The 576,716-nt window shown below is 30.9% G+C and overlaps 3 protein-coding genes and 1 pseudogene across 4 annotated transcripts; 2 read left to right on the top strand and 2 right to left on the bottom strand.

Moving 5' to 3' along the window:
* Positions 1 to 29,858: 29,858 nt before the first annotated feature.
* P5cr-2 (Pyrroline-5-carboxylate reductase-like 2) lies at positions 29,859 to 81,415 on the top strand. Its single transcript, XM_075355931.1, has 6 exons — positions 29,859 to 30,147; positions 59,804 to 59,874; positions 63,478 to 63,657; positions 66,824 to 67,036; positions 70,547 to 70,712; positions 80,561 to 81,415. The coding sequence occupies exons 1-6, from the start codon at positions 30,078 to 30,080 to the stop codon at positions 80,683 to 80,685; spliced, it is 825 nt and encodes a 274-aa protein (XP_075212046.1). The 5' UTR covers positions 29,859 to 30,077; the 3' UTR covers positions 80,686 to 81,415.
* A 39,477-nt stretch (positions 81,416 to 120,892) lies between these two features.
* On the top strand, positions 120,893 to 380,774 carry bib (MIP channel family protein big brain). Its single transcript, XM_075355918.1, has 7 exons — positions 120,893 to 121,513; positions 142,702 to 142,828; positions 338,492 to 338,702; positions 365,090 to 365,158; positions 369,264 to 369,372; positions 373,255 to 373,395; positions 376,390 to 380,774. The coding sequence occupies exons 1-7, from the start codon at positions 121,213 to 121,215 to the stop codon at positions 377,229 to 377,231; spliced, it is 1,800 nt and encodes a 599-aa protein (XP_075212033.1). The 5' UTR covers positions 120,893 to 121,212; the 3' UTR covers positions 377,232 to 380,774.
* Positions 380,775 to 470,742: 89,968 nt separating this feature from the next.
* On the bottom strand, positions 470,743 to 560,169 carry LOC142319042 (coatomer subunit zeta-1 pseudogene; annotated as a pseudogene).
* LOC142319036 (uncharacterized) lies at positions 497,594 to 559,993 on the bottom strand. 2 transcript variants are annotated; one of them, XM_075355867.1, is made up of 6 exons: positions 559,794 to 559,993; positions 516,576 to 517,474; positions 513,968 to 514,067; positions 508,866 to 508,967; positions 506,195 to 506,350; positions 497,594 to 497,798 (listed from the first exon to the last, which is right to left on the bottom strand). In XM_075355867.1, the coding sequence occupies exons 2-6, from the start codon at positions 517,439 to 517,441 to the stop codon at positions 497,742 to 497,744; spliced, it is 1,281 nt and encodes a 426-aa protein (XP_075211982.1). In that variant the 5' UTR covers positions 517,442 to 517,474; positions 559,794 to 559,993; the 3' UTR covers positions 497,594 to 497,741. The 2 variants fall into 2 exon arrangements, with proteins under 2 accessions (XP_075211982.1, XP_075211992.1); XM_075355877.1 differs by lacking the exon at positions 559,794 to 559,993 and adding an exon at positions 559,501 to 559,752.
* Positions 560,170 to 576,716: the final 16,547 nt, after the last annotated feature.

The following is a 576,716-nucleotide window of genomic DNA, read 5'->3' as shown; positions in this document are numbered from 1 at the left end:
TTTTGAGTCTTCTAAAGAGTAATTTTATTTTTTGTCGCTTTCCTATTGAAAAACACTACACTGATTTCCACTCAAATTTATATACAAGGTGCTCATTCTATTAACTTATCACCACCTAAATTTTAGATACCTACCTTTAACTTTTTTATGAACAGTTTATCAATCTGTAAAGCCATTTTTTCTTCGGAACTACTCGGGTAAAGGCTGTGGGACTTCATATTTATTTTAAATTGATTAATATCATATTTTATAATAGTAGATGTGTTATTGCACACATAATAAGCACACTCGCCTTTTTGCAATCATGAATAATAATCGTAATTTTTTACCACAAAATTTGTGAAATGAATGAATGAACCTGTTCATTTTACAATAAAAGACAAATAAATCATAAAATTCTCATTTATGAAAATAAGTAGGCAATTACAACGCGATATACAGAGTAGAACTATCGATACTTTGTGGTAATATTTAGTTACAGAAATATAGATGCGTAAATTAAAAAAAAAAATTATTCGAGAATTGTGAACTCAAATGCCGCTTAATTTATAAAAAAATGCACTAAACACGCAATAAGTAAAAGAAGGTGGACCAGGAAAACGGGAAATTCTGAAATAACTGTCGCCAAGTTCAAAGATGTTTTTGCAAGTTTTATTGTTCAATATTAAAATTACACTACATACCATTAAGAGTTAACATACCAATTTTTATTTTTTGAAACCAATGTCGTGTAGGTGGTGTCCGACCCGTTAAATGAATTTCTGGAATCGAACAAGAACATTTTGAATAGCATTTTGCAACACCTCTGTGAAAGTCTTGCAAATTTTCTCTTGATGTCTGGTTTTCAATTCCGGAATTGTTATTAGTGAAGTACTGTACACTTTGTACTTAAGATAGCCCCCACAAGAAGAAATCACCTACCAATAAATCCAGTGAATTTGGAGACTAAGGAATATCACCAAACCGTGAGATTACGTATTCAACAAAGAGCTATCAAAAGGTTTGATCTTGCAGTATGGGCCGTGGCAGATACTTTCTGAAACCAGAGATTATGCATCTCAGGGAGTTTTTCGTGTTTTTTTGCTACAAAATTTTCAAGAATTAAAATACATCGAGCTGACGTCATAGTCACTGCATTTTCTTTCTCATAGTCACAGAAATACAATTCCACACGCACCATGATAATACTTCGCGCAAAACGGTAAACTTGAAGCTATATAAAGGCCGTTCGTTAATTCAAGAGCGTTATGGGAAACCAATATCGGCAATTCTGTTTGTTGATGTATCCGTTAACGTGGAAATGCGCTTCGTCCGACATCCACAGGTTTTCAATGAAACCGGTATAGTGAGTGAACTTTGCCATGCTTTTTCATACAAATGCTGACGCACCAGATGGTCAGTTGGTTTTAACCGCTATTTTTACTTTGTATGAATGGAATTGTAACTCCTGGTGGAATATTCGTTGAATAGTTGTTCGGCTGAGGCGCAAAGCTGATGCGTGTTTACGACTAGAACGTTGAAGGCTTCTTGTGAACAAAGTCCGAACAGCTTCAATATTCTCTGGGGTTCGCTGAGTTTGTGGAGCTGCTGACGGTTTCTTCTTTAAATCTGAACCCGTATCCTCAAAATTCTCAGCCGACGTTTTGATCGCATCAAAATGAAACAAGATCGTGACGTCCTAAAACTTGCTGAAGCAAAGATTTTCTGCAAACAGCATTCCAATTGTTACCATTCTTGTAATACGCCTTCGCGCAGACTCGCGTTGTGAACCGATCCACAAATCCGTTGTTACTAAATGGCAAGTTTGTCCCTACTTCAACATTACAACCATGAAAGATTGCCACCTTTACGCAGCTGCCACTACGCGTTTCAAAATTTCCCGTTTTCCTAATACACCCTGTGCTAAACCTGCAACAGTACTTAAACCATGTCACCTGAGTAGTTGGAGGGAATATAAGGATGTTTACTCGTATACGTGGTAATATTTTACTGCATCCCAGTTTTCGAAAATATTAGTCATCAACAACACAGCAGTATTTATTATTTAGTTAGTTTTTGAAGAGGGTGGTGATTTATTTCTTCGTGCATTAATGCTCCGCACATTATTAATTTATAACATTATATTATTATTTTTAATAATTCTTTTTAAATTGAATATAAATTCAAGATTTGTTCCGTCTAAATACACTATTATTGTTTTAAATTTTAATTAACTTTGATTTTGATTTTTATTTAAAATATCTTTTCAAAAGAAACAAAATAGTTCATTCTGAAGTATATAAAATTATTGCGTCGGTTATTAAAAGTGTGATGAAGAATTGAAAGAAGGAGCATATGTATATCTCGTTAAAAGTGCTACAAAGAGAGCAGCACATTATTTTGTAATTCCCGTATCGATAGTTTAGAGGATATGCAAACAAAGTAAAAAGTTTTTATATACTTGCCCTGACCAACGTTTAAATATTCCAGGGAAAGGGATTTAATCTTCTTCTTTTTTTCAAGTATAAATAAACAGTTCGTAAATTTGAAATATCTAAGCGTTAGAATATTTTATTCTCGCAATACTATATTTTGATAAATTGTAAGAAACAACATTAATTTTTTTTAGATACAAATAATTCCAGGCGTGATTTTAAAGTCATGTCCGTTTAGAATTTGCTACCGTAGCTCATTAATTTCAACCGATAGTCAGCTGATAACAGCAATGGTGAATTTGTTGTTAGTTTTTTAATTCTTGTTAGTTTATAATTATCAGTACAATTCATTATTCAGCCAACTGTGAAGTTCGAGAAGTAATCCGATTTTTGATGGCAAAAAACAATTCTGCGGCTGAAAATCACAGGCAAATTTTTTATGCTATGGATCGAATATTATGAATGATTTTAAAGTAAGACAATGGTACCGTTCATTTCGGACAGGAAGAACGAACATCCATGATGAAGAACATAGCAGCCGGCCGTCGGTGATTTTTTAGAAAAAGTTGGATGAAAATTTAGAAAATCGTGCTTCACCGTGTCACAATTTTCGTTGATATTTCACAATCTTTGATTTATGAATTTATGACTAAAAGATTGGGCTAAAAGATTTGTGTGTCAGATGGGTTCCGAAGATATTAATCGACACACACAAGGAAAAACGTCTTACTTCAGCCCATAGGTGATGAATTGTATGATCGCATTGTTACCGAAGATAAAACCTGGATTTTTTATTCGAACGTCGAGACAAAGCAACAGTTAATGTGATGGTGCCATTCATAATATTGTAGACTGAAGAAGTTTAAACGAGAACGTTGGGTAAAGAAGTTTAAAGTTACTATTTTTTTGGGAGCAAAAAGGTTTTCTTTCTTGTTGAATTTAGTGATCGCGGAACTAGTCTGAATCCCGACACGTATTGTGAAACGTTAATAAATCTTAGAAAAGCTATAAAAAAAAGACGTGGGATGCTATCCAGCTGGATTTTCGTTTTTCCATGATAATGCCTGGCCACAGACGACAAACGGTGAGACGATTGGAAAGATTTCGTTAAAAATCTTCAATCATCACTCTATTATCCTCTTTTAGATCCTAGCGATTATTTTTTTCTTATCCACCTTAAATAGTAACTTGCATCACAAAGGTTAAACGAAGACGACGAATTTAAAAATGGCGTTAGTATAGGTTTAAGTCATTGCCGACGGAATTTCTTGAAGAGGAAATGAAGAATCTAGTGAAACGCTATGAGAAATTTGTTGAAGGCAGCTATGGAGAAAGTAGTAAATAATGCAGTTTTTATGCGTAACTAATAATGTTTGTTCATATTTTTCAGTTTTGTTTTTCTTTCAAAACAGTTCTTACTTTAGAAACACGCCTGATACAACAGTTAAACATTTCTTAAATGAATAGTATAACGAAATGTCTCAATTTACCGTAGTGTGAGGTGCATGTTGTCTTGCATGAGATGCGTGACGTGACCTAGTGTGAGTGTGAGATGCTGACGTTATGCATTTCTTACAGGGCTCGAGAACTGAAGTGTGGATAATAATTAATTTTTTAATGGAAACAATAACAACTCTTCATGATAAAAATAATCGATGTTAATAATAACTGCAAACTGCAAAGAGTGACCAAAATTATTAATAAGGAACATCGAATAAATATTTTAATATTAAAATTGAATGATTATTAAAAGTTATGAGTAGGTCATTAGATTAAAATATATTGGATTAATAATAACAATTTGTTAATTTTATTACACTTACAACAATTGCCCAAAGATTATAACAATTTCAACCCCAGCTAGAATTTTGCTAGCAGGTGTGTCTGATATGGAATGAGATTAGTTGGAAGGCATAAGAACTCATACCATAAGATGGCAAATTTGGTAGCGGTATCATTCCCCGATAAGCAATTAACGCGAATGTAGACCTGTTTTAAGCTTCGTTCCCAACAAACCTGTTCTTATTTCGGTTTATATTTTTAGTATCACAATACTCTAGTTCTATTTTCCCCAGATTGAGAAATTAAAAATCTCATCTACTTTTTTTTTCAATGTTCAATTATAAAACTAAAAACCTTTTTCATTTGTACTGAATTCTCTAATTTTATTTTTATAGAAAAGTCATCATAGCTAAGTGTATTAAGCTCTGTTTCTGAAGATAGTGTTAACTGATTAGTATTATATTAAATAATAGGATTTTACAAATTTTATGCTGAATATCTAATACTGCATAAAATATTAACTGATAGCAGTTGTGATAAATCATTTCAATTATCCAGATTTATAAGTATACTAGCTCTACCCGCCACGCTTCGCTGTCGCGCATTGTGATGCATGGATGAGAAATGATAAACAAAACAAAGCATACGTTTCATAGAAGTTTAATTTTGCAATACTTGTGGATATACAATATTTTTTTTGTTTTTCCACTGTCTGCGTAGATATAAAAGCTATCTGGTTTGCCGACTCGGGAACACGCAACATACAGTTGCCCATGTGAGAAGCAATCCGCATCTAAATCTAAACCACACAATTCTAAAGATTGACCTTGAGCTTTATTGATTGTGATGCAAATACCAATCGAAATTGGAATTGCAATCTTTTAAATTAAAATGGTGTATCGGTCGGGATCATGGGTATTCGAGGAATGAGGACTTCTTCACCTTTGAAAGGCCCCGTTAAAATCGTTGCTTCCACTACGTTATTCATCAATTTCTTAACTGCAAGTCGCGTGCCGTTGCAGAGTTTTGGCTGATTAATATTCCTGAACAGGATAATTGTCATTTTTTGATCGAACGGTTGCTAGAATCAATCTAATGAGGAATGTTTTCCCAGTTCCTCCTGGCGCATCCAAGAAGAAGGTCCCCCCAACTGCATCATTTATCATTTGCATTATGCGATCATAAATGCCTTTCTGTTCACGCGTTAATTTGGGAATGTTTGATTGGACATATAACTGAAGATCACCAATGTTGTAACTCTATTCACGGCGTAAATCCATATCAAATGAAGCAATTGCAGCTCGGGTGGGTGATGGCATTCCCAATTGACTAAGAACTTTATTTGCAATAGCTAAGTACTTGATAAATATCTTCAATATTTATCAATGCTTCGTTGTAAATAGCTTGTGTAAATTCCATGGTCATATTGGAATTTTCTAGGCGTACTCTATGCAAAATATCCTCAGCCATATGCGACCGATATCTTTCCCATAACGCTGTGGGAGATGAAGGGAAGCAATCGGTCAATATAATTGCGAATAATGCGCGAATTTGGTTTGGATGTGCAGAGTTGCACGCGTCATTAATACATACATCCCACTGGTGGTCGTTTTCTAATAAATTCAGAGCTTGGTGAAAGGCGCAGCTCAATCACGACACGATCACACAAAAGTACCTCGATTAAAGTGAATATTTAATTCAGATTGTATAATAATCTGAATCAGATGCAAGTGGATACGTTTTTTTTTTTTTTTTGTTAATAAGCAATGTAATTGGGAACAGGTATTGTTTCACATGTGACTGCGGTTGTCGTTAGCTAGTATGGCGAGTGTTCCCCTCGTTTCCGGCAGACGGCGCAGTCACTGGTATAAAGCTGACCGTCAAAAAAACTGTTTTCTCGCGGTCTCGGGTATGTGACTGATGCGAAAAATAGATAACAACAATCTTTGATGCGGGTTATATATCGTGCTAAAATTTGAGCTCAATCGGTGTAGAACATTTTGAGTATTTTGAAGCCGTACACAAACGAACTTAACATTTTTATATATATAGATTCAAAATATATGTCATTTAATCTTACAATCCTGATAAGTGATCATAAAAACATTCCTGGAAATGTTAAATTAAAAAAGAAACAGTTTTACGGAATTCCTCAGACCCTGAAACTTCCATAAATATTCTAATTAAATATATAAATGTATCTGTCTGCATAAATGAAATAGTATATACAATTTGTAACAATCCTTTTTGATCGGTACTTTCTTTTGAGATTTTTTTTTAGAAAATTTTCAGTTTTCCTTAAGTCACCAGTTTTACAAAAAAAAATTCCTTATTTTATTTATCTCATAAAAATCGTACAATGTGACTTGTATATGCTTCTGCAAATCACTGTGGAAATTAAAAATCTATCAGTTAAATTTTTTAAAGATAATCGTTGATCTCAAGTTAGACAGTGTGTTTTAATTACGTAGTCTTATACTTAAACTAGTTGGTCGGAGCTCCTCTCCCCTTGACTCCCGAAGCTCCTAGGGTCTCCTCGGGTGACCCTGGCTCTCCCCTTGGTATTCCGGGCTCCCTGAGAAGCCCCGCGAGCCGATTGGGTCTCGCTTCTTTAGCCTGACCTGCTCCTCAATCCCTCACAATTCCCTTCACTCGCCATTACCGTTTAACCTGGGGACGGGGTCCCCTGATCCTCCGCAATATTTTATTACCCTCATGGTTATGAGAATAATACTGATAAAACAATTAAAGTAGTCAGGCTTTGAACTCATAGAAACCTGTAAAAGGAACTAAATTACAAAAAACATACTCGTAATATCAGTAACTTTTTACTTTTTTATTTCCTTGTACGAAGAAAAAGAAGTATTGTGATCGCGAAAACTTTCGGTTTTCAGATTTCAACGGAAATATCCATTTTGACCATCCCTGAATCCATTTCGATAGTTTCGGCTTGACGTATGTGTCTCGCATAACTCAAAAATCATTAGCCGTAGGATGTTGAAATTATGAATTAAGGACTGTTGCAACATTTAGTTGTGCACCGCCTCTTTTTATTGCAATCGACTGAACGAAAAAAGTCCAAAAGTGAATTTTGGACTTTTCTTAAGTGCAGTAATAAGCCCTTATTGAGAGCTTTTCTACGATATATCATAAGTGTTAGTTATTTTCATTGCTTCCAGAGTTAAAGACAAATAAAATTTTAATTAATGAAATATTTGAATCTTACAAGGGAAAGCAAATCGGTTCGAATCGAACTTTATCTCCTTTTTTTAACTTTTTTTTTAATTTAAATATATGGATTTATTAATAATTATTAACCTGTTTTGCAAAAAAAAATTTACGGTAAATAATAATTCAATAATAACAATAAAAATAAAAGAAATATGAAAAAATATCAGAAATTATTAATGAAATAAAATTTTATGCGCTTTTAATTAAAAAAAAAAATGTGTGTATGTGATTTAGTAAGCGTTCAAGGAAGTCATGTGATGTCCACAACAGATTTTATTTTAATCCTCCGGGACCACCGTCAGTTACTACATCAGAGAATGAGATAAAATGACAATTTGTAGCGTGTGGAAATGCCATGCGTGACCGGGATTCGGAATGAAAGACCGAGACGTAACCACTTATGTCATGGATACTAGTATAATATTAGTAACTATAGACTAAAGTATACACACCTTTAACGACGAAAAATTCACACTTATTTCTGTTGCCATGTAACAGAAGTATAATAAAAGGATTAATTTATTTTTCCTTTAATGGAAATCCTTACTTCACAACTTCACCACCACTATAGAGCTATGGCCCTATGGCTTCCTTGGAATAACACGAATGTATTCCGTAAATTTGAAAGCAATCGGTCGGTTGGTTCTCGCACGATGCGATAACATACAAAAAAAAACTTTCGGCTTTATACATAAGGTTAGTACTTTAATATTTGAATATAAAAGTTTTCTTCGTTTAGAAAAGCGTAAAATTTTAATCAAAAAATTTAATTCCAACAAAGCAATTAAAAATAACAAAAAATTGATTTAATATAAAAATAGATCAATTAAAAAAGGATGTTTGTTTACTGCGTATAATCTCTTATGTTAAAAAAAACTGATCAAAGAGTAAACTGATAAAAAGTAAATGTCTTACGCGTGTTACATAAATTAAAATGGTATCATATTAACAGTGTTTGATAAAATAATTGCTTTTGTTTCATTTAGCTGCACTAAGTGGATGCATATTATAAAAAAAGTTTAAATTGCTTTTTAATTTTTATTGTTTTTTTTTTATTTATGGTGTGAATAAGTTACAGTTTGTTCAAATCTGTACATATTTAATTAACTTATTTCTTTAGCTTTCCCAAATAAGTTATTTTTAATAATGTAATTTTTAATACGTAATTATATGTTTCCATTATAATTAATGAAGTATCCCTGTTATAATGAATCTATATTCTACCCATGATAAAAGGATACTACTTTTCAATGTCAGAGAAAAATATAATTCTGTAGAAAAGTTTACCTTTACCAAATTTTATTTAAAAATAGTTAAGTCTCTTTTATAGAAGAGGTTTAACTTTGGGCCCAAAGAAGGATAACTAAAATTTTATAATTTTAGATTTAAAAAATGTAATTCGCTTACAAATGGATTTTTTTTTAATCAGATGAGAAATCTTATCTGTCATGTACCCTTACGTTGTTTTATATGAACCTTTTCATTTGTCTTATGTAAGTTAAATTTTGGTTTAAACAAAAAAATTAATTGTAATAATTATGTTCGTTTATAACTCAGGAACATTAAATTATATTTCAAAAAAATGGACAGTTTACAAGAAACAAATATCCCGGGCTTAATTCTACTTTTAATTAAAACTAAAAAAGAAAGTTTAATTAGATTTAACCTCATAAATATTTACTAGAAACAAACAAGTATTTAGTTTAATACATCAAGTGTTCACCATTGAGGGTCACATTGAAAACATAAGTAGTTGGGTACCAAACCGAATTTAAGGTTCAACTTTTACATAAGTACAACCATTTATAAAATAAGTAGAAGTGATTTTAGAAATTTTTTAAAATAATTATTTAATTTTATTTATTTAAAAATCACTGACTAACATCTAAATATAGAAACTATATGTTAACGGGTGACAGATGAACTCTATAGAATACTAATTTTTTTCAAAATATAAGAAAATTTCAAAAAAGTTATTGAAAAATAGTTATTCTTTACATTTTTTTAAGTTCCAAGAAATAGCTATAAAGCTAAAGGATTTTTATGTAAACGTTCTTATGTGAATTATCATTGACATCATACAAACTCTTTGCTAACTCAACTGATCGACGACAAGTGACATTTAAACAAATCTTTTTTTTTCAAATTCACTTGCATAAATACGATTACTTACTGAAATACAATTCACTTCATATTCGGCACAGAGTTTTAAAAAAAATATTTACAACTTCTAATAATATTATTTTTGTCTAAAATTTTACCATTACTACTTTTTTCTTCGTAGGGTTTTTTGTCTTTTTACTTTCCCGTCTAGATAGAGCTATAGCATAGCTATAACTCTAGACGGGAAAGTATTATAATTGATCCAACTTGGGTATATGCGGTTTTTACCGGATCTTGAAGTTCTGACACCTAAGGAACCCAAAAAACCGGATGGAAATTTTTCGGATGTTAATGATCGTTGTACGTTGTGTGTGTATGTGTGTGTGTTCGGTGTTGGTCTCTAAATCAGCTTATATCTCTAGAACTAAAGAACCGATTTTGACCAAATCTGCTCAGACTACTTCTATATATTGGGCACTGTTGCCATAAAAATTTTTAAATTAAAAGTTCAAGGGTATCAAGCTGTAGAGCAAGATCGCCTTCAGTATCTCGAAATTTCGCCTAATTAAGGTCATATTTTTCTTAGAACAATTTGTTAATTAAAAAATAACAATATTTCCGAAAAACATTTTTTTCAAAATCGCACCCGCACCCCAAAAAATGCTGTTGTAATCGTCTGCTACGTTGTGAAGTCCCAGGGAAGCGGTAGAATTAAAGAAATTAATAATATTTACAGTGTAAAAACGTAACTCGATCGCCCGGTTGACTAGGTACCTGGTACGTTAAGCCTTGTAGCTACACAAGTATGCGACCGTAACAGCGAAATTTGTTCTACGTAAGTTACGAAATTACATTAGTTTAGTTAGTTCCGACTATCGCAGCTAGTATCGCCGCATCCGTCTGAATTAAATACGATAAGCGCGCACGCATTAGATATCATGGAATCAAATAAAATAAAATATATAATGTTTGTGTGTGTGTGTGTGCGTGCGCAAGCGTGTGTGAGCCGAGCATCAGAAACAACCCACAGTTGTTGGACGTTTTTTAAATCAGTTTTACTCTTAATTAAAAAAAAAAAAAACAATATTATTTAATATATTTAGAATATTTTTTGCATTGATTCATCTTCAATAATGGATAGCTCTACCAAAAATGCTGCTTACATGAAAAACGAAACTCTTTAACAAAAAAACACAAGAAATTAACAACTTAAATAAATAAATTTAGAAATTAAGAATTAAAGAAACAAATGCAAATTATAGCAAGAATGACGTGTTGCTGTAAGTGAATAACGGCTATTTAATTTGAGAGAGTATGTGAAATCAAGAGAAGTTAAGACAATAAATGTAAAAGAACACCGCTTAAGCTTATTTCATTAACATCTTTCAAATGAATCTCAACAAGAAATTGGGGTTCGATTCATTTAACAGAAGAAAGATATTATCAAATAGTTCTATTGAACAGTATTAATATCGACTGTTTGCTATCTTTACAGATTATGAAAGCTTGATCCTTACAATATTAAGCGATAGAGAATCAGATGATTCAAAAGTAATCGCTTGTAAAAGATGATAGAAGAAGTATTTCAAAGTCGGGAGAAACATTTAGAAGACAATTTTTCAAATTAACACACAGCCTTTTTTCTGATGAAAACTATGCTTTATGTAAGAAAGTAAGAAAGCATTATATCCTCAGCAGCAATAAAATTTTGTAATTAATAACTCTCCTTCCATTTTACCATCAAATTTAGCAGAAATTGAAAATATTATAACTTGTTTCCGTTTTTAAAATAATCTGAAGAAACATAAAATTTCTGATCAAGCAATTTAGAATAAACTTCTACTGGTTTGCAGAAAAGTGGTTCTTCCACTGCTGACATACCATCACAAAATCGAACATAGGCAATGAAATGAGCATCTTTATTGCTACCTGTTGCCTCATCAAGCTGAATTGAGAACAATTTGTCACACAACTTCCCGAAAAGCTGATGCTGTACATCTTCGGCAATATCACCTATTCAACGGGCAGTAGTATCGTATGATAGAAGTATGGACTGCAATTGTTTGGAAAAATTATCTCCAAATATAGTTTCTCCAATCTCAATTGCACCTGAAAAAACAAGCTCTACACCAATGATGTGAGACTATTTATATCTGGCTATTTTATATGAAACTTTGTAAGAGGCAAGTAAAGTTCTTTCATTCGCAGACAAAGCTTTTTTTTAAAACTGATGTTTGCTTTTCATATGATTTTAATTTTAATTCGAATAATTTTTGGAGTTCGTTAACGTACTCACTATGAAGCGTTTCCAAATATTATTTAAGTTTATTAGGTTGCTGACTACTGTCAAAATATTTGAGCAAATGACACACAGGAGTCTTTCTTCTTGATTTTCTGTAGTACTGGTAAACCCAAAATTTAAGTATTCTTGAGGATATTTTCTTGATTTTATTTTCGAAACCACGCTCGTCTGTGCACTTCTTGATGCTTCACTATCGTCTAATGCTTGCTTACGCCCACTTAAAAATTTATCCATGATTCTATAAATGTATTGCCGTGAATTGCAATAACACCCAAATTACAACTACACATTCACGATAGATTCGATAGCGATAGAAGGATAAACTCGACTGAGACCGGCTGGTATTGAACAGGTGCAGCATTTGTACACGTTTGCGCAGACGGTCGAGCAGACGTTCTAGAATATTTGAGACAAACCAGAACTTCTCGCGAAGCCGAGAGAATGTCCGAAATGGCGGACGTAAGACAAAAAGCAACAGAGAGGCATCGATTCTGGTCAATGCAGCGGATCGGTGTTGCCAAATATCAGTAAATTTACTTATTCTTGGTAATTTGTAAGGTTTGCAGTTAGGATCTTAGTGTCAAAATACATTATTATTTTATACATTGTTTATTTTATTAGAGGGGAGTCACAATGAAAATTATGATTGAAATTTGGGTCGCAAATACTGAAAGGTTGAGAAATGCTGGATTAAGGCAATGATATTTATTTAAGACGCAGTAATCATAAAATTTTATTATAGTCTAGCTTGTGTTAAATTTTGTTGATTAAAAAGAAATTTTTTTCGGTGAGGCACAGGATTGCAGCTTGTCGAACACGATTAATATACCCTTAATAATAAAGTATCGATTAATAAAAGAGATAGGTTCGTTAATTTTTTTATTTTTTTTATAATTTATAGTAAAATGGATGAAGGGGACATCAATATCTTAATTCTTTCTGTATAAATGAAGCATATTTATCTGTCCGTTAGTCTCTTTCTCGTTCTCTGTCTCACTCTCTCTCATTCTATCAATTTTTCTCTCTCTTCAGCGTACGTTTTCATTCTAATTTTCTTGCAATCATTAGAATTCTGTAAAACGTGTTACACGATTTGATAATACTAGTTTAAGATAAATTTTTGAAAATGAATAATTGACATTTGTCTATATTAAGCTTTTTTATATTTAATATAATGTAATCCAAAGTCGTTAGTTTGAGGCAGTCGATGAATGATTGATTTTTTGTAAATTTCTTTTAGCACCCACAAAGTTGACGCATAGATTACTCATTTCATCACATTATAGTTTTGGGATAACTGTTGAATATTATTGCGTAATAATCTGCTTGTATTAGTACTTTATAAAGCTTTGTGATGGAGATTTTAAACCAGTCCACAGAATTGATAATACTTAAGTGGCCTTTATTGACGAATTTTTCAATTGCAAATCTTACACTTTAGGTTGAATTTTAACAGACCTTGTTCTTATTCTGAATTTTTAGTGAGTCCTTTACACTCCCTCTAGATTTCTTGCAGCTTATAAATTCCATTATTATTTATTTGACTTATATTTTGTTCTTATTATTATTCTTTTTTTAATTAATGAATTTCAATACTCATTTTGCTCTGATTTTCTTATTTTATGCGGTCTATTTTTTCATGTTTGTCTGTTCCCAAATATTCTGCAAAATTATGTAATATTTTTTTTAGTTTAATGTAGTGTAGAATTTTTTAATTTGCGGTTTACGTGCGATCATATCACTGGTTATTCATCTACAGAATATAAAAAAATATTCCATTTATATTTTTATGGATACTTTTGGATTAAAGAATCATACACGATATTTCATTGATTAAAAAATAATAATAACGTTAAACTCCATTTATATGCAGCTAAAATAACGCATAGGTAAAAATAACAAAAATAAAATACCATAACTAAAATTAAAAGCTATCATAGTACTACATGACTTTCTCGGCTACGCCGCTCAGCTCATCCAATAAGCTCTTCTTTAAACAACTTTTACATTACATTATTATTATTATTATTTTTTTTTTTTTTTTTTGAGATGACGGGCATCAACTACTTTGGTCATTTAGCCCTACGAGATTGAAAATTTTTAACCTATGAAAAATACCATGCCTGACAAAGATTTGAACCCAGAACCTCCGAATAAAATAAAAATTCTTTATTTAAATAAAAATTAAAAAAAAAAAAACTGTAGCTATTTCTTAGTAATTCGATGTGTGAAGTGTTAAACAACTTTCAAAACATTTTTCAAAGAAAGATAGGGCAAAGAAAACGAAAAATATATATTTCAATTTTAAGAGGTAGGGGTTAATTCTTTTGTATTATTTATATATGAATTGTAAATAATAAATTCACTTTAATAAAGTTTTTTTGATTACCTTTCAAGAAAACAAATTTGCTTTATCACGAAATTCCCCACCCACTTTATGAATTTTGAAAAATTTAATATTATCAGTGTATGATATTTAGAAATATTTGAGCCAAATTTGAAAAAAAAAATCGATTAGTTCAATTCTGAGGTATAAAACCAAAAACAGTTCAGTACAAATACGTAGATATATATATATACACACACACGCGTGCTTGCGCGCTTTTTTAGAATAGATGAACTAGTTGTACCCTAAAACATAAAGATTTTTTTTAAAAAACCCGATACACCATTTCTGACAAATTCACCACACTTTCCCTTTTAATACAGTTATTGTAGCTACATTGGCCGGTACAGTAAAATTTTCATGATTTACAACTCTCCTTGTTATAATCAATTGGAAATTTATTGCTGTATGTTATTTTTAACTTAAATATCTTTAAAAATGTCGGCCTCCGTGGCGCTAATGGTACTCTCGGACTTTCATACGGAGGTACCGGTCAGATTTAGCATTTTTACACGCTAAAAAATTGTTATTTTTTCTCATCTTCTGAAGCAATACTTAATAACAGTGATACCGGAGGCTAAAAAAAGATCTCTTTAAAATTAGTAACAAGAAAGTTGTGTCAAACAGTTGTGAAAACCATTATTCTTTACAAAAAAATAAATCAGTATCTCAATTTATCATTCAATAGCTTGGAAATTGTAAAATAATTTACCACAGTAATGCGTAGAAATTGATGGTTCCAGCAGAACTTTCCTTGCCAAATTTACTGTGGAAATAAGTCTTGTCAGACTTGTAAGTTAAAACCAGCCGTATGTATTAATAATTAAAATAGCTTTATTTATTAATGTGAAAACCAAATAATGTTATAAATCTCTATTATCATTTCACGCTAAATTAATTTTACATTTTTCTCTGGAAGTAAACTCTGATAAAATTGTATATATTTTTGTACACAATAACCCCTTTATATTTAAATAATTAAAAAGAAAATTGATAGAAATGATTAATTTTAATGACTAACCTTATGGTATTTAAACCTAATTTTTTTTTATCAAAACATATTGAACTACCTTTGAACTCTCATCAATGATTCTTATTTTTTCCAGGTAAAAAAATTATGTAGTTTTAATTAAAATTGAATCATTTTAATTAATTCTCACCGTAATCTTCATGAGCAACAAAATAATAATGTAAAATGTTTTATTCCAACCTCAAACACAAAATCGTTTTCGTTTCCTTTTATGTATTTTATAGTGTTAAAAAAAAGTGATTCATGAGAAAAATGTATATTTCGGTAACTGATTTTAGAAATTAAAATAGGAAGAAAAAATGGTGTAAATAAAACTTCAATTATGTATTTGTTTTTATGTTAAGAGTTCTACAAACTTACTCCATACTATTATTCATAAATACTCCATAATAATTAAATAAAAATTGTATCATTTTTAAATTAATTTACTTTCTCAAATAAAGTTACAAAAACTGATATAGACCTAATCTTAACTATAATATATCAGCCATCTAGCTAAGAAAATATGTTAAATATTTTAAGATAAATTTCATTGAAATATGTTAAAGAAAATTTCTATAAATAATGCAGTCACAGTGAAAATACCCATCATGGTAATAATTTTCCCAAATTGAAATTTTATTTTATTCGGATTTGTACCTCGCAATTTCTAGTTCCTGTAGGTAATGGGTACTAAAATAAATTTTTTTGACTTATTATTAATTGTGACAGCCCGGAACAGAATTTACAGCGTTTGAATTCTTTAATGACTACTGTCAAATTATTAAAAGCGTTGCTGCTTCATTAAAAGTTCTTATAAAGGAAACTAAATGCAACTAATTCATTATTTATGTCTATTGTAAACATTAATACAACTAGCAGATTACTCGTTAAACAAATCGATTTTTTTTTTGCTGTCAATTGCAAAAACTTCGTAATGGAGTTTTGCAGTATTCTATTGAGCAGATATTAAATACGTAAATATGAATTTTCTCAGCCAATCTTGTGCACCCTACCGAGGTTTAAGTTATTACAACAGTAGCATGTATTGACCTACGCAAAAGAAATATATAGCCTTCAACATCTAATATTATTTATTACTTTTCTCCTAAATTCAGACTTATTGCTCTGCTCTTCCTATATTATTGATGCAGTAATAGTAGTAGTTTTACTAAAGATAGTGCTCGTAACAATCATGTAGGTAGATTTTGTAAGAAAGCTACCTATTGTAATAGCTACCATGATTCGACTTCCGGAAAATTTCAACATATCTTCGCGTTTCACATCCTCCAAACCCCAAAACCACAGTCAGTTCAAAAGTTTATATATATATTTCACTTTCTTGTGGACACGATAACTGCCGTAATTTTGCGCCAATCACTTCCAAATTGATACATAAAATATAACGACCCAAAATCTCGGTGTAGTTCGTTAATGGGCAAAATCGAACCACGGGGATGGAAATGGGAGACTTTTTCGAAAAAAAAGTGCTATAACTTTCTTATTAAGTAAAATATCAAACTCATTTAAGGTTCATACTATTCTTTCGATAAGGGCTTAAAACTTATCTAAGTAAAGCTTTTTTTTATATCACCAACCATTGGCCCAGGGAGTGGAAAAAATAGGGTTTTGAAGACAAAAAAATCATATCTCCCTTAATAGGCACAATAGCGAATCGATTTAAAGTTGTCGTTAGTCCGCTAAACATTACCTAAAACTTTTATCTGAAACAATTTCTGATATGACCAACCCTTACGGCAAGGGATGACCAAAATTTTGCTGAAATTGTAAGAAGATGGGGCTTCTCGTATGCTAACCATGTGAAACTTTTTTCACATGAAACCAATGTCATATTAAGTAAATTGAAGTTTTTCTTAACTTTAAGGTGGAAATCTTTTTATCCCCTACTTAGCACCGGTGAAATCTACCTCCTCCTTCCGGCGTGCCGAAAGGGATTTTTTTTATATCGGAATTGAGAATTACGGAGTTTAAGTACGGGAATATAGAATGAGTTTTTATGATTCAGTGTTGCTGGAAAAATCATAGGAATAATGTTAAGATCCATATAAAAATTCTTCCGAGATTTCCTAATTGTCCATTTAAGATCCGACATTATTTGAGTAAATTGAATTTAAAACTTTAAAATAATTTAGGCGTTAAAAGTGATCAATAATCAAGTAGAATTAGAAATAACATTTGTTTAGAAATCAAATGAACTGTTACGGATTTTAAAGATCAGCAACAAAGCCTTTTCATTAGGCTGAAATTACTAATAATAATTTTACAACTAAATGTAAATTTAACAAGTTTTATCTTTCAAAATTACTTCATGAACATCTCGAGGAAAATTTTGACATAAATATGAGGAATTTATTATTCATGGTGAAATAAATCCTGATTTCTGAAAGCTCATTGATAAGGTCTGATTAAGGATGATTCAAATCGAATGATCTAAATAAATTGTTTTAATTACATAAATGAAACAAGGAAACGGAAAATTTTGAAGTAACGCTCACAGAAGTAAAAGAAATGAATTTACAAGGTTTATTGTTGAAACAAAAAGTAAATTTCATGCTATTAAACGTCCCAACATAAAAAATTTCAATTTCTAAAAATAATGTACATAAGATGACCATTCAAACGTATGCATTCCTGGAAGCGAATGCTGAGATTTTGCATGGCACTTTGAAACACTTCCACGGGAATTCATGGGACCACGTAGTCTGATGGTTTCAGTTCCTATACAACTTGAATTTTGTAAGGGAGAAACTTCAAATCACTGTGGAGTATTCACCGAACGATTGTTCGGTTTAGGTTCAATACTACTGCGTGTTTCTTTGCCGAACGTCATGAGCTCCTTCCAATTGAGGCCCGAACTGCTTCAGTATTTTATGGGGTCGTTGACCTTCTGGTGGTTTCTTTTTTAGAGTTAAACCCGTCTCTTCGAAATTCTCAACCCATATCTTGATGGCATGGCAAAGTGGAAACGCAACTATGACGTCCTAAATTGTAATGACGTCGGAATTCCCGTTGAGCAGCAGTCACATTGTCATCATATCATGTCTTGTAATACGTACATGTCATGGCAAACCGACGTTGTGTACCGACTCACTGGTCCATGATTACTAAATTGCAGGTAAAGTGCACAGAAATATTCCCCCACTTTCACCTTTCTACCAGCTCCTCGGGACTGCCACTACTATTTCAAAATTTCCCGTTTCTCTGTGTCACTCTGTATATAATGAAAATCCTCGTATAACTATTGTTGAATAAATAAATATACCTGGGAATCATATTTGGTATGGAATCACAAAAAATAATATTGAGAATTTTTTCCATGGAACTACGACAGCCGAATCATATCTTTAGTTGTTATGGTCTTCAAGTTTTCCTTATTATGGTCCTCAATCAAACATTTCCTTAACGGGTAGGATAAAGCTGAAGAATAAGTGCATGAATTGACGCCTTCTGATTTTTTGTTCTGGAAAATACTCAGATAAATTGTATTTTCTGTAAATTTAAATAACCTGAAACATCTTAAACTCTCGAATAAAAATTCAACCGATTTTATAATTCAGGAGAAAAAGTTTATGAAAAAAAAAGTGTAGTTCAATGGTTAAATGTCTAAACGCTGTCAGAAGTGCGTAGAAGGAAAAAACTTAGAAAACATCCTCTGATCTGATTAAACGTGTAATAATAGAAAAGTTACTTAACTTCATTTTAAAAATTTTTTTTTTAGTTGTGGACATTTAGCCCTCTCCATATTTATTCTCCATTTATTAAACAAAAATATCAATCGCTCACTATTGCACACATGATACATTAAATATGTAAATCACTGATCTTACAAAGTTGAAATTTTGCAAATGTTAATATTTAGGTTTAAAAAATTCAACTCTTAAAAGACAAAAACCGGAGGTTTAAAGTATCTGACCGAATAATATTAGTTTTCATGTTTGCTTAACAGCCCCAGTGACCAGAAATAACAAATTTTGCGTTATTTTACTTATTTTTCATCAGTAATTGCAATAATGAAATCAGAATAACAAAAAAGATTTATTCCTTAAAAACAAAACCTATGCTACTCCAACTACTGAAGTTGGATTAATGCTAAAAAATGTTGCGTAATTAAAAAGGGATATTTATGAAAAACGCAACAACTCTTCAGGACATGTTCTGGTGGAAGTAAAGAAGAAAGTTTCTTAGCCTAGAAAAAACGAAAGCGTTTCCTAATCTATGATTATATTATAACTATGAATATATTAGGAAAGGCTTCGTTAGCGACTCTCAGCTAGAGAAAGATTTCTCCTCTCTTCTGCGCCTTCTTAACGCCATTTTAACAGTCTCAAATTAAAAAAATCTTTTTAATTTAATATTAATATTTTCTTCTCGTCATGTACAGAAAATATAAAAAAAAAAAAATTTATTAGATCTCAAATTTGCTTTACATAATATATTAACGTGGAAGGTAAGATATTAGGTGAAGAAATATCAGACCTTTGAACCGAAATCCATCTGATCTAGAAGGTTAAAAAATTAAAATTATTACATCGACTTCAAATCGAATAATTGATCGGATTTCTATTTTGGATATTTTCTGATAACCGTCATAATAATATTCTATTTATTTAGCATTTAGTCTTTTAAAAAAATTATATATTTTGAAATCAGGTTAAATAAAAGAAAATCAATTCTACGGTTTTTAATAGCCATACTAAAATCAATAAAAATAAATCAAATAAAATCAATTTTATTTCTTTTTTTTTTTGGAGAAGTTATTACGAATAATAAACATATATATATATTATACGATATTTATTAGGAAATAAATATATATATATTTCCTTTATTTGATTATTCACAGTATTTAATGTAAATCTATTTCACAGTAAAAGAGTTAAAACATTATATACATATTACAAAATGATTTATTTCAATAAATTATTTTACATTTTTTAATACTTAGATAACCTTAAAATTTAATGTTTTATGATAATTTTTTTACTTATGTATTATTTTACACTAGTATTTCTTAAAGAGATTACGAAATAATTAATTTTTCTTTGTATAATAACAGAAAAACCTGTTGTTGTCTAATATTTTCTTCACATTATGTATAGAAGAATGTTATTTAGCGATTTATTTTGGTTGAATTCACTTCAATTGCATCCTTATTATAAGGATATTATTTTTATATCTATTACTCCATTAAAAATCTATTGTAAAAATGCTATTAGTACAGAGTATTTAAAGAAACAACTTCATTTTACTTATGAAAGCTATAAGAAGATATTTTATGACATACGGAAAATAGTTGTCAGTTGAAAATGTAATGCACAGTCGCTCATAACTGGTAAATGCAAAGAGATATTCAAATGAAACAAATACGTAATAAAAGTGAATTTTATTTCCTACAGAAACTTATTGTGTGCATTACCCCGCCCTTTGTAACAGTCAGAAAAATAATTTTTTTTTTAACTTTTTTTAATAAAAAAAGCTAACAATTTTCTTTAAATATCACAAAAAAATCTGAAGAAGTATTTTAGAGCCAGTTAACTAATACCTCAAGAAAATAATTATTATTACACTGATTTCAAACCGTATTTTTAATCGTAGATTTTAATTTCTTAAGCTGACTTAAACTGATATTTTTTTACAAATAAAAATAGTTGACTACAAAAACAGTACTGAAAATTTGCTAAATCTTTTTTTATGATATCATTATTTTGAGGTTATACAAATTATTCATCCGGGTTTTAGAACTTCGAGAAACGAGTCCTCGCCAAGGACTTTTTTCTTTTTCTGTTTAGCCTTCGGAACCACCGTGAGGTATTCACTTATCACACTTCAGGGGATGAATTGAGAAAACCTGGAGAGCTTTATCGGGATTTGAACTAGAACGTTACGGATAAAAGGCAGAGATAAGCGACTATTTTGCCGCACAAGTTGTAATTTATTTTATTTGTAACTAGCAGACCCGACAATGCTAGATTTCAGTATATATTAAATGAATACAATTGAAAGTCTGATAAAACATTAACAAAATAAACAATAAACATTACGGAACTTCACAAAATTTAACCTTTCCCTTTTACCGTTTCTTCCTTTTACCCTTTTTCATTTTTCTCCTTCTCAACATTTTCCTTTTCCCATTTTCGTTTTTCTCATTTTCATTTTTACCATACTCCCTTCCAGCATTCCCCCTTTCGTGTTCCCATTTTCGTGTTTTTCTCACCATTTCTTTCCCCCACTTCTCAAGCCTTATTTCCATTTCCCCTTTCGTTTTTGTCCTTTCCCATTTCCATTTACTTTCCCCCGTTTTCCCCTTTTTTATTTTTTCATTTTTCCCCTTCTTCCCTTTTCCGATTTTTCCCTCTTTTTCTTTTCCGATTTTTCCCTGTCACCCTTTTTCCCCGCGCGTAAATCGGTCCAGTAATTTATTAGTCCAGTAATTAAGTAATTATTCAGTCCAGTAATATATTAGCGGACACACATATTGGAAACAACTAAATGGAATCGTAAAATATTTAGTATAGCGTATATTGCTTTTACGTCCAACAAATAGCGCTGTTTTTCAAAAAACCCATGGTTTTACCTGACACAGGTGTGACATCTTAGATATATAAATAGCAGGTCTATAAAAACACGCGCGTATTCGAATGCAACGTTGTGTCAAAATTTCAAAGCAATCGGTGAAGAACTTTTGGAGATTTAAGATTTTGAACAAATCAACATTGACATTTTTATTTATATAGATAGTAAAATATTACTTATAAGAAAATTACAAAACGAAGAACCTTTCCTTGTTATTAACACATATCAGTAAGTACAAACCAAACAAAATATGTTATAGTAAATTTTGCGATAACTTACTCAAAAAATATAAAATTGATAAACTTTGATCAAAGTATACGAGTACATGGCAAGAATCCTTAATATGACTGGAAAGGATATAAAAGAAGTTAAGCGTGTGTGTATAAGGCTGGCAAGAAAGTAATATCAGTTTTCATAAAGTTTTTATTTGTTTTGAAGGATTTCTATAAACGTTATGACTGTTCTTTTGGCATTTGACACCTGTTTTAGCATAGTTAGAAGCAAACTGTCGGTGATGTTGTTTGTACCTGATTGTTTATGATCATTTTTACATAGAGTTCAAAAACAAACATTTTCGAAAAATTTTCCTTTTATATTTCCGTAAAAGCAAGAATGCTGCTGAGGTTTCCAAAGAGATATGAGAAATTTTTGGTGTTGATTGCTGAATAAACCGCATATGTCAGAATTGGTTAAAAAAATTCCCTTCTAAGGATTTTTCACTCAAAGGTGATCAACGTTTTAGTCGACCTACTGACTACTGAACTACTGTTGATGAAAACTAAATAAAAGCCATAATTGAAGGATCGTCTTATAACTGTGCAGGAAATTGCAAAGTGAGTAAATGTATCGCACACAAAAATTGAAAATCACATCAAATGTCTTGGATTTGTTAAGAATCTCGATATTTTGGTTATGTATGGATTGAAAGAGATTCACTTAACAAAATGAATCAATAATTACGACATGCATCTCCAAAGCAATGAAGTCGATTTTTTTTAAACGACTTTGTCGTTTTTTTAAACGACAATGGCTTTTTTGAAACGAATCATCACTGGTGATGAAAAAATGAATCGTCTATAACAACCATCAATCGAAAACAATCATGGTGCAAGCGTGATGAACTAGCACAATCTATACTGAAAGCTGAATTGCATAAAAAAAAATCATGTTGTCAATTTGTAAAGGTGTTTTGTATTTTGAGCAGCTTCCAAGGAACTAAACGTTCAATTCAAATGTTTACTGGCAACAATTAATAAAACTGGACTAACTAAACGCTCGCTGCGTAAAACAAGTATCAATTCAAAAAAAAAAAAACTTATTTTGAAGCTCATTTTGTTAATTAATATCTGAAGCAATTACAGATATCTTAAAATAGTGGACTTAACAAATGCTTGCATAAGAAAATTAAAGGTAACTACATATAAAAAAAATATTAAAAAGGGTACATATGTAAATTAATAATGTAGTATTTGCTGCAGCCAACATATATGTCTTGTAACCATAATAATATTATTGCTTAATTTTAAACTAATCTAAATATTGTATACTTTTAGATTTGCCTTTTAAGTAATTCTGTAACTTGTTTTTTACTTTCGTTTTTTAAGTATTTTCTTTCACTAAATGAAATAATACTAGTGATAGATAGCCCTACATTTATATTTAGTAACTACCATTTAAGCCTGTCTTTTACAGACTTCAATATAATTTTGAGATATTACAGCTTTTGAAATACTGTCTCTTGTATAAAGGTGAAAGAAAATTTTTATTCTTCAAAGGAGGGTAAGAGTTATAAAACTAAGTTTAATAGACTAGAAAACTTAACTTCTGACTCTCAAAGAAATTGAAACTTTGATAAAATAATTTTAAAAAATAAAAATAAAAATATTTTTAATTTTGTTTTTTTTTTTCAAAAAATGACCGTAAAATTTTAAATAAGGTCTGTATTTAAAATAATTAAAATTAAGTGTACCGACAATTCTATAAAAATGATTGTCTAAAACGGACAACATATTTACAATAATTTTAATAATAAATATATTAACCACTAATAAATGTTATACTGATGAACGCAAAATTACTCTTTGGATTGTGCATATCAAATTAAAAAAAGTAGTTACGAAGCGTGAACAGATAAATAAATACATTGATTAATATAAAATATCTTAGTAAACAACCTTGATAAATACTATAAATATAACCTTCACACCGAGCTGGTTTTGTTTTATAATTTTAAATTAATTTTGCTTATTGATAATAGAATTAATTTGCGTGAATAAGTTTTAGGTAAATACAATTATATTAACCGAAAAAATAATTTTAGAAAATATATACAGATAAAACAACATCGATTTAATCATATTGATAATGTTTACAAACAATCTGTAAATTACTGTATACAAATGTTTAATTTATGTTAAATTGTAAATGTTTAACCGCTTTCAAGCCATTAAGAACTTCCAAATTATAGAGCCGTAAGTTATCTTCATAATAAATCCAGTTAGGAATATTTTCTGTTAATTACTAAATTGAAATGTTTATATATTCTTTTAAGGGCAAATCCCAGATTACTACGATTTATTTAAAATATATATTTATATTTCAGATTGTATGTAGGTGTATAAAAAGTAAATTTTTCCTCAATTTTATTCTCTAGTTGTCAATTTAGATAGTCTAGATCAACGCATATCAACTACAGACATAAACACTACTTTTTAACATATTTTTAGATTTTGGCTGCTATATCGGATTCAAATTTATTATTTAAATGGCACTACAATCATTTGATATTATATACCAAAGGAAAAAATCTTAAAGTTAAAAACTCTCTTAAAAATTAAGAGACATCTTAAAAGTTAAGTGAAAACAGCGTATCGATATCTGTAACCATTTTTAAGAGATTATTTATTAAAAAAATTAAGTGAGAATCCTCACTCGTGTGAGGAAATAGACTCGTGTATATATGTATATATGTTATGTATATATGTATATAATAGAGACTCGAGTATATGGAAAAGTGTTGGTAAATGTTTGGGCGGTTCAGTATCTTCAGGGGATGGGGTAAATAGTTTTTGGGGTCATTTTTTGCAAATTTTACTTACGTAACCCCACTTTATTAATCTCAGTCATGTTTACATGCTTATCTTATCATTTTTTAAATATTTTGCCCTCAAATTCTCTCCCTTCTCATGAAACAATAGTCACTTTAAGTCAACTGTTACAAAGCCCCTACAGCAGATATAACACATAAAGAACAATACAACTGATTCGTATCAATTCCTTACATCTGATATGCAAAATTTCTACATCAACTGGCTGAACATTTCTAAATATTCTCGAAGTTCTTAATCTCTTAAATTTTTTCAATTTGTTTTGAAACATGTACATAAAAATCACAGAATACAACTGTTATAGGCCATAATTTTTTTCAATTTTCCACTTTATTATTTCCTTCTAATCATAAAAATATTTATTGGTTTTTCAAACTTTTGAGCACTGCATTGTTCCTTCTTTACATTTAAGAAGTACCATCAACCTCTAAGGGGGTTGATGATACTTTCCCAAAGTATTCTACATATAAATCGAATGTTTTTCTATCGTACGATCTGGGTACCCATTTTAAGTTACATCGAAAATTTCAGCCTTTTTTTTAATGGGAAGTAATAAAAAAAAGAATTACTCGCAATAGTACTGTCAAGAGTTTAATATTCTAATTCCTTTGAGGTAAGGTATGATTTACCTCGTTCAGTTAATTACAGGAATTTGTTGTTTTATCATATTATGTGAGTATATATGTTAAGTGTCACCTGATATGATGAGTAATGATATTAAATCAGTCCCAAAAATGACATGGCCACCTTCAAGAATAATAAACATTCCCGAAGCCTAGTTTACTAATGAAAGTGAGGAATGAAGTGATTTCCAGTTGCCTTTTTAACTTAGCTAAGTATACTATTGCATATTAGAATGTCAATCCCACATAAATGCAGGTGATACTTGTATCCAACCCAACAAGTTAATTTTCACTCTATCCTCTACAGTAACTGACTTTATAGCGAATATCTTTAATCTCAGAGAAAAACACTTTGTTTGGTGTCTCTTGTACCTCGCTAGTTTACAAGCATCAGAGTTATAGGAAAGACTGAGACAATAAGTTTAAAACAAAAACCTAATCTACTCTTTTCTATGGAGAAGCAATTAATTTAATACCGAGCCTCACATTATTTTTAGCAACTGAAAATAAGAGCCGTTCAAGTGAACTTTAAATATTTGGTATTCATAGATCCTGAATGGGTTAATTTTTTGAGCGACAATTAAATACCTCCCTTCTCATTTTTTGTAGGCCTATTTTATCTACCTTTTTGTAAAACAAAAAAATAGATATTTTTATCTTTCAATACTATCAAATAAAAATATCTGATTTCAAACGCCCGGTAACTATTTCGAAATATATAGAATGTTTGAAAACCAAATTATTTAACACTCAAAATTTAATAGAATTCTTTGAATTGATTTTAAAGAGCTTTTAAGTAAAAACTAGCAGAGACTTGTTTTTAAAAACGTTCTTACTTTCGAAAAATTTATTCGAAATCCAAATTATATATCTTACCTTCTTTACGAAAGAAGACAAGTTTACATATCTTAAGAAAATTTTTGGTTGTAATTTATCATTTTATAATATATTTTTATTGTCTGAAGGTACTGCTTAAACTATTTAACATTTAGTGTTTTACTTCTAGGATAAATAAAAATTGAATAACTTTTTAAAGACCTAAATACTTACTAATGTTGAAGATACTGAATCGATTTCAGTAAGAGAAATTCTTGAAGAGTTGAACAAATCAGCTCGAATTTGAAAATAAAGTCTTAAGATCTTAATTCATAATATTTTGAATAAATTTAAATGCAGCAAAGTACAATTAGGTTTTGAATAACAGACTAATCCGTAGTTGGTAAAATTTACCAGTGAAAGTAAAACAGATGTAATATATTTGAAATGTTTAGTATCAGATGTTCTGTATTGTTTAATTTTTATCTTAAAAATTTTAGTATTTTTGTTAAACCTAAGTTATTAATGTTAGATAAACGTTTCCACTGGTATTAAATAAATCAATTCATGCTATGAATGGAATTCCGAAATTATTTTAAGTTTATTTTTTTAAGTAAAATGAAAACGTGATAATAAAAGAAAAAGAAAGGCATGTTAATTAAGTTTGTAGAGTAACATTCAAAAGGTAAAATCCTATTGTGTTCGTTGAAATATAAATATAATGATTCACTACCAGATAGATATTAGAATAACAGTGATCAATAAATTTTTAAAAATATTTTTTTTTTTAACAGTAGGACTATTCTGATTAAATTTATTATAATTTTTACTTTCATATAAAACTACAATTTTCTCATAACTAAATTTAAAATAAAAATGGAGAAATGAGTTCCAATGAACTATATAGATATTTAGCTCGAGTTGTTCTTGAAAATATCATAGATATATGGCGGATTAAAAACGTCTGACAAGAATTCGAATCTAGTACCTCTATGTAAAACAAAGACTGATAATCCAATATGCGGTTGCCAAAAAGCCAATATTACACTATGTACAAAAAATGTATCAGTATTTACAAATACAGTGATTCAGGGAAACAGGACATTTAAAAAATTAAATATCCTTTAAATAAGATTATATTAAATAGATTTACTTTTATCAGAGAAAAAACATGCCATTTATAGTACATATACAAAATGTATTTTTTGAACATGACGTTTTGGAGGTGTATTCCGTCTCTGCGAAGATGGTACAGAGGGGAGTTCCATCCTGCAATCTCTTAGTAAAATTGTACATGCTTCGACCCGCAAAATTTCAACAGTGTTGCTGTTCGGATTTTGGCTTTTAGTTTTTCTGTCTTAGCAGATCCACAATTATACACTGAGTTTAACTGATCCCACAAGAAGAGATTGCACTCTGACAAATCAGGACCTGAGGAGATCAAACCTGGGAAGCTATGGAACGTCAGGATTTTCCAAAATTATACGGTTGTCAAACGATTGGAGCCATCTATATGCTGCTGTATGCCAAATTCTGCTGTTTGTGATATTGATATATCTTGTTGAAACCAAGTTGTCAATAACTTATGGATATGTCTGCAGGTTTTACGCAACAAGATTATTTAATGTGGCGACGTATCGATCTGATGTGACTGTAGTGGAGAGACAATCGTTTTCCAAAAAATAAATAATAAGGGCCTATTACGCCATACGATGACACAACACTCTGCACGATAATCTTAATGCTGTGTAGTTATGTAGGATGCTCTTGTGCCAGAAAATAAAAATCTAGTTTATTATAAATCCAATATCGTGGAAACGGGCTTAGTCAGACATCACACTTTGTTAATAAAGTCATTATCTTCATTTATCTTTGCAATCATTCTTTCACAGAATTCTAATAACTAAATGGCGAAATAGCGTGAGCTGGCTTCTGTAAGTTCTGTCATAACTTACAGAATTTCAAAATCAACACAGATTTCAAAATTTCCCGTTTCCCATAATCACCCTGTACTTTTAGATGAATTAACAAACTGAAATTTTAATTATATCTTTAATTAAATTATGTATAATGGGAACTATTTTACTCTTGACGAAAATATATATGTTATTAGACAACATTAGGTGTATTATTAGGCAACATACGTATGTACATACGAGTATATGCATATGAGGAACACATATGCTTATCGTAACAAGACCAGTATAATGGACCTGAGTAACGGATTCCAGCCAATTAAGAACAAAGTAGTAGAAAATATAATAACGGGAGGAATCCAAAAAGGGACTAAAAGAAACCATTTTTAGTACAGGTAACAGGTGACAAAGGTAATCAAGTAAAGGTAAACATTTTCAACTGTCAAGCTTTCAATATCCTGATCGAGCCGCAAACACGTTACAATATGTTGCCCTGTTTTCTGTTTAACATCTCTGGAATGGATTAAGTGATTTGTATGTAATTTGGCACAATGATTTCTTTTTCTTGATTCATTGGTGTCATTCAACTTTTGGTCATAATTGGTCAAAGGGGTGCGAAGAAACAAACCTTTTGGATTTCAAATCTCAAAGATGAACTGAAAGGGTAGATTAATGTTTTTTTTTATATAATCAAAATTTCTTGGGAGAATTACGCATATTAATCAGTAGAGCAAAATGTTTAGTATGTACCAGTCCAGTAAATAAACAATATTATCTATATTGGTATGTAGGGCTGATAAAATTCTCAAAGCTGATTAATTATCTGTAATTAAGAATATTTTATGAAGTTTTTGCAAACTTCTATTAATTAAGCTTATTTTTTATAATTCATATTAATTTTGGTTTTGCAATTCTAAGTGATTCTAATTGCCTTCATGGAAACGGAAACGAATTATAGCTTAAAGAAATTTTTGAATGACGTCGATATATGGATAATATATAATAATGTAATAATTTTAATACTTTTCGCAACTGTGAGAAGACCATTTCAGATTTTTTTTTTTTTTTTTACACAAATTGTATTTCTTTCTAAATTTTTAGAAAACCTAATAATGCATTACAGTAATTTTATTTTATGTTATATAACTTGTTTTAATGTTGAAAAAATTGTTTTATCCCAAAATTTAAAAAAAAAATTGAAAATTTCTTATAAGGGTTAATATTATAAAAATCGTTAAGTAGATTACCTCTCACAGTAAGAGTTTTTTTTTTACAGTTAATGTTTCCTGCAAATTTATTTATTTTTTTTTAACTTAAAGAAACTTTCTTAAATAATTTTATTTATATCACCGGATACTATGAATATTAAAAGTAGTTATTTTACAAAAATGAATTCTTTAGTAATGGTGTCGTCATCTATTTTGTCAGTTTTGTATCAAGTTTTATTGTGCATAATTACGAAGTAAAAGAAGTAGGCGGTGCATTTGTTTGTATTGTGGCGATTATCGTTTAGAGGTGATGGTGGTAGTGGTGGTGGTGGTGGAAGTGAGTGTAGCAGTAAACAAGAACTGATGCCGGCCGGCTGATTATGACGCAATAATTGTTAGTATTCAACGGCGTTCATGTACATTAATATGCATGTTCGATGTACAATGTGTGCGCTCCTGAGATGTTTTATTTTTAGTGAATAGTTGTTGTGATAGCTTATCGCTTGATAAGCTATCATGAGAGGTCACTGGAAGTATCTATTGATCATATGTATTAGAGCAAAGTCGATTTAGTGTTTAAGTAAACATGCTGAAAGTGGGTTTTCTTGGTGGTGGCCGTATGGCTCATGCCATGGCTAAAGGATTTATCGCTGCAGGTAACCTATAATTTTTATTTACTCATTTATTATCATATTTTTCAGTTGTTCTGTAAATACATATATATTTTTTTAGTTAAGATTTATTTAAAATTTATTTATTTATTGTTATTGTTTTGTATTATGTTCTTTAACCTCTAAAATGTTATTAACAGAAAACAATCATCATAAAATAAAATATAAAAGAAAGTTTAAAGTACAGTTTTATTCTAAAATGTTAGATTTAATGTGAAATATATTGAATTCTGTATACGATTATTATTCAGCATCGTATAAAATCTGATTAAATAATGCTTGTTAATAAAATTTGTTGGAGATATCGATTACGGAGCGTCTATAGTGAGTGCACTAGTCATTAGTTGATGAGACAGCCGGCCTCCGTGACGCGAGTGGTAGCGTCTCGGCCCTTCATCCGGAGGTCCCGGGTTCGAATCTCGGTCAGACATGGCATTTTCACACACGCTACAAATCATTCATCTCATCCTCTGAAGCAATACCTAACGGTGAAATTGATGTGACAAAGAAAGTTTTACCCCATAAATCTTAGCAGAGAACACTCTCCAGTGATAGATGTTCTGTATTGTAGCTGATGGTTAGTCTGGATAGTTTAAAACAAATTTTATTTCGTGGACCGTATATAAAATTAAAGCTTTGTAAATATAGGTTTATCATGCGTTTTCAGTTTCTTATTTAAAAGTGTTCGGTTATTTTATTTATTATATTTAAATCGAAAAAATAAAAATTAATTATTTTGTAATAAACTTAATAAATTACTTACCGATTGTAATCGTAGTACTATTTTGTCTTAGGCTGAATAAAATGTTACGATTGCGTAACATTTTAACATCATTCGAAATAATGATTTTGCCTAACAGGAATTTTACACTAAATACTTCTTACAAATACAACTAATAACCTAGGGACAATTTCGTTGTGTAAAACATTTTAAATAAATATTTTGAAAACTTACTGAAAATAAATTAATAGTTATATTTACCGATTGATAGTGGTTTAAAGTTATTTTGCCCATTTTACTTCTTTGTAAAAACTAAAGGAAGTATTGCGATCGCGAATAACTTCGTTTTTCAGATATCAACGAAAATTTCCATTTTGTCCATCCGTGAATCCATTTTGACTAGTTTCGGCGTGAGTTTCTAAGTGTACGTACGTATGATTGTATGTATGTGCGTATGTATCTCGCATAACTCAAAAACGATTAGCCGTAGGATTTTGAAATTTTGGATTTAGCACTGTTGTAACATTTAGTTGTGCACCTCTGTTCTCATTTCAATCGAAATTAAAATTAAAATTTTAATTAATGAAATGTTTGGATCTTAAAGGGAAGGCCCGTCAGTTCGAATCAGATTTCATCTCATTTTGTTTTTTTTTAACTTTTTTTTTATTTATTTTTTTTAATTTAAAAATATTGATTTATTAATTATTAATCCGTGATTGTAAAAAACTTTTACAATAAATAATAATTCATTGATAATAAAAAAAACTGAAAAACATTATTTGTGATATAAAATTAGAACTAAAATAAAATAAAAATAATAGATTTGTTGAAACATCTAATTATTTAATATTAATTGAAAATTATAATTTAGAATCGTATTATGTTTTTTGATTTTCTTGGCAAATTCTTATAAAAATTGTATGTTTATTTTTTTTAAAAATCATCTTAATTATTTGACAGAAAGGTAAAATTCACTTTTTAAATTGTATTCAATTTAAAATGATTGTTGAAAATTTGTTTCACTTGTGCGTAATATGCACACGATTTCTGATGTGTCGTATAAATAAAAGTTAATAATAATTACACTATTCCGTTTAGTGAACTCCTGTATCCTGGTTACAAACATTAATTTTGACCTTAGAATAATCAGTTTTCATTATTAGATTATTTGGTAAACAATTTATTTAAAGAATAATCAAGGGGCTCTTATTATAACCTAATATCTCAGGTAAAGTTGTATAAATACTTGATGTTAATAAAGCTATTATTTTAGCAACTGTGTAACTGTCAACTTTTATTAAAGAATTGGAGGATCGTATCTCAGTTTCAGATGAAATAAATTTAATTTAAGTGCATCAAAAATGTGTATATGTAATTTAATAGACGTACAAGGAAGTCATGTGGTGTCCACATCAGATTTTTAAGTATGAATTTCAAATAAGCGTTATGTTTGTATAGATAATGAAATATTAACTGTTAAAAAAAAAATTGTTCAACTAACTGTGAATTGAACCTAGCACTTTCTGTAGATTAACCAACTGAGCTGCCATTTGCATTATATTCATCAAGTTATTCAATGTGCTTTTAGTGGTATATTCCCGTTAAAGCCCATCACGGCTTTGAACGGGGGGGGGGGGGGTGGCGACCGGAAGCGTCACAAGACGGATGTCTTTTCCTACGGAGTTGGGATGTCAGTGGTATATAATACAATGTGTGACATTTAAATAAATGTATTAAAGTAAAGAATGACTAACATGTTTCAAATGTTATGACTAATTTATTAAGTATACCTTTTTACTATGAAAAGTTACGTACTTAACACATAAAGTTAGTAAATGTTCTTCTAACATTCATTAACATCATCATCATTATTCACTAACTTCAGGGAACTATTTTTTCAAAAAAGCCCGCCTATATTAAACGGCAGCAGTTTGTAAATAGCAGAAAAATTTTAATATATTGTTGCTAAACACAATACAGAGCATTATTTAAATTTTTTCACAAAAATTAGTTCCTTTTTTGTAGGATTTTTAAAAACAATTCTAGATTTTTCAAACGAAGACACTGTTCATTACTTTTGAAAAACAAAATAATTATTTACATCATTATTTCGTTTCAGAGAAAAAATTTTGTTTGCATCTAGTCGCATATTAAAAAAAACAGGATGTCCGAATTTTTCGGATGTATTACGTACAATTAATTCCAGAGATACACCACGATTATTACTGATTTTATTTAAAGTATTAATTGTAGGTGGTGTTCTTTTTAAATACCTAAATACTGTTGACTGCTACACTCAAAACAGCAATACTTGACTATACCGTATGTTTGAAAATGAATATCGTGGTTTTAAAGCTATGGAATATTTCTCAAATTTTACGTACATTGATTATTATACATAAAATGAAAGATCAACTTAAACAATTTAATGGAAAAGTAAACACTCAAAATTACGTATTTGGGTATCAGAAAATCCTCAAAAAATATTTCAGTGTGAACAAGACTCCCCAAAACTGGATGTTTGGTGCCGTATCCCGACGGCTAATTTACGGTCCGTTCTTTTTCACAAAAACAAGTGCGTCTAGAATAAACTATCTTAATAAACTATGCTGCAACTGTGGCTCTTTCCTCAACTGCAATACGAACCACAGAACGTTATTTGGCAACAAGATGGTGCGTTTCCTCACTGGCATAACGCTGTACGTGATCGGTTGAGTGAAATTCTTCCCGACCGTTGGATTGGCCGCCAGGGACCAGATGACAGGGCTTCTTTGCCGTGATCTTTAGATTCACTCGATCTGATCAAGTGCGATATTTTATTTGAGGGGTTATAAAGGATCAAGTGTATGTGCCATAGTTACCAGCTGCCCTACGCGAGTTGAGGCACAGGATTGAAGCAGCTCTCACACCAATTACCCCAGACTTGCTGATTAAAGTATGGGATTAAACACTTCTACGGAAAACTGTTTAAATGGCTCTTTCATTTCACGTATAACTTATCAATGTAAGTAAAACTTCATAAACAGAACGTAACTTTAAAACCCCGATATTCATTTTGAAACAAACGGTACTTCTACAAAAAGATTTTTCCCGATTCTCGTTTTATTTTCAACTTATATATTTCCTTTATAAAATATATATTTATTTTATAAATATATTATATTATTATAAAATCCTTATATTATTTCCTTTATAAAATCTCATCTTATCTGTGAAATTATAATTTTAAAAAGTGACATAAATTTGGGCCTTATAGCATTTCAGTAAGTGGGACACAAATTTGTGTCTCAAAAAAAAAGAAGAAAATGTAGCTAATGAAACAAATGGGGGTCATCTAATTACAATACACTGTTTTATTTAAAAGGATGAAGTAAAGAAAGAACTATTTTAGTTACCAGAAATTATGAAATCCAAGAAAATAGGTTTGCGTCCTTCATAGTGAACGTTGAAAGAACTTTTCATCGATTTTTTTTATATCATTCAATTTTTTATTTAATTTATAATTTTATAACATAATTCAAAAGGAACTTTGACATACACAAAAAATAAAATATTTCTAATAAAAGAAGCTGTCTTTAGAAATATTTAAAAGAATTTATGTACACCATTTACAAGTTTTTTTTTTTGTATATATAATTATATCGATTTAAGAGTATATTGAATATATTTCTTTTTTAGGGTATAATTTTATATAAGAGTAAGTTTATATTTAGAAAACAGTCCAGGCATTTATGAGCAGTAAACCGTAACAATGGGTCTTAACTTGTTTGCCAAACTAAATAACAGAATTATTATACAAATTAGATTTATTTTGAAAAAAATAATGATTTTTACAAAATAGATATAAATAATAATCTATATATTATTTTACAACAGAAATTTTGTTTATAATTTTTGGGAAATATATTAGTAACTTTTGAATGAAGTAACCGTGCTATATTACAGTATGAAGTTTTTATTCTGAAAAATAAGCCGCAATAAAGACTTTAGCAGTTGAAACAGATCTCTCAACAGTCAACCTGTTAAATCTGTTAAATGTATCTAAATTTTAATAAATTGTTTGATAATACTAATTTATTTTAATTATTTGTTTAAATTATATTTTTATCCCACCGGGTTGTCTAGTGGTTAACTCGTCGTCGTAAATCAGTTGTTTAACAGTTGATCGAGTCAAAGGTTCTGTGGTTCGAATCCCAGTAAAAGCTAGTTGTTTTAATACGGATTTGATATGAGACGGTGGAAACCGGTGTACTTTGGTGGTTGGGGTTCAATAGACCACACAACTCAGGAAGAGTCGGTCTGAGTCTATAACAGCATATACCTCCCATATATGTTATACATTTCATCCTCATCTTATAGGGGCCTCATCTTATTGTCTATTGTTCACTAGTTGAACAGATAGCAACGTACACATTAGAAAAACAGAATTTGATGTGGGCACTACATGACTTCCTTGTACGCCTAATAAATTACATATATATTATATATATATTTTTTTTTTTTTGCTGCACTTCATTTAAACTTATTTCATTCGAAAGTGAGATACGATCCTCCAATTCTTTAACAAAGTGGATAGTTACTCAATTGCATTGTGGTGGACACAACATTGCACCACATTTTTTGTTGCGTCCATAACAGCATTTTATGTTACTTTATATATTAATTTTGTATCACGTCGCTCAAGTAGTTATATAGTGTAAGTGAAAACGTGTCGGATCCGTAACCATGCACACATCGGTTCGATTCCGACTTCATATACATATATTTTGTTTTAATTTTTTTTTTTTTAATTTAAAAATATTGATTTTAACGTAACATTTTTGAGTTAAAATGAAAAGTACTTATAATTTTACTTCACTAATAACGACTGATTTTTTTGTCATATCTTTTTTCAATCAGAGTTTAATAATTATTAATAAATCAATATATTTAAATTAAAGAAAAGTTTAAAAAAAGATTTTATGATTAGTTTTAAAATAATAATAGTATTGCATTTCTTGACTGATAACAACTTTAATATTTGTTTTCAAGTGCCTATGAAAATCTCTTTGAAATATTTCCTAGGAGACTTCTTTTTTTGACTAATTTTTATTTTAGTCGTTGACCGTACATTTCTGATAGAACTGTAAAATTGATTGAATTCTGTGAGTGCGTAGAAAGTTTTAAGTAAAATCAATCTATTTAGCTTCCAGTTGTGGCAAACCTAACACAAAACTCGCACGCACTTAATTTAGACATTTATCAGAGCCAAAGGAGCCAAAGCTTTTTGTTTAAAAAGAAACGAAAAGGCGTTTGCCTAATCCGTAAAAATCAAGAATGTTATATTTACAAGATTGTATATATATATATATATGTGTGTGTGTGTGTGTGTGTGTGTGTGTGTGTGTGTGTGTGTGTGTGTGTGTGTGTGTGTGTGTGTGTGTGTGTGTGTGTGTGTGTGTGTGTGTGTGTGTGTGTGTGCGTGTATGTGCGTGTGCGCGTGCGTGTGTGTGTGTGTGTATGTGTGTGTGTGTGATGTATGGTTGGTATAATTACTTAACTTCTTAATTAAATTAATATAACTTCTTAATGAGTAATAATTCAAACTCCAAAAACAAACCAGAACTTAAAATAATAAATTTTCAAATATTATTTATATTATTTCTACATAAACCTGTAGACTAAATAAATAAATCAATTATAATGCAAGTCTTCATATTTATTTTCAACAAAATGTTAAGCATCTTTTATTTTTAATTTCTTACGTAATCAATATTTGTGAACCTTGCAATCGCCAAACGTTTAAACACTATTAATTCTATCCATATGTTATCTTTTAGTTTTAAACAAATAACATTTCTTCACATCTTATTTTTCGAAAATACATAAATGCGTAATTATTGTTAATATTCTGATTAACTTTCTGTTCCTGAAATCCCGCATTTTAAAATATTAAGTCCTGTAAATGAGTTTTATTAAAATTATTAAGTTAATTTATTACTTAATAATTTACACATGTTTCTTGGCATAACTGAGAAGGTTTTTGGATATATTTTTTTTACTTAGCGCTTTTGATGGCGTCATCTTCAGAGTGACAATGAAATACATATTCGTAACAATTAAAAATTCATGTGAAAGTCTTATAAAAACGTATTAGCAATGTTAGATCTTTAATACAAACGTTTTAGTCTGTTACATATATATTCAAAGGAGATTCACCGATTGCCTGGGTCTGTTTATGCTGATGCAACACCTAATTAAATTATGACGTAATCTATACTATTATATAAAGAGGAAGGGAGGTTTTTTCGGGATAAACAAAGGAAACTACTTCATCTATCGCTACTAAATTTTTACACATGTTTCTTGGCATAACTGAGAAGGTTTTTGGATATATTTCATCTCGTAAATGTGTAATATATATGTATAATGTTGCAGCGGAGATTTGCCGGTTGAAGCACAAACTTTAATGAATTGAATTAATTAATTCTGAACTGTGAGTGGTGTCTATCGTTGTGTGAGCTTGGTTTGAACTAACTGATTATGATTATGATTTGGACTTGCAAATAAAGATATTTAAAAACCGTTTTCGGGTTTTTTTTTATTCAGAATTTTTTAAGGGGTGCGTTAGGTATATGTCGCTGTGGCTCAAACAACACAGCCAGAGATGACTGGCTGCACCTCTGCACCTGCCTCCGGTTACTTGACTAAAAAACATAAAATAAAAAGATTGACTGTCACGAGAAACTCAAGTAACCAATAGCGCGGGCGAAGCTGCGACGGGGTGCTAGTTAAATATACTTTTTTTAAATGTGCTTTAAATAATAAATTAATTTATTATTTTAATTGCTTCATATTGTTTAATCATGCAGGAACTAATGTTAAATAAGAAAGTATAAGTTCTTACGAATAAAATTAATTAATACTCTTTAGTTTCTCTATAACGGTATACAATATTTGTATACCGTTACAATATTTGTATTTCAATAGAAATACAATATTTGTGAAAAATTTGATAGAAATATTTTTGTTTACTATTTGATAAACGTCCCAACCAAACAATGAATAAAACTTCTATTTATTTATAAGTTTAACGGTATCAGAGAATACCGTTAAACTAATAAGATGTATCTACGAACATATTTTTTTTTTGGTCTGTTTTTTGCTTGATATCCAAGACTGAATAGACCGATTTGGATGAAATTTGGCAAGTTGATTTATGTTAATGGAATATTAGTATCATTCCATTGTGGTCGTAATTGTTTAAGGGCGATACGGACTTTATGGGTCCGACCTACAAATTTTACTAATACGATTAAATAAATTGTTTCATATAATTTAATTCGCCGTAGATGGCTAAGATATTTTCTTTTGTATTTGGTTTTATTCAGACTCCCCGTTGACACCTTTTTACGAGAATTTGTGATCCCATAAGCCCCCGTTTGTGAGGTTTATGATTGATCCCACCGGATCATAAAGCATATTCTTTACTTTTGTGTCGTTTCTAGACTCAAAATCACTCATTTTTTTTAATAATTAGATGATTCTGTTACATTAGTATGTAATTTTCGTTATGTGTTTGGGCAATTTTCTTTTGTCATTTTTCTTGATATTTTTATTTTGAATTAACCGATTTTTATGAAACTTTGTTCTATAACTTCTGGATAGAGTTATTTAATTTTAGATACAACTGGTCACGGAGTGATTAGATACGATTACACGGTCCCGGGTCTAAAAATTTCAATCAAAGAGTAAAATAATCTTTTGTTTTTACATAATTCTTTATGTGAATACATACACGCTAATGTCCCATTTAGTTTCAATGTTAAACAGTAATTTATTGAGAGAGGTTTCGATTGCAAGTTCTTAAGAAACTCTTTGCCATGTTTTTATTTTTTTTTGTTTTCTTTTTTAACATCTACTAATTTATACCCCGGTAATTATCTTTACCTTTTCTTTCTTTTTCCTGTTTAGCCTCCGGGAATTACCGTTCAGGTATTACTTCAGAAGATAAATGAGTATGATATATATGAATGTACATGAAGTGTAGTCTTGTTCAGTCTGAGTTCGATCATTCCTGAGATGAATGGTTAATTGAAACCCAACTACCAAAGAACACCGGTGTCCACGATCTAGTATTCAAATCCGTATAAAAGTAATTGCCTTTAAAAAGACTTGAACGCTGGAACTCTCGACTTCCAAATCAGCTGATTTTGGAAGACGCGTTCACCACTAGACCAACCTGGTGGGATAACTATCTTTACACGATAAAACATAAGAGTTCTTAATTTTGTAAATCATAAAATAATGTTTTCATGTTAGACTCAACATTTTATCAAAATAAAAATAAAATATTACCAGCAATATTATGTTTTTATTCAGGCAGTCCTCAATATTTGAACACCTAGAAAACATTATTATTTTAGACGAAATCGTTTTTTTTTAAGAGCTTTCGAAAAAATTTTCATTTAATTAATTTTTTTACAAACTGATCGTATAATAAGTATAAAAAGTAACAGTAAGAAGACTAGATTGCATTATTAAAAAAAATCATATAATTAATTTTTTCGAATTTATCCGACACCCTTGTCGGATAAAGAAATAAGAAATAACTTGATCTAACGCACCCCTGTACGTTAGATCAAGTTATTTCTTGTGTTGTTATTTTCTCTTCTTCCAATATTCCTTCATTCCTTCTGACGTAGATTTCCTCCTTTCTTCCAACATCTTTGGTCCCCTATGACTGAGACTTTTTCTTAAAACCTTAGGCCTTCGTTTTTCAATTTCGTTTTGATTTTTTGTCTGTCGGTGATGTTTTTGTGAATCTTTAGTGCTTTCCTATCTTGAGTATGGGTGAACCGGTTATCTTGTTTTTTCTGTTCACGAAGAAGTCGAAAATATTTTTAACGGGTAGAGAAGCTTCCAGAAAGATGAAATAGAGAGAAATAAAAATTAAGAATCAAGAAGAAATAGCAAAGCTACTCTTTCTAGAAAAGGACTTATAAAAACGCATAAAAGGTGGAGGCAATGAAGATTATTACGCTTGAACAATCAAAAGATAGAGTCGGGTCAGGTCAGGAGATCTAAATACTGCCGGGGATTAGCGGAGGGACAGTTTTTCCAATTCGAGTTCGATGTAGTGTTCAATAAAAGCGATCACAGTAAGTTTACGGTAACAAACGAGAGAAGAATGCGTCATGAATATTCAATTTTTGACAATGGTTCAAAAAATGAAGCTGTTCGGTAAGTTATTTTTGGACAGAAGTGACAGTATTCTATTCGTTCATAAAATGTGGGGTAAATCTTTTGTAAACAGTAAACGTGAACAATAGTTGCATAAAGTGAATTGTAGATTTGTACGAATTGTAGATTTTCGATTGTTATCTATGGTTAACTCAATTTTATTTTCTATTAGTTTTTATAAAGTGTTCAGTAAATCATAATTACTCTATTTTGGTATTAATAATTTAATTGTTATTAAATTAATTCGGTATTTAATTTAAATTGCAATTTTGTATAAATTATTTAATAATAATAGAGGAATAAAATGTTTACTTCTGTTAATTTTTCAACATCCTTGTTGAACCGCAAAAACGCGACAATATATTTAGTCAATCTGTTTTGGTTCATCCTTTTTTTTTTTTGATGTAGCAGTAGAAGTTGATTCTTCTTTTCTTAACAGTGTAGAGAGGAATCTTCGATTTTCTTGAATAGTTCTCTGTAATCAAGTTTGTTTTTGAATTTCAGCTCGAGGATTGTCTGATTATTTTTTCTTTTTTTCAATTTGTTCTTTGCTGTTTAGCGTTACCATTTCTGCTGCTTACAGAGATTCTGGTTTTATTACTTTTCTGTAGTTCTTAGTTTGGAGTTCCTGGAAACTGTCTTTGTTGTAGATGTTTTTGGTCAGTTGGAATGCTAGTTCCAGCTTCTACGTTTTGTTTTCCATCGACTTCGATTTCTTTTCGGATGCGTGCTTATCCATTCAACAAATAAATATTTATTTATTACCCTAAAATATCTAAAAGTATATTCTAAAGGTTTACGTGAAGAAAATGGTCTGATAATTAATTTTAATCTAAAAAAATCACTGTTTTGAATTTTGTTTTTATATATAGTAGTTTACGTTAACATATTTAATTTTCATATTGTTAGTGAAATTCTGGTTGAATTTTTATAGTTTACGCGGATAAATAACGAGTGGCTGAAATTTACACACACTAGAAAGTAAAAGGGAGAAAAATGTCGCACAATGCGACAGATGCGGCCACCTTGTAGTTTCATTCGCTTACTAAACTTGTTGACTCACGGTCTCAGTGTTTTCTGTCAGTTGCCGTTGTTATGGAATCGATTACGCCTGCTACATTAACCTATCTAAAACATTGTGCAGGGATTGAATTTTTAACAGTGGAAAATGAATCCTGGTAACTGTCGTCGACGTCTAGAAGAAATGTTTGTTAATTAAACTATCGATTGAACTAATAAAAGATTATGAATAGCTTGGCAATATATAATATTTTGTGCATCAGAAACCGGTAAAACGAATATTGAGGATGAATCCTGCAGTGGTCGACCAGTTTCTGTGCACCTCTTTCTGAAACATCTTAGGAGACGTGTGTGTTGCGTTCGACAATCCACGAAGCCGATAATTCTGCAAAACGATAATGCTCAACCGCACATCGTGTTCAGCCTTCGAGAATCTTGTAGAGTTGAAATGTAAACTTATTCATATCCTCGATACTCACCAGATTTTGCATCCTGCGATTTTCACGTCTTTCTACAATTAAAGATAGATCACCAGGGATGATGATTCTCTTCAATGATCGTTACATAGCAACGGGTTCCAATAGCATAACGATATACAGCTACATAACCTAGAATCCTTCCAATATTAAAAATATTTTCAACCAAACATAAAAGAAAAACTTCATCGAAAAAATCGCACATTCTCTACATTCCGGGCAGTCTTAGCTGATATTCATTCGGTAGTACGTAATTTAACCTAGGCTTTTTTTTATCTTTGTCAACAATCAGATGATTATTCCTTTCCTTTTTACTTTTACTCATTACTTACGGCTTGCTCATATTTTAAAACTCATAGAAATAAAGAAATAAGACTAAAATAATAATAATAAAATAATTTTAATTAAATACATAAACTAATTTAAAAAACAAAAAACTACAGCAATTCCAGCCGCGGAGCAATTCGTTGGTTGTGGTAACAGCATACACTAAGTAATTGACGATAAATAAACAATGGATAATTTCCACTTCCTTTATTTATATTTTAAATTACATTAAATTAATTAATACATTTTCATTTATGTGTAATACATATTGCATTTGCAGAAATAATACAATTCTTGATTATTCGTTGTTTAATGAACGAAATCGGACTGATAAGAGTTTTGTAACAATTTTTTCTATTTTTTGCTTATTATATGGAACGTTTAAACATTCTTTATTATCAGTTTTTGTATATCTATTGTATATTACACATATTTAACATTTATTTCTTTTTAAACAAAATTCTAAATTAATAACATATTTAGATAATATAAATCTTACCTTTTTTGATATCAGTATCATTTTGTTAAATAGTTTTATTTATATTACAGAAATTTTTATTTTTTGAGCAGAAGAAATGATATCTGCAAGACTCTTACCAAACAGTTTACAATTTCATTGTAATTTTTTTGGATAGCACTCTTCAATAATAAGCTGCATATTTAATAAGCTTAAGGTTAATTCATCTCTATTTTCATCCAGCCTTTCTTTCAAAAACCTTGAGTATGTCACTCATCTATCTACTTCGGTCATTGTCCATTAATCCATATCGTGATATCTTGTCAGTATTGAACTTTAATAAAAATTATTTCTTTTCCTTCAAAATATTTTATTCTTAAGTTTTATATATTGGAAATATAAGCATAATTTATGCTTATATTCTTTCCCTTATAATGATGCCTGATATTCCATTTTCACAGTTCATCAAAAAAATTCAAATAGCTGAAATTTTTGACATCTTTAAAATGTTCTATACCAATGTCTCATAAGTCATTTGAAACACTTCTTGACTGATCACTAAATATCTTCATGTACTTGGTTTTGTTCACATTTAGCAGTAAGAAGTAATTTCATTTTCAGCTTCTCTTTCTAACTTCTCAAATGCCTCGATCAGTGCACAGGTGTATACTGATAGAAGCACTGATATTGACACAGATATTTCTTGCTATTTTTGGTAGTATTAAGGATTCTTTACTATAATATCAATGTAATCAACATATGTACAAATCAGGTACATTTTTGCCATGATTTTTACCTAATAATACCATTCTTTGTTACATTATGCAGGACACTAAATAAATACTGTTAGTAGGTCATCACTCTGCTTGACTTCATAACTAATGTCGATCAATAGTGTGTCTAGTATCTCCTCTTAATTTTATATTTTATCTAGACATTTTTATCAGTACTCAATTATCAATAATATTTTTATCTTTACCAATATCTGAGATCTTTCCTTCTCAATCAGATCATTCAATATTTCTTTTCTTACAATTTTGTTGAATGCCTGCTTAAAATTCAACAAATATTGAATATTTTTTCAATATTGTAATGTTCACAATTCACCTTGACATTAATCTTCCTAATAGAACAAATAAGAACCATATTCCAGCAATCAGCCCTATTTTTATAAAATTTATCCTGAAGTCATTCTAAATACAATGTATTTTCATACGAAAATGTATTATGTTGAAAAACATGAGGTAAAAATAAAATAATATTCCAAATGACGGTTTAGTCTTATAGAACTTAGTTACCATCCTATCTCTACATTCATATATTTTTACCCATAGTGGACGGAGACGACATATGCATTTGGGGTAAGAGGTTGTGTATCTGTTACTATTTTCCTCAAAAACTACTGGACCAATTTCAATTCGGTTTTCTGCATTACATAGATATCACTTCAGAGCAGGCTCTTAAACTAGTTTTATGGTTATAAACCACCAGGGTTCACTTCAGTAAACATGTTTCTTCAAAACATCTTTGTGGATTTTTTAAATGTTTCATTTTATCACTTATTTTACTGCATTCTTATACTCATATATGTCACAGATAGGTTTCCCACTTTGCATTTCTTGCAAATGCTTTCTTTTCATATTAATAGTGTTGTTTGTTGGTTTTCACATCTTCTAAAAAAATTAATATTTCATAATATAAGTAACACACGCACGCACGCGCGCGCGCACGCGCGCGTGCACGCACACATACAAACACTATTGGGTTCTTTTGTAAATGACGACTTTGCCACAAAATTTAAAGGTGGGTAGGTTATTTTTGTTTAATTTGTCATTAACATCCTCAAAAAGTCAAAATTTACAGAAAAAGTTTTTTTTATAATATACATATTTTTTTGTGGTTTTTAATGTTTTATTTGTTTAATCTTTTTTTTTAGAAATTATAATTTAATTCGTATATTCTAACCACAGTAGTAACTGTTTTTTTTTCTGTTTTTTTTTAACTCAACTTAGAATTAATTAGAACTGTAAAATTTTTCCATAGATAAGAAAGTCCAGATATCTGATAATATCTGTTAGTTACACAGTATGGTATACCTGTTTGAAGATGGGTATTATTGAATTAAATATATTGAAAATAATCTTAAAATTTATAAAAGTGTTTGAAGTAGTTTGATATTTTATTGCTTATTGTGTACAAAAATAAAACATTCAATGGCAACCAAATCAGTATTATGTTAGAAGAGCTGTATATATTGATTATTGAGATGTCAACAAACCAGATTATAATGATTTGAATCATTTATTGCATTATTTGTGTAAATATTGATATTCTCATACCATTTTCTTTAAACAAATTTCACTTTAAAATTGATTTAAGTGACAAAATGCAAAGCAATAAAATATTGCTTTGCATTATTTTTGCAATATTTTGCAAATATTTTAATTTTTGCAATAAATATTTTAATTTTTGCAATATTTTATTGCAAAGCAATAAAATATTGCTTTGCAATAAATTGTAAAATTACTTTTTTAAGTATTTTTAATGTTTTGCATTGAATTTTTATTTTGTAACATATTTATTCAATTTTTCCATACATGCAAATATTTTATAGTTTATAATAAATATACATTTACAAACACTACCATAATTTTTTACCATCTAAATTTTCATTTGAAAAATCAAAATAATTTCGTATAAGAAAAAATAATTATTATAAATACATGAGTAAATCTTCCTTCAAAGAAAATTTAACTAAATGTGTGTAAATTAGGATCATGAAGGAAATTCCCCTGATTAAGAAAAAAATTAACATATATAATGTGCATTGTATGTAAGTGATTAGATCCTTTTTTTTCTTCTTTTGCCAGTAGTTACAATTTACAGTAACTTTACTAGATTAAGTTACAAATTTTATTATGCATAATCATTGTAAATTTTGGGTTTAAAATTAGAAAAAATTGAAAGTAATACCACTCAGTGGGATTATGGATGTAGAATAAATATGTTTTAAAGTTAAAATATTATTACAAAACAAAAATGAATGGATAATAATACCAAACCCAGTGAACCGACTGATAACTCACAGAAAAAATTCAATAGGTATGAATCTGAACTAGATTAAATTCTTAGCAGACAGTGAAGAAAAACTTATAAATGCATTGGATTTAGCAGAAAAAATATTGCTTTTAAAATTATGAGTATTTTTAAATTTTATGTGTGACAATTGGAAAATGCAGATAAAAAATACTTAGTCAATTATGGTTTAGATCTTATCTTTAAAACAGTGTAAAGAGGTAAAAGAAATATAAAGAAACTAACAAATGATTTCAAATTATAAAAATATTAAATGGCACTCAAAAGTGTAATACTACATCCATTTTCAATTTTAATGTATATGCTACTATTAGCGATTATAAAAAGTAAAAAATATCAACAATGAACCATTCCAGTTGTGTTAAAAATGCACATAAAGGTAACATAACCTATAAATGTAAATTTGACAAAAAAGAAAATAAATGCTACTACCATGATAAATAATACAACTTAGAGCCATCATCTCTACTGAAGTTAAGTGCACCTCTCTTAGAACAATATTACTACATTTGTAAAATAAAAGTAAGCTAAAATGTAATTTTTCTATGATTAATTTATTCACTAGAAGATAATAAATTTATGAGAGCAATATATCGTATATTATTGTTATTAATCTCATATAATATATATAATATCATATATAATAGATACTTTACCTATAACGTCCAAATAAAATGTATATTAGTTTATCTGGGATTATCATCCAAATAAAATTTAGAAATTTTTTTAGGTTACAAATGAAGTCCTTTTGATTCATGTAAGGAACAATGAAATATGAAACCCATAGTCAGTGTTTTAATTATCTATGATTAATGACTTAATTATTCTTTAATAAATTATTTCCTTAATTACTTACTTACAAAGTAATAATCGACATAGAAAAATAGAGTCTAAAAGCAATTTAATCACTCTAGATATTTAAAAGCAATTATAACATTAATAATTATAAGACAAAATATCTTTACAAACTACCAGATTTGTTGAGGTCCATAGAAAAACATTACTTGAATGTAACCTGTTTCAAATAGATTCAAATTTCATGAAAAAATTAATACCTTACATTAGTACCTATGATTAAAAAAAAAAAAAAATTGAAAAATATTTTGTTCAATTATAGATTTCTTTTCTCATTTTATCAGTAAAAAGTAATATATGATTATTGGTTTAGGTTTGATTTAAATTCAACTTTTTACTCATCTTATACTCATATCAAGTCATAAGACGCTCATTTTAATATTTAAAAATAGAAAAAAGTTCCTGATGAAAAAAATCACTTAAAACCAACTGAGAATAATGTAATAGTTTAATAATAATATTACTCACTAAATACATTAAAAAAATCATAGCTGTGTTATTCTGACAAATTTATTCACAAAACTTCCTAAATTACCTAATATAGTTATTTGTCATAAATGTGACACACATGGTATACACAGCCTATATATGATGGCTGTTTATTATTTATCTTATAATATTGATATTTTTTTGAAAATTTCAGTAATTAACATCCTTCACTTCATTAAAAAAATTAAATAAATTGGCATTGTATACTTAAGACAAAAATAAAATGCAATTTGTTGCTATTTTTATATGATAACAAATTTCAGATTGTGCTAATTAAAAATAAAAAAATTATTTAATTTCTCCATATAATAATTTTTATCTTAATTTCTATCATAATTACATAACTAATATACGAATCAACATGAAAATTAAATTCTTCTATGTTAAAAAATAAATAAATAGCTTTTTTATTTGTATATCACTTAATAAAGTATGGTTAATTTAATTTTTTTATCGATTGCAATATTTAATATTCTTTATACACTAAAAAAGATCATAAAACATAATACCTGAATTAAATTTTATTATAAAATTGTAATTTTCTATAACATTATATTTTCACACAATCTAGTGACACCCAAATTACAATTCTGTCAAAGTTATCAATTTTTTCTCATTCTGACAATTAACTGGACAAGGTTATAAAAATTGAAACTTAATTGCAATAATATGCAAATAAAATGAGTACTTAAATCTAAATAAAAATAATCATACATTTAAATGACTTAAAAATGGTCCTTAAAATAGTAATATTTTAAAACTTGAAAATTCAAATGTTATTTTCAATTATTGATACAGTTTTATCTTTTTTGTGTTATAATTTGTCATAATAAACAAAATACAGGATTTATATTAATCTTGCAAATTTTTTTTAGAAGTATTAAATATCTTATTTTCTTATTAATTACAGGATAATGTCCACATAATCACAATTAGTACAGGATAATCACAGTTTATGTGAAAACTGGAAAACCTTATCAAAATTCTAACCCTGAACCTTCTGGAGAAAGAATAAAATGCTATCACTGTTGCAGAGGTTGACAGAATAATAGACTGTGTAGTACTATTGTCACTATAGATTATTTTACTTGCTTCTTCCTAGTGTTAGAATAACTGCTTGCTTAGTGGTTGATGGAGCTTTTTACAATTGTTTTTTCTCAGTATATTATTTTTAGTTCTTCCAAATTTACTGGCAGTCTTTAATATTAGTTTGTTGTTTCTTTAGTGTAAATTTAGTAGTACATGTGCTTTACTCTTAGTGTTTATTAATATAGAAAATTAAATTATAGACATATTTCAATACAATCACATTAATCAAAATAATTGCTATTTAAAGAAGATAAATCAGGTCCTAATAAGCAGTAAGCCATGTATGAGTCATTGACTCTAATGGTTTCACTACCCCTAGAATATCTCAGGAAGTAGTATCCTGAATTAAATAAAAATAGAGATAGAATGCCAGTAGGATAATAAAAAATATTAGACTAACCGTACCTTAGATCATTAAAAATGTAAATAATTCTCAGAGCACAATCTCTAAATGGTTTAATTGCAGAATGAGGCTTTTTAGAACATTTTGCTGGAATGAGGGTTGAAGTTCATAACTAATTTTGGTCCAGGCCTGTGTTGATAAATTACTTAACCCTTTTCCCTTGGGTGGCCAGCAATGCTGGCCACTGCCATTTCCATAACAACCCGACATTTTTCAGTTAAATTTTGTCCTCTGAGATCGGATGTCCAGCACTGGTGGCAGTTACCATTTTTGTCTCAGCTCAGGCAGGTTTTAATTGCTTTGTCCTCTGGGATCGGATATCCAGCTGTGCTGGCCACTAATAATTTCCCTACGCACTCGATTGGCTAACACTGGTGGTCATTTGACATCTTTTTTGTATTTTAGATGTAAATTGTTCGGTTGGCTTTGGAAAAAGCAAACAACTGTTTAACTCAGTCGAGATGATGTTTTATAAGTTGGCAACACTTCAGTTTCAGTTTCGCGGTAGAAATATGTAAACATCTGCTTTGAATTCACGGGTAGTGAGTCTAACCTTACTTTATTCAGCCTATTGTGTACTGATTGTTTTAGTGCAGTTATTTATTACTCAAATGATTAATTACTGCAAATATCTGAGTTTAGTGTAAAATACTGTAAATATGTAAATTTTAGTCCATTAGTTATTCTTTCGCACAGCTATTTGGTTTGTGAATATTAGAATTAGGACATGTGTTTACTAGCAAAATGAGCAATTTACTCGATAATTCCGATGATATACAAGATGCTTTGGAAGACGAACTAGATAGTAACTATGATTCTGATCATGTGTGATATTGATTCTGACATTGGTAATCTGTTCGATGAAGAAGTACTAAATTGAAATGGTGTAAATGTATTGTCTGATGAGAATGAATTTGAAAAACAGTTTGAAGAATATAATAATAGTGTATGAACCAAGAACACACTGAAGATATCGGAGAGGTGAATGGAGAACAGTTGGAAGGAATTGCAGAAGGGGAGGAAGATCAGGTTATTGGAGACATTGAGGGAGATGAAAATAATGCTGAAGGAGATGGATGGAGAGAATGGAGTGACAATGACATAAGATTCAATAAGTATATTTATGTAAATGAGAGTTGCTTTAAGCCACTTTGTGGACAAATACCACAAACAGAATCAGAATATTTTCAATTATTCTTTACTGATAGTTTACTTACCGAGATTGTAAATGAAACAAACTGATATTCCAAAAGAAAATTCAAAAAGAAAATTCAAAAGAATTACGCAAAAAATCTATCTGGTGGTGTAGGAAAGAAGTTATGCTCCGAGAAACGAAAGGTTTCCTAGGGGTTTTAATCAATATGGGTATGAATCTCAAGCCTGAAATTGAAGGCTACTTTTCTGCAGACTACATTGACTATCAACCTTTCTTTAAAGATATATTTTCTAAGGACAGATTCCTCCAAATCTTTTCGAATCTTCACGTAAGTCCTACTCCAAGTGGCCCTGTACAAGGACATATAACACGTTCTGGGAAGGTGCGCAGAATAGTCATGTATTTGGACAAGAAGTATAGGCAATACTACGTCCCACAACAAAAAGTGAGTGTTGACGAGAGTACAGTGGCTTTTAAAGGTAGGGTTTGTTTTAAGATGTAAAATAAGGACAAACCATTAAATGGGGAATAATGATCTGGATATTATCAGAGTCAGAAACTGGCTATATTTGTGCCCTAGAGCCGTATTTAGGCAAACCTACAACCAACAACATGGACAGACTAGACTTAGGAGTCACTGCTAGAGTGGTCTTACACTTAGTGAAAAAACTGGAAGACGATTATGGTACAGTTTAAGGGCTACATGTATTCACTGATCGGCTATACACAAACTTAGACTTGGCATTAAATCTGCATGAAAAGAAAGTTCACATAACCGGCACAATTGTACGAAACAGAAAAGGAATGCCCCCTGCAGTGAGAACAACAAGAAACACAAAAAATTCACAAAATAAGTCATCAGAACGAGTTGTCCGACCAATAAAACTGAAGAAAGTGGAAATCAAAGCATACTGAAAAGAATATAAATATTCACTTCTACTCTGGAAGGTCACTAATGATGTAACAATGCTTACTACGCTGTATGACAACTCAACCCAGGTTGTAAGATGGGTGAAGAAAGGTGGACAATTGGAAATTGTACAGAAACCAACTGTTGTATGTAAGTACAATGAGTCAATGGGGGGGAGTTGGCTTAATGGACCATTGCATATCTTCATATCCCTTCATTACGAAATCAATCAAGTGGTGGCGGAAAATCTTCTTTTGGCTTATTGAAAACGTGATTGTAAACTCCTATATCTTGTTTTGTAGCAACAAATCTCCAAAATAAAAAGTGACACAAAGAAAGTTTAGGAAGCAGCTGATAAAACAGTTAGTGGGGGAGGTTCGAAATGTAAACAAAAGAGATAGACCATCAAATTTTGTTGATGAACAGCGACTGGACAGTAAATTCCATATAATGTATTCACTTGAAGAGAGAAAAACTAAAGACTGCGCTGTTTGTATTAATCGCAGTGCAGGAGGAGTTCAACGTCAGACAAAATTCTTCAGTAAAACTTGTACTGCTAATCCAGGGCTTTGTCCTGGGGTTTGCTTTGAGAAATATCATACTCAGGAAAATTTTAAAAACTAATTTTTGCAAAACATGATTTCTAACAGATATGTTATTATCTATTTCAATAACTCATAGTCCTATCCTAATATTGTATATTTAACATAAGTAAAACTCAAATATTGTAATCCAGTAATTCAAGTGTTTGAGATAAATTAAAAATCTGTTATTGCAACCAAATTTGTTATTATTTATTTACATAAGTTTCAATTATATTAGATAAACAAAAATAGGTTCAGATCATAAAAACTGGGTGGTTGCTCAAACAGAACACTTTCTGAGCTATAGATTGCCTATGCCAATATTTCATTAGGGTCTGTTAATTGTAGGAATTTCAAAAGTCAGTTTATTGCAGCAATTGGTAAATTGAAGTAATTTAAATGACTAGTTATGTGAAAAAAATGTTTAAAAAATTCACATTCTTTGTAACATAACTTTTTTTATTTTTCAATACGGAAGATAATATATTAGATTATTTAATATCATAACAAAAGCTACATCACGCATTTGTATATATTGTAATATTCGAAACAAAGTAAAACACAACCATTTATATCAAAATAAGGGGTTTTAATTTATTAAAAACAAAGTGCAATCACAATATCTTATATCTTTAAAATAAATTATTAATAAATTGGGGTTTTAATATCTATTAAATACCCAAAACACATTCCGAGCTGGGGGGGGTCAAGAGTGTAACATGGCATTCAAGCTCACAAATAAACCGCCATGACCAGCAGTGCTGGCCGTCTGATCTCATAGGACATTATCAACTGTTCAATCAATGATCTGACGCAGAAATAGGTGTGGCCAGCAGTGCTGGCCACCTGATCTGAGAGGACATTTCTTAAAAGTTACTTCTCCAAGAGGAAAGGATTAACATATAAAATGTTAATCCTTTCATATAGATAGATTATATTTACAAAAATAAGGATTGTACAAGCACTGTATAAAATATATTTTGATTGTACTTGCAATTTGGTCTTCATGATACAATTCAATCAAATCATATTTTAGGACATCATTTTAGAGTACACCCTCTATGACTCATGAGACCTTGCCATTGGTGAGGGGGCTTGAGTGCTCAGTGATACAGAGTAGCTGGACCAAAGGTGCAACCACGTCGGAAAGGTATCTGTTGAGAGCCAGACTAAGGAATGATTCCTGAAAGAGGGCAGTAGCTCTTTCAGTAGTTGTTAAGGGCGTAGGTCAGGACAACTTAAACGGCCATATCTACATTACTCAGTCCTCTGAGTACTGCGCAGCTGAAAGCAATGGAAAACTACAGCTGCTTTTTTTTCCAAGAAAATGTTGCTCTCTGCATTTTCATATAGCAATGATGGAGGCACCTTCCTTGGTAAAATATTCCGGAGGTAAACTAGTCCCCCGTTCGAATCTCCAGGTGAGGACTACTAAGGAAGGGGTCACCAGAAAATTAAAAAATAACATTCTATGAGTCGGAGCGTGGAATGTTATAACTTTTAAAAAAGTTGGTAGGTTAGAAAATTTAAAGAAGGAAATGGATAGGATAAATGTAGATGTAGTAGAAATTAATGAGGTTTGGTGGGAAGAGGAAAACAACTTTTGGTCAGGTTATTTTAGAATAATTAACTCCGCTTCAAATAATGGGCAGGCAGGTGTAGGTTTCGTAATGAACAAGAAGATAGGGAAGAGAGTAGAGTATTTCAAAATGCATAGCGATAGAATCATTAATAAGAAAAAATCAAAACCTAAACCAAAAACAATTGTTAACGTCTAAATGCCTACAAGTGCCCATGATGATGATGATGAGGTAGAGTGTGTATATGAAGAAATTGAGGAAGCAATTAAACACATAAAAGGAGATGAAAATTTAATAATAGTTGCAGATTGAAATGCAAGCACTGGAAAAGGCAAGGAAGGAAATATAGTGGGTGAATACGGGCTGGGCAAAAGGAATGAAAGAGGGGACCGACTTATAGAGTTTTGCACGAAGTAAAATTTAGTAATTGCCAACACCCAGTTTAAAAATCATAATAGAAAAATATACTCCTGGAAAAAGCCAAGCAATACTGCAAGGTATCAGATAGATTATATCATGGTTAAGCAAAGATTTAGAAATCAAATCATTGACTGCAAAACTTACCCTGGAGCAGACATTGATAGCGACCATAATTTAGCGATAATGAAATGTAGATTGGGGTTTAAAAGCCTGAACAAAAGGTGTCAGATGAATCGGTGGAATTTAGAGAAGCTTTAGGAAGAGGAGGTAAAGAAGATTTTTGAGAAGGACATCGGAAGAGGTCTGAGTAAAAAAGATAAAGTAGAAAATTTAGAAGAAGAATGGGAGAATGTTCTTAAATTAGTAGCGAACTTAGGCAGAACAAAGAGAACTGGTAGAAAACCTTGGGTTTCAGACAATATATTGCAGCTGATGGATGAATGTAGAAAATATAAGAATGCTAGTGATGAAGAAAGTAAAAGGAACTACCGACAATTAAGAAATACTATAAACAGGAAGTGTAAACTAGCGAAAGAAGAGTGGATTAAAGAAAAGTGTTCAGAGGTGGAAAGAGAAAGGAACATTGGTAAAATAGACGGAGCACACAGGAAAGTTAAGGAAAATTTTGGGGTACATAAATTAAAATCCAGTAATGTGTTAAACAAAGATGGTAAACCGATTTATAATACGAAAGGTAAAGTCAATAGGTGGGTGGAATATATTGAAGAGTTGTACGGAGGGAATGAATTAGAAAATGGTGTTATAGAGGAAGAAGAGGAAGTTGAAGAGGATGAAATGGGAGAAACAGTACTCAGATCTGAATTTATGAAAGCATTAAAAGATTTGAATGGCAGAAAGGCTCCTGGAATAGACGGAATACCTGTAGAATTACTGCTCAGTGCAGGTGAGGAAGCCATTGATAGATTATACACACTGGTGTGTAATATTTATGAAAAAGGGGAAGTTCCGTCAGACTTCAAAAAATGTGTTATAGTTATGAAAGTAGGAGCAGATAAATGTAAAGCATACAGAACAATTAGCTTAACTAGTCATGCATAAAAAATTTTAACTAGAATTCTGTACAGAAGAATTGAGAGGAGAGTGGAAGAAGTGTTAGGAGAAGACCAATTTGATTTCAGGAAAAGTATAGGGACAAGGGAAGCAATTTTAGGCCTCAGATTAATAGTAGAAGGAAGATTAAAGAAAAACAAACCAACATACTTGGCATTTATAGACCTAGAAGAGGCAGTCGATAATGTAGATTAGAATAAAATGTTCAGCATTTTAAAAAAATCAGGGTTCAAATACAGAGCTAGAAAAACAATTGCTAACATGTACAGGAACCAAACAGCAACAGTAATAACTGAAGAACATAAGAAAGAAACTTTAATAAGAAAGCGAGTCCAACAAGGATGTTCCCTATCCTCGTTACTTTTTAATCTTTACATAGAACTAGCAGTTAATGATGTTAAAGAACAATTTAGATTTGGAGTAACAGCACAAGGTGAAAAGATAAAGATGCTACGATTTGCTGATGATATAGTAATTCTAGCTGAGAGTAAAAAGGATTTAGAAGAAATAATGAATGGCATGGATGAAGTCCTATGCAAGAACTATCACATGAAAATAAACAAGGACAAAACAAAAGTAATGAAATGTAGTAGAAATAACGAAGATGGACCACTCAATGTGAAAATAGGAGAAGAAAAGATTACGGAGGTAGAAGAATTTTGTTATTTGGGAAGTAGAATTACTAAAGATGGACGAAGCAGGAGCGATATAAAATGTAGAATAGCACAGGCGAAACGAGCCTTCAGTCAGAAATATAATTTGTTTATATCAAAAATTAATTTAAATGTCAGGAAAGTATATGTTAATTTTATTAATTTTTGAAAGTATATGTTTGGAGTGTCGCTTTATATGGAAGTGAAGCTTGGACAATCGGAGTATCTGAGAAGAAAAGATTAGAAGCTTTTAAAATGTGGTGCTGTAGGAGAATGTTAAAAATCAGATGGGTGGTTAAAGTGACAAATGAAGAGGTGTTGCGGCAAATAGATGACGAAAGAAGCATTTGGAAAAATATAGCTAAACGAAGAGAAGTAGATTATTTTAGATATTTATTAACTTAGTTTTCAGAGGAATCCTGTGCAAAACCAAATAACAAAATATGAACATCACTACTGATAATCTAAAACAAATTCTATATAAATGATAAATTCCTTTTCTCTTAGAACAGTATTATTTACAGTATAGTCAGGAAAATTAATTTGAAATCATTTGTTATTTAATATAATGTAATTTTAATTAGAGAAATTTATATACCTGTACAATTTGTAAATATCTAGAACATCATCATCACTTGGGGTTCTGCCTGATGGCAGGTTCCTTTTGCAATGTTGTCTTCATCCGTTTCTGTCCCAAGCCTTCTTCTTTATCTTTTTTAATTTCCAATCTTCACCTAATCTGTTAATGTCATACTTCTTCTTTGCCAGCTCCTTTTACCTTCTACTGACTCTTCCAAAGTAATTGTCAAGATTCTATCTCCTCTTACCATAAATTCTAACCACTTTTTTTTCCTCCATGTACTTCTCGCATGATTATCTTTTTCTTTATTTAATCCTAAAGTTCTCTTTCTTTAATCCTGTTCACTACTTCCTAATTCCTTTTTTTATGCCTTCTATCTTACTTTCTCCATCCTTCTCCATATCAACATCTCTAAACCTCAATGCTTCCTCTCCCTCTTTTGCATTGTTTATAGTTCACTTCTGCACAAGACACTTTGTACATGATGTTTGGCTTCTTTAACTTAAGTCCTGATTTTTACTACATAATAATTTTCTCTTCTTTCTGAAGGCTTCCTTTTCCATTATCCTTCCTTTGATTTCCATTGCACTCTTCCAGTTTTCTGTCACCATAATTCTCAATTATCTATAATTTTACTTTTTCTGTTCTCCCTTCACTTGTCCTTATCATCTAAATGTCTAAATCCTCTTTGTTGTTTACTTCATTTTTTTTAGTTTTTCCTGTATTTATATAATACATTCCTTTAACTTAAATTACATCACAAGTGCAGTTTAGCAAAGTTAATTTTAAAATTTAATATTAACCTACATGTAATACTAGTTTAATGAGTTCAATGTTTTAATACAATACATATTTGCTAGTATTTTTTTAAAAAATTATCAAGCAGTATGCATCAAACAGTTTTTAAATCTGTACAGTTCTTTCACTGGCTGAGAGTTCTTGATGTAAGGCAAAAGCAGATAGTCTATTAATTACACTTTCTTATACTAATAATTGATTTTGTGACTATTTTCACTTCACCCTCGCTTGCTCTTTCTTTGAAGTAAAAGGAGCCAACTTTTATCCTGCTTTGAAATATTATTTACAATCTTAAGAAAATCACCACAATCAAAAACTATTTGTAATTGTATATATATATATTTTTTTTTTTAATTCGTATCCATCAAAATAGAGACAATTTCTCAATGTTTTCTGAGAGAATACAACCACTATTTTGTATGTACTACTTAAGTATGAAAGACACAAAATTGTTGTTTTATTACAAGAAACTGAATAGATTTCCCTAAAATGACTATTTAACATGCTCGTTTCTAAATAAACAAATAACACAACCTCACATAACTTTTATATAAATAATGGCTGTGGTCAGAAAGTGTAAATACAGTAATATAAGAAGCAAAAAATGTTGTATGTTTGATTAGTTTGCGTGCTACTGTAATTAATTATTTTTATTTGAATTATTAACATCATTTTGTACATTTTATGACATTACCTTTTTTTTTGGTTTTGAGGTTTCAACTATACTTCATTTTTAATTAATAATATGGATATGTACAGAACAAGCATACTTTCCTCCTTTCCTTTCTCTGGTCATCAGAGAGCAAAAATCATAACTTTTTAAAACAATACCTGTTTCAAATAGTTAGATTTCTCAATACTATATACTGATACAAACTCTCACTCTGTTAATTCTCTCTCTTTTTCTGTTTATCCTCTGGGACTAATGTAAGGTGTTACTTCAGATGATGAATGAGAATGATATGCATGAATGTGAATGAAGTGTAGTCTTCAACAGTCTTAGGTTGACCACTACTGAGAAGTGTAGTTAATTGAAGCCCAACCACCAAAGAACACCCGGTATCCACACTCTAGTAATCAAATCGATGTAAAAGTAACTGCCTTTACTTGAATCTTAGAACTCTCACTTTGAAGTCGCTGATTTGCATTGACGACTTAACCACTCAGCTTGGTGGGGTGCTTTGTTAATTCTAAAATTTAAAAACACTTTATAGCATCATATGTTTTTTTTTTTTTTTTTACTATTATTATAACATTATTTGATTTTTTAAAGAATGATTTTTGACAGTTAAGTACCTATCTTAATCAGTAAAAAAGGATTATGTACTTTAATCAGTATTCTTCCCAAGCAGTTGTTTTTACATCAGTTGTTTTATGTTGTGTTTCTACATTAAAATAAATATATTTTTTATAAATTATTTACTGTTTTTAAACATGTTAGTTATGAAAGTAAATATTTTAAGTGTTATAACTATACTACTCTGCCAATCTCTGTGGCAAAGTGAGAGCATTTCACACTTTCGTTCCAAGTTTGAATCCTGATTGGATAGGTTTGTTGTGTGCTACAAAATGTTATTACATATTCTCACACACAACATTTGAACTAGTGTGGTGAATTAATCATAAAAATAATGAGAAACTTTTGACTTAATAAAGTAAAAAGTTTCTAACTGGTTAAGTTAAAGACATTTTATACTTTCCTATTAAGTATACTTAAATATTTATAACTGCTGGTTTTACATTCTTAAACAATACATAGTTCTGATTAAAAATTATTACATGTTTTAAAAACAAATAAACCAATTAATTTTTTAAATTATAGTGATTTTTATTTTACAGAAGCACAAAATATATTTCATTCTACCAATAATAATATTATCATTATACTTGATTATTTATTCTTTATTTATCATTTATTGATTGATAGGAGACTAAAACTTTCTAAATTTTTTTATATAAATAATTATTACTGCATGGATTATATAAATACATCAATATATAAAATTAAATTCACATCTTACAATAAAGTATATAAGTTTACTGCATTAAACACTTAATGAAACTATATATATAAAACTTACAATGAAAATACTATTAATATTTTTTAAATTATATATAACACATAAAAAATAATAAAAGATTAAATTAACATTAAAAAAGATTGCAATTATAGCAAATTTAAATATCTTACTCTTGAAAAATTGAATTAACTAAAGAAATAATAAAATTATTATAAACTAAAATTTGAGCAGACTGGAACAGAGGATTACAAATTAAAAATTTAGTTAAATAAACAACAATAATAATTATTAATACAGATTCAATATTAGGGGTAGACAATCAATTTTATGTAATGACTAGAAGGAGAAAAATGTTTCCTTCCTACATTTAATTTTTTTATTGTTTATCACATTCATAATAACTGATAAGAAATTATCATTGCAAATCCCCTGCTTATGAACAGATAATGAACTGAAAATCATTAAGGTGAGATTTTATTAAAATAAATACAATACTCTACTGCTAGGATGGTTTATCATAAATTATTCATTAATTAATAAACAATGCATCTTGAGCAAAAACTATAAAAGTGATATTAATTACTTTATTAAAGGTAATAAAATATTTTATAAAAGAAAGGTTTCTTTTACTTACAATTAATGTCAACACAGTTTTTTCTTAATTTTACAACAAAACACTTTTTACAAGAGAATTTCACTTTGAGCTTAGGAAACTTAACCTAACACAGTAATAATATATTATTTTGAAAATAATTATTTTTAAGGGAAAGTTTATTAATTTAAAAGTACTGTTTATTTTTTATTCCATCATTTTTACTACTTATATATATATAAAAATATATATATATATATTTTGTGTGTGTGTGTGTGTGTGTGTGTGTGTGTGTGTGTGTGTGTGTGTGTGTGTGTGTGTGTGTGTGTGTGTGTGTGTGTGTGTGTGTTATGAATTGGCTTTTAATTCTTCAGTTATGATATTATATTACTTCTTATCTTTGACTAGTATCAAAATTGAATTTTCATGGCACCATTAAAAACATTATTTATAGATAATTTATTTCTTTTTAATACTGGTAAAACAGAATTGCATAATTGTTTTAAGAACCTCTTATTTTAAATTGATTAAAATTAATTAAGTGAGTATACAGTAGCAAAGAGTACGGTTTATTAATAATAATAACATACTTGAAATTAATTTATCTTCTACTTGAAACCAAATTGAGAAATTACTTTATTTTGATCTGTTCACTTGTTGATTGAAGTAGCTAATAGTTAAATTTTAACCAAACAAAATTTTATTTAAAGATAGACATAAATATCATCTTTGACATAAATATCAGCTTTACTTAAGATAAGGTCTAATATACATGTGTATTAATATCTTTTGAAGTTATAAGAAATGATTAAGTTATTGCTACAGAAATTGGAAGCATATCCACAGTTAATATGACAAAATACTAATTGTCCACTATTAAAAAAAAAAATGAAATTCTTTTTTTTTATTTAATAATTAATAAAAATGTGAAACAATTACAAAATTACCATAATCTATTCAGTTTCAAATCTACAAGTTTTTCTTTTGAAAAGGTTTATTTTTCAAACCTTGTATTTCCAGTTACTAAATAGTCAGTTTATTGCCTATATTCATACTCTCTACTCTGTGTAGATTGAATATAATAAACACTGGTTTTAGTATATTTTAATTTTTTGTCTCAGGGTTAACTAAAGGAGAACATATTACAGCAAGCTGTATTCCAGAAGATAAACTAAGTGTGGAATCTTTTAAAGTATGGTCAGAAATTTTCAAACATTATAGTTTTAAGTTTTGTTAGCGTTAAGAAGTAACTGAGATGTTTGTTATGTAACTTTAATGTTTAATTTATTAATGAAATAATAAATTAGTTGTTTTTCTACTAAAGAAACTGAATTTATACTCTAGAGTTTTGTTAGCTAAGTCAATTAAAGCCATGAAAACAACCTACAAACTTTTTATCTTGTAAGAGTCTTTCTTCTTTTTCTTTCTTTCATTTTTTAATATCATCTACATAATCTAGTCTTCTTAAGTAATTAATCTTGTGTTTCTAATGTTCCATTGTTAATTTTTCACTATAATCCCATCAATAATTATTACCAGCAGTTTTACAGACAAATTCAATTTTTTTTTTAATTATTTTATGGAAATCATTTATTTACCTTTGTTTAAAAATTAGGTAGTTATTTTCTGATTTATATACTGTTTAGCATTGTGCTGTTTTTGAACAGTAAGAACTTCTTTGGCTGTTCACCTACTATTTTGTTTTCTTAACACCCTTTTTGTCAGTTTTCTAAGGTTGGTGAGTTGGTTTGTCAGAACAGTTGTGGCCACATGACTTTCCCTCTACCAGTATATAAAATGGAATATGGTAGGGAAACCTTTAGTGCATAAATATGACAAACCTAAAAACCCAAGTTCAAATTATTTTCTGTTTTGAAATTTGATTATTAACTGAATATTTCTATTATGAAATTGAAATTGAACAAATAAGGTTGTTTATTTACTAAACAAAAATAACTAAAAAAAAAGATTTTGACCAACCATCACAATTACATTTACCATAGCCGCTAATTATAAATAATTATTAATTTTATAATTTTTGATTTTGTTTTCTTATAACAAAATTGTACTTTTTTTCACTTTAATAAGAGACTTCTTGATCTAATCAAACGATAAGTGTATTTATCCATGTTGCATACAATCTGCCTTTTTTCATGCAATTGCTACATAAGTAGTTTTACCGATGAAAAATAAAATTTTTCTCAGTCACATCATGACATAGTTTTTATGACATGCTACTGACAATCAATACAAACTTCTATGATTAGTGATTTAAGGCTTTTATATTAATCTTCATCTAAAAAGCCACAAAAATTACTCATTGGTATAGTTAATTTTATAAATTTATTCCTTAATAACTCTTTGCCATTGCTAAAGGTACAGTTAGAGTACCTCATACATGTTAATTATTGTTTGATAATCAGTTGCAACTTTTATGCACCCTTTTTCATTCTGGCTCATGATTTGTAACTCATTACTTGATTTTAAAAGGAATGAATGGTTAAAACATTACTTGAAGAATAATAGCGTCTTATTTTATTTTGTACTTTACAATATTTATGTTTAACAACAAAATAAAAGAAATTTTAAACAAAATTATTTTCAAAACATCATTAAAAGTATAAAATTAAATTTATTTATATATTTAATTAATATTTATGCATAAAAAATAATTTATGTGTAGTTTTAACTTAATTTTTCAAATAAAAATAAAATTTCACATCATTTAGATTAAAGAACCCTGTCTTTATTCATTCATTTGTTACTTTTCACCACTGAGAATTTTCAACTTTAATAGGACAAGCAAGGGAATTTGACTTTTGTTGCATGAACAGATTTTAATAAGTTTAGTTATTTGAAACTTTGATATTTTTATTAGCTAACAGTAAATTTAAAATTATTTTCTTTACAAACAGTTCAATATAATGCATGTGCCAAAATAAAGAAGCCTAAATTACTGAAGTTCCTTACCTCTATTTGTGTCACTTTTTTGTTTATTATTCTTGTTCATATTTCTGAATTTTAATAATTCATAAATAATTGAAAAACATGTTCTGGTAGTTAATTCTTTAATTTTACTAACACTGGAATTAAAATAAAAAATTTTCTATAACTTCTAGTTTAATTATTAGTGTAATATTACTTTCCTAGTGATATATGCTGCTATAACAGTAAGTACAGATTGGTAAAAAAAGTCTTAAAAGAAATTTGTATTTTTCACTTCTTTGTACGAAGTAAAGGAAGTATTGTGTGATCGCAAAAAAATTCGGTTTTCAGATTTCAGTGAAAATACCCATTTTGACCATTCCTGAATCCATTTTGACTAGTTGACTAGCATGACGTCTGAATGTATGTATGTATGTATGTACATATGTACATATGTATCTCGCACAACTCAAAAATGATTAGCCATAGGATGTTGAAATTTTGTATTTAGGACTGTTGTAACATCTAATTGTACACCTCCCTTTTCGATCGCAATCAACTGGACCAAAAGTGTCCAAAATAGCCCAAAATCCAAAAAAAATTATTTTGGGCTTTTTCTTAAATGCAATAATAAGCCCTCATTGAGAGCTTTTCAACGATATATCATAAATGGTACTTATTTATGCATAAGATTTCAAATCCGACTTCATTTGTTTTTTTTAACTTTCTTTTTTTTAATTTAAATATATTGATTTATTAATAATTATTAACCTCTGACAGTAAAAAAATTTTACAATAAATAATAATTCAATAATAACAATAAAAAAAAGATATGAAAAAACAGAAATTGTTTGCCCATCTCACTACAATGGTCTGTGGTAACAAATAAGTTTTTTTTATAGTTATTTTAAATTTAAATCCATCTTGAAAATTATTCATTGCATTAAAATGCAAAAATGTCAATTTTTTTTTTTTTTTTTTTAATTAGCCTAAAATTTTCATTCTCTTTCTGGAAACTTACAACTTTTTTTATGTAGCATTATGCCTTTATATTTGTATTAAAAAAATTAGTTTATTATGATCACTTTCAGATTATTTTTTCTTAAAAATTAGTTTTATCTGAATGCTTTCCCGTGCGTAACGGAGCCCCCAAAATGAAAAAAAAGAAGTTTTTCATAATTTCAAATTTTTAATGCTCAAAATGTATTTTGTTAAAAAATAGTCACTAAAATAGTTTAATACCCCTCCCTAATGGGGGAGCACCCAAATTAAAAAAAATTATAGAATTTTTAAATTTCAATTTTAATCTATTTAAAACCAATATTAGTGAGCATTTTAATCATTAAAAAATCCCCCTGATTGATTAGCTTCAAAATTTTCAGAAAGATGAAAAAATATTTTTCAAAATCGTGAGGCTATTATACGAATATTAAAAATTTCAGTTATTACTTTATTTTGATGAGCATCTTTGTTTCAAAAATTATAATTAAAACATTTAAATATAATGAAACAAGTGATTTTATATTTAATAAAAAAAAATAATAGAATTAAAATTTATTACATTTTTTTTTTAACATGTCGATAACTTAAGCTGACTAATTGATCATTTTTGGTAATAATTTGTAACAGATCCATATATTGTAAAAAGAATTCATAATATTGGTAATATTTTTTCAATAAAAAGGGAATATTTTATCATAAAGATACAATTAGAGCAGCCTAAAGGTTTTTTCAAAAATAAATTACATAACTTGACCAGCATAGTTTGGAAAGTTGGACAATTCATTGTTGACTTCTTTATTAATATATTATTAATAAAATGTTCAGTGTAATTTTAAAAATGTTTTCAAATTGTTGTATTGTTTTCTAGGGTATTGGTGCTACTTCTACATTTGAAAATCCACTAGTAGTTAAAAAAAGTGATATAGTATTTATTTCAGTAAAACCTACTGTTGTCAAAGATGTACTATCTGAAACATCTTCTCATATCAGTGACAGGCACCTTTTCATTTCTGTTGCTATGGGTGTACCATTAAAACAACTAGAAAAGGTGAGCGCTAATCCAAACTAATCTATAAAATTTATTAGTTTATTTTTGTCTTATTCATCAAATTTTAGAAAAATCGATTGACACACAGAGGAGGAATGGGTTGCTGGACCGGTGACTTGTTACTTATCTGCCCTGTTACAGTAAATTATTCTCTGTATGTTAGCCTTACCAACACTACTTCAGATTCCCCATGTAGAACTTCTGTGCACTTATGTGATAATATTTTCTAAACTTTGACAAATAATAATAATAATAATAATAATCATTTAGACTGTAGGAGTTACTATAATTTTTATAAGATTAAATTAAATTTTAGAAGAGCAAAATATGCTAAAACTGCTGAATACTAAAAATATCTAGAAAAGCATAAGGGCAAATTATCTACTGAATCATTTATTATGGTTATATGTAACTACTATTTAATAGTATTCAGTAAGAGAATAGTAAGTACTTTAAACCATTGAATTGGACTTTAGTAATATTTTAAATGTCATTAAAAAGTATGTTGAGAGTTTATCACATACTGTGATTTTTTGTACCTTAACCAGATGGTAGAATTACAAATAGAAGGATTCTGCCTCTTCAAACCAGAATTACATAATCTAGATTTACTTGTAACTTTACTCCTCCCAGACTGCGTTATCTCTAGGTTTTCATAATTGATTGACTGGGATTTCTCTTGCCATCTCTTCTCCGGGTTATTTAGGTCAAGTATATCATCCTTATGTCAGTCCAATTGCATGAAATTGTTCTTTGGTAGTAATTATAAATTTAGTATAATTAAAATTACTCAAGGGTTGGTTCCCCTTGTTTTCTAGCTTGATTAGTGTAATTACCAGCCTTCTTTCAGCAGATCACTTATGTCAATTAGTATCTAAATATTATTACAGTTGTTTGAATAAAATTCCACTGATGACAGGATCTACCTTAAAAGAAGTTCTATGATTTTCCTACACTATCAGTGATAGTTGAATAAAGTTACTTCATCAAGGAATTTCCACTCAAACTCGCCATTACTGAGGAGGAGGCAGTATCCCCTAGCAAAGAAGTAAACCAGTGTGATACAGATTTTATTCCCAAGAGCAAGATAGTCAAACATCAGTACTTTATTCAAATGAGCTAGAGGCATAAGATTCATTAGGCATTAGCCAAACCTCTTTAAATACTAAACAAAATTTCCGTGGCTGGATCAAGCAAATGTTGTAAGGAAATTTATATTCAAACAATATGAAAAGTTATTTCTGAATTCTGAATCTTCTAAATGTAGTGCTTTTATATTTATTATAGGGATTGTGACTGAAACTTAACTTTGGCATGCCAAATAGTGCAGGTAAGATACACTAAATGTATACCTAATATTATAATAATATAACTTATGTACACTACACAATAGCTGTGCCTCAGACAAACTGTGTAACCTTATGTACCTTAGATATATTTAAATTTTGCTAATCCACTTGCCCTTCAAGACAGCTAGATTTATGGGTAGGATTAAAAAGGAAATATCATCTTTGTGATGTTATGTTGCAATGTATAGTTACTTTAAACAATAGCCCTAAAAAAATAAAAGAATAAATATCTTATGTTCAATATTATCACAACATTAACATGACTTTCAAGTTGCAGATAGTCAACAAGAATTTTAAATAAGTACAATTAAAAAGTGTTCCTACATAATTTTTTTTTATGTATATAACTTGAACACAGTTCAGATGCATCATTTTGACAGTCTTAATCGCATTGACTTTGATGTCACTAGTTCAGACTGTACAGTTTTGTATTCTCTGAAGAGTCTGGTTCTTGAATTGATATCTTAATCATTTATAATTCAGTTATTTGTTTAGTATTGATGTTATAAACAGTTGGTGCTGTTAGTGTTAGAATGAATGTAAGGTATTTAGTAGCTTAGGTGATGTAATGTACTAGATATGGTCATCTTCTAATCTCCTTATTTTTGATTCAGTGAATTTTTTTTATTTTATTAGACTTCTTTCCATTGTTGACGAATAAAATCTGTATTCCATTCATTAATGCTTGCTGTCTTATCAGTTTTTTACATGTTCAATAGCGTTTCATATATACCAAAAATATTATTGTTGTCTGTTATCAATACTCTCGCACAAGCTTTAAATCTATCTTACTCCTTGACAGCTACTTGTTTATTCTTTTTGTTTCTAGAATCAATTAAATTTCAGTATTCAAAACCACTGTTTTGCCATAAGATGGTTCACATTGTTCTATCATTTGTTTAAACAATTGTGATCATGATTAAAAAGTCTTTACTGTAAATGTATTTGTTGTCATCAGTAAAGTTAACTGGAGATCTTCTTTGCCAATATCACTTTTTCTTGTAAGTGTTTTTGCTGTTTCTATGCATGTTTCCAGGTGATCCATTATATCTGCCTAAATTTTAACTTCTAGTTGCTCTGAAACATGCTAAAACTTATTTGAAGAGAAAATTGTATTTTGACTGCAATTCTATACATGCCATAGGTTTTGGATTAATTGACAGTAAGTTATTACAGTTAGTACAGTAAGTTATTCTCAGGAGTTTTTAACTTTTAAGGAAACAGACAAGGAATAGTTCATCTTTATTTAGTTATAATTAAAGATATTAGTTGATGTAATTTCTACAATAACAAGATTGTTCCTGCACAGATTATGTTAATAAAATTTGCTGTTAAAAATCATACAATTTACAGTGAAGTTTTTGAGTGTGAATTGTTATGTTCACTGTGGCACTTATTGTTATGAGTGTAGTCATTGACGTATTACTCAACAAAATTAATAAAAAGATAATAATAAGGATAAACAAAACAAAAATATACCACACTAAATATAAAAACAAAGTAAATTAACAAAATTTGGTAAAAATTTAAAAACTGTGGATAGATTGTAAGCTTTCTTGATTTGCTTGATCAGCATGACAAAATGTGATTTTAATTAAAAAAAAAAAAAAAATAGATTAAAAGATACTATCTTTTAGAAATTCATTGATTTGTCCTTTCATATAAAATCTTTTAAAATATGGCTCCTTAAATACTTGTTTCGTAGGAGAAGCACTTTTGTTAATTTAGCCCGTTTTTAAATGATTAAGTAATGCCTTATTACTGTAATTTTTTATGTATTCAAAAAATTTTATTAAGTATATGATCTTATTTTTTAGCACATGCCTAAAGGTACAAGAGTAATCAGAGCAATGCCAAATACACCAGCACTAGTCAGAACAGGAGCATCAGTATTTGTTTGTGGATCTTCAGTAAAAAATGAAGATATAGCAATCACCAAAAAGCTTCTGGAGTCAGTTGGTACATGTGAACAAGTTCCTGAATACCTTTTAGATGCTATAACGGCTCTAAGTGGATCTGGTCCAGCATATGTAAGAAATTTATAACTTGAAAATCTAATTTCAAACAAAGTTCTACAAATTAAACTAGTGCATTTTTTGCATGCAATTTTATTTTCAGAATTATGATCCTTTAAGCATATATCTAAAATAAATGTAATCTATAAATGATTACTTTCATGTGTAAAGAGCACCTTAAAAGCTAAGTATTTAAAGAATACTTAACTCAAAAAACTCAAAGAATCTCATAAGTGTTGTGTGTTATTTGTGATAAAGCACAATTTGTTGTGCTCTGTCAGTATGCATACCAACATGTACATTCATAAAAACTTGCTAAGTACTCTATTATTGTTTTACTTTTAAAGACTGACTGTAAATAATAAGCATATTTAATGACATTAACCAGTGTAGTCTAAAAATAAAAAGAATCTTCCGCAATATGTCATCCAATAAAAAATGATCTGATGGCTCTAACCACAACATCGAACATGTCATTATAGATCAAGTCATTAAAACTGTTATTGAATCTGTTTTTTTGGACAAATGTTGCACAAATGAATGAAATCAAAACAAAATAACCTTTTTCTCACAAGAAAATATAAGCAAATAAAATATAACCAACTTATTTATTTTTACAACCAACTCTGTTATGACACTATCATAGTATTATTGATTTGGCCTTGTAAGCCTTACTTTTTCTTTCCTAATAATATAAAATTATATTGCAAAGTTTATTACATTTGATACACTTAATAAACTTACCTGCAGCTGTATTTTCCTTTTTTGCTGGTTATCTTCTTGTGTGTGGAATATTGTGCTAATCCCTTGGAAGAAGGGAATTATTTTACTGCAAAGAAAGAAATATTTCCTACTTGTTACATTAATTACATTGATAGATTTTTTAATTTTCTCCAAAAAAAAATTAGCAATGCTACAAACAGTTTCTCCTAGTTAGCCTTGTATCTACCAAATGTAGATGCCAACAAAACTAGATATTACAAAAGTGTGTATAAGAGAAATTTTAGATTATCTAATAAAAGGTTTAATTTCTTTTAAAAGAAATCAACAAATAATAACCCAAGTACTTTTGACTGCTTGTACAAGTACATTTCAGCCACATACGTAGCACAGAAAAACACTGTTAATTAACTTGTAACTCACACAAATTATTATCCAGTTTTCTAAAATTATCCTTTACTATAATTTATAAAAAACTAACAAAGAATTATAACCGCAGTATGAAGTGTGTCATCATAATTTAAATATAAAAGAACTTAAAAATATTTTAATGAATTTTTTATTTTTTAAACAATCTTTAAATCTGACTTAATATACACTCTGAATAACTAAAAACCACATATTAAACATATAAAAAACATTTATTCATTCATTTGAGAAATACCCCTGGCTCATAAATTTTATTAGAAAGTAAATGTAATATTGAATTACTTTCCACTCGTAGTTAAGTGCAAAATTACTCTTTCTACCTTCTGTTTAAAAAACAAAAAGTTGACTGTTGTTAAGTTATGTCATAATTTGTTATTCCTTGAGTAACCAAGATCTCAATTCATTTTTTTTTTTTTATTATTGAAACTTTTTATTTACACAATATTCATTTACTTCAATTGTTTATTTAGAAGTTCCTGCTTTTCACAACCATTACATTACAAAATGATGGGGAAGGATCTTGAAAAAGTTGTAGCTAAATTAATATAAGCTAAACTTACTTATCACCAATATTTATGCCAAGTAAATCTTTGTTAGTAGCCAGTTGAACAAAAAAAAAAGAAAAGAAAAAGAAGTAAGGTGTTAGATAATTCCCTAGATTACTCTCCTTGTTTGTAAAACAGACAACCTGAAAATGATATGAAACTACGTTAGATGATTCCCTAGATTGTTCTACTTATTTATGCAACAGACATCATCTGTGTGTGATATTAAACTAAACTGACCTGAAACTTTAGAATATTTGATCAACAGTACTAGTTCACATTCTCTAAACACTCACAACATACAAAGGAAAAGGATGTTTTGTAATATAATTTAATCTTTATTATACTGTTAAATACAGAATAATAAATTACAAAAAACATAAATAATTAGTTCTTAACAGTAAAAATGATTATTTAAATATTGTTTAAAAACTTAATATTAATGATGTGTGAAACCAGATTCATAGCTGTTTTTGAATATCTAGTAATTAATATTTCCTCTTTTATTCTTAATCATTTAACGTACATGATTTTGCACTGATTCAACAAGTGTAACACACATTTTTTTTATTTCTTCATCATGAAACCATACCAATATTATCACTTTAATGAGGTCATTTTTTTGTGGTATAAATAATTTTTTAGGGTTGATTTTTAACTGTTGCCCAAATATTTTCAGTTGGGTTTAAGTCTGAGAGTTACCTGGCCTCTGGAGCATTTTAATGTTCTGTTCTTCACCAAATTTTTCACTCTTTTAGCAGGATGGCCTGAAAAAAGTTATTACATTGCTTTGTTGGAATCTGTTTTGAAGTTGTCTCAATTCTTTCTTTCAGAATCTTGTTTATTATTATACCATCACTTTTCATTATACCATCTACTGGAGGTAATGAACAAGAGCTTTCAAATGTGACACTACCCCAAAACACTTTTTCTGGTGATGTTTGTTATATATGAGCTGGTGATGTATTTTCATCTGATGTTTTTTTAACGTATGGAACCTTTGACCCTGAACATAAAAATGTGATTCGTCAGAAAACATAGCATTTTTCCACTCTTCTTTGGTCCAGCTAACATGTGCTTTGGCCAACAAGAGCCTTTTTTTGCACATTGCTGGTGTTAAAAGCTGCTTTTTAGCTGATCAACAAACTTTCTGTCTAGCTGAAAGAAGTCGGTATCTAACAGTTGTCATGTGTAAATCTGTTCCACTGGCTGATAATGTTTGATTTATGTCCATAGATAATAATTTTGGATCAAGTTTAATTTTTCTCACTAGTAATAAATCAATCATGTGTCTGAGTATTTTTTCTTTTTCAGCCACATCTGCCTTTATTCTGAGATGAAAAGGAACTTGTTTCTTTGAATTGTTTTAAAATGGCATTCACTGTCCCTAGTCCAACGCCATTCTCAGAAGCTATTTGTCATTGTGACACTGTATGCTCAGAAAGAGAAACAATTTCCGAACACTCTCTTGGAGTTATGTCGCATTATTATATACTCAAGACACACTGAAAAGAATACAAAAATATGATTTTGTCATAAAAACTGGAAAAATCTTCACACGACACTAATTATAACGTGAAAATTGCTAAATAACCAAAAAACAATAACCTCACATTAACAGACAACTTAAAGAACGGGTGTGGTCAAGCAGTTTAGAATTTCTTATCAATCTATATCTATACCTTTCTTCTTTTTCTTTTACTATTTTTACATACTTTTTCCTTTTCCTTTTTTCTTACTTTAATCTCCTGGTTTGACACTATGTATGATGTCAATAAGATTTGTAAAATATTTTAATATAAATTTTTTTATGGTGTGTAATAATTTTCAGATTTTTATCTTAATTGAAGCACTAGCAGATGGTGCAGTACGTATGGGACTACCCAGAGATCTAGCATACAGACTAGCAGCTCAAACCGTTATTGGTGCTGGTAAAATGGTTCTTGATACAAAGGAACATCCTGGATCTTTAAAAGATAATGTTACTTCTCCAGCAGGTAAGATATAAAACTTTCTAAACTTTTTTCTACACATTATTTTTAAGAAATTAATACAATAATTTATTATAACATTAAAACTGAAAAATAATATAGTCTTGTGAAATATAAATTGTATATATAAATTATATTTTTTTTTGTCTGGTTTGTAATATTCACGTAATAAATAATCTCTACTGTTATGATGGCTGTGATCATTGTGCAAACAGTATTCATAATGAATTTATTAATACTCAAGTTCATTTATTTAAAAATTAACCTTACATGGAGTTATAATTTCACAGCAGTAGCTGATGTTTACTGTTCATAGCGTAGAAATTTTAACATGACAAAAATTCTTATAATGTAATTTCAAATACATAGTTTTCATTTTATTTTCTTCAAGTAGTTGTTTCTTTGACATATTTTAATTTAAATTATATATAAACTTGTATACTAGAACTGTACAAAAGAATTTTTTGTTAATATATATTATATTTTAACGATTGTTAAGTACGAGAATATCTGCTTTATCTAGACAAACAACTGTACCAGTATTAGTTCATCACCTTAAATTTCAATAGCTTTATTTATGTTCTTCATTTAAATGTAATTTATACTTATTTACTTATTCATTATCAGATAAGTACTTACTTTTAATTATTCTAATCTAAAACTAAATATTTTGTTACTTTATAGCAATTCTTATATACAGTGGTACCTTGAGATACGAATGTTTTGAAATACAACATGAAATATTGTAAAATTTACACCTCGACATACAACGAAAAATTTGAGATACGAATTTGCAATGTGCGATAATTGCATAGGTGATCCCTAGATGGCAGAGCGTTCGCTCAGCTTTCCTCCCGCCACTTCTGTCCGCTACGTCGCTCTGTTTGGTTGTTGAGACCACAGTCCTCTGAATAGCCACCACGACGTGTTATTCGCTTTGTTTGTGCCTGTTTTTCGTGTCATTTTGGATAGTATATATACTGTACTCTGCATATTTTGTTATTTTAACCATGAATCCCAAAGTTAAAGACAAAACTGGTGAAAAGAAAAAGCCTAAGAAAATGATCTCAATGGAAGCGAAACATGAAATTATTGCAAAGCATGAGCGTGGCATTCGTATCATCGACTTGGCAAATGAGTATGGTCGCAATCCTTCTACAATATCCACGATCATCAAGCAGAAGGAAGAGATAAAGAAGCTGCAACCTTCCAAACGCGTCACCATTATTTCAAAGCTATGAATTAATATACATGATGAGATGGAACAGCTACTTTTATTATGGATTAAGGAGAAGCAATTGGCAGGTGACTCTGTTTCTGAAGCGATTATTTGTGAGAAAGCTGGCGCCATCTTCCAAGACCTCAAGCGTGATGTAAGCGAGACGGAGGGAGAATCATCGCAAGGCGGTGAGGGGTTCAAAGCTAGTCGTGGCTGGTTTGACATTTTTAAGAAACGAAATGGCATTTATTCAGTTATTCGTCATGGAGAAGCATCTAGTGCAGATATTAAGGCGGCTGAAAATTTCATTAAGGTTTTTGAAAAACTCATTATTGAAGAAGGATACCTATCACAACAAGTGTTCAATTGTGATGAAACAGGGTTATTTTGGAAAAAAATGCCTAGGCGCACGTTTATCACGGCTGAAGAAAAGAGTCTACCCGGCCACAAGGCTATGAAAGATAGGCTAACGCTATTGGGGACTTCAAAATAAAACCGTTGCAAGTCTACCACTCGGAAAACCCAATGGCCTTCAAAGCTTATAAAGTTATGAAAGAAAAATTACAAGGTCTGTGGCGTGCAAACAGTAAAGAATGGGTGACCCGTCAGTCTTTTATTGAGTAGATAAACATAGTTTTTGGGCCTTCAGTGAAAAAATACTTAATCGATAATGGTCTACCGCTTAAGTGTGTCCTTCTGTTGGATAATGCTCCTGCTCACCCTCCTGGCCTTGAGGATGACCTTTTAGATGAATTTAAATTTATTAAAATTGTCTATCTGCCACCCAATACAATGTCTACCCTTCAGCCCATGGATCAACAAGTTATCTCCAATTTTAAGAAACTTTTCACGAAGCATCTTTTCAAGCGTTGCTTCGAAGTTACCGAAAATACGAACCTAACATTGAGGGAGTTTTGGAAGAATCATTACAACATTGTGATCTGTCTTAAGCTTATAGATATTGCCTGGCAAGGTGTTACCAAAAGAACATTGAACTCAGCTTGGAGAAAATTATGGCCAGATGTTGTTTTAAAACGAGAGGGATTTGAGGGATTCAAACCTATTGAGGAGGAGATGGTATCCATTGGTCGCTCCATGGGCCTAGAGGTACACGAGGCAGATGTTGCTGATCTCATTGAGGAGTATGCTGAAGAACTCACAACGGAGGAGCTGAAGGAGTTACAGAAGATTTCCCACTCGGGGGTAATGATGGAACTCAGCAGTGAGGAGGAGGTCGAGCCAGAGGATAAACTTACTTCACATGAAATTAGTGATATCCTTGGCAAGTGGCAGGAAGTGTCTGATTTTGTGGAAAAAAGACACCCAGAGAAATTGTCTACAGGGAGAGCGAGTGCCTTATTAAATGATAGGTGTCTCACATTCTTTCGTAACATTTTAAAAAGAAGGCAGAAACAGACCTCTCTTGATCGTTACCTTGTGAAGGTCTCACGCAGTGAAAGTCAGGAAAGTGAGGCCAAAAAGGCTCGACGTTAAAGTGATGATTAATAAACATTGTGTGTTATTAATATATTAATAAATAAATTAATAAATATTATGTGTGTTATTACTCGTTTATTTATATACAAATTGTGTATATTATATGTAATTTAACTGTGTTTTGGGTTAGTTTCATATCGCTAGAACGCATTAATATATATTACATTATTTTAAATGGGAAAAATTGCTTTGAGATACGATTTTTTTGCCATACGACGATCACAGAACGAATTAAATTCATATCTCAAGGTACCACTATACTTTTTTATTACTTATATGTTGACTGAAATAAAAAGAATTTTAATATTAACTTTATTGATTATCAATTTAAAGTAACAAAACTAATCATTTCTCAGTACATATTTTCATTTAAAAATAATGCTATTTGAATTTGACCTCAACAGGGATTATTACCCTTTAAAATTTCAGAGGTTGACATCCCCACAACCCTAGCCTTTGCAATGTTTCTTTCCACTATACACTGAGCTGCTGAAACTTTTACATTATACACATACACCACTCTACAAACACTTCACAAATTTCAATATACCCTGATACAACAACATATTATCTTACACTGTCTCTTCTTACACTTAAACTAAGTGATGTTGTGACACCTTCCAAAATGCAATAGTAACCTAAGGTAGAAACTATCATGCTGATGGGTGGATGGCTGAATCTAGTGAATCTCAAACAATGTTCTCTAGGGACCTGGGCAAACCAACTAGTAATTAGCTCTAGTTGTGTATGCATGGGCGCAGCAGAGGTTGTCTTGTATTTCCTTAGTACTCATGGGACCAAAATTACTAGTCCTCAAAAAAAGCATATGATGGTTGGTGGTCCATCTGAAAAAAACCATCAATATCACTCTTTTGAAAAGACTTCGTTCAGCTTTGTCTGCGAAGGACAACAGTACCAAAAAAATAATGATTTAAATGGTGAAAAGTCCCATCTACAATATACAAACATTAAATTTATAGTTCTTCAGAATAATCGGGAAGGTGACTTCATTCGTAAGGACTCGCCTTTCCTAATAAATAAGGTAATAATGGGTTCAAGTGGTTACCCCAAGAATGTCAGAAAATTGATAAACAGATCAATACTGGTAGAGACTCTCAGTGTTGAGTAGAGTCAATCGCTCTTACGTCTGACAACATGGGCGGTATTACAATAATTGTGGTATGCCACAAAACCTTGAATACCAGCCAAGAAGTAATTTATTCGCCAGGATCTTCTTGGAACATTAGTGAAATTGCCGATGAGCTTCATCCCCCAAGCTGTTATAGAGGTGAAGAGAATAATGAAATGTCAGAGTGGAGTGGAGGAGTCTACTCATTTCTTTATATTAAAATTCAACCTTTCCATACCACCAGAGAAAATAAAAGTAGGTTACCTGTCAGAGTATGACCATTCATCCCCAATCCACAGCAATGTTTCCTGTGTCAAAGGTATGAACACACTACAACTTCTTGCTCGAACACTGCAGTATGTGTTTGATATGAGAAACAAGATCACAATAACACCGATTGCAAGGAGGAAGATAAATGAGCTAACTGTGGGAGAATACATTCAGCTCACTCATGAGATTGCCCAGTTTTTAAAGAAGAGAATGTAATTCTCAAAATTGTATTGAGCTCAAGCTCCAGCCGCACAAAAAGAATATGAAAAGATGCTGAACTCCCAGAACCTGGTTAAACCAGATGTCTCTTTTGCCACTGCTATATCAAGGCAGGTCCTTTTCAAATGCAGTTTATCAACAGTACATATGAATTAAAACTACTTGTTCAGATAACATCTGAACAAGTTGCCTTGCTCACAGCCACTACTTCATAGCTAACTAAGAGTACAGGCAACAAGAAGGATATGTACCCATAAGAAGGGGATGCACAGATCAGTGTTTCAAAAATAAACCACAATCACTGTTTATGAAACTATCACATTAATTACCTAGTACATTCATAATATCAAAAAAATTATATCTTAAACTAAAAAATGGAAATAAAATGCTTTCTTGATTAATAGCTGAAAATACCTTCAGGTTTCTTGTACTATCACTACTAGTACACCTGCTTCACCTCATCTTTCTCTCCTCATCTTTCTCCTCATCTTTCTCTCAGCCATATTATTTTCCTTACAGACATTGTTCTTAATACTTTATATTTTAATTAGCTCAATTCATGACTTCATATACTATTATGACTTGTAAATTATTATGTGAAATATAAACCACCTAAAAAAGAAATATTAATATTTGAAATTAGTTTCCTGCAAATTAATTTTGCGGGATCTCGCATCTTCAGTTAGTATTGAATTCTATAATTACATTTATTTAAATCTTTTAAAAATTGTTTATTTTGAATTGTTCTCATTTTTATAAATTTTGAATAGTATTATGAACACATATGCAAATTTTGCTGTCCAGTACTAGAATGATGTAATCTTTAAAATTGTGTATTTTCCTTTGTTCTGTTTTCATTATTTCCAACTATTAGTCTATAATTTTATTATATTTTTAATTAAATCGTCATATTCAAATGTAATCTGGTGGTTCATCCATTTTATATTTATAAATGTAATAATTTTTCATGTATATTTATTTATCATTATTACATTCTTCTAAAATCTCTAAATTATTTTTGCAATCAGCAATACAATGTTTCTATTCTAACAAAAGGTCAGCCACATTAGACATACCTCTTTTATTGTTTTTATATACTGTGTAATATTCTGTAAATCGTTTTTTAAATGATCTTACTGGTTTTACCAGTACAAGTGCATATTATTACATTCCTTGCACTTTATTTTGTATATGCCACTTAATTCCTCTTTACAATAGTAAAGAGGAATATTAGAGGAATTATCTTAAAAATATTTTATAATGTAATTATTTGGTTTATATATTTTTTTATATTTATTTTTATCATATTCATTAATAATCTTTTCTATTGCATATCTGCCATTCTTCTTTCTTATTAGAATTACTTAAATATAACTATATAAAATTTTTAATAAATTAAAAACAATAGAACACAAAAATTACTATTTGAAATAAGTAAATATGACGACTGTTGTAAGAAACTCAATGGTCTGTTTTTAATGGAAGTTAAAAAAAAGTTTGTCCATTATGGTTATTTAAACAAAAGTATTGTTGTTATTAGTGGTTTTCATAAAGTAAGATAAATGAAAATAATTTTGAAATTCATTCAGTTAAATAAAAGTATTTGAATATTAATATTATGAATATATATATATATATATATATATATATATATATATATATATATATATATATATAATATATATATATATAATAATATATATATATAAATATATATACATGAACACTGGTTTAATATATTTTATTTTCATATATCTATACTTATGTATACATATATTAGTAATTAAAATTCAGCTGATCACAATCATCAAACAACAGAACTAATCATTAAATATTATTAGAAAAAATTAAAATAAATTTAAAAACTATTTTATAAATCAATAAGTAAGAAGAGAATTTACATTAAGTTTATTTAGTTATTAAAAATTCTTTATAAAAAAGTTAATGATAAAAAAAAAATAAAAAGCTAACACATATGTTATAAACATATAAATTATGGTTGAGCTGTTGTTTACCAAGATTAAAAAGATACTTTTAATAATGGCTTATCAAAATTCACATCTCTATTTGAATACAGTTGCTCACAGAGAAAAAACTTTAAAGTATTATTTAATATTTATGATGTCCCTATGCAGCTGTCGCCTGTCAAGAAAAAATCATTGATACTAGAAATATTTTTTTTTTTTTTTATTCATATTAAGTATTTTACTTTCAATAAATGTATTAAAAGATTTAATAAAGACACATTCTATATGGAATGAACTTCTTTGCTGAACAGGATATAATTTACTCAGAAACCTGTTTTTAAAATTAAAATTTTTCAAAATTTCCTTTTCTAATTAAAATGGTATTAAGTACTAATCATTTTTTTCTCAAGGGATTAGAAGACCTGGCTTTATGTGCCAGGTACTTCACTTGTTAATTTACTGTGCAGCCACCAAACAAAAAACAGAGCACTATGTTGATCTATAGGTAGACCTCTTACAAGATAACACTAAGGATGCACTGGCCCAGTCATCAAGATCCTGGAATTATTAACATAGACAAACTGCCAGAGTCAAACCTACATCCACAGAACTAATAATGTGGAAAGAAGTGATCAAGGATAAGGAGAAAGGGTGGGTGATGAGAATTGATTATCTATCTACTGAACAGACTGGATTAGTTTAACATCTGTGGTCATTATAGTTAGTTCTTAGCAAAAATGTTAATACCCTCCAGAGAAACTGTGTTCTACATTGATTTTACATTAGTATGTAGACTTATTATGTATTACATAATATGAAGACTTATTCTATATATAGGAGGCAGTTTACTAAACAGATTTCAGCTATAGGCATTCTAACTTTACCTTTTACCTTTAAATTTTCAGAATACTACGCTGATCACCTGCAATGATGATGTAGAATTATCAGCTTGTTAGAATATTTTCTTACTTGGGACCCTTATAGATACTGATCCAATTTTTAGTATGCTATTACAGATACTAGACATTTACTCATAATAACTGCTGTTACTTCTAAAAAAATGTCTTCTTCTGTGTAATTAGAAGCGTTTGCCGTAGAAATGAAGGAAATAAGCTATTGTGAGATGTAACTTTCTGAAATTACATCTATCCTACTTAAAAGTATCTTGAAGTTAACTATTGCCAGAAGCTTTGTCATTTATAATTATGTGTGTATTGAATGTTTGCCAGATTGATTTATCTGTATTCAAGAAGTCTCCAGATTGAATTTGAATCAAAATGTAGGCACCTTGATCCTTTTTCTATGTACCTTCAACTAGATGCATCTCTAAAATGACTTACAGTATATATTGTTAAGTAGCACTTAAAAATTGGAACTCAAAAATACAATGTGTTTTTAAGGAGCTGATGTTAACTTGGATCATAACCTGGTTGTGGCAGAAGTACTCATGGAATTGAAAAGAGTTAAAGTGGCTGCAAAATTTAATATAGAAGTTCTCAAGAAGGAATCACAAACTATAAAATTAGATGGAATATTCAAGAACTATTGACAGAGGATGTTTTACCGATGACTTAGATGGAAAATGGATCAGAATGAAAGAGAGTCTGCAAAGGGCAGCTAGAGAGGTAATAGGGTTTAAGGAAAGTATAGAAAAAAGAAAGAATGGGTTACTGTAGTCATAAACAGAAGATGGATGAAAGAAGGAAATGGAAAAATGGAGTGATGAAGGAAGAAAAAGGTATAAGAGATTAAATGAGGTAAGGAGGGAAATTGAGGAGGCAAGAGAGAATTGGATGAAAAACAAGTATGATGGTATAAAACAGTTGGAGAGAGAAGGGAAATTTGACATGATGTACAAAGAGGCCAAGCAGACATATCTTCAAGTTAAAGGAAGGCATTAAGAATGGAAATTGAAAATAAAGAAGGGGCTGGGTAAAATAGCCAGAGATTCTCAAGAAATTCTGTGAACATGGAAATTATACATATAATGGCTGTATGAACTATAACATCAACCAAATGAAGTGAGCTTAGAGGAATAATCAAAAGTGTGTGAAGTAAGGGTATATCATATACTGGAGGTGAAAGTGGAAAGAGATTTGAAAGAAATGAAGAACAGAAAAGCCTGTGGGCTTGATGACTTGCCAAAAGAAATTCTAAAAAGTTTGGGAAGTAAAAGAAGAAAGGAAGTCATATTTTTGAGTAATGAGATTTATGAAGAAAGTAAATGGCTAAGAAATTTCTTATCAATGGTGATGTTACCAGTTGAGAAGAAAAAATAGAATGGAATTAAGTATGAAGAGTTCAGAACTATAAGTTTGTTATCCCATGTAGCTGAAATGCTTAAGAGGGTATGAACAGAAGGATATCTAGGAGACTTTCCAAAGCTATTGCTGGAGAACAGTTTGCTTCGTTGTTTGGGTGCACGAGATGCTGTTGGTGGAAGGTACATTCATAAAGGAAAAGGCTATTGACCAAATACAATCGATAAACTAATGACTATTCTAAAAAGTGGTTGACTGGAAGGAAAGAAAGCTAATAAGTAGTTTTTACCTTGAACAAGGAGTAAAAGTTTGAGTATTAAATAACTTAATGGAGGAAGGCAGGATTGGAAGAGTTGGTAGACAGGATGCTGTTGTTTACCTACCCTGTTTAACATTTACCTTGAGATGCAAAAGTGCATGAAAGAAAAGGGAGGTGTAAGTGTTGGTGGGAAGAAGATAGAATGCATCAAATTTGCTGATAACTTGATATTGCTAGCAGAAAATATAAAAACACTTACAGAACTTAGATATCGTGTGTAAGGACTTTGGGATGTAAATCAATAACAAGAAAACTTAATGTATGATGGTTGGCAGAATAAGAAAAAAATATTAATCAGCCTAAAAGGAGAAGAAATTTTTCATGTAGAGTCCTTTAAATACATTTAGAGCGATATATGTAATCATATGAAATGCATAGAGGAAATAAAAATAGAATTGCTATGTTTAAAGAAACTTTTAATAGAAAGAGAAGCTTGATAAACATCTGAGAAAAATATTTGTCAAATGTTTTGTTTGGAGTGTAGGATTATACACAGAGGAGATGTGAACTTTATGCAAGGAAGATGAGGAAAGATTTCAAAATTTGGATATGGACAGAAAGGGAAAGTGGACAGACAAAATTAGTAATGATGAGGTGTGTTAGAGAGAGTGGGAAAGTGTATCCAGACTTCATTATGTCACTACTCTAGATTTTGAGAGATAGAAAAAAAGACAGGATTAGACATGTATTGCAGAAGGATTGTTTGTTAAAGGTTGTCTTAGAGGGTATAATGAAGGGTAACAGAGGGAAATGAAGAAGGAGAGAAACTGCTCGATGGCATTAAAGTAGAAAGAAGTTGTGTTCATACAAAAAGGTTAGCTGAAAATATCAAAGAATGAGAACCATTGCTATGTAAGGACCAGCACAGAACACTGATGATGTTGACTCTTGTATACATCTCATTTCATATGTTTTAATTTCAGTATTCTTATTCATATTTTTATAGTGTAAAATACTGATTAATATTTTTCAGGTTCAACAGCTGCTGGTTTATACTGTTTAGAAAAATCTGGTTTTCGATCTGCTATTATTGGTGCTTTAGAAGCAGCAACAGAAAAATCTAGAGAAGTGAGTAAATCATTTGAAAAACTTAGTTGAAAAATATTATTTGTCTTTTTTTTCAAATTGTGATTTAACATCATGACTCAGTAAATTATATTAATTGATGGCATAAAATGCTATTACGGTAATTTATATTTAATTTCTTGTTTAATGTTTTGCAGTTTTTAATATTTGACATTAAGATTTAAATTACATAGGGATTTTCAAATATTTTATGATTGATATTAACTGATTATAAAAAAGTACGTCATACAATTTCAGAAGACTATTTTTAATGTTTTTCTATAATATAAATAAGGAGATAATTCCTAAAATTTATAAATTTTTAATTAGGAGCAATATGATGCTAATGCATTATAACTTAATGTAAAGTGTAATATTCTGTTGCATTATCACAGTACAGTTTATAATTTATAATTTTAATTTAAACCCTTCTTGCATTAAGATGTTTAATTTTCAACATTACATATTTTATGATATCTGGATGCTTGAAAATAATTTAAACATGGTAGTTAGATGACAATATGGTAGCAACAAATAGTATGATACTAATTTTCTAATGATTATAAAGTGTTTTTGAACAGTAATTTTTTTATTCATCTGAAAAATAATATGTGATAAAATATTACAGAATGTTACACAATTAATATAGCTGCTGTATATACAGTAAAGAATCTATGATTATTTTACACTAAAATTGCTGTGTGCAATATTTTATTTAACAACAATTTTGTTAATATTTTAAATAAATTATTTATTTTAGAAATCTTGTTTTTGTTAATCTTATTTTAATGTCTATATTCTGGTCTTTTTATCAAACTAAAATAAAAATTAATAATTTAACTTACTATGTACAATATAATAAAAAACTGGCTTAAAAATATTGTTTCATATAGAATGTCTCAAATAAATGCAAACACTCTGAATAATTATACCAAAAAAATGAACAGTGAGAGAAATGACAAAACCATATAAGCTGATAGTTCCAAATATCTATTTTTCATTGTTATCACTCATTGCTAGGTAGTATGTTATACAGGTCATTCGCGGGAACCGGATGTTTTTTAAGTGGGTTGTACTCGGGCTTCGAGGTGGGAGGGGCACGTGGCTGGTGTCTGACGTTTCCTTTGTTCATAGCATTTACATTTTAGATGTTGAGATGGAGCCGTGGACGCTAGACCAACGCCTGTACGCGTATGACAGTTTTGTGCGAAATGACGAATCCGTAACTGCTGTTCAACGACATTTCCGCCGTCAGTTTAATATCCATCGTAATGCAAGTATCCCCCTTCTCGTAACACAATATTGCGATGGGTAAACAACCTTCGAACAAGCGGTTCAATATTGAAGAAAAAACCACCGGGTCCCCGATGAACTGCTAGCACTCAGGAGAACATCGAATGAGTAAGGGAAGCCATTGTCAGAAGCCTACGCCGCTCTATTCAGAGGCATTCAGCAGCGCTTCAAATGAGCACAAATACGATAAGAAGAATTCTGCATACAGACGTGCATTTCCATCCTTACAAGATAGCCGTCGTGCAGCAGTTAAACGAACAAGATTTCACGCAGCGATTACAATTTTGTCGATAAATGCTTACCGTTTTTGAAGAAAATAAAAATTTGTTATTGTTAATGAGTGACGAAGCCCATTTTCATCTGAATGGCTTCGTCAACAAACAGAATTGCCGGTATCGGGCAGAAAGAAACCCACATCAGCTACACGAGAGACCACTTCATAGCCCAAAGGTGACTGTCTGGTGTGCAATAGGAAAGGTCGGTGTTATTGGACCATATTTTTTTGAAGAAAATGACGCTGCTGAAACTATAACAGCTGATCGTTACATTGCGTTGTTGATTACGTTTTTCATCCGTGAGTTACGAAACCGGGGAGTCGATTTTCAAAATGTGTTATTCCAGCAGCATGGAGCTACAGCGCACACTGCGAGGGCAACGATGGCTGTTCTCCGTAACTTGTTTCCGGGACGGATCGTTTCCAGATTCGGCAACATTCTTTAGCCCCCTAGGTCCCCCGACTTGAGTAGTTGTGAATTTTTTCTGTGGGGGTTTCTGAAATCGCGTGTGTACGGCAATAAACCGCGTACATTGGAGAACCTAAAGATCGCAATTCGTCATCACGTCACCCAGATTGATGTAGACATGCTGCAAAGAATTGAGGCCAATTACCGTGAAAGGCTACAACAATGTATTGCCCAAAATGGACATCACTTGCCGGACATAATTTTTCGTTCATGAGTAAGTAACAAATGCTTTGATTTAACAACTGTTTCAGTACCAATAAAACTTTTTTAAAGTAAATATTCAATTTTTTATGATTATTTTAAAAACATCCGGTTCCTGTGAATGACCCTGTATATTCCAAACAGTAAAGTTAGCTAAAATTCAGTTGTCTTTAAGCAACATAAGTGCCTTTTGAGTTGTTATTGGAAGACTGAGAATGTTGAAGGGGTTAAAGGAGTAGGGCAATGGAATTTAGAACACCACCACCAACAAGAGTAACAACTGCAAGAATTCATGGCAAGTTTAAAGCTAATCTAATAGGGAAAAATGTAAAAAAGATGTGATTTGGATGAAGAAAAACCTCTATGGGTAATACCGATGCTGCTTTAGCACTGCAAACCTTTATACAATCCCCAAAGAAATATTTTGGGTCATGTTTTTCTAAGATTGATGTTAAAAAGATAATGTTCATAGAAATGAACTTATAGGTGGAGATTCTATATCAAAACTCTTCTACATCCATTAAAAGAAGATTACCAAAATCAGGCAATTGCTGATTGATGTGAATGGTACCAGGACAGGTGTGAAACAAATGTTTCACATTTAGCATTTGTTTATTTTTAAGAAACTTGTTTATCTCTCCTTAGCACTTGCTTATCTTTAAGAGAATAGTTGAATATTTGACAAGGGACTATAAAATTCCTCACTCAGTGGTTTATTATTATAAGAGCCTTCCTCTTGCAATTCAAGTTACATTCCATGCAATTACTTACTGTGAACTTGAATGTTATGTCCTATCAGTCACAATTGTTATTTGTGTGAGAAGTTAAGAGTTGAAGTTGAACTGGTCACTTAAAGTTTCCTGTTTATCCTATCTGAAAAAAATAAAAAAAATTAATAATGAATTTTAGTATTTTAATTGTGAGGATTGTGCAATATCTTTGTATACAGACTGTCTTGTGTGCGTTTACAATACAGACCAGGGTATATCAGTTCATATATTCTCAAAATGAGCTTGCTGATATGAATAAATGAGAAAATAAAATAAAATTAAATAAAATAAATATATTTTAGTAAAAGATTATATTTTTTCACAGTCTTAGGCTACAGTTTTTTTTAATAACTTTTAATATCTATTTCATTTTGTATAATAAAAATGCTGTTTCAGTGCAACATGTGATTAATACACCTAGGCTACACAATAATCATATATTTTAGTCAACGGTTATTAGTATACGATAGGTAAAGACACTTTACATAACATATGAAATCCATGGAAATAATCAAATATAATGAAATAGATTTAATTAAACACAACATGTCAATATGGAACTCACCAAGGTTGAAGAATAAACTGGCACTAATGAAATCACATTATATGAAGGAATTTGAATAAAGAATTGAATGCTCTTGTCTCAAACATTCAAATCGATACTCTACTATAGTGGATTATTTGTTTGAAAAATTATTATTTAAAAAGAGTACTAGTAGTTAAATTAATATAGTATTTATAATGTATGTAATCTATGGTGTATTACTTTACTACATTCGGAAATTTCAGCATTCACAATACAATGTCCAAACAACGTTTCTTTTTCATTAGTTCATTTATCACATCTTCTGCAGTTTGAGTGTACTTTCTATGTATGTTGAGAAGTGCTAATCCATTCAAATGTCTATTTCTAGTAGAATTATGCAGATATGTTTGTAGATGGCGAAATGTTGAGAAACATCATTCATTTGTATGAGGGTTATTTTTTTCAAGGTCCGATCGGTCACGAAATTAAAACCACAATGAAAATAAAAAGTTTTTTTATTTGTAACAAGTACTTACATAGTTACGCTATTTCTCTACATAGTCGCCACTCCAATTTAGACATTTGTCGTAACGTGGTACCAACTTTCCAACACCCTCGTCATAGAACGGAGCCGCCTGTGTTTTCAGCCATGTTTCAATGCTGGTCTGCAACTCGATGTCTGTGCCAAAATATTGTCCTCCTAGCCAGCGTTTCATGTGAGCAAAGAGGTAAAAATCAGATGGAGCCAAGTCCGGGCTGTGTAGTGGGTGATCAAACACTTCCCAACGAAAACGCTGCAGAAGCTTCTTTGTTACAGCTGTAGCGTGCGGCCGAGCATTGTCATGGAGAAAGATAATGCCTGATGACAACATTCCTCTCCGCTTATTCTGAATTGCCTTGGTAGACGTTGAAGAGTCACGCAGTATGAGGCTGCAGTGATGGTCGTGCCACATTCCATGAATTCCACCAAGAGAACTCCATTCCAGCCCCCTAAATACAGTAGCCATACACTTTCTGTTGGAGAAGGTTCACTTGAACTTCTTTGGTTTACTGGGAAAATGAGAATGCATCCACTGTTTGGATTGTTCTTTTGTTTCTTCAGTTTTTAAATGGACCCATGTCTTGTCTCCTGTGACAATTTTGTTCAAAAAATCTTCCCCTTCACTGTGGTAGCGCTGGAGAAACGTTAGGGAGGCGTCCATTCTCATTGTTTTGTGATGGTCGGGCAGCATCTTGGGAACCCATCTCGCACACAGTTTGCAGTACTGAAGTCTCTCACTCACAATGGTGTAGAGAGCTGACCTTGAAATTTCAGGAAACGAACCACTCAATACAGAAATTGTGAACCGACGATTTTCTCGAATTGCCTCATCCACTCGCTCAACGATATCATCGGTTGACACTCGCTTCCTTCCCTGACCGCTTGCATCATGAACATCTGTACTTCCTGCTTTAAAGTTCCTGCACCATTGGTTGCACTTTGCTGTCACTCATTGAAGTTTCACCGTACACATTACTAATTCGTCGTTGAATTTCAGCTGCATTACACCCCTCAGCCTGAAGAAATCGAATTACCGCACACACTTCACACTTGGCGGGTTTTGCAATTGTTGTAGATATGTTCACGTGCTAGCTGCATGTTCAGAACTAAACGAAGGGACGCGGCGTGATTGAAGGCCATACTAGAGACGCTGCGCAACACATATGCGCAAAGGTTCATCCAATTTTTGCGTGGATTTTTATTTCGTGACCGATCGGACCTTGAAAAAAATAACCCTCGTAATTGTGGACACTGGGAGTGCATCTAGTATTTCTAACAAAGTGAATATATTTGGTATTATGTTGGGATTGCACATAGTTAACCCATCTATGGCCATTTTTGGTTGATCTATCTTCTCAAAATTTTGCAATTTTTCTGTTCCTTAATTTTAAATTCATTATTCAGGTCTTCCTGGCAACCGCTTCTTATGTCACTGGCGTAGAATTCTGTAAGTGAAGTAAAGGCAAAAACTTGGCAGAGGCACAAGGTCTGGGTTCGTAGGTAAAAGGCACTGAAAGCCTTTCCATATTTCCTTGTGTTTCAAGAAATGTGAATCTAGTTGGTACATAAAAGTATCCAAAAAATGGAATAAAAGTAGAGACACAGAAGTAAAGTTCTGGCGTCACTGATGATAAGTCCAAGTTTACATGTTTCTCATGCTACTAGCGAGGGATTTGAATGGAGGATCCCAACCTATTCAAGACTTAAGAAAAACAATGAAAATTTCAGAAAATTCTTCATCAACATTTTTGTGTATACATTTCATTTCACTGTTCTTATTTTCTGCAATGTTTACTGCTTCCATGAGATCAATAGTTGAATTCTGCAGGAATTTATCCAGTGGAAGACTTAAAGAAAACAGTCTGAATACAAACCAGTGATCACAAATTGACAGTCTGTCAAAGCACATAAAAGTGAATTTGCTTGTGAGGAGTCTTTGTCATCCCATTCTGATATGCTTTGAAGGGTTGCAACAATAGGGTCAAACAATTCCACCACCACAGAATTATACCTTTCCAACAACATGTTGCGCAAGTTGTGAACGAGTTTTTCATGGCATGAAGTTGTAGTTTCCATTTCAATTATCATCAGTTTTAAAATATGTTGCCTTTTAGGAGTATTAAGAAATTCATACAGACTCGATATTGTACCCATACAGTTTCTAATGGCAGTTGCTTCACAAATACTGGATGCAGCTAAGTTGAGGTGCTAACAGTGGACAAATAAAGCTGACAGAATTATCTCCTTTACATGTGCCTGGACTTCGTTTACTTTTCCTAACATGGATTTAGCTCCATCATACCCTTGATCACGAATCTTATTTATGTTTACAATTAATGAACACAACTTATATAAGTAATATACACTTATATAATTATGATTATTGAAGAAGGAAGGGCGGCAGACTGGATCTTACATCGATAGATTTTGTTACTCTGACTTTGTGAAATTACAGGAGAGAATATGATGGATTTTTAAAAAGATACTGAAATATATATGTGTAAATTTATAGTACGTTTATTTTATACTGGCCTAATATTAAAAAATACTTAAACCTTCAAGGAGGGATTTCAAACCCGGTAACCTCCCTTGCGTATGCCCCTGTGGAGCATTATTATATTGCTTCTTCTTCTTCTGGATTCTTCTTCTTTTTTCTTCTTCTCCTTCTGTACAGGCACAAACTTAAAAATTTAGCAGATACAAAAAATTCAAAAACCTGTATCCTTTAAGTTTTCTCGTAGTAGTAGGGTTTTAACAAAACAATAGTTTGATTGAGAATTGTGAGTCCAGCAGATAAAAGTAGTAAGCAATGTAAGTAAGAAATAAAAATGAAATGTAAAGTGACAAAATCATATGAAAAATTTCCAGAAACCAAAAAAAATAGAGTAGGCCTTTGGAGTGTGGGAAATGAATTTATACGGAAGCAGTTATATAGAATTCTCACTATAAAAGACAGATGCCGGCTTCTGTGGTGTGAGTGGTTGCATCTCGGACTTTTATCCGGAGGTCCCAGGTTCAAATCCCAGTCAGACACAGCAATTTCACACGCTACAAAACTTGTCATTCATCTCATCCTCTGAAGCAATACCTAATGGTGGTCTCAGAGGTTAAAAAAAAAGAAAAGACAGATGAATAATTTAGGTTAATGTATTTTTCTGATTCAGACTACAGAGAATCATATTTCTTAGAATCTAAGTTATAAAATTAACCAATAGTGAACATAATTACAAATGGATGGAGCTTTGCAAAAAATTGCCTGTTAATTCAGAAACAAAACTAATACAAATTTTAATTAATTTTCAACTACTATGTTGTGCTGCTGCATGACTCTTTAAATATTTATTCCTGACCATAGAAAATGCTATTTATTTCTTAATACTAATTCCTAAAAATTCATCTGAATTTGTTTTGTGTATGCTTATCAGAGTTTTTCTTTATTTTTGGTATAACACTCATTTAATCAGAAACAATGTGTCTATCTTAACATTTTATAGTTGATATACTTGTTGATATTAAAAAAAAATAAAAATAGTGTTGTTATATAGGAAATATGGCTGGGTACCAAACACCAAAGTGTCTATTACCTTCAAGGTAAGAGCTGAATCAGAACTAAATAAACAACATATTATGGACACTATTTAATTATTTTAATTTTTTCTCAAAACTTTCAATATTTTTAATTACAATGTTCTTTTTCAACTAACTCATCACATACAGATTATTCTGCTGGAAATAATCACTGTTTGTGGATTGGTTCTACTTTTAAAATTAAACCAGTTTTTTTTAAATTCTAAAAACAGATACATTAGGCACTGTTTTTCTAAAAGTGAATATTGACTACTTTGAGAGCTATTACAAGGTGGTACCCCTGTGAAAAAAATTCAGTTTGGAAACATTTTGTTGTTATTGCAGAAAGAAGAAAGAAACCAGTTCATTAAATTTTTTTCCATGTGTATGTTGCAATCTCTTCAACTTGTGAACAATAAGAAAATTCACAGCTCAATGAGATGAGGATGGTACATGGAAATGTAAATGAGATATAGTCTTGTTCAGAAACCGGCTGACCATTCATCTAATTAACCACATGTCTGTGTGGTTAATTGAATTCCAACCACCAAATTAATCAGTCCACTGTTTAGTATTCAAATATGTATAAAATTACGCTAGCAATAAAATTTCTGAATCTTTGACTTTGAAAATCAGCTGTTAAATAGTCCATCTGCAATGATGATTTTACCATTAGACCAACCTTATGAGTATCATCAAATTGGAAAGTTTTTTTTTATAGTTTATTGAAACATACAAAAATCTACCATAGCTATATCATAATTTTTAAATCTTTATCAGCTGGTCTTTATCTACATGATGAATGAACAGTTTCTGTTTTAATAAATAAATACCTTTCTTCTTTTCACAATGAAATTAGTGAGTCCAATCTGCTTAATAATGGTGAAGAAAATATTACTATATCATTCTACATTATTTTGAAAATATATACATATTTTTTTAACTTATGGATAAAATACAAGTATTTAGTTCCCTTTATTACTTTCCCGCCTAGCGCTTTCCCTTGTAGAAGGGAAAGTATGGCTTAATTTGGGCATATGCATTTGTCACTGGATCTTTACATTTTGACAACTAAGGAACCCAAAAAACTGGATGGAAATTTTCTGGATGTTTGTATGAGTGAGTGTTCAGTATTTTGTCACACCCTAATTTTGACCTCACCTCATATCTTCAGAACTACTCGACTGTTTTTGAGCAACCTTGATCAGATTACTTCTATGTATCGAGCATAGATGTCATTAAATTTTCAACTTAAAAAGTCACAAGGGTGAGGCTGTAGAGTAAGGTCATCCTTATTATCTCAAGGTTTAGTCTAACTAAGATCTTAGTTTTCTTAGGCACATTTGTTAACAATTAAAAAATAATATTTCCAAAAAATAATTTTTAAAAATCACACCCCTACCCCAAAAAATCCACTAAATAAACTAGTGGCTAACTATAGTGTGTCATTAGTACCCACTCACTACAAAGAGCGCTAGTGTAGCACTGACATACACCTGCTGTAGTCATCTGATATGTTGTAATGTCACACGTGAATGATAGAATTAAATAAATGAATACTATTTAGTGTAAAAAGTATTTAAACTAATGTGGTGGTATTATCGGACCGATAATACCACCACACCGGCGCTAATGGAATATGGTATGCGTGTGTGCTTTACTTAGAATCATTGAATTAAATAAACAAAAAATATTATATTTAAATAAAATGAAAAATATTTTAAATTAGGTTGTGTGTGTAAGCCATGCATCATAATTAAGCCGCATGGTGAAAAATTCCTACAACTGTGTTGTAAGCTTTTTTTTATATTCATCTATGATTCAGTTTCAACCTATAAATTTGTCCTTAATATTTTCCAGTGCACTTCATTATTAGAGATAATAACATTAAAATTAACACAAAAAAGCAAAAATATCACCACTCTCAGTGCGGTTTAATTAAATACATAAACAAGATATTATATTTATTGTTGAAGCTTATTATGAGTACAATTGTCTGAATTAGTTAATTATATTTGAATGCAGTGGTTCATCTTCACTTAATAATTCACATGTTTTAGACAAAATGTTAAGAAATGCTGTCTCTATTTGAAAAAGAAGTGAGATAAAGATGTAATTTGTCCCTAATCTTTTCAATTTGCATGTCACAGAAGTAATGCAGGAATTGGAAAAATTAAAAGTGATTTTTAGTTACTCAGTATCCAACGAAAAAAATAAATTCAAATGTAAGTAATTGCTGATGACAGTTATCTTTTAGCAGAAACCAAAAATTAGATTAAATAAATTCTGAATGAACTGGATTTTTTGATAGGAATGAAAATAAGTTTTAAAGTAAGTAGAAGTAAAACAAAACTAATGGTCTGTTACTGAAAGAAGAATAATGAGAAATTAATAATTAAAGTAAGGAGTGTTGATTGATCTCTTCACAAGATCTTGATACACATCTCTCTTTTCTTCTATTTACCTCTTCAGTTCATACTTTGTCAAACATACCAAATTTTCAACATTCTTGTTAACTACATTTTTAAGGCCTCTGTTCTGTCCTTTCCAATAGCAGATTTTGCTAAACATTGTTGTTTAGGTTGTAAAATTACAGTGAAGTAAGGTAAAGATCAAAAACAGACTAACTCAAATAAATAAAACTTTCATGTAGTAAAGAATTTTGCTAGTATTACTTACAGAATTAGATGGACATTCTTAATATTTATAGAGAATTTAATAATTTATAGTAGCCAAAATGGATAACAGGTAAATTAGAAAGGATAGAACAGAGATCTTAAAAAAGTAGTTTAACTATGATATTGAGAATTTTTTGGGCTTGATAAATTATAAAGTTATAGAAGAAGAAGAGGAAGTTGAAGAGGGTGAAATGGGAGAAACAATATTGAGATCTGAATTTAAGAGAGCATTAAAAGATTTGAATGGCAGAAAGGCTCCTGGAATAGACAGAATACCTGTAGAATTACTGCGCAGTGCAAGTGAGGAAGCGATTAATAGATTATACAAACTGGTGTGTAATATTTATGAAAAAGGGGAAGTTCCATCAGACTTCAAAAAAAGTGAGTATAATCATGATACCAAAGAAAGCAGGGGCAGATAAATGTGAAGAATACAGAAGAATTAGTTTAACTAGTCATGCATCAAAAATTTTAACTAGAATTCTATACAGAAGAATTGAAAGGAGAGTGGAACTCAAAAATTAATTTAAATGTCAGGAAAAGATTTTTGAAAGTATATGTTTGGAGTGGCACTTTATATGGAAGTGAAACTTGGACAATCGGAGTAACTGAGAAGAAAAGATTGGAAGAAGCTTTTGAAATGTGGTTGAAATTTATCCCTTTTTTTATAATAAACAAATAGATTCTGTTGTTTTGTTGTATGCTGATGATATTTCTGTGCTGCTTTTGGTGTCAATACAGAAATATTACAATGCAAAAACAGACTTAGTAAAACACGTAGATTGGGTAATTAAGAATGGCCTCTCATATCATATTTCTTATTATAATCATAATAATCTTAGAAGAAAGATTACAACACAAATTGTTCTCTTTTCAAACTTTGAACTAATTTTGGGAAATTGAAGCAAAGGCACTCTTTAAATTATTTGTATTGACAACCAACCCAAAAATTAAAATGGTGGCATCATATAAATATAAGTTATATTGATTCACAGTGAATCAGAGGAATGACTGTAATGCCATGTAAGAAACCTCAAAAATCATTTTCATCTAGCTCCTATAAAAACAGTTTATTTTACCTTCATTTATTTGATATTCTTCTCTGGTGTAATTTTTTGAGAAAATTCATTAGATGCTAGGTGCATTCTGAACCTCCAGAAATGGTCAGTAAGGAAAAAATTTTCTAAGTCGATCCCTGCAAATCATGTGCACCTTACTTTAAAGATTTTCAAAAACTAACTGTTACAAAATGAGCTGAAAATTTAAGTCAAAAAATAAATCTATTTAGAAATCTGAACTTCCATTACTAATCATCTTAAAATTTCTAATCTATTTCCACACCAATTAATATTAACATTTTTTTAATTTATGAAAATTTTGCTACAAATTTCCCTAAATCAGTACAGCTCAGTATTTAACAATCTTATATAAATTATATAGATATACAGATATACTTATTACTTCAGATGATAATCCAGGGCAAGATTGAAGGAATGAGACTGGTAGAATGACTATGTTCAATAGTCATCAAGTAAATTTTTAATCACAGTAGTATTGAATTTCATATTTCCTTAATGATTTTCAACCATCTTAATGAAAATGCCATATGAAGAAGAAAAATTTAATTATTTTATTTTAATCATTATTCATCACTGATTATTGTAGCTTTTTTGTAAGCTTAATTACTTTACTTTATTGTTACAACTCCATGCAGGCCGTGGCCTCCTCAACAATCTTCGGCCAAGATTTCCTAACTCCAACATCACTCCTCAATCTCTCTTCTTACTACCATCCCTCAAGGAGTTCATCAATCCTCATCCAGCCATCTATTTCTAGGATGACCCTTTCTTTGCCTATTAAACAACTTTGCCTACATTATTAACTTTATCATTCTCGTATCTTATTCTTCATGCTTTCCATGTAATCCAATAATCTGATTATTGCTATCTTAATAAATTGTATAATATCATGCCTCCCCTGTCCACTCATTCAGTTCTCTAATCGATCATATCTGCCTTCAATATTTACCAGACCATAAAATCTTCTTAAAACATTTATTTAGAATATCCTGAAGTACCTTTCATCATCGGATAACACTGATCAACAATGATTTTGTTAAATGAGAGTGAATAACTGATTCTTATAGTATTTTTCATGCTGATTTCAAATATGAAATCAGAATTCTTCTATCAGGCTTTTTTTTTTTGTAACTACCATTCTTATTTTCATGCTTATGGAGATGCTGTACCATACATGATCTCCATAAGCATAGCAATTTGCGAATGTATTTTATTATATTATTTATCAACTATAACTATAAATAGCTTTTTTTATTTATTTATAATAGCCCCTTAATTTTTGACATATTGATTTATTAGACAATAGACATGTTTATTAACTAACAATGTTAATGTTTATTAACTAAAATGAACAAGAATGTGACTCATTCTTCCTATTTTCATCTTACTATAAAATTATCAGCCACTCATTAATTATTTCTGTTGTAATTATGATTCTGTTGTAAGTATGATATTTGATTTTATTGATTAAAATCTGATTTTTAAGAATTTTTGCTATTTTGTTATGTATAATTTTTAATTGTTTTATTTTATTTTTATTACCTGACTCGCAAGCAATTACACCACAGCTAACAATACTGTAATAATTCCATCCATAATAGTAAGTAAATTTTGAACAGAATTTTTCTTAGTCTAGATAATACGAAAATGGTATATTTTATTTTATTTTATTTATTTTATCTGAAATTTCACAATCCCATCTGAAATGTTGATTAATATTAATACCTAAATAGTTTGTGAAACATTTTGTTTGAACATAATAATAGTTTGCAATTTCATTGCCGATAACATTAATATTAGTAGGAATATAGTCATAATGATTACCAAAAATTAAACAGTCTTACTTCAGTTAGAGCAAACTTATTAGAATCTAACAATACTTTTACTACAGTAAGTTTTTTTCAGTTTAACTTCAAACCAATGATTTCCAATATATTGTAACTGTGTCATCAACATAAGATAAAATTTTACGATCAGGATTTTGTAGTTCAAATACTATTAATATAATTAATAAAGACTCAAAAATTGTTCCTGAGGAACACCAGTATTCAAATTTTGTAGTTGCTTTTCATTCCATTAATTTTATTATATTTTCTTCTACACAGCAGATGGTTTTAAAGTAACCTCTGATACCAATTTTTTCAAGCTTTTCAATTAAAATTTTACAGTCTACAATATGGTGTATATCTGGCTTTAGCCAGATCCAAAAATAAGCAGCTATAAATTTAGGTTTTGGTAAATGATGTCATAATAAGTCTCTAGTTGCAACACCCTTTCTAAAACCATATTGTAAGTTAGAGGGAATTTATTGAGGAAATTCAAGAATGTATTATGTAATAGTTTTTCATATATCTTTGCAAAATTAGAGACAAGAGAAATAAGTCTATAATTTACAGGATTAGTTGTATCACCAGCTTAAATTGTATAAATACATTAAAGCATCAGTAAATTTAATATTATTGCTTAATATTTTTATTACAAAAGTATGTATCCCATCAACCCTAGTTAATTTATTTTTCAATTTATTAATTATTTTTTTATCTCATAATTTTTATAGATCTAAGTTACATAGACTTAACATTGGTTCTATTTTTACTCATATTTATTAGTTCAATCAGCCATTTCAACCTATAGAAAATTTCAGTTTATAAAATTTTCGATTTTTAATATTTTCTTAATTTCTGATTTACATAATTCCAATTTTTTTATTTTTATTCTGTAGCATAGTAATGAGGGGGCTTGAGTGCTCAGGGATACAGAGTAGCTGGACCGAAGGTGCAACCATATCGGAGAGGTATCTGTTGAGAGCCAGACTAAGGAATGATTCCTGAAAGAGGGCAGCAGCTCTTTCAGTAGTTGTTAGGGGCGTGAGTCACAATGACTTAAACGGCCGTATCAACATCACTCAGTCCTCTGAGTACTGCGCAGCTGAAAGCAATGGAAAACTACAGCTGCTTTTTTCCAAGAAAATGTGGCTCTCTGCATTTTCACATAGCAACAATGGAGGCGCCTTCCTTGGTAAAATATTCCGGAGGTAAAATAGTCCCCCGTTCGGATCTCCGGGTGGGGACTACTAAGGAAGGGGTCACCAGAAAATTAAAAAATAACATTCTACGAGTCGGAGCGTGGAATGTTAGAAGCTTAAAAAAGGTTGGTAGGCTAGAAAATTTAAAAAGGGAAATGGATAGGGTGAATGTGGATATAGTAGGAATTAGTGAGGTTCGGTGGGAAGAGGAAGGCGACTTTTGGTCAGGTGATTTTAGAGTAATTAACTCAGCGTCAAATAATGGGCAGGCAGGAGTAGGTTTCGTGATGAACAAGAAGATAGGGAGGAGAGTGGAGTATTTCAAAACGCATAGCGATAGAATCATTGTAATAAGGATAAAATCAAAACCTAAACCGACAACGATTGTTAACGTTTATATGCCTACAAGCGCCCATGATGATGATGAGGTAGAGTGTGTATACGAAGAGATTGATGAAGCAATTAAACACGTAAAGGGAGATGAAAATTTAATAATAGTTGGAGATTGGAATGCAAGCATTGGAAAAGGCAAGGAAGGAAATATAGTGGGTGAATATGGGCTGGGCAAAAGGAATGAAAGAGGGGACCGACTTATAGAATTTTGCACAAAGTATAATTTAGTAATTGCCAACACCCAATTTAAAAATCATAATAGAAGAATATACACTTGGAAAAAGCCAGGCGATACTGGAAGGTATCAGATAGATTATATCATGGTTAAGCAAAGATTTAGAAATCAACTCGTTGACTGCAAAACTTACCCTGGAGCAGACATTGATAGCGACCATAATTTGGTGATAATGAAATGTAGATTGGGGTTTAAAAACCTGAAGAAAAGTTGTCAGATGAATCGGTGGAATTTAGAGAAGCTTGAGGAAGAGGAGGTAAAGAAGATTTTTGAGGAGGACATCGCAAGAGGTCTGAGTAAAAAAGATATGGTAGAAAATGTAGAAGAAGAATGGGAGAATGTTAAAAAGGAAATTCTTAAATCAGCTGAAGCAAACTTAGGCGGAATAAAGAGAACTGGTAGAAAACCTTGGGTTTCAGACGATATATTGCAGCTGATGGATGAACGTAGAAAATATAAGAATGCTAATGATGAAGAAAGTAAAAGGAACTATCGGCAATTAAGAAATGCTATAAATAGGAAATGCAAACTGGCGAAAGAAGAGTGGATTAAAGAAAAGTGTTCAGAAGTGGAAAGAGAAATGAACATTGGTAAAATTGACGGAGCATACAGGAAAGTTAAGGAAAATTTTGGGGTACATAAATTAAAATCTAATAATGTGTTAAACAAAGATGGTACACCAATATATAATACGAAAGGTAAAGTCGATAGATGGGTGGAATATATTGAAGAGTTATACGGAGGAAATGAATTAGAAAATGGTGTTATAGAGGAAGAAGAGGAAGTTGAGGAGGATGAAATGGGAGAAACAATACTGAGATCTGAATTTAAGAGAGCATTAAAAGATTTAAATGGCAGAAAGGCTCCTGGAATAGACGGAATACCTGTAGAATTACTGCGCAGTGCAGGTGAGGAAGCGATTGATAGATTATACAAACTGGTGTGTAATATTTATGAAAAAGGGGAATTTCCGTCAGACTTCAAAAAAAGTGTTATAGTTATGATACCAAAGAAAGCAGGGGCAGATAAATGTGAAGAATACAGAACAATTAGTTTAACTAGTCATGCATCAAAAATCTTAACTAGAATTTTATACAGAAGAATTGAGAGGAGAGTGGAAGAAGTGTTAGGAGAAGACCAATTTGGTTTCAGGAAAAGTATAGGGACAAGGGAAGCAATTTTAGGCCTCAGATTAATAGTAGAAGGAAGATTAAAGAAAAACAAACCAACATACTTGGCGTTTATAGACCTAGAAAAGGCTTTCGATAACGTAGATTGGAATAAAATGTTCAGCATTTTAAAAAAATTAGGGTTCAAATACAGAGATAGAAGAACAATTGCTAACATGTACAGGAACCAAACAGCAACAATAACAATTGAAGAACATAAGAAAGAAGCCCTAATAAGAAAGGGAGTCCGACAAGGATGTTCCCTATCTCCGTTACTTTTTAATCTTTACATGGAACTAGCAGTTAATGATATTAAAGAACAATTTAGATTCGGAGTAACAGTACAAGGTGAAAAGATAAAGATGCTACGATTTGCTGATGATATAGTAATTCTAGCCGAGAGTAAAAAGGATTTAGAAGAAACAATGAATGGCATAGATGAAGTCCTACGCAAGAACTATCGCATGAAAATAAACAAGAACAAAACAAAAGTAATGAAATGTAGTAGAAATAACAAAGATGGACCCCTGAATGTGAAAATAGGAGGAGAAAAGATTATGGAGGTAGAAGAATTTTGTTATTTGGGAAGTAAAATTACTAAAGATGGACGAAGCAGGAGCGATATAAAATGCCGAATAGCACAAGCTAAACGAGCCTTCAGTAAGAAATATAATTTGTTTACATCAAAAATGAATTTAAATGTCAGGAAAAGATTTTTGAAAGTGTATGTTTGGAGTGTCGCTTTATATGGAAGTGAAACTTGGACAATCGGAGTATCTGAGAAGAAAAGATTAGAAGCTTTTGAAATGTGGTGCTATAGGAGAATGTTAAAAATCAGATGGGTGGATAAAGTGACAAATGAAGAGGTATTGCGGCAAATAGATGAAGAAAGAAGCATTTGGAAGAATATAGTTAAAAGAAGAGACAGACTTATAGGCCACATACTAAGGCATCCTGGAATAGTCGCTTTAATATTGGAAGGACAGGTAGAAGGGAAAAATTGTGTAGGCAGGCCACGTTTGGAGTATGTAAAACAAATTGTTGGGGATGTAGGATGTAGAGGGTATACTGAAATGAAACGACTAGCACTAGATAGGGAATCTTGGAGAGCTGCATCAAACCAGTCAAATGACTGAAGACAAAAAAAAAAAAAAAAAAGTTGTAATTATATTTATTTATAAACTGTCGTGCAGATTAGAGAAATATTTTTAATTCTCATTCAAGTGAGAGTTCTTGTGTGTTAACGTTCAGATTTGCAGCTGGCTTTCATATTTGCGAGTATATGTTGTTCAGAAAAGTGAGTGTATGTTTATTAAATTACTCTATTTGTAAAGTGTTTCTTTTTAAACAATATTAGTTATTGAAATGTATTAACAATGCCTCGAAGTTGTATTAATCATCCAAACAATTTCTCCTATATCTATGAGATAACATTGAAGTCTTAGTAAAGAAATATAACTCCACTGATAAAAAAAGGCATATGAACTGTATTTTGGATATAAATTAGGTGATCATGACAAATCTTGGGCTCCTCATCTTTGCTGTGCTTCTTGTGTAACATTGTGGTTGGATTGGAAATTGCCATTTGCAATTTCCAATGGTTTGGAGAGAACTGAAAGATCACACCACAGACTGTTATTTTTGTGTAATAAAGATATCTGGGATATCTTTATCAGCTAAAACTAGACATATTGTTAAATACCCTGTTTTCCCTCTGTCATCCGGCCAGTGCCACAGAGCAAAGAACTTCTAATTCCAGTACCATCAGAAACAAGAACTTAAATGTAGATGAAAATATCAAATCTTGTGCTGACTTATCAGGCAATGAAGAAAGAGATCCAAACTTTTTAGCAAATAGGTATACTGAACCCCATTTAATTAATCGGTCAGAATTAAATTATCTGGTTCATGATCTACAACCAAACACTAAAATAAGTGCTTTCCATGCCAGATAGTCAGAATTTGAAAATTTCTTCTCTGTATTAAAACTTAGTATTGTGTAATTATGAGGACAAGGAAGCTTTGGGACATAAAATATGAAATAAATATAAAATATGCTTTAGGTCTTATCAAAATATGAAATTTGTATTGAGCAGGATTCAGTATGAGGAATATTTATGGCATATTTGTGGAAATCTGAAAGTAATAGCACTTTTACTTGGAAGCACTAAGTTTTGTTACTTTTTGTGCAATTGGGACAGCAAGGATAGGAAAAACCATTTCATAAAGGAGGAGTGGCTAAAGATAGAACTACTGACTGTAGGAGAGAAGAACATTGTTAGTCAGGCATTAATAAAACCAGAAAAAGGTTATTCTCCACCACTATACACTAAACTAGGTTTATTCAAAAATTTTGTTAAAGCAATGGATCGTAATGGTGCAGGGTTTCAGTTTCTAAAAAACAAATTCCGTAATATAAGCGATGCTAAAGTAAAAGAAGGTGTATTTGTTGGACCACAAATAAGAAAACTAATGAGTGATCCAGCATTTGAAGAATGTATGATCGACTTGGAGGTTGCTACATGGAAATCATTTCAAAATGTTATAAAAAACTTCCTTAGAAATCATATGGCCAGTAAATACAGAGAACTTGTGAGTGAACTCCTTCAAAATTACATAGAACTTTGGTGTAACAAATCATTCAAAATCCATTTCCTACATTCACATTAGAATTTTTTCCCTAACAATCTCGACGCTATCAGTGATGAACATGGAGAACGCTTTCATCAGGAGGTGTCTATAATGGAAACACAATACCAGGGAAAATGGAACCTAAAAATGTTAGCCAGTTACTGTTGGAATCTAAAGAGAGATCTACAACAGCAAATTACAGCAGAAAATCGGAAAGAAGTAGATTTTAGGTGAATATAAAATGTACGTAATGTACTATCATATTACATTCACCATTCATTTTTTTTCAAAAGAAATTTCAATTACAAAAAACTGAGCCCGATAGAAAAAATCTATTAACATATATGAAACCAGCATAAAAAATATTATAAGAATCAGCCATTCACTTCCATTTAACAGAAAAAAATTAAATTTTGTTCACCAGTGTAACATTAACCAGGTTTGTAAGTATATATGTAATCAATGATTTTACATAAACTGTTTAATTTTGTTCTGTTCATCAGTTTACGTCTAAACTTTTTGCATTGGTGAAATATGATCTATTGACATCTTCAATCCCATTTTTAATTGCGTTACTTATTTTACTTCCACTGTTTAATAAAATACCCAGGTATGTAAAGTTATTTATCTAATCAAATTTTTTATTACCTATTACAATTTTATGGGGAAATCTCAGTATTATTTCGTTTCCCCCTCAAAAGTTTACAAGTTTTCACCTAGAAATAATTTGAAATAACAGGAAATATTGATATTAACAATAACCAGGTTGGAGAAATAACCAAATAACCTGATATAACCATTTATATTTATTTATTTTATAAATATAATCCAACCAAACTTAACCTACGCTTGCTAACCTTGACTAATTAACACTAATTTTTGAGTTCTCAAATAATAAATACAGTAGTAGTTATTGCGATTACTTATAATTGTTATTAGTTATCAGAGTATATTATAATTATAAGCAATAATGCTAAATTTTTAATACGTACAATATGTTAATATGGAAAATATTTAATATGATTGCTATAAAACAGCATGTTAGTGTGTTATCGTGTTACTTCTCCAACCTGGTTATTGTTAATATCAATATTTCCTGCTATCTTGAGCTATTTTCAGGTGAAAACTTACAAACCTTTGGGGGGGGAACAAAAAAGTACAGAGTTCTCTTTGTTTGTGCACATAAAATCATGAATTAATTTTCCCTTCATTTATTGCCAGTTCTGCTTTCAGAATCTGTTTCACTATGACTCTAAAAACTTCCTTTATTGCTACAAAATCTTGAGTAATGATCTCTGTTTAAAATTTAATAGTAATTCTAAAGTTTGTAATTAGGATTTTTTCAGGTGATTACCGATTATTAAAACAAAATATTTTATGGAAAACAATAAAATGAAATATTATTACATGAGTTATTAGTACTATTTTATAAGAATTGATCACCACAAGAACCTAATGTAATTCAGTCAGCCTGAAATAAGCCAGGTGAAAATAAAAATGTATAAAACATAATCTAATGCCATAACATGAGTTCATTGTATCTCCTTAAGATTGTATCTGAATGCTATTTTTTTCTTATTTACGTAGTAGAATGGCTTCTGTAAAATAAAGTAATTATTGTTGATAATTTGATAAATGCATATGTTAGTAAACATAAATGAGTGATTGTAGCTTTGTTTAGATTAATTACTGAAATGGAAAAACATGTTTATACAACACTTAAGAGAGATAGTTCAGTGAATAATTGTAAGATATATTATAAAAAATGGCAGAAAATTATGAAATTAAAAAAACTATTTCCATTGTATATTCACTTGAATGTCACACGGTGGCTACAAGAAAAGAAAATTAAATCCAAATAAATAAGAACATTTTAATATGAATTTTTTATGTTTAACATATTTGCCAATTTTTTAAGAATAACAGTGAAAATGGTAGCGGTAGTGAACTGTTTATTCAATTTGATTTTATTCACTAAATTATAAGTAAAAATAAGTTACGGTAGTGTACTTCAGTTATTTATTGCCGAATGAGTTTGTTTACAACATATTATCACGTACGGACTGATGCTACATAAATGAACGTTAAAACTATAAAATGATGGTGTTAAATTATCTTTCCATACTATATACAATTTCACAGCGATACTGCTGACGGATACGCTTTACCTTTCTTATTATTGTCAGAAGAATACAAACGACTGACCTTTAGGTGTTGCAATCAAATTTCTGTCAGTCACAGTACTGATTGTGAGTGGCGTCCTTTCTCGGGAGTTGATCAGGTCGGAGAGGGGAGAAGACATCGGATTGACTAGAAGAAACCAATCAAGACAAATGACGAATCATAATACCATTTAAAACACGCATTGTTTAGCATCTTAATTGCGTTGTTGTTTAAAAAATATTTTCCCATGCGTTCGTCTTCAGTGGAATACCAGCGTTCCAAGTGATAAAATGATGGACCAAGTATACAACCACGCATAAAGCGAAATTCTTTTCTATGAAAAATAACGTAAGCCGTTAATCGGAATTAAATTTTCATTTCTAAACAGTACTTATCAACAGTAATAGTAATGCGATAAGTACAATTAGAAAGATGACCTGCTTTCAGAAGTCAATAATTTTGGCATATGTTACTGTTCTCAAATATACAAAAAAAGCGTCGTTTTATTGCAAATTTTTATACAAAATATGTAAAATAAACGTATTTATACAAAATGGTTACACAATGTTTAAGATGTAAAATAAATATATTTATACAAAATAGTTGCACAATTTTAAGATGTAAAATAAATATATTTTATACAAAATGGTTGTATAATTTAAAAAGAAGTATAATTGACAGCCATTTTCAAGCTAAGATTGAAGTCATTTTATTTCCTAATTTCGGCGCCACATTTAAAATTCTCTGCAGACATTTTATTTTTCCCCGGGGTAATTCAAATAATTGGAAGCCATTTTATTATTATTATTATTATTTTGCGGTTTTTTACAGCCGTTATGGCCATTTCCCACACCCTACTCACCAAGCTTTTCTTCCTCTCCTGGGTCGCTTCGTCCAATAAACCATACTCTTCACCATATCTGAACTCTATGTGCGTCATAAACTTTCCACCGCTCAGATCTTTTTCTCCGGTGAATGTAACCTTACCCCCAATTTTATTTATCTACTTTAAGAGATTCTCGTATATCCTATGTGTATATTTCTTCAGTAAGAGTATCTTTAAACTTGAGATTTGGCGCTATTGCTGCTTCCAGTACCCTCTGTCGAGGCGTAGGAGCAACAGTATCCACCAGTCACTAAGGTTGACGCGGTGATGCATTCATTGCAGTCATATTTCTAAAACGTCCGCGAGTTTTTTCATGCCTACGGAAAATCAGCATGGCGTGAAAACCTTTATTCAACGCACTCACTCATGAAGGAATATTTGATGATGTTGAGTGAGGGTTGACCTGATCATTCCTCATGGAATATACTGACCAATTGGTCTCCAACAGTGACAGTTATTAAGGGAATATCAGAAAGAAGGACGAGGAGGTTTAACAGAATAGATTTGCTAAATATTAAAGCATTTTTTGATTATAAATTCTTATGATAAATAAACATGTATTTCACCCATCAGTTGCTTTCTATCTACAATAATCTACAGATAAATCACACTTTGGACAAGTAATTAGATGGTCGCAAAAAAATACAATTTTTTTTCTTTTGTACAACAAACTTTACAAAGGAGAATATATGACACACTACTACAGTCCTCTTACACGGGCTATTTCATTTGAATATCTGATACACTGCTACAATCCTCTCCAATGGGCTCTTCTAACGCATCTCCTCCACGTCTTTTCATACCCCAACAAGTTTCACAGAGCTCCTTATATTCTTCATCCCTATCTTTACGAGATGATTGCATGCTATCATCATAATCACTTCCTTCCATTAATCGAATAAAATTGCATTTTCAACCAAAATAAAGTGCATGTTTGAACCGTAGATCATCATCATCCATTCTACTTGCCAATCTTCCACTGCAGTGAAAACATATTACCTTATCTCCAACAATGGAATAGAAAAACACCTGCTGCTTAAAGACTTTCAGGCCTAAATTTCAAAGACCATCATGAAAAGCTCCTCAAATAGGTAATTTGTAGTGAATACTTTGAATATCTAGGCGGTATGAATGGTTGTAAGGTTACAGTCTCCCGGGAAAGTGATTTCTGTTTGATTTCCATCTAAAACATACATTGAGATATCATTCATAACTTCTACCTGAGTCCTCCGACTTGATACACTACAATACCTGAAGATAAACTCCAGTGAAAAGATGAAAGAAGGGAAATAATGTTCAAACTTGTACTGAAAAGAGAATGTACATAATTTACCCATCTGCCGTATTTTTCTACTAATCTGACTATCCCTCTACGGAGGGATAGGAGTGACAATATCCAACGGCCACGCAGGTTGATGTGGTGATACATCCACCACAGTTGCATTTCTAAAATGTCCGAACGCTTTTTTCACGCCTATGGAAAATTCACTTGGTGTGAAAATGTTTACTTCAATGGGCTCACTCGTAGAGGGATATTTGACGATGTTGATTAATGGTTCATCAAATTCTTCCTCATGGATTATGCTCACCAATTGTTTTCAAACTGCATTGGTTATTGAAATCATACCTGAAAGCAAGCGGGGTTGATTGAACAAAATAGAGTTGCTAAATATTTAAAAAGTATTTATTATACAAATACTTAGGATAAGTAAAATACTTAGGATCAGGTATTGCACCCATCAATTGCTTTCTATCTAAAATAATCTACAGATAAAACGCACTCTGGACAAGTAACCAGATGACTGCAAGGTAATAATACATTATTCTTTTCTTTTATACAACAAACTTCACAAAATAGAATTTCTGACACACTGCTTTAGTTTTCTTCCACGGGCTCTCTCAATGCCCCTCCTCCACCTCTTTCAAACCCAAACAAGTTTCACAGATCTCCTTGTTTTCTTCCTCCCTGCCTTTAGCTAATTGTATGGTATCAATATAATCACTTCCTTTTACTAATCGAATAAAAGGCATATCTCCCATAATAAAGTGTATGTTCGAACCATGGCTCGTCATCATTCACTGAACTCGCCAGTTCTCCGCCGCAGTGAAAACATATTATTACCCTATCACCAACATTGGTATAGAAAAAAACTGCTCCTGAAAGAATATCAGCCTAACCTTCAAATAGATCAGCCAGCATGAAAAGCTCTTCAAACGGGTCATCTGTAGCGAATGCTCTGTTTAGGTATCAATATAATCACTTCCTTTTACTCATCGAATAAAAGGCATATCTCCCATAATAAAGTGTATGTTCGAACCATGGCTCGTCATCATTCACTGAACTCGCCAGTTCTCCGCCGCAGTGAAAACATATTATTACCCTATCACCAACATTGGTATAGAAAAAAACTGCTCCTGAAAGAATATCAGCCTAACCTTCAAATAGATCAGCCAGCATGAAAAGCTCTTCAAACGGGTCATCTGTAGCGAATGCTCTGTTTAGGTAGTTGCATGATTGCAGTATACCAGGAATGTGACCTCTGTTGGGTTTCCTTCATAAATATACCCTGAATTATTGTCCATAAATTCTATCCTAAGATAGATATCCTTTCTGAATTCATTCACTGCAATACTTAAAAAGAAGCTCCAGCGAAAAAACGACAGAAGGGAAATTGTGAACAAACTTTATTGAGAACAGATTGTACATCATTTCCCATCTATCGGCTTTTCAACTAATTTGACTCGATTCAAATCGCCGACGGACAGAGAAGCTACTTCAGAGTGGCCATCCCCAACAAACAAGAGGACTCGGGACAAAAAGCTCGCTTTGCCTCCCAACCACCGGAAGCATCCGCAGGACCTTATCGTAGAAGCCTTATCACTACCTCTTTTTCAGGATCGAGATAACTAAGAGTTCGCGCAGTTCATACGCCACCACTCGGCAGCAAACTGTAGTAACTTGTCCTTTTGTGCTGTCACGCTATAAAATTGTACATTTTTCCTGGAATTATTTTAATTGTTTATGGAACTCTAGTGATTTGTACAAATTTACGCTTGTAACTTGAACAAATGATGACCTGAAATTATAAAATTATAATTCGTAACATTTTTTGTTGAATTAGACCCCTAAAATTAACACAAATATTTTTTTTATATTGGTTTGAGGATTTTCTTTAATGTTATTTTATACTAATCTTTAAATTTTTTTTTGGGGGTAAAATCTATTTCCCATATACAAATCTTAAAAATTACTGTTCCGTATATGGGTAATTAAAATAATATTTGTTTTTAAATTATATTTTCATTGCCCCGGAAAATCAATACTAAATAAGATATATTTTAAATTGTAGAAACTTCAAAATTTAAAAGATTATAAAAATATTAATTAGAAAAAACAATGGTTTTTTTTAATTTGCATCTCAGTGTCCATTGCAAGACAGAAGAAGAAATTTATATTATTTACAAAATTAAAAATAAATAATTAAGCATTCTGATATAAGAAAAAATTTTTTTTTTAAATAGTAACAATAATACAACTAAATGTATATTATTTCTAATCTTATTATTATTATTTTTATTCATTTTTTTCTTTTAATTCTAGCGAAACTTTTATTAATTAAATGTAATGTTTTTCTTTTGCTATCTTAGTAATAATTTCGAACTACTTCCTTAAGATTTTAGCGATTCAATTTAAATTACACATTCTAAATTACTAACTGATATTAATTTTTTTTTTAGTAAATACATTGATTTATTAAGTAATCTTCAATTACAATTTCATTTTATGTTAATACCTTCATGATAGTTTCTAATAAATGATGATATCTACGAGTAACTATGTCTTAGAATACTGTTATGGTATTTTCATGTCTAATTCTATAAATATATACTACATATATATATATATATATATACACTACATCTTGTCGCGGCTTAGCTCGCACTATACAGTTACTTGCGTCGTTTCCCGTCGCGGTCATTTTTTAATTTTTTTTTAATGTTTTTTAGTGAAGTAAACGAAGGCAGGTGCAACCAGTTGCGTCACAGATACTCGTATAGTAACAGTAGTGGCAGTGGCTGTGTTGATTGAGCCCCTGTGCTGTACACCGTCGCACCCGTTAAAAAATCGAAAATTTAAAAAAGAACCGAAAATGGTTTTTAAATATTTATCTAAATAATATTTGCAAGGCCAAATTTCGTTTTGTATAGTCGGAAATGGAGAAAATTTGCAATTATTGTTCAAAATATTTTTACCTTCTTCACCCCTTTCAAGATTGAATTCAAAAATTCTAGAATTTTTTTTTTAAATACTCACAAGAAAATTACACACAGCAAAAATCAAGTTGACATCTTCATTTCTTACCAAAAGATAAAAAAATATGCGTGTTTAAAAAGAAATTCAAAATTTATTTTAATCCTTTAAACTCAGAATTTTAAAAAAAAAATCTAAAAATTAGTTTTTAGATATTCACATGAAGATTACACACACCAAAAATCAAGTTGATAACTTCATGGGTTACCGAGAAATTAAAAACATAATAAATTAATTTATGCAACGAAACTATTTTACATAGGTTTATAATAAAAATTAAATGAGAAAATGATATTTATTTGACTGAATTTTTATTTTTGTACATATAAAAAAAAATAGTTTAAAAATTCAGGTGTGTGAATTATGCGAGTAAATATGGTGTGCATATATATATTCTTTTCTTTTCATTCAACGTTTATTCAAGTACTTTTAATTGATACTGTATTCAATTTTCTGAATTACAAGCAATTTTGACTTTTTTTTTATAGAATGTAGCGACAGCTGTTTCCCATTTTTTTTTAATTCATAACAAAATACATTCATTGTCACTGGTATGACTAAAACAAATTTTTGATATTATTTTCGTAAAAATCAGAGCATCCAATCGGATTTTCTAGTTTAATATTATTGGATGGTAATCATCAATAGCTGCGTTTTTTTGTGATGTAACAACGGAAATGATCTACCGCCCTAAGTGTGATGTCAATTACACGTAGATGGAAATTAACCCTAGAAAAAAATAAATTCAATTATTATTATTATTCCATTTAGAATTTTGAATGTTTTTCAATAGTGATTTAACCCAAATAATCATTTTATTAAAAAATTTACAATAAAATCCCTTTTAAAAATTTATTTATTTAAAACATTAGTGTTTTGCAAAAAGAAGTCGACCACCTAAGAAAATCTACTTTAAATTTCAATTAAACTTACACAATTTGGGTATTTATATTGGAAGTACTTTACTTTCAAAAGATATTTTTAATATTTGATGTGAAAATATAGCCAAGTGTGGAATTCAAGAAGTTGAAAGGGTGTTTAAGTAAATATATTAAAACTCCAGTTAATGAACTGATTTTGTGGTCTGATTTTGCGGAGGACGGAGTAACATTGGGAAAGTATTAAATTCCTGGTAAAAATTGCCTGTTGGTTCTCAAGTCTTTTTAGGTTAGGTCTCCAGAGTGAAATTTTTCGTCTATTGTTGAAAAAATAATATTGTTTTATTCACAGTATTTTACAAAATAAATTATTTTTATAAATATTTTTTTTAATACTTTTATAAAATAAAGCTGTAGGATTTTCCTGTCACACAGCTTTTTTCTAATGCACGGCTTACACACAACTTAATTTAGAATATTTATTATTTTATTAAAAGGTAATATTTTTTGTTTATTTAACTCAATGATTCTAACTAAAGCGCGCGCGCATACGGTATTTCATTCGCACGAGTGTGGCGGTACTAGCGGGGCCACATTAAATACTTTTATACTATCACTCACCTGTGACGTCACTACATAGCGGAAGACTACAGCAGCTGTATGTTAGTGCTAAACTAGCACTCCGAGTGATAAGAAGAGGTATTATTGGCGCATTATCCCCACTACCACTTAGTCCATTAGTTTATTTAGAGCATTTTTTTCGGGTGGGAGTGCGATTTTGCAATTTTTTGCGCGTATTATTAATTTTTAATTCTTAAAAAGTGGGCCGAAGATAAATAAGACCTTAATTATTAGGCAAAATCTCAAGATACTGAAGGTGACCTTGCTCTTCAGCCTCATCCCCTCGAGCTTTTTTAAATTGAAAATTTAATGGCATCAATGCCCTATATATAGAAGTAATCTGACCAAGTTTGGTCAAAATCGGTCCAGTAGTTTTTGAGATATAAGATGATTTAGAGAGCGAAACCAAACATACGCACTTACATACGAACATCCGGAAAATTTCCATCCGGTTTTTGGCTTTTTTGGATTCCTTAGGTGTGCCAAATCGTGAAGAACCGGTGAAAACCGCTTATGCCCAAATTGGATCGATTGCAATACTTTCCCTTCTAATGCTATAGCGCTAGGTGGGAAAGTAAAAAAAGAATTATGACTATCATTAATTAATTAAAACTGAATGAATTATTTTACAATCGTAGTATTTGTTATAAGAAAAATGTTAATACTGTTTAGCGTCAATTTCCCTTTTTTAGCTAAAAATATTCTGTTTTCTCAAATTATTTGTACGGTAGAATTTTCTAATTTTTACATCTTTTAATTTTTTAATGTAGCCTATTAAATTATCAAGATTATTATTACATAAACATAAAAAAAATTGAGTGATTATTTTAATAATTATTTCTAGGCCATTTAATATTAATATATTCAGATAAAATATTTTTGATTATTTTAAAATAAGTTAACTTATTTAATTTACATATTTTTATCTTAAATGTGTGTTTCTATTCATTTTTATAATAACAGTTTTCTAAAATTAAAAATATCATATTACAATACGGTTTTATCAACAAATTTGTCAGTTCACTTATTTTATTAACTTGCACCTCCATATATTATTTCAGCAGCCATATTGCTTTTTTTTTTTATTTAACCAAAATATTGAAAATTTAATATTTTCAAATTTTTGATGATAATATTAATAAAAAACCAATAAACAAAATTTATTTAAATTTTTAACCTTTGATTTATTGTTAATTTTCACTAACATTCGAAAATGATAAGTAATCATAAACATTAAAGGTTATTTTCTGGAAAAGTATAGAATAATGGTTGACTCATTGCATATCTTGGTCTAATCAGGATTTGATAACAATTAGTGACCAGGAGATTGCCCAAAGCACTACGAAGTGTTACAAACAACTTGAGTGTATTACAAAGAAATAACTTAGGTATGAATCTGTTCACCTTCAACATATAAAAATAAATTCATGTAGCCGCGCCTTAGAGATGGAGATGTTTACATATATATATATATTAGATATTTATACACATAAATAACACATAACATTGTATTATAAATTAAAAGACACTGATAAATAAGTTAAAATTTATATAATGGGCGAGTCAATAAAATAAGCGATTTTAAAAATTTAATAATTTTTAAAAAGAATTTTAATATGATGGTGTTCAGCTATACTTTTAAACATTCTTAGTTCTGAAAACCACATCCTGACAGTGGCTATCATTTTGTTTGACACGTTTGAGTTTTTTCAATCACATGACGTAACATGTCAATAGACATTGCAATTACTTCATGATGGGTTATTTTGTGTTCTTCATTGTTTTAGGGGAGTGGATATTTGAATACCTTGATCTTCAAAAACCACACAAGAAAAATTCATATATTCAATATCCGACGATATCGCCTTGTCTGTAAATAACATGTTCTAGAAACAACGATTAATTGAACTTGTTGAGTATTTAATTTTGAAAGCAAAGCTTACCGATTCTGTTAAAGTCAAGAACTGGATTGATTTCGGGTTTCTCCATTATTTGAAGGATAAAAAATCTTTAACCATTATCTCTTGAAGAGACATTTTTCTCTGATATGATGGAAATAGTATTCCCACATCATTGTCTTCAAAGAAATATCAAAGATTATTCCAGATCGTGATACTGCAACAATATGGTGACTCTAGAACTGTGCAGTGGTTGTTAGTGTATATCTATTGAGTACTTTGTTGCCCAGTACCAAATGTTTAGTTTATTTTCACATCTGCATAAATTTAAGTACGGTTCATTACTCATCACCGTATCGTGTATAATGTCTTCATTAGTGTAATCTTAAGCACTGCAAGTTAGGAGCTGCCTATGTTTTCAGGTGTACATACCTTCCTTTGAGTTATTGGGGGCTTCTTGTTCAGTACTAATCCAGCTTTTTTAAACTACTTCATCAGCCTTTAATGTCATGAACTGATGGCATCATTCAAATGAACATCGAAATGATGTCGAATAAACTGTTATGAAACCATAACACTATCATCATTTTTGCTGAATACTTTAATAGCAAACGCATACTGTTTACTTGACTAACGCAAAACATAGTTATATAATTTACAGCCTAATTCCTTTAGAGTTGAGACATTATATAAACTATTTTTTACAGAAATAGGTATACTAATATGTTACTTTAGGCTAACTTTTCTCATCCAGTGGTCCATTATAGTAGGCAAGTAAAAAGTCAATCATTTGATTGCTAATTATAATTGTTTGTTATTGAATGTTCACCTTCTTTAAGGAATCAGTATGTCTTCACAAGGACTATGATTACTACACAAAGAATGCCATGAGTTAAAACTTGTTTTTATGAAGAGTACAAGGAAAAAGGGGGTTTAGTAACATTTTGTTATGTACTATAATGGTTAGTTTGTACTTTAAACAGTGCAGTATTATTTTTTTTTACAGTAACAATAGAGTTTTCAGTTAATAGTATGGTATATTTTTCTGTTTATTTTGTTGGTATTTAGATGTACCAATAAATTTAATTGATTTTTCGCAAGAATTTTATGTTTTTCAGGCTTATTACGTGGATAACAAAATCTTTCTAAGTATCATCTAAATAAGGTAATTCAATTGAATGCCCCCTCGTGGTTGACCTTGAACTTTTCAAATATTGTGAAAAATTTTCACCTTAGACATAGTGTAAGTAACTGCCACTCTTCACATACATTAGTTGTACATCATATCCCCAAAGCTATTCGAATTCATACTCTAATTTTCCTATATTCACTTTCCATGTTTGTAAATTGTGAATGTAAACATTATTTTTTGGACAGCACATGGACACAGAATGAAATGTGGAGCAGCAGACATAATTACTCTCTTTTTTACAGGCAATATTTCATAGATATTGAGTTGCTTACGAATGCATTCAACTGTTGCAACTCTTGTGGATATTTCTACATAGCAGTCTACCACATCACAATTCGCTTGGAAAGACTTTCCCAGAAAGGTAGTAAATTCAAAGAGGCATGTTTGTATACTTAAGCATACAATAAACTTCAAAGGCTAATGCTTTAAGCATACCAGAGTATACAATGGGGCTCTGTGCTGGACTCTCCTTAAAATTATTTGAATAAGAGTTCTGTTTGAATGCAATTAAAGACAAATTACTTTCAAAAAATTAAAATAATCAAGTTAAGTAAGAGATTTTCTTTATAAAAACACAATTATACTTTTGTTTTCAACATATTTTTGTACTAAAATTATTTATATGTTAAGCAACAAACTGAAATCCTAAAAAAAAAAAAAAATTGTTTCAATGATGGCTCCTTTCAGTACTCCTTTCTACTCTGCCTTAGCAAGAAGGTAACAGGAAACCGTACAAAACTTCAATTCCCCTAGGTAGGAGAGCCTTTCGTTCTTAAATATGACTATGCCATATTTCTGAATGATTGGATTCATGAGAGATCACTTGCAATATTTTCTTATTATTTATTCAGTTATTAATTTACTGAATATTAATCTTTTTTTGTAATCAACTCCAGTCCCTGTAGGACTACAATAAATTGTTTTGCTTATTGGCATCTCGTTTATTTTCTATCCAGTATTTTTTTCATTTTGCGTAAATGTTAGATTTATCCACTTTGTTTGTGTCCTTTTCTTTTGGAATTCTTTACATGTTTTGAGTTTTTGTCTGAATATGTCTCTGGGTGTGATTTTGTGTGTTCTATTTTTGTTTCACTTAGATATTCTTTGACTTGTTTGAATCTCTTAGTAGTTGTTTCTGCGTCAAAGATTTCCTTGGTTAGTCTACTTTCATCCATTCTCAACAAGTGTCTGTAGAAGGCATGTGTTGCTGAATCGTGTCTGATAGTTCCTCTATATTACAGTAAAGTCCACTTTTTCATAGTTTTCAACTATCTTCTGGTTTTCTGGGTCCTAGTACTTTCCTCAGTAGTTTCCTTTCTATGTTTTCAAACTTGTTTATTCCTCCCTGATGTAAAGCTATGCATTCAGCCATGTATAGGTCTTACCACTGTTTTGTAATGCTTTAGTTTCCCCATTCTTGAGATTCATTTCTTGTTTTGTATATATATAAAAAAAATCTTGGAAGTTCCATAAGCTTTTGTGAATTTTGTGATCCTGGTTTTATTGGTTTCTTGTCTTTTTACTTCAACGTACTTCAAGCTGACAGTTTTCTTGATTTTACTAAATCTTCTACCAAGGTGTTTGGGTAATATTTTTATGTTTGTTATAAACATTTGTTTTTTGTTAAAAATATATTTTTAGCTTGTTTTGCTATCATTTCCTTCAATGTGTTGATCAGTACTTTGGTTGTTTTTAAATCTTCTGCTGGGACTGTGAGACTGTTTGCAAATGCCATCCAATCTGTCAAGAAGTCTTTTCTTTTGGGTCCTAATCTTTCTTTCTCAATTCTCTCTTCTTTGAACTGTTTTTGCCATTCCCCCTGATTACCTTTATTAGTACTAGATTAAATAAATTGGCGATGATCTATATCCTTGTCTTATTCCTGTTTAAACCTTGACCTCTTTTGACAGTTCCCCTTTGAACATTATTTTGTATTTCGACAATGGAAGTGATGAAATATATTGATACTTGCCATCTGCATCATTCCCGATATGGAATCTTACAATTTAAGACTTCTGGGGTTGGCACCACCACCACCGTAGCCTCTGCAGCTTTTCTTTTGACTACACACTGAGCTGCTGAACCTTTAAACCATACACATACACCACATCAAGAACACTACACAAATTACAACATATACCCTTACATATCTACACAACAACATCCTAAACCGTTCTTCTTACACTTATAGTTTGTAGTGTTGCGACATGTTACGAAATGCAACCATAACCCAAGGTAGAAACAATTGTGCCGATTGATGGATGGCTGTACATAGTAAGTCTTAAACAGTGTCCTCTGGGCACCAGGGTGAACCCAGTTGTATGAAGCCCTAGCTTCTGTATGTGCGTGCTTTGCTGGAGTGATCTGTTATATTGCTGGTACTTGTGGGAAATATATGTGTCTCTCTCAATAAATATTCCTTCGGTGGTTGTTGGTTCACTTGAAAAACCAACAAACCCGGGAGCTATAAGAGACACTGACCAACTTTGTCAGCCGAATATTTAGCTAGTGGTGAGGAAACAAGAAACGTTATGGAGGGGGTGAAATTTTCCTGTATAAGGTTTCTTGTGATGAGATACTGCAAGGAAGGTTAATCCATTGGAAAGGTTTCTCCCTTCCTCATAAATAAGAATGACGCAACAGCTTGTGTGTCTCCAAAATCTTTAAAAATCTAAAAAATCTGCTGAAAAGCTAAGGAATGGGACCCTGCTTGTTGAAGTCAATAATTAACAGTGCAGGAAATTGCTAGCCCTTAGGTATGTAGGGAAAGATGGAGTGTTAGAGGAGCTCTATAAGACGCTGAATTTCGGCACGGGGATGATTTTTGGCCATGACCTGGCTGATAAAGAATTAAATGAAATTGCAGGGAAGTTTCATCGCAGTCAGTCACGTTTATGCAGAGAATTACGAGAAATGATAATGTTGTTAATGTATCTTTGCTAGTTCTAACTTTTTCAAGTCCAACTGTTCCTGACAGAATTAAAGTTGGTTACCTGTATCCGTTTGCAACCGTATATATCTAACCCCAGACGCTGTTTCCAGTGTCAGAAATTTGTTCAAAATAAAGATGGTTGAATGAAGGAAGAAGTTTGTACACTTTGTGGTTGTATGGGACAGATCACTTCACATGCGCTGAGGTAGAAATAATGTACAAGTTGTAAAACCTCATACTCGGCACGATCTCTAGAATACCCCATTTGTAAAGAAAAATCTAGTTTGAAGATCTGTTGTGAATAGAAATTGTCCTTTCCTATGGCTTGTCGGAAATACAGAAAATCCCTCAGCTTGAGGAATCCTGTACAACCTGGTGTTAGTTTTGTTCAGACTCTCTCAAACATATACAAAAAGATAATGAACGCGGATCTTGCAAAAAACTGATGAAATTGCTAGTAGCTTAACAAACAAAGTAAAAACGTCCCTCTCGGCTGCATTGGTACATTGAACATTGGATAAAAGTTAATTTCTGCTAAAAAGGCCGATAGTGGTTTACCTAAAACCAGTTCAGTCAGTACACCACCACATAACGTTCTTGCTACACCGATTACGTGGCAAACTACCAAGATCTATTAAAGTATCAAGGGATATATTAAAGTATCATCGTCTGGTCCGTCATCACCCTCCTTCCAGGCTTCAAAGTTCCCACCATCATCTCGAGGTGTCTGCGTGGATATAGTGGTTATTCCCTTCTGATAGGCGTCCCACCTGGCCGGCTACTCGAGCATCATTGCCTCGAACGATATTGATAGATCGCACCCTTCGTATACTCTAGTCATGTGGTTGGCCAAATGCTGTTGTTGTGAACACAACAAGCAATCAGTATAACTGCATCGGCTGATACAGAGTTATACGAGGCCGCTACGCAAAGAGCGATGAGACGTTGTAGATTTCCTCTAGCAAGCGCCGATTGCGCCCAACATCCAGCGTCCTGTGCCAAACCGATACCTCATATAGAAGTTTCGAATTAACCACATGGGCATGCATCCGGTAGAAGTCAAAGTCCCGTTATTCTTGCCAAACGTTTGCTTAGTCCCATCACAGCCTTCTTAGTCCGTTGTTAACACACCTTTTACATGGGTAGTAAAGGATCGTCGATAATCAACCCATATGTCAAGATACTTGATCGCAGCTTGAAATTCCACAAGATGTTTTCCAATTCGAACTCAGTCGGGGAGAGTCTCCTTCTGTCAGCTAATACCATAGCTCTCATCTTCTCCGGTGATAAGTGTAAGCCTCTCTCTTTAATCCAGCACCACACCCGTTCAGCGGCCTACCAGCAGCCACAGTCACCTCGTCCTCCTTCTTAGCGACGACCAATAAAGCGAGATCGTCCGCAAAAGCCACCCGCGCGGAAACCTGAAACAAATCATACCCCTTATCATCCTATCTCCTTGTCCAGTAGCCTATGCAAGTTGATGGAACGAATGGTAAACTGTTGTCTAAGGTAGTACCTTGAGAGAAACTTCCTAATTTTTATCGAACAACGTGGTTTCTGCTAAGTTAGATCATCTATCGATCATGTATTTGCTCTTGAAGCTATCATTCAAAACGCCTTCGTATTTTGCCAACGCCTAATTGCTATACTTTACAATATGCAAAACACGTACGACATGACTTGGAGGAGAGGAATCCTAAATATACTGCATGAATGGGGTATGCAAGGGAATCTCCTTGCATTTATCAGGGGTTTCCTCAGTAATTGATGCTTTTGCGTTCGAGTTAGAAAGATGATATTCGAAAATCCCACACTAGAAAACGGAATACCAAAGAGAAGTATCATAATTTGTCGTAGCTATTAATAATATAACAAACTGCGTGCGAAAAACCGTTATGTGTTCTATTTTTTTAGATGATTTTCAATTTACGTAGCAATTAGAACTTTAGCTTCTGGTCGTAAGAGAGAAAACATTACTGGCGGTACAGAAATAACATTACTGACAGTAATATGTTTTGGAGAGGCTACTTCAAAACACTATAACACATTTAGAATCGTGGAGTAAAACGAATGGATTCACGTTTTCTTCTAAGAAAACGAAATGTATTTGCTTTTCATGCTTGGGAGAACATGTTGACCTTTACAGTATTTAATGGTGAACCAATTGAACCGTTCACGAAGGTTAGAGATTTGGTATTGTGGTTTGACCAGTGACTAAAGGAGCCTTCAGCTTCTTTAAATGTGTTACCCACGTTAGTCGTTTGTCATACCGTTTGCGAATTGGGCAAACTAAACTTACTCTTGGACACCTCATGCACCAGACCGATGCACCTGCCTGTGCTGTCTGCAACTACCAACTAACGGTACACTACATCCTTGTGGACTATGTCTGTTATGCGGCATTGCGTCGAAGTTTAAACTAGGAGCTAACATCCGAAATATCTTAGGCAACAACGTATTGATGTTAGCGAATGTCTTGCGATTTCTTAAGGCCGTGCATCTGGATTCAAAAATGCAATCATTCATATCTTTTTTCCTCTTTTTTCCGTTTGGCAAATGCCAGATGATAATTTTATTCTTTTAAGTTACATTATTAATGTTATATTTCACTATGGTTTTATTTCTCTTTTTGTATACGTCCTAGGCGTTTTCCATTTGTGGCTGTGTTTTTATATTACTTTTTTTTAGGTTTTAAGTTAATTTTTAATATTAATTTGTTTACTATATAAATATCGTGTTCGGGCGCTGATGACGACACTTCATTATGCGCAAAGGAAAAAAATTTCCATCATATGAAATAAGAATGTATACAGAAGCATTTTTTTAGCGTCTCTCACTCAACCCTAACATTTAGCCTGCACGCGATGCCTCTGTTAATTTGAGCAACCCGCGAAAGGGTTAATAACCAACCCTAACGCAAAACTGGGTCGGAGAGTAGATGGATGGGGAATCTGGGACATATTTCCAGACCTGCGTCCTTATAACCTGATGATCTTAATACAATAGACATCTAAGGCAGTAGCAACCTAGCCCATAAAAATTGTAAAATGAGGAAGAGGATAAACCACAATGAGGCTGGCCTGGATGCCTTAAAAGGTCAGTCCCTCATCTAGATGATCTATCGCAGGGGTAATAACCCGCGTATTGTAAATTGCAATTAATCAGAGAAAACAAAGGGAAGTAGCCGGATAGGAAAAAGGGAATTGCACTGGCATGAAGAAAGAAATATTGACCTTTTGGAAAATGGAATATCACCTCTTTCACCGGAAAGGATTGCAAAAATGTGAATAAGATGGAGAAATTCAGAATTTGTGAATTGGGGGTGATTAAGACAAAGAAAAAAAGCGCAAGAGATTAATCTTGGAAAAAAACATGTTATGATTTGAAATAAGAGCTTTGTGATTGTTTGTTCACGTTTTGAGAATGAACGAAGATAGAAGACCAAGAATGGTAATAGAGGCAAGACCAAAGAGAATACGTGTAAAGGGGCGGCCGAGAAAGGAATGGGAGGAGCACATAACTGGAATTCTAAGCGTGAGGAAGAAAACTTTTCATGAGGGGAGAAGAATGGCAACGGACCAAAAAGAATAAAAGAAATGGCTAGGTAGATCCGACGTTTAACGGCAGAAAGGGAAAATAAAGAAGAAAATTATTTAATGAAAATATTAAGTTATTACACCTAAGTTATCCATCTCATAAGCTCTAAGAAATATATATATATAGTATAGTACTTAGAAATATACATAGTATTTTAGTGTATGAAGAATACCAAATCTGAACGGAACTCAAACCTAGAAGAACCCAAAGATCTATAACTTTCCCACGGAGGTGGAAAAGTAGGCGTAATATTAATGTTATTTGTATGAATGTTTAGTCTTTTATTATTTTCCAATTCTTGCAATTATACCTAATTGATTTTTCACCTACGAACAAAAAATATACACTTTATTCTTATATATTTTAAAGGAAGAACTATATGTAATTTTTATAATAGCTTCCCAACCCCAAAACACAGTTCTTTAGCTTTCCGTGAAAAGATAATACTAAATAATTACACTACATGTATTATGTGAATAATAATAGTAGTTATGTCTAATAGAAAAATTTGTTTCCATTTATTTCAATATAAACAGGATTTCTTTAATGTGTTTGCAGGAAAACTGAAAATAGAAATCATACGCTATTATGGAACTAAGTCCACGAGAGCGGGAGAATAGTATCTTTTATTAACTCATAAGGATTCTCGAATTTTGGTTTTATATAATATTCTGTTTTATTCCTGAAATTTTACTTTCACTTTGAAAATTAAATATTTTTTACGGAGTACGTAGTTTACTTTAATAGATTACAATAAGTATTTTAATTAAAGAATGAAAAAAATTCTTTTTTATTTTCATCTCGCTTAGATTGAAATAAGTTTTTCAGTATTTTCCTGTAATGCCCAATCAAAGGTTTTCAATTTAAACTTTCCCATTTAGTTTTTATTTAAAGTAGATTTCTTTATATTTAGTTTATACATTATTTTTTTTCGTTTTTAAAAATAATTTACTGAATTAAACTTTGTTAAAATGAACATTTTAAATATATTTTCTGTTCTTTTTTGTTAAATTTAATAAAAAAAGAGATTCATGTGATTTATAAAAAATAAAATAAAAAAAAGATAAATTACAAATATTGTAATGTCATAAATTAATGAATGTGTTACTGTTGTGAAACTGTATTCTTTTCTTATTTTGCCACTAATCATCGAGGAAAATGTATTTTGAAACATAAAACTAAAATATTGAATTAAGACAAAATCATACAGCTTTACCATAAACAAAGCAAATAATTTAGTTTGAAATTTTTGTATGAAATTCACAATAATCATTAAAATTTTTAAATTCTAAATTTATTGATGTTCACAAGCAGTGTTGCTTAAAAATGCAATAAAAATTGAATATGAAAAATATGATTTAATAAAAAAAAAACTGAGAACTGGCCAGTTCCTTTCCCGATATTTGCTCATTTTATGGTATAATTTTTAATTTTTTGGGAAATAAAATAATAAACCTACAAACATATCTCGATTATTAATTAAAAACAATTAGAGCTATTGAAATCTATAATTTGACTCTCTTTTTTCTGCGTAGCCTTTGGAACCACCATAAGGTATTACTTCAGAGGATGAATGAGAATGATATGTATGAATGTAAATGAAGTATAGTCTTGTACAGTCTCAGTTTGACCAATCCTAAGATGTGTGGTTAATTGAAACCCAGTCACTAAAGAAACGTATCCATGATCGAGTATTCAAATCCGAACAAAAGCGATTAATTGATTTGCCTTTACTATGATTTGAACCTTGCAACTCTAAGGTTCTTAAAGACTCTTCATACAAGTTATATAATTACTTTAATGTATATCAATTTATAATTTGTTACAGAAAATACTGACGCTAAAAGCACATAAATTTGTGAAGTTTCACGTCACGACATTCACATTAGGGGACTCAAAAATTCCCATGAAATTATACAGCAGGAGCAAGATTCTCCAAAAGTTAATGTTTTTGTACGGTTTTTGTTTATAAATATTCATGATACTTTCTTTTTTAAAGAAAACATAATAGCAGAGCATTCTTATCTTGCGATCCTACAAGATTGGTTTTTTCCACAGCTAAATGAAGACTAAAGAATTTATTTTTCAGCAAGATGGGACCCCGCCGGAACGACCCAGTCGATTTCTAGGTGAGTTCGTCAGTTTCTAGAATAAAAATCGCCTCGACGCTGGATAGATCGTATCAACACTTGGCGCAACAAATGAAAAAAAGGGGGGCTGTGTGAAACAAAGTGTTTATGTTTCACCATAAGTGCTGCTTCATTAGCAACAGTAACTTTTGTAACAGAAGTCTGTCAAATTCAACTATTGTCTTGATATTTTCCGTGCAGTAGATGTAGGGCATATAAAACATTTATAACTTAGTAAGTGAAATCTTCGACTAATTATTTATAAACTTTTCAATAAATCATCATAAATTTTTGAGTAGTATAAAATTTGTCTTACTGTAACACATTTTTATTATGAAACATATCTGTTTGAAATCGGATGGTTCTTTTTGATACGCTCTGTTTTTAATGGAAATGCAATTTTTTTTTCAAAGGTTTCAATACTCTTGAAACCTTTAATAAAAATAGAAGAACCTTCTATTTTTATTATTTATATAAATGACATACTACTAATAAGATAGATTATTAATACTTAGGAACGTTTTCCTACACAAAAATTCTGAAAATAACTTAGAATAGGCAAAGGAAAATAACATGTTGAAGGTTAAACTCTTGTAGTATAGTACCCTTGCGGTTTATAAAAAAATACAGGCCAAAATTTGTGCGTAGCCAATCATAAGAAAGCGTTCTAGTACAATAGCAAATGTGTGGAGCTGCGTACTATATAGCAGGGGCTAGAAAGATGTATAGGTGGGGATGTTTGTTATACTACACTCGGCTACTCATTCGGCAAGTTGCTGCCGGTCCGTCTGTTCGTAGCTTAACGTCAGGTGTTGTTAAACGGCTGTAACTTTTCACGCAGTGCAAGTCTAGCAATTTAGTTTAACCGTACAATTTTTTTTTTTTATGTGACTTTTTTATGTTTGACGTATTACGTTAATTTTTATTTATTATTCGTGTTTTTATATTGTAAATAAAGTGACCGTTTTATGTTTAGTTAAACGAAAAATTTAATTTAATTATAGGTTACGGGCGCTCTGTTTAACACAAAATCGGATGGAGTGATTGTTTTTAGTTTTGAAGTTTAATTTAAATATTTTGTTTTATAAATAATTATCGATAATGGCCACAGACGCATCATCATTAGATTATCAAATTGTGACATTACTTGAAAAATTAGATTCAGTACGTCGTGATGCACCTGCACCTCGTTTGTTACCGGCACACGCCGAAATGAGGACCCTAGAATTTTGGAGATCAATTATTTCTGAATGTCTTGCCTCTTTCTTTTATGTATTTACTGTTTGTGGAGCTGCAGTTGCCGTTACATCTGGCGGCTCTACTGCACAAACGGTGTTAGCTGCAGCTTTTGCTTCTGGATTTTCAATTGCAGCCCTAACGCAATCCTTCGGTCATATATCAGGTAGGATTATTATATCTATATAAATGTATATTTTAAATAATTCTAGATTAATTAAAAATAATTCTTTTTATTTTTGTCTTTCATTTAACGTAATGTTTTTTCCAACGTTTTTTCAACACTACAATTTACTGAGATTTTATGCCGAATATTTGTCTCGTATACTATAATAGCCTGTTTGAATCATAGTAAATGATTTTAAAATCATTTTTATTCAGATTGATTAAGTTTATTTTGATTCGAATCGTTAAATTACTCTCAGGTTAACTCTTATGTTGTTACGTTAGGTTTGTGTTTTACATTTACAAAATGCACTTACGTTTATGTAGTGTTTACAAATGTATTTATTATTTTTAATGAAGTAGTAAGTTATGAAAGTATAATTAAATTTTATAAATATGTTTTTATTCTCTTTGTTACCAAACTTTTAAAAAGTTTTTTTTTATATTACGTCTTCTCCAGTAGCTCTATTTTATTCTACACACCAGTAGAATCATATAGCTACGGTTGGTTAGTGAAGCGTAACCCTGAATAATTCCCCCTGAATGATGTTTTAGGGTTTGATATGACATGAATAATTAGCCCTGTTTTATGTAGTAAATAGTACGATCGACTTTTGTTCAGTAGTTGAGCTTTTTGTGCACTTCAAATAAAATTATTAGTGTAAATGTAATTATTTTTTTCCTTTATGAATTAATTCGCATCAGAAGCTTGTAAAGAAGTATACGTACATAAGAATATGGAAATGGAATTTGTAGCGCATGAAAAATGTCATGTCTGACTGGGATTCAAACCCCGAATCCTCGGATGAAAGACCGAGACGCTACCATTCCGCCACGGAGATTGGTAGCTATATTTATATATATATATATATATACATAATTATAGAAATATTTTTAGTTGCATTATGTACTAATTGTAATTTTACCATTTTAACCGCAATAGTAATAAGTAATAATAAATAGGTTTTAGGTTAATAATGCTGAACTAGATGGCGTTGATGATACAATATCAATAAGAAAGTTCTATATTGATAAAGTCCTATTAAAAAATCCTACATTTAGTACTGTAAATACACAAATTCCTGAGTACAATATCAGTATGGAAAGTTATATATTTACAAAGTTATATTAAAAAAAAATCTACATTTAGCAATGTAAATGTGTACTATATATATATATACGAAGTTCTCAGTACAGATTCCACAGCCGAATTCATAAATATTTTTGTGACTTAAAAAGAAATGTATTAAGAAGAAGGCCTGTTTTACTTATCAAGGTCTTGGTTGGATGGACCTTACTATCGTTATTCGTGTAGGATTGTATTATTTTAACATAGTGTTTCCTTCTCCCTTTTCTACATGTCATACGTCAATCATATTATTGTTTATACAAACTACTCTACTGCTAGTTTTTAATAGAATGTTCTGAATATAATAAAAGAAAAATATCCACTTTGATCTATATAACTTAAATAGAAATATATAATCTACTCGTTATTTGTTTACATTTTATTCGCAGTAAAATATAATTAAAAAATAAAAGCACAATTAAAAACATACATTTTTTATAATTAATTCACCACATAAGATCTACTCTTTTATCTGGAAATAAAAAAAATGTCATACCGAACCGGGATTGGAGCCCAGAATTTTTCAGTAACGTGATCATACCACCACGGAGGTCATCCGATTTCCGTGATGGACATTTATTACGAGCTTTGTTTTTAATAGTAGATTTAAAGGATATAAAACATTAATTAAATAACAAATTCTCACCTATTTTATATTATTTTTACGGTTAGGTATTATAAATGAAATTTAACTGCTAAATTTTGAGAAATTCTGCAGTTTTACTCTGACTTGTATAGTTTTTAGCATGGGGCATTTTGTATTACTACCTCACTAATCATATGTTTATTATATTTCCCTAGCACATATATATATTTTTTTACTTTAATTGAATTTTATTGCCATACATATATATATCGATTGCATCGAAGAAGAGTATTAGTTTATTAATCCTTTACCTACCATTTCTTGTATACTACTACCCTTTATACATGTATTGTAATTAATATTGAGAGGATAAGCAATATAAAGGGCAGTAGCCGTGTTGTATCGAAACTACTCAAGTAACGTTTTAAAATTTTATGAAACAGAAACAAATTTTAACTTATTTTGTTGCGGGTAATACCTTAAGCATGTAGCGGTTTTTGTCATACCAATTTTAATATTAGAGTAAATTTCTTAGAACACCTCAAGTACTGATCTCGTACCAAAAAATGGTTTAACTTTTTAGTATTTCACTAAAAATTAAATGACTATTTTGGCTAGGGTTTTCGAAACCTGTTAGGGCTTTTACATTATTTTTTTTTATTTTTACTATCCTTTAAAACGATTTTTCATAACCCTAACCTTTCCATTAAAAAGTTTTGAATCCCCCCTTCTTAATTTATATTGAAAGAATAGATCATTTAGAAGTATGAGTATTTGTTAAATTTAATTCTTATATCTTAAAATGTTGAAAAGTTATTTAAGGGTTTCCATACTTTTTTAACACCCGGTATATTGGTGTTTTGATTTAGTTTTTAATTTTTGAAAACTTAATCGCGAGGGGAAGTGAGGGAATGTCGTATTTTGATGAGAATGTCTGAAGGAGAAATCTTTTTCTTTTTATAGCATTTTTTTTTTAGTGGTTTTGTTTACAGTCGCATCTATAATTACAGTTATTAGCGACTAAAATAACACTGCATGATCATACATAAGAAAAATAAACAATAAAGAAACGGGAATAATCAAGAATAAACAATGACAAGTTGTCAAGTTACAACAAACACAAACTAAAATACATAAATCAGACAAAAACCACTAAACTGTATTCTTCATTCCACTGTAGGAGAGGAACCGCACCAGACATTTTATACCTTCTTTCCGGTAGTAGAGATTTCATACCTTAACCCAGGTCTAGGTTTTATCGTATGGTTCCAAAGATTAGGCAATCAAAGAGCAGATGGTGCACCGACCGTTTGACCTTGCACGCCTCAGATCTGCTGAGGAGAGCCAAATAGATGAGTGTGGTTAAACTTGGTGTGTCCAATCCTTAGCCGAGATAAGACGACTTGGTCTCTTCTGTTGCTTGGGGAAATAGGTTTCTCGAGCACATTCTGCCGGATGTTATGTAATGCCGAGGGAGGACTCAGCAGCCAGAACTTTGTTCGCTGAGCTCGCAATTTTACACGGACAGATCTCATATAGCATTTTTTATAATAGTTATATTTACAGGTTTTTTCGTATAACCACCTCTTGCCTTAAATATTTCAAATACTTGTTATAACTTTTAATAGTTAAATATTATAGAAATACGAGAATAATCTGTGGATGCTAAATTCTTAATTTGATAAACATTTCAAAATATGTGGGAAGTAAAGAATTTCATTTACTGCTTTGAAGTTTCAACATAAAAATGTGGCATTACCAAATATGATTAATGTAAATGAGACAATGATGCAAATAACTTTTAATTTTTAAGTAACATTTGACATAATGAAGTTCTCCCACAAAATCGGGAAAGATATGCCACTAGTTGCTGAGTATTTGAATAATTAATAAATCCTTTGATTGTACCTTAATTTTGTAATTGGTTAAACAGCAATTTTTTTTTTAAATACATTAAAAAATAAATTGTAGAATTGTTTTGTAATCCTTATCAACGATTTATATAAATCATTGAGAAAAATATGTATATAATATTGTACTTTATCATTGTATCCCAAGAGACAAGAGCACAAGGAGTATTAGAGGAAGCACGCTTTATGCCCCACGTCATCAGTTAAAACAGTAGTTTCTAAATGTTCGTGACTATGTGAAATTGTAAGCACAATGATGAAAGTAAAAATGTTTATAATACATTTATTAATTCAAAGTTATACTGACTTATAGGAGGCTGTCATTTATAGTTCTGAATTTATATTTTTCTTTCTAAAATTGGCCAATCCCAAAGCAGTAATGGTAATAAAATTACGTCGTAATCTGGAAAGTCAAAATTGTTATACCATCTAGTCGTTAATGATTCTAATCATCCACTTGAACAACGAATGGCTTATTAATATTTATAATTATTGCTGATATTTATAAAATTCTCATTTTAAGGTGATTACTTTTAAATTTTTATTGAATATTGTGTTTATCATAGGTTTACATGTTAATTTATATGTATATTCACTTAATTACTGCATAAGGTAGTTGTTTCATATAATTGTAATATTTTTATTAAGTCGGAGTTAAGTGATACGTATTTCAATGTATTTGCCCCATTATAGGTGGTAATTGAAATACATGACATATGGCAAAGGTAATTCCCAAATATATTATGACCATTCCAAAGAATTTAAAGTATCTCATACAAGTTTTCTTGGAAAATACTCAGGATTGAATTGATCTTCTGTTCCCTTCTGCAATCATCCGAGCGTAACAGTTTATCAATTCCACTGACATTTATTCCTGAAAGCAATACTCACTCTGTCCACTTCAGGATTGGCTACATAGTAAACATCACTACTTTCAGTGATAGTAACTCTGATTAGTGGAAAGTGTAATGCAAACTAAAAACTTATAATGAAGATATTTTATTTGTAAAAAAAATCATATTTATATGTTCTTATCACAACAAATAATATAATTATTATTAATAATTTAATTTTAATTAGTAAATTTAATCTTTATATTAATTTAAATTTAATGTTTTTTAATAATGTAATGGACGAAAGTAGTTATTATTCAACCGTGGTTGTTAAATAAACTTTTAGTAGTTAAAGAGTAATTTACTTTAAAGGAAGCCAGATTACCAATGCAAATAAGGATGTGACTGAGCAATTAAGTGACATTTCTTCAAATAAATAGTCTATGACAGTAGATCTTAGGAATTTGAATGATAAAAATTAAACTTTATATTACGGTTTATTTTTATTTGAAAATATCGTACAAAATGATTCAAATAATAATATTTCCTATTTTTAAAAAAAATAGTTTGTCTTTATTAAATCTAGTTTCATTGTAGTTATTATAACTTTCTCTTATATGTACAGCTTTTAAGGGAAAGTATATTACTAATCGGTCCAAAGTTTTGATGTCATATTTTGCGCATGTTGTTGTCTCACGATCTCTTAAGTTCATAAAAGTAAAACAAAATAACTGTACAAATTTTCGGAAGATTTGCTCATCATAAAAAATTTTCCAAAATGTGTCAAAAATTTCAATATATATTGAATTTTCAATACCTTCAATGCTTTACATAGAGCATTGAAGTTATTAAATTTTAGACAAAGTTAAAAAAGGGGGAGTGTTTGTTTTCGCCATTTTTTATTTTTTTAGTGTCTAGAAAATTGAGCTTTACTATGAGAAAAGTATCTATTATGCTTTTTTTTTAAATTACAGCGTTTAAAATCAATTGGATTCAGGAACGAGGAATATTCAAAATTATTTCTAAACAAGTTTTGTCCCATATCTTGAAAACCCTTTACCAAAAAAGTTGAAATTTGGTATAAATATTTGGCTATATTTATTTCATCTTCGGCTCGATTTTTTTTACAGTGTCATCACTGTATCCATATTTTCCTCCCTGGAAATAGCTATACAGAGTGTTGGACAAACTTAACTGACTGATTCAATATATCAGCGTTTCTCAACCTAAAGGTCGCCGTGAAATTAAACGGGATTGTGAAATTAGCCTACAACTTTACACGTAAACAATAATGAAATCATTTTATGAGAAAAAATCATTTATTATAAACATTTGACTTATATTTATAAGTACACACGTAAATAAAATAAATTAATGAGATGTTTGCGTTTCTTTTTCTTTTAATAGTTTCTTACTTGGATCTCTGTTAGAAACACTTAATATCAAATTGTTTTCAGATGATAAAACACAATTCGTATATTACTATCCTTTTCATAGGCGAAAGGGATAATATTTTCAATGCTTCTACGACTAAATTTTCATATTTACTTTGACGAATAAGCCAAAAATGTATGAGAACCGAGAAATTTTGGCCACATCTGTTGATTCATCAAATAAATACTAACAAATTTATTTCAAATCACTCGCTGAATTATTTGATCGCAAACATCGGCAGCCATTTCACTGATTCACTTTGATACTGTGTCGTTAGAAAGCGGAACTATTTTCGATATTTTTGCTTTTTCCACACCTACTAAAACACTGATAATATCAATTGCAGTAGGTAGTGTGAGGTTTCTGCGATTGTACGGGATTTGGACATCTTAGCTACTCTTAATGCTATGAGATAAGATGTTTCAAGTGTACTTTTATCGGTATGGATTGATTTACAAAGAAGTTTGTTGATTTCTCCATGGCTTTCTTCTATTCAACGAGGTAAAACCATAATTTAAATAACTTGTATAATTTTATCTTTTTACCAATGGATTCACTTAGATGGCTCACTTCGTTTTTTCAGAAATTTATCCATTTTGCATAAGAATCTAATTACAAAAAAAAAAAATAAAAAAGAAATAATTACACAGTTTTACCACACACTAAAAAACTGAAACCTCAAGTATTATTTTCGATTAAACTACGCTTTTAAAAAGTTAAATAAAGGCACCAGACGCACGCTTTGCATTCGAAACTAAATTGATGTTCTGCAATCCCTTACGCCTCTTTTATACAGGTGAGAGCGCGACGTTTTCAAACGTATCTTATGCATGTTCAAACATGACGCTATCTCATCGAATATTACGCGAGCAGACCAAATTACAAGGAACACGTAAACATCAAGTTGGAATCTGTAAATTGCTTATGTCTTCACACACACTTCATACCTGTAATACCCGTTGCTATCAAAGCAGCTAAATAATTTTAACTAGGTCTCATTGGATTGTGGTTGGGGAATCGCGAAATATTCATTATATATTTTTTTTTTACCTTTTGAGGGTTGTGTAGCTAAAAACGTTGGGAATCACTGGTATTAAAAATTGCGGCTAATAAAAGTTTTTAATCAATAATATAGTTTAATGGAAATGTGTTTTATTTGATAAAATTTTAAGTATTTTTTTTTATTATGTACAAAGTTTCACCTCATTGGTTGACAAACAGTTGAGATATAGCTGAAATTGTTTAAATGGATCGCAAAAATTATGCATGAAAACGGGTACAAAATTATCAAAACTGTATAATTTGTGTACACCCCAACTGACAAGCGAGCTGTTAGAGGTGATACCCGATTTCACATTTTATTAATTTTCTTCTAATAATGTTAAATAAATCAGTTATTAAATCGCGAAACTTACTTAAAATATTTCCTCATAAGGAAATCATACATAAATTTATATAATTATTAATCTTTTTGGATTTTTTTTTAATTTCTGTATTTGTCTGTTTTTCAAGTTGTGGCTGTTATTAAGAATGTTATAAAAGCTAGTTGTCAAGGAAATGATCATTTGAGTCTCAGTTGTATTTACAGAACAGTTTGATTTTTTTTATGGCAATTATAGTTTAAATATTGTACAATTATTTATGGTGAAAGCGTAATTTTATCAAGAGTGTCAAACTGGACTCAAATACATTTATTGAACATTTTGATCTTTGTCGTAATTGTATTCTAACTATTGCGTAATTAAGTCATTAATATTTAAAAATTGTATGGCTTATTTGAAATAAAAATCTGTAAAGAGCAAAAATTGAGAAAGTTATGCAACTCTTTGCCAGCTGTACATTCTATCTTAATATTCTCTATATTCACAACGCATCAGATTAGTAGTAAGCTGATGATAATAAAAAAATTAGATGTTCGTAGGCAACTGTGTATGACTGTTGAAGCACTTTGTATTGTTAATAATGAAGAGGTCAAATTACTTAAACTATATAGATCAGAATTCCCTTTCTTCTTCTATCTTGTAATGAATATTCCACACTGCTTATTACTGAAATTATTTTTAACTAAAGAAAAAACCGACTGACTGGAGTAGGCTAATTACTGCATTATTTGAATTCTTAAAATACTGTAATTAATGCACAAAAGGCATGACTATAAATTTCAATCGATGATCCGGCGACACACAGCTTCTTAATTAACATCAGCTAAGAAGCAAAGTATCACTTCGAGTATTTTCGCTTCGCCAATATTCCATTTTAAAATACCGGGTGAACAACTTAAAATCTAACCGAGCCCGGCTTGAACTGCAGTTAATTTAAATCAACTTAAGGCTGCTACTATCAGAACACTAACTCACCGAGTTGATCTAGTGAGGAATTTGTCATCGCAAATCAGCTGATTTCGAAGTCGATAGTTCTAAGGTTAAAATCCTAGAAGACAGCTCCTTTTTTACGGATTTTAATACTAGATCTTGGATACCGGTGTTCTTGGGTGGTTAGGTTTCAATAACCACACATCTCAGGAATGGTCAACCTGAGACCGTGCAAGACTACACTTCATTTACATTCATACAAATAATCCTCATTCATCCTCTGAAGTAATACCGTACGGTGGTTCCGAAGGCTAAACAGAAAAAGAAAGACTATCAGATCACTATTAGTTTTGCGTGTTACTACTTTGGTCTTTGTTGTCAGTTGCAGACTGTTCATACTTCAGTGGAATATTGTTTTGTTTCGTGTAGTTGTGTTTTTCTAAAATTCTAAAATGCCTTAATAGATCGAGGAAAGGATTGCTATGGTGGAAGTGTTCTAAAATCCTTTTAAAAAACGCGTCAAATATTAGCCTCGTAGGAGGTTGTTTTAAAAACACCAGTGCATACTATCAAGGCTCTGCGCTGGGCACTCCTTAAATTTTGAAGCAGTGCTCTATTTCTATCCAACCTATGCGCCCAAATTGGCGCCGCGTATGCGATCATGCTCTCGAAGACACCTCGGTACACCAAGTACATTTGACGGCCCGACAGCACGTAATCCTTCCGAGCAATCCTTCTAAGTTTGCGCATCACAGAGACGGCGTCCGCCGCAACTTGCTAAATGTGGTTACTAAAAAGCAACTTGTCATCAAACAAAACACCTAGGTACTTATGAACCCTTATTCGGCTGATTACACAGCCTTTATACTTAATGTTGGAGTTACGACTGCTTGATAATTTGTCTGTACCCTTCAGAAGCATAAACTTCGTCTTGGGTACAGAAATCTTTAAATTTTGCATGTCCATCCAGCCCTCGGCGCTTGACAAAGCCGCCTGCGCTCTATTCTCTAGCTACGGTCGTGAACTACCACGAACTAAAAGGAGACAGTCATTGGCGAAAGCCTGGGCCGTGACCCCTTCTAGGAATGTCAACCCCAGAAATCCATCAAACACCAGGTTCCACAGCAGGGGACCCTTTCCAGAAGTCATAGCCGATATTCAGAAAACAATTACTGCCAGTTCGAAAAAACTATACGTAAATTATAACAATAAAATGATGTAAGATACACATCTTGCAGTAAGATACTTCATTGTTTAAATTTGAAACCATATCACGTAACAACTGTGCAACAACTTAAGAAAACAGACAAACCGAGATGTTTTAATTATTGCCTCTGGCTTCTTAAAAAATATCGTCGATGAACAGTTAGATCTGATTTTGCATAAGTGAGACACGATTTTATTTATCTGGGCATATTTATTCGCACAACACAAGGTACTGGATGAGTGAAAATCCTGACCAGTTTGTTTGCGTCTATTTCAGAGAAAATCGGTGAAAATTTCATTCCCAGGAGTGATTTAAGGGAATCCATTCTTAGTTTTAGCTTACTATCTAAGGGAAACAGGAATGACGGTTCAATTTCCAGCTCAAATGGTATCCGCATCACTCATTTTCAACCTCTTTTTTTGCATAAATCCTAAACGATTATTAATCAAGATGACTATTGATTACTTTTCCTGAGGAATTCTTTTTGTAATAAGTGTTCCAGTTTCAAAACTACAGCTATTCAGGAAAGATTGAATATAAATAATGATTGTTTTATTGATAATGCCTTTGCCTTTTAAATTTGTGGATCAACTCATATCCTCGTTTCAAGTTTCCAGCTCTTCCGGTTTCGGTAACCTTTCCAATTTACTATTTAATTTAATTACTTTTGAGTTTTCAATCAAAATAACTTTTCGTGACTGATCAGATACAATGTTAGGAATAAATATAATATTACATTTTCGGTTTCTGGGTATCTGGATAATATGATAAATTTTTAAACAGATTATTCGATGAGGCTTTTCTTTATATATATTTATTTATATATAAGAGTTCATAAAGTATTTTAACCCTTAAATAACTTGTCAGCCTGTAAACATAGAGATATTAACTTTAGTAAATGCTCAAAAGGTATAAATCTCGAGCTACGACAATCCTAACCAAATTGGATGTCATTTAATATTTTTAAAGCTAGTTTCAAAAGTGAAGCACAAACCATCCCAAGTAGTGGTCTCATAACAAAGTATGGATTGTTTCCAAGTAGACGTTTTTGTTAAATTTAATTTCCCTACGTTGAAAGGCCTCCTCTATGGATCATGAGACCTTGCCGTTGGTGAGGGGGCTTGAGTGGTCAGGGATACAGAGTAGCTGGACCGAAGGTGCAACCATATCGGAGAGGTATCTGTTGAGAGCCAGACTAAGGAATGATTCCTGAAAGAGGGCAGCAGCTCTTTCAGTAGTTGTTAGGGGCGTGAGTCAGGACGACTTAAACGGCCGTATCAACATCACTCAGTGCTCTGAGTACTGCGCAGCTGAAAGCAATGGAAAACTACAGCTGTTTTTTTTTTTTTCCAAGAAAATGTGGCTCTGCATTTTCAAAAGCAATAATGGAGGCGCCTTCCTTGGTAAAATATTCCGGAGGTAAAATAGTCCCCCATTCGGATCTCCGGGTGGGGACTACTAAGGAAGGGGTCACCAGAAAAGTAAAAAATAACATTCTACGAGTCGGAGCGTGGAATGTTAGAAGCTTAAAAAAGGTTGGTAGGCTAGAGAATTTAAAAAGGGAAATGGATAGGGTAAACGTGGATATAGTAGGAATTAGTGAGGTTCGGTGGGAAGAGGAAGGCGACTTTTGGTCGGGTGACTTTAGAGTAATTAACTCAGCGTCAAATAATGGGCAGGCAGGAGTAGGTTTCGTGATGAACAAGAAAATAGGGAGGAGAGTGGAGTATTTCAAGACGCATAGCGATAGAGTCATTCTAATAAGGATAAATTCAAAACCTAAACCGACAACGATTGTTAACGTCTATATGCCTACAAGCGCCCATGATGATGATGAGGTAGAATGTGTATACGAAGAGATTGATGAAGCAATTAAACACGTAAAAGGAGATGAAAATTTAATAATAGTTGGAGATTGGAATGCAAGCATTGGAAAAGGCAAGGAAGGAAATATAGTGGGTGAATACGGGCTGGGCAAAAGGAATGAAAGAGGGGACCGACTTATAGAGTTTTGCACGAAGTATAATTTAGTAATTGCCAACACCCAATTTAAAAATCATAATAGAAGAATATACACTTGGAAAAAGCCAGGCGATACTGCAAGGTATCAGATAGATTATATCATGGTTAAGCAAAGATTTAGAAATCAACTCGTGGACTGCAAAACTTACCCTGGAGCAGACATTGATAGCGACCATAATTTGGTGATAATGAAATGTAGATTGGGGTTTAAAAACCTGAAGAAAAGGTGTCAGATGAATCGGTGGAATTTAGAGAAGCTTGAGGAAGAGGAGGTAAAGAAGATTTTTGAGGAGGACATCGCTAGAGGTCTGAGTAAACAAGATAAGATAGAAAATGTAGAAGAAGAATGGGAGAATGTTAAAAAGGAAATTCTTAAATCAGCAGAAGCGAACTTAGGCGGAATAAAGAGAACTGGTAGAAAACCTTGGGTTTCAGACGATATATTGCAGCTGATGGATGAACGTAGAAAATATAAGAATGCTAGTGATGAAGAAAGTAAAAGGAACTATCGGCAATTAAGAAATGCTATAAACAGGAAGTGCAAACTGGCGAAAGAAGAGTGGATTAAAGAAAAGTGTTCAAAAGTGGAAAGAGAAATGAACATTGGTAAAATAGACGGAGCATACAGGAAAGTTAAGGAAAATTTTGGGGTACATAAATTAAAATCTAATAATGTGTTAAACAAAGATGGTACACCTATATATAATACGAAAGGTAAAGTCGATAGATGGGTGGAATATATTGAAGAGTTATATGGAGGAAATGAATTAGAAAATGGTTTTATAGAGGAAGAAGAGAAAGTTGAGGAGGATGAAATGGGAGAAACAATACTGAGATCTGAATTTAAGAGAGCATTAAAAGATCTAAATGGCAGAAAGGCTCCTGGAATAGACGGAATACCGGTAGAATTACTGCGCAGTGCAGGGGAGGAGGCGATTGATAGATTATACAAACTGGTGTGTAATATTTATGAAAAAGGGGAATTTCCGTCAGACTTCAAAAAAAGTGTTATAGTAATGATACCAAAGAAATCAGGGGCAGATAAGTGTGAAGAATACAGAACAATTAGTTTAACTAGTCATGCATCAAAAATCTTAACTAGAATTCTATACAGAAGAATTGAGAGGAGAGTGGAGGAAGTGTTAGGAGAAGACCAATTTGGTTTCAGGAAAAGTATAGGGACAAGGGAAGCAATTTTAGGCCTCAGATTAATAGTAGAAGGAAGATTAAAGAAAAACAAACCAACATACTTGGCGTTTATAGATCTAGAAAAGGCATTCGATAACGTAGACTGGAATAAAATGTTCAGCATTTTAAAAAAATTAGGGTTCAAATACAGAGATAGAAGAACAATTGCTAACATGTACAGGAACCAAACAGCAACAGTAGCAATTGAAGAACATAAGAAAGAAGCCATAATAAGAAAGGGAGTCCGACAAGGATGTTCTCTATCTCCGTTACTTTTTAATCTTTACATGGAACTAGCAGTTAATGATGTTAAAGAACAATTTAGATTCGGAGTAACAGTACAAGGTGAAAAGATAAAGATGCTACGATTTGCTGATGATATAGTAATTCTAGCCGAGAATAAAAAGGATTTAGAAGAAACAATGAACGGCATAGATGAAGTCCTACGCAAGAACTATCGCGTGAAAATAAACAAGAACAAAACAAAAGTAATGAAATGTAGTAGAAATAACAAAGATGGACCGCTGAATGTGAAAATAGGAGGAGAAAAGATTATGGAGGTAGAAGAATTTTGTTATTTGGGAAGTAAAATTACTAAAGATGGACGAAGCAGGAGCGATATAAAATGCCGAATAGCACAAGCTAAACGAGCCTTCAGTAAGAAATATAATTTGTTTACATCAAAAATTAATTTAAATGTCAGGAAAAGATTTTTGAAAGTGTATGTTTGGAGTGTCGCTTTATATGGAAGTGAAACTTGGACAATCGGAGTATCTGAGAAGAAAAGGTTAGAAGCTTTTGAAATGTGGTGCTATAGGAGAATGTTAAAAATCAGATGGGTGGATAAAGTGACAAATGAGGAGGTATTGCGGCAAATAGATGAAGAAAGAAGCATTTGGAAAAATATAGTTAAAAGAAGAGACAGACTTATAGGCCACATACTAAGGCATCCTGGAATAGTCGCTTTAATTTTGGAAGGACAGGTAGAAGGGAAAAATTGTGTAGGCAGGCCACGTTTGGAATATGTAAAACAAATTGTTAGGGATGTAGGATGTAGAGGGTATACTGAAATGAAACGATTAGCACTAGATAGGGAATCTTGGAGAGCTGCATCAAACCAGTCAAATGACTGAAGACAAAAAAAACGTTGAAAGGTTGAAAAATTATAAAAGATTTAATAATTTGTATATTTTAAGTTATTTAATCAGCTTATTGCCATCATTCTTGGTGTAATCCTGAAGTTGGAAGAAGATCAGACAATCTCATAAACATTTTTTCTCTTAAGATTCACATTTATATTGACATAAAAAATTAAAAATTGTACGTTGCCCACACCCTTATTTAATACAAAATATTTTGTAGAAATATATATATATTTGTATATGTAAATACCCCCGTCGCGACTTTGCCCCCGTTGTTTGATTATTTGCGTTTCCCATCGCGGTAAAATTTTTATTTTATATTTATAGTCAAGTAAACGAAGACAGGTGCAGCCAATCACGTTGCGTGTATAATAATGTAGCAATGTTAAGCCGCCGCACTGCACACCGTCACATCTCTTAAAATATTGAAATTCAAAAAAACCCGAATATGGTTTTTAGATATTTATATGAAGAGTATTTGCAAGCCCAAATCTACTGAATATCTCACTTAATATAGTAAGAAATGGGAAAATTTTCACTCGTTCAAAATTTTATACGTTTCTTCACCCCTTTACGGCCGAATTTTAAAAAAAATTAGAAATTGGTTTTTAGGTATTCACATGAAAATTACACACTAAAAATAAAAATGCTATCTTCATTTGTGACCGAGAAATTAAGAAAAAAATTGTAAATTTGATTGTTACTCTATTTTAACCCTAAAAAAGAAGAACGCGTATATTACATTTTTATTAATTTATCTTCATTAATTTTTTGTTGGATGTTGATTATGTATCACTCATGACATGTTGTTTTACATATATGTATATGTATATACGAGTATATATATACACCAGCATCACCGTCGCGGCTTTGCCCGCGCTATATGGTTACTTGCGTTTCCCGACGCGGTTAGGGGATATTTAAGCGTTCAAAGCGAGCCTCGCTTGCCCTTCCTGTCTAGTCAGGGAGTTCTGCTCCCTGGAACCCTCTGTGTTCATTAAATCCATGTTTGAGAATAATAATAATAAATAAAAATTAAGGCCTATTTTTAATAAAAAATATCAATGGATTGTAATTTCTTCAGAGCAACAGCTTAGTCAGTACAGGCCTTGATCTTTTTTAAGTGATCTAAGAATGTGGGTTTCAAATCAGTCGGCTTGTATTTTAAAAATATTTTTTATAACTGGTAAAAATGTATTTTGCCCGGATCTTATCGTTACCCGACAAACCCCGCTAGGAAGTGACCGTACTTTGTTTCTCAATCTTTTTTTACTTTTATTTTATATTTTTTAGTCAAGTAACCGGAAGCTGATGCAGTCTGTCGCATACAGTAACAGTGGATGTGTTGATTGAGCCGCTGCTCAATCAATACATCGTGGATGCGCCATACACCGTGGCGTCACACCCCTTAAAAAAATAAAAATTTAAAAAAACCTGAAAATCGTTTTCAGATATTTATTTGAAGAGTATTTCCAAGTCGCAATCTAGTGAATATCTCTTTAGTATAGTCGGAAATGAGGGAAATTTTCAATCATTGTTGAAATCTTTTTTATCTTTATTCATCTCTTTCAAGGTTTAATTTCAAAAACGTAGAAACCAGTTTTTAAATATTTGCATAGAAATTATACACACCAAAAATGAAGTTGATATTTTTATAAAAAAAAAGATAAAAAAAATACCCGGGTTTCAAAAATATATTAAAAATCTATTTTAACCCTTTAATCTCGGAACCGAGTGGCACTTAACACCGTATACCATCTTTATCTTCAATAGTTTTTGCTGGACGTTGATGAATCAGTCAGTAAGGACAAGTTACATTTTATAAATATATATATATTTATGTTTATATAATTATATATATATATATTCCTAAATTGGAACGATTACAATATTTTCCCTTCTGAAGCTATAGCTCTGCTACAGCGCAAGACGACAAAGTAATAATTAAATATTATATTTTTTTTAGAAACAATTGAGAGCGTTACCTAATATATTAATTGTTAAACTTCTATAAGTGTTATTCTTAAAAATTATTAGTCATGTATTTAACAAAAAATAAAGATCATATGAGACACACCTTATTGAATGCACGGAACAGAAACGTTTTTTAATTTTTTTTGTAGGGCAGTGTCATTATTATTATTAGAAAATGTTAAATGATCTTTATTTTTAGTTAAATGTAAAAGTAACAACTTTTAAGAATAACACTTATATAAGTGTAACACTTAATATTACAGGAAACGCTCTCAATTATTTCTAAAAAAATAGGGAATAAAAACAACTGTTGTTTTTATTTAAGATTTGATAAATAATTTTGTTTTGTGCCTTCTATAAAACAAGTATACATCCTTACACGCCCCGTCCCACCATATAATATCATACTCCAATTTGGAATGAATCATAATACAGTAAAACATTCTCATCTTCGCAAGTCACAAGCATTTCTAAGATAGTTCAAATTTCCTGTTTTATATATATTAACTGTATTATGTAGTGTATTGTATTTACATACATTTTATCTAACTAGTGTATTGTATTTATATGCCCCTCCTACTGTAGGTTTTCTTCTAAGTAGACATCCAGATAGTTATAATATTTCATCTTTTCCAAAATATTACGTTAGCACTTTGTAACTTCTCTATATTATGAAGTATTATTAAAAATTGTAATTCAAACTCATTTAAGCTAAAATCAGTTTTTTTCAATACTGGCTGTCATTATGGTATAAATGTAACACCATTCTTTTTCAAAATTTGTAAAATCCTGTTTTTATTTTCCTACATTGCTTTGTCTCTTTATCAATGCACACCAAAGTAAAATCATCTACAAAAAATAATTATTATTCAAAAATAAATATTAATATTAAAATAGTTAGCCTTATATAAATAATTAATTACATTGTTGATGATAATATCTAGTTATAAAAATACATTATTCCTTTCACAATGTCCAAATTTTAGACGGTTAATTTATATTCGTCGAATAGTACGATAAAAGGGAATCTCTGAAAACTACTTTACTCTTAAAATAGTTGTTCCATTAATTTAAATGAGAATAAATAGTTTATAATTTGGATTTTTGGATGAATTGATTCACTACAAAAACATACAGAAAATACGAAAATGGAATTTATTATCGTATGAAAAATGTCCTGACCGGGATTCGAAACCGGGCTCCCCGGATAAAAGGCCGAGACTAACCACTCCTCCATGGATTTTGTCAACATATAAACGTTTATTAAATTACGATATTACACAGCAAACCAAACCAAAAGTAAAATATTTACTTTTTATTTATTTATTTAATTTATAATGTCTTCTTAATTTATCATTGTAATAGTATCCTCAAATTAGTTATAAAGCAATTTAGTACAATAAAAAAAGCGCTAATTATGACTATTTACTAAGTGGTGAAAACGCATTTACTTGCAAACTACTATAACTCAGTCAATATTGATAGTACAGAGTTGAACAAAAAATCCCACTGTCAAAAGTTAAAAGCTCTACAAGTTTTATTTAAAACAGTTTTGGGTCCAAAGCTTTGTTGAAATGTTAAAATGAACAATATATGTTACTTTTTCAATGGATTAAAAAGTGACTAATACTTTAAAGGTATCATTAATCAATTTTGGTCGTAGAAAGTTACTAAAAAAAATGTTTTGTCGATGATTTATTCTAGTTTTGAGAAAAAATACTTGGATTACCCTAGAATTTATATATTTTTTATTTGAGAAAAGCATATTTTTTTACCCGTCAACTGTTAATAAAAAAAAGCTTCATCTAGTACCCACGACTCATGATTTTCTTAAACTGCAAGACAAAAAATTTCTCCTGAAGTTTTGTTGTGCCCTAGTTAGTTCCGTATTAACTTACTATTTTATATTAATTGTTCCTTTCTTATTTTTTTAGAGTTTAACCGAATGAGGATCACATGAAGAAACATTTTTCATTCTTTTACTTTGCTTTCCCTTCTCTCTTCTGGTCAGATGTTAGTTTCCTTTTTCTTCTTCTCTTGGAAACCAATCTTTGAACGTTTTTCTTTCTTTTACTCTTTCTTCAAATATTTTCATTTCTTTTAGATTTTTTAACCATCGAGTTCCTTAGATTTCCATTCTTTTTGTTGTTGAAGATTTTTATCGTTCTTGTTTGATTGGCTTCTTTGGTTTATCTCTCTCAGATATTTCAATTGATTGTTTCTCCGCGGCAGAATGCTATTGTCTCAGCCTTTCATCCGGAAGTCCTGGATCCAAATTCTGATCAGGCATGACAATTTTAATAAGCTACAAGTTCTTATTCTCAAAAGGCATTATGACGAAAGCTGTCGATGCCATCATAAAAAAAAAAAAATGTTCCTTTTCTTATATTTTTATTATTTTAATGAGAATAAAATTATGTCTAGTTGTTCTTTTATTTATTTATGGTTTATTGTACTATTTAATTAAATTGTCCAAAAAAATAAGATATGATTATTTGTTTAATATATGATTATTTTATTAATACTGAATTACTTTTTAGGAAGGTAAAAACAAACATTAATATTTTTTGTTTATTTAGAAAGTTGTTAAAACAATCAGATCAGTGATGCATTAAAAAAAATTGTATGTTTTATGTTTAAATAAGCATGCAAATGATAACTCTTCTTATAAATTTATAATAAGTTTTTTATTATTGTTTATTTTAGAAATTAAGAATTTAAAAAATCACACCTTTGTAATTATTTTACGTGGGTAGAATATTTATTGTTACCTATAGACAACTTATAAGTATCCATATATATTTTCGAGTAGGAAATTTGTGTAGTTGTATTAGATTAAGGGTGCTTCATAAATTATCTCGGTCCGAAAATTGTTTAGTGGTACTTAAGGTAACGTTAATAATTTTCTATGCGTTGCTAACGGCTGAGTATGTCATATTGTAGTTATGAAGTTACCATACTGCCGAGGTAACAGTTCAAAAACTTTGTATATTTTATCTTTATAGAAGTGTAATATTAACTTCGTTAAGCATTAAATTTCATATTTTGATGTTGCTCTTAGAATTAAGGTGGAAACCGTCGTAGCAAAATTATATAATGGGTAAAATGCTTTATACCTACATTAAAAAGCACCTTAGCTGTAAAGGGTATGTAATATAATGTTATAAACCTCATATCAAGACAGATAGGCCTTAAGCAAAAGATGAAAGGATTACTACAGAAAAAGCTTGCGGTTAGTAACCATGAAATATTCTGAACCTGGAATGTTATTTCGATTATTCAGAATATGTTGAAAGAAAATCATACTTTTTATATTAAAAATAATTTTAAAATATCTGATTTGGACTCCACATGACTTCCTTTGCGCCTATTAAACTGCGTATACAAATTTTTTGCTGCACTCCATTTAAACTTATTTCACATGAAAGTAACGATCCTCCAATTCTTTAATAAAGTGGACAGTTAAAATTTCAGTTATTTTATTTATTTATTTTTGTCTTGCAACTTGTAATTATTTTTTATAAGATTACTATCTAAAATTATTCAAATGTGTAATTATAATACAATTTTTTTTAAATATATTTTTTACGTGTTTTCTAAAATTTTTTATTGCATCTTAAATGAATGTAAGGAACTAATATAATTTTAAATATCATGATTAATTGCGTTACGTATTTGGAATTGAACATTTTAGTTGTTTTTTAAATTTAAGAAATTTCTATTACTGTTATTTACAATAAAATGACTATTAATAATTTATGTTTCGTACAGTATTTCTTCTTGTACAAGTTAAATATAAACATATAATACAAATTTTTCCATTTTTAATGGATTTACATAGAATTAATTTACATAGAAACTTACAACTTTAATGGTTTTTAATAAAAATGGTAATTTGAAACTTAGCTATTCTCAACATCGAGGAAACTTTGGTTAAAACAGATGTCATATAATAATAATGTCGGAAGCGGTGCAGATGTGGCCATGCAAAACGTATTGTTCCATATTAAAAAAAAAAAAATTAATTATTGATATTCTTCCACGTTATAATATTATTATATATTTTGAATTATGTTATCTAATCTTATAATTAATGTAATATGCGCGCAATAAAAACTATTTCTATTCTTGTTCAAAGTGTTATTTACGATTAATCTTTTATTAAAAAATAAATTTATACCAAAACTCGTCTTGAAAACCAAACTTCATACCTATTGTACTACAAGCTATGATATAATTATATCACAGCTTATAACGTTTATGTATCTAAGATCTAGTTTCAGAGCATTATAAGGTAAGGAGTACCTTATAATGCTAAAGTACCTTATAATCCCGGAAAATAGTAATCATCTTACCCTTTGACTGGTTTAACAAAAATTAGTAATAAACAATGAATTCATAATCAGTAATAAATATTGTTCTTGTTACATTTGCTAAAATTAAAAGAAAAAAAATTTGTTTTGTTGTCATCCTTTCGAAAATATTGAAGAAATATAAGAATTCCATTTCAGATTATTTTTGAAAAATGAAAAGTGAAATAGTTTCTCATTGCCTTCTTCATCGAAATAAATACACAATTACACGTCAATATACCTAAACCTATCGGAATATAAGAGCCGTACTTACATTCTGTTCAAAATATTTACTCATAATATTCAATATATTTGACTTGGGTGTGCTGAATCTTTCAGCATCGGCATCAAAGTGAACTGTACTCGAAGAATTATTATAATTCAGGTTAACAATGTAAGATGGCAAAAAAAATACAGCTTTTTTATTTCTTAAATTTTGGTTGTTTTGGTGTTATTGAATATATGATTCAAATAATTACAAAGTTATGAAATCTTCGAAGTTTTAAAATTAATTTTTAATGTTAAGAATTACCTAATTATTTGAAAATTTTGGTTTAAACTATTATCAGAGACACCCACCGGAGTGTAATGGTGAACTCATCACAAATCAGCTGATTTTGAAATCGAGAGTTCTAATCCTAGTAAAGGCAGTTACTTCTATATGGATTTGAATACTTGATCGTGGGTACCGATGTTCTTTGGTTGTTGGGTTTTAATTAACTACACATCTCGGAATGGTCGACCTGAGACTGTACAAGACTACATTTCATTTAAATTCATACATATCATCCTCATTCACCGTCTGAAGTAATCCTTTATGGTGGTTCCGGAGGCTAAACAAAAAACATAAAATTCTGGATTTTTTCTTATCTGTAATAATGGAACAAGCCGTGACTGTTCTGCATTGTGTTTCCTACACTACACTTGTATTACTTCTTAGTAACAATTAAATTGTTAAAGATATTGAATTCTGTATTATGTGTATAGGTATATATATTTACTCGTATACTCACACACGCGCGCGCACCATCACTCACTCACACATATAAACCTAATTTATATTACTATTATTACTGATTAAACCTTTCATTTCTTTACAGGTTGTCATGTAAATCCAGCAGTAAGTGCTGCAATGGCTGTTACTAGAAATATTACCTTGTTACGAGGACTTTTGTTTATTACAGCGCAGTGTGGAGGAAGTATTGCTGGCGCTGCTCTTCTTTATGGGTAAGCTTAATTTAATATTTTAATTAGGAATTTGTTTTTTTTAAATTTTTAATATTTTCTTTAGTAAGAATGAAAATAAATATACAATTAAGTAAAGCATGATTTCATTAAAGCGGGATATTAGAAGATATATAATTTACGATAACTACTTCAACATATGTTTATGTATACACAGTTACATATCATTAAATAGTAATAATTTTTGTAGCCAATTTAATATTCAGTTTTCATACTCATAATTAATAATACTTAATACACTTTACTTATATTTAAGATCGACTAGTTTCGTTTTATTTTATGGAACATCTTCCTTTGAAATTTATTTAAATATTATTAATACAGCGAATTTTATAATAACAGTTGATTTTTTATTAAAAATAAACCTGTCAACTTAATTATATGTACTTTACACGGGTACGACTGAAGTTAGTATATACTCGTTTACTTCTTTCTTTTTTTGTTTAGCCACCGGAACCAGCATAAGTTATTACCTCAGAGGATAAATGAGGATGATATGTATGAATGTAAATGAAGTGGTGTAGTATTTAGTCTCAGGTCTACTATTCCTGAGATGTGTGGTTAATTGAAACTCAACTACCAATGAACACCAATATCCACGATCTAGTATTCAAATCCGCATAAAAGTAACTCCGTTTACTAGGATTTGAACCTTAGGACTCTCGACTTCGAAGTCAGCTGATTTGCCATAACGAGTTCATCACTAGACCAACCCGGTTGGGTTATACTGGTTTTCTACGCGTTACAATGTGCCTTACTGTTTATTTGCCTATCTAATAACATTTATCTAAAAGCTTAGAAAGAGAGATATTTGCATGGTTTTTCTTGCTAATCTGAGTTTAACATGAATAGTGTATCAAGGATTGACTGTTTACAAAAATTATTTGTACAATTTTACGTAAATAACATACACACACACACACATACACACACACACACACACACACACATATATATATATATATATATATATATATATATATATATATATATACGCGCGCGCGCGCGCACAAATAATCATCGAGATTGGTACGTGATAAATTTGTCTCAAAGCTTTGATACAGAAAGCTTTGTTTGGTTTTGCTTGCTAATCTGAATTTCTTTTAACATTAATAGTAATTCAATGACAGATAATATTTATATCTTGTATATATACAATTTTACTCACACTCGCATACACACACTCTAACATACGCGCACACACAAACACATATACAAATATCTTTTTTTTTATCATACTGAACTAGTTAGTATTAACGTGTTTCCCTTCAAAATCCTCTTTATACTAATTTAGTAATAATAATATTATAAATCTAAATTACTCATTTTCATACATGTTCTCAATTATAACGATTGAAAACGTATAACCAAAGTATACACCAATTATAACACACTTTCATCGGTAACCAGTATGGTTATTAAACAATGTAGGCCTATATTTGTTCAGTAAAAGACAGATAGCTCGAACTCTCAATTCATAGTAGTTGGCTGCGGCCATAGAAATGATAAAACGTTTTACCTTTTTACCATAATAAATTTTAAGACAACATTTTTATAATTTTATGTAAACAGTAAAGGAAAACTAAAACGAAAATTCGTATAATAATTTTATTCTCCTTCAGGAAATATTTGATTTCATTGGCTTATAATTTCACTGGTTTAAATTTAGTTTATCTCTAAAATTTATTCATACAGAATTTACTCTCCTCAATTAATCTCTACATTATAAAAAAAAAAACAGGTAATATCTTCTGAAAAGAGGGAGGAGTTTTAACATCGCTTATAGGGATGGATTTTACTTTACATCAAAGCGAAGAAGAATTCACCATCCTGTAATATTGGGTCCTGACAAAAGACATCCGTTGTCAATACAATATATTAGAACGGGGAATATAGATGGAAGAGGGAAGAGAGGGTCTTTTTTTCTTCTTATTCTTCTTTATTGTAGATTGGATTCATTCTGACCTATGTGTATATTCAGTTCAACCTGAACTCCAACGGAAATAGTGCTTCTCTATCTATCCTTTGCCCGTCATTTTTTTTTATACTCGTTCGTTAAACGTAAAACTTATCTTAAGAATGTCTTTATTCAGCGTTTCCTCTCTTCAAATGTTATCTTTTACATGACGTAATAATAAACTTCTATAGAGTCCGGTATCGTTTCCAACAACTGTCATCATATAATTGTTTGTGAAAAGCGGTAGTTAGTAAATAGAGAAGAGCCGATGTAAAACTGTTTGTTCCATTTTCTCACCCCTCTCTCAAAGTAATTAAATACTCTCTCCCCTTGTTTAACTGCTGCTGATATGATTGTCTTATTGTATCAGTTCTAATTATAACAATTTTAAACACAATACATCCTTTATATCTTATCTAGTTTTATTTTTTCTTTTAATATTTATTTTAATATTTTAAAAAAGATAGGAAGTTTTTTAAAGTTGAAAATTAGATAAGCTCAACTGTATAAGCTCAACGGTCGATATTTTGAGCATAATATTTATAATAGTTATACATTAAGTATATATTTTTTTAAAACGAGGTTGTATTCATTACATAAACTTTTGTTTTATACAATATTTGATGTATTATTTATTCTATTAATCGTAAATAGGACCCGGTGATTATTGTTGGTTAACATCATTAAGTTAGGTTACAATTTCATAAATATATTGGCAAAATCCTTTTTCAGTTAATTTAAATACCTGAATTACCTGGTATTCTACAATTTAACAGTTCTTTATTTTTTGAGAAAACGCAATTCCTCAGCCAAAAAAAAAACACAAAATAATTCAAACAACAAAACGTGTTAAACCTTGTTTAATACAATACTTAATTAATTTTTTTTCATAATAAATCGCTATATCAGAGCTGTAGCTTTAGAAGGGAAAGTATTGTAATCGGTTTAATTTGAGCGTATATGGTTTTCACCAAATCTTTACGTTTTGACGCATAAAAAACACAGAAAACCCAAAAACCGGATGGAAATTTTCTGGATGTTCGTATGTACATGTGTATGTTTGGTTTCACCCTCTAAATCACCTTATATCTACAGAACTACTAGACCGATTATTTTTCTTAGACACATTTGTTAACAGTTAAAAATAATAATATTTGCAAAAAATCTTTTTACAAAATCGCACCCTACCACAAAAATGCACTAAACAAACTAGAGGTTAAGTGTGTATACTGCGTCAATAGTACCCTCTCTCACCGCAAGGAGCGATAATGGTGCACTGAAGTATAGCTGCTGCAGTCCACTGCTATGTTGTGACGTCTCAGGTGAGTGGTAGGATTAAATAAATGAATATTTAAAGCGTAAAAAAGTATTATAGTATCCGTTAGTACCGCCAAACCCGCGCGAATGAAATACGGTATGCGCGTACGCGTTATTTAGAATCATTGAATTAAAATTTAAAAAAATATATTTAAATAAAATGGTAAATATTTTTAATTAAGTTGTGTGTGTGTAGGCTGTGCATCGGAAAATATCCGCATAATGGGAAAGTCATACAACTGTGTTGTCAGCTTTTTTATGTCCTCTTAGACGTAAAAATCACAAAATAATATCTCTTTAATGAGGAGGTCGGAACTTCCACGTAAAATATTACAAATTCAACTATTGTTAAAATTAATATAATCAAAAAATAATATACAAAATAATATATAGGGATGTAGTATTTCATTAATTTTAATTTTAAATTTAAATAAAACCCCAATTACAGTTTATTCTATTATTATTATTATTTTTTTTTTTGAGGTTTTTAGGGGCATCGATTACTTTGGTCATTAGTCCCGTCCCCCTTCAAAAAAGATTAAAAAGAAAAAAGGTTCAATATTTTACATTTTGCTATAACTTCAAATCCATAATTTACCTTTCTGCCATCCTTTCTTGCACCGTTTTTCCATTCTGCGAACGGCCTCAACTTCCGATGACAGTGTGTCTGAGGCCTAGGACATGGCATCTTCTTCTCTTTCTGATGACAATGACGTTCGCCGGCTTACATCAGGTAATGAAAGTTTCGTTGGTACTGTTAGCATCGTTGCTATAGAATCTAAACTAGCAAGCGATGCACTTTCGGCGGCTGATGAGCTGGATTCGATCTCTAATGGAGTGCTGGGTCCAGCTGAAATAGACGCTCTCACCGAAGCTGTTCTTTGAGCTTTTGGAGGATCCATTGTTGCAGTTTGTATATCGTCTGTGTTTGATGCTTTTTCGGAAATGACTTGCACCTCCATTTCGGTATACTCAGATATTTCCTGTACTCTCGGGACAATTTCTTTAGCCTTATTACTAGATGACGGAGTGACCTTTTTTCCTTTTTCAAGACTTTTATTTATTACATCAGTTGGTGGCGTTATAATCGCAGGTATTGCTAGTTTTTTAGGCTGCGCTGGTACGTGTCCTATGTCAACGGCGTCATTCCGGGAATGAGCCTTCTCATGTTTACTTTGTTCTGTCTGATGAGTCGACGCAAACTTCGAATTAATGATTCTTTCAATCATTGCCGCAAGACTTGGTGCCATCGTGTTAAGCAACTGCTCCACGTTAATTTTAGATGTGGAAGGGGCAGCAGATGCTTCTGCATAAGTGGTCGATGGTCGAGGTGTACGTTGACTAACAATTTTCTTCGCCTCAGGATAACTAACCTTTTGAAGCGTTTTAACCTCCTGAATGGCAGTTTCCAATTTATATACTGGGCAATTCCCTGATCGGCAGTTATACAATTAATGCAGCTTGGAGGGTCTTTACATGGATCACCCTCATATGTTTTCATTCCACATATGCATATTTTCTGCGCTTCACATCTAGCTGCAGTGTGTCCGAATCGTTGACACAAAGCATCTCACAGGCTGCGGAATAAAAGCTCGTACATCAAGTCGATGGATGCCAGCTCGTACCTTTTCAGGAAAGTTCGGCCTATTAAATGTTAAAACATGCGAGGCCGAAGGAACAACTTCACCATTTCTTCGCATGATTAGTTTGCGACACTGAGTCACTCCCTGACTCGACATTTCTTGTACAATTTCTTCTTCTGTACAATTTAGAAGATCGCAAAAACAACAACTCCTCTTGATGTATTAAGGGTGCTATGCGGTTGCACAGATACCGCAAATTCACCGATCTTCTTCAACGCCTGAACTTTCTGACTTTCCATGTCGTTGATAGTTTCGACGTGCAATCCATTAAAAGTCTTCCGGATTTCTTTAACAAGACCACCAGCACAATTAGTAATCTCTCTAGCGATTAAGAATGGACTAACTTTTTCAAAGTTTCCATTCTCCTTTATAATAATTAAAAATCTTGGCTTAGGTACGTTATAGCCAAATAAACTTTTCCTTAAGTCTTTACTGATTCTATCAGCATCTTTCTTAATTTTATCACACGCTTTACTCTTTTTCCTCTTCGTTTGTGGCGAATCGGAGGTTTCTAAACGAGGGTGTTTACGTGCACCATCTGCCACGTTTGTTTGTTCAAGTGTTACCATTGGTTTTGATCCCTTCAGTAGCAAGGCTAGCCGCCGGGGTACACTCCCACTCCAGGGCTACTAACCTTGGAGGTCCGATCCGGTACTCCGGTGGAACCGGCATATGTCCTGGCAGAAAGCGGATGCGCAATCTCTGCACTGACTCCAGGCTCTTACTCGCCGAAGCTTTCAGAGCTCCCATGCACCGACATACATGGGCACCATTGCTACATGCTTGCCATCGCAGGGGGCATGTGGACAACGGAAGGGTCTCCGTTACACCTGCAATAACATTGACCCTGGCCGCCACATCGTCAGCTCTAAATATGGTGTGAGTCTATTTCCAAATCATTTTAGCTATTCATATCCTGCAGGTGGCTGAAGAATCCGATCCATGTGGTGATCTAAAGGTGGAAACAGGTCAAAAGAAAAGCATATCCGAGGAATTTACTCGGAACCCCGTAAGCCAGCTATGTGTATTGTACTATGTACAGCTGTTGCCGCCCTGGACGTGGAACGTAGATGTTGGGTTCCGGACGTGGAGATTACCTACCTCAGGGCATTATTATTATTACTATTCTCTTGGCCAATCCCAATAAAAAGCATCCTGGCTGGCCCAAAGGCAAGGCGCAAGAGCTATGACTATTGTTCTGATACGCATTGTATATGGTAACATGAACTATTGAATACTATGGGTGAGATATATGAATGAAAGACAAAATACCAGACATGAAAATTTATGAACTGCCAGATGTCAACGGCCATTGTCACCCGCCTGTGGCTCCACCTGATCGTCCCCTTCAATAACAGGCGTTATCTTATCGCTCGAGCTTGTGATGTACCGACGGACCATGCGGCATGTATCCAGCAACACAACCTTCTGCATTGGTCAGAACAGATTTGCTGGTGCTCCAACGGATCTTAATGAATCATGCAGAGAACAAAACCATTGCGCCCAAAACCACCGGGACTTCCATTACGCTCTCCTGGTCCCAAATCTCCCTGACTTGATCTGCAAGATCCCTATACTTCACTAGTTTTTCCGTGTACTTCTTCACTATGGACAATGGGATTGTGACATCAATCAGGAAAGTGATCTTCTCCTGTTTCTTGGTCAGAATGATGTCTGGCCTATTATGCTCCACAGTCCTGACCGTCAGAACAGTACGATCGTAGTACAGTTTATACTGATCGCCTCTAATACAGGCTGAGGAGCATACTTAAACTACGGGACTGAAACGTCAAGGAGACCTAGCTCCAAAGCGAGTCCCCGATGAAGTATCTTCGCCACGTTATGTCGGACTGTATATTCCCTTGGAGCTAAAAACTGACACCCGCTAACGACACGTTCGATGGACTCGTTAGTCGATCTACAAAGACGGCACAGGTCAATGGTTACAGCAGGATCCATAACGACATGCTTTCTTTAGCTGAATGTGCTGACGACCCTATGCTGTATAGCAAATACAAGGCCCTCCGTCTCAGCAAACAACTCGGCATCTAGCCAGGCCACAGACGCATCTCGATCAACTGCTTCATCCATAAGCGCCGCATAGTACCTCCCATGCAATTCCCTCGAACGCCACCTATCCATCACACTGATCTCGGAGAAGGTATCCTCAAGGGGCTGCAATTTCTCATCACTGAGGCGTAGTGGGGTTAGACTACTGTCACTTTTTACAATAACCCCGTGGAGCAAGCTGGATTGGCTCTTCTCTAGGAACTATTTCCGGAGATTCAGCAGCTGTTTTGCATGAACCTTCCGCAAATCCACAACGCCTCTTCCTCCTCTATTATTGGAAGGTGAAACCGCTCGACGGAGCTGCGTGGGTGATGGGAGCGGTGTCGCGTGAACGATACACGCATCATTCTATTAAGTCCTTTAAGGTCTGTCCGCGTCCAATTTATCACGCCAAAGCTACAGGAAATCAACGGAACGGCAAATATGTTAATGGCCTTTACCTTATTAGAACCACTCAACTGGGAACTCATGACGGCTCTTAGTCTACTCTTGAAGCCAGATGTAAGGGCCTCTTTCGCTCGACTATGGCTAATCGCTGCATTGCATTCATGAATGCAATCCAGGAGCATCCATCTGCGGCACTTCACACGCCTCAATCTGTGACCATTTTCCTCTCTTCATGACATTGACCTTACACTTGTCAAGACCAAAACTCATGCATATGTCGCACTGAACCTCTCGACTAATTTGACAAGTTATAATAATTATATTATTATACACCAATAATAATAATAATAATAATAATAACGGTTTAAATAAATAGGTAGACTAATTCGTTTCAGCATTATTTTTAATTACAAAAAAAGCCGGCTAAATATTGCATAACTTTCCCATCTTTGCCTATGATAATTTATTGTATTTAAAATTATTTATTATTTGTATTTATTACAAATACAGCATAGGTTTTTCCATCTACATTTTTATTTTCCAACTGCACAGGTTAATGATTAAGTAATTATAAAGGAATAAAATTGGGTCAAGTTTCGTATTAAAATTTTAAGTTTATGTATTTGTTGCATGGAAGGTAGATTTGACGCTCACCACTTCTGCCATGTGCCATAAAAAGCATAGGCAGCACTATTAAGGCGTACTAAATCAATAATCGGGGCGTAATTATTTGACCCTTTTCCCTTTAGATTGGTAACACTGCCTGATAATAATTTATCCTGTAGCCGAATGAATGTGTTTTAGTGAAAAATCAATTTATCTACATTATTTAACTATTTCTATAATAGCTATCCTACAATAATTATTATTTTATAATAGTGTAATTTCTTACTATTGAATTAGCTTCATCACAATCGCAAATTTTCAAAAATATTATATAGAAACTTACTTATCGAGATCTTAACAAGTCGCTTACTTTGACTAAACTTAAAATGATACCTTATTTACATTTTAATATTAACAGATAAGATCATGTTATTATAATTATAACAAGGATAAATTACGGCCGATTTCTCGTGTAGTCGAGCGACCGATTGCTATAATGAATTAACAAGGATAAGATTCGTTCTATTGACCTTCCGGATGAAAAGACAATCGTTTAACCTTGGTGTTACAGATTTATTTGTAACTGGTATAACATTATACACAGATAACTTTGATTTTATCTAATACATGTAAACAGCGAATTTATGAATCGGTTTACAAACATTGAATTTCAGAAGCAATAGCTTAAAGTATTTCTTCAAAATGGAATAACAACGATTTCATAATACACATAAATCAACCTGAGGAGATTTCTTTATTTTAACCTCACTTTAACATTATACGAAAATTTTTTATTCTTATTGAAATATACAAATGTCAATATAATATCTATCTATAATAGGTAAACTTATAACAATATTAGAGAATGAAAGGAAGTTATAAATTGTGGCTCTATTAATGCGCCACTTTATAAGGATAATAACAATAATGACTAATTTTTTTTATATAATCTAAAACACGTTCTTAGTGATAGGAAATTTCCCTAATAGTATAATATTACATTTAAGTTTCAATCCATCATATTACTTTCCCGTCTAGCTCTATAATAGAGCTATAGCTCAAGAAGAGAGAGTGTTGTAATCAGTTTAATTTGGGCTTATGCGGTTTTCACCGGACTTTACATTTTGACACCTAAGGAACCAAAAAAAAAACGGGATGGAAATTTTCCGGGTGTTCATGTCTACATGTGAATGTTCGGTGTCACCCTCTAAATCACCTTATATGTTCAGAACTGCTGGACTGTTTTTGACCAAACTTGATCAGATTACTTCCATATATGGTCATTGATGCCATTAATTTTCAACTTAAAAGGTCAAGGGGTGAGGCTGTAGAGCAAGATCACCCTCAACATTCGCCTAATTAAGGGTTTTATTTTTCTTAGGCACATTCAAAAATTAAAAATAATATTTTCAGAAAACGTTTTTGTAAAATCGAACCCCCACCCCAAAAAATTCTCTAAATAAACTAGTGGCTAAGTGGGTATTCAGCGTCAAAAGTACCTTCTCAAGGAGCGCTGGGTAGAACTGACGTACAGCTGCTGTACTCTACCGTTATGTTGTGATGTCACATGTGAGCGGTGGAATTAAATAAATGAATAATATTTAAAGTGTAAAAAAGTATTTAGAGTGATCGCTAGTACCGCCACACCTGCGGGAATGAAATACGGTATGCGCGCGCGCTTTAGTTAGAACATTGAATTAAATAAACAGACATATTATATTTAAATAAAATAATAAATATTTTAAATTGGGTTGTGTGTGTAAGCCGTGCGTCAGAAAAAACCGCAAAAAAAAAAAGACCGTGACGGGTAAGCCCTACAACCGTGTTGTCAGCTTTTTTTAATGAGTTGCATAACTTGGCCGGCTTTGCCCTTGATAGTTTTTTATTTCAAATACTTAATAGGATGTTTAAGTGCAATAGACTATTATTATCAATTTAAAATCGATCAATCAATTATAAAAATACAATTTGGAAAACGATTTATAAAAAAGTGGTTTTTATTTTTTTTGTTTTTTTAATCAAGGTTTGATCACTTTTGGGTTTCAAAATTCTTAAAATTATATCCTTCTGTATGATTCTTTTATAATGAAACGTGTAAATTTTATTTCGTGAAGCTATATAATTTTGTTTTCAATAATATTAAATAAACGCTTATAAAATGTGAAATCAGATACAGCCATACACACTTTTATAAAGGCGACCTAAATTTAACTCAATATTTTATCCGTAGAAATACTTTAGTTTAAAGTAATGCTTAAAGATTAAACTGGTTTAGAAATACCAAGAAAAATCTAAAAAACCTTTTTTGGGTCATGGCCTTACCCTTTGTTGTATTAGGACAAAAATATCACAGAAGTTGGAATTAGAAATGGATGTAACAAAAACTAAGAAATTAAACTAATTATATCTCAACTCCTAAGTCAGGCTGACTTAAAATTTCTATAATGGAATCAGCTCGTATAGTATTACCCGTGTACCTATTTCAACTTTCTACGATGCCCCTCATAAAAAGTTGAAATTTTAAAATGATGGTGAATACCCCATCTTGTCTAATTAAGTTAAAAATTAAAAGGCGTATCAATTTAAAATGGAATGACTCCGTAAAAGAGAATTTTAAAAATTTTGGGATGATAACTGTTTACAACAATTTTTACGTTCCGGTAACTGTGTGCTAAATTAAATATTTTTCCATCTATTTGTTCTATTTCAACGCACATTTATTTCCTGAATGTTGAACTTACAACTTTATACATTAAATTTCTTCTTTAATAAAGCTTCCTCATTTTTAATTAAAATTCTATTAATTTAGGATCAGCCCCAAATTTTTAATATATTTAATTTATATATTATTAAAATTATAATTCGTCAAAATTAGAAGCGAAAAATTATTTAAAACGTTTTTACATTACAAAAAAATGCAACTTTAAAACAAAATTAATTTTAAGAGTTTTTCCTTTTTTAAATTTAATAATGCTACTGAATATTCACCAGCTGAAAATTGCATAGAAATTTCAAACTTCTTCCTAATATAGTTTTTAGATATAGGTTTTGAAATGAAAAAAAAATAATAAAATAACACTATTTTCAGAAAACTGAATTTAAGCTTACACTGTTTTATTTAACTTGCCACTTAAAAGCACCAGCATTGTGCTATTTTTGTTTATTGGTTTTTAGCTTTCCTTTTCAGGTTTCTTTTTGCAATTTTTTTTACCTTGATCGGCACTTATTTTTCTTTTTCTGCTTTTAAAATCCTATTATTATCAGTATCGTTCATTGATGCTAAAATGACCACCTAGATACATTTTCCACTGCTTTCACAGCATGTGCAATTTTACAATCGCCCCATCATTAAAACAAATAATTGCATTTTAATACACTAAACATTTATATACATATTTGTACAAAAACAGTTTTTTTTTAAGCCAATTCATATTGTTAAAACCTTTGTTCCTCTTTTTATTATATAAAGATTCTCTTTTGATTGATTTTTTACTTGATTATATTTATGAAATACATACAGTGTTTTACGAAGAAACTGTTAAACTTTTCAGGACACGTCCTACTGGTGAAAATAATGAAAAATGTTCTCATTAAAAGCCATTTATTATTATTTGTTTAATATTTAAAGCGTTTATTATTATTTGTACAGTAAAAAATAAAGTTACAACAACAGTTAATGGAAATTTTTTTCATTATTTTCATCAGTAGAACATGTCCTGAAGGTTTCTTTATTTCTTCGTGGGTCGCTTTGATAATTGTGTGGTAATAAAGTATATCAACAATTAACGTTTCAACGGTTAAACGTAGAAAAATCAAATGTAGCATATCCATAAATCTAAACAATCTATTTTTCCGGTTTAATTCCACCACAATCCAAGTACAAAGGAAGGGGAGAAAGAGAGGAGACTACTCAAAAAATTTAAATGGAAATGGTAATGTTACGACAAATTGTTTTAAAGGCATTACAAATCAAGAATTTTGACTTAAAAGACTTAATATTATGACAGTCGTAACCAAAAGAGATCATTTAATTTTTTTCACAACTACTGTAGTTTCAAACGTGGTTTACAATACTTTTTAAAGTTTTTTCAAACTGTGAAACACTAAAAAACCTAAATTAGCAAATGTTCCTACCTAAAAGGAGTATTTTTCCTTATGAGATCATTATTTTGGGTATACCTAAGGTTACTTTTGAAACTATTTACTGAGAAAGGTAATGTTACTGTGAGAATAATTAAATGGTCACAGGTTTGGTTAAACATGTCATAGTCTTTTTTACGTCAAAGTGATGTAAAACGTTTTTTGCAATGTTGTTTAACATGATTCCCAAATACAGATTCATTTTGTTTGGTATTTGGTAGTGCATGTAAAATAAAGCTAGGATAATTTTATGAAATATTGTTAAATGACTAAACCTAACATTTTTGGAGTTATTTTGTAACGTTGTGATCCAAAAATAAAAAACAATGGATAAAAACATGATTTTATTTAGTTGTGTTTTTATTTTAGGCTAGTCTTATCTTCCTTTAACGCTTCGCCACTTCTTTGTAGCCTATTTTGCTTACTATAGTAACTACTCCTTGATATTTAATAATATTCAGTAATAATATAATATTTAAAGTTCATTAAACTTGTTTATTTTCAATGAATTAATGAGGTTATCAACTTTTTATTACTTACATTACGAAATAAGTTTCGTAAGTAACTTACCTCTATGAGTACGTTGACACTAACACTTACTGCGTTTTTTCAAAATAATGTGTGTAATGAAACATTTTCACGATATTAGCAATCCATGATATATCCCTATATTAATAGTTCAGTTAAGAACTATTAATTGAACACTATAGTCCAAACATCTTTGGCATGCAGACGTGTTTTTAAGCATGATGTGTAACAAATATTTTGAGAAATGATAAAGTACGTACCGATCTAATAAAACTTTCTATTTCCTGAGTCAGTTTTTTGTTGTAATCAGATTTAAACAGTTTTATTAGGGTTGAAAGTACTTTTTTCCTATAAATAACTATGTACAGGTGAAGAATTTAAAAACGGAAGGAAATAGGAAAAAGGAAGGAGATGGATGACGCCTATGCGTGGGAGACAGATCGTGATCCATCAGCGTGCCGACAGCCATCAGCGTGTCCGCACAGTTGTAAAAACAACATTAAAAATAATAATAATTCAAAGATCGTGATGGTTACAAAGTTCATCTCGTTTTTGTTCGCCCGGCCGACCCCCTCCCTATTTATTGCCACATGCAGAGAAATATCAAACTTAATTTCCGTGGGAATTTCTCTTCTCGATGCGCACCTCGCCGCTCTTCTTCCTCATCGGTATTTATTTATTTATTTTTTTTGTTCCCAGCCTTACCATTAGAGAAAGCCGCGTAAATACAAGCTCTACAAATGCATCATGATCAGAGATAGGCCTACGTAGTAATAACTGTCAATCTCTATTGACGTTTGTTACTTCGCTTGTTGTTGGTAAGCAATGTAAACTGTTGTGTCGTATTCTTAATATATATTTTGTATAGAAGAAGAGTTAAGGATTTGCTTTTCTTATACGGTATAAACAAACTAACTACTGAAGTCTATTTACACACTCTAAACATGTCTTATGAAATTACTTACACTTTATAAATGAAGATACATTTCATTTTGTTGTTATTATAACTATTTGATCAGGATTCCAATTTCTTGTGAATGTGTAATAATAAAAACGAATTCATATGATTTTAAGTATTATAAACGTCTTCTTTTTTTTGTGGTTACGTCTGTTATACAAATATATGGTATATAAATGGAAAATTTGTTAGTTACTCAATCACGTAAAACTATTTCACTAATTTCGATGAAATATAAATTAAGAAACAAAAAAAATTTTAGTTTTTTTTTTTAAAAATGAAGAAATTATGGAATTTTTAAAATATTTATAATGTTTTGAAACGTGTAATGTTCTTCATTCAGCTATTACTACGGCATTGATTTTGATAACTTTTTTTAATTTTCTATAAACACAAATAATAAAAATATAGGCTACAAAAAACCCTCATGTCTTATGCTAAGCTTTAAACAGCAACCAAACCTTTCGAGACTGAAAATCAAACAAATGAGCGTAGAAAAGCTCAAACTGTACGTCAAGTTCCTGTGCGAAGTGCCGTTATTTGTTACTAATGAACTCAATCTGCTAATATTAAGATATTTACTCAAAATCTGTAATATAAACAGATAAAATACATTGTGCACTGAATTAATAACAGATATTTTTAATTTTGTATCACTACAGTTCTATAGTAATGTATTTTGACTTATTAAAAATTATCTGGATTATTCGTAGTTCCTCCCGATACTAGCACTGAATAAAATTGTACTAAAATCAAAACAAATAAGAGGAATTCTTACAGTAAATCTTTTACAGACATTAAAATATAAAGGAAGAATTTAAAAAAAAAAACGTGAAAAACTTGCATAATTTCCCCGATGTATTCTTACTTATGTAATCGCTTTGCTCGCTGATTTTCTTACAGAGAATGATAAGCGGTTTTTTATAGGATCTATTTTAGCCAATAAATTCATAGAACAAGAAAAAATTCTCCGTTTTTTCTTTCGTCCTGTAAATTTAATATTCCAACATAGATCAAAAAGTGAACCCTTAATATCCATACCTCCTGATCCTCTTCACCGAAAATTAAACAGTGTCAATGATCTTTATTCAGAAGTCATCGTACTAAATTTCATAAAAAATCGGTTTATCCAGTATGAAAAATTAAGCATGCTTACAAAAAAATAAGATCACCTCCACTCATGAATGGAATTGCATATACGTAATCAAAGTGATGGATACTAATGTGATAGAACCATTTTTTTCTTTTTTTTTGCTTGATGATATCGTCACATAAGCTTGTGCGTGGGATATGGAAATGGAATTTTGTAGCATGAAAATGCCATTCCTGACCGGAATTCGAAACCGGAACCTCCGGATGAAAGTCCGAGACGCTAACACTTATTCCACGAAGGCCGGCTGGAATTTACATTTAATTAGTAAAAAAACTTAGATTTTAGTCCAGAACCGATATAAAATAAACGGGTTTTTTTGCCCCTATCCCTTTATAAGGATTTGAATAAAGATCAAACGCAGTTAAAAATCGTATTAAATTACGTAAAAAAGTGAATTTATTTTTTTAGTAAAATTTTGAGTTACAGGAACTATGAAGTGTGTATTTTCTTTCCTGCCTTGACCGATAATGAACAAAATTAGAACATTTATGTAGAATTACATAAGCGGGTTTTTTATGAGATCTATTTTAATCAATAAATTAAGAATTATTTACCCGCATAAAACTAGCAAAAATTCTTTGTTGTTTTCTTTGTCCTTTAAATTTAAGGTAATATCCCTGTATTCAGAAATAATCGTGTTAGATTTCATCGAAAGGGGTGATCCTTTCAGTCTAAATATATCGTGAAAAAAAGGGACAACATACTTATATCCTTCGAAAATTTTTCAATGCTAAAATTTTTATTTTTGGTTAGAAGAGATTTTTCATGAAAATTCGTAATCTGCAAAAAACCCGACATGCAAAATTTGACCGGATTTGTAAATCGGGTCTTACTTTCCTTTATGTAGCTTACTGGGGGAAAGTAGAACCGTATTTTTTCCAGGAAATAGGTTAAAAAAGATAATTTATTTATATATATATATATATTTTATTTCTTATCCTCCTTAATTATTTTGATAATCGTATAATAAAAAAAAACATTATTATGACAGTTATTTAAAATTTTACAGTTTCTCATTTTTCATCTCTTGAAATTTAATTTAAATATGTATCATTAGTGCAACCCATCAAAAAAATAAATAAATACCTGAAGCGATAGGGCCTTCATTTATTATTATTTTTTAAAGGAAACGAAACAAACTGTGAATTTATCTTTTTTCTTTCTTCTTTATTAGTTGAGTAGTACTAAAGTAAATCCTAAGCTAGTAAAACAGTTTTTTTAGAATTTTTTCTCTAATAAATTGCATTATACTCTGAAAGACTAAAGATACCGAGTTTAGTTTTAATGATTCAAGGCTTTTGGATAGCAGTATTGTACCTTGATATTCTAATCACTGTATCTGTAACTTGTTATATCTACAAATTTCCAGTCTCTAAGGTGTTGATTAATTAGAACTCGGCAACAGAGTGGTAGCCGGGGATAATATTTAAGAGCCGTTACTGTTAAAGTTAGGCCGGCCCTCAAACTATCACTCTTTCGATTGGTAAAGCTAATGCTAAAAACAATTTGTTTCATTCTGATGTAGTTTATGTTTTTAATTTTCCTCGTAACATACTTATCTTTTCTAGGTTGTACTCCCGACAAGTAAGTAGCAAAACCGTTGTCTTCGACCAAAAACGTTTTGGTCACGGTAATTTAATTTTTCAGGTTTCGTTAACATTGTTTTGGGTGTTATTCTATGATTTTTCGAAATAAAACCCAAACCGTCAAAAATTTTGGTTTATTTCTTCAGTTAAATTACTTTATCACAAATATAGTACGATAAAAAATAGCAAAGATATTGCTAAATTTTGCCGGCACTTGCATATAACAAAAAACTACATAATACATTTTTTAAACCTATAATACATTTTGTAGCTACGTAGCTGAATATTATTTTTACTACTTCGTCTCTTATTACCAGAAAAAATTAATTAAATGTTAATTCGGAAAAATTCCGAAAAATTCCTACTATAAAGATACAGAACGTACACAAAATTTAGCTAAAAACACCTCAAATTTGGTGTTATTTGAATAAAAAGATTCTTTAAATAAAAATGTTAAAGATTACCCCCAATCGTATGATGTAAACTAAAATATATATTTCTACTGTAACACCTCATTTAGTAAACAAAATATAAACCATTTATCGATAAAAAATCAAGTAAGTATTTCCCAAATGAAAATTCTTTTTAGTATAACTGTTCTCTCATTATTAATTAATTTCTAACAAATTTATAAACTCTAACTTCTACTTACGTTACTTATTTATCTAGTCCTTTGGCATTTTATTATTATTTTTTTAAAGTTAAGTTTTTCCGCCATTCGATTAACAAAATTGATTATTTTATGCATTTTACTAAACCTTATATTATTTCGTTTGAACCAACCTAATAGTTTACGCCGTCATTGCGTAATGATTATTACAAAATCTTCAATTTGGCGGCCATTTTGAGGTAAACCCGAAGGCCGGCGATCATTCGTGTATTTCTGTAATTCTTTAACGATGTTTAATCCAAATCCGAAATCAAAATCAAAATCCGAGCCAAAAAGTGTTCACATACACACATATATATTGAATTCAATAACAAGCTATTCGTTCGTTGGAAAAAGTTTCAAGTCAGAAGGAGCTGAAAAGGTTTTCATAATTTAGAACAGTTTATAAATAATTATTACTCGTCAAAATTAAGAAAGCTCACCTTGCGGCAGGATGAGATGGATTGCTGGACTGGCGATTGGCTTCTTCCTATATAAAACGTCCTATCGTATTATACAATCCCTTCTTCTGTACAAATAACAGTTTAAACATTGCTTTAAACATTACTGGGAAAAACTACAGCGTATTTACATGTTTACACGTCCTAAACTTTGACGAATAATACAATTAACGTAATTTTTAAAACTCGGTCAATGAACTTATAACTAATTATTTTAATGTAATATAGTATTGTATAAATTATAATTTAACTGGCCGATTTGGTTATAAAATAAACAGATTTTAAGGTTTTACGCAGTGCCAAATACAATCAGAATTTGCAGATTTCGTAAAACAAAAAAAATATTAACTTTACGGTTCCAGATGGAACCGTCTTCAACGCTAAAATACAGAATTTGGCGGGTTTTCAGAATAGATAATAAAGTAAAGAATCCTACATTGCGAAAATATCATTGTTAAGTTATTTAATATTAATCATAAAATATAAAAGTTTACGGAAACTGTATTAGTTATAAATTCATGTTTTTAAAGCTAAAATGAGATTCCTACTAATGCATAGAATTTTGCTAACTATAAACGACGATAAATGCTGAATGTTTCACGTGCTATTTTTGATAAAATATTAACGACATAAAAATTTTAATTCATTAAAAGAAGAAACAAAACTATTTTAATATAAATAAATTATATATTTTTATGGTGTTGTAAATACCTGAACAAAAATAAACAGTTTTGAACTGAAAATATAAATACTGAAAGAATTGTATAGTTATCCTGGCTTCAGTGGGAAAATATGAAATTCCCACTGAATTTCATATTTTCCCACATTGAAAATAAATGAGTTTCAAAATACATGAACCTTCAAAAAATCAAAAATAGCGACCATTTAAATCTTTTTAATAATTAATTGTTCCCTAAATATGTTTTTTATTTTGTAAAATATTAAGTTTTTTATTGTAAAAAAAAGCAGAATTTTAACAATGCACTTCAAATATGTATAATATTTGTCTGTCCGGAGTATAGACATATAAATTATTTGTCGTGCCGAGTCCTGAGCAAGCTATACATAATTGGCCGTTCGAAAAAGATGGACTTTTCAAGTAAATTGCTGCCACACAAAGTGATTCCCTGTGCCTTATTGATACTCATAATGAATGCCAGCCGAATGAGAAACTGGAATTTTTTAAATTCAAAAAGCGTATTTGTGTCACTGGAAGAATACGAGGGATAAATACTATGTCTTGGCAGCAAACTCGGAGTTCCAGAAAATTTAATTCCGTAGGGTAATAAACAGCTTTTTCAGTATCCGTTATAGTATCAATAGATGAACAGATAGACAGCTGAGTTACCGGAAAGCATATTCTGTATGAGATGGTTAACATATTTAACACTACTGTTTTTGAGAGCTAAAATGGCCTTTTCGCCTAGCCATTAGTGCGAGTTGTAATTTCCATGTAAATTCGGTAGCAGGTTAATTATAAGTTCGTCTAGTGAAGAGAACATACTGCAGAAATTTAAGGCAAACGATATTAGCCCGATATTGTGATCTGCAGGAAATTCTCCATTGCCAAGAATCAGCAATTGTGTAAACTGCTCTGCAATTGTTCAAATGTAAAATTTTCAAAAATATTAACTTTCCAACGTTCTTTTTCCTACATAATTGTTTTCCTAATATTACTATTTTTCCACTACTAAATGTCTTTCCATTTGAAAAAAATTTTTCAATAATCATTGATTTCCATACTAACAACTTCATTTCTTGCTATATTTTTGTAAACTTAATCGCAAAATTTGAGGTTGGTTAGCGAGTAAAAAGGGTGGGTGGGAGTAAGTTTTTGAAACTTACTTAGTTTTAAAATGACATGTAGATAATTTTCCTCTTGATTTGAACTGTTAGAATGCAAAATTTCATAACGATTTGAATAAAATTGTATATCTGTATAAAATACAAACGGACACACAAATATTCTTCTTTGTGTATATAGATGTAATTTTTTTAAATCTTCATTCACAGAATATAGTTACAAGTTTATTGTCTGTCAATTTTTTTTCTACATATAGGATTAAATTAAAATCTTTAAATCCATTACAGGAGAGGGTAGAGAGTATTAAACCGGATTTCAACCTGAAATATGGACTTTAACTTTTTTTAAATGTTATTGCGCCATAGAAATGTGGATTAAAACTATTAATGTTTTTTTTTTATTTTTTTTATTATTATTAAAAAGAAATAAATAATATAATGTAGTTGACTGAAATACGAGTTTACTGATTTTAAGATATAAAAATGAATTTTTATTACTGATTTTATAATCAGTCAATTAAAATTTTTACGTTTTATTTACTTAAATTAAACTATAATTGGGTATATTTATTTTATTAACACACTATCCAATTCATATTTATATAAAAAAATCTAAAAAAATAAAAAATCAAGCTCGAGCTAAGAATTGAACCCGGAACTTTGGTAATATTTATTTATGTAAGTTAAATAATCGATTACTTAAAATAATAAGTCCTGAGCCAAATACTCCAATTTATGTTATGAAGTTGGGATAAAAAAAAATAACAATATGTAGATTTTCGAAGTTGAAATCATTGCATCATAGCTTAGAGCTATGATGCAAAAACTATGTTAATCAGTCAAATTATGTGGTATGGTTTTTTTTTCATAGCTTGACGTTTTATGAATCAGGGACTTCAAAAAAACAAACAAAAAAGAGGAATAATGTTCGTGGGGTGGGGTAAATAGTTTTGGGGTCAATTTTCTCAATATATTACGAACATAATCCCACTCTATATTAAGATCAGTACTTGCGTGCATGTTTATCATACCATTTAAAAAAAAATTGTCCAAATATTTTCTCATTCTCCAAAACTCGAATAAATCTATCTTCTTATTTATTGCATATTTTTTAAACGATTTTTTATAACTTCCTAGGCATAGAAGTAGTGGTGCAAGTGACTCACAAAAAATACTTTGGGAGCAATATTGGGGTGAGGAGCTGATCAAAGTTTAAACATAAGGATTTTTGAATTCTTTAAACTTTTATTTAATTTAAATAAATAATTATCATTTTATAATAAAACTTCATTATAAATTACCCACACCCCAAAAAGAAATCTTAAGTAATTTTTCTCATTTATCATTATTTTCCCACTACCTAAGAATAAATATAAATAATCAATGCTAGGAGAGTGTTACACAACTTTGTTGTTAGCTTTTATTTAGAGGTTAATTACCATACCAGTCGAAGCTACATAAAAAATATTATCAGTATTACATTTGAACCATATTCACTTTGGAGAATACGAGTTCAAATAAATTAATAATTGAACTCTTATTATTGATCAAAATCAACAATAGTTCAATAATTCCATGTAAATATGACTGGGTTCGTAAAGCTGATAGTAGGGATAATAATATTAATTCGTAAATTATTCATTTAAAGGCCAAAATGTAAGAATCTGATAATAGTTTCTGATTTATCTTTCTATTATTTTAAAATATGTTATGAAAATAGTAATAAAAACAAATAAGAAAATACCGCTTGTACACAGAATCGCCCAGAAAGAGGAATTACTGAATAAATTAAAAGAAAAATTAAATTATTGCCTTTCATGTAAAGAAGTGTTAGCCAAGTTTTAGTTTAATTATAAAATTAAATAAATAATATAAAATTGTATTACTTAATTATAAAATAATTAAAATTGACATTTAAATGCAAATACTCGCTAGCTGAAGCAACAACTCACAAATAAGGCAAAAAGAAGCATAACTTCTTCCGGAGGTATATGTGTACATACATATGTACGAACTTATGTTGGACTGTATTTTGATTAATATCTGTTTCTACCATACATTCTTTCAAATGGCTCACAAAAATGCCTGTATATTGGATGTTGATTGTACTAAATTTTTGGATCAAATTAAAAGTGAGGGAAGGGTAGTTTTCTAAATTTTGAATTTTTTACTTTTTATATAGTTGTCGTATAAAATTCAGCTTTATTGCGATGGATTTACTTATTAATTTATTTTAAATCCCAAAATTTTAAGTGTATCGTGATTAGGAATGAAAGGACATTCAACATTATTTTTTAAACAGTTGTAAACTTATATTTAGAAACCCATACTAAAACAGTTGAAAGCTGGCACAAATATTTTCTTATATATCTAATACATAAAGAAACATGTAATAATAGAACATGAAATTGATGAAAATTTTTATACACGTTATTCTTACAGTGTAAGTGCGCTCTAGAAAGAATGTTTGTGAAATTCCGTGTTTAAATAGTTAGAATGGAGTAACAATGTAATGTACTATTTTATTAAATTTCTCTGTAAGAAATGAAGATATCAACTTGAATTTTAATGTGGGTGATCTTCATTTGAATATCTAAAAAAATAATTTGTAGATTCTTCTAAATTCGGAGTCTTTTTATTCCGATTTTGTAACGTGTACCAATGCAGCCCCTGCCACTGTTACTGTATGTGTGACAGGACTCCCAACACCGCCTTCGATTACTTTACTAAAAAACGTGAAATAAAATAAAAAATTGACCGCGACGGGAAGCGCAAGTAACCCATATAGTGCGGGCGAGGTCGCAACGGGGATATATATATATATATATATATAAAATATCTTAAAATCTATAAACACGTATTTCAGTTAAGTTTTGATTCTATCATCAAGGAAGTATCAAGAAACCCATAATTTTTTTCTTCACCGACAGGATGTACCAGGAGGTGTTGTTCAAAATTTAAGGGATTGATTCAGAACATCAAAGTAAATAAAAAATTAAAAATTCATGTTGTCAACTCTCCTACCTTATTTGATTTTTCCTCTATCCACCATTCCCCCGTTTCTGGCAACACCAATATGAAACATCCTGGGAAGTGCCGACCAAACACAAGGGACTGATTCAGTGGATGAAAATATACAAATAAACTTCATGTAGATAAATGCTCTACCTCGCTTTATTTTCTTTCTATTCGTTATTTTATGCTTTTTCAATAATAATTTATATCTTATGAATGGATTGAGATATTTAAATAAAATTTGGGGGGAAAATGACCAACATCGTCTACAAAATAAAAAATGTTTCTTTTAAAAATTCCAAACTGAAATTTAAATCTTTTAATCATTAATTGATTTTAACTATTAACATTATTGAATAATGTTTTTATGCTGAGTATTGTTTACCTTTCTTAGTTGCATTCTTTTATCGCATGTTAACATGTTTCGGAACCACTCCATTGTCAAAACTAATTGTACGGGTACTTTCAAATTTCTATTAACTTTTATATAGAATTTAGTGAACGCCCGTCTGTATATCTGACGTCAAGCTTTGTCTAGCCTTCGTCTTGTTCATTTTTTATTAATGGTTTTACTTATCTTTTAATTTTATCTATCTATTCCTGTTTTCAGTAAATTGAGGTTCTTTAAAAGGACATCCTCTTGATTGTTGTTTTGTTCATTTATAATCGTTTTATTGTTACTTTTTAATATTAGTTAATTAAAAGTTACTTACTGAAAAAAAGTTTTTTTTTTTAATTTAAAAGAAGGACGTACCCCGATTAAAATGGAAGAATAAATGAGATTAATTCACAATTGCAGTACAGGAAGAACAATGAACACTTTAGAAAATGTAGAAATCTTCAAATTAAAAAGTAACAATTAAATGATCATAAATGAAAAGATCAACAATCAAGGGGATGTCCTTTTCAAGAAACTCAATTTACTGAAAACAGGAAATAGATAAATAAAAATAAAAGATACGTATATCCATTTTTAAGGCCAGATAAGGCGTGACGTCAAATATAGGGAGGTGCATTGACTAAACGCTATATGAAGATTAACAGAAATTTAAAAATACCAGTGCAATAAGTTTTGACAATGGAGCGGTTCCGAAAGACGTCAACAAGTGATGAATGAAGCTAAGAAAGGTAAGCAGCATTAAACATAAAAACTATAGTGATGTCAGCAGAAAAGATAATAGTAATTATTATCTTAACAACTTTATCGAATAATGTTTTTATTCAATAAACTGTTAAACCTTTCATTATGAACAAAATGATACCTCATTTGTTCAGATCGGTTGACAAATAGTTTAGATATGGCTGATATTATTTAAATGGATTTCAAAAACTGTAAGCGAAAACAGGCACAAAATTGTAAGAGTGTATAATTTCTAATCTGCTACCCTACTGACAAGCGGGTAAGGTGGAAACCGAGTTCATATTTATTACTTTACTTGTAATATCATTACACAGATTTTATATTAACGCCCGAGATTTAATTAAAATCTTTCCTTATAAGGAAAATATACAACGGATTATTTTTTCTTTAATTATATTCTGTATAAAAAAATAAATAAACAACTTAATTAAACATAAAACCATTAAACCATTTATTTAATTATTTTTGAATTTATAAATATAGACTAATTTATCTTTGGAATCTATATTGATTTATTTATATTTTCTTTTATAAAGTTTATTTAGTTCGTTTTATCATTTTCAAAAATGTCGTTATAATCCTTGTTACATATTTCCTGCAACCGCAGTTTCTATTATATGTTTTAAAGGATCTAAAGGGAAAGGCATAACCTTAAACCATATGTTTAACTCTTCAAAAACTATGCTTAAATTGTTATTAATGGCTTACTGTTTGTTTATTATGTAGTGGACTGACAGATGCGTTATTACACTTGTCCCACATTTAATTTTTTTTTCTTTGTATATTTACTGGTAGCAGTGATGTGTTGCACACCATTTGTGTAATGTCTTCAGTTTTTTTATTTTATTTTATTTAAAATATAAATTAAGTTGGATGAATTATCTTAAAATAAATTGCTCTACTTAGTTCACCCAGTCTTTTTATCGTACATTATGTAGTTTGTGAAGAGCCCTTACAGGGCTACCCGTTTAAACTTTTTTCATATAGAAATTGCTACAATTTGAATATCCATAGCGGTCAACTTGTTTTAAAAAAATATATTTTTATAAAGGAATGATAAAAATTAGTTTTTCAATAAAAAATGAACTGAAACCTCCAGAGGAAATTCTAAAATCAGTTAGAATCTAAAGCTACGAATAGAATATAATCTTATTTATTTAAAGTTAAAACTTTATTTATCTTGATATTTTACGTTGAGATGAAATTGTTAAATACGATGTAATTCTTTCATTGGCCTAAACAGATAAGTTATATAAAATATAAGCATTCGTTCCGATATCGGTTTTATAAAATATGTATATGCAGTATCCAGTGACATTGTCATTTTTATTTATTACTTGGATAAAAAAAATTAATTTAGAAAAGAAAATAGTCTGTTTAAAACAGAAAGTTCAGATTTAATAGCTACATTGTACTAGCATAATTTACTTTTTAATAAACTACTATGCAGTAGCGTTAATAAACTACGATACATAGAGTTCCGAGTAGTTCCTAAAAAATAAAATAAAAATAAACTAATACATAATAATCCATCAGTCACGACTGGGTTTTAATAAAGTATAACGTTTTTGTTTATCAATTTATTGGCTTTTTTATTTTTCGTTTTTATAAAACTGAATGTTTGAAGATTTGATTTTATTATACGTGAAAAATCACATCCTTTAAATTATGCTCAATACTACCTTCGCAAAGACGAGCTATTTTTATTGCATTTTCCATAACAACAGTAAGTACCGCTGATTGTAGTGCTCCATTTCTTCGTATTCTTAAGGAATATTTTCCTTAAATTATAGGATACCCTCCAGTTTATTTACAAACTCTTTTAGATATCCCCTTCTCTTTTAGATATCCCCACAAAAAAAAGCCAGGAGCTGTCTTATCAAGGAAGCGTGGCAGCCTATTGTTTGCAAATCTCAGAACTAATCGATCCTCAAAGATTTCTCTTAGAAATCAAATTGTGACTTCAACAGTATGGAATGCAGCTTCATCATGATGAAACCACATTTTTAGTTTTTTTTTTTGGTAGGAGGAGAGAAAATCTGTGACTAGAGACCCAGCAGCCCGTGCTGTTGGAAATGTAAGGTTTCTCGCAATATTTGGGAACCCACTAAAATCACCTCCCCCTTGTACAGCAGTCCGGATACCTGCCTTGTGGCATAACTCTCGAGCTTTTGTTCTTTTTTGGGTCTTGTTTGGGTGAGTTGAGGAGTCCCGGACACCTCAGTAGCAGCGACGACCCCAGGGGGACCCTGACTGCTTCTTTACCCAGGCTGTCCCCTCACATTTAGACGTTGATGCTCACGTCCTTACTTCCACTTTCTTCATCTTTAGGATGGTTTTCGACAAGGTGGCAATCGAATTACAAACAATTTCACTTTACAATTTCGTACTCATTAGATTGGCTAGACTTACCCGTCCCACAGCCGCATAGCAAAGCTGCCTTTCTTCCACCCACCTTCCGCATTCGAAAACGTGTACCTAACCGTGTCTTCCTCATCACAGTAGACACATTTCGATGGGTCTCTTCTCTTACTTTGATGTAGGTAATTATTGAACGCCCCCATCAGAAGCTGGGTTAGCCAAAAATTTGTCTTTTAAACTATCTCTCCAAAATATTTCAGATTTGTTTTCGACAAAAGGGCGTAAAACATTTTCCATCATACCCAGATATCCTGGACCAGTGATCGTGATTCCATTACCGTTTCCATCTTCGAAATAAATAGTTAAATAATTTCTCCTGAGATAACAGCACACCATACCGTGCACTTTATTGATTAGGATTCACTTCATATTGGTTTATAGCTCGTTGATTTTTGATGCTCAAAATTCTATAATTCTTCCTTTTAAAATACTTACGGATGAATATAGGGAAGACACGATCAAATTGCGAATAAATTCATATTCTTTCCTAACTTTTGTTGAAATCGGATTGCATAATGTAATCTGTGCTGATAGTAATTGAATCTCTGCCTTAACATCTTAGTGCCTGCAACAGTTGAATTTTTTATGGAAAAAGATGCAAACTATGTAAAATGTTCAGCACGTGTTCATGACGTGCAAGGCAAATCGAGTTGAGTGGATCGTATTTAGTGAATTTGCCGTTAACACCTTCATACTTTCTTGTACACGCACAATATTTGCATTTGTTCTGACTGAACGTGGTCTACCAGTACGTGGAATATCACTTACAGCACCCTGCTGTCGAAAATGAAAAATATAAATCATTTTTTCTGAAGGACGTTTTCTTACTCTGAAGTGACGACGGTATTCATGTTACATCCGTCTCAATTATTTTAATGGTGATTTTTAAAATAGATTTCAATTATTTTGGTTTGTTGTGCGGTTGTAAATCTTTTCATGATAAAGCTCCTATTATGGACTAACATTTTTGAAAAAAAAATAAAAATTATTATTTTTTTTTTAAATTATTAGATAACGAAGTTTCGTATAACAATTAATTATTAAATAAAATTGAACTTTCTATCAGATTTTATAAAAATTTATTCTTTAAAAGCATTCTTTATGAAATTTCGTTTCCTAAAACGTACATACCTGAGCAAGGCCGATTATAGTAATTTTTCTTTCTTATGGTTGGTGTTTATTCCAATGATAAACTACATAAGGTGGTATTTATTAGTTTGGGTTAAGGTGACTGATCTACTTTGTTAACTGAGTAAATTTAAATATATATATATATGTACGTAATTACTTTGTTTGGAGTTTAGAAAATAAATTTATTATCACAAATATTATTTAGTGCTTAAATAATTTTCAAATCTGTAAATATCTTTCAAATTAATATTTGATAATTATTAATTGTCAATCGAAAATTACGTATACAATTTTATTCAACATATTTATCCTTGACGTAGGCGCAGCTAGCAATAGAAGCCTTGAGCGCTAGCCGCGAGATCATACCGTAATAATAGGATGATTATTAAAAGAATTAGTTAAAAATACAAAATGTAACTAAATGAAAATATCGTACATGATTTTTATAACATGGTACATAAAAATAAAAATAAATAAATTTAAATTAAAAAATTAAGTTAAATGAAACAGACTAAAAAGAAAACTATATAGAACTAGAATGTAAAACTATTTAAATTGATATTGAAATAAAATGAAATACAATAAATCCATGATCTAAAGAATTGTAAAAGTAGTTTTATAATGCAGAAATAAAAACTAATACATTATAAGATAACTAACATTTGATAAGACTAAGTGAAATATTCATAAGACAACTGAATACTATTATGGATTTATACATCCTTAGCATTTACTTAAAACACCACAGTTTTATATACGTAGAATTTTTATGTTCAGTAGTATATTAATTTTTTTTTTCTATTCATTATATGTTAAATTTATATTTATTACTGTGGATTACTTTTGTATTTCAATTCGGTAATTTAAAATATATATTGTGTTTCACTCATTCGTCTATTTCTTTGATTAGATTATTTGGACGTTAAAATGATCGGAGACTTTGTTAGAAAATATACTATAGTAATGCGAAAATTTACATTGCAAACAGTTAATGGAAAAGAATGCGGTATATTTTAAAATTCAAAATCATTTATTTATTTATGTATATTATTTTCTTGACATATATTTACCTCAAAGTAGTACTTCAAATTCTTCAAATAATCTTGCACCGGGATATAACTTTGTTCTGTCAAGAACTGCTTGTATATTTCTGGAGCATAGATATTTTATTAAGATGGGTATCACATGTTCCTTCCCACATCTCGATTCCATATTGAAAAAGTGAATGAACATATGCAAAATATATAATTCTTATTATTTCAAGATTTCTAATTTGTAAAAAGTATGGACAAGATATTTTAGTCTTGATGTTAAATACTGTACGTTCCATTTCGTATGATCGTCCAGTATTACTCCGAGATATTTTATTGACTTGACATCGTCTATTGACTAACAACGGCAGTTACTGTTTTTCGATTTGCTATTATTTAGTGAACATGTATGTAGTATTAGTTGAAATTCACGAGGGTTTTTAGTTGAAATTCATTTTATCATAAGTAATCTACGGATAGCGATCTTATATACTTCACCCCGCGTCTCGCCCGAAGCTGTGTCATCAGCGAAAAATAATATGATACCGTTAGGAAGATTCAGTTTTAAAAGATCGTTGATATATATTAGAAAAAGTATGGGCCAGAGAACAGTACCTTGTGCTAGTCGGGAGTTTGTAGATTTTCTGTTATCACTAAAGTCAGAATTTGAGTTCTACCTTAAGGTAGTAAAAGAATTACATCTAGTCCTCGTATACTACAGTTATTCAGTTTAAGTATAAAAAATAATAAATTCACAAAGTGTTTGTATATATATATATATATATATATATATATATATATATACAAATTCACAAAAGAGAGTAATTCATATTTATTTGTAGATAAAAATATTAAACACGAGATAATTAAAGTAGAGATAGAAAGTGTAAATTCAGTTGGTATTAATTTTAGAACTGATAATGGGAACCATAAACTGATTGCCGTTTATCGATCGCCTTCCCAGAACATACATTCTTGCCTGATTAGCTTAGATGCTTATCTACAGAATATAAAAACGTAATTCTTATAGAGAATATGAATTTGAATATTCTATAATAATCTGATAAATTAATTTCTAGGTATTTTTCAACTATATGAATTTAAATCGTATATAAACAAACCTACACGATTACAAAACAGTCTTAATGGCGAAATGCAGTCGACCAGCTGTACTGACCATATTTTCTTTAAGAGTGGTTCCGTTGAGCAGAGTGATTTTAAGGATCGCTCTTCTTTTGCGGCAGCCAACTATTTCATCTTTGTATAATATCTGTGGACAAATTTGCATGTAATAGGCAAATATCTTTGCTTGGAGGTATCCCGTAGGATACCGATAGCCCGTAGGCTATCGGTACTTCATCGCGCTGAACGGTACATTTATTCCTTTGGCCACTTTCTGTAAAACTTAATGGACGCCTTCGTTTTGTGTTTCCGGAACTCCATTAATTTGTAGGTTGTCGATTCGCGAATACTGTTGTAATTCATTTAAATCACTCCGGTATTTCATGTTTTTAATTCTTAAAGATGAGCATTGCTTTTTTAATGTTTCATTTGCAGTTTTAAGTTGATCCAGGGAAGTTTAGATATTCTCAACTGTTTTACTCAGATGAGTTATTTGTTCATTAAATTTATTAAATCTGGTGTTGATAAGTTTCTTTATACTTTCCTTTACAGAGTTTACATATCTTCTAGATTTTTTCCTGTCTCCAAATTTAACCCGGAACCTTTCACGTATATATCACATTTCCAGGTATTCTTACGTGATCTCAGCTTACGAAAATTTTCCAGTGATCTGAGTCTCGTGCACGTCGGATGGAAAAACAATTAGCAAACGCAGCATTCTGAGTATTTTAATGTTGTTTAAAGATTTTATTACACACATTACAAGAGTCTTCCATAGCGATTAGAGTAAGATTATATAAACTTATGTAAACTTTTCTCGTAATATTCTCTGAATTTAACAGAGTTAAATAGCCACTACATGAGACTGTCGTGACCATTTACATAGAAATGTAAATCTCTATGTAAATTGTTAATCGTAAATTTCTATGTAAGTATTCGTGTGATTTTCCACACGTGCGCACACATACACACACACACAGCCACATACACATACACAGACAGAGTTACATAGAAAGCGTTATCATCCATCCGCTTCAACTCTCGATACGAACTGAAATTGAAATGTAATGACATTATAGTATGAAAGAAAGTTTTTTCTTTAATATTCTTCCTTTATGGCAGGGTTTCTAGAAAAAATTGTAAAATTTCATTCGCTTTATATTCGCTTCGATACTAATTTCGGTGCAACCCGCCACTGAGATTATTACCCGATTACATATGTATCGGACGTCTTTTGTAGTATGACCAAAACCGTAGTTACATTAAGATAAATTTATCTTACTTTCTGCCAATTTTTTTCAATTTAGTCTCGGTTTTGTATATATTGTAACCCAGTATAACGGTCTATGGCAATGGATTTCTTCCAACTAAGAAGAAAGAGAAAATAATAATGAAAAGAAGAATCCAGAAGGAACTAAAAGGGATCCTTTTTTTAAAGTAACAGGTCCGTTTAACAATCTGTTCTTTATAATACAGACAATGGCACCTCTAAAAGCTGTTGTTTGAACAGAAGGATTATCGGACCAGAATAAAAATTTATAAAAAAACGTCGACGATGAAAATTATTTCGCTTCAACAATTAAAGCGATGGAGCGATGGTACTGGTTCTGCTAGCCAGGAGGTATAAATACTGCCAGGGACCAACAAACAGAATCAGTAGTTCGATGAGGCCGTCTTCGACCCAGTCATGATAACAAACGGTAACATTGAGTAGTTTCGCAAGCTGGAGTTCAACGCGGTTGCGATGACAGTGATATCACTAACTGTATGGTAATAACGATTGGAGAGTACGTCACGAGTATTCCAGCGTGGACAGCGGGTGAATGCATGAAGTTGTTCGGTGAGTTATTGGTAGACAGTAGTGAAAGTGACAGAATTCTACTCATTCACAAAGTAGTAGTTCTATTGTAAACAGTATAAGTATAATATTTGCAAAAAGTGCAAATCTGCAAATCAAAAGTGCAATTTGACTAAAGTACAAACTTTAGTCAGATCTATCTATCTTGTTAATGCAATATTGATTTGTATTAGTCATTTTAACATTTTTAGTAAATTGGACTGTATTCTAGTTTTTATGCAATTTAATTGTCATTAAATAAAGCTTTTTATTTGAATTACTATTCTGTATGTTATATATTAATTGCCATTTTTATCATTACTGCAATTACTATTTATTTTGATTAATAAGTAATAAAAATATATTATTTATTAAACGTCTCTGGAGTAATAAATTGCACTTATAAATTGTACTTATAAGAAATTTTTAATTTGTTAGTCTCTAAATCCTTTTCGAACAAACATATGTCCGAAAACGCTTCGTCATCAAGTTTCGGTTAGCGAAAAACTTTGCCCGGATTTCAGTACCTTCCTTCACCGGTGAAATAATGTCATACTGAGATTTTTAAGGTGTTATATAACTTGAGGGTTTTTTTATATTTCTTGATCTGAAAAATCGAATAAAACAGGTTCCAGAACTGTATCTCCCGTAATTTGTATGATATCAAACTTAAAACAGAAAACTTTGGAAACGAAAACATTTTTTTTTGGGTTTAAAGTACAATAACTTTGTCAAATGGCTAATAAATGCGTAAATTTTATTATCAAAACGTGTAGAGAATTTTGTTCTGAGAAGTTTTGATTTAGAATATAAAAAGGAACAATAGAATTTGTAGGACTGATCAGAACGATTGGAGAGAGATGTTTTGAAAGAGAAAGAGGATAGGATTGAGCTTGTGTTTTATAGATATGGAAAAGATATTCGACACAGTAATGGGAAAAGTTATTTAAGATTCTGAAAGAAAAGAGAAATGATTGGAAGGATAAAAGACTGATCAGAAAATTGTATATGAAGCAAAAAGCAGCTGCGAAAAAAATGAGAATCTCACAGATAAGTTACAGTTAGGTGGAGGAGTGAGGCAAGGCTGCTGTTCACGAACACTGGTCACCCTTGATGTAGAGGAAATGTTGAAAAAAATATAGGATAGTAAGCATAGGTAGAAAAAATATAAATTGTATCAGATTTGCTGACGATCTGCTGATTCTAGCTAAAGACACTCAGACATTAAAAGGAATGATATAAGCATTGGAAGTAGGGATGAAGGAATATGGATGAAAATTAACGCGACGAAAATAGAAGTTATGAAGGTGATTCAGATGAAACATATGGATGTTGTAACAGCAGAAGGAAAAATTGAACAAGCAAATAGATACAGTTACCTTGAGAGAGTATTAACTGAAGACTGAAGGAGTAAAGTAGAAATTAAGACGAGTATTGCAATAGCAAAGGAAATCTATTTTTAGAATGTAAAACCTACTCTTCCGCAATATGAATTTGAACCTGAGGAAAAGATTGGTAAAATGCTACGTTTGGAGTATACTTTTGAACGGTAGTGAAACATGAACACTGGGAAAAAAGGAAAAAGATAAGATCGAGGCTTTTGTGATGTGGACCTGGAGGAGGTTGAAGAACATAAAACGGGTAGACAGAGTAAATAATGTAGAAGTATTAAGAAGAATAAATGTAGATAGAACAATATTGGCAACGATAGTTGCCAATATTGTTCTATTGCCAAGAAAGAGGAAAGAAAATTGGATCGATCATATAATTAGAGGAAAAGAAATAATAAATCCAGTTCTTGAACGTTCCTCTGAAGATGAAAAAAAAGAGGAAGGGAGAGGCTGAAGTTAATAGTGAAGGCTATCATAAGATAGAAAGAAAAGCACGGGACAGAAACACATGGAGAGAGCGGTAGTGCTAGGGACCTGCCAACAGGCAGAGATATGTTGATGACAGAATGACAGATGAGAGAATGTTGGATGAAATTTCTTTATTGGAATTAATAATTCTGGCATGTATAAACTAGCATAACCCGTATACCTAACGTGCGTATGTTCTAATCTTTATTAAATAAAATGTCACAGTTATCATTTAATGGGGTTATATTTAAAACAGTGCACCAATTATGTAATGGAAATCTATATTGATTTAATAAATAAGCTATTATTAAGTTCATTAATACGTACGTCTAAATTGTCACATTCTGTTATAAGGTCTTTGACATAGAACTCATTTAAAACAGTTTTACACGAAAAGGGAAATTGATCTTTGTTGTTCTTTTCAGTATTAATAAGACACCTAGTAGCTAGGAAAAACACAATTTGTACCGTTATTCACAGTTTTCATCGTATAGTATTTTAATTCTTTATCAGCGTAATCTCACCATAAGATCCTTTGTAGATTTTACTGTCTTCTTATGTAACAAAAAATTTGTCTATACATTTTGTACTTCGTGCAAGGAAGTAAAAATAAAGAAATAACGTATTACAAATTTATTTTTACAATAATTGTTTTAAATGTATTACTCACTGTTTGAGGGTTATCTTATTTAATTTTTTTTTTTATTTATCTTCATTTCATTTAAGTTATTTTTAATCTAAATCCCAAGAATTTTATTTTGGCTTCATTTTATCCCTGCAGTAGAAAATTTTCGAAATCCACATTTCGAAAACCAAGTATATTCGGATTCATATTTAAAGGAACATTTTTTTTATTCTCAATATTGGAATATGTCTTGTAATCCTTTCCCTTTCTTCGTAGACACTCTATATGCGCGCGCGCGCGTTGGTGTATATATATATATATATATATATATATATACTTAAGTATTAAAATATTCTCTTGTTATTTAAATGTTCATAATTTGATTATAATTAAGTTCAGTTAAATAATTGTTGATGTACATGCAAAAAAGAGGAATTCCCATTTGTTCTGATAAAAAAATTTGTAAGTAGCTTTAATAGAGAACATTCTTTAATTTTGTTTCTATTAATAAAGCATATATAAAAGTAATCTTGATAAATATTTTAAAGTATTAGTGATATTTATCTTCAAAACAGCTAAAATACTAGTTTTAAATGATTTTTCAGATTCAACAGTTTACTTGTAATTTTAATAATTAATTAATAAATATAAAAGGACTAAAAGTATCAGAACCGACAGGAAGTTCATGCTAATGAGTTTTTAGAACCAACTGCGTAGTTTCTTCATTTTATTTTAAAATTCTGAATTATAATTCAACATCTGTTCTGAAAATCTCGTCATAAAACTAAACTTCTTAATTATCTTCTGTTTTTCTTTCTATTTTCTTGCGCAAGCATGCTAAATATTGTGTGGGATGGTAGTGTGCTCCTATATTTGATTCTGGATGAATAAATAATTAAATGTTATCATTTAAGTGTAAATATAAAGCAGTCCTATTTATTTTATTGATTTATAGACAAAAATGATAAATGATGAATTAATTCATTAATTTACCATAAAACTTTTGAGGCTTGTACGTGGAAATATTGACATGGGAATTTGTAAAATATTAAAAATGTCATTCATGGCCGGGATTCGAACCCGGGAGTGCCGGATGAAAGGCCGAGACGTTACCACTTCGCCATGGAGACCGGAACATATGTTAAATATTTCCCATCTTCTTCTATTGCTAAAATATTTTTTGGAATTAAAAATAAATTGATAAAAAATGAAAAATTATATCAGAATTCAAATATGAACGGTTTTTTATTTGAAATAACATTTTTTTTAATTTTTAAATTGTGTTTCAATAGATTCCATAACAAACTGGGCATAACTTAGAACTCCGAAAATATGTATCAGTTAGGTTAAGAAAGATCTACATTAGATCTTAAACACATTTTGTTGATAAGAGAATTTTTTTTGCAGAAATTACAAAAATATTATTTTTTAGCATGCCTATTCTTATATTTAAATGTAATTTGAAATCAAAAAAAAAACAAAAAAAAACAAGAAATTAGCACTTTTAAAAGAAATTCATTGTTATGCCAATTAATTCACAATTTATCTGTCTCAAACTCAGATACTGTACCTCAAGTGGCCCAGTCTACATTAGTTAAACTTACTCCGTTGCAGTATAAATATATTTATTTATCAATTTGACGCTTACTATAGTAATGTAAAAAGTTGCAGGAATGTAATACTGTATATTTCATGTCAGCAGACAATTTTTAATCCGTCAGATTTAATTTTATTACAAAATTGTTAATTGGATGATTATAACTAACAGTAATTACAATTGATAGAAGGACTATTATGATTATTAAGTTTATTAGATTATGATGGTAATAGGGATATTGTGTCTATACAATACGTGAGCTGAAAGTTTGCCCCTCTCCAACTACTGTGTCTAGTGCACTAGTCATTGTATTGTACTAGTTTGTTGTGTTTGCATTTTATATATAATTGTCATGTTATTAGTAATCGGATTATGTCCTCTGGATAGATAGCACAACAAACCCTGCTCGTCCGTCCCGTCAAAGCCAGCCGACATTTCGGTTGAAAAAGACACGGACAAACCTTCAGTTCACTTAGTGTACAAATAACACTTTTTTTTATCTTAGTTGTAACATATCGAGAGTTGTAACTAATTAAAATTAACAAATAAGACAGATAATAAGTCTTTCTAACCGTCGATTATTTATTAAATGATATTGAAACTTATGCCACTTTAAAAAACATAATTCGCGACTACACTTAAGCATTTGTTCCATCTTTCTATGAAGTTTCTTATTTCAGTAGTAAAGAAATTTTCACCGTGGTGTCTGTCCGATTCTTGTCCGCATTCTTGACCTGCTCAATGTCGCCAAAGCTGGTGCTAAAGACTTTTTAAGAAGAAACAGAAATGTGATAGTGCGAGGTCGTACTAAGGTGGATGTAGCCATACCCAACTTTTGAGTAGCTTCCCGAGTGTTTTGAAAGGTATGGTGCGGGCGTTGACATGCAGAAGTATTACGACTTTTGAGAGAGAACCAGGACGTCTCCTCTTTGTTGCGGGGACTACTTTGTTTTCTAGTAAGCCGCAATAATACTCGCTGTTGCTTGTACTCTGTACTTCCAAATAACCGAAATAAATTGAGCCTCTATAGATGTAAAGCACCGTTATCATCACTTTACCGGCTGACTTTTTCCTGCTGGATGAATTCAGATATCTGTACAATGACTGGCCTTCTGGATTCTGGTTCAAAATGAAATCGAGTTTTATCACAAGTAATTATGTGGCCTCAAAAAGCATTCTTTTCGCTAAAAACAGTTGTTTAAATTACATACAAATTAGAATTCTGGTGTTTTCGTGAATTTTAGAGTTGACCGTCTCAGAACCCACGTAGATTACGTTTTGTGGTAATGCAGCTTATCATAGATAATGGAGTAAAACTTTCAGACATTTGCACTAAAAGTTTCTGCAATTCCCCAAAATTTATCCACCTATCCTTGCGATTAAGATCAAAAATGTAATTTTTGCAAATCATTAGGCGATATGTTTTTTCACCGGTTTTCAGCTACAATGAAAGTCTAATTTAAAGTCTAATTAAAGTCTACAATACTGTCAAATTTAAACTGTTCAATCCATTATAAAAATTTACACAGTTAATAGTTTTTACTATACTGTTTTAACATCCGCGCATGAATTTCGGCCGGTTTTAGACGTTCATAAATAAAAATCTTATCGCAGCACGCTATTCTTCTAGTATACATACTTCAAGGGGTGCCGACATTTTGAAATAAAAAAAATTTACAATAATTAAAATTATTTTGGAATAGCTTATAGTTCCTATCAGGGGTGAAAGTCAGAGAGTAGTATCAATTTATTCTATTCAACAGTTTTTCCACTGTGCCATATGACAATAAAATTATTTAACGATCCTCTTATGTAGTCGTTAACTAAGATCTCTCTAATAAATTATATTAAAATACTTTTGATATATATTTATTTTAGTCTTCAGTCATTTGACTGGTTTGATGCAGCTTTCCAAGATTCCCTATCTAGTGCTAGTCGTTTCATTTCGGTATACCCCCTACATCCTACATCCCTAACAATTTGTTTTACACATTCCAAACGTTGTCTGCTTGCACAATTTTTTCCTTCTACCTGTCCCTTCAATATTAAATCGACTCTTGCAGGATGCCTAAACACGTGGCCGATAAGTCTGTCTTGTCTGTCCTCTGTAAGTTTGTCTCTGTATATTTAAAAGTGTAATAATTTGCAACGCTATCCATAACCAATATGTATTTTTAAATAGATATCAGATACTTTAGCCTAATTTGCAGTTTGCTAAAATTAGTAAAGATATATACAAATCATCCAAAAGGTTATTATTCTGCAATGATGATGTTTTCTTCCCGAGTGTTTCAAATATCGGTGCTGAAAATGGATGTAGAGATTTAAGTTTAAATTGCTGGAGAAACTAAAATTGGCTTTATTTTCTTTATCCAGATTTTAGCATGCACATATATAACGCAGAACTATTACGGAGAAAATTCACATGGTCTAACAAAAAAAATTTTAAGGTTGAAAATAAAAACAGGAGAGTTGTATCACAAAGTTTCTACGAGAAAAGTTTATAACATACTTGTATCAGTTCGATGTAATTTTGGATTAAGTATTGAAGTTCTACTTAAAAACTAATATTTAAATAAGACTTACAAAGATATTTATTTCTATTCCTTAATTAAAAAGATTGAAATAAATAAATAAATAAATAAAAGTTTTTGGTTTATCAGTCAAACCCGGTAGTTGGTGCTACGATCGGATTCTAGGAATTTTTTTATTTTGTTGCTTTTTCGCATATCAGTTACTTGCTTCGTAGCTTAGTGTTGTTCTTACATTAAAATTCGTATTTGTAACGGACTACTGTGTTTAGAGAATAGTTTGAATTAAATCCGATAGGTAGTGCTGTTCTGACAATTGGATTTATTTACATTCTGAATTTTATAAAGTTAAAGGTGAAATTTTATAAATTTTGTAAATTTCTTAATGTTCAGTATTAATTGTAATGATTTTGCAGCCACAACACTTTTCGTTAAAAAATTATTTTCCACCGAATACTGTGATTAGAGAGTGGTGTGAATTAAATCCGATAGGTAGTGCTGATGTTTTGCCATTTGGATTTATTTACATTCTGACTTTTATAAAGCGAAAGGTTAAATTTTGTTAAATTGCTAATGTTCAGTTTTTTAAGGTTTTATGAAACTTTCAATTGTTGTCATTTAATCTGTATGCATATTCAGATCTAGCAATAGCGAAGTATTGCCGAGTCTGCTAGAATTGCGCGTTTATTGAGAATATTATATTATATTATTATTTATTGAAATAACGTTTTAAAGTTTCGTTAAAAAATGTACATTGTGCAAATTTGTAAGGTGCAGTATTGAAGTGAGTATTTTACATGAATTTTAATGATGTATACACGTGAATTCAATAACAATCAACTTAACCTACAAATTTAAATTGTCAGTTCTCATTTGATTCTATGCAACTTGAAGTATTGAACGGCTGTTTGAAAATAAAAATTTAAGTTTGTAAAATAAATTATAACATTTATAAAATTAAAATATAAGTTACTTATAATATAGTTTAAAGTATATTTAAAAAATTGAATTTATAATGTTTTAGCTGATTAATTTTATAAAAAGTTTTCTAAAATTATTTTTAATTTACAATTGTCTAAAATTTGGTAAAATAGATGTTAAAATAAAGAATGAGAAAAATGATAAAAATTTATACTAAAATTTTAACTACGTTGCTTTTTTACAGTGCTTTAATTTTTTTATTAATTGATTAATTAAGCTGTTACATGGTTATGAAACATCAAAATTATTAAATAAAAAAAAAATATGTAGGAGGTACTTTTTTAGAATGATGTTAAGTGAAAATTAGTAGTAATGTGAATGAAAATTTAATAATTATACTAATTATTAATTTTACGACGTTTCGATTTTTTAATTCAGTTTTCATCGGACATCTCAACATTTAGTCAAAATAAATATTAACCATACTACACATAATTATTCAATAAACCCATTACAATAATACAACAATCACAAACTGATAATATGATACTAATAGTCATTTTAATGAAATTTAGAACATATTCCTGCTAATTTTAACTTAATTAAGTTACTTATATTTATGTGTGTGCATTTATTACAGAATAATGCCACGTCAGGACAACGTCTGTCGGGTCCGCTAGTATATATATATATATATATATATATATATATATATATATATATATATAAAATGTTATTAGAATAACTTTTTCTGTAACCAAATCTGATTGTTTCATACATATATTTATTCTTATTTTACACATATATCTTAATCTCAATAAATTCTAAATGTGAAAGAGCTTGTAATTTTAATTATTTGTTACAATATTGGCTTCTCTGGGTTTTTAAATTCAGAGTTCAGAAATAAAATTTCTGCATTTTTTTAAAGATTGTTCCTAGCAAGACATAATTAAATCTTCAGACACATCAAAAACAATAAATATCTGAAGAACAATGACATACTCGTAATTGATATCTATAAATGTGTAAAATGGAGAAGGATGGAATAACAAAAATGGTTGATTTATGTAGGCTAAGGGGTAAAAAACCCACCGGGTCGGTGATGTAGTGATGAACTCATCACCGCAGATCAACTGATTTCGAAGTCGACCGTTCTAAGGTTCAAGTCCTATTAAAGGCAGTTACTTTTAAACGGATTTTAATACTAGATCCTGGGTTCCGGTGTTCTTTGGTGGTTGGGTTTCAATTAATCAACATCTCACGAACGGTCGAACTGAAACTGTATTAAACCAAACTTCATTTACTTCCATATATATCTTCCACTGAAGTATTACCTTACCGTGGTTGCGGAAGCTAAACAGAAAAAGAAAGAAGAGGGGAAAAAGAGGATTGGGAAGGAGGGACGGAAAGATGCTTTTTCGGATCGGAACAGACGGATGCAGTGATATAGAAGAAAGAACATATCGGCTGCTATTATACTATGCAGTTAAATACATAAATAAAACATTAAGTACCTAAAAAAACTGCATGGAACGAAAAAATAAAACTTTTTTTAAATAAAGGAAAAATTTATTTTTAATCTGTTTTTGTTTATTTATGAGTTTGGATCAATTAATTTTTAAAAAGATCGGTCATAATATAACAATGATTGTTTTATATTCATTTATATAGAAGATAATAGTAATGATCAATTGGAGAAAGTACCCGCCGAGTCAACTCGAACTCAACTGATCGTGGTTATTAACGAATGCCTCAATAAATTACGAGCATGTTTGGCCCAGACCAACCCCTTCCTTCTACCACCAACGCTATACAGCTTCGTACCGCACAACAGTCACTAACCTACTACTATTATTACGTCCCGCTCACCACCCACAACCATTTTAGTTGGCGTAGACGAACTATTGCTGGCTGAAGTGAATTGAAATGCCCTTATTTGAATAAATAATATAATAAAATGATAAATCTATTCTTCTTATCATTGCCTTTAATAAATCTTACGTAAATTGCACTGACTGCAAATAGAATAAGTAAATTTTATCAAATAAAAAGATTTATGAGGAAGTTATCCTCTATTATTGTTAATAATTATTAAATTCTTTCGTAATATTTTTTTTTTTGTAAGTTATTAGTATTTTTAACGTTATCCTTTTATGTTTATGTAAATCTGTTTGCTACCTTATAAAAATATTTTATATTAGCTTTCTAAAATAAAGAAGTAGATTTTATATACATTTAATTTTTAAATGTAATGTAAAGTGCATTTAAAATAAATATTGGGTACGAATGAGGCGCAGAACTCCACTAACAAAATTTAAATTTTATGATTTGTGTATCCATACACTTTTGAAATCATTGTAGCTTTATTCATAAGTAGCTGTTTTATATCGGTTTCAGTGTTTATTTGTTTAATATATTAACTTTTATATAATTAAGTAATTTTGCTATAATTATTTAAATGATTGTTTTATTTGACTTCGTTCCAATTGTAAATAGGTTGAAGAAAGAAGTTAATAGAAAAGTGGACACACATTTTTACTTTCCCGGTTATAGTTCTACTACTGTTGCGACTAGATAGCTATATAACTAACTATTTGGTGTTAATGCAGTAGGCGACCTACCGCTGTAGTTAGTTCTTAGATGGCGCCACTGAAACGCTGTATTGAAATAAGAAAATAAATATAATATATAAATTATAAATATAATCTAACCAAACTTAACCTACGCTCTTTAATCTTGACTAGCGAGCTTAGATTAAATTAGGTTAGATTATATTTATAATTTATATATTATATTTATTTTCTTATTTCAATACAGCGTTTCAGTGGCGCCATCTAAGAACTAACTACAGTGGTAGGTCGCCTACTACATTAATACCGAATTGTTTTTTTTTTCTAATAGGACATCAAAATACGCTAAAAAGTAAGAGAAAATTTCATCCAAATACCTAATTCCTTAGACACTTTTTTGAATCGGCGCCTCCTTCTAACAAAATTAATTTCTACACATAATAAAAATTTATTCTATAATACTACATACGTATACTTCATAAAAACACTACCGATATTAGATCACTGGGATTCACATTTATGAGCTTTGATTGCTTTTCCGTTTGCGATTAGTACGTCTTTTTATTATATACGCCATCTATAAGTTCATTCAAGTACCACTTAGTATGATCATGTATTTTGGCGCCGATTCAAAAAAGTGGCTAAGGAATTTATTATTTGAACGAAATTATTTCTTTCTTTTTTGATGTCGGTTTACCAATTATTATTTTAAATAACTATTTAATAAATTTTTGTGCCTGATTAATAACGATAACTTATTCGGTGGAGAGTTACTGTGCTCCTTTTTGATGATATAATACAGCTGCCTCCGGTAAAAGGCCATGGTATTTTGTTCAACCTCCTTGGTGTGAAGGAGAAAAAAAGTTTGTGCCATTAGTTTTCGTTTTGTGAGCTAACAATAAATATGAAACAAAAAATTGAAATAGAGTTCATTGATTTATTAAATAACTTTCTTTTTGGCAAAGTTACAACTGGCCAATTGAGAATACTTTTAAAAAAGTACGTTCAACCTACCCGCCGGACGTCGAAAAATTATTTTGTAAATTTTCAGACCGATTTTATTGTGTTTGAAAACTTTTTCAACATCATGGTACTACCGCGAAAAGTAGCTGCGATTGCAACAAGACTTATTTCAATCGGATTAGCAGAAAAATTTTATACCTTCCGCGATTATCTCCATGCCATAGAGAAAGCGCTTAACTCCCGGTGCCAAGCACGTCTTTTTCAAATGTGCTCGATGTGAGGCGGATCTTGGAGCACTGAGCCTCCACAACGTAGTAACGATGATGCTCCGTGTCCTGAGCAGCTGGGGGAGAGTGTGGTCCGATTCGTCAGGAGCATTCTAAGGACCAAGAAGGGCGACCTGGCTAGTCCTGAGCCAGGTGAAAATTAAGTAGCTGCCTTTTCAGGCTAGGATAGGAGGACTGGGCCAGAAGTAATGTGTCAATCGGTTCCAGGTTGATTCCTGGTAAAAAGAGGGGTGGTTTTAATCGGTAGTCTGCTGATAGCGGTTGGACAAGTCCAGCAGTGAGAGCCTGACATTCCTTGCACAAATGCATTTCCACTCCCTGCCAAAAAAAAATTATTAGTAATAATAATAATAGTAATTATTATTATTATAATTAATAATTTATATTTAGTAATAAAGTTAACATTTCTATTTTATTTTATTTAATAAAATTATTAGCTTCATGGCACTAAGTATAGTTGCATCTTTGCATTCGTAAAGGCCGGATAATAAAAATATTTACAATTTTTATTTACATATAAATAAGCTTTATGTAACAACGTAATTTTAAAACTTTGTTAACATAAGGTACAAGGGAAAGTTTTGAAATTCTTTCTTGGATACTTTTACTAGAAATAATACATACTGCAGAAACTCTTAAAGTTAAAAAAAAACCCAGTATAATCCTAAGTTGATACAATCTGTGACAATATGCACAATTTTATTTTTGATCCCTCGGTTATTTTATTATTATTAGATCATGATTTTCAAACGAGATCATCATCTTACTGTGTACTCTACCGATTGATATGCATAGACGAGCTTGAAATTTTAAGTAAAATTATAAAATAAACTTCAACACCTTTCCACAGATTTTTTCTTCATTATTTTTTAATTTTATTATTCCGTTCCTATTTCAAACATTTGATTAATCTGTCGCTGAACTCATCGAAGTATTCCTAAGTTATATTCTTCTTCGCATTTTGAGATGGAATATTAAAATGATAATAATAACAATTCAACCCACTTTTTCAATTTTTTACCCATTTTTCGAAGAAATGTATGATATTACTTTCAGTCACATACTGGAATTAGGGGTGAAAATTAATTTTCTTTACCTTCTGATTACAAAAAATACCATTCCCTTAAATTGGAATTTCCTTAAATAGGCCTATGTATAGCACTTTGCGGCTCAAAAATTTCCAAAACTACTAAATCAGTTTCATTGAAATCTAAATGATATAGTCTAGTAATGCATCAGAAGTTGTGCATGTGAAAATCTGATGAAGATTGATTGAGTCGTTCTTGACTTACGCTCAACTTAAGGTTGAAAAGAAAATTAAGGCTATGTTGACTTTATAGTAGTGTATTTTTCATATGCGTTTATGGAATGAGTCACAGTGGTGAATAATTTGAAATTTGATGCTTGTGTGTAGGGTCTACTGGTTAATCGAATGTATATAGTTTATTTTACTCCGATAATCAATGCGTTTCTGACTGCGAAATAGTGAGTGCGTCGGAAGCGAAAGATTTCTTAGGCAGAAATATGTAAAAGTTTTTTAATTAAAAAAAAAATTATCCTGCTCACAATCCGAACTCTTATCAATTAGAAGTCTTTATTGTAATCTATATTATCATTTATTCTTTGAGGTTTTTGGACTAGTATACATACCTACTCTAATATCTACATTTATCTTTTGTTTTGGCGTTTACTAATATTTATTATTAAATCATAATTATAATATCAAAAATATTTGAATTTTACCTTTAGTTTTTTCTTTCAATGTTATAATTTTATCGTTTAATTTTCTTTTTATGTTATTAGGTATTTTCAATTTAATTTTTTACATTTAATTCTTACAGCTAGTCTTCTCTGATGATGTATTACTTGGAATTAAAAGAGTCGTACAAAAAAGTAGTTAGAATTTGGATTAAAAAATAATAAATAGTTTTATCAAATAAAAAACAAAATAAGGGTATTTTTTTTTTTTAAATCGGTTAATTTTAATATTTTATTGTATTTAATTTCTTTATTACCGTTTAAAAAAGTTAATTTTATCATTTTAATAATTTCTTTATATAATTTAGTTGTTTTCAACAATAAGGAATACATCCAATTTTATCGAATTAACTTAAAGAGTCGTTTTAGAGATGCTATGTAAAATAATATTTAAGTCTATTTTCAGATTAAATATATTTTCCGGTTGACATTTCATTGGGTGAAACTAAATCTAGATAAAACTTGTTTTATTAAAAAAAAATGTTTTATTATTTAAATTATTGTTTATTAATTAATTTTTTTCACTGTATGTGATCAACTAAATAACAAAAAAGTTAGTGTGATTGGATTTAAATCTACTAGAAGAGGTTTTAAAACTATTTTTTGACAAATAGCAGTAATATTTTATTAGATAAATATTACCGCAATTTGAACAAATTATTATTTTTGTGCTCAACTCTAAATCTTGTCATATGGTTGTTGATAGTTTTAACATATGGTTAGGGTGCCATATTGGTGTAGATAATTAGCACCGTATAAAAATCATTTTTTTAAGTTATTTTCTTTATATATAGTTCTAGTTTTGTTTTATTGTGTTCTGTTTGGTGTGCTTTATGTTGGAAGTTTTACTTTACAACGGAACGGAAGGTATCGGGTGGTAATGATCTTGAAACCAGGGAAGCCTGCTTGCACAGGAGGTTTCTTCTTACAGGCCAATTAACCTCTTACCGGTCATATCTAAATTGTTTGAAAAGCTGTTACTTCGAAGACTTAGGCCAGTAATGGAGGGTAAAGGGATAATACTGGACTACCAATTTGGGTTCAGGTACGGCCACTTCACCATCGAACAATCCCATAGAGTCGACAAGGTCATCAGTGGATGTCTGGAAGAAAGGAAATTCTGCTCGGCGGCATTTTTAGACATCCAATAGGCCTTTGTTAACGTATGGTTGCCTGGCTTGCCCTATAAATTAAAATTAAAACTTCCTCAATCCTAGAAAGATAAAATCGTCGTCACATTTGTTTATGAACTGCTATCCTTTCCGTTAACGAAGACCCTGTTCTAGCTTCGCGAGAGCTGCAAATAGCTTGTCTACACATGGCAGAAAAAATGAAGGATTAAATTTAATCAGGATAACTCAAAGCATGTCACATTCGCCATGCGAATAGGTGACTGTTCCAGTGTGTATTTGGATGGTATCTGATCCCACAAACAGAGTGTGCGGTACCTAGGACTTCACCTAGGTCGGCGTTTGACCTGGGACACGTGAGAATGAAAAGAAAACTAAACGCAAAGTATAGGGAACTGCATTGGCTGCTACGAAGAATCTCACGCCTACGTTTTCCAATAAAAGTACTGATTTATAAGGTTATCCTACGACCAATCTGAACTTATGGTGTGGAGGTGTGGGGAACAGCAAGTAATAGTAACATAGATATCATACATTCCAAAAAAAAAGTAACGAGAGCAATTGCAGAGGCACCATGGTTCACACGAAGTGATGAAATTCGCGAATATCTACTACGGCTTCCGACGGTTCGTGAGGTTGTGAGACAGCGCAGTGTTAAGTACCAGCAACGGCTTGAAAATCATATCAACCACTTGGCAATCAGTCTGCTTGATAACAGCAGGAATGTCCGATGGTTGAAAGGTCTCCATGTACTTGACTTAGGAGCTACTGCATGACAGTTTGATAAATGACAGCGCCAAATCTTGTAATATTATTTTTATTTTTTATTTATTAATATTTTGTTTTTGTGGACTATGAAGTGTTGACAGAAATATTTTTTTTTCTAATGGACTTTAAGATTACTGGTAACTACTATTTTGATTTCTTTATTGTAGGAGTTCCTTAAAAACTCTTTATCATGTGCTTCTTGTCAATCGACTTACTTATGGTTCCGCTTAAGGAGCTGATTGTAAATATACTGGTTTTTGAACAAAAAAAAATTATTGGTTGTAGTTACATATAAATAAGTTTGTACTAATTATTATAGAAATACATGAAAGTATATGATCAATACGTAACATGTTTGAACGTGAAACCGTGTCGGTCAGTCATTATTAAATACTTTTTAATATTATACATTCAAATTTCATGATATTCATTACATATGTTAATTAAAAAAATGTTTGCATGTAAAGTAAACATTCTTTTATAAATTGTTAACGAATTGTTTCAGCATAATGCGGTAAGAATTTTCTGCATTTTACTAAAATATATATATTTTTTGTACATGCATTCATTTTTTTTTACCTTTTATTTACTGTACTCGTGTTCATTGTTATTGCAAAACCTGCTGTGCATGTCCAGGGTTTTGCAAAACTTGTCTTTTTTTTTATTAAGTTTTTGCTGGGCGAAAAACACTCCGGCGTTATCATCGCCCGAATACGAAATATAAAAACAAAATCAAACCAAACATAAATATTAAAAACAAAGACAAAATTAAAAACGTAGTCTAGATGTTAATTGTTTGGGCGAAAAATATTTTCGTGTTACCATCGCCCGTAAAAAAAAATGGAGTAATAAATTAAAATAAAATATAAAATCTAATAAGACAACAACGAAATTAAAATAAAATAAAAACGTAAAGTAGAAATCTAAAAAAATTAAAACTCAAACTAAAATATTAAAAACAAAGACAAAATAAAAAACTTAAAAATTTTAAACACAAAACATACAGCTAACTTACAAACAAATTTAAGAACACTATTAAAAGATGTGCAAAATACTAATAGCTCGAAGAAATAAAAATACCCGGTCCAAAACTTCTTTATTATTGCCCAGGATTTGACGGAAATTCTTGGACAATTTAAATTTACGACCCAAGGCTGGCATAACGTATGCAGTCCACAAAGATGTGGCGCACAGTCGTACACATATCGGTGAATTTTCTACTGACATCAGGTACCTGTGAGTGGCTATCGTATGTCCTATCCGCAATCGGCAGAGGACCACTTCCTCTCTGCGAAAGTTCCTGTGGGAGGAATCCCATGGCAACATAGTATCTTTGACTTGTCAAAGTTTGTTTTCTACTGTAGCAATTCAGTCATCTTGCCACCTCGCACGAAGCGCATGTTTGACATGTTTAACAAAGAGTCGGATGTAGTAACACGGGTAGTTAAGGATGGCTGACTACATGCGTCTTTTGCAGCGGATTATCCGGAATTTTCACGTGGCTAGGGATCCAGCAGAGACTCATTTTCGTGTTGCGATGGTTCAACTCGGCGATTGCATTGTAAATTTCGGTGACGATAGGATGTCTGGAATAAAAATATGGATAATAATTCGATAATAAAAAAACGAGAGAAAAAATATCGGAAGTTTTCAATGAAATAAAATTTTACGCACTTTCTATTTTAAAAAAATGTTTAAATGTAATTTAATAGGCGAACAAGAAAATCATGTTTTGTCCACAGCAGATTTTTAACAACACACTCTTTATTCAAACTTTTTTTTAAATTGTTTAACATATATATATATATTATATATGTATATATATATATATATATATATATATATGTTCGTGGGTATTTTTTTTTTTTTTTTTTTTTTTTTTAACTTTCCTGTCTACATAGCGCTATAAAGGGAAAGTATTGCAATCGGTCCAATTTGGAGATATGCGGTTTTTACTGGATCTTCATGTTTTGACAACTAAGGAACCAAAAACCCGAGTGCAAATTTTCCGGATATGTTCGTATGTACACTGAGTGTGTTCGGTGTTGGCCTCTAAATCTCCTTATACCTCCAGAACTACTGGACCAATTTTGGCCAGAACAAGTCAAATTGCTTCTATATATGGGGAGTTGATGCCATTAAATTTTAAACTTAAAGGTCAAGGGGTGAGGCTCTAGAACTAGGTCAACCTCAGTATAATCACCTTATTAAGGCTATATTTTTCTTGGGCACATTAGTTAATAATTAAAAAACAATATTTGCAAAATCGCTCCCACCCCAAAAAATGCTGTTGTAGTTGTCGCTATGTTGTGATGTCACAGGTGAGCAGTAGAATTAGATTAATGAATAATATTTAAAGTGTGAAAATAATAACTCGGTCTGGCTGGGTCTCGAATTTGATCGCCTGGTTGAGTCGGTATCTGGTGCGTTAAGTCTCGTGGCTACGCCACTCTGCCTACCATACGAGCGAAATTTGTTCTATGTAAGTTGTGAATGACACTGGTTTAGTTAGTTCCCACCGTCGCCGCTAGTACTACCACACCCGCGCGAATTAAATACAGTATGTGCGCGCGCTTTAGTTAGAATCATCGAATTAATAAATGAAAAAATATTATTTTAAATAAAATGATAAATATTTTTCATTAAGTTGTGTGCATGTATATGTGTGTAAGCCGTGCATGAGAAACAGAAACGGACTTTCCCGGACGGGAAAGATTAATATAAAAAAAGCTGACAAACCGTGTGTCAGCTTTTTTTTTATTAATTGTTTAAATGTTACGTATGTTAACAGGTTGAAAAATAATTTAGTACGTTATTATAACTTATAAATCATTTAGTTTTAATAATCAAATTTAATTATCTGTTGATTAATTCATAATATAACTTTTTAATCGGGCTCAAATTATTTAGTATACTATATGTTAATTTAAAATGCAGTAAAGAACAAATGGTCGCCGGTTGTGAATTTTATTTATTGTAACCCTATTGGTAGTAGTTGATGTGTAATATATGAATTTGTAATGCGTATTTTCTATTTAGTTAATATAAAAATCATTAGTAAATAATTTATGCATACGATTTGAAGGGAACTGATCGTTACTCGATAAGTATTTTTTTCTTTATATAGAATTTGATGGAAACGTTGAATAGATCAAATTAGTCCTTGGATAGATAATAAATAGAATATAAAAAGTAATAAAAATAATTTTTTTAACCTGAATTTTATGGTCATTAAATGAAAAATATTTTTTAATGAAAATAGAGATTTTTTACCATTCTTAAACAGTGTTTATTCATAATTACGCCAAATGGAGTCGTATAGTGATTGGTGGGCCTACTGCTAACTGAATTTTGTTTGGAAACCCAGACAGAATCTTGTAAAGAGTGTATTTACTCAAGTACAACAAAAACCTTGTTTGCTTTTATGTCGTATTGTTTAAAAACAAATTTCATCGACCGAAATTTCAACCGGATTTTTTTAAATTAATTATTAATTTAGGAAATAGGTATATCTGAATAATTTTTAAGTTACCGAGTGAGAAGCTGATTTAATCCTTATAAGTGATAATATGAGTAGTTGTACAATATCTAGGAAGCAGTGGTGAAATGCAATGAAGCAATATTATTACCGTAGGGGAATAAACTACATTTACCTCTTAAATATGCACACCGGTGGGGGGATGGAGATGTATATAATATTTTTAAGCATTAAATCTTGCAGTTTATAATCCGACGCTATGAAGAGAATAGTTTTTAGTATTAATTAAGTGATGATTACAAATTAATGTTAACTAATTAATAGAAGTCTTTCAACGTATAAGCAACTAGATTTAAATGTATATCATATGTACAATTAGGAAAATTGTAATTTAATAAATTGGAGTTTTAAAACAAGAGTAGATCTACATTATTTAAATAAGTACTCACGAACAAAGCTTGAACCTTCAAGCTTTGTTTTTTTTTTTGTGTGTAACATGAGGGAAGAAGCGGATGTAAAATATTTTATAGCAATTTGTCCAGTGTTGCATGAGTTGAGGGTTCAGTATTTTAATAGAGAGACTCTGGAGATAGATGAATTGAAGAGTTACTTAAATGATAACAATTGAGTGCAGTTGAGTAAATATTATAAGAATGTATGGCGTTACAATTTAAGTTTCTTACTAGAGTGCAATTATTAGAGGAAATTTTTTAATTTTATTAATAATTCTTATTAATTTTGACTTTCCTATTTTTAATTGTCTTTATTTATATTAATTACGAACTAATTGTTATGTATTTAATATTAATTTTTTATATTTACGAATATGTTATTTTGGTATTTATTACAGTTTGTCAGTTATGTAGTTGTTATTTCTAAGTATTTATTATTTTATCAATTAAGAACTTATTGTTACTTTTGTAAATATTACCTCTTATTATTTTTTTTTTTCTGTAGTTATCGCTTTTTATATTTTATCATTATTTTTTGTTAATTATACAAATGTTGCAGTTTTAAAACTCTTCTAATGGTATGAAATCAGGAACATATCTTTATTTGTATGTATATACTGTAAATTACCCTGTAAGCATTACTTTAACAATAACAATAATAATAATAATATAATAATAATAATAATAATAATAATAAAATTATTATTATTATTATTATTATGTCATTGTCGTCGTCGTCGTCGTCGTCGTCAATCAATTATAAAGCTCTGAAATATTGTTCTTCAAGTGAAAAAAATTAAAGTTTTAGAATGCTAATACTGTATGTAGAATCACAATTTAATGATGTTAGATAAAAAAATCTGTTCTACGAACTATTTCAATCTACCATATTTCGTTTAGGACGTGAAATAATAAATTTAAAAGTTAAATTTATTTATTATGAACAAAAATGTTTAGTCAGTTAATTTTTAGTTCAGAAATTTTTCATATATATACATAAATTAATAAAATAAAAATTAACTAACACTTTGAAATGACAGCACTTAATATTTATCTAGTAATGCCACAAAAAAAAAAAAAGAGATAATTTACTTTCCAAAAAATCGTTGACGTCTGTTATATGTAATGATACGGCATAACAGTGATTTAGAGACGTTACTTTTTAAAACATCAAATACAATAAAATAAAATGCTGATTTTTAACACAACGTATCGAATATATATATATTGTGATGATGGCGCATAATCATGAATATGTCAACTTCAATATGTCTGCATTATTTACGAAATTGGTCCACTACACACGGAATAATATAGTATTAACAGTACTTTTATCACAATAAAAAGAATAGTAAATATATAACAATTTAAATTGTTATTGTTAACTATGAAAAGTTATGCTTAAAAAAAAAGATTAAATTTTATCCAGCACTTTATAAAATCCTTGTTACAATCCTCTGAATTCCTAATTATTTGTAACTATATTACGGTCGAGTAAAATTTATTTAGATAACTTACAGATTCGAGGTGTCATTTCATAGAAAAACAAGTTGTGAAGCTGAAAAACAACTTTTAAAGTTGTGAAGATATTTTTGAATTTGATTTTTTTGATTGTTAAGTCCAGAAAACAAAAAGAAATAAACATTAATAAGCATTAAAAAAAATATTATGTTATCTTTTTTTGTCTAGAGTTAATAGTATGCGTCAACAATTTTTACGTGCACTAAAAGTTATTAAATGACATTTTATAAATAGGTTTTATAATCTAAAATTTTTAATTAATGAACGTATACGGATATTTTGAACAGTCATAACGTGATTTGACTCATTTTTTTGTTATTCTGAGGCTCATTCTGTCATTTGTATATTATAGACTTATTCTGTTTTTGTTATTAAAAAAACACTACCAAGCTATAATCAGATAATAAATATTAGGTACCGTACACATATCGGTCAACAATTTCCATTTATTTACATCCCCTTCATATTTCTTTATAAATATATTGTAGTCTGTAATTTATTTGTTATGCTGTATTTCCCTTAAAACTGTAAATAAATAATTACACCTAAAAAATAAAGATTGTAAAATAAGACCAAAACCATGATCTTATTCCAGCAATTCAAAATGTACAATTTTATTTATATTTTATAATTTTTCATACTTTTGCATGTGTGGTGTACATATTTATATATATATATATATAATTTACTTATAGATTAAGGGTTTAGGAACCACTAAATATTTTTTAACAGTTAATCATAGAAAAATGAAATTTATCAAATTTCCTACCTCGATTTGACCTACTGTATTAAACACTAAATGGTAGCCACTTTGGGTTGGGTTGTCATAGTCAATTGTTTTAAATTTTCTTTAAATTAGGCACCAATTTAAACAGAATTGATGTCCTGCAATTCGCGATAGAGGTTCCTTGAGGGTATGGTAATCTCATGCTAAAAAAAAATCGATATTTTTAGGGAAGAAGAATTTGCTAAATTTCATTTTTAATTGTTGACAATTAAAACTATTTAAGGGTTTCCATAATTTATTAACGCTTTTTATATGTATAATAATTAAGTTTGGAGACAATACAAAACACATCCAACATTTTCGACCCTCGGCGTTCATCATTTTTTCATTCATTCATTTTTTTGTTTCACTAAAGTGTAATTTTTTTAATCATGTTGAGTAACATTGCATCAAATTGGGCCGAGTTACTGAAGTAAATAATTACTTCAATAAATAAACTTTTAATTCTCCCTTCCAAAGAACAAGTGTTTGTTTTCCCTTACTTTATTGGCAAAAAACCAAAGCTTAATGGATTTGTACATAAAATATCTTTTTTTTTAATATTAATTTTCAAGATTGAAAAACTGACTTTATTTAGTATTAATGATAACGACAGGAGAACTTTTTTTTTAAACAAAGGTGGCTCTCATGGGATCCTAAAAAAATTCAAACACTTTTTAAATCTTCATACTTTTCAACTTGTGGCTGTTGTTACAATTGTTATATGAAAAAAAAGCTGTCGAGAAAGAGGGTAAAAGGAGACCTTAATTTTTTTATTAAAACATTATCGTGTTGCATATTAGTGATTGGTTAATCGATTTTTTTCAATTACACTTTTTAATACTTCATAAATTAAAAAATGTTTTTAATAAAAATTATATTTTTCGTCAAGGAAATCGAATTGGAATAAAATTACTTTGATGAATATTTTATACTTTTTATTAATTGTAATATCCTTTTCGGAATTAGTTATGCGATAGTTAAGTTGGATAATTAAATTATTAATATTTAAAAATCTTGTTGCGTATTTGAATAAAAATTTGACAAGGTCAAAGCCGAAAAAGTTTTGCAATCTTTAACCGGTTTTTTTAAGAGTTAATTACAATTTTTTTAATAATAATGAAAGTAATAAACATAATTTTTAATAACTTTTACCAAAAATTTCTTCTTTTTGATGTTAACTATAATCACACTTTTAAAATTAGAGTAAAAGGTGTCTGCAACATTCGGTATTTTTAGGATCAATTTTTTTCTATCAATACGGCATTTTATATCTCAGAAACCAAAAAAAAAAAAATAGCTGCTAGTTTGAAACAGTTTTTTATTTATACTTGTACAAAAAATAGTTATATATAAATGTTATATTTTTCTTTAAAGTAAAGATTTTCAGGAAATAATTATTCTACAGTTATAAAGTAACCGTGATTTGCCTTATGATAAGAATTAATAAAATGAAAAATTGATTTTTGTTATTTTTTTTTTTAAGTGTTTTTGATGAAGTTAAATTGAAATATAACAAAATTGTAGAAATGTTAAAAAAGTTTTGGAAATAAAATAAAGTATACGTTTTTTTCAATGCTATGTAGCAAATTATTAGACTTCATACACATATTAAAATTTTAAAAATATTCTTCATAGCGCCATAATTTAATTAAATTAACATAAACCTGTTTTTTTCCTTAATTTGTTTTAACAATACGCAGAAATATATCAATATTAATGTATTTTACTATCAATCAAATCTAATAAAAGTTGGGAGAGTTATTTTGATTATCGTAAAACAAATTTATAAATTATAAAAAAATGCACGTTGTATAATCCTCTGTCAGTAGTACTTTTACTTAAAACTTTAAGTTTAATATGTACATCATACACACACACACACACACACACACACACACACACACACACATATTTATTTTTTTGTAAATATGAATGACTATGATTGATAAGAATAATTTTTAAAATATCGTGTTGCGTATTAATGATTGGTTAACAGATTTGTTTAGAAGTTAAAAAAAAAAAACGATGCGTCGTACCGTGTGGTATAGGCCTCGAAAAGACGGTAGGGGTCACACGAAAAGGTCACGCAGGTATCTCACGCTGACTAGTGAGCTATTGAACACGGACATCAGTTTGGAAATAATCATCCTCGATAATTACAACAGAAAATATTACACATGAAGAAAGGCTAGTTTAACACCTTTAATACTAATGTTTTGCTTCTTTCTTCCACTCATCCTCAGGATACGTCTTTTTTTATTTACACTTCTGGTTATGCCATATCATCTTTTCCTATCTGTATAGTAGAAACAAAAAGGTCCAACAAAATCCAATATTTTATTTATTTAATTTTTTATATAAAAAAATAACATTTTTTTCCTATTTGTACCACAAAATCATTTGAATTAAGCATTCGGTAGCGGTTTTAACTCTGTTAAAAATTAGTTTACTATGAGGTATGAAAATGCTTTGTTTAATGTGACTGAGCCTTTGATAGGAATATGTGCGAGTTCTCCATGCACCAATAATAATGTTTTTTTATTTACTATAAACACACACTACTTTCTTTTCACTGGTATGATTTTTGTTACGAAATCAATAGTAACTAACCTAAGAAAAAAAATACAATTGTTATTTTTGTTTAATGCATTAAAATGCATTTCTCTGCTTAGCAGAGAAAGTATGTAAAGCGTATTACTATTAAATAGAAAGTTTTAACTTTAATTTGGTATTTTATACTGCTATTTTTCCCAATATTTTATTCTAAAGGGAAAATAATAATAATATTTTCTTGAAAAACAAAAGGTATTATCTGTAGTTATTTCTGTCAAAATAATGATTTTTAATATACAGTCAATCTTTGTGGTCAGAGTGACGATTTCATATTTAATAATAAATATTATCTGTATTTCGATGTTTAGTTGCTTGTTTTTGGCGATCGAGTAAAGCAAACAAACTTATTTTCTGAAAAAAAATATAAGTTCAAGCTGTTATAAAGTAATTTGTTTTAAAAGATTTAACAACGTCGGACACAAAAAGAATTAGATGTCACTTAAAAGAGATTTCCCCTTCGTTTTTGACGTTGAAAAAGTGGTCTGCTGAATTTAAACCTGGTCGAATATCAACTTAAGATGATGAACGCTCGGGACGTCCTGACCACCATTGAGAAAGACACCAGCCTTGTGACGATTCCGGTCGCCACACCAACCCCTCCGTTCTTAGCCCTGGTAGGCTTTACCGGAGGTCGTCTTTTAGACTTCTAAACTTGATAACACAATGCAGTCATCAGTTTGGCCTCTGTCAGGATGCCACCGATGCAAATGCCTCGGTACACATTTCAGTGTATTTACACAACCTATCACTGGCTTTTTCCAACCACGACCACCTACCATAACTTATAGCTATCAAATTAACGGATTCGCCGAAGCGCAATCCTCGCGTCTTCCTGTAACACCAAAGGTTTCACACAAAAACTCTTCCTATATCTAACTTCAATTAGGCTATGCACTGAGATCATTACCTGATTGAGTCTTTAAACTCCAAAAATACTATCCTCATAACAACAAAACAAGTGCTTTATTTATGACCAATGAAATCGTCACAATAATCTTTAATCCTGTATTAAATGATCCTCAACTGAATTTACACGGGCATGCTGGCGCTGCAAACATCTCCACAGTCTGTATCCAGTACATTTTACATGATTTTGGATGTGAAAAAGCTTTTCACTTGAAGGATGCCGCGTATGTTGACAGTAACCAAAAACGAATTCTATGCAACATATCCAAGAGTGTTAAGACATTTTTTAAACGCGTTCCCCTGAATACTATCAACGTTGTATAATACAGATGAAACATAAATCTATTAATACACATCAGAGACTTAACAGCTTACCAAACAGAGTGAGAACAAATGAAAGTGGTCCAAAGAAACCATGTTACTAAAAACATTTATGACTAACGCTTTGAAGTTCTTCCAAGTGCGGTGTATTTGCTATGTTGATTTCTAGCAATTCCTTTCTTTTCCCAAACCTGAAGAAATGGATGAAAAATTTCTTCAAATGATGAGGTCAAAGCTCATCATTATAATAACCGCTTATTTTGTAGAGTTGGACAAATCACATTATAGTGAGGGTAATAAAAAGTTAGAAAGTAATTTGTTTAAATATCTCCAATAACGTTAAACGTTGAAAAATAATAAAAATTTGTAAAAAATCTTGTTTTTTTCTTTTTCACGTTGAGAGTTCTTAGATCCTGCTGTTAGACAACGGAGATGCGGTATGAAAATTGCAATGGAAGCATCCAACACATTTTTTTTCCTAAACTTAAAAACTTAATTTTGTTATTAAATATGATCAAACTATCTCCGTCTAAATTTAAAATATTATATTGTTCAAATTTCAGTTTCGTTCACATTTTCTGTTTCATATCATTGTTCATGTTAACAAATCTTTTGAATACTCCATTTTAGAATATATGTAGTTTGTAGATACTAATTGTTAATAAAGAAACATATATATAAAATTTAATATAAGTTAAAAGTTTTAAAATTACTACATGAAGATTAAACAGGAGAACAATTTAAAATAAATTTTAATAGAAATGATGTAAAATGTGGTAATGAAAAAAAGAGCCAAATCAGAAAGATGGTTGGTAATAAATTAAAAAATGACTGACCTTAATCTCCAGTGTATTCATAGTTTGATTTTTTAATTTTAACTTAATATTTCCATATGAAATATATTTTTTAATCTATTTTAATTAAATTTCAATGTAGCAATTAAATATTATGTAAAGATAAAAAAAAAAAAAATATTATAATCCATGACCGAATAAATTTTAAAGAGAACTAACTACCAGTTATTTTACAAAATATTATCAAGTTCTTTGGTATTTGTTAATCATGACAGCGCTTGTTTAATTTAAAACTGAAGATGACTTCGGGTGTATCCAAGGAATTCCCATTTAAACATGACCTTTAAATGTTATCTTGTATACCGAAAAACGAATAACATACAGAATCGTTATTAGAGCTGTAAATAAAGAGAAGGATGGCGGAGGGAGTGTAAAGAAGTGAAATAAAGAGATGATATTAACGAAATTCTATTTTTTTTGAGTTCTCACCTAAAGTGGTTTAGAAACATCAAAGGTATACCGCATCCGAGAAGAATATTTCCCACGCTACCCAATAATTATTAATACAATCTTCTGCTGCATTTAACGCTTTAGCGATGTCCAGTTAAAACTTACTATCAGATTACTTACTGAATAACTAATAATTCAATTAAATGTCTAGTAACTTTATTGAGACGTATTTTCACGTCGTTCGGTTGCAGACCATTGAACAGTCGTAAATTATTATACGAACCATTATCAAATAAAATTTATATAATAAAAAAAAATATACATATAAGTATACGTAAACTTTTGTGATAAAACGATCTGATAGTAGCCGTACAAGTTATTACTCGTTAATTTTAAATGCTTTTTCTTTTATCATTGAGAGATGATTGGATATTAATTACTTCACTATTATGATTTTGATTTTTTTTATGTACTAAAAAAATTTGTTTTATAAAGGTGATTCAAAAAGGACTAAACAACTTTATAAGCATCTAAAAATTTATTAAGATAACTCAGAGATTTGGTTGAGGTCTCATTTCATAGAAAAACACATCAAGTTTGTCACCCAAAATTCACTTTGGTTCGATATCACTTACATTTGTATTGCGACATACATCCAACCTGAAGTCGACTTCAATCCAGACTGTACCAGCAACTCGGGCGTTAACTCTGCAACTGCCGCGTTTATTCGAACTCTTAGCTCAACAAGATTAACTTGTGAAATTTCATAAAGATCTGCTAATCTTAATGAAACCCCACAAGAAAAAATCTAACTGGGTCAAATCTAGCCATGCAATTGGAACATCATGACCAACCCACCGACCTGGGAATCGAGTATCAAACAAATCTCGGACTTCTAGACTGTGGTGAGATGGGGCCCCGTTTTTCTAACATTAATGGCGTTCATCTCGGTCATCATCGTCGAACTCAGGAATTAGAAAATTTTGAAGCATGTCTAGATAAATGACACCATTTACCAGGTTACGATACCGTTTACCAGGTTGCCTTCTAGACCAGCCCACAGCGGTTAACTCGTCATCGAAAATCAGCTGATTTCAAAGTCGAGAGTTCTAAGATTCAAATCCTAGTAAAGGCAGTTACTTTTATGCGGATTTGAATACTAGATCGTGGATACCGGTGTTCTTTGGTAGTTTTTTTTTTTTTTTTTTTTTTTTTTTTTTTTTTTTCCTTCCCCTACTCTACCCGACCGGATATCCATTTAAGTATACTCAGTCGGGGAGAGTGTCCTTTTACTCTAAGGGAGTGTCCCCCGCCCCCGGTTGTACACCCGGCCCGGCAGGTTAGCTCCCCCGGTCTCGGATCTTTAATTTTATTTTATTCGCCTGCCTCTAATCCCCCGCCTCGGAGACGGGGTATGGCTACGCCACCTCCCATCCCCTCAGCAGGGAACCGGGTCTCGGTCATTATGTCTTTGGTAGTTGCGTTTCAGTTAACCACACATTCCAGGAATGGTCGCAAGACTACATATCACATCTATACATTCTCATTTATACATATTATCCGCATTCATCCTCAGAAGTAATACCTTACGGTGGTTTCGAAGCTAAATAGAAAAAAGAGAGAGAGTATGCCTCCTCGAGGAAGAACGTGCCGTATAGTCTTTGTTTGCTTAGGACACAACAAAAAAAGCATTTACTTTAGAGCTATCTCGAATGTGCTGCAAAGTTTCATCAGGGTTTTCGCCATTCCATATTCAGCAGTTATGAGTGTTCACCTTGCCACTTATATGAAATGTTGAATCGTCACTAAAAATTACATTTTCTAAAAATGTATAGTTTTCCGCAATTCTATTCATCATTTCCACACAAAACTTCAGCCGAACAACTTTGTCATCATCTGTAATGTGTTGAAACACAGTTATTTTGTATGGTGGTTAGTTTTATATTTGTATAATGTTAGATTTATATTTATGACTGCTTTTCAAATTCACATGTTAGTGGAAATTAATAAATCAAAAGTTAAAAAGTTTAATTTTGTCTTATAAAATAGTATTATCTTTGAAAAATTGAACATTGAAATTTCTTTAAAAAAATGTTGGTTAATTCCTTTTAAACAAAATACTACAGCTGTAGAAACATAATACAAAGTAACAGTTTTTAATAAAATGAGTCAAACCACAATTTACTTGACAAAAACGTATTACATGTTTGTTTTTTTTTTTTTTTTTGTTTCTACACTTTTATTATAAAAATGAATACTGATACGTATTAAATAAAATATTACATTGGTTTGTTTGCTGTATGTGCTTGTTCACATTTATACTTAGAATGAAATCTCTTCTGGCAAAATTTAATAAAGTAGCAAACTGCATTTAACTTACAGGGATGATCTACTGGTAAATTCGTCATCGCAAATTAGCTGATTTCGCAGTCGAGCATTCAAGGTTCAAATCCTAGTATAGGCAGTTACTTTGATACGGATTTTAATTGTAAATTGTAGAAACGGTGTTCTTTGGTGGTTGGGTTTCAATAAACCACACATCTCAGGAATTGTCGACCTGAGACCGTACAAGACTACACATCATTTACATTCATATATTATCTTCATTCATCCTTTGAAGTAATACCTTACGGTGGTTCTGGAGGCTACAGAGAAAAAGAGAAACTGCATTTGCTTACTTTATTTTTGGAAAATTTCCTTTTTTCTGTTGAAAAAATAAAGGAAATTTATTAAAATTCTTTTTATTATTTTTTCATTACTGTTGCAATTTTTTTACTCATTTTACAGACTCATTTATTTCGTTTTGGTATGTATGATGTTAGTGTTAATTCTTTTGTGAATACAAAAATTGAGGAAAAATTTGAAGAATCTTTTAATTTCAAAAGTATTTTTGGTAAATTCTTTTGATTTTGCCTCATAGTGCCAACCATTCTCAATGTATTCTCCAAAAGTTCTTCAGCCAAAGAAATATCCGTGAAAAAGTTGTCCGTAGTGATATTTCTTCCTGAACCCTTCCACCACTCAGTAAGCAGCTTTAATACACGTTGGGATTGTTTTTTTTTTCAGGACGATCACCAGTTTTCCTAATATAAATCTCAAAGTTAACACAATAAAATGTTTTGGGATCTGCAAGTATCCATACTTTTATACCATATTTTTTCAGTTTCTTCGGCATAAATACTTTAAACGAGCAACGTCCACGAAAGTCGACAAGTTGTTTATCCGCAGTACCAACATCAGATGGTTATAACACTCCCTACAGTTCCTAACAAAAATATCATTCACTTCTCTAATCGGCGCAAGCTTGTCAACCCGTCTTCTCTCTGCTTTAGTTTCTGAATTGTCAAATCGAAGGAAGGTAACTGTCTAAATCGTGAGCGACTCGTAGCAGCTGAGTAAATGCAACTAGAAAGTGAGGAATTTGTGCTATAAAGACTCTTCAAAGGATGGGAAGTTTAGTGAAATCTACCAGTCAGAAGCAACAGCCGAAGAAATGCTTTTATTTCACAGGAATCGGTGTTTTTCCAAATTTGATCTTCTTCCGAACTTGTTCCAGTACATTCTTGGAATTTGTCGCATGCTTTTTGATTCGTGTGTTTCACAATAGTTTCTATTATATAATCAGTGAAAACAAATGAAAAACAATCGAGATGATCTGTACATTTTTGGATTTGTAATTCAGGCCACAATCAACTCTGTTTATTTTTTCTGAACGCGTTTTACTTGGTTTAGAACTGATTTTACTTGGTTTAGTCAAACCAATTAAATTAAAACTTAACTATATTAAAATATTTCTTACAACAAACCAATGACAACCAACAATAATAATATATTCTTTTTACTTTGAATAAATAATAATATAAAAAAGTGGTATGTTATTTCTGATACGATTAATATTTTGTAAAAATTGAAAAAAATATTAAATTTTTAATCAACAGAGAAATCTGTCTTTTTTTTTATCATTTTATTAACACGAATAAAATATTTCCATTCATTCTGTTAGATGACTTCTTTTTGAATTTCACTAACTACACTGTTTTTCTACTAATTAATAAATTTAAACAAATGAATCAGTTTTGCAAAAAAAAAAACAGGTTTTTAAAAAATCAATAGTTAATATCCGGTTAGCTCATTTTTGTATAACACTATTAAAATGTAGATGAAAACGTATTTAAAAAGAATTTTATAGTGTATAATTTTATCTAATATGGTTATTTGGGTTGAACCGCTATTTTAAATCGTTTAGAAATGTAAATAGAAAAAACTAATTTATTTTTAAATCTTTATTTTTTGTTGATTAATTCCTTATTACATATATCAACTTCCATGTAACGTAAATTATAATGTTATTTGTAATCCAGTACGGATTTTATCTGTGTAAAAAAAATAAATATAATTAATATAAAGGAAACGTTTATTTTTATATAATGGTTTATATAATCGCATTTATTATATTTGTATAAACACAGATTAGAACTTATTCACTATTAATAGTAAGCATAATATTAATTTTTTGACAGAGGAATAATGGAAGTCTGAAAAATTATTTCTGATCGAATCTTTAAAACAAGTTGTAAAAACGCAACTTCTGGTGTTTATTGACAGTAATTATTGATTAAAAAAATAAAACATCCTGGAAGGTCGTTTAATAATTAAAGATACAATATAGATAAATTACTGTAGAAAAATTATTTATTCCGTGACACTGAAACTATTTTTCAACATAATCCTCGGCTACATTTAGACAACTTGTCCGCCCTTTTTGTGAACTTTTGTTGTTCCAATCCATTCTTGACCTGGTTATTGTTGCAGAACTAGGTTCCACGTAAAATCTCTTTGAAAAGTCAACAAAAAAAATCTGATTGTAAAAAATCAAAACTGAAAGGTGGATTTGGTATCATTACCACCCTACCAGATTTTTGTATAGTTTCTCGTCTTTTGAAATGTATGGGGCGGGCATTATCGAGTAGAAGAATCACGCATTTTGAGAGAGAACCAGGAAGTTTCCTCTTTATAGCAGATTTAATTTTATTTTGTAGCATGTCACAATAGTATAGTCTCGTTACTGTTGATTGTATGCTGTTCATCTAAATAAATCACAATAAATTGACCCTTAATGCTGAGCCCTTAATGCTAAATGGCCCTTAATGCAAAATGTTAACATCACTTTACCGGTTAATGTTTTGAATTATTTCCTGGCGAACTTCGATGATTTTATTCAATTCTCTTGACGTTTCAAAATTATTAACTCCATTTTCATCACAAGTTATGGATCTAAAAAGAACATTATCTTGGAGCTAAAAACTGTTGTTTAAATTCTATACGATTTGGAATTTAAATTTCCTTTTTTACGAGGGTTTCTCGTAATCTATTTACCTTAGAGATTGGTCTTGGGTGGTTTTTTTTTAGTGTCTTATTATTGTTTGATCCCCATTAGAACTTATCTGTGTTTATCGACATTTACCGGCGAATGTACAATAATATAAGCAAATTTCGAAACATTTGCTTAAATATTGAAGTCTTTCACCAACGTATTTGGTATGTGTGGACATTCACCGGAGAATATTGACATTCTGTAAATTCGGTCTTTCACGGTAACATATGTATTACTTTTTATCGGAAAAAGAAAAAATAGAATTTTATGTTAATTATAGGAAGAACATTTAAATGTTTTGATAATATGTTGTTAAAAACTGCAACAAAAGGTTAAAGAATAACTTTTTCTATAAAATTGGTGAAGTTTTATTTAACATAAAACAAAAAAATGGTTTTAGTTCGGTATAAGTGGATATACATTACTTTTTTCTCTTAATAAATATATTAACAAAGGACAGCAACTTTATATAGTATTATGTAATTCCTTATGTTCATATCCCAAATATTTTTTTAATAGTAATTAAATAGGAATACTAATTTTAATAGTAATAGCAATAATTATTATTATATTATTCATATTTATCGGTACTAAACAAAAATCAATCAGTTTATTTTTGTCTCTTGATAACTCGTTCTAATTTAAAATCATTATTTACTTTGTATTTAAATATATAAAATTAAACATTTATTGTGTTAATTACTCTATAAAAAATGTGTTTTTCCATGGATTACTCTTTGACTTTAGCTTCTATGTGTATTGTACCGTTGCCAATGATAATATATATGCAAACAACAGTTTTAAAGAACTAACTTGGTAAAAATAGAATTACAATTGGTTTCTTTTGGTACCGACATAGGAATTGGGTACCTATAGGTTTTTTTATAACATTGCCTCCATAAAAGAAGGAAACTGTTAGAATTTTCTATCGGTTTTGTACTTTTACCGTTGTGTTTTTATATTCTATATTAAATGTTAAAAAGCATATACCTGGTTCTATTTAATAATTAAAACCCGACTACTTCTGACCTAATATTTATTTGCATTTAAATTGATTTAAAAACCATATTTAGTTTATTACTTGTTTTATTAAATATATTAAAACGTATAAGTTTTCATGCTTTAAGGTATTAAATAACGCTATATACTCGTAGATTTTTTTATTTAGGCTAATACTCTGTGTAACACATTTTAATTACCTTTAAAATAATAAAAGCTTGTAGTACGAAAAATAATTTATTGAGCGTTTAAATGTAATTAAATCTTGATGCCGGTTTATTGGTACCTTTAATCGTTTTGGTTAAGTTTACGGCAGTGATTAATCAATTGCTAAACTACGATTAGACCTACAGATTAGTCTGTATTTTACATAATAATATCAATAAAAAGGTAAAATAAAGAATAAAAACTGATTAATTTACTCTTATTATATTTCTTATTTAGTTGCTTCAACAATTAAGGGAAATATAAATCCACAATTCTTTTTATTTTAATTGACTATTTCACAATGTATATTATTTTAAATAACTTTATCTGGTGGACACGCCAAAGTCTCATTGCAATTCTCTGAACTTATTATTGATAAGTATCAATCACAAAATTGTGTAGGCAGGCCACGTTTGGAATATGTAAAACAAATTGTTAGGGATGTAGGATGTAGAGGGTATACTGAAATGAAACGAATTGACATTTCTCGTGTTTTACCTCAACTAGTTGATAAACTGATATGAATTGAAATTGTAAAATACTTACATTTACGAATTAAATTTTAGAAGATAATTAACGTATTTCAAAATTCTGTGGTTTTCTTGTGTAATCATAATTATAAATGAGTTATAATAATTATTTACTGATTTAACTGTACAGTATAAATTATTGATTTGTTTAGTTAAATATTTTACATTCCTAGTATATCATAGTTTAGGCATGGTTGATTGAACCAGTGAGAAAATTGAATGTGCAGTATATCATGTTAACACGGTTTTGCAAAACAGAAATTTATCTCCGAATTTATTTTCAGAATTAGTAATCATTCTTCTTTTTAAAAAAAAAAAACGATTATTTAGGACCAAGTATGACTTTATGTACATGGTACTCTATAGACAATTCCGTCTTCATCTCTATGCAAAAAATTAAATCAAAACACATTATATAACGCTTAAACTTTCATTCGATCGTTTTCCTACTACCTGAAGATGCTTTTATATTTCCAATAAATTTTTTTCTACATACAACATTATGCTTAAACATATTTATGTTGACATAATGTTTTTTCTAAACCATTTATATACTAGATCTCAACGAAAGAGATGTGTTGAGCAAAAAGTATCTCATTTTTTTTTTAAATAGTATTCTTAATAGTGTTTCTTATCTTACTGTATTCATTCTGTAAAATTCGTTGTGAGATGATAACAATTTGTCTCTTATTAAAGTTGGATCTCTATAGAAAAAATGTAATCGATCAAGTAACCCACATGGTACTCGATTTATTTTTAATCGAAAACACACGGGACTTTGACCATACTCGACCAATCCGCCGAAAGAGATTGAAGTATCAAAAAAATATAAGTTTATCCAATCATGCTAAGCGTTTTTAATGAGTTACTAATTTTCACTTTTATCTTTTTATTTGAATTTCATGTGATGTTGAAAATAAAAGTGAAATTAAATAAAATGAAATGAAGGAAAATGATTGAATGAAAGTATAAGCTTGACAGAATGTGTCAAACTTAAATACATAATAATGATAATGCATAATAATTTCATACATAATCGGATTAGATGAATTCTTACACTAACGCTGCTTCAGTACCTTTTTTAATTTTAAGAAGATTGAGGCTCTATATTAAAAATGTACTTACAGAAAAACTACTATGTATTTTTTTAAATATTTTCAGTTGACTATGTCTTTCTGTCTTTCTTTTTCCTGTTTAGCCTCCGGTAACTACCGTTTAGATAATTCTTCAGAGGATGAATGAGGATGATATGTATGAGTGTAAATGAAGTGTAGTCTTGTACATTCTCAGTTCGACCATTCCTGAGATGTGTGGTTAATTGAAACCCAACTACCAAAGAACACCGGTATCCACGATCTAGTATTCAAATCCGTGTAAAAATAACTGGCTTTACTAGGACTTGAACGCTGTAACTCTCGACTCCCAAATCAGCTGATTTGGGAAGACGCGTTAACCACTAGACCAACCCGGTGGGTTCAGATGACTGTCTGCAACTGCCAAAGTTCAACCGCAGAAAAAAAGGAAAGTGTATGTAAAGGACGATAAAAATCTGGTGATGAATTCCATAACTTTCCCTGCGGTGGTCAAGTTATGTAATCCATTTTTGAAAAAGTTTTCTGGCTACACAAGAATATTTTTAAGTTTTCGATTCCCTTTTTAAATTTGAGAGCTTCCCATTAAGGGACAAGTATTTAAGTTATTTAGTGACATTATTGTTTAACAAAATACGGTTTGAGCATTAAAAATTTGAAACTGCGGAAAAACGTTTTTTAAGATTTTGTAAAAAGTTTTTTTTTTTTTTATTTAAAAGAAAAATTGTTTAAATATTTTTTGTTACCACAGACTATTAGGGGGGTAGGAAAAACGGTTTTTAGTGGTTTGAAGTCCTAACGTTGTAGAAAATATAGATCCAAAAAACTCCCGTTAACTCCTTTTCTGAAGCAAAAATAGCTCTTTCTTTTTCTGTTTTAGCCTCTGGAACCACCGTAAGGTAACTTCTGAGGATGAATGAGGATGATCTGTATAAATGTAAATGAATTGTAGTCTTTTAGAGTCTCAGGTCGACCATTGCTGAGATGTGTGGCTAATTGAAATCCAACTACCAGAGACCATCGGTATCCACGATCTAATATAAGCAAGATATAGCTAATATATATATATATTTAAAGCCACATTTTTGGCAAAGGGGGAATATGAAATAAAATGTTTTGGTAATTTATGAGCTTGATAAAAAAACTTCAACTTTTGTAAGAAAACATTTGCCCAAATAAAGATTTGAAACTATTTCAGTCAAAAGATCCCCACCCCATTTTTCCAAACTTTATAAACATTTCATACATTACCCCCCCCCCCCCCCAAAGGTAGGATCTGTATACCAAGTTTAAAGAAATTCGGTAAACGGGGTCCAAATACATGCCAATTTACCTACATACGTATACACGCACAATCGTCCGTCTGAAAAAATTACATTTTTGTTGTTGGCGACTTTTGAATAAATTTGTTTTGCAGTTTACAATTTATTTAAATCTATTTCTTTCTTAAATTTTTTTGTGTCTCTTTAAGGCACAAAACTTAAAAATTAGACCAATTTTTTAGAATTATTTTGACCGATCTATATACTTTTCCATTTCAGCTGTAGCAGCATGCATCGCTGTAGACGGGATAGTAAAAGATATTACTCATAAAAGAAATACCTTATATTAGCAAAATTGTTTAAAAAATTGTAAAAATTAACCTAATGGAAATACAATAATTCTAAAAAAAAAAGTTGGCTATTTGATAATCTAACTTATAACTTAAAATATTATTATTAATACTGCATAAAAATTTAGCATAGTTTTATTAAGAAAAGGTCTTGGCAGAGTAGTAATAAAATATTCAGGTGCTACGTAACTATTTTCATTGGGTTACGTGATGCATACTCGTACTAGATATTGAATTGCCCTAATCATATTACCTTTTCCAAGTTCTAGTAAATTAAATTCAATATTTTCTTTCAATAATTTAATTATATAAGACATATATTTTTTTTTATTTTGGTTTATTTAATGGACAATAAACTATTGATTACAGGCCTTGAATTTTTATCAAAATTCTCTTTCTCACTTTCTCTCTCTATCATTTTTAATCAGTTAAAGTTCTGTCTCCTTTAAAAAATGTTAACCTTATTCCTTTTTTAATAAAAAAAAAATATTCTTATAATGTATTTAAAAAAAATTATGTTTATTATTAATTAAGGTAGAAATTTTGGTTGTAGTAGAGGTTTCATATTTCTCCAAGACTAGTCTATTTTAAAGAATTGTTTGTATATAAAGCACATAGATAACGTTAAAGCCACTGACAAGAGACACTAGTGGTTTTTAAAAAATAATATAATCATTCTCAATAATAACTAAAATTATGTGTTTAATTTACTTGGAGTAGAGAGGAATGAATAAAGTCTTTTAGTAGAAATCAGAAAAAAATAATATCAAAGAATTACTGATTTTTTAAAAGTAATAAAACGTTTGGACAAGCAAGGAGTGTTTTATGCAGAAATTTATACTATTATACAAACAGAATGAAGAATTAAAATAAGTTTAAAAAACTGTTTTTTATTGAGATTTATGGCTTTAATTCGAGAAATAAAAACCAAAAAAAGTCTTTTGAAATTTCGTAGTAAAAAATAAGTGTTAAAAATTATCTGGAGTTTTCCAATAACAAAACTATTTTAAGATTGAGAAAAAAGGGATTTTTAACGTAAATTTAGGTCCTGTGTAATCTTTTTCAAAGCAATCAGTTTAGTTCACCTGTCCAATTACTATTCGTTTGTTAACCCACCAGGAAAGTGCTGAGTTGAGCATTATGCAACAACTGGTCGTGATACTGAAACAAAATTTATGTTTACGCTGTCTTTTAGAGTATTCTACCCTAAAAGTAGTAATAGTCTAGCAAATCGAAGAAGGCATGCGAATGTAAGCATTTTTGGGGGGGGGTTCGTCACTGATCACTATAGGACCACCTTTAATTGTCAATTTATCCTATTCTTCCAATCTCCACCTCACTTTCAAGCTGTGTTGTTCCTTTCTCTCTTCCGACCATTTCTTATTGCTACAATCGCTTGTTTCCTTGCTTGATTCCTTCACAGTCTTGCATCATCTTTTTGAATATGTTTCTGTTCAGTATGTGTATATGTTTTATACTTGCAATTCTGAGATATTCTTTAATACTTTTAACCATATGATATTAGGTTTGCCTTCATTACGTTTGTGAAAATTCCTCTTGGTTAGTCGTCTGTTAGAATTTATTCTTATTAAATGTTCATAAAAGGTTAATCTTTGATTTTGTATGGGGCCTCTCTCTTTTTTATGGGACAATTCTAATTTTTAAGTTTTCTTCCGTATTTTTCAACTCATCCGTTTTTCTTGATTCAATTATTCTATCGCCAATTTCTATTTCGTTTACTTTTCTGTGATTTACTGTTATGCTTTCTGAACCATACAGAACTTCAGGTCGGACTGCTGTAACATAGTGTCCTAATTACCTATCCTAAATATTCGTTCTACTTGTATACACTCTTTCACAAGACTTAGATTTTCTACATTTTGCTGATTCTTGCTTTATTTGCTTCTTTATCCAATCATTGAATAATTTTGCCAAGATAGTTGAATTTCTCTGTTTTCCTTTTTTTTCCAAATATGATTCTAAATATTTGGGATTTTGTTTTATGTCTATTATTTATTCCGTTTTTTACTTCCTTGTACGAAGTAAAGGAAGTATTGTGATCGCGAAAAATTTCGGTTTTCAGATTTCAACGGAAATATCCATTTTGACCATTCCTGAATCCATTTTGACTAGCGTCGACGTAACGTCTGTACGTATATATCTCGCATAACCCAAAAACGATTAGCAGTAGAACGTTGAAATTTTGGAGTTTGACTGTTGTAACATCTAGTTGTGCACCTTCTCTTTAGACTGCAATCGACTGGACCAAAAGTGTCCAAAAAAGCACACATAAATAATTAAACATATACAAACGTAAATATAAATAACATAATTATATTGATAATTGTCATCGACCGGTAGAAGGCAAAACAACCCTTGTTCGCTGGTGGGAGTAATCAGTTATTATATTTTTAACTAATACTATAACACTATACTACTGTACTATAATGATGACTTAAAATTTACTTATGAAATGGAAAAATCAGAAAAATACATTTTTTAGTTATTGAAATTAAAATAAATAAAACTAACGATATAGAAACAACCATTTATAAAAAAAAACCCACAATGAATAGCACCACAATACATGTAAATTCTAATCATCCATGGTCAAAAAGATCTTTTCATATAAAAACATGATTTTTAGAGCTTTATACTATAAAAAAAAAATTCAAGAAGGAAATAGATACAATAAAACAAGTAGCAGTATTTAATGGTTTTAATGTTAGAATTATAGTGAAGATATATAAAAAACAAAAAATTAAATACCGTAATAATTTTACAAAATTACATGAAAATAACAAAGAGCTTATTAACAATTTTTTCTTATAATACAAATAAAATAATATAAAAAATCTTACAAACCAAATAACCATATTACAAAATATTTAAAAAATAATAATAAAAAAATTGATGGAAAAATTTTAAGTGGATATACAAAATTAAGTGTAATGAATGTAATAAAATTGTACAGTGGTAAAAACTAACAGATTCTTTAAGAAAATAATAAAATGATTCAGGGAACATGGTTGACATCTAACACGGCTGACCACCAACTACAATATAAAAATAGTGTCACTGATAATAAAAATAAAAAAAAAATTTGTCGTTACAAATTTCTAAATTTGTAACGACAATTAAAAAAAGTGAATATCCTCAAAAAATATTACATTTATAAATTTAAAGAAAAACATAAAACAATTAATCAACAGGTAGTTTTTGAAAAATGACACTTTAATTAAAGACGCAGTGATTGTACCAGTTAGCAATAATATTTACAAACATAGTAAATGACATTTAAAAATTTACATAATTCTAATTGATAGTAACCCACCGGGTCGGTCTAGTGGTGAACTCGTCATTGCAAATCAGCTAATTTCGAAGTTGAGAGTTCTAAGGTACAAATCTACTAAAGGCAGTTACTTTTATACGGATTTGAATTTTAGATCGTGGATACCGATGATCTTTGACGGTTGGGTTTCAATTAACCACATATCTCAGGATAGATTGGACAGAAGATTGTACAAGACTATTCATTTACATTCATAGATTTCATCCTCGTTCATCCCCTGAAGTAATACCTTACGGTGGTTCCGAAGCCTAAACAGAAAAAAGAGAGAGTTGATAGTGATATTATGTTATTCTAGTTTTATGATTGTTAAATTTTACATCATTTAAGGTTTTATTTTTTTTCATATAATTATAGAATATAAAATTATAGAATTGTGGGATACGGAATCTCACAACTGGTTTGGAATTCCACGAAAGTTAACTATTGGTAGTTTATTAGATTTTCCCTATTACTGTGTTATGGTGTTTGTTTTGACAATTATTATTTTGACTCTATATACTATAACTTTAGACCATTAAGGAGAAATAATAATGATAGTTATCCAGGTTAATAACATTAAAGTTATGATTTAAGTTAATTTAATGATTATTAACAAGTGGGATAATTAATTATACTGCATTAAAGTGTATATTAAAGTATTAAGCTAAGTGATTAATTTCAAAAAATAAAATTAGAACATTATTAGGAGAACGATAAATACCGATAATTTTAATTATGAGATCATTTAGCTTTAAATTTAAACATAAGGCCTTACACTCTAGTATATTTAAAGAAATAGCATCGACATCAAAATAATCCTTCATATTCATGCACGCACAATCACATCAAAAGTTCTGATAAGAACCTTTGCTTAAAAATTTATAACTATCGAAAGTGTAATTAAATAGATCGTCTTCACTAACCCATGTCCCGGAAAGTACTATTACATCACAATTTATTTTAAAGTTAGTTTAATGATAGATTGGTTCGTCAAAACCCACGGGTTGGTCTAGCGGTGACATCGCAAATCAGTTGATTTTGAAGTCGCGGGTTCTATGGTTCAAGCCCTAGTAAAGGCAGTTAAAAGCGTGGTTCGTTATATGTCGCAAGTTGAAAAGTTGACGTTTATTTATATGTGCGTATGGAGGTAGAACTTTGAGTGTCATGATGACTGGGTATGTGTTTGAGGGAGCAAAAGGATACAAAATAAAATAACTAAAAGTCGGTCTTTTTGAGCAGAACTACGCAAGAATCTTTTTCACCATACTAGTTTATATATTTTCTTTGATATCAATGAATTTAAATTTCAATTAAAAAAAAAGAAAAAGACAAACATATTACATTAATTTTATATATGCTTAAATCTTATTTTCTAATAGTTTAGATATATATTGGTAATAATTGTATGGTTTTACTTTGAAACAGAGATTGATGTAGGAGTATAGTATATAAAGAACAGCTGGAAATTAAACAAGGGGGCTGGCAGGTTTTTTCTACGTTGTCCTCAGATGTTCTTTAGATTTCCATTCATATGACCATCCAGAGACAGGAAATGAGCTGCAGGCCGAGCTGTTTCTCCTCACCCACTATACTATATAATACATGAAGCCTATGTTATGTTGAACGTTCCTTCGTTGTCTAAAAACATCCCCTACTGTTCAATTTGAGCAATACTTCCTCAAGCTGATATATGTACAAAATACGCAAGCTGTCTAATATTTTTTCTTCTTTTATATATATTTATTTATATATATATATGTTTTTTTTACGTCTATTAAGTAGATATAAATAACGCATTATAGAGTCGTTGTTCAGTTTGATTTCTGCTGCAGAGTTAAGGTTTTGTTGAAAATAATGTATTTTGTTGCACATTATTCTGCTATATAATAATCGTATGTATTTCTTATACATAAAATGAGTATTCGCAAGCAAAGGAGTTTAGCCTTGTATCAGAATTAAAAAAGTTATTTTTTAGTTGAATCATTTATTTATAAATTATGCTTTGCTGCCGACAACTAACTTTTACTTGGTGAAAAAAGTAGCACAACTCTTCTATTTTTGTTATTAATCCCCTGCGATTAACACCATCATGAAATTAAAAAACAGAAAAAAAAGTTTTATTTATTTACTCTTTGCAGATAAACTGTTCGTGTAAATATGATACATAATAACTAAATTTTTTATAATAAAATACTTACATATTTTTCTTGTTAAATAGTTTGTTTAAAAAATAAATATTCCGAAAATTATAAATGTCTGCCATAGCGAATTTTTTTTTTTTAAGCGATGTAAAAATAAAAAAAAAACCAGTTATACACAAAAAGTCTAGTACTCAATTATTAATTCACTTCTAATAAAGTTATTATTTCTAACTTTTAATTTACACAAATTATTATGTATTACATGTTTGTATAATATATTTGAGTATTATTGTTTGATTGAATGTAGTTGCTATTTATAGATTACATTGTATAATATATCTAAAGTATGAGTATATGTAAATAATATATATATATTTAAAATTATAATATTTAATATATTTTATAATATAATTAATTGAATAATGTCAATAAATCATTGTGTATCAAGATTACAGGTCTTTTATCGGTTAGCGGTTACTACCTTTTTCTTTTTTTTTCCAAAAAGTAACCAAATAACCCAATTTTTTTTTGTTTTTTAATAACCAAATTAACCTCCGATTGGTGGGTTTTTAATAACCCAGCAATTGTTTAATTGTACATCTTTTCCTGCTCGCCATCATAAACTTTGAATAGTGCAGGATAGTTTTTGGATCAACAAAGTTTTCGTATCATGTTTGTAAACAGTCAAGCTTCGCGATCGTAGGCTAGATTTGGTTAGATTATATTTAAAATTTCTCAGTAAATACTCACTGATTTGAACAATTCTGCTTCTATTGTAATTGTTTTTTGAAAATGAGGGCTCATCTATTTCCATCGTCATTCCTGCTAGTATGTAATTCATACCTTCTAAATCTTCTATACAATCATAAGATTTTTGTACCTGGTTCGATACATGCTACAGTTGTAGAAATTAATATCTACTTTGTTCTCTCCGGAGCAGCATAAACGTAAATTTTTTTTGTTTCACTACAGATTTCTCCAAGATGTGTTGCCGTGATTGAAGCTTAATAACTTTTAACTGAATGAACCGATTTTAATGAAATTTGGCACAGAAATTCTAATATATGGGGCAATTTGTTCATAAAAGTTTGAAGTTAATATCTACAGGGGGGTAGATAGTTTCCTTGGTCATTTTTTCCAAATTTTTCTAGCATTACCCTAGTTTATTTCTTTTGTTCCACGCATGCGTACATGATTATCTTATTTAAAAAAAAGATTTCCCCCAAATTCTTTGAAAAATTGAAAAAGCTATCTTTTTAATTAACCGAATTTTATTTATGTCTTCCTTAGCATGTTAGTAGTAGTGATGCAAGTGGCTCCATAAAAATACTTTGGGGGCCATATTGTGGGTAGGGGAGCCGATCAGATTTTTTAAACATTTTTATATAAGAACAGATAACCAAATAAGTAGTATGTTAATATTTTCTAACATATGTTTTTTAAATATTATTATTACTTTTTCATAAGTTAGTAGGTAAAATAAAAAAAAAATAAATTTAAAAAACTTGCAAATTACAGTTGTTTTATCTATTTACAGATAGTGTAATATAATTTTTATTTAATACGTAATGTAATTTTTATAGATAGTATAATATGTTTTAATATACTATTTAACTATTTTATCTTTATAGAATAAATATATATTTTGTTAATTGTAAAAGAAACGATACGTTTGATTGAGAAAAATAAAAACGTAAAAATAAATACGTTTCGGTTCGGTAAATAATTACGTTTGGTAAACGAAAAAATAATGAATTAATACGTTTGTTCTACTTATTGGTTATTTGGTTTTAAGATAACAAATAAATATTTAATTAATTTTATTACTTGTACTCATAATATTGTAGAATCAACAACCCTCAAAAATCGTATTTATTTGTTAGTTGTTTTTTGTTCCTACCTTATTTTCTAACTTTTTCAAAGAGTTTATCTTCATACAATACAAATCTTAAAAATCTATTTTTCTGTGAACTACGAAATTTTTACAATTTTATTTTTTAAGTATTTTAATGATTATTTTAACTAAAGTATATAAATCACTTTAAAATAACATTTTAGGTAGATTTCATAAGAAAGCTACCTATTGTAATGGGTACAATGATTCGACTTCCGGAAAATTTCGACATATCTTCGCGTTTCACATCCCCCAGACCGCAAAACCACCGTCAGCTCAAACGTTTATATATACATCTATATATATATATATATATAACTTTTGGTGAATACGATAACTGCCGTAATTTTGCGCCAATCACTTTCAAACTGCTGCTTAAAAATAACGGCCAAAATTGGTCGATGGGAGTGCAAATGGGGGGCTTTTTGAAAAAAAATATATTGCTATAACTTTTCTTATTAAGTAAAATATCGAATGCGTTTAAAGTTCACTATTCTTTGGATAAGGACCTAAAACCTATGTAAGTAAAGTTTTTTGATATCACCAATCATTGGCCCAGGGGGTGGAAAAAATGAGATTTTTAAGACAAAAAATCATATATCCCTTAATATGCGCAGTATCGAATCGGTTAAAGTTCTCGTTAGTTTTCTAAACGTTACCTAAAACCTTTGTTTGAAACAGTTTTTGATATGACCAACCCTTACGGACAGGGATGACCAAAACATTACAAAATATCGCTATAACTTTCTTATTAAATAATATATCGAAATCGTTTAAAGTTGCTACTATTTTCTGAATAAGGGCCTAAAACTTATCTAAGTAAATTTTTTTTTATATCACCAACCATTGGCCCAGGGGGTGGAAAAATGGGGTTTCGAAGACAAAAAAGAATCATACCTCCCTTAGTAGAAACAGTATCCAATCGGTTTGAAATGGTCCTCTAAACATTACCTAAAACTTTTGTCTGAAATAATTTTTGTTATGACCAACCCTTACGTCAAGGGATGACCAAAATTTTGCTGGAATTGTAAGAAGGCTTGTCATATGCTAAACATGTGAACCTTTTTTTCATATGCAACCACTGTTGTATTGACTAAACTGGAAGTTTTTCTTAACTTGAAGGTGGAAATCTTTCTTATCCCCTACTTAGCACCAGTGAAATCTATCTCTGCCTTCCGGCAAGCCGAAAGGAATTTTTTAAATGTATTTCATGAAGAAGTATAGATGGATGTAATGATAACTGAAAATATTACCAGACCATTGCTGAAAATCGATCTCGATTTTCATCTGAATTAGGTTTTACCACTACACAAACAGGCAAATTGCATCCTGCAGCATTATATAGCTCTAATTTTATTTAATATTTATTAATAAAAAATGTTATAATAAAGAAATAAACTAGGGTTATGTTGACAAAAGTTTGATAAACTGACCGTAAAGAAAATATATACCCTTCTGGAGATATTAACCCCAAATTTTACAAAAATATATTAGAAAAATCGATGAAAATTTCTTATTATCTATGTAGAATTTTATATATTTTACGACTTGATTTCGATAAAATTATCACCGTTCACCACTTTTAGAGGATCAATTTTATTGAAGTACATAAAAATATATATATATATATATGCACATACATATTTATGCACACACATTAGGAAAGAGAGCATGTGTATATAATTGTGTGTTTTAAAGTATAGAAATAATTTTTCAACAATTAAATTTACAAAAATTAAATTTAGCAGATGCTACCACCAATAAACGATCTATTTATTTTTTCTATATGACCAAAATATCACACTGCAATCACCCGGGGAACCCATCTGAAAGGCAACTCAAAAATTTTAAAAGGCATTAAAAAAATGTTTGACATAAAAAAACGTTCATGCTACAGCCATCCTAACCAAATGGTGGACCATTTAATATTTTTCACAGTTAGTTTCAAAGGTTGCCTACATCACAGATAGTAGTTTCATACCAAATTTTGTTTTCTTTGTTTGAGTAAGAGCACTAGCTAAATAAAATTTAGGGCTGTACACCACTTTTAAACTTAGCTGTATATATATTGAACGACCGTCTTTTGGTTAGGATTGACGTTGCTTGCAGTGTTTTAGGACAATTTTTTTTTTCAATATATTATTACAACCTACCCTTTCCATTTAAAATTTTTGAGCTCCTTCTGCATGCTTGGGATGTTGCAATCTCATACTGAAAAGTAGATAAAAAATGACCCAACAATACTGTTATCCCGAAATGACCAACAATAACAAAAAATTTGCAAAAACAGTATTTGCTAAATTTCATTTTTTTATGTTTATCAGTTGAAAAATTACTTTAAGGTTCCCATACTTCGTTAACACGGCGTGTTTTCATACGTTCTATTTGTGTGTGTGTATGTATATATATATATATGTATATATATATATATATATATATATATATATAATAATACGTAAACACAATTATGCTATTATTTATGTTTTACTAATACCCTTTTCAAGCACCTTTAACATCTACTTGATGAATTTCAAATAATTTTGATTTTTCAATTTAGAGGAAATTTCGTTTATCATCTGATATTTCATTTTCTTTTAAATTTTATGTGTCTAGCCTCACTTGTTTATTTGTGTCCTAGGGAAATATTTATTTCACATCGTTTGGGGGGGAGTCGTTTTGAAGTTACAGGTAAAAACATACATCCCAAACGTATTCTGCTCTTTCTAATCAGATAAAAATAAACATTGCATTTCTTCCTTTAATTAATTATACAAATTAACTTTTTTTTTAATTTTTGTTGCAGGTGAGTTTCAATAACAATTCAACGAACACTTCAATTTAGTTATACTTTTTACTACCGTGAGTAAATATTATTTTATTTATTTAATAGTATTTATATTTTTAGTTTTAGTTCATTTTTAACGTAAAACTAAAAATTGCAATTTAGTTATAATACAGTACGTTCGGATAGTTGCTGTGCAGTATTTTTTTAAATTATGTGGTGCATTCTGTTCTTTCAGCGTAAGGTTGGTTGCCCTGTGGGTTCGTTATAAGAGCCAGATATCGAACTTGCTACTGTACATAAAGCTATAAGAAAAGAACTGAAATTGTTCCCCTACAAAAATGTACGTTTAAGAATTGAAACCTACAAATCATGCTAAAAAACTAAATTATTGTCAACGGTTTAAACGTTTTATTTACCAAAATTCCGTAGGTATCCTCGGCATTACCTTTTTTTTTTACAGATGAAGCATGGTTTCAGATGAAAGGGTATATTAATTTACAAAATACACGACTGTGGTCAACAATTAACCCTCAATGAATTGCACGAAGCGAAAATTGGAGTTTGGTTCGGTGTGAATAGAACACGGATTGTGGATCCAATCTTTTTTGAAAGTACAGTTAATTGTGATCGTTATTGTGCTGTTTTAACAAACAATATTAGTCAGTTAACAGAAGTTGAAATCAATCACGGTTGGTTCCAACAAGATGGCGCCACAGCGCATACAGCTATCTGGTCAATGACTTTTTTACAAAATGTCTTTGGGGAAGGAATCATTTCGAGGGGCTTAGACGATCTGATTCCCCCAAAATTCCCTTTTATGGGTGGGCAGTGAAACAATCAATGTATCGCAACAGACCCCGCAAAATTGACGGACTAAAAACCGCTATAACGACATAAGTACGAGAGATTTCATTACATCAGCCGGTTAAAGTGTTTGAAAGCAAATTGAAACGTATTACAGTGTTGTATTGATTTTGGAGGTGGTCATTTTCATCACCTTTTATAAATTATTTCAGTTATTGTAATATTTGTTCCTATAAAATAACGAAGTCAAAATACAAAATAATAATCGATAAAATTTTGTCATTTCAGTTTCATAATTCCAGTGTACCACAACTTTCCGAACGCTCTGTATTTATGCTGTTTTAATGTAACAAGAGATTTTTTCAGCCAGTAAGACACTCGTACATTTAAGTTAGAACCTATAGCATTATATTTATTTATAATTTCCAATAAAGAATTGCTTCCAAATTTAATTTGTTTATAACATTTTTTCTTTCGTTTCTAAATTGCAAAAAAAATTATTTTTTGAAAAATACTGGTTCGTTTACATTATTGGGGAATTTCTAACTCGGTATAACTAGTTTAAATCAGCTTTTAATTGTGCAAGTTTTATTACTTATTTTTTTCTTTTGCTTGTTTATGAATGTAGTAGATGTATGAACGAAAGGTTTCTGTTGATTATTACTTGTAATTAATGCATTTTACATTACTATTAAACTAAATCAATTATTTTTTGGTTTATCTTTTGAACATATTACTAAAATGCGAATACACGTTCGTGTATAAACAACTGAATTACAATTTTCTTGATAAAAATATTTTATTTATGAACTTCTGTCTATTTCTTCCAACTAAGTCAGTGTTTTACTTGAATTACATTATATTTTTATTTTTTATCTAATTAGACAAGTCAACACAACAAACTACATCGTATCAGAAAAATACAATTATTTATATAAATAAATTGTGATTTACTGTTTAATGTTTTTTTTTCTACATTATCCGCTTTCACAAAGATTTTTATTTTGCCGGAATGTTTCCTACTATCAGACATTTTCGTACGTTCTGATGAAGCAGAATTCTCTGCTAGTGTTTAACATAGAAGAAAGAGAAAAAGATTTAATAAAAAGAAAATAATAATTATAATTATGCAGAAAGTAAATGAGAATTTTTTTTATAAATTATTATACAAATTATAAAATATGCGTGCAATTTAAATTAATGAAATAATTTAGTGTATTAATTTTGCTTTTGGTAGAATAAAAGCATTGTGATGCTGAAAAAGAAAAAGAATATATTTGAGAAAAGCCACAGCCCCTCATGTATTTTGAGGTAGCTACAGAGCAACTTGAATTGAGTATACTAGGGAATAAAACGCACCTGGCACAGCCACACCTGAATGGTTTAACCTTTTTGATGGTGTGTACAAATGCAGTTGAGAGGGCTTGTATTATAGATTTATTTTTATCAATTTATAATTTTCCAATCTTTATTTGAATTATATGTTTTACTGATATTATAATAACTGTTATTTATGTAAATACATTTTTTTTATATATACATCATTAATTGTAATTAAATAGTATGAAGATATTAAAATTAAAAAAATAAATGAATTATAACTTCAAAAAAAAGTAAATTTAACAAAAAAATTTGAACTTTTATTATAAACACAACCGATTGTAGCAGGATAAATTTAACGAATTACGACAAAAATAATTTAAGCTTCTCTTAGCAATCATTCTGTTCATTATATGCAATTTTCAAATCTCTTCATTTTTTTATGTTCTGAATTTTTTATTCATTGCTTTTTTGGTAAGACAAATATATATAAACTGTTATAGTAAAATATTGTTCCTGATGGTTTATTTACATAGAGTATCTGTTATAAATGTGCGTACTGATTCAGTTATTTATATGACTTACAGATAAATTTATTTTTATAAAATTCTCTGCCATAAAATTACAAAATTATAATAGTGCTATTTTATAAGGTTATTGTGCTAAATCTTGATGGATATCCTCAAAATCACATGACAAGGGTTTTGATCAATTTATTTTAATCGTGTTTAATGATGAAAAATAATTGAACATGATTTTAACGTTTAAAATCCCGGGATGGATGAAATTGAAAGATGTTGTGACTAATCAAGCTGAGACGGATTTGACGCTCGATCTCTTAAATAACTGTTGGTAAGATCAGATAAATGATGGTACAAATTGTAGAAACCAACGATCGGTCATTGGCGTCAGAAAAAGGTTGAATTTACAAAGAAAACAAGGATATAATTTTAAAGGTTCATGCTTTTTCAGCGGCGAGAATAATGTTTGAATTTTTATCAGTATTCTTTCGTGTTTACATGTTTATACTCCGGGAATTACCGTTAAGATATTACTTCAGAGGATGATGAATGAGGATGATATGTATGAGTGTAAATGAAGTGTAGCCTTCCATAGTCTCAGTTCGACCATTCCTGAAGTATGGTTAATTTAAACCCAACCACCAAAGAACACCGGTATCCACGATCTAGTATTCAAATCCGTATAAAAATAACTGACTTTACTAGGACGAGCACTGGAACTCTCGGCTTCCAAATCAGCTGATTTGGGAAGACGCGTTCACCACTAGACCAACCCGGTGAATTAATATCTGAGAGGTTAGCAACTAAATAGTTTACGTGGTTAACTTAGGTATTTATTTAATTAACTATGAATTTTTTTTATTTACTAATTTCAATGAAATTTGCGACGCGTTCAGTTATGGATAGATTATAATAAAACATTAACGCAATTTTATTACAAAAAAAAAAATTAAATTAAAGTTCGTATGATTTTATCAAACTTAACGCTCGTCAAATTTAAAAACTACGCTAGAACGATTTTTTTTTTTTGTATATTTACAATCAGCGTGGTGAAAACATATGCCAAGGTAACTGACTTCTGAAAGAGCATCATCTTTATAAATAATTACATAACTTTTTAGTTACATACTTTGTAACTTAATTTTCTTTCTAAGTTGTAGTTTCGGTCCATTAGACAGAATTGCTGTAATTTTTTTAAATTATAAATTATTCAAAAAATAAAATAAAAATTATTTATATTCGTTTTAAAACCGTTAAGGTAAAAGAATAACTTTGTTTTAATATTTCGGGTTTAAATAATTTAAAAATATGTTTTTAACCGAAGAAGCAGTAGTAATAGTTATTAATAACTTTGATTATAATTCAGTTTAAGGATTTTGTATTTTATTTATACATACATATATAATTTAAACCAGCAGTTGGTTATTATTTTTTATATGGTAAATTGTTATTACACGAGGTAATAATATATTTAAGTTAAACGATTAACTCTAAAAATTATAATTAATTGAACAGGTGTAACAAGCATCAGAAACATCTGCTGTTATGATGTGAGATTTTTGTGTAGGTTATATTGAAGAACAAAGAGAAGTAATAAATAACTGTTACTGTTTACAGATTAATTGAATGTATTCATTTTATAGCCAGTATTATATTCTTGTGTTTTTATGTAAAAATAATTTTATTACAATTATTTTTTTACATTTATTTATATTTAGGATTTAGTTTTTTTTTGTGAACTCATTTTAAGAAATGTTTTAATTATTCATTATTTATTTTCTCTCAAATCCACTTAAAATAAAATATGTATTTTTTGTTTTACAAAAGGCGCTTGCTCTTTCTCTCACACGCATACGCGCGCGCGTGTATATATATATATATATGTGTGTGTGTGTGTGTGTGTGTGCCTCACACACACACACATATATGAAAAATATGTGTGTGCACACATACACACTTTTTATAAGTGTGTGCGCGCGCGTGCACGCACACACACACACACTTATTGAAGTTTGTAAGTTACTAGTTAAAATAAAATGCTCCCATGTAAACTTCCAGTACAGTTACCTCAATTTATCTTTCATTATCTCCTTCCACTAGTACTTAACGTATATATATTAAATTTAATTTACTGCCCTGTAAAGTTGAATTTAAAAACATTATTTATATATTATGACTAAGAAAATTGCTTCGTGAATAAAAATTTCTCGAACAGAATTGTTCGTATTAAATAAATTATTTGACGCTCTAAATCTGTAAAAAGGCAAAAGAACGTACAGTAGAACTTTACTGGTTTCCCCCTTTTTCTTCTGATAACATCTGTTTTACTGAAGAAAAAAAACGATAGAGTAGTAATTTAACGCCTTTTCCTCCATTGAGTTTCTGATGTTTTTCTTTCATTAGAGAATATGCCTATTACCAGATTTGTCACCTCCTAAAACCTAACACCTTGTGTAACTTTTTTAGCATTGTTATTAATTTTCTTCCGTAAAAAAATATCAAAAAATTTTTTTATAATGTAGATTTTTTGTAATATAATTTTTATTACAACTGTATTCGTTTAACCTTCCATACGCTGTAATAATAGGTAAGGATTAAATAAGTAGAATTAATTAATTTGCTTATACAATGCAAAGAAAAAAGTGAAAACGTTGTTGATATGCCTTTGAAAACTTTTACATTAATTCTATCTTTAAATGGAAGGAAATTTCTACTTTACCTAAAAGTATTAAACCTTTTGTCTTTGTTGCTAACGTGAAATACAGTTGTAAAAGTAATAATAATTGTTGCTAAGGTACTTACAAAAAATATTCTACAGTATCGATTTAAATAGATATCTTCTCTTCAATCGTTTGAGAAGAGTTTACAAAAGCTTCATTCTTTTCTTTTCATTTCTGTGCGGTGTTGCCATTTTGAGCAGTTTTTAAAAAAAATATTTTTATGAAGCAGAAATGGAATCTTATAGAAAGTCTCACCCCTGATCTATTTTACTTCTTTTCAGTAAGCGGCAAAAAAGATTATATAATCTCCAATAAAAATTTAAAAAGAATAATTTATTAAAGATGTTCTATATGTATGTTATTCATTTTATTAATTACGAATAGTATACTATTTTAAATGTAACACAATGAAGACAGAAATTTTATTTTTATAGAAATGACTGTGAGTGTATATACTCACAGTCATTAAATAAATAGTCACTCAATAAATAAATAAATAAATATATATATATATATATATATATATATATATATATATATATTTATTTATTACTTTCCCGTCCAGATAGCGCTGTATGTTCTAGAAGGGAAATTATTGTAATCGGTTCAGTTAAGGGCATATGCGGGTTTCATCGCATCTTGAAGTTTTGGCCTCCTGGAAACCCAAAAAACCGGATGGAAATTTTCCGTATATTAACGTCCGTATGTTCGTGCGTGTATTGGGTGTTGGCTTCTAAATCATCTTATATCTACAGAACTACTAGATACACTTTGACCAAATTTAGTCAGATTACTTTTATATATGGGGTATTGATGCCATTAAATTCTCAGCTTATAGGTCAAGAGGGTGAGGATGTAAAGCAAGGTCACCCTTAATATCTCGAGATTTCGCCTAATTAAGGTCATATTTTTCTTAGGCGCATTTGTTAACAATTAAAAAGAACAATATTTGCAAAAAAGGTTTGCAAAATCGCACACCCACTCCAAATAAATTCTGTTCTGTTGTTACGTCACAGGTGAGTGGTAGAATTTACAAAATGAATAATATTTAAAGTACAAAAGTAACTCGGTCTGGCTGGGTCTCGAACTTGATCGCCCGGTTGACTCGGTACCTGGTGGGTTGAGTTTTGCGGTTATACCAGCTGCTGACCGTAAAGGGGGGAATTTATTTTATTTAAGTTGTGAAATTACATGAGTTTAGTTAATACCAACCGTCGGCGCTAGTAGCGTCCGTGCGAATTAAATACGGTATGCGCGCGCGCTTTATTTAGACTCATTGAATTAAACGGAAAATATTATATTTAAATAAAATGATATATATTTTAAATTAAGATTTGTGTGTATGTGTGTGTAGGCCGTGCATCAGAAACAAACCACAGTTGTCAGCTGTTTTTTAATAAAAACTTTACTGTCTTTATGTTTTAATTGAAAATAATGCACTGTGAGAAACGTTGCTGTTGCGTTTTACGATATACCAACGATGAGTTCCGTTTATTGAGAATTGCAAAAATATACTGAAATGGATGTTACTGTGTTATAATGAACTTATTAAAACGTTTTCGTCTGGCAATGCTAAATTATTTTATTTTTAATTCATCCTGTACCAAAAGCAAACGATTGTAGAAAACCTGGAACGAGACATAAAATCACTTCTGAAAAAAGCGTAGTGATCCATAAAATCTTCAAGAATCATATACTACAGAAAGCAAGGAAATCAACGAATTACAGTTGACCTGTTCACCAAGCTGAATATACTTTGGTAAACCAATGGGCTCCGTAAAGTAAAAGTCAAAATTTAAGTAAAATCGTTATTTCACACCGAACTTAACTACGTAACGTATATTATTCTTACAAAAAGAGATTATGGAATATTTCCTCGAGTATCTAGTGTAATGACAGTATATTCAAAGAAATTAATTTTTATTTATATATCTTTTTAACAAAAATCTTTTGTAAAGATTAACACAGTTACCGTTTTTTTTGTGTTTTTCTTTAAATGAGATTCTTTCATTCTAAACAATTACAATATATCTATTTTTTCCATAAATTTCAACCGACTTAATATTGATACTGAATACTGAAATTGATGATTTAACGAAGGATCGATTATAAACATTTTGATTTATTATAAACAAATAAAATAAATGCCAATAAATATCCTTGAATAATTTAATTGCATTAACCTGTTAAATAATTAACATGTTTTCAGTTTTAAATGAGTTAAAATCTTCGCGTTTAATTTTAATCATACGTACTGCTTAACCTAGTAGTAGTTACGCATTTTCTCCAAACTTAATATTGGAAGTCGAATTATAATATGCTTTAATTGAACGATACAAAGTTTAACATAACTAAATGATAGTAAACCATCCATATTTAACCTCTTTTTGACAATTTTTTTTCATACTTAAGCTAATAAGTTTTTTTTTTATACAAATAATAAATAAGACAATAGTGAGTGATTTAGTAGAGTTGTCGTGCCCACTGTATTTCAGTGTTCAAGCTTTGATTTCCCCCATGGCTAATAGAATAACCAGAGAACCCTTCTGAGAACCTTATGTTAGGTATGTTTGACTATTTTCTTCCCTTATGAAAAAAAAAACTGATTGCTACCTTCTTCTATTCAGAATATCCATATAAAAGGAATCTGCCCGACATTCCTTGCAGTCATTCTTTACGCAAGGGATCGTGCTGTTTCACTATCTAGAATTGAGAACAAAATTTTAAGACTCAACTATTTTTAACCCGATGCTAAAATAATATTTTATGTTATTTTCTGTTTTTCGTAAAATCAAGACAGGATTAAAATATGTCATCAAACGTAGCTGTGCTTTATTTTTCTTTGAGTATGTTTTCCTATCTTTGACAATTATATTTTTAAAATATTAGTATATGGGTACCACAAATTTACCTATCGTATGAAAATTATTTTCTTTAATACTTTATGTGATTCTATAAATCCATTAGTTTTTGTGTAAATATTATTTACATTTTTTATTAAATTTTAAGTTTTTCCTTCCTTCTTTATGTAGGTTGACACACATCAAGTTACACACTACAGATTACAGTCGAACCTCTTTATTACGAACCTTATTATTACGAAAACATAGATTTTACAAAAAAAAAAAATCTTTTCTGCACCGTGACATTTATAATAAAACTACAATAAATTTACCTGTATCTAATGTATTCATACTTCTATATAAAGAGATGGTGACACACTGCATATTAACATAATACAGTATGTAGTAATAAACAGTCATTTCTACGAAATGTTTTTAAAATTTGTGACATTAAATTTAATATTGTGGAAATCTCTGTGAGTTTAAAGTAGTTATTCTTTTGATTTCCGTACCTAAATTGTACCTGTATAAATTTTATTTTATTTTTAAGAATACAAAGTATTCTTTGACAGGTTATTTTTATTAAACTGGTGAGGTGAAAATTCCCAAGATTCTTTTGTAGCCCATTAACAACAAAATTCTAATAAAATATTTAAACAAATGTTCTGCAGTTACTGTCTGCCTATACATTGAAGTAGCGGAATTTCCCGAAATCCATTAATTAACACAGAGCACTAAAATTACAAAAAAAGTACAAACTTTTATTCATGTAACTAAACTAGACATTTATCTACAGTACGTAGAAATAAAAAATAGAATTTAAAAATATCATTTAACACACACACCCCTCTATTGTTCAGTGCATAATTACAGTTCAGCAATAATTTTTCCTGGGATTAATTCAGTTGGTCTCTGTCTCTGGATTACATTTCTCGCGTTATACAATAGTGCACTGTACTGTTTCTTTAGTGTGCCGTGTACAATATCAAAACGCAAGTGCCTTACTGTTTCGGAAAAAAATTAGCGTTTTACACAAAGTTGACAAAAGTGTTAAAAAAAGATATCGCGCATAAATTTGGAATTCCACCTCATTATAAAGAAAACCTTTATTTGATGAATTTTCCCAGGATTCTCGATTTTGTTATATAGAGTTTCGGCTGTATTAAATTAAAATTGAAATTTACTAATTTCTGCATACCCTATTTTTATACGAGGGTTAGTTTTTTTCAAGGTCCGATCGGTCACGAAATTAAAACCACAGTGAAAATTAAAAAAAAATTATTTGTAACAAGTACTTACATAGTTACGCTATTTTTCTACATAGTCGCCACTCCGATTTAGACATCTGTCGTAGCGTGGTACCAACTTTCCAATAACCTCGTCATAGAACGGAGCCCCCTGTGTTTTCAGTCATGTTTCTACGCTGGTCTGCAGCTCGATGTCAGTGCCAAAATGTTGTCCTCCTAGCCAGCGTTTCATGTGAGCAAAGAGGTGAAAATCGGATGGAGCCAAGTCCGGGCTGTATGGTGGGTGATCAAACACTTCCCAACGAAAACACTGCAGGAGCTTCTTTGTAACAGCAGCAGTGTGCGGCCGAGCATTGCATGGAGAAAGACAATGCCTGATGACAGGATTCATCTCCGCTTATTCTGAATTGCCCTTTGCAGACGTTGAAGAATCACGCAGTATGAGTCTGCAGTGATGGTCGTGCCACGTTCCATGAATTCCACCAAGAGAACTCCATTCCGGTCCCAGAACACAGTAGCCATACACTTTTTGTTGGAGAAGGTTCGCTTGAACTTCTTTGGTTTACTGGGAGAATGAGAATGCATTCACTGTTTGGATTGTTCTTTTGTTTCGAAATGGACCCATGTCTCGTACCCTGTGACAATTTTGTTAAAAAAATCTTCTCCTTCATTGTGGTAGCGCTGGAGAAACGTTAGGGAGGCGTCCATTCCCATTGTTTTGGGATGATCAGACAGCATCTTGGAAACCCATGTCGCACACAGTTTGCGGTACTGAAGTCTCTCACTCACAATGGTGTAGAGATCTGACCTTGAAATTTCAATACAGAAATTGTGAACCGACGATTTTCTCGAACTGCCTCATCTACTCGCTCAACGAGATCATCGGTTGACACTCGCTTCCTTCCCTGACCACCTGCATCATGAACATCTGTACGTCCTGCTTTAAAGTTCCTGCACCATTGTCGCACTTTGCTGTCACTCATTGAAGTTTCACCGTACTTAATCGTCGATGAATTTCAGCTGCATTACACCCCTCAGCCTGAAAAAATCGAATTACCGCACGTACACTTGGCGGTAGATGCTATTGTTGTAGACATGTGTACGTGCTAGCTGCGTGTTCAGAACTAAACGAAGTGACGCGGCGTGATTGAAGGCCAAACTAGAGATGCTGCGCAACACATATGCTAAAGGTTCATACGATTTTTGCGCGGGTTTTTATTTCGCGACCGACCGGACCTTGAAAAAAATAAACCGTAGTTAGCTATATATTTTGATTTTTAATCGAATAATTTTTAACGATAAATTTGTATAACATCACTCTACAAACGCAAAACCTAATATTAATGGTTAAATAGATGGGTTGTAACTATTAAATTATCACAACTTCTACAAACTGCTGCAATAGAAAAACTTTATTTACTCCAGATGTACATGCTGTCTGCTCTTGACTAAAATTTGCATATTATTTTTAAATGAGTGTGGTTTGATAATCAGTCAAAAAAAATGGTATGGATTTTTGCATTTCTCGACATTTCATGACTCAGGGACTCCAAAAAACAAAATAAGTGGGTAGTAAGTTCATTGCACGTACGCACGTATGTACGTGTGTTGGCGTGTTTGAAACTTAATAACTTTTGAGTGGATAAATTGATTTTGATGAATTTTATATAGTCACTCCTGCTTATAAGACAATTAGTTGATAAAATTATGGGATCAATATCATTAGTGGGTAGGGGGGTTTTTTGTGATCAATTTTCTCAAAATTTTGTAAACATAACCTTGCTTTATATTAAGCTTAGTACCCCATACGTATATGTTTATCTTACAGTTTAAAAAAAAAATTGCCCCGGAATTCCCACCTCCAAAAATTGAAGAAACTATCTTTTTATTTATTGCATATTTTTAATAGAATTTTTTTTGTAATTCTTCCTAGGCATAGTGGTAGTGCAGGCTACCAAAAAATTACTTTAGGGGCGAGGGATTAAAGTTTAAAAATATTGATTTTTTGAATTTTTTAAATCTTTTTGGTTTATTTAAACTCTTACTAATAGCATTACAGTAAAATTATATCATAATTCACCCGACAAAAGAAATCGTAGGTAACTTTTTATTGGTTGTGCATTTTTTTTTTGGTGGAATCTTTTTTTAGTAATTCCATTTAACATGGTATTCGTAGAAAATCAGAAACTTTCTTGTTAGATAATTTTGCTGGTAGGAAAACAGAAAAAATACTGAATTTTACTTCCTTGTATGAAATAAAGAAAGTATTTAAATCGCGAAAAATTTCGTTTTCAGATTTCAACGGAAATATCTATTTGACAATCCCTGAATCGATTTTGTAGGTTTCCACGTCTGTACGTACGTACGTTTGTACAAATGTACCTCGCATAACTCAAAAATGATTAGCCGTAAAATATTGAAATTTTGGATTTAAACTGCTGTAACAGATAGTTGTGCACCTCCCCTTTTGATTGCAATCGACAAAATTTTTAGGATTTTTGATTTTTTCTTAACTGCAGTAATAAGCCCTCATTGAGAGCTTTTCAGCGATAATATCATAAGTGGTACTTGTTTTCATTGGTTCCAGAGTTGTAGTCAAATAAAATTTTAATTAATGAAATATTTGGATCATACAAGGGAAAGGCACATTCGTTCGAAACCAATTTTTCATTTCCTGTTAGGTAAATTTCATAAGAAAGCTACCTATTGTAATGGGTACCATGATTCGACTTCTGGAAAATTTCGACATATCTTCGCGTTTCATATCCCCCAGACCTCAAAACCACCATCACTTCAAAAGTTTATATATATATACGATATATATAAACTAATTGTAGTTTATATAGTTTGGACTAATTGTAGTTCAGCAGATATAAATTTGAATAAATATATTAAATAATAAACAAATTGTTTTCTTAACTCACCTCATTATAAGGAAGTTAATCATCATAATTATGATGTAGTAATTACATTTCTACTCTAGAACGTTGTAAAGTGACACTCATCTTTAAACGTTAAGAAAACCTCTTTAGTGTATTGCCACTATAGTTTTTCTGTCCCATTTTTTAAATCATTTTTATCAAATTCATTGAGTTTAAAATCTTTATTTTAAAAGTACATTGAATTTAAGAAATTTTATGATTTTTGTCTAAAATTTATATTTTTTAATTAAATTCATCATATAATTTACCAGTTTATCTAAGAGGATTCCCAACATTGATTCTAATGTTGTACGTGTAAATGTAAATATGTGCTTCTGATCTGTCCAGTGTTACTTCAATTATTGCTATTGAATTTATATATTTCTAGGTTGTTTTCATTAGTTAAGTGTATTATATTAAGTAATATGTGTAAATATTTGTGCTATGTAGCGTGGTTCATTTGATTAGAATAACTTTTGTCAACCGTAGTGAATTTCTATGTATTTGAAAATGTTTTGTTGTTTTTTTTTTATTTAAGCTGAGGTTGCTTGCTTTGTTTTTATCATATTTTATTTTGAAATGCAAGATGGTTTGTATAGGTTTTATGAATAAGCAGAATAATATGATATTGTGTAAACTGATCTCATAAAACTGTACTAGTTTTTTGATGCGATTTGTAGAAAGAAAAACGTTGCTTTACACTTATGAGACACTTTAGTTAAATCTTTAGATAAAAATAAACAATAATTGCTTATTAACAACCAGTAAACCGAAGATCGCCGTGGTGGTGTGGTAACCTCTCGCTTAATTAAGCTCTGGTTCGAATCCCGGTGAAGTGGTCATTTTTTATTTAAATCAATCACGCATAGGTAAATTTTATTTCTCCCTACATGTCAGTTGGTAACACTGTACTCAAGGTTAGCAGCTTGAAATAGTTTAAATGTCCTTTTTATGCACTAGTGCTATACAATAGTAATTGGTCTCTATTGTGTTATCTATTTCGTTTTCGAAGGACCAACGTGTGCTTATTATCGAGACTTATTGCGCGTGAAAGACGAGTTTGGATTAAATTTCCCAATTCTTCTGTTTCCAGTAACTCGACAATATCGCATTTGAATAATACATTTTGTGAGAATAGGAATGTACACGATCGGAGAAGCACAGGTTAATCGTTACTGTTTACAGTAGAAGTTCTGGAGGATGTGAAAGAACGTTTGAGTCGCTCAACCAAAAAATCGCTCAGAATGTTATCTTCACAGACTGAGCTTTTACTATCTACAACTTTCAAAGCTACTAAAAAATTACATCTGCATGCTTATCGCATCGGTGTCGTTCAAGAACTGAAAGAAGTAGACCACGGAAAACGTTTACAGTATTGTCTTTGGTTTCATTCTTTTATTGATGAAAACGGCATTGAAATTTTGGATCGGTTTATTTCAGCGACGAGGCAAGGTTTCACTTGGATGGCTACATTTACAGCCAAAACTGCTGAATATGGAGGGCTGAAAATCTAAACACGTTTTTAAAGAACGACCATTGCTTGGACGTAAAATTGGTGTTTGTGTGCGATCTCCCGGTGTAGTGTAATAGGGCTTTTATTTTTAGATAAATCTGTAAACGGTGTGGTTTAACGCAACGTAATCGATAAGTATATTGTCTTGTTAGTTTTACGCAAACGAAAATGTTGGTTCCAACAGGATAACGCAACGTGTCGTACTGCTAATGAAACGCATGGATATGTTACGGAAATTTTTTTGCCATCGTCTGATATCAAAAGGGTTGTGGTCTTTAAGCTCCCCAGATTTTAAATCAACAGGCATTTTCCTTTGGAGTTATTTAAAAAGTGTAGCTTTTAAAAATAACCCTCATACAGTTAACGAATTGAAGGCTAACACTGAAAGTGAGATTTCAAACACTACGTTACGAAATGTGGCTGCAAATGTTATGAAATTTGTACAAACCTGCATAGGGGTCAGAAGAAATAATTTTGAACACCTATTATAAAGTTATTAAAGGCAATAATTTTAATATTGTTGTACAGGTATTTTATTAACATAAATATTTTTTGTAATAAATTCACGTCGTCAAACAATAGCGTTGCGTCCTTTTTGAAACTTAGTTTTACACAAAACTTATTTCTTTAAAGAAACTGAGTGAAATAGGTATCATTAGATATGAGTTTATTGTAGTGTAATATACGTAACAAACATACACCTTTTAACTAACGGTATTATTATAACATTTACTTGGGAAGATTTTATTAATTGCCTGAGACTTGTCTGTATATAAAAAATAAACATAGACGAATATGATTATATTTCATTCGAACATACAGTGTCGTATTATACAAAAAAAAAGCTAACCATAGACGGACACATGTGTTACAGACGCTTGTTTTTAGTGTACGTTGGAACACCCAAACACACACTTTAGTAGATGTATAAATCATTACCAAATGTATTCTGAAACTTTTTTAACAAACCAACAACAAAAAAATAATCCGTCTGTGTATAAATTAAAATAAGTATCAAGCAATATAAACAGAAGTAAGATTCGTTATTTTAGTTATTTATTTGTTTATAAACTTTATTTTGTTACTTTTGCTATTATTTATATGTTTATAATAGTTTAGAAATTAATATACATTTGCTTTATACTCATTTTTATCGGCCAAACATCATGGACGACAGCCTAAATTCATATTCATTCCTTTAATTTTTAACTATACTCCTCATGAAAAATATTTTTATGAAAGAACTCAGGAGTTGTTAAATCGAGTTTTATATTTGGCAAATAAAAGATTTACTTAAATAAAATGATATTAAAATATAAATCTCTTTTCATCTACATTATTTTTTTTAAAGGATTTTTATTTTTATGTACTCTGTAACCCTTTGCTACACCAACACATTATGTATAATTATCCATTCCCTTAGATGGTTATTAAAGTCACGAATCTTCTCAGTGTAAACCAATTTCTTCGTGTAATCCCACGTAAAAAATATCCAGTTTGGAACGTCACCATCGTAGGAAAGTGCTTTATTGAAAGAGCCCTTTTCATTGGTATATTTCTGGTGGGAAATCGATTAACCCTTCCTTTTTTTAATCCAACTGTTTTTAAATGAAATGATTAGTGTTGTACGGGTACAGAGTAATGTTGTTAAAAAAGAATTAATTCATTTTCTTTCATAATATTTTTCATTTATGAAGAGTAAAAGAGATCTAACACCATAGTAACCCACCGGGTTGGTCTAGTGGTAAACTCATCGTCGTTAATTGGCTGATTTCGAAAACGAAGGTTTCAGCTTAAAATCCTAATAAAGGCTTTTTATTCGGATTTGAATACAAGATCATGGATACCGGTGTTTTTTGGTGGCTGGATTTTAATTAACCATTCATCTGAGGAGTAGTCAACCTGAGTTTGTTCAAGACTAGAAATTTCCCGTTAATAAGAGAAAAATCACTGTAAATAGTTTTTCAACAAAGATAAATGTACTTGCAACGCAATCGAACATTAACGCTAATTCTGTTATATTTTACGTAAATTGTGATTTTATACATCTGAATATTTCATGAGTGGAGTCAAATTAATTTACGTGTAAAATTTACAGAGTAAATTTAGAAATTCCATTAAGAATATGATAATTATTTTTTTAGGACTGCTTGTAGAAGAAGCTGGTTTATTTTCACATTTTACTTCGTTATGGGTGACCTCTACGATAGTTTCCTATTTAAAACACGCTTTTTGTATTTTTTTATTGTTACCTATACATAATCTTAACTGAAGCTCTAATTCCACTATACAGTAGTAATGCGTCATTTTCACTAATAATAATAATAATTATTATTATTATTATTTTTTTTTTTATTGGATACAAATCCTATTTAAAACAATAAAACAGTTTTCAACATTGGATAGAACATTAATGGATCATTCGACTTCTATGATTAGAAAGGGAAATAATATTAAAAAACCTGAGAAGAAAAGATTAGAAGCTTTTAAATTTGGTGCTGTAGGAGAATGTTAAACTTCAGATGGGTGGATAAAGTGACAAATGAAGAAGTGTTGCGGCAAATTTATGAAGAAAAAAGCATTTGAGAAAATATAACTAAAAGAAGAGACAGACATTAACTGACAATTTAATATGCAAATAAATTAAAACAAATGCATAAATCTATACTGTTATATAAAGAGGAAGATGGTTTTGTTTTTTGTACGGGATAAACAAAAAAACTATTCGATCAATCGCAACCAAATGTTTACTTGTGTTTCTTGGTATAAACGAGAAGGTTTTTAGATATATTTCATCTCGAAGAATTTCGAAAAACTGAATTGTGAACTGTGAGTATCTATCACTGTGTGAGCTGGATTTGAACTGAATGGTTATGAATATCTAAAAACCAATTTCTAGAATTTTTGAAATTCCTAGTTTCAAGGGTTAAAATGGATTTTTGAATTTTTTTTCGAAATCCTGTTATTTTTTTAATTTCTCGGTTTTTAAACAATTTTAAACAATGATTGTATATTTCCCCAATCCCGACTATAGTGAACAAAGTATTCATTAGATTTAGGCTTGCAAATATTCTTCAGATAAATATTAAAAAAGCATTCTTGTTGTTTTTTTTTTTTTTTAATTTAAGGGGTATGAAAGTACACGGCGCTGTGGTTCAACTAACACAGCCACTGCCACCGTTACTGTATGTGTGACCGACTGGCTGCACTTTCCTCTGGTTACTTGAGTAAAAAACGTAAAATAAAAAGATTAACCGCTACTGGAAACGCAAGTAACCATATAGCGCGGGTGAAGCTGTGACGAGGGCTAGTAATTAAATAAAACTTTATCTATTACAATAATGATAAAAAAAACTCTGATGTAGACAACACATGACTTCCTTTAACGCCTATTAAATTACATATACACATTTTTTTAAAATGAAAAATACATAAAATGTTATTTCATTAGAAACTTTTGATATTATTTTTTTATTTTTGAATTATTACTTATCGTAATTTTTGTTTCAATGAGAAGTTAATAATTGTTAATTAATCAATATATTTAAATAAAAAAAAAAGTTAAATAAAAGGAGATGAAGTCTGATTCGAACCGATATGCCTTCACCTAAGATCCAAATATTTCATTAATTAAAATTTTATTTGGCTATAACTCTAGAACCAATGAAAATATGTACCACTTATGATATATATATATCGTTGAAAAGCTCTCAATGAGGGCTTGCTGCAGTTAAGAAAAAGTTCACAATCCAGTTTTTTTTGGGGATTTTGGGCTTTTTTGGTCACTTTTAGTCCAGTCGATTGCAATCAAAAGAGAAGGTACACAATTAGATGTTACAAAAGTCCTAAATCCAAAATTCAATATTTTACGGGTAATCGCTTTTGAGTTATGCGAGGTACATTAGTACATACATGCGTACGTACAGACGTCACGCCGAAACTAGTCAAAATGGATTCAGGGATGGTCAAAATGGATATATTCGTTAAAATCTGAAAACCTAAATTTTTCGCAATCACAATACTTCACTTACTTCGTACAAGGAAGTAAAAATCATTAAATTACATTCTCGTCACGTTCTTACCACTATACTTATGGTAAAAATTTTCTTATAATATTATTTTCAATAAATCAAATTAAGCACTACACTTTCTGCTACGGTAGTCTATGATCTACTTTCAACCTATTGTAATTTCCATTTTGAATGTCGTAGAAGAGAGAACTACTGGTGTTCTTTGTCATCTTCATACCATAAAAAGTTTTTTTAAACATTTATTTTATAAATTTGTATATGTATGTGTGTGTTAATGCGTTCACACTACACACACTCATGCTACATATACAGAATACAGTTCGAAATTAATGCTGAAATTAATGGATGTAGGGATTACAAATAAATTTTATAAATTTTCTTAAAATTAAGATAAAAGATTTATGTTATTTTTGAGAATCCATATTAGAATGGTGAATTTTTTTTTCGTCTTATTTTTTTATTTTTTTAAATTGTTATTTTGATTAATATAATAGTTGATAAACATTACTTCGATGTTAATTATACTCTTACATATATTTATGGCTTAAAATAAATCTTTGCCTGAAGTTCGAAATGTATCTTCTTCACCCCCTTTCTTCCAGTACTTCCTACATTATTTGGAAAACTGTTAATTGTTTCATACTATAGTTAGATCCTGTAGGTGTATTTTACTCCTTATAGGAGATACTAAATTTTTATTAATAATTTTTTTTTTTAATGTGTATTACCGAAATTTGATTCGCATATCTTCTCTGTTAGATCCTATAGGTGTATTTTACTCCTTATAAGAGATACTAAATTTTTATTAATAATTTTTTTTTTTAATGTGTATTACCGAAATTTGATTCGCATATCTTCTCTGTACGTGCTGTATGTTCCATATATACTAAATAAATAAATTATAAATAAATGTAGAATTTAAAAATACGTGAAATATATTATTAATAATAATAATTACTGTTATTATTATTATTATTATTATTATTATTATTATTATTATTATTATTATTATTATTATTATTATTATTATTAACAATATTTTAAAAAAATATTATAAAAATTTAGACGAAGACTGAAATTCGATACTTAATGTATCAAAGTATTGATGTCAAAGTATTCCAGACGAGTGAATGTGTTAATTTGAGAGGATCTACGACCAGATCCACCATCTTCCGTCCTATAACCAACCCTGTTTATTTATTGCTGTACGCGTGAGAACTTCGTGTCTCTTTGTCTCCCACTCGTCCACTCTGTACAATTCTTTTCTGTCCATTCATTCGAAAGGCCGTAATGAAGCTCACTCCTTACGATTACTTGGGCTGCCCTCTCAACGAACGACTATAATCAGCTGTCTAATTCTTCGAATTGAAAATAAACGTAGATCAAACGATAGGCGATCATGCATTCGTGGCTAACACTTCCGGCGTGCGGGCGTGACTTGACATTAATCTATCCAAAAATCCCACAATTAAATAAGACAAAACATTTTCCTCCCTTTAAAAAAAAAGTACGTTTATTAAGTTTCTCATAATTAAACTTGACGGTGGAATGTGTAAAATATTTAAATGTAATAGAGTATTGTTGTTTTACCCTTCCCGCACTTTTTTGTGTTTATTGTAGAACACTTAGCGTTAAATTATATTTGTAAAATTACTCTTTATTAAATTTCATTGAATTTGTAAGTAAAAATTAATAGATACTAATTTTTATGCTAAATTTGAAGATCATTTCTTTCTATTAAAATTAACCTATTATAAAAGTACTTGAAGTAAATTTCAGTTCTTGTTAATTACTGGAGTAAAATTAGCTATTATTTCTGATAATTATCTATTAGTATATATTTTACTATTCTATTTATATCTATTATTGTTTATTATTCTGCTCATGTGTGTATAACTCCTTATTGAGAATTCTTTCGGACATATCATATCAAAAAATAGGGACAACGTTTGCCCGGCTATATCTCCTGATTTGTTCCCGTGCGAATTTTTTCTTAAGGGTTTTGTCAAGAGTGAGGTATACGTCGAGTGACCACAAACGTTAGCAGAACTAAAATTAAAAATTCAGTAATCTAATACCATTTAGAAAATATGGAACAGCGGTCAGATACACACCATGCTTTCTTTGATAAATAGTTTTATAATAATGATGACTTCGTGACAACTATACGAAGGCTCTTCACAATCGTTTCAATATTTTGTGTCATGGGCGGATATCATTTATTCATGGGTAGTTAACCTATGAGTTAAAACGTTAGTGAAAACTGGGTCCATATTATATTTAAAACATAAAGAAACCACAAAAAGTGTTAGAACTACAGAAAATATCTATAGAGTTCGAACTGGTATAACACGCTGTCTAAAACGTTCTACACTTAAACATACATTATTATTGAATTTCGGTAAACCATCAATCCGACGAATCTTACACAAGGACTTAAAATTTCACCCCTATAATATTCAAATCGTTGAGAAATTAAAAAATGCTGATTTGTTGTTCATATGAATTTTTGTCAATAATGTGTTGTAGCGTTTGGATGATGATGAAAACTTAGTCCACCATGTTTTACGTCTGACGAAGCTCATTTTCATCTCAACAGTTACGAACATATGCAAAATAATTGATATTGGAGGGCTGAAAGAAGTTACATGAGAAGTTACTTCTTCAAACAGTTTATCAACATCAAAATTTTTAAATTGAAAACGCTTGAACCAAATTTGTGCCGCACGTACTATAATCGTATTATGTTTGTGAACATCAGAAATATTTTTACCAGCTTCATTCCCATACTTTACTTTTTTGTAATAAAATTTCAAAATATATCAGTTTTTTCATTATTTTCACTCATTTTTAAGACGTAATAATTTTTAAAGAAATGAAGTAATATAATTATGACCTTCCTAAAAATATTCAGTGATACGTGACCATTTAAAAGCACGAATTTTGTTAGATTTGATTAATATTCGTAGAATTATGCGATCCTAAATCCACCTACCGAGAGAATATAAAGAAACCTTCCCTCAACCTCAATCAATCATATTACTATTACAAATATATAAAAAAAAAACCATACGAAAAATATTGTTAATTAATAAATTATATAAACATCTACTTACAAAACTCCCAGAATGCAATAAAGAGAAATATGATCAATTCAGAAAAAATTGGTAAAAAAATAATAATCGTAATTATAAAGGAATGTCATAAATACATAAAACTATTCGTAAATAATTTTCATTATAAAGTTTTCAATTTAAAGAATAATACACATGTTGCGTGTGTCACTGACAGCGTCATATGATGATAGGGTGAACATGTGGTATAGAATAATAGTGGCGATGCAGAAGGTCAGGAGTGTGTTGAGCTAATGTATAAACACTTATGTGAAACTAGGGTGGTATTATATTAATAAAAGAGATGATTCGGTTCAATATTTATAAAATGTCTTTCGATTACTCTTTATTTTAAACTGTGAATTGATAAGAGGATCTATTGATAAGAGCAGATCTCTTTGTTCTGTAATGTAAGAAAATTAAATGGATAAATGTAATTTAACAATGTACTTTGAACACTCCTGTAAAAATCTGATGTGGACACCAATTACTTCCTAGTACGCCTATTAAATTACATATACCCATTTTGTTAAAATGAAAAGTGCATAAAATTTTATTCCATTAAGAAATTTTTACATTTTTTTTTTTTTTTTTTTTTTATTGTGATTATGGAATAATTTTTTATCGAAATATTTTTTTTACAATAACACTCCTTACGGTTACCTGGGCTGCCCTCTCAACGAACAACTACAATCAGCTGTCTAATTCTTCGAATTAAAAATAATAATTATAAATAAATCAATAATAATTAATATTTATTATTAATTATAAATAAATAATAATTATTACTAATAATCAATATATTTAAATTTAAAAAAAAAAAAGTTAAAAAAAGGAGATGAAGTCGGATTTGAACTTATGTGCCTTCTCCTTGTAAGATCCAAATATTTCATTAATTAAAATTTTATTTGGCTGTAACTTTGGAACTAATAAAAATAAGTACCACTTATGATACATCGCTGAAAAGCTCTCAATGAGGGCTTATTACTGTAGTTAGGAAAAAATCAAATATCCAAATCTTTTTGATTTTGACCTTTTTTTGGACACTTTTAGTCCAGTCGATTGCAGTCAAAAGGGGAGGTGCACAACTAAATGTTACAACAGTCCTAAATCCTAAATTTCAACATTCTACGGTTAATCTTTTTTGAGTTATGAGAGATACATTCGTACGTACAGACTTCACGTCAAAACTAGTCAAAATGATTCAGGGATGGTCAAAATAGATATTTCTGTTGAAATCTGGAAACCAAAACTTTTCGCGATCACAATACTTCCTTCACTTCGTACAAGGAAGTAATAACTAAGTAACCAGAGTGCGTCGCGAAGGACGAATAAAATTTCAGGACATGTTCAAAAGTAAAAAAAAATTACATATAAATATGGATCCGGAGATGCGTCGTTTTCTGATTATAACTTTAGAAAAAATTCACCCTGTTTTCTGTTCTAAAAGTAAAATGAAGGCTTACAAAAAGTTTTGAAAATTAAATAAAAGAGTAAATTTGATGGTTTCATAAGATAATTGATCTGAAAATTTTAATAAAATAGGCCCAAAATTGTCTCTAGTAAATTTTGAGAAAATTATTCCAAACACAATATTTTAGATTTGACTTTCAATAAAATTTGTTAATTATTTCATTAAAATAAACGTTGAAAATATTTCATTATTTTAATTTTTTTCCGTGTTTTTGTACCGATGATATCGCTACATAAGCTTGAAGCTTGTGCGGGGGATATGGAAATGGAATTTTTTAACGTATAAAAAATGCCATGCTTGACCGGGATACGAACCCGGTACCTCCGGATGAAAGACCGAGACACTGTAGCTCCGCCAGATTGGCTAAAATTGTTTGTCCAATATTAAAATAAATTGGTAAAGTAAATATTAAACAACTGGCAAATAAACTACAACGGTAGATCCGTTGCATTAATACCCTTACTTCTCTGTAGTAGTTTATGTAATTTACAATCTTAGATTTTTTATAAACGTGAAAGGCACAATTTAAAATATACTTCACTGTCCCACAAACGGAAATAATTTTTTTTTTTATTTAAACGCTCAGACTGTTCAAAAATTTCTCTAGAAGTTTGTACTTTCATAAAAATTAATAAAAAAATATTTATTTAGAAGAGAAATTTTTTAATTTGAAAACAGCCATTTGTCAAGTAATCTCAAAGACAAGCTAAGTGAAAAGTGAATAAAAATTAGAGAACTTTTTTCTTTTTTTTCAGTTAGGCCTGTAGGGACTACGTACACATAGTCAAACAGAATTATTCTATTTGTATTCTTACAGTATCTTACAGTATTCTCCCATTCTGCTATTTTTTTCTCGTCTTTTTTTTCAGTCCATTCTGTACCTGGTCTTTTGGCTTTCTCTGGGAGTCTAAACTTTTTTATAAGTCTCCTAAATTGATCTCGGTCTTGAATTGTGTTTTCATTTTTGTTTAACGTTTTAATGTCTTTATCGTCTTCCGAAAACCATGTGAGTTTAGTTTCTGCTGCGTTAAATCTATCAAAGTTCCATTCTGTATAACTGGCCGTAAAATTGTAACCTTCTTCTTTGTACTGTGTAGTAGAATTTTTAATGTTTCTGTAAATTTCGTTTTCGCTTTTGAGTTTGTGGATTCCATTTTTAAAGTTTGTGCCATAAATATTTCTTTGGATTCTTTTTTCAACTTTGAAAATTTATCTCAAATGTTTGGAGGCATTCGGCTGCATATAGAGTTTCGAAATTTTTTCTATTAATAAGTATGAAATTTTTAAAAAACTTTACAATTTATATTCTGGATTATTTATTTAAAAAAAAAAAATAGTTAGGTTTAAATCGAGCCATGCATGAGTTTATGAATTTTTTAATAAAAAAATTGTTATAAATCCAAGCTTTATATTTTGTTTTATTTTTAAAAATGGCAATATTAAGTTTAGTAAGTTTAGAAAACTTACGCGATGTAACTTTCAAGTAATAGACCTTAGTTATAGAATAAACTAAAGCTATTTTATAATCGATAAATGATCAATCTTTAAAATTTAGTAAGTTATTTTTTAATTGGAATCGTGTAACTGTTCTTTCTTGTAGTCGAATGTTGAATTATAATCCTGAAAGAGAGGAAGTAAACGTGTTATATAACTAACTTAGTAACTAGTGAAACGGAATGGTATGTTGTTTGAAAGGTTAGAATAGAGGGTACCTGGAAGGAGTTTGTATATGATGATAGAATGATGATGATAATATGGTGTTCTTGAAGTGGCAAACCAAAGCGGTAGCTACTGCTTTTGTACGTTGTGCGGCAGGTGTTCTTGCCGGATTCTACCTGATACCACTATCTCCTTCTCACCCATAGGGGCATTCCATCCGGTCTGGTGCCTCTCGATCTGGATCACTGTCGTGTCATCTTCGATTCAAACAAAAGGAAAATAATTTATAGTGGCGCCGGAATGGGTCACAGCCTTATACAATGTGATATTTCTTATATATGATATCGATAACTGTAAAGCGACCGAAACAGAGGAAAATGATTTGGAATGTGATTTAAAAAATGATCTCCTTTCTTTTCAAATATATTATCTAAATGTACGCTTTACTATGTGAACTTGGTAAACAAAAGGTTGAATTCACTTTTAAAAAAATGCAATATCTACCAAGTTATATTTTTTTTTTTTGTTACAGAAGTATAATATCTCTTTCAAAAGAAATTAAATTTCTATTTTCATTTTTAATTTGTATGTTTTTACTTATATTTTAGATATCTCATAATACAAGAAATATTTTTATATTCTATAAATAAAAACGATACTTTGAATTATAAACATTATACTTAAAACGTATTAATATCGTTGATAACCTGATTACACTTATTTTACCAATCGTAGATTTTAAAATGGTTTTTTAATGTTCATCTTTTTCAGATGTGTATGTAATAAACAATTTTTGGAAAGTAATAAAAAAATATTAGCAAAACTATACCTATTAATAAAAAATATGGGCTTGTTGATAAAACAAAAAATAATGAAGGTATTTTAATGATAACTTTATATTGAAATCACGTCATTACGCGCAACTGAATGAATGACCTTTGTAAATTAACTAATAATTAAATCTATTAAATAAAAAACCAGATTTACAACAATCTTAAAACCTGATAAATTTTGTTTTACGTGAAGGGATTTTATTATAAACTTTCATAAATAATGTTTTATTTATTTTTTTATAATTTATCCTTTAAAATGAACATTTATTATAAGACAAATAATATAATGTGGGTAATTAACATTTTAAATATTATATATATAATAAATAAGCAGGCGATGTGTATATTTAAAATTTAAAGGTTATGTTTCAAAGTTAAAAAAGAATTTAAATTTTTTTTAAAACTATAATAAATCTAATAAAGAAATTTCAAGTCCTCTAATTTATATTAGCTTATTTTTTATTCTAAAAATAATACATTAAAAGTTAGAAAAGTTTTAAAATTATAATAATTTTATTAAATTTGATGGTACGTTGGTTAAAGCTAGTGTTTTCCGATCTCTAAAAGTGAAATTAGTCCCAAAATTCAACTTTCAAATTAGCGATTTTAATATTTAGAAAAGACAAAAAAATTAATTTTAACCTCAAAATAAAAAAAAAAAAAAAATTAATTAACCGTTCAAAAGAGGTATTCTGACCATTTTCCGAACTCTAAAAGTGGAATTGGCTCAAATATTAGCTTTGGCAGTCCTGGTTATAATTTTGTGATGAAATATGTTACTTTCCATCCATTCTAAGCAGGGGGACAACTAGTGTTGCACATTTTTAAAAATAAAAAAATATGCGCTCGAAGTGTGTTGCGATTATTCTAATTTGAAATAATCTTTTATTTTAAATTGGAGCGTAACCTTTTTTTTGTGATGGCTGGAAACTTTTTGTATCTTTCTTTCCAAATTTTACTTTTTTTAACATTTTATCTAAAACCTTTTATAGTCTTTCAAAAATAAAACAAAAAATTCCGATTTCCATGGTGGAGTGGTAGAAACGATATGATGAAAAATATATAAATTATAAAATAAATCACTGTTAACTTATATCACATTACTTTATGGCGGAGGTATCAAATAAGTACTGCAGATGCCAGAACCATTCTCATGCGTCCTTTACTCTAAGCCTCCACATCGTAAACAATTTTTTCATTCAAATTTCGTTAGTTCATTAAAGCCTCTCGAACAAGAAAAATTTCATAATTCTGGATCTTCCTTACTTCGAAATTTTTTTGGTATAAGATTCTTATACCAAGAAAGTTGTTTTGTTTCTAAAGAATTCGCAGTCGTTTCCCTGGTGTGTTTATTGGATACTCGATTAAGTAAAAATCAACCGGCATCTTATTTTAAAAACATCATCTCAGCTAAATTCAATTTATCGTTTAAATTTTTATTCACCTTCACCATATTGATCCATTTAAAACACTACACCATAGTTTTATAAGTACATTGATTTTCTGATGTTTTCCATAAGAATAAGTCCAAAACTTTACTAATAACTATATAATACTTATATAATACTTTATATAATATAATAAATACTTTATAATATAATATAATACTTTATATAATATAATATAATACTTTATATAATATAATTTTTATATAATATAATAATATAATACTTTATATAATACTTATAAAAACTCACATTAATTTTCAAAATTAATTTTTTTAAAAGTCTGACAACAAAGTTGTAATACTTTCATTTTAAATAACTTATTGGTTATTTATTTTTATATGGTAGAAAAATAATTATACGTAAATCTATGGTGAAGTTTTATTGTAAAATTACAATTATATGTTTAAATAAACCGAAAAAGTATTAAAATTCAAAAAATCGTTATTTTGTTTTTTTTTTCTAAAAAAATCAGCTTACAAGAATTTTTTTTTATTTTTCGACGTTAAATGGAAGAAACTAAAAAATTCTACTAAACTGAAATATTCTACTAAACTAATTCTACTAATTCTAGAAACTAAAAATTAAATTCTACTAAAATCTGTACAACCAATAAAAAGTTACCTAAGATTGTTTTTTTGTGGGTGAGGGGTGAATTATGGTGAAACTTTATTTATTTATTACTACTAAAAGTTTATTATTTAAACTTTGAATACTATTAAAAGTTTAAATAAACCCAATAAAGTTTTGAAAAATTCAAACATGATATTTTAAAATTTTGTCCGTTTCTCCAAACCTAATATTGTTCCCAAAGTAATTTTTGGGTCACTTTATACAATTATACATAGGAAGACATAAAATAATTTGGTTAAAAGATATGCAATAAATAAAAAGACAGCGTTTGTCAATAGTTAGCTTAGGGTGAATTTTGGGCAATTCTTTTTTTAAATTGTAAGTATGCACGCATATGCGGAGCTTAATATAAAGTGAAGTTATGTTTGCAAAATTTTGAAGAAATTAACCCCCAAAACTCACCTCTCCCCAAACTTTTACCATCAAATTACCTTATAAGCACGAGCAGCCTGTACAAAATTTCATCAAAATCGGTTCATCCAGTCAAAATTTCAAACATCAAATTTCAAATTATCAAATTTCAAACATTCCAACGCATGTGCATACGTACGTACGAAAATTACTTCCCACTTTTCTTTGTTTTTTGGGATCCTGAGTCATGAAACGTCAAGAAATGCCATACTCATAAATGCCATGTAAACCATAAAAACCCATACCCCATTTTTTTTATTGATTACCATACTTTCCTTCTTGCAGCGATGCTCTAGAGCTATGATGTCTGGAAGGTAAATATTTAATTAAATAAAATATTACAATTGAAATAACTTTATCATGTTGTTTATAAATGGTATTATATATCTCCATTAGTAGAAAACTTTTTTTATTTTCTGTCGAGATACAGCAGTGCTATAGCTTTAGAAGGGAAAATATTGAAATCGGTCCAATTTGGGCATTTGCGGTATTCCCCGGATCTTGACGTTTTGACACCAAAGGAACATAAAAAACAAAAACCGGGTGAAAATTTTCCGGCTGTTCATATTTACGCGCGCGCACGCGTTTGTGAGTGTGTTCGGTGTCGCATTCTAAATCATATTATATATTCAGAACTACGGGACTGAGTTCGAACAACTTGGTCATATTACTTTGTATATGGGGCATTGATGCCATTAAATTTTTAACTTAAAACTTCAAGAGGATGAGGCTGTACAGCAAGGTCACCTTCTGTGACTCGAGATTTTGCCTAATTAAGGTCTTATTTTTCTTAGGCGCATTCGTTAACAGTTAAAAAATAACAATATTTACAAAAAAGATTTTTTGCAAAATTGCATCCGCACCCTAAAAATTCTGTTAATAAATTAGTGGCTAAGCGGGTATATTTCGTGAATAATATTTCTCTTACCACAAGGAGTGCTAGTGTAGGACGACGTACAACTGATATAGTCTTCTGCTACGTTGTGACGACACAGGTGAAATGTAGAATTAAATAAATAAAAATATTTAAAGGGTAAAAAATAATTTAAAATCGCTGCTAATACCGCCTCACCCACGCGAATGAAATACGGTATGCGCGTGCGCTTTAGTTAGAATCATTGAATTAAATAATAAAAAAAGTATTATATTTATTAAATAAAATGGTATATGTTTTAAATTATGTTGTGTATGTAAGCCGTGCATCAGAAAAAAGCCGCGTGACTGGAAAGTCCTACAACTGTGTTGTCAGCTTTTTTTAGCACAAATATACTTGAGAACATGTGGTAGTAAGAGTTTTTGATATATTATCGTATCCAAAATTTTATACTGTTTACTTTAATAATGTGAATCTATTCAGTTTACTGCATCCAATAAACCTATTCATCGTTAGAATTTAGCTTAAATATCGGTTCAGGGTAATAATCCGATTATCTTCCCGTAGGAATTAGTAACGATCCCTTGGGACATTTGACCGTGTGTTTAATTAGAAGGGTGTGGTGTATAGACGTCTCTGGCATTTTTACTGTTGACCTTCTGGCAATAGGAAATTAAGCCTTTAACGGAGGGGGAAATGCGTGATTACGCTTTTTATTAATTAATACGTATTGCGTCGTAAAACGAAAATCAAAGAAATTTTTATTAACTTGATAAATTGAATGTTTAATAGAAATTTAATTGAATTGAAAACTGGCAGATCTTATGATTAGATTTTCATTTATATTTGATTAATAGTATTTTAAAGAATTCTTTTTAAAAATAAATATATTTTTTTTTTTTTTAAATATAATAATTATATGGTTAAATTTATTTGAGTCTAATAAATTGTTTTATATGTAAATTTAAGTAATTAGCAGTTAGCGCAGCCTAACTGCAGGGAGCGTGTGGTAAAAGTAAATGTTTTTCATTATTTAACTCCTCTGAAGTTTATTTCTGTGGAAAAGTAGGCGTCATGGCTCTTTATAACGCAATAATAAATTTTTGATCATCAACGTTTAACATAATTTAATTTATAGATTCAAAATTTTAATGATTAATTTACATGTGTATTTTTATACATAATTTCTGAACATTTCTATTAGCAGCGTTTGATAATGGTAGTTCATTTAGTATGATTTTTTGTATGTTTTTATATATTTTAATTAAGTTCATTTAGCTAAAGTATTAATAAAAAAAAAAGAGAGAAACAAGTTCTTATTAACGTCTGCAGGACATGTAGTAGCATAGTAATTGAAATTTGGCGAACATGGTACTAATAGTAAAGTTTATTAGCGGATATATACGTACTTATTAAGGTTTTGGTTTTTAATATTTAAACTAAATTGGTAGTTGTTTTTTGTTCGTTGAAACATTTATCAGGACATAAAAATAAAGGTTACTCGTAATTGGAGGGTCTCGTTTTTAGTAGTCATATGTTGATACTGGTCGATAAGTAAATATGTAAACTGGATGATTAGTAAATATAGGCTAATTATTAAGGGTAAATTAATTCTTTCTTGCAAATTGTTCTTGCCTTCTGTTTTTGATTTTATTGTTTTTTCAAATTTCAAATTTATAAAACGTAAAATATTTTTTTTTTTATAAATGGTTAAAAATTAATCTCATTTTATAATTAGAAGTTTATATTTGACTGTATAAAAAATTATTAATTATAAAACTTTATATAAAATAATATAAATAGGTTTAGGTTAAAAGCAATAAATGTATTTGTATTTGCTGCTGTATTTGAATTTATTTATTTACAAATCATAAATTTTGTTAATCGAAATGATTAATTTAGAGTTTATAATACATTTCAAATAAGTAGTAGGACATTCCCGGGACGCGGCTTCAGTCCCGTGATGGGAAAGTCCTAAAACTGTGAGTTCTTCTAATGCACGGCTTAATTTAACAAAACTTCAAAACTTAATTAAAAATATTTATCATTTTATTTAATTAAAATATTTTTTATTTTATTTAATTCAATGATTCCGACTAAAGCGCGCACAAATACCGCATTTACTTCGTGCGGTTGTGGCGGTAGCAACGGTAACGGTGAACACTAACTAAGCTAATGTGATTTCACAACTTGCATAGAACAAATTTCGCTTGTTCGGTCAGCAGACTGGTGTAGCAGCGAGGCCTAACGCACCAGGTACTCAGTCAACCGGGCGATCGTGTTCGTACCCGGCCAGACAGAGTTACGTTTTTACACTTTAAATATTATTCATTTATTAAATTCTATCGCTTACCTGTAACGTCACAACATATCAGACGACTACAAGAGCATTTTTTGGGGTAGGGGTGCGATTTTGCAAAAATGTTTTTTTTTACAAATATTGTTTTTTTTTTTAATTGTTAACAAATGTACCCAAGAAAAATATGACTTTAATTAGGCGATATATCGAGATACTGAGGGTTACCTTGCTCTACAGCCTCACCCCCCTTGACCTTTTAAGTTGAAAGTTTAACAGCATCAATGTCTCATACATGGAAGTAATTTGACCAAGTTTGGTAAAAATCGATTCAGTAGTTCTAGAGGTATAATTAATTAAGAAGCCAACACCGAACATACACACGTACATACGAACATTAATATAAAGAATATTTCCATCCGGTTTTTTTTGGATTCCTTAGTTGTCAAAAGTCAAGATCCGGTGAAAACAGCATATACCCAAATTGACCCGATGTAGCTTTACTATAGCGCTACCTAGACGGGAAAGTAAAATGTAATCTACAATTACGTCAAAGTACACCTGGTCCAAGGTTGTAGTTTTTCTGATCTCTGATTCAGTAGCTCAAGCGAGCAATTTAAAATTATTTTTTTTTATAAAATGAGGGTCGTTCGGATATTCTTAGCCCGATAAAGTAAACACAAAATTTTTCAACGTAATTATCTTGCAGTTCGATACATTTGAACCAACGACTTACTAACTTTTTAATATCCTCACTATAGAGCAAAAAGTCTTTGAAGTGAATTTTCGACCTGCCAGCCGTTTCTTCAGATTTGCGAAAAGGAACTAATTGTTGAGAGCCAAATCCGGCAAATACGGGGCATGTGAAAGCCATTTCGATGAGTGAGTCATAGAATTTTATATCAGTAACCCGAGATCTGCGTGCAGGAATATTGTTTTGGTGGAAGATACGGACATTTTTTGCCAGATATGGAAATTTGGCCTGTATAGCATCCTTCAGTCGATCCAGTAGTGAAGCGTAATACTTCTCTGTGATGTTTCTGCCTTTTTCCAATTAATCTATGAGCACCAAACAACGAGAATTCCCCCCAAAAAACATAGTTTTTCCCGCAGATGCTACCGTTTTCACTTAATTTGTTCAATTTCGTCTGCTCCCAAATCACTGTTTGGACTATCGTTTTGGTCTCTGATGTGTAAAATGAAACCATGTTAATCTTCAAAGAAAGTTAGTGGAATTTCAATAAGTCCAAATATCTTTGAAAAATGTTCATTCGAATGCGATTTTGAAGTACCCGTGAAAAATTAAGCATTCATCGAGCGTAAATAATAAATTTGTATACTCAAAACATCCTGCGGCTATCGAGATATTTTCGATGTCAGCAAGCTCGTGTAAATTTCGTTGTTGATCGTTTAGTTAATATGGAATTGTGAATTTTTCTGACGATATTTTCGGACGTAGCGAATTTTGGGCGTCCCAAGCGTTTATCGTTTTTGTAAAAAAAAAAGAATCCTGTAAGAAAAAGAATCCTATAATGTGAGGTCTAACTCTTTTTGTATGTCCGTCGGAGTTAAACATTTTAAAATACCTTGAACTTTAATTTTTATTCATTTCTCAGAAAATTCAAAACTTGTTTGTTTTACTCGATCATCACAAAAAAGCGAAATTAATTAAAAGCGAAATTAAATTATCCACGTGTCTAAAACTATGTAGCATGCCATCTTAAGGATGATGTTTGACACGTATCATAGTTATTCTCACATACTTAACGCCGTTTCTGTGTCATGCCGAGAACTTTCCGAATGATCCTGATACAATGCCATGTAAACAAAGAATTGGAAAGTTTAATTGTATAATTTTCGGATCTTTTTTTATAGTTTTCAATATTTGAACGTCATTCAACCGGTTCAGTAATTCAAGTTGATTAGTTTCATTAATCTCATGCATTATCCTAATACAACCTTGCCCGCACCTCTTTTGTCTCAGTCTGGAATTATGAAAATAAAACATTTTTATAAAAAAGAAAAACGCTATTGAAATAAAAAAATAAATAAAATTATAAATATAATCTAACCAAACTTAACCTACACTCGCTTCGCTCGCTAATATTAATTAGCGATTAAATTTATAATTTTATTTATTTTATTATTAAAATAAAGTGTTTCAGTGGCGCCACCTTAGAACTAACTAACTATAATAATACCAAACGAAGTTATAAAATTTACAACTTATAGATTAGTTTATGATATTTATAGTTAGCGAGCGAAGCGAGCGTAGGTTAAGTTTGGTTAAATTATATTTATAATTTTATTTATTTTTTTTTTCAGTGGCGCCATCTAAGAACTAATTACAATAATACCAGATCATTATTAATTCTGTTATATTTTGTTATCCTACATAAATACATTGTAATAATAATGAGTAATAGTATAATTAGAGAAAAAAAAGATATATGTGATAAACAAATTATTTATTGGTTTCCCTCTTGCTGAATTATAAAATAATAATAATAATATAGTTTGTTTATAACAATATTTCTCTGTCGTTTGCTATAACCACGATAACTAATTAGTACGCATTAAACTCGAGCATCTCGACCACGAAAAGAGTTGGAACTATATCATTTCAAAAATATCAGCAAATCAAATATGTACATATGTGTGCGCGAGCGTCTTATGCAAGTACGTCTTATGTGTATATCGATATATGTGTGTTTGTTAAGTATAATTTTAGAAAAAAACTAATAATAAGCATTTGATGTTAGGTGAGAATTTTACATATCAGGCTAGTTGTACATCCTGTCAAATCAGATTTTTAACGAAATTTGTTCGACATTGTTGGTGGTTCAACTTGATTCCAGATTGGAGTAAAGAATGTCACTGGAGTGCAACGAGCTTAGGTGTTGGGAGTTATTTTTTTTATTCTACTCTGTCTATGGTCATTGCTTTTATACACACACGCGCACTCACACGCATACACACCACTTACAATTTTATGTTTATAAAAATATTTTTTAACATAACGGATCATTTTGTATTTTTATTTATTATACAATAAGATTGTTGAAACAAACATTAAATTTATCTATAAATATGTTCGTTTAGATAAGAAAGTTATTTATTTATTACAATGTTAGTTTACCTTTTAAGAATGTTTCTTTTTTCTTTTTGAATTAATTTAATTACAATTTTATAAAAAAACCATTCCCTTTGATGATAATCAGATCTTGTTTAGCTCATTTTTTTATAAACTAGTTGAGATTTAAAAGGTGATGTTACGAAAATAAATTAAATAAAAGTATTTTTTTATAATTAATTATTCATTTTTAAAATAAGAATTGGCAATACAAAATAAAACGCATCCATCCGGAAATGAGCCGAATAATCAATCTGTATTATTTCTATCCATTAATAATTATACGGATAGGAGATCAATTACACGGAATAAATACGGATAAAAGTGTCAACATTTATTAAGAAAAATCAGAATATTAACTGTTTTGAGGGTATTTACTTTTCCCATATTTAGTAAGATTATGAATAAACTACATTTCAGGGAGGTAATCGATGTTATAGAACTGATGGAAGGGATTTTATCAACTGACCAAAATCAAAACTTTAATAAATATTGGCGCCTAAGTATGGGAATTTTCTTAATAATTGTATTTCCTTCCACACTGATATAAATATATCTATAAAATTAATCCCAGTAAACTAATTTAGACATCTTTTGAAAAAAATGAATAAGTTGATTCTGGATGGCATTACTTTGAAAGCGGTTTAACAGTATTAGTTAAAATCGATCTTCCTGTGTTTATTGCAAGTTATTAGTAGCTATTTGAATGTTTAATGTGCACTGTTTTAAAAGAAAGGAGTATTGTAATTTGTTGTTTTACATTATTTGTACCGGTCTTTCTTATGAAAAGTGTATATGATACGAGTAAAACTAAACGAAGTTAATTTTTTTAAAAAGTAATCATGTTCTTTATACATTTAGCCGCTGTCATTAGAAAAGTGTGGCTCAGACGAAATATCGGTGAGGATGGCTGGCCATTTTTATGAATGATTAAACTTTAGTGTTTCATAAACAAAGGTTGGATTATGGCACGTGAGACGCGTAGAATTTGATACTGTCTACAAGAAATTCTAATCCTAATTGTCTGTTAACTCGTAAAACTGCCGAAATATACTCAAGTTATGTTATCTAGAATTTACGAGCACGTTTAATATTTACATGCCATTGATACTGCCATTAATTATGATTTCTCGCATTATGGATCAAGCAAATTGTTGAAAAAGAGAGTAATTTTATCATTTTGGCTATACTAGGAGTGATACACGAAAAAGTGACAAAATTTCAGGTCATGTTCTACTGGTGAAAAAAAAGAAAGTTCATATAAACATAGGTTTGGTAGCGTTTCGTTGAGTGTCAGCTGGCGAAATATTTCACACTGATTTCAGCGCCTTCTCTAAAATTAAGTCTGACTCTAATTCTTGGGGCCAAATTAAAAAAAAGGTTTACCGGTTTTATATAAAATCTAACCTAAAAATTTAACGACTAAAAAGGTAACCTAAAAAATAGGTCCCAGTACTTAATGTCTCGAGAAAACTGGGCTAAAAGACAAACGTTTAGGGGTCGAAAAACACACTATTTTATTTTTGGCTTAAAATAATGTTGTTAAGTTGGTAATAAACAAGTAAATATTTTAAATAAAACTTTTAGAGAACTTGATCTTGAGTAAAATAGTATGAATAAAGTTTATGGAAACTGAACACAAATGTAAGAATTTCGAAGTTTATTAAAAACAAAACATATCAAAATGCGGCAGATTTTAACTAGGTACTAAACAGAACCAAATTTTTAATATTCAAAGCAAAAGATTAAATATTTTAGAAAAATTACAAACACAGACAATTAAACTAATATACAAACAATTAAAAAAAACTACTGAAAATGTCCACCTCCACAGTGGATTACATTACTTTGCATTGTTCTTTGAACAATGTTTTTGGATTAAATGTAAATGGATAAAATGTAGAAAGCAAATGAACTGTGGCTTTCTATATTTCAAAAGGGTTGTTTTGAGAATTACCAACTGAGAATAAAAAGAATTAACTCTTGTACTATATTTTTTTTCTTACAATTTTGATTTCATGTGGCCCTACAGGTAGTAGTACAGAGGTGTTATGTTTTGTTTTTAATACACTTCAAAATACTTATTTTGTATTTAATTTCTGAGGATTCGCACCATTTATAATCACATTTTCTATAAGGTAAAACGTTTAAGTGTTTATTATCCGTTCAACAAAGCTATATTACCCTAACATAAAATAATGTATTATTCGACCTGTATCTTTTGTCTCAGCCCAGACAGTTCCAGGATATATTTTTTTTATTTTTTTTCAGGTCATATTTCATATAAAAACAGTTAAATCTGTACCTTAATTTGGGTCCAAAGAATTAGAAAAAGGATTAATTTTACCGAAGGCACAGAAATCAACCGACATTCGCTAACAAACAGTTTCCGAACCTACGATTATATTTAGTTTCTTCTTTATTTTCACCAGTAAAATATATCCTTAAAAACTTGTTACATTCTTCGTGAATTCCTGTATAAGACATTACTATAGTCTTTATTTGACAGTTTATACTATCGTAGAAGGTGGGAGTAACTTAAAAATCTTTTAGTTAATCTGATATAAAGGACTGAGCATTCCCGATTGTAGCAAAAACATTTACAAGAGTAACAAGCACCCGATGTTAGTCTTATTTAGAAAAAATGGAAAATGAAATGATTTTTTATTGCTTTCTGCAATGAACCGAATATACAATTCTTTTTCATAAGTATCTATCCTTATTTAGTTGAATCTAGAAATTAAAAATTTTAATTTCTGTTTATGCGCTCTATATATTTAAATTTATGCAAATTATATGTATCAAAAGATACACAACTAAACTAAAATTAGAATATATTAAGGTAACAGATAAGTATAATTTTATTATGTTTTACTTAAAGATAGATGTGGTGGGTACATCTTAATTGTTTTATACATTAATTCAGCATCTACAGCAGAGACTAATATTCCAGTAGTTTATATATAAATAATAATTATTACAATTTTTTTAACAGTTTTCATCTGTTAAAACCATTATTCATTTATTATTATTATTTTTTTACATCACTTTAGTAATCTGATGTCTAGAATAAATAGTTTTCTCTGTCCTCGGACCGAGATCAGCTGTTGCACACACTTCTGTTGCACGTCCTCTCACCATTTGACTTCAATTAGCGAGTTCATCCATGACGTCACGCTGCCCGCTTTCGTGATTGGTTGCTTCCGCACCGCGTGACCACTGTTCGAACACCTGCTCTTTAAGTTAGAACTTCCTTTTTGAACCGGAAATGATTTCTACAAATTTTCATTATTATTCGCCTTTTTTTTATATATATATTAAAATTTATATTCATAGGCTACACGGTATGTTATTTTTTTATCTATTATAATATTATAACAGTACAATGTATATTGTTAATGAAGTTGTGTATGATTTTTTCTAATATAGTAAAAATGAAGCTGGAAAATAAAATTAGTCTTTCTTTCATGACTATTATATCACGAGATGAATAAAACTTAAGTTTTAAAATAAGCACTGTGCACCTTCAAAATTATAGCAAAATAGCAATGGAATTCTATTATTAATTCTTAATAATTACTAATTCTAAATAATCTAATAATAATTCTTAATTTAAAATTACGTAAAATAATAACTGTTTAAGTGTAAGAGAAGTGCACATTGTGTGTATTATTATCACTAATTTATAAAAGAGTGCTTATTTTGTAATAGTAAGGATAAATATTGAAAACCACGACTGTCAAAAAAAATAATAAAATTGCTGAAAAACATCACTCTTTAACATAGGATAATTACTGATATTGGATAATTAAAGAACCTGCGGATGATAATTTTGTATATAGTATAAATTTGTTATGAAAATTTTTTTAAATTTTTTTTTTTTTTTAAATATATATATGTAGCCTATGTCACTCCCGGACAAGTACCGATTCCAACGCTTGGTCATACATCTAAATCGGTTCAACCGTTAAGCTGAAACGGTGGAACAAACATATGGGGGACATTCAATAATTAAAGAGAAAAATTGATGTAGAAATGAAACGGTTTGTTGGAGTTTTGTGTTTTTATGACTTTAGGTTGGCATTACTGGGATGAGCTGAGAACATCTGACGGATAAAAGTTGTTTTGTTTATAACCTCATTATTGCATTTTAACGATGGCGTGTCCGCCTGCAGTTTCCACATTACTTGAACAACGTTCAGTGATCCGTTTTTTGATTTCTGAAGGTGGAAAACCGGCTAAAATCTTTTCTCGAATGATTTTACAGTACGGTGAAAGTTGTATGAACCGCGGAAATTTTTATAAGTGGAGAAGTTCAAAAACGGTTGAACCTCAGTGCCTGACGAGCAACGTCCTGGCCGGCCAGTTGAAGTGTCAACCTTTCGCTTGAAACCCGCATTGACGACATTATTCGTGAAGATCGACGTATTACAGTTGACATGTACCCAAAATAGTTGCAGTAAGTGTTGGCACAGTTCATAACGTTATCAGTAACAAGCTCAAGTACAGCAAAACAAGTGCAAGGTGGATCCCGAAAGAGTTAACGCAACAAAACAAGGAAACAGGGATTAAGGTGTGTACAGATGTGAAAGAACGCTATGAAAGGGAAGGTGACCGTTTTCTAAACAAGATTTTAACGTGTGATGAAACTTGGTTTCACCATTTTGAACCAGAGTCCAAAAGAAAAAGCATGGAATGGAAGCACACCAGCTCGCCGTTCTGAAAGAAATTCAGAACGCAAGCATCAGCGGGAAAAGCCATGTTGACCGTCTTTTGGGATGTCGTTGCTTGTGATTATTTGGAAAATCAGCGTACAATAAACAGTGTCTACTACTCAGACATGCTGATGTAAAAAGTAAAGCCAGCAGCAATGAGAGAAAAACGTCGCGGATCTCAAAGAAAAGGCGTAATATTGCTACACGACAATGGTCGCCCTCACACCGCCCAGCTGACTCAAGAAACCATTAGAAAAATGGGTTGGGAGATACTACTACATCCTCCCAAAAGTCCAGATTTTGCTTCCTCGGATTTTCATTTGTTTGGTCCACTCAGGAGGCATTACGTGGAAAAAGGTTCAGCTATAACGAGGAGGTCAAAGAATTTGTGGAAAAGTGGCTCAAACAAGACAAAGACTTATTTGCAAAGACTTATTTGTTAAAAAAAACTAGTTCATCGTTGGGACAAGTGTATTAATATTAGTAGCGATTATGTTGAGAAGCAGTAAAAGTCTCATTTTGTAAAAATACATAGTTTTTTTCTACATCAGTTTGTCTCTTTAATTATTGAAAGTCCCTCGTACATACATACATCCTAAATACATTACACTCCTTTTTGAGTAATCTTGTAATAACCGTGATCTGTTAAATCGAGAGTGTACCTGATGCACGCAAAAGTTAGCCTTCAACTTACTAACAAATACTCCATTTGATTTTTGAAAATCGGACGATTGTTTGAGAGATATTATAAGAGCATCCTATTTCATCTCTCAAAACAGCGCCCCAGAGGCACCCCGTTTCTTACCAGATGATGGTTATGGTTTGTCTATCCTTACACTTCATTAATTCAATTCATTAAATTCTGTGCTTCAACCGGCAAATCTCCATTACTACACACACACACACACACACACACAGAGAGAGAGAGAGAGAGAGAGAGAGAGAGACATATATATGTAGCCTATGATCCTCCAACGCGGGTCATACATCTAAATCGGTTCAGCCGTTGTGCTGCTACGGTGGAACAAACAAACATACATGCATATACATGTATGCTCCACATACATTACGCTCCTTTTTGGGCAGTCGTGTATAAATTTTTTTGTTTTAATCTCCGGGACCACCGTTAGGTATTACTTCAGAAGATGAGATGAATGACAATTTTTGTACCGAGTGAAAATTCCTTGCCTGACCGGGATCCGAACCCGGGACTGATGTGTTATTTTACTTTTATTTTTTTAAATTCTGATCGTTTATTTTTTAAGTATTTAATTCTTTTAATTTGTAATTTGGAAAATTTTGTTTGTTTAATAGCTAGTTAAAATCTGCTACATTTTGATACGTTTTGGTTTTAATAAACTTCGAAATTCTTACGTTTATATTTAGTTTCTGTAAACTTTATTCATACAATTTTACTCAAGATCAAATTTTCTAAAATTTTTGTTTATATTTACTTTATTGGTTTAATGCCAATTTAACAAAATTATTTTACGCCAACAATAAAATAGTGTTTTTCGACTCCAATTTTTTGTCTTTTAGAACAGATTTCTAAAAAACTAAAGTACTAGGATCTACTTTTTTTAATTTTTTTAAGCCAGTTATTAAAATATCAATAATTTTACTTCTTAATTTGAGTCCAAAGAATTATAGTCTGGTTTAATTTTAGCGATGGCGCTGAAATCAGGGTGAAATATTTCGCCAGATGATACTCGTTAACAAAGCGTTTCCGTATGTGTATATGAGCTTTCTTCTTTATTTTCACCAGGGAACATGTTCTGAAAGTGTTGCAGTCTTCGTGAATCACTCTATATATCCTACAGTTGTTAATGTTGTTAAATAATACTTATATTAAAACTGTAACTTGATTATTTTCTGATGATTTAGTTTTTTCATTTTCTATTCCAGATTTACCTTTTATTCTCAATGAATTTGTATCGACTCTTTATAATCATTCTTTCACAAGAATATATTCTAATCATTTTGCTCACATTATAGAAACAATTTTTACGGTTTAGCTGTTCAATATCAACTACTCTCACTTTGTTCTTATGTGGTACTAAATAGTAGTGGTCTGATTAAACTCTTTAACTGTTAAGAGGGCTACTTTTAGAGCTGAATATTTCTTGGTATGAATGATAATTTTCTTAAGAAATTCTGAGTCTGTTCCCAATTTCCTTTAAAGATTTGTCAGGAAAAATTCTTTTCAGCAATATTTTTGATTTTGAAAGTATAATTCTTGATCAGGAATTTTCCGGTCTAATCCTGAGTAAAGACACCCCGATTTTCTGAAGGATTGTAGATTGTATGGGTATTCTTACCCGGATGGGCCTCCTTTTGGCGAGGTTATTTGTCTCATTTTCTATTTAGCTTACGGTTAGATTGCCTCTTTCTTGCTTCCATCCTTTCCTATATTCTTGAATTTTTCCTTCTCGGTTGCGTTTTATGGATGTTGATTAAATATTCATTGAATCCGATATAAGAATTTAGGAACATTAAGAGATCTATTCTTTAATTATATAAATGATTTGGTAGAAAAACTTACCTGTGGACCAAATTGAGGATTCTGAATCATACCTTAAGCTGTACAGAGAGCCCAACTAAAGACTGAAATAATTATGAGATAACATCTTGTCATTTTAATTACATCTAATAAACAAGTACAAGTTTATTATTTTACGTCTATCTTAGCTTGCTTTACTGATATTGGATAACAAAATTAACAGAAAATCTTAACCGGTAAAATGTCTAAAAAGATTTAAAGAATAATGACTCTTAATTTAAAATAAGTCATTAAAAGTATAAACTAACAAAAACATTATGGTATTTAATTTTTAAATGGATATGATCAATTATTTCTTAAAACAACACTGTTAATCCACGAAATAACTGCTTTAAACAATTTATCGTTAACATGCAAATTCTATGTTAGGTAAACAAATATATACATAAGTGAACATAGTACAGTTTTAAATGCTATCAATTTCTTACGTACACAAATGGGTGAGTTATTAATCATAATTTTGTTTGCTGGAGTGGCGCAGATGATTAAAGCGATTGTCTCATGTGCGGAAGGTTGATAGTTTTCAACGCAGGCTGATTCAGTTATATTTTAACGTTAACGGCTGTACTTGTTCACCATCTGCGTGTTAACTGGAAAACCCGTAGAGAGTGGTCAATAGTGGATGGCTTCCTTAGGTTTCTTGCCCTGTGAAGATCAGCTGAAGGGGTTTGAGTAATACCTCGGGTGGCTAGGGACCCTCCTCGGCGTTTTATTGGCTGAAGGTAGGCGTACTTGGCATCGAGTCTTGGTTAGATTTGTTCAAGTAATATGTAGCGGTGTTGTGATAGGAAGAGTGGTATCCACACTCCCGAGAACGGACCGACTTGTGTTTAACAATTTGTAATAAATCCTGCGATGGAGCTGCAACGGGAGACGGCAGGTCTGTCCACATTCCCGACGGAACAGACCAGCAGTTCAGTAAAAGTTAAAGTCAAGTTGATTTATCCGTTGTAAACTTATTTAATTTAAGGGCAAAATTAGGTCTAAATTACCGTTTTTGCGATCAGCAAATTTTGTATGTTATTGGTTTGAGCTGAATTTAGATTCGTTACACAAAGTTATGACATTTACAGTCATTCTAGCTAGTTAAATTAAAGCACTGGAATAGAAGCGGGGTTCGCGCTTTCGCGAACTCGGTTAGTTTGTTCCGAGGACAGTGAAGTAGGACAGAAGAGACAATATGTTCGAAAGAAGCATGCAGTGAAGGTAAAGGCTTAGCAATAAATCTTGATATAAATGTCCACTGAGGCGTTTGTATTGGTGGTATCCCGACTGAATCCTGGCGGATAACTGTGATATGTAATCAGTTAGGGGTCAATGAGACGACCACCGGTAAGGCCCATCAGCGCTATGAATGGAGGGGATGGTAGCTGACCAGAATCGCCACAAGGTCTTCTCCACGGAGATTGGGATGTACTTGTCCACCATTCTGTTGTTAGGTTCTAATTAACAACACTTCCTGGTGAATGTAATAAGCTAATAGTACATCAACAAGGAACCCAGTTACTTGCGAGGTTCAATTAAGAAAGCTGTACTAGATATCTGAAGATCTGATCATTAATCATGCCTTATTATTTTTTGCAAATCTAGATAAATAGTAATAATATAAATTCATTTTTAGTTTCATTATAAATAATAATCAAATACAAAATATTTGATATTTTCCTTCTTTGAATCCATTTCTGATTATAATTTTTTCTTTTACATTTGTACTTAATAAATATTTTATCCAAATTTGTAAAGTTGTAGAGATAGACTTTTCATGATGTTCTCATTTCATTTTCTGTTACTTTCAAGCCTAACTTACCTTGCCTTTTAAACTTTAATAGCTACCTGTTAAAATAAATTTTACTTTATTTTTCTTTCTATGTATGTAATTCTTAATTATCTTAATATTTTTAAGGTATTATTCTAAATCACAAAATTATCATCTTAAATTTTCAACCACATAAAATATAACCGCAAAATTTCAAATAAATAAAATATATATTATATGTATGTATCTGAACATATTTCCACGGTAATTAATACAATCTTATTTACAGTACCGTATGTAAATGAATATTAACTATGATGCGTAAATTAAATCTCCCAATTGTCTGTTTTATGTTTAAAATATCTTTATTTAATGAAAATATTTGGTTTATAAATGTAGTGATTCTTTTTTTTTAATAAATTATTATTCTTTTAACAGAAATTTATTTTTTTACAATTATATTCTAATAACTAATTATACGTCATTGAATAATTTTTTTTTTTTAATCTTTTTAAATTAAACAAAAGAATCTTATAAATAATAGGCTGGGCATGAATTACATAGAAAGCAGATAAATTAAGCTAAACTACGGTTATTTTCTCATCCCTTTTTTAAATGGACGGAGAATTGTAGCCAGTTTTTTCATATGTACCCAGAGATTTCATATAAAAATGATATATATGTTAAAATAAAACCTCTCATGAAAATAAAACAGCGAGAGTTGAAAAAGTCCTTTTATTTAAATAGCTTTATACATATGTATATATATATAATACATTCAAAGTTTTGTGAATAGTGTTAAAAAGATTTTATCGGCTACTTATTTTGATTTTGTTTTCCTAGTTTTATTCGATCACTAAATCCATTTATCAAATTTGTTTTATCAAACTTGTTTTTTTTTTTTTTTTTTTTTTTTTTTAGTAATACCATATGAAAATGTTTAAAGAACTTAATATAACGTACTTTATAGCGAGACTCAATTGAATAGTTTGACGTAGTAGTAATAATCTGATTTGTTAATTCAAATTTCTTAGTTGCAAATTTAAGGAATGCTGTTTGAAATTTATAAGCTAGATGTCAATGTGCAGTCTGTTGAGCTATACGAACAGGTTTATACAGGCTAACAACCTATATGTAACCGTAATCTGCATAATATATGCAGGCAGCTGTACAGCTGGCCTATATATATAGGTTAGTTGTATAGCTTTTACTCAGGTAAAAAATTTTTATGTTAATGATAGCTAAGTAAACTGTGTTCCGATCAGATTTTCATTAATTCATATCCTTGTGCAAGGAAACAATGAAATTAATTGATGAGGTAAAGCTTGGAATCTACAAGGGAACGAAGGAAAAGGCGTGGGACGGAAATGGATGGAGACAGCGGGGGCTTAAGGGACTTGCCGACGGACAGAATACCAGGTGATGTTGATGCTTATGTACCCTTAGCTATGAGTACGAATTTTCTTTGCGTGCCTTTCTTTTTGGTTCTGTTTGCGAGTGTAAGTTTGTTTATTTCAGAGTAATTTTTTTTTTATTTTGTGTTTTAAAAAGGATTAGGATGGATGGCTTTACGTTGTAGCCGTTGAATTATACGAAACATATAGCTACATAGACAGCCCATCCATTCAAATCGCAACAGGAAGGTTCTATATGCCCGACTTACACCCCCAAAACCGAAAATGAGGAAGAAGAGATCAAATATAACTTTTTTTTCTCTGCGGAGGTAACAACAAGGTAGATTATTATCACCCGAATACAAAGGAAAAGGACTGCGTTATGATAAATAATTACCTCAGAGGAACTGTAACAAAGAGTGAAACAGCCATGCCAAAAGGAAAGCTCCTACTAACTTTTTAGTTATGACAATGGAGGTGGAACATGGAACTGGATCGCCAACACGCTTAAACATTTCTCGTTGTCTGGTGTGGACTATCATCAAACGGATTAATTGGACCGTCCTTATTCTAGATACGGTTACTGCTCAAACTTACTTGAAGATGTAAGTCTGGGCAGGCTTAATTACGCTGTAAAGACAGAAATTCGCAAGAGATATGGCAGTCAAACGATATTTAAAAAAAAAAAAAATTGTATATAGATCTAAATCCTAATAAATCTAAATCCTAAATAGATCTAAATAAATAAATCTTGTAAATAGATCTAAATCCTAAATCTATAATAAATATAGAAAGATCTTCATAATTTTTACATTCCCGCCAATGCGGTTATGCTTTATACTATTATATAGTATACTATACTATATAGTATACTATTATACAAGGAGAAATGTGCTAATAGGATTAAATTTTGTACTTCAAGGTTTTACCAGATCTTGAGGTTTCAAGTTCTCTCTGTAAACAAATAATAACAATTTTAGCATAAACAGTTCCGAAATGTACTTAAGCACGTAGAAACGTTCATATGTAGATATGATGATGACCTGCGTTTAGTTTATCTCTGAAAAGGAGCATTCATTTTAATAAAATTTGGCACGATGATTTCTAGCTTTATGCAGAAGTTATAATCAGTCGAGGGAGGGATGTTACAAACTTCATTAATATCCCATCTTAAATCTTTGCACAAATGGTAGGTAAATTTTTCTTATAATTTAATGCCTCTTAGGTAGTTGATACTTTTCAGATGATGTTTTTTCTATATCTATTTCCGTAATAAATTATGGTAAAAAAAACCTTTTTTTTATTTTTTTATCGTTTTTGGATTTAATGTCAATTCTTAAGATAATTAAATGATTCTACTGCATTAGTATGTCATTTTTATTACGTGTTTGGGAAGTTTCATTCACGGATGATGAAAATAAATTTATTTTTGTTCGCTTTTACTTCCCCGTCTAGTTAACGCTATAGCTCTAGAAGGGAAAGTATTCTAATCGGTCAAATTTGGGCATATGCAGTTTTCAGCGGATCTTGACGTTTTGGCACCTAAGGAACCCCAAAAAACCGGATGGAAATTTTTCGGATGTTCTTACGTACGTGTGTGTGTGTTCGATGTTTGGTATCGCCCCATAAATCACCTTATATCTCCAGAACTACTGGACTGATTTTGATCATATTTGGTCAGGTTACTTCTATATATGGGGCAATAAGGTCATAAAATTTTCATCTTAAAGTGTCAAGGGGGTGAGGCTGTAGACCAAGTTCACCCTCAGCATCTCGAAATTTCGCCTAAGGTCATATTTTTCTTAGACACATTTGTAACAATTTAAAAATAAAAATATTTTCAAAAAAAATGTTTTTTTTCAAAATTGCACTCCCAGCCCAAAAAAAATGCTCTAAACTACTGCTATGTTGTGATATCACAGGTGAGCAGTAGAAAATAAATGAATTATACTTAAAGGGTAAAAATTAACTCGGTCTGGCTGAGTTTCGAACTCTATCGCCTGGTTGACACTCAACACTTGGTGCGTTAAGCCTCGCGGATACACCAGTCTGCCGTACAAGTGAAATTTGTTTTACGTACCCTTGAAATAACATTAGTTTAGTTTGTACCGACCATTGCCGCTAGTACCGACACACCCGCGCGAATTAAATACGGTATGTGCGCGCGCTTTAGTTAGAATCATTGAATTAATTTAAAAAATATATTTAAATAAAATGATAAATATTTTAAATTAAGTTTCGTGTGTATGTATGTGCAAGCCGTGATCAGGAATAACCCACAGTTGTAGAACTTTACCGGGACCCAGTTTTAGCCGCTTCACGGGAAAGTCCTACACAACTGCGTTATAAGCTTTTTTTTGTCAGTTATTGTTTTGCTTGATGACTTCAGACAGATAGATTTTTGTGAAATTTTGTGCAATGATTTCTGAATATAAATCATTTGATGCCATTTAATTTTGGTTACATTTAGTTCAGGAGATGGAGAAGTATGATTACCACGAGACCACGTATCACAAACTTTTTTTGAAAATCTGATAATCTTTTACTTCATATTTTACGTAATTTTTCACTTACATACTTGCGTATTATAATATTAGTTTTATTTAGAATTAATCTGTTAAGGGCAAAGCTCTCGGCCAGCTTTCTATGATTTGATTTTAAAAAAATATATTAACCATACATAATTAAGATATTAGGTACCTGCTTGATTATTTGTGTGACTAAATGAAATAAATTTATAGATTTGCTATGTCTGGTATAGGAAGAGAAAAAACTTTTATTTTGGTTTGTTTTTGAAGACAAAATATTTGAAAGAGAATATGGCAGTTAAGTTCTTGCCTTTTTTAGACTGATTTTTCCGTTGAAATATACCTACGGTACTGGTTTAATTAAATAATTCATATCTTCCCTAAAGCTTTTTAATATTTTATTTTTTTAAACTTTTAACGATCTAGTGTATAATACGATTTAGGTTGTTTTATATGTATAATTGTAATACGTATAACTCTTGGTACAAATAGCGAGTTTGAGTTATCTTAACTGAATGTAAGTGTTCGGCCTCGTACCTATTAAGTTTTACTTCCTAATGATAAAAGTCGACTGCGCGGGCAAGCGTTAGACTCTCCGGAAAAGATACTTAACTTTGATCATAAATTCAGAACTACGCCGTAAACGTCTCTTTATTTTAAGAAGGGATGAGAAGATGGAAGGAGTGAGGAACAACGTATTGGTGTGCTAAGTTGAAGAAGGAAACTGTTGCAAACTTCCTATTTGCTTAAATTTTTTACGAGTGAAGGAACATATATTTTTTCAAGTTTACAAAATTTACTTTTCTTCTACTTTAAGATATTACTTCAAATATTATTTTATTAAAATAATAAAATATTTTAAAATTCATTAAAGTATTATTTATTGTACTTATTTATAACTTCGTTCGAACTGTTTAATTTGTAGTACGTAATGTTTTTTTAAAAATTTCCAATAAAAAATAACTAAATATAAAAATCAGAATTTTTATTTTGAATATAATTAATGGAAATCATTAAATGTTTTAATTCAATTTTTATATTATTTTACTTTTTCTAAAAAATTGTTTTATATATTTTTAAAACATTGTGCAAAAACCTACTTTACTTTTTATTTCTTAAAACTTGAATTTTTTTTCAAAATTCAATCTAGCAAGTAGACTTTGTAAAACAAAGAAGAGATTTATAGTCGAAAATTACATAAAATTCTCTTTATGAGTCCAGCAATTTAATTTAACACCTTTGCTGTACAGTGCCATTCGGTATAGTCAGTTAATTGGGTGCCATATAATCAAAACAGTTAATAGGCGAACTCATTCAAAATATACAGATTTTTCAATCACATTTTTGGCCCAGTCGATTGCAATCAAAACGGGGAGGCGTACAACTAGATATCACAACAGTTCTACATAAAAAATTTCAAAATTCTATGGCTAATCGTTTTTGAGTTACGTGAGATACATACGTACGTACGTACAGATGTCACGCCGAAACTAGTCAAAATGGATTCAGGGACGGTCAAAATGGATATTTCCGTTGAAATCTGAAATCCGTAATTTTTCGCGATTACAATACTTTTACTTCGTACAAGGAAGTAAAAATAATAAATAACAATACATATCGATGTTTGATATACTCTGGAAACATATTAATTATTAACGTTGAAATGTAAATAATATTCAACACTATAAGACACCTTAACTCTGTTTTTTACCTGCATAGTGTACATCATTACTCTTAAAGGAAATAATTCTTACTCAAGTTTTTTACGTATATCTCAAAATAAAAAAAAACAATAGGATATTTTCATAAACCAGACAATTCTATTAATTAGTTAGAATTTTCCTTATAATAGCTTGACCTTTTTCTGGGATAGATCTATAGCGTATGAAGATAAAACTACTTTTTGCTGTATAAATTTGAGCAGTTCAATTCAAGATTATTGATTAGTAATGTGCTGCTCTTACCTTTGATAAAAATATTCCCATCTTTCATAGAGTTGTGAGATGGATTGACTATACACTTCTTGGAGACCTTATCGCCAGCCGGTTCTGTTACGACTAGAAGGTCATTGGATCCATCCAAAATATTTTGAAGACTTATAGAACTACTGCCTTTGATATTTGTGTCATCTAATGATGACACGTCTATCAGTAGATGTATTCATCATTAAGGACTCCAGGAAGGAGAAGACTATGGAAAAAGAATGAAAAAAGATTGAATATGGGAAAATGTAAAGCGTAAAATAGGATAATTAAATAAAAAATGAGAAAAGATGGGACAGTTTGCAGAAAAAAACGGTTTAAAATACAAGAAAAAATATCAACTGGCTAGAAAATTGGTTAAGAAGAGAAAGTGCTGAAGACTGCAATTGAGGGATGGGGTGAATGGAAAAAAGAAAACTGGAAAGAGATATCACATGATTCTTTTTTCAATTAAGGTTCGGAGGAAGGTATGATAACACTAAATGACTCTCACAGAATTGTAAAACAAGGATTACTGACAGAATGAGAATCTATCAAACGTGGGGTACGAGAACTTGGTAGAAGGCAGAACACATTGAATAAAATATCTTTTAACCGTTTGTTGTACAAAAAGGCTAGTCTGGTTCTGAGGTGCTTAAAGAGTAAAACCGGACTTGTCCTCCGTTTTAATAATACATACAAACCTATAAATATGCAAACACATATTATATGTATTTTGATATGTAAATTGCGTTTAAATCGGTTTCTTATATGTTAATGAACTGAAAGATTCAAATCTGCAAATAGATTAATTTGCTTCAGTTTCGTATAAAACTTCAATTTCAAAAATTATATTTTGAGAAATATTGAAACAAAACTCAATTTCTTATATTAATTTTTATTCAGTAAATTTTTCAGTTTTATTTTAACGGCAAAATTACTGATTTTCTTTATAAAACTTTCCGTAAGATAAAATGTCAGGTAAACTTTCCTTAATATTTTTCTTTTAAAATGAATTAAAAGGGCATAAGTATAGTTCTTGTTATTCTTTTATAATAACCTACATTTGAATTTTTCGTAATATTGCTCTTGATAGAAAATCGATCATTTTGCGTTGAACATTAGGTTTTTATCAAAGAATAAACAAATTACGATTTATTTTTGAACTTGTGAAAATTTTGTGAATAACACAATGAGTTTACATAGCCTACAACAGTAGACTAAGTGTACAATATACTAGAATTGAATCCTTTCAGATCATTAATTTCACCTTGCCCAGTTACAAGACACCCTCTTGACAAATCCAGTATGTAATTAATTACTTTTGATAAATAACTATTGCATAGTATTCTAGCATACAATAATGTTTTATTGTTGTTTATTGTAAGTACTAAAATATAATACTAATGTACTGTGTATTCGTTTAAAAGCTTACTGCAATTAAATCAAAATAGTTGATAGATACATTTTTCTAAAAAGTTATTTATTTTTAATGTTTGTTTTTTTTTAAAGAAATAAATACAACGTTTTTATTTTTTTAAGTAAATTCTTAATAGATTAATTCTATTTAGTACTGTGATTACTTTCCCATTGAATATAGCTAGAATAGGTATATTAAAGGTGAAAGTATGGTGATCGTCTCAAATGTGGGATATCAGGTTTTTTCAAATCTTGATGTTTTAAGGTCCAACTAGTTAATCCTGGACCAAACCAAATATATATATGTATGTATGTGTTTCGCAATGCTTTTGGCTTATATCAAGATTTTTTTCAAACCAATCTTTTTTTTAATTTGTTTCAAATATTTCTATTATGGAGCATTGATTACATTAATCTGTTTTCAAAATTCATTAAAAACGTGGAAGGATATCGGGGGGGGGGGGGGGAAACCCATTTTCGATTTTCTTCAGAGGAAACTTCATTAAAGCAAATTCGTTATCTACAGTGAGTATATAAATCATTTTTAAAAAATGTCTTAAAAAAATCAACTCCTATCTCTTAAAATTGAAATATGTTTTTTTGTTATTTTGCTCTACTTCCGTACATTTAAATATATTTCAGTAATTTATTTTGGAAGTTTATTCTTCATATGGAACGATGTTAAGAAATGTCTACAATTGTTTTTTTTTTTTTATTTTAGACCCCCATTTTTCTAAAATGCAGAAAAGGTTTTGTAAATGTCCTTTGTCTTATTTTAGCCTTTAGGGTGTTAGATTTAGAGAAAACTTTACTTAAGCAAATTTTTTAATTTTAACTACATAGATTAATCTCTACTATTATATAAAATGGAAGAGGGTTTTTGTTTGTTCGGAATAATGAAAAAGCTATTCGCTCAATAGCAACCAAATTTTTACCCGTATTTCTTGGCATAACTGAGAAGGTTTTTTGATATATTTCATCTCGAATATATATATATATATATATATATATAGTAGTGGAAATTTGCCGGTTGAAACTGTGAACTGTGAGTCTCTATCACTGTGCTAGCTGGGTTTGAACTGAATAATTCCAATCAATCGAATGAATAATATTACAAAAATAATGGTCTTAAATTTACGTTAAATAAAATAATATTAATAAATTAAAAAATTTCTGTTTAACAATAACGGAGCTTCTCGTGGGGACTGTGTGTGAGGTTAGAGTGGTGAAGTATGCGAGCACCTTGTGGGAGGCTAGACCGATCATTACCATCGACTGGTAACAAACGAGGGTGTCCCTGGGACGCTGTTTGGGTGGTGTAATAGGATGCTCTTTAAAAATCTCTGCAAACAATCATCCGATTTTCAAAATTCAAACAGGGTATTTGTTAGGTTGAAGGCTAATTTTTGCATGTATCAGATACACTCTAGATCTAAAAGATCACGGTTATTCGGAAATTTATATATATATATATATATATATATATATATATATATATATATATATAAAGTTTGTCTGTTTGTTTGTTATCCATTCCCGCAAGAATCGACCGACCGATTATTTTCAAATTTGCAGGATACATTCGTGTTATCTCAGAGAAGATTTTAAGCCATCGACCGAGGCCCTAGCTCTCTTGAAGGTTGAGATATTAAAAATATTCATTATTTCTTCGCTCCCAAGGATGGTGAAGTCGTGAATTAAAGAAATTCATTAAGGAAAAAATAGATTAATCCTTTTACTTCATTATTATATTTCTGCCACCGTGAAAAAGAAATAAATTATGATTTTTTTGTCATCAAAGTACCCTTACCCTTCTGGGTAGACAGGAATGGCGAACGAACCGGGCTCTGCGGCCACGGTGTAGACCCCTTGGCCGCGAGGAGCTCCTGAGTTGGTTGCTGGATTCGCCTGAACTGACCTGACCCCCGAGAGTACAGGTTCTGGCTAGACAGCCTGGCTAGTATTTTATATAAGAGTTGTATTATATTATAATTATAATTCTATTATTATATATGACAATATAATGTAATAAAAGCTGAGCAAGGTATTGTATGAGTTGGCCGGCTTAGCCGGGAAAGTCACGCAAAACTTCGCCAAATTTTTTTTATATTTGACAAATTAAATATTATTTCCAGTAGAACAATGCGGATTATATTTTTCTGGTTAACTGATGGAGTAAAAATTAATTGTGGCTTAGAAGGATTAAAACTTCATTATAAAGATTATATCTAAATTATTACATAATTAATAAAAATATTCTTTTGAATTAATATATTTAATATTTTTATGTTAATTTAATATATTTTCGATCAAGTTGAAAAATATCCTGCTGTCTAAACATAATTTTAATTAATAAACTTCCTTTTCATATTAAATGTCATTAATAATTTGTTTTTCTTAATAAACCAGAAAACTTTAACATTTTAACTCATCATGTACCTTTGAAGAAAAAACGATTTAATTGGCAAAGAGACGTAAAGCAAATAAAATTATATAAAACAGACAAGGTAAAATATATGCAATCAAGAGTGAAGTGATTAAACTGATACTTTTTTTAGTAATTTATTTTATAACTTCAAAGATAATGATTTAATCATGATTTTTTTGTTTTTGTTTCTCTTGCTTTGACATTTACCCATCCATTCTTCAGTTTTTTTTTTATTTTTAACTTTTTTAACTGGATGTTTTATTTCGAATAAACCAGTATCTTTTAGTTATTTTTTCAGTTTCAGTTTTGTTTACTAAATACTTTGATTTCTTTAAATTCAATGATGGATGGATTTATAGATTAATTTAAATCGGGTCAGCGGTTCCAGCGATACAAATAATTTTTTTTTACTTAAATAATACCACGATGTTATAAACAATTTAACCATTATTTATTTATTAATCAAAAGAGTTATTTTAAATATTATTTTATTAAAATTACCTTGTTTTTATTAGGTACATATCAAAATTATATAGACAAAAAATTGGTTCGATAAATTAAAAAATGTAAACTATTAAAAATTATTAACTTCATTTTCATTAGTATTAAAGTATTTTTTAATTCACTGTATTAATATTTATGAATATTTTATCAATTTTGATAAAAATGTGACAAAAAAATTTGAAAGCTAAATTCAGAAAATAGAAGGCATTGTCCAGTATTCTGAACGATTTATCTCTATTCACAGTTAAATTAGCTATAAACTATAATTGATTATTCGTGAAATGGAATTTTTTAAATTGTATAATATAGTGTAAAAAGAAATTAATTTTTATACTTTTTTAAATTTAATAAATGATGTTATACGGACCAATCAGAGTTTCTTTAGCCCGGACAGTCCTGTTTTTTTTAGTAATGTCGGGAGTTTCAGAATTTTATCGTTGACGAGGAGTTTATTTCATTTTAAAACTATATGATCGACATCGCATTTTAAAATATTTTTTTACGGCATGCATCTCTCAACCGATCTTGGAGCAAGCGCTGACGTCGATTTTGACGGAGGTATGGCTACCGGTCTCGCCACAACCTTTTACTTAGTCATTTGGCAACACACAGGGGCAATGTGTTTATGTTGTTTTAGTATGTGAAGTAATTCGTCTACACGTTTTTGATCATTTTATCTCTATTCGTTTTTTGTCTCGACGTTTGGCAATGGGCAAAAGAATGTGTGTTTAATGTTAATCTGCAGCAGTAATACAAATTTTTGAAATTGTGTAAAGACAGTAACAATGAATGTGTTTATTGCACACTGTAAACTGGAGAATTTTTTGTTGCACATAAAGAAAAGGGTGATTTTGAAGACCACGTGAAAATTGCTAAACATAGGAGTGCTATTAATGCTACTGCTTCAATAAACATAAGAGACTTTTTTTAAAGTCGAAGATGGGAATAACAATAACAGTGATCTGGAATGTGCTGTTAGAAGCATTTTCGGACCATACTGCTAAACACGAACTCAGTTTTAAAACTTCAAATTGCACATATAAACCGGTTAAAAAGTTATATGGCCCAAAATTTTCATCTGCTAGAACCAAAACCGAGGCAATTACTGTTAACGTTATTTCGCCATTTATATTTTATAACGTGTTGAGTTGTTTGGAGAACATTAATTATGCAACAGCAATAATGGATAACCCAAGCAAAAGTGAAGTAAAATTTGTTCCGATTGTTTTAAGATATTTCAATCTGGAGGAAGGAATTCAAGTTAAACTTTAAATTTCGGGAATTGTCAGGTGAAGCTGCTGAAATTTTGATTCGGTATATTTTGCAGTTTGTGAAAAAATATAAACTTGAAGAAAAGTTGTTTTGTTATACTGCTGATAACACTAACAGTAATTTTGGTGGTGTGAAGAGAAAAGGGAATGAAAATATTTTCAGATAAGTTCAAAGTGATTTAGCTAGACCAATTTTAGGAACCGGCTGTTCAGCCCACATTGTACACAATTCAATATAAACAACATGTGATTCTCTACTCCTGGACATAGAAGTTACTGTTATAAAAATTTATAAATATTTTCACATATATACAGCAAGAATAACGAAACAAAGATTTCTGTGAATTTGTGGAAACAGATTATAGAAAAATATTATCTTATAGCAGCACAAGGTTCCTTAGTTTGTTACCTGCAATAGAAGGTATTCTTTCCATTTTTGATGACCTAAAATCATACTTCTTATCTTGTTAAAAATGCTCAAAATTATTATTTGATCTTTTTTTAAATCTAGAAAATGAACTGTTTTTTTTCTTTAATTTTTATATACTACTCTACAGTTATTTAATAATGTAGTTGTGAAATTGGAAGCTAATTTTATCACAGAAGCATTTCAGATATATTCTGAATTAATTTGTCAACTTCAGGAAAGAAAAACCCACAAATTTATACCATCTTCTGCCAAAGAATTGCTATGCACTCTAAAAGAAAATAATGATGTTCAGGGACAAAAATTCTTCTCAGGAGTAGACAATTTTTATAATTCTAATATCCAATACTTAGAGTTGTGGAGAACCAGTTTTGATAAACTTAGTAAATTTCAGTGGATTAATTTACGAAGTAAAATTGCCTGGTTTGATTTAGAAGAGAGTGCACAAGTTATTAATGAAATTATAAAAGATGCCATAAATATTGTTGACCTATTTGATGAACGTAGATTGTTGAACCAGGTAATGCAAAACCAAAGGGTAGGTTGTGGTTCAAGTTCGGAAAAAGTACCAGACATTATTGAAGAGAAGTGGAAATAAATTTTTAACGTGTTTCAAAAGACTGATGTTTCATGTTGGGATATTTCTAAAAGTTTGCGGTGTCTTTGCCTGGGACATCTGGTCCAGTTGAGAGAGTTTTTTCAACTACGGGGAACATTTGGTCTGCAGAAAGGAGTAGACTTTCAGTATCTACTGTTAAACATCTGCTAAATGTTAAAATTAATTCAGATCTTTCTTGTTCTGAATTTTATGATGTAATTAAAGCAAAGACCATTTCTGAAAACAGTCATTTCTGATGAAAAATACAATTGTATAAATAAAGTTTAACGTTAATTAAATCTTTAAGACTTTTAAGCAATTTCAAAAATATGTCCTGGGTTGGACCCCAAAAAAAAATGGTAAGCTTAATTATACGACCATTCCATATAAAAAACTCAGTCAACTTATAAAGCTTAACCTCATTGGCTCTGCGTGCACATATATTTCAGTACATTGAACTCACTGGAAAGATGAACATAATCATTTCACTTCTCATATTTTTTTTTTTTTTTTTAATACCAAAAAGAAAGTACAATAGAGGCAGAATTCTTCCAAATCAGTGGGTATTTGCTGAGAAATTTTTAAATATAATCTAACCAAAATTAACCTACGCTTGTTTCGCTCACTAACCTTGACTAATTTACAATAGTGTTTTGATTATTTAAATAATAAATTCAGTTATTACTGCAATTATTTATTATTTAAATAATCAAAACATTACTGTTAATTAGTCATGGTTAGCGAGCTTAGGTTAAGTATGTTTAGATTATATTTATAATTATACCCAAAATGCTAATATGTTTTTTTTTTATAAAATATGTTAATATGGAGAATCTTTAAAATGACTGGTATAAAACAGCATCAGTTAGTGTGTTTTCTCTAATGTATTATTGGGTTATTTTTATTGAATACAAGATTACTACGGTATTTCCCAAATGTTTTGTTCATTAATTATTATAAAACATGTTACATTAATTAATTTTTATGCGAAAATAGTGGGGAGGGGGCGTAAAACTAAAAAGTACTTGAATAGGAGTTAATTAAGTAGAAATATCATTTAATTTTTGGGTGTTTTTAGATAGATGTAAATTACAATAAAATACTCTTTTTTACTTTACCGGTTATATAGTACTGTACAGCTTATACATTATAATATAAAAAGAAAATTGTTTAAATCAAATTTTGCTGTTGGTATTTATGAAAAATTTGACTTCTAAAAAAAATTTCATCCTTTCTAAAAAAAAAACAATTTTAGTGTTGAAAGATTCCGTAATGAAGTATGTTTGTATCTTGGAAGTAGATTTGTTATGTATGTTGTTGCTCACCTCCGAAACCTGAATTCCCTTTTATCACAATCGATCTTACGGAGTAAATTAGCTTAGATAGTTAAATTTTCCAGCTCACATTCTATACTGCTACCCTTCCCCACTACTAGATTATAAAAAAAAAATGTATCTATACAGAAAATTAATTCAAAGTTATTTAATAATCGGCCTTAGAAAGAAAGGAAATCAGGTCAAAAATTTGTCAGCTTGTATACATCTTTCGACAATGAAATCATTTTTACGAGTTTTTTTCAGTTATATCAATGAAAGATTTATTAAATGTCATATGATTTCGTGAATAATTTTTGTTTCTTTCATCATTGTTTGGATTTTTATGGTATAATAATTTAAAATGTTAAATAATAATGTTATTATTATCCTAACATTCAAAATATTTTCACCTTATTTTGATACAATTAAATATTTGTAACCTCTTCCCTTGGAATAATGAATATGTTGAATGTCTATAATTGACTAAAAGGAGGAAAAGCCCAAAAGTAGTTAACTATTCTAAATCTCGGTTATTCGGCATGATAACCTGCAGTAACAGTTGCTAATGGATGATAATGATATTAATTTTTTATTGCTTGTGAAAATACCCCCCTAATATCTGAAAGGGATTCAAAACCAGAACCTCCAGATTAAAGGCAGAGACGATACAACTTCACCAAAGAGATCGGCATATCCAAAAATTAAGTCGGGTTTACTTTAGATTACTTATTTTTTGCATCAAATAAGTTTTTGTATTGTTTATTTTTAAATTGGCACCTTAAAAAAAAATTAAAATTAATATAATTATTAGGTTATTTTATTTTTTTAGATAATTTTTTAAGTTTATTTTATTCATTTTTATTGTCAAAATTTGAACCGTTAGATTTTCAGTTTTTTTTTTATTGCAAAGAGTTTCTTCTTTCCACATTTTTTTTTTTTATTAATAAAAAACGTTTTAGTAATTAATTGCATGGAATTATTTAAAATGAATTAATACCTGCAGTTTTATTTTATTTTATGGATGTAGTGTTAAGTACTCAAAGAGTTTAGATATTTGTATGTTTAATTAATTAAAGAGTTTGAAATAAAAGTAAAGAACCAAAAATAGGTAAGTAACATTTCTTCATTATTTAAATATTGTTTTATATAGTTATATTCTATTATTTAAATTTTGTGATGAAATTATTATTCCATTGCCATACAAAGATAACATTTAACATTCCGCTTTAGGTTCAAATAACAGCAACCGGTGGTTGTTAACAGAAAGGAAATAAAAAGATCAAAAAAAAATTAGGGTGATGGAATAAATACAGTTTTAAGGCTGTAAAATGTAATCGCAGCTGGCGGCAACATAAGATCACAGCTGTTTGAATTAGACGTTTCCATATGGAGTCTGTTAAATCAGAGATATGCTAGAAGGAACAGCTGACAACCTACACAGGTGAAGGAAGGAAACTCGATGCATAAAACTGCAGCTGTTCTTTAGAGCCGGGTGCCATTATAACCTGCAGGCTTTTGCTATATTTTCTTATGGCCATTCAAAAGATTTCGATTTTGAAATCGTGGCCGGTGCCAAAGAAAATAGTGAATTAAAAATAGGTCGTTCACTCGACTTGTGTATTTGTGTGCCCGCGGGGGTTGGTTGGTTTTGTGTGTATGTCTATTTATAGTCGTTAGAATTTTCTTTTGTGGTTTTGTTCTCAGTAAATTTTTGGAACGATATTTTTTCGAATAGAAACAATGTTTTACTTTAAAAAAATTATATTTTACTAATTGTTCAAGGACAGAAACCTAATAATTTTTTTAAAATAAATAGACCACTTTTTGGATTTAATTAGTAAATGGAACAACATAATTTGTTTATTGCTCTATTCTGTTTACGTGTAGATTTTATTTTACATCACCACTTCATTTGTAATAAAATCGTTTTTCTTTTGCTGTTTAGCCACCGGAACCACCGTCAGAATTACTTCAGAGGATGAATGAGAATGATATGTATCAATGTAAATGAAATGTAGTCTTGCACAGTCTCAGGTCGACCATTTCTGAGTTGTGAGGTTAATTGAAACCCAACCACCAAAAGAACACCGGTATACACGATCTAGTATTCGTATTCGAATAAAAGTAACTGCCTTTACTAGGATTTGAACGTTGGAACTCTCGACTTCGAAAAACTGATTTGCGAAGACGGGTTCACTAGTAGAGCAACTGGTGGATTTGTAATAAAACCTAACCTCATTTAAACCAACTCCATAAAAAAACGAATAAAAAAAAATTAAGTTATTAATTATCCAGTTATATACCACATATATATTTACCTAGAATGGAAAGAATCGTTGCTGTATTTATTGTAGCTTATAATAGCTTATATAAGGAAAAGATTGTCTATAAGGTGTGAAACAAATTATTTTTTTCGGTGTTAAAAAATAATATAAAAATATTTTATTACACTAAAATATTAAATGTAATAAATTAAAAAGAAAAAAAATAATTTTATCAAGAAACAATTTAAATAATATAGAAAGTTTGAAAGTATAGAGTTTAGTTGTATTGTTTATTCAGTTGGGTATATCGCCAACAGGACGTTAAGTTATGTTTTTTCTGTTATCATAACCTTGTACAAATTTGGTACAAATTTATGTGCTTATTTAAATTAGAAAATTAAGTTAGATTTAAAAACAATTTTAATAAGTTGAATTTTTAACTATAGTTTTATCCCCGCCGTTCTAACGCATGAAATTTGAGGATTCTAACACTTTATTAATATGTATGTCTATACCACCGTCTATGGTATGACTTCTGACCTAGGGATCTCAATTTAATTTCACTTCCAGATTAGATCTTTTCAGTACAAAAGCATCTATTGAAAATACTTATTTTGGATCCTGTAAATCCTGTAAATTTTAAATAAATAGTAGTGTTTAGTTTAGATATTGAAAATCTGTACCCAAAATAATTATTTAAATACTACTCGTATTTAACATAATACACATTATTTCCTAGGTTAAGTAACTTTTTTTTGCATATTTATGTACTTGGTAATAAAAGAAAAACCGCGATAAAAGTAATTAAATTTTTGAGAACTAAAGAGGATAATTATTTAGAAAGATCATGCCCACTCAAAAGTCAATATTCTCGGATATATTCTTTTCATCGCACTGATTGTAAGTATATTAAAAATTGTCACTTTATTGTAATGTTTAAATTAAAAAGATTTAAAATAAATACCAAAAAAGTACCTATTCCCGTACCGGAATCTACGTCGACTGATTTTGGTTATTGATGGATTGTAATGAAACGATAACGCGGTTAAATTATAAAATTAAAAATAAACTAGTTTTTGAACTTCGTACGGTATCAGCAAATATAACTTAATGCTCGCTTCGGTTGCTAACCTCGTCTAATCTTGGCTTATGTTGTTATGTTCATCAATAAACAAGAAAAAAGTGTAGCTGTACCGTAGGTTTTAAATTTTACTATTTTTCTTTCCCGTCTAGCGCTATAGCAGAGGCACAGCTCTAGAGGGGAAAGAATTGTAATCGGTCCAATTTTGGCATATGCGGTTTTCACCGGATCTTGACGTTTTGACACCTAAGGAACCCAAAAGCCCAAAAATCGGATGGAAATTTTCCGGATGTTCGTATGTACGTGTGTTCGGTCTTGCCCTTCTTATACCTCCAGAACTACTAAACCGATTTTGACCAAACTTGGCCAGATTACTTCTATATATGAGGCATTGATGCCATTAAATTCTCAACATAAAATGTCTAGGGGTGAGGCTGTACAGCAAGGTCACAGTATCTTGAAATTTCGCCTAATTGAGATCATATTTTTCTTAGGCACATTTGTTAACAATTAAAAAAATAATATTTTCAAAAAAAAGTTTTTTAAAATCTCACCCCACCCCAAAAATGTATCTAAATAAACTAGCGGCTAAGTGGGTATACTGCGTCAATATTATCCCCTGTCACCACAAGGAACGCTAGTGTAGCACTGTAGCATTCACTTACAGCTGCTGCAGTCGTCTGCTATGTTGTGACCACACAGGTGAGCGGTAGAATTAAATAAATGAATAATATTTAAAGTGTAAAAAAGTATTTAAAGTTGCTGATAGTACTGCAAACTCCGCGCAAATGAAATACGGTATTCACGCGCGCTTTAGTTAGTCACGGAATTAAATAAACAGAAGATATTTTATTTAAATAAAACTATAGATATTTTAAATTAAGTTGTGTGTGTAAGTCGTGCATCAGAAAAAGCCACTTGACGGGAAAGTCCTACAACTGTGTCGTCAGCTGTTTTCCTTGTTGTAATAATAATAATGAATTTTTTTTTACTTTTTTTAATGTATGAGAAGAGAATAAAAGTCAAGAAACATTAATATTCAAATAACTATAATTTCATATATTCTATTCTATTGGAAATGGTTCGCATATAGTATCAAAAAAAGCGTCAATACGACAATAAAAATCTTAATTTCGGCGAAATAGAAGTTCACATAATATACAAGATAATGAGTTTTGCTTGTAACATAACGAGATATAATTGGACGACTATCCCTCCTTACTCAATCGATAGTTTTGGTATGTACACACTTGTGTCAGGATCTGCAGGATTACATCGGTGACTGACAGTCAAATGTTGATAGTTCTCATCATGTAAACAACTAGACGATCACCAACAGTTGGAAAAAAATAATTGTACCAGGCTTGGTCCATTTTTACATCACTGCTAACAAAGTAGGGCTAATATATCTTAAACAGGTTCAATAAATACACGTTTGGTGGGCCGTTCATCTCTTCCAAAACTCCACTACACTGTTATTAAGTTTCATTAGTTGAATTTCCTTTCTCCGATTTTTTCCGCAATCTCTACTTCATTTTCATCTCCTAACGGCTTGAATTCTTTTCCACCCCTAATATGCATACCTCTCTACAAAAACTTGCCTAATCGGTAGTAGTATTGGGGGACATGTCAAGTTTGTTCCAAAAAATGTTGCCGGAGAGGGCGAATGATTTTACACGCTCTCTCTAAGAATATTCGTACATTCTCAAACCATGTATTCCTCAAAACACTATGTTCCAACGCGCGTTTTTACGTTTGCGATGAGCAGTCACCCGGATATATGTGCGTCAAAATCCTGACTGTTCGCGAAAAAACCTCATTTATCGCCTCATCGTGGAAATTTTTTAACATCACGGATCACTTTTTACATGCTGCCCAAATAGAAGTGTAATGTATTTAGGGTGTGTGTGTGTATATATATATATATGTTTGTTCTACCGTAGCAGTTCAACGGCTAAACCGATTTGAATGTATGACCCCGCGTTGGATCCTCACGTTGTCGGGAGTGTCTTAGACTATATAAATATGTATGCAAGTTTGTTTACTTGTAATTAAAGCCAAAAAATCATACATACAACTCTAAATCGATAATCGACTGTATTTTTAGTATCGATTTATTTTGATCTAAAATAGTTGTACTTTAAGATTTATTACAATATTTTTTAATAAATACGGTAGTAAATTTTATTATTTATTTCCGTGGTAGTGTCTTTTATATATATATATATATATATATAGTTTAAATAAATTTAAAAAGTTTGGAAAAAATTATATACAAAATTGTCACCCACACACTCTATCTTATATTAGTAATTATCCTATATTAAAGAGCAATGTTTATCAGCGATATTTGTTTTTGGCAATTGTGTTTTGTAATATTTTATTTCTTTTTTCTACATTAAATAAGTCAATAACGAATCTTTGTTATTACAAATTGTAAGAAATTGGTTTAATTTCATTTTTATAATTTAACATTTTCATCTCCTTATCTATCTCATAAACTATCGGTAACTGAAATCAAGCGACATAGTTGAAGATATTCAAGAACAAATTCGATATAGATTATACGAAAAAGAGAAAATGTAAACCATACAACATCGATACAATACAATAACGCGACAATTTTTTTTTTATATTTACAATCAGCCCGGTGAACATAACACATACCACGACTTTTGAGTGAGCGCCATTTTTCTAAATAATTAATCTAAAGAAATTTACCTTTCACTGGATTGAAAAATGAACAACACTCAGAAGAATAATATTATTGGTGAAATTGAAAAAATGGAATGATTGACGAAGTTATTGAAATTTTTTAAAAATAAATTATTATTCGAGTAAAAGTAATAATTTTTAGAGTTGTATTATTGCACCTGCACAACAAGTTAAGCCTGTACTTAAAACACTGGTATTTCCTGTTTGGCGCCCAAAGTTATCGATAAATATGCAAATATTCCTAAAATAGCGTGATACTTTCTGTTATTAATAAGTTATGATGTAATTCAAAAGGTAATTTTACACAGACAAAAAATTATATCGACAAAGTATGGATAATATTTCTACAAATGAATGCAGCATGAAACCAACGACAAAAATGGATACAAAGAAAAACAAACTTTCCATTGTGTACAAGAACTAAAGACAAAAAACACAATGAGAAGTGTATTCATTGTGTTAAAATTAATTGTTCTGATCACAGAACCATCATGTATGTCAACTGTTACTAATCGTTAAAACTCTGTTTTACTGTTTAATATTTAATTTTTTTTTTTATCATATAAGCAAGGTACTGTTACTTATGATTTCAATAATATCGTAAATAAATTTTAAAGAAAAATTTTAAGTTTCACCAAAAAAAAACCGACAACACAGTTGTTTCTGATGCACAACTTAAAATATTTATCATCTTATTTAAATATAATATTCCTTTATTAATTTAATTCAATGATTCTAACTAAAGCGCGCGCGTATCGTATATAATTCATGCGAGTGTGGCGGTACTAGCGGTGACGGTCGACACTGATTAAACTAATTTAATTTCACAACTTACATAGAACAAATTAAGCTTGTATGGTCGGCAGACTTGTGTAGCATCGAGACTTAACAGATATCGAATCAATCGGGCGACCGAGTTCAAGATCCAGCCAAACCGAGTTACATTTTTACACTTTAAATATTATCCATTTATTTAATTCTACCGCTCACCTGTGACGTCACAACATATCAGTCGACTACAACAGATATTTTGGGGTGGGGGTGTGATTTTGAAAAACGGTTTTTCAAAATATTTGTATTTTTTTTAATTATCAAATGTGCCTAAAAAGAATATGTCCTTCATTAGGCGAAATTTCGAGATACTAAGGGTGACCTTGCTGTACAGCCTCATCCCCTTCACCTTTTAAGTTGAAAATTTAATGGCATCAATGCTCTATATATAGAAGTAATATTACCAAGTTTGGTGAAAATCGGTCGATTAGTACTGGAGATATAAGGTGATTAAGGTGCGAAATCTAACGCCGAACACCTACACCTACGTACGATCAATTTCCATCCGGTTTTTTGGGTTCCTTAGGTGTCAAAACGTCAAGATCCGGTGAAAACCGGATATGCCCAAATTGGACCGATTACAATACTTTCCCTTCTAGAACTATAGCTCTGCTATAACGCTATCTAGACAGGAAAGTAAAATTAATATCTCTTTTTATTTTAATTATCAAAATCAAATGTAAATGAACAAATCATAATATCTGATACGCCAAAATTAAATTAATGTTATTCAATAAGTGTAAGAGTATTAAAAATTAAAAAGTATACATTATATAAAATTTTCCTCTACTCACGAAAATGTTATAAGTCCAACTTTTAGACGTAAATAACTTACGTCATTGACCTGCCTCAAGACAGATAATTTAGATAAATTATTGCTAAACTACCAGGTTATGTTGTCCTCTTATACACTGTTCCTTATGGAAGAATAAAACAATTTTTGAAAAATCACAATAACTAATCAATCCGTCAACTAAAATTCTTAAAATTTCATACACGTGTCCCGTAATAGTCCGCCAACAATTCTTTAATACACAAACCAGTAAAAACAACCAAAAAACCAATTAAAATTAACCAAGAACGCAGAGCAGTACTCAATATGTGTTACCACAGTATATCCACAAACTCGACTATTTTTGGTGATTGGGTTTCAATTAACCACACATCTCAGGAATGGTCGACCTGAGACTGTGCAAGACTATACTTCATTTACACTCATACATATCATTCTCATTCATCCTCTGAAGTAATTGCTGACGGTGATATCCGGAGGCTGAACAGGAAAGTAAAAAAGGAGGATATTTTTAATTATTTTAATAAATATTTATTGGTAATTTAATATGTCTTAATTTATTTAAATTTAAAATAAATGCATAACTTTTGTGAAATATAATAGCGCTTGGTTAGTGAATATTAACGCCGCGTAGTTTCTTTTATATACGTCGGGATTTACAGTAGATGGTTGTGAATCGATTGCTTGAACACTCATACTTTCAGTCTACTTCAACTGTATAAGCTAACTGAATTAAGTAATAATTAAATATTTTCTTGATTACTTTTTTTAAATATCTATTTATTCATGTGTATTCTTTTACAATATCAAAAAATTATCTGTTTTTTCTTATAATTTTTTGAGTGTACAATTTTTTCAAATTTCCGATTGCTCTTAATTTGATGTTAGTATATATTTTTTACCTTGGACCTAATATTTTCTTTTCTTTTTAAGGGTTTTTTCAACTCCTGATTTGTTTGCTAACGTCGTTTTTTTTACTGCATATAAACAATCAGGTAATAACCCGGATAAGCACAATAATGTTGTGTTTCAGTGTCTAAGTTTCGCGTTATAGGAAATCAAGTTTTTACTGTTTGTATATTTTGATAAAATAATTAAAAGTAATTAATACGTGATATATCCACCTTACCAGCAAGTAAAGTCCTCGAGATCTTTCGGTTTCTTCAAACCATCATCAGGATTTGAAATATTATAATTAAGTCAAAAGTTAAAATACGTATACAGTCATGACTGTTTGCATGTTAACTTCATACTGAATAAAATACTGAATACTTCATACTGAAAAAAATAGCAGAAAAATAGACATTTTTCTACTAGATCTATTTTTTTCTACTATTTCGTTCAAGATTACTATTTGTATTTTAGCTAATAGAAACATTATTCTGTGTATTTATTCTGTAATTATTTCATAATAAAATTTTTATTTTAATTACAAAAAATAAGGAATTCTATTCCTTATAATTCAATTCATTATATCAACTAAATGTTTTATTTCCGTATTTCATTGCCTTTTACATTTTAATACATTTTTTACTTTAATAAAACTTTGTCTTTAAAATGTCAGATATATTAATGTTATATTCAGACGTGCAGGTTATCAATGCATATCTTTTATTTGTAATAACAACAGGTTTTTTTATAGAAATTAAAAACTATTTCAAGCGAGTGTTCTGAATACTTTTACAAAACTTAAAATCCAGATTAACTATTACAATGTACTCTCGTTACACAGTAATTTCGTAATTTTTACCCCATAATAATTTCTCTTCTACGTACATTTAAGTTACCGTATAGAATTTTATTCAGACAGTTTATTAAAGTCTAGGCAGTTTACTTAAGACGTGTATTAAATTGGGTATGGAGCAAGTGAGAAATTGAGTATTGAGTGACAGATGCGGCGTTTAATTCCACATAAGCCGATATTGATGAGCAAGGAGAAGCTATGAAATATAGACCGTGTTGACTGAAACCGGTGAACCTCAAACAAAGCTTGTATGCTTCCGTTTCACTCTTAAAATCCTCATTTAGAAACGAATTCAACCGGTACAAGTTCTGTCTTCCTCTTCTGCTCGTTTTTATAATTGTACACGCAAGTATTTCTTTTCTTAAATTCTCTCGTAATGAGAAAATGTTGAGTCTTGCTTAAATTCTTGTTGCCTGTTAATCGATTTATTGAAATTATTGTTTTAACGATTTAAAACTGAAATTGAAGTTTATACTTTTTACATATTTATCATATTTAAAATGATATTTGCTTATTTTTATGTTATTAAGTGCACAGATTCTTACAAGATTTTATTCTTGCGTCTGCGTAGCGGTCTGATGGTGAAAAGCCACCATATGTATCCGTCTTGATAAAGTATAAATTTATCAAAAAAAGTTTTCTATTTCAACTTTTTTTTATATATTCTGAAGTTTTAGTCAATGAAAATCATTAGAATAATCTGATATATAATAATAATAATAATAATAATACTTATACTGTAATAATAGTACTTATAATTTACTTAGTACTTTATATATAGTACTTTGGGGGTTTTGTACTCCTAACATTATATCATACGTACCGTATTCTGATGGCAAGCACCGTAAAATTCCCATTAATACATCGTCAAATTCATGGAATCTACGAGTTTTTAACTCTGAAAAGCCACATAAATTTTCACAGATAACTGTACGAGCCTTTAATCATGAGTGCCAAACATTCACCTGGAATGACACATTCATCCCATGTTCTGAGTAGTGTTTGTGGTTCCTGATTAGCAAAGTTCAACTTATAGTCAAGAGTTATGAAATTAAATGTCCTCATCACTGACCGTATTATACATCTTCCATAAATATAAGATAACAGTAGAGTCTGGTCTCGCATATCCTTCTAACAACGAATAAAATTTCAAACGAAAGATTCGGTACAACGAATAGAAAAATCTTTTTTGTCTCGCCATAATTCCCAACGAATTCTCATATGTTGCAGTAGGACCTTTGATTGTTTTTTATCCTGTTAATTAAACAATTTCCAGTTCCATTCCAGGCCTCGGTTGCCACCGGATTTTCTATCAACGTGTTAGCAATTTCCCAAAGGTAACGTCCCCGGTCAGTGGTGATGGCATCAATTTCTAACCCATGTTTACAAAACGATACAGACGTATAATTACGACTCCATCTTTAAGTAAATTTCATAATATTCGCAAAACATAATTGACTTTTAAAGAACTTTGTCTTCTATCAAGCACTATAAATCATTTTACAGTTACAACATCGCCATAAAATTGTATTACCTACAACTTTATATCATCATCGACACCACAGTTCCTTATTTGAATTAGCTCCTTCTGCTGAAAAGAATCATTAATAATTTTCTCATTAAAATAGATAAATAGCAATCGATCATAATTAAACGCAACTATAGTGATTCAATCGACTAACACGCAAGTATGAATAAATAGTGCTTTTAACAAATTTATAAATAATAGCCTATTCAGTTCCTTGTTCAACGTTACCTGATTAAATTCTTGTTTATTAAATACAAATATGTTTATCTTTTGGATGCAATATATCACGTGAACAACAACCACAACCATTAAATTCACTAAAAAATACAAATCCAGGTAAAAATTGAAAGTATCAACATTTTGTTAATTCTACTATTTTGGAGAATTGTTATTTCTACCTATCACGTTTTTATTTTTTAATCTAATTTAAGGAACTCTATTTGGTTTAGAACTAATTGATCACCAATATATTTTGATTATTAGTTACAATTTATCGCTTACTTCATTTAAAATATGAAAATTTTATAATTATTGAAATTTATAAAAATAATTTATTTCATCGTAATCTAGTTAATTAAATTAGATATTAACCATGCAGCTTTAACTAAGTTATAAATATTTATCGTAATTAAACATTATCAAAATCCATACTACTAGTATGGTTATTATTCCGTGACATATTGGTAATATATCTGTCTCACCCGCCGGATTGGTGTAGTAGTGAACACGTCATTCAAAATTAGCTGATTTCAAATCCTAGTAAAGGCAATTACTTTTATACGGTTTTGAATACTAGATCGTGGATACCGGTGCTATTTGGTGGCTGGGTTTCAACTTACCACACATCTCAGGAATAATCGACCTGAGACTGTACAAGAAGACTACACTGTGTGTAGTCTACACTGTGTGTGTGTATGAATTACATTCATACACATCATCCTCATTCATCCTCTGAAATAATACCTTACGGTGGTTCCGGAGGCTAAACAGAATAAAGAGAATGTATCTTTCTTTCATCTGGAAGGTTTTGGGTACGAATCCCGGCCAGGTTTATCACTTTTCACACGCTGTAAACTTCAATTATATGATTGCTATGTTTAGGACAAACATAGCAATGTTTGTCTCATGGAAAATTGGTCAATTTCTTATCTTTTAGCAATTACAGAATTAATCAAATTAAGTATCGGTGTTTCAAAAATTTTTACTATACTTTATAGGCGTATTCCCTCATCAAAATAATGAAAATATTTTATAATAAACACAGATCGAGGGACGCATTAATCTCGAGTTACAGCCGGCAAAAAATTTTAGTCCAGATTTTTCTCCAAAGTTCAAATAAATTATATTAAATAAAATTGTTTTAAAACAGTATTTACATAAAAATGTTTAATTTTTCATGTAAGATTGTACAATAGCTACTAACTTTGCTTTATAATTCTGTTCGTAATGTTTTAAATATAGCACTTTTTGCTAGCCAAAACTCAAAATTTAGCTTTTCTATACCTATGTTTGTATGAACTTTTTACATTAACTTAATGAAAGGAATACATTTATAAATTACGGCAGGAACTTTCTAAAACTGATTTATAACGCCTGAAGTAATAATTAGATACGATTTTTGCGTTATAAATATTATATTTTCAATTTCCGTTGTAATTAAAATGCCCAAGTGCAGGAGTACAAAACTTAACATAACCTCTGATCATATCAAGAAGGAAAAATTGTCAAATTATAATACTGCTTATATCTTATTGTATAATATTTATATGTTGATTTTGTTTGGCAGATTTTAGTATTGCACTATATTATTACAGCAGTAGGAGTAGTATTTTTATCGTATTACTAAATACACAAATACTCGAAATTTTTCCAAATTCTACATATAATCCTCAAATTCATGACAGAATTTATAGTGCCGTATAATTGAGAAACATTAACGTTACCTTAACATTTTCCAATTAGGGTGTTATGAAGAAATTATTTTAATTTTGTTTGTCGCATAAAAAAAAGTTATTAAAGCTGTGTTATTTATTTATTTTTTGCTATTTAATATATTAAAAGATATTTTGTAAAGAGAATAATACAAACAGATTTCGTGATCGAATATGTTGTCGGAAGCATTAGAGTTAAATGGAAATACCAGGTGTAAAAGACAGATGGTACCGGAGTCTTTTTTCTTATTGTTACTCCTCCCCGAAAAGACGGCAAACCAAATCTAAGAGTAAAGCAAAGAAGGATAATATATAGAAAAAAAGTAAGGAAAAGTAGATGAGATAGAAATGCCTGCACGTGGCCGGTCGACAGCTGTGAGTTGTGACGAGATAGGGTACCGTCAGCTGCCCGTGGCTTCAGTAACCGGCCAATGTTTTTTCTTGTCTTAACGGAAACCATCGTGACCTTCGCAACCGTCCTAAGCTAATCATCCATTCAGTAGTTGTCTGGCTGGTCTTCTAAAAGCGGTGTAACAAATAATAGTGATGTTATGCTCTAGACAATTTTACAATTTGTTATCCTTAACAGCTGAGGTAGAATTTTTATATGTAATCTCATAGATTATACCAAGTAATTAGATATCAGGAAGCAAATCGTTTATTTAGGATCAACAATGTAATGAAATGTTATAAGCTGTCTTTATTAACATCTTATTGATAATTTTGGTTCATTACACTAACTGATAAAACTTGAATTATTTAGGAATTCTTTCAAATAGTACTGTTATTTATTGTTTAATTTACCTTTTTCATTTATGTTGTTTTATTTTTTTATAATTTATATCTCTAAACCATTTTGTTAGTGTTTATCTGAAACTTTATACACCATTCATTTGTCTTATTTGATAGAAATTGTAGATGGAATGTTAAAACCAAAAATTGGATTTAAAAGTAATTTTTAGAGCTACTATAAATTTTTTAAGGAAAACAATTTCTCTGCTCGTAAAGAACTTATTAAGTGAGGTGTGGTTATTGGCACATAGTATTTGTTTAAGTCTTTATTTTTTATTCTTAAAGCATAGTTCACATGAATATTTTTTATGTAAAAACTATATTTTAGCTGTTTGGAAGCACTGCATCGATAAAATGAAGCCACACTTTTTGTATAAAAGTTAATACGAAAATACATATTCCCTGTTTGTTAAAATCTTTGTACAAAGTATAAAATTTTAAAATTGAAATGAGATCTAGATATACTATTCCATTAAAATCTTCGTAAACTGCAGGCTATCGTCAGCGATGAGTTTAATTAAACTTCAACAACCAAACTTAATGTTATCAGTTAAAAATCGCTATTGGTCTTGTTTTATAACCAAATCGGACTCCTGTTAACTTCTGTATTTTCAATTATTAAAAAAGTGGAAAAGGAAAGTAGTATTTTATTCTATTTTTTTTTTATTTTACGTTCTGTTTAATACTAAAAAATTTCTAATAGCTAATATTTTCTCATTTTTCTAATCAAACCTGCAAATTTCTCGACCAACGGATTTCTATGTATCTTTAATCTTGAATCTGCGATTTAGTTATTTTGATTTTACGTAGATTTCATAAGAAAGCTACCTATTGTAATGGGTACTATGATTCGACTTCTGGAAAATTTTGATATATCTTCGCGTTTCAAATCTCCCAGATCCCAAAATCACATTCAGCTCAAAAGTTTATTTATACATTTATATATATATATATATATTTCACTTTCTTGGGGACACGATAACTGCCGTAATTTTACGTCTATCACTTCCAAATTTTTCCTTAAAAATAAGTCGTCCAAAATCTCGGTGGAGTTCGTTAACGGGCAAAATCGGACCATGGGGGTGGAAATGGGGAGCTTTTTAGAAAAAAAAAACAAAGTATCGCTATAACTTTCTTATTAAGTAAAATATCGAATGCGTTTAAAGTTCTACTATTCTTTGGATAAGGGCCTAAAACTTATGTAAGTAAAGTTTTTTGATATCACCAACCATCGGCCCAGGTGATGGAAATAAATGGGGTTTTGAAGACAAAAAAAAATCATACCTCCCTCAATAGGCACAGTATCGAATCGGTTTAAAGTAGTCCTCTGAACATACCTAAAACTTTTGTTTGAAACATTTTTTGATATGACCAAACCTTATGACAAGGGATGACCAAAATACTGCTGGAATTGTAAGATGGGGTTTGTCGTATGCTAAACATGTGAAATATTTTTACACACGCAACCATGTCGTATGAATAAATCTGAAATTTTTCTTAACGTTAAAGTGGAAATCTTTTTTATCTCCTACTTAGCAGCGGTGAAATCTATCTCCGCCTTTCGACGTGCCAAAGGGGAATTTTTTTAAAATTATCATAATGTTTTGTTTTTATTATTAATAAAAAAATAATAACCGTTCATTAAATAGCTATTGCTTTAAAAGTTTCCGTTAAATTGAAAAATTTGTGTGTAACCAGATGTTTATGATTTGGTACCAGGAAGTAATAATTCCTATGATAATTGATGTTCAAATTAAGTGAGAAGTATGAAAAGAAAATTATTTTTTAGGCAGTTAATAGATAATACGCATAATTCTAGATTTTTTCCCTTCCATTTCATAAATAAACTAGTAGCATTTTAACGTTTCATATGTAAAATTAAAAACCGATGTGCCCAAATTGGACCGATTACAATACTTTCCCTTCTAGAGCTATAACGCTTTGTAGACAAAGTAAAAAGTACTAAAAAATGACAATTTATTTTTTTATTTTTAATGAAAATCTATAATAATGAAATGAAATAGACTAGATTAAAAGAAAATTTATTGGGAACTAAAATCATACTCAATTTTTTATCAATATATTTTCCGTGGCGCTATGGTAGCATCTCGGCTTTTCATCCGGAGGTCCCGGGTTCGAATCCTTATCAGGCATGGCATTTTTCATAGTCTAAAAAAATTTTAACTTATGTGGTGATATAATCTAGCAAAAACAAAAACAAAAATCCCAGAACTCTAAGGTGGATGTATCGATACCTTTAATCCAACTTTTGATTTGAATAGTTTCCCACGCCTTTTGAGCAATATGGAAGAAAGTTATCATGTAGAATAATTACACCTTTTGGGAGGGAACCATAGTGTTTCCTCCTTATTACGGTTTTCACTTAATTTTGTGTGACGTCATAGTAGTACTATGACTAGTACTATAGTAGTACTTAATTGTACTTGTTCTTACAAATAATGGCAATAAACGAAACTTTATAGCCCTTAAACACCAAAAGCATCACTTTAATGGCTGATGCGTAGGTTTTGAATTTTTCTTGGCGTATGAATTTCCGATGATTCCATTCAATACACTGAGGTTTAAATTCCAGCTAAAATGATGAATCCGAACTATGTCATAAGTTATTATGCGATCAAAAAAACATTACCTTTCGCTAAAAACCCATTGCATAAGTTCCATACAAATTGGAATTCGGTTTTTTGTTGTGATTTTAGTCGATCGTCTCGGAACACACCTTGAACGCTTTTGGCGGGTACCTATCATGGATTATGAAATGGATAATGCCAATACTTATCTATTTCAGCAATTTTCAAACATTTATGAGACTTTCCTTCCAAATAAGATCATTTGCCATGTGTCAGTTTAAACTTCCACTGTAATGAAAATCGGTGACAGTTGTTCAACCCGAATTAAACTGTTACTCCATTTATAGAAGTTTTCACGGTTAAAAAACTTCTTACCATACCGCTTTAAAATCCGCTAGTGAATTTTGGTCGGTTTTACATCTTCAGAAAAGGAAATTCTTATTAGAGCACTCGGTTCTTCCACTGTAACTTCTCAACGGGACCGAGATTTTTAAATAAACTAAAGATCTTGTAATAATTGAAATGAAATTCTTTACGAACGATTTCTTTTTCCTGTGTCAGAGGTGCCAACTTGAACTTCAGCCAATTTCATTTTATTTAATTAATCAGTATTTTCGCCTTTGTCATTTGTCTCATTAGTAATTAACGATACTCATAAACACATCAAAAAGATAATTAAATAAATGTAGAAAATTTGTGTTTCTTTACGTTAACTTTTTTTTGGTGCACATTCGAAATTACTTCTTTAGCAATATGGTTGTTTAATAAAAATACTAAATTATTTTTTAATTAAAAACTATTAATTAGTTATATTAATCTTGTTCTAATGAAATCTAATGTAATTTTTTTTTTCTTCATTTATTTAACTGGTTTGAACTTTAACTGGCAGTCTTCAAGATTCTCTATGTAGTGTCGGTCGTTTCATTTCGGTATACTCCCTACATCCTCCATATCTAATAATTTGTTTTACATATTCCAAATGTTGCCTGCCTGCACAATTCTTCCCATCTACCTGTCCCACCAATATCAAAGCGACTATTCCAGGATGCCTTAAGAGATGTAGCTTAGAAGTCTGTTTTAGCTATATTTTCCCAAATGCTTTTTTCTTCATCAATTTGTCTTAACACCTTTTCATTTGTCATTTTATCCACCCACTGATTTTTAACATTCTGCTATTGCACCGCATTTAAAAAACTTCTAATCTTTTCTTCCCAGGTACTCCAATCGTCCACGTTTCACTTCAATATTAAGCCAGGCTCCAAACACGTGTTTTCAAGAATGTTCTACTGATGATTAAATTAAGTTCTGATGTAAGCAAAGTATATTTCTGACTGAAAGCTCGTTACGCCTGCGCTATTTTGCATTTATATCGCTCCTGCTTCGTCCATCTTTAGTAATTCTTTTTTCCAAATAACAAAATTCTTCTACCATAGTCTTTTCCGCCCTATTTTTTTATTCAGTGGTTCACCTATTTTATTTCTACTACGTTTCATTACTTTCGTTTTGTTTTTGTTTATTTTCAAGTGGTAGTTCTCGCATAGGACTTCATCCATGCCATTCATTGTTTCTTCTAAATCGTTTTTACTCTCGGCTAAAATTACCATATCATCAGCAAATCGTAGCATCTTTATCTTTTTACCTTGCACTGTTACTCCAGATCTAAATTGTTCTTTAACATCATTAACTGCTACTTCTGTATAAAGAATAAAAAGTAACGGGAATATGAAATATCCTTGTCGGACTACCTTTTTTATTTCTGCTTCTTTCTTATACTCTTCGATTATTACTGTTGCAGTTTGGTTCCTGTAAATGTCAGCAATTGTTCTTCAGTCTCTATACTTGAACCCTAAACTTTTTAAAACGCTAAACATTTTATTCCAATCTATGGTATCAAATGTCTCTTCTAAGTCTATAAGTGCCAGGTATGTTGGTTTGTTTTTTAAAATCTTTTACTATTAATCTGAATGCTAAAATTTCTTCCCTTGTCCCTATCCTTTTCCAAATTGGTCTTCTTCTAACACTTCTTCCAATCTCCTCCCAATTCTTCTGTACAGAATTCTAGTTAAGATTTTTTATGCATGAGTAGTTATATTAATTGTTCCTTATTCTTTACATTTTTCTGCTCCTGTTTTCTTTCGTTTCATGACAATAGCACTCTTTTTGACGGAACTCCACTTTTTCGTAAATATTCGCACCAGTTTGTATAATCTATATTGTTTCCTCACCTGCACTGCGCAATAATTCTGCTGGTATCCCGTCTATCCCAGGGCCTTTCTGCTATTCAAATCCTTTAATGCTCTATGAAATTCAGATTTCAGTATTGTTTCTCCCTTTTCATCCTGTTCGACTTCCTCTATAACACCAGTTTCTAATTCATTTCCACCGCATAACTCTTCAGTATATTCTACCACCTATCAACCTTTTCTTTCGTATTATAAATTGGTTTACCATCTTTATTTAACATATTATTAGATATTAACGCAAAATTCTCCATAACTTTCCTGTATGCTCCATTTGTTTTACCAATGATAATTTTTCTTTCCACTTCTGAACACTTTTCTTTAATCCAGTCTTCCTTCACTAATTGGCACTTACTCTTTATAGTATTTCTTAATTGTCGATAGTTCCTTTTGCCGTCTTTATCACTAGCATTCTTATACTTTCTACGTTCATCCATCAGCTGCAATATATCCTTTAATATCCAAGGTTTGCTACCAGTTCTCTTTGTTTAACCTAAGTTCGCTTCTGCTGATTTAAGAATTTCCTTTTTAACATTCTCCCATTCTCTTCTATATTTTCTACCTTAAATTTTTTACTTAGATCTCTTGCGATGTTCGCCTCAAAAATCTTCTTTACCTCCTCTTCCTCAAGTTTCTCTAAATTACACCGATTCATCTGACACCTTTTCTTTAGGTTTTTAAACCTCAATCTACATTTCATTGTCACTAAATTACGGTTGCTATCAATGCCTGCTCCTGGATATGCTTTGCAGTCGACAAATTAATTTCTAAATCTTTGCTTAACCATGATATAATCAATCTGATACCTTGCAGTATCACCCGGCTTTTTCCATGTGTATATTCTTCTATTATGATTTTTACACTGGCTGTTGGCAATTACTAAATTATGCTTCGTGCAAAACTCAATAAGCCATTCCACTCTTTCCACAGCCCACCTGTATTCACCCACAATATTCCTTCCTTTCCTTTTCCAATGCTCGCATTCCAATCCCAACTATTATTAAATTTTCATCCCCTTTTATGTGCTTCATTGCTTCATCAATTTCTTCGTATACACACTCTACCTCATCATCATTATCATCGTGGGCACTTGTAGGCATATAGACGTTAACATTCGTTGTCAGCTGAGGTTTTGATTTTTTCTGATTACAATTATTCTGTCGCTAAGCGTTGTAAAATATTCTACTATCTTCTTGCTTATTACTATACCTACTCCTGCCTGCCCTTTATTTGTCACTGAGTTAATTATTCCAAAATCATTTGACGAAAAGTCGCCTCTTCCTACCGAACCTCGTTAATTACTGCTACATCTGCATTTAACCTACTCAGTTTCCTCTTTAAATTCCCTAACCTACCAACCGTTTTTAGACTTCTAACATTCCACGCTCCGACTCGTAGAATGTTAATTTTTAATTTTCTGGTGATCCCTTCCTTAGTAGTCCCCACCCGGAGTTCCGAACAGGGGACTAGTTTACCTCCGCAATATTTTACGAAGGAACACCTCCATCTTTGTTACTAAAAATGCAGAGAGCTAAATTTTCTTGGGAAAAAAAATCTGTAGTTTTCCATTGCTTTCACCTGCGCAGTACTCAGAAGATTGAGTGATGCTGATATAGCCATTTAAGTCCTCTTGATCTACGCCCTTAACAACTACTGAAAGAACTGTTCCCTCTTTCAGGAATCATTCCTTATTCTGGCTCTCAACAGATACCTCTCCGATGTGGTTGCACCTTCGGTCCAGCTACTCATATGACTGAGCACTCAAGTCTTCACCAACGGCAAGGTCTGATGATTCAAAGAGGGAGAGTTTGTTTTATACACACACACACACACACACACACACACACACACATACGCAGATTTGTAGTACAAGGCTAACATGGCTAAACTATAAGGCTCTAAATACATATATAATAAGTATTGAGCCTTTTGCGCACGAGATGCGTTAGCATATTCTAACAAAAGTTTAGGAATATCGGCAAGTAAGTTGTCATGACATTGTAAATGACCTAAAAATCCATCATCAAAAAGTGTTAAACCATTTTGAGAAAGCTGGCAACAAAAAGAAGCTCGACGTTTGAGTTTCACATAATCTGACACTGAAAAATTTACTCGATCGAATTTCTATCTGCAAATCTTACTGAAACGTAACAAAATCGAGCCATTTCTGAAGCAGTTGATCACGAGTGATAAGAAGTGGATAACCTACGACAGCAATGTGCAAAAATGATCGTGGCCGAAGCGAGGAGAAGCTCCACAGTGTGTGGCAAAGCCCACACTGACACTCATTAAGGTTACGCTGTGCGTTTGGTGGTACTGGAAAGACACCGTATACCAAGAGCTGTTGCCGCCAGGCAGAACGATAGACTCAGAACTGTATTGTCGGTAATAGCGCGATTGCACCTAGCAATTGAAAAGAAAAAGCCTGAATTGGTCAACAAAAAGGGTGTCGTATACCAGCCTGATAACGCCAAAACGTATACATCTTTAACGACCCGTTAGAAATTGAGGGAACTTGAGTGGAAGTTTTAATGCATCCATCGTATATCCTGGATCTAGTACTTTTAGACTATCATTATTTTCGGTCCCTGCAGAACACCCTGAATGGTATTATTTTAGTTTAAAATGAGGCCTGTGAAAACCACGTGTCAATTTTTTTGACCAGAAACCGCAGATGTTCTATAGCGACGGGATTATAGTGATGCCAGAAAAATGGCAGTTAATTATAAAAAAAATTTGTAAATAAATAATCTCATGTTATTTTCCAATAAAAATAACTTTATTCTCAATTTTGGCCTCGAAAAGCTCAATATTTTTAGACAACGATTTATATATATATTTCTTTTTTTTTTACTTGATTTATTAATTCGGTATGAAAGCTTACAGAGAAGCTTGTACGGAGGACTATGGAATTAGAATTTTGTAGTGAATGAAAAATGCTACGACTGACCGGGATTTGAGCCCGGGATCCTGGATGAAACACCAAGACGCTAGGACTTAAAACAAACCTGATATGGACAACACAAGACTTCCTTGTACGCCTATTAAATTACATTTAAACATTTTTTAAAAATAAAAAATGCATAAAATTTTATTTCATTAAAAACTCCTGATATTTTTTTCATATAAAAATATATATATATTTTTTTTTTCGTTATGGTCTCTTTGGACCGCGTTGAACTTTATGCACAACAGATAACTTACGTCTGTTTTCCCAGTACAATTTCATTTCGTCTCGTTTAACTTGTTTTTTTTCATCAGTCCACTGCCTCCCATTTCTTGTCTTATCTGTAAGTTTCCGGAAAATGTGTTTATTAATTTTATCTCTAAACTCAGTTCTGTTACACTCATCGCCTTCGTTCAGTTGTAGTTCGCTGAGATCCTTCTTAACTTCGACCACCCAATCCGTAGTCGCTTTCATATTTGTTAAAAAACTCAAGGTTTTATAGTAACTCAAAGGTTTTTTATAAAAACTCAAGGTTTTTTATGTTAAAAAACATAGGTTAACGAAGACGCGCTTCGTTAACCTATCATCCGAAATCCTGAGTATATGACCGTAGAACTTCACCCTTCGTTTTCTCATCGTCGACGTCAGCGGTTCGTTGTTCCCTGTATAAAGTTCTTCGTTACTTCTTAGTTTGTAAGATCCGTCTTCCAGTTTTTTTTGGTCCCAATATTATTCCTATTCTGAACTAGCTATTTAAATATATATATATATATATTTTTTTTTTATTATTATTATTGAATTACTATTCATCGTAAAACTTTTTTTATAATGAAAGGTTAATAATTATTAATAAATCAATATATTTAAATTTTAAAAAAAGTTAAAGAAGGAAATGAAGTCTGATTCGAACCGTTGTGCCTCCCCTAACATTTTTTATTTGGTTATAATTTAGGAACCAATAAAATAAGTACCACTTATGATATATCGTTGAAAAGCTCTCAATGAGGGCTTATTACCGCAGTTAAGAAACTGTCCAAAATCCAGATTTTTTATTTCGGGCTTTTTTGGACACTGTTGGTTCAGTCGATTGCAATCAAAAGGGGAGGTGCACAACTAGATGTTACAACAGTACTAAATCCAATATTTCAACATTCTAGGGCTAATCGTATTTGAGTTATGCGAGATAAATACGTACGTACAGACGTCACGCCAAAACTAGTCAAAATTGATTCAGAGGTGGTCAAAGTGGATATTTCCGTTGAAATCTGGAAACTGAAATTTTTCGCGATCACAATACTTCCTTTACTTCATACAAGGAAGTAAAAAGTGATTAAATTATTTTATAGTTAAGCTTTAATTATCCTCTGAGCCTATTATTATATTATTCAGTTTTAAATTTTTATTAATTAATTATTATTAGTAACAGTATTTTTTATTGGTATAATTGTATAGATGTATAAGAAATAATTTTTATTGATTTGTAAAATTGACTTGCTATTTTTTCTTAAATATCTGTTACTTGTATTTAAATGTTTACATTACGTAGTTCTATATATGGTTATCATCTTTGTATGCCGGCAAGTGTTCTTGAAAATCTCTTTTTAAAACATCACGTAAGCATAATATTTTATTTTAATTTTATGCACCCACCTGCTTTTTTTAGAATTATTAATTATTTACGAAGATAATCGTGCGCTCGTATTAAGTTTAAATGTTTATTTTTGTATACAAGAAAGATTTTTTAATTAATCGTATTAAAATATGTTTATTCTTACAAAAATATATACACTGTTGTTAGTAAACAGGTCAATAAGTTATACTTCTTTCAATATATAAAAAAATGAAATGTTTGCAATCTGTGTGATCTCTGAAATAACGGAACCGTAAATTTTTTCCAAGGTTAGTTAATTAGACAAAGGATTATGTTTAAATTCATTTTACTTGAAAAGAATTTAAATAAAAAACAATATTTTTTTATAGAATAAAAAGTAAGAAAAAAGTAGCTGGCATTTCTAAAGTTGTACACCCGTTTAGAGCATACATATAAATGAGAAAATACCTTTTAACTGTCAGTAAAATACACACACACGCGCGCGCTCGCGTTTTTCGTTTTTTTATTTTTATTTTTAAGGTTAAATTCTTTATTAGTTTTAAATAACGCTGTTTAAATTATTTCTTACAGAAACTAACGTGTTTGTGAACTGTGAATGTATACGTTATCAGCATGAGTATAGAGTGAAAATTATTTTCACTGTAAATATTTTCAAATATAGTGGCAATAATATTTTTTTTAATACTTTTTTTAAACAAGTTAATAACTAATAACAAGTTAATCGAATAAACAGTTCAGGTATTAATTTTATTGAATTGTATCCTATTGAATTTTTCATTAGGGTGAGAACATTAGTTTTTCCAATTTTGTTTCTTGTTATACGTATTTCAGTAGCGATTATTATTTCAGATATTCGCTACAATTATTTGCATCAGTAACTACTAAAATAATTAATTTCACTTTTCTGGCATCATAGCTCAAGAGATATGCTGTAAGAAGGAAATTATGGTAATCAATCGTAAAATGGGGTATGAGTTTTTTGCATTTATCTACGTTTGATGACCCAGGGACCTCTAAAAATTAAAAAAATAACGTGTGGGGTAATATTCATATGAGCCTATCTATGTATATCATCATTTTGGAAGCTTAATAACTCTTGACTGGATAAGCATTTTGATGAAAACTTGTATAGGGACTCGTGCATGTAGAGCAATTTGTGGGTAAAAGTTTGGATAATAAATTCAGGGGGTGGGGGTAGACAATTTTTAGGAACAATTTTCCAAATATAACCACATTTTATATTAATCTCAGTACATGTGTGCATGCTTATCTTGCCATTAAAAAAAAAAATTGCCCCAAAATTCTTCCTTCACCTAAAAAATCGAAAAAAAAAATTTATTTATTGCATATTTTTAACCGAAAGATTTTTTATGTCTTTCTAGGCATATTAGTAGGACAAGTAACCAAAAGAAAGTACTTTAAGGGCAATATTGTGATTGGGTGAGCCGATTGAAGTTTAAAAATAATGATTTTTTGAATTTTTTAAAACATTTTTGGCTTATTTAAACTTTTAATAGTTCGATAAAGTTTCATAATAATTCACCTACACCCCAAAAAAAATAAATCTTAAGTAACTTTATTTATATTAGTTGTACATTTTTAAAAGGAGTTTCATTTTTTATTTTCTTCTATTTAACGTAATAAACATAGGAAAATCAGAAAACGTTTTTGGGAGTTGATTTTGGAAGTGGGGGAGCATAAAAAGTTAAAAAATATCAATTTTTTAAACTTTTTTCGTGTATTCTATGTTTAGTACTACTTACCTTTCTTAGCTTCATTCTTTTTTCATTTGTAGATGCTTTTTGGTTCCACTCCATTGTCAAAACTTATTGTACTAATATACATTACAATTGTATTACGTATTATAGAGTACGATAGTATGTAGAGTTGTCAAGACTTGTAGAAGAGTTGTCAATACTATTCTATTGTAGAATAGTATTATACTCAGCAGAGTGGTTCCAAATACATCAACAAGTGATAAAAGAATCAAGCTAAGGTTAACCGTACTAAACATAGAAACTACAGTGATCTTAGCCGCAAAGATAATAGTTATTATTATCTTAACAACAATTTTTTCATGTATCATTATTTTTCCACTATATAAGAATAAATAACCAATGCCAGGAAAGTACAACTTTGTTGACAGCTTTTTTATTTAAGGTATAATACATATCTTGAAAACAATTTTAAAATATAAGATTAAGTGTTTTATAAGTAACACTATCAAACGGGCATAAAATATTAATTAAAAAGGGATTAAAAGCTCAAACTTTGATTTAATAATTAAATTCCTCAGTTACATAAATATAATACCAATATTTGTTATCTATAATCAAAAACTTTATACAAGTGGGTGTAAAACTAACACTTCTAACTACAGTTTACGGTTTTTTTTCACAATATGGAAATTCAATAATAATCAGCACAATGTTAATGCGGTTAAATTTGAAAAAAAATAAATGTAAAAAATAGCTAACATTTTTAAATATGTGGAAATGTGTTTATTATATTTTTGGAGCTATTATTCATTTCATTCATTGGTAATGTTGTAGGTGGAACCTTTTTATTTAGTGCTCATTTATTAGTAGTTAGGAATTCTACCTCTTTAAAATGTAGTCACATAGCACATTTGATAAGTGTGGTAACAGTTCATCTGCATACCTAATTCTATGTATTTATGGGATATATCTTAAAATACAAATTAGGGAAAGCTGTCAAAAAACTAGTTTCTTTAACCCTTCCTGTAGAATATATGGAATGTTGGTTAATTTTTTATTATTTGTGTTTAAACAAAATTATACCTTCTTGAATTCTCATGTAAATATTCTTTTAAAATAAAATTACAATGATATATAACCATAGAATTGTTATTAATCTATAACCATCCAATTGTGTTCAATAAAGTAATATTTTTTATTACACAAAGGATATGAATATCAGTTGAACTGAATTCATTGTCAGCTGGACTGATAAATAGAAATTTCTTATGTTACAAATAACCTTTAGAAATGACTGTTAACGCTAACTTAAGGAGATTAATTTATTTTCTTTTTTAAAAAAATTTAACCATAATCATGATTTTCTATATACTTGTATTTTGATTATTTGTTGCTTCTGCCATTTACAATGTTGAAACCTAATTGTATTGATTTAAATTGTGTTATAAAAAACTAAATTCTTAATAACTAATTGAAGCAAATTTATTTTTAACTAATGATTTTTTTAACTTTTGTCATAACGGGATACAACATTATCCAGTGATATTGAAAAATACATTTTTTTTATTTTTAATATAAAAATCACACAGTTATTTCAAAATCTGCAAAAAATCAATAAAACAATTGAAACAATTACTAAAATAAAATATAAAAACTTAGCATTCTGAGAAAAAGTACTTCATGAATTTTTTAAATTTTAAATTAAGAAATTAATAAGTAAAAAAAGATGTTTTAACTTGTTTGCTTTATACCAAAATACTCCATTCAGTCGGTTGAGACAATTTCTTGCTTGAAACTATCAAAAATTACTAAATTCATAGAGTTACAGGTTTTGTGTATTAATTTATAGTCTTAAGAAATTGTAATGAGTTTTGTATTAGTAAATTATGAACATACCAAATTTTTTTATTTATTATTATTATGGTTCACTCTGATTGATACCAAGTAAAACAAGCAGTAGTTTTTTTTAATTGCATCAGAACTTAATGTTAATGGATCAAAAATGGATTTGTATTTCAGTGGAAATTTTCAATTACCAAAAGTAGTTGGTTCATGTAAACCACCACACACCCACTCAAATCTACTTTAATGGTAATGTATTAAATTAATTTTTTTATGAATTTCAGTGTTCAAAAATCCTTTTAACATCTACGTTAACCTTTGAAAAAATTCTCTTCGGCTACATTGTTACATTACAACCTCAAATACCAATTCTTGGTTTCAGGATGATAACAATTTAGTTCTTAATCTCTAACCAATCTATGAATAGAGAAGATTTGTTCTTTTTTAAATGCTAGAGTTCTTGCATTTAATAATGATGTATTTAGATTTTTATTTTAGCTGCTATTGTATTGGACCACGTGGTACGCCGGGTAGCTACGCGAACACACGAACGATTTATACTTCTTGAACAATTCATTCATTCGAACAATTTATACTTCTTTATACGAACGAGTTATATAAAATTATATTTGTTTTTTGGGGATAAAAAACGAAAACATTGGGGTTAGAGCTGTGTTAAAAAATCATTACTCAAGAAACAGGTAAAAATGTTCAGGATTTTGAAGTTTTCGTTTTAAAAGTTTCCGTTATTGTTAGTACGCTAAATTCGTGAACGTTATTTAATTTACAGTTGGCAAAAATATTTAACAAAATCATGTGCAATGAAACATAAACCATGTAACATTTTCGCGACGGGCTATAGGTCCGCCTTTTTTCTAGTATTAGTCTATTTTGCATTTTCTCTACTCAATAAAAAACTCTGAATTTTATGAATGAAGAATCTGCTTCTAATAATACATTTTTATAGTATGTATCTTTCATAATTTTTATTTAACATACCACAATATTGATCTTCTCACCACTTACATCAAATAAATACATTAGGTAAAATATAATAATACACAAAGTGGCTTCAGTTAACTGGGTAATGATATCACCATTCTAGAAGAAAAAATTAAATCAGAAACGAGCTTTTAAAAATTAGGCAAAAAATAGTCTATTTTTTGTATTTCTATATTAAATGAAATACCTGTTCTTATTTAAAATTATTACATATTAAATGAGTAACTAAAAAATAAAATAGAAACTTTTCCTTGTTAAGAAATTGCGATTAATTAATAGCACCTTCGATTGCTTACTTAAGGGATTTCCTAATCGTTTTCAGGAGGTTTCTATTAACACCACTAGAAGAATATGCTGTTAATTACATCCAAAAAATTCTGTCGAAGAAAACGTTCCAGATTTTTTTAAATTAGTTTTTAATAATTTATTACGTTATCACGTTTTTTCCACTCTTCGAAGAACTTTACGACTTAGTGCTAGTACTAACATAGAGATATGAAACGGACTTAATTTATTTTAAAACTCAAAAATTAAAATTTTCGTTCTGATTATCTAATAGTTCTCTCTTCTGAATAATGGATAAAAAAATGCTGACCAAGCGGTTGCTATACTTTCCCGGTACAAAGAAATGGAAGCTATCATTCGAAAATTGGTTCATCAAAAGATTTCGAGTTTTGTCTATTATAGTTGTTTTTATTTAATCTACAATTAAAATCAAATAAATAAAAAGCCTATTTTTTATAATTTGCCTTTATTATATTTGAAAATAAAATTATAAAATATTTTTAACTCTTTTTTTTGCAGATTACTTCAATGTAATATGAATAAAAACTGCAGTTAAAGTTTTCTGATATTAAATACTTATTAACAAAAATTTAATAAAACAGTTCAAATTACTAAAATGAAATGCAAAACATAACTGTTCTAACAGATGTTTCAAAAAGGACACAATCTCTTTGTTTGACGACGTGAATTTATTAAAAAAGATTTTTATTTTGTTTTTATCTTAAGTCATTTGACTGGTTTGATGCAACTCTCCAAGATTCCCTCTCTAGTGCCAATCATTTCATTTCGGTATACCCGCTATATCCTACATTCCTAACAATTTGTTTTGCATATTCCAAATGTTGCCTGCCTACATAATTTTTCCCATTACCTGTCCCTCCAATATCAAAGCGACTATTCCAGGATGCCTTAAAATGTAGTCTATAAATCTGTCTTTTCTTTTAGCTATATTTTTCCAAATGCTTCTTTCTTGGTCAGTTTGCCGCAACAGCTCTTCATTTGTCACTTTATCCACCCATCTAATTTTCAACATTCTTCTATAGTATCGCATTTAAAAAGCTTCTAATCTTTTCTTCTCAGGTACTCCGATCGTTCACGTTTCACTTCCATATTAAGCTAGGCTCCAAACACGTGTTTTCAAGAATGTTCTACTGATGATTAAATTAATTTTTGATATAAGCAAAGTAAATTTCTGACTGAAAGCTCGTTCCGCCTGTGCTATTTTGCATTTATATTGCTCCTGCTTCGTCCATCTTTAGTAATTCTACTTTCTAAATAACAAAATTCTTCTATCATAGTCTTTTCCGCCCTATTTTTTTATTCAGTGGTTCACCTATTTTATTTCTACTACATTTCATTACTTTCGTTTTGTTTTTGTTTATTTTCAAGTGGTAGTTCTCGCATAGGACTTCATTCATGCCGTTCATTGTTTCTTCTAAATATATTTTACTCTCGGGTAGAATTACTATATCATTAGCAAATCGTAGCATCTTTATCTTTTCACCTCGCCCTGTCACTCCAGATCTAAATTGTTCTTTAATATCATTAACTGCTACTTCTGTATAAAGAATAAAAAGTAACGGGAATAGGGAACATCCTTCTTTATTTCTACTTCTTTCTTATACTCTACGATTATTACTGTTGCAGTTTGGTTCCTGTATATGTTAGCAATTGTTCTTCTATCTCTATACTTGAACCCTAATCTTTTTAAAATGCTTAACGTTTTATTTCAGTCTACAGTATCAAATGCCATTTCCAAGCCTATAAATGTCATATATTTTGGTTTGTTTTCCTTTAATCTTCTTCTACTATTAATTTGAATGCTAAAATTGCTTTCCTTGTCCCCTTGTTCAGCCTAAGTTCGCTTCTGCTAATTTAAGAATTTCTTTTTCAACATTCTTCCATTCTTCTTCCACATTTTCTACCTTATTTTTTTTTTTACTCAAACTTCTTGCGATGTCCTCAAAAATCTTTTTTACCTCCTCTTCCTCAAGCTTCGCTAAATTCCACTGATTTTTCTGGCATCTTTTCTTTAGGTTTTTAAACCCTAATCTACATCTCATTATCACTAAATTATGGTCGCTATCAATGTCTGCTCCTGGATATCTTTGCAGTCGACGAGTTAATTTCTACATCTTTGCTTAACCATGATATAATCTACCTCATGATATAATCTACCATGATATAATCTACCTTGCAGTATCACCCGGCTATTTCAGTGTGCATATTCTTCTATTATGATTTTTAAAGTGGGTGTTGGCAATTAACTAAATCATATTCATTCTAACAATTTCAGGATTATCTTAGCTATTTATAAACCGATTTAAATAAATTAGTTGTTATTTTTTTTTTAATAAGCGGCTTAACATTTTGTTTAATTAAGCATAATTTTATAAAACTAATATTTACGGAATTTTTAATGATTAAAAGCTTCAAATGGCAGCCATTTTGGAATTTTCAAAGATAAATGTTCAAACATATTTGTTTGTAAGAGTTGTTAGATGTTTTGACGTAAATTTGTAGAAATTTCATTAAAATATTTCAATCCGTTCTTAAGATATAATTTTTTATTGAAAAAAAAAAATTGTTAACAGAAGGAAAATGAAACGATATAAGGCATTTTTCCACACAAACGTTTTTGTTTATTTTGATTTTTGGTCCCTTAACAATGGCCAAAGTCTTCTAAGATTTCCTCTAAGATTTTTCTACATAACGTTGGTATTTCATGTTTGGGATAAATAATTGCATTACCTTAAGAAAACTTCAAATAACTTAACTATTAAAAGAAATTACGACAAATATTTAACTTACCTGAAAATTAGTTGGTGGTATTTAGTAATGTAAATGAGATAATCTTTCATAAATTTTAATTCTTTTTCTGAATATTTTCCTTGTATGTTTTCATTATATTTATTATTTTCTGAATTGTTACTTTCAATGTTATAATGATAATCCTGGTGGTATTTTATTGAATTTATGTCGGATAAGGTTATATATTCCAGTTATTTTACCGATAAACAAAATAATTTTATGTCGTTTGCAACAATTTTCATTGATAAAAATGGTACAGAGCACAATATATATATGAGTAAACTGAAATTGTAGCTAAAAATATAGATTGCAATATATACCATGCGAAATAAAAGTATAATTTTCTAAAATTCGGTGGATAATATACCGGAAATATTAAATGGTAAATTTTCTATCTTTATACTATTAAAATCTGCAGTTATTACAACTAAACGCGCACTCAATAAAGTTAAAGTGTTGGCTGCTGTAACGTATATTATCAATGAATAATAAATTTATTACTTTTTAAAATTCCATAGGAAATAAATTCCAATAAGTTCTTTCTGTCATCTGTTATTAGATACGGATATGTATTTTCAACGCTCTGGTAAATTACATTACAAGCTTCAAAAAAGTGCTTCCATTTTACAAGAAATAGATAATATAAAATATGAATGTAACAAATATGTTGATCGAATTTGTTGCTTTAATTTTGCTATCTAAATCATTCGTATTACTTTTTATAAACAATACTCGTATGCAAAATGAGAGATGAAGAATTATCATTAGATTAAAAAGTTTAACTCTTATACTGAGTTTCCCATAATTCAAAGAATTTAAACCCAAAAACTGTATCGCAACATCTATTGTAACAGAAGATTCCATTTAAATTTTAACCTTTATAGTATTGTTTGTATCTAAAAAATAAAACAATCTTATGTCATTTTTTTATATATATCACTTACTAATCTGCATAATAGTAATATCAATAATTATAATCCCCCAGGAGGAACGGTTTACAACTACTTGGGACGTGATGACACTGGAGTTCCCGAACAAGTTAGATTAAATAAGAGCGTTCAAGACAAGTAAGGTTACTTTCAGCTCAACTATCCTACTATTTTAAATAACCTGAAGAAAAATTAATGCAATTCGATATGTGTTCTTGTAATCCAATCTACTACTATATGTGGTCAGATGGAATTATGACCAACGCCGTTACCATCTCAGATCGACATCTTTATTACGGTGCGATCCTGTAATCTGAGAGGGGAGCCCATCGCGCCGGCCTTATGTATTGTCTCCGTGTAAATTACTTTGCCTAACGGAAAATAACTGGAAACGATACTGTTGAGATAACCTCATAAGAATACTTACGGGTCATCTCGATGCACATTATCTTATGCAATGATACGATCCCAAGAGGAGAATATTTGGAAACCATTTTGATTCAGTCGGACCTAATTATCATAAATACCGTTAAAAGTACTTATTTAAATGCCAGAGACGGCTGTAAGCGTTATATATACTTATCCTTTTGTTTCTGCAGCCTTTGCTTCCTAATTGGATTGGTATCAGATGACTTTTACGGAAAAAGTATCGGTGTAATGTACAATTCTACGGTTAGACAGGTAAAATAGGTTTAACTACCAGCATTATTCTTGCACATCCACCGTTGATTTAAAATTCAATCTCGGATAACATTACTAAAAAATGTATGACTTTGAATCGAAACATACATCCAAAACATCGGGAAGTCAGTTAAGTCATTAAAAAGAAATGTCACTCCTATAGGATCTTTAAGGGACTTCCGACTCAGAAAGATCTCGTCAGTTTAAAAATAAATGAAGAGTAACTGCCAAAAAAGCTATAATAATTTACAAGAAGTCAGTTTAGCAATTGAACGATTTGTTTATTTCCAGAAAAAAATTCAGGTGTATGGATTTGGAAAAATCCAAATTTTTTTTTTAAATTCTAATTGTGGCATCATCCTCATGCTGAAAAATCTTTGTTTATTTACAGGTTAATCAAAATGGAGTCTATCTGATGTGGTTGTTTAATGGTAAATGATAATAGTATTATACCCGCTGCGTAGATTACTGTCTTCAATAGCATTAAATTTTAGGTTCAGTTTCTACAATAAGATTTTCATTTCACTCATTTTGATAGGCCCCTTGCATTTCTTAAAAAATTATGAATTTATTCCTACTGACTATGACGTGAAGTTTTCTAGCTGAGAATTCGTCTTATCAGAATATTTATTAAAAAATTAACAGTGTTATTTATATTTTTTGCTTAAATTATTTCATTTTGAACATTTTCATTAGCATTAAAATAAATTTGATATTTTTAGTTTTATTTGTAATTATATGTGTTTTACGTTCAACAAAGACTTCTATTTTGTTTTTGTTTTTTTTGAAAGGTTGAAAAATCTTTTAAGGCCTCAGGCGATGGTGGTGTCATCTAGTCGTGTGGAAATCTTACCCATCAAAAATGTGTCTCTTACCCACATTTTTCTCGGACTGGGGTCACTTTCGCATTACTTCAGTCAAGGACGTATTGTCCGTTGCCTTCCTTAGAGCGACCGTCCTATTCCACCCACCTTCCTAGGCATTCAAGGGTCTGCTAACCACCCTCTTTCTTCTTACGTCAGTTCGTTCAAAGTGCCAACTTCCTCATTCGTCATCATCATCTGGACACTTTTCTCAGAAGAGATTTCTCCCAACGATTAAAAGCGCCTCTCACCGAGGAGAAAGGGGCGCAGCTAAAAACTGTTTAATACGCGTCATCGCTTTTCCCTTCCGTAGTAGCGGCATTTGGAGGCTGCTACCCTTCCCTACACGGTGGAGGAAATTGTGGAAGTAGCCATGTTCATTGAGGAAATAAGCGCGATAAAGATTTACCTCACAATGAATTTGACTCATCTAAGCTCTCAAAATGTTTAATGAGACGTCTAGTCCACTTTCCACTTTCCTGCTATCGCACCGTCATACCTCTGCTACCACCTCCTCTCCATCGTGTGCTCCCGTGACTGCCCAGCTTCCATCGCTTTGCCAGTCTATTAGCTGAGGATTATAATTATTGTTATAATATCCATAGATGCACTAGAATATAGAAATATATATTTATCACGATGATTTTGTCAACCGAAAGGATTTTATATCTGCACGATTAGACCGTAATTCAATACAAAAAAGAGGTACATTTCGGGTATAACAAATGCAAATATCCTTTAGTAAGAGACTTTCTGAACGGTTTATTGTTTACTTGGGCATTTTCATGCGCTACACAAGTTTTGAGATGGACAGGATTTTCCAAGATAAAGTGATTGTTGTATGGTGGTTCTTTACAATCTAGAGGAAAACCCATTTTTTGCAGAGTACATCCTAGGTAGGTAGATTAGGCAATGAAATTATAGAATAATATCTAACCTTATAAAATAAATGACAGCCAAAAAAAAAGGATTATAGGAAAACGAACGTACAAAAACCTAAAAGATTTTCGAATTTTTTGATATCCACTAAATCGAAATCACAAACGGGAACACCGGGCTTCACTGATGTGTTGATAAAGTACTAATTACCTATCCATAAAAACGGTCAAATTATTCTCCCCCCCCAAAAAAAAAAACAAAAATAAACTATAAGACAAAATATACAATTTTATTTCTTAGAAGGAATCCAAGATTAAAATTGAAAAAAATAGTTGTTTTTTTTTGTAAAAGTTGTTTTAGTTAATACATCCCTTTAACGCTATTTTTTTCATGTGAGATTTTTTAAACCAATTCTATGTGAGTAAATCATGAAAAAAATCTCTTTCTAAACAATAGAACCCTTTTAAAATTGGTATCAGTGTTTCTTCCAATATAACTATAAATTTTATGTTTCATTTTTTCATTTCTGTTTAAAAATACACTTTATTATTGAATTACTTTTTTTTAAATGCTATAAAGTTAAATTTAGTAATGTATTTCCATAAAATATTTTGTATTAAAATGTAGAAGATACTTTAAATATGGTATAAGTACTTTCATAGTATTAAAAACACAATTTTCTAAGAGCACGATACAAAAAAAATGCTGGTAAATTATTTCATAACTTTACCGTCTACGCCGGTTAATTTGTATAAAAATAATGAAGAAAACTGCTTTTCATTTTCCATCCTGAATGTAATATAGGTCCCAAAGCAACTTTAATTTTAATATCCCTTTAAATGATGAAGAAAAATATTAAAAAAAGTTGTTTAATAATAAATATTAAAAGAGTTAGAGCCAAAAACAAAATTTGTTTTAGAGGTGGGGAATAAAATTAAAAAAACGTTTCTAAAAATATTCGTATATAGGTTAAGCTTATGTCTGTTTTCATGTTTTCCACTTTCCTTTCAATTCAATTAAATATTAACTGTTTTTATTCATTGTTAATTCCAATATTGTAAATTAGTATCAAATTTAGTAATAATTTTCTCACAATAAGAATTAATATTAAATAATAATAAAGCAATTGATATTAATTTTGTCTTCAATAACAATGAAATTAGACTATATTATTTATTATTCCTTGTACACACACACACACAAAAACACAAACACCACATATATATATTTGCTTAACTGGTTAAGTTTTTTTAGTGTTTTTTTGTCGACTTTCCGGATTTTTCTAGTTATTTCGTAGAACACCTATTTTTTATCTACGAGGTCTGTACAAACTTGTCCAGTGTTTAAGTAGTGCATTCCTTACGTAAATATTAAAAAAATGTACAATCATACGTACGTTTTCGTACCTTATTTACAATTTTTTTTTATAAACGTATTTTTATGAAAAAATTATATTTATCATATAAAAATTGTAAATATTTTTTTTTTTTATGAGAAACGAATTTCCATGTGTCTTCAATACCTTTATCATTACCATTATTTTTTCTAACTCTGATTTAATTATATATTTTACAACATTGTGTAAAATTATTTACACCGACATTCTCTAATCTTATTTATATATAAAAATGAAAGTTTATTCGTTTGTCCCGTGTGCGTTCCTATTCCATTCAGCCGATTGCGAAGAAAATTTCGCGAGTTGTGCGCACGCCCGATTTCTGATTTAATTTGCACCCGCTAGGTGATGCTGGAGTCGAGATATCCCGAAAAATGTTAAATATGGTCCGGTTTGGCTCATATTCAGAATATATAATATTTACGCGAAAATAAATATATCGGAAAAATATGGACCCGCTAGGTGGCGCTGGGATCGAGATATTTTGAAAAATTGTATTTATGGTCCGATTTTTCTCATATAGAATATATATTAATTACGTGAAAAGAAATATTTTTTCGAAAAAGAGAAGGGAAAAAGGAAAAAAGATAAAGAGGGGAAGGGGTGAAGACTGGAAGAGGGAAAAAAGGAAAGGTTAAATTTTGTGATGTTCCGTAATGTTCAGTTTTTTAATGTTTTATCAAACTTTCATTTGTGTTCGTTTAATCGATATATATACTCAAATCTAGCAATAGCGAAGAATTGCCGGGTCACCTAGTAAATAAATAAAAGTGGTAGAATTTAATATTTGAAATTTCAAAATTGTGACTTTTATAATTAATAAATCATTAATATCTTTAAGTCCTACTTTAGTAAAATTATTTTTTACACTATATATATGTAGTAAAAAATAATTTTATATTATAAATATTATATTTATAATACTATGTATAATATTATTATATTTATAAATATTAATTAATATATATATATATATATATATATATATATATATATATTAATAATTTTACTTTTATAAAAGAGTAATAACACCTCATTAAACGTTCAATTAAATAATTATAATTAATAACAGGTACCCTAAATTAAATCATATGATTACCGCACAAAGTACCGCCTCTATCCCAGTCTGCAAAAATACGATATTTCAAAACCAACCAACCAACCGATGCATCATAATTTGCACGTTTTATTTTTACATTTTTGACGTCATAGCTCTTGAGCAATATCGCAAGAAGAAAAGTATGGTAACCAGCTAAAAAATGGGGTATGGATGTTTTTGCATTTCTCAAGGTTTCATGACACAGCGACCCCAAAATAACAACAACAAAACATGGGGTATTGTTAGTATGTACATATGTACGTGTATCGGCGTTTTTTTGAAGCTTAATAACTTTTGACTGGATAAACCGATTTTGATGAAATTTAGCTCACAGACTCGTGTTTTATGGTAAATGTTTGAAATCAGTATCTCCAGAGGGTGGGCAAGATAATTTCTTTGGGTCAATTTTCTCAAAATTATGCAATCATAAGTATGTATTAACACTTTATATTAAGCTCAATACAGACGTGAATGATTATTGTCTAATTTTTCAAAATTATATGATTATCATATACCATTTTTTTCTAATTTCCCCAAAATTCCCGCTTCTCCTAAAATCTAAAAAGGTTTTGTTTTATTTGTTGCATATTTTTTAACCGAATTTTTTTTTCTTTCTAGGAATAGAAGTAGTTCCGGTGACAAAAATACTTTGGGGATAATATTGGAAACTTTAAAAATATCATATTTTTGAATTTTTAAAAAATGCTTATTTTTATGTCATTTTTCCACTATATAAGAATAAATAACCAATTTCAGGAAAGTATTACACCTTTGTTTCAAACTTTCTTCGCGTCCTTCATTGGATTTCATACAATCTGTCAAACGATTGGGAAAATACAACCACCATTGGTCCTGTGTCTCAAAATTAATACTCAGAGTAGAAAAATCTTTTTACATGTTTTACATATGCATACTTGCATACTTCAATGTTTTTCTTAATTTCTCTAAGAAATACATAAGTTTATATAATAATGTATATGTATATATTGCGTTAGTGTAGAAGCCTCGCTTAGCATTAGAAGCCCGCTTTGCCGGTTAAGTTATGCTACTCATTGTAGCTTTGTTTGAGGTGTAATTTTTTGGAAGATACACTTTATATCCGATTTAATTAAAGCCAAAATCTTTCTTAGATAGGCTCCCGGGGTAAGAAAAAATATTTTGAAAAGAACATTTATCTTGATTGTTAAATCTTGATTATTACGCGTTGATAACTTTCGAAATTAAGTATTTTTTTAAATTGAACTAAATTTATTATGAAAATTGCATGAAATCGGGGAAATTTGGATAGTTTTTAGTTAAATATGTGCCAATTATTTCAATTATAATTCTTAATTTTTTTTTTACAGCATTCTTTATATTTTTGCGTTAAATTTTAACATGTTGCTGGTTATGCTTTTTTCATAAACTGAATAGAAGTTAGTTATATCATTTACTTATTTAGTATTCTTAAATTTTTTTTTTAATTTGAACACAATGAAGTAATATTTTTGCAATGTGTCACATAGAAGGGTGTGATATAAAAGGAGATGATGCCAGACACCGTGTCGGCGTTTAGAATTGTGGTTGAAGCGGTTTTTGTGTGTACACATGGCATTCGTTGTGCGTCAGGGGGACAGAATGCATATCAGGAAGTTGGATTATTGTATCGTGAATTAATGATAAACAAGGGATATAAGAGGGTTGCATTATATAAAAGCAATGATAGCTACAACGGGCCACCGAAACAAGTGCACCCCTGACGATGACAAGTGAACTTATACTCACCCCTTAGTGAGAACATGACCCGATTTTAACTCAAGTTCAATATAATTTAATCCGATTCGATAAACATTAAACAATTATTTATTATCTCTTTCATTTGTATGACAGTAGTAAATCAATATTTCTTTCCGTAAAAATACATTTATAGATAAAGCCCGATAGATCCATTTTTATTTCGTACTTATAAAATATTATTAAGTTAAAAATAATTAATAATATTAATTATTAATATTAATTTGTCTCGTCTTCTCGGCTGCTGAATATTGTGCGCCAATGTGGCTTAACAGCCCTTATGTTCATAGAATTGATGCTTAACTTAATAACACTATGAAAATGATTGCCGGGGTTATCAGGTCTACTCCTGTGAAATGGCTCCCGGTATTGAGTCACATACCACCCCTAAACCTGGGCCGTATGAACGCTCTTATAAGATCGTTCAAGAAGATTATGAACAATCGAAACCTACCAATATATGAGGACATTCGGGGTCGCCTTCGATCTAGAAAGCCACCAATCGAAACAGCAATTACTGCCACAGAGGAAGGATATAACCTAACTGACGCCTGGCGTCAAGATTGGACCACAAAGCAGAATAATAAAATCCAATGTATTGCTCAAAAGCCCCCAGGTTTTGACATGCCACGTAAGACAAGGTCAATGCTAAACAGAATACGGACTCAGCATAGTAGCTGCCCCTATTTCCTGTATAAATGGGGTAAAACACCGACGCCCCTTTGTGAGTGTGGTGAAAATCAAACTGTTAAATTCATCACAGAAGTTTGCCGTAGGACAGCTTATGAAGGGAATCTTGAAGATTTCCTGATGTCGTCTCCAGAATCAGTAGCTTATATTAATTTTTTAAATGTTTGTTTGTAATTTTTGACTGTAATTGGTGTTGTTTGGTGCCATACGCTAAATAAAATTATGAAAATTTCGTTTAATTGTTGCATGTGTTTTAAAATTTAAAAAACTATGTTACATTTTTTATAATTTACTTTTTAAAATAAATTAAAATGAAAAGCAAGAAGTGTGAACTAATGAAATCCAAAATTACTCAATACTCTAATGACATATAAGCAAAATAAATAATAACAATAATAGTATTATTTATTTATATATTTTCATAAAATTGTACAAAATGCAGACCCACTAAGATGTAAGTTTTATCAACAAGTTCCCGTGTTAACGTAATTTGAATATAAGTAGTTTACACAATTCAACACAAAAAATACAGTGAAAAATATACTTATATTCTTAGTAAATAGTTAAGATTTTATCAAACATTTAATTAAGTTATACTTGCAATTTTTTTCTTTTAAACAAATCTAATATCTTCACGAATTTTTATGTAAATTAATTTTAAAAAGCACAGCTTAAAAGGATTAGGAAAGACGCTTCTTTAAAAAAAAGTTTCGATTCGTTAATTACCTCCGAGTATAACCGATCAAAGTTGAGCGCCATTGTGCATCTTCTGAAATAAATTATTGTTGATAAATACTGAAAGACCGATATTTAGTAATAATTCGCGTTTGCCAGTATGATAGATGAACTTTGTAGCTTACAAGACAGCAGTTAGAAACAAAAACAATAATTTTGTTTGTTAAAATTGCAAGTATATTTGAAAAATTCCCTAGACTCTCCTAATTAACCTATTTAAATTTTTTTAAATGCATTTGAAAGTTAGGGTGCTCTTTTATATGTGATTACATTTTCAAGTATCTAGAGACTTTATTTCTGGCTCTACACAATTTGAAAAAATCGCATTTTTTTTGTCTGGATTGGAAAATTATTTTGCAAAAACGGTCTGACCAGTTTTTTTTAAATTTTGCATGTTGCTTTATTATATCTAAAAGTTCTTTTGAGGCAAATCGGAAGGTACAATGAATAATATAAGTACTTGAAAAAAATTCTCAAAAATCTTGTTTTTATTTTTATTTATTTATTTTTTTTATAGTTACTGCTATTTTTGCATCAATGATAACGCATTTTTTGATTTGCGACCGACGATATTGTGTGTAAAATTTAATAACAAAACTTTTTCTCTCTCGATTTTTTCTCTAAAATGAACTATTATCGAGTTATCTAGAGAAATGGAGAAAAAATGGATATTTTTTGCGATTTTTTTACATTTTGTTTAATAAAATTTTAAGTACACCTTTTCCAACTGGCGCATAACAAAATAATCATTGCTTTATGCATTAATGCCAGAGGCATCAATGCATAAATTAGCGATCATATAGAAAATGTTCAATCCAAAACAGATACCGCTTGGGCTATTATGGATAAGATATGTAGATCATACACTAGTCGTATATAATCCAGTTATAAGTAATGAACATTTAAACATTTTGAATAAACTCCACAATTATAAAGATACTTTAGAATTTACATATGAAATGGAAGAGAACAAAAAAATACATTTTTAGATATTGAAATTGAAACGAAAACAACATTATACAACAGAAACGATTGTTTATAGAAAACCTTCAATTAATAGCACCACAATACATGTAAATTTTAATGATCCATGGTAAAAAAAATTGGTACATATAAAAACCTGATTTTTAGAGCTTTACAATACGCAAAAAGCACTGAAAACTAACTCAAGAAGGAAATAGATACAATAAAACAAAGGTTTTATATTTACTTTTTTTATTGTTATATACTTTTAGCTTTAGTATTCTGTTCGTAACACCTGAGGAAGATACTGTGTACCAAAACAGCTGTTGTGATATTTTAAATAAATTTCATGAAAACCAAATAACATATTTTGTTTATTTTCTTTTTTTATGATGAATATTCAAGTAAAGCCTTCATCCGTCGATTATATTCGCACAAGTTTGAAGGTTTTACTATTCAGCCAATTTCAATACAAATCACATCACCTTTCAGAAGATTTTGTTTCTGCGTTTAAAGGTGAAAACGGTATTTGTTCTTTTACATTTTTTTAAAAATATCTTTGTTACGGTATGAGAGAACGAAGAACACCATTTATAGATTAAATTTGATCGCTTGCCATTAAATGTATCAATCAAAATTAGATTTTTGTGCAATGTAATCGATTTTATTAACTTGTCGACAATTAAATTTTCTGACGTACATCTTCAACCGTTAAAGAATTGTTATTCAATTTGTAAAACCAATTTATCTTTGTTCATAGTTGACGTAGAAATACGGATCAAGACTTTTTATCTTTGTCGTAATTTTAATTTGATAAATATGATGCATTATAAAAGTGGTAACTGATTTTTTTAAACAAATTTTTATGTATGAAGAAACAAATTGTTTTAAATGAACTGGTGAGAAGATGCAGTTCAATTAAAGCAGTTTATTTCTCCATACATAAAAATTTATAAAAAAAAGATCAGGTTAGCGATAAATTAATTATTTCTATATAGATTCTTCTAGTTCTATTAAGACCTCTTAATTCTGAATATTTTTTTCATTTTCGATGTTATCTGAGTTATATTAATATTTAATTATACGTTATATTATTTTTTAATATTAACTCTCATGTAACCCCGCATTTTAAATACCTTTACGTTTGCCCATGTTACACTTCTATAAGGAACTACACTTCACATAAATATTTTCAGTAATTACTTTTTAATTCTTCTATCTACGTAATGCTTTCGCCATGCTTTCTCTATGTTAGGTGCAGAAGAACTGTACGAACGATCTTGTATATTTAATTTTAACAGATTTTTGTTTTATAAAATCTGTCCTAGCTTGTGCCAATTTGCCTTTGATCTCTACTTTAATTTGTTTAAGCTTTGTAATTTTACCCCTAAACAGAAAATTTCTGTAAAGTTTAGTGTATTATGACGATACTTCCTCTTTCACTGTCATAAAATTTAATTCGTGATTTTTATTCTCCTATATTTTTTTTTATTATCTTTGTTTTACGCTTACTCATTTACACAATAAAAAAAATTTATACGTAATATTAAAGAAATATTATTTTAAAATTAAAACGTTTGTTCTGTGGTTCAAACCGAACCAAACTTTTCAAAAAACGTTTTTCACTCGTCTTTATGATCATCTTCTTCTAGAGTCAGCTGATGTTACTGGTAGCAGAGTTATTTAATTAATCAGACAAATAATAAAAATGTTATGTGATCTGAACTGTAACTGTTCATTTAATATTCATCGTTGTTGTATGTTTTTGTATTTAGGTGTCCCACAAAGAGGTATACGCTTTTGATTTAGTATTACTCGCCCATTCCCCAACCAATTCTATTGAAACTTTGCAGATCTTTAACGAAGATTCTAAAACCTTTCGTGAAAATTTCAACCTTCTAGGATTTGCAGAAATAAAAAGGAGTTTTCACATATAAACATTAATTTTAGATAAACCATATTTTTATTCGTTACAAATAAGCTGGGAAAAATGATTAAAAACAGATGATGTATTGGTAAACAGTAGCTCAAATTAAATAAAGCAAGTTAATAATTGGTCTTAACCATGACTAATTATCTAACTGTGTTTAATTATTCTAGTTCTAATTATTTTCTGTTTTTAATCACTTTTGCCAGCTGTTTTGCAATGAATAAAAAATGTTTATCTGAAATATATGTTTTTATTTGGAAGCCGCCATTTTGTTTCTATAAATTCTAGAGGTTGAAACTTTCACAGGACTTTTTTAAAACCTTTTTTAAAAGGGCTGTAAAGTTTCAAAAGAATTGGTGCGGAAATGGGCGAATGATACTAAATCAAAAGCGTATACCTCTTCGTGGGACACTCTGTATATATTACTACTACATATGTTACCGTGAAAGACCGATATCTGGCAAACGTCGATATTCTTCGGTGATATTCACCGAAGAATATCGACATTCACCAAATGCGTCGGTGAAAGACCGAAATATCTGCTTATTTGGATCTTTGCCGATATATGTCGACAAAAACAGATAAGCTGTGGTGAGTGTACAAAAGATAACTAGAAATTTAAAAAAAACATCACCCAAACCAATTTCTAAGGTAAATAGATTACGAGAGACCCTCGTAAAAAATAGGAAGTTTAAATTTAAGCCAAACATAACATACGCTCGCTAATCTCGTCTAATTAACGTTAAATATACAAACGGTATAAGTTATTCTCCAACATTGGAGACGATTAATCAAATTTAGTCATATTTTATCAAATTTTCAGCATTTTATAAATTGAAAGGGTTGATCTGGATGTACAAAATATGTTAATTGCATGGTTGAAGGATAATGATATAAATAAATCGTAAGATGGTTTGTCCTTTGTTCAGTTTTTTTATGAAAATATTTTTACTTTCACTATCAGTGCATGCTGAATGCGATGAATTTGATTAATCGCCTTCAGAGAACATAATGAAAATGTATTTGTATTAAAAATTTTGAGGTGATGAAAAAATTATTTAAACTAACCGGTGAGTTGTTTAAATTTCTTCGAAAAGCAGGAAAATTCGAGATATTTTGATTATCGACAGACAACTAGTTTGGATAAAAATTAAATTGAAAATTAAATTGTGTAAGAAAAGCTTATATAAAACAAAATGATTTTACTAAAAATGATTTTTAGAAAGTTTATGATTTACTTTATGATTTTTAGAAAGTTTTGAGATACGAGGCCCACGGTGATCGTAAATTTCCATCGCCTTCTTATTTCCATATTCAAAAATCATCTTACAAAATCTTTAAAAAATTGGTTAATTCAGTCTAAAAATATCAAGAAAAACGATAAAAGATGAAAAAAGCAAAAAAAAAAACTGAATGAAATTGCTCGAATACATGTATTCGAATTTATATGAAACCACACAAATGACATACTAATTGTATGAAACAATTAAATTAGTTAAAAAAATGTTATTAATTCAAAAAAGGAAACGGTTTTTGCCATCTTCCCTTTTACGGTGGTTTGAATAGTGCCAAACGATCATTTAACTACCAGAAAGATTTACCTACCCTTTGAGTAAAATTTTGAGATACGGAACTTATAGGAGGATCTTTACCTCACTTCCCTCCTGACTATTTATGACCAAATTTAAACGGCGTCAGTGGCGCGTGTACAGAAATGATCGGGCTATCTAGTTTAAATAAAATGGTTTTTAAATATTTATCTGAAGAGTATTTGCAAGCCCAAATGTATTAAATATCTCGTTTACTACAGTCAGGATTGGAACTATCCAAATCGTTTTATTTAGTTTTAAGATAACAAGCTAAAACCAAGCCAGCATGCTTAAGTACAGACACAGCTCCTTCTTGAAAATGTTCAATGTAAAATTGTCTTTTTTGTTTAGAAGGGTAAACTCATTAAATAAGTTCTGCAAAGCTCCAACATGGTAAATAAACAAAAAGGTTATTCTTATATAACATACTATATAGCTGTTCAATATCTAACCTATTGTATAAAGAGGAGAGGGTTTTTTTTGGGGGATAAACAATAAAACTACTCGATTAACTTCAATCAAATTTTTACCCATGTTTCTTGGAATAACTAAGGTTTTATGATGTATTTCATCCCGAAAAATTAAACAAAAATGTGTGGTAATAGTGGAGATTTGCCAGTTGAAGCACAAACTTCAATGAATTGTGAACTGTGAGTGTCTATCACTGTAAGTTGGTTTGAACTGAATGATTATGTACATTTAAAAACACATTTTTAAATTTCTTGAATTTCGAGTTTGAAGAGTTAAATGGATTTTTGAATTTTTTTTTAACCCTCTTTTTTTTAATTTCTCGGTAACATATAAAGAAATCAACCTAATTTTTGGTGCTTATTATCTTCTTGTAAATAAAGCAATTTCTAGATTTTTGAAATTTGATCTTGAAAGGGGATAAAGAAAGGTAAAAGAAATTTTGAGCGATGATTGTAAATTTTCCCAATCCCGACTATAGTAAACAAGATATTCAGTAGATTTGGGCTTTCAAATACTCTTCAGATAAATATATAAAAACAATTTTTGGGGTTTATTTTAATTCTGATTTTTTTAAGAAGTGCGAAGGTATACTGCGCTGTGATTCAACCAATACTGCCACCGGTACTGTATGTGTGACTGAATGCACCTTTCAACGATTACTTTACCAAAAACATAAAATAAAAAGATTGATCGCTACATGAAACGCAAGTAACCATACAGTGCGGGCGAAGCTGCAACGGAGAGCTAGTAACTTTAACCATTAACCAGGAAATTAAAAATTAAAATTACACTCTTACTGTATCTTAATGTATTTATTTTTAACGAAAAAGATGCGTTCTCAGATTGCTCGTAACTAAAAGACAAGTGTACTTCTAGCTACATACTGTGAGTCGATCTGGTTGACTTAACATAGTGGGCAAACAATTGATGGTAAGCAGTCTGTGTATGAGAGAACAAGGGTTTAACCGACTGCTTGTTGTCCTCTCCCTATTACTGTTTTATTATTATTATTTTTTATCTCCCAGTCCGTTCGGCAGCAGCCGCACAATTACCTCTTAATTCAAATTTAAAAGCAGCCCTACTCATACTGTTCCCTAACGCATCATATAGGCTATGGTTGTTAATACTCCCCTTCGTCGACATGATTGTATCTGTTACATTTATAATCCGCAAATTGTAAAGTGTCCGCTCCAGTATTTTAAATCTATTCCTTTTTAACAAAAGAAATATTACTTTAAAAAACCTCCGATTATGAAATAAAAATGAGATTGTAATTTTATAAAGTACTGTGATGTTTTCAATCGTATAAACTTGTTTTCTTTTGCAAGGTATATGCAGTTTTCAGAAAGGTCATTTAGATAAAATAAAAATTTTATATGCTTGGATTCTGTCAAAAAGAATGTTTTATCATCCTACATTAATAGTAAACTAGATATTATTTGATTCTTCTCTTACTGGCCTGTACTGTTTAAAATTTTATTTTTCTCCAATACGTTTTAATAAAGTTTTATTAATTTTAAACATTTCTCATACTTCTTTTTTATTATTATTATTATCAACAACATAAATTTGCATTACTGTATTATTTAAATATTTATAGTTACTTGATAAAAGATTATGCGGGTAGATAATTACTTATTAAAAACTTGTTTTTATTTTTTATCTGCGTATTAAAATTCCAAACTTAACATTTTTTTTTTTTTTTTTTTTTCATAAAATGAGTTAATCAACAAAATAAGATACAATATACAATCTGTATTAAATGACCTTGAAAATTTTTCTTGTTTTTATAATGAAAATAAAATTTAAATAAAAGCTAATCTATAAAATTGACTTATCGAATCAAGAAGTTCGTTCGAACTTCGTCGGTAAGAGTCCGCAGAAAAACTGGACGGCACGGCCAAGTCAACGATTTATATTTACAGTTCTAAACGTGACCTATTTTAAAAGAAGAGATGAAAATCGGGAAAAAATAAAAAAAATAAGCATGAAACATTATATTTGAGTTCAGTTAGATTTGTAATAAAGAATACTTTCAAAAACTACCTCGAATTTTGTTAGACAAGGTTTTTTCTTTCATTTGATGAACCGCAGGACTCGAATATGTCACTTTTCCTCAAAAAGGTGGGTTTACAAATCGCGCCGCTGCGTAGCAGTTCTTGATAGTACTAGGTAGCGTACAAAAACTTGAATGATAATGTACTTGAAATAATAAAATTTAAAAGAAAATATACTACAGATTGTGTTAATAGTAAATCCTCTTACGTAAATGAAAGTACTGAAGATGAAACAGTTTTTTTAATTCCCATCAGTTCATTAAAAGAAAGTAAAAGTATTAATTTACAAGAGATGATTATAGCTGCTAAATTGCTAATGAAACACAAGAAACAGGAACAGTAGAAAAGTGTTCCAAAAATGTGGTACGAATCGCGCCAAGAGATGGCAGTACTTGATAATACTTTTTTTTTAACCTCCGGGACCACCGTTAGGTATTACTTCAGGGTGAGATGAATGGCAATTTTTGTAGCGTGCGAAAATGCATAGTGTGTCCACGGATACGATAAAAATCGAGGGTTACACTTGCAAAGTAATAAGTGCAATATTACATTACGGATCTTCGATTCCTGAAGATCATTATACTAGTTTTATTAAAAAAGTAAAAATATGGTGTGAAGTGAATGATATGACTTTCAACAAAAAAAAATTGGCCAAGAAATTCAAAAAATGTATATTTGTTTGTTCTAGAAAGGCAATAAATTTTAATAATAAATCTATAAGTAATAGCTACAATATATCAGTAATTCATAAAAAAATAAAAGAATAATCTAACAAAACGCAGTGATATCCAAAAAAATTATAATGTAATTGTAAACCGTGCGGTAAGAGTCTCGCAGATAACAAAATAATACTGATATCAATAAAGGTGAGAGACTACATTTCTATTATTAAAATTTATTATTAATTTATAATTTTGTTTTAAAGAAAATGCAAATTAAATATATAGACAATAGATATACAACAATAGATAATAAAAAATGTTTAAGTATTCCATATAATAAGCAAAATATAGAAAAAATTGTTACAAAACTCTTACCGGCCCGATTTCATTTATTAAACAACGAATAGTCATAAGAATTGTATTATTTCTGTAAATGTGATAAGTATTACATATCATATTTCTTTATCATAACACATTCAGAACGTCAAAGAAACTACGCTAAATTGTATTTTTATATATAAAAAATACAGTAGTTAACGAAGTAAGAGTAGTTAAATAAATAATCAATACATCTGTTGCTAAAAAAAAAGATCAGAATATGATAGAAAGTAATGTAAAACCCATTTACTTGATTTTTTCTATTTATATTCTTTAGTAAAAATATTGCGTTAAAACATACGTTCAATGAAAAGACTGAATTTTCATGACGTTGAAAAGTTAAAAACTTGAAATAATATTGAATACTTAAAATAAAGACAATACGAGTCGCAGAGAAACATAAGCTGAAAATTACTTTCAAAATAAATATGAAATTGAAGAAAAGACGTTAAATCACTAATTAGTAAACATTCAATACAAACGCTAATAGATGATAAATTTGTGATAGCAAATTTATGATTTTGAAATAGAAATGTAGTCTCTCACCTTTTTTTGATGTCAGTTTCATTTTGTTATCTGCGAGAATCTCACCGTACGATTTACAATTTCATTGTAACTTTTTTGTATAATTATTATTTTTTCATTTCTTGAAATTGTGTTAGAAAGTTGAGGAATATATTTTCTATATCGATCGAATATGGGTATATGCGGTTTTCACCGGATGTTGACGTTTTTAAACCTAAGGAATCCAAAAATCGGATGGAAATTTTTCGGATGTTAATGTTCGTATGGTTGTAGGTTTCGGCATTTAAATCACCTTATATATCCAGAACTACTGGACCGATTTTGAACAAACTTGGTCAGATTACTTCTATATGGGGCATTGATGCCATTAAATTTTCAACTTAAAAGATCAAGGGGTGAAGCTGTAGAACAGGTCACCCTTACTATCTTTAGATTTCGCCTAATTATGGTCTTATTTTTTTAGGCACATTTTTAACAATTAAAAAATAATAATATTTGCAAAAAAAGGTGCGGTTTTTGTAAAATCGCACCTTCATTCTGAAAAATGCTCTAAATAAACTAGAGGGTAAGTGGGTACACTGCGTCAATAGTACCATCTCTCACTACAAAGAGCGCTAGTGTAACACTGACGTACAGTTGCTGTTGTCGCAGCTGTAGAGCTGATATGTTGTGACATCACAGGAGAGCGGTAATAATTAATAAAAGAATAATATTTAAAGTGTAAAAAGGTATTTAAAATGGTCGCTAGTACCACCACACCAGCGCGAATGAAATACGGTATCGCGTGCGCTTTAGTTAGAATCATTGAATTAAACAAAAAATATTATATTTAAATAAAATGAAAAATATGTTTAATTAAGTTGTGTGTGATGTGTGTGCAAGTCGTGCATCAGAAAATAGGCGTGTGGCGGGAAAGTCCTACAACTGTGTTGTCAGCTTTTTTTTTAAATAAAAATATGTTAATTGATATTAAATTATATCTAAAATTTACCGGAAAGAATTTACAATTAAACTGAAACTTTTATTTATAGATTTTTTTTACTTCTTTCAATAAATAATATTGTAATGAATTAAATTCGTCTATAACATAGCACTCACTGTCTATTCTAGGAATATAAACGGTTGTTTTATGTTATTAATTTTGTTAGCAATATATTTCTCGAAACAGTTAAATGTAGTGTGAGAGGGAACTGAAAAGTTTTTAAAATGTTAAATGTTTTTATTTGATTAATTTAAATTGAATGATTTGCATATATAATAGTGTATTTAATATATACAGTATTCTTCATTAACCCGTATGAGTTGTATTTTATTTTATTATTCTTATTCATAAAATTGTAAAATACAAACCAGTTAAAAAAACAATGATAATTATTATATCAGGTTATCTTAATAGTATTTAGCCTTTGGAGACCAAATTGAGAATATATTTATTGTTATTGGAAAATAATATTATGAGACCACAAATACATTATTTTTTTGATGACCTTCCGCGAGTTTTTCGGCAACACCATAATTCCGTTGCTATAATAGAACTTCTTTGTTTTCTGATCAAAGAATTGTGACGCTTTGTTTTCAGGGACCTCTTTTGAAACTAACTTAACACCATTCAGGGAGTTCTGCAGAGGCCGAAACAAATGATAACCTGACGGTGCCAGATACGGGGTATACGGTGGACGCATTAAAACCTCCCAATCAAGTTCCTTTAATTCCTGAAGGGTCGTTAAATAATGTATGCGTTCTGGCGTTGTCATCGTGGTATACGACGCCCTTACTGTTGACAAGTTCAGGCCGTTTCTTTAGAATTTCTAGGTGCAATCACGCTAGTTGTCGACAGTACAGATCTGAGTCTATCGTTATGCCTGGCGGCAGCAGCTCGTGTTGCAGGACGCCCTTCCAATCCTAACAAACGCAGAGCGTATCCTTCCTGGGCGTCAGTAAGGAGCACAGGCAGAGGAGCTTCTTCTTGCTTCCACTACGATCTTTTTCGCATATTGTTGTCGTAGGTTATCCATTTTTCATCACTCGTGATCAACCGCTTCAGAAATGGCTCGATTTCGTTACGTTTCAGTAAAGATTCGCAGATAAAAATTCGACATGTTGCCACGTGATCGCAGATAGTAATTCCATCATGTGGCACCTTAACGTCGAGCTTCTTTTTGTAGACAACTTTCTCCAAATATTTTAACATTGTTTAGTTATGGATATTTAGGTCATTAGCGATCTTATGACTGCTTACATGCCGGTTTTCCCCAATTTTTTGTCAGAATATCATGCACTTTTAGTGTGATTGGTCGCCCACTGTGAGGAGCAACTTGGACATCAAAATTTCCAGAACGAAGCGACTGAACCTGTTGTAATCTTTTCCAAACTAAAAGTTACAATTTATAACTTACATAAATATTCTTTAAATATTGGAACTGAAGAACTAAACTATTTTATAAATAAAATTTTTATCAGTTGATAAAATTCCGGTAAAAATAAAATATAAAACAAAATGTATTATTATTTTCTTAATGTGTACGTTGCAATCGGTTCAACTAGTAAACATTAAGCGACCCGTCCACGGCCCAAAGAGAAGAAGATAATATATATTGACATATAAATGATGTGTAGTCTTGTGCAGTCTCAGGCCGACTATTCCTGAGACGTGTGGTTAATTGAACCCCAACCACCAAAGCACACCGGTCTACTGTCTAGTATTCAAATCCGTATAAGATCAATTAATTTTTTCTAGGATTTGAACCTCAGAACCTTCGACTTCGACTTTAATCAGCTTTAAACAACTGATCTGCAACGATGAGTTTACAGTTAGTCCAACCCGGTGCGCTAAAATTTATGAATGAAATTCAACAGAAAATTTAAAAAAAGTAAATTAAAACTTTAAATTAGTTAATTAGGAAAAAATGTTATTGATTATTTAGAGTTACTCGTAAAATATGTCTAAATATAATTGGATATAGGAAAATGAAACTGACTAGGACACTGTATGAGAAAAAGGTGTTTATTAGTGGATGCGATGGAAGGAATAGAAGAGGAAGGAAGAGGATTCAAATGATGGATGAAATTATGGAAAAGTAAAAATATGCGGAAACAAAGAAGTTAGCAAAGGTTAGAACAAGGTGGAGAGGAACAATCGTGACAGGACCTGCCCTAATGGCAGAACACTATAAATGAACTCGTAAAATAGAAAAAAGGAAATGGAAATAGTTGCGGATTTTTATGTATTTTAGAATTAAATTTAATAAAATAATAATAATAATAATATTCCAAACTATTTTATAGGAGTAAAGTTAAGTACGATTGTAATGATGTTGTTTGGTTTTGTTTGGTCTAAGAAATTGAAAACGTTTCGAAATAACTATAAATGTTTCCATAAAATTTATGATCAATTAAAAAATTATTTTATTCGAAATTATAGCTAAACTATAATAATCTTATACATATTAAAAATTCATCGTTATATCCCTAGAGGCTGTTTAGAAGGTTTTCTTGAATTTGAATAATCGACATAAATTTTATAGGAACTTAATTTTACGACACTTAAAGTTAAAATAATAATAGTTATTTTAGTAATTTTTTTCAAATTATTTTATTTTTATATTAATTACTAATTGAATAACTAATTACTTGTAGCTTCATTTGTCGACATCTAAAGAAAAAATTAGGTAAGGGTTATGTTTCAATCTTGAGACATAATTTTTAACACAGACTCCTCTTCGTGTTGCAGCTTGTTCATTTCTCTATTAATCCGGTTCTTTGAATAAAGCAGGAGATTAATTTATTTTTAAGAATTCATTACACTTCGAACAATTAATTTGATTCTACATTTCATTTTACTTATTTATTTTGAAATGAATCACTCTCTCACACAATGCGCTGTAAACTCACATAAGAGTTTAGCAATCCAGTTAATTTTTGTTGAATTTTGTAAGAGGCTTAACTGGAATTGGACCGGAATCTTTTAGGATAGTTTTGATAAGATATGATCGATAACAGAGTTGGATGAATTTATTAAAAACTGAATTATTTTTTACTGAAAATAAAGAACTTGTTACTGTATAATTTCACCTTTGTTCTATTAATTTATTTTACTTTTATTTATTTTTAAAAATTAAATAAAAATAATTAGTTATGTTAATAAAAAATATTAATAGAAGGGAAGACCTACATGTTCGACTACATATACGTAGTATTTCAGAATGCTGGACCAGCGCACGTACAGTAAATAATCAGCGGCCATTCACCTCCATATCCTTTATTGTCCGCATTCTTTATATCCATCTTCTAAATCACGTCCATTATTATGCCCAATTATTACGCGAAGAAGCAGAGGCAGAGCGCGTGAATTCAACTCGACTATACACTATTAACTATAACTTGTTATTTTATCATTTAATCAACAAAACTTCACTAATCGGATAATAATGAAGATACAACCTTCCCTGGTTACAATCGTTTTTAATATAGATACAAAATTCAACAAGATTTTTTATATTACGTATAGTATTCTGTGTAAATTTTATGTTAAAACTCCTATATATGATTTCCCTTTTCTCAGCAAAGCTGATACACATATGTTTTATGTTATTTTTCAACACGAGGAATAATTTGTTTTTCTCAGTTTTTCCCAGCTTTCGTTGAGGTTTTTATGCTCGTTAAGCACTTGGGATAAAAAATCTACTAATCCAAATTCCTTATACTGATAGTGATAATGTTTATTCTGAGAAACAGAACAATGGATTCACTTTTAAAGCTGAATATTATCTAAATTTCAGTGAGGTTGGCATACTGAGATTCAGCAGTTAATTCATTTAAGTAGTCTTCATCTACACTTACTAGTCAAGCAATCTCCTACAGATACGACTTCTTCGCGAAGGAAATGTATTATTCCCTACAAAACTAGGGCGCCATCAGTCTAGTCCGAAAGGCACTAGCATCGAAACCCCTTTAGTGAATGGACTGAAAGGAAATCACATCGAAAGAAGGACCCAAATATTTTACTAATCTCCTAAGGAATAATCCAACTTCAGTTAACTTCTCTCTTTTTATGTTTTAGCCTCCGGAACCACCTAAGGTATTACTTCAGAGGATGAATAAAAATGATATGTATGAATGTAAATGAAGTGTATTGTTGTACAGTCTCAGGTCGATCATTCCTAGCCCACCGGGCTGATCTAGTGGTTAACTCGTCATCACAAATCAGCTAATTTCAAAGTCAAAAGTTCTAAGGTTCAAATCCTAGTAAAGGCAGTTAGTTTTATACAGATTTGAATACTATTTGAATACAGATTTGAATCGTGGATACCGGTGTTCTTTGGTGGTTGAGTTTCAATTAATCACACATCTCAGGAATAGTCGACCTGAAAGTGTACAAGACTACACTTCATTTACATTCTTACATATCATACTCATTCATCCTCTGAAGCAATACCTTACGGTGGTTCCGTAAGCTAAACAGAAAAAAGAAAGGCCGACCATTCCTGAGATTGTTGAAACCAAACCACCAAAGAACACCTGTATCCATTATCTAGTATTCAAAGTCCGTATAAAAGTAACTGCCTTTACTAGGATTTGAACAATAATCCTACTAAAAATTCTTCAAAACCAGATCTACAAAGAACCTGAAAGCAATTCCCCAAATTCTTCTACCTTAAGATAAAAACAAATATATAACCGCCTCTAAAAATTAAATACACACCAGATAATTAGAAACCCAAGAGAAAGGGAGTGATTTCCAGGCTCTGCGATGAATAGGGGGATAAAATATACCATCGATATCCTTACATTCCATTCTGTTCGATTTAGTAAAGAAGATAACGGAAATCACTTCACAAAACACTTATTTAATAACCCAGCCGCGGAATATTTGTTACACATTACGTTGTTATATGTCACTTTTTGGAATTATTTGACTTAATATCAAGTAAAATATATCTTGTACAACCACATTCAATGTTTATGATACCTAACATAGACCTAGCCCTATAATATGGTAAAAGGTATATCACTGTTAATGTCATTTGTTGTAATTAAGAAAGCCTCGAATAGCATTCAAATTTATTAAATTGAGTTATGTTTAGATTATTCCATTCTCCGTTAACAGTATACACTGTCAAAGGGATAATTTAAACAAACAAAACTGCACATAATAAATTATATTCATCGTATATAATTATGAAGATGGAGAGCATCTTTCAAAAAAATACTTTTAACCTTACAAAATTTATTTATCATATATAAATAATTTAATAAAAAAATTATTAAAATGTGAGTATATTATTAGCCCTAATATTTTCAAATAAATGTTTAGTTTAAAAATTAAATAATTAACTTTGTTCACGTATTTGGATTCTAATTGTTTATCATGGGCTAGCTGTGCGCAAAAATGAAAAAAAAAATTAAAAGCTTTGATGATTAGGAAATAGATTAATTGATTGTTAACTTCATATTTTCCCACAGAATTATTTTTATTTTTCCATCTAGATAGCACTATAGCAGAGCTAAAGCTCTAGAAGGAATAGTGTTGTAATCGGTCCAATTTGGGCATACGCGGTTTTCACCGAATCTTGACGTTTGACTCCTAAAGAACCCAAAAACCGGATAGAGATTTTTTGGATGGTAATGTTCGAATGTACATGAGTTCGGTGACGGTCGCTTAATCAGCTTACATCTCCAGGGCTGCAGACCGATTTTGACCAACTTGGTAAGATTACGTCTATATATGGGGCATTGATGCCGTTAAATTTTCAACTTAAATGGTTAAGGGGGTGAGGCTGTAGATCAAGGTTACCCTCATTATCTCGAGATTTCGCCTAATTAAGGTCTTATTTCTATTAAGTATATTTGTTAAAAATTAAAAAGGCGCAATATTTGCAAAAACTATTTTTTTGCAAAATCACACCCCCACCCCAAAAAATCTTTTATAGTCATCTGCTGTGTTATAACGTCACGCGTGAACGGTAGAATTAAATAAATAAGTAATATTTAAAGTGTAAAAGGTAACTTGGTCTAACTGGGTCTCGAACACGATCGCCCGGTTGACTCGGTACCCAGTGCGTTAAGCCTCACGGCTACTCCAGTATGCCGACTGTACAAGCGAAATTTTTTCTGTGTAAGGTGTGTAAGTTAGTGTCGACCGTCGCCGCTAGTACCGCCACACCCACGCGAAGTAAATACGGTATGCGCACACCTTTAGTTAGAAGCATTGAATTAAATAAACGAAAAAGTGTAATGATAAATATTTTAAATGAAGTTCTGTGTGTAAGTCGTGTATCAGAAACAACCCACAGTTGTCAGCTTTATAGTATTTTATTCGATAACTATACTCACGTAATTCTATCAGGTACATTAAATTTAGGTTAATATCTCTACAGATATTATCTTTTTTTTATAAAAATAAGTTTTAATAACTATGGCTTAGAACCAGTCTTAACATAACTACAGTAATGTAGTATCGTACAACAGAAATGTTATAAATTGGATTTATTGGATTTTCACAAACAATATGTATCATATTTAAACTAAGTATCCCTCTAATCAATTATTTTATAATTTTTATGTCTAATTCATAATTGTTGAATTTATAATAATAATACAATATAATAATAACGATTTAATTAATAATTGTTTAATAATTTGAATGTTTGCACCATATCTATTGCGGGTATTGTTTAATTGACACCAATAAGTAGCTTCGGTCATCAAAGTGAATATTTGTACATACAGTTGTATATTATACTTACCCAGATGATCCAACCAGGGTGTGTTAACAGAACTTAACGATAAATAGCATCGTAGAGAAAGAATCAAAGAATCTATACGTACAAAATTCAATGAGAAATTATTTGTTGAACTTCTTCACAGAAAGGTAGGCGTTTTATCATTGAAATAATTTTTGTGTACAACAGGATATCTTTTGAAAAATATCCCATAAAGAATGCAAATTTTAATATATTAACAAAACCATCATTTATTTTTAAAAAATACAGATTTTTTAGTTTGAATACAAAGTGCATTTATTATGGTTAATTGTGAAGTAATATCAGATAAATGTCTTTAGCGACGCTGCTGGCACGCTAAAGTTCAAAACTTCTTTCTTTCTGTTTCTCTTTTGACGAAGTTATCGATGATGATCTTTTCGCAAAATTGTCAGTTGATAAATATTTTCATTGTCAGTTTCATTCACGACAGAAATGTTTGTCAAGCGACCAATTAGCATACAGACGCCCCAACCGACTTAATTATCATAGTCGAACCCGTTTCCTTCTTTTTTAAATTAATCCCTGAAATGTTAAATGATTAGGTACATCTTGTACCTAATTTGCGAACTGTCTCCACCCAATATTCTTCATACTTGTAAAGCGTTTGTCCAATAAAAATACGTTTTCGTTCGTTTAACGCTTCATAATTGATTGTAATGTCTAGATGGCAAAAAAAATTAGGGTTCGAGAATAGAGACAGAAAATATAGATATAGAGGATATAGAGTTATAGATAAAATGCCGAATAGCACAGGCGAAACGAGCTTTCAGTCAGAAATATAATTTGCTTACATCAAAAAATTTTAAACGTCAGGAAAACATTTTTGAAAGTATATGTTTGCAGCGTAGCTTTTTATGAAAGTGAAACTTGGATGATCGAAGTATCTGTGAAGAAAATATTAGAAGCTTTTGAAATGTGGTAGTATAGGAGAATGTTAGAAATCAGTGCTTGGATAAAGTGACAAATGAAGAGCTATTGCGGCAAATTGATGAAGAAAGAAACATTTGGAAAAATATATTTAAAAGAAGAGCCAGACTTATAGGCCACATCTTAAGACATCCTGGAATAGTCGCTTTGATATTAGAGGGACAGGTAAATGGAAAAATTTGTGCAAGCAGACAACGTTTGGATTACGTAAAACGTTAGAGAAATAGAATAAAGGGGTTTTATCGAAATGAAACGACACTACATAGGGAAACTTGGACAGCTGCATCAAACCAGCCAATGAGTGAAGGCATAAAGAAAAAAAGAGCCATAGTAATTGTATCTCTTAGCCTCCTTGAATAATCTTTACAAAATTAAACATCATTAATGCCACATATACAGAAATTATAGTGCTAATTTCATCCAAATCCCACCCATACAATCTAATTATATCAAGCATAAAAACAGGTAAACATACACATATCTTTCCGGGATTATATTTTTGGGTGACGTGAGACGTCAAGATTTGTAAAAACCCTGGCATGAAAAATTTGAACCGAGTAATATACTTTTCGTTTTATATCGCATACAGTAAAGCTGTGTAGTGCAATTATATAACCGGGAAAATAAAGTTTTCCTAAGTAGAGGGCAAATAATAAATCCTAAATGTACTCCTTTATAAGTCCCCTTAAGAACGTCATCTAGGTCTATACTTTCTGGCAAAATAATTATGCAGTGCAGAATTCTTATGCATTAGTTGATTGGGATAATGCGTTAGGAATTCGTCGATTGGGATAAAATCAGCTGATTTATTCCTCTGAATTTTTTCTTCTTTTCGTTCCGACCACTACGGATTACCTTTGCATAGTTTTGACTTCTTTTTCTTTTCCCAAAAAAATTTCATTTTTTTGCTCTGTTGTTGTTGCCTTTCTTCCGTCCATCTATTCAGGTTTATATTCTTATTTTCCTTCTCTGGAAACTTAGATTCTCTCTCTTTCACAGATCCTTAGAAATGTTTAGTTTTTAGATCTGTTTCTATTTCTTTACATCGGTTGGTCTTTGTGGCTCTGTTTATGTAGAAATTAAATATTTGTTTTGTCAATCTTTCGTTGTTTATTCTGCATAAATGTCCATGAAACTGTATCATCTTTTCCGGATTAAGTCCCCAATTTTTCCGTATATTTGTAATTTCTTTTTCATTTTTCAATTTGTAAATTCCTTGCCATTTCTTGTTCTAAAAAAACTGCAGACATTCTGCCCCATACAGTGCTTCTGATAGGACAACAGTTTTATAGTGCCCCAATTTGGAGTTATATGATTGGGATCTTTTATTGTAAATGTTCTTCTTGAGATGATAGACAGTTTCCATTTCTCGTGCTCTATTCTTCCTCCCATTTTTGTCAATATATTCGGTGTTGTGATTTCTCTCAAATATTTAAATTTTTGAACTCTTACTTATTTATTTGTTGTCGGAACTGTTAATGATTTGAGTTCTGTTCTCTTTGTCATTGAAAAACCAGTTAGGTTTTTCATAAGAGATTTTAAGACCAGTTCTGCTTGCACATATGCTTAGTTTTGAATTTTGATTTTAGCCTCATCTATATCTCTTGCTAAAACTGCAAAATTATCTTCAAAGACCACAGTGTTTGTATTTATGAATTTAATTTTAGTGCCCATTTTTTATGTTTTTGTGTATGTTTAAGTTTTTAATTTATTTTTCCCCTTTCTCTTGTAACTTTTTCAAAGGCGTAATTAAAGACAGTTCATCAGGGTCTTGCTCCAGTTTTAATTTCAAATGGTCCTGAAAGTTCTTCTTAGAATTTCACTTTTAATTTTATGTTTGTTAATGTTTCTTTTATAATGTTTATTGTCTAAAAATTTATTTTAAATTCTTCAAGGAGTTTAAGTAGAAATTCGCTGTGGATGGAGTCGTAGGCTTTCTTAAAACCTATAAAAGATGTAACTGATTTTGGGTTTTTAATCTATTTTTATAGGAAAATTTGTTTTAGATTATTATTGTTAACTGAATGATTAAATTTTTAAAATTCAAATGAAGAAATGCAAATTTAGTGTAGGTGTTATCTTACACAAGTTTTTTGTAACATCACTGATTGGTACAGATCTAGTAAAATCTCTAAATAGAATTTGATTTTGGTGTAATTTGTTTTTTGTTAAAGTTTAATTCAGGTAAATGTCTAAGAAATTTCGGTTTAAAACTGTACTAGAGATATTTTTAATTAGAATTGTCAACAACAGCCCGTTGTGTTGCAACATAATGAAAAAAAAAAAAATTATAAATCGTTCTTTAGAACTGGCCTTTCTTGTTTTTTCTTCTTTTATATTTTTAAAGTAATAAGAATACAACACTATGATACTTGACCTATCATTGAGAAACCTTGTAACTGCTCTGTTGGTTGCGATCCTGTTACTGATCACTCAGTGTGAACTGAAATGGATAAAGTTGTCATAAATTCTATGTACATACATAGAAGACGGCAGAAAAAAAATTTGTTAAGAAACTTTCTTTATTCACCACTTGTAGTTTTACGTATCAATTACAGTAATCTTATTAAATTTAATACTGACAGAGCCAATTTTTCTTTAAAGATTTAATACTTAGAACAAGCTTTAAAAAGTATGTATTGCAATGCTGGTTTGTGTTGTTTTTTTTTCAATGGAGTCGATTGTGCTAAAACGTGAAAATTACTGATTTTCGGATGTTGAGCTTAAAATGTAGTTTGAAATTAGCTCTTCCCAATGGTGTTTGAACCACATCTCAATGACAACCAGAAAACGTTTTATGAATTTTTTAAAGTAATTATGCTGGTGTTTTTTGAAAGAATATTTTTCTATGAATCTTGATGTTTTGTATTTTGTGATTAGAGTATAGTAAAAGGTTTTATTAAAATGTGTTATTAGTACTATAATAGTATTATTATTTTCACTGTGCATTTGATGGTACGTAGCAGAGGCATGGCTGGACTTGGAAAATAGTGTGGTCACGGCTATTAATGCCTCAATAAGGAAAGTTATAGATGTAGAAATTTTTCCTAAATACTATTGATGTAAAGGTATTTTGGAAGGGCTTCATGGTGATAAATGTACTTCCATTTACTCTGGTTAATAGGTTCTGTGGAAATAAAACGAAGTTGTAAATATTTTTCAAACGTTGGAAACTCTTTATGGTATTAGGTATAAGTATTAATGGGCGATGGGGACTCCAAGTCATTTCCCACTATTTCTGAATTGATGTCTTTCCACACTTTCAAGTGAAAAATTAAAATTTGTGGGCTATATACAGATGGGAATAAGGCTTCGTAAGAAAAAAAGTGAAATGTGATGTGCGACACGTGGTGGTAAAGGCATTGAACGTCTAACAACTGAGGCTACTGATAAAATACAAACATATTACGGCCCTGCCACTAAACGAAATAATTTAAGCCTAAAAAAAATTAGTGTGGGCTACGTATTTCCATCTTGGAAGCAACAACGAAAACCCAGCGCACCATTTATGCACTACAAGGGATGATTCATGGTGTAAATTACCAGAAAGCTGTTGCGGGCAAAAATATTTTTGTGATCATAATTCTCACCTTCATCTTCCTTCCGTTGTAATGGCAAAAATGAAATCCATTTTTCAGGATTTAGCTAACCTAGTTTTGCTTGGAAAATATTTATACGGCAGTTCCCAAAATATGAACGACTCTCTCAATAATGTAACTGATACATTTGAACTGGAAGAGCATGTAGCTATATCTTGTTTCAATAAAGAGAATATAACAAGATGCTTAATCCTAAGAGAATTAGGCATTACTTCAAGAAGTAATTGCACTGCAGCAATGCAAAACCTGGATAAGTTTCGAATCAGGAAAACTGAAAAAGCAGCCGAAGAAAATGAAAAAAGTTACGGCAGAAGAAAATATTAGTTCAAAGAAATCTGAAAGATATGTATAAAGAAGAATATGACCCAGTCACTCCTCTTATGGAGCTGGGTTGTATTAATTTGTAAGTGGAAAAGAGAAATCACTTATTTATTTTGTATATTGATTTTCCGAAAAATCACATTTGTTTGCACAAAGGTAGATTTTTCTCAGGAATCGTAAAATATATCTTTATGTTTTTTTTTTTATTTTTATCTCGACGACAAATATTGTTCAGTTTTATGATATAGCGAATAACTTTTGAAATATTTCAATTTAAGTGTGAAAATGTTTGCCCGCTAAAGAACGAAAAGGAAAAAAATAGTAAAACAAAATTCGGAATAGATGCTTTTACAAATTCTTTCCATCAAACTGTAGCAAAACGAACACTCTAAAAAGTAAAAATAAATTATGCATCTAGCTGTGATAGTCTCTGAAAAAATGTACCATTATAAGTATAGGAAAACCAACTCCTCTTCAATCATCAAGAATGTTATAGTATCTTTCCAAACTTACAGATTACATTTTTACGGTTATAATAATGATCGATGCTTTGTACTATTTTAAAAAATGTTAGACAATTAATCTTTCTAAAAATGTACATGTATATTTAAACCGTAATAATTGTTTGTCAACATTACTGTTATTTCAGAAAGTTTAAAACAAACTTTTTTACGTTGATGAAGATTTACGTTTTGTTTATACATAAACAATTTCACAGTGTTTTACTTTTTATTTAATTTACAATATTTGTAAAATCTACGAGTATTTATATATTTTTTGTTTCTTTCAGAGTGACTATTCCAAGCCGACAGAGCAGTTTATCAGCGACAGTAGCTCAGTTACCTTCACATTTGTCTCCATGGGAACGTTTCGGATCTGAACTTATCCTCTCTTACATCGTAGTATTCACGTATTTCGTGACAATGGATTCGCATCGCCGTTGGCTGGGAACTTCAGGATTATCTGTGGGTGCCGCCTACTTAGCTGCAACTCTTGTTTCGGTAAGATTGTAATTTATTTTCAAAAACATTATTAAAAGTCAAAACTGATAATAAATTCAAAATACATAATGTTTCTTTATAATTACAGATCGCTAATATAATACAATTTATAATTTACCACCACCATCGATAGTTCAGTTAATAAGTCACCTATTACGTAGCAAGTTTTTTGAAGTTTTCAGATCTCAATAGTAATAACCTCTGATAAGAAAATTAAAGAATTCTTCATTGTAGTTATGTAACAGTTATCACCAAAATTATTTTCTATATATTTTTTTAATCTTTTTCATTAGTATTAATTTAATTAATTGACTCAGTTTTCCGCATTTATACTCTTAACTAAACTTTTATCACAGCATAATAGTATACATTTAAAAATCTAGAATGTATTTCTCAGTATTGTGCTTTATAGTACTAACTGCTTTGTTTATTCTATTACATTAATTTTTTTTTTTAAATATCACAAATTTAATTGAAAATAAAACTAACAGTTTTTATATTATCATTTCTTATTATTATCAATTTCATTTTATTTTTCTTAACATTTATCCACAAAAAGTTAGTTCTTTTTTTTTTAAAAATCGCCACTTTTCTCTTTTAAATTTTATTTTGAAAATTTCTTAATTCAAATTATACTTAGCCACCTAATTATTAAAACTCTCTCTTGTATTATTCAGAATTATGCCATTTTTTCACCGTTTGGACTTTCTATTTATAATGTTAAAACCACTTTACTTTTTGGTTTTTATATTTTTTATTATTTTTTCATTCTATCGCTTTGAGTTCGTTTTTGTTCTTCTGTTACGCCATTAGTGGTGATACGTACTCTAGATACTCTGTTGTCTGTGATATACAGTCTTTCATCTCTGAAATGACTCAGCGTAATACAACTGTGAACTTCTGCTGGATTCCCAGCCGTATTGGAATTTCAGGCAATGAGCGCTGATCGTACGACAAAATAGGCTTGTACGCAGCCTCTTTTTATTAATCGCATTGTTTTGAATGATCCTGTCGGTTTTCCGAAGAGCGTGGTTCGTGATGAGTGGCAGAGTGAATGGAATTCTATAATCAATAATAAACTTCGGTTGATATTGTATCACCCTGGAGCTCTTCATGTAGGAATAACCATCAAGGAGGTTATTATTTGCTGTTTACGTATAGGGCACACTACGGTCTATTTATGCATTTTTCGCATAAAAATTTGTGCGTAGATGATCTCGAAAAATCCCATACAGCAACAGCGAGTTGCACGGAAAAATGTGGGGACCTTTTCTATTTTCCCCCGCAACAATTTTTTTTTTACATCACGTATTAATAATTACTCATGTTAACCAAATAACATTTTTACTGAAGAAGGACCAATTTTCCGTATTAAAAATCAATCTTGATTGTTAACAGTCTTCTATATATTTTTTTTTAATTTCTACTCATAGTTTTATTCAAATCTAACCTTGACTAGCGAGCGTAAGTTAAGTTTGGTTAGATTCTATTTCAATATGTAAGTTACTAAAAAATAACAATTATTATTTTCTTAATGAGTTTAAATAGTTATTCTTAGAATGACCATTGTGGAGGAGAAACAGCAGAGACCCAAATGTGGCAGTTGATCTGTTGGAATAAGTACAAATCAACCAGACTTATTAAACCGTGTTGTCACTGGTGATGAGAGCTGGTTCTTCCAGTATTGTTCTTTATATAAGCACGAAGTTTCAGTCGCTTGCGAACAACATTGCAGTCAGTGCTTTTAGGAATTTAATTGTATAACCAGGTAAATAATTAAATCATCGAAATCGATCCATTTGACCAAGAGTAATTTTAAAAATTCATACCGGTTTAATAGAAAATTTTCCTTTTGAAGTTTGTTTAAAAAGATTGTTTATGCGTTGTATACTACATAAATTTCACTAGATTTTTTTTAATTTTCGTTGTGAAATAAAACAAAACATAATTTTTTTTTATTTTGTAAATTATTACATCTTGCTATTATCTGCTTTATTTTTATGTAAAAATAAATTATGTAGATGACGTCAGAAATGAGTGCATATGTTACTCTACGAATAAAAAACGAATCACACCAATTTTGTCTGCATGAATCAAGAGAAACCACGGTAAAAATTCTTGTTCAGAGCACCATCACAGAATAAAGAGAACACATTAATTATAAAATAAAAAAAATAAACTTACATATTATTTAAATTATAATAAACACGTAAAATAATAATAAGAGGAATACACAAATATACTAAATATAAATAATAATTCACAATTCAGAAAGCATTAATGGAAATTATTCAAACACATATTTATAAACGTGTTGAAAAAAAATTAGTTTTTTAATTAATATTATTTAAAAATTCATCGACCGTGTTACATTATTTCTATAAATGAAAATCTTTTAATTGTATTTTAAATAAATTTGTTGGAAGATTCCTAAACGATTTTATAATTTATTAAAAATGACAAAGGTATCATATGATAAGGCCATTTATTTTGAGCCGAAGTATTGTATTGAATTACACAAAAGTAGTTATTTTTAGTGGTTTGGTAAAGATAGAAAATGTAAAACATTAAAAAATCTCTAATTAACATTATTATGGTAGCTGGGTTAGAAAAATAACATTTTTATTTGACAGATTACGATTATTTTTTTGTAATTTTTATCAGTTTCGTAGTATCAGTGATACTGCTGGAAGTAAGATGTTTTAAAGGAAAAACATAGCTACTTTATAGATAATGGTTCGAAGCTTTTGTGCGAATAATCTTAATAAATTCAAAAGAAAATTAATTAAATTTATAGCCTGAAACCAGTTAATGATACTACCATAAAAATTCAGTCAGCTCTCAGATGAAGAAAACATTTTCTGTCATAACATTTAAAAAAAATAGATTTTACGCATAATGAATTAATTTTTTAGTTTCTGAAATTTTGGTCATTGTTAGTCTAGTCTGGTTTATTTACATAAAATTACTTTAATTTGCATGTATGAAAGCTTCAATATTTAGTAAGATTTTCTTGCAATGTAGTTCTTGTTGATCGTCCTATGAATGGTGGGACGCCAACATCTGCTCATAATTACTCCACTCATTTCTTCTTCTAGACTATGTACGTTGAATGTTTTAATCGTTTTGTTACAAAATTCGTTTTATTTAATCTAAATATTTTTAGATTAAATTTCTAAAGAAATTGACTTTCTACACTAGTTTGTTTTTTAATGTTTATAATATCCTTCCCTGCAATCGATTTTGTGTAATATTTACGTAGAATGTAACAAAGAATTTTAACGAACGGAATATTGTGCTAACAGTGACGGAGTACAATTTTAACAATTATTCCAGTAGTAAGTTTGTAATTCGTTTTAATTTATATATTTTTAACAATTTATTCTGTTTCCAGATATTTCCAATAATGGAAACAATGGATTCTTGTTTCGGTTTAAAATTATAATTCAATATTTTTCCATCGCATTTCGGTCTGTTTTGTTTTTAATTAAAGGCACAGTTCTTAAACTCTTTTACTTGTTTAGTTGATTTTACTTATCACAGATTTTTCACAATTAAACTCTACAAGTTTTACTGAAAATTGAATCTGTTTTCTGGCAAATGTAATGAAGTTATTATATTTAAATATAAATGATTGTGTATTACGATACCAGTTTTTTATGTTAACATTAATTTTTTTAACAAATTATAATACATACAGTTTACAGTGAACTATATTATAAAATTTTAGCCTATGGCTTGCTTTATAATGGTTGTGATATTAAATTTTTGTTGCTGATATGATTATTACATGACTGCCCAAAAAGGAGTGTAATGTATATTCTGGGTGTTTGTTCCACAGTAGCAGCTCAACGACTGAACCGACTTAGATGTATAACCTCGCATTGGAATCCTTACGTTATCTGGAGTGTCATAGGTTATATAAATACGTAAATAGGCTGTAAATACATATTTAAATAAATTTAAGAAATTTGAAAAAAAATTATACCATATAAAAAATTGTCACCTGCATTCGCTTTGATCATCCTATATTCTTCTTTTCTTCCTTTGATACGTAGCTGACGTTTGGATTGGATCTACTTCTAAGCCCGTACGCTACTGTGGGTGCCACTGGTTCTCTGATTTCACTAACAAGACGCTTCTGTGCATCGTGATCATCCATTGCCGTTGTCCTGGCCTCATTAAGGTTTAGCCTGCGGTTTTTTTATATCATCGTCGATCTGCTTTATCCACGTTTTCTTTGGGGCTACTCATTGGATTCTTCATCGGGTGGGCCGTTCATGCCAGAGGAGTTTGTATGGTAGTCGGTTTCCATTCATTCTTCAGACATGGCTAAACCATCGCAGTTGTCGTTTTTGAAGACTGTTTCTCGACTGTTAGTTGTTGTTCACAGCGATGGCGGATATCCTCATTTCGGATTTGATCATGAAATTACTAATATAATTAAATTACTAATGTAGGATGTGATCCTGTGTTAGTAATTATTCTATATTAAAGAGCATTGTTTGTCACCCGCACGTCTAACACACTCAGAATACGCTCATTTGAAAATCAAATGCGAATTCCAAAAACCGTGCTCGGAAGATATAAAATCTTTTTTTTTTGGCAGTCGTGTTTTTTAATTTTTAGCAGATATAAAAATTGTTAATAAAAATATTTTACTACTTCAGCTGTTTTTTCTATTAAAACAATAGTAGGATGAAGTGTTTTAATAAAAATTTAAAAATAACATTTTTTAGAAATTTTTAAAAATCTGTTAGTTACTTTTATCAGACTAACAATTTTAATCATTATTTTCGTAAATTAAAAAATCTTTTCAAATGATGAAATATTTCCCTACTTATCTTCGCCAATTATATGATCGCATAAAAAATTCATACATATAGGTTCCTGTAAAATTATATTAAACTATAATATGTCAGGTGTACAAAAAAATATCAGGGTTTTAATTTCTTATAGCGCTTGGATGGATGTAGTGAGATTTAAGGTTAGATTCAAAGAGCAAAAAGGACAGTATCGCCATACCCGCGCGACTTAAATACGGTATGCGCGCGCGCTTTAGTTGGAATCATTAAATTAAATATACGAAAAAATATTATATTTAAATAAAATGATAAATATTTTAAATTAACTTGTGTGTCTATGCCTTGCATCAGAAACAACCCACAGTTATAGAACTTTCCCGGAACGCGACTTTAGCCGCGTGACGGGAAAGTCCTATAACTGCGTTATCAGCTTTTTTTTTATTAGTTTTCTTAAGCTTATTTCCATTCCATATTGTTATAGTGTCTTCTAATTTGAACATCATCTACTGAACATCGTTCTTCGCCTAGAAAAAAAAAGCCATGTAATTTGTTACCCTTATACAACATGTTCTATGACCTTTACTAATTCCTTCATCTTCCTTTAGACTAGCGCGATTCTCAACCTTTTTAAATAAGTAAAATATTTCAAAAATGTTATTTACCACTGAGTTATTTAGACCTTATTTTTTTAACTTATGTTGGTATTACCAACAATTGAGACGTAACGTAGTAAATCTAAAAACATGTTTGGAAGCATATAAAAAATAATTAATTAACTAAGACGTAATCTATTAAAAGTGAATCATCACTGAATAAATATTTTATCATTATTAAACAAATAAATCTCATGATAAAATTACGTTACTTTTTTTTAATGAGGTAGTAAAGTTTGCTGTCCCTTGCAGAGTTCCCTGTGGATATCTGTCTCAGTATTGATCAATTTTAATCGAAGCTCGGCACTTCTATGAGACGACATTTTTTTTTTAAAGTTCTTTTTTAAAAAGACTGGTTGTTGAAAACTGAATGATGATTTTCAATGATTCCTCAGATATGTCAGTGTATTCACCTCTCACGAAGGTGAGATCCAAAATCGGCCCAAAACAAGGTCACGGAATTGCACCTCAAATCCACTGTCACCATTTTTTTTATAACGAAAGTTCGTTTTGTGATTGTAGCTTGAAATGGATCGTGAACAAAAACAAATTATTCGGAAATCATGTTTCAAATTTGTGTTTTAGAGTTTTGAGAAAATTTGAAGAAATTAAGTTTTGAGAAATTAAAAACCTACGTTATTTTACTTTCTCGTCTAGCGCTACAGCAGAGCTATAGCTGTAGAAAGGAAAATATTGTAATCGGTCCAATTTGAGTAGATGCGGATTTGACCGGATCTTGACGTTTTGACACCTAAGGAATCCAAAAAAACCGGATGACTATTTTCCGGATGTTCGTATGTGTGTTCGATGTCTGAAACCTTTTATCTCCAAAACTACTGGACCAATTTTGAGTAAACTTTGTCAGATAACTTCTATGAATGGGACATTAATGCCATTAAATTTTAACTTAAAAGCTCAAGGGGGTGAGGCTGTAGAGTAAGGTCACCCTCAGTATCTTGAGATTTTTCCTAATTAAGGTTTTATTTTTCTTAGGCACGATTGTTAACAATTGAAAGGTAATAATAATATAATATAATAATAATATTATAATATATATATTATAATTATATAATATAACATAATATTTGCAAAAGAAATTTTTTTCGAAATATCATCCCCATCCCCAAAAATGCTCTAACGACTAAGTAGGTGTAGTGTGTCATTAGTACCCCCTCTCACCACAAGGAACGCTAGTGTAGCACTGACGTAAGCTGTAAAAAAATAATATTTAAATAAAATTATATACGTTTTAAATTGAGTGTGTATATGTGTGTAAGGTGTGCAATTGAAAAAAACCGTGTTACGGGAAAATCCTACAAATGTGTTGTCAGCTTTAAGTCTACCTGTGGAAGATAAATCTGTCCCACCATACGTATCTGTCCCACCGTACCGTACGATGACCGTAGGTTGAGAAATTCTGTTGAGTATTTTGGTCATATCTTTAAACATTTTTATTATACAAGGTTGGTTAAATAAGATGTGCAGTCCTCTCTTTATGTCGAACTATTCTGTTTAACAGTTCTTTATTTTCATAGGTGAATCCTGGATTCTGTATCTTCAATCTTTATGATCTGTTCTTTGGCTTCTTCATATTTCCATTAGTTGTTATTACATTTAAAATTTTCGCTTTTTCTATATCTACAAAATTCCTTTATTTCTTTTGTAATTATATTAATCTTCTATATTTCTAATAAAATTAAAAATATTTAAATTAAATAAAAATTAATAAACAAATGAAATAGACTTCAAAAAACAATATGAAATTTAAAAATAATAACATTACCTGCCCTGAGGTAGGTAATCCCCACGTCCAGAACACAACATCTACGTTCCACGTCCAGGGCGGTAACAGCTGTACCTTCGTACATTACATATTGCTGGCTAACGGGGTTCCGAGTAAATTCCTCGGTTATGCTTTGTTAAGTTTGACCTGGTTCCAACTTCAGGTCACTAAACGTACTGGAGTTTTGGCTACCTGCATGAAATGGAGTAACAAACGATTTTGGAAATGGATTCATACCACTCTTAGAGCTGGCGATGTGGCGGCCAGGGTCAATGTTATTGCAGGTGTAACGGAGACCCTTCCGTTGTCCACATGCCCCCTGCGATGGCAAGCATGTAGCAATGGTGCCCATGTATGTCGGTGCATGGGAGCTCTGAAAGTTTCGGTGAGTAGGAGCCTGGAGTCAGTGCAGAGACTGCGCATCCGCTCTCTGCCAGAACATATGCCGGTTCCACCGGAGTACCGGATCGGACCTCCAAGGTTAGTAGCCCTGGAGTGGGGGTGTACCCCGGCGGCTAGCCTTGCTACAGAAGGGATCCACTGTTCATGAATATTGAACAATCAAACGTGGCAGAGGGTGCACGTAAACACCCTCGTTTAGAAACCTCCGATTCGCCCCAAGCGAAGAGGAAAAAAAGTAAAGAATCTGATAGGATAAAGAAAGATGCTGATAGAATCAGTAAAGAATTAAAGAAAAGTCTATTTGGCTATAGCGCACCTAAGCCAAGATTTTTAATTATTACAAGGGAGAATGGAAACTTTCAAAAAGTTAGTCCATTCCTTATCGCAAGAGAAATTACAAATTGTGCTCGTGGTCCTGACAAGGAAATTCGTAAAACTTTTAATGGATTGCATGTCGAAACCATCAACAACATGCAAAGCCAGAAAGTTTTGGCGTTGAAGAAGATCGGTGAATTTGCGGTTTCTGTCCAACCACATAGCACACTGAACTCATCCAGAGGAGTTGTTGTTTGTCGCGATCTTCTTAATTGTACAGAAGAAGAAATTGTACAAGAAATGTCGAGTCAGGGAGTAACTCAATGTCGCAGACTTACTATGAGAAGAAATGGTGAGATTCTTCCTTCGGCCTCGCATGTTTTGACATTTAATAGGCCGAATCTTCCTGAAAAGGTACGAGCTGGCATCCATCGGCTTGATGTACGAGCTTTCATCCCGCAGCCGATGAGATGTTTTAAGTGTCAACGATTCGGACACACAGCAGCAAGATGTGAAGCGCAGGAAATATGTATATGTGGAGAGAAAACACATGAGGGTTACCCATGTAAAGACCCTCCAACCTGCGTTGACTGTAAAGGGCATCACAATTGTCGTTCAAGAAACTGCCCTACATATAAATTAGAAACAGCAATTCAGGAAGTTAAAACGCTTCAGAAGGTAAGCTATCCTGAAGCAAAGAAGATTATTAATAAGCGTACACCACGACCATCGACTTCTTATGCAGAAGCAGCGGCTGCCCCTTCCACATCTAAAATTAATGTGGAGCAGTTGCTTAACACGATGGCACCAAGTCTTGCAACGATGATTGAAAGAATCATTGATTCAAAGATTGAGTCGACTCATCAGAGAAAACAAAGAAAAGATGAGAAGGCTCATCCCCGGACTGACGCCGTTGACATGAGAGACACACCAGCGCCGTTTGAAAAACCAGCTAAATCTGCGATTGTAAACTCACCAACTTGTGTAAGAATTAAAAATCTTGATTTATCTGACAAAGAGAAACAGATCGCTCCGTCGTGTAGTCACAAATCTAAAGAAATTGTGACAAGAAAACCTGAATCTGCGGAAATGGAGGTGCAAGTTATTATAGAAAAAGCACCAGGCGCAGATGAAATAAAACCTGTACCAATAGAGCCTCCAAAAGCGCAAAGATCAGCTTCGGTGAGAGCATCTATTTTAGCTGGACCCAGTACTGCAGTAGAAATAGAGTCCGGCTCATCCGCCGCGGAACAGCGCCGGCGAAAGTTTCATCAACTGACGTCAGCCGAAGAACGTCACTGGCATCCGAAATAGAGGAAGACGATGCCATGTCTGAGGCCTCAGATACGCTGTCATCAGAGGTTGAGGCCGTCAGAAGAATGGAGAAACGTAAAAAAGGATGGCCGAAAGGAAAGCCTAGAAAGTAATTTTATTGGATCAGAAGTTATAAGAAAAGTAAAATTTTGATCATTTTTTTTGACACATGAAAATGTGAAATATTGAACCCCTTTTTTTTTTTTTTTGAAGTGGGATGGGGCTAATGACCAAAGTAGTCGATGCCCCTAAAAACCTCAAAAAAAAAAATAATAGTATTCAATTCCTTAAATTTTGAATTTTTTATTTCGCTATTAAATTTTAAAAAAAGAAAAAAATTATCAACTATTAATTTTTCACCCCATTTAAAATAAGTTACGAATAATTACATATCTTTATTGACAACCGCAAAATTTACATTATTTTGATGCAATTTACTACTTAATTTCAATATTAATCAATCATATTTTTATTATTATTATTATTATTATTATTACTAAATATGAAATATTACTCAATACTTAGGTAAGCAACAATAATTTATTCAAATATATAGCCGAAATTATTAAATGTCCACTACATAATAGAATATATCTATTTTACACCTTACCATGTAACATTATATTGTAGGTCTAATGGTATTCAAGCATTCTGTGAAGGTCAGTAATTCACCAAGGTAGAATTACTGTATCGCATACCTGCAAATATTCACATAACCATCTCCAATAGCCTCTCTCATTTTACGTTAAAAAATACATGCAAATTCACACTCTGTGAGAAGAGAGAAGAATGATTATACAGAAAAGAATATCGTGTACTATTTAATAATAATCAAGCAGTATCGTTTTCTATTGTTTATTTAAAAGAATTTCTCTAACAGGATTGGAGGAATGTGTAAATAAACAACAGTCAAGATAATTTTAAAATCGCTTAAATGTAAATGTAATTTTGTGTTGTGCTTTAATTTTTGAAGGAAAAGATTTAAGTAAAATTTTCTAATAATTAAGATAACTTTAATTGATTTACGTTATATTTTAAAAATTAAGTTATACCTTTTTTAATATCGTATAATATTTCTATTGTTTGCTTATATGCTTCTAAACCTGTCAGTCTCAAATTAATACTCGACAAATCAGCTACTTCTGGATTAATCTATCATTTATTTTCGGGATGTATTTCAGTTTGCAGTAAAAAGAAATACTGTTAATTTTTTGTAGTATATTAAATTCTAAGAATTAAAATAGAATTTTTTACTTCTTTAAACAAAAATTAAGCAGATTTTTTAATTTTTTTATATAAATAATTTAAATTAAAAAAAAATTATATATTGCTTAGATAAATTTTTAACTATTTTTAATTTTTAATAGATTTACAAAAAAATGGAAGGTTATCTGTCACTTAATTCAATCTATAAGAATTGTTTTTAACATGTTAAAAGTTATCAAATCCATTGATTCCATAAAATCATTTCGTTTTTTTTTGTAAGGTTCTCTATTTGTTCTGATACATGATTTTTCTTGTTTAATCTTGAGAGTGATAATAAGGTTTTTAAAACAAAAATGTAAAAGGTAAAAATATTAAAAATATTGGGTGAACAAAAAAAAGAAATGTTACAGCAATTTAATCTCTTAACTTTGACTTGCAGAAAATCAGAAATAAAATAAAAGATTAACTATTACAGTTTTTCATTACATGTGTTCAATATAAAAATCTTGGATTAATATGAGGACCCTTCCTATCCAACCGATAGGAAGTTCGTTTCATACTTTAACCATTATATCTGGATTACTAGAAGCGACAGTTGCTTCAATCCTGCGAAACTACTGGAAACTGAAAAGTGCCTATGAATTTGAAACTGAAAAGGGAAGATCATTCTCACGGTTCGAGTTGGGTCCAGTCCTGCAAGTAAGGAGGATAGGAGCATAATACTCCAAGGAAGACGAATTGAAATCAGTTGTGCGAGAGAGTTCTAAGCGACGAGTTATTATGCGGGTTAAAGCGAAATTATTCTGCGAGGAAGTCAGTGAAGGAGCGAATTTCAAGTGCGTACAAGTTCGACGCTATTAAGGTGACGTCACAAATAATTCCAGTACATGAAAACAAGAAGTGGTTCGGTGAGTTACTGTTAGACTATATGTGAAAGAGATAGTATACTAAATTTCATCCATAAATTGTTAGGGTAGTTTTATTTATGAACAGCAAAAGTATTTGCAGTAAAAGAACTTTATACTTGTCTTTTCTGTTGTGCTATTGTTATTAATACAAGGCTAGTTGTTAAAAGTGTTATGATTAGCGGTTGTGCTAACGTCTTTTGTCAGTAAGACTGAATTCTGGTTTTCAATATTTAACTATCTGTAAATAAATCCTAATTATTACTTTAAATTCTTTTTTCTATGTAATCACTTTTATTATTATTATTTTTTTTTTTTTTGCTGTTTTCATTATTGTTATTATTGATTTGTCTTGTTTTATTTATGTTTTTAAACTAATAAATTGTAATTATATAAACATTTTCAATTGTCAGTCTCTCAATATCCTGACTGGGCCGCGAACACGCGACAATATTTTAAAACAAACAAAAATCACATTTAAATTTACCTTTTTTCTTCCTCATTTTTATTTTACTTTTTTTTCTTCTTTCGCTCCTTTTCTTTCCTTTTTTTATTAAAAAAACAAAAAAACAAGAATAAATATTTTGAAATCATAGGTTTATAGTCAATCGATTTTTACGTTCTTATTATTCAAAACTTGATGCAACATAAAAAGTTCAAGTATTCGTATATAGTATCAATATATTAAAAAAAAAAAAACGAAAAATATACTCGTATATTTAAAATCCGTATTATTTAATAATTAAATTCAGTACTACACCTATTATAACCCCAAGCAGCTTTAGAGAACCTACTCATTTTAACTCGGTCATAATCATTTAAATAATATAAGGCAAGTTCATCAATATTTAAAGTACCCTTATTAAAATATCTATTCCGCTAATCATTGTCACACCCACTCTGGCACTTAGTAAAAGAATGGCATCTTCATTCACGGTCATATTACAAAGCAAAGATACTTTTGATCTACTGCTATATACTCGTATTTATTTAAAATAGACTAAAATTCAGTTTTTGTCTTAAAAAACCAATTTAAAAAACTGCCTTCTAACATTTATTTTATATGAACTTAAAGTAAAAAAAAAAATACATATTCCAACATTACAGAGATCCTTATCTTACGCACGGTAATAGTCACATTACTTTACTTTTTTTATTACTTTTCTTATAATAATAAGAATAATGCTTTATTTCTCCAATTAGATATCAATAAATAGTTCTTTCGTTATGCTGAAAACGACGAAGTATACAAATATGTGCAAACGCGTAAAATCGTCTCTGACTCAGTACTCACACACACGTGCGCGCACACATACACACGTATAAAAACTTACGTATGTATTATAAGACTATGTAATATAATTCACAATTAAAGCAGAAAGTTTTGTTACACACGTTTTCTTCAGTTTTTATGAATCTATCTGTACATCCAGGTAACTACAGAAATTTTTGATAGCTAAATTCTTTGAAAGATATTATGAGGATCATTCAATAATTAAAGAGACAAATTACAGTAGAAAAGTTATTATTTATTCAATGAAAATGAAACTAACGCTACTTTTTAACACAGTCCCATTCAGCTACATTTAGACAATTGTCCCATCTTTCTGTAAAATTTCTTATTCCAATAGTTAAGAATTATCCACCTCAGTATTTGAACCATTCTTATATCGCATTTTTGACCTCCTCATTGTTGACTAAGTTGATGTCAAGTAAAACTCTTTGGGAGAACCAAACAAAAAAAATTTGATGTTGGAAGAATTGGACTAGAAGGTAGATGCGACTACTCCTACCGACCCTATGCGAATAGCTTGCTATGAAAGATGTTTTCTCGTTAAAGATGAGATTTATAAAATGCTGTGTAAAGATAAAAGTTTAAATTAAAGCCACCAATACTACCTTGGTACTACGAGCGACCTTGGTACTAGCTACCAAGGTCGCTAGTACCCTTCAATATTAAATCTTCTGATCTTCGACGTTAACAAGCAAGAACGCGTTGAATGAGAAAAATTCAAAAGTCTATTATTCCAAAAAAACCTGTAAGTTCATGATATACTGAATAATTTATCGCGTACCCAATTAAAATCTAGAAAGCGAACCTAATCTTTTTTTTACCTCTGGGACCACCGTTATGAATTGCTTCAGAGGATGAGATGAATTATTTTTAGCGTGTGTGAAAAATGTCATGCCTGACTGGGATTAGAACTCGGGACCTCCGGATGAAAGGCCGAGTCGCTACCACTCGCGCCACAGAGGCCGGCAACCTGGAAAGCCAACCTGGAAACATATTACCCAACAACTAATATATTTTAACGTAGAAGAGGAATGAAGATCTTAATGGGTTTTCTGTTATATGCAGGAATCACAGCCAGCTTGAGACTCGCTTCCAGGAATAGATCAGTCAAGGAAAATAAAGCCGTACAAGGACTGGTCACGCTAAAAGCAAAGCAAAATTGTACAATTGAGAAATGGCCAATAACCTTCAACATGATTACAGAGCTCCGAAAAAAATCACAGCCTAGCGTTCTACCCGACTGTTCGATACGAAAATTCGAGGATATATGAAGAACTAGTTTGATGCTAAGCATGCAGCAACCAACTAGCTATGGTTGTTCGACCAACAATTGTAAAATGTTTGATAAAAGCTCATTTATTTCTCGCTTTTTTACTATTATAGTACTATTAATTGTCATTTTATGTTATTTTTTGTCTTATATATTATTTTGATATTTTTAATATTAGTGACACTCTTTTATTCTGTAGAAATTTCATACTCTAAATAAATAAATAAATTAGAATAAAAATTAAAACCTAAAAAATGTAAAAAAGGAAAGATTTTGTTTTGATTAATATCTAAAATATAAATGGATATTTCTATTGATGTGAATGGATACATAACATTTAGTTTTTAATATTTTTTTCTTGGAAGTTAGCATACATAAAATATATATACATTTTTAATTAGATTTATAAACAATCTAATCCCGTATAATATTTTTATATAATAAAATATTAAGCCTAGAAGGCAATGAGTTTACCTTTTATTATGATGAGGGATGAGGGTTGCTAGATTAAAAAGACTTAATTGAAGCTAATTAAAATATCCAAAAATTGAATAAGAAAATCATGTTGTTGTTTTTTTTAATCTATAGATTTATATAATTTCGTTTTAAAAAGTATAGTATTAGAGTTTGTAATATTAAATAAAAGTATACTGTGTATTATACATAGTATTATTACACATGGAACCTTGCAGTATTATACTATAACATTACCGTATATTATACTTTGAAGTTCTTATTAAACGGTTTACATTCATTTTTACCCGATAACTAAACAGCATTCTGACTTCATGTCAGTAAATTACATGTCAGTAAATCTATTCATTTTTTATGTTTTTTTCCTTTTAACTCCAAACAGAACGACCTATTTTATAAAGCAATATCAGTACGTCTGAGTTCTGTTTAAAATGAATGTATGCATTCTACTCGCTTTTTCTCTGTCTGTCTTTTTTATTAGTGTTTAGTTATTTGTAATTATAAAAAAATTGATGAAGTATGCGTTTATCAGAAGATTATTTTATTTTTAATATATATATATATATATATATTAATATTAGATTAAGTATTATTATGCAATAATAATATAATATTATTAATAATATGACTAATATTAATTATATGTTATTATGTATTATGTTATATATGTTATTATGTATATTAATAATACATATTATTAGTTAAGTCTCACATTACAAAAAAAGTAAGTTATTGCAGATGCTGAACTGTTTTATTACGTATTTTATTATTAATTTTATTATTTTTGGCATTAATAAAAGTATTTAAATATTTAACGAAATATAATTTAACATTACATTCCAAATCAATCCGGAATCTGGGATTCCAGATTCGGGAACTGAATTCGAGAAGCACGCGGTTCGTTTATATTTCCGACTCTAGATCTGCGTGCGAAAACTGACCATTTTCTGGTATTATGAACGGTTGTTAAAAGTGACACATAGATAACGAAAAAACGTACACTGTGTCAGCCAGTTGAGATTTGAACTCATGAGATTTAATACTCTTAACCTCAGAGCAGGAGGAGGCCCTGAAGCTTTCTGCCAGTTTTTTAAACATGAGCTTTTTTTCCACTTTCAATCCTAAGGCAAACTCTGCTCTCTCCAATATTCTCGTGTTTCAACCCAACTTTACAGACGATGGCCACTACCTCACGCTTCTAAAGGCCAGACCTGGGATCTATCGACGCATAACGGGTGGTAAGTTGCAGAGTCAATATATATATAATCGACTGATAATTAGCAAAGCGGGTTTACTTCATGCGATGAGTCGGCTGGGCAAGATAACTGAGATACCGCGTTAAAAGCCTATCTTCAGCTCTGAAACGTATTCCATTTCCGGAAAAAATCCGTTGTCCTTGCAATCATCAATCCCCACTGAAAGCGAGAATTCACGCTACTTGTCTTTCAGGTGGACATATTAACTGCATGCTGTACTTTGATTGGCAACTGGAAATACCAGTGATTGAACAGCATTAAATGTAGTTCCATTGTCTCAGGCGATATTTGGGTAGCAGGAGGGTAGCCTGTGACCTACCGAGGTGACAGCTGCCGCTCCATTCTTCAACTTTGGGACTGCTAGAGGAGTGTGGGTGATCCTACTCAATCGTAGACAGGAGTCTGTTTGAGGCAATGAGGACTTAGAGGCACACGTGACTTATCAGAAAATTATGCAGCTTGGTGTAGGTACGGGTGTCGTACTGTCAGTTACAAAGACGTGCTCTTGTTCACAACCTGAGTATTAAATTTCGTAAACACATTCACGATAGATTTTTTATTTTGTTTTTTTTTAACCTCCGGGTCCACCGTTAAGTATTGCTTCAGAAGATGAGATGAAAGATTTGTAGTGTGTGTGAAAATGCCATGGCCATGCCTGACCGGGATTCGAACCCGAGATAGGTGTTTTTTTCCTGTTTAGCCTCGGAAATCTACGTCAGGTATTACTTCAGAGGATGAATGAGGATGATATGTATTAGTGTAAGTGAAGTACAGTCTTGTACAGTCTCAGGTCGACCATTTCTGAGATGTGTGGTTAATTGAAATCCAACCACCAAAGAACACTGGTATCCACGACCTAACATTCAAATCAGTATAAAAGTAACTAACTGCCTTTACTAGGGTTTGAACATTGGAACTCTAGACTTCGAAATCAGCTGTTTTTTGAAAACACGTTCACCACTAGATCAACCCGGTTGGTCCGGAATAGATGTTTATACACACATATTCGCACGCGTGTGCAAACTAACATATCACTGAAATGCCTTCATATAAGAAAACATAAAAATGAGAAAATTCGTTCCGTTTTGTGGTAATTGTACTTAAGATCTAATAATATGATTTTATTTAAATTAAAAAAAGAAATTGATGTTGAGCTTATTTTATCTTTCAATAAATGCGACTAGAAAATTGAGGTTAGTGGCAAATTAAAGTATCAATATAAAAGAGTATTGATTTGAATAATAATATGTATCACCGACTTTATTTATAATTATTTTAGTGTGTGTTAAGGTTCCTCCAGAGGTTGATTTCAATCTCTTTTTGAAACTTAAAACTAATCGAAAAGCGTTTTACTCGTTGAGGAATGTTTTTCAATAAAGTTAATTTTTAAGTACTTTCAAGAAAAATTCTAACTTATATCATATTCTTTTTATCTTATGTTTTTTGTGTGTTTTAGGATATTTTTATAAAGTTATCTAAATAATAAAATCATAAAGATTTATTTTCCTCGTCACCTCCATCGTAATCTTTTGCAAAAAAGTAAATGAATAAAAAATTAATCTATTTTTCATGATTGCTATGTACTTTTTTTATGAAGACTTAGATTAATTTCTACTTTTAAACATAAACGTATTTTTTAAATATTTAAACTAGTTCAACTTTTATGAAAAAATCACTTTAATTTATAAATCAACTTGGTCTTTTATTATTAATATTGAAAAAAGGGGCTAATGACATAGAAACAGCTGCAGTTACGTAGACCGAAGGGAGATCGGCATTTAGGTTAGGTACGTTTATGTGCACACCTTGCACCTGCTTGTTGCTGTGTCACGCATTATGCCCAACAACACAAAACAAAGCTAACGCTAGTCGTATCATTACGGTTTCTTTTCTTTTGTTCTATTACTTTTAAAAGTTGGAAATAATGATATTAAAACTCGAAGTACAAGAATGTTATAAATGAAAATTAAATCAGTTTTTAATTTTTCTTAATACAGTTTACTAGCAAGGTTAAAAATTGGTCGGTAAGTTCTAAGTTCTGGTCAACAATCTATTTACAAGTGATTTCTTTTTTAAAAAAACTTTTCCTTCATATAATTTATAAACTTACCAACCTAGTTTTTTTCACAACTAAAATAATTCTTTTCATTTTTTTCTAAAAATGAAATTTAGATTAAAATAATCCTTATTCTGAAGGACTATATTATATTAGAAGGTTATATTATCGAATTTGTTTGCTACTACTATGAGGAGTTTCTTGCCTCTGTTTCGTACTTGCAACACGTCCTAACCTAGTAATAAATTTAGAATGTAACATTGCTCTTGTACAGTGATACTTTATGTAATAAAATATGCAAATTCTTATTATTAGCATTATCCATTAATTGGAAATGCTTGTTCAGATTTTATATAACTAATTTTTCAGTATAATGAAAAGAAAATTTTTGAATCTAGTTTATTTTTCTCATATGTCAGGAATGTTATATGACAGTGATGCAAATATTATTATTGGTGTATTTTCCAGAACCATTTTTTAAAACTTTTAAATTGAATTTTTTGATAAATTATTTCTCTACTTGTTGACTATATTAAGAAAGGCGGTATGCTGTCCTAATACATAATTTTTATATTTCCTAAATAAATATGATTATTAGTAAATGAAATAATCCACTATCGTACAAAAAAAACCTTTAAAAAAGGCTGTAGAAAAAATCTTTTTTAATTCTTCTTACATTGTAAACTCTTAAGTGAGTATTAAATTAAAGGGTAAAAGGTTGATAACTCGGTAATGGTTGTCTTTAATTTACCTGGAAGCAGCTTAATCCAGAAAATCAGAGAATCTTCCTCTAAAAATACAAAAATTAAAATCGATGTAGGTAGTAAAATGTAACACTTGGGGTCGAACTCAGAATAACCTTGTTCATTGAAATTGGTTAAATAACAGTTCTGTTTCTGTTACTGGATAAATTTGGAGTTAAACCAGTTTTATCAATTCACTTAAATTTATAAATATCAATATTTGTATTTCTACACACCTATTTTTATAATGATTAAATAAAAATTTTTAATTTATTTTTATGATGACAATAAAAAAAAAAAAAAAACAGTGTTGAAAAATTTCTTCCTACGAGTAAACAAATTAACTATTAAAATTTTGGTTAATACAGATCTTAAGACACATAGATCTTGATAAAGTCTTAACAATTAAACCAAACTTGTTTTTTCGAAGGAGGAGGGAAAAGCTCTGCCAGCCAACGTCCACCCGTGCAAACGGTAGTGTCGGTCTTGCACTGACTAAAAAACCCCCGATACCTGTCTCTTTTACAACAGCCCCGATTCCTGCCTTGCAGCGTAACTCACGAGCATGCTGAATTCTTGTAGTTAATTCTTGCTGTATTCTTGCGGTTCAGAGTTTTCTGGGAATCTCAACAGCAGCGATAATCCCTAAGAGTCCCCAATTACCTCCTTATCCAAATGTTAGCCTCTATCCTCATGGAAAACAGCTAATGCTGTTGGCTATCCTCTGCCGCCTTGGTGCGCAGATTTTCTTTGCTAATGGTGGTTATTGCCGCCTGCCATGAGATCTCGATAAGCAGCAGCTTATCTATTAAATTTTCGGCATTCAACGAACCTGCTGTCGCATAACACTGTTGCCTTTTCTCTGTCCACCTACCACATTCTTTGAATGTGTGTCCTACAGTATCTTCCTTTTTGCAGCAGGAACATGTCGAGTCCGATCATTTCTTTTTCTTGGCTAGATATGGGTTTAACGTGTCATGACCTGTCAAGAGCTGAGTCAACCAGAAATATATCTTACCATGCTCACGAGGGATCTACTTTGTAATGTTAGGGATAACAAGGAAGATCCACCTTCCAACAGTGATGCGCTTCCATCTAACTTGCCACCTTTTTCTGAGAACTGCTCTTACAAATATTGCAAAATTATGCCAGTTTCCGGACATAGCCAAGAGCCACTCCGAGAGCTGCTCCGGTCGGGTACGCCGGGGCGGCGTGCAACAGAGACGACGTTATCACCGAGGTGATAAGTCGCCTCTTCGACGCACGTAGAATGCCTTGTCCGGCAAAGAGACCTCGCATGGCACGGATTGTTGTTTCCACTCTGTCACACATCATGGCCACATGTCTGGAGTATTTGAGGTGTTTATCTAGTCCTTCCTAGATGCCTTCCATCCTTTCTTCTCTGGGGGGCCAGAAGGCCCGGAAACACTTAATTCCATCCTCTCTTCCACAGGGAAGGAATAAAAAAATCACCAGTATTTTTATTGAACTCTCGGCTCTATTCCAAGTCCGTAGATACCCCACTCGGAGGTGTTGGTGGGGGTTTGGGTAGTGGTGATGGGGGAGTTGAAGGGGGTGGGAAAATGTATGATCCTGAATCTGTTCTCAGAAAAATTTGGGTGGTTGGGGCGGTCGAATATGTATCTGACCAAAAGTGTCCCCCAAAACAATTTGGGGGGATGGGGGGTCTATGGAAGGTATTGGTCCGAAAGGATTTTGGAAAATATTGGTCAGGGAAGGAGTTATTAGGAAAGGAAAATCCCCTTTATAAGAGCCTCAAACACTTAGAAAAAAAATTCTACTAGTATAACTTATTTTGTCGATAAATGTTCTAAGTTGTTTACTACAACAGCTGTGACGTCACAAACTTGTGGTTACTTGTCTATTGACTTAACTTATTTTCACTAACCTCAACGGCCAATTTAACATTGGCTCTTATGGAGAAAAAGGTTACAACATTAAAAAACGTAATTACAGCACAGTCCGGTCACCAAAATTCACAAAATTTAACACAATTGTCCGTATCCTTATCGTGAAATGATTCACTACTTGTCCAATAAAAATGCCGCAAAAAACCAAGCCAAAAACGCATAAAACGCAGAGCTAGAAATACACGTCCACTCAGGCTAAGTATCCACACTCGACTAACCTGCCACCTTGGAAAAAGCCTTTCACACTCTTCTTCTTTGGTGCCACCTTGGAAAATTCCTTTCACACTCTTCTTCTTTGGTGCCACCTTTCAACCCGTTCAGATACCTTTAATTCAATAAGCGGCACCCCTACGATGACAAAAACCAGCTCCATGGACGCCGTCCTGTATGCAGAGGCAATCCGGAGTGCTAACTGCCTCATCACACCATTAACCTGTCTCACATTTTTCGCACTGCATGGCGCGGTGTCACACAAGAACCGCGAAAAGTATGATTAACGACAACGTCGTGGTAAGCAGCTTCCTTTTTGATAACAGCCTGCCCCCTATATCTGCCATCAGTCTGGAGAGGGCCTTTACTGTCCTTTCGCCCTTTAAAACCACTTCTTCCACGAGCCTGGTGAACTTTCGTCCAAAGAACATCTAGACACCCAGTTGCTTGGCCAGTTTTACTGGTTCCGCCGCAACCTCGCCTACCTTAACTCTTATGCGAGAGAGTTTCCTTCTCCCCGCAAGGATTATAACTTCTCTCTTTTCTAACTGCGAGGTTCAGCCCCTTTCCCTTAAGCTATTCCTTTAGCTTTGTTCGTTTTCTCTATGTCTTTGGATCTCCCTATCCACTGCGATCAGCGCTACATCGTCGGCGAAACTTATGCTCTCCGGCCAACCCAAGTCAAATAAGCCGTCGTAAACTAGATTCCATAATAGTGGCCCGAGTAAGGAACCCTGGGGCACACCACACTTCATTAGAAACTCGATCCTATCTGCCGCCGACGCCAGGATTTTCCTCTGGTATAGGTAGTCCTGGATCACTCTCTTAGTAAGACGGTGAATTAAACCAAACTGGCACTCGGTAACCACATAATAGTTAAAATAAAAGATTAAAATTTTCTCTAGACAATTTCAACTCATTAAGAATTTTGTTTGGGTATCTGATAATACATAAATTAATGTATCACTCAATTATTTCATTATATTTAGTATAAATCTCAATCGCTAACAAATTTAATTCTTATTTCAAGATTATATCCAAACCCAGAAATTTTTTATCAGTCACTTCGTGAATTTTGTACAGAATGGAAAGGATTTATAGAATGCAGGGTAGAATAATAATATTGCCCTCAATGTACAACACTACTCAACATACATATTTCTTAAGCATTTTCATTCATGTTCAGTTTTTGAGTTTTGAATCTTCACAATCATCTAATCCTTGATGTCTGTATATACCTCAAACCTACTTTTCTTCCAACAATTTTACACTAGTTTCTTTCTGATTTTTTTTACACTAGATTCATCTTTAAACACCATCATTTCAAGTTTAAATTTTCAAAATTTATTTGTTTTTCTTTTTTTAATTTATATTAATAAAAATTCTTACAGTTGATAGCAAGTTTTCTTGATGAACAATTTTTACTTTTATGTTAGATTTTCAGAATCTACTGTGTTGCAGTAAAAAAAATGGTGGGTTAACTTATTTAGAGGGAATATATTAGAAATGACTGGAGAAAGAAGTATAGGTCAATAATATAAGTTTGAAGTTATAAATTTCAGTGTCTCAAGATGTTCTAGATGTTTGAGTTTTTAGTTTTCGTCCTTTGTATTTGTAGAATAGAAAAATAGAAATATTATATATATTTCTATATAGTATATTTCTATTTTTCTATTCAAGAAAAAACTGAAATTATTTTATATCATATTCTACAAGGGAAAATAAAGAAACAACTTCATGTAAACACGGGTTCAAAACAGGCTTCATTTTCAAGGTATAGCTTGAAGAATTTCACCCTGATTTCTGCTCAAAGGGTAAATTGAAGCCATACTAAAGTTCTTGGAACTTAAAGTAAGGGATAAATTTGATGATTTTTTACATGAAAAGCTACATAAAGTATGTTCCAAATATCTTGTAATTTTTCAGAAAAATATTGTCAAACACAAAAAATTGGTATCACAAAACAATTTTTTAGGTTCAACATACAATAAAGTTGTTAAATTCCCAGAATATAAATAAAATCTTTTAACAAACTTTATAGAAAATTTAATTCTGAGGAAATCTATGTAGCGTCAAGTGAACATGACGTGTATTAGAAATTTGACTTTATTAAAAATAAACAAGCTGAAACGTGACAGAAAAATACTCTGTTAAAATTTTAAACCGTAACAAGAATCATTTCAATACTGGAAAATATCTAGGTTTAAAATAAATTACTGCATTTATTCGCGTACGAAGTGCCCTCGCGTAAGACGCCCAGCCGAAAAATAATGGTGTAGTTTTTGAGAAAAAAAAACCGGCAAATGACCAGTTTGATTTCTATTTATTTTTTTTACAATAAAATATAATATTAAAATATGCACTTTAAAATTAAATTAAATTAAAATTAAATTGTCATAAATACTAAATTATATACAAAAAGGACGGGATGTAAAAAATGCGGAAATACACGTAGGATAACATGCACTTCTGAAACAAAAAGAAAGATCAAAGACTGTATAATAGCAACATCATACGATCATTTTAAAAGACGAGCAAGTAAATACATTAATATGGTAAATCTGAAGACGAATTCTTAGCTGTTTTTAATTTTTATCGCCGTTAGAATCTGCAACTTCAGAAGAGGCCTGATCGTCTTGTCATCCCGTATGGCAGAGTCTTCACTTCCTATTAGAAATTCAGGATTTCTTGAAGCTCTTCACAAACAAATAATTTGAATATCCCATACAGCCACTGTCATATTGATGTAAAACTCGGCTTTTTCAGTCTTCCTGTAGGAATCGTTTCATGGACTGTAGTCACCATCCACTCTAAATAAAAATGTTTCAAATGGGCTTTGAAAGGCCAACTAAACATCGAGTGGCTGTAGTGATGACGTCATTCCAGTAATAATGCAAACTTACACTCTTTTACTTTCTTCAAGTCTTTTTTTTCACATAGTTAGATACGTGTCCACGGAAACTGGCCCTCATTAACATAATTTTCAGTTTATAATGAGCACCAGATTGCTGTTCCCACACACATTTTATCCTGTTACCACATATATGCATAACTTAATATGGGCTGACGGCAACGGTAGCACCTCAGATGTCAGCGCAAGTACAGTAGACGTACGCGCCTGCACCGGGTCACTCCCGCCACGCAGATGACCGCGCAGTTCTCCTACCAAAGCGGTGCTGCAGCCCCACCACTCGAAGCTCCAATAAGAGAACATACAAGAGATTAAATTTTCAATTCATCGTCGACTACCACCTGGAAAAGACCAAGAAGATAAAGAAGATGGAAGAAGACAGAAGAATTACCCTGGCCGCCTCAACGTGTGGTACCTTCCGGTGGATGCCAACATCCCCCCGGAACAGCAGGCCTGGTCGGCCCGCCGAGGGAACTGCTGGACGCGGACGCTACCTTCCCGCTCCAGCTTGCCGGGCTTCAATCGCCCTGGTCGATGGACTCAGCAGAAGGAGCCGGTCTAGGGTAGGATCGCTCGGGGAGAACTGCCTCGGCCGCGCCGGCGAAAGACGATCGACGCCGACCCGACACTGCGGGGCTCTGGGGCCCACCACTGCTACGCTGTGGTGGAGACCAAACTGCCGCTGAGGGGAAGTCCGGTCTGATTTCAATGGACGATCCGCAACTACCCGACTACAGCCAAGTCGGCTTTGCCGGTGACCAGCTTCCGGACCCAGCAGCTCTTCTCAGAGCTAACTAAAAAACGGCCCTTTTCAAAGCCACCACAAGGTTTTAAATTATAACGTGCCTTTCGGCACGAAGCCGTTCGGCGAAAAACCATTCCAAAACTAGCACGTTTCCATCCATCCTTTTTCCTGACACGAGCAGGTGATTTTTCACCCTTTGAAAGACATTTTTTTTCTTTTTAATATAATAGATGGTGGAAGATTTTTCCCATCTGCTAGTACTGTCAATATGAGTGTACATATGAAGTACTTTATTCCAAAAGTTACAGTTAATAATTTTCAATGACTTGCACATGATCCAATTATGACGTTACTACTATTAGAGTAACGAAATATTTTCTGGTGAATTATTATTACAAATTAAATTATTTAGGCCTAATATTTTGTCGAAGATGTATATGAAGCAATTTATTTATTTTTTTTTTTTTTTGTTGAAAGTATATGTTTTTTCAAGTATGTTAAACTAAGGTTTTACCATTAATAAACAGTAATAATAACGCAATACGAAAGTATGTGAAATTAGTTGTTTATTTATTACCGGCTATAATGTTATGATGTTTGACTTGGGGTAGTTATTTACGAAAATTATTTCTAATAACTAATATTCTTTTGGAATTTGTAGGCCTACAAAACTACAAAATAAAAATATTAAATTGTACCAAAGATACATATAAACAAATAGAGTATTAAAGAAACGTGAGTAAAAGTAATATAATTATAATCATTATTAAATCTATTATTAAATAAATTATTATTATTTAAGTACGTACTATATAAACGTAAAATTAATTTAATTAATTAAAACGTTTATTCGTACTATATTTTATCAACGTAAAACATAAAATGATTTCATACAAAATAATTTATATTGTAGCTCAAATAAATAAATACAGTAGAATAAATAAATAACAGATGAAATAATTAATAAAATTAAATGACAAATCTAAATAAACAAATAATAGCAAAAATAAATAAATATGGTAGAATAAACAATTATAAAAAATAAAAATAATAAATATAAATCTGCATCATTTTGTTGAGGTCTACTCTTCATGCTACCAGTAGCATCTGTTCCTAACGGGGTAAAGGGGTGTTGTAGAGGAGGCAAGTAGAGGTGACCCGCCTTTAGATTTTACATACGCTGTAGTACATTGTACAACATGTAATGTAATGGTAAATTCAGATATTGGGCTCTCATTTGGAAATCCTGTGTTTCCATAAATTTTATTTTGGTTTTTATGAAAGAAAAAGGTGTGCGTCATACGCAAGTAAATATGGTGTTAAATTAAATAAAAGGGAAGTATTATAAACTTAATAATACAATAATTTTTAAAAGATTTTTCACTATTTACATCTTATTCCATTCATTTTAAAATTTGTTAGGTGGCTCTTCTGATAGAATCAGGATCGTTTCATATAATTTTTTAAGAGGTTGAAAATTCTTCCCACTAATTCTCTTTTCTGGCTATTTTTTGTTCACATACAAATTACTCGTATATGATAAAAGGTTACTTGTGCAATATAAAAGATGAGGAAATCATTTCAGGTAATCGCATATCCTCAGTAAGGTTGTGTGTGTTAAATGCTTCATTTATTATTATTCTAATTATTTTTTAGATTTTAACATCCTTCATTCTGCTTTTAGAAAGACATATTGGATCTCCATGTGAATGAATTTAAGAAGTGAGCATTAAACTTTAAAGTAGTTTTTTTAACAAAATATTCAAACGGTAATTATGATTAATTTAATGACAAAAGTTATATATGAACAGATTTGTTATTTTTCATTATTAATAAAGATAAACTTTTTTTCTTACTAAAATTTTGGATATTCTTTTAATTATTTTAATGATTAATGCTATATTATTTAATTACAATTATATGATAAATGCAGTGATTTCTAAAAAAAAAAAATAATTTCAGACCACTCTTGCCAAGATAATTATTGTATTTTACAATATTACATTCAACCCTTGTTATAAAATCCTGATACTGTATATTATGACATAATTGTAAAAGATTTAGAGAAATATAGCACATGTTAATACATTTATGGTTTTGATTTTTTTTTATAGATGCCTTATCTTAATCCTGCAAGAGCATTAGGACCAGCATTTGTTATGAATAAATGGGATAACCACTGGGTAAGTGTAAATATCTACATTTATCATGTTTTAGTAGTGTTCTGTTTCATAATTATATATGAAACAAACTCTATCTTCCTCATGCACATTGTCATTAAAGCACCACACACTCACACGTACGCTTCTAAAAATGTGATGATGCTTCTTGACCTCCATGCAGTGATTTTTAACCTATGACTTATAATAGAGGTCATACATATTTTGTGTTATAACATTCTCACTGAGTAATGAGTATCAAAATATTATTTATAAATTACATCTTATGTAACCAAATATAATTATTTATCTTAACTCTGTAATTCATATTAAAGTATTCGTTGACTTATTGTTGAGAAAATTACATGTTTCATTGATCCATAACATAACGTCAGGTTACCCTATTCATTTATGTATCTGTCATATTAATTATGATTTTCTCTTAATTTTATTGGATTTTCAAAATGTTTGTTTGAAAATTATGTAATTAAAAAATAAAGTTTTAAATCAAATATACTGTTCTTTAAATGAATTTTTAAAAAAAGGAATCAGGATTTGTGATGCTGCGTGTGTGTGTGTGTGTGCTGGTCACTTGAGTTCAGTGAATGACACTCCCTCATGAATATTCTTTGTGAGATTGGGCAAGACCAACTGCCAAATTGTAATAATTGGACCAAACATAAATATCATAGAACAATATAATGCCTATTTTACGTGTGCTTATTAAAATCTATAAAATTATTATATCCGACCTGACATGAGATACAAGTCACTCCCAAATATGAGACAGCTATTCTCAAGAATAATAAATATTCCACGGCTGATTTATTAATTATGTGAAAAAACTAGTTTCCCATTATCTTTTTCATTAATCTAACATTGAAGTGTGTATCAGTTTTTATCAAAAACTTTACACATTGGAGGACTTTATCAAGTCCTCCAAAATGCAGATGATTTTCATTCAGCAATAAAAGTGATATCTTCACCTGTTCGCTACAGGAATTGGCTGTATAATGAACATCATTACTCTTAGAGAAATTAAATCTGACTAGGCACTCTTGGATCTCAGGCTTTTTACATCTATCAGACCAATAGAGAAAGACTAGAACAGGTAGTGTAGTTGTTTCCAGGACTCTCCTAGAGTATGTGTTCATTTCTCCTACAGTTCCTCAGGAGATTAGAGATCTTTACTCAGGATGGGAGCAGCACATTTCTGATTAGTGATTTTTTTTATTAACAATTTTGATTTGCTGTAACAAACTATCTTTCCTCCAGACTATAAAAACACTTGAGAACACGTTAAAGCCTAAAGAAACTCATTCCCAACCTCAGAATTGTAAATATACGACTGAAATTTATACCACTCTACAGAACAGCAATGAACATATACATAAAAAAAAATCTCTGCATAATGAAAAAGCTGCTTTAATGTTGCAAGAATAATAAATAAATTTCCCTTTCTTTATCCTATAAGGAATTCATTTATTCATAATTTCAATAAAATACTTTTAAGTTTATAAATTGATTAAAATGTATTACATATTTTATATAACTATGCTACAACAGGTGTTTAGTTTCAGTTATATAACATATTTGACAGTTTCACTTAATAAATATTTATTTTTAAAAAGAAACTAAACAACAAGCTATGTAATGTTATTATCTAGTAGTTGGCCTTGTGTACATATATAAAAAAACTATCTAAGTTTTATGTTAAGTTATAAAGAGATATTCATCTAATCATCTTGGCTATATATCTTTCTGGATCTTACTTTCCCAAGTAAAATTAATAGTGTCTAAAAACACAAAGTTTTATTATCAGTATTTATTTTCCTAATTAATTTTATTAACATTTTTTTTTCTACAATCCATATATTTTTTTCAGCTTATTAAAATACAGACTATTTTTTGTTTTGAATTGCTGATATCACTGAATTGATTAAAAAAAATTAAACAATAAATTTTTATAATATATAGTTGAAATACCTGTACAAAAATAAAAATAAAACTTTTATTAAATATTGTGCAATACTTACTGGGTTTTTTATGAGAGTACATTTACAAAATGCTTAAATTTATACTCATGGCAATGAATTATATTTAAATTATTACCTTGTGTGATCCATATCTGAATAGGAATGATTACATTTTTATGTAATCTTTTATACAGATTTATTTTTTTTAATCTTTTGCCTTGCCATATTAAGCCGTCTTTCAAGTTTTTAAACACATTTTGTTCCAAAAGTAGTACTATCAATCCTTTCCCCTCTTCCTGCCCGACCTGCAATTCACTATACTCTATCCTTCTATCTGAGTATCTCACAGCTTATCTTTCCTTTCAGTTTTGTTTGTAAGAAACTCTTTCAACCTACTTTAATTTCTTTTATATGTTCTAACCATTAAAGCATATTCTTTGTTTACTTCATCACTGAGACCAGTCCACCTTCTCTCTGATATTAACATTTTTAACTCAATTCAGTCTTATTTTGTCCATTATTCTTCCTAAATACTTTCTTTTTAAGTCTTACTCTGCTTTCCTGTTTATTCCTTATACTCATGTTTTAGCTCCATAACAGTTTTAGAAGATACACCAATTGTAATTTTAATTTAGTATCACTATGAACTTCAATTTTTCTCATAAAAATATTATATAAGTAATGATAGATTTTATTCATGTTTCTAAATATATTATTAATCTCTTCATTAACTGTTCCATTTTCACTGTTTATTGTTCCCTTATATTCATGTCATCCAACTTAATACTCCTCTCCAACAATGTCTCCTGAAGATCATCTAGATTACAGTTTGCTAGTACAATGTCATCTCTATAAACAAGTGATTGTATATAGACTGATTATAAATTCTAATAACCAAATTTATAATGTTGCTTGTTCCTTTACAATGAAATCTATGAAAATAACAAACACGGAGCTCAATTATCTCCCTCTTTCATCCCTATAAACTGTTTTATCCATTCTAAACATTCTGCTAATCTTTACCGATCGCTGCAGTCATACCATTTACCATCCGGTAGACATTCTTTATCACAACTATTTGTTTTATTGAGGTGTGATTAATTTAAAGCCCCTCTCTACTTTCCTCTTTTGCACTAAATCAAAGGCTGTAACCACATCTAAAAATGCAAAGTATACATTTTGATCTGTTATTTGTTCTATCCATTGATGGGATTTTCTAATTTGGGCTAGTGTTTCTCACTTCCAGCCTTTTCTTAATTATATTTAGTATCTTGTGCGCAAAGTTTTGTACTAGTGAGAATAGGGATTAGTACAATAAGTTTCACTCTGTATTGTGTTGAATTTCTTATGGTATTGCAATGTTCTTTTTTCAATGGCTAGAAATAATTTTCTTTGCTATGCCTTATGGAAAATTTTATGTCATCACCATAACTAGTATTCTCCTCATAGATAAGCAGCTTGAGGTTATATTATCTAGCCTTTCTTCCTTCAATCTTGTTCTTTAAACAGCCTCTTTCACTTCTTTCTCTTTTATATCATTCCCATCAAAACAACAAGTATCTAAAGATACTTGTTGTATTGATGTTTGTATTATGTTTGATGGGAAAGATTAAAGATTAAACTTTAAGTACCTCTAATATCTTCTTTCCTCCTCCATCACTTGCTATGCATTTATTGGAATCTTAACAATATTTTTTTTATATGTTCTTCCTGTTATTTTTTTCTTATACCCTTAACTCAGATAAAAGTCTTATTTTATTACTTGTGTTGTTTCTTTAATCTTCTTTCCTCTTAAGGCTCCCTTTTAGATCTCCTCATTCCTTCTTTAGCCAAGTTTTTTGTTTCCATTTAGAACTTTCAATACCCTGAATCCTTTATATAAAACTCATAAACTATTTTCTTTGCAAGGTATCAGACTTAATTATTTTTAAGTACTAAAATTCACAAATATTTCATTAAACATTAAAAGAAAGAATTCACAATTATAAATTTAGAGTAAAAAACCAATGTTTTAATTTAAAAATGAAACTTTTTTTTATAGCAATTAATTTTATTTTGGTTTTGAGATATTTTAATGTATTATCTGAAAACAAATATTTCACATTAGATTAATTTTTAACTTGTAAAATTAATGTTTGTTTTTTCCCCTAAAGGTTTTCTGGTTTGGTCCAATACTTGGAGGTATCTTAGCAGGACTCATTTATGAATTTATCTTTAATCCTCGTAGGCATACCAGAAGGTCAAAGGACTCAATTGATGGAGGTGATATTACTGTAATAATCATTTATTTTAATTTACTTATAATATACAACCTTTATTAAAATGAATTACATTACACTATTCATTTAAAAAGTTATATTATATAAGGGTTGGGGTAGAAGAGAGTAGTGACAAACAGAGATTAGAATGATGGCAGTAAGTAAATTATGACTTATAAAAATTATTAAACATTTTTTTCAATCCATAATACAGCTGATATGTTTTGTTGTTGTTTATTGAATAATTAATTTATTAATAGCACCTCAACTGACTTTGTAATATGAGAGGAGATCCACAAAATATTTGGTATCTCAAAACTCAATAATTGTTCAACAGGAAAAAATAGAAAACAAATAAAAGTGGAGTTTAGGTTCTTCTACTACTTATCTAAGACTAGGTCACTGGCTGATGATTTTCATTCAACCTCCACTCAGTCATCATTTTAGTAAAATTTTTAATTTATAGAGAAGAAAAAATTAAAAATTATAGTTTTAAGAAATTTACTTTTCTAGATAATTTTATTTTAATACCCAATATTACAAATAAAAGTATTTTGACATAAAATAAGGAGTTATTTTATGTCAAATACATACAGTTTTTTTATACATATAATATACATATAATTATATTATTTTCAATTATACACAATTTTATCAGTTCAAAAACACTTCTTTCATTCAGAATTTTATTAATTGATGCAAGGTCAAAGCTTCATATATTCTTAATTATACATACTAATACATAGTATAATGTTGTTTTTTTTATAGCTTTTATAGTTCTATTTTAAACTGTGAATCTTTTTCTTAATTTTAGACAAAATACAAAAAAAATCTAATGACACATTTGCTCATTAATTTACAGTGCTATTCTTTCTATTAATTGTGCTGTTACGTGCTATCAATTTACAGTCCTATTAATTAGAAATTTCCAATAATAGAAAATACTTTTTAATGCCACATAAAATAATCTCTAAAAAATAAAATAAAATATGTTAAAATAACATAGTGAAAATAAAAAATAATATCTTTTCATTTTGAAAGTTTTAATATAAGTTAAACAAGACCTCTGCTGTTCTTGTGTACCGAAAGATAGAACAACTGCCAACGTTAAACTTGTACCAGGAAAAAGTTGGGAATGTTTTATTTTTGTTATAAAACATACCCACATAGTTCGTAAAATACAAACTATGCATTGCAACACTATATTTTATGTGTTTATGTTTTAAATTCTTCTTTAAATTTTAATTTTTCAACTTTTTTTTAACTTTAACTTTTTAAGTTGTCATAAAATTAAAACTGAATACCAATATCTCACATTACAGTGTGGGCGAAAAGTCTCTTTATATGTTAATAGCATAGTACAGTTAGATATGCAGGTAAACATTGTTATGAATACAAAAAACAGTATATTTCAACATTTATGTCTGGTGAACATTAACATTTATTTTGAATAACATTGTTACAAAGGTTCAAGGTTCACTTATCAACAACATTAGTGTGCACTTCTCTATGTCAATGCAAAGGTTGATGCGTCGTCATGTTCTTGTGTGCATCTGCTGCAGCATATCAGGGGTGATCCTTACAAGTGCCATGCAAACTCTGTCTTTCAGTTGATAATCTTTTAGAAACATTTTCTTCTTTTATTTTTCCCCATGTGCATTGTCCGGTATGGAGAGGTCTGGGCTTTGTGGAGGCCAAGGCAGTAGTGCTGAAAGATCTTATGATCCACATCCAATCCATTGGTTGGAAACAGTTCATTTAGCCGTGTGCGAACACTCACAGCCAAAGTGGTGGAGCACCGTCTTGTTGAATTGTAACGATGTCAGCTATTCCTCTTGCCATTAATATTGAAAACAACCACATGTTAATCATATGAAGATAGCTGTGCTGATTCACAGAAGAATCAAAAAAATATGGTCCAAGCAGATGGTCTGCCATTATTCCTGGCCAAACATGTAGCGGATTGCACTCAATTTCCTCATAAAAGTGCAGATTGTCTTTTGCCCAAAAAAAAGACGTTACAACTTCATGAGCTACAATAAATCGCACACTCGTCAGAAAACAGAATGTTTTTTTTTATCACTTGCATGTGGGAAGCATGCAGGCAGCATTTCACATGCATGCACACATTGTTCCAAGTCATGATCACTCAACTCATTCACTGAGGATGACCGAAAAGATGAAACATTCAAGTCTTTCTGCATGTGGTCTTGCATAATCAATCGCAGGATGCCTGGGTAATTCTGCAGACCACTTATGGGTTGACTTCATTGGTGATTGTTCAATTGATTCCACCATAGCAACACAAGTTTCAGTGTAAATGTCATAGGCCTTCTGCTATGTGGTGCATCGAGAACACTTCCCATCGCAAAGGTTTTCTTCTCCCATGTGAATAACATTGGTTGTGTCAGTGCTTTCCAAACCACACAGCGAAGTCCCTCAAATTTAAGTCATTGTCTTCATTATGTTCTGATGTTCATGAACCCACAACAGAAGCCACCAAGCGCTCAACAGTAAAAGCACTTGTATCTGCCATGGTTTAACTCAAGACTTCCATGTTCGTCCCACACTAACTGAAGTGATATGCGCAGGACTCAGCTTATGGCAGGAATTAAAGATTCAATCTGCTTAACAGAAAAATACAAAAAACAGAAAAATATACTGGTTTTTGTATTTTTTTATATTCATAACAATGTTTATCTACATGTCTAACTGTACTATGCTATTAACATGTAAAGGACTTTTCATCCAACCTGTACTTTTGCACTTCTATTTTAAAGACTTTATTTTAATTTTTTTAAATTTTTATTTAAAATATGGATTGGTCCAAAAAATTATGCTTACATGGAAAAAGTAATTTGTAAGAAATAAAAAAAATACAAACATGTATTTTGATAAAAGAATAAAAAGATGATACAGCAAAATTACATAGAGGCATTTTTAAAAGCATGAGCCAAGACTTTCTCAAATTTTTATTTTTATCCATTTTTAATTTTTCTCTGTAATTTTAATTTGTTTATATTGTGTGTGAACATACTTTAAAAGTCTGAGTGACATCCGGGTAACAAAACAGCTCTAAGCAATGATGATACAAAAAGGTATTTTTTTAAATCTTTAAAATCAGCTCATTTTGGTAAGATACAAAGAGTAAAGTTTGAATGTACACAGAATAAAATAGATTTGGATTGAATTATGAATCTAATCTTATTTTTTTAAGTTTGTTATGAATGCTTAAACTCACTTTAGTAATGATAAAGTATTTCCATTTAGTTCACTATTTCCTTTGTCACTATGACCACATTTGAATTTGTTTAGCTGAATACAATAATACATTTTTTATTTCAAGATAATTTAGTGCACAAAACAATTGTTACCGAATTTGTATAGTGTTTTGAGTCAAATAACATTTTTGCCTTTTTTGTTAAAACTTAGGTTTACTTTTTCTAAGGGAGTATAACTGACTCTTTACAGCAACAGTGCACTGGTAATGGTAGGCTATTCATATTCATTCAAGTATATTAATTAATATGTTATTATATTTTTAATTAGATTTGAATATGAATTTTTTTAAATCATTGGAAAGCTAATTGATGATGATGATGCTAATCAGTTATGCATTAAATCAGTGAGTATTAATAATGACAATAACAAGAAAATTTTATAAATTACAGAAGAATAGTGAAATATATAAAGTATATACATGCATTTCGTAGATTAAATATTATCAGTACTTTATACTTCATAAATACAAATATAAACTTTATATCTAACTTAACAAGTTCTGTGTACTGTATTTATGAAACAAAAATAATTTTAAAATAAATTTTTTATTTAATTAAACCATTTACATTATTTTATTTTTTTTTTTTATTATTATTTCTTTTAGATTCTTCTAGCATTCATTCAGATGAAGATACTTATGATGAATTAGAGAAACCCCGATCAACATACAATACACTGCGCGCTATACCACCTGGTAGTGATCTATATAGAGCTGCTGGTACCTTGACTCCTGCTTCACCAACTGGTAAATAATTTGTTTAACTTAAAATGCAATATTATTATCTTAACATTGTTAATACACACAAGTTTTTTTTAATTTTAGTATTCAAATATAATGGTTTACTGAAATACCATCTAATTTTTAATGAATTAATTTTTCTGTTGTTTTGGTATTCTTAGATATTTACTACATTTTTTACCAATTACCAATTAAAGGAGACTGTTAGGACTTATTTTTCTTTTTTTTATCCATGGTTCAAGCTCCTCCTCAATAAGTCATAAGCAGTATTAGTTTTAAAACTTTTCTCCATTTAATCCAAAAATTACTTACTTAGTCCTGATTGCTTTTATTTTTTCCTGTAGCAAAAATAATTTATTAATTATTGAGTAACTGGCTCTAGAAATCCTAACCCTGTTGATCAGTTTATGTATATAATTAGGTATGTTCCTTTAGCTCAAACCTGCAAAATCTTTTGTGGAAATATAATTACCTATATTATTGGCTTTCTTTAATTTGATAGCTTACACTAATATTTAATCCATAAATCATCATTGGAATGTGAAACTTAACAAATTTTCAGTATAACAGAGAACTTTTTATACTTGAAGTATAAAAAAAAGAATTCAATAAGATATACTAAAAGTGTGTATGCTTAAATGCATGACAACAAATTTCTGCCATTCACTGAGTGAATACCAGAGTAACTGGCGTAATGTGTTAAAAATCAGTTTATTCTTATTTTTTTGTGTTGTTATGATATCAGTTACTTTAAGCATATTTTTTCTATATCAAAGAAAATAGAGGATATTTTTAATGTAAAATTTTGTACTTAAGACTTTATAAAACTAAAATTTATAATTTAAGTTAAAACAACATAAAACCAACATTACCTTAACAATTAGTTAAACATTTTACTTTATTAACCACTCCCATAGATGCTTGATCAAAAAGAAATTTATATAATTTTCATTACTGTGCTGTTTATACAGTTTCTGATAGTAATTAATAATAGTCTATTAATAGAAATTGTTGTTGACCTTCAAATTACATTTTTTAATTTAGCGTGAAATTACAAGTAATCAAGTAATTGTACATATAGGAAAGTTGTTAACAATTTAAACATCTGTTAATCACAAAAAAGGTACGTTTAAAAATGTTTGACTGGGTATGGTTACTTACCTTACCCAATCCAGATTTGATAAACTACCCAACTAGTCTTATCTAAAGTTACCCCTTACATTCTTATTTTCATGCATATTTTTTTCTATTGATACTTTGGAGTGTTAGTCAATTTTTTCTATCCAAGGAAGTGTATTTCCTCTGATTTTAGACTTTTTTTTTGTACTACCAAATTCATTAACATTAATATTTTTGTTTAATTCATCCTAAACAAGATTTTTACCAAGTTGTTATACAGCATAGTCTAGATGGTATGTTAATGTACCTCCAAAAAGCAAGCACTGCATAATGAATACTTATTGTAGATTTCTATCTTTCTTATACATTGTAAGAAATCAATTATTTGATTAAGTACATGTAAATTTATCTATATGCTCATTCAGTTTATTTAGAAAAATGAACAAACTGAAATATTTATAATTTTTATTGGTATGAGGGCTGTTTGGAATGTTATTGGCCTGAAAAAACAAAAGGGTTTTCAGAAATTATTTTTATTTTTCAAAAATTTATTACCTTGCAATTCAGTACATTTAGAGCAATAACTTCAACTTTATAATACCCTCAGTACAATAGAATTTGCTCAATTCTGCAAAATAAGTGGTTGTCTCAGCTTTGATGTCATCATTTGAGCATTTTCACCCAGCAAGCCGTTTCTTTAGGTTTAGGAAGAGGAAGTAATCAACAGGACCTAAATCCAGTGAATATGGTAGGCCCTTTGAAGAATAAGTCACAAAAAATCGCAACAATAACCTAAGATATGTGAAGGCGAATTATCATGATGAAATAGCACTTTCTCTTTAGTCAGATATGAATGTTTAGCCTGAATACCCTTTAATCACTTGAGTAACAAATCTTAATTCTCCTTGGTGATGGTCCAACCTTTTTCAGGTAGTCTATGAACTCTACACTATGGGAATTCCACACTATAGCCATGACTTATTCTGCAGAATGGTTTTTACTTTCTCTGACACACTTTCACCTGCTCATATCCACTGTTTGATCACTGCGTGTAATGGTGAATCCATGTTTCTACTGTTATAAAACATTGAAGTAACTCAGCATCACATTTAAATAAGTTTAAACACTCTAGAGAAGTGTTCAGTCAAATGCATATTTGATCACATGTTAACAAACCCAGTATCCACTGTGTGAAAAGCATTTTCATACCAAAAACATCATGTAAAATGTATCAAAAATTATTTATAGAGATATTTGCAATGTCAGCAACCTCACATACCTTTAGTTGATGATCATTTAATACATCATTTTGGATTTTTGTGATGATTTTATCAGTTGTAGTGATTTTTGGCTGTTCTAATGCATTTTCTAATTCCTAATTCATCTTCTTGAATTGAAGTACGACAACCAAGTTTAAATTCAGCAGCTCACTTTTTTAACATTAAAAACATTGAGGAAAAACCTCTAAAGTAGAATCTAACTCTTTGTATAAATATGTGTGTGCACATGCACACACACACACACATGCATGTGTTAAGTTAAGCCTTTTAAACAAGGTACTTTTTAATAACTTGAAAATGTCAAAACTTGTTTGCTGTACTTAATCACCACAAAAAACCAACGAAATGTACGTGCCTGAAATTTCACAGCACAGCATCTAAAGGGTCACACTTGACAAATATTATAGTCATTTGGTCATATATATGCCATCTCTGTATCAGGCTGAGAACTCTCCAAACAAACCTGAAATAAGTGAAGCATTATTTAAAAAATATATTATATTGTACGATATGAAATACATTACATGTTTTTAAAGATATTGTATAATTTATATCATAAGTATTTATAACATTTAACATTTTTTTTTTTTTGTCTTTACAGGAGGTAATGCTTACTGTGCTAGTTTAGCTTCAGCAAGTTTATATTCAGCTCCACCATGTAAGCTGGATAGAATGGAATCATTGTATGGGGGCACTAAGTCACTTTATACAAAATCACCACCATTGACAAGAGCAAATCTAAATCGTTCTCAATCAGTATACACAAAATCTTCAGGATATCCACCTGTTGTTCACAGAGATGGAGTAATACCTAGACCTGGACCATTGGTGCCAGCTCAGTCCTTGTATCCTATGCGATTAAATACAGCAAGTAATAACAGTGCAAATACTAATGCAGCAAATCAGAATCAACAAAATCAACAACGTTTAGGAAATGAAAGTGTTTATGGTGTTAGACCTGTGATAAATGGTGGAGGAGGTGTATATGGAAAAATTCCTGGCCGTCCAGAATCTGTTTATGGTACAAGGCGACAAGATTCAGGAGATTCTTCATATGGGTCTTATCATTCTGGAACAACTAATCAACAACAGCCTCAGCAGAAGCAGCAGCAGCCACAAGAACAACAGCAGCAACTTCAGCAACAACAGAAACAACAACAGCAACAGCAATTACAAGAACAGCAGCAGCAGCAGCAACAACAACAACAACAACAGCAACAACAGCAGCAGCAGCCGCAACAGCCACAACAGCAACAACAACAAAATCGTAATGGCTGTGGAACCTATGGACATTTAAAGGCTTCTCAGAGCAGTTCTAATTATCATATTCAACCTAATCGCCACCATCATTCTCCACAGCAGAACATTGGCATACCATCACCACCACCTCCTTATATGCACCATAGTCATAACCAGCGTAACTCACCTAACCCACATTACTGACCCCAGCCTTTACCTCTGATCTTGCCAAAGTCAATCAGTATTAATAATGTTCGGTGCCTCAGAGTATAAAAACTAAACAAACAGCGTAAGTTTGCTATATTAGAATTCAAGGCATTTATGTACTATTGTTTTCAATATAGTAATGCATTCCATGCAGTATATATACACTTAAATAACTGACAATAATAAGAATGAATTGCTACACTTCAGGGACATTTTTATTTTATTTTTTATTTTGACCTTAGACAAGCTTTTATACATATATATTTAATGAAGAAATTAAGATATCAGTCTTGATGTGTTTTTTTGTTTTTGGAATGTTAATACTTATTATCTGATGATTAAATATGTACAGTTTTATTTTCAGATTTGCTTGATAAATCCTATTATTTCAGTTATAAAACAGCATACATAAATTTTAAAGTAAATTGTGAGTTTTATTTTATGTGTAATAAGCAATGAATTGTAGTACTTCAGTTAACTTGGATTGAAATCAATCTCTCTAGCAGATTAGATGTAACTTAAAAGGGCTGTAGGAACTCGTGATTTTCAAAAATTAAATTAAAATAATATTATTTGATTAATTAAAATTTAATCAGACTGAATAAAATACATAAGAAAAGTAGAATAAAATAATGCTGAATTAATGAGGTTTACAATTCATTAACTGACGTTGACCAGACATTGTTGGTGCAGTTTGGGATCCCAATGATATTTCATGGTTGTTGAGTTCCATATAGCTTCAATACCATGTGTCTGAATGAATCCTATATTTTTTTGTTATACTATCTTTTATCATCAAATTATATTTCTTTTTGCTGTAGCTGTTATTGTTTAAAAGAAAAGGTATAGAAAAAATATATACGAGGTGCGACAATAAAGTAATGAGACTGATGTGAAAAAAAATGTTGCTTACCGTTTTAGTCATGTTTAGTGTTGTCTCCTTCAAAGTAGTTCCCCTCTGATTGCACACACTTATTCCAGCACTTCTGCCATTGATGGTAACATTTCTGGAATTCATCTTCTGTAATATCCTCCAGGACCCTCATCACAGCTTTTTGGACATCTTGTGTTGTTTGAAAATGGTATCCCTTGACCGCCATTTTGACACTTGGAAATAGAAAAAAGTCGCACGGAGCGATATCTGGTGAATAAGGTGGCTATGGTAGTACTGAAATTTGTTTTGAGGTTAAAAATTGCTGAACTGACAGAGCAGTATGGGATGGCGCATTATCGTGATGCAGAATCCAATTATCAGCAATGTTGGCACGGACACGAAGAACTCATTTACGAAGTCTTTCTAAAATTTCTTTGTAACAATATTGGTTAACTGTTTGTCCAGGAGGCACCCACTCTTTATGAACAATTCCCTTGGAATCGAAGAAGCACACAAGCATGCATTTCACTTTTGACTTTGACATGCGAGCTTTTTTTAGTCTGAGTGATCCCTTTGAGCACCATTGCAAACTTTGGCGTTTTGTCTCTGGATCGTATTGAAAAAACCAACCTTCATCACCAGTGATAATACGGCTCAACAAATCTGGATTGATTTCCGTTTGCTCTAACAGATCGGTTGCCACATTTTTCCATGTTTCTCACTGTTGTTGTGTGAGATTTTTGGGAACTATTTTTGCACAAATCTTTCTCATACCAAGATCTTCAGTTAATATTAGACAAACCGTTTCTCGATTGATGTTGAGTTCTTCTGTAATCATTTTCACGGATAATCTTCGATCAGATCGTACGATTTCATGCACCCTGGTCAAGTTGACATCTGTCCGTGTGGTTGATGGTCGCCCACTGCGGTCTTCATCTTCAACATTTGTTCTGCCTTCACTATAAATTTTATGCCACCGAAAAACTTGAGCTCTTGACATAACCTCCTCTCCAAAAGCCTTCTGAAGCTTACCATAAGTTGTTGTCGCGTTTTCACCCAATTTAACGCAAAAAGAAATAGTATACCGTTGCGCAATATTTTGCGGTTTCATTTCTGTGACGAGAGACACAAACACATGTACAGCACAACTCACGACTGAGCAGTTGCATCAATGTGCCGCTTGGACTAGAAGTAGCTTATAGACCAAGGTCAAAGATGGTGTGCCTACACAAGCTGCAGGGTTGCCACATCTTGCAAAGAAAAATCGGTCTCATTACTTTATTGTCGCACCTCGTATATTAATAAGTATGATTATAATAACTAAAACATGAAAATCAAAGTGTAAAATTCCAGCGAAATATATTAAAAATTTTAAATGGTTGTTAAGATCAAATGGTAAAAGTGACATTAGGAGCAAGAAACTGATTACTGATCAAGGAGCAAAATACTGATATCATAACTTTATAAAAGAGATATTCTATAATATTAATGTAAATTTGTTTAAAATGAAATTTGGAACCAATAACAATACAAATAAATAAGACACATATTTGTCTAGTTTCTAAGACAATGACTCTCAGTGGGTAGTCAAACTTCTTGAACACTTCAGTCGTTTACTAAAGACTTAAAGCAATTAAGGATAAGATATCACATTTTTTTCCAAATATAAGAAGATATATGAAAATAAACTTTATTTTTTTTTAATTTTATTATAATTACATCTGATATGGTTCTAGAGATATTTAACTAGGAAGATAAGTTGAATAGAACAGTAGGTAAAAAAATGATAGACCCTAATTGAGACAGTTCTAAGGTTCAAATCCTAGTAAAAGTCAGTAAGTTCTATAAGGATTTAAATACTAGATCGTAGTGTTCTTTGGAGGTTGGTTTTTAATTAATCACACATCTCAGGAATAGTCAACCTGAGACTGTACAAGACTACACTTCATTTACAGATATACAAATTATTCTCATTTACTCTCTGATGTAATACCTTATGGTGGTTCCGTAAGCTAAACAGAAAAAGAAAGTAAAAAAAGATCCTAACTGGGAACGGTACTCTAGACTTTACAAATAATCTGGTTATTTATGTATTCCAACAACAAAAAACCTATTTGTTTATACATTTACTGATTATTCTGCTTATTTCTTTAAAAATTATTCTCAAAAATTATAGTAACTTAATTGTGACTTGATTGTCACAAATTTCTGATAACATATCACTCCATAACTTTCATACCTTGTTTTATTTAAAAAAGTTTTGGTAAATTACTATTCTAATCATTTCATTCTGTCTATAAATTTAATTATTGTATGTATTTACATAAAACTTATTTATTAAATAAATAAAATAGCTTCATTTTAATTATTTAAAAAATAATTTTAAAAACATTTTTTGGAATTATAGCTACATCTAACCAAATTTCAGTTGTTTTTTTGTTTTTTTTTTTATTAAGTGAAATGAAGTTTGGTTGCGCATAAAAAAGTGCAAGTCTGACTGGAATTCAAACCTTCCAGATGAAAGATTAAGACATGTAATAAATATCAGGAATCAAACAATTTTAATACTGCTGATAAATTTGTTATTACAATTGTCATTATTGTTTCAAAAAACTATTCTAAAATAACAAAAATACATTTTCTGTTATAAAAAAATAATACGAGAATTAAACAATTAATGGCCGTCAATGATATAAATTATACTGTATATATATATATATATTTATTTAGATCATAATAACAATAATAATAATAATAATAAATAATATACCTTAGTTTATATTAATTTGTGCCAAAATAATATATGTACATATTTTCATTTATATACTTTAAACAAATTAATATTTAATATTAATAACTGTATAGAGTGTAAAAATTTAATGTTTCTTCATACAATTATTATGATGTGAACTATGAGTTATTAAATGTTACTGTATTTACCAATGATGTTAGTAATATAGAAAATAAAATTAAATATTTAACAATCACAATATCATGTATGATGGAATAATTAAATAAATAAATATGATGACAATCATGATATTATTGTTACACATCTAGAGAATCCTGTAAATATTGTTGTTAAAATATAATTAAACAAAATTAATAATGAAATAATATTTAAACTGTAGAATATTGTTATAACAAAGTATAATAGAACATAAATACTGATAAAATATCTAAAATACTATGATAAAATCATTACTAAGAAATAATAGAGCAATTTATATTAAATATGCAATATAATTCCATTTATTCAAAATAAAAGAGAATACCTGATTTTTTATTAAAAAAAATTTCAGGTAACCCACAAATACTAGCTTCAAACAAAAAAAAGCAAAATAAATGGAGAAAAATCCTACATAATTTCTACATGATCACTAAGAAATGTTATTATGAAAACAAATCTCGATTGAAATATTAAATGTTTATTGTCCAACTAAAAAAAACAATATCTTTTATTATTAACAACATTTTAAATAATTTAAAACAAATTTGTAGTGCTTTGTTAACCCAAAACAATTATTTATATTGTAACGTTCTGTGCAAATTAGTTGTTTTTCATAAGCTAATTGATATTGTACTCTTTACATTTACGCCATTACCAAAATAAATTAATTTCAAAAATTTTGCAAATATACTAAACATTAAGAAAATTTTGATGATAGTTAAAATATTTTTTTTTAATTTTTTGGGCACTTCTACACTAGCACCACAGATCAAACAAACTGATTTTAAAGTATTTTGATTAGTAAACAAAAAGAGTTCCTCCTACACATTATTGAATTCATGAAGAGCAATATCTTCTTCATATTTTTATTTTGAAGTATATGACTTACTTAAAGACATAATATGAGAAAAATTTAAACATGCACACATATAAAAGTAAAATTCACATAAATCTGATCCAAGATCGGCTTCATATAACTACTGTGCAGGTTACCCAAGACTAATGAGTCAAATGTTGTTAAAGCTATTTGGCACCCATATTTCTAGAGCCACTGTAAAGCAACGCAAAAAAAACAATTCAAAGGAAATAAAAATTATATGAGACTGTACATACTGGAGACTCATAAGTGTTAACTTTACAGTCAGTAGCTACTAAAGAATTTTTATATTAAAACAAAATCTATTGAAAACAAAATAATTATTGTTGAGTAGATGTAAAGTATTAATAATTGTAATGGTTATGTTTTTAAATATGGTAGATTTTTTTTGTTGTAAAACGCTGACATTCCAAAAACGTTTTTTTATGTATATATATATATATACATCCTCCACATGCCACAATTGGCATGCGTGCTGCAGGTTGGCCACAGATGCTCTCAGCTCTGCATCCTATTGTTGTGGCTGTTAATGTATCCAGAATGATGAAACCACACTTCACTTGAATAAGAAACATTGTCTGAAACTTGCACACTATCTCAAATAAAATCTTTGAACCACCTACAGTTAAGTGTGAATTCTTGAAGTTCTTGCATACTTGAATTTGATGTGTTGAAAAGTGACTGACAGTCAGTTTCAGGAAAATCTTCTTTCTCCAGAAACAAATTATGTTGTCTTTTTCTGGAGAACATAATAAACGACTGATACATTTTGTGTAAAGATTCATCATGTAATACTCAAAGATGACCACTATATTTACAGTCAGCTACATTTCCTGTTTTATGAAATCTAAATACTAAATGAAAAATAATTGATTTGAAGCTCTAGAGCTTCATTACTGGGTAAAATAGCTATAAAATAATCTAACATTCATAATAAGACCAAATGACTGTTCTAATGTTATTAAAATAAATTATTTTTCATACCTCAAAAATACTACAAGATACTTTGATATTCACTATTGTTTTTTTTTAATCTCTTTACAATCTTTTAATCAATTCATCTATAAAAATTTCTTTTTTTAAAATTATTATGCAGTAATCTTAAAAAACCAAACACAAAATTAAATTACAACTTTAATATAAAATTTCAAACATGAAATATTACAATAGGTAAAATTAAACAGCTTATTGCACTTAATGCACAAATTAATCTATCAGTTTATAAAATTCTCAACAATTAAGTAATTAATTTAATATTTGAGTAGTTCAGTAGCAGTTAAAACAGAAGGTACTGTGAAGAGCAACTATTTGTTCAGATGATAAAAGAACAAAACAATTTTTTTTTGTTATGAATCATAAAGAAAAACAACATGCTTCCTCAAGATTAATTTTACTATAAATATTACAAAATAATTAAAAATTCTAAAATATTTCAATAAGCTTGGAGTATGGGATAAATGGAATTATTTCGTTTGTAGTATAATAAATGTAATTATTTGTCAGGCCTTCATCATTAAACAATCCAGAAAAAGTTATCTTTAAAGATTACTATGTCTTAATGCTGGATTTTTTCTCTGAATTTTTACCATTATTGTACTTTTTTTTTATTGTAAAAGACAACAATATTTTTAGAGGGAGAGAACGAATTATTATTGGTTGTATATTTTCATAAGATTTATTATTTATTTTTTATGAATAGGTTAATAATTTTATTTAAGAAGTAATGCCAAATGTATTTATTTTTTGTTTGTTTTTAGTACTATGCATTTATTAGAACATGTTATGTAAATATATAAAAAATTTGATTTTCATTGTTTGAATAATACTTAGTTAAGCCAAAAAGTAAAAAATTGGGCATTAAAGTATTATTGTTGAAAATAGAAAACTTATGTAAATATTTAGAATTCTTTTGTAGTGTGTAGAATTTAGTTTTTATAATTTTATATAAAATTTTTATACTCACGTACAAAATTTTAGAATGTAGGTAAAGAATAGCAGATTAAAAACTTTGAATTTATTTATTCATACTGTTTTAAGTATTAAGTTTATTAAACAAAAAATTACGATGAGGTAAATTTGTAACTAGTTTGTTAATTATTGTATAAAGTTAAAAAAATTAATAAATTAATAATGCAAATTGGTTTTTTTTTGCTTGTTTAACCTTGCAACAATAAAAAACTTAACATTTAATAATGATAAAAGATTATTTAATATTTTGTTACAAAATTGAATTTCTTGAAATAATTATTCACTACCAATGTCGCAATGAAAATTGTAACTTTGCTTCAAGAAAAAAAAAATTATTTAATACAGGATTAAGGTTTTACAAACAAACATCAAACATAATTTACACATGATTATCCCACTATAATTAACTTTATGAAATGGAGAAACCTACTTATTGATGAGCTTCGCAAATCTAACATAATGTAGCAATTATGTGTTAGGAATTATAAGTTTTTATAAAATTAGTTTTTCCAAACAGAAAATGATCTGTAATTCTAGTAACTAATAAAAAAATGTAATACGAATCAAACAAAAAACATTGTTAGGAGTCAGAAAGTTTAGGAAAGTTACATATATATATATATATATATATACAAAATGATTTGTTGGACCGTAATAAAAACAGAAAAGAATAATAAACTTAAGATTTTTGAGAAGAATTTTGAAGGTTTCTTGGACATGTAGAGTGGAAAACAAGATGATACTAACAATTGTAAAAAAAGAATGTTACTATCAACAATAGCGAACTAAAGGAGAAATATGACTGGCAAGTTACTGTGAAATTCCATCTAGTTTACTACACTGGTAGAAAGTTTAATGGAGAGAAGAAAGATGAGAGAAAGATCTAGACAAGAGTACAATGATGAAGTGAAAGAAGAAAAAAATTACAGGAAATTTAAGAGACTGGCTTTAATCTGTAAAGCCCAACAATTTTTGGGTTGAGGAGACAATAAAATAACGGTCAACACAGAATTCATTACCTCATGAAAAAGTTACTAAACCAACAAAAATAGTAAGCACCTGACATAATCTGTTATTTATGTTATCTTATTTATGTTATTTATTTATCTGTTATTAATTTACATAATTTAAAAGAAAACTCAACAACAAAACAAAAAACTGGCAATACTGCTTACTGTAAAATGTTTTTATCATTTTTGCAATCCTTAGGGGATGGTTAGGTGGTAGCTACACAGAAAAAAAAGAGAGGATATTATGGACTTGCAGACGAGTTCCTTCCCATGGCAGAGTATCCTAATTCTGTGCAAACCAGAAGTATCTATGAATAAATTGCGTCAATCAACTTATTACAAACACTTTCCAATGGAGGAGAGTAGTGGACAAACCGACCCTGCAAAGGTTATTAGAACCTTGCAAATAACCTTTTACGAGATACACAACATTTTAAAGCTTTATGATATATTTAGAACGGTTGTGGATAAATCTTACTACTGTGAGTGGATAGTAATTAGTAATCAGTTCAGGTAATTTCCAGAGATTTAGATATCTAATGAAAATGATTGACTTAGTGCGAGAACATGACCTAATAAAACACAATCACAAGGAAGGATGAGGGGGCACTTCGAGTAGTGCTCAAACATTTACACTATTCAATCAGTTCCAAAAGATATTATAAGAGAGAAGATTAAGAGTTATGTACGCAAGGTCTGAAGTATTGTTAAAGCCAGACATTGCATGACAAAGGAGCCTTTGCCAACTTTCTTTATCAACCTGGAGCCACAGGATAACAACAGGAAGGTTTTCACCTAAAGTATATTGCAACCTGTAGTCTCTGGTTTGAAACGTCACAAAGGTCTCCTGGCATAGCACAATGCATGTTCTGACAATAGTATGGGTAAATTAATAATATCTGCATGTGATCTTGCAGACATAGTTAATGAACATAGAACCGTAAAGTGTTCCAAAAAGGATAACATTATTCCAGCCACCTGTGTACTCTGCCATTTGGAACATCCTGCGAATTATAAGGATGTCGAGTTAACAAGAAGATTTTAGAAAGAAAAGAGGGGCAAAGGATAACTTATGAGAGAAAAACTTCTCTTCCTAGAGGATCACAAGAGAAACGTTTTGGTAGCAGTTACAGTACTTTCCTTTTTTGAATTGAAGGGAACAAGAAGAGTCAAACGGTCATTCTTCTGGTCTTCGCCAGTCTTATATGAACTTTTTGTCCCTACTTTATTAATAATATTTTTTTTTACCCGACTGTGTGGTGGTTCACTAATAATTATATACATTTATACAACGTGTTACATAATAAGGGTTACAACCGGGAAATGTTATGTTCAGGATCTGTTTTTAAGTCGATTCTAATAATTTGTTTTTATATATCTGAAAAAAAATTTTGACCAAAAATTAATAAAAAATCAGTAAAAAGTGGTCAAATCACAATATTGAAACGTCGCGCGGGGCGCGGTCAAAGCCGCGGGGGCTACGCTACCTACGCGACATCACAATATTGTAATGTGACCACTTTTTACTGTCTCCGTTTAAGGATTTATTAATTTTTGGTCTAAATTTTTTTTCAGATATATAAAAGAAACTATTGGAATCGACTTAAAAACTGATCCTGAACATACCATTTCCCGGTTGTAACCCTTATTCTGTAACACGTTGTATATTTTCATAAATTGTACCTGTCTTTACATACTCGTAACGTGCATCAAAGTAATAAATAAATGATTAAAATCGCAGTGTTGTAATATCAAAATATTGGTTATTTAAAAGTAATTTTCTATAGAATTTACAGAAATATATCAAAATATAATTAATGAAAAAATGTTTACATCACATTAAAATCGGTTCAGCCATTTTCATAAAACTTTATTAAGGGTCTTACCGATTTATTGCTTTTAATAATTATAATCAGTTTGCCGCTGGTACTTTATTTCATTGCAATAATTAATTATTCCTATTCTGTTAAAATTGTCATATTCTGTTAAGTAAGACCGCCTTGAGATTACTAAAACGAAGTTTTTTTTTTTATTTACCGGTAGGTAACTGATACGAAACATGGCTGAATCTAAGAAGAAATGTCGACTGTACAGTGTTGATTATTTAAAATTTGGATTTCTTTCATCAAATACAGACAAGCGATTGCCTGTATGCCTTTTGTGCAATGACTCTATGAAACCATCGAAGCTCATCTAAGAAGGTGTCATCCTGATAAAATAGGTAAAGATTTTAAATATTTTCAAACATTGAAGGAAAAATATGAAAAGAGACCTACCGTGCACAGTATGTTCGCTTCAACGTCTGAAAATAACGATGATGGCTTGCGGGCATCGTACATCGTACATTTCATTACTTATAGCGAAATCTGGAAAACCGCACACCATTGGAGAACAGTTAATTTTACCCGCTGTTGAAGAGGTTTTAAAAACTATTCTGCACAAATCCCCATTTGACATACTCAAAAGAATTCATTTGAGTAACAACACTGTACAAAGACGTATTGATGAAATGAAATCTGATATTGAATGTTTCTTGTGTAATTATCTGCAAACAACTAATTTTTCTATTCAACTGGACTTGTCAACTTTACCTGGTAATGAAGCATTATTGTTGGCATATGTTCGATTTGTTATGGACAAAGAAATTCATTTAGAGCTACTATTCGCGAAAACTTTGGAGACGGTCACTAAAGGTGATCAATATTTAATGTCCCGAGTGATTTTTTTAACGAAAAATCAATTCCATTCACAAACGTCATTTCGGTGGCAACAGATGGAGCTCCTGCCATGGTCGGACGATATCGTGGGTTTATAAGCCATCTTAAAAGACTTATACCAGAGGTAACTGCAATTCACTGTGTCATCCACCGACAACACCTAGTAGCGAAAAATCTGAGTGATAGATTGCACCAATCGCTTCAACTTGTAATTAATGCTGTTAACAAGATAAGAAGCAATGCATTGAATATGCATTTATTTACCCAATTGTGCGATGAAAATGACGAAGACTTCCAACGATTGCTCTTACACATACTGAAGTACGCTGGTTGTCGAAAGGTGCATGTTTAACAAGATTTTACTCACTTTTTGAATGTTTTAGAGTTTCTGGAAGGTAAAGATTCAGATTTAAAAAAAAACCTGATCACTTTGCTGGCATCGCGTATTTGACAGATTTGTTCAAAAAATTTAATGACATTAACTTACAATTACAAGGGGACAGTCTCAATTTATTAAAAACAAAGGGTGTAATTTCAGCTTTTCTTGGAAAATTGAAATTTATTAAGCAAAATAATAGTCGGCGCGTATTTTCTCAGTTTTCAAACTTGTCACAGGTAAAATGCCTTGATGAGGATATTGAGACATACGTTCAACATTTAATTGCCCTGCATGATGACTTCAAAATCAGATTTGAAGATATTCTGACGACGGAAATACCACCATGGATCATAAATCCATTAGATGAAACTGAAGTGAAGAATGTGATATTACAAGAGAAGCTACTCGAGCTTAGCACTAATGAGGAGCTGAAGGTGAAATTTAAAAGAGGGTATCAAACATTTTGGCTGCAGGCAGAAATACCAAAAAAATATCCTGGACTGTGGGGAATTGCGAGAAAGCTTTTGATAGAGTTTCCTTCGTCATATCTTGTAGAAAAAAGTTTTAGTGTCGTTAAAAACCTTTTATCAAAAAAAAGGAGCAGATTCAATATCACATAACGGGGAGATTTGCGCTTATTCCTAACAAAACTGAAGCCAAATATTGACAATTTGCTGTCAATCCATCAAGTACATCCCTCCCATTAAAATTGTAACTATTTTGTGATTGTCATTGTAGAAGTTACATTACATTATTAATGTTTAATTTTAATTATATTACAACAATTTTATTATATTACATTGCAATATGATAACAATAATAATTAATAGTGTAATGATTACATATTTGAATAAATGCAACACAAAAAATATACTATTTTTCTTTTGCTTTTTACCACTCTGAATGGGAAGTTTTCTAAATAAAATAAGTGAGAATTGATTGCTTTCTTGTGCTGTGAGTAATGTCAAAAATGTAAAGTTGGATGGAAGCATTTTTTTTGATTGGCCAACTTTATTTTTTTGACATCCTCTCACAGCACAGTCAATCAAAAATTAACCAATCAATTCTCACTTTTTTTTCGGAAGCTGTTAGTTCGTGGAACTCAGCCGTAACGCAAATTTTCATAGTTAGATTTAATCTTCACATTTTCCGTCGACTGGAAATATGGTAGAAATGTAGCTGCAGGGGGTCCACCGGAACCAGCAAAATTTTGAAAGTGGTCTATGAGAAAAATAAGTTTGGGAACCTCTGTCCTAGTATGATAAAACAATAAAGACTAACATTATTATAAAATAAGATTCAATAAGTGCTAAAGAAGAACTAAAGAATTGCCAAGCACAGTAACCAATTACAGATAATAGTTTATTTATTTTGATAATTACAAAGAAAATGAATAGCATGTAAAACATATCTAAAAGAATTCCTGTTTCTAGATTCCATACAGTATTTTATTTCTTTTCCTAATTCATTCAAACTGTGTAATTATAAAAAACTGTTTATATAAAAATACATACATTACATTGCAATTTATGGTTACTTCAATATTTTACCATACATTTCAAACTTTATTTTCTCAAAATATAAAAGAATTATATGTTAATTGAGTTATTTCAATTAACGAATATTTTAAAATGCTGACAAAAATAATTAACCATAAACTATTTTAAGACAAAATACAAATAAATAAAAAAACAATACTGTATTTATAATATATATTACTTTATCAAGAATACACAATTATAATGTACTAGTTCCTGGTCGCAGCTTCACCCACAATATATGGTTACTTGCGTTTCCCGTAGCACTCAATCTTTTTATTCTGTTTTTTAGTCAAGTAACCAGAGGCAGGTGCTGCCAGTCACACATACAGTAACGGTGACAATGGTTGTGTTGTTTGAGCCACAGCATTATATATACCTTCTACCCCTTAAAAAAAAATCAGAATTAAAAAACCCAAAAATGGTTTTTAAATATTTATCTGAATAGTGTTTCCAAGCCCAAATCTACTGAACATCTTGTTTACTATAGTCAGGATTGGGAAGATTTACAATCATTGTTCTATTTTTTTTTTACCTTTCTTCATTCCCTTTCCAAGGTTGAATTTCAAAAATCTAGGAACTGGTTTACTGACATGAATATCACACTCACCAAAAAATAGCTTGATTTCTTCAACTGTTACAGAGAAATTAAAAAATAACAGGGTTTCAAAAAAAAATTCAAAAATCCATTTTAATCCTTGAAACTCACAATTTCAAAAAATCTATCAATTGGTTTTTAAATATTCATAATCACTTGGTTCAAACCTAGCTCACATAGTGATGGATACTCACAGTTCACAATTCAATTCATTAAAAGTTTCTGCTTCAAAGTAGCAAATCTTCACTACTACATACATTTTTTTTTCTCAAAATTTTTCCATTTGAAATATATCTAACCTTCAGTTATGGTAAGAAATATGGGTAAAATTTGATTGCAATTGATCAGGTAGTTTTTTTGTTTATCCTGAACAAACAAAAACCCTTTTCTTCTTTATATAGCAGTATAAATTTTAAGGACTTCACTATATTATTATATAACATTATATTAAATTTATTGTGATGCAATAACCACTATTTCATTCTGGTTCAAATGAATATATTGGTATCATATTTTTATATTAGTTAAAATATATTAACAAAGAAGAATAAACCACGCGCACGCTTTAATGAAGATTAAATTAATCAAGATTTGCATACAGTAGAGTTAGCCTGTAACTATTTTGAAATTAATTTTTGTCGTGAATTACATAAAGGACGTTTATAAAAACCAATCATACATAAAAATATAAACCACCTATATTATAAAATGTGAAGATATGTTTAATTTATTTTTTTATAATTGAAATCTTTTATCCATTTACAAAAGCATTTACTTTTCTATAGTATCCTTTTGAATATATCTTGAATTTTTTGTTAGTCTAGTACTTAATCTTTGAAGGTAATAACGAGATGTCTGAAAACATCAGCTTTTCTCCAAAAAAAAATAGATCAGGATACAGACTAAGACATGATAGCTAGAAGGAATTAACACAGCAACATGTAAAATTAAATTTACTTATTTTCTCAGATTAAAATATTTATAACAAAAGTTTCAACACAGATAATTAAATATTTACATAAATATTACACTATCATGTGCAGTGATAAATTTCACAAAGATTAATAATCTGAGAATGAAAAGATCATTTAACAAAAAATAATGCATAACAATAAATACAATTAATTGTAAACAGGTTTATCAATTGAGGTTATGGATAAGAACTGAAACTGAGCAAAAATGAAATGAATATGTGAATATAATCAAATTGCACAGCTGCTAAAATTGAATGCAAAAGAGGATAGCAGGTTTGAGCTATTTTTTTACTTTTGTGTAATTCTACAAAAATTATCTTAATTGAAGAGAAGATAAAAAAGAAATATTATCAAAGTAAATAAAACGTTTAATATAAGAAAAATTTTAACTCCAAAAACAAGTCAAAAGATTTATCAAGATTTGATTTTTTAGCACCACATTTCAAAAGCTTCTAATCTTTTCTTCTCAGATACTCCGATCGTCCAAGTTTCACTTCCATATAAAGCGACACTCCAGACATACACTTTCAAAAATAATTTTCCTGACATTAAAATTAATTTTTGATGTAAACAAATTATATTTCTTACTGAAGGCTCATTTAGCTTGTGCTATTCGGCCTTTTATATCGCTCCTGCTTCGTCCATCTTTAATAATTCTACCTCCCAAATAACAAAATTCTTCTACCTCCATAATCTTTTCTCCTCCTATTTTCACATTCAGTGGTCCATCTTTGTTATTTCTACTACATTTCATTACTTTTGTTTTGTTTTTGTTTATTTTCATGCGATAGTTCTTGCGTAGGACTTCATCTATGCCGTTCATTGTTTCTTCTAAATCCTTTTTACTCTCGGCTAGAATTACTATATCATCAGCAAATCGTAGCATCTTTATCTTTTCACCTTGTACTATTACTCCGAATCTAAATTGTTCTTTAACATCATTAACTGCTAGTTCCACGGCTTCTTTCTTATGTTCTTCAATTGTTACTGTTGCTGTTTGGTTCCTGTACATGTTAGCAATTAATCTTCTATCTCTGTATTTGAACCCTAATTTTTTTTAAATACTGAACATTTTATTCCAGTCTACGTTATCGAATGCCTTTTCTAGGTCTATAAACGCCAAGTATGTTGGTTTGTTTTTCTTTAATCTTCCTTCTACTATTAATCTGAGGCCTAAAATTGCTTCCCATGTCCCTATACTTTTCCTGAAACCAAATTGGTCTACTCCTAACACTTCCTCCACTCTCCTCTCAATTCTTCTGTATAGAATTCTAGTTAAGATTTTTGATGCATGACTAGTTAAATTAATTGTTCTGTATTCTTCACATTTATCTGCTCCTTCTTTCTTTGGTATCATGGCAATAATACCAATACCAATGGCAATAATAGTCTGACGGAACATCCCCCTTTTCTTACATAATTCACACCAGCTTGTATAATCTATCAATCGCTTCCTCACCTGCACTGCGCAGTAATTCTACAGGTATTCTGTCTATTCCAGGAGCCTTTCTGCCATTTAAATCTGTTAATGCTCTCTTAAATTCAGATCTCAGTATTGTTTCTCCCATTTCATCCTCCTCAACTTCCTCTTCTTCCTCTATAACACCATTTTCTAATTCATTTCCTCCATATAACTCTTCAATATATTCCACCCATCTATCGACTTTACCTTTCGTATTATATATTGGTGTACCATCTTTGTTTAACACATTATTAGATTTTAATTTATGTACCCCAAAATTTTCCTTAACTTTCCTGTATGCTCCGTCTATTTTACTAATGTTCATTTCTCTTTCCACTTCTGAGCACTTTTTTTTAATCCACTCTTCTTTCGCCAGTTTGCACTTCCTGTTTATAGAATTTCTTAATTGCCGATAGTTCCTTTTACTTTCTTCATCACTATCATTCTTATATTTTCTACGTTCATCCATCAGCTTCAATATATCGTCTGAAACCCAAGGTTTTCTACCAGTTCTCTTTATTCCGCCTAAGTTTGCTTCTGCTGATTTAAGAATTTCCTTTTTAACATTCTCCCATTCTTCTTCTACATTTACTACCTTATCTTTTTTACTCAGACCTCTTGCGATGTCCTCCTCAAAAATCTTCTTTACCTCCTCTTCCTCAAGCTTCTCTAAATTCCACCGATTCATCTGACACCTTTTCTTCAGGTTTTTAAACCCCAATCTACATTTCATTATCACCAAATTATGGTCGCTATCAATGTCTGCTCCAGGGTAAGTTTTGCAGTGAATGAGTTGATTTCTAAATCTTTGCTTAACCATGACATAATCTATCTGATACCTTGCAGTATCGCCTGGCTTTTTCCAAGTGTATATTCTTCTATTATGATTTTTAAATTGGGTTTTGGCAATTACTAAATTATACTTCGTGCAAAACTCTATAAGTCGGTCCCCTCTTTCATTCCTTTTGCCCAGCCTGTATTCACCCACTATATTTCCTTCCTTGCCTTTTCCAGTGCTTGCATTCCAATCTCCAACTATTATTAAATTTTCATCTCCTTTTATGTGTTTAATTGCTTCAACAATCTCTGCGTATACACACTCTACCTCATCATCATGGGCGCTTGTAGGCATATAGACGTTAACAATCGTTGTCGGTTTAGGTTTTGATTTTATCCTTATTACAATGATTCTATCGCTATGCGTCTTGAAATACTCCACTCTCCTCCCTATCTTCTTGTTCATCACGAAACCTACTCCTGCCTGCCCATTATTTGACGCTGAGTTAATTACTCTAAAATCCCCTGACCAAGAGTCGCCTTCCTCTTCCCACCGAACCTCACTAATTCCTACTATATCCATATTCACCCTATCCATTTCCCTTTTTAAATTTTGTAGCCTACCAACCTTTTTTAAGCTTCTAACATTCCACGCTCCGACTCGTAGAATGTTATTTTTTAGTTTTCTGGTGACCCCTTCCTTAGTAGTCCCCACCCGGAGATCCGAACGGGGGACTATTTTACCTCCGGAATATTTTACCAAGGAAGGCGCCTCCATTATTTCTATGTGAAAATGCAGAGAGCCACATTTTCTTGGAAAAAAAAAAACAGCTGTAGTTTTCCATTGCTTTCAGCTGCGCAGTACTCAGAGGACTGAGTGATGTTGATATGGCTGTTTAAGTCATTGTGACTCACACCCCTAACAACTACTGAAAGAGCTGCTGCCCTCTTTCAGGAATCATTCCTTAGTCTGACTCTCAACAGATACCTCTCCGATATGGTTGCACCTTCGGTCCAGCTACTCTGTATCCCTGAGCACTCAAGCCCCCTCACCAACGGCAAGATCTCATGATTCATAGAGGGGGTCTTTTTCATTAAAATTCATTAATTTTCTAAAGGCACATGACATTATATCCAAATTTTTCCCAAAAATAGGGCATACAGGTAAAAACAAAAATGTGTTTTGATGAAAATCATACATATAAGTCTAAAAGAAGTTACTATAGAAAATTTTAATGCATTATATCCATCAGTACTGAAGGAATTAAGAAATTAGAAAAATAACTTTGGTCAGCTTTCCTGAACAATTTCATTATTGTGACATAGTACCATTTGCTACCAAGGTACAGATATATATATATATATATATATATACATTTATGATAACTCTTGTTTAAGTGTTAAGCATAAAATATTACAAACGCAAAGTAAGTACCTTTTTATATAATAAATTCACAATATTAATCATGAATTACACACACGCATGCACACACTTCTTAAGTTTATGCCCAATTTAAATAGTTTACAGCAAATAAAAACCAAATTAACGTTAATAATTTAGTTTCACTTACATGAGTCTTTGTTATCTGGATTTTAAATAGTTTTTTACTTTATTATAAAATTTGTTGAAATAATTTTAATATATTAAGATAAGTTAATTGATTTCTATAAAATGAGACCATTAGAATATATTTATAGTTTTATTTTTTTCTGATAAAATAATTCTATAACCTTTTACAGCAAACAAGAAAAACATCTAAAAACTTAAAAATAAATAAAAGGAAAACATAATAACTGATGCAAGCTTATAATAAAGGGAAATGTAGTAATTTACCCAAATTTCAATAAAGGTATAATAGAAAAAAATGTTGAATAAACAAAATCTTTCAAAATTACAGCTATAGTTTTTTTATGTTAGATGTAATTACATTGCAAACTTTACACTATAAAGACTTTTATAATGCAAAATATGTATTTACTACTTTTTTTTAACAAAAATATTAATAAGATTAATAATTAAGAACAATAATCAATAATAAAGCATCGTATAGTTAATAAAAAAAATGTAACTATTTTGTACAGTAATTACTTTCATTTGAACATATAAGGAACAAGTGAATTATCATTATTAAAAGATATGGTAAATAGCTCGCTTTGACATGTTTCATTATAGCTTGAATCACCAGTCAACTTAGAATCAAATGTCATAAATTCATTATTTATTATTTTCCAGCTACCTACAAAAAAATAAAACGCAAAGCATTTAAAAAAAAAAAAATCAATACTTAATAAATTATATACATGACATTCTGATATATACAAAAATATTTAAATACATGAGTATAATCTAAAATTTCTGAAAGCTAAACTAAATATATCAGCAAACTAAAAAGCTTTCTGAAATGAATGAATGAAATGTAATAACTTATGAACCAAATAACAGAAAGAATTGTATTTTGAAGTATATTAAAAAAAAAAGTTTTTTTTTCTGTTATTCCTAATTTCACTTTATCTAAAGAAAACCTGTAGGAATTATGACAAACTGCATATGAAAGTTATCCCTCATATCTTCTGTAAAACTTACAGTACTTTGAATGTAATTTTAATATAATTATGTTTAATGGTGTTTTAACTATCATATAAGAATTTTTTAAAAGTAACTGTTAAGAGCAAGCCGTTCATAAAAAAAAGGACGATGTTGTGGTATTTACATACTGTTCATACTAAAATTTTGTTATACATTTTGGTAAGTATAACAAGTTGGAAAAATTTCCATTGAAACTCCTGGTAATATTAGGTTTCTAATAAAAAAAATAGTCACCTAACTTTGAAAAATACATAACTAATCAGATATTTAGAGAAAACACCTGAACTAATGCCACCACTGTATTTTATATTTATATGCTAACTGACAACATTTATTCATAATAATTATCATATGCACCCACTTATTTTAAGGAAAAACCTTCTACATCCTTTATAATCACTTTTCTATACTATCATTAATTACTTACTGTAGTTATTAAAAAAAAAAAAGAAAAAAGTAGTCAAAATCTTAATAGCAAATTTGTAAATGAAAATTACTTTGGTCCTTCTTCTGATACGTCTGATCAAAGAAGTGGCTGTATCTTGAGTCTGCTTTGGTGTTTATTTAATCTGGTGGTAAAGTGTGTATACCTTCTGTCGGTGTTAAGGCTTTAGGCTTTAACAGCATCTGTATCAAAAGCTTACAGCGCTCATCATCTGCCCATTTTCAGAGATCCTATTTGGTGCTTGATGTTTGATTTAGATATTTAAATCATACAACATGTTTGATTTAGACATCATAGATGGGATGTAGATCATCCATCTGATAGAGGGTCTTGTAAAGCGATCAAGTTTTTTGTTCTATAAGACATGTGGCGACAAAGTGGTAATGACTGCAGGTGTAAGTACCTTGTAACAAGCAAGAGTTCGTCCTAGTCCTGCTTGTACTCTTTTCAGAACAGGGCCGTAATCAGTGTTTTATAATTTCTTCCACTTATGTAAAAGATCTAGCAGCGGTTAAAAGGAAGAGAAGGCGATTCTCAAAATCTGTACTGAGCAGAAACTATCTTTCCCGGCTGCACGCAGGGAATATAGGAAGATAGTTGACTCACGTAATCTCGTTCAACCTGATGTGTCCTTCGCCACTGCTGCGTCAAAACAGACTGCTAAACCTGTTCATGCTCTACAGTGCGGATCCTGCACGGAACTTAAGACGCTCGTTCAGATGCTTTCTGATCAGGTTACTTCGCTTACGGCCACTATTTCCGGGCTGACAAGAATGGGTGAAAAATCCTGCGTCTCAATAAAGGAATCCAGCCATGTGGTCCGTACATACGTTCCTACTCCCAAAGTGCTGCCGACAGCCACTATTTCCGGTCTGACAAGGGTGAGTGAAAAGTCCTGTGTCGCAGTGACTGAATCCAACAGTGTGGTTCCTAAAAAAGTTCCTGCTCCTAATGTGCTGCCGGTACTGGCAGAGGCTACCACAGATGGCGGTAAGGCGACTAACAAGGTCCCCATGAAAGTGACCCGCATGACCACCCCCTCTGGGATGTCAGTAGCGACATCCCGTTCTCATAAATCTCCTCTGCCGTCACCCCATATACTGGAGGATATGGTTGAGGAACCTTCCGACCCAAAGGCGTCAGAGTTATCTAAGGCGAAGAACACAAAAAAGAAAAATAGAATCACTTACAACTGAATTCTATATGGTTTGCTGAATATATTTATTATTTATTATTATTATATTTATATTTTTTTACTTTATTTTAATTTCATGAACATTATTCAGTGGAATCTTCGGGATGTACGGTCCCACATTGCAGATATTGGAGTACTGGCGCAGCTACATGATCCGATTGTCATGTGTATCCAGGAGACTCATCTTCTGCGACGTAACCCAATCGCACTCAGGAGATACTTTTGTGAGAGATTTGACTGTGTAGTAGACGGTAGGGAGAGTTGTCGAGTGGCTATTTTCATGAGGGATAAGGTATCAGCTACAAGGATTCGACTGACCACTCTCATTCCTGCTGTTGCAGTGAAGATCTCTCTCCCCTTCAAGTTGCATATCTGCAATCTATATCTCTCGCCGAACACTGAGTTCAGTGCTCTGGATATCTCAGGCCTCCTCGCACAAATACCATCTCCATCATTAATAGTGGGAGACTTCAATGCCCACCATGTTTCTTGGGGCTCGACTTTCTGCTCCACTCAGGGAAATATAGTACTCGATGTGAGACAGGACTTGGACCCTTGTTTGCTGAATGATGGGTCTCATACATTCATGTCTTTATCATCTGGTGCTGTGTCTCATATCGATCTCTCTATGTGCTCGCCGGCTTTACTCCCTCGTTTTGATTGGTCTGTTTGTGATGATTTTCATGGCAGCGACCATAAACCAATTGTTCTTCGTTTCGGTGTGGACCACGAAGTTCAGAGAAGGCCACGGAGGTGGATTGTCGAAAAGGCAAATTGGGATGGATATCGTATGGCCTTCCAATCGCAGTGTGACGTTGGTGCGGACATCTTTGAGCAACTTTCCTCTTTCACGTCCAAAATACTTGGAACAGCCAGCAGATATGTCCCACAACATCAGGTAATCCTAAACATCCTTCCGTTCCGTGGTGGAATGATTGAAAGTGTGCTATTCGGAATCGACGGCGAGCACTACGTAAATTCAATAATAGACCTACAACTGAACATCTAGATATATACCGCAGGGCTAGGGCAGTGTGCTGTCGGGTCTTCTTGACTGCTAAGAGGAATTCATGGACGAAGTATGTGAACTCCATCTCACGTACTACTCCCACGTCTACTGTGTGGAGATGAATCCATGCAATTTTCAGGTCGCCAGGGCAATCTATTCTCTGTCTTGTCGATGAGGGGGAACTCCTTACGTCGTCTTCGGCTGTAGCAAATACTTTAGCGAAATCTTTCCGTTCGGTGTCTCTCACCTCGTCATATAGTAACGACTTTCAGAGGTACAAAGCACGGATGGAAGTATTGTGGTTGAGTATTGGTGTTTCGGATGGTGAATTGAACGCTCCATTCTTACTTAAAGAATTGTTGCACGCACTTAGGAACTCTCGTGACACTTTCCCTGGACCGGACAACGTTCGCCTTTGTATGCTTTCGCACCTTCCTGACTCAGCACTACAACATCTTTTGAGTATTTACAATGGTTTATTATCCGGACAAGTCTTTCTGCCCAACTGGTTGGGGGCATTTATTATACCAGTACTAAAGCCTGGCAAAGAGAAAACCGATCCCTTAAGCTTCCGCCCTATTTCTTTAACAAGCGTGTTGTGTAAAGTAATGGAGAGGATGGTGAACTGCAGGCCTGCGTGGTAATTAGAGAAACATGGCTTGCTTTCTTCGGAACAGTGTGGTTTCCGACATGGGAGATCTTCCATTGACCATTTGGTGTCGATGGAAACAGCCATACAAAACGCTTTCCTGAACTGCCAACACCTCGTTGCTATCTTTTTCGATATAAAAAAGGCGTACAACACGGCCTGGCGACATGGCATTTTTAACACCCTTCGGAGATGGGGGATCACTGGGAACATGCTTGCTTTTATCCGGGGATTCTTGAATCACCGGACGTTTCGTGTTCGTGTAGACGATTCCCTTTCAGACAGTGTCGTCACAGAAAATGGGGTACCGCAAGGTAGTATATTAAGTGCCATCTTGTTTTCTGTGGCCATAAACAGCATTACCAATGGTGTACAGGCTCCCGTCTCTTGTTGTCTTTTCGTTGATGATTTTGTTATTTACATTGCGAGCCGCTCTACACCCACTGTGGAGCGACTGTTGCAGAACAGTATATTTCGCCTTGAGGCTTGGTCAGGGACTACTGGTTTCACATTTTCACCCGACAAGACGAAATGTGTAGTCTTTTCTCGGCTACGGAACCCTTCTAATCCGCGTGTTTTTCTGAACAGGGAGCTTATTGCTGTCTCTACTTACGTCACGTTTCTGGGTTTGCTTTTTGATAGCCATCTTATTTGGGTCACACATATGAGGGATTTGAGGACAAAGTGTTCCAAACTTTTGGATATGATGCGGGTCCTAAGTAACACCAACTGAGGGGCCGATCGGTTGTGTATGTTATGTATTTACTACTCCCTTGTTCGTTCTTGTTTGGATTATGGTTGTGTCGCCTATTCCTCAGCTCGTCAAACCGTACTTAAGATGCTGGACGGTGTGCATCATTCTTTTCTTCGGCTTGCCACGGGTGCGTTTAGATCGAGCCCTATCGCAAGCTTACTTGTAGACAATGGCGAGCCATCACTTTGGGATAGACGAGACCAGCTTTTGTTATCTTATTTTGCCCGTCTCAGCGGACAACTGAATCACCCAGCTTTTGACCCAGTTCTTAAGAATCCTAATTTGAGGAAGTATGAGGACCTTCCACGTTGTACTGCGCCTGTGGGTGTCCGTACACGACGTCTGCTGCAGCGTATGAATGTTGCCACTCCCTCGTTCTTTCCATCATGCCCGTGCTCGAATCCCGCGCGGAGAATAAACCATGTAAATTTTACGTTTGATCTTACAACGTATGATAAACAATCAACACCACCTATTGTTTATCAGCAGGTGTTCCAGTTTCTCCTCACCAAGTCGAACCCAGACGTGGTGGTATACACTGATGGGTCGAATCATGACGGTAACGTTGGTTGTGCTTTTGTTTTCAATGAACAGACTTATATGTTTGGCCTACCCGGTGTTACGAGTGTGTTCACCGCGGAACTACTCGCTGTGGCTAGGGCTCTAAGTATCGTTGGCCCAAAATATAGGAACATTCTTATTTGCAGTCACTCGTACAGTGCTCTTCAGGCCTTGGAAAACCTTTATTCCGGACATCCTGTCGTCGTTGGCATTTATGATAAAATCGCTGAGTTGGAGAAACGAAACAAGGGGGTAGGTTTTTGCTGGATCCCTAGCCACGTTGGGATTCTTGGTAATGTGAGGGCAGATTCTGCTGCGAAAGATGCGTGTATTCAGCCTTCTTTCACCACCCGAGTTACTACCTTTGATTTTATTAATCATATAAAACAATCACTGCGAGCAAGGTGGCAAAGTGGCTGGACGGCTGCTGTCGATAGTAAACTTCGACAGATTAAAGACAGTGTTGCCCCGTGGGGCTCCCAGGAACTCTCGTCATGAGGAAGTGGTCCTCTGCCGGTTACGGTTGGGGCATACGAGGATCACACACGAATATCTAATGTCAGGAGGAGACCCACCCCTCTGCACACGATGCAACTGCCGCATGACTGTGCACCACATTCTCGTGGACTGCATATGTTATGCAGTGTTGCGTCGTCAATTTAATATACCCAGCAGCATTCGTGATGTCTTGGGCAATGATGGCAGGGTTTTGGACCGAATGTTTCTCTTTTTGCATAGTACTGGCTTACTGCAAAGGATTTAATATACTTATATATGTTTTTCTGTGATTAGAGTTTTTTAATAATTTTAACCTTTATTTTCAATTTGATTTTTTAGTTTAATTTTACTATCTGGGGATGGGGATTTTTGCACAACCTATCAGAGTTGGGTAAGTTTTTATACTTTCTTCACTCTATTATTTTATCAACTTTGTCTGTGATATTAGTTTTGGGTTTTATTTTGCCTTCTTGGCTTGTTTTAGTAAATTTTTATATATGATTAATATTACATTTTCACCTTGTATAGCTTATTATTTTGGAGTTAATGTCAGGAGGAGACCCTGACCCTTTTAATAATAATTGCCCTTTTAATAATAACTACCGGGCGATGATAACGCCCATGTGTTTTTCACCCTCAAAAAACCAAAAAAAAAAAAAAAAATCTGTTAAAAGGTGCAAAGAGTGATAGGAGGACAATGAGTGATAACTGAAATTTCAACAATTTGCAGTTATCGCATTATTATATCGCGTTATTGCAGTTGTCGCTGCCGTTTTTGCAACATTTCATAAATTGATAAATAAACATACCTGAGGGTCAAAAATTTTATACATGATTCACAAGAATCAATAAACCTAAGAAATCGTTTTATGACCAGTGCATTAAAGTGCGGCAAAATTTGGTTACAGAATATAAAAACTGCACCAAGACAATAATAGGTGACAACCAGGGTACATTTTTGCCTAATCGCCGATTCCAGTATATTGTTTTACTTAATTTAACACAGTACCTAAACACAAATTCTCCCATCAAGTATCTCACAAAATATAATCATTTTTTGGTAAAAATGTTTCATAAAGATTTGATTTTTTCATAAAACATGGGTTTTTTTTTTATATACAAAAAATAAAAATTCAATTAATTAAAAATAATAAACAAATTAATTTAATTCTTTTGTTCTAAAAAAACTAATTTTTCAGATTCTACACATGAAAGAGTGCAATGCACGGTTTAAATTAATGAAGCACCACATTTTTCTCTTAATGAGTAAAATAATGCACTCATTTGAAGTAAGCAGAAATGGCCAGCAGTTTGTAGGAGATTCAATAAAATGTCCTAATGCTTAATACTTTGTATTAAAGTATTAAGCAAATTCCCAGTCTAAAGGAATATGATGAACCACACATTTTTTGCATCCATTACTGTAGATGTTTTATAAAACTAGCTGATGAAATGATGTAGTAGACGTGCAAATATTGATACTCATCTGACTTTATGGTCCAGGCAGAACTTAAAATTATGAAATATTTATAAGGCAAAGAATAATTTTAAATATGTAAGCTAAGATTTTTATGAGAATTACCTTTTTTACAATCATAAAATATACCTTACAAGAACAAAACTATTTTACACAAATCACAGCTTGAATTTTTAATTGGTTTTCCCTTCTCAATATTATGGACTTTATAGGAAAAAAACCTTGTTTTTAACTGAAGTCCATTTTCCAAATGTTGTACGAGGGTGAATAAAAATAAATGACTTTTCATTCTGAGTTTGTAATAGCAAAATACTGAATAAAATGGGCTGTCATTTCAAGACATGTCAAATAGGGAAGTCAGATGTGAAAAGAGCAGGCCATTGGCTTTGTGAGAACCTGTCATTAGACCTCACATGAAGTCTGAGAAAGAGGTACACTCTTCCATTGCACTAAGCATCAAAATCAAATTTCTCCCTTGTGAGAGTGTAAAACCGGCCGAAATTCTGCAAAGATTGATGGAATGGTTGGAATAAGACACTGCCAAGACCAAGTGTTTTTGGCTGGTATAAGAAATTCATGCAGGGTTGCGAAGAGGTTGAAAACGAGAACCACGAATGTCACCTAAAGACAAAAATTAATAGCATTTATGTCATTCATGATCTGGAGGGTAATCGACATTTGAGAGTTTCTGAAATTTCTGTTGAGATCGGAATAAGTTAAGGAAGCATCCAATTCATGATCAAAAAAGACCTAGGGTTTGTTAGCGTCTGTCTGATGGGTTCCTTGACTCTCAGCGAGGTTTACGCAAGAAGTGTGCATTTTTAAATTGTACTATTATCTGCAATGAAATACGGGTACACAGTTACATGCTCTAATCAAAACAAGTCAGTATGAAATGGAGAAAGAAGGAGGCAGCCACCTTGAAAGCAAAGACTGGAAAGCTGTCAGCTGGCAAAGTGTTTGCCACTATTACATTTTTTTGCATGATTGTCGCACCATCAATGCAACATAATACTGCAGCGTTTAAGTTAAGTTATACTTGCCTATCACCACAAATGATATGGACAACCAACATGAGAAGCGATTCTTCCCCTTGGCAATGTAAGAATCTATATACTGCAACTGAACATATGAGATTGAAACCACCCAAACACCTTCTATACATAGCCTAGATTTATCTCGCTGCGGTTTTCATCCCTGTGGACCAGTTTGGTATGAAACAATTTGCGTGCAATTTGCTGCTGATACAACCCATTTATTTTTATGATGACAGGATCAAAAAGCTATTACCATAATGGGAAAAATGCATTTCCAGTAAAGACAAAGTAGAAAAACAAACTTGTTTTTTACTGCAAATTAAAATATTTTAAATAGTCTTGTTTATATTTGATCCACCCTCATACTAAAATGATAAACAGAGGATTTTGTCTCATTGTTTCTTATTTTGCAAGCTATTTCTGATAATAATAAGCCAAAAGCAACGGTTGCTTTAGGTTTTGTATTTGGTAGTGACAACCCAAACAGTTAATTATCACATCTCTTTGCTATTCTTCCTGATGAATGGTGTTTGCATATGCCTGAAATAATATTTTAACTAAAAATAAAGATACTACTGTAATATTAAATATATGCTCTCTCTAAGCGAAAATTGACCATTTACTTTTTATCAAATTTAATTTTAACTTAATATTGACAAAGAGTTACCCTCAAGAGCTGGCATGAAATCTGCTTCATTAGTATACATTTTAGTAGAGATATTTGAAAAACATTCAGAAATATTTTCAACATGTCGCAATGATTGACAACTCACAACATCACCGCTTACAATGTTTCCACAACCAGTATGAACATCTAAAATAAATAAGAAAATTAAAATTGATGACATATATATGGTTTACCGGATAAAATAAAAATGCAATAATTGTCAATATTATATATAGAATGATCTACATTTTCTAAGGCGAGCATAATATTATAACAGAATGATAATTTTGAAAATTCAACTCTGTTTCAAAATAGTCTAAAAATATGTCTGCTACTCATAATAAAAAGAGAAAAAATTGATTTTTTTTTTGTACTGTACTTTAGCTAATTTTACACTAAACAGGATTACTTAATCGTACAAAATAAGAACTTGCTTGGTCAAGTTTTTCATCAATTTTTTAAAAAATATTTTCAATTAGATGTACATCTAAATTAAAATTGAAGAATTTTAATTCTACTTGTCATTTTTTAAAAAATATATATGTGTATAAATTATACAAAATATTTAAAATGCGAAATCTTATCTGTTCATAGAACATGTATGACAGAATAGTTCCATTAAAATACAAAATTTGTTAGCGAGTGCAATTATAAAGACATTTGTTAACGAAGGGTAAGAATTTAGAAGAACTGGCAATTATTGCCCAAGAATAAATGAAATAAAGGATTATTAATCTTTTTTATCATTTATTATGAATTTACCGCATAGTTATATCAATATTTATATACAACTTATTTTTAAGTTTCACATTAAAGCATAGAGTAGTAAACCCGCTGAACTAAACTAAGTATGAAACCCGTCAGGCTAATCGGGCGGCTAAACTTGTCATCGGAAAATCTGCTGATTTTCAAATTGAAGAGTTCTAAGGTTTGAGTCCTTGTAAAGGCTTTTATAAGAATTAAAATGCTAGAGACTGTGGATACCGGTGTTCTTTGGTGGTTGGGTTTCAATTAACCACACGTCTCTGGAGCGGTCGACCCGAGTCTGTTCCCAGCTAACATCACCCTTACTGGTACATTTACACATACACTGCAGCTACAGCAGGCCTGTACACCGGTAACAGTAATTGCATTTACTTTTACACACACACCCAGCAGTGACTGGAAAATTGATTGAAGAAAATAAAAATTATAAAAAGAATATTTTGTGAATAATTTCATGACAAATAAAAACCTGTTCAATATTAATGAAGTTAAAAATGTTTAATTAAATTTGAAAAAGTTAACGGTTTAATTTTTGCTTAAAGAGTACATATACACAGTGTATAAAATAAGTCCCTCCCCCTATTATTTCTAAAATTTTTAATTTAGAGAATCCTGATTGATGCTCAATCTATTTTGGACACCATGGATTCAACTCAATGACACATAATTTCAAGCATGTTAAAAAAGAAATTCATTGTGGTGTAACCAGAAACTTGGCGAAATGGACTTTTTACCAGGACTTCAAAAGAAGGGCTTATCTTCAGATACTTCTATAAATCTTCACTGCTTACAGTCATCTTTAGAACTAATCAGTAAATGCAAATTTATACTTCTAAGTTAGATTCTACAAATTCATAGATATTTCTAATCTGGACTCTATGTGAAGATATGTGTAATGTTTGCGTATAATGAAAATATACTTTTTAACTTGTCATTAGTCGCACATGGTCTTGTCAACTGTCAAAAAATAATAGCCGCCATTTTTTTGACATATCTGCCAAGTCCCTGCCTCCTTGACATCACTCTAGAAGAGATGTAACATTGAACGCTGTAATCTTTTCTGCAATTCTGCCGTGACATAGTCATAGCATATAGATTGTTGTAAGGCTGGCCCTTCTGCCCTGAATACAACATATTCAGTTATTGTAGAATTTAGAATGTCTTTTAATTTTATATATTTGTATTGTATATCATTTTTTGTCTTACGTTGCATTTTTGTGGTTTATATTTTTAATGGATAAACAGAATATACTTAAGACATCTAGAAAATGCATGAAAAGAAGAATGAAATGCATCAAAAAATTTCAGTAAAAATTTTTGAAGATAATTGTTTGGGTGACAGAAATCTGAGTATAGTGTTGAAGGCAAAATGGATAATTTAGAAGACGGAGATCATAATATTGAATCTGAAGAATCAAAAAATTCTGAAGATTCTGTCAGCCTCTTAGTCCAGTTTATCTTATTAAAGACTTAGAATGTGGCAATGTGGCAGTGGCTGCTTTCTAGCTCGGTAGAATTAAAAAAGCACAGTGGAACAAAAATTTGTCAACCGAAAAAGTGAGCGACAACAAAGATCATGAAACATTACCAATAATGTTGTTTTGGTTGCTGTATCAACCTAAACAACATTTGGTTTTTCTCAGCGGTTCACACCGATACCACCAGATATATGGGCTAAAGACAGTTCTGGCAATAATTTATTTTATCACATTAACTGACAGTGATTTAAATTTTCCTTTTATGACTTACATTATAATATTTTTAAAGATTACCAGAAACATTTGATGTTTGTCAATCCGGATAAATTTCCCAACTTTTCTATTGATCTATCAACAGATGTAAAATGTTTATACGCTTAGCGATTACATTACCACCGACGATAATTTAGATTCATTTTAAAGCCGCTATTCCTTCAGACATTGTGCACGTAACAAGGAATCTAAGTACAATACAAAAATCTTCCGTGTTTTGTCATGCACTGATATTTTTTGCTGGCAACTTAAAAATGTACTCTTATCTGTCTGGAAGGACTATTTCAAAAGAAAATATTCCAAAAGCAATTGTTAAAATAATAATACAATCCTTGTGTTGCTCACAGAGCAGAATATTCTGCTCTGCTGATCTTCTTTGCAATATTAATAAATTAACATTAACAGGAATTTAAAAAAAAAAACAAAAAAACAAATAAAATAGGTAGATGACAAGCAGTATCTTTGGATTTCATCTAAATTATACAAAGGTCATTCAAATATAAACTGGAATTTTGCTGTACAGACTGAGGAAGAGCAGTGAATGTGGTGGGGCGTTGTAGGTAGTTAGTTAGATATCTGTAGAGGGAAGCAACTGGCCAATCACACTCGTAGGTCGCATTCCTATGTCAGTAGTAGAATGTCTGAGCAAGAAGTATCATAATCTGTTGCACAAAGAATTATAATCAGATTTCTTGCCGAGAAAGCTGTCAAATCATCTGAGATTTTGACTAGACTCCAGGTACAGTTCAGAGATGCTACCATGTCAAATACTCAAATATATGAATGGACCAAAAAATTCTGAAGTGACCATGATGCCCTCCTTGTGGAGGGTTACTGTCACGTAACTTTTGCAAAAATTGCATCAGAGGTGTGAATAAGTGGTAGGAGTCTAACAATTAAAAAAAAGTTTAACATTGTAAACAATGTTATCAGACAATCTTGGATACAGCTAAGATTCAGCGAGGTGAGTTTCATGTCTTCTCACTGAGGCAGCAAGAAATGTTTGGAAAGATATCTGTCACTGGCTTCTGAATCATTCTGAGGAAGAAGGAGAGGCATTTTCGGACCACTGTGACAAAATAAGGGTCAGTCACTACGCCCCAGAAAGCAAGAGAACAAGTATGAAGTGGTGGAAAAAAGGGGAGAGGCACCAATCAAGGCCAGGAAACACTTGGTCACCTGTTAAAAGTTCTGGCAATCGTGTATTGGGACTAAAAAGGTGTGCTGCTGATTAATTTCCTGCACAAATGAAGGACAGTAAATGCAGCATACTACTGTCAATTGTTAGATGACATCAGGGCTGCTTAGCACAACAATACCAGCAACGTACTCCTCCTCCACGACTGCATACAGCCGCTCAGGCTAGCTAAAATTTATTGGACATCTTAAACACCCACTGTACAGTCCAGACTTGTCACTGTATGATTTCTATATGTTTGATTTCCTGAAAGAAGTTTTAGGAAGGAAAAAATTTAAAAACAATGCTACAGTTGAGCATTATGTGCACAGTTGGTTGTTAGGGCAGCAATCTTGTTTTTTTAAAGGGATCAAGAAGCTAACTATCCAGTGGAGAAAATGTATTTCTGTTGAAGGAAACTATGTAGAAAAATAAGTTAATTTATTCATGAATTTAGCAAATATCAATAAAACTATATAAACAGATTCCAGTTTATATTTGAGTGACCCTTGTAAGTTTGTCATATAAGAGAGAACTTATACATTTATTTAATAACTACTTTTCACACTACTAACCCAAGATTATTGAAACAAACAACTGAAATGGTGAATGAAGAAATGCTAGTCAAAGAAGGCATCACTTTACAAAAGGATGAAAGGTAGACTATTAGAGGAATGAATGTAGCAACTGATAAAAACTTTTGTCAGGAAGAGAAGTTGGCAATATGTAACTTACCTTCATAAAGTTTGTTACTATCGTCACAGTTCAAATGGAGATCCCCTTCATATATCATTCCATCAGAAATACTTTTATTACAAGACACTCTAACATATATCAAATGTTTAGAATGATGTCTAAAAGAACTGGAAATAGATATCCCCCTAACTCTGGAGCCATTTTTTTCTAGTTTTATATTCTATAGACATAATTCTTTTTGTTTCTTTTATGAACAACTTTAAAAACTGGAAAGTGGCTAAAAGTATTTGTTGTTTTAAAGTACCTTTTCAAGTCACTTCTGGAAGAATTCGTAAAGAAAATTTTCTCAAGTTTATCACAAAATTCATTTAAAAGACCTAAATCATTATAATCATATTTTTGTTTAAAACTAGTTTCAGAAATAAATAACTTACTTTCATCTTCCGCATCTAACTTATTCTTCGGTTTATCAACAGACACAATAGAAACTTCAGATGATCCCAATCCAATCAGTTTTTCCACTTCAGTTAGTTTAGGAATTCTGTCATTAATATTCACAAAACTGAAATCAGAATGTGAAGTTTCTGTACTGTTGTCCTCACTATTGAAACCGTCATGTTTAACACCTAATTTGATGCCAGCTTGATCAGAAGACTTGATGGAAACTTCAGATGATTCTATTCCACTTAAATTTTCCAATTCAATTATTTTAGGTATTCTTTCATTAAGATTCGCAAAATTCCTATCAGAAAGTGAAGTTTTCATGCTGTTATTTCCATTATGTACTTTATTGGCTCCATCCATATAAGAGAACAAATCTCTTTGCATTATCTTATTTGACCAACACTGCTGTTTTTCAATCAGATTTTCTTTTTCTGGAGTTAATTTATCTACTTCACTATAACTGTTCATTTTAACACCATCAACAATAATTTCATTATTATTCTCTGAAATACATACACATTTAATTTTAAATGATTCACTAATAGGAATATCAATAATATTTTTTTGAAAATTTTCAATCACTGGGTTTTTAACAAACATATTATTGTCCAGTACACAAATATTATTAACCTCATTTGAGTTATTTCTAATGCAATGTGGTCCATTCAAATCCTTCTTCTGATGTGATTTTTCTATAATTTTTAACTTTTTCTCACATTCTTTATTAAAATAAGAGTAATCATATGCTATTCGTAGTGGCATTTTAGATTTACCAGATTTTATTCCAGAAGAAATAATTAATTTTGAAGGCAACTGTAATTTAAATATTTTTGATTTTGAAATATGTGTACACTGTTTGATTACAGTTTCTTGTCTTTTAACATAATCTTTCAGAATGGGTATTTTAGAAAAATAACCTCTCTTCATAATTTTATTCTGTATATCTCTTTGATTTTCAGTTTTCTGATGAATAAAAGAATCACAGTTTGAGTCATATGAGCCAAATTCAAGTGATCTTATCGTAGATACATCATTACTTGCTTTTATTTGTCTATTCACAGTCAAAATCTTTTGTTTTTCTTCTTCTAAAGAAGTAATTTCATCTTTTTTAAGCCTGAACAGAAATAAAATGAACAATTAAAGTAGAGTAATATAACATTTAAATACAAATAAAATGTGAATAGAACTGAATATACAAACATTTTTAATCAAACTGCCGATTTAAAACAATCTAATTAATACACATCTATCTGGTTACTAAATGAATCAATTCAAATAATTATAATGAAATTTAATAATACTTAAAAACATCAGCAATAATGAACACAGCACAATAGTAGTAAATATTATTTCTTTCCAGCCAATTCACTAAATAAACATTGGTTTATAATTTTTACATAATCTGTAATTTTTTTTACATACCAGCCCACTTTTTCTTCCGACTATAGAATTCATCATTTCTCAAAAAACATTTCCAAGGTTTTTACCTTGGAAATATCAGGTGGCCTCCTTTTTTAAGGAGGCCACCTGACTTAGTATATTTTATGATATTGCACTGTGACAAAAACTATTATCATCGCAGTACTTTACTCCCAACCAAAATACCTCAGTAAAGATTTACGACTGATATACTTATTACTGAATGACTAGCAAGATGTCATTGGTATACAGCATTCTGAAAAATTTGACTGCAATGCTCTTGAACTCAAAATAGTTATCTGGCATCTCATCTGATGTTCAATTATTTATTTTTTCCCATTTATCACATCTTTTTCATGAAATTATGGTTATCACATGGAGAAAATATATATATGTTTAGAAATTTCAATAGTATAAGATTAAGTAGTATAACTGATTAAGGTCCCACTTCCTAATTCAAAACTAGATAAATTCAGTTCTCAGACAGTAAATTTAATATTTGTGAAAAAAGTCACAAAATGCATTATTTTTGGGTTTATACTCCCAATAATGATGGTATTTCTCATTTAAGGATAAAACATCATCAAAAAATGTATAATTTGTAAAGTAGATCATTATAAAGTTCAAAATTCATTAAAAAATACAATTGTCATTATTTTAAATGCTTACTCAAATGACAAACTGGTTTTGTGCTGCTCGTAATCAGAGCTTGTTCTAATGTATAGAAATAATGAGCAAAGAATGTATTTCCACCAAAATTAGTTATTTTTACCAGCGACATCAGTTAAAGTGGAAAATTTACTAGAAATAATTGTAAAATTGCATGCTAGGCAGTAAATGTTTCAGAAGGTAACTACTTCATTCTTGTTAGTAATAAGTACTGTTCTCAAAATAGGTTACAGAATTGTCGACAATGAGAACAGTAATACTACTCACAAGTTAGTAAATTTACATTCATACCATAATACTACACTTGGGAGCAGACACTTGGATCAGAGGTGACAGACCTGACAGGGCAAGTTTGTTAAAAAGCATAGCCAATGAAATTGTTTGTCACTAGGCATCCTTTGACAGATTCTTTGCTCCTGAATACTATGCTGAGTACAGCAAATTTTCAGTCACACTGTTAAAAGTACAACACTCTGAAGAGCAAATTTTATCTGCAGATTTACTAGAGAGTAATAATGTTACTTTTGGACTTTTTACAACGTAGAAACAAATACTCTACTTAGTTAAATATAACATTAGGTCATAACTTTAATAGATTATCTTTAAATTAGGTGTAAGATTAAATACAGACTTACTAAACCAGGTAATTTTTTGTTAACAGTTTTTTATTTTTCTTCTTGATGGTATCAACACATAAGCTTGTAGCTTGTATGTGAGATATGGAAATGGAATTTTGTATAATAGTATATTAAGTATAATAAATTAGTATTTAAACTCTGAGAATAGTTGAGACTTAATAATGAACTAAAATAAAGATTAATAACATGAGAAACTAATTTCCAGTAATTGATATGATTCTGTTTATGAATTAATATAATAAAGTAAAGTCAAGTTGGAGCAGTGTAAATTATAAGTACATGTTTTTTATTTGCAGTGTAAATAATCTAACTAAACATTTGCATGACAAGTTCCTATAATCTTAAAAAATATTATCGTGATCTTATAACATTTTTGTGTTACAAGGTAACTTTTTAATTAAACTAGGTAACCTCCCAGGGCAAGCCTCAGCTACTAGATAAGTTGCAGGTGGCGGGGAGAGCCACCATATATGGTAGTTTGCTGCAAATAAGCAGTCCCAGACCAAGGCAGCCAAATTTCAAGGTATGATAAAGTAATCTGTGGCGTGATTAGCCTAAGAATCACAATATCCATTGACAATGTGGTGACATGGTAAGTACGTGTTGCTATCAAATAAACACAGCCGAGAAGTAAATGGTCTCGATGGCGGATAAGGAGAGTTCCCAACAATGAAGAGAGTAGATGAGCCTAGGAGGCAGGTCTCTGAATGAAACCTGGGATATTCAGATGCTCTCACCTACCACTGATCTTCCTTGTGCTAGGTTCATAACAGTCAGGGGAAACCTTTTAATATTGTCAAACTACAAATTGCCTCTGAACTAGGACTGTATAAAATGAATGAATAAGAAAAAATGGTTAGAAATTACAAATCAACTTGAACTGGCAACCTGGAATGTTTGTGGATTGGCAAGTAAGGAAATGGAATTGACAAGAAAACTTACGGAATGGAGATAAATTTGGTGGTCATAATAGAGACTAAAAGGTATGATGAAAGTGTTGGATGTTTACACAATGATTTATAGTGGAGTGGAAAGTAATAGGTAGGCATCCTGTGGTGTTGCAGTCTTAATGGAAGGATAAGCTGCTGAAATATTACTGTATAAGCGAAAGAACAGTTGTAGCAAGCTTTAAAATAGTGTGAAACCTTAGTAGTGATAGGTGTGTATGCACCTAAAGAAAAGGAAGAAGAAACAACATTGTTATATGAAAACCTTATTATTCTTATATGAATATAAGCACATGATAATTGCAGGATATGAATGCAGGAGTGGGAAATATACAGGGAAATATATGGGGTTGTTGGAAAATTTTGGTGAGGATAGATTTTTCAGAATGTTGCAGTACTGTGGAATTTCACATCAATTGAAAGCCTGTCCATTGAAGGAGAATTACATCTCTGATTGCATGACAGCTCCTTTTGTTTTTGTAGGCGGCTTTCATTTTGTCCAACAGCTGGCAGCAGTACGCAGTGTTTGTAGTGCCTTTCATAGAGAAAATTCATACATCTTTCCAGTTCCAAAAGACAGTTTTGAGAATGTTTTCAGCTGACAGATGCACAAATCGTTACACGGCAAGGCTTTCAAATTCTACACCACTCCATACTCCTGGTTTCAACTTGGCAGTGTAGATGGTCTAATTACATGAAACTAAAAAAAAAATTTCCTTCTCATCAAAACTGATTCAGAAGCCTTCGGCAGATTTTCTGTCTGCCATATTTATGATTTAGGGTCAAAATTCTTGGAACCCACCTTGCACAGGCTTTACAGAACCTGATGTTTTTTGTGATACTGGAATGGGCATTTTGAAGACTGATATTCAGTTTAAAATAGTTCATATATTTGAGGCTGACGCTTGTATACATGCAATATATGAGGGCAAGTCAAAAATGATCTACACTTTTCATTTTACAATTTATTAACACAATGGTAGGGTGGACAAGAGCAGAGAGAGAAGCATGAGTTTTCATTAGAGGCTTATTAAATTTGTGAATCTGCTTCTTGATTTTTAAGAAAATCAAGAGGACTCTTGAGTAAACTGAATTGTAGGACAAAATTGTGATCAACACTTGATTTGTTAGCGTGGGGATGGTGCTTAAAGAGTCAATCAAGTAAGGAGTGCATAGTTTAATTAAGTTAAGATTTGTTAAAGAGTTTTTGTGTGAATCCTTTGTTGTCAAAGGAAGGAGTGGTGATTGTGCTTTCACAAACTGGTTAACCTGATAAATGAGGGTTGTTCATTATGTTAGGTGGTCGTGGTTGGAAGAGGCCATAGGCATAGGTGGCAACCTGAGAGCGGCCAAACTGATCACTGTGATGTGTGATGAGGTTTAGAGGGTCTAAAAGATGAACTTCGGTAAAGCCCATCAGGGCTAAAAATGGAGAGGGAGGTGTGAAAATCAGGATTATCATAAGATGGGTGTCTTCCCAAAGAGGGTCAGAATGGTTCAACATATACATCATTTTTCTATAAAATCACCTCTCTTGTCAATGCACTTGGCCCAACAGTGCAAAAGATTGTGTATTTGTTTCAAGAAGATGGTTTTCGATTGGTTGCAAAGCAAATTTGTTCCACCACTTCCTGCACAACTATGCATTTTTGATATTATAAAAGTAAAAAAACAGGTTTCTCTAATGTGTCTGATCAACTTATTAATAATACACATTCAATATCTGATATTCATACAAATTTAGAAGTACTGGAAATTAAGAAATACAATATTAATTCAAATAATAGGATTTTTAACATTTTAGAAAGATTTTATATTTATAAATATAAAAGTAAATTTAATTTGATCAACCAACATACAGAATATGAGGATGACACAATCATAAAAGCTGCTGTAGATAGCAGCACTTCTTTAGATATTGATAATTCATAATATTACAACTCTGTAATCGCAAAACTTGCTAGCTAGTCTACATGGATTTCTATTTTATTTTTATTATTAATTTTAATTTTGACTTTTAATTTAATTTCTTTATTAATGACTTCATATTTTGTATATATACATTTTTTAGTTTTTAAATTTAAGTTGAAAATTAAAAAAAAAAAAAAATTAGTTTTATTTCTGTTTTGATTTAATTAGAAAAGGATCTTTTTAACAATTTTAAATTTTAATTTTAATATGCAATTTGCAACATACAATTTTAAAATGTAATTTGTAACAAAAGATTTGAAAAATTATAGAGCAACTGATGATGTCAGGTACTCGTGAAAGCATTCTTGGATTATGGAATAAGGTAGGTGCCACCTATTTTATTTTATTAATTCTGTACTTGGTTTGATCAGATTTTATATATATATAAAAATAATAATAATTTTTCTAAAGTCAATCTTTGAGGCTGAATCTCTGTACTAACGTACAAATGTAAACCAAATTGATCCACCCAAGTACAGACATTACAATGAATATGATGACACATTATTTTTTCACATCTTTACGAAAATGTTTTTGTGGAAACGCACATCCGCATTTGTATTTATTTCAAATTACATTTTACACCCAAATACATTCAAATTCATCAAGGTAAATATAACATTTTTTTATTTTAAAAATAAAAAATAAATTAAAACTTTTTAAAATATAAATTATAAAAATTAAAAATTACATATATAAAATATGACGTCAAATTTGGTAAAAATTAAAATAAATAAATAACTAGGACAAAATACACCATGTAACTTAGCCAGCCAAGTTGGTTCCTCCTTAACCATAAATGAAACTTCATGTTTACGTTTGAGAATTTCTTACTCTGATCATCCTTATTTCACATTCCTCCTTAAAAACTTCATTTCTAAATTCATTCTAATGATGTTCCTTCGATTTATAATGCTACCTCCAATGCATATGTAAATATAAGACTACAATACTGCCATGCCTTTCTGGATATTTCCCAACTCCAGATCGGATTTCTAAAAAAATAAATATGTGTGCTGCCTTCTCATTGATCTCTTACTATTTCTCAGATTGAAGGAAATCACAATAATCATGTTACACTTTCAAGACTACTATCTCTCTTTAGCAATTTTCCAAACATTCCTTCCTATATGTATCTACGCTTCTTTGAAATTACAAATTCACACTTTTCTACATTAAATCGTTGCATTTCTCAACAATTTTTTTGCCACACATTCAGTTGCCCTTAAACTTCTCATACTTTATTTTTTTTATATCACTAGGTCATCTGCAAATTCAAATCCTCATCATTCCCTCTCCAACCTTTCTGCCTCCTTGTTGACTGTATCATTCATGTCAACACTAATAGTAGAAGACAGCACACAGACCACATTTAAGATCATATTTGTGTTTTATCAAAACTGCCTATACTCTCTCAATATATACACAGCTATCACTTCTCTCATTGCATTCACCATTTCTCCATTCCCTTTAACACTTGTCATACTTTTCTACTACTCATGCTATCATATATTTTTTCAGTATTCAAAAAGGCCATAAGCAAATCTTACTCACACCTACAAGGGCTTTTTGAAGTTGCCTCAATATATATACTATGTCAAACGTTAACCTCTTGATCAAAACCTACACTATGCTGTTCTTTTCCAAGGCTTTCCTTCACTTTTTTTATGCTTTCCTTTTGAAATCTCTCTCAAATATCTTTTAAAACAGTTTTGCATAATACCTCACTTGCAAGTTTGGCATTATAGTGTCTCTTCAAACTCTTACATAGTGTTTCTTTAACTCTTATCTTGTTTTTTTTTCTTAAAGAAACCATTCAAGATCTATGGCCTCTGACCCCAAACTAGCCAATGATGTTTAACTACAATGGCGATAGTAAATTTATTAATATATTTTTCACATTTTTTTTAACATTCTGTTTTCTGTATTTTAAATACCTGCTGTTTTTATACCCAAATATTAGGTATTTTATGAAAATATCATGGCAGACAGTTTACTGTATTTAACTAGACAACATAGCAATATCTAATAGTAACAAGTATTTACTTTTTAGGTTGAGCACAGTATGTAGCAAATGGGAAGTGTGTTGAAACATCTATAAGAAATGGGAAGGTAAGATTTCGTAACATATAATAACCTTTAGAGAAGTTTTTATACTCTGATATGGCCATCAGAATATCTAAAAATTATATTTTTAGCCAGCATGACTACACAGATATAAAGTTCAACTACTTATGATACTGCTTGAAAACCAAATGAATTATTTTTAAAGAACTTACTGTATTAGTTTAAGAAGAGCAGCATTCACCTGCTTTAAAACTCTATTTAGTCTGTTTATTTCTTCATTTAATTTCATTGTAGCCATCTCTGTAACAAAATGTTTTTTTTTTGCGATTAGAAAAATTAATTAATTTAAACAGAGTGTTATTCAATGGTCACGGTTCAAGAACAATCTTTATAAAACTGCACCATAACAGAATGAGTTTTTTACTCACTCAAGAAAAACAGGTTTCTTTAATTCATAAACTGATGATTTGCTCTTAGAATGTCAGCCAAGGACAAATAAGATTATTATTTTTAATTGTATTAATACTATATTATTCACACACTATTCAATTAAAGATACAAGGATGTAAATTGAAATTTAAACAAAACATTTAATTGTGTATTTTAAATTCATTGCAATCTTCCAAAATTTAAGATATGACTCATAAAACAGTTATGGTACAGTTGAATACAAAGAAATACAGTAATGCTTTCTGATGCAAAACTGGTCTTAACCGATACAAAAAATCTTTACTAGTTGAAGCGAGTCATGTTTTACACTAAAAATGTTGATTGAAATGTCTACCTCCGCATGTTGTACCGCTCTCTGGTTCATGTACATTCTAAGACTCTTCAATAGTTCATACTGTGCCAAGTCTGTTTATAAACCTGATAAACCCTAAGAACAAACTGACTTTTCATAAATTTAATTTGATTTTAATATATTTTTTTTTAAATTTAGTTTAACAATAGATACCAAAAATAATGAAACATCAACGTTCATACTTGCAGTACATAGCGAGTCGCTGTTGCGTACAGACGTGATACAGGCAAGCTTCTGATTAATAGTAAGTCATTGAGCGTCTGGTAGAAGTTAAATCATGAGTAATTGCAATAAGTGTTTAGTTGGTTAATCGCCATTTGAAGAATAAATTTCAGTGTGAAATTTGTAAACATTATTATCATTCAAAACATTTTTGTTCACCTATAAGGATGAGAATTTTTATCCCTGGTGGTCAGGCTTAGTTTTGAAGAGTGCAAGTGTGACTGTAAGGACAATTATAGTCCCAATGGATCCAAATCCGTAATCAATTAGTGAGGGTGACACATCAAAAATGATAACTACGAAACAATTAAACAATTCCTTAATGAACTTGAAAGAAGACAGACTGTGTCTGAAAGGAGAATGCAACAAGATTTGGGTGCTTCTCTTGAGTTGTATCATAAGATGAATGACAATAACAAAGTTTAGAACAGCAAAAAATATCTAAGCGGCAAAACGAAACTATCAAAAGTCTATGTGCTGAAAATTTAATCTTGAAAAAAGAAGTCACAGATCTGCAGGTGAAACTTGAAAAGTGTGGCAATATTTTGGGGTGAACACAACCGAGATATTTGATATTCCTGATAAACAGGTGAGAACATCTTACAAACAGTAACTGAAGTGGAAAGACTTTAAATATGATCAAGGAAGATATGATAGATAAATGCCACCAGCTCAAAAAAATTAATTAATCTTCATCACGTATTATTGCTCAATTCATTAGGAGACTTGACAACGAAAACCTGTTGCAAAGAAGATGTGTGAAGAGAAATTTTTCTACGAGACACATTGGGCTGGAGATAGATTATCTAATGTATATTAATCAATCATTTCCACAGGCTCATCAAATTTTATTATTTAGTGTAGGCAGGTAAAACAGGAAAAAGTTCATAAATATTTATAGGTAGATGGATTAGGAAAAACTAAATTTAATAACATTAATATCTGATAAAAGTGATTTGAGAAAAATGTGCAGTTAATTTTTATTCTATTAGGTTTAGTAATGGTTTCTGAAGGTCACAAGTTTGTTGTATCAGAGCTATGGGATTGTAGTATAGTATAGTTGTAATATTACCAAAACATTCTTGGATTATGGATTAAACTTTGCTGTTTATTGCATCTTTATTCTATGAATTCTGATATAATTATTTTGACTGAGACCTGGTTTAATTGCAATTTTAATGATAGTGAACTATTTGATGATATTCTGTTTATCGTCATGGCAGAAACCAAACAGTTAAGGGTATGTCTCAAGGTGGTGGAGTCTTGATTGCTTATCTATCTAAAAGATACGCCTCATTAATTTGTTCACTGTCTGTGATAAAGTTTGACATGTTACAAATATGTCTGGAAATGAAAACAGACAATATTAACCTTGTAGCTGTTAATTTTCATTCATCTGCTCTATTAAGTCATTATGATGAATTTATGGATATATTAGAAAATGATTTTTAATTATTGAATGAAAATATTATATTTAGAGATTTTAACCTGACTGAAGTAGTAGATCATAACAATAATTTTTGTGCAGATTTTAATAAAAGTAAAAGGAATCTGTAATTTTGCCATTTTTTGGTTTGAAATCTTGCAATTTTATTAAGAATGCACATGGAAATACTTTAGATCTGATACTTGGTAGCGCCTGTTTAAAAATTGAGCATGAATCTGCTTCTTTGGTAATGGAGGATATTTTTCATCCAACTTCCATTGTAAAGTGTCCCCAATTATTTACGCACAAACCAATTATTCTAGAGTATTTTAATTTCAAAAAAGGTAATTTTTTATGAGCTTTATAAGGTATTATCTGAATCAGATTGCCAATCTTTGTGCAACTGTAAAAACATAGGATGTTGCAGTTGATCATTTCTATGATCTCATTTATCGAGCATTTGTTCTGAGTATACCAGCTGCTAAAAAAGTGACCCAAGTCTAAATGTTCCTGTTGCATTAATAAAAATATTATTCAAATTAAATTAAAGAAGAAATTAGTGCATAAGAGAATATCAGTTTATAATTTAAACAGGTATAAGAAAATAAAAGCTTGTGTTAAGAATGAAATAAAGATAGAATACAGACTGTTTTTAAATAATACACTGCAGGAGTAAAATAGGAAATAGGAGGTAAAGTAATATTATGCTATTTTGGGATTATGTGAATAGTGAAAGAATCAAGCGGTGCCAACAAGTAAACTATGTGTGTGAAGCTGTTAAAATCATTTATAATGATTTATCTCAAGCATTTGCTAATTTTTTTCTTCAGTTTATCGTTGTAATAATTCTGAGAATGATGAAATTAATGATGTTGGTTCTTTGGATGGATGTTGCGATGTTAATACTCTTAAGGTGAAATTATTACACTTGAAGTAAATAAGGCTATCATGCGTCTAAAACCCAAAAGATCTTGTGGACCCGATTCTGCCTTGCCTAATTGAAGGATATGAATGTATTCTTTGACACTACATTTATACTCTGTCATTGAAACAATGTAAATTTCTGACTAAACAGAAACTAACTAGAATTACATCCATACATCATTAATATCTCAAATTATAGACCAATAGCTGTTATTAATTGTTCGGCAAAGATATTTCAATCTATCATTTATGGAAAAGTATTTGACCATGTAAATTAACCTTTTGGATACAAACTGATAATATATTATCAATATATGTGTAAAAATTACCAGCTTACAAAATATCATTGCTGGCAATATGAGTAGAAAAGAAACTGTTTATATTTCACGGGCAGAAAAAAAATACCGTTCTTTTTTATTATTTATCTGGGAAAAGTTCACTAAGGCATTTGCTCTAACCCCTTACCATATAGATTTTTTGTCCCCACAAAATGTTATTTTGTCTCATTTTTTTTTTAACTTAACTTTCTTTGTTTTGTCTACTTATATGCTAAAAACTTGATTTTACATGTGAAAACTCCCTTTCTTATTACGGCTTCTTTCTTATGTTCTTCAATTATTACTGTTGCCGTTTGGTTCCTGTACATGTTAGCAATTGTTCTTCTATTCTTGTATTTGAACCCTAATTTTTTTAAAATGCTGAACATTTTATTCCAGTCTACGTTATCGAATGCCTTTTCTAGGTCTATAAACACCAAGTATGTTGGTTTGTTTTTCTTTAATCTTCCTTCTACTATTAATCTGAGGCCTAAAATTGCTTCCCTTGTCCCTATACTTTTCCTGAAACCAAATTGGTCTTCTCCTAACACTTCCTCCACTCTCCTCTCAATTCTTCTGTATAAAATTCTAGTTAAGATTTTTGATGCATGACTAGTTAAACTAATTTTTCTGTATTCTTCACATTTATCTGCCCCTGCTTTTGTTTGGTATCATTACTTTAACACTTTTTTTGAAGTCTTGACGGAAATTCCCCTTTTTCATAAATATTACACACCAGTTTGTATAATCTATCAATCGCTTCCTCACCTGCACTGCGCAGTAATTCTACAGGTATTCTGTCTATTCCAGGAGCCTTTCTGCCATTTAAATCTTTTAATGCTCTCTTAAATTCAGATCTCAGTATTGTTTCTCCCATTTCATCCTCTTCAACTTCCTCTTCTTCCTCTATAACACCATTTTCTAATTCATTTCCTCCGTATAACTCTTCAATATATTCCACCCATCTATCGACTTTACCTTTCGTATTATATATTGGTGTACCATCTTTGTTTAACACATTATTAGATTTTAATTTATGTACCCCAAAATTTTCCTTAACTTTCCTGTATGCTCCGTCTATTTTACCAATGTTCATTTCTCTTTCCACTTCTGAACACTTTTCTTTAATCCACTCTTCTTTCGCTAGTTTGCACTTCCTGTTTATAGCATTTCTTAATTGTCGATAGTTCCTTTTACTTTCTTCATCACTAGCATTCTTATATTTTCTACGTTCATCCATCAGCTGCAATATATCATCTGAAACCGAAGGTTTTCTACCAGTTCTCTTTATTCCGCCTAATTTCGCTTCTGCTGATTTAAGAACTTCCTTTTTAACATTCTTCCATTCTTCTTCTACATTTTCTACCTTATATTTTTTACTCAGACCTCTTGTGATGTCCTCCTCAAAAATCTTCTTTACATCCTCTTCCTCAAGCTTCTCTAAATTCCACCGATAATTTTGATTAGCAACAATTTAAGTTTTTTTACCAGTACATACGAGTAATTCATAAATATAACCAGATTTAGCTTCTGATAAAATATATGTTTTTAAACCAAACCGTGCTCTTTTAGTTTTGATAAACTGCTTAAAATTCAACCCATCCTTTCCACAAAATAGACTTTCATCTACGCCAAGTTCCTTTTCTGATTAATATACTAAAGAAAATCTATAATTTACATAATCAAGTACTGGCTTTATTTTAAAAAGCTTTATGTTTTCTTTTGGGATAGTTTTATTATCACTAAAATGTAAGAAGCAGAACAACATTTTTAATATTTTTTGAGCCATGAGTGTTGAAAAACCTGGAATTGAAAACAAAGCTTTTCCAGTAAAATATCTACCAACATCAGGCTTCCAAATTAGACCATGCATTAAGTAAATAGCAAGAACAAATGTTTCATTTTTATTAGTGAAACATTTATTATTGGAAATAATTTCATAATTTCCAATTATGAAATCTGGATAATTGGGCTAACAATCAGTTTGAAAGAAAGTCATCCGCATAGATATTTGTTTGTTTCACTATTTCATCTACAAATTCATCAGTGACAAAAAGTTTAAAAAAACTGTACATAACATTTTTATCAACTACATCAACACACATATCAGACTCACCAATAAATCAGAAAGGCTCACAGAAGTGATCAGATAAATCGTACACCTCACCCAATTTTGATGTTTTACAGTAGGCAAATTTGCATTATTATCATTAGGATCATTTGGCAAAAATAAATTTTCATAATGTTCATTTTGTAAAACTAAATTATCATAATTACCATCACATTCTTCTTGTAAAAAAGTTTCCTTTATGTCATCTAAATCATCTGAACAATCATTATAACAATCACTGTCAGAGTCAAGATCATTTAATAATCTCAAAATAGCTAGATCAGATGGTTTAGATGAAGCCATTGTAAAAACAACAAAAATAGATAAAATATAAATTATAAAAAGTTCTACACACTTGCTTTAAAAAAAAAATGGAATGGCTACTAACAAAATATATCAAAGTAACCTCAAAATTGATAAACTAAACTGTTTTCAGGATAACATAGTAAAAACAAAAAAAAGAATAAAATAGGTAAAATACAAATAATAAAATGTTCCACACACTTGTTTTCAAAAATATTGATACTATCAAAACATTAACAGTACAGTATTGACGAAAGCAAGACTATTTATCACAACGATAGCAGATATCGACAATATTTATATCTGCTATTTGTAAAAGCGATTTCTTAAGGAAATAATATGAACTATAACCTAGAAAGGCAAATGCTGCATTTATACAGCACAGAACAAAATAAAATCACACAAAAATGTTGTGATGAATATATCTGTGACAATTTTTTTTTTTTTTTTTGACACTTGCGCTGATAAATATATAAGTCGAAGATTGGGAAGGGGATAAGTTCACTATGGCATTTTTTTAAATATATTAAAAATTACTTATACTGAATTTTATTTTTTAATGTAATAAAATTTTAGTTTTAAATTAATAAGAAGCTCTTAAAAAGTATATTATAAGAACAATAATATTATTGCTTTGGCCTACTGTTAAAACCAGTCCCAAAAATTTCTAAAGTACTGTTGTAATCCTATACTGAGGTTAAAATTAAAGAATCAATAAAACTATGTATGGAAGAAAAATTATATTTGTAAAACATAGTATAATAAAAACTTATAATCAATTTGTGGGGGGAATATATTTAACAATATGATCTACAGTTATCTGTAATAGAAATTAAAAAGCCAATTACTAAAACATATTTTGAAATAATTATACAGCTAAAATTACCTGGTAATTGTAAAATACACAATTGCACAAAAATTACCTTTTACAGTTTTAACTGACAGCAAATACTGATCAACCAAACCTTTAAACTCTGTCGTCTTTTCCTTCAGCGACTTCATCACCAACCTGTTCATTTTTAAGAGTATAATTACTCCATGCTCACAAACACCTGTCATTTCATAATATCTATTTATAATCTGATCCTGTTCTCTTTTTTTGTTATCAATATTGATATTTTCCAGTACAACCTGCTTTTGTAAATCACTTACAACACTGGCAACCAGTTGCTTGGACTCTTTCAATCTGTAAAAAACCCAATTATGATGATCAATCAAAATATACAAATAAAAAAGAACTATTCACAGCAGTAGCTCATTCAGTAAGCAGCCAACTGATATTCTATAGCTGATTCGTAATTTTATTTCTTCGTTAGACTTGAGAGTATTTGTTAAAATTTCACCTAACACACAAGCCAACTTTTATGCCATTTACCCATATATAAATTTGTATATTTAATTAAAGTTTTTGAACATACTGAATCCACTCATCTATAACTTATTAAGAATACTGATTATGATTCATCTGTAAAACATTTGAACTACTTTGCTTCTGTACATAAAAATCTAATTCTCAATTACAATCATGGAAAATGAAGTTGACAGCTTGATACTCGCACGGGAAATTTCAACAATTCCCCAAATTTTATATGTCTATCCTTAGAAGTAAGATTACTAATTCAATTTTACAAAACATAAGTCGAAACTTTTACCAATCTTTCGTTACAATGAAAATCTGTGACTTTTGTTCTGCTTGATTTAAACTGTTCAATGCAATTATAAAAACCTTCAGGGTTAATATATTTTTTACCATGTGTTAACAACACTGCTTTACACCTTCAGAAAATTTAACTTTATTTTATAATAAATAGTTTTGCCACTGCTGCTATTTGTCTCTTTAATTACACTAGTCAACATAAAATTTGGAACTGAAAAGGGAGTAGGTGTTCTATAAAGTACTTTATACGCTGAATCTGATTATGTATTCCAAAACAAACCATCAAGAAATGTTCTTAAGTTACAACCCCTTAAATTTTGCTGGCCTACATGACACAAGTGGTAGCATCTCTGCCTTTCATCCAGAGGTCCCAGGTTCGAATCCTGGTCAGGCATGGCATTTTCACACAGGCTACAAATCATTCATTTCAACCTCTGAAGCAATGCCTGACAATGAATCGAGAAGTTTAAAAAAAACCCTTAAATTTATTTGTTCCATCATTCCTGGAACAAATGATATAAATAAGTTAGTACAGTTGTATGTCTGCTTATTCACATCTGATTTATATTGTGATGCATGCCTTAGACCTATGCTTGATAACAGTCAAATGATGCCATTTCATGTTACGCCAGGACGTAGACACGTCAGTGAATCAAGTAATGAGGAATTCAATGTGATGAAATTTTCTTCAGTATGAGTTCAGCTCTTAGAACAACTTGCTGTGTTCTTTATTTGTGGTAGTGGTTTTACCACACAAATTATAAAGATCGTTTCATAAGTGCCATAAATTTAGTGAAAGATTTTTATGACAGAACAACTTTTGTATTATTATTTTAATGAATATCAATATTTGTGACATTATGTATATGTGTGTGTGTGTGTTTTTCGCACTGTTTTATTGCACTCCATGGTGAAAAATTTTATGAAGTATTTTAATATATTATAAATTAAAATTAATTATTTTTATAATTAAGTAAGTATTTTTATAATATTTCAGTTTACTTTTATTCATTAAAACATTTTCCATTTTACAATGAATAAAATTTGGGCTTGCAAAAATTTTCAGAATATTTTTTGTTACGTTTGTGAAGAATTCACCACAAAAAGTCAAAGAAAACCAGTATTGAATCTGCTGAAAACTGCTTTCAAACATTATATTGACTGTCCCTTGGGAGACAAAGATACATCCTGGCCTCCACATATAGTATGCATCAAGTGCTACATTAAACTAACAGAGTGATTAAAAGGAAAAAAGACCTCTTGCCTTTTGGCATACCTATGATTTGGCAAGAGCCTATTAACAGTTATGATGACAGCTATTTTTTCTTAACAAATGTTACTTGTTTAAATTCAAACAATAAAAGCAGTATTGTATATCCAAATGTTCATTCAGTTATGAGACTAGTACTTTATGGTGTTGATTTATTGATTCCGATCACCCAAACTTCTTGGAAAGAAATTTCCGATTCTTTAGAAGGCTCAACTAATAAAACCTCAACTTCAATAGATAATAATTACATTCCACAAGAATTAACAAATAATGAACCTCACCTCATCATACAAACTAGAACTGAGCAACCTAATTCGTGACTTGTATTTGTCGAAACATGTAAAACTCCTAGGTTCAAGTCTTAAAAAATGGGATTTATTAAAGAGGACACTAAAATTTCATTATAAAGAAATTGCAAAGAAAATTTACTGAAATACTTAGAAGAGATGGTTTAATTTGTTCCTGCCATGATGTGAGGGAACTATGTCTGATATGGTATTCATTATTGGCGTACAAACTAGAACTGAGCAACCTAATTCGTGACTTGTATTTGTCGAAACATGTAAAACTCCTAGGTTCAAGTCTTAAAAAATGGGATTTATTAAAGAGGACACTAAAATTTCATTATAAAGAAATTGCAAAGAAAATTTACTGAAATACTTAGAAGAGATGGTTTAATTTGTTCCTGCCATGATGTGAGAGAACTACGTCTGATATGGTATTCATTATTGGCGTTTATTTATGAACTAATCAAAAAGAAGCTTAAAGGCAGTATTGTTGCATAACTCAAATAAAACAGTTTTCTTCAATACCAGAAGCACATGCTGTAGGAATGAAAGAAGCATATGAAAGTATATCAAAAATTTTAATTAAGTATGATGAACACTTATGGTGAATCATTGCTGACCTGAAGGTCTCCAGAGTGGCTTTACAAAATAAATATGTTTCTTGAGTTTGTAGGCTAGTCGGGCTACAGATAAGACAGTTAAAGACTGGACAAAAAAAATCATTTTACCACAGAAAAGGAAAATGTTGTCAACATTCCCCTTGTCGAAGCAAATCATATTATTTTACTACCTCTACATGAAAAACTAGGCCTGATGAAGAATTTTGTAAAGCATTAGATAAAGATGGAGACGGCTTTAAATATTTAGCTGAGGTATTTTGACAATTAAGCAAAGGCAAATTAAAAGGGGGAATATTCATCAGGCAACAAATAAGAAAATTAATTCATTTCAAATATATTTGACAACAAACTGAGTTCTAAAAAACTAGCAGCACAGAAGTCATTCAAAGATGTCATTACCGGTATTTTTGTAAACAAAAAAGCTGAAATCCGTGATCAGTTTATAAATTAACTCTTACTGAACTACAAAAATTTAGGCTGCAGAATGTTATTGAAAATTCATTCTCATTTGGACTTTTTCCCTTTAAACTCGGGTGATATCAGCAACAAAAGGAGAAAGGTTCCACTAAGATATATTGCTGATGGAACAACGTTATCAAGGCAGATGGGATGAATCTATGATGAGTGTCTGCTGCTGGATGATAAAAAGGAAAGACTTCACCAACACAAAAGGAAAATAAAAAATTACAATAAACTTAAATGTCTGCAAAATAAAGGTAAGAATTTTAATCATAATTATTATTATTATTAATATTATTTTTTAAATTATTTAAAAAGTTATATTTAAAAAAAATAATAACATTATTTAAAAAGTTTTTCAATATTTTAAAAGATCATAACTAAAAATCTGAGGGTGATGAAGATAACTGATTTCATTTTAAGATTCAGCATAAAAAATACATTCTAATTCACCAACTTTTATCTCAGTTCCAAATTATATATATATATATATATATATATATATATACTAGCGAACCAGACAGATGTTGCCCTGACGTGGCATTGTTCTGTAATAAATGCACAACACATAAATATAACTAACTTATTTAAGTTAAAATTAGCAGGAATGTGGACGAAATTTCATTAATATGACTGTTAGTATGACTATTATCAGTTTGTGATTGTTGTATTATTGTAATGGGTTTATTGATTAATTATGTGTAGTATGGTTAATATTTATTTTCACTAAATATTGAGATATCTGATGAAAATCAAAACGTCGTAAAATTAATAATTAGTGTAATTAATAAATTTTGGTACTTGCGTATTAACACCACCGCAGCTACAGCTTTATTTAAAAACAAAGTAGTCAATCGGATTTCGGAGGAAAATGGGCCAATATAGAGTTTAACATAGATTCAAAACAGTCTCTTTATTAATTTTAATAATGGTTATTTATATTTATTTATTTTATAAATATAATTTAACCAAACTTAACCTACGCTCGCTAACCTTGACTAATTAACAGGTGTGTTTTGATTATTTAAATAATAAATAATTGCAATAATAACAGAATTTATTAAATAAATACTAAAAAATTACAGTATTAATTAGTCAAGGTTAGTGAGCGAAGCGAGCGTAGGTTAAGTTTGGTTAAATTATATTTATAAAATAAATAAATATAAATAACCATTTATTAAAATTAATAAAGAGACTGTTCATTTTCCACTGAAATCCGATTGACTACTTTGTTTTTAAATAAAGCTGTACCTGCAGTGGCGTTAATACGTAAGTGCCTAAATTTTCATCCACGTTACTTCTAATTTTCACTTAAGATCATTTTAAAAAAGTACTTCCTGCATTTTTTTTAATTTAATAATTTTGAAGTTTCATAATCATGTGATAGCTTACTTAATCAATTAATAAAAAATTAAAGCACTGTAAAAAAATGCAACGTTGTTAAAATTTTAGTAGAAATTTTTATCATTTTTCTCATTCTTTATTTTAACATCTATTTTACCAAATTTTATATAATTGTAAATTAAAAACAATTTTAGAAATTTTTTTATAAAATTAATCAGCTACAAAAATTATAACTTCAATTTTTTAAATATACTTTAAACTATAATTATTATACGTAAATTATATTTTAATTTTATTTTTTATTTTTTTTTTTTTTTGTCTTCAGTCATTTGACTGGTTTGATGCAGCTCTCCAAGATTCCCTATCTAGTGCTAGTCGTTTCATTTCAGTATACCCTCTACATCCTACATCCCCAACAATTTGTTTTACATACTCCAAACGTGGCCTGCCTACACAATTTTTCCCTTCTACCTTTACCCCTTTTTCCCTTCTACCCTTTAATTTTATAAATGTTATAATTTATTTTACAGACTGACAGTTTTATTTTCAAAGAGCCATTCAATACTTCATAAGTTGCATAGAATCAAATGAGAACTGACAATTAAAATTTGTAGATTTTGATTATTATTGAATGCAGGTGTATAAATCATTAAAATTCATGAAAAATCATATCAAATACTCACGTCAATACTGCATCTTACAAATTTGCACAATGTATATTTTTTAATTACACTTTAAAACGTTATTTAAATAAATAATATTCTCAATAAGCGCGCAATTCTAGCAGACTCGGCTAGAATAAAATTTAACCTTTCACTTTATAAAAGTCAGAATGTAAATAAATCCAATTGTCAGAACATAAACCTATCGGATTTAATTCAAACACTCCCTAAACACAGTAGACTGTTAAAAATACGAATTTTAATGTTATAACAACATTAAGCTACACGGCAAGTAACCAATATGCGAAAAAGCAACAAAATAAAAAAAATTCCTAGAATCCGATCACACCACCAACTACCGGTTCGGACTGATATGCCAAAAATTCTAAAACGCGATCGCAGCGCTGCCTACCAGATTTAATTGTGAACCTTAACCATCGCAACCACCTTAACCTCAACAACACATAAATAAATAAATTAATTAAAAAAAACATTTTCTATCGGATCAAATTGTGAATCTAAATCATTCTCGAATCAACTTAATCACACACACACACAATTTCATCAAAATCAGTCCAGCCGTTTAGGAGAAGTTCAGTGACATACACACGCACAGAAGAAATATATATATATAAAGATATATATATATATTTTTTTGACCTATGCTATTTAATGATCCTTGTATCTGGTTCCTATAAAGCACATTTATGCTATAAGGTGAATAGTAGCAGGAGTGGAAGCAGAGATGTGAATAAATATACCTCTGGTGACGTTAAAATTATTTGATCCTTTGTCTTGTTTTAAGTTAATGGTTTTACTTTCAAGAATAATTTGATTAAGTTTATAAAGGGCCATTTTTAGATTTCTAATTGGTAACATAGATATGGTATTTAACTGTTTGGTATGTTGCTTGTTAATTCAATCATTTCTAAGTTTACTTGGGCATTTATTGTACAATAAGGTTTAATGTAATAATGTTTCTTCTATTTCATTATAAATACTTATTGTTATCAGTATAAATTATATATATATATATATATATATACTGGGTGATATTTAAGTATAGAAAAAGCTTTATACTGCATATCTGAGAGGTATTTGGAGGCAGATAGAAATTGGGGTTCCACATAGTAAAATAAATCTGCATTACAAATGGTTTTTAATTTTTGTCCGCCATCTTGGGTCCACTACATTGAATCAAACCTAATTTTTTTAAAAAGGTAGACAGACATATGTGCTAACTAGGTGCATGAACATCCCAAGTTGTATCATTGTCACAACCGACTGAGGTCCACGATTGGGTGGATGCAGCAGATCATCTTCATCAGATGACTACTCACTTTCACTGTCATGTACTTCATCAATATCAGACGTGTTCATTCTGCCTATTAGGTAATAACAAATTTTCACATTCCTCACCTTCAAATTCATCTAACCATACGCGTATTCCTGTTCTTGGTTCATTAAAATAAACTTAACACATTTGTTTTAAATGTAAAATAAAATGTCTAGATTCAAGAAAACAAGAAAATCAGAATGAAACTAATGAAATTAACTAAATTAACTAACAAAAATCGGAGGAAGAACATGGACAAAATGCTAGCATGGATACTTGACATGTGAGCGCGATGCTCACTCTGATGCAGTAGTAATAAAAATAACTGGTTAATCGGGATTTCCCGCAAGCCAGAAATGTAACACTTGCTTATCGCATTCCAAACACATGCATAGGCAGCTAGATGGTGTTCCAAGAATCGACCGTAAGCATAAAGATAATAGGAAAGAAAATAATATCCGTGTGAGCATGCACTCACACGTTGATGGGTTAAAATAATTAATTTTGGTTTAATATGGCAGATAAAAATTAAAAACCCACCATATAATGCAGATGTTTTTTAATTATGTGAAACCCCATTTCTTTCTGCCTCCAATTACCTTTCAGATATACACTTTAAAGCTGTTTCCATACTTAAATATCACCCCTGTATATCTTCTAAACTGTTGGCTACTGAAAAACTTAAATCAATAAATTATCTATCACATGGTAATGGCTGCTCATTGTACTTACAGATAACATGACACAAAAAATGTAGACCGAAATCAAAAACGAGCAAACTATGTAATGATAACAACACACATCAATCAACACCCATAAAAAATTATTAGAATAATTTAACCAAGGATATTAAGTCACGATCAGCGAGTAATATGGGTTTTTATCAAAATGTTTTCTTCCATCAATCACATTTGATACAATAGGCTTTGGGTGATTAGTCTATGCATTGATCTATTTCTAATGAAAAATTATCTTTGTTAATCAAAAAAATACTATTTTACATCAATTGTCTTGCTGTTGTTTTCCATTAAACCGTATTACATGTTACACAATATGTTAAGAGAAAATATATAAGTATTTTTTTTCTAATATCTATTTTATTAAATTTTTATTACAAAATAAAACTGAACTGAAATAATGCAGTACACACCTTATCAAAATAAAGCTGCACCCAATCATAGCTAGACAATTTCTATTTTCATATACAATTAATAAAACGAATGTGCTCCCTCAGCGACTATCATTTACCATTTAATACTTTGTGTAATTAATAAACTTTAACTATTAGTATATTAATTTTTAAAATTCATTAATCTTTTTTACATAATACCTAGATATATAAAAAAAATCTGTGTAGAAATTATTCTTGCACACTACAATTGTTAAAAATTTACCCAAATTTTTTGTTAGTAATCATGTAATTTCATGTCCAAAGATCATGTTATCTTTCCACCTTACCTCAACAACTAATATTATTTTAAACTTATCTACCTCTTTTTTTTTAATTTTCTAATCAATCAAAAATTATTTTAGTTCTGATATTCCACACTTAACGATTCTTAAGATCGTCATATTTTAACCACCAGAGAGGCTGTGTCCTGACATTTTACAAAAAGGAACGAAATTAAAAAAATATATTTCTGAATTATTACCGTAATTAATTAATCAAATCAGCTTTAAACACATGCAAAGCTTTAAAGTTCCTGCTTTTTAGACTAAAACAATGATCAGTTTGTGCCAAATACAACTGAAAGGATTGCTACATCCATTAAATTAAATAAATATTCTGGCTGTCTCATAAAATTAAATATATTCAATGCAGCTGCCACATCTAGGAGACTGTTTCTAGCAATGATAGATGCTCTCAACCCATCTCAGTTTATCAGTATACTTGCAGGTACACACTTTTTACAGAGTTGCTACATTACAGTGTAGTAAAGACAATTAAGCAGCAATTAACAATTTTGAATTGATGAATCACAAAATTTATTTCTTTAAAATAACTTCATAAAAAGATATTTTAATACTAAAACAGATATGTTACAACAATATGACTAAAATTATTTTTATCCTACACTAATAAATATTGCTCACCAAAATGTAGAAGATTTTTAATGTTTTGGGGACAGATTTAAGTTCTAAAAACCTGGCCTAATAAAAACTTGGACAAGGATGGGTCACTAAGAATATTTCATATAAGGAATGTTTTTATGAAAGTTTCATGGACGTTTTTTAACTGAATAAATAAGCAATACAAACATATACTTTCATATAGTAAATGATATAATGTATTAGAAAACAATATTTATTTTAAATATGTATTTACAAGTTTTTTAATAGTAATTTTACCATTTAAGTATTTATTTTACCAAATTCCATTTTTCATATAAAATACCAGCATCTAACTGAACAAGAAAGTTAGGTGGTACTTTAAATTTTATTTAACTAAATTGGTATGTGAATTTTAACTATCAACATATTTGCTGCTTTTAAGTATAACTAAGCAGTATAATTACAATTTCAAATAGTCTTGTAACAAACACAGCATTTGATAACTGAATATGGAACTAGCAGATGACGCCCTAAAGTCCTAACTAATAAGGTAAAAAATACATGAAAGTAACTATTATAGAATTTCCATAATTTAATCACAATTGATTGGTAAAGTTTATTTATTAACAGCTCTCATATTTAAAAAAAAAAAATCATTTTAAAAATATTATCGCTTAATTGAACAAGGGAATTGAACAAGCAGAGAAATTTCCTGATTTTTTTTTCCTGTAACTGATCAGTAAAGTTTTTAATTTCTATTTTTTTTTAAATCTCACACTGAAAATTAACATCGACTAACTGAACAAATAAATACTTCCTTTTCACACCTCAGAGAATTTCCTTTTTTAACAATAATTAACATTCTGACACACACATTGTTTCAGAATATATCATTTTTAATATAAATTCAGCAAAGGTGCCCCCACACAAACTGTGTTTCTGGTTATCAGATTAAGGAATTTTCAACCAGACTTCAATAATATAGCTCCAAATAAACAAAATTATAATTGTGATTGACTGTCAGATGAACACAACTTCCCATTATTTAGATAATTATATGTTATATGAATGTCAACAGTTTGTGCTGCCATGTAATTATATGTTCCTTGACAATGTTAAATTACATCTCAGTGCTTAGATCTGGTCTCAGCACAAAAAAAAAATGTTGTACTCAGTGTTCAATTCTTCTGATTATGTATTAATCCTGAACCAATAGTCCCAGATTTACTTTCTGTACCTGATTTTTCCCTTACTTACTCTAATTATCTCACTAGAGCTCCCAAATAATCATGACAGACTGATGAAAACTTTGCATAGATCTATGGATTGCTCCAGTCTATACACAACACTCTTTTGTTATATTTAACTCGCAGTAGAAAAAATGTTAAGATGTTGCAACAGAATCCAATGCTATAAAACAACACGTTTTTCCAAATGATAAATGTTTTTGAACCACACATTTTTAAATGGTAAACTTACAAAATTACAATATTCCAAAACGTTTTTCATTTGTTATATATTATCATCATGTACTTCTTACAATAGAACACACTATTTATTAATATTCAGTTACCATTTTGTACAGATGGTATTTTTTTTTTTTGTCTTCAGTCATTTGACTGGTTTGATGCAGCTCTCCAAGATTCCCTATCTAGTGCTAGTCGTTTCATTTCAGTATACCCTCTACATCCTACATCCCCAACAATTTGTTTTACATATTCCAAACGTGGCCTGCCTACACAATTTTTCCCTTCTACCTGTCCTTCCAATATTAAAGCGACTATTCCAGGATGCCTTAGTATGTGGCCTATAAGTCTGTCTCTTCTTTTAACTATATTTTTCCAGATGCTTCTTTCTTCATTTATTTGCCGCAATACCTCTTCATTTGTCACTTTATCCACCCATCTGATTTTTAACATTCTCCTATAGCACCACATTTCAAAAGCTTCTAATCTTTTCTTTTCAGATACTCCAATTGTCCAAGTTTCACTTCCATATAAAGCGACACTCCAAACATATACTTTCAAAAATCTTTTCCTGACATTTATATTAATTTTTGATGTAAACAAATTATATTTCTGACTGAAGGCTCGTTTCGCTTGTGCTATTCGGCATCTTATATCGCTCCAACTTCGTCCATCTTTAGTAATTCTACTTCCCAAATAACAAAATTCTTCTACATCCATAATCTTTTCTCCTCCTATTTTCACATTCAGTGGTACATCTTTGTTATTTCTACTACATTTCATTACTTTTGTTTTGTTGTTGTTTATTTTCATGCGATAGTTCTTGCGTAGGACTTCATCTATGCCGTTCAATGTTTCTTCTAAATCCTTTTTACTCTCGGCTAGAACTACTATATCATCAGCAAATCGTAGCATCTTTATCTTTTCACCTTGTACTGTTACTCCGAATCTAAATTGTTCTTTAACATCATTAACTGCTAGTTCCATGTAAAGATTAAAAAGTAACGGAGATAGGGAACATCCTTGTCGGACACCCTTTCTTATTACGGCTTCTTTCTTATGTTCTTCAATTGTTACTGTTGCTGTTTGGTTCCTGTACATGTTAACAATTGTTCTTCTATCTCTGTATTTGAACCCTAATTTTTTTAAAATGCTGAACATTTTATTCCAGTCTATGTTATCGAAAACCTTTTCTAGGTCTATAAACGCCAAGTATGTTGGTTTGTTTTTCTTTAATCTTCCTTCTACTATTAATCTGAGGCCTAAAATTGCTTCCCCTGTCCCTATACTTTTCCTGAAACCAAATTGGTCTTCTCCTAACACTTCCTCCACTCTCCTCTCAATTCTTCTGTATAAAATTCTAGTTAAGATTTTTGATGCATGACTAGTTAAACTAATTGTTCTGTATTCTTCACATTTATCTGCCCCTGCTTTCTTTGGTATCATTACTTTAACACTTTTTTTGAAGTCTGATGGAAATTCCCCTTTTTCATAAATATTACACACCAGTTTGTATAATCTATCAATCGCTTCCTCACCTGCACTGCGCAGTAATTCTACAGGTATTCCGTCTATTCCAGGAGCCTTTCTGCCATTTAAATCTGTTAATGCTCTCTTAAATTCAAATCTCAGTATTGTTTCTCCCATTGCATCCTCCTCAACTTCCTCTTCTTCCTCTATAACACCATTTTCTAATTCATTTCCTCCGTATAACTCTTCAATATATTCCACCCATCTATCGACTTTACCTTTCGTATTATATATTGGTGTACCATCTTTGTTTAACACATTATTAGATTTTAATTTATGTACCCCATAATTTTCCTTAACTTTCCTGTATGCTCCGTCTATTTTACCAATGTTCATTTCTCTTTCCACTTCTGAACACTTTTCTTTAATCCACTCTTCTTTCGCCAGTTTGCACTTCCTGTTTATAGCATTTCTTAATTGCCGATAGTTCCTTTTACTTTCTTCATCACTAGCATTCTTATATTTTCTACGTTCATCCATCAGCTGCAATATATCGTCTGAAACCGAAGGTTTTCTATCAGTTCTCTTTATTCCGCCTGAGTTTGCTTCTGCTGATTTAAGAATTTCCTTTTTAACATTCTCCCATTCTTCTTCTACATTTTCTACCTTATCTTTTTTACTCAGACCTCTTGCGATGTCCTCCTCAAAAATCTTCTTTAATTCCTCTTCCTCAAGCTTCTCTAAATTCCACCGATTCATCTGACAACTTTTCATCAGGTTTTTAAACCCCAATCTACATTTCATTATCACCAAATTATGTTCGCTATCAATGTCTGCTCCAGGGTAAGTTTTGCAGTGAACGAGTTGATTTCTAAATGTTTGCTTAACCATGATATAATCTATCTGATACCTTGCAGTATCGCCTGGCTTTTTCCAAGTGTATATTCTTCTGTTATGATTTTTAAATTTGGTGTTGGCAATTACTAAATTATACTTCGTGCAAAACTCTATAAGTCGGTCCCCTCTTTCATTCCTTTTGCCCAGCCCGTATTCACCCACTATATTTCCTTCCTTACCTTTTCCAATGCTTGCATTCCAATCTCCAACTATTATTAAATTTTCATCTCCTTTTACGTGTTTAATTGCTTCATCAATCTCTTCGTATACACACTCTACCTCATCATCATCATGGGCGCTTGTAGGCATATAGACGTTAACAATCGTTGTCGGTTTAGGTTTTGATTTTATCCTTATTACAATGATTCTATCGCTATGCGTTTTGAAATACTCCACTCTCCTCCCTATCTTCTTGTTCATCACGAAACCTACTCCTGCCTGCCCATTATTTGACGCTGAGTTAATTACTCTAAAATCACCTGACCAAAAGTCGCCTTCCTCTTCCCACCGAACCTCACTAATTCCTACTATATCTACATTTGTCCTACCCATTTCCCTTTTTAAATTTTCTAGCCTACCAACCTTTTTTAAGCTTCTAACATTCCACGCTCCGACTCGTAGAATGTTATTTTTTAATATTCTGGTGACCCCTTCCTTAGTAGTCCCCACCCGGAGATCCGAACGGGGGACTATTTTACCTCCGGAATATTTTACCAAGGAAGGCGCCTCCATTATTGCTATGTGAAAATGCAGAGAGCCACATTTTCTTTGAAAAAAAGCAGCTGTAGTTTTCCATTGCTTTCAGCTGCGCAGTATTCAGAGGACTGAGTGATGTTGATACGGCCGTTTAAGTCATTGTGACTCACGCCTCTAACAACTACTGAAAGAGCTGCTGCCCTCTTTCAGGAATCATTCCTTAGTCTGCCTCTCAACAGATACCTCTCCGATATGATTGCACCTTCGGTCCAGCTACTCTGTATCCCTTAGCACTCAAGCCCCCTCACCAACGGCAAGGTCTCATGATTCATAGAGGAGGACAGATGGTATAACTATATAAAATTAGAAATTATTTCAGTTTTGGTTCATCTTGCAAAATTACAATTAAATCACTTAAGAAAAGCTTGCAATCAGAAAAGCAAGGGCAGCACCATTACTAGACAAAGCTATGACTTGACACGAATGGAACTGCCAATGGTACACGGTAAACTGATTATAAGGGGCTTCCACATAACACATGTACGTACTGAGAAAACTAGATTTTATTATTTCCACGACCTTTTATATAAAGAATAGAATTTATTTTATACAGATTTATAATAGATATTTTAATTAGAAAAGAATGTGAAGTGGATAAATAATAACAGACAATTACTGAACACTACTCACAGTTTGAAAAGTTTCTAATAATGGCTTTTTAAGGAATTTCTCACTCTACATTCATAAAATCACAGAAAAAGTTAGGCTAAATGTTGAAAATACATAAAAAATACTAGAGATAAAACCCCTTCAGTAACACTCAATTAAGTAGTATGCGAGGTCAATGATGACAGCATTATAACATTGGTAATTACCAATGCCACAAAAAGTTTTACATTAACAGAAATTATTCTCATTCAATATGTTAAACTTCCCATTAATACAGGTATCCACATGAAATTGTAAACCACTGCATATTAATTACTAAAAGTGTACATTTTGTAAGAAAAACTATTAATGGCTTCCTACAGCAAATAGCCAATGTGCTGTTAGTTTCACCTTTGGGGCAACAGAGACTCACTCTTTTCAATATTAATACAAACTGTTAATGTAAATAATCCTTATAATACTTGTAATAACATATAACAATTAAAAAACTTACTTCTTTACATTTTCTCTCAATAATCTCTCTTTTATTATGGACTCACTGCAATCTCTTTTTAACTGTTCATTTTCTAGTTTGGCAACAGTTATTTCTTTATCTAATAATTCCAAATTATACATTTCTTCTAGATACTTTAAAAAAGAAAAACAGAAAATAATTCAGTACAAACTTATTTTAGTGCTAACACTAATTGTATGAAATAATAAAACATTAATGAATTTTCCAACAAATCACAAACTCTTTCATTGGCATGATATTTGGAATAATATTTTTGCAATTTTCCTTATTTAAATAATTTAATTCCAGCACAAAACAATAATTTCAGTTCCATTTTAGAACAGAATTCTATTATCAGGGGAACTTTTCAAGAAAATGCCTGCAGCCGGTCTGTAGTTAGTCAGTTGTAAATAGTTAGTTGTTAGATGGTACCAATGAATGAAGAAAATAAATAAATTAAAATTATAATCTAACTTTATATAATATATAAATATAATTGATTGACTAGCAAGCGAAGCGAGCGTAGGTTAAGTTTGGTTCGATTATATTTATACCTTTAGATATATATATATATATATATATATATATATATATATATATATATATATATATATATATTTAGTTAATTATATAAATTTATTTTACGGTGCACCTTCTATTCATACAGGTGTTATTTGGTATTACGTATTACTATTTGTCAAAAATCAAAGTAAGAAATTAAAATCATATTATTCAATTAATAAATATGATAACAAATCACGTGGTCAATATCGATCATCATTTTCTCTGGTAAAAAAATATGTAACTTCAGTAGCGCATTTACGCTTCTTACATCATAAAACTGAATAGCAAACGTCCTTTTAAAAACAAAATAAATTAAAAATAACCTGTTTTTCCATTTTTGTAAAACTTAGCGTTAAGTCCCAAAGCAGTTGTGCAGTAAATAACTTTCGGCTTTAACAAGAGTTATTAAATAATGTGCAATAAACTAACAAAAAACAAAGATCATTTAAATTGACTGCTTCTACATATCTGGACCATTCCAGTTACCTATACCAAAATTACCATCTGAACACTACCACTGCGTTCTTATATTACTACGTTTTAAATATGCATTGGGAAATCAAATTACATTTTCTTATTCTCCACAGGGTAGCCAACGTAATCCACTATTAACTGCATAACGAAGGGTGTAAATGATAAGGATAATCAGAATTCATGGAATCAAGAAGGTGTAAATTAATTAATTTCTTTCAATATTCAGTAAGTTAACTGCTGCTTCTCTATAATTCAGTTAAATGGGACTTACCTAATAAAACTGATTGGAATCTGCTTTTAACATCTAGATTGTCCAAAACTCCTCTGCTACGGATTTGATTTCTCTTTTTCTTCTTACAGATTATTTTTATGTTTTAGAATAATTCTTGAGTATTCTTAGAACAAAGATCAATCTATATTAAATAAAAAGTTGTAGAGCCAGAACCAACACGAATCGTTCTTTGAATTTGACAATTTTTTTTTATTTTCAAAGATCATTACTACAGTAGTTCGTTATAAAAAAAAACTTAATGGGGTCTGTTCAATCGGACTGATTACTTCTTTTTTTTTTTTTTTTTTGCACGCAGTAATTATTTTATAAAAGCAACTACGTAAACGTATCAATTCAACTACGTAAACTCAGACTTAGGAAATAAGATCTCCCTAGGAAAATCTCCCTAGAAAATATCTCAAAACAGGAAAAAAATCTAAAACTAGTGATTTTCAAGCTACGTTAGAACAAGAGAACTATGTATTACTATTAACTCTTCGAGTCAATTGGTAAAGCCGAATTCAGAATCTGTAACTTTTAACTTAATATGCTTTTTCGTTCATTTGGCAGTTTATAAACATGCAAAGGTATCATTCATTAAGAATTTTCGAATTGGCAAAATGTAACAATTTTCATTTCATTTCTTTAAACGTTCTGGAACATAATATGAACGAATTAGTCAAACCTAATGTTTCACTTATTGATGGGTTCAAATTATGAGGGTCTCTTTTTTCTGTTTAGCCTCCATAACCACCATAAGGTAATTACATCAGAGGATGAATGAGGATGATATGTATGAATGTATATGAGGTGTAGTCTTACATAGTCTTAGGTCGACTGTTCCTGAGGTGTGGTTAATTGAAACTCCACTACCAAAGAACACTGGTATCCAAGATCTAGTTTTCAAATCCATATAAACTCTACGGGTGGCTGAAAGATAATACACAGTGGCTCTTAATATGTAAATGAAGGAAATAGTGAAATGCAATATACAGCAAACATTCATTTTATTTTCTACAAAAACTATATTTTTTCACGCACATAGTAACTGGTTATAGTTACACTTTCTCAATCTGTCAATAAAAAATGCTGGCGGTGATTATTGATCCATCATCTCATTGCTTCCTTCAGTTCACCTTCTGTAGTATAATAAATATTCCTCTTCAATGCCAGAAAGTGAAAATAACAGAGCATTTGAAGGTGTGAAGAAGATTCAAATTTCAACTTCACAAGAACCTTGGCCATTGCTTGGGATGTGTGTGACCATGAATTATCGACTCTATAGATTTTCGAGCACATCACCAGTCGACTCGCTTCCAAGTGCTCAGTCATGTATGCTTAACTGAAATCCAAAACAGTCAAAAGCTTTTTAATTTCCCTGATGGATGTGTTTTGAATTTTTTTAACGTGGTGAACCATACTCCTGGTATTCCATGCTTTACCGTTTTTTTTTTTCTCTTAATGATGCACCCAAGTTTTTTTTTCCATGAAATAATAAAAAGGAAGTCATCTCTCTCATCATGATAACTTTCAGATGCTGTTCCCAAAATTACTTTCATGATTGTCTGTTCTTTTCTGTGAGTTTATGTGGCACCCTCCACGAAGAGATTTTACAGTAGCTCAGTTATACAATGTGTGTGCTCGTTTTTTTGATATGCCTATCTAGGTGGTGAAAAGTCTTGTGATATGACAGTCATTTTGAATCAATTTATCCAACCCTTTTTGATACATCTCACAGCACAGAAACCAGTCAACTCTGCTAGTTTCATCCTCAATATTTGTTTTATCAGTTTCTGATGCACAAAATTTTATTGCCCACCTACTCACAGTACGTCGATCAATTGTTGCATAAAATATAGTTTATAAAGCACATCTAATTATAAAATAAAACAAAAAAATTATTAATATCCATATTAGGAATTAAAATTACAAAAACTGAAACACCAAATATTATTTGAAGATATTACATATATTAAATAATTACAAAATAAATTATGATACAGAAGGCATCATGAAAATTATTTGAGCACATTTATACAACATAATCATCTCACGGAGGTGCAGGAAACTCAGTTGTTTATTTCTAATATTTTTGGTTTTGTTTTTTACAAGAAAACGAAACAATTTAAAAAAATAATATTTTTTCTGTAAAATAAAAATTTTAATTTTATTTTAAATAGATTGGTGGGAAGATTTTTAAAATGGTTTGGTAATTATTAAAAATAATAGTAGTAGTATAGTAGAATTCTGTCTAATATGCAGAAGTGTATTGAATTACACGGAAATAGTTCTGTTGTCTGGTTTTATAGAGCTAAATATTGTTATAATAAATAAATAAAATAATAAATTATAATAAATAAATATATGAATAAGTTAACAATTTTTATTTATTAGATATCATCTGTATGATTCCTACTTATTGCTATAATTATTACACATATAATAAATATTTAATAATGATGTAAAGCACAGTGTATTATTAAGATACTTATACCCAAAACTATATGCTTGTTTTTACTACAAATGAATTCAATGTGATCGCCCTAAGAGAATTTGTCATCCATAAGAATTCCCAGAAATTTCACTTTATGGGCGACAGTGATATTGTTTTCATTAACAGGAATTCTATCTACATGATCACAAATGTCACGTCTAACTGAGAAGCATAATGCAATGATTTTATCCATACTTAATGCTAGATAGTTACAATCTATCCAGTGAATAATATTTTGAGCTACTAATATAAAATTTTCAAATCATTTTACAAAGCTTTCTTTGAATATAGACTTATGACATCTGCAAAGTGGGTAATAATGAATGGTTCAATATTTTAAGGCATTAACAAACAATAACAAAAGTAAGGGAAGAAGGATACTTCCATACTGTCACTTCACTTTACCTTGCAGTGAGAATTTACTTTTTCATCATTACTACTGGTGTTCTGCCTGATGGCAAGTCCCTTACACTACTGCTGTTTCCTCAATCTCTGTCCCAAGCCTTCTCCTTCATCCCCATGAGTTTCCAACTTCACCTCATCTATTAACATTATTATATTTATTCTATTAACATATTTCCTTCTTCTTCTTTCTCCTTCTACTAATCCTTAGAAGCATCCTTAGCATCTTGACAATGCAGTTGTCAAGATTACATGTTCTTCTAACCAAATGTTCTGATAAGTTTCCTTTCTTTATGTACTTCCCACACTTCTAACTTTCTTCAGCCATTTCCATACCCACATCTCAAAAGAATCAATCCAGTTACTCTTCCTCTTCCTCATCATCCTTGCTTCTCTTCCATGCAAAACAACACAACACATACAGCATTTGGCTAACCTCTTCTTTGACTCTATCTCCAAACTCTTACTACATAGTGATTCCCTCTTCTTACTGAAGCCTTTCTTAGTTATCACAATTCTTGCTTTTATTCCATTGCATTCTTTCAGTTTTCTACCCAAATATCTACAACTTTTTAGTTTTTCTATTCTTCCTTCATGTGTTTTTATCACTAAATCCTTTCTGTTGTTTAGTTTCATTACTTTAGTTTTTCCTACATTTATTTTCTTTCCATACTCTTTTAATCCTGCCTCCAGGGCTGTTAACAAACTTTAGAGTGCTTGAGCACACTAAATCTATGCATCTTTTTTAGTCCTCCTTTACTTACTCCTTCTCTTTCTTCTAATGTAGATGTTGAACAGTGTCAGTGAAAGACAGCATCCTTGCCTAACACCTCAACCTAGACCTACCCAGTCAGACATTCTTATTTACTTTCATTGCAACTGTTTCTCTCATGGATAATTCTTTAACTAACCTTCTATTTTTCTAACCAATTTTATCTCTTTTTTAGAATTTCTGTCATTTTCTCCCAATTGACTTGCCTTCTCTAAATCCATGAAACACAGACTCATTCCTCTTCCTCTCTGTAAATATTTATCTCCAATCATCCTTAGTAACCCAATGTCATCTCTGGTTTCTTTCCCTTCCCTAAAGTCAAACTATTCCTTCCCTCATTTATTCAAAACTATTATAAGGAAAATAGAGCCAAGAAACCATTGGTAACAACATAAATTCTAGAGTGGAAGAAAGGAGGTATAAGAATTAGGCAGGAGAAAATAAAATAATGATGAATCACAAATTAAATAATAAGTTAAGGAAAGAAACGTGATTGAAGAAAGCAGTGATATTGAGAATCTAGTAAAGAAAGAGCAGTACAATATAATGAACAGGAAGGTGAAGCATATTAATTTTGTATATTATACCATTTTTATGTATATAAATATACTATGATATATATATATTAACTTAACAAAAACAATTCTTTTGTTACTGAATTTGTCCATATTCCCCTCTGTACTAATATCTCTAAAGACGAAAGTATAAAAACCATTTACACCAAGAGTACAGAATTTGATAATGCTTCTTAACTTATGCTTATTATTTTTTTCTAATAACACTTTTGAGATTTTCCCTCATCATCAGTTAAACTTTTTCTTCCAAATCACACATTAAACTCAAACCAATCAAAAACTCAATAAAAATATGTTGTTAAATAATAATAAAAAAATTTTATTTTTTAATATTTATGACTATATATTTTTATATGTTGTACTTTTAATGATTTGAGTTTAATATGTGACTTGGAAGAAAAATTTTAACTGATGATGAGGGAAAATCTCAAAAGCGTTATTAGAAAAAAATAATAAGCATAACGTAAGAAGCATTATCAAATTCTGTACTATTGGTGGTAAACTGTTTTTATACTTTTGTCTTTTATATATATATCAAAGTATTAAACAGTAGAGGTAGTATAATAACAGGTTTGAATACTGAATCACAACAAAAACATAATAGTTCAGCCAATATTAGCAATTTATTATTACTTTGGTATATTCATCAATAAGAAATAATTTTAATGCCTTGAAACCATCTATTAAAGGAACTGGTGGACGTATCTGATTATAACTGGTAGCAATCATTATGTTTTTCAAATTCTGATCTGATGAAACATATTTATTATTAATCTAGCTTTTTTTAAACAGTATTTTATTGATTTATTTGGTCTCTAGTTATTGTATATTTATTTCTATTAGAAAAATTAGTTTATTATTAATTGTATTACTGAGTTATGTACACGTAGTTTTTGTACATTTTTGTTTAGATTTATATTACTCTTATGTAAGTTTGTTTTTATGTAGTAAATTGCAATATTAATTACATTTAAATTTGAATATAATATTATCTTGATATATATATATATATACATAACACATAACTTTCTACTTTTACAATCTAATTTTATCTCTTTAGAATCTCTGTAATTTTTCCCCAATTGACTTGCCTTATGTAAGTATATATATATATACTCGCACAATGTTAATGATAAAGTTCATATTTTGAACATTTCAATAAGATAAAAAATAATTAAAAATATAAAAACCAATGTCTTCAAGTAAAATGCCTAAAAGTATATTAGGTGCAATAAAATTAACTATTCAGCGACAATGAAAGGTTTACTTACCTCTTGTCAATATTCTGTTCCAACACTTTAAATTATACTAGATTACCTCTGTATAAATTTTGCAAAGAAAATTATCTTAAAAATAGACAAGCAGATTTAAATTACACTTAATCATATTATTAATTTTATACATTGTATTTTGAACTATCTAAGTTCCAGTTATAAGTCATTATTTTCAACCCTTTGGTTAATGTACAAACAATATTAAGTATATACAGTATTATTGGATGACAAAAAGTAGATTTAAAATAAAAAAACTGCAATACTGAAATGGAATTTAATCTGTGAAACAAAATAGATTTATTTTTAAACAATGTGCAATAAAAGAAGGTTCTCAATTTGACTTATTAAACTTTTACATATGTTTACACCATGCACTTCATCAAATGTATCATTTTTATGAGTCTTTTATTTTGCAGAGAGTTAATGGTCCTGTCGTAAATTTTTCCTGGTAATTTTATTTTAAAGCAACTGAAGTACGCTTTTTAGTTTTTTGTCATAATCAATTCTTGATTTTGGTTTGTTATAGCATACAACGTGTAAAATGATGTCATTCTAAGTAATTTAATCTAAAAATAAAAGATTATTTATTAATCATATAGTGGACGAAATGATTCCGGAACCGATTTAAACTTTCTCCATACTTAAAATCTCAATTAAAAAAATCGGTTTGCGCCTCCACGTTGGTTCGTCTGGATAACCAGTTAGAAACGTGGAGATTTCTACTGGTGAACTAAATCGGAATCACCTCTCTGGATCACATCCAGAGTTGTAACTTGGGAATTTATTCCCACCCAAGGCTGACTTGCCTTTGAAAGTCAAATATGGAAGGTCTTTTAAGAAAAAATCCACCGTCTGGTAAATACCAGAGAAGGCTGCACTCGGATCCGGTGGGCAGCTGCTTAAAAGATAACAATGAATCGGAGCGTTTGGAAACACCCAAAAACAACACAACTTCAAAATTGAGGATAAGACACAAGCAAATAAACTACATTGCCACTCACAACATTAATTCTCTAACTCAACCCGGCAAACTAAAAACTCTAACAGACATAATGGACAAACAAAATATCCTAATCGCAGGACTTCAAGAAATGAGAAACACCGATCGAGAGCCGTTTGAATCTCAGGGTTACAGAATTTACAAAGGAATCCCCGGGAAACGTGTGATAAAGAATTGCCCACAGTTCGGAACAGGATTTGCAATCAATCTTAAAATAATTGACTCAGTCGTAGAATTTAAGTCTTACTCCCCCAGGATTTCAACCTTAACCGTAAAATCAGCCAATAAATTCTACACCATAATAAATGTCCATGCTCCCACCAATGACAAAAACAATCTGAAAAAAGATAGAGAAGAGATGGACAAATTCTGGGAACTTCTTGACCAAACTGCAAACAACATAAATAAGACCCACACGAAGATTTTAATAGGGGACTTTAATGCCCAACTTGGTAAAGAACGAAGATATCGTGATATTATCGGAAAATGGCCTGCCCAAAAGAAAACTAACAAGAACGGCCAAAGACTTGTCGAATTTTGCAGAAACCATAATATGATCTCAAAATCCACCTATTTTATGAGAAAACCAAACAAATTGAAGACTTGGAAACACCCAGATTGGAAAAAAGGAGAATGGCAACTGGATCATGTTTGCATGGACCGGAATTATCACAAGGAGATTTATAATGTAAAAGTCTTGAGAGGAACAGATACTGGATCGGACCATTACTTAATTAAAGTTAAAATAAAATTCACCCCGCATAAAAAGAAAAAATCCCAACCTAAAAACAAAAGAGCTTATGATCCACATAAATTAATAAACAATGCCATCTTTGAAGAAACAACAAAAAAAATCAAATTAACTAATAATTTAAAAGAACTGACATCCCAACTGAAAGAAATAGCTGAAGAACTAGCCCCTATAAACCCAAGAAAAAAACACCAATGGTGGAATGAAGAATGTGACAAAGCAGTCAAAGACCGACACCGGGCTTGGATCAACCACCAAACCCAGAAAACTGAAGAATCTAACCATGAATTCACCAAACAAAGGAAAATAACTCAGAAAATTATAAGAGGAACCAAACGACAAGCCCAAAAAAACTTGATTCAGCAAATAGAAGAAAGTTCCAAGAAAACTAATTTCCGAGACTATTATAAAATTTTTGGTCAGGCTCTTCAAAGATATGAACCACCCACCCTTATGCTGAGAGGAAACAAAAGAAATATGGCCCACACCAATAAAGAAAATGCTGAAATTTTGGCAGAAACCTTCAATAGACTCCTCAACTGTGACGACCCCCCAGAGCTTTTTGAGATTGACACTGAAACTCCAGTTAGAACTTCACCAGTAAATATCAACCCGCCAACAATTCAAGAAGTTCTCGCAGCCTTAAATGAAATAAAAAACTACAAAGCAAGCGGAGAAGACCAGCTTTTCGCAGAACTCTGGAAACACTCATCAGTTTATTCAGTCAAAACTTCCCTACATCTATGCCTCGTGAAAATATGGAACGAAGAAAAACTTCCAGAACACTGGACCACAGCCCTCATCCATCCATTACATAAAAAAGGGGATAAAACTAATCCTGAAAACTACAGAGGCATATCTCTCCTGGATTGCACATACAAAATCCTGTCGAGAATCATATACAACCGATGCAAAGACCAACTTGAACTGGAACTTGGGGAATACCAAGGGGGATTTAGGCCATGGAGAGGTTGCCCGGAGCAAATAATATCCCTAAAACTTATGATGGACTTATATAAAAGACGGAAAAAACAACTAATAATCACCTTCGTCGACTTTAAAAGGGCCTATGATTGTATACACCGACCATCCATGCTGAATATTCTGAGAAACCTGGGCCTTCACCCTAAACTCGTAAACATGATAAAATTAACTTTAACCAATACCCAGTCCAGAGTGAAATTCAGAGGTGAACTTTCTCAACCCTTCTACATAAAAACTGGATTGAGGCAAGGAGACGGCCTCTCACCACTCCTTTTTAACTGCGCCCTCGAATTTGTCATGAGAAAATGGTATGAAATAAATCCCAAAAATATAAAAATGGGTACTAAGAAAAACTCCATCACACTAAATTGCCTAGGATTTGCAGATGACCTCGCTCTTTTAGCAAATAATATTCAAGAAGCCAAGACACAAATCATGAGCCTTCAAAACCTAGCACAAAAGATAGGGCTTCATATCTCTTTCGAAAAAACTGAACTAATGGCCATAGATCCTCTTTTTAATAGAGCACATTACGGTAAACAATCAGAAAATTAAAATAGTAAAACAATTTAAATATCTAGGGGAAATAATAACTTATAATTTAAATGAAAAAGTGACATGGCAAAACAGGACAAATAAAATGATTAAATCCCAAAAATTAACTTGGTCAACATATAACAAAAAATGCCTTTCTGCTAAAACAAAACTTAAATATTATAAAACTGTAGTACAGCCAGAAGTCACCTACGGAAGCGAGACCCTTTTCAAAATCACTCAGAAAAACCGAATTGAAAAAATTCTGAAAATAGAGAGGAGAATTGTCAGAACGTGTATCAATAAAAAACACCAAAAAGAAGGCCAATGGTGGATTGTGCCAAATGAGGTGGTGTATCGAGAAATAGAGCCTGTTACTGATACTATGCGGAAAAAAAGAATCTCTTTCTTCGGTCATCTCATAAGGACACCGCAAACAAGACTGTCAAGAAATATCATTGAAAAGCTCTGGTTCCAAAAGCTAGAAGTAGGATGGATCAAAGAAATTAGAGAAGATATGAAAGAATTGGGAATTTCCCTGACTGACCTACAGAATAAAACTGGAAAAATTACAAAGCTAAAAGATAAAAGCATTAGATTTAAACAAAAGACAGACAAACGACAAAATACAATGAAGAGGGTGTTTACGGATGAAGAAAAGAAAGCAAGATCTGAACGGATGAAGAAATACTGGGCAGCTCGAAAGAGTAAAATAACACGCTTTTCTCAGAAAAGATCCAACTAAAATTGACTTAAGTGGTCCAATGTTGGCCGTAAAAGCATAATAATAATAATAATAATCATATAGTAAAAAAATAATACAAAACCCAAATCCTGGAGAATATTTGCTTATACTCAGTAGCTTTGTTTTTTGTAATTTCTCCACATATCATTTCTTACATTTATCAAAACACAAAAGACTTTTTAATCAGACTTCTGTAACACTTTTTGTAGACTTTTCTAACAGGTTTCTTGTGAAAGCCTTCATGTACACAACGTTTTTGTAGACTTGTCCATACTTAAAATAAAATTAAAATGTAAACCAACATTAAAAAAAATGAAACCAATTAAAATAATCTTACAACATTAAAAAATAACACTTTTTCAATTCTTAGAATTTTAATTTTATGAAGTCTGCACCAATTTAAGGATAAATAAGTATTTGGTAATTTTTTAATTAATTAGTTTTAGGCCTCTAACAACAAAATTATTAATTTTTTAATGAATAATTCTAATAAGTTTGAAGCTTGTTCATGAGAATATAAATTTAGTTTTTTAGCACATAAAGAAATGCCAAAATTGATCAGGATTTCAATGCAGTATCATCTAGATCAGTTAAGCTCAACCTTTTTCTATTTCAGCCCATTATATTTGTTTGCTATGTAACTTGTTAATGCACAAAATGATCAGATAGTGAAGACTGCTGGTAACTTTAATCAAAGCAGTTACAATGTAATAAACTTAAGAATTATTGCAATTTTTGACATCGAGATAAACTTTTAACAATTTTAAATAAATCAGGTTTCTAATTGCTACATAGTACTTTTCATCATTAAGATGTGAATCTCTAACTCATTTCTATATAAGTTCATGGCATATTTCATTTTAGATCATAATTTTTTGCAAAAATATGTTAGTGTGAATAATGTGAGCAATATTTGTGCACATTTTTATAGTCTTATATTTTTTTGATTCTAATTTCCAAAATTCTACATACTCCTTTCCCTCCCTCTTTTCTTTAAAAAAAACCTCTAGATTCATATTGTTTTTGAACTCAATGAATTCATCAAATAGCTTTTCATAATCATATCTAAGTGTAGCTAGTAGTGTAAGAATTGCTTTTTTCTAAGTGCCAGGGATTTTTCTGTCAGTAAGAAACAATTTTTAATACTTCTTAAATCTTGAAATCTGCTTTTAAATTCCTTCGATAAGGCACATAAATAACTTGAAATGATCATGTTGGTAAGTGAAAAATGGTAATACCATCTTCCTTAGGTTTTGTTAAGGTTGGAAAATGAAGTACTATTTTGCTTTGTATTTCTTCATAATAGATACTGTTCTGTGGTTCCGTGTGGCTTGGTCAGGATATTGAGAGGTTGTTGACAATTTTTAATGTTTATATAATTATAGTTTATTGATTTAAAATGTTCAAATTACAACCAAGCAAATTAATAATAACAATGGTGATGATAATAATAATAATAATAATGCCCTGAGGTAGTTAATCCCCACGTCCGGAACACAAATCTACGTTCCACGTCCAGGGTGGCAACAGCTATACTCACGTACAATACATGCAGCTGGCTAACGGGGTTTCGAGTGTTGTTCTCGGACATGCTATGTTTCGGCTGAATTACATCTATAGGCCGTATCTAAGGACTGGATTTTGCAGCCACCTGCAGGTACGAAAATTTGAACGATTAAGGACACGGATTGATACCACCTTTAGAGCTGGCGATGTGGAGGCCACGGTCGAAGTTATTTGCAGTTGTAACGGAGGCCTTTCGCTGTCCACATGCCTCCTGCGATGGCAAACATGTAGTTAAGATGCCCATGTTTTTCGGCGCATGGGAGCCCTGAAAACCTCGGTATGTAGGAGCCTGGAGTCAGTGCAGAAACTGCGCATCCGCTCTCTGCCAAGACATATGCCGGTTCCACCGGAGTACCGGAACGGACCTCCAGGGTTGGTAGCCCTGGAGTAGGGGTGTACCCCGGCGGCTAGCCTTACTACAGAAGGGATTAGATCTCATGCAAGCTGAAAAACAAATAAACGTGGCTGAGGGTTCACGAAAACACCCTCGTTTAGAACCAGGAGAAAGAGTGCAGAATCTCGTCATATTAAAGAAAGAGCTTACAAAAAGCTTTTTTCAAGAGCAACGTACCAAAGCCTAAATACTTAGTGATTACAAAGGAAGATGGTAATTTCTCGAGGGTGAGTCCCTTTCTCATTCCTGCAGAAAGTCAGCTACCTCGAAGCTAAAAAGATAGTAAACGCCCGCAAACCTAGAGCAACAACAACTTATGCTCAGGCTGCGACTGCTGTTCCTGTTCCTGCTCCAGTTACTGTCGATGAAAGTCAGCTCATCAGCAAACTTGCGCCCACTTTGGCTAACATGATTGAAAGAATTATTGAAAATAAAATGAAGCCTTTCAATAGTAAAAAACCTGTTAAGCCAAAGATATTAGTACAGCCTCCTGAAGATAAATCTCCGAAAGTTGCTTTTGTTCAGAAGAAAACGGACGCCAAACCAGAATGCCAAGTCCGTCTTAGCGAGATCTTTGGTAATAAGAAGAAAGTGATTGCTACAGAGTCTGTTATGGAGGCTCCTGCAACTGAGGTGGCCTCTAAACCACAGAGGCCACAAAAAACCATACAGGGGGCAAGTGTCCCCCCTTCCAGAGGCGGTGACTGTGCGATTCCCGTGTCGGGGGTCGGTCAGGTTTCCGCCTCTCAACCGGCGCCGATACATGTCCGTCGTCGTCGGCGGCTTCGGTGGTCTCCGATTCGGAGGCCGGAAGCTATACCGGCGACGACGTTCTCCGCGAACACGAAGCTGTTCGCAGTATGGAGAAAAAAAGAAAAAAAGGCTGGCCAAAAGGTAAACCAAGACCATAATTTAATTTAAAATTAGCGAGTCGATTGTGCAATGGAACATTTCCAAACATCCATGAGCTCCAACGCTTGGTACGTGATGTAGACCCGATTTGTATATGTCTGCAAGAAACACATTTTTGCCGAAATTAAAATTTTCAAATTAGAGGATATGATATATTTCGGCGAGATCAACTGCCAAATGTAAGAGTTAGAGGTGGAGTAGCCATATTAACATCGACTAGCTATCGCCGAAGCTGTTGATCTAATGCCTACAAGCGCCCATGATGATGATGAGGTAGATTGTGTATACGAAGAGATTGATGAAGCAATTAAACACGTAAAAGGAGATGAAAATTTAATAATAGTTGGAGATTGGAATGCAAGCATAGGAAAAGGCAAGGAAGGAAATATAGTGGGTGAATACGGGCTGGGCAAAAGGAATGAAAGAGGGGACCGACTTATAGAGTTTTGCACGAAGTATAATTTAGTAATTGTCAACACCCAATTTAAAAATCATAATAGAAGAATATACATTTTGAAAAAGCCAGGCGATACTACAAGGTATCAGTTACATTATATCATGGTTAAGCAAAGATTTAGAAATCAACTCGTTCACTGCAAAACCTACCCTGGATCAGACATTCATAGCGACCATAATTTGGTGATAATGAAATGTAGATTGGGGTTTAAAAACCTGAAGAAAAGTTGTCAGATGAATCGGTGGAATTTAGAGAAGCTTGAGGAAGAGGAATTAAAGAAGATTTTTGAGGAGGACATCGCAAGAGGTCTGAGTAAAAAAGATAAGGTAGAAAATGTAGAAGAAGAATGGGAGAATGTTAAAAAGGAAATTCTTAAATCAGCAGAAGCAAACTCAGGCGGAATAAAGAGAACTGGTAGAAAACTTCGGTTTCAGACGATATATTGCAGCTGATGGATGAACGTAGAAAATATAAGAATGCTAGTGATGAAGAAAGTAAAAGGAACTATCGGCAATTAAGAAATGCTATAAACAGGTAGTGCGAAAGAAGAGTGGATTAAAGAAAAGTGCTCAGAAGTGGAAAGAGAAATGAACATTAGTAAAATAGACGGAGCATACAGGAAAGTTAAGGAAAATTATGGGGTACATAAATTAAAATCTAATAATGTGTTAAACAAAGATGGTACACCAATATATAATACGAAAGGTAAAGTCGATAGATGGGTGGAATATATTGAAGAGTTATACGGAGGAAATGAATTAGAAAATGGTGTTATAGAGGAAGAAGAGGAAGTTGAGGAGGATAAAATGGGAGAAACAATACTGAGATCTGAATTTAAGAGAGCATTAAAAGATTTAAATGGCAGAAAGGCTCCTGGAATAGACGGAATACCTGTAGAATTACTGCGCAGTGCAGGTGAGGAAGCGATTGATAGATTATACAAACTGGTGTGTAATATTTATGAAAAAGGGGAATTTCCGTCAGACTTCAAAAAAAGTGTTAAAGTAATGATACCAAAGAAAGCAGGGGCAGATAAATGTGAAGAATACAGAACAATTAGTTTAACTAGTCATGCATCATAAATCTTAACTAGAATTCTATACAGAAGAATTGAGAGGAGAGTGGAGGAAGTGTTAGGAGAAGACCAATTTGGTTTCAGGAAAAGTATAGGGACAAGGGAAGCAATTTTAGGCTTCAGATTAATAGTAGAAGGAAGATTAAAGAAAAACAAACCAACATACTTGGCGTTTATAGACCTAGAAAAGGCATTCGATAACGTAGACAAGCGAAACGAGCCTTCAGTCAGAAATATAATTTGTTTACATCAAAAATTAATTTAAATGTCAGGAAAAGATTTTTGAAAGTATATGTTTGGAGTGTCGCTTTATATGGAAGTGAAACTTGGACAATTGGGGTATCTGAAAAGAAAAGATTAGAAGCTTTTGAAATGTGGTGCTATAGGAGAATGTTAAAAATCAGATGGGTGGATAAAGTGACAAATGAAGAGGTATTGCGGCAAATAGATGAAGAAAGAAGCATTTGGAAAAATATAGTTAAAAGAAGAGACAGACTTATAGGCCACATACTAAGGCATCCTGGAATAGTCGCTTTAATATTGGAAGGACAGGTAGAAGGAAAAAATTGTGTAGGCAGGCCACGTTTGGAATATGTAAAACAAATTCTTAGGGATGTAGGATGTAGAGGGTATACTGAAATGAAACGACTAGCACTAGATAGGGAATCTTGGAGAGCTGCATCAAACCAGTCAAATGACTGAAGACAACAAAAAAAAAAAGTTGATCTAAATACAAACCTACAAGCGGTCACCATTAGAATGAATCGTCCGCTTCAGGTCATTGTCTGCAGCATATACGTGCCGAATTATGATTGGAATGAGGATGACATAGCAAGATTAATTTTTGAGCTTCCCACAACTGTTTTACTGGTGGGTGATTTTAATGCTCATAATTCTCTTTGGGGTTCGGATCGAGTAGATCCCCGTAGAAGAGAATTGGAAAAGTTCCTGATGAATTCTGAACTTATTTTTTAAGCGAAGCTTAAAAAATGCCAGGAAGCTTTTTCAATGCCAGAGATGGATCGACGTCCTGTATAGATATTGCACTCATAAGCGGATCTATAGCACCGAGGTACACCTTCCATGTTTTAGATAATTTGCATGGAAGCGATCATTTCCCGATGCAAATTGTAACTGATGTTACAAGAAAAACATACCCCATCACTAAAAGATCGTTGTTTGATAAGGCAGATTAGACGAGCTTCACAGCTAGAACGATACTCCCTGAAACAACTGGATTTAGCGGAGACGATGTCAACGCTTTAAAAAATGCGATACTTGACTCTGCATCGAGATATATTCCCAAAACATCTGGGAACTTACGAAGCAACCCTTTCCATGGTGGAGCGATGAAATAAGTGAAGCTATAAAAAGAAAGAAAAGAGCGTATAACGCCTTTAAGAAACGTCCTACCACAGATAATCTTATTGCCTTTAAATAATACACGGCGTATGCAAAACGTCTCATGATAGATTCAAAGAAACGATCCTGGCAGCAATATGTGTCATCCATTGACAGAACTACTACTCTATCAGACGTTTGGAGGAAAGTGAAGGCGATTTGTGGGCGTAAAAACTTTGCTCCCATAACTACCCTTCAAGTTGAAGATGAAATTAAAGACACTCCAAACGAAATCGCAGTTATTATCCAATCACTTCGAGAAGGCCAGCAAAACGGCTAACTACGATGAAAATTTTCGGACGAAAAAAGAAGAACTTGAAGGTCTACTAAATTTCAGAACTGAGTATAATTACTCATACAATGTACCATTTAAAACGGAAGAATTCGTCAAAGCATTGGAGAAAGCAGACAACACAGCTGCTGGTCCGGATGAAACCCATTATAATATGATCAGGCAGCTGAATACCACTGCAAAACGCAGATTATTAGAACTGTATAATCAAATATGGCGGGATGGAATGTACCTACAGCAGTGGAAAAAAGCACATGTTGTTCCAGTACCGAAGAAAAATAAAAATTTAACAGACCCCCAATAGCTACCGTCCTATTTCTTTGACGTGCGCTATGGGAAAAATACTTGAAAAAATTATTAATAATCGACTCGTTTGGCTTTTAGAAAAAGAAAACCTGATATCACCATATCAAGCAGGTTTTCGACAATACCATTCTACCACCGATCAAATGATCAACTTAGAGAATATTATATACAACAGCTTTATTACAAGGAAGCATTGTGTTGGACTCTTCTTCGATCTTCAGAAGGCTTTTGATATGACCTGGCGACATGAAGTAATGCTCCAGATACGTGAATGGGGCATTCGTGGAAATCTGCCAGTATTACTCAGCCACTATATGAATGGCCGTACTTTCCAAGTACGCGTCAACAATGAATATTTATCTGAAAGAATTTTGGAAAATGGCATACCACAAGGTTCACCGCTGAGCGGTACCTTCTTTATCATCGCCATTAATAAATTGATACTTGCCATTCCAGTAGAAATCAGCAAAAGCGTCTATGTTGATGATTTGGCAATTGTGTATGCCAGCAACAAGACTGCTATGGTGAAATACAAATTACAACGGGCGATTGACGCTCTAAACGAAGTTGTGAGGAATAATGGATTCCAATTTTCACCAGATAAAACGTGCTGTGTACACTTCTGTAGGAAGAGAATTCCTCACCAAAGTCCTACGTTGACAACTGGCAATAATGCAATACAATATGAGTTTTTTTTTAACTGGTATTGGATAAATCCCTTACGTGGGTATTACATATACAGGACTTGAGTGATAGATGCAAAAAAGCCCTAAACATTATAAGATGTTTATCGAACATTTATTGGGGCTCAGATAAAGAGATTTTATTGAGATTGTATAAGGCATTGGTTCAATCGAAACTAGACTACGGATGTATTGTATATTCATCCGCTAGGATGTCGCATTTATGAAAGTTAGACGTAATTCATAATAGCGGAATAAGATATGCGACAGGCGCTTTCCGCACAAGTCCGGCGACTAGTCTAATGTCCGAAGCCGGAATAATGCCACTACATTATAGAAGAGAGATCCTTTTGTTGAGATATGCAGCAAACGTATGGGCTTTTCCTGCTCATATAAATAACAAACGTTTTAAGAATCATCCTATGGTTGCATTATATGAACATCGTGCTACCTATTCCAAACCAGTCGGAATTAGGTACCACAAATTAAGAAGAAGACACGAAATTGCTATTCCAAATACACTAGCAATTTCCATGAGAGAAATACCGCCATGGCTCTTACCAGCGGTAAATACAAGGTTGGATCTCTCTCAGGAAGAAATAAAAAAGAAGCCAGCAGTGATCATCCAACAGGAATTTTTGGCAACCGTCAGTAGTTACGAAGAACATATTAGAATTTATACTGACGGTTCTAAAACCGCACATGGTGTTGGATGCTTCATATATGTAAATGGAGAAGCACATTTTTGGAAACTGTCAGATGTGGCTAGTATTTATACGGCAGAACTTACTGCCATACAGCAAGCTCTTCGGTACACAGAACACTATTGCGAAGAGAGAGTTCTAATATGTTCCGATACCCTAAGTGTACTTGTTGCAATTCGGAACAAGAACATTAAGGATGTCCTAATTACAAACATCCTGTCCATTTTATACGTTCTAAATCAACGAGGACAGCGATGTGTATTTGTATGGACTTCAGGGCATGTTGGTATTGCAGGTAATGAAAGCGCGCAGACGAAGCTGCCAGAAAGGCAACAGTCTGCGATGTTTTGGATGCAATTCCTGTAAGGGTGGCAGATGTTAAAAACTGTCTAACTAACATAATAAGAAACAAGTGTAACACTGATTCGAGGAGTTTAAATACAAAACTAAACTCAGTCAAAACTTCTCCGTATAAATGGAAAAGCGACGTGAAGTTGACTCGCCGAGAACAAGTAGCTGTGACCAGCCTTAGAATCGGTCACACGCGATTAACGAATTCATATTTGTTAACCGGCGAAGAGAGACCAATGTGCGGTGTTTGTAATAAAACACTTACAATTAAGCATCTAATAGAAGAGTGTACCATATAAGAGGACCTCAGAAAGAGGTTCTGGCTAAGAAAGAATATTGCTGCTGGTCTGGATAATGGAAATGAAGAAAAGATAGTTGCTTATTTACACGCCAGTGGACTTCTTAGAAGTCTGTAAAAGTGAAAAAATTTAAAGCTGTGTTAAACAAACTCTAAGAGGTAGTTTTATATTATAAGGGAGTCTTGAAGCATGGCATGTATAGTGACAGGAAGTAGCCCTCTTGCCTAGGCTACCTTGGCTAGCCTGCATGCAAGAGCAGTGAGTCGGGGTATGTCCAATGATAGCATGGGGGACCCTCAATAGTGTACTGAGGGAGCGAGGCTATAGGTAAGCGCAATGCATGCCTGTAGCCAAGTAGGTCAGAAGCAGGAAGGGTAGCCTCCCTGCTGAGGGGTTTTTGGCCGTCCTGAACAGGTGGTCAGATTGCTCTTATGACGCTGGGAGCACCCTGATGGGTTACGTCCTACGGGACTGCTTATAGGGGGGAGTCAACTGCCACAGCATCCTGAGGCGACTGATGCTGCTTAACGGTGGTTCTGGTCACCCCGAGGGTGCTTAAATAAATAAAAAATAAATAAGCGAGACAGGTAGAAGGAGATAATGGTATTGTAAAGACTAATATTTTACATTTATGTTCTGTGTAATATTTTTATCAAAGTTTTTAAGATTGGGGCCCTTTACACATGACAACCCTGATGGTGATACTAATTTCTTTTTAAGAATGTAACGAGGGCTAATGACCTTAGCAGTCGATGCCCGTAAAACAGAGAAAAATACATAACATAATCAACAAAGATAACAATCAAAATTATTACATGTAAATAACACCACATCAAATAGTGAAAGTAATGTCAGTAGTAAGTAATAAATACAGATTACACATAAGAGAGTTTAAAATACATAATCATTCAGAATTTATTCCAGGTATATAAACAGAAAACTGGTATTCAGACCCATTAACAAAAGAAATGCTAGGTTTAACCACCTAGTCTTACATTAACAATCTTATAAAATTCACTTACAAATCCCTTTTGTTGTCTATCTTAACAGTTTATGAATGAAATATATTGCATTATTTCTTTCGGATATACACTTATAGTTTTACTGTAACTTACCAACAGTACTTTCCTGGTTACTGAATTGATAGTGGCGTCACCTTAATCATATCAAACTGGATACTCTCCTCGCTGGACTGACGTCTCGCAGACTCACACCTCTGACTCTCCATGTTGGACCGTTGTCATACGTCTCACTAGACTGGTTTGCAGAACTCTCTGCCAAATTCACACAACTCACAGCCTCTCCTCACTGAACTGCCCTTGTGGGACTGACATCATAACGCCTCGCAGAACTCCGTCGAACTGAACTTTTAGCTGGTCTTACTGGGTTATTTATACAGTTCCCCCCTTTACCTATAGGATCGGACCCAAGTCAAAGCGTGAGAAGAGTCGACTGAGGCTTTGTTCCCATAAATTCCTAGCCTGGTCTCTTCTCACTGTACAAGTGTTCATTATACAAGGTATAATATAACAAAAGACAATTGTAAAACGTACCTATTCTTGACAAAAAAGGTTGTCCTTTTTTGTTCTTTTCTGGATCCTTCCAATTAAATACATTTTCTATTACTTTTATAATTGGCAGGAATCTGTTATTCAGATGCACTACACCAGTCTTGTTACATTACTTAGTTTCTCTTCAAAGGCAAATACTTTAATTGCCATCTGTGAAACAATTGCATTTTTACCTTGTAAATCAAGATCTGATATATGAGCTGCCAAGTTTTCTTGGTGAACTAAACGGTGAAATGATAAAAGATTTGTTAAGTTGTATTTCTTTTTTGATAGGTAAACAAATCCCTTTTCAGGTCTGACCATTGAAGGGCTTACATCAGTGCACACAGGAACCAATTTTTTTATTTTAATATTATTCTTTTTCAGAAAATCAAACCTCTGGTTTGATTATTTATCAGAAGAAATTAAAAAAAAATCTTTCTGAATTAAATTTTACTGACTATAATATTAAACAAATATGGAGCATTGTGATGTTACTGAACTGTCGATGCTAGAATCACTAGCCAAGCTAAAATATTTAAATTTTTCCAAATCTATGATGTGATCAAATATATGTTTCACAATTTGTTCAATTCATCTTACGTAGGTAGAATCTGAGTTACAACTTGCTAGGAAAAGTGTCATTAAATGATATGATGTGTTTGGTATTATAGTGACAATCAATATTATACTTTTTTTAAAATGAAAAAATATTCCTCATCCCAACTGTCTTGAAATCCTCTATTTTCTCAGAAGTTTTTTGTATTTTTTGGAAGTCAATATGAATTGTTAAATATTATAGTTCATTTTTAAAGTGGTATGTTTCAAAGAAAATCTTTCTTAATATATTCTTTCTGACATAATAATCAACAGAATTTAATAACATAAATAATAAATTGTCACTCACCTAAATAGATATATCTTTAACCAAAATGTAAGAGAAATAAATTTTTGAAGTTGAAATACTACACTTGTTATTATTAATAGAGAAGTGGAGAAGAAAGTTATCTCCTCTCCAGTTCTAAACAAGTAGCCGAGTGATGCCCCTGTCTGTTTACCCATGGGATTTAAGTTTTTAGAAATTTTAATTCATATCTTTGTGTTTGGGCCGTATAGAATAGCTTTACTACATCTTAAGAGATCAGTAATTTAAAATAGATAACAATACAATAAAAATTTATTTTCAAAATGCGTCTCAACAACAGAATAAATCATTTCTATTTTTTAATAATTCCCACCTTTTTTTAGTTCTCTTTTCTCTTGCAAATGTTTTCATAATGCATTATTACATTATCACAAGGAATTGTCCTCACTCCCTTCCTTTTCTTATTGTTTATTGATGACTTGTCTCAAAATTTTGAACAATTTAATGTTCAAAATGAACAGTGTTACTCTTCACTGAAAGAGCATTTATATTCAAAGAATTTGAAATTATTTGCTAATAGTTAAAAAAATTGCTCACTGAACAGATGGTAACTATCTAACTTTAAATATGGTTAAAACTGTTTCATTGTACTTGTCAGATAGACGTAACATTTCTAACTGCATTCACATTAATGAAAACAATCATATTTGTGTCGCACATGGTGAAAAATTTCTAGGTATTCTTATTGATAACAAATTCTTGTGGGATGATCAAACTGTACTTTTTGCTTTGAAGTGCACTAATTAAATTTTAAGCTTGCTGTCACCATAAAATAATTATTACAGTTACATAAACAATTATGTAACTGTAGTATAAGTATATCTGTTGGGGTCCCCTCAAAAAATCAGAATGGGTTTACAAAATATAAATATGAACTCTTAAACTACTGTTTGATGCCAATAACTTGTATGAACCAAGTAGACAATATCCCGCAAATTAAAAAAAAATGTTAACCTACCCTTGTATTTATTTATGAAAGTGCATTTTTACTAAAAAAAAGAATATTTACTTAATTTAAAAATAAACACAACCACCTCTATTAAACATGACAACAGAACTATTTACATTTAACTCATCACTAACTTGAAAGGTCCTTCCATTACCATTTTCAATAAATTACCAAACTATTTTTAAAATCTTCCTATCACTTTATTTAATACTAGCTGGTCAGGGGAAGTGAAGTGAGCCCTTCCTTTCTATCCTCAGGACTCCACTTATCCCCTAATGAGAATACTTTCATGCTAGTTTGAATAATACTGATAAATAATAATTAAAGCATGTTCAGTTTATAAAAACTATCAATGTATTGAAAATTTTTCAGAGCAACACTATGGTCACCACAGGACTCAGAAACTGAATGATCTGAAGTATGCAGGTTTCAGAATAGTCTGCCCCCATCTTAAAAACTGTAGTTATAGCGAGTTTCCCATCCTTTGTAAAAATAAAAAAAATTTTTTTTCGCAGATCTTAGTGTTTCTCGAAAAATACCACGAGCAGGTTACTGTATAACTTTGTTTCTTATTTTTTTATAGTTTTTTAGACAAGTAACCAGAGGCAGCTAGCTGCAGCCAGTGGTGGCACATCATATTGTATACACAGTAACAGTGGTAGTGGCAGTGGCTGTGCCTTACACCATTGCACCTTTAACACATATAAAGCTGAAGTTGCGATTACGCAACATAATTTGTTTTGCACCATTATTAGATGAAACAATATTTGTTTCCTGTTTTAATAGCAATCTTGCATATTATTAAATAATAGCAAAAACGTTTTTGTTGATAAGTATTTTATGTTATTGTTCGCTAAATTTAATCATTATTTGCTTCTTCCGGATGACCTATAAGTAATTTATAAATGAATAAACTGCAATGTGCAATATTATTTTAACCGATTATTACGTATTCAAAAATAGCAATAGTTTTTCTATGTAAACTTACTTTATTGTCAATTATTTATTATGTCTACACTTAGACAGAAAAAAATTAATGGTGCGTTTTTGCAACTTCAGCAGCAATGATTATTTGTAACGAAAGCCATGAACTGTCAACAGTAGTTATAAAAAGAAATTTACATTTGGCTGATAATGATATATTAAATACTACAAATAAGTTCTCTAAGCTGCTGTCTTACATTGATCTTCTGAATAAAAAATTTGGTGTTTTTGTTCACCACCTTTCAATAGCTAATCAGATGATACCATACTTGTAAAATGTTTATGCAATGAAAACCTATGCGCTTTGGCTACAAGGTGTGGTGATCATGTTCTTCACAATGATACCTTTTCTCTTTATCAAGGAAAAGAAGCAGAAGTAGACACTAGCGTTAGATTAGGTGCTTCATTTGATCAAATTGTAGGCAATCCTGGAAAGCACAGCATTTATTTTGATACATTTTTTTGTTTGTATAAATTGTTAAATATATTGAAGATGGAAAACGTTTTTGCAACTGGAACAGTTAATAAAAATAGGATTCAAAACTGTCCTTTGGAAGATTCTCGTTCTTGGTGTAAGGAACCTTGTGCGATATATGATTATCAATTTTTATTACGAAATGGAATGACAACTCTCTTGTTACTCTAACTATAAATTTTTAGTCCACTCAACCTCTAAATAATGTCAAAAGGTATTCCACGATGAAAAAAATGAAAATTTCAATTCAACAGTCTCATCTCATCAATCAATACAATTGCTTTATGGGTGGGGTTGATTCACTCAACAATGGTGTCAACTTTCAAATACCACTGAAAAGAAAAAAGGTGGTGGTGGCCTTTATTTTCAAAGTTTCTTGATATAGCTTTAGTAAATTCATGGAAGCTTTATCAAAACGGTCACAAAGAACAAGTCAAGCATCTCAAATTTCAACGACTTGTAGTTATCGCCTTATTATCGTCAAAGGCAATTAACACAGAAGAAATAGCTCTTCCACAAAAACATACTTTGATCACCAACAGTGTTTTCTACTGCAACAACTCAGTAACACTCTCTGAAAAAAAAATGTAAATGATAAAAGAATCTGGCTGCCAGCAGTGTAAAAGTACAACGATATTTCGATAAGTGTATAGTTGGACTTCACCAGAAATGTTTTATTGATTACCATAAAAAATAAACTTGATAAACTCATTGTATATTGAAATAAATCATAAAAATTTCATTTATATTATACCCTAATTTCTGTTTATTTAGATTTGTAAAAATATAAAAAAATAGTAAGCTAAATTTGTTAATTTAGACACCCTTTTCTGTTGAAGTTGTGTTTTTTCAACATTTCATAAATCAATAAATAAACATACCTGAGGGTCAAAAATTATATATATATGATTCAGAAGCATCTATCTATAAACCTAAGAAATAAAGAAGAAATCATTTTATGACCAGAGCATGGCAAAATTTGGGTTAAAGCTATATGGAGGACGAGCTGGTACTTCAAAGTTGAGTTTCTGGAGTGTTTCAGCAGTATGTGGACAGGCATTTTCATGCAACAACACAAGACCTTTCGACAGCAATCCTTGACATTTACTTCGAATTGCAGGTTTCAGCTTGGCAGTAAGCATCTCACTGTAACGCGCACTGTTTATTATTATGCCCCTTTCCTCATAATGTTCCAGTACTGGGCCTTGTGAGTCCCAAAAAACCGTAAGTATCAGTTTTCCTGCGGATGGTTGGGTCTTGAACTTTTTTTGTAGGGCGAATTTGGATGGTTCCACTCCATACTCTCTCGTTTACTCTACAGCTCGTAATGGTGGATCCGTGTTTTGTCATCAATGATGATTCTGTCTAAGAAGATATCCTATGGTAACGTATGGTTCGTTACCATAACGATCCACCCGTTTTTGGCAGATGTCCAAGCGCGTTTGTTTATGCAACTATGTGAGTTGTTTTCGGTTCCGTCTTGCACAGACTTTATGAAACCCAAGTCTGTTGTGGATGATTTCGTAGGAAGAACCGTGACTAATTTGCAGACGATGTGCCACTTCATCAATAGTTACTAGTCAGTTTAAGAAAACCGTGTCACGTGCACGCTCAATGTTTTCCTCATTTGTGGCGGTAAACGGTCGTCCGCTCCTTCATCATGCGTAACACTTGTGCGAATATTTTTGAATTTTCAATCCATTTGTAGACACTCTGTTGTGGCAACACACTGTTTCCATACTATACTGATAGTCTTCAATGAAATATGGTCCCTATACACCTTCCGACCACAAAAAACAGATCACTGAACGTTGCTCTTCTTTGGTGCAAACAGAAAGTGAAGCAGCCATGGTTAATGGCAGGGCAGTGATAATGGAACTAACCTAGCAGCATCAAACTTGCACAGACATAATAACAATTAAACCATGCAAGCATCATCTCCGCAACATAACAGTATTACCAACATAAACAAAAATATAACTAAATTGTGGATAATAACTTACACTCGTATTATGTTTTTTCCCAGTATAAAAACTATATTAATGCAAAATTTCTACTCAATCAATTTTGCTCAATGCAGAATTTCAGCTCGTTAAATTCAGAATTTTATCTGATATTTAAATTTTGTGAGTATATTATTATTTCTGCAAAAACTACTCATCAGATAAAATTAAAAGATTCTTTTTTATAGAAACAACATTACTCTGTCAATAAATGTTTAAATAATATTAATTAAAAATAAAAAACCTGAGTTTTCAGCATCTCTATTCAATGTGTAGATAAATAAGCACTCAATTGATTTTCTTAATGTGGTTTATTTTATAGTTATTAGATGTATTTAGGATCTCCAGGTATTTACATAATACAAGGGCTGTCCAGAAAGTAACTTACGTTTTGAAATAAAAAACCAACCAAATTTTATTATATACATTTGAAAGGGACAATCTTAAACTATTTTTCTATAGTCGCCATTTAAATTGAGATACTTATCATAACAATACACAAACTTTTCAATTCGTTCTCTGTAGAAATATGCCGCCTTAGATTTTTGGCACCCATCTTGTACAAAACTTGTGATAACCAAGCTTTCCTGATGCAATTTCATGCAGTATACTTTGTGAAATTTGGGGGAAATGAAGCGAGTATTTCATGATTGCAATGTGACGATTTTCACAAATTTTATCAATGAAAATTTTATGAACTGATTTTCATAATCAGTTCATCAGTCACAAGGCTAGGCTGACCCCTGCAGTCTTCATCATGAACATTGGTGTAGCCATTTATGAACTGAATGCACCACTGCCTCACTCCACCTTCACTCATTATTCCATTTTTGTACACCTCACAAAGTTTCCGATGAATTTCAATTGGTTTGATGTTTTTTGCCAGTAAAAATCTAATCACCAAATGCACCTCACAGCGCACGGTATTTTCTATTTAAGTGCACATTTCAATAATTCAGTGCAAAGTAGAAAAATTAGTCCACATGCTGACAGCTTTATGCCTACTGAGTGTAGAAAACGTTTTGACGCCAAGATGGCAGCTCTATCCCCAACCACCTCCTCGCTAGGTACAAATGTTAAGTTACTTTCTGTACTGCCCTTGTATTATTTAATGTTTACATTTTAAATAATTATTATGGACTTTTACCAGTTACATTTTTATTTTATAATTTATACATTTTGTAGTGATGCTCTGATCCAGACCAATCACAATAAAAGTTTTATTTATTTTATTAGATATGAATTAATAGATTTAAAAAAAGGGTTTCTAAAGATTCATTTCAGGGTAACAGAGAATAATTTGATAGTATAATGGGTTACAAAATTGCTTATGAGGAAAAAAATAAAGTAATAAAAGTGAGTAATCTTTTAACTAATAATTATATATATATTCAAAACAAGCAGAAAGTAATCAGATGAGATAGCTCCATTAGAATAGTGTATAAAAATCAAGATTGTAAAATAAATTAAATTAAGGCAAAGTGATTTTAAAAAAATATTTCATGTTTTAGATAAAGAAATGTATGAAATATTTTAATATATTTAACAAGTAGGATTATAAATTATCTATTGATACGAGGGCAATATTTATTGATAAAGAAACAATTGTTTTATGAAAAGGAAGTATCTTTAAAGCTGATACTAACTGCAAGATTCGAGTTCAATTATGTTTAAAAAGATATATGAAGAATGTGAAAGTTTTCTTTGATTTCAAAAATTAAAATGGCATTTAATAAGAAATGTGTGATTAAATAAAAATTTGATTATAAAATCAAATCTCTATAACTTTCTTGACTTTTACATGATGCCCACAAATTGATCATTGAAATGGAAGTACAACATATATTAACATTCACTTTTATAATTTATTAAAATGAAAATAATGTAGTACAATTGTAAAAAAAAAATTAATTAAAAGTACTTATACAGTTGCAACAAATCTAAAGCAAAAAAATAAAATATATTTATTATGCTAACCATGTGCAAAAAAAGTTTTTAATAAAATCAGATTATTACAATAAAAATAGAACAAAAATGAAATAAAAAAATAATGAAGAGTCACTGATTTTATTTTTGTTTGCTATCATAATTTCTCCAAGTAAAGATTCTTGAAACTGCTAATGAAAAAGCAGTCTGTTAAATGTTAGGAGATGATACATTACAGGTTAGGAGAAGACTGTTTTTACAGCTTAAACATTTTTTATAAAGTTGGTGTTTTAATATAAAATATTATATATGTTTTATGTTTTTTTACTTTTTGATGCTCAAACAGTAAAACAATGTTTCTTATATAAATTTGTCATAATTAAAGTAAATCGAAGTTCTACGAAAACATGCTTAAATTACTTTTTTAGTAGTAACTCTATTATTCCCAAAAAAGAGATTAAGTTACTTAGAAATATTGACAAACTCTGTTTTAACTTTTTATACCAGGAATAAGTTGATACTTCTATTTTTAATTTTACACTTCAAAATAAGAAAAAATCTTGTTTTTAGGAAAACCATCATTTTTTTTCTAATCTGTTCCATTATAAATCATGTAAATATAAAACATATCTTTATATACAGAACTAGGTTGACTCATGTAATTTAGCAAATTAAATGCCAATAAATTGAAATGATGAAAAACACATTATATTAATAATTCTATAAAATTCACATATTTGTTTTACTTTGAATTTTTTTTTGTACAATATTAGGGTTTTAAAATACAAATGCATAATACTGTTCATCTTTTTACATTATATGATACTAAAATTTCAGAGTGGGCCCTATCGCACTGCTCTGTGATAGGACACATCTGAGATGTTAATTTGTAGTAAAATATTTTCATTGCTTATTACAATTTACAGAGGTTGATATTATTGTTAAATAACAAGATAAAATATAATCCATTAGGAATTTTCTGAACCTTTATTAGTGAACGTTTTAATGCAATAAAAACTAATAAAAATCTTTTTAACTTAAAATTTTCCAGAGGTTTTTTTGGGTACAAAAACAATAATTTTTATAAAAATAATATATGTTAACTTTATGTACATTCAACGTGCAAAGAAAACTAAAATAAGTTTTAAGCTCTACTAACTTTTGTTTAAAATCAATACTTTCAATTACATATAATGAAGTTAAGGTTATGAAATTTTGTTGTTTTGAGAAAAGACAAAAACTGTTTTAAAAGAGTGGGCATTAGCAGCTATGGTCAATAGCCCGGTGGAAATTAGTAGCATATGAAAAGATGCCATCCTGACAGGATTGAACCCAGGAACTCCATGCGAAATGCTGAGATGCTACCTACTCAGCCACAGAGGTTGGCAACTGTAATTTTAGAATACTTAGACATCAATTAACATAAGTTAATCACTTCTTATTTTTAATTGATTCTGTACTTATGAAAATGACTAAATTTGTTTAAATTTTATAATGTTTAACGGTGTAGAGATATAGCAACCTGTTGCCAAGTGTTCTGGCATTCCAATCTGCCAGTCAAGTAAGAGTAACTCCTACGTTGAAGATTTTTCTCCAGAACTGCTCTAAAAGGTAGATTTTCACTTGTTGGTCAGTGGTATTAGATTACAGATGGCAACAGGAAACCAATGAATTAAAGAAATTCAGTGTTATTCTTAGTAATAAAACTAATCATTCTAGCAGAGTTCTGAGTTTCTCTCCCCCATTTTGGATATGTGGAGAGAAATATTGTGAACAAAGAGGAGCTTCATACTTTTGCATCTGAGAAGTAAAAAAAATGTTAAAAAAATTGCTTTTTACAGATTTAGTTTTGACATATAAACTTACAATGAATGGCAATGTTTAACTTTAATTTTTACATATAAAAAATACAAGTAATGGTGTAATAATAAAATTACACAAATCAATTGTAAATTTATAAAAAAAATTGTAACATATTAATTATGTGTTAATAATTCATAATTATAACTTTTATAAATATAAACATTTTTAACTTACACGAAAAAAGTGAATTTTTAAAAAAATTACTTCTTTCATTTTTTACGAGGCATAAAACTTTATGCAAATCTTAAACATAGTGCTGAGGTGATTTTCAAGCTGTAGCATTGACATATAATTACACTGACAGACTCAGAGTTAGGACAAAACTGAGTTAGAATGTGTGATTACTCCTCTATGGACAATGTACAAACGTTTAAAGATTCACAAAGAATTTTCCAACTAATATAATGTAAGAAGTTTCATCTCAACTGCTAAAAAGTTTAGAGCATAATATGAAGTAATAAGTCAAACTGAAAAGTTTCCTATTTTGAATTCAACTAAATATACAGTAATCTACAGAAAATAGCATAAAATTTATATAAATATCTAATAAATTTATAAAAATTTTAAATAATAAATTATTATTGTTAACAGTACAGTTATGAAAATGGCAAAAATTCTTTTCACATTTTATAAATTAATTTTTCTAGACTAATAATTCAATTAAAACAATTTTCGCTTATTCTCATGTATCTTATGATCCTCAATCCAAAATATGACCTTAAATTTTTCCTAAGGGATTAACTTTTTTTTTGTAATTGTCACTCATAAATTAAAATTGTTAAAATAATCTATTTTCCCTATTAAAACTAAATAGAAATTAGTATATCAATATCTGAAGATACTGTAAATTACATAATGCATTGCTAAAAATACACATGTTGTATTCAGAAATACAACATTATTTGGACTTTTTTCCACCAAACCACGGTTAAGTAAGTGATAACCATGGTGAACTGCTTTCACTATAATATATGAATGATGGAAATGCACTACCAGGGAAAATAGACTCCAAATATGCTTTCAGATTACTGCTGGAGACTGAAAAGGGATATACCAAAAGCTGAATGCAGGAGAAAACTAAAGAAAAGCAGATATCAGGTAAGATAACATCATACTATAGGATATATATATATTTTAAATATCAGGTTCTCTTTAAATCAGTTTAACAAAAAAACACTCCTTCCATTCAATTTTGGTCTGCAGATTTGAAATCAGTGCAAAAAAATACTATAAGACTCCTTACTGATGGCAAGTAATAGAAAAAACTTCTTTTTTTTATAGATCATTGTTAGTAAGCACTTTATAACAACCTATAAAAAAAATGTATTTTTTTGGTTATTTAATGCACACAGAATACTTACATTGGTATTGTAACTAACTAAATTATATGAGTAAATGAAGCTTAAGAAAAAAATTTCTCACTTATTGTTTTGGCGATTTATAATTACAAACTTTTATAAATAATAAAAGTTTCAACATATTTGTAAAAAATATTTATTTTTTTTTAAAAAAACAATTACAATATTTTTATTATGAATATTGGCAAACAAAAGAAAACTTTAAATACTAAATATTTTTAAGAAATGACCGATTTATTTAAATCAGTCATGATTATTTTACTGGGCATATTTTCCACAACTTGGTCAATTTTAATAAAATTGTATTTTAGTCAAGGTATAGTAAAGAAAGAAAAAATAAAACGAAGATACATTTTTTCCTTAAATTCATTGTTTTTTTTTTTGTTTTTTTGAAGCTGTCATCTATGTAAAAATCTTAAAAGCACTGGTTGATTTGTATTTCTTTATTTTTGTCGATGATGCCATTATGATGAATATTGATACTCTAAAAAAATAAATACATTATGTAAAAATAAATAAAAATGTTAATAAATAAATAACATTCATATAAATAAATTAATATAACATATTTTGTTAAAATTAATAGTTTATAACATATTTTCAGAAAACCCCATTTTTTTCTCTTAAAATTGTATAAAAGCATATTCACTACTAGTTTCCAGAACCTTGGTGAATAAAACAAAAAAAAAACCTCAATGACCTTCAATTATTTTGTTATTAAATACATAATCAGACTACCTAATTGATGGTACTAATCACATAATGAAAGCGATGACAATTTTAACGTTATAATTTTTTTAATTTTTATCTTAGTTGACTTTAAAGGATTAAAGTTTCAGAATAAGAATAAAAGTGTAAAAATAACCAAAATACTGAACTGGCCCAAATACTTATAGATGACAATATATTAAAAATAAAGTGCTGGATGGATAATTTACATTAAACATTATTTATAAGTTATTATATAAATGCTACTAATTATATTTATACATGTATATTTTAATAGAAATGTTAGTATATTTCTGCCTTGAATGAAATAAAAAGGTACTATTTTTTTATGAAAAAGATTTTTCAAAATTAAAACTAAGGTAAAACTGAACAGAAAGAAATTAACTCAAAATAAAATTAAGTTTGTAAATAGGAGAAAAGTAAAATTTTAAAACACCTTATCAATACATCAAATTTGTTTTAATATTAATGTAGTTCTTTTCCAAATAGTATAAATATAGCCATCCATACAAAATAAAAAAATATCATAAAAGCTAAATACATAACAAATTTATTTAACATTAATATATAAATTTCTACTAGTTTATTTTAACAGAGACCACTTCAGCTGTTCTTTAGCTGAATGATAAACTTGAGAAACTGTTTGTTCACCAAGTGGAATATCTTCAGAACGAAGAGCAACTCGTTGAAAAACAGCTCTAGGATCTGATTCCAAAATTATACCATTATCACAAATTTCATCAACAGTTAACATAATAATATCAAGATTTTCCATCAAAAATCTTTTTTCAACATTTTTACGTAAAACAAGGCAAAGAGATTCTTGTAGACATTTTAATACACTCAATAATAACAGTTCATTTTCATGAGAACTACCGAAGACAAATAAAAACAGATCTATACTCGACTGGTAAAGGCACGTGAAACCATCCAAAGCAATTATTTCGCTTTTTGAATGGCTGGCTCGTTTAAAAAGTTTTTTCTCAAATGCTCTCTGATCCTTTGTAGTTTGAAGTTGTGATTGGTCATAGTATTTGGAAATAATATGATTGCCATCATTATCCAATATACCCATTCCTTTCACTAGATACAGAGTAGGTTCCAATAAATCTCCCACATTATGAAAGACCATTTTCAATCAGTGATCTGAAAAAATACACAAATAAAACTTAACTTGATGGAAAAAATTACTCTCACACTAATATTTTTAATACATACAACTTTCAGTAACACAATTAAAATTGATAACTATATGATATGATATGATAGTTACTATAACTATATGATATGATAGTTATATAACTATGGATGAAATAATATATATCATATAGTTATGAATTTTAACTGTGTATTAAATAAAACCACAATTATTTAATGCAAAATTTTAATCATATATTACATAAAATTATTATTTTTCAATTTAAGTTATTTCATTATTGAAAAACAAATTATATACATTATATATAATTCTGCCCTTCAACTGAAACCTTATACAAAGATGTCATTTAAAAACTAAGTTATCCATTAGTAAGTCTAATTAACTGCAGTTAACAACCCTGCTGGTACTTTTCGATGTGTGTTCAATAATTTTATGTTCAATAACATGACTAAACAAGTAACAAGAAAAAAAGGGCATTAAAAAAAAAGTAACAAGAATTTTTTAATTCTGTACACTATGTTTTTTTCAATTTGAGTTCATATTTTTCTTACACAATAGCAGCACTGTCTATAATGTATTTCAAAATCTTTGCCTAACTGATGAGTAGTTGCCAAAATTTTACGAGTGGTACAAAGGTTTCAGGAAGGCCAAGAAGAAGATGACAAAAGGGTTGATCATCCTATCCAACAACCAATGTAAATATTGACAAAATAAAGGTTATTGTGATCAATAACTGTTGAAATACTATTAGAGAAGTTGCTGAAGAGGAGGTATTACTTATAGTTCATGTAAAACAATTTTGACTGACATTTTGGGTACAGTAAAAAAAATTTGTTCAAACACTGCTGAATTTTCAACAAAAGCTACATGCAAAAATATCACAGAACTCAGAATTACTCAAACATCATAACAGGTGATGAAACATGGGTGTATGGTTATGATATTAAAATGAAAGTCCAGTCATTCTAATGGACACTTCCTAAAGAACCAAGACTGAAAAAAAGTTGACTCTGAGTTTGATTCTAATGATAATTACAGTTAGTATATGGTTTATTCCTCTCTTCACAAAACTCTAACCTTCCTACAGTACTGATAACGTAGCATGTACTTTGACCTTGCATGGGTTACCCAATGTCTGAACAAGCTTTCCAACAGTTAGATCTTGTGTTTTCCTGATTATAAGGATATCTTGATGGTATATTAAAAATATGAACAAAATTGAAGTTGATCAAGCAATTGCTGAGAATTACCTGAAGATACAATTTTAAAATTTCTACATTTAACAAATTTCTTTCATTTTTTTACTTTTATAATTCAGGTGGTAAATATTAAGTTTATTATAAAAAATAAAATAACTTTTCCATGATTCAGTAGTCATATGCAATAGTATATTAACTATGACAAAAAACATTGGTCAACAAAATTTAATTTTTTTTTCTTACATGAGGGTGAATAGCCGATTCTTACAGTATTTTTTTATGCTGATTTCATATATGTTAATAGAATTTTTCTATCGGACTCAGTTTTTCTGTAATTGAAATTTCTTTTGAAACAAAAAACATTTGGTGAATGTAATATGACAATATAATACACACATTCAGTACTCACCTAAAATCTATTTCTTTTGATTTTCTGCTGTAATTTTCTGTAGGTAGATCCCTCTTTGGATTCCAACAGTAGTCAACTAACATTTTTGGTTCCAGTTTCCCTCGTATCGTGTTTCCATTGTAGATATCTCCTCGTGAAAGCGTTCTTCATGTTCATCACTGGTAGTGCCAAGATTGTTAGGGAAAAAATCCAAATTTGAATTTAAGAAATGAATTTTGAATGACATGTTACACCCAAATTGTTTGTAGTTTTGAAGGAGTTCACTCACAAATTCTCTGTAGTTACTGGCCTTATGGTTTCCAAGGAAGTTGTTTACCACATTTTGAAATGATTTCCTTGTAGCAACCTCCAAATCACAAACATTCTTCAAACGTCAGATCACTCAGTTTTCTTATTTGTGGTCCAACAAATATACCTTCCTTTATTTTAGCATCACTTATACTAGGGATTTGTTTTTTAGAAACTGAAACCCTGCACCATTATAATAAATTGCTTTAACAAAATTTTTGAATAAGCCTAGCTTAACGTGTAGTGGCGGAAGATGCATTTTTTCTGGTTTTACTAATGCTTGACTAACAACATTCTTCTCTCCTGCAGTTAGTACCTCTCTCTTTGGCCACTGCTCTTTTATGTAATGGTTTTTCCTATCCCTGCTGTCCCACTCGCACAAAAAGTAACAGAACTTAAGAGTATCCAAGTTGCAGTCCACGTAAAAGTGCTACTACGTTTAGATATCCATAAATATTTCTCATACTGAATCCTGCGTAATACAACTTTTATATTTTCGTATGACTCCTTCATGTGAACAGTGTACGCTAATGGTATTGAAGGATATTTACTTCCAATGTGAAGCAGAACAGCTTTCAAAGTATATAAAAGTTGAATAGCTTTGAGAAGTCGATAAAAAGTCGCTATTCGTCAGTAAGGTGCATTGTCCCAAAGCTTCCAGAAAAGAGTCCACTAAGTTTTTATACTGAGAGAAAAAAATTCTGACTGTCTGTCATGGAAAGCATTTATTTTAATGTTTGGTTGTAAAATATGCCATCCTTTCAGTCAATGTTAGTATTTCTGCTTGATTCTTTGATCAATTTAGATCACGAACCAGATAATTTAATTCTGACTGATTAATTAAATGGGGTTCAGTGTATCTATTTTCTAGAAAGTTTAGATCTCTTTCTTGATACGTCAGGACAAGGTTCTACATTTTCCATCTTCATCAACTGGAATTGGCTCCTGGCTATGTGGCACTGGCCACATGGCAGAGGGAATATCAGGGTGTTTAACAGTACATCTAATTTTAGCTGTTAATGCAGATATCTTTATTATATAAAAATAACAGTCTATGGTATGATATTTTGCTTCTCTCCAAACCATTGGAATTACAAATGGCATGTGACGAGATCCATTTAGCCAATCAGTCAACGATGTTGCACGAGAAGCACAGCAAATATGAGTAGCCCAAGATTTATCCTGATTACCTAATTTACATCCAAAATACAGTTTGTATGACTTTTTTAATCAGTGGAATTATATTTCTTTTCTGAGACTTCAACGTTACCGCACCACAAATGTAGCAGAAATTGTTTGGATGATTAATGTAACTGCGAGGCATTGTTAATACATTACAATAACTAATACTGTTTAAAAAGAAACTCTTTATAAACATACTAATTTAATAAACACTCACTCAAATATGAAAGCCAGCAACAAAACTGAATATTACACACACAAGAACTTGCACTTGAATGAGAATTAAAAATATTTCTCTAGGCTGCACGATAGTTTATAAGTAAATATAATAACAGAAATAACTAATGAATGGATGATATGTTTATAATAATTGATGAAAATAGGAAGAATGGGTCACATTCTTGTTCATTTTAATTTGTGTGTAAATAATAAACATGATGACTAATGTCTAACAAATCAATGTGACAATCATTAAGGGAATAAATAAACAAAAGATATTTAGCTGATAAATAAGATAATAAAATGCGTTCACAAAATGCTATGCTTATGGAGTTGATGAGTGATACTACCTGAAAATAAGAATGGTAGTTACAAAAAAACTGAGCCTGATAAAAGAATTCTGATTTCATATTTGAAATTGGCATGAATGATACAATAAAAATCAGTTATTCACTCTCATTTAACAAAATCACTGTTGATCAGTGTAATTATGCACTTTAAAAATGAATTATTATTAGTTATAATTAAAGTGGTTTTTTGGAATCCAACAGCAAATTAAAAAAAAAAATTAACTTAATACTTGTAAAATAGCTTGTTTTTGAATGCTTAATTAAAAATAACTGCTTACAATTATAATCTAACCAAACTTACTTATGCTCAGCAACCTTGACTAGCGGGCGTAGGTTAAGTTTGGTTAAATTATAATTTTTCTGCAAATTGTAAAATTGAAAAAAGTGAAAATTATGTAAGCATACTTTAAAAAAAAAAAATTAAAAAAGTGGCCGTTGGATTCCAAAAAAGAATCATGATTACTGTTAACATTTTAAAAATTATATGCAAGAAATAAGTAATATCCTGACTTTAAATGGTCAAACCTTACACATACAAATTACTCAATAAACTGATGGCACATAACTTAAATTTGATATTAGCATCCAAATGAAATATTTTTTTTAATTTAAATTACAATATTGTAAAAGTACTGACAATGTGTTTTTTCAGTGAAATAGCTGCCTTAACTTCAAAACCAATTTTTTTTTACATTCAGCAGTAAATAAAATCTACTGTAAATGTAAGATAGAAATTCTACTAACCAAACATTGAATTTAAAACGTTTTTCACGTTAAAAATCATTTCATTATGTCATGCTTCATAATAAATACCTCCATAATACGTTGAAATTAAAAAAAATGTAAAACAGTTAATAACACAACTTAATAACTACGTCAACACATTCTTAAAAATCTCAGGTTTGATATAGACACATGAATGGCACACGACCACGGAACGACGTAAAATCATTAATCACAACATAGGTCGTAAAATCAATGTTACGATATGAAAAAAAGACAAATATTACAAATAAAGCAAACGTTAAAATACATACGTAATTTTATACACTCTTCAAATCGTTAAACCATTCATTTTCAATTACAATCATCAAATTGAGGTTATACATAACGAAAATTCAGGACATTCAAAACTGTACGTAGGTAATTAAAGTAATTACTGAAGTCATGACTATCATACTTTACGTATGTAATAACTTAGCTTTTAATTCCATTATAAAAGTAAAATTTAAAAAAACACAAACCTCAAAAAAGCAAGACGAAAGAAAAAATAAAACTTAATCACTAACAAATGACGATGAGTGCGCCACAATCAGTAGTAGAAATGATAAATTACAATTTTAATTATATAAAATTTTCTGGTTTCTTATATAATAGCTGGTAAAATTCAACACTATGTAAAACGAAATTATTTCTGTCGCCCAGAGATATACGTCCCTTTTTACGGTAAAGTTTTAAAATTCAGTATTTTCTCATTTTTGAATACGTATTTTTTCTCTACCATAAAATTTACTGAAAAAAACTTAATTACTCTACATTAACATATGCTAATAAAATTTAATATAATTTTCAATTATTTAATTAAAAAATAGGCTTAATGTTCTTTGACCTCTAAATGAGTTTAAATTTTTCCAAAACCGTGTCCGCAATCTTTGAAGGAAAACTGACTTGAAAATGTTTAATTTTATTCAGTAAAAAAAAAAAAAAAAAACAAATTATAAGTAAAAATACTAATAAAATATTAATTTTACGTGCAAGAGTAAATATAAAGAAAAAATAATTCGATAATTAACATGCTTATATAAAATTAGTAAATGTAATATAAATTTGTTCTATATATGTACACTTCATATAAACCAATGCCATTATTAAGTCGGCCGCCGTGGCGCCAGTGGGAGCGTCTCGGTCTTTCATAAAGAGGTCCCGGATTCCAATCCCGGTCAGCCGTGGCATTTTCACACTCGCTGTTAATCATTCGTCTCATCCTCTGAAGCAGTACCTAACGGTGGGGATCTGTAGGTTAAACAAAAAAATACCGACCTGATTCTACAAGACTACACTTTATTTATATAAATACTTTTCATCCTCTGAAGTAATACCGTATAAGGTGTTTAATATATTTTTTTAAATTCGGTACGGAGGCTAAACAGAAAAAGAAAGCTCCATTCAAGTACCACGTAAGTATGATAATGTACGAATTTTGGCGCTGATTCAAAAAAGTGTCTAAGAAATTATTTAGTGTTTCCACAAAATTATTTCTTACTTTTAGCACATTTTGATGTTGGTTCCGTTTTTTTTTTCTGTGTCTGAATAACGAGAAGTTATTCGGTGGAGTTAATGTGCTCCTTTCCTTTTTGGTGATAAAATGTAATTGCCACCAGTCAAAGGCCATTGGTGTTTTGCTCAACCTACTTGGTGTGAAGCAGAAATAAATTGTGGCATCAGTTTTAATTTTGTGAGCTAACAATAAATATGCAGCAAATAAATGATATGGAGTTCATTAATTTATATTAAATAACTTGCGTTTTGGCAAAGTTAAAACTAGCCAATTGGATTTGTTTTGCAAAAGGAACCCATACCTTTAACAGACGAATTTGCAGGTGAAAATGATGTAACAATATTCCCAACTATGAAATTAGTTGATGAATAAATCATAGTGTGACTGAAATGATATAAAAAACAAATAAGAGTTTATATTATTAATACTTAACACGTGTACTATTGATGAATCATGAGAAGCTGCATCACCTGGGAATGTTATTCTGTAGATATCAATAACTGTGGTGGCTTGTTGTATAAGGTACAATTGACAGAGGATTCAAGAGTTCTGTTAAGGGGTAATATATTCATTTCTGATGGGACTATGGTAATTGCAAAGAAATTCAAGTGGCCTGCCCTACAAAGGGACCAGCTGGAAAGGGGTGAGCTACCAAAAAGCTCTGATAATAAAATTCTATGACAAAACAATAGGTACAAAAATGAAAGATGAAGGTGGTTGTCTACCTATTACACCAGTAAGTAAAATGTATCAAGCCACTAAAGGATATGAAGATGTAGAAAGACATAAGCTACCTTTAATTTTAAATTGGGCTGTAACAGTAAACAAATTGCAAAACACAACATTAAATAGAACTGTAACAGATTCGGAGAAAAAAGTAGCACAAACTTGTTCTTTACGAAAGGACAAGTTTATGTTGCAACAAATTGAATCAGAAGCTTAGATAGTTTAGCTTTGAATGATTTAGATCAGTGGCGACTTGTAGTTAAAATTAGTGGGACTGTTGCTCCAGAAAATTTTTTCTGGGCCTTTTCAAGAGCATGGATAAAGTTTTCTGTAAAATAAATGAACCAAAAAAAATGAATCAAACAGAATAGCTAGATGCAGGATAATAATCCAATTCCACACTTTATCACATTCAAGAATATGGTACATGGTTTTTAAGACCATTGTGCTTAAAAGCCTTATTCAGTTTAACCAAATAAATAATAAACTGTTAATACATATAATACTTTTTAGTATTATTAGATAACTTAAGCTAATTAATAGCTTAAAAACACTATAGTCCAGTGATACTTAATTTAAATTTCTATGTATACAAGTACATAATTAGTTTTTACTCATTATCTTCTCTTTTGCCCTTCCAGCATGTTTTTGAACAGATTTGGCAATCAAAGAGCCCTTGCTTTCTGCCTTCTTCTGATCACTACTGAAAAAACAACTAAACCACTTTCATATTCCTTCCACCAACTAAACTAGAAAAGGGAACAAACAAGGAACATTCCATACACACATGGAGTAACCTCCAAAAAAAACTTACCTTCCACCAACACACCAGGGTTGGCACTGCAGGAGCAGCAGTTCTTTCTCTCCCTCGCAGCTTCCTATGTGCGCATGTGCACAACAGCCAAATACCATGCCGCTGGAACTGTGAAGTGCACATTTCTATATAAAGATTTTTGTATCTTTTTCATAAACTGGGGGATGGCTACTGACATTAAGCTTAAGGATTATATATTGTATAAGTATAAAGAAAGAGTTAAAGAAAAAATGACTATTTATATTAAATGTTATCAACAATATCAAGTGGGAATAGAGAATGCTACAGTTCTACAGTGCCTATAAGTGAGCCGTCGCTGTTTACATCCACGTAAATTACTGAAGAGCCCACACTATAAAAGAGCACTTGCTGAGACAGAAAGATTGAAAAACCTTGCACAGGATTGAATAATATGCTACACTTTGCTCAAGGTGTTGACACATTGATTACTAATGACATATCAACAGTATTACGAGTATTATGAAGAAATTTAGTTGTCTGACCTTGCAAGAGACTGCAAAAGACCATGTGATGTGATGCTTGCATATAGAATTACAAGATTCTTACTGACTCTAACGATGCTGTATATTATATATAATGTATAATGGGTCTGAAAGGTCTGAAGATGAGATATTTCAATTTTTTGATGATTTTAATAATGATGCTATATATCTTGTGCAGAAACACACATTACCCACCCAACAGAAGACCAAATAACATCATCTAAAGTGACACATACATACAGAATATCAGGATTCTCACTGTCCCTACCTATCGGCCGGATGGTGAAAAAATTATTTTTGTCAATTTTGAGACCAATTTTTTGCGTCTAAAATACATCATGGTACCACCACAAAAAGCAGCTGTGTTGATTGTAACAAGATTTATTTCAGTCAGATTAATAGAAAAAAAGTTATATGTGAACAATCATAAAAAAATATATGGGTTGAATAAATAATCTCCTTTTTCAAAATCTGTTAATAATAAAAAACAGTTTAAAACAGCAAAGTACTGTACTAATGTAATATAAAACAGTAAAATTCCATTCAGTAATTATAATGAAATTTAAAATCACAAAATGTCTTTTTAACAAAAAAATACAGTTTAACTAAAAGTGTAACCAGAAAATATTACACAAAACAACAAAAAATTGTCTTATATTGATTGACTAAATGCAATGCAAAATTTTTGTATGTATTAGAAATAAACTTTTTGATCTGAAATAAAATCATAATACTGTAATAAGTTTATGAAAAATGTTATATACTATTCTTGTAAAAAGAATTTTTATTAATTCACAACTTAAAGAAGTTAATAACTCTACAACAAAAATAAACATTAAAAAAACAAAAACATCCCACACTTTGATTTAAAAAATAATGAGAACAATTAGGAATAAATTTTTTAAACTACAAGTAAACTACAGTTTAAAAATATAAATAAGTAATTTTATGTCTTTATCATTTGGTTCTTTACAGTAATCTTCCACATCATTTTGATTCTAAACATTCTGGTGAAAATGATGATTCTCTGGTAAAAACTGAAGGAGAGACAATTTTTCATTGTACTGTAGCATTGAAATTGATTCTGGATTGTTCCTATTACTAACAAGAGGACCTGGAAATATTATTTCATTTTTCTTAAATTAATTTCCATAAAATCTAAACCTGCATCATTTCTGTATTTGAAAAATAATGTTCCAATATTCTCTTGCTCTGCTTGAAGATAAACAGATTTTCTATAAACAGAGCATGAATTCGGCTTATCATAGAGCGATTTGAAATTTTTGAAGTTATTCAGTTCTATATTGCATACAATACATTTTTTTTTAACACTGGCAAACTAACAGCTGCCAATCCTTTAGTGTCAGTATCATTAAAGAATCGATTTCTTTTTGTGTCCTTTCAATTAGTGGATAGATATTGTCAGCCTACATGTGGACATGTGCTCTCAAAAAAAAAAACTTGTGGTTAATAAACTTCACCTGTGGATAGTTATGTAAAATATAAAAGAAGCACATCACAACTATCAGACTATAAAGTTATTTTCTCAGTGGTTGAGTTGAGATCAGCCCACTTTACAATAGCTGAAGCTATTTCATTTCCTCCACATCCTGCCTTAGTTTCATCCCACATTATACAATATGCAGTCCCATTTAAACTATCATACAAGTTTTCATGAGTAACTGAATGTTCACAACTTTGTTTTTTAAAAACTTAACATAGTTGTTAATTGTCAAACAGGGAGACATTTCTACAAATCGGCAGTCAGGGATTTATGAGTCTGACTGATTTTTGTAGCATGTGTATCAATAGATTTCAGTGTATATCTTTGTTCTACATGTGAAAGGTGTTAATCATAACTCTCTTGAATTGATTTCTTTTCAGTTGGATTTAAATCCCTCTTCAGTTTTGGTACAAAGGAATCGCGTACATTAGATGTTCCTGTAGTTGAATTTTGTGTTAAAAATATCAGTATGTCGCTACTTCTTTGCTACAATTCTTTTATCTATTTCATTTTCATCAAAAATCTTTAAATACAAACTTAGAACCTCTTTGCTTTACCCACAAGAAGTGATTTACATATTTTGGAACCAAATTTATATTCTGAATTACTGTGTTTGGAGTTTTCTTAGTTGACATGTGCTGTCCTCATTGATCTACTTCAAACAATCTGCCAGGGCCTTGTTTTTTAATTGCATTAATAACTGTGCTAGATGTGTTCAAAAACATAAATTTAAAAACCCTTACTTTGGCTTCATTAATTTTAAAAGTACAAAGAATTGAATTTTCTTTAGGTTTTGTATTATCCTTTATCCTACTTCATTCCTTGAGTTTAATTTTGATACGTGATAATATGAATTGTCTTTTAAGGTCATGCCTTTTATTGGAACACCAGTATAAATAAATAATTTCTTTTCTTTCATTCTTTGAAATTTTTTATATCATTCACACAAGCATACAATTTTATTTCTTTTGCAGGAACATTCTTATTTACCCTTTTTTCTTATGTTGATTTCATCAGCTAAGTGATTTTTTCATATATTACAAACCCATTTTTTAGAGTTCCTCTGGTGTTTTTTGCCTTGCTGTTAAATCATAGATTTCTTTAATAGCTTTCATTGAGATTTATATGTGTCATGTTCTGATTCTGAACTACTACCAGAAAATGATTTATTTCTTTTTTTTAAATACAAAAAGTCTAGGGTTATTAATGCTAACTAAAACTGTATACAACAAAAACATTCAGTAAAATTCTAAAAAAATTAATCAATTAAAATTAATTAGAGTAACAGTTCAAGAAGACCTACAATGTTTGACATGTGCTTATGTACTAAATAAGAGTATGGTAGTTCTATATTGAAATATAGTTAAAAGAAGAGACAGACTTATAGGCCACATACTAAGGCATCCTGGAATAGTCGCTTTAATTTTGGAAGGACAGGTAGAAGGGAAAAATTGTGTAGGCAGGCCACGTTTGGAATATGTAAAACAAATTGTTAGGGATGTAGGATGTAGAGGGTATACTGAAATGAAACGACTAGCACTAGATAGGGAATCTTGGAGAGCTGCATCAAACCAGTCAAATGACTGAAGACAAAAAAAAAAAAAATTGAAAACTTGGAAATATTATTTTGACTATTTTAACTGGTCACAATGTATGTTTAACTGTGTCTGTTAAAAAATGATGTCATAATGTGGCTTATTTTTTAGAACTGTAACACTCCAAATATAAACCATAATAATATTAATCAAAAGCACACAAAACTAAATGCACAGAAGTGTGCAGAAATATTATTCTGTTTAGATGTAGTGTTGTTTACATCTATAAAAACAGTACATGGTGTTGATTTAAAAGTACCATTGTACACAATCAGATTTGAAGAAAGTGTTGTATACCACTGGAAAGAGCAGAGGATGTACTACAAGGTGCATTCATAATCTCATTTTTGACAAAAGTGGACATGGTGTCCTTTACATCTGGGCTACAAATTTAATTTCATGCGATTAGTATTATTTGTAAATTAATAAATTATTTTCCATTTAAAACATGCTAGTTTATAATGAAACACAATTATACTTTCTAATTAGTTTTCACTTAAGTCAAATATTTTCTAGTTTGATACATGGTAAAGCAAAATATAAATTTTATTCTAATCAGTGCACAATAATAGATCATTTAGATCAGCGGTTCTCAAACTGTGGTATGCACACCACTGGTGGTTTACAGAGCTTCTCAAGATGGTGCACAAACACAACAGTAAAAAAACAAATATTATAATACAAAATTATTAGTACAACAGATATTTATTATTATTAATATAGTGGTTCAGTGGTTCTCAATTTTTTCCTTTTCCCTTTAGTTGAGGAAATTATTTGTATACAGCAACAATAAGAATATCAGTTATTCGCTAGCAAGAATGAGCATACAACATTGGTGAATTTTTAATGTCAGAGCGAACATGTTGTCTGTAGCACATGTAGGAACAAGTTACTTAATGGTAACTATAAAAGGAATGCCCTACTTTCCTCCAGTACCTAAACTGGTAGAAAATTGTTTTCCTACAGGCAGTTGGTTACAGTTGTTTAAATACTCTGTGATAATCTGATCTGAAAATATTGTTATTGTGTAACATTTTCATTTGATAAAATTGTAGTGCTAGTGTTGACATACATATCTTGAAAGAAATTTTTTTCTTATGTACATACTTATTTAAGTATTTTGCTTGAATAAATTTAGTTTAGTTGACATAAAATATAAGATTGACATGGATAAGTGACTTAATAGAATAATGACAGACAAAACATTGTCAGTTAATAACCCTGTACTATCAGGCTTTACATCAGAACAGAATTTGCAGTGAGTTGACATTTTTTTCCTATTCAGTTATGAAAAGTAATGAGAAAATATGATCCTGAGTACATTAATAATGGATTTACAGTCATGGATGTAAACAACAAGCCATGACTTCGTTTAATTTGCTTTGAAATTTTTTCAAACCAAAACTTGAAACTCTCATTATTAAAATGTCATCTTAGTAATAAAATTGAATTTTAGAAAAAATACATAAGGAATAATTCATCCAAATTTGTCAGAAAAATAATGTGCAAAAATAATTATTGTCTTTTACTCAAAAGCATTTGAGGAATCTTTCTTAGTGAGCTTAAGAACAGCATATATAATCAGTGAAGAGCTGTTGTCACTTGCTGCAAAAAATATACTGATTTGTATACTGGGTGAACATCAGCTAAAGAGCTAGGTATGATACCATTGTCAAGTGATAATACGCATTGCAGAATTGAAAGCATGACATTAAACGTTGAAGAGAATTTTATAGGTGATGTCAAATATAGTGATTTTTAGCCATACAGCTCAATGAGAGTACATTTGTAAGAAAGTATGCTCCACTTGTTGTTTACATGTGATATGTATTACAAATACAATTAAAGTGAATTTTCTATGTTATGATGAGCTATCAACACAAACTACCGTTGATAAACATTAAAAAACTGGATGACTTGTTTGCAAGAAGTAGACTGAACTGGAAACAATGTAATGCTTCTGTTGTGATGGTACTCGAGCTAAAACATTAAAATATGATTATGTTGCCACTAAAGTAAAATCCGTTACTAAAAATTGTATCCTTACTCATTTGTCCAGCTTCTGAACAATTTAAAGATGTTTTCCAGGAAGCCATCAAAGTTGTCGGTCAATTTTATTAAATGTTGGGGTTTAAACTCTAGCTTATTTTTGAAACTGTGTTCTGAAATGACCAGTGGTCACATTCTGCCCACACACTCTGCTAGAGATGGGATGACTTTCAATAGAATTAAGAATATAAAGAATAAAGAAATAAAGTTGGTTTTTTTTAATATTTGATCATTTGAGTCATCTCATCTCTGCTAAAGTAATAAAAAAGTACAGTTTTTTTGCAGTATCTACTTATTTTATAAAAAAAATTATGTATTACAATTTTTTTTATTTTTTACAAAAATATTTATTTACTTTACTAAGAAATGTTACATTATAGATTTCCTTATTAGATTAGATATTCCTTATTAGGTTTATTAGATTTTTTTTTTTTTTTTTTTATTATATATTTCCTTATTAGGTTAGATATTTTTTATTTAAGAAAAGAATATTTAAGTTTTTTTGGCAGAGATGAGATGACTTTCTAAAGGAAAAATACTAAGTAGGTTATTTGAGCTACATTCAGAGGCGCAGATGTTCCTACTGAACACCAATTTTGAATTGCATGATCAATTGCCAGATGAGCTGTGGATCATAACACTAGCCTACTTATCAGATTTTTTCATCGTGTCAATTTAAGTTTGCAAGGTAAAACAACAAACTGATTTTCAGTAGATGACAAAATAAAGGCATTTATCAAAAAATGTCAAATGATGAATATTTTAATTAAACTGCAGTCTCTTTCAAATTGAGAAATTTTGTGACAGTACACAAAAGTGAAATGAAAGATAATCAGTGATACAAAACGCCATTGCCTAATGCTTGATGAAACCTTTGAGTAATATTTTAAAGAAGACTATTCTAAATTCCTACAGATAAAAAATCCCTTCATACTGGATATCATTCCTAAAATCCTAACTAACGATGAAATAGATCTTTGATGAACTATCTTACAATAGAGGTTTGAAAATGAAATTTACTAAATTAGTACTGTGTGAATTTTGGCTAAAAGTTAAAAAGAATATCCATCACTGTCGAGAAAAGGATTATTATTTTTAATTACTTTCTCTATCACATATCTTTGTGCTGGATTTTCTGTTATGGTAACAGTAAAAAATTAAATTTTGTAATAAACTGAACCTTTATCCAGATTTGCATTTAAAAGTAAGTTCAACTGAACTGGATATCTCTTCACTTGTTTCAAGCATGCAGCACCATCCTTCTTGCTAAATTTTTAGTTTTCAAGAATATTGTAGTCACTGATGTAAGGAAATTTATAATGTAACATTTCTTTGTAAAGGAAATAAATGTTTTTTTAAAAAATAAAAACAATTGTAATACATAATTTTTTTATAAAATAAGTAGATACTGTAAAAAATAAACTGTAATTTTTTATTGCTTTACCATTTTGAGATACAGTTCTTATCACTATAGTAATGACATTTTATTTTGTCTGTTTCATGAAATACCAGGCAATGAAATACTTTACCAAAACCAACCTCCTTTGCAATCCCTGTTATTGTAGAATAGGAATTTTATATATCCTTTCATATATTCCAAATATCAGTGATATTAATCCGTGTCAAAACCATTCACGCAGCCATGCAGTATTTTTATTTCTCATAGACATCCAGGAAATTAAAGCTAGTACTTTGATTACAAAGAATAATCAGTAAGTGTTGATGAAATTCCTATACTATTATAAAAAAAGTCATAGATGGTGTTATTGTTCCTCTTAAAAATTAAAAAAATGGATCTTTCAACAATAAAGTACCACCCATCTACCTTATGACTTCTGTTGTTATTTTCCTCCTTAATTAATGTGGTTCTGCACATTATGCACAGTATCATAAATACAAAAGACATTTTACACACTTTTTTATAAATTTATAAAATTAAATGCTAATTTAATTAATAACCATATTGTTTAAAATCATTGAAAAAAATTATGATAAGAAGACCTTTAAAATTTTCTTACAATGTATAGCAGTGTGCAAAGGTGCAATTTCTACGACGACATGGATTCCAGCTTTTATTAAGTGAAACTTAAAAATGGTATTGATTCTGTAGCACACGGTTGAAGGCACAAAGCTATGAAATAAAGAGTTAGAAGAAAAAAAGCATATAAGTAAGCAAAATATATGATTTTAACTTGTCATGTAAGTTAAAAAAAAATAATGCACAAAATTAATTTTAGACTATGCCTTAAATAATTTTTAGTTTACCTTGCAGACATTATTATCGTAATTACCTTTCATTCATAGAGTTATGAAGCATGATAAAGCAACTCATGCAATATAATAAATTTATATTGATTAAATTTGGTTCGATTATATTTATTCTTTTAGATTTATTTATTATATAAATTCACATGTGTATGTATGTATATATATATATATACATACCTGTAAGTATATATATATATATATATACTTATTTATTTATTTATATAAATTTATTACACAGTGCAGCATCAGTTACGCGACTATAACGTTCCGGAAAGTTTCCGCGTATAATGAACGCGGAAACTTGAAATTTACTATACTAAAATTAAATTACTTTACAATTAAATTAAAATTTGTTTTATGTTTTTGTACCACCATCAGCTTTCTCAAGAAATATTCCTACTAATGAAATGATTAAACAAAAAATTAATATGAGCTTTAATTTCAACTTAACCACTGAATTTGTTTTATTTAAGGTAGAAAAATAAAACTTTTTGAATCTTTATTATAATCATTATTATAATTAAATAGAGTTATAATTTTACTAGTATTAATTTAAAGATATCATATAGTAAAGTGGTGACTTTTAGTTCTGGTTCTCAGACCTTCTTCTTTCTTCTTCTTCTTTTTCCTGTTTAGCCTCCGGTAACTACCGTTTAGATAATTCTTCAGAGGATGAATGAGGATGATATGTATGAGTGTAAATGAAGTGTTAGTCTTGTACATTCTCAGTTCGACCATTCCTGAGATGTGTGGTTAATTGAAACCCAACCACCAAAGAACACCGGTATCCACGATCTAGTATTCAAATCCATGTAAAAATATCTGGCTTTACTAGGACTTGAACGCTGTAACTTTCGACTTCCAAATCAGCTGATTTGGGAAGACGCGTTAACCACTAGACCAACCCGTTGGGTTTCTGGGTCTCAGACCAGTGTCGAATAATCTAACTTGTATTCTCCTGAAATTATCTGTATCTGAAATAATTTTTTTTATGAATTTTGTACTTGAATGCAGTGGTACACTGTTTAAACAAATTTGGGTCTACTGATAAGAGTATTAGAATTCTCACTGGGGTACAACTAATACAAAATAACCCTGTAAAATACAGAAAGCCACGAAAAACATTGTTCGTTGGGCACAACACTTATCTACTGTGGGGGAGGACATTTTCAGAAGTTTATTTCATTATTTGTTAGTCGTTTGATTGTTTTATTTGTATTTTGTTTTTAAATATTTAATTTTTTTTTTTGTAATATTGAAAATTGTTTCCTTTACATAGTTAAAATATGCCATATAGTGATATGCTTTGTTTTCAATAAACTTTGAAATGTTTACGTTTGTATTTAGTTTCTATGGACTTTGTTCATGCCGTTTTATTCAGCAAATCCTCTACAAGTTTTGAGTGAAACATATATGTATTTTTTACCAAATTATTTACTGCACTAAAATAAAATTACTGTATGATTAAAATAAAACATATTTTACATATATGTTCTTTGAACCACCATCAGCTTTCTCAAAGAATATTCCTACTAATGTAATGATTAAACAAAAAAATTAATATGCGTATTAAAATTAATGTAAGCACGTTAAAAAGTTGATATTTTTATATTTATTTATTTATATTTTGAATAAGAAACTATCGTTCATCATCTCCATTGAACGATTTGCAAAATTTTAATTTAGCAATAAAAAGGAAATTCTGACTAACAATTGCTACATTTGTGTAAATGGAAGTCTTATAATTTTCATTAAGTAATCATGCTGATTAGAATAATCTAGAATGTTTTTAAGAATATAATTTTTTATGGTTAATGAAGAATTTTAAATTATCTTTCTTACGTTCGAAGAAAGGTAAAATAAAATAAATACAGAGTTATAATTCCTTCTCTCCGAATTGAACAATTTACAAAAGTTTGTTATGCAATTTAATCATGTGTATGTTAAATTGAAATGAAGGTCGTTTGTTTGAAGTGGTTACTTTTTATCAAGTAATTCATTTTAAGAACAGCAGTAGTTAGAAATAACACTCTTCAAACAACTAACGTTTAACTCGCTGAAGTATTTAATGTTATATTTTTTCTAAAATATAAAAATAAAATCTATACCAGATCCATTTACCTGAAGTTAATTGTTTTTTGCTTAAAAACAATCATATCAACGATTTAAGAGCTCTGTTTGATGTAGTATCGTGGTAACATTTAAAAAACCATTTCAAAATATTGTATAAAGTGTAATTAGTGTGCATAGTAGGTACAGTGCAGTACACTTACGTTTATCTTCAAACGGTCAAAGGGAAAAAACCTACTTTAGATACATTCATTGATAAATATTTTGTAGCGAACAAATATAAACACTCGTACGAATATAATAAAAGTCGACCGGAAAATATTGAGGCAATGAATAACCAGTAACATTAAGATTGCTTCTAGTGGTACGTGTTTCACAGCATCATTCAACATTGCTACTGCGAGTAGAAATCGGGCATTTAATTTTAGTATATGAAAACTCGATTACACTGAAAATAAGCACAAACAAAAAAGATTTTCTGTCATTGGCTATCATATTTTAATTGACAAATTATCTATTTAAACACATTTATATTTATCAGCAAAGGAGTAGCAATAATACTGAATATGAAACGGGAATTATTCATTATATTAAATGATTTTTAAACCTACATTTTTCCGCATGACTACAGAAAATTTTATTAAGTTGGAGCCGTTAGGCCGCTGCGCTCGTAACTGATGTATTATGTTTATTGTAGTTGGTTATGTCGTTAGATTATCAACTTAAGATATCCAGTTTTTATTATTTAAATTACATGTAATTTAAATAATAAAAAAACCTATTTCGTACAATTAAGAAAAATAAACTATACATGCATTATATAATAATCGCAATAATAATTTATTTATTTATATATTTCATATAATTGTAGAACATAGAGTTCCGTTAAGACATAAGTCTTATCAGCAGGTTCCCGTATTAACATAATTTGAATGCAAGTTATTTACACAGTGCATCACAAAAAAATACAATGAAAAATATACTTATAACCTTAGTAAATAGTTAAAATTTTATCAAATACTTAAGCTGATGTCAGAAAGTGAAAAAAATCTAAATAAAATTATCTAATAAAGTACGTGTAAACATCTAAATTCAGACTGTTCTTGTGTATTACAGATTACATATTATAATATAAAACACAAAAATAAATAATACGTAGATCACACATATGTAATAATTAATATTTTTATCAAATACTCAATTAAGCTGGCGGCGTCAGAAAGTAAAACAAATCTAAATAAAGTTAATTAAATATGATATTAATTTATAAAATCAAATTAAATAGATTCAGTAAAAAAAAATTAAATATTTTAAGCTTTAATTAATTTTTTTAAAAAAACTTTACGTAAAGGTAACTTTTAGTAAATATAAACATCTAACTGGCCTCCGTGGCGCGAGTGGTAGCGTTTCGGCCTTTCATCCGAAGGTCCCCGGTTTCCATTCCCGGTCACGTATGGCATTTTCACACGCTACAGAAATTATCATTCATCCATCCTCTGAAGCAATACCGAACAGTGGTCCCGAAGGTTAACAAAAAAAAAAAATTCTAAAAAATATTTTTATTTAAACTGTTCTTGTGTATTACAGTTTACATATTATAATAAAAAAACATAAATAAGGATTATAATACACGAATTTATATTTTAAACAAAATTTATAGTACATAAATACTAAAAATAAAATATTAAATAATATTATTTGTTATTAAATATTGAAATAATTATTATGTGTGGTACATAGATAATACAAAGACATAATTAATACAAAGTACAAAAAATATTTTATAATAAAAGGAGAAATAGCTATTAACAAATTCTTGCTAATAAATAATTGAAAACTTCTTTTTCAAATATTTTCTCTATCTATTTCTAATATATGTGAAGGCAATTTATTAAAATTGTCGGAATTTGGATTTTTAAAGTCTTCTTACCATATAGATTAAAATAATTTTGTACACGTACATTCTCTTATGTCGCAAATAAAAGGGTACATTGATTCCGGTTTACTAGATATTTATTGTTTTGGAAAAATAATTTACAAAGTGAGAGATAATGGTAACCTAAAGGGGTCAACGTATTACAATGATTATAGGAATAAAATTTGGGTCGTTTGACGAAAACTGTGAAACATCATTAAGCGCTCTTTTTTGAAGTATAGTTATAATTTTTAAATGCGAATCAGCTGCCAAATCCCTACCTCGACACTTAATCTTTGTAAAGATTTCATTAGAACTTTATACATTAGTAAATGAGTTTTAGCTGATAGAACATTTTTTTAAAGTAATAAATAGTATTCAGACAAGCTCTAATTTTACAAGAAAGTTTATTTAACTGACAATCCCATTTCAATTTATTGTTAACTATCACACCCAGGTATTTAACCTCATCGTTTACTGTCAGTCTATTACAAGTACGTGGCTGATTATTACTGATACTGAGTCTGAAGGGACAATTGCAATTAATATGAACAAGAAATCAGATTTGAAATGTACGAGCATTTTTTTTTTTTTTTTTGTTTATAACGAGTCGGTTACTACGAGACCACATTAGAAATTTACTAAAATCATCCTGTAATAAAGATTCTGCTGCATAAAGGTCTTTGTGTGCAACTAAAAGTACAGTACCATCAACATACATAAAAGCTAAACTGTGGGATAGATTATTTAAAATTTCATTAACATAAATTAGATACAAAATTGGGCCTAGGTGACTTCCTTGTGGTACTACAGAATTACTATTTATCGGATCACTAAGATTATTACCTATTTTAACAAAAAATTTTCTGTCACTCAAGTAACTTCGAAACCAGTCAAGGAGATGACCTACAATTCCTATTCTTTTTAAGAAATAAGCAGGATTTCATGACTGAGAGTATCAAAAGCTTTACTGAAGTCTACAAATACCGTAAGAACGTGACAATTTGAATTTAAAAAACGTTGTGCTGTAAGGTTGGAGTTGAAAATGGGTCTCACGACGGAGGAAAACGTATTGATTGTGGAATATTATTTTTGCTCGTACAGAAATGGCAATCAAGGCAGGCCGAGTTTGAAGTTAGTGGCGGAACAACATCGCGAACAATTTAATAAGGCGTCACCGAGCAACACAGCTATGCTGTTTATCGTTACGAAATTTCGTCGTACTGGTAGTGTATTGCATCAACGGAAGGGAAGGTCTGGTAACTACGTCCACAAATTAAAATTATGGTCGTATCCTCTATTAGGTTTTGGAGTCGCCTAAACGAAATCTTCGACGAACGTTCTTGAAAATGAACAAGCTATACGTCGTTTCGACGATTGTTTAAAGACAGGTGAATTTCGGCACCGAATTCAAGTCGGACAATAAAAATAATACAGAATAATAGCTCCAGTACTGTATATTTTGGCGAATATTGTATTTAGGGCGTTTCATTTTAATCGCCACAGGCGATTTTCTCGCAGAAAAATGATTTTGTCGTTTAACACAAAAAAATTACTTAAACAAAAGTTACTCAGATTGGGGAACCTCTTGGTAACCTTGGATTTGACCTGGACCTTATTTAAAAGTTAACACGATTTTTTCAAATGGAATAATCTATTTTTGACCGCGTCAATGAAAATAGCAGAAAATATTACATTCGAATTTGTAGTCAATATATGACCTTTAACCTTTTTTAAAGGTCATACGGCTAACCATCAGAGATCGTGTTATTCGATAGCGTAAAGGTATTTTTATGCTCTTTCTCATAGTTTGCGAGATAAATGGTCTAGAATATAAATATTTTAAAAAACGTGTAATTCGTATAACACTATCACCCGTATAACGCTATCTCTGATGGTTAGCCGTATGATCTTCAAAAGAGATCCAAGATAATGTGCGACTACATATTCCAATGTGTAAATTTTTCTGCTCTTTTCATTGGTGGGGTCAAAACTAGATCATTCCATTTGAAAAAATTGTGTTAACCTTGAAATAACGGTCAAGATCAAATTCAAGGTCACCTGAGGTGTCCCCCTTCAATTTGAGCAATATTTGTTTAGGCCATCTTCTTGTATACTGCGTGTTTTACGAATAAATCCCCTGGGTCGATTAGCGAGAGAGAGAGTGTGAGAGAGAGAGAACTTAAATTAAAATAAATTATAATTAATAATATACAGTACTAATTTATGAAGGTTTATGACAATATGGTTTAATTACATTTCAGACTATTTTTATACACTGCTTCATCTTTTAATAATTTAACTAAATACAGAAAAATATTGAATATTTTGTTTAATAGATTACAATTTTATTTACCATAATATCAGTGACTAATTTTTGAAAATAATATTATAATATTTCTTTCTCTGTGTATAATATAATTAAAAATTAAAATGCTTTTTAATAATTAATATGCATTGTCTTTTTTATTATCATTTTCTATCTTATATGTTTGAATATTTATATCCATTTCCTCAAGATTATCCATTTTTGTTTTTTTTTGTTAAATTTTTTCTAGAAAGGAGTCACCGTTACATTAAGAAACCTATCGCCTGTTTTCTCTGAATATTGTTTTAAATTCTGAACCCCAAAATGAGTTTTAGTTATCGGTATGTTTCATCATAATCATAATTAATAATAAATATGAATGTATGGTTCAAGCAGCCATTCTTAGCCATTTTTGCTGGTGTCAAATTTAGTGTCCAATTCCTCTCGTAATAATGGAATTACAATATCAAAATTATTTGTAACAAATTTAAATTCACTTCATGAATATTTTATTAAAACAAAAATAATTCTGAATAAAAGCGAATAAAAAAAATAATTATGTTTTACTGTAGCCTGTGTTTAAGTGTGAAAATAGGCGCAAAACTGTGCCACTGCATAATTTTTGCGATCAAGTTTAACAATTTCAGCCACTGCTGAAGTTGTTTTTTATCGACTGATTTAAACGAATTGGGTTCAGTTTTCTCACAAAAAAACACTGGATAAAACTAACATTTATGACAAAAGATATCATAATATTATATAAATGGTGGATATCATGTTATATTTATGACATCCACCATTTTTAATTTTACAATGATAAAATCTTTAAAATCATTAATTTTGTAGAATATTTTTTGGGAACTCATTCATCAAATTCATTAAAGTACATCAATCCCTTCTTAAGGTATAAATTTTTTACTGAAAAAATATAAAATGGCGAACAGAGGAAAAATTAAGAGAGATAGGACATTTGACCAAATGATCTTTTTTTGTTTATTCTGATGCCCTGAATCAGTCCCTTAACCTTGGCCATTATCTCCAGGGACACAATGGAGATATTGTTGAAATAAAGTGATTGATTGTTTACTGTTTAAAAAATATATTTTTAGATAAATGTAAACAAACTTAGTTTTTACCAAGTATCAAATATATTTAAAAATTTTATGATTCTATTACCGAGGTAACTATGTAATAACACCTTCATTAAACATATTAATTTTTTTCTAGTTTTTTTTTTTATTATTATATTTCATCATGATTTTTTTTATTCAAAATTACTTTAGTAATCAACAACAGAAATTATTTTATCAATAAATTTTAAGTTAATCATATTAATGAAAACATATTACAAGAAAACACTCTTTTCATCGGAACAAAATGTATAAATTTTATTCCATGATATTTAATTACTCAAGATTGCAAGAGAGCGATTTTAATTGAAAATATATTAACTAGGCGATGGAAAGTATACGGTACTGTCTAAATTTTGTAGAATTATTAACGTTAGTAACTTGAAGTTTTATATTTTGGTGCTGCATAGTATAAATCAAGGAGTATACAGCTTAGGGTCTACTCAGTTGAATAGAATTAATTTAAAATTAACTGAAAACGATATCAAAAAATGACTTTTTTTTGGAAAAAAAACAATTTTTTTTTCCGGTTTCGAATTATCAATGTCTGAATCTTATATTTGTAAGCATAAAGTCACAAAAGTCCCCTTTAATGCGGTGGCTTCTAATTTTTAGAAATAATTTTTTTTTGGATTTCGTTTTTAATTTATTTAATAGTAATGTTAAACTACTCTGCATATTAAAAATAGTCTTCTTGATTTGAGGACTCCCAGTTTAAACTTTTTTTTTTCTTTTTTTTGACTCGTTATTTAATTAAAACTAATTTTGTAGCGTATTTGAGATAATAAATAGTCCCCTTGATTTGAGGGCTCCAAAGTTTATTTCCCAAGTATTATTTTCAATAATAATTTTTTATTCAATTCAAAAAAATTATGTACGATGTCTAATTTAGTACGTTAAAGAATTTCTAACAGAGAATTTTTTAAATAATCTCTCTAATTGTGTCGTTAATTGCATCATAATAAGATGATACTTTATTAAAAAGATAGGGTTAAAAACAAAATTTTCTTCGTAGCCGTTGTTTTGCAATGAAAGAAGTGTAATACTTAGCCAATTTTTATTATTTTTATAAATAATTTAAGAGAAATTTAAATTCATGTTTGTTCTTTTTGCTATTTTACGTAATCCATTCTCTAACACATTCTATTTTAATATGTTAGAAATTATAAAATAACATCGGTAATTAGTATTTTGAATAAAGTATGATTCAGTGAACTTTGAGTCGTTTATAAGAACTTGCAAGTTATCATTTACGGGAAGAAATTGCGTAGGACGGTTCAAATTTAAATTCTAGTAAATAAAAACTTAATTTTATTCTTGTCGATGTTCTTTGGATATTGTATAAATAAACGATAATTTTTAGAAGTAGCCGGCTGAGTACAACAGGTAATTGAAACGATCTTTGTTATATTAAAACTAAATGCATACAGAACATTTGTATGTTTATTTAATGAACAGTCGACTATTAAACAAAAAAAGGGTTGAAACGTAAAATGAATGAACGAGGAAAAATTACTATTATTTATCTTACAGATAATATTTCACGAATTCTGATTATATGGGTAATTCTGGATCGTATAAAAAAGTGGTCTTCACTGCACAAATTAAACTGTTATTTATCAGTAGCAGACTTCAGATCCTACCTTGTTAGATTCCATCTTTATTAGTAATGACTTAAATCGATTTATTGTTTTTCTTTGGTCTTGACGTACGGTATAAAAGGACAGATGTTGTCTATCCTTACCAATTCATATTACGAGTGACAGATACAATAACAAGTAAATAAATGTTTAGAAACATAGCTGTACTGAAAAAATAAATCAATTTATATATTTTTATAATAGAAAAGATAATTTGAAAATTATTTATTTTTAATGATAAAATAATTAAAATTAATAATCCCTAGTTAAACAAAAGTAGAACAAACTTCTTTCACCGATAATATAATTAGATAGAAACTTTCAATAGCATTTTGACTGTTACAGGTTCACGTGAGGCCTCCCTCATATTTTATAATACATTATAATATATGTAATTATCTGACAGATGCGAAATAGAAATATTTAATGAAAAAATCAATTTAAATCCTATAATCAACATTATTATTCTTCTTTAATGAACGACCAGTACACGCGATTTAGTATGCGTGTAAATCTTTTCGAAAGGGAACGTTTTTGAGAAGATTAATTTTTTTAGATTAATTTGTTTTTAAAATTGCCCCTGTTTACTACATTGCTAACAAAACAACACGCACCTCGTCGTTCCTAGAATTTTGTGACACGTGGAGTGAACAACCGCGCCACCAGATCTTCATTAAGAACATTAATATAAAATAATTATGCATATGTATATCCCTGTCTAAAGTACAGCGTCATCTTTTGGGACTCGCTCATAAAGTCAGAACGAGTTTTTTAAAATACAAAATTTGGCTGTCAGATCGCTATTTGGTGCCCGACTGAACCTTCTGTTTATATGAATGAATATGCAATCTTTGTTGAAAAGAATAGTATAAAAATTAACAATATCCACATCAACAGAAATAGGACTGTTTTCGTATAATTCAACACAATAATTCGGTTTAAGAGAAAGGACCTCATTATTTTTGTATTATTATTTTTTTTTTAATTACCACACTGTTTGAAAAATCTTCCCACCAATTTATTTAAAATAAAATTAAAAATTTTCTTTTAAATATAAAATACCCTGATATATCTATAACATGTGTATAAATACGTGTTCAAAATAATTTTCATAAGGCTTTCTGAATTACCTTAATTATTAAGGTAATTAATTATAAGGCCTAATTTACCTTAAAATTATTTCATATCTTTCCCATAAAAGAAGAATGGTACGTAGGTTTATTTGTTTGAGGTATGTGACCACATTTTTATTTTAGCTACTATTGGTGTAAAGCAGACCACGTGGTGCGCCGAGCAGCTGCGCGCAGCGCACGAACGATTTATCTAAAATTATATTTTTGTTGTTAGTATGCTAAATTCATGAATAACGTTCATGAATTTTACAATTGCCAAAACCATTAACAGTTTCATGTATAATGAAACATAAACCAACTAAAATTTTCGCGGCGGGGCGTTAGCCCGCCTTTTTCCTAGTATTTAAATTATTAAAATGAACTTAAATCATGTCTGTTTTTTGTCTTATATTTTTTGTTTTTGTATTTATAATTTATTTTATAATGACGTGATTTATATAATCTGTATTATTAACCGAACAGAATAAAATATTTATTAATTTATGAAGAAAAATTAACTTTATGGATAAGAACTTCATAGGTTATGAAGAAAAAAAAACACAAGCGAAAAATGGTGTCTCATTCCTTTTTATTTTAAAAATTGAACGTACAATATTTTGTAATTCTGAATTTTTTTTTAAATATAATATCTCAATAGTTGTAGTCCGGTTAATTTATAATAAAAAGAAAAATAAACAATAAAATACACTACGCAAGTTTAATTGTTTTTAAAATTGTTAAGAAGGTTGTAGTAGGAGTAAGTCGCATTTATGGTCTGAAATGGAAAAAAAAAATAATTTGAATTATTTGAAATTAAATCATGTAATATAAAATTAAAGTAATTAATACTACAAGAATATTAAAATAACATATTTAAAAAAAAGCGAAATAATGAAATATTACTTTCTCTGGCCATCAATTTCAATAGACAATTCTACTATATGAGTATATTCAATGCAATACAAGCCTAATAATGTTTCAATGGAGAGAAAATATTTTAATTTTTTTACCAACTTTTCGAAGAAACGTAGTATTACTTTCTTTCGCACGGTGGGATGGGGGATGAAAATGAATTTTCTTTACGTTTTGAGATATGAATAGTACGAAAATACCATTCATTTAAAAAAAATGTAATTTCCTAATTATATATATGTCTATGTATAAAGTTTCTGGCTCAAAAATCTCTAAAACTACTGCATAAATTTCATTGATGTTTATATATGCTGTGGTAGTGTATCTGGATTTGTGCACGTGAGAAGCTGATGAGGATTCGTTAAGTCGTTTTTGAGTTAAGCTTAATTGTTCCAAAAGATTTTAAAAGTTTTATTGGATTTTTACTAAATTAAATTCATTTAAATTTACATATGCTATAGTAGTATGTGTATCTATAGTACTGTATGTATCTGAAGTTGTGCATATGAAAATTTGACGAAGATTGGTTGAGTCGTTTTGAGTTATTCTTAATTTAAGGTCGATAACGGACAACATAATATCAATTTGAGATTATGTTGACTTTGTACTGGTGTATTATTCATATGAGTTTATGCAATGAATCGCAGTGGTAGATAGGTTGAAACATGATGCTTGTGTGTAGGATTTACTCGTTATTCGAACGTATGTATTAAGTTGTACTCGAAAATCAGTGCGTATGTGACTCCGAAATAGTGAGGGCGTCAAAAACGTAAGATCGGTCTTCTTGCGCAAAATTACGCAAGAGTTTTTTTATTTTCATTTCATCATACTCACAGATCTACTGTCTGTTTAAAAGTAATTTTTTTCTTATATATTACAACTAAATACAAATACGAATAAAATTCTGTGTAATATTAAAAGTAACTCAATTTGGAATAAAAATATCTGGTCCATTTACATTGTTTAGATTTTTAAATCTCATAATTGGCATTTAATTAATAATATAATATCGATATATCAATATAACAAAGTATAAAAACATATACCAAAGTAAACAAAGTATTTGGCTAAGCGGTAGTGTCTTATCTTTATTTGGGCATGCAGGAGTTAACATGCAATCCTTATCAGATTTAACATTTCTCACCTTTTATTAAAAATACCTAAGCCGTTTACTTTGATTAGCTTTTGAATCACATAAATGGTAATGAATTAATTTAAGAAATATAGGTATATCAATTTAAGAAGATCATTCAATAATTAAATTCACAAATTTTTGTGGGGCTAAAATGGTTTATTTAATAAATGTGAAATTTTTGCGCTTTTTGTCATAATCTCCAGCAACATTAATACATTCTCGTACACTCCATCTCTGAATCAGCTTATTTATGCCGGCTTCAAAGAAATCTTTTTCTCGATGTAGCTGCCAATTTAGAACAAATTTGAAATCATCATTACCATTAAACTTTTTACAACGTAGCGCCTCCTTTAGTGGAGCAAACAAGTACAAATCCAAGAATGTGAATTCAAGAATGAATTCATGAAGAATGGGAATCCAAGAATGTGTGGGAGTTGAAGTAGTACTTCCCGGTGCAATTTGTCGATGGTTTCTCGAGCTACCAGATCTGTGTGGGTGTGGGCTTTATCATGAAGCAGAATGATGATTTTGCGCTATGATCCAGGATGTTTTTCAACGTAGCTGGCTTCACTTACTTAATACGTATAACACGGTAGTACGGGCTGTTTATTGTTTGCCGATTTTTTGAAAATCGAAGAAAAAGATAAGGGTCTTTGCATATATATAATTTTTCTTTATTAGTGAACTCGTGTATTTCCACTCCACGTTCTGTCTTTTAGACTCCAGTTCATAATGGTGAATCTATATCTCATCACAAGTTAGAATACAGTGCAAGAAAATCACTTTCCCGCTGATACCGTTGTTTTAGCGACGATACATGCAATGTCTCCTTATGATAATATGTCAACTCTCTTAAAATCCATCTTTCGCTTGTTTTAGGTAATTGAGCATGTTAGTGATAGTGTTATGAACTGTATCGATCAAACTTGTAATTTTTTAGTTTAATAACTGTAATCCACCTCTTTACTTGAATGAGAAAGTCTACCCGAGTATCAAGCGCTGGAGTTGAAACTTCAGTCGGACGTCCAGAACGGTGCTTGTTAGTCACTACTGAAGTTCTACATACATGGAAAAATGTCTACGATTCATACAACTTTGTTCGTATTGTTTGGTCATATGAGAGTTAATGTTAAATGGATTTTTACATTCGAAAAGCAAAAAACAGGTTACTGCACGCTGTTCAACTTATTCGCAAACTTAAGACTCGCCGTCATAAAATGAGATTTTGAGGATATAAACAAAACAGTTTTACTTAAACTGCTGATCAAACGTCATTACGGGGTAACCAACTTAATATTCTGAGATTATTCCTTCTTACCAACTGATTTGCCAACACAGCTGTTTATGTTTTTAATAACTGAATGACCTTGCCAAAACCTTAATGGTAAAGTGTTGGTACACATTTAGAACTACAACTCGGGAACGCACGAGTTTGATTCCTAATCAGCGTTTCGTACTTTTCATGAACTGCAAAAATTAATTTTCCATCATTATCATTAAAAACGAAACAATTGGGTGCTATTTTGTATTATTATTTGTATTTAATTATTTATTAAATAATTAATACCATTATTTTAATGGAAGATGAGGGTTTTCTTACGCAAATTTTCGCTCCTTTACATCTACACGATTCATACTTGATAATCTTGTCTTCCTTACCCTAGCGCTTTTTCTGATTAAACAATTTTTAAACCATGCAGCAGGTATAAATATAAATTGGTTTTCTAAACATAAACCGGTTTGAATATGAATTCAATTTGATTAAACTAAATTATCTTGTGAGGCTAAATTAATTTTTAGCATCACAATTCTTGTTTATTTGTAATATTATATTTCTGTAAAAATTAAACTTTTAGAATCTGCTTTTTTGCAGCTTACGTAGAAGAAAAAGACTAAACATAGAAATACAAATATATCAAATAAATTCAGTACAAATATATAAAAAAGTAAGATTAAACTTTCTTTATTCTTTTATAATATTTCTCCTGGCTCAATTCAGTGAAATGTAATTAACAGTAGAATTAGAATAACACATCGGCAAATTCTATTACGTAATTTTTCAGAGCTTCTCAGTAATTCCAAATAAAATTTTATGCTCTTGAATTTTTGAAATTTTAATATAAAATAATATCATTTTTGGAACATATATTCTTTCATTGATAAAAATGTTTCATATTTTAAACCGGTCGTACATCTGAGTTATGCAGAGTTATTCAGGAAGAATATAACAAACTTTCAGACATGTTCTACTATTAAAAATAAAGAAGAAAGTTTATATAAGCGTAGGTTCTGAAACGCTTCGTTAGCGAGTGTCGGCTGGCGAATGATTTGGTCCTTATTTCTGCATCTTCGGTAAAATTAAGCCAGAATCTAATTCTTGGATCCCAAATTAAGGGGTTGGTTTAATGATTTTATATGAAATTTGAAGTGATAAATTGAAAAAGAAGCTTCTAGAACTGTACGTTTTGTAGTTTTCGGGAAATTCGGGGTAAATACCGAAAGTTGAGGACGAAACTACTTATCTTTGGCGTAATATGATTTTGTAAATTGGGTAATAAGCACATAAATGTTTTAAACAAGACCTTGAAATCTTACTTTTGTATTTAGTTTCTGTATTCTTTATTCATATCATTTTACTCAGAATCAAATCCTCTACAAGTTTTTCTTAAAATATTTATAAAACTTCCGACAGTTTTTGTAGAAGACCAGAAGTTTGAAAAAATAAATATTCTCCGATCAGTCTAATTTTATCAAACTAGAAAAATTAATTGAGAATTTAAAATTCCATTGGAGTCATAATAATCTTCCAAAAATATGTAGTTGTCGACATCTTCAAAACATTTTTAGAGAAAATTGTTCTCTGCATAATAAAATAATTAATGTTTGTTTTGTTATCTGAGATGATGTCGTAGGCAGTTTATAAAAGTGTATCTATTAAGAAAGAAATTAAAATGTTTTCTTGAAGAAGAGGTGTGACCACTTTTAGAATAATTAACTATTACGATGTTAATTTAAATCCAGTTTTCATGTTAGATGGCAGTGAGCTTTCCCGTATTAACTGCACTATACGCAAGGAAGTGGTTGAATGAATAACTTAAATAGAAATTAAGAGGACGGGTGGTCCATTCTAGTAGTCATCGTACTCTAAAGATTTACCTTCCTTTGATATTTTCCTAAAAGCAATAATGGAGGCGCCTTCCTTGGTAAAATATTCCGGAGGTAAAATAGTCCCCCGTTCGGATCTCCGGGTGGGGACTACTAAGGAAGGGGTCACCAGAAAAGTAAAAAATAACATTCTACGAGTCGGAGCGTGGAATGTTAGAAGCTTAAAAAAGGTTGGTAGGCTAGAGAATTTAAAAAGGGAAATGGATAGGGTAAACGTGGATATAGTAGGAATTAGTGAGGTTCGGTGGGAAGAGGAAGGCGACTTTTGGTCGGGTGACTTTAGAGTAATTAACTCAGCGTCAAATAATGGGCAGGCAGGAGTAGGTTTCGTGATGAACAAGAAAATAGGGAGGAGAGTGGAGTATTTCAAGACGCATAGCGATAGAGTCATAGTAATAAGGATAAATTCAAAACCTAAACCGACAACGATTGTTAACGTCTATATGCCTACAAGCGCCCATGATGATGATGAGGTAGAATGTGTATACGAAGAGATTGATGAAGCAATTAAACACGTAAAAGGAGATGAAAATTTAATAATAGTAGGAGATTGGAATGCAAGCATTGGAAAAGGCAAGGAAGGAAATATAGTGGGTGAATACGGGCTGGGCAAAAGGAATGAAAGAGGGGACCGACTTATAGAGTTTTGCACGAAGTATAATTTAGTAATTGCCAACACCCAATTTAAAAATCATAATAGAAGAATATACACTTGGAAAAAGCCAGGCGATACTGCAAGGTATCAGATAGATTATATCATGGTTAAGCAAAGATTTAGAAATCAACTCGTGGACTGCAAAACTTACCCTGGAGCAGACATTGATAGCGACCATAATTTGGTGATAATGAAATGTAGATTGGGGTTTAAAAACCTGAAGAAAAGGTGTCAGATGAATCGGTGGAATTTAGAGAAGCTTGAGGAAGAGGAGGTAAAGAAGATTTTTGAGGAGGACATCGCAAGAGGTCTGAGTAAAAAAGATAAGATAGAAAATGTAGAAGAAGAATGGGAGAATGTTAAAAAGGAAATTCTTAAATCAGCAGAAGCAAACTTAGGCGGAATAAAAAGAACTGGTAGAAAACCTTGGGTTTCAGACGATATATTGCAGCTGATGGATGAACGTAGAAAATATAAGAATGCTAGTGATGAAGAAAGTAAAAGGAACTATCGGCAATTAAGAAATGCTATAAACAGGAAGTGCAAACTGGCGAAAGAAGAGTGGATTAAAGAAAAGTGTTCAGAAGTGGAAAGAGAAATGAATATTGGTAAAATAGACGGAGCATACAGGAAAGTTAAGGAAAATTTTGGGGTACATAAATTAAAATCTAATAATGTGTTAAACAAAGATGGTACACCTATATATAATACGAAAGGTAAAGTCGATAGATGGGTGGAATATATTGAAGAGTTATACGGAGGAAATGAATTAGAAAATGGTTTTATAGAGGAAGAAGAGGAAGTTGAGGAGGATGAAATGGGAGAAACAATACTGAGATCTGAATTTAAGAGAGCATTAAAAGATTTAAATGGCAGAAAGGCTCCTGGAATAGACGGAATACCTGTAGAATTACTGCGCAGTGCAGGGGAGGAGGCGATTGATAGATTATACAAACTGGTGTGTAATATTTATGAAAAAGGGGAATTTCCGTCAGACTTCAAAAAAAGTGTTATAGTAATGATACCAAAGAAATCAGGGGCAGATAAATGTGAAGAATACAGAACAATTAGTTTAACTAGTCATGCATCAAAAATCTTAACTAGAATTCTATACAGAAGAATTGAGGAGAGTGGAGGAAGTGTTAGGAGAAGACCAATTTGGTTTCAGGAAAAGTATAGGGACAAGGGAAGCAATTTTAGGCCTCAGATTAATAGTAGAAGGAAGATTAAAGAAAAACAAACCAACATACTTGGTGTTTATAGACCTAGAAAAGGCATTCGATAACGTAGACTGGAATAAAATGTTCAGCATTTTAAAAAAATTAGGGTTCAAATACAGAGATAGAAGAACAATTGCTAACATGTACAGGAACCAAACAGCAACAGTAGCAATTGAAGAACATAAGAAAGAAGCCATAATAAGAAAGGGAGTCCGACAAGGATGTTCTCTATCTCCGTTACTTTTTAATCTTTACATGGAACTAGCAGTTAATGATGTTAAAGAACAATTTAGATTCGGAGTAACAGTACAAGGTGAAAAGATAAAGATGCTACGATTTGCTGATGATATAGTAATTCTAGCCGAGAATAAAAAGGATTTAGAAGAAACAATGAACGGCATAGATGAAGTCCTACGCAAGAACTATCGCATGAAAATAAACAAGAACAAAACAAAAGTAATGAAATGTAGTAGAAATAACAAAGATGGACCACTAAATGTGAAAATAGGAGGAGAAAAGATTATGGAGGTAGAAGAATTTTGTTATTTGGGAAGTAGAATTACTAAAGATGGACGAAGCAGGAGCGATATAAAATGCCGAATAGCACAAGCTAAACGAGCCTTCAGTAAGAAATATAAGTTGTTTACATCAAAAATTAATTTAAATGTCAGGAAAAGATTTTTGAAAGTGTATGTTTGGAGTGTCGCTTTATATGGAAGTGAAACTTGGACAATCGGAGTATCTGAGAAGAAAAGGTTAGAAGCTTTGGAAATGTGGTGCTATAGGAGAATGTTAAAAATCAGATGGGTGGATAAAGTGACAAATGAGGAGGTATTGCGGCAAATAGATGAAGAAAGAAGCATTTGGAAAAATATAGTTAAAAGAAGAGACAGACTTATAGGCCACATACTAAGGCATCCTGGAATAGTCGCTTTAATTTTGGAAGGACAGGTAGAAGGGAAAAATTGTGTAGGCAGGCCACGTTTGGAATATGTAAAACAAATTGTTAGGGATGTAGGATGTAGAGGGTATACTGAAATGAAACGACTAGCACTAGATAGGGAATCTTGGAGAGCTGCATCAAACCAGTCAAATGACTGAAGACAAAAAAAAAAAAAAAGATATTTTCCTTTAGAGCTATCTTAAAATTACCGTTTATCCAAATGAAAACTGATAATCTTGACGGCGAATATAAAATAAAATTCAATGCACGATAAAAACTTTTGGAATCGTGGAGTTAATATGGTTTTAAAAATTTGACTGTTTTCAAGAAGAATTTTATTTTGAAAAATATAATTTTTATTTAAAATAAATAAATAAATATTATTTGGTGAATAGGTGTAATGTATAAATAATGTTATTATTATTAACAAATTGAAAACTAAATTTAATAGAAAACCATTTAAATTTTTAAAATTTTTAATTATAATTTTTTTACAAATAAAAAGTCAATAGTATATTTTCTCCATCACTGTATTAATGTATAATTTTTATGTTTATAGTTAAAAAAAGATTGATTAATTACTAATTAGTAATTTTGTTTATCGATTCAAATGTTAAAAATGTTTCCAACAAAAATTCATAAATTTATCAATATTTAGAATGTTTTTAAAATTTTAAAAGTTATAATAAAGAAATTTCAAGCTAATTCAAGTTTGAAATCTAATTCTAATTTTGTACTTTTTATTTGAAAACAATAAAATAAGATTATTCAATGTTTTTATCATGTATAATTAAATCTTAATTTACTGTGAATGCTGGTGTTTAAATAGTGAATCGGAATGCAAATTTGAATGAAAATTATCGGAGCGACCTATATTTTATAACAGTATTTTTGCCTGAACAAACCAATTGAAACAATGTAAAGATAGCACAAAGTGAAGTGTTATTCTATCACGTTCAAGTTTAAATAACTGTAAGCATAAAGTTTTATTTCGAATTAATAAGAAAGTTATGAGACAGACTTAATACTTTATAAATAAATTATATATTTGAAGTTTTCTTGAAATTTCAAGAAGGTGAGTTCTAAATGAATCTTAATGTAATTTAATATTTGTATACCAAAAAAAGAAACCTTATATTACCGTAGCGTAATTCCTCAGATTCAGAACAAATAATCCATGAGGTTTGACTTCCATTGGTTTATTATTAAAGCTTATCACAATTGATAACATTTTTTTAAACCATTTCGGTTTATTTAACCATTGACTTCCATATAAGGCTTTTCTTAAATTTTCCCACTGTAAAAAAATAATAATAATACTAGAACATAAGAATGCTTAAAAGTGAAAAGATAAAAGTGAATGATAAAAAAACTATTATAATTTATATTTTCATAGTATTTATTCATATTATGAATATATACACAAGTTTATTTTTTAAGATACATCTTGCAGAGGAAATCCGTATCTCTGTAGATATTTCTGCAGGCTCGTAGTGAAACTCTATGGTTTCACGCATTTCAACAGAATTTCAGCAATTGCTGTTTGGATTTTAGCTCCTATTTCTTCAATTATAGCAGCTCAACTACTATCCACTTTGCTTTTAAAGTGACCCCCACTAGAAGAAATCGTACACCGACAGATCAGAAATCCACCAAACTGGAAATCCACGGAATGTCATAATTTCTCGAAATTAAACGGTTGCCAAACAATAGGTGTACATCAGCAATCTATATTCATTCCGTGTTAATGTTGCTCCATCTAGTTAAAATCAAGCATTGCCAGTAATTAGTGGAAATTTTTGTACTTTTTGCACTACAAGGTTTTCAGTACGGCAACGTATCGATTTGATGTGACTGTAGATGTGAGTCATCCTTGTTTTCCAAAAAATAAGAGCCCATTATGGCATACGATGACACAGCACAACACGGTAACCTTCTGGCTGTGTAGCGGGAGCTGGTGTAGGATTCTCTTGTATTCAAAAACGAAAAGTTTGTTTTAAAACAAATCTGTTAAGGTGAAAACGGGTTTCGTTCTACATTCATAGCTTGGGTAGGATGGTCGCCAGTATACTTAAGACTAAGGAGAAAGCCAGCAGAGGACGGGGTGACGACGGTTAGCTGGTAGGAATCGAGCCGAAGATTCTAGTAATAAGTGTATTTACTTCTTTTACGTTTAGCATCGTAAGTTATTTTTCATCATGTGTTACATAGTGTATTGAACTAACAGGATAAGATTTACTTAAATATGTGGAGTCAAAGCTTCAGGATGTCTCGGCGTCAAATATTTACCAAGAATGTTGAAATGAATGAAGGGAACTAAAAAGGAGTTAGTCTCAAAATAGAGTAGGCAGAAACTGAAGGTACCCTATTGTTCGATCTCCGCATAGTGTATAGTTATACATTTCTTTATATGGGTAACTTTCGACGATTGCTCAGGGCACCTATCATAGGGGCATCTCAGGAGCCTCATTATTATTATAATGAGGCTCATGACACGTACTATTGTATGTGTAAGCTTTTGTTAAACTTAAAATTTTGTTAAAGGTAATATTTACGGTAAGCCAAAATCTAAATAATCCTTGTGTGTCGATGGCTACATCGTTCGGCATCCCGGACACCGTTTTGAAGCATTTCCTGCTCTTTGAATCAAGCGGGGGTAAAATTAAAAAAAAAAAACAACATGAATCGTGGTTGCCGTATAGGGCCGGGAGGTAGCCCCGTTGCTTAGGGTGCTTTGGTCCGCCCACTATGTGAGAACCCCCCGGAGGAGGGAGGGGGGATCGGAGCTCCCTCTCCGATGAAGGCATTAGGGACCCTCGAGGTTTGAGAGGGCCGCGGGGAAGCGTCGGATGTGTGCAACGCAAAGTCGGCGCTGATATGTTAGGAACGGGAATGGTAGCTTCCCAGCGGAGAGGCGCGTCGGCCATCCAGAAGCGGAGATCGGCGTGCTTCGACTGCTACGACTCCCTGAGATGACCATTCATTGCTAACGGCGGAGGCCCGTGATCTTGCAGGAGTTTAAAAAAAAGAAGAAGCTTGTAACAAAGTCATTATGCTCGTTTACCTTTACGACCATTCGTTCACAGAATTGATGGCGCATTATGTGATCATTCAGTTTCAGTTCCTGGATGATCTGCAACTTGTATGGCTGGTACTTAAGTCTTGGAACAGTATTCCTCAAATACTTGTACCAAGCGACTGTAAAAGCACCGCATGACGACGTATTGAACGGTGGGGGCTTCTTATGATGGCAGTTCGAACAGTTTTGATAATGTCTAGCATACAGATGGTCCCCACACTGCTTTATGGACCTCTTTTTCATCGCTTAAATTGTTTTCTCAAAATTAAGTATCCGTGTAGTAATCGCATGTGCTGACGGTACACGATGTTGGCGTTCTAAATTAATCTGGCGGAGAGATTCCCTACGCGCAGCCTTCTCACTGTCATTATTTTTACTAAAAGCTTTATGGCAAAAACACGTCGTGCACCACTCCAAGTATCAATGATAACTGACTGGCAAGGTGGCGTAAACTGGCTTCAGTAAATTATTCAGTGTTGACATAGCTCTCCCAGGCCTACCAACTCAAATTTTAAAATTTCCGGATTCCCTGAACCATTTTGTAGTAGGATAGTTTTTCATGCCGTGCATTATTGGGGGTGGGCAAAGTTGTTTTAGGAACTCCACACCTATTCTACTGTAGCTTAAGAAGCACAAGTTCTGTTTTCCCTTGTAAAATAGAATGTTATTATTTTTAGAAATTTTGACTCTAGCTTTTATAGTAAGAGATTTTCATGATTTTCATTTAACATACCTCAATATTGATCCTTTCGCCACTTACATCGAATAAGTAAACAAGATAAAATAAGAGGATACATGTAGTTGCTTCGGCTAACTGAGATATGATATCATTTTTCTAGAGAAAAAAAAATGAAAACAAATATAATTTCTTGTTGGAATGTGTAAAGAAATAATTTATCGATTTTTCTACTATTGAATTACTTTTTTAAGTTACTTACAATCAGTAATAACATTTATATTTCGAGAAGTGCAATATACCTCATTGAAGGCCCAAAAACGATTGCTATGTATAGCACAAAGAGAACTTTTTAAGAAGAAAAAGTGAATTAAACCGAAATTAAAGATAATTTTATTAAAATGGTTTGTCAAAAGATTAAGTTATAGGATCATTCATTGTAGGATCTCCAGTTCAGATGTGATAAAGGGAACGAATATGTCCGACACGACTACATAATATAATTTAGAACGATTTAAATTTTATTATTACAAGAAAAGATGAAAATTCCCTTTGCAGCAATAAAAAAAGGAAACATTTTTAAAAGAAGAGGAAAAAACTAAGTCGTATAATGAAATATCCGCCTCGAAGTACTAGACACGGCAGTGGTAACTAAGATACCCTCAAAATGTAAAAAAACACTTTTCAAAAAGATAAAATCAGTAAAAATTAAAAACTAATAATTCTTCAATATCATTCTGAAAATTTCGACTTTAGGAATTTGCAACCCTTAATTTCATGATGTCATCAATAATTCGAAATCTAAAGATCAAAATTTTTTCATTCACTTTTTACTTCTTTATACGAAGTAAAATTTCGGATTTAGGACTGTTGTAACATCTAGTTGTGCACCTCCTGTTTTGATTGCAATCGACTGAACCAAACGTTTCCAAAAAAACCCAAAATCCAAAACATTTGACTTTTCTATGAGCTATCGTAAGTGATACTTATTTTCATTGGTTCCAGGTTATAGCCAAATAAAATTGTAATTAATGAAATATTTGGATCTTACAAGGGAAGATACATCGGTTCGAATCAGACTTCATCTCCTTTTCTTTTTTTTTTAATTTAAATATATTGATTTACTAATAATAATAATAATAATTATTAACCCGTGATTGTAAAAAAACTTTTGCAATAAATAATTACTCAATAAAAAAAAGTTATTAGTGAAATAAAATTTGATGTACTTTTTAAAATGTGTATATGTAATTTAATAGGCGTATAAGGAAGTCATATAGTGTCCACATCAGCTTTTTTTTAAAGGCAGTAGTTAATTTTTTTTTTTTAGAATGTTGATAATCCAACACAAAAAAACCTATTTATACGGGAGGAAGCTGTTACTAAGATATGTTAAGAAGGAAAATCTGTCATGATAAAAAAATAAATAAATCTAGGGATTGGTGAATAAAATCTGCTCTCAAGCAATCTGTATTTTTGATGTGAAAACCAAAACTCATTGAAAAATATAACGCATTAAATATGCGCTTTCTTTTTTACCCTCTTTTTAAGTCTCGTAACTAATATTCTCGTAACTAATATTCTCGAAACTCTGAAAGGAAATTATTTAAATATAAGACTAGCATAAGGGTATATATCGTTATGCTAAAACAATGAAATAGTAAACAACAATAACGACAAAGAAATCTTCAGATAATAATCTATACAGAGAAAATAATCTTTGTCTTAAAATTCTTTTATTTCAGTAATCTAGAAAAAACATACAATTGCAGAAAAAAGAGCAACTCCTCTAAAAAATATAGGATGCAGTAGGTAAGTCGATTTCGCTACTTTACATACTAGGCAGGGAAGTAATGTTTCAGCCTGAGCAGTTGTTGGATATAATGATAGAAAAGAAAGAAAACTGGAAGGCGATCACTACGTATCTGAAAATCATGATAAGAGACCTCCAAACATGGAAGGAGTCATGAACAATAGGCATCGTCGGAGGGTGCGGGGGCGGACAGGGCCGCTGGTGAGCGATTAGCGGGTCCCCCGTGCTTGTGGGGGTCGCCTTGACGTGAAGAGGCCTCGGGCACTCTGCTCGCGTATCTGATGGCGTCCGCAGGTGGTAAGTATAAGGAGCATGTATCTGTTCCTAGTTAGCTTATGATGTAAATTTCCTGTATTGATATTATGATGTAATGTTTTTGATTTATAATTCTATTGTTCTGTTATATTTAAGTTTGCTTTTGAAGTACATTATGTCTGATGTTTATCTGATCTTGGGTTAATTCCCTGTTTCTTGTGTCCTTATTCTAATATGTAGTATTTACTGCATTCCGCAAGGATTAGCTCTTTGGCTGCAGATTTGTACTGCTGTTCGATGTATGCATTTATAAATGTTGCGTTGATCGTATAATATTTATGAATGTCTCATTTCTAGCGTATTTTTATTTTCTTTCTAGGTTGGTTTTGATGATTTATTTTGATGTTTTTATTGTTGTGAGACTTAATGTTTTCTTGAGTTTTTCTACTCTTGTATTTGTATATGTTGTATGATATGTTATGTTATTTCTTGTGTATTCCATGTATTTCTGAGTATTTTTTGCTGTGTTTTACATCCTGCAATATGTTTGATAAGTCATTTTTCTTTGTATGTAGTTTCATAATCTGCATTCTGTATTGTGATGTATCGATGTATCATGTTTGCTGTGACTAATGTGTTTTTGTGTTGATATTCCTATTGTGATGCGATTGCACTATGACGTATGAACGAGCAAGAGGGAGTATCAACCCCCCCCCCCATCCAGAAGGAATGCATCACTAGCGGTACCAGGAAGGGTGGTGGTTTATTTGGTAGTGCGCAGGTTAATAACATCTTGCGGCACCTGTTAACGAGCCCGACAATGCTTAGGCGTTCGTAAATGAATTCCTCACCTATTTAACAAAAAAAAAAATTAAGTCGATTAAAAATAATATGTAGTAAAAGGAACCAATAAAAAATAAATTAAACAGATAAATAGGTAAAAATAAATTCGTAAAAGTCTGTAACCTTAATTAAAAACATATTCAAAATCCAAGTCGGATTTTAAAGAAGGTATCTTACGAATACATTATATATCAGTAAACCTGCTTAGATTTTTGTAGAACCTGTTGAATGGTACTACTTTTGAAGACAAAAATTGATGTTTAAGTTATAAGTTGCTTAATTTTTGTCTGCACTTGACAAGAAAGTTACTTAACAATCTTTTAATTTTTTTTCTTTCCCTGCTACATCTTTCTTGTTGACGAAACAGCAAAACAAAAAGATTTTTATTTTTGAAATATTTTGATAACATTGACGTTAAAGTTCCTCTTAGACAAAAATCATAAAAGAATTTATAGAAATTTACGGAAGATGTATTTGCTTATTCTTGTATCGGCCAACATTTTAATTATTATTTCTGGACTGGCTCAACAATAATTCTTTGAAAATGGTTCAAACATTTTCTGTATATGGGTCAATGGTAGCATTAAATTTTGGTCAAAATTAAAAAAGAAGGAGGGGTAACTTCTACCATTTTTAATTTTGTTTTTACTCCCTTGCACAGTGTTGTGATCCTGAAAAATTTCGGTTTTCAGATTTCAACGGAAATGTCCATTTTGACCAACCCTGAACCCATTTTAACTAGTTTTGGCGTGACGTCTGTACGTACGTATGTAGTATGTATGTATGTACGTCTGTATCTCGCATAACTCAAAAATGATTAGCCGTATGATGTTGAAATTTTGGATTTAGGACTGTTGTAACATGTAGTATTTGATTGCAATCGACTGAACTGAAAGTATCCAATAAGACCCAAAATCCTAAAAAATTGGATATTGAACTTTTTCTTAACTGCAATAATAAGCCCTCATTGAGACCTTTTCAACGATATACCATAAATGGTACTTATTTTCATTGGTTCCAGAGTTACAACCAAATACAAAATTTAATTAATGAAATATTTGGATCTTACAAGGCATGATAAATCGGTTCTAATTCCTTTTCTTTCCTTTTCTTTTTTAATTTTAATATATTGATTTATTAATAATTATTAACCCGTGATTGTAAAAAATAAACTTTTACAATGAATAATTATTCTATAATAAAAAAAACATAATAAAAAATCAGAAGTTATTAGTGAAATTCAATTTTATGTACTTTTAAAAATGTGTATATGTAATTAATAGGCGTACAAGGTTTTTATTAAAACATTTCATTCTCATTTTTATCATTGTTTACAGACATTACGATCGAGAATATTGTTGAAAAACATTGGAAATTAATCTTTTTGGTACGAACAGAAGGTAGAAGATAAGAAAATTACTATTTATATAATTTCACTAAATAAATTCCTTTCTTTTTCTATTCATCCTCCGGAACCACCGTAAGGTATTATTCAAAGCATGAGTGAGGATGATATGTATGAATGTAAAAGAAGTGTAGTCTTGTACAATCTCAGGTCAACCATTCTTTAGATGTGTAGTTAATTGAAACCCAACCACCAAAGAATACCGGTATCTACGATCTCATATTCAAATCCGTCTAAAAGTAACTGCCTTTACTAGGATTTGAACCTTAGAATTCTCGACTTTGAAATCAGCTGATTTGTGATGACGAGACCACTAGAACAAGCCGGTAGGTTAAAATACTAATAACTATACAATCTTGCTATCTATATGAAAGCAAAGCAAAATACGAAGCACAAAAGAAATGCTTTTTTCTATCTATCGTATTTAAACCATACATTTTTAAGTACTAGATTTTTTTATACCATGCAGAAATTTATTTTTGTAACTTTTAACTATTTTTTTTTTAAGACAATTAAATATCTGTGTGAAAAAGTGCCATCCCTGACCGGGATTCGAACCCAGAACCTCCAAATAAAAGAAAGAGATACTACCATTCCGCCACACAAATCCGCCTGAACCATAATAATATTATTTATTGAATAATTACTCATTTTTACGATTATTCTTTTTATTTCATAATTAAATTTTACTTCTTTTAAAAATGTACTAAAACTTTCCTGAATGTAATGTGAAAAATTTTCATTTGATTCCATTAATGAAATCAAAATAACTATACATGATGTAAACGTGTGTATGTGGCAAAGAATTAAAGTAAAAAGTTGTAAAATTTAATTTTTGTATACCTTCACAATAAAATAAATAGACGTACAACAAACAAAAGCAGCGGTAGCTTTAAATGTTACTGATACAGCCTGAATACCTTTTTCAATTATAAGAATTTTCCTGAAAATAAATTGCATATTTTATCATATAATTCTTTAATTTAAAACGTCAAATTATTTTCTAATATTTAAACTACCGGAGTTTCAAATGCATTATCATTTGCAGATATTCTTTAAAATTAGAAATGCATTACGATTAAAAAAGTAAGGTTAGATTTTTCAAAGAATTAGCATTTAATTTCTTTACTTTTTATTATAGGAATGTACTGTTTCTTCTCCAATATTTTCATACTTATATATTATTGTTCTTATAGGTGTAGAACACAATTGTATAATATGTAATACGCCTAGATTATATGGTATACCATATACGATTACCCACAAACTTAAATGCTTCTTTAAAATAGTAGCATCATGTGCCAGCATTATTAAGTAATATGAGGAATGAAATGGTTACACTATTGTTTTCTTTACTAAGCTATAGTCTTCTTTACTGGTGTACTATTGCAAACCAGCATGCTAATACCAGCGTGCATATTGTAGGCATATGCACGCTGATATGCAACAGCGTGCATATTGCCTACCAAAACGCACGTGAAATTCAATACAACTTATATTTGCATTCTGTTTTCTCTAGAGACTGGCTGTATGATAAAAATAGTCACACTCATAGACAAGAAGACGAGTCAAAGCAAAAAAGATTACTCGGATAGGTGGTACAAAGCATCGCTTCTGAAGATAAAATTAGTGCATCGCTTCTCTTAGTAACGGTATATGTATACAATCCTCCAGTTCAGTAGGAAATCAGTAAAGTACCTCGGGATATGGATCTAAAGTATCAGAACGCTACGCTTCAGAGGCAAGTATGAGATGTCTCAGTCAAGACCAGAAAACCGGCTGTCACCAACTGTCACGATGACTAAAATAAGGGGTCCCTGCAAATCAAAGCCGAGGGTCATGTTCCTGGTGGTGCTCTCGCACGTTTTGTACGGAGCACCAGTCTGATTCGTCGCGCTGGAAAGGGGGAGGATCCATACAATTCTTGTCAGTTGGCAGAAGAGATAGGATCATTCAACGAAGGGCAGATGAACCGACATACTGCTGGCCTCAGAGATTTCTGGCCCGCAAATACGGGGAAGTAACAAACTGACCCAGTTCCTTATTGGTTACGGTTGTTTTAAGACGTTCCTGTGATCGCGGATATTGAAATCCGCTGAGGAGTCTGATTATTTCTTGGAGAAGGATACCGCAGAACAAACGGTTCGTGTAAACGGATCGGTTCCTGCAGCATAGTGAAGCATGCCGGAGAGAATTCGACCTTTTTACCCCAGGGAATATCATTGCGACTATGCTGCAGACCGAACGATCGTGGCATGCGGGGTTCACTGTGTTGTTAAGATTATCCAAATAAAAATGGCGGAAGAAGTTTAGGAGTAGTAACTCCTCCTGAATCTCACTTGGCGCTGAGTTATAACAAAGCAGGATCCGCTCTAAGATGTAGAAATAAAAATAAAAAAAAAGCTCAATAGGAAATCTCAAATAATAACAATAAATGGAATTTTTTTCAATGTATAAGAAAAATTAATAATAAAAAAAAAATTTACACTGATTGATATATGATAAAGTAATCAATCAACTTCAAAATATCTTTAAAATAACTTCTCTACCAAAATAAAGTATGAAACATCTCTGATGTCGGTGGGACGGGTTGACTTTGATATTAAAGTTATTTTTTTCGTGTTTTCTGCAGTAAAGGTCCAAAGATCGAGGCCTAGTAGTACGAGTAAAATTGTAACCTTGTTATTTCGTAAGTTATCTTTCATGGACACTATTTGTTATCGAGTTCTGATTAACAACGAATCATAAGACAAGATGTGGTGGAGTTTACTACGTAGAAGTTAACCTAGGATTCAACTAAACTTGTATGTATATCACTTCATGATCAAAAAAATAAGCTAACTACAGATGAGTAAATAAATCCATAACCGATGTTCCAGAAACTTCTGAATAGTCATGTGATTCATTTAGTGCCATAAATATATCCATATATATTATCCATTTACATTATACTATGTATATTATCCATTTGAAGGTACATTCGGCTCCCTCCATCAAAAACAATTGAATATTTAGTCTAATTTTACACAAATGCACTAATTTACTTTGGAAATTAAAAAAATTACTTCTAAAGCAATGTAAAAATATATTAATATAAATAGATATTTATTAAAAATTCATGTAAATTTATAAGTCCAATTTTGGGGAAAATATATATAAAAAAGTTTTTTTTTGTATCTGATCATGTTATACGGCAGTTCTATTTTAAAACTGGTTTTAATAGCTCAATTTTGATTGTATTACTACTTATAAAGAAATCGTTTTTCTTTTAGATTTTATTACTTCTAAAAAAATAATACACTGTTGATCACAACTAAATAATCATTTAGATAATTGTCTATTTCATAATAGTTTACATCTAACTAAATAAATATCTCAACAATATTTTAGACCTATGAATAAATTTCCATTTGCCGTAATTATAATTTGACTTATTAATTTTAATTCTTACCTGTAAATTAATTGATGATATTTAATGATATATACCAGATAATCTTTCATAAACTTTATTTCTTTTTCTGAATATTCATGTCTAATATTTTCATCATATTTACTTTTTGGTAAATTATTATTTTCAACGTAATTTTGATAATTCTGTTGATTATTAATTGATTTTATATCTGATTTTAAAGTTACATAATCTAATTCATTTATTGTTAAACAAAGTAATTTTATATCATTTACGACTATCTTCATAGATAAAAATGGTACACAAGTTATTATGTACGAATAACAAGAAATTATAGACATAAATATTAATTGTAATAAATACCACATAAAATAAACGTATAATTTTCTAAAATTCGGTGGATAATATACCGGAAGAATTAAAGGTAAGTTTTCAATTTCTATGGTATTAAAATCTTCTGCAGTTATTATACTCGAAAACGCACTCATTAAAGTTAAAATATTGACTGCTGTATCATATATTATTACTGACAAACACATTTGTTTATTACTTTTTAAAAATTCTTTGGTAATAGAATTTACTAAATTCTTTCTTTCATCTGTTACTTCATATGGATATGTATTTTCAATACCCTGAAATATTATTGTACAAGCTGCAAAAAACTTTTTCCATGTTACTGCAAACACAAAAGAATATATTACAAATGCCCCGTAAATATTGATTGCGTTTGTTGCTTTAATTGTTTTATCCAAATCATTCCAGTAATTTTTGATATACAATGAAGAAAATGTAAATAATAATATTATTTGGGCATTAAACAGTATAACTTTTGCACTGCATTTTCCATAATTATAGGAATTTAAACCTAAACAATTTAATACAATTTGTATTGTAACAGAAGCTTCCATTTTTAGTTTTACTTTCCTTAATATCGAGTGGGTCTGAAAAATAAAAAATTATATAATGAAATTTTATTTACTCACTTATAAATATGTCACCTTATAATTACTGATAATTAATGTTTTTTTTTACTAAAATAGTAATGAAATATTTCTTTATAAAGTAAAATAAATTATGATTCCAGAGATTACAAGCTATATTGATTTGATGTCAAAATGTTGACAAACATATCTAGACCTTATGCTCAACTTTAGATGACGTGCTAACATTAAGTTCTTCTGATGTAATTAAAAAAACTATTGCTTGTTTTACTTGCTTCATTCAGAATAAACGATAATAATAATAATAATAATAATAATAATAATAATAATAATAATAATAATAATGCTCTGAGGTAGATAATTCCAACGTCCGGAACATAACATCTACGTTTCACGTCCAGGGCAAAAGCAGCTGTACATATATACCTTTCAAAATGCTGGCTAACGGAACTCCGAGAGTTTTCCCTCGGAGATGGAATTATCTTCTGCCTGATTCCACCTACAGGCCGTAATACAAGGACGGGATATTCGGCCACCTGCAGATATGAAAAACTTTAATGCTTATGAAAATGGATTCACACCATCTTTAGAGTTGACGATGAGGCGGCTAGAGTCGAAGTGATTTGCAGGTAAACGGAGGCCCTTCCGCTGTTCACTTGCCTCCCGCGATGGCAAGCATGTAGTTAAGGTGCCCATGTATGTCGGTGTATGGGAGCCCTGAAAATTTCGGTGTGTAGGGGCCTGGAATCAGTGCAGAGATTGCGCATCCGCTCTCTGCTCTCTGAGATTGTGCATCTGCTCTATGCCGGTTCCACCGGACGGGACCTCCAGGGTTGGTAGCTTTGGAGTGGGAGTGTATCCCGGCTGTTAACCTTGCTATAGAAGGGACAGAAAATCATACAAGTTGAATAATTTTCCAAACGTGACACCCGTTTTGCCTGATGCTAAACGGGGAAAGAGTTATGAGACCGCAGGTTAGAGTAAGGGACTAAGAGTATCCAAAATACTTTGTACAAGAGCAGTTTTTTAAACCAAAATATCTGGCTATTATTAGAGAGGATGGTAATTTTTCGAGGATAATCCCTTTCCTTAGCGCTCGAGAGATAAAATAATTGTGCTGGAGGCCCAGTAAAGGAAATCCGTAAAACTTACAACAGACTCCATGTAGAAACGGCTAATGCAACCAGTCGTAGAAGATCCTTGAGCTAAAGATAGTAGATTTTCTGTACGGTTTGATCCTCACAGCCCCCCTAATACCTCTAAAGGTGTTGTGGTTTCTCGGGATCTACTTAATTGCACGGAGAAGAAGATTATAGCACAGTTGACACCTCAGGGAGTTGTTAATTAATGCCGAAGACTGAATATGAGAAGGAGCGCCAAAGTTCTTCCATCTGGCTCTCATGTTCTTACTTCTAACAAGCCAATCCTGCCTGAGAAAGTGCGTGCAGAGATACACAGACTGGATGTGCGAGCTCTTGTGCCGTAACTAATGAGATGTTTCAGTTGTCAGCGTTTTGGCTTTACCGCTGCTCGGTGCGAAAGGCCACAAATATGCATGTGTAGTGAGGAAATCCATAAAGGAGAACCATGCAAGTATCCTCCTTCTTGTGTAAACTCCAAAGGACAGCAATCATGTAGATAAAGAAATTGTCCTGATTACAAAGACGATGTGGCTGTGCAGGAAGTCAAAACCCTGCAGAAGATCAGCTACTTCGAAGCAAAGAGGATTGTAAGCGCACGCAAATCTAAAGAAACAACAAATTATGCTCAGGCTGCGGCTGCAGTTCCTGCTCCAACTGTTGTTGATACAGACAAGTTTCTAGGTAAACTTGGACCAACATTGGCCACTATGATTGAGAGAATAATTGACAATAGAATGAAGTCTCTCACTCATAAGGAATTTATAAAGCCTGTGATAAAGATACAGTCTCCAGAGAGTGTCGATGATGAGTAAAAGCATATCAGACCAAAAAAAGACAGCTGCTAATCCAGAGGGTCCAGTGAGTCTGCTCAACATTTTGGATGACGGTGCGAGAAAGGTGGTTGCTTTGGAGTCTTCTATGGAAGCTCCTAAGCCTTGTAAAAATAAGTTGGTCTCCAAACTATAAAGATCACCAAGACCATAAAACCACACTCAGGGGGCTGTTTCCCCCCTGCCTGTGGCGGTGACAGGTGCGGCTCCTGTTGCGGGGGTCGCCCAGGTTCCCGCCTCACTAACGGAGCGTACACCAAGCACCGATTCATGTCCGTCGTCGTCCGCGGCTTCAATGATTTCCAATTCGGAGGCCGGGAGCTATACGTGCGATATTTTGAACGAACATGAAGCTGTTCGTAAAATTGAAAAGAAGAGGAGAAAAGGGTGGCAGAAAGGCAAACCCAGACAATAAACTAAATAAATATTAGCGAGTCGATTCATCAGTAGAGCATTAATGGATGTTTGTCAAACATCCATTGAACTCAAGAAAGCTCCAATGCTTAGTACATGATGTAGACCCAATTTGTATATGTCTGCAAGAAACACATTTTTACCGAAAAATAGATTTCTTAATTTCCAATTAAGAAAATGAAATATATTTCGGCGAAATCAACCGGCAAATATAAAATTTAGAGGTGGAGTAGCCATATTACCATCGACTGGAGCTAAACCGAAGCTGTTGATCCAAACACAAATGTACAAGCGGTCGCAATCAGAATGAAGGTCCGCTTCAGATCACTTTCGGCAGCATATACTTACCGAATTTTGATTGGAAGGAGGATGACATAACACGATTAATTGCTCAGCTTCCCACATCCATACTACTGGTGGGTGACTTCAATGCACATAATTCTGGGATCGGATCGAGGAGATCGCCGAAAAAGAGAATTGGAAAAGTTCCTGCTGAATTCTGACTTCGTTATCTTAAATGACGGTTCATGAACTTTTTTCATTGCCAGAGATGGATCGACGTCCTGTATAAATCTAGCACTTATAGGTGGATCGATAGTACCGAGATACACTTTCCGTGTTTTAGAGGCTCTACATGGAAGTGATCATTTTCCGGTGCAATTGTAACTGACGTTACAAGAAAAATATATCCCATCTCCAAAAGATGGCTGTTTGATAAGGAAGGTTGGACGAGCTTCACAGCTAGGACGATACTCCCTGAAACAACTGCAATTATCTTAGCCGATGTCGACGCTATAACTAATGCCATACTTGACTCGGCATCAAGATATATTGCCAAAACATCTGGGAAACTCAAGAAGCGACCCGGTCCGTGGTGGAAAGTTGAAATAAGTGAAGCTATTAAAAGAAAGAAAAAAGGTGGAAACTGCCGGTGTTTTACTCGGAAACTATATGCATGAACGTACTTTTCAAGTTCGTGTCATCAACAAATATTCAACAGAAAAAAAACGGGAAAATGGCATTTCACAAGGCTCGCCGTTGAGCAGTACCTTGTTTACGATCGCCAATAAACTGATAGATGCAAAAAAGCCCTAAACATTATTAAATGTTTAGCTACCCTTACGCTGCAACCAATAAGTTACCCTGAAGTGAGAAAAATTGTTAACAGTAGAACACCTCGACCGATAACGACTTGTGCAGAAGCAGCTGCTGCCCTTTCGTCATCTAAAGTTAATGTGGAGCAGTTTCTTTTTACGCTTACACCAAGTCATGCTATTATGGTAAAGAAAATCATTGACACTAAGATTGAATCTAGTCAGCGAAAGGAACCATTAAAACCCGTGAATACTCATCCCCGGATGGACATTGTTGACAATAGGATCAAAGCTTCTCAACGAAAAGAAGCCGAACGAAATTACCGTACTATGCGTATCCTTTACAAAGGTGTCAGTGAGGTTATTATGCTATATGCTACACCTGTCTGGGCTTACCGCTTGGCAGTAAGGTGTTACGCGGACATTCTGCTGCGGGTCCAGAGAATCCTCTTACTGGCTGTTGTAGGCGGTTGCAGAACAGTCTCGTGGGAGGCAGTCTGTGTTATAGCCGGAGTCAAACCAATAGATATCTTGGCTAATGAGCGTAAGGCTGGTGAAACCTTTTATCATCGACATGTTCGAAGGGAAGTTGTAGGCTTTCGCTCTGAGAATTTTTATTCTGAGATTACTGAGGCGGAGGTCCGCCAAATAATTTGTAGTCTGGCGAGGAATAAAACCCTCGGATGTGATTGAATCACAGTGGAACTCCTTGTTCGTATGTTGGCAGGTATTCTTGGTCTCTTAACTAGGGTTTTTAATAGGATGCTTTTTTCTGGATATTTCCCAGCGTATTGGAAACGTGGTGATTTGAAACTACTCTTCAAAGGTAGCGACAAGGACCCCACTGTAAATACTTCTAACTGGTATCTGGCGCTCTTGCCTGTAATAGGTAAGGTTTATGAGAAGGTCTTGTACCCCGCATTAATAGTAGGTTGAATTCTAACCATATGTTGATGGATGACCAGTATGGTTTTTCTCTGGCAAGGGCACAGAGGACGCTTTTCTTAGAGTAATGGATTTGGTTTCGACCAGCGAGTGCAAGTATGTACTTGGTGTCTTTTTGGACATATCCTGTGCCTTCAAGAACTTGTAGTGGCCCTCTACATTTTTTCAGCTGCAACAGCGTCGATGACTACCCGAGACTTTCTTGAGCTATTTCAGCAACAGAACCGTCTCCTTTGTGATGGCGGCTCGGAAGTAGGAAAGACCCTGTCAAAAGGTTGTCCACAGGACAGTGTTCTAGGTCCACTCGTCTGGGTTGTTGAGTTCGACTCTCTAATGCGATTGCGAATGCCCAGTGGCTGCAGCATCGTGGCTTACGTCGACAATGGATTACTGCTGGTTGAGGGTAACTCCCATGCTCAGATAGAACATAGAGCGATACAGTCATGGAGGGTACTAAGATTGTGGAGTCTTCAGCTTAAGATGGTTTTCAGTGCGGAGAAAATCACTATGATGTTTCTCAAAGGCCGTCTAGCCGTGATCCGTCAGCCGCGTGTCGTGATAGATGGCCATCCGATTAGGTATGTTACCGTTCAGTTATCTGCGTGTTATCCTTTATGAGAGACTCCAATTCAGGGAGCACCTTCAGTTTGTCGCAAGGAAGGTTGTAGATGCCTTCTTTGGTGTTTGTAAAGTCATCCATCTCGATTGGGAGTTGAATTACCGTACCATGCGCATTCATTACAAAGGTGTCCGCGAGGCCATAATGTTCTACGCTGCGCCCGTCTGGGCTCATTGTTTGCAATTGCAAGTTATAGGGATATTCTTTTGTGAGCCCAGCGTCTTCTACTGTTAGCTGTTGTCTGTTAGCTGAAAACAGAACTGCCTCGCGAGAGACCGTCACTGTGATCGCTGGCATATAACCCATTGACATTTTGGCTACGGAACGTAGCCAGCGGTATATTTCCAAGAAGGGAGGCCTTCTAACGTCAGAGCTTAACCGATAGATTGAAGACCAAGGTTTTCACTCTTGGCAGGTTAGGTGGAACGATTCTTCTACTGTTTGGTACACGCATGGTATATTTCCAAAAGTTAGGGAGCTGCTATCGTAGCTATCGTAGCTGGCTTCCTTCGTTTCCTCGCTCTGAGCAGAACGGCTGAAGAGGTATAAGTAGATTAGCACCCCTGGTGGCTGAGGACCACCTGGGCAGTTGATTGGCCGGATGTAGGCGTGTTGGAATCGAGCCAGGGTTAGTCTGTAAAAGTAATGGTTGTTAAATGTAAGCTGTCGACGGAACGACGACTACACCGCCTACCATGCATTCGTGAGGTGTAGCGTCGTTTTGACGAGGGCGGTTTTTGAATGAGCAACCATTACTGTCGGCGGGATGGCGACTGTATTGCCGAGAATGTAGATTCCCATGCAGCCGTGACGTGTAGCAGCATCTCGATGATGGTAGTTAGTGAAAGTAAATGTCATGCTGGACTCTGCGATGGAGCTGAGTGGGAGTAGGAGGTCTATCCGCCACTTCCTGTTAGACCAGACCGGAGTCAATTAATGAAAGCTGGTCAGGAGTATAAACTGAAAGTTGAGTTCACTAAGGGAACAAGGAATAAATTTCGTTGTTGCGAATAACATTATTTATTCAATTACCTAGAATATTATGAGATATTTACGCACAAATTGGCTCCGTAAAGCGTAGACCTAGGTGCGAGGTTAGTGCTTCCGCAAACTCGGTTAGCTATTTCAGAGGGCAACGATGTAGGACATTCAAGATGTCCGGATGAGGCCTGCAGCGAAGGCAAAGGCTGAGTTATAAATCACTGATGTAAATATCTACCGAGGAATTTACATCGGTGTCATCCGAACGAGGCCTGGCTTATTACTATGAAATGTAAAAAGTTAGAGGGTGAAAGACGACTCCTGTTAAAGGCCATCAGTACTAGGAACGGGAGGGGAGTGGTGTGGCGACCGGGAGCGTCACAAGGAGAGGTGTCTCCTACAGGATTAGGATGTCATCACCTGACCTCAGCCGCAAGAATACGCCGTATCTCTGGTATCCGAAAGGGAGGAAGATTAGACACATTGTCATCAGAAGTAGTGGCTGTAAGGAGGATGCAAAAAATACGTAAGAAAGGATGGCGTAGGAAAGCCTAGCGGCAAACAAATGTGATATGTTTAAGAATCAAGATTATTAGTGATTGCATTTCATTTTTCAGTATTTTTTTGAGTGGTAATCAAGAATGAATTAATAGTTTTCAGTTTCATTGGAAGTGTGAAAGAATTAAGTCTTTTTTTTTCTGAAGTTGAAAGGGGTTAATGACCAAAGTAGTCGATGCCCCTAAAACCTCAACAAAAAAAAAAAAATAATATGAACGGCTCCATTTACCCAGGAAGAAAAGTGGGAAGGATTTCTTTGAGCTACATGCAAAATAGCTGTAGAACTTCAGGGATTCCTTTAGAGATAGAAACATCGTTAACGTCTTAACTTATTCCAGAGAGAGATCGTAAGTGGCGATATTCGCTTAACTCCACTAAAGCTAAATAAGGATGATTTCCTACCCTTGGCGGAAGCCTCCACGGTTGATGATAAGGTGAATAGATGAAGAGAAAAAGAGCTCCAAAACACATTCATGGCGTGCCGTATAGATGGACGGACTTTTGTTTTAGTAGCTAGACGGTGAAACTAAGAGCCTTGTTTTCACCAAAGAGGGTAGGGTAGTTAGCATACCCTCAGTTACAGGAGACATATATTGAAAGATGCTGTGGTTGAATCAGATTTGTGCCGTCTGTGGACCAAAGCTAGTGAAGCAGTTTATATGTAATTAGCGGTTGTCAGGTTTTGGCTCCGCGAGACCACACTAATTGTAATCACAATAACATAATGCATCAACGTACAGCTCTGGATCTAAAGATAATTGAAAATTCCGTTCCGTACTTTCGATGTACTCCTCTATCCATGCTTGAAAACGCAAGGTACCGTGTTTATTATGACCGTACGATTCTCACAGGTTAGTCAATGGACCATAACAGACAAACAGGAAAAGATTACACGGCTTTTAGATGTCGCTATTACGGGCTGACAAACATGTTGAGGAAGAAATATTGTGAAAAGGTGGAAAATTACAGAGATTTGGCAGATTAAGAGTGGAAAATTACAGAGATTTGGCAGATTAAGAGTGTACGGGCGGAAAAGGTTAATGAGTTAACTGACTGGTCAGTACTAAATGAGGAGTCCCTATCGAACCACCTTTTTTTTTTTTTTTTTTTTTTGTTTCCCTACTCTCACCGACCAGATATCCATTTAAGTTTACTCAGTCGGGGAGAGTGTCCTTCTACTCAAAGGGGACGTCCCCCACCCACCGGCTTTACATCCGGCACGGCAGGTTGGCCCCCCCGGTCTTGGATCTTTTGTTTTATTTTTTGCCTGCCTCTAATTCCACGCGTTAGGGCCAAGGTCCGGCGATGCCGTCCCCCAGCCCCTCCGCAGGGAACCGGGTCTCGGTCTTTACGCCTACGCCTCTAACCGACGGTACCCACCCCACAAAGCGCCTAGACGCCCGCAGGGAGACACACCGCCGGCCGGGACTCGGTCTTTTCTTTTATTCCCATCTCCCCTGGAGTTCTCCCCCTTTGCAGGAACCCGCATACCAGGGCATACGGGCCCTCCACGGAGAGACTGTCCACCCTTCCCTACTTAGCTTAATCACAGTCTACCGCCCTCTTCTTCCTTAGTTCTCAGGATCTCTCCAGCAAACCTTCTGAACCAGTCCCAGTTCTCTTGATTTTGTACCATCCAATTAATTAGATTATCCGGTATTAATCGATTTGTTATAATTACCCTCCTGTTTTCAGCCCATCTAGGACATACAAATATAGTGTGCTCCGCATTATCTGTTTCCTCACAATAAACACATTGTGGTGTGTCCCTTTTTCCAATTCTGGCTAGGTACTGCCCGAAAGATCCATGCCCCGATAATAACTGTGTCATATAGAAGTCAACGTTTCCGCGTCTACTTCCATACCACCTACCTATATCAGGGATTATATATTAGTCTTCTAGTCCAATCCCCGACTCTTGAGCGTGACCATTCCAACTGCCATTCTTGCTCCAATTGAGTCGCTATCTCGTCTTGTGGTAGTCCCTCATATCTAAGTATCCTGCTTTTAATCTGCAGGTCTATTGGTAGAACCTCTTATTACGCAAAGCGCGTCATAGGACACCGTTCTGTAACTAGCGGCCACCCTCAACAGTGCAAGTCTATGCGCGCTTCTCAATTTTCCTTTATTTCGTTTAATACTAATTGTATGTCCCCAAACCGGGGCCGCGTATAATATCATTGATGTTGTTGCAGCAGTTATTAATTTCCTAGTTTCTATTTTTGGTGTTCCATGGTTCTGGAAGAGTCCTCTCAGAGCTTTGACCATTGGAGTGACCCTACTACATATCATATCGATGTGTCTGCTAAATCTCAAATTTTTATCGAGTATGACTCCCAGATATTTTGCCTCATTGACTTGCATAATTGGCTCTCCTCTGATATTCAAATTTATACCTCTAATAGGTCTTCTGCCGGAAAGGGCAATACAACTGGACTTCCCTGGGGCAATCTGTAGTTGGCTTCTTTGTAACCATTCATCTATAATTCCTAATGCCAGATTGGCTTTGCGTTCTAAGTTATCTACATCCCTATCCTCAACGAGGATTGCTATGTCATCAGCATAGCCAATTGCAGTAACTCCTTCAGGATAATTCAGTCTGAAGACTGCGTCATAAAAAATGTTTCACAAGGTTGGGCCCAGCACAGAACCTTGAGGAACGCCACCAAACATCTGGAAAACTGCCTTACCTTCCAAAGTTTTGATCTCAAGAAACCTTTGATGTAGATAGTGATTAACTTGATTTATTAGATATTCGCTTATTCGCATCTCATGCAATGCATCAATTATAGATGACCAGGTACTGATCCGAACGCGTTCCTAATGTCCAGCATTATCACTAGGGGGATTTTCCTGGTCCTCCAGGTACCGCTCCTGCTATTTAAAGCCCAATTTTTAACTTTCTCTAAGGCATTTATGGTAGATCGGCCTTTTCTGAATCCATATTGTTGTGGATGTAGACAGCCCTTTTCCTCAAGCTCTGCCCTAAGCCTGCCTTCTATCAGCCTCTCAACCACCTTTCCCATATTATTAATAAGAGTAATCGGCCTATATCCATTATTTACCCCCGCCTTGGGTATAAAAACCGTCCTGGCTGCTGGAAAGCAGCCAGGAAAATTACAGTTTTGTAGACCATAACTAGCCAGATCCACAATTTCCCAGGGTATTATTCCTGCTATTGTCTTGATGATGGCCGCAGGTATGCCATCCGGCCCTGGACTTTTCCGGTTTTTCAACTTTTTAATGGCCTCCATTACCTCTTGTTCTGTGAATCTGCCACCTTCACAAACAATTGTTTCCCTATTCAGATTTTCAGGTCTAGGGAAAAGAATCCTAACTTGTCGTTCTGCTTCCTCCTTACTTAACGTTGGGACCTGTCTACCTAGCCTTTTGGTAATTATCTTAAAAGCTTTCCCCAAGGGTCAGTGTCAAGTTCGTTACAGAGCTCTTGCCATTTATTCCTCTTAGATTGCTTAATGAGAAAGTTAACCTTTTTCCTGGCCTGTCTATAGTCTTGGGCAGCACGTCGACTTTCTTCATCGTTACTATTCCTTGCTCGCAACCTCTGAGCAGTTCTTTTGTGACGCTGCATGATTTTCCTTTGGTCTTCAATTTCTCTGGTCCACCAGTACACCGGATGGTATCTATTACCGGACTGCGGTATGTTAGCAATTTCCTCTTTGATTATTTCTTGAAATTTCTCCGGTTCTATGTTTTCACAGTTCCTAATCCTATTTGCCGCATTATTTGACACCCGGTGTATCTGGAAATCCGTTAATCTAGAGATAATATTATCCTGCCTTACCCGCCTTGGACAATCTCTGATGTTAACCAATACAGCCTTGTGATCACTACCAGTTTCTTCGGTAAGGACAGCAAACTCGACGGTATCTGCTCTAAACCTACTATCCACAATTACCAGGTCTATTGTTGATTGGTGACCTCTTGCGCTGTATGTAGGAGCCCCAACATTTATACAGCACGCACCCGTAACCTCCAACAAGTCCTCGAGAATTCTACCTCTAGCATTTGTAGAATTGGCACCCGCTACAGTAGTTTTACAATTAAAATCTCCAAGCACTACCACTCTTTTCCGCGATCTGGTCATGATCTGCTGTAGGTTAAATATCTGGTTTTGATAAAACTCTATAGTGCAACTGGGGCTGATGTATGTACCCACAATAATCGTGTCTTTTAATTCAATAGCTATTATTCCGTCTTCTCTGCTGTACAAGTTATAATCCACTCTATCGAGTATTCTTCTGATGGCTACAGCCCCATTCCTGTCGGTTATCCATTGACCTCTGGCAGCCGAATACACATTAGGCTCCGTAGACACCAGAAAGTCGACATTGTATCTTGTGGCTATTTCCAGCGTTAGGTCTCCTGATAGTAGGCTTCTATTATTATTACTTAATAATATTTTAATCATTATGTTTATTGCAGCTCACACTCCCGGTTCTGTGTTCTGTACTTCTGCAATCGAAACACTTCATTGCTTGCCTACAGTCTTTGATGAAATGCCCCGTATTACCACAGTTGAAACATAAGTTGGTGCGGTCAGGACCCCTGCATTCTTTTCTACCGTGCCCCATGCTCCAGCACCGGTAACATTTTTCGTTTTCGATGCGGATATATGCCCTACAGCAAACCCAGCCTACTCTCAGTCTTGCTGTTATTAACTTTGTTGCGCTGCGTTGAGTAGTAATTACTGTAGCATTTTTGGTACTGCCGTATGCGTCTCTCATAGATGTTATTTGAAATTTCTCACCCGTTCCTAGGACCTTCTCAATTGCCTCTTTTAGCTCACCTTCCGTAGTATCTCCAAGCATGTCCTTAATGTGTACAACTGTTCTACGGTCTCCCTTCTTACGTATATCGACCTGAAGATCCCCTGCTCTATCCTTCAGCATTGCAGAAAACTCCCCTGCCTTCTGTACTCCACTTACCCTAACTTCTAACTGTTCATCTCTACCCTTTCTTATAGAAAGAATTTCTCCAGCCTCCTCTACTTTAACTTTCTCTTTCATAGTTTTTAATAGATCAGCGTATGTTTTCCCTTGTCCTTGTACAACAATGGTTTTACTCTCGGCGACCGGTGGGGTTCCTCGCCTTACAGAACCGATCTGGATCTTGGTCTCCTTGGTAAGGTCTTCCCCTTCCTTAAAATATATATTACTATTTTCCTAATCAAAATGCCTGGAGGGCCATTTGGTATCACGAAAACTGAAGACTCAGAGTTACCCACTACTCTTCTTAGTGCCTTAAGTACGTGTGACGCCATTTCCTTATCCCCGCAACTGGAGTCATAGATGACTGTGTATCTTGTACCATTAGTTGTGACCTTACTGTCTTCGAGTATCGTTGATTCCTGAAGAAACATTGCACCAGGCGTTGCTCCTGCATATATGCTGTTTGGTCTTATGCCATTCAAGTCTACAAAGTGACAACTACCCTCTCCAGGTTTTGCTGCGTTAACCTGAGTGATCCTGTTCATCACCCACCTTGACCATCTGGAGGGCAGTCTCTCTATCAATTGCTCGTCTGATAGATCAACATCCAAAATATCCGACATCTCGCTGTTATAATGACCTTCAGTCTGAGTGGTCTGATTACATGTCTCCGCTTTCTCTTCACACAGTCTTTGTAAGTCTTCATATATTTCTTTAAGTTCCCTTTCATGGGCTTTGATTGCAGTTTGATTCCCCTTGCTAGTCATGTGTCTCAGTTGTGTGATTGCATTACCTAATTTGTAAGTAATTTCCTCAAGAGTAGGAGGGGTTTCTTCCTCCTCCGAAGAACCCGCTGTAGGTCTTCTGGCTACTCTGCCCTCGGTTTCCCTCCATTTATTCTTTTCCTGGGTGCTCACCGTAGTATCCATATCTTCAGTGTTCACTGTGCCACTCTCTCTCCTTCCAGTTGCTCCCTTCGAGGGTCCAGCCCCTTGTGAGGCTTTATCCTCAGATCGGAGGGAGCTACGACGTCGCATGTCTCGAAATTGTACTTAGGGGACAATTCCGCATCCGTTGATACCCAAAAAAAAAAATATATATATAAATGATAGCTTGATAAACTAAGCTACAGCAGTCTATTTTATCAAGAGATAACAACAACCGAAATTAATTAAATTAATTCCAATATCAAAAGTTTATCACTTGAATAATAATAAACAATATTATCAGTCGATGCCAGTTACAATTGTCTATGCCATCCACTACAGATAAGCTACACCCGAATTGAAAAGAACTCAAGGTAAACCACTACTAACTCACACTAACCACTGCGACCAGCAGTTAACTATGAACCTTATTGCCAATAGCAATAAGGCTACTCGGGTAAAAAAATTCAATAAAAAGGTCAGTCCGCAACCAAAAATCACCAAATTATATTAAAACACTTCCGAAAATTTTCCACCGTCGATTCCCAATTCCAAAAATCAGATATAAAACCGTTAATCCGAAAAAAAAACAGTATAAGACAGAGCGCACAACAATACGTCCGACCGCAACACAAGCTTCCACTCGACTTGCCTATCGAACCACCTGTTTGTAGAGTTCTGCACCAGAGCACCTGTTGGGATATTACGGAGAGACAGGCACATCGTCTCCAAGAAAGGATGTATTAGGTTTGAAGAAAACATAGCAGCACGCCTGGTTGAATCGCTACGACCGAGAGAATTCATGTTAGTGGTGCAGGACGAGTCTGTGGCGTCAGGAGTTTACACCAAACGCCCACCGACTCGCCATGCCTATTGGTGGACTCTCCATATTGAACACCTACGGAAAACAGCATGGGCGGCCAGGCGGACATATCCAACGGGCCTCCAGACGAACACCGCAGGAGCAAATAACAGACATCCATACCAGATACAAGACAACAAGGGCTGCCTATAAGGCAGCCATCAAAATTGCGAAGAACGTCTGTTCGAGGGAACTCTGCGAGGAGATGGATCAGGATCCTTGGTGGAAGGGATACCGTATCGTCTCCAGGAAGTTAGGCAGGAGAGCCCCAGTATTAACATTAAAGCAAGTTCATGACTCTGTAGTGGCGCTGTGTCCGGAGAGGGCAGAATTTTTTCGAGATGAAATAGTCGTAGAAGATCTAGCCCCGTGTACCATGGAGGAATTGAAAACAGCCGGAAAGAGGCTTAAGCCGCGGACAAGCCCTGAACCGGACGGCATACCGGCAGAGGTGGTACGGATACTGGTGGAAAAAGCACCAGCCGAACTACTTCACGTAATGAACATCATTCTCTTGGAAGAGTCGCGTCTGGTGCTGCTTCCTAAGCCTGGTGCATTGAGTACCACCTATCGCCCGATATGCTTGACAAACACACTCTGCAAGCTATTGGAGAAAATGCTTGACGCCAGACTGAAATGCAGTCGGCTTTCGGAAACGCAGGTCGGCTCCGGATGCGGTGAAACACGTCTTCGACCTGGCGTCTCAAGCAGTAGCTGGTATTTGGCCCACGAGAAGAATACCGTAGGTAGTATTATTAGATGTCAAAAACGCCTTCAACTCGTTGCGCTGTGAGGCCGTCTTCCAAGCTCTCAGAAACAGAAGAATCTATGACGGAATAAGACGGATAATACAAAGGTACCTGGAAGAACGGTACCTACTATATGAAACAAATGACCAACTGATCTGCTTCCCAGTCACGTGCGGGATCCCACAGGGTTCTGTTCTGGGCCCCACACTGTGGAATATCGTGTTTGACGAAGTACTCCGTCTCCAACTCCCTGAGGGTGTTACTCCTGTAGCATTTGCATATGATCTTGCTCTAGTGGTAACGGCGAAGACAGTTGACGAAGTAGCGACGTCAGCGACTGAAGCTATCAGGACAGTTCAAGAGTGGCTGACCAACAATGGGCTGGCTCTCTCCGGGGATAAAACAACGTTTGTTTGTCTAGCAGGTAGACGACCGCTCCCAGCAATCACAGTGAGGATAGACGGCACACTAGTTTCACAGGTGAAAACAGCCAAATACCTAGGCATTTGGCGGGACCACAGGAGGTCCTTAGCAGTTCATGTTAAGAAGACCGCAGAAAAAGCAGGAGAGCACTCAGCAGGCTGCTGGGAAACGTCACTGGCCCTAGAACCTGTAAAAAGAGGTTATATGGGTACATTATAAACTCTATACTTTTGTATGGAGTTTCAGTGTGGGGGAATGCTCTGGAATTCGGAAACCATCGCCGCAGAATGGAAGGGGTGCAACGGAGGATAGCGCTGCGTATAATTTCTGCTTACGCGTCGGTTTCTACCGAACCAGCCCTAGTGTTAGCAGGCATTCCCACTCTCACCCTGATTGCTCGCATGAGGAAGAGAGTGGAGGAAGGGAAATACTGGATAGTGGCGCGTAAACGGCTGTTCCAGGAGTGGCAGGAACGGTGGGACCAATCGACGACTGGAAGATGGACCCACCAATTAATAAGAGAGGTCGAACCATGGGTCAACCGCAAGTTCGGGGACTTGAACTACTGGTTGACCCAACTACTGACGGGCCATGGCATGTTTCGAACCTTCCACCATGGTAGGAGAAGAGCAGATGACGAACAATGTCGATACTGCGGAGAGACCGATACCCCAGAGCACGTCATGTTCGAATGTGGGCACTGAGCGCAGATGCGTCAACGTCACCGGACCTATAACAATTGACACGATAATACAGGTGATGTTAAGCAGGAGAGATAAATTGTGGTGAGATACATAACACTGTGGTGAGATACGTAACACATGTATTCACAACCCAAAGAGGACGGAATGACAAGAGATGAGGGTAACCTCCACAAAACAGCGTCAATGTGTAACATACTCTACTGGTGGTTAGGAAGACCACAAGACGTAAACTAAACAGAGAGCGAAGGGGTGAAGGACAGCCCTCTGCAGAGCCATCACTCGTCTGCACCTGAGCGGATGGGTGCTGGTGATGAGGCACGGGGACTCTTGACCCCCTGAGCCCAAAAGACACCCTCGAGGTTGTGCTATGCTTGACTGTTGATCCGGTGTCGGGTGGGGAGATACGGTGAAATAGGAGTTTTAGTCGGTAGGGTACGGGCACACATAGGTTCTGATAACAACATCTAGCCGAACCTGTACGAGTCCGACACTCCCCCACTTTGGAGGGGGGGGTACGTAACTGGTATTTCTCCGCAACACTGCAAAAAAAAAGTGAAGGAGATGTATTCCAGAAAGAAGGATGAGTTGATCCGGTTCTGGTTGGTGCGATCAGTGAGATTCTGCACTCGCTACATTGACCATTAAAGTCTTTTGATCTTCCAACTGGTTTATTCCTGTCGATACAAAAGCCTATTGTCTTGGACACCTGTAGATTAGTAAGGAAGTGTATAACATGTCATGATCTTGCAGCTCATCAGTATATGATATGAGGCGGAAAGCTTGGAAATGTAATGTAACATCTCTTATGGCAAACGGATAGTTTCCTTTCATGTCTTCATAATGCCGATCCAATATAAATACAATAGTTTTATGCCTTGTCACAACGGCTGAATAATGGAGATAAGCCATGGGATGATTAACAACAATAATAAAATTTAGCTCATAAAATGCTTAATAACAGTTCTCTGAAATGTTATTTTAGGATTTACGACAGATTAACCCTATCTTTATCAGTTGAAAATTGCCTCCAATGCCTTCTCAACATCTTTCTACATGAACTCGAAGCTGAGATAAAATATATTCCAGCCGTTTGTTCACTCCTACATGTTTACATAAAACATGTTGCACAAGTCTTTACTAGAGAAAAATAAAATATTATGTTTTATATATATATATATATATATATATAGATTCCTGACAGAGGTGTATAACTTTTAAAGCAATAAGAAAAATAGCAGTTTAAAGCTTCTAATCTATCACTACAGTCTTTAGATTCTCTATTAAAAAAACTTTAGTCTAATTTAGAGAATTATTCGATTGTTAACTATTTGTATTGTGTATACTTAGCGGTTAGTATACAACAGCTTTAGTTAAAGTTTTTCGTTAATAATTTCAAGCTTAATTGTATCCAGCTTAACAATTTTTTTTTTTTAATATACAGGAGTTAAAAAGTGAACAAAAATTATTTTTTTCTGTTTGAATTATTTTACCATGTAAACTGGATGTTTGAAATATTATATGAACAAATAACAGATGAGAGGTCCTTTTGATTAAGTATGATAATTAATAATTGTAGTGAATTTATTAGAAGATCTTAGATTATTAGGAAATTTTATAATAAAATTAAACATTTTAAAAAAAACCACGACGAAAAACCTTAAAAAAGTGGAATAATTAAATTACTATGTTTATCTTATAATCCTCTGTGACATTGTGAAATTATTTTCAAGACAATAAAATTTAAGATTTTGATTAACAATTGTGCACGACTATGATGATAACTAAAGCTTATCATGCAGTCGACGGGTCACGCACGATCGTCAATAAAAATCTTAAATTTTATTGTCTTAAAAACAATATCATAATGTCATAGAGGATTATAACGTCAAAATACAGTTATTTAATTACTTCTCGTTTTTTAAGGTTTTTTCGTCGTTGGTTTTTTTTAATTTTTAGTTTTAAGTTTTATTTATTACTTTTTAAAGATTAGTAGGCCTGTGCCCAACAGTGGGACGTTAATAGGCTGATGCTGATTAAATTTTAGTACACCTGATCAGCTCAAATTATTTAATAATCCACACAGTAATGTAGCCTTGCTAGAATTAGAAAGACATAAAAACATTCAGAAGCTGTTTTGAAGAAATATATCTACTGCAGTGTCCCCCGGTGGCCTATAACCGTAAAACTAATCAAAGAACCTAGTCTGAGACATATAGTCGTAGACATATTAGGGTTTCAGTGGGTGAATCGTGTGTATAAAAAGGAAGGAAATTATGAAAGATTTTCTTTATCGAAATAATACTTTTCTCAGAAATTAACAACACAATAGGCTGTAGTGGCCGAAGTTGCGCACTACACCTCATTTGGAATAAATATCTACTTTTCTTTTAGTTTTCTTTTGTATTCAGCCTCTCGAAATGTTCTTTTACCCAGCGGTAATCGGCAAGCATTTTTGGGCTCCGTTTTCTCCTTTAGCATAATTCCATCATGAAGTATACTGATGAAAGCGTTCACAGTGCTTAACACTTATATTACCAAGATTAGGAGAGAAAAAAGCCAAATATGAAAGAAACATTTGTATTTTTAGACGTATTTCATTCCATTATTTTATAGTTTTCAAGAACTTCGCTCTCCAGTTTTATGTAATTCCAATTTTACCAACTATTTACACAATTTACACAAAGAATACAAATATCACTCTCTGTTGTAGAGGATATAAAAACGTTACAAAAATAGTGTTACATGAAGATTTTATGATGAAACAGCTCACATCAAGTACTGTGAACCGATTTAAATAAATTAAATACTTACTGAATTCAAAATTTTCATGTTAAACCTCTACAGGGAGAAGTACCTAAATATTTCTGACCAGACCTGATTTATTTGCGGTCTTAAAAAATTATTAATTAGAGAGGACATTGTAAAATAACATTCGCTCTCAGTTTAATCTTTACTTCCTTCTAATTAATGCAGAAATCTGCATTTTTGTGAAATGTTATGAAGTTCATAACATTTCAAAAAGAATTAGTCAGATCGTCACAGTGGTTCTTGAGTTTTAAACAACCATATTTATCTACAGAAATACAAAATAAGTATACACACAGACATTCAGGTATTATTTATTTATCAATATGGACAACTTTATTACAGTTGATTAGTTACTTCCTAAAATTCCTATTTAGAAACGATAAATCACAAGCAATATTTTGGCTTATGTAATGAAAATTTACGCATTGTCAAATTGGTTGGTGTATCATGGTAGCTATAAAGTGTAACGTGTTAAAGATAATGTTTAAAAATTTATCTTTAGAGAATCAATAATAATTTTGTATTTGAATATTTATGTCACGAGAAATCACTATTTCAAAACCGTGCAGATTAGATTTAAAATATATGATATTATGTTCATTTATTACAGTGAAATAATGTGAATAAACTGAATGGAATGTGGCCCAACCATATTAAGTGATTTTAATCCCCTCGAAGGGAAACTTATTAACATTAAAATACACATGCCCACATATATTGACTCTAACGTTCACCAAACTTTACATCAGATTCATCACCCCGGATAAAGAACTCTTCAGAATAATCCAGTACAGATTCGTTCAATAAAATCAGATTACACCGATTTCCAACTAATCAGAATACCGCATCTTCCTGACTTGTTAAAAGTGTTAATACATTTGACTAATTGGAAAACAGTATATTTTATATCTATATCTTATTTATAGTATTCATCATAGATGTATAACTTTGCTGTTTTAGTTAAAATAATCATTTAATTTGCTACTCCCTATTTAGTTTTATTAAATCATTTATGATTTTTTTTTTTATTGAAAATGATTCTATTTTAAATGATTTCATTAGGATGAAATAAAAATTTTGGCAGCTTTAAACTCTAATAAAGAATATTGAAACCATTAAATCAATTCATGTGGTTTTATCTTAATTCCATAACTCATAATTATGAAATTTCTTCTGTTACCAAGAAATTTTAATTTTTTATTAAAAATAAGGACTGAAGTAATTCATATTAAATTATAATGTTTTTATTTTTTTTATCTACAGAAAAAATATATCACTACTAAAGGAACTAGTTTTGCTATATAAAAGCTGAAGTAGATTTCTTTTCTACGTTTAGTGCTGCATACATTTCTTAGATTAATTTTTTATTCCTTTTTATTAAGCTAAGAAACGTAGGCAGTACTAAACACAGAAACTATAGTCATCATAGCAGAAAAAATAATAGTAATTATTATCTTAACATCAACAATTTTAGTCTTCATTTATAACACAACTGATGATGAAATGAATGGGTAAAGTAAATGTTTGGTCAAGGATTTTAACTGTATTATTTAAAAGTTAACCATTATATATATATATATATATATATATATAAAGTTTTCTTTCCTTTTATCTATTTTGTAAACCAACAAGTAAGCTGTATTTCTAATAAAAAAACTGAAATTGGGGTTTAGTACTTCAAAAAAGTGATTACCAATTACATTCAATTTAATTTAAAAGGCTTTATGAACAATTAAATTTATTAATTTAAATATTTTAAAAGTTATATTTAATAAACTACAATGAACTGAAAAAAAAAATAGTTTATGATTATAAAGAACAATTACAATACAGTTTCATAATTACGAAATTTATAGTATTATCAGTATTATTTATAGTATCAGTGAAAATATTTGGTTATCAAAAATGGTTCATGTAAATCACTACACACACAGATTCATATCTACCAATAAGTTATTTCGAAATTTGTTTATATTGTGTCCTTTTTACTTCCTTGTACGATCACAAGAAAGTATTGTGATCGCGAAAAATTTTAATTTTCATATTTCAGCGGAAATATCAATTTTGACCATCCCTGAATTTTGACTAATTTCGGCATGACGTCTGTACGTACGTATATATGTGCGTATCTCGCATAACTCAAAAACGATTAGCCGTAGGATATTGAAATTTTGGATTTAGAACTGTTGTAACATATAGTTGTGCATTTTGCTTTTTGATTGCAATCGAAATTAAAATTAAAATTTTAATTACTGAAATATCTGGATCTTAAAGGGAAGGCACATCGGTTCGAATCAGACTTCACCTTTTGTTTTTTTAACTTTTTTATTTTTTTCAACTTACCTTTTTTTAATTTAAATATATTGATTTAATAATTATTAATCCGGTGATTGAAAAATCTTTTACAATAAATAATAATAATTCAATGATAATAATAATAAAAAAAAAACAATTATTAGTGAAATAAAATTTTATGTGCTTTTAAAAATGTGTAAATGTAATTTAATAGGCATTACATATGTGTGTAAGTCATATATTTGGTGAAACGTCTGATTAATTAATATTAGTTGAAAATTATAATTTAGAATCGTATTATTTTTGGATTTTCTTAGCAAATTCTGATAAAAATTGTATATTTATTTTTTTTAAAATCATTTAATTTAATTATTTGACATAAAAATAAAACAGATTTTTCAACTGTATTAAGTTTGAAGTGATTGTTGAAATGTTTTTTCACTTGTGCTTAATATGCACAAGATTTCTGGTGTGTTGTATAAATAAAAGTAAATAAGTTACTAAGGACCTTACGGTGTAAAATAATCAGTTTTTATTATTGGATTATTGGTAAAAATTTTATTTAAAGAGTAATCAAGGGACTTTTACTTTAACCTAATATTTCAGTTAAGATTGTTAAATTAATAATTGTATAAATATTTAATGTTAATAAAAACGAATATTTTAGCAATTGTATAACCGTCCACTTTTATTAAAAAATTGGAAGATCGTATCTCATTTTCAAATGAAATAAGTTTAAATGAAGTGCAGCAAAAATGTGTATACGTAATTTAATAGACGTACAAGGAAGTCATGCGGTGTCCACATCATATTTTTTGACTTTGCAAATAAATATATTCATATGAAATAACATAGAACTAAAAAAAAAAAACTGCTTATAATATGAGAAGCAGTTTGTCTTTAGAAATAAAATACTGTAAGGGAATGAGTGAAATAATTAGTGTGTGCAAGTTCACTTATTCTCACTTGGTTTTGAAAGAAAGTAAGTAAAAAGGTTACTGGAAAATAATTTGCTTAATTTAAAAAACTATAGAATTTAGACATGTTGACAGTCTTGTATTACCAATTTATTGGTAATTTTGTTACCAAACTAAATATTTTTAGTAAAATGCAAGTCCTTTTTTACTTTTTTAATGATCATACAAACTAAAGAAACTATTCATTACATCAGTCCAGTCCCCGATCTTTAGAACTGAAACATGCAAGACATATTTCAAAATGTATTATGCGTTTGTGTGTATATATAAAATGTGTGTGTGTGTGTGTGTGTGTGTGTATATATGTGCCCAAGTGTATGCGTGTATATATATATATATATGTATATATATCGTATTGAAAATTATTTACCCTCTAAGGGCTAAAACGATCTTGTGATGTTTTTTTTAAATTTATAACAGCATTGTAACAGACAATAATATATGCATTTAATAAAAGGAAAGCGATGTGACTAAATACATTTACAGAAATTACACTCTTCTGGGTGGGAAAAGTATTAGCTCCCATCATAACAGATGAAGCTGCTAGCAGTTGGCTATACTTGCTTTTGAAATAAATAATAATTAGAATAAGTAGGCAGTTATTTTAATGCGATAAGTGTCTGGAATTGATTGAAAAATACATCATCAAAGTGCTTGTCTAATAAACAGGATAATAAAATTAAAATTAAGCAAGCCTATATAAAACTATTAATGTTTTATGTTTAATGTTTGATTCAAAAGAATTTAAAAATGAAATGAAAATTCTGGAACATAAAACAGTTCTTCATCCAGGTTAACCTTTGAAAAACTTCTCCCCTATTATATTGTATTACAACCACACATACTTGATCTTGGACTCATGCAAATAAAAATGTAGTTATTAACTTCTAACCCATTTATGAATAGAATTAATTTGTTTTTTTTTTCAAATACGTTAGATTTCTTGCATTTAACAATGATGTGTTACTTTGATTAGTGTTTTTAGATTGTATAAAATTTATATTCAAATTTTTTATAAAGAAAATTTAGTTTAGTGTAATTATAATCTGATTTAAATTTATTAAAATCAGACGTTCCACTCCTGAGACATAAAAGAATTTTTTATATTTTTATGTAATTTTATGAAAAATGGATTTCTTCAATGATGCTGTTTTACACTACAAAAACTGCTTTACAAACTTGTTAAAGAAATTTGTAGAGCTTCAGAAAAGCTTCGTCTTCGAGATATAGTTTGCGAAATACTTTGATTTCCCTACAGGATTTCTACTCTAAGAGTAAAGATCTACTGAAATTCTTAGAACTTAAATTAGGAGTAAATTTTAAGTTTGACATCGTTTTTGACCTGAAAAACCGAATAAAATATATTCCAGAACCGTATCTCTTGAAATGTTTTTTTTTAGAAATTACTTTACAACTCAAAAAAATTAGTGTCGCAAATCACGGTTTTTAAGTTTGGAATACAGAAACTGCGTTAAATTCTCATTAAAAAAAATCAAATTTTGCAAGAATATTTATGGAGGCATTAAAAACTGTCTGTAGGTAAATATACATATGTAATGGCAACTGAACATAAAAGAAAGTTAAAGCAATTTGACTTTTTTTTAATAAAAAGAGAGTGAAATTTGGCAGAAAAATACTATATTGTAATTTTAAACCGAATAATAATAATTATAAAATTGGAAAATATTTAAAAAACATAAAAATTATTTATAAAAAATATTAAAAACCTATTACAAACTTAGTATTTCAATTATTGTTCAAAATGTTTTTCAATCTTTGCACAATATATCGTTTAATTTAAAACATATGTACTTAACTACTTTGAAATAACGTTGATATCCCAGATTTACGGTTAACTTAAAGCTTTGGAATTTTAAACACCTTTAGAAGTAATTGCATCATATTAAAGCTCAGTTTTCTATGGCCACGATACAAAAAAGCACGAAAACATTGCAAGAATTTCCCGGCTACGCTGGTTAACATATATGAAAGTAATGAAAAAATTTACTTCTCATTAGGGTCCGGAATATAACGTAGATCCCAAAGCTACTTTAATTTTAATAGTAGTTCTTGTGATGAAAGATATTATACAATTTTTTTTTAATAATAAAAATTAAAAGAGTTTTTAACTCCGTTAAATTAATTATGTTAAAGTTATGTTAATTAATTATATTAGAATTTTAATTTTGTTAAAAGAGTTTTAAGAGCCAAAAAACAGAATATATGATTCTTGTGGTGGGGAAGAAATTTAAGAAAAACGTTTTTTTTTTAAATATTCATATACGGTTTAAGCTTAACAAATTTGCTTAAGTAAATTTGTTAAATCTAACACCACCTTAATTCTAATCTAATTAAATTAATCTAATCTAATCTAATTAAATCTAACACCACCTTAAATAAAGACTAATATAAGAAAAAAAAATTTCCGAAAACTGTTCCTGCATTTTAGGTCCAGGGTCTAAATTTTAAAAATATTGTAGACATTTCGTGATTGCTGTATGTATGAAGTATAAACTTTCAAAAAAAATTTGAGAAATATTTAAACCACAGGGAGATAGTGCAAAAGAACAAAAAACATATATTTCAATCTTAAGAGGGTGGTTTGATTTTTTTTTTAAATAAAAAGTGGATGGATTATTTATATATGCATTGTAGGTAACACAAATTTGCTTTAACAAAGTTTTCTTTAAAATGCCTCTTCAAGAATATCGAAATTGGTTTTTAAATGCCAATTCCATAAATGTAGATATATTTTAGTATTTCCGAAAAATGTATGTTGAACCAATCTGGAGATATATATCAAAATATAAGATTAAATATGTACATACATCTTTTGGGAATTTCTATAGCTTTTTTCCGATTTTGAACTAAGGGGAATTTGAAATGTCGACATATTCAAAAATCTTTATACCCAAAATTTTTGTCTATCAATATAGTACTTGTTATGCTAAACTACCAATAGATCTATAACGGGAAAATAAAGATTTTTCTAATTTAAAACAAATTGTACATACCACAGGGGATAATTATTTTTAATTTGCATATTGATAATATTTTATAAATTTAATTTATTAACGGATAATAAATGTTTTAACATTTCGAAATAATATAATTTTACGTTATTGTAAAAAATTTAATACAGTTGTAAATAAATGTAAGTGTCCTACTCAATATAAAATATATTAATCTGAATTCTTATTTTTTAGACAATTAAGTGAATAGATTTAATTATGAAACAATATAAAATAAGTAGAAAAGTAATAATTTAAATAAAATGCATTATTGCTTATTTAGAATAAATTATATATAAAATATGATTACCTTAAATGTAAAGGAAGATATAACCAAAACTTAAGATTTCTTACACGATAACTTAAAGTATTAATGGAATTTAATTTGTATTTTTGGCTTATTTTTAAGCAAATTGATAGAGAATATTATGTAAAGACAGGAGAGAAAATTTTATTTGTAATTAATCACATTCATTAAAATGTTCATTATTTTTGGAATAGATTAGTCCATTTTAATTAATAAAAGCTTTTCACGAAGTTATGTGGTTTTTGGTTATCTTTTCAGTAAACATTAATTAATCACGTATAGTAATGCAATTTTTACATTATGATTATCTCAAGAAAATTGAAAAAGAACATCCTTGTATTAATTACCAATACTTTAAATACAAACATAATTTTTTTTATTAAATCATTTAAGAAAAAAAAAAATGGAATTATTTCATTGAGTGATGGACTAAATGATCATCTACTCTTGCTTTATTATAAGAAAATGAAAAATAATGAAACACATATTATTAATTTAATTTTCAATGCTACTACGGTTTTTGATGAACTTTACGATAAATAATAATTAATTACGTACAGTTATGCACGTTTTATCAGGCTTATCTTCAGAAAATTGAGTTAAGTACATCCTTGCATTAATTTCCAACATATTAAACACAAACACAATTTTTTCATGAAATCTTTTAAGAAAAAAAAAATTTTTTTTTTGATTCATAGATTAGATAATCTATCACTTAAGATCAGTTATAAGAAAAATAAAAATAATGAAACAGAATTATTAATTTAATGTTCAGTGCTACTATATGTTTGAATTAACAATAATGAATTACGTACAATAATGCACTTTTTACATTATGCTTCTTTACAGAAAATTGAGAAAATAACATCCTTGCATTAATTACCAATAGATTAAACACAAACATAATTTTTTTATGAATTATTTAATTATTTTTTAAGCAAAAAATGGAAAATATTTTTTTGACGGAGCGACTAAATTATCATCTACTTTAACTTAATTATAAGAAAAAGATAAATTAATGAAACAAATTATTATTTTAATGTTCATTGCTAATAACTCTATAAGCAAACTAATTTTTCTAAGATACTTTTAAGTATACCGTTTCAAAAACAGTTTTTCTACATTTACAATATAAATTTTATTTTTTTTTAATCTCTAGTCTCGTTTAAAAAATATTAATGAAAGAATACATAACACCTCTAAAAGTTAATTTAATTGAAAATTACAGCAAAAAACTTACGTCATTTTAGATTGTTAATATCCGTGTGTTGTTTCCAAAGGAAGAAAAAAGATACTGATGAAACTTTTTTTTTTTTTATTTCAAAAATAATAAAATAGTAAATGTAGGAAGTATATTAAAAGATTCTAAATAAAACTTCCTTTTGTAAACTTATAAATAATGAATTTATGATATATCATTTTGATTTATTGATGAGGACCTGGCGGTTGTAGAATTTTAAAACATCGCGTGTTTAGGATTTTATTTTCAGTATCGTAAATTATTATTTATTCATTTGACTTGTATGACATCAAAATAAATTTATTCATGAATTAAAAATCAGAATTAATTTTTTATAACCCATTTCCAACAAAAATAAAAATATATTTCTTAAAAAAAAAAAAAATAATAATTTTTGTATTACTCCAAGTTTTAATATAAACTTAATATTTAGATAATTGTTCAATAAATTTTAAATCCTTGTACGTTAATAGATTTATAAACGTTGGTCTAGAAAATTACATAAAAATCATTATTTTGAGTATTTGGTTTTTATTTATAATAAAAAAAATTTCCTTACTCATACCCCAAAATCTGATTTTGTCCACAATAATAATAAACTTAGATTATATCACTTATACCTTATGCACAGGGGATAGTGTTCGTACGTATGTATGTGTGTTGGCGTGTTTAAAACTTAACTACTTTCGATTGGATAAACCGATTTTGATAAAAATTTGTACAGATACTCATGTATGGGGCATTTTGTTGATAACATTTTTGAGTCAAATCTGCAGGGGATGGGGTAGATAGTTTATTTGGAGTCAATTTTCTCAAAACTTTACAAACACCTCACTTTATATAAATCTTAGCACATGCCTGAATACTTATCTTACCATTTTTTTTTTAAATTTGTCCCAAAATTCCTACTTCCCCAAAAATCGAACAAGATATCTTTTTATTTATTTCATATATTTATCTGATTTTTTATGTCTTCCTATAGATAGTAATCGTCCTCGTGATAAAAAAATGTACTTTAAGGGCAATATGGGGGGAGCCGATCGAAGTTTGAAAATATCAATTTTTTTAATTATTTAAAACGTTTTTTGATTTATTTAAACTTTTAATAATAATATTCCAATAAAATTTCATCATAATTCACTTCCTATCAAAAAAAAATCTTAGGTTGGTTTTTATTGGTGGTACATTTTTCAGCCTTTTTTTTTAATTTGGTACATTTGATATCGTAAATGTAGAAAAATCGAAAAATTTTCTTTGAAGGTATATTGGTGGTAGAGCAGAAAAATTTAAAAATACAGATTTTAAAATATTATGAAAACCTTTTTTGGTTTTAACATGTATATAATTAACTTTTTGCAATAAAATTTGATCATAAATTATTCCCTCCCCAAAAAGAAATATTGGGTAATTCTTTTCACTTCATTATTTTTCCATTATATAAGAACAAATAACCGATACCAGGAAAGTATAACAACTTTGTTGTCAGTGTTTTTTAATTTCTTTATTTTTACTTTTACTTTACCGTTATATTTTTAAAAAAAAACGTAAAAAAATGTGTAACACTTTGAACCCTCTTTTTGTCGTTTATTCAATAATATTTCGAAGTGCTGCTGATGTTACAAAATTTTATCCGAGCTCATATAATTTGGACCATTGTTTGAATGAGGAAAAACTTTGAGAATTTTCTTGAATTAAGAAAAACCTTTTTCGGATTATGACTTGTGTCTAGGTACATACTAAGAATGTGTCGAAGAAAATTGGCCGGAATGATTTTCCGATTTTAATTGTGTATTTGTCAATTAAAATAATGTATGACAATCAATGAAAGTGTGTGACTTTTTCATTGGCGACCGAAATCTCCAAAAGGTGGGTGTCTTCCCCTACGGGGTTGGGATGTTCTATTTCATTTATAAGCTTCTTTTTGTTTTAAAAAAAACTTGATAAACATGTTGGCAGTTCTCAGAGCATCGATTTCTTACTTATTCGAGCATATATCAAGGTTGTCTTAAAAAATTGCACCCGAGTTCTCTTAATTTTCACCGTCGTTAGAAACGAAATAACCTTTAGAAATTTTCAAGAAACAAGGCAAATCCGTTTTAGATAATTAACTGGATTCAGTTAACAGAAAATATAATTATCGTTGCTTTTATTTTAATTTCCGCTTTTATGTACTGCATGACCAAATTAACATTTCATCTGGACTTGATGATCACAGCGTTGCGATCAATTTTAGTCTACAACATAACCAACTTAACTTCACGTACAACAAATATGTGAACTTATTATCGAAGTAAATGAAATAATCTTCCTGGTTTTCCCCTCTTCATTAGAGAACCTTTTAATCATTACTTATAATATTTCAATTTTCTTTATGAAAATAGGTTTTCTCTTAACTGCTGACCTGTCCTTATACTATGACCTTAATCATTGCAAAATAAATACTAAAAAGAAAATGACGACAAAATAACTAAAGACTAACAGACTAAATTTAATTACTGAAAATTCCAGAAATAAACAATGGAAAATTAATATTAATATTCATACTGAATACCAATAATAATAATTTTATTTATTTATTTATTAAGATTTTACCAATAAGATTTTACTTTAAATCCAACTCGGACCAGTCTTATTAAACATAAAATAATAGCAAAGTAAAAATAATATCAAAGGAAATAAACCATAAAATATACATGTCATACAACGAAGTTTTGAAAATAACATATTAGATTATAAATTTTAAAGGTTGTTATACCTTCAGACATAAGATTCACGACATGTTGACAGCGTTATTAATAATTTGATTCGTCATTTTAGAAGTTTGCTTGTAAATAAAGAATTTAATATTGGAAGTCTTACCCTCAAGTGTAAATATCTGTTTTAAGTAAATGTTTTTAAACTTTGTGATGTGTGTTGAAACAGTAGATATACGAAAAATTATAAAGTAGGTATGTAAAAAATAACAGTTTAGTGGAATCTGTCATTATTTACAGCTATGTTATTTCCAAATACAATTCAACCCACCTGTGAACTAATATTTAAAAAATAAGTTATTTAGTTTTTGCCTAGCTTTAAGTGTGTGTTGTATAGATCTCACTTCTTGTAGGAGTTCATTTAAAAGGTTCGGTACACGGTATTCAAGCAGTGCTTTACCATATGAATTATTAAACCTTGGGGTTAAAAATTTTGTGTTCGTGTTTCATTATACTTTCTCTATGAACTCTATATAGTAAATCAAAATAATATTTCTGTAATATACAATATTTTGCCAGTCCCTCAAAAGTCATTATTCCAAGAAAGCTAGGGAAACGAGGGATTTTAGAGGAGCTAATATATAATCTGGAGCTGTTGAGTAAGAAGAGATTCCATACCTTAGTAAGCTTTCTATTAATGAAAAATATAACACACGTTTAATTTGAATTGGAAAACAGCCCGATAATTTGTAAAACTTATATAGAGGTACTTTAAATACGTTGCATAGATTAGTAATATGTATGATATATGTCACGTTACTATCCAAATAAACTCCCAAGCGCTTCAGACTGTCGACCAAAACTAGACTTTCACATCTACAGGCAAGATCTGTTCTTAAACAATTGTGATTATGATAATATATTGGGTAATAACCCAATATACTTGTATATTGGGTTAATAAGTATACTAGTATACTTAATAAAGTATACTAGTGTAATTATTTTTATTTATACCTCATTTTCTACCTTTGAAGACTATCAGTTGCGTTTTATTTGCGTTAAGGGTGATATATTTACTGAAAATTAGTAAGACCTTTCCTCCAAAGTTAAGATATGCTAAATCATTTACATATAGATTGTAAAGGAAAGGTGCTAAAATAATTCCCTGGATCAGGCCACATTTCTGTTTTAAAGAAAGACTTATAAAATTACCTATGATTACTTGGACGTATCTGTCAGCAAAATAATTTTAAAAATGTTAATAATTTTCCTCCAGTTCCTATCAGCGTTAGTTTCTCAAAGTATATCGTACTATACCATGTCAAAAGATTTTGAAAGATCCAAGGACACAGCAACTAAAAATCTTTTATCATTAAGTGCTATATTAATATTATTTGTTAGTTTATCAATAAGATCTGCAGTAGATTTATTTGAAACAAACCATATTAAATATTATTAATTATATTATATTTTAGACAAAAAGTGTTGTTGATAAAAAATACAATGTTCAATTATTTTTATTATCGCTGAAATAGAACCAATCGGCCTATATTTACAGAAGTTTGTTTTAACACCTTTTTTCTTCCTTGTACAAAAGTAAACGAAGTATTGTGATCGCGAAAAATTTTGATTGTCAGGTTTCAACGGAAATATCCATTTTGACTATCCCAGAATCCATTTTGACTAATTGATGTCTGTGCGGCAACTAGGCCGTAACGGTGTGACGTTAGTACGTACGTATGTATCTCGCATAACTAAAACACGATTAGCCGTAAGATGCTGAAATTTTGGATTTAGGATTGTTATAACATCTAGTTGTGCACCTCTCTTTTTAATTGCAATCGGCTGAACCAAAAGTGTCCAAAAAAGCCCAAAATCAAAAAAAAAATTATTTTTGACTTTATCTTAACTCCTCCTCTATGAATCATGAGACCTTGCCGTTGGTGAGGGGGCTTGAGTGCTCAGGGATACAGAGTAGCTGGACCGAAGGTGCAATCATATCGGAGAGGTATCTGTTGAGAGCCAGACTAAGGAATGTAGCTCTTTCAGTAGTTGTTAGGGGCGTGAGTCAGAATGACTTAAACGGCCATATCAACATCACTCAGTCCTCTGAGTACTGCGCAGCTGAAAACAACGGAAAACTACAGCTGCTTTTTTTCCAAGAAAATGTGGCTCTCTGCATTTTCATATAGCAATGATGGAGGCGCCTTCCTTGGTAAAATATTCCGGAGGTAAAATAGTCCCCCGTTCGGATCTCCGGGTGGGGAGTACTAAGGAAGGGTTCACCAGAAAATTAAAAAATAACATTCTACGAGTCGGAGCGTGGAATGTTAGAAGTTTAAAAAAGGTTGGTAGGCTAGAAAATTTAAAAAGGGAAATGGATATGATAAATGAGGATGTAGTAGGAATTAGTGAAGTTCGGTGGGAAGAGGAAGGCGACATTTGGTCAGGTGATTTTAGAATAATTAACTCAGGTTCAAATAATGGGCAGGCAGGAGTAGGTTTCATAATGAACAAGAAGATAGGGAAGAGAGTAGAGTATTTCAAAACGCATAGCGATAGAATCATTGTAATAAGGATAAAATCAAAACCTAAACCGACAACGATTGTTAACGTCTATATGCCTACAAGCGCCCATGATTATGATGAGGTAGAGTGTGTATACGAAGAGATTGTTGAAACAATTAAACACGTAAAAAAAGATGAAAATTTAATAATAGTTGGAGATTGGAATGCAAGCATTGGAAAAGGCAAGGAGGGAAATATAGTAGGTGAATACGGGCTGGGCAAAAGGAATGAAAGAGGGGACCGACTTATAGAGTTTTCCACGAAGTATAATTTAATAATTGCCAACACCCAATTTAAAAATCATAATAGAAGAATATACACTTGGAAAAAGCCAGGCGATACTGCAAGGTATCAGATAGATTATATCATGGTTAAGCAATGATTTAGAAATCAACTCGTTGACTGCAAAACTTACCCTGGAGCAGACATTGAGAGCGACCATAATTTGGTGATAATGAAATGTAGATTGGGCTTTAAAAACTTAAAGAAAAGGTGTCAGATGAATCGGTGGAATTTAGAGAAGCTTGAAGAAGAGGAGGTAAAGAAGATTTTTGAGGAGGACATCGCAAGAGGTCTGAGTAAAAAATCTGACCTAGAAAATGTAGAAGAAGAATGGGATAATGTTAAAAAGGAAATTCTTAAATCAGCAAAAATAAACTTAGGCAGAATAAATAGAACTGGTAGAAAACCTTGGATTTCATACGATATATTGCAGTTGATGGATGAATGTAGAAAATATAAGAATGCTAGTGATGAAGAAAGTAAAAGGAATTATTGACAATTAACAATTATTATAAACAGGAAGTGCAAACTAGCGAAAGAAGAGTGGTTTAAATAAAAGTGTTAAGAAGTGGAAAAAGAAATGAACACTGGTAAAATAGACGGAGCATACAGGAAAATTAAGGAAAATTTTGGGGTGCAAAAATTAAAATCTAATAATGTTTTAAACAAAGATGGTACGCTAATTTATAATATGAAAGGCAAAGTCGATAGGTGGGTGGAATATATTGAAGAGTTATATAGAGGAAATGAATTAGAAAATGGTGTTATATACAAAGAAGAGGAAGTTGAAGAGGAAGAAAGGGGATATAAACAATACTGCGATCTGAATTTAAGACAGCATTAAAAGATTTTAATGGCAAAAAGGCTCCTATAGTAGACAGAATACCTGTAGAATTACTGCGCAGTGCAGGTGAGGAAGCGATTGATAGATTATACAAACTGGTGTGTAATATTTATGAAAAAGGGGAATTTCCGTAATATCAGAATATCAAAATATCGGAAGTAATATCAGACTTCAAAAAAAGTGTTATAGTAATGATACCAAAGAAAGCAGGGGCAGATAAATGTGAAGAATACAAAACAATTAGTTTAACTAGTCATGCATCAAAAATCTTAATTAGAATTCTATACAGAAGAATTGAGAGGAGAGTGGATAAAGTGTTAGGAGAAGACCAATTTGATTTCAGGAAAAGTATAGGGACAAGGGAAGCAATTTTAGGCCTCAGATTATTAGTAGAAGGAAGATTAAAGAAAAACAAACCAACATACTTGGCGTTTATAGACCTAGAAAAGGCATTCGATAAGGTAGACTGGAATAAAATGTCCAGCATTTTAAAAAAATTAGGGGTTTAAATACAGAGATAGAAGAACAATTGCTAACATGTACAGGAACCAAACAGCAACAGTAACAATTGAAGAACATAAGAAAGAAGCCGTAATAAGAAAGGGAGTCCGACAAGGATGTTCCTTATCTCCGTTACTTTTTAATCTTTACATGGAACTAGCAGTTAATGATGTTAAAGAACAATTTAGATTCAGAGTAACAGCACAAGGTGAAAAGATAAACATGCTACGATTTGCTGATGATATAGTAATTCTAGCCGAGAATAAAAAGGATTTAGAAGAAACAATGAACGGCATAGATGAAGTCCTACGCAAGAACTATCGCATGAAAATAAACAAGAACAAAACAAAAGTAATGAAATGTAGTAGAAATAACAAAGATGGACCACTGAATGTGAAAATAGGAGGAGAAAAGATTATGGAGGTAAAAGAATTTTGTTATTTGGGAAGTAGAATTACTAAAGATGGACGAAGCAGGAGCAATATAAAAGGCCGAATAGCACAAGCTAAACGAGCCTTCAGTAAGAAATATAATTTGTTTGCATCAAAAATTAATTTAAATGTCAGGAAGAGATTTTTGAAAGTGTATGTCTGGAGTGTCGCTTTATATGGAAGTGAAACTTGGACGATCGGAGTATCTGAGAAGAAAAGATTAGAAGCTTTTGAAATGTGGTGCTATAGGAGAATGTTAAAAATCAGATGGGTGGATAAAGTGACAAATGAAGAGGTATTGCGGCAAATAGATGAAGAAAGAAGCATTTGGAAAAATATAGTTAAAAGAAGAGACAGACTTATAGGCCACATACTACGGCATCCTGGAATAGTCGCTTTAATATTGGAAGGACAGGTAGAAGGGAAAAATTGTGTAGGCAGGTCACGTTTGGAATATGTAAAACAAATTGTTAGGGATGTAGGATGTAGAGGGTATACTGAAATGAAACGACTAGCACTAGATAGGGAATCTTAGAGAGCTGCATCAAACCAGTCAAATGACTGAAGACAAAAAAAAAAAATTTCTTAACTGCAGCAACAAGCCCTAATTGAGAGCTTTTCAACGATATATCAAAAGTGATACTTATTTCCATTAATTCCATTGATTCCAGAATTATCGCCAAATGAAATTTTGGTAATTCTGAGCAATTATTCCCCCAGTCACTATTTTTTCCATATTGCAATATGTTGTATTAGAGGTCAACATGAACAGAAAACTAGAGGAAGAGTTTTCCTGAATTTTCGTAGATAACGTGAAGGAGCAGTTGAAGATAACGAAAAGAGCAATTACTCAGAATTACCTCCTAAACTATGCATTCTATTAAAAATGCTCTGTAATTCTGACCAATTAATCAGTCTGTATAGTGATGGAAACCTAACCTTTTTTTGTTTTTTTCTGTTTAACCTCCGGAACCACCGTAAGGATGAATAAGGTTGATATGTATAAATGCAAGTGAAATGTCTTGTACAGTCTCAGGTCGACCATTTCTGAGATGTGTGGTTAATTGAAACCCAACCACCAAAGAATACCGGTATCCGCGATCTAGTATTCAAATCCTCATAAAAGTAACTGCCCTTACTAGGACTGAACCTTAGAACTCTACTTCGAAATCAGCTGATTTGCGATGTCGAGTTCTCCACTAGACCAACCGGAAGGGTTGATTGAAACCTAATCTAACCTTTTTTTCTTTTTTTAATCCCTATTCCCTGGGCCGGACCCAACAATTAAGTAAAACTTGGTCCAGGAGAGTGTCCATTACTCTAACGAGCCTTCCCGTCTACCGGCATAACAGGTCGGCTCGCCGATCGGATTTGTTTTTAATGTTTTGCCCACTCTAGTAATATTTTTTCTAAAGTAGGATTCCCTCACCGGTCTCGGCTCGTTTCATTAATTATCCTCCTAACACTCCCCTGGAGTCTCCAGCTGATCCTCGGTACCGACACACCTCAGCATGTCGGCCATCACAGCTGGGGCTATCCGCCCTTCAAAACCCTCTTCGCCGTCCATCGCCGTCCTTGGTGCACAGAATCCTTCTGGCCAGTCGATCGACCGCTCCCCAATTTTCACGTGAGGCCAGCATGTAATCATCTTGGTTTTGCGAAAGTAATTTAGTGGTTCCTGTTTGTCACGCACTTCGTTTCTTTTTATCTCGCACCTTGTTCCGTGTGATTGACAGAATCCTGTTCGTGGCAGAACATACATGCGGGGGAGTTCCGCCTTCCTATCTTGTACAAATAGTCCTCGAAGTTACCGTGTCCAGAAATTAGTTGTGACAGGTAAAAATTTAAAACTCTATGCCTTCTACTGATCCATCGTTCTAAGTCGGCAACCAACTTCGGTACTGTACGGCTGGAATTGCCATCGGTCCTGCCATTCACGAAGGAAGAGCGATCTCATATTCGTCCTGCTAATTCCAGTGAATCTGTCTGACCTGTCCTATATCAGAAGGTCGATAGGAGGAACATCCGACAAAACGCAAGCCACCTCGTAGAACAAGGTTATGCAGGCAGACATTTCCAGATACGTTTCAGTAATCAACAATCTCTCAACTCTATACACCCCATATCTGTCGTTCGTTCTGTTGAATGTAATAATTTACAGTAGTTGAATGTAATAATTTACAGTAGTAAAAATTGTACTGCTCTTTGGATTTCAGAATTACATATTACAATTATAAAACTAAGCGCGGGTCAAACTAATACTACAGAGAATTAACCGACATCATCATCAATGATGGTAGCGACTGTGCGATTGCTACTTGCCTAGCCAATACCCTATTTCTCTTCTTTTTTTTTGTGATGAATATTTTATATTAACATATCGACCAATAGATTGACACATTTGATCAAAGTTTTTAAATTTTTAGCATTTCATCAAATCAAATAGTAAAATAAAAATAAACATCAGCGTACAGTATAGTATAGGTGAATGATTTTACTTGTTTCATGAGTTATTTGGATTTTTTTGCTCTCTATGCCAATTTGTTTCTTCAATAAAAATGTACATCTTAGAACAGATTGAAATATTTTAATGAAATTTGGTAACTTTCAAAAATTGTGATCGTTTAAACTCTTTAATCAAATTACATTTCATTAAATAAAATGTTAAGCCTTTTATTGCGAATAAAATCGCATTCCATTTGTTTAAGTCGGTTGATAAACAGCTGATATATGGCTAATACTATTTAATGTATGTCTGCAATTGTCAACCGATTTAAACAAATAAGATGTAATTTTATTTAATAAAATTAATGCTTGGAGCTATTAATAATTATAAAATTTAAATGGCTACTACTTTAAAATATTTTCCAAGCTTACTTATTTTATGAAGGATATCTTATTTCATCAGAATATGTTGATCCATTGTCAAGATACATATTTTTTTTGGAAAAAACAAAATGGCAGATATAGGGAAACAATGTGAGACAAGGTTTTGTTACGTATTTGCCGTTTAACGAGCATACTGACATAGCACACATAAAAACTCTTACAAGCGTAATTTATTTAAATAACTTTTTTTTTGTCTTCAGCATTTGACTGGTTTGATTTGACTGGTTTGAGCTCTACAAGATTCCCTATCTAGTGCTAGTCGTTTCATTTCATTATAGCCCCTACATCCTACATCCCCAACAATTGTTTTTTACATACGAGTATTCCAAACGTTGCCTGCCTGCAAAAGTTTTCCCTTCTAACTGTCCTTCCAATATTAAAGCGACTATTCCAGGATGCCTTAGTATGTGGCTTATAAGTCTGTCTCTTCTTTTAACTATATTTTTACAAATGCTTCTTTCTTCATCTATTTGCCGCAATACCTCTTCATTTGTCACTTTATCTACCCATCTGATTTTTAACATTCTCCTATAGCACCACATTTCAAAAGCTTCTAATATTTTCTTCTCCGATCGTCCAAGTTTTATTTCCATATAAAGCTACGCTCCAAACATATACTTTCAAAAATCTTTTTCTGACCTTGAAATTAATTTTTGATGTAATCAAATTATATTTCTGACTAAAGACTAGTTTCGCCTGTGCGATTGGGCATTTTATATCTCTCCTGCTTCGTCCATCTTCAGTAATTCTACTTCCCAAATAACAAAATTCTTCTACCTCCATAAACTTTTCTCTTCCTATTTTTACATTCAGTGGTCCCTTATCGTCATTTCTACTACATTTCATTACTTTCGTTTTGTTCTTGTTTATTTTCACGAGGTAGTTTGCGTAGGACTTCATCCATACCGTTCATTGTTTCTTCTAAATCCTTTTTACTCTCAGCTAGAATTGCAATATCATCAGTAAATCGTAGCATTTTTATCTTTTCACCCTGTACTGTTACTCCGGATCTAAACTGTTCTTTAACATCATAACTGCTAATTCATAGAATTAGAAGAATTAGAAAATTCTATGAATTAGCAGTTATGATGTTACATAGATAAAGTTATGATGTTTACATAGGTAAAGATAAAAAGTAACGGGGATATGGGCCATCCTTGTCGGACTCCCTTGTTTATTACAGCTTCTTTCTTATGTTCTTCAATTATTACAGTTGCTGTTTAGTTCCTGCAAATGTTAGCAATCATTCTTCTATCCTTGTATTTGAAACCTAATTTTTTTAAATGCTAAACATTTTATTCCAGTCTACGTTACCGAATGCCTTTTCTAGGTTTATAAATGCCAAGTATGTTGGTTTGTTTTTCTAAAATTTTCCTTCTACTATTAATCTGAGCCATAAAATTGTTTCCCTTGTCCCTATACTTTTCCTGAAATCAAATTGGTCTTCTCCTAACACTTCTTCCACTCTCCTCTCAATTCTTCTGCACAGAATTCTAGTTAAGGTTTTTGATGCATGACTAGTAAAGTTAATTTGTTCTGTACTCTTCACATTTATCTGCTCCTGCTTTCTTTTGTATCATGACTGTAACACTCTTTTTGAAGTCTGATATTACTTCCTCTTTTTCACAAATATTACTCACCAGTTTGTACATACAACTTTCAGTAACACAATTAAAATTGATAACTATATGATATGATATGATAGTTACTATAACTATATGATATGATAGTTATATAACTATGGATGAAATAATATATATCATATAGTTATGAATTTTAACTGTGTATTAAATAAAACCACAATTATTTAATGCAAAATTTTAATCATATATTACATAAAATTATTATTTTTCAATTTAAGTTATTTCATTATTGAAAAACAAATTATATACATTATATATAATTCTGCCCTTCAACTGAAACCTTATACAAAGATGTCATTTAAAAACTAAGTTATCCATTAGTAAGTCTAATTAACTGCAGTTAACAACCCTGCTGGTACTTTTCGATGTGTGTTCAATAATTTTATGTTCAATAACATGACTAAACAAGTAACAAGAAAAAAAGGGCATTAAAAAAGTAACAAGAATTTTTTAATTCTGTACACTATGTTTTTTTCAATTTGAGTTCATATTTTTCTTACACAATAGCAGCACTGTCTATAATGTATTTCAAAATCTTTGCCTAACTGATGAGTAGTTGCCAAAATTTTACGAGTGGTACAAAGGTTTCAGGAAGGCCAAGAAGAAGATGACAAAAGGGTTGATCATCCTATCCAACAACCAATGTAAATATTGACAAAATAAAGGTTATTGTGATCAATAATTGTTGAAATACTATTAGAGAAGTTGCTGAAGAGGAGGTATTACTTATAGTTCATGTAAAACAATTTTGACTGACATTTTGGGTACAGTAAAAAAAATTTGTTCAAACACTGCTGAATTTTCAACAAAAGCTACATGCAAAAATATCACAGAACTCAGAATTACTCAAACATCATAACAGGTGATGAAACATGGGTGTATGGTTATGATATTAAAATGAAAGTCCAGTCATTCTAATGGACACTTCCTAAAGAACCAAGATTGAAAAAGAGTTGACTCTGAGTTTGATTCTAATGATAATTACAGTTAGTATATGGTTTATTCCTCTCTTCACAAAACTCTAACCTTCCTACAGTACTGATAACATAGCATGTACTTTGACCTTGCATGGGTTACCCAATGTCTGAACAAGCTTTCCAACAGTTAGATCTTGTGTTTTCCTGATTATAAGGATATCTTGATGGTATATTAAAAATATGAACAAAATTGAAGTTGATCAAGCAATTGCTGAGAATTACCTGAAGATACAATTTTAAAATTTCTACATTTAACAAATTTCTTTCATTTTTTTACTTTTATAATTCAGGTGGTAAATATTAAGTTTATTATAAAAAATAAAATAACTTTTCCATGATTCAGTAGTCATATGCAATAGTATATTAACTATGACAAAAAACATTGGTCAACAAAATTAAATTTTTTTTTCTTACATGAGGGTGAATAGCTGATTCTTACAGTATTTTTTTATGCTGATTTCATATATGTTAATAGAATTTTTCTATCGGACTTAGTTTTTCTGTAATTGAAATTTCTTTTGAAACAAAAAACATTTGGTGAATGTAATATGACAAAATAATACACACATTCAGTACTCACCTATAATCTATTTCTTTTGATTTTCTGCTGTAATTTTCTGTAGGTAGATCCCTCTTTGGATTCCAACAGTAGTCAACTAACATTTTTGGTTCCAGTTTCCCTCGTATCGTGTTTCCATTGTAGATATCTCCTCGTGAAAGCGTTCTTCATGTTCATCACTGGTAGTGCCAAGATTGTTAGGGAAAAAATCCAAATTTGAATTTAAGAAATGAATTTTGAATGACATGTTACACCCAAATTGTTTGTAGTTTTGAAGGAGTTCACTCACAAATTCTCTGTAGTTACTGGCCTTATGGTTTCCAAGGAAGATGTTTACCACATTTTGAAATGATTTCCTTGTAGCAACCTCCAAATCACAAACATTCTTCAAACGTCAGATCACTCAGTTTTCTTATTTGTGGTCCAACAAATATACCTTCCTTTATTTTAGCATCACTTATATTAGGGATTTGTTTTTTAGAAACTGAAACCCTGCACCATTATAATAAATTGCTTTAACAAAATTTTTGAATAAGCCTAGCTTAACGTGTAGTGGCGGAAGATGCACTTTTTCTGGTTTTACTAATGCTTGACTAACAACATTCTTCTCTCCTGCAGTTAGTACCTCTCTTTTTGGCCACTGCTCTTTTATGTAATGGTTTTTCCTATCCCTGCTATCCCACTCGCACAAAAAGTAACAGAACTTAAGAGTATCCAAGTTGCAGTCCACGTAAAAGTGCTACTACGTTTAGATATCCATAAATATTTCTCATACTGAATCCTGCTTAATACAACTTTTATATTTTCGTATGACTCCTTCATGTGAACAGTGTACGCTAATGGTATTGAAGGATATTTACTTCCAATGTGAAGCAGAACAGCTTTCAAAGTATATAAAAGTTGAATAGCTTTGAGAAGTCAATAAAAAGTCGCTATTCGTCAGTAAGGTGCATTGTCCCAAAGCTTCCAGTAAAGAGTCCACTAAGTTTTTATACCGAGAGAAAAAAATTCTGACTGTCTGTCATGGAAAGCATTTATTTTAATATTTGGTTGTAAAATATGCCATCCTTTCAGTCAATGTTAGTATTTCTGCTTGATTCTTTGATCAATTTAGATCACGAACCAGATAATTTAATTCTGACTGATTAATTAAATAGGGTTCAGTGTATCTATTTTCTAGAAAGTTTAGATCTCTTTCTTGATACGTCAGGACAAGGTTCTACATTTTCCATCTTCATCAACTGGAATTGGCTACTGGCTATGTGGCACTGGCCACATGGCAGAGGGAATATCAGGGTGTTTAACAGTACATCTAATTTTAGCTGTTAATGCAGATATCTTTATTATATATAAATAACAGTCTGTGGTATGATATTTTGCTTCTCTCCAAACCATTGGAATTACAAATGGCATGTGACGAGATCAATTTAGCCAATCAGTCAACAATGTTGCACGAGAAGCACAGCAAATATGAGTAGCCCAAGATTTATCCTGATTACCTAATTTACATCCAAAATACAGTTTGTATGACTTTTAATCAGTGGAATTATATTTCTTTTCTGAGACTTCAACGTTACCGCACCACAAATGTAGCAGAAATTGTTTGGATGATTAATGTAACTGCGAGGCATTGTTAATACATTACAATAACTAATACTGTTTAAAAAGAAACTCTTTATAAACATACTAATTTAATAAACACTCACTCAAATATGAAAGCCAGCTACAAAACTGAATATTACACACACAAGAACTTGCACTTGAATGAGAATTAAAAATATTTCTCTAGGCTGCACGATAGTTTATAAGTAAATATAATAACAGAAATAACTAATGAATGGATGATATGTTTATAATAATTGATGAAAATAGGAAGAATGGGTCACATTCTTGTTCATTTTAATTTGTGTGTAAATAATAAACATGATGACTAATGTCTAACAAATCAATGTGACAATCATTAAGGGAATAAATAAACAAAATATATTTAGCTGATAAATAAGATAATAAAATGCGTTCACAAAATGCTATGCTTATGGAGTTGATGAGTGATACTACCTGAAAATAAGAATGGTAGTTACAAAAAAACTGAGCCTGATAGAAGAATTTAGATTTCATATTTGAAATTGGCATGAATGATACAATAAAAATCAGTTATTCACTCTCATTTAACAAAATCACTGTTGATCAGTGTAATTATACACTTTAAAAATGAATTATTATTAGTTATAATTAAAGTGGTTTTTTGGAATCCAACAGCAAATTAAAAAAAAAAAATTAACTTAATACTTGTAAAATAGCTTGTTTATGAATGCTTAATTAAAAAATAACTGCTTACAATTATAATCTAACCAAACTTACTTATGCTCAGCAACCTTGACTAGCGGGCGTAGGTTAAGTTTGGTTAAATTATAATTTTTCTGCAAATTGTAAAATTGAAAAAAAATGAAAATTATGTAAGCATACTTTAAAAAAAAAATTAAAAAAAGTGGCCGTTGGATTCCAAAAAAGAATCATGATTACTGTTAACATTTTAAAAATTATATGCAAGAAATAAGTAATATCCTGACTTTAAATGGTCAAACCTTACACATACAAATTACTCAATAAACTGATGGCACATAACTTAAATTTGATATTAGCATCCAAATGAAATATTTTTTTAATTTAAATTACAATATTGTAAAAGTACTGACAATGTGTTTTTTCAGTGAAATAGCTGCCTTAACTTCAAAACCAATTTTTTTTACATTCAGCAGTAAATAAAATCTACTGTAAATGTAAGATAGAAATTCTACTAACCAAACATTGAATTATAAACGTTTTTCACGTTAAAAATCATTTCATTATGTCATGCTTCATAATAAATACCTCCATAATACGTTGAAATTAAAAAAAATGTAAAACAGTTAATAACACAACTTAATAACTACGTCAACACATTCTTAAAAATCTCAGGTTTGATATAGACACATGAATGGCACACGACCACGGAACGACGTAAAATCATTAATCACAACATAGGTCGTAAAATCAATGTTACGAAATGAAAAAAAGACAAATATTACAAATAAAGCAAACGTTAAAATACATACGTAATTTTATACACTCTTCAAATCGTTAAACCATTCATTTTCAATTACAATCATCAAATTGAGGTTATACATAACGAAAATTCAGGACATTCAAAACTGTACGTAGGTAATTAAAGTAATTACTGAAGTCATGGTATCATACTTTACGTATGTAATAACTTAGCTTTTAATTCCATTATAAAAGTAAAATTTAAAAAAACACAAACCTCAAAAATGCAAGACGAAAGAAAAAATAAAACTTAATCACTAACAAATGACGATGAGTGCGCCACAATCAGTAGTAGAAATTATAAATTACAATTTTAATTATATAAAATTTTCTGGCTTCTTATATAATAGCTGGTAAAATTCAACACTATGTAAAACGAAATTATTTCTGTCGCCCAGAGATATACGTCCCTTTTTACGGTAAAGTTTTAAAATTCAGTATTTTCTCATTTTTGAATACGTATTTTTTCTCTTCCATACATTTTACTGAAAAAACTTACTCTACATTAACATATGCTAATAAAATTTAATATAATTTTCAATTATTTAATTAAAAAATGGGTTTAATGTTCTTTGACCTCTAAATGAGTTTAAATTTTTCCAAAACCGTGTCCGCAATCTTTGAAGGAAAACTGACTTGAAAATGTTTAATTTTATTCAGTAAAAAAAAAAACAAATTATAAGTAAAAATACTAATAAAATATTAATTTTACGTGCAAGAGTAAATATAAAGAAAAAATAATTCGATAATTAACATGCTTATATAAAATTAGTAAACGTAATATAAATTTGTTCTATATATGTACACTTCATAGTGTTAATGAGTTAGAGTTAATGTGCTCCTTTCCTTTTTGGTGATAAAATGTAATTGCCACCAGTCAAAGGCCATTGGTGTTTTGCTCAACCTACTTGGTGTGAAGCAGAAATAAATTGTGGCATCAGTTTTAATTTTGTGAGCTAACAATAAATATGCAGCAAATAAATGATATGGAGTTCATTAATTTATATTAAATAACTTGCGTTTTGGCAAAGTTAAAACTAGCCAATTGGATTTGTTTTGCAAAAGGAACCCATACCTTTAACAGACGAATTTGCAGGTGAAAATGATGTAACAATATTCCCAACTATGAAATTAGTTGATGAATAAATCATAATGTGACTGAAATGATATAAAAAACAAATAAGAGTTTATATTATTAATACTTAACACGTGTACTATTGATGAATCATGAGAAGCTGCATCACCTGGGAATGTTATTCCGTAGATATCAATAAGTGTGGTGGCCTGTTGCATAAGGTACAATTGACAGAGGATTCAAGAGTTCTGTTAAGGGGTAATATTCATTTCTGATGGGACTATGGTAATTGCAAAGAAATTCAAGTGGCTTGCCCTACAAAGGGACCAGCTGGAAAGGGGTGAGCTACCAAAAAGCTCTGATAATAAAATTCTATGACAAAACAATAGGTACAAAAATGAAAGATGAAGGTGGTTGTCTACCTATTACACCAGTAAGTAAAATGTATCAAGCCACTAAAGGATATGAAGATGTAGAAAGACATAAGCTACCTTTAATTTTAAATTGGGCTGTAATAGTAAACAAATTGCAAAACACAACATTAAATAGAACTGTAACAGATTCGGGGAAAAAAGTAGCACAAACTTGTTCTTTACAAAAGGACAAGTTTATGTTGCAACAAATTGAATCAGAAGCTTAGATAGTTTAGCTTTGAATGATTTAGATCAGTGGCGACTTGTAGTTAAAATTAGTGGGACTGTTGCTCCAGAAAATTTTTTCTGGGCCTTTTCAAGAGCATAGATAAAGTTTTCTGTAAAATAAATGAACCAAAAAAAAATGAATCAAACAGTCAGAATAGCTAGATGCAGGATAATAATCTAATTCCACACTTTATCACATTCAAGAATATGGTACATGGTTTTTAAGACCATTGTGCTTAAAAGCCTTATTCAGTTTAACCAAATAAATAATAAACTGTTAATACATATAATACTTTTTAGTATTATTAGATAACTTAAGCTAATTAATTGCTTAAAAACACTATAGTCCAGTGATACTTAATTTAAATTTCTATGTATACAAGTACATAATTAGTTTTTACTCATTATCTTCTCTTTTGCCCTTCCAGCATGTTTTTGAACAGATTTGGCAATCAAAGAGCCCTTGCTTTCTGCCTTCTTCTGATCACTACTGAAAAAACAACTAAACCACTTTCATATTCCTTCCACCAACTAAACTAGAAAAGGGAACAAACAAGGAACATTCCATACACACATGGAGTAACCTACAAAAAAAACCTACCTTCCACCAACACACCAGGGTTGGCACTGCAGGAGCAACAGTGCTTTCTCTCCCTCGCAGCTTCCTATGTGCGCATGTGCACAACAGCCAAATACCATGCCGCTGGAACTGTGAAGTGCACATTTCTATATAAAGATTTTTGTATCTTTTTCATAAACTGGGGGATGGCTACTGACATTAAGCTTAAGGATTATATATTGTATAAGTATAAAGAAAGAGTTAAAGAAAAAATGACTATTTATATTAAATGTTATCAACAATATCAAGTGGGAATAGAGAATGCTACAGTTCTACAGTGCCTATAAGTGAGCCGTCGCTGTTTACATCCACGTAAATTACTGAAGAGCCCACACTATAAAAGAGCACTTGCTGAGACAGAAAGATTGAAAAACCTTGCACAGGATTGAATAATATGCTACACTTTGCTCAAGGTGTTGACACATTGATTACTAATGACATATCAACAGTATTACGAGTATTATGAAGAAATTTAGTTGTCTGACCTTGCAAGAGACTGCAAAAGACCATGTGATGTGATGCTTGCATATAGAATTACAAGATTCTTACTGACTCTAACGATGCTGTATATTATATATAATGTATAATGGGTCTGAAAGGTCTGAAGATGAGATATTTCAATTTTTTGATGATTTTAATAATGATGCTATATATCTTGTGCAGAAACACACATTACCCACCCAACAGAAGACCAAATAACATCATCTAAAGTGACACATACATACAGAATATCAGGATTCTCACTGTCCCTACCTACCGGCCGGATGGTGAAAAAATTATTTTTGTCAATTTTGAGACCAATTTTTTGCATCTAAAATACATCATGGTACCACCACAAAAAGCAGCTGTGTTGATTGTAACAAGATTTATTTCAGTCAGATTAATAGAAAAAAAGTTATATGTGAACAATCATAAAAAAATATATGGGTTGAATAAATAATCTCCTTTTTCAAAATCTGTTAATAATAAAAAACAGTTTAAAACAGCAAAGTACTGTACTAATGTAATATAAAACAGTAAAATTCCATTCAGTAATTATAATGAAATTTAAAATCACAAAATGTCTTCTTAACAAAAAAATACAGTTTAACTAAAAGTGTAACCAGAAAATATTTCACAAAACAATAAAAAATTAGTCTTATATTGATTGACTAAATGCAATGCAAAATTTTTGTATGTATTAGAAATAAACTTTTTGATCTGAAATAAAATCATAATACTGTAATAAGTTTATGAAAAATGTTATATACTATTCTTGTAAAAAGAATTTTTATTAATTCACAACTTAAAGAAGTTAATAGCTCTACAACAAAAATAAACATTAAAAAAACAAAAACATCCCACACTTTGATTTAAAAAATAATGAGAACAATTAGGAATAAATTTTTTTAAACTACAAGTAAACATTTAAAAATATAAATAAATAATTTTATGTCTTTATCATTTGGTTCTTTACAGTAATCTTCCACATCATTTTGATTCTAAACATTCTGGTGAAAATGATGATTCTCTGGTAAAAACTGAAGGAGAGACAATTTTTCATTGTACTGTAGCATTGAAATTGATTCTGGATTGTTCCTATTACTAACAAGAGGACCTGGAAATATTATTTCATTTTTCTTAAATTAATTTCCATAAAATCTAAACCTGCATCATTTCTGTATTTGAAAAATAATGTTCCAATATTCTCTTGCTCTGCTTGAAGATAAACAGATTTTCTATAAACAGAGCATGAATTCGGCTTATCATAGAGCGATTTGAAATTTTTGAAGTTATTCAGTTCTATATTGCATACAATACATTTTTTTTGAACACTGGCGAACTAACAGCTGCCAATCCTTTAGTGTCAGTATCATTAAAGAATCGATTTCTTTTTGTGTCCTTTCAATTAGTGCATAGATATTGTCAGCCTACATGTGGACATGTGCTCTCAAAAAAAAAAAAAACTTGTGGTTAATAAACTTCACCTGTGGATAGTTATGTAAAATATAAAAGAAGCACATCACAACTATCAGACTATAAAGTTATTTTCTCAGTGGTTGAGTTGAGAATGTTGTGATCAGCCCACTTTACAATAGCTGAAGCTATTTCATTTCCTCCACATCCTGCCTTAGTTTCATCCCACATTATACAATATGCAGTCCCATTTAAACTATCATACCAGTTTTCATGAGTAACTGAATGTTCACAACTTTGTTTTTTAAAAACTTAAGATATTTGTTAATTGTCAAACAGGGAGACATTTCTACATATCGGCAGTCAGGGATTTATGAGTCTGACTGATTTTTGTAGCATGTGTATCAATAGATTTCAGTGTATATCTTTGTTCTACATGTGAAAGGTGTTAATCATAACTCTCTTGAATTGATTATTTTTCAGTTGGATTTAAATCCCTCTTCAGTTTTGGTACAAAGGAATCGCGTACATTAGATGTTCCTGTAGTTGAATTTTGTGTTAAAAATATCAGTATGTCGCTACTTCTTTGCTACAATTCTTTTATCTATTTCATTTTCATCAAAAATCTTTAAATACAAACTTAGAACCTCTTTGCTTTACCCACAAGAAGTGATTTACATATTTTGGAACCAAATTTATATTCTGAATTACTGTGTTTGGAGTTTTCTTAGTTGACATGTGCTGTCCTCATTGATCTACTTCAAACAATCTGCCAGGGCCTTGTTTTTTAATTGCATTAATAACTGTGCTAGATGTGTTCAAAAACATAAATTTAAAAACCCTTACTTTGGCTTCATTAATTTTAAAAGTACAAAGAATTGAATTTTCTTTAGGTTTTGTATTATCCTTTATCCTACTTCATTCCTTGAGTTTAATTTTGATACGTGATAATATGAATTGTCTTTTAAGGTCATGCCTTTTATTGGAACACCAGTATAAATAAATAATTTCTTTTCTTTCATTCTTTGAAATTTTTTATATCATTCACACAAGCATACAATTTTATTTCTTTTGCAGGAACATTCTTATTTACCCTTTTTTCTTATGTTGATTTCATCAGCTAAGTGATTTTTTCATATATTACAAACCCATTTTTTAGAGTTCCTCTGGTGTTTTTTGCCTTGCTGTTAAATCATAGATTTCTTTAATAGCTTTCATTGAGATTTATATGTGTCATGTTCTGATTCTGAACTACTACCAGAAAATGATTTATTTCTTTTTTTTAAATACAAAAAGTCTAGGGTTATTAATGCTAACTAAAACTGTATACAACAAAAACATTCAGTAAAATTCTAAAAAAATTAATCAATTAAAATTAATTAGAGTAACAGTTCAAGAAGACCTACAATGTTTGACATGTGCTTATGTACTAAATAAGAGTATGGTAGTTCTATATTGAAAACTTGGAAATATTATTTTGACTATTTTAACTGGTCACAATGTATGTTTAACTGTGTCTGTTAAAAAATGATGTCATAATGTGGCTTATTTTTTAGAACTGTAACACTCCAAATATAAGCCATAATAATATTAATCAAAAGCACACAAAACTAAATGCACAGAAGTGTGCAGAAATATTATTCTGTTTAGATGTAGTGTTGTTTACATCTATAAAAACAGTACATGGTGTTGATTTAAAAGTACCATTGTACACAATCAGATTTGAAGAAAGTGTTGTATACCACTGGAAAGAGCAGAGGATGTACTACAAGGTGCATTCATAATCTCATTTTTGACAAAAGTGGACATGGTGTCCTTTACATCTGGGCTACAAATTTAATTTCATGCGATTAGTATTATTTGTAAATTAATAAATTATTTTCCATTTAAAACATGCTAGTTTATAATGAAACACAATTATACTTTCTAATTAGTTTTCACTTAAGTCAAATATTTTCTAGTTTGATACATGGTAAAGCAAAATATAAATTTTATTCTAATCAGTGCACAATAATAGATCATTTAGATCAGCGGTTCTCAAACTGTGGTATGCACACCACTGGTGGTTTACAGAGCTTCTCAAGATGGTGCACAAACACAACAGTAAAAAAACAAATATTATAATACAAAATTATTAGTACAACAGATATTTATTATTATTAATATAGTGGTTCAGTGGTTCTCAATTTTTTCCTTTTCCCTTTAGTTGAGGAAATTATTTGTATACAGCAACAATAAGAATATCAGTTATTCGCTAGCAAGAATGAGCATACAACATTGGTGAATTTTTAATGTCAGAGCGAACATGTTGTCTGTAGCACATGTAGGAACAAGTTACTTAATGGTAACTATAAAAGGAATGCCCTACTTTCCTCCAGTACCTAAACTGGTAGAAAATTGTTTTCCTACAGGCAGTTGGTTACAGTTGTTTAAATACTCTGTGATAATCTGATCTGAAAATATTGTTATTGTGTAACATTTTCATTTGATAAAATTGTAGTGCTAGTGTTGACATACATATCTTGAAAGAAATTTTTTTCTTATGTACATACTTATTTATGTATTTTGCTTGAATAAATTTAGTTTAGTTGACATAAAATATAAGATTGACATGGATAAGTGACTTAATAGAATAATGACAGACAAAACATTGTCAGTTAATAACCCTGTACTATCAGGCTTTACATCAGAACAGAATTTGCAGTGAGTTGACATTTTTTTCCTATTCAGTTATGAAAAGTAATGAGAAAATATGATCCTGAGTACATTAATAATGGATTTACAGTCATGGATGTAAACAACAAGCCATGACCTCGTTTAATTTGCTTTGAAATTTTTTCAAACCAAAGCTTGAAACTCTCATTATTAAAATGTCATCTTAGTAATAAAATTTTCATCTTTCTAAAGGCAAATTTGTCAGAAAAATAATGTGCAAAAATAATTATTGTCTTTTACTCAAAAGCATTTGAGGAATCTTTCTTAGTGAGCTTAAGAACAGCATATATAATCAGTGAAGAGTTGTTGTCACTTGCTGCAAAAAATATACTGATTTGTATACTGGGTGAACATCAGCTAAACAGCTAGGTATGATACCATTGTCAAGTGGTAATACGCATTGCAGAATTGAAAGCATGACATTAAACGTTGAAGAGAATTTAATAGCTGATGTCAAATATAGTGATTTTTAGCCATACAGCTCAATGAGAGTACATTTGTAAGAAAGTATGCTCCACTTGTTTACATGTGATATGTATTACAAATACAATTAAAGTGAATTTTCTATGTTATGATGAGCTATCAACACAAACTACCGTTGATAAACATTAAAAAACTGGATGACTTGTTTGCAAGAAGTAGACTGAACTGGAAACAATGTAATGCTTCTGTTGTGATGGTACTCAAGCTAAAACATTAAAATATGATTATGTTGCCACTGAAGTAAAATCCGTTACTAAAAATTGTATCCTTACTCATTTGTCCAGCTTCTGAACAATTTAAAGATGTTCTCCAGGAAGCCATCAAAGTTGTTGGTCAATTTTATTAAATGTTGGTGTTTAAACTCTAGCTTATTTTTGAAACTGTGTTCTGAAATGACCAATGGTCACATTCAGCCCACACACTCTGCTAGAGATGGGATGACTTTCAATAGAATTAAGAATATAAAGAATAAAGAAATAAAGTTGGTTTTTTTTAATATTTGATCATTTGAGTCATCTCATCTCTGCTAAAGTAATAAAAAAGTACAGTTTTTTTGCAGTATCTACTTATTTTATAAAAAAAATTATGTATTACAATTTTTTTTATTTTTTACAAAAATATTTATTTACTTTACTAAGAAATGTTACATTATAGATTTCCTTATTAGGTTTATTAGATTTTTTTTTTTTTTTTTATTATATATTTCCTTATTAGGTTAGATATTTTTTATTTAAGAAAAGAATATTTAAGTTTTTTTGGCAGAGATGAGATGACTTTCTAAAGGAAAAATACTAAGTAGGTTATTTGAGCTACATTCAGAGGCGCAGATGTTCCTACTGAACACCAATTTTGAATTGCATGATCAATTGCCAGATGAGCTGTGGATCATAACACTAGCCTACTTATCAGATTTTTTCATCGTGTCAATTTAAGTTTGCAAGGTAAAACAACAAACTGATTTTCAGTAGATGACAAAATAAAGGCATTTATCAAAAAATGTCAAATGATGAATATTTTAATTAAACTGCAGTCTCTTTCAAATTGAGAAATTTTGTGACAGTACACAAAAGTGAAATGAAAGATAATCTCATCAGTGATACAAAACGCCATTGCCTAATGCTTGATGAAACTTTTGAGTAATATTTTAAAGAAGACTATTCTAAATTCCTACAGATAAAAAATCCCTTCATACTGGATATCATTCCTAAAATCCTAACTAACGATGAAATAGATCTTTGATGAACTATCTTACGATAGAGGTTTGAAAATGAAATTTACTAAATTAGTACTGTGTGAATTTTGGCTAAAAGTTAAAAATGAATATCCATCACTGTCGAGAAAAGGATTATTATTTTTAATTACTTTCTCTATCACATATTTTTGTGCTGGATTTTCTGTTATGGTAACAGTAAAAAATTAAATTTCGTAATAAACTGAACCTTCATCCAGATTTGCATTTAAAAGTAAGTTCAACTGAACTTACTTCAAGAATATTGTAGTCACTGATGTAAGGAAATTTATAATGTAACATTTCTTTGTAAAGGAAATAAATGTTTTTTTTAAAAAATAAAAACAATTGTAATACATAATTTTTTTTATAAAATAAGTAGATACTGTAAAAAATAAACTGTAACTTTTTATTGCTTTACCATTTTGAGATACAGTTCTTATCACTATAGTAATGACATTTTATTTTGTCTGTTTCATGAAATACCAGGCAATGAAATACTTTACCAAAACCAACCTCCTTTGCAATTTCTGTTATTGTAGAATAGGAATTTTATATATCCTTTCAGATATTCCAAATATCAGTGATATTAATCCGTGTCAAAACCATTCACGCAGCCATGCAGTATTTTTATTTCCCATAGACATCCAGGAAATTAAAGCTAGTACTTTGATTACAAAGAATAATCAGTAAGTGTTGATGAAATTCCTATACTATTATAAAAAAAGTCATAGATGGTTTTATTGTTCCTCTTAAAAATTAAAAAAATGGATCTTTCAACAATAAAGTACCACCCATCTACCTTATGACTTCTGTTGTTATTTTCCTCCTTAATTAATGTGGTTCTGCACATTATGCACAGTATCATAAATACAAAAGACATTTTACACACTTTTTTATAAATTTATAAAATTAAATGCTAATTTAATTAATAACCATATTGTTTAAAATCATTGAAAAAAATTATGATAAGAAGACCTTTAAAATTTTCTTACAATGTATAGCAGTGTGCAAAGGTGCAATTTCTACGACGACATGGATTCCAGCTTTTATTAACTGAAACTTTCAAGGTTCCCATGGCGGCTTACTACTGTTTCCCACTATGAAAGGCATGCACTGTTGAAGAAAGATTATCCATGATATTTGAAATATCTGAAAATCCCTTGGACATTCCACCATACATGACATTGTACAGTATGTAATATTGGGCAGTCTGCAAATGAAACCGAAAAATGCAGTCCAAAATGACCCAGCCTTTTATGATGATTTTGGCCTTTTATGACTAGTTCACAAGTATAATTATGAATATCTATAGGAAAGTAACAGTGTGTAAGATGAGGGTTGCAATCTGTTTCATAAAATTAGCAGTTTATAGCACAGAATATAAGTTTTTATTTTGTTTTTGGACATTCTGGCAAAGCCACTGAAAAATAAAAATGAATTTTATGATTGAGATACCAGATATATGAGCAGTAACAATGAATCTACGCAGAAAGAAAGGCTATCTTAAACCTATTTTCTGTTATCTATGGTCTTTTACATGTTAACCTATGTGTCAATAAACTCTTATAGTACATTATTGTTTCTTATTTATAGTTTAACATGATGAAGTGATTGAAGTATACTATAACTTCAATTAAATAATAAAAAACACTATTCACTTTCAGAATAACTGTAAATATAAGTAAAGAAAATATTTTTGTTCATAATACAGCCTCAGGAATGGGAAATAAGGATGGCACTGCTGTTAATGATATTCTTCTTAAAATGATTTCTACATCATTTAAAAAGTAGTTTTTAAATAATGTTCCTTTTTGTTAATGATGAAGGAAAATGGTATTGATTCTGTAGCACACGGTTGAAGGCACAAAGCTATGAAATAAAGAGTTAGAAGAAAAAAAGCATATAAGTAAGCAAAATATATGATTATAACTTGTCATGTAAGTTAAAAAAAAAATAATGCACAAAATTAATTTTAGACTATGCCTTAAATAAGTTTTAGTTTACCTTGCAGACATTATTATCGTAATTACCTTTCATTCTTAGAGTCTTAGCTTCTTAGAGAAGCATGATAAAGCAACTCATGCAATATAATAAATCTATATTGATTAAATTTGGTTCGATTATATTTATTCTTTTAGATTTATTTATTATATAAATTCACATGTGTATGTATGTATATATATATATATATATATATATATACTTATTTATTTATTTATATAAATTTATTACACAGTGCAGCATCAGTTACGCGACTATAACGTTCCGGAAAGTTTCCGCGTATAATGAACGCGGAAACTTGAAATTTACTATACTAAAATTAAATTACTTTACAATTAAATTAAAATTTGTTTTATGTTTTTTTACCACCATCAGCTTTCTCAAGGAATATTCCTACTAATGAAATGATTAAACAAAAAATTAATATGAGCTTTAATTTCAACTTAACCACTGAATTTGTTTTATTTAAGGTAGAAAAATAAAACTTTTTGAATCTAATCATTATTATAATTAAATAGTTATAATTTTACTAGTATTAATTTAAAGATATCATATAGTAAAGTGGTGACTTTTAGTTCTGGTTCTCAGACCAGTGTCGAATAATCTAACTTGTATTCTCCTGAAATTATCTGTATCTGAAATAATTTTTTTATGAATTTTGTACTTGAATGCAGTGGTACACTGTTTAAACAAATTTGGGTCTACTGATAAGAGTATTAGAATTCTCACTGGGGCACAACTAATACAAAACAACCCTGTAAAATACAGAAAGCCACGAAAAACATTGTTCGTTGGGCACAACGCTTATCTACTGTGGCGGAGGACATTTTCAGAAGTTTATTTCATTATTTGTTAGTCGTTTGATTGTTTTATTTGTATTTTGTTTTTAAATATTTAATTTTTTTTTTGTAATATTGAAAATTGTTTCCTTTACATAGTTAAAATATGCCATATAGTGATATGCTTTGTTTTCAATAAACTTTGAAATGTTTACGTTTGTATTTAGTTTCTGTGGACTTTGTTCATGCCGTTTTATTCAGCAAATCCTCTACAAGTTTTGAGTGAAACATATATGTATTTTTTACCAAATTATTTACTGCACTAAAATAAAATTACTGTATGATTAAAATAAAACATATTTTACATATATGTTCTTTGAACCACCATCAGCTTTCTCAAAGAATATTTCTACTAATGTAATGATTAAACAAAAAAATTAATGTGCGTATTAAAATTAATGTAAGCACGTTAAAAAGTTGATATTTTTATATTTATTTATTTATATTTTGAATAAGAAACTATCGTTCATCATCTCCATTGAACGATTTGCAAAATTTTAATTTAGCAATAAAAAGGAAATTCTGACTAACAATTGCTACATTTGTGTAAATGGAAGTCTTATAATTTTCATTAAGTAATCATGCTGATTAGAATAAATCTAGAATGTTTTTAAGAATATAATTTTTTATGGTTAATGAAGAATTTTAAATTATCTTTCTTACGTTCGAAGAAAGGTAAAATAAAATAAATACAGAGTTATAATTCCTTCTCTCCGAATTGAACAATTTACAAAAGTTTGTTACGCAATTTAATCATGTGATATGTTAAATTGAAATGAAGGTCGTTTGTTTGAAGTGGTTACTTTTTATCAAGTAATTCATTTTAAGAACAGAAGTAGTTAGTAATAACACTCTTCAAACAACTAACGTTTAACTCGCTGAAGTATTTAATGTTATATTTTTTCTAAAATATTAAAATAAAATCTATACCAGATCGATTTACCTGAAGTTAATTGTTTTTTGCTTAAAAACAATCATATCAACGATTTAAGAGCTCAGTTTGATGTAGTATCGTGGTAACATTTGAAAAACCATTTCAAAATATTGTATAAAGTGTAATTAGTGTGCATAGTAGGTACAGTGCAGTACACTTACGTTTATCTTCAAACGGTCAAAGGGAAAAAACCTACTTTAGATACATTCATTGATAAATATTTTGTAGCGAACAAATATAAACACTCGTACGAATATAATAAAAGTCGACCGGAAAATATTGAGGCAATGAATAACCAGTAACATTAAGATTGCTTCTAGTGGTACGTGTTTCACAGCATCATTCAACATTGCTACTGCGAGTAGAAATCGGGCATTTAATTTTAGTATATGAAAACTCGATTACACTGAAAATAAGCACAAACAAAAAAGATTTTCTGTCATTGGCTATCATATTTTAATTGACAAATTATCTATTTAAACACATTTATATTTATCAGCAAAGGAGTAGCAATAATACTGAATATGAAACGGGAATTATTCATTATATTAAATGATTTTTAAACCTACATTTTTCCGCATGACTACAGAAAATTTTATTAAGTTGGAGCCGTTAGGCCGCTGCGCTCCTAACTGATGTATTATGTTTATTGTAGTTGGTTATGTCGTTAGATTATCAACTTAAGATATCCAGTTTTTATTATTTAAATTACATGTAATTTAAATAATAAAAAAACCTATTTCGTACAATTAAGAAAAATAAACTATACATGCATTATATAATAATCACAATAATAATTTATTTATTTATATATTTCATATAATTGTACAACATAGAGATCCGTTAAGACATAAGTCTTATCAGCAGGTTCCCGTATTAACATAATTTGAATGCAAGTTATTTACACAGTGCAACACAAAAAAATACAATGAAAAATATACTTATTTCCTTAGTAAATAGTTAAAATTTTATCAAATACTTAAGCTGTCAGAAAGTGAAAAAAATCTAAATAAAATTATCTAATAAAGTACGTGTAAACATCTAAATTCAGACTGTTCTTGTGTATTACAGATTACATATTATAATATAAAACACAAAAATAAATAATACGTAGATCACACATATGTAATAATTAAAATTTTTATCAAATACTCAATTAAGCTGGCGGCGTCAGAAAGTAAAACAAATCTAAATAAAGTTAATTAAATATGATATTATTTTATAAAATCAAATTAAATAGATTCAGTAAAAAAAAATTAAATATTTTAAGCTTTAATTAAAGCTTAATGTCACGTATGGCATTTTCACACGCTACAGAAATTATCATTCATCTCATCCTCTGAAGCAATACCGAACAGTGGTCCCGAAGGTTAACAAAAAAAAAAAAATTCTAAAAAATATTTTTATTTAAACTGTTCTTGTGTATTACAGTTTACATATTATAATAAAAAAAACATAAATAAGGATTATAATACACGAATTTATATTTTAAACAAAATTTATAGTACACAAATACTAAAAATAAAATATTAAATAATATTATTTGTTATTAAATATTGAAATAAATATTATGTGTGGTACATAGATAATACAAAGACATAATTAATACAAAGTACAAAAAATATTTTATAATAAAAGGAGAAATAGCTATTAACAAATTCTTGCTAATAAATAATTGAAAACTTCTTTTTCAAATATTTTCTCTATCTATTTCTAATATATGTGAAGGCAATTTATTAAAATTGTTGGAATTTGGATTTTTAAAGTCTTCTTACCATATAGATTAAAATAATTTTGTACACGTACATTCTCTTATGTCGCAAATAAAAGGGTACATTGATTCCGTTTTACTAGATATTTATTGTTTTGGAAAAATAATTTACAAAGTGAGAGATAATGGTAACCTAAAGGGGTCAACGTATTACAATGATTATAGGAATAAAATTTGGGTCGTTTGACGAAAACTGTGAAACATCATTAAGCGCTCGTTTTTGAAGTATAGTTATAATTTTTAAATGCGAATCAGCTGCCAAATCCCTACCTCGACACTTAATCTTTGTAAAGATTTCATTAGAACTTTATACATTAGTAAATGAGTTTTAGCTGGTAGAACATTTTTTTAAAGTAATAAATAGTATTCAGACATGCTCTAATTTTACAAGAAAGTTTATTTAACTGACAATCCCATTTCAATTTATTGTTAACTATCACACCCAGGTATTTAACCTCATCGTTTACTGTCAGTCTATTACAAGTACGTGGCTGATTATTACTGATACTGAGTCTGAAGGGACAATTGCAATTAATATGAACAAGAAATCAGATTTGAAATGTACGAGCATTTTTTTTTTTTTTTTTTTTTGTTTATAACGAGTCGGTTACTACGAGACCACATTAGAAATTTACTAAAATCATCCTGTAATAAAGATTCTGCTGCATAAAGGTCTTTGTGTGCAACTAAAAGTACAGTACCATCAACATACATAAAAGCTAAACTGTGGGATAGATTATTTAAAATTTCATTAACATAAATTAGATACAAAATTGGGCCTAGGTGACTTCCTTGTGGTACTATAGAATTACTATTTATCGGATCACTAAGATTATTACCTATTTTAACAAAAAATTTTCTGTCACTCAAGTAACTTCGAAACCAGTCAAGGAGATGACCTACAATTCCTATTCTTTTTAAGCCATAAGCAGGATTTCATGACTGAGAGTATCAAAAGCTTTACTAAAGTCTACAAATACCGTAAGAACGTGACAATTTGAATTTAAAAAACGTTGTGCTGTAAGGTTGGAGTTGAAAATGGGTCTCACGACGGAGGAAAACGTATTGATTGTGGAATATTATTTTTGCTCGTACAGAAATGGCAATCAAGGCAGGCCGAGTTTGAAGTTAGTGGCGGAACAACATCGCGAACAATTTAATAAGGCGTCACCGAGCAACACAGCTATGCTGTTTATCGTTACGAAATTTCGTCGTACTGGTAGTGTATTGCATCAACGGAAGGGAAGGTCTGGTAACTACGTCCACAAATTAAAATTATGGTCGTATCCTCTATTAGGTTTTGGAGTCGCCTAAACGAAATCTTCGACGAACGTTCTTGAAAATGAACAAGCTATACGTCGTTTCGACGATTGTTTAAAGACAGGTGAATTTCGGCACCGAATTCAAGTCGGACAATAAAAATAATACAGAATAATAGCTCCAGTACTGTATATTTTGGCGAATATTGTATTTAGGGCGTTTCATTTTAATCACCACAGGCGATTTTCTCGCAGAAAAATGATTTTGTCGTTTAACACAAAAAAATTACTTAAACAAAAGTTACTCAGATTGGGGAACCTCTTGGTAACCTTGGATTTGACCTGGACCTTATTTAAAAGTTAACACGATTTTTTCAAATGGAATAATCTATTTTTGACCGCGTCAATGAAAATAGCAGAAAATATTACATTCGAATTTGTAGTCAATATATGACCTTTAACCTTTTTTAAAGGTCATACGGCTAACCATCAGAGATCGTGTTATTCGATAGCGTAAAGGTATTTTTATGCTCTTTCTCATAGTTTGCGAGATAAATGGTCTAGAATATAAATATTTTAAAAAACGTGTAATTCGTATAACACTATCACCCGTATAACGCTATCTCTGATGGTTAGCCGTATGATCTTCAAAAGAGATCCAAGATAATGTGCGACTACATATTACAATGTGTAAATTTTTCTGCTCTTTTCATTGGTGGGGTCAAAACTAGATCATTCCATTTGAAAAAATTGTGTTAACCTTGAAATAACGGTCAAGATCAAATTCAAGGTCACCTGAGGTGTCCCCCTTCAATTTGAGCAATATTTGTTTAGGCCATCTTCTTGTATACTGCGTGTTTTACGAATAAATCCCCTGGGTCGATTAGCGAGAGAGAGAGTGTGAGAGAGAGAGAACTTAAATTAAAATAAATTATAATTAATAATATACAGTACTAATTTATGAAGGTTTATGACAATATGGTTTAATTACATTTCAGACTATTTTTATACACTGCTTCATCTTTTAATAATTTAACTAAATACAGAAAAATATTGAATATTTTGTTTAATAGATTACAATTTTATTTACCATAATATCAGTGACTAATTTTTGAAAATAATATTATAATATTTCTTTCTCTGTGTATAATATAATTAAAAATTAAAATGCTTTTTAATAATTAATATGCATTGTCTTTTTTATTATCATTTTCTATCTTATATGTTTGAATATTTATATCCATTTCCTCAAGATTATCCATTTTTGTTTTTTTTTGTTAAATTTTTTCTAGAAAGGAGTCACCGTTACATTAAGAAACCTATCGCCTGTTTTCTCTGAATATTGTTTTAAATTCTGAACCCCAAAATGAGTTTTAGTTATCGGTATGTTTCATCATAATCATAATTAATAATAAATATGAATGTATGGTTCAAGCAGCCATTCTTAGCCATTTTTGCTGGTGTCAAATT

This window comes from Lycorma delicatula, chromosome 1 (assembly GCF_047948215.1).
Source record: "Lycorma delicatula isolate Av1 chromosome 1, ASM4794821v1, whole genome shotgun sequence".
Classification (NCBI taxonomy): Eukaryota; Metazoa; Arthropoda; class Insecta; order Hemiptera; family Fulgoridae; genus Lycorma; species Lycorma delicatula.
This window is presented reverse-complemented; position numbering and strand designations above follow the sequence as displayed.

Excerpts from the sequence above, each read along its gene's own strand:
- P5cr-2 (XM_075355931.1), top strand. The coding sequence starts at position 30,078 with ATGCTGAAAGTGGGTTTTCTTGGTGGTGGCCGTATGGCTCATGCCATG. Across the intron at positions 59,875-63,477 it reads TAAGTGTGGAATCTTTTAAA|GGTATTGGTGCTACTTCTAC; the intron begins GTATGGTCAGAA and ends ATTGTTTTCTAG. Across the intron at positions 67,037-70,546 it reads GTGGATCTGGTCCAGCATAT|ATTTTTATCTTAATTGAAGC; the intron begins GTAAGAAATTTA and ends AATAATTTTCAG.
- LOC142319036 (XM_075355867.1), bottom strand. The coding sequence starts at position 517,441 with ATGGAAGCTTCTGTTACAATACAAATTGTATTAAATTGTTTAGGTTTA. Across the intron at positions 508,968-513,967 it reads CTATTTATTTTATTGTGAAG|AAAAATGATATCATATCTCA; the intron begins GTATACAAAAAT and ends TTTTTTCTCTAG. Across the intron at positions 506,351-508,865 it reads GCGAAAGGATCAATATTGAG|TGGGAAAATTTAAGAAAAGC; the intron begins GTATGTTAAATG and ends ATTTTTTTACAG.
- bib (XM_075355918.1), top strand. The coding sequence starts at position 121,213 with ATGGCCACAGACGCATCATCATTAGATTATCAAATTGTGACATTACTT. Across the intron at positions 338,703-365,089 it reads TAGCTGCAACTCTTGTTTCG|ATGCCTTATCTTAATCCTGC; the intron begins GTAAGATTGTAA and ends TTTTTTTTATAG. Across the intron at positions 373,396-376,389 it reads GACTCCTGCTTCACCAACTG|GAGGTAATGCTTACTGTGCT; the intron begins GTAAATAATTTG and ends TTGTCTTTACAG.